Here is a 502,507-nt window from a genome sequence, read left to right on the forward strand (position 1 = left end):
GCGGACCTCGGGGAAGATCAGTTTGGATTCCGTAGAAATGTTGGAACACGTGAGGCAATACTAACCTTATGACTTATCTTAGAAGAAAGATTAAGAAAAGGCAAACCTACGTTTCTAGCATTTGTAGACTTAGAGGAAGCTTTTGACAACGTTAACTGGAATACTCTCTTTCAAATTCTGAAGGTGGCAGGGGTAAAATACAAGGAGCGAAAGGCTATTTACAATTTGTACAGAAACCAGATGGCAGTTGTAAGAGTCGAGGGGCATGAAAGGGAAGCAGTGGTTGGGAAAGGAGTGAGACAGGGTTGTAGCCTCTCCCCGATGTTATTCAATCTGTATATTGAGCAAGCAGTAAAGGAAACAAAAGAAAAATTCGGAGTAGGTATTAAAATTCATGGAGAAGAAGTAAAAACTTTGAGGTTCGCCAATGACATTGTAATTCTGTCAGAGACAGCAAAGGACTTGGAAGAGCAGTTGAACGGAATGGACAGTGTCTTGAAAGGCGGATATAAGATGAACATCAACAAAAGCAAAACGAGGATAATGGAATGTAGTCAAATAAAATCGGGTGATGCTGAGGGGATTAGATTAGGAAATGAGACACTTAAAGTAGTAAAGGAGTTTTGCTATTTAGGGAGTAAAATAACTGATGATGGTCGAAGTAGAGAGGATATAAAATGTAGACTGGCAATGGCAAGGAAATCGTTTCTGAAGAAGAGAAATTTGTTAACATCGAGTATAGATTTAAGTGTCAGGAAGTCGTTTCTGAAAGTATTTGTATGGAGTGTAGCCATGTATGGAAGTGAAACATGGACGATAACCAGTTTGGACAAGAAGAGAATAGAAGCTTTCGAAATGTGGTGCTACAGAATAACGCTGAAGATAAGGTGGGTAGATCACGTAACTAATGAGGAGGTATTGAATAGGATTGGGGAGAAGAGAAGTTTGTGGCACAACTTGACTAGAAGAAGGGATCGGTTGGTAGGACATGTTTTGAGGCATCAAGGGATCACAAATTTAGCATTGGAGGGCAGCGTGGAGGGTAAAAATCGTAGAGGGAGACCAAGAGATCAATACACTAAGCAGATTCAGAAGGATGTAGGTTGCAGTAGTTACTGGGAGATGAAGAAGCTTGCACAGGATAGAGTAGCATGGAGAGCTGCATCAAACCAGTCTCAGGACTGAGGACCACAACAACAACACATTTCACGCAGTGTTGCTTGTCTGTTAGCACTGAAAACTTTACGCAAAAGCCGCTGTTCTCGGTCGTTAAGTGGGGGTCGTCAGCCACTGTGTGGGGCGGCTGGTGGAAATGAATGTTGTTATTTAATAATGTAGAATTGTAATGTAGAAACATTTCCCGGCCGATTTGCACCATATGTGGGGCGGCTGGTGGAATTTATTGTTGTTACATGTAGAATGTAGAAAAGATGCATTTCCCTGCCGTTTTACCATATGTGGGGCGGCGGGTAGAATTATTGTTATTTAAATGTTCCTATTATTTATGCTGTATTTTGCCGTTCTCAACACTGGCTCTCTAACTACAATTTTGGCAACCAGAAAGTGATTAGCAAAACGTGAAGCCTGCAATTAGAATTCCTAGTGCCCACTTCATCTGAGAACTACACTTATAGCTACAGCTTATAGCTCTGAGGAATTAGGAAATTGTCTGGGATTCATAATCAAAAACGATCGTGTAAAAACGTTCTCTATATTCTGAAAGTCACAGATGAAAAAAAAAAAAAGGATCCACACAATTTGACTAACAGAGCAGTTCAGAGTCTAATGCGCTGATGCAACTATAACTGTCCAAATTAAATGTTTAAGTGAATGCTCGCCATAATTTGATGATAATGTTCATCAAACGCCATGCTAAATAATGGTAGAATGTCTGTCCCGCGGCGGCACGTGAAAACACGACATACGCAAACTGAAGATAGATAATTAAAGTCATCCCAGAATTAACACTTCACTCGAAAATGATTTCATGGTTACACGTATCCCGAGTAACTTAATACGGCATCCGAGGCCGTTTATAGCAATGATACCGACGCTACGCGACTCCCGACACAGATGGTGTGCTATTCAAGCCCCAGGCCTTGCTTCCTCGCGCAGCGTTCTTATATACACTCCTGGAAATGGAAAAAAGAACACATTGACACCGGTGTGTCAGACCCACCATACTTGCTCCGGACACTGCGAGAGGGCTGTACAGGCAATGATCACACGCACGGCACAGCGGACACACCAGGAACCGCAGTGTTGGCCGTCGAATGGCGCTAGCTGCGCAGCATTTGTGCACCGCCGCCGTCAGTGTCAGCCAGTTTGCCGTGGCATACGGAGCTCCATCGCAGTCTTTAACACTGGTAGCATGCCGCGACAGCGTGGACGTGAACCGTATGTGCAGTTGACGGACTTTGAGCGAGGGCGTATAGTGGGCATGCGGGAGGCCGGGTGGACGTACCGCCGAATTGCTCAACACGTGGGGCGTGAGGTCTCTACAGTACATCGATGTTGTCGCCAGTGGTCGGCGGAAGGTGCACGTGCCCGTCGACCTGGGACCGGACCGCAGCGACGCACGGATGCACGCCAAGACCGTAGGATCCTATGCAGTGCCGTAGGGGACCGCACCGCCACTTCCCAGCAAATTAGGGACACTGTTGTTCCTGGGGTATCGGCGAGGACCATTCGCAACCGTCTCCATGAAGCTGGGCTACGGTCCCGCACACCGTTAGGCCGTCTTCCGCTCACGCCCCAACATCGTGCAGCCCGCCTCCAGTGGCGTCGCGACAGGCGTGAATGGAGGGACGAATGGAGACGTGTCGTCTTCAGCGATGAGTCGCTTCTGCCTTGGTGCCAATGATGGTCGTATGCGTGTTTGGCGCCGTGCAGGTGAGCGCCACAATCAGGACTGCATACGACCGAGGCACACAGGGCCAACACCCGGCATCATGGTGTGGGGAGCGATCTCCTACACTGGCCGTACACCACTGGTGATCGTCGAGGGGACACTGAATAGTGCACGGTACATCCAAACCGTCATCGAACCCATCGTTCTACCATTCCTAGACCGGCAAGGGAACTTGCTGTTCCAACAGGACAATGCACGTCCGCATGTATCCCGTGCCACCCAACGTGCTCTAGAAGGTGTAAGTCAACTACCCTGGCCAGCAAGATCTCCGGATCTGTCCCCCATTGAGCATGTTTGGGACTGGATGAAGCGTCGTCTCACGCGGTCTGCACGTCCAGCACGAACGCTGGTCCAACTGAGGCGCCAGGTGGAAATGGCATGGCACGCCGTTCCACAGGACTACATCCAGCATCTCTACGATCGTCTCCATGGGAGAATAGCAGCCTGCATTGCTGCGAAAGGTGGATATACACTGTACTAGTGCCGACATTGTGCATGCTCTGTTGCCTGTGTCTATGTGCCTGTGGTTCTGTCAGTGTGATCATGTGATGTATCTGACCCCAGGAATGTGTCAATAAAGTTTCCCCTTCCTGGGACAATGAATTCACGGTGTTCTTATTTCAATTTCCAGGAGTGTATAAAGCCGCGGTGCGGACGGCTAAGGGTACGCCTGATCAAATCGGCTCTCCCGACTAGCCGCTGGGCTAGTAATGCATCACTTTAAGTTATTGAATAAATCATAGCTTCTTTTGCTGATGGCCGATGAAGCTCTCAATTTAAATGTGCATTCAGCACACAGGTAAGTAACCATAATAAAAGTTTGACGTGGCTAAGTTAAATATTTTGGGCGGGAGAATTAATTTAATTACACTACACGCAGTAGACGAGCTCTGAACTTGCCCTTTGGAGATACGCTATCGCTATAGTTTTATAGTTATTCAATTGAAACTTCTCACATCTTTATGATTATAGCGGATCTCCATTCTACTTAAACATCCTAGCCTTATTTATTAGCCTACTTAATCTATCTTGCTTCCTTAATTTTTAAGACAAAAACCAGAAAATTATGAATTTCAACTAAAATTTTAATTTGTGAGATCCAAAGTACTGTTTCTATTAAATAATTATGAAAAAGGAATCTAAATATAAATTTTTAAGTCTCTAGCTCTTTTCTGTTGCGCCAATGATTTTTACAGAAAAACGTCCAAATTTCGAAAATGGTTAAAGTTATCGAACTGATATTCAACACATATTAATTTAGTATTACTCCTGACATGCTAGAACCGTTTCAGGTTATTTACTTGATTTTAAAAGTATTGCGCAACATTTATGACTGGCTGACACACAATGGAAAGACTGATGTGAATTTACTACGGCGTGAGTAGGCTGCTTCCCTACAACTGCGTTGTCCGTGGTGAGAAGTAATCCCTCAAATTTGGTATTCTCGACACACTCTTGACACTGTGGATCTCGTAATATCGAATTCCCTAACGATTTCCGAAATGGAAACCACACCACGTTCAAAATCTGTAACTCCCAATGTGCGGCCACAATCATGTCGGAAACCTTTTCACATGAATCACCTGAATACAAATGACATCTTTGCCAATGCACTGCCCTTTTATACCTTGTATACCTGACACTAACGCCATCTCGATAAGAGCATATCACTGTCCTATGACTTTTCTCACCTCAGTTTAATGCCCAGACGTGTTACAATACCTTTGCGCCATCATCGGTGGGTACTTTGATTCAGTTCTGTAAAATACAAACATGTTGTAAGTATTAATTATTGTTAGGAAATGAGGTCTAAAAACTTTTCTGCCTGGTGTGATTATTACCTTATTTTCTAGAATGCTAGTTTCCGTCAACCCTTCTTTACGTTATTGTACAGCTTCCCATCTGCAACGAAATGATGTTGTTGTGAGTTTGGTTAGCGAACTTTCTTTATATATTCAGAAATGTAAAATTATGCACTCCACAAAGCGAAAGAAAGGTAATAACGCTTGACTACAATATCAGTGAGCCACAAGTGGAATTAGTCAATTCATACATACACCAGAAGTAACAGTTTGTACAGATATGAAATGGATCGAACACATAGGCTCAGTTGTAAGTGAAGTAGATGGCAGACCTCGTTTCATCGGAAGGATACTGCTAAAATGCAGTCATTGTACAGAAGCCATTGCTTACAAAACACTCGTGTGACCCCTCCTAGAGGTACTGGAAGCCGTACCAAACAGGAGTAACAAGGGATACTCGGTGTGTACAAATAAGGGCAGCACGAATGATCACTCTTTTTGATTCGTGGTTGCGAGCGACAGAGTTGCTGAAAAAACTGAATTGGAGTACGTTTGAAGAAAGACGCAAACAGTTTCGAGAAAGCCTGCTTACAAAGTTTCAAGAACCAGCTTATATGAGAAATCTAGGAATATACTACAACAACATGACTCCTACATCTACATCTATACTCCGCGAGCCACCTTACGGTGTGTGGCGGAGGGTACTTATTGTACCACTATCTGATCCCCCCTTCCCTGTTCCATTCACGAATTGTGCGTGGGAAGAACGACTGCTTGTAAGTCTCCGTATTTGCTCTAATTTCTCGGATCTTTTCGTTGTGATCATTACGCGAGATATATGTGGGCGGTAGTAATATGTTGCCCATCTCTTCCCGGAATGTGCTCTCTCGTAATTTCGATAATAAACCTCTCCGTATTGCGTAACGCCTTTCTTGAAGTGTCCGCCACTGGAGCTTGTTCAGCATCTCCGTAACGCTCTCGCGCTGACTAAATGTCCCCATGACGAATCGCGCTGCTTTTCGCTGGATCATGTCTATCTCTTCTATTAATCCAACCTGGTAAGGGTCCCATACTGATGAGCAATACTCAAGAATCGGACGAACAAGCGTTTTGTAAGCTACTTCTTTCGTCGATGAGTCACATTTTCTTAGAATTCTTCCTATGAATCTCAACCTGGCGCCTGCTTTTCCCACTATTTGTTTTATGTGATCATTCCACTTCAGATCGCTCCGGATAGTAACTCCTAAGTATTTTACGGTCGTTACCGCTTCCAATGATTTACCACCTATGGCATAATCGTACTGGAATGGATTTCTGCCCCTATGTATGCGCATTATATTACATTTATCTACGTTTAGGGAAAGCTGCCAGCTGTCGCACCATTCATTAATCCTCTGCAGGTCTTCCTGGAGTACGTACGAGTCTTCTGATGTTGCTACTTTCTTGTAGACAACCGTGTCATCTGCAAATAGCCTCACGGAGCTACCGATGTTGTCAACTAAGTCATTTATGTATATTGTAAACAATAAAGGTCCTATCACGCTTCCTTGCGGTACTCCCGAAATTACCTCTACATCTGCAGATTTTGAACCGTTAAGAATGACATGTTGTGTTCTTTCTTCTAGGAAATCCTGAATCCAATCACAAACCTGGTCCGATATTCCGTAAGCACGTATTTTTTTCACTAAACGTAAGTGCGGAACCGTATCAAATGCCTTCCTGAAGTCCAGGAATACGGCATCAATCTGCTCGCCAGTGTCTACGGCACTGTGAATTTCTTGGGCAAATAGGGCGAGCTGGGTTTCACATGATCTCTGTTTGCGGAATCCATGTTGGTTATGATGAAGGAGATTTGTATTATCTAAGAACGTCATAATACGAGAACACAAAACATGTTCCATTATTCTACAACAGATTGACGTAAGTGAAATAGGCCTATAATTATTCGCATCTGATTTATGACCCTTCTTGAAAATGGGAACGACCTGTGCTTTCTTCTCCCGTATGGATCGTGAAGACAAGTATAGGCAAATCACAGAGCGCACAGAGGCGTTTAAGCAATCGTTCTCAGTCTTTCGCGCTCCGTACACGAATGGAGCGATCAGAAGCTGTAACGATACGATGCGAAGTACCGTCTGCCAAACACTTCACAGTGGTCTTCAGAGTATAGACGCACATGCAGTTGTAGACCTGAATTCCCTTACTTTGGTCGGCTGTTGTTAGAGCTAAAACCAAACAATGATTAGATATTCTATCGTTCAAAAATTGACGGCTGTAAAGGTGACAGGTGACAATAACAAAAGATATTAAGGGTCCTAACACTCCTCTGTGGTGTTCATGGCGTCCTGTGTCACCGTTTGGTGTCTTTTCAGCCATAGCACATCACTCGCTGTTGGCGTCGTGTGGTCGCCGCAGGGTTCCGCAACTTCCGCGTCCTGTTAGCGTTGTGAGGAAGCCGCCGCTAGAACAAGTTCGACTGCCGCAGCCATCTGTGAGGAGGCTGTGGAACCACTCGTTCCTCCTCACCCGGCCTGTCGCCAAATCCCGGCTCCGTTCAGTTCCTCTGTAAACAAAGCGCCCTCGTAAAAACGACTAAGTACGCTTCCTAAGAGAATTCAGCAACAGGACTGGTGTTTCCCAAACCTCTGGGAATGAATTTTCACCTTCATAAGCTAGAACATAAAGATAAGAAATAAAGTTGTAGGCGTATAAACGTGAATTACAGGTACAATTCGTCACAGAAGTAGATAATAAATAAGTATGCATATTATAAAAATGGGTGTGCGTAATATATCTATGTATCTAGTACCGGGTGTGTGGTGTCACCGCCAGACACCACACTTGCTAGGTAGTAGCCTTTAAATCGGCCGCGGTCCATTAGTATACGTCGGACCCGCGTGTCGCCACTGTCAGTAATTGCAGACCGAGCGCCACCACACGGCAGGTCTAGAGAGACGTCCTGGCACTCGCCCCAGTTGTACAGCCGACTTAGCCAGAGATGGATCACTGACAAATACGCTCTCATTTGCCGAGACGATAGTTAGCATAGCCTTCAGCTACATTTGCTACGACCTAGCAAGGCGCCGTATTCAATTGATATTGAGATTCTATTAATGTATCATCAAGAGCGATGTTCTACAAATGTGAATTAAAGTTAAGTATTCCAGAAGCTACGTACTTTTCTTTATAGCATTCATTACGTATCCTGTTTCAGACCTCACGCCAGCCTGCGTGAGTTTAAGCGCGTGCCTTTCGGCTTCCTCTCATTGTGTCTAGGCTGTCTTGTCTAGACACAACAGAGTGATCAAAAAGTCAGTATAAATTTGAAAACTGAATAAATCACGGAATAATGTAGACAGAGAGGTACAATTTGCACACATGCTTCGAAAGAGATGGGGTTTTATTAGAACCAAAAAAATACAAAAGTTCACAAAATGTCCGACAGATGGGGCTTCATCTGATCAGAATAGCAATAATTAGCAGAGCAAAGTAAGACAAAGTAAAGATGATGTTCTTTACAGGAAATGCTCAATATGTCCACCATCATTCCTCAACAATTGCTGTAGTCGAGGAATAATGTGAACAGCACTGTAAAGCATGCCAGGAGTTATGGTGAGGCATTGGCGTCGGATGTTGTCTTTCAGGATCCCTAGAGATGTCCGTCGATCACGATACACTTGCGACTTCAGGTAACCCCAAACCCAATAATCGCACGGAGTGAGGTCTGGGGACCTGGGAGGCCAAGCATGACGAAAATGGCGGCTGAGCACACGATCATCACCAAACGACGTGAGCAAGAGATCTTTCACGCGTCTAGCAATATGGGGTGGAGCGCCATCCTGCATAAACATCGTATGTCCCAGCAGGTGTTCATCAGCCAGGCTGGGCATGATGCGATTCTGTAACATATCGGTGTACCTTTCACGCGCCACGGTAGCAGTTACAAAACCAGAATCACGCATTTCCTCGAAGAAAAAAGGCCCGATAACGGTAGATGTGGTAAATCCAACCCATACCGTGACTTTCTCGTCATGCAATGGAGTTTCCACGACAGTTCTAGGATTCTCGGTAGCCCAAATTCTGCAGTTGTGGGCGTTGACAGACCCTCGGAGCGTGAAATGAGCTTCGTCGGTCCACAACACGTTACTCAACCAATCGTCATCTTCCGCCATCTTTTGAAACGCCACACCGCAAATGCCCTCCGTTTCACTAAATCGCCAGGTAACAGTTCATGATGCCGATGGATTTTGTACGGATAGCATCGGAGGGGACGCACAAGTGCCAACCAAACAGTAGTGTATGGAATGCCGGTGTGACGTGCGACTGCACGAGCGCTGACTTCCCAGTGCATAGACGAACCCGCTTCAGTCTCCATTTCTTCCTGAACTGTCTCAGCAGCATTACGCCTTGTGCTCGGTCGGCCACTACGGGGTCTATCGTCTAAACAACCCGTGGCTTCGAACTTCGAAATCATTCTCGCCACTGCTGCATTTGTCAACGGACCTTTACCCATTCGAATCCCCTTCCTATGGCGATAGGATCGTAACGCTGAACTAGCACATTCCCCATTCTGATAATACAGCTTCACTAAAAGCTCCTTTTCAGGTAACGTCAACATGCAGCGACTGCTGGAGCATCTGATTCTCTCTCTCTCATTAAAGCTCCTTTTATACACGATTGTCATGCGTAGTCACTGACGTTTTGCTGTCCAGCGCCATGTGTCGGATATTTTGTGAACTTTGTTTTTTTTTTTTTTTGTTCTAATAAAATCCCATGTCATTCCAAGCATGTGTGTCAATTTTTACCTCTCTGGTTTATTAAGTTTTCCAATTTATACTGACTTTTTGATCACCTGGTATGTCCCACATCGCCTCCTAAACCACTGGACCGATTTAAACCGAACTTGGTACTACTATCTGGAGACAATCGCTATATGGGTAGTAAGAAACTCTTACCAATAAAAGGAGCAGGGGTGGGAGCGGGAAAGTGGTGCAGCTCACGACAGCCAAATTCGCGGACTTATCCACCCGGTATTTGAGTATGAGAGCACTTAGTGGCTTGCAACAAATTTTACGTGTAATTACAAACCGTTATGAAACTTTATCTTGCTGACAGCTGCCACAATATGATGAAAGGAAATATGTTTGTCGCTTACTATATTTTCGCTATTCATGCAGTAAAACTGCCGCGTCAGGCACGACGTTTAAATTTATGACTTCTCCACTACTAACTATATTGCGAAACGTTTAGCAGACAGTTTTCAAATATACCGCTGAATGGAACTGCAGCAGTATATCATTGTTTGACACATAGTTCATGAGAAGTGAAGTCATTAACGCTGAGATCCTTGACAAACTGCAACATTATGCGTGGCATTTAAATTTATTACTTCTCTCCTACAAACTCCAATAGCAACAAATTTCGCTGATCATATCCTCATATGCCGCTGAATGTACCTACAAAATTCGTTAGAGACACACAGACGTATGTGTACAAATATGTGTGAAATATTTTGAATATTAAGTTGGTGCATGCCATCCAGCGCTTTAGATTTGCACGTTGGTATTCCATGAGCCGTGCTCACGCCGAACTATATCTTTCCTTGAACTTGGCTGTCTATCTGTGTTTGGTTTCCCGCCATTGTTGTGGTTATGCCGTAGTTCTTCCTCCTTCTACGTGTGGCAGCAGCGATGTGTATTGATATTGAAGGAGGAGGAGGAGATTAGTGTTTAACGTCCCGTCGACAACGAGGTCATTAGAGACGGAGCGCAAGCTCTGGTTATGGAAGGACGGGGAAGGAAATCGGCAGTGCCCTTTCAAAGGAATCATCCCGGCATTTGCCTGAAAGGATTTAGGGAAATCACGGAAAACCTAAATCAGGATGGCCGGAGACGGCAGTGAACCGTTGTCCTCCCGAATGCGAGTCCAGTATATCGATATTGAACCGTGTACAATCTTTGGTCTTGTGCATATACACTACTGGCCATTGAAATTGCTACACCGCGAATATGACGTGCTACAGACGCGAAATTTGACCGACAGGAAGATGATACTGTGATATGCAAATGATTAGCTTTTCAGAGCATTCACACAAGGTTGGCGCCGATGGCGACACTTACAACGTGATACATGAGGAAAGTTCCAACCGATTTCTCATATACAAACAGCAGTTCACCGGCGTTGCCTGGTGAAACGTTGTGATGCCTCGTGTAAGGAGGAGAAATGCGTACCAAAACGTTTCCGACTTTGATAAAGGTCGGATTGTAGACTATCGCGATTGCGGTTTATCGTATCGCGACATTGCTGCTCGCGTTGGTCGAGATCCAATGACTTTTAGCAGAATATGGAATCGTTGGGTCCAGAGGATAATATGGAACGCCGTGCTGGATCCCAACGGCCTCGTATCACTAGCAGTCGAGATGACAGGCATCTTATCCGCATGGCTGGAACGGATCGTGCAGCCACGTCTCGATCCCTGAGTCAACAGATGGGGACATTTCCAAGACAACAACCATCTGCACGAACAGTTCGACGACGTTTGCTGCAGCATGGACTATTGGCTCGGACACCGTGGCTGCAGTTACCCTTGACGCTGCATGACAGAATGGAGCACCTGCCTTAAGGACGAAACTGGGTGCACGAATGGCAAAACGTCATTTTTTCGGATGAATCCAGGTTCTGTTTACAGCATCATGATGGTCGCATCCATGTTTGGCGACATCGCGGTGAACGCACATTGGAAGCGTGTATTCGTCATCGCCATACTGGCGTATCACCCGGCGTGATGGTATGGGTTTCCATTGGTTACACGTCTCGGTCACCTCTAGTTCGCATTCACGGCACTTTAAACAGTGGACGTTACATTCCAGATGTGTTACGACCTGTGGCTCTACCCTTCATTCAATCCCTGCGAAACCCTACATTTCAGCAGGATAATGCACGATCGCATGTTGCAGGTCCTGTATGGGCCTTTCTGGATAGAGAAAATGTTCTACTGCTGCCCTGGCCAGCACATTCTCCAGATCTCTCACCAATTGAAAAGTCTGGTCAATGGTGGCCGAGCAACTGGCTCGTCACAATACGCCAGTCAGTAATCTTAATGAACTGTGGTATTGTGTAGAAGCTGCAGGGGCAGCTGTACCTGTACACGCCATCCAAGCTCTGTTTGACTCAATGTACAGGCGTATCAAGGCCGTTATTACAGCCAGAGGTGGTTGTTCTGGGTACTGATTTCTCAGGATCTATGCACCCAAATAGCGTGAAAATGTAATCACATGTCAGTTCTAGTATAATATTTTTGTCCAATGAATACCCGTATTGTAGTAACCAAAACCAACTGCGGGAACGCCTTGGGCTGCGGATCGGAGCCGCCAGGCGGGGAAGCCGCCGGCGCTGGAGCACGCACCACCAGGTAAACTCAGGACGAGTCGGACGACAGACCAACGACAACTGATAACAACCGACTATGACCGACACACCAAGGAAGAGATAAACAGCTGAGGCTTGTGGAAACCACAACACCAAACACCAACAGTAAATCCACTCAGAACCAGAGCCAGGCAAATGACAACAACGAGCAACGACCAGAACGCAGTACCGCCGAGATAGAAACGAAATGCAGAGCGAGTACCAGACTGGCTGGACAAGGGTTTTTCTTTTCTTTATTGATTTTCAATTCCCACCTAAGGGGGCGGGCTGGCAGCAGCTTACTACGCCGCTCTACAGTCTACAGACTTTTTTTAAAAAAAGGAAGAAGAAAGAAACAAGGAAAAACAGGCGATAAAACGGTGATTTAAAGTGTAAAATGGCGTAAAAATGCGGAAAGTTGAAACAGAAAGCAAAAGGGGTTGGCAATGTTGTTAAAATACACAGGAATCAGACAAGTAACATAGTAGACACACAATTATAAAACATGGCGACAGTCTGGTTTCTGTTCGCAAGAGATAAAAAAAGCACACCCAGCAACAGTATGATGGCTGTTCGCTACACTTCCCGAAAGACACAACACGGAGCACTCACTGGAAAAACACACCATAAAACACTGCACAAAAATGGCGGCACAAAGATGGCACTCCCAATCCAAGGCAGAAGGGGGGGGGGGGGACCTGGAGTAGGGGGAAAAACAAGGAGGGAGGAGAGGAAAAAACGAAAAAGGGGGGAACCAAGGAGGGAGAGGACTAATAAAGGGGGAGAAGAGCAGACGCGAGGGGGAATGAGAGGGGGCAGAGGAGGGAAATGTAAAAGGACTCGGGGGAGAGAAGGGGGCAAAGAGAGGGGAGGTGGGGAAGAAAGAGGATGGAAGGGGGGGAGAGGGAGCCCGGGAAAAGGACAGAGGAAAGGAGGGGGAGTGAGGATCAGAGTTGATAGGAGGGATAAATGGAGGGAGAGAGGGCATCATCCGGGAGGGGGAGTTGATGGAAGCCACCTTGGGAAAGGAGATGCAGGGTGTAGAGATGGAGGGTAGGGGGGACACAACGGTGAAGACGTGGCAGGGGGCGGGGATCGGAGAGGAGAGGAGCAACCAGGGGGTGAGGGGTTTCAGCTGGACTAGGGCAGAAAGGGTCCCTATATACGAAACCGGAGGGAGCGGCTATTGGCCGCTGTCTGCACGTGGCGTAGCGGTGGCGCCCTCGCTGCATGAGAGCCGCTGCGCGGAATAGCCGGCGCGGAGGAGGAGCCCTCTATGGGCTGGCCGTGTCCATTTGTTCTGGCGCGTGTTCGACTTATGCGGCGGAAGATACTAGACGTATATCATCTGCATTTCTTCTTGGTGTAGCAATTTTAATCGCCAGTAGTGTAGTTCCAGCTAGGGGGTCTGCAGGCAGTTGGTCGGTTGGTGCGGACCAGGGAGGATATCTCCGTGCGGTGCAGTCGGCTGGGTCCGCTGGTAGTCCCTGCACAGTGTTGGAGCGTGTCCAGAGCTTTCTGATCGCTACGAGCTTCGTGGCTCACCGACCCAGGACATCAAAGTTGAGTGGTGTGTTAAGTACCCAAGCCACGTCCGTTCATGTTGTGTCGTTCATTTCGGTGGTTCGCTGTTGGGGAGCTTTTCCTGTGAGCAGCAGCGAGTGTTTATAGTGCCGACCTCCGGTGGCCGAGCGATTCTAGGCGCTTCAGTCTGGATCCGCGCGACCGCCACGTTTGCAGGTTCAATTTCTGCCTCGGGCATGGATGTGTGTGATGTCCTTAGGTTAGTTAGGTTTAAGTAGTTCTAAGTTCTAGGGGACTGATGAACTCAGATTTTAAGTCCCATAGTGCTCAGAGCCATTTTTGTCCATAGTGGTGAAATCGGGCCACCATGCAGTGGAATTAACTATATTGGTTCACTACAATTCTAGTGCAACAGCGGAATTTTCTGCCTTGTGGCCGTTAGTGTTCTGGTTACCTGCCCTGCCACTGACGTAAATTCAAGCAGTTTCGAGGACAGGCCCACCCCATCACCCCCTGGAGGCGTCTGAGTGCCGTCATCTATACTGTCCTTTCCATGGGTGTTTAAAGGTCTGTTGGTAATCTATTATAGCCAATGCTATAAAAGAATTTTTTATTGTGTTTTATGTAAATCAATTTATGTAAATCGATAGTGGGCCTTGAGCCGCTTAAAACCTTCTTCTTAAATTTAGTTATTGTGGTTGCGTTGCTTTTTCATTTAGTGTGCGTTCCCCCATTGAAAACGTCAAGATTAAAGTATTTTTGAATTTTTGGAAAGTCACTTGTGGGCCTTCAGCCGATTAAAGCTTTATTCTCAAAATTTCCCCTTAAGCGAAAAACATTGTGGCCTTCTGCCTTAAAAGATTATGGTAATATATTTTAAAATTTTGAAATTTAATTGTGGCCTTCAGCCGTTTCTGTTGCACCTTGTATATGTTTGTTCAATCCTCTTTTGCCTTGAGGCTTTCCGCCTAGGTATTTGCAATTTTAGCTTCATGTCTTCAGTCACTTGAAATTTATCTTGTTCTTTTCAAGATTTCTTGTTTGGAGGCCTTCAGCCGTGAAAGAATTGGATTTTGAAACTTGTAGTTGTAAAGGTTCGGCTAGGTGCCGTTTTGGTTTAAAGGTGTTATTAAATTACAATAAATTTCAATTTTGAAGTGAAACTGACCGGCACCTTATTTGGCCCTTTCCACAATCCTAATCACCTGTTCTGCCCAGCGGGTTTAGCGGACGTCTCACTCCGGTTGCTAAGGGTTTATTTATCGCTTCTCATTTTTTATTTGTAGTTCATTGTTGCTATTTGAATTTACGTATTGTTATTTTGTCATTTGAAGATAGTGAGTGGAGTTGTGGACGCTAGAAAATGGAGTGCCAAGTGGAGAAATCGGAATATTTCCGACGTATTCTTCTCTCTTAGGTTAATACACTGTTGACAGCAGCGGAGGCAGCCAGAAACATTTACGTCGCGTATGGAGATAACGCCACTGGACATAGCACCGCAAGAAAATGGTTTTTTCGTTTTAAGGACGACAGTTTTGACATTAGTGACTCTCTACGTTCAGTAAGACTTCCAGGGTTTCATGAAGATCTTTTAAACGCCTTAATCCATAATGATCCAAGTCTGTGTACTCGAGAATTGGCAAATGTGATGAACAGTTATCATTCCACCATCGTGCGACATTTGCATGCAGTGGGGAAGGTTCAAAAGTCAGATTTATGGGTACCGCTTGCTCTAAGCCAAAATCACAAGAAAATCGGTGGGTGGCCGTAAGTGACCTCTACTTGCTCGTCATCTATTGGTTTGTGAACAACACCGACTATTTCTGCCCTGTATCATTACTGGTGACGAGAAATGATAGAAATTTTATCTTTGTGCTAACATAAGGAAAAGAAAGGAATGCTTGAGCTCAAACAAAGCAGCTACTTTGTAGCAGAGACCTGCGCGCATCCACAAAACAATGTTATGCATCTGGTGGAACTCTGTCACTATGGTCTATTACGAATTATTATTCATGTGCATTTCAAGTAGAAACATATGCTAATATAGTAGAGACAATAAAATTATCACACACACACTGGTACAATAGAGTGTTAATAAAACAACAACAATAATAAAACATTATAGTAATCACATATACAATAGTATCATACATAATTATGTTTCAACTTAAGCACCAACTAGAAAAAAGTGTAATCGATTATACATGCCACACACACCTAGGCGTAGTCCATAATGTAGTTATCAGCTGCTTATTGCTTATGTTCTGGGTATCACTGTTTAGAAATCATCAGTTGAGTAGTATGGCTTGCATATGAAGCACACTTCTATGGTATGCTTAAAGCTATTCGTGGGTATATCGCTCACTGTCTTTGGAACTTTGTTATATAATTTCAAATATAGGTATTCTTGTGTGTTAATGTCAGCCTTGAGTACAGCAGATTTAGATTACAATTATTTCGAGTTTATGGACTTGCATTTGAGATCTTAGGATAAAATTCCTTATGTCTATTTCAGCACATATTAAACAATTGTAGATATACAAACTAGGCAATATCATTATCTCAGTTTGCAGCTCTGTCTTAATGCTAGCCTAATATACACTATGCGATCAAAAGTACCGGACACCCCCAAAAACATACGTTTTTCATATTAGGTGCATTGTGCTGCCACCTACTGCCAGGTACTCCATATCAGCGACCTCAATAGTCATTAGACTTCGTGAGAGAGCAGAATAGGGTGCTCCGCGGAACTGACGGACTTTGAACGTCGTCAGGTGATTGGGTGTCACTTGTGTCATACGTCTATACGTGAGATTTCCACACTCCTAAACATCCCTAGGTCCACTGTTTCCGATGTGATAGGGAAGTGGGGACGTGAAGGGACACGTACAGCACAAAAGCGTACAGGCCGACCTCGTCTGTTGACTGACAGGGACCGCAAGACCCATTACGGGACCCTGCGCCGTCGGGGCCGATCCACTAATCATACTCTCCCAGAACCCCCTGCGGGCGAGTGGGATAATGTTCCACTGCGACGCCCACGCCCTCGCGCTGACACCGGAGTGGACCAGCCTCCAGCAGTTCGCAAACCATCAACACCAACAACATCCGTTTCAGGGTGAAAATCCGCCTTTTGCAGAAGATGTTCTGGGCTTCTGATACTGATTTCGCACATCTGCAGGAAGTTCACTTGGCCAGTCTCCCGGATATCAATGGCTATACCGCCCACGGCTCTGCGAGTGATCCTATGGGCCTTGGAGTGGCCATCTACGTCTGCCATTGGTTTTCTGTCACTGAAGTCGCCTTCCTTGCATCAGCTTGGGGCATGGCACTCACTGCCACCAGGACATGCTTCATTTATGTCTGCGCTCCTTCAGGCACTGACCAACGACATGAACAGGCTCAATTTTGTTCAGAGGAAATCGCCCCCCTGTTTTTAGTCCACTGCCTACTAGGTGGTGATTTTAACTGCGTTCTACACCCCAAAGATCAAGTTCCACACTATACTTCATGCCAGAAACTACGTATAGTAGTGCGGAACCTCCTGCTTCACGATACCTGGGAAGTTCAACTTGACGACTGTTCTGGCAATACCTTGCTTACCAATCATTCTGCAAGCCGTCTAGGCAGGACATATGTCTCACAGACTCTTAGATCTGCGATACAGGTCGCTGAACGCTGGCCACTGGCCTTTTCCGACCGTTGTGCTTATATCTGTACGGTCCTTCTTCCGCTGTACTCTGTATGGCGCAGCCATGCGCCGTGGAAACTAAATACCTCTCATCTGCATGACCTGACTTGTCGCCAGCAAGTCACTGTGATATGGACAGTCTGTGAACGACGCCTTTCCCGCTACTGCTCGACATTGACATGGTGGATGGACTGCGCAAAACCATCGAGGACGATCTGGAGGACACTGATGAGATACGGGAAGGACTTGGCCGACTGGCATCTTAACTCCATTGACTTTTACAATGCGATTCTCTGAGATCTGGACACTCAGCCGCCAACTCCAGACAACCAGTTGGAATGGCAAAGAACTAAGGCGAGGATAACTGCGCTGGCACGCCAGAAATTTCAAGGGGTGGTGATGTGGACGCGGCGCCACGACCATGCGGGTTTGGAAATTCCATCCATGCATCATATAGTGTCCAACGAACGACGGTGTCGTCGGCAGATCATCAACACTCTGACCACGCCTCATGGTCCGCAGGTGACCAATCACAATGACATCGTTCACGCATTCGAACACTACCGTCGTACTTATTGGGAAGAAGATGCTGATACTGAAGCAGACGACTCCGTTTTGCTTTACCATTCCCCTCCCCCCCCCCCCCCCTCCCCGTGGAGGTGGATACTTTGACAGTAGTGTTCACACGAGACGAAGTCGACAACGCAATCGACGAGGGTGCAGTCAACAGACACCCGGCATTGACGGCTTACCATTTGAGTTTTACCGTGCCTTCCAGAACCTCATGGCACCGTTGTGGACGGCTATGTATCAATAACTGATGACATCTGACCAAGCAATCCCATCTCCCTTTGTTGATGGCATCATCATTCCAGTCCGCAAACCAGACATGAGTTACAGACCGCTCACTCTACTCAGTGCTGATTACAAGATTTTCGCTCTCTTGCTGGCAATATGTCTTTGAACAATACTCCTTCATATCCTCTCCCCAGACTAAACAACACCCAGGGAACAGATTAACATGCAGACTTCCACAGGGGAAAGCCGCGACTTAATTGCAACGGCGGCGGCCTGCAGACTCCGTGCAGTGGTCGTCGCTATAGATTTGGATAGCGCCTTCGATAAAGTGCGCCATGGTTTCTTGTTTCCAGTGGCAGCCCGAATGGGCATCCCCCCCTCCATTCATCGACGTCGTCCAGCGTCTGTATAGCAGTGCCAGCTCATGAGTCCAAGTCAATGGACGTTTAGCAGGGTCGGTACTTACCTGCCGTTCCATGCGGCAAGGATGCTCCCTCTCTACCCTCCTACACACCATTGCCCTAGAACCCCTCATTGGGGGCTTGACAACCCAGCTCTCTGGCCTCAGCCTTCGCCAACACACCTTTCATTGTCAGGCATATGCTGATGATCTCCTCCTCATTCGCTCCAGCTCTGAGATTCGAGCAGTCCCCGAATTGATCACACATTATGAGGCTTCCACTGGCAGTTCCATGAATGTCGCCAAATCTTCTGCGATGTACATTGGAGGAATCCTCTGGGAAGGTGAAGTGACACCCCTGCCACCTGTGCTGACGTTCCGGTACCTGGGCATTACCTTTACCCCCACCGTCTCACACACAGTGGCAACTAATTCCCATCGCCTGTTACACGTCATCCATAACGACGTCCACCAGAAACTCCTGCTCCACCAGGACACACTTCAATTCGTTGAGTTTCTTGATCGTTATGTGGCATCAAAATTGGCCACATCGCGTAAGTTCTCCCTCTGCCGACGGCGATTGGGCACAACCTTCAGGCCGCCTCTGGCTATTATCTCACAGTTGGTTCCATGTTTAAAGTCCGTTATGAGACACTTACCCTGCCCCCACAGGATGGTGGCTTCAGGGTTGTCAGTGTCCGTATGCGATCTGCGGCCTTGTCTATGAGTACCATGAGAAGACAGTGGACCAGATGGTGCATATTTGTAACATGCAGTTTGCTTGATATCCTCCTGCCTTCTTCCACCTCACCACCAGTGTCTGTCGGACACATCGTGCCTCATTTGACTCACATTTCGACCTTTTTCGTCGACTACAGTTACACACGTACCAGTCTCCCAGATACGTGCCCGCCCAGGGCTAAGGATTTTTTACAGCACTACTATTGCGCCGTGTTCCCCGGAATGTGATGGAGACCAGGCATCCATCCATCCAGTGTCCCATAGCGTGGACTACCATCCACCAGCCCTTCCTCCCTATGGATGTCTGGGCACTTAGGTATCACACAGTCAACAGGAAATTTGCCACGAAACAGCGACGGCACAACATTGGTTTGTCAGATTCCCCTCTGTCTCGTTTCCCAGCAACTCGACACTGATGACCACCGTTTGACATGCACCTTTTCGCAAGATGTCTGGCACTTCGTGCAGCAAATCATTGTTTGCTACCTCCGAGTGCCAGCAGACACAATCGAACGGCGGATGTTTCTATACCTGTAGGACAAACATTATCCCGCCGCCAAATGTCATGCAATTACGTGGGTCAAGGGATAGCCGGTCACTTATCTCTTTCATGAGGGACCTAAATCCTGCGTCGACTTCTGGACCTATTTACGAACAGCCCAAGCAGATCTCGAAAAAAAAATTGTTCAAATTGCTCTGAGCACTATAGGACTTAACATCTGAGGTCAGCCGGCCGAAGTGGCCGCGCGGTTCTGGCGCTGCAGTCTGGAACCGCGAGACCGCTACGGTCGCAGGTTCGAATCCTGCCTCGGGCATGGATGTGTGTGATGTCCTTAGGTTAGTTAGGTTTAACTAGTTCTAAGTTCTAGGGGACTAATGACCTCAGCAGTTGAGTCCCATAGTGCTCAGAGCCATTTGAACCATCTGAGGTCATCAGTCCCCTAGAACTTAGAACTACTTAAAACTAACCAACCTAAGGACATCACACACATCCATGCCCGAGGCAGGAGTCGAACCTGCGACCGTAGCCGTCGCGCAGTTCCAGACTGAAGCGCCTAGAACCGCTCGGTCACAACGGCCGGCTGCTCTCGAAAACACGCCACGCTACCGAACGTAATTTGCTAATTATCTTAGAAGTGTCTTTGTAAGACCTCCACTAAGTTGGGGGGGTGGGGGGGGGGGTGCCTGGAGCTGAAGGCACCTACTCCCCTTCCCCCCCCCCCCCCCCCTCCTGGCGGTTTCTGAGTTTAAGCCACCTATGATCTATTCGATTCTACCTTCGACCTCCGCGGATGGGAGAGAGCGTCGTAGATTGCGCGGATTTTTTTTCTTTTTTTCTCTTTGCCCAACATTTATATTTTTTCCCTCTATCGCTGATGTACGTTCCACATAATTTCATAATAATAGTGAATATTACAAAAACAAAATGCACATAAATAAACAACAACAACGCTTTCCACTTCTGTTGATTCCTGTGTCTCCCACTTTCCTGGGCTCCACGGGCTGGTGGTGGTGAGGGGACACTGCGGCCAGGCCTCGAGTTTCGACCCCTGCGCGCTTTGCCCCCTGAGCCTCCACCGGTCCACTATACCTTAAAAAAAACGGTAGTGGAAAAAAAAATTGAAAAAATGAAAAAGTTGGTAGAACACTTGCTTGCAAAAGGCAAATGTTCCCAGTTCGAGTCTCGGTCCACAACACAGTTTTAGTCTGCCACGAAGTTTCATATAAGCACACACTCCGCTGCAGAGTGAAAATTTCATTCAGCTTCTATTCTCTTGTTGTGAAAACTGCCTGTCATCCACTGTTCACTTCCGTACAAGGCTGCACTCCAGCCAATTACCTTCGGAAACTTAAATTTATATTCGACGTTAACAAAATTCTCTTCTTCAGAAGCGCCTCCCTTGTCATTGCTAATCTATATTTTATATCCTCGCTACCTCGTCCATCATCAATTATTTCGCTGCCCAAATAGCAAAACTCATCCACTATTTTTAGCGTCTAGTTCCAATTCTCTCAGAATCGCCTAATTAAATTCAGCTACATTGCGTTACCCTTGTTTTGCTCTTGTTGATGTCCATCTTATAACGTCTTTTCAAGGCACTATGCATTCCGTTCAGCCGCTATTCCAAGTCTCTGACAGAATTACGTCATCAGCGAACATCAAATTTTTTATTTCTTCTCCTTGAACCTTACTTTATTCCCTTTCTAAATTTCTCCCTGCTTTCCTTTATTGCTTGCTTAATAACAGCACATCACTGAGTTGATGTGCTGCCGCTCCTCACACTATAAGCACGAAAAAAAGGTTCAGCATAGCAGACACCAGTGTTTTGTGCCTTCTATGACATGTGTCAAGATCATTGCCCGATAACCATGTGATCGTCAGGTATCAAAGACAATCCCGAGTACGGTATAGTGCAACATCGAAACCGACTGCACATAAAATAATACGTATAAATACAACTAAGGTGTCATACTTGCTACATGAAGACCATCATGATAGTTCCGATGATCGCATCCCGTCCAGAGGTGGTGTCTACAAGGCGACGATCTCGCTGAATCACAGACTCCAGTGCTGCTGTTAGCCACCCAGCCATCACGACCGAAAGAAACTTTCAAAAAGATAAACAGCAGTCTGAAGAAGTCTTGTTCGCATTGGCCTCCAGTGCCAACAATACCTCTCGCGCTGTCCATTATTCGTACGACTGTGCTATGTCTCTGATGTATGCTTCACGTTAATCTTATGAATTTTCGTAATTGTACTAATGTATACTACATTTCCTTTCGACGAACTCGTGGCCTTGTCAGAAAATTACCTATTTGTATTTGCTTCTTTCTCTTATGGCCGTGTCTTACATTGTGATCGGGTTGTGTCTGGCCATTCTACTTTGCACTATTACTGTGTCTCTCTCCTTTCTCAGAAAATGCTGTATTTTCAATAACATGTCGCTTACCTCAGAAAATGTTGGTAAATTCGTCAAAGGAAGAAGAAAATTGACAAACCAAACAACATTTTTCTAAAAGCGAAAAGTGTGACATTCGTCTGTAGCATAATTCAGCTTGGGAGTGAGAACTGGAACCTCAGATAGGCTGAGAAACAGCAAGCAGAGACGTTGAGGACGTGTCTTAGAGGACTGCTAAAGATAGCACGGACAGATACGGTGACAAATCAATGGGTCAGGGAAAAACAGGTAAAAATATTTTAGTCAATACACGATGCATAGTTTTTTTGCATATATTGAACTAAAATACGTCAGTGAAACCAAATTTCTGTTTTGTGGCCCGCAGCTAGAATAAGGTCGATTTGCACGCTTATGTTCGTAATGGCAAGCGCCAAATCGCATCCCTATTTGACAAACGAGGAAAAAGCGTTGTCCCATCCTTGAGCATCATATTATGTAACAGTGCTCTGCTTAGCTCGTACTAAGGCTTCAGTCTTAATAAGAGCATCTATAAGCCCTTGGTTGTTGACTTATACGTAAAAAAATGTATATAGTTTTGTAACTCCTCCTCCTGCGCGGCACTCCGTTGGCTTTTGTTTTCTCAGATGGAGGAGAACTCACTTGAACTGACATTTAGAGACAATGCAAGTGCCCAACTTCGAAAGCCTAAAATGGAATATAATTATAAAACACGGAGACGTGTCTCTTAAATCATTTTATTCTACAGTGAAAATCCGATGAAACTAGTACACCTGCCTAATATCGTAGTGCTGGAGGGTACTGACACCATGAATCCCACATGCTGTCCATAAATCCGTAAGCGTACGAGGGGGCGGAGAACTCTTCTGAACAGCACGTTATAAGGCATCCCAGATTTGCTCAATAATGGTCATGCTTGTGGAGTTTTGTGGCCAGCGGAAGTGTTTAAAGTCAAAAGAGTTATTCTGGAGCCACTCTGTAGCAACTCTGGACTTGGAGGTGTCGCATTGTCCTGCTGGAATTACCCAAGTCCGTCGGAATGCGCAATGGACATGAATGGATGCAGGTGTTCAGAAAGGACGCTTACGTACGAGTCACCTGTCAGAGTCGTATCTAGACGTATCAGGGTCCCATATCATTCGAGCTGCACACTATTACTGGGCCTCCACCAGATTGAACAGTCCCTTTCTGACATACAGGTTCCATGGATTCATGAGGGTGTCTCCATACCCGTACACGTCCAACCACTCGATACAATTTGAAATGAGACTCGTCCGACCAGGCAACATGTTTCCAGTTATCAACAGTCCAGTGTCGGTGTTGATGGGCCCAGGCGAGGAGTAAAGCGTTGTGTCATGCAGTCATCAGGGGTACACGATTGGGACTTTGGCTACGAAAGCCAATATCGATGATGTTTTGTTAATGGTTCTCACGCTCACACTTGTTGATGGACTGCACTTCTGTCACGTTGAACGATTCTCTTCAGTCGTTGTTGGTTCCATTCTTGCAGGATCTTTCTCCGGCAGCAGCGATGTGGGAGATTTGATGTTTTACTCGATTCCTGACATTCACCGTACACTCGTGAAATGGTTGTACTGGAAACTCCTCACTTCATCGCTACCTCGGAGATGCTGTGTCCCATTGCTCGTGTGCCGACTATAATACCGCGTTCATATTCACTTAAATCTTGATATCCTGCCATTGCAGCAGCAGTAACCGATCTAACAACTGCGCCAGACACTTGTCTTATATAGGCGTTGCCGTATTCTGCCTGTTTACATATCCCTCTATTTGAATACGCATGGCTATACCGGGTAGAAGACAGGCGGATGAGCCTGGCAAGGCAACACCATAGGGGACAAAAGACAAGGGCAAACTGTAGTAACCAAAACCAACTGCGGGAACGCCTTGGGCTGCGGATCGGAGCCGCCAGGCGGGGAAGCCGCCGGTGGTGGAGCACGCACCACCGGGTAAACACAGGACAAGTCGGACGACAGACCAACGACAACTGACAACAACCTACCACGACCGACTATGACCGACACAACAAGGAAGAGAGAAACAACAGCGGCTTGTGGAAACCACAACACCAAACACCAACAGTAAATCCACTCGGAACCAGAGCCAGGCAAATGTCAACAACGAGCAACGACCAGAACGCAGTACCGCCGAGATAGAAACGAAATCCAGAGCGAGTACCAGACTGACTGGACTAGGGCAGAGCGGGTCCCTATATACGAAACCGGAGGGAGCGGCTATTGGCCGCTGTCTGCACAAGGCGTAGCGGTGGCGCCCTCGCTGCGCGAGAGCCGCTGCGCGGAATAGCCGCCGCAGAGGCGGGGCCCTCTATGGGCTGGCCACGTCCATTTGATCTGGCGCATGTTCGACTTCCCCCCCCCCCCCCAAAATGCCCCGGACGATGCCGAGGAGGGCGAAACGAGGGCACGGGTTGTGAGACGTCCGGAGGGACCACTGGGGGAGGGGAGGGCAGACTGTCTGCGGCATCCATCAAGGTGTCACCAGAGAGCAGGGAGTCAGAGGGCGTCTCTATACCCCTGCGAGGCGGGAGGGGTGTCTGCAGAGCCGGCGAGGAGATGGAGGTTGAAGGGAAGGGCTCCACCTCGAGGGATGTGTCCGCACCAGGAAGCAGGGAAGGCAGTGGGGCAGGAATCAAGGCAGGGGCCCGAGGGCGGAGTTGGTTATGGTGGCGACGCTCGAGCCTTCTGTGTGACTGTACGGTCGTCACTCGCCGCCCATGAGCCGCCGTCACCGTAGCGGGCGTCCATGCAGGTGTGCTGCCATAGGAGCGGGCCCACACGGCCATGCCCGGGGCATAGCGCCGGGAGGGGCGAGAGCGGGGCCCAGAAGGGGATAGTGTCAGCAGGTGGAGGAGGATCCAAGGTTGTCACTCGTGAAGGAGTTCGGCAGGACTATGACCGGCCACCAGCGTAGTGCAGTAGGTGCTGAGAAACAAGGTGAGGGCCGAGGTGGTGGCCGACGGCTCCACTGATTTCATCAGCTGCTGTTTGAAAGTGCGGACCAGGCGTTCCGCCTCGCCATTGGATGAAGGATGGAAGGGGGGAGAGCGAATGTGTTTGATACCATTAGCGGAGCAGAAGGTCTGGAACGAGGACGCCGTGAATTGGGGCCCGTTATCTGTGACCAACGTCTGAGGAAGGCCTTCAATGGCCAACACCTTGGCCAAGGCGGTGAGGGTGGCGTCAGTGGTGGTGGATGCCATGCGGACCACATATGGGTATTTGGAATAGGCATCAATGATGAGGAGCCACATGGAGCCTAAGAAGGGGGCCTGCAAAATCGAGATGGATCCTGTCCCAGGGTTGGCTGGGTGTTGGCCAGGGCGTGAAAGATTGTGGAGAACTAGCCTGATGACGCGCACACACTGTGCAACCACGGACCAGGTGCTCAATGTCTCCATCGATCCCTGGCCAATAGACATGTCGTCGAGCCAACGCCTTCATGCGAGACATCCCCCAGTGTCCGCAGTGTAATAAATGCAGGACGCAATGGCGTAAGTCCAGAGGGATGACCACCCGATGGGCGTCCGAGTCCGAGGACAACAGGAGGACGTCCTCCATCACCGAAAGTCTGTAGGAGACGTGACGCCAGGGGCTGAAGTCAGTTTTCAAACTTCGGGTAAGGTAGGGAGGCCAACCATGGGTCACATAGCGGAGGACTTGCCGCAAAATGGGGTCCCTGCGCGTGGAAGCGGCGATTTGCGTAGCCGTCAGAGGAAATCCATCGAGAGTCTCTCGGCGGGCAGAGTCGATGTGGAAGCACAGGACTTCCTGCTGTCGAACGCCGGATCGGGTCCTGCTGGGAGATGTGACAAGGCATCTGCATTAGTGTGTTGACTGGTGGGCTTATAGCGGATGGTGTATGTAATTGCGCAAGAACAACGCCCAGCGCTGAAGACGCTGAGCCGTCCGTTCTGGGAGGTGCGAATGGGGCCCGAAAAGCGACACTAAGGGCTTGTGATCCGTGAGGAGGGTGAACTGCCCCCCCAAACAGGTAAATGTGAAATTTCTGAACTGCAAAAATAATGGCAAGAGCCTACTTTTCGACCTGAGAGTAATTCCTTTGCGCAGGGGTTAACGTCTTGGATGCATTGCCACAGGTTGCTCCGACCCATCCTCATTCCTGTGTGCCAGGACTGCCCCAATCCCGTACGCTGAGGCATCGGCCGCCACCACCAAGGGACGATCTGGAGAGAAAGGTGTAAGGCAAGAAGCAGATTTCAGCATCGTCTTCAGGCGGGTGAAAGCCTGATCGCAGGCAGAAGTCCACGTGTAAGGTACCCCTTTGCGGCGCAGCCGATTTAGGGGATGCACGACGTGGGCGGCTTGGGGTAAGAACTTTAAGTAATAATTGACTTTCCCCAAAAATACCTGGAGTTCGGAAAAGTTTTGTGGCCGTGGAAGGGCATCGATGGCTGAGACATTGCGGTCCGAAGGGCGAATGCCATCTTTACTGAGCCAATGTCCTAAGTACTCCTTTTCCGGTTGAAAAAAAACTGCACTTCTCCAGCCGACAACGTAAACCCGCAGCCTGCAGGGCGTAAAATAAGGTACTGAGGTTTCTCAGATGTTCCTGGCGCGTGCGCCCCGTGACTAAGATATCATCGAGGTAATTGACACAAGCCGGTACTGGTTGCGTAAGTTGCTCGAGATACCGCTGGAAAATCGCAGGGGCAGAGGAAATGCCAAACGGAAGACGCTTGTATTTATAGAGACCGAAAGGCGTGTTGATGACGATGGCCTGCGATTCCTCATCCAACGGCAATTGGTGATAGTAAAATGTAAACTTTCACGGCCGGAATTATCATGTCCATTATAATTATCCGGGCTGTTATGCCGTGGTCGGTTGATGAATTCTGAGGTGATCACCTCAGAATTCATCAACCGACCACGGCATAACAGCCCGGATAATTATAATGGACACAATTGGTGATAGGTTTCTGCCAGATCACTCTTTGAAAAGTACTCGCCACCTGCCAGTTTAGCGAGAAGGTCTTCCTGTCGAGGAATGGGATAAGTTTCGACCAAAGACTGAGCGTTGACCATAGCCCCAAAATCCCTACAAAGACGAAGCGATCCATTGGGTTTCTTGATGACCACTAAGGGCGTTGCCCAGGCACTCGATTGTACTGGCTCGATAACCCCCGCAGGCTGGAGCCGATCGAGTTCCTGCTTGACGGCCGCACGCAAAGCTACCGGAATAGGCCGAGCCCGACAAAAGCGAGGCCGAGCGTTCGGCAGTAAAGTGATATGTGCCTGGAATCGGAAGCACAGCCAAGGTCTGCCGAAAACAGGGAGAAAAAGGACGCGCACAGATCGTCTAGGTCCTGAAATGGAACCGTAGTTGAAACGAACTGCACTTCGTCTTGAATGGAAAAGCCAAACCGTGTAAACGCATCTAGTCCAAAAATGTCCGAAGCCGACGGGTGGTCCACCACAAATAGGGTAAGGGGCCGGGGAACGTTTTTGTAGATGGCCATAACAGAAAACTGCCCACGGAGAGGGATGGAACCGTCGCCATAGGCGACCAACCTCCGAGAGGGTGGGGACAATTCTGGAGACCCGAGACGTGCATACGTTGTCAGATTGACCAAAGAAACTGTGGCCCCCATATCGACCTGGAAACGCACGTCCTCGTTAAAGATGCATAGGGTGAGGAATAACCTTTTAGCTAATGTGTCGGTCCGAGGGCGACTGCGTGTAAAGCATGGACGGCTTCCCGTTGGCCTGCAGGGGCGGGACGGGGGCGGGTCGAGCGGCTACGACAGACTGATCGAAGGTGGCCTTCTTTCTCACAGAGCGAACAGGTCTTCCAGCAATGGTGACAGTCAGCTCGAGTGTGGGCCGAGAAGCACTGGGGGCAAGACGGGAGGGGGCCACGCGGCCGACGTCGAGGGGCGACCGGCGGTTCGGACGCCATAGAGACGTCAGACAGCGAGGAATCTCGACGGCGGTGCCCTCTGGATACTGCGCCCCGTCGACGGCGGGAAGGAGTGGATCGGGAAGTGGACTCGACCGCTGCCACCTGGGGCCGCGCCATGAGACGTTCGTTCGCCGCCTGAGCAATTTCGAAGGAATGGGCAATACCCAGAATGTCTTTCAACGAGAGGTTGTCCAACTTTAACGCCGCAGTGCGGACCTCTGGATCGGGCGCCAGTTGAACGACCATATCCCGAATTAACGAATCTGCATATGACGCCTTGCACTGCTGATTGGTGCACGTGAAGTTGCGTTTGCGGCTGAGGCCTTGCAAATCCGTCACCCAGGAACGGTAGGACTGACCCGGCTGCTTGTGGTATTGATGGAATTCCAAGCGAGACGCAACCACGTGGTATCGCTGGGAATAATAGTGAGCAACACACAGATCGCGTTAAAGGAGAGAGCCACGGGGTCGGCCAACGGTGCCAACTTGCGGAGCAAGAAAAACGTGTCCGGTGAGCCCCAAGACAAGAATAACGACAGCTGCAGAGAGTCATCCGACACCTGAAAGGCCGTGAAATGTTGCTTCAGACGATACAGGTACGTTTCCCAATCCTCTTTTGCGTCGTTAAACGGCGGGAACGACGGCGGACGTGGGAACGTGTCTGAAAGCGGGGCACATAGGAGAAGAGGTGGGAGGGCATCCCGCTTATTGACCCTGTCCGAGAGCAACTGCAATGACGTCTGTAAGACCTCCAACTGCTGCTGCTGCTGCTGTCGCATGAGCTGTTGCTGTTGCTCTAAGAGAGTGAGCAGTTTCTCTTCCATACTCCTATATTCCGTTTACCTCGTAGCCAATGTAGTAACCAAAACCAATTGCAATTGCGGGAACGCGTTGGGCTGCGTATCGGAGCCGTCAGGCGGGGAAGCCGCCGGTGGTGGAGCACGCACCACCGGGTAAACACAGGACGAGTCGGACGACAGATCAACGACAACTGACAACAACCTACCACGATCGACTATGACCGACACAACAAGGAAGAGATAAACAACGGAGGCTTGTGGAAACCACAACACCAAACACCAACAGTAAATCCACTCAGAACCAGAGCCAGGCAAATGTCAACAACGAGCAACGACCAGAACGCAGTACCGCCGAGAGAGAAACGAAATCCAGAGCGAGTACCAGACTGGCGGGATTAGGTTTTTTTTTTTTTTTTTTTTTTTTCTTTATTGTGATTTCATTCCCCTGCCTCATACGGGCAGGGGAGGGCTGTCAGCAGCACAATCCGCCGCTCTTCAGCCGAGTGATATGACAATTAAAACAAGAATAAAATAATACATACATAAGGAGGTAAAAAGGGGGAACATAAAACAGAGTAAGGGGAGAAAATGGAGGTAAAAATACACTGATATGTAGACGTTCATTGGGGACAGTTAAAAAAAGTCACCAGAAAGTTAAAAAACACAGTTGGCGATTCTTAAAACACATAGAAGTCACTGGATGCGCAGGCACAGGTTAAAAGTCGGCCACAGTATTAAAAACACTCCGAAACAACACACTGAAAACCCACTCGGAGCACACACGACGAAGAATAAAACTACCAGGTGGGACCTGCCGAGGGAAAGGGCAGAGAGGATGGAAAAGGAGGGGAGAGCATGGGGCAGCTGGGGAAGCGGCGGGAGGAAGGGAGGAGGGGTAACCGTGGGGTCACGAAGAGGCAGGAGACACATGGGGCGGGAGAGGAAAAGGGAAGACAGGGCAGGAGGGAGCGCAGAGACACTGAAAGAAGGCACATGAGATGGAGGGGGAGGGGAAATCCGCTCAGAAGGAGGGAGGGGGAGGAGAGGGAGCCCTGAGGAGGAGGCAGGAAGAGGGGGTTAGAGTTGGTAGGAAGGGTAGATGTCAGGACGAAGCTCATCATCCGGGAGCGGTAGACGGTGGAAGTTGTGTTGGGAAAGGAGATGGAGGGTGTGGAGATGGAGAGAGGGAGGGACACAACGGTAAAGGCGCGGCAACTGGTCGGGAGTGGAGAGGAAGGGAGACACCAGGGGGTGAGGGGGATCAAGGCGACGGACAACATAGAGTGTGCGGATGTGTTCAAGGAAGCGGGATTAGGGCAGAGCGGGTCCCTATATACGAAACTGGAGGGAGCGGCTATTGGCCGCTGTCTGCACGTGGCGTAGCGGTGGTGCCCTCACTGCGCGAGAGCCGCTGCGCGGAATAGCCGCCGCGGAGGCGGAGCCCTCTATGGGCTGGCCACGTCCATTTGTTCTGGCGCGTGTTCGACTTCTGCGGCGGAAGGTACTAGACAAACCACCGCATTAAAGACCCATGTGGTAACGCTAGTCCCACTGGACTGTGCTCTGAAGTTTGGTTGTTTCTGAAAAGAAAAATTCTTGATTATACCCACAATCGGATCTCCTCGTGGACCTTACCCAGAAGAACAGTGCACCGAATTAAACAAAGATAAGAAGAAAAAAGGGAAACATCTCTTTCGAGGATTGTTGCATGGACTGTGAAGATGATGAATAAGAAAGAAAAACTAGAATATGTGAAGAAAGAAATGGAAAGATATAATGTCAGCCTTTCAGGGTTAAGGGAAGTTCGACAGGAAGGACAGGATAATTTGAATTCGCAAAATATAAGATAGATTATAAAGGGCTGGAAAGGAGGAAAATGGAGTTGTAGATAAGAACATAGCGATGGTCATTTCAGTTAGTTACAGGGTGTTACCAGTGAAATTATATAGTAAGCCTGTGGATACATTGATTATTCAAGTTCACAAGCCAATATCAGATGCAAACAAAGAGGACGTGGACAAAATAAATGAGACTGAGGAAGTCTACAATGAAAATGGAAAAGGACCAGTAATAACTATAAAGGTGGGTAACTGGAATGGTATAATGTGAAAGGGTAGATGAATGTAGGTCGAGCTTTGAAAGGGGAGAAAAAATTATAGACTTCTCTGAACGATTTGATCTCTGGACTGTTAATATTTGGATTAAACAGCATCAACGAAGATTACATACATGAAAAGATCCAGGTTTAATTATTAGATATCAAATAGACTTTATCATAATCAGCTAGAGATTTAAAAACACTCTTAAGATAGCAAAAATCCTTCATGAATCAAACGCCAATACAGGGCATGAATTAATCATAACAGATATGAGGACAAGATTAAAGCCTATGAAGAAAAGACAAAAGATAGAGAAATGGGATGTTAGGGAACTGAGGAATGAAAACTTCAAGAAAGAGTACAGTAACTATATTGAAAATATATTGGAATATTAGGGCAGAACAGTGGATAACAGGAAATATGTTGGATAAAATATATGAGAAAAGGAAATGCAAAAACGACGGTCTCGTAGAAGTCAGTACAGAAAACTGAACAATGAACTAAGAAGGTTAACTGACCAGGCTAGAGAGGATCAGATGAATAAACAACATGAGTAATTGAAAGAACTGGAAAAGAAAAGAAAATTGGAAGAAATATACAAACAGTGAAATGTTTAAGATAAATAGAAGAAAGAAAAATAAGCAAACAAGGAATCAGCTAGAGATTTAAAAACACTCTTAAGATAGCAAAAATCCTTCATGAATCAAACGCCAATACAGGGCATGAATTAATCATAACAGATATGAGGACAAGATTAAAGCCTATGAAGAAAAGACAAAAGATAGAGAAATGGGATGTTAGGGAACTGAGGAATGAAAACTTCAAGAAAGAGTACAGTAACTATATTGAAAATATATTGGAATATTAGGGAAAAAGACTGTACATGTAGAACAGGAAAGAAAATTTGAAAGCATTATGTGGAACAGTTGTGTATTGCATACACAAATAACACCAGTCTGGTTTTTGGAAGATGAAGGGGAATCGAATGAAGTAGAATGAGGTACTATGATACTGAAATAGGAGTTGTAGAAAGCAGTGCAGGAACTCTGGGAAAAGAAAGTTTTGGGCTGTGACAGAATACCAACTGAGACACTGAAGTCTTAGGTCGAAATTCAATAGCCAGATTGACTGAGGTAGTAAACAAAATTTATAACACAGAAATTTGGCCCCATGATCTGCTTGAGACCATTCTAGTGCCTTTATCTAATATGTACAACACAAAATAACGCAAAGACTACAGGGCATAAGTTTTATCATTCATATTACAAAGGCTGTCACAAGAGTCATACTAAACAGAATTGAAAACAAAAGTGGAGGAAAATACTGTGGAAGACCAGTTTGGTTTCAGTAAGGGAACAAAAGATGATATTGATTGTCTGAGGATGATTCGAGAAAGAATGATAGAAATGAACACAGAGGTGTACATTTGTTTTATCGACTGTGAGAAGGCATCTGAAATAATCAACTACAGTGTACTGCTGAGAATTTTAAAAGATTTTGGCATAGACTATAAATATAGAAAGTTGATAAAGGAGATGTACACAGAATAGAAAGTGTCAGTTAGAGCAGGGAAAGAGGTGACAGAAGTTGCCACTCAACTACTCTGCCAAATGTTCGACTTGTTGCACGTGTTCCAGACATATTGTTCTTGTATCTACATACAGCAATGGTTGGCCTGCTACCTCTCCCTCAACTTTCCACATTATATGCTGAGATGGTCAGAAATTTTCCCAACGTAAAACCAGAGAAGAAGGGCATGGCTCGTCTATTACATCTGAACGAACCAGGCATTTGGCTACCCTGAGTAAATGACATGACCAGAACCGCCAATGTGATCTGCTTCATTACGCAGCCATAGGCATACTGTAATAGGATTTATTGCAGACTAACAGTGTGCGAGTGGTTCTCTGCTGGATGTTGACGATGGGGTGGGCAAACAAGGCAGCCGGTCAGACGATAGAACACTTTATTGATGAACATGACCACGTATCCAGAATGAGATTTTCACTCTGCAGCGGAGTGTGCGCTGATACGAAACTTCCTGCCAGATTACAACAGTGTGCCCGACCGAGACTCGAACTCAGGACCTTTGCCTTTCGAGGGCAAGTGCTCTACCAACTGAGCTACCCAAGCATGACTCACGTCCCGTCCTCACAGCTTTGCTTCTGCCAGTACCTAGTCTCCTACCTTCCAAACTTTACAGAAGCTCTCCTGCGAACCTTGCAGAACTAGTACTCCTGAAAGAAAGGATATGCGGAGACATGGCTTAGCCACAGCCTGGGGGATGTTTCCAGAATGAGATTTTCACTCTGCAGCGGAGTGTGCGCAGTTATGGTCCAGTGTGTGTGACGCAGGCAGACTGCAGATGATGGGAGGTGGTCCTTGGATCCCAGCACACAGATATGGGCGTATCTCCATGGATGGTAGCGGCAGCTCGGCTACCACAACATGCTGAAAGATGACATCTGACAGTTATGATTTTTCAGAATATTTTCTCGTTGTCAAGTTCGTAGTTTGGTTCATATTTAGCAACAAGAATACAAATCTCCATAGGTTCTACAACAATTTCTCCCTCTTTTGGAAGTGTATCTTTTATTTCAATTCCAGCATCATTTTTATAAGACCATCGAAGACTTGCATCTCCAGAAGTTGAACTACATGTAAAAATTACAGTTAAATCTCCTTCCCACATAATTTCTTTGTAATCTTGAAAAATTCACCAAGCTATGACAATGGATAAAGTACTTCATTTCTCTTAATATTTATTTTTCCATTGTTAAGAATATGTCCCTCTAAGATTATTTTGTCAGTGACAGATGAAGTTAGATCCTTTCCTTATCATTATGAAGTTAAACAGTTTCGCTACATAATTATCGATTAATTTTTTATTGGATTTTCCATCATAAGATGGATACTCTGTACCATCATTTCCAATAATACTAATATTCATGTACAATTGTGCATGATTGGGATGAAGCCAACCATCTCCAATATTTATTTCAGTTTCTGTAGCTTTGTTGGGAGCATTTAAATTATTTTTAGTTTTCTCATTCACAGGGAATGAGCAAAACTGATAACTCTCAATTTTATTCATGATTTATTAAGGAAACAATTTATTAAGACATTTCTAAAACAACTGTTACACAAGTGCCATTAAAGTCAATCAAATTATCATTTTCATCAGTTACACTTATTTCTAAGTCTTGAACAGGATCAAAAATAAGAATATTTACAGGATAATGTGGTTAATGAATTATTAGTCAACCAAATTCTGCATCAGGCTTGAATGAAGCAATAATATTAGTTTCTCTGTGAAAATGATCAGTATGCTTTACAAACATTACATCTGCAAGGTAGAATGGAATAATTTTAGGAACATCTTTAGCCACAGCTTTTTCTTCAGCTTCAACAACTTGATTACTAAAACCAAGCAAACTTCCAATACTATCTGCTATATCCATATACAATTTTACATCACTTTCGATAACAATTTTGTTTAGAATTTCATCTGCTTTAATGTGAATATTTGGTTTCTTTGAATTAAGAATTTTTTTTTAATTTTTCAAGCTATACTGACTTACAGGAACTTCTATTGTCTCTCCATCACAATAAAGGTTATTATTTTTCGATGTAATATTTGGAGTTAAAAAACGAAAAAAAATAACTCATGAATCATTAGTATAACTCTCTCTTATTGGAACAGTCAATCGTTTTCTCAGAACAGATGACTTGTCACTCAGTTGGAATAATCTACCCATTTACTACTAAAAATTATTAATAAATGAGCAAAACAGATTGGGAACCAAAAATAAGACTTACAGAAAAGAAGTTGAAAAACAAATATGGTAAACGTTTACCTAATTCTATTTGATGTGCAGTAATTGGACCAAGTGGATGTGGAAAAACGACATTAATGAACGATACTTATATTTTAGCTCTAGGATGGTTGAATTGGATTAAAATTAATCATTTGTGTGTTTATTCAAAAAGTTTAAATCATCAAAAATATCAAAAATTTATAAAAAGATGTGAAAAAATTGAAGGTAAAATTAATGAAAAAATTAATGAAAAAATCATTCCATTAAATGAATATGAAGAAAATTCAATGATGACTTCATTCTCTAAAATCAAAATATCGTTAGAGATTATTTCACTAGAGGTAGACATAAAGGAATACTTAGCTCAAACGTACTCAAAAACACCTAAACAGTTAGTCAAAGATAACCTAAACTTTTTAAATATCTTTAGACAAGATGATACAAGTTTAAATCATATTTACCATGCATTTGTTGGACAAGATTTAAAGTTTGATCATTTTAAAGAAATGTGTAGCAAATGTTGGAACACTGAGTTCAGATTCTTTATGATAGACATTACTAGAAAACCAAATGAAGGTAAGTTCAGAAATAAAATACATCATTTCATAACAACATAAATATTAAACATAACATTAAGCATAATGTTTTCTTCTTCCTTAATAAATGTTTACAAAGTACAATGAAGAAGTTGTTAAAAAACTAAGCGAAATAGAAAGAAAGCTGTAGAATTGAAACAGCAATTCAACTTCTGCAAAAAAACCACCAAGAACACAGCATGAAAAATTTAAAATAAGGTCAACCTGTTATTGATACTATTGAAAAAGTAAAACAAGGAACTGAAGGTATGTTTCATAAAAATTATATTCGTGAGTGATTAAAGGAAAAACAATGTTGTCCATTTTGTAGGAAGATTATTAATAACAGAAAATTAGAAACAGCTGAAATAATTGACATTTTTACTTTGATGGATGCTCAAGAAGAAGCAGCATATTTTTCATGATTGTGATGTTTATACGTTTGATGATGGTGAAGATTATAGATTAAATTGCAAAAATTAGAAAAATTTACTTTTTGTTATATCTAATAAATTTTTTCTATATAGATGGAGCAGGTTCAAGAAGAGTCTTCTGTGAAATCTAAATTTAGTAAATATTGCAATACAGAGGCGTCAATTGATAATTTTACTTTACAGAAATACACAAAAGATGGTTATAGAACCATGTGTAGACTATTTATAAATAAATATCATGTAAAAATTACAATAAAGGTGGAATTCCTCGCACATATGGAAAACGTGTTGCAAAATATTATTACAAAGAACATTTAGGTCAAATTCCCAGTGAAGAACATTCAAAAATATTATTATCAGTGAATAACACAGAAGCTGTCACTGAAGAAGCATCCACATCTACAAAGAAATGTAAAAGTTGTCAAGAGATTAAAGGTTTAAGTTGTTTTTATATAAATACTTCACATAAAGATAACTATAGCAAGAGATTTAAGAAGTGTACATTAGATTACATTAAGAATAAGAAAGTTGAAGCAGTGGAAGCATCTTGAATTTTATGACTTATTATCTATTAAATAATAATCCTTTATGATTTATTGTCTATGAAGTAAGAATCCTTACCAACGTATTAAATAATAATCCTTATCCATCTATTAAATAATTATCGTTTCCATCGATTTGTGAAACAAATACTTTTACAAATTAATAAATTTCTTCATACAAATAGAAGAGCAAAATGGAAATAGACACAGTTGCTCAACTTCATGAACAAGTGGCAATTCACTGTTGCTAAACTCCATCATTATTGCAAAAGAAATAATTTAAATAATTTATGAGGATATAGTAATTTAAGAAAAGCTAACTTAATTACGTTTATTTTTAAACATTCGACAACTAAAGTGAGTGACAATCTTTGGAAACAATCATCCTATCATAATACTGAAAATGATGATGTTTTCCAACTTACAAACATAAACCATGGAAAACAATATTTACGTTTTCTACAGATGTGTCTGCTAATACTAAAGAAAATAAACCATTGAAAAAATTATTTCCGTTTTCTACAGATGTTTTCAAAACAGAAGACTATAACCAATAAAGAAGTATTATTTCCCTTTTACACTGATTTATTTTAAAAAATCAAGAGACAGAAAAGCAATTACAGATTACATAGTTTATAATGTATTTGCAAACAGATTACAAATTGTAGATTTTGAAAACAGTATAGACTCACTTGAACCTGATCATTTCTTCTCTGCAGTGAAGATGAAAATTATGAAAATTGTGAAAGACAACCTTAAGAGTTCACTGTGGTTTGAAGATAAATTTCAATTTACTTTGTGAATACAAATTGCAGACGAATGATAAAGTTCAAGAATTTAGACAACAATCATAAAACTATACCATTATGACAGAAAGATTTTAGTAAGAAATTCGAGAGTGGGGAACAAGATATTATAGCGAAAATATCTCATTTTAAAGCACAAAGATCAGGATGGCCATTAAACAGAATTATTGGTTTATGACTAGCAATTAGCAAATATGTTCCACCTAAGAGGGTCGTCTTATATTGCGTTACCTGCAGAAATAAAAAACAAAAAAGCTTGCATCAGTGTAAAAAATTATGATCGAAAATGTTTTCTGTGGGCTATAAAATCAGCTTTGTATCCTGTAGATAAAAATGCTGAAAGAGTAACGAAATACAAAAATGTTGGTCTTGATCTTGATCAGAAACTTGAAAATATTGAGTTTCCCATGGTGGTTGATCATATTCCAAAAATAGAAAGTAGAATTAATGTATCTATCAATGTGTATTCATTTGATGAAAAATATCAAGTGTATCCACTAAAAAATACGTAAAGTAAGAAAGAGAAAGATGAAACATATCAAGTGTATCTATTAAAAATTACAAAATGTAAGAGAGAGGAACATGTAAATCACCTTTATTTCAAGAAAGAAGGTAATTCACACTATTGCGCCGTAAAAAATTCATCTCAGCTTGCTTCGAGTCAAATCACCATATATACCAAAGCAAAATTTATTTGTGATTTATGTTTACTCCATTTCAATAGTAAAGAAAAATTAGATAATCACATATCGAATTGTTTGACTAAGAAGTCATTAAAAGTTGAAATGCCAAGTAAAGGATCATAGGTAAATTTTAAAAATTATCATTACACACAGAAAGTTCCATTTGTTATTTATGCTGATTTTGAAAGTTTACTTTTGAAGATGGACAACTGTCAACCAAAACCAGCAAAATCATATTCAATTAAACATAAAAACATGAACCAAGCGGATTTTGCTACTACATCAAGTACATAAGTGCACATTATAAAGATCCTGTTGTTTATATAGGACCAAACTGTCATAAAAAATTTATAGAATGCATGAAGCAAGAGGTTGAAGAGATTGGAAAAATTTATTCTGAAATTGAAGAAATGAAACCACTTACACCTGAAGAACAATCAAATAACAAATCTAAAGTTTGTACACAGTGTAAATGTCATTATACAAGAAATAAGAGAAAAATTCATCATCATGATCATGCAAAATACATTGCTCCATTGTGCAATAATTGTAATTTGAAACTAAAGCATCCTAACTTTGTACCTATTTATTCACATAATTTATCTGGATATGATTCTCATCTCTTTCTGAAAGAACTTGGTTATGATGATAAAGAGATAGAGCTAATCCAACACAATGAAAACAAATACATCAGTTTTGGTAAGAGTACAAAATATTTGAAAATGAGATTTGTTGACACTTTCAAATTTACAGATTCGTCACTTCACAAACTTTCATCAAATGTGAAAAAGAATCAAATGACAAATATTAGGAAATTTTTCTCAGCAGAATCACGTAATCTAGTTATTTATTTAGCGTATGTGTTTTCAAGTGCAAATGGTTTCATGTTTAAATACATTCAGACAGATAAAGATAAAATCAACATACATTATAACACATAAATAATGTCTCGTCTTATGGACATTCAATTAAGGATAAAGTAGGCATACACAGGTTGTTAATCTAAGGTATCTGTCATAGATAAGATAAAATTATCATATAGAAATTGTTGTTATAAGGTCATTCAGCAATCACATATATGGAATCTATGTGTAAAAGTAGACTGCCTCCAAGTGGTACACCCCGGGCAATGCCGAAAGGTAGCTAAAAGTATACTACTATCGTGGCACTGCACTATGAGTGTGAACTCATCTCGCGGCTTAAAAGTTCAAATGGAAGTAAACAATAAAATGAATAGGTCTTCTCAAAACCCAATGACAAAAGACCTCGGCCCATCAGTCCGAGTACTGCAAATTAACATAGAAGGTATAAGTAAGACTAAATGTGATATCCTCTCAAGACTAGCATGGGATAACAATATACATGTCATACTGGTCCAAGAAACACATGTAAACGACGAGGCAGATCTCATGAAAAGAGGTCACATAAGTGGATACACCGTTGCCCGAGCTATTCACCATGAAAACTATGGATCTGCTACATACGTGCATAGTGACATTGATAACTGGACTCCAATAAAAATAAGTTCTTCAGATAACATATTTTTAATAGAAACATTAGTAAGTAACCTCACAATAGTCAATGTATATAAGCCTCCTAACATCCAATGGCCAAAAGAAGCACTCCCTGTAACAAAATACCCTACCCTCTTAATGGGCGATTTCAATAGCCACCACAGTTTATGGGGCTATAGTGAAAACGATGATAATGGTCAAGCCCTTCTCGAGTGGGCAGATATTGAAGACCTGCAACTAATATATGATGCTAAAGAGAGACACACCTTCTGGTCAGCTAGATGGCAACGTGGTTTCAACCCAGATCTGTGCTTTGTTAGTAGAGACCAAAAGGGTAAAGGTTACCCATCAAGCAGGAAAGTATTAACTAACTTCCCATACAGCCAGCATAGACCTGTCATTGTCCACATTGGAATACAAGTCCCTCTTATAAAATCAGCTCCAAAACCAAGATGGAATTTTGAAAAGGCTGATTGGGAGTCATACGCAAAATGTGCTGATGCCACTGTACGGTGGATAAAGCCTATCATTAACAACCATGAACGATTTAGTAAAGCTCTTATTGCATCAGCTAAGAAAACTATACCACGCGGTTTCAGGAAAGAATATACACCTGCCTGGAATAAAACAACTGAACGCCTCTATAACGAGTTCAAAGAATCGGGAGACAGGGAAGTGGCAGAGGAACTTATCGAGTCACTTGACAGCGCCCGAAGAGAAAAGTGGAAAAAAACCGTGGAAGGTATAGACTTTAGAAAGTCCAGTCGAAAAGCGTTGGCCCTACTCAGGAAACTAGGATCTGGTGCATACAATCCCGGTGAAAGAGCAAAAACCACTCCCAATGCAATTGCAGGCCATATAGCCAATATGTCCAGGGCACCTCTTGAAAAAGAAACCGCCAGAAACATTAAGAAACTAATTAAAACACGGTGGAGACAAGCTGCTGAAAAATCACATCCTGCAGCACCCTTCACAGTGGAAGAACTGAAAACAGCTATCTCGAACATCAAAACCAGGAAGGCAGCTGGGCCAGATGAGTTATACCCAGAATTCATTAAGTATAGTGGGAAAAATTTTATCAACTGGCTCATGAACTTCTATAATAACATCCTTCAAGAAGGCCGACTGCCTAAGATATTCAAAAGATCTAAAGTATTGCCAATATTAAAACTTGGGAAAACACCAGACAAGCCTGAACATTTTAGACCAATCTCTCTCCTGAGCACCTGCTTCAAGCTCTTGGTGAGATTCTTATATAATCGTATTGGGACGACTTTGAATGACAGAATCCCCATCGAGCAGGCTGGTTTTCGACCACAACGTAACTTTTGCGACCAAGTACTGGCTTTAACAACACATATCGAGAATGGTTATGAACGGAAACTTAAAACAGCTGTTGCATTTGTAGATTTAACCGCTGCATACGATACTGTGTGGAGGCATGGTCTTCTTAGCAAGATACTTGAGATTATCCCTTGCCAGACCTTGTACAAATTACTAAGTGATATGCTCAGCAATAGAACCCTTGAAGTTCATCTAGAAGGAAAGAAGAGCCGAACCATTGTTTCAAACAATGGCTTACCACAAGGTTCTGTATTGGCACCATTACTTTTCAATGTGTACATAAGCGACATACCAACAACAAATGCGTGGAAGTTCTGTTATGCAGATGACATGGCCCTGGCTGTGCAACATAAAAGTTTTGAACAGTGTGGAAACTCCCTTAACCAAGACCTCGGAGTAATGGGTAAATATTTCAGATCTTGGAGATTAATTCCTAACCCAATAGTCAGAAGTTACAGTGTTTCATTTAGACAACCAACAGGCAACCCGATCCCTTGACGTTACCTTTGCTGGTAGAAAGTTAAAGCATAACCCAAACCCAAAATATCTTGGTATTAAATTGGATAGATCGCTTACATTCAAACCACACTTAATAGATACTGCTGCTAAGATACGTACAAGAAATAACATTATTCAAAAGCTCGCCAATACTAGCTGGGGAGCTGATGTACATACTCTGAAGATTTCTTCTGTAGCGCTGGTATACTCTGTTGCGGAATATTGCAGCCCTCTTTGGCTTAACAGCAGCCACACGTCTAAATTGGATACTCAACTAAACAATACCATGAGAACCATAACTGGGACCATTAAATCCAGACCACTACCTTGGCTTCCTGTTCTCTGCAGTATAGCTCCACCACATATTAGGCGGCAAACCGCCGTAGTTAATGAATGGCGTAAAATCTCCTCCAATACCAACCTTCCAATCCATCACGACATTGCCCCAAATCTTTCCTGACTAAGATCTAGAAGGCCACCATGGAGAACAGCTCAAAACCTTACGGCTATGTCTTAAGATGCTATGGATTCATGGAAAAATGAATGGGCTCAGACCGGACTATCCAAGAACTGCAATGAAATATCACCTGGTGAAAACCTACCTGGTACAGACCTGCCAAGAAGAACTTGGGTTATACTCAATAGACTCAGAACTTGTCATGGCAGAAGAGGCGAGATGCTGTGTAGATGGGGCATACGAGATTCACCACAGTGCGATTGTGGACATCCAGAGCAAACGGTCCAGCACATCATTCAGGAATGCCCTAAACGTGCGTTTAAAGGATCCATTCGAGAACTTTATGCAGCCTCCCCTGCAGCCGTCGAGTGGATGGAAAACCTATACATAGAACTTTAAAGAGACGTAATCTAGTGATCAGAAAAGATGTATATCCATCTGGTTACATGGATTCTTGGAAGAAACTTGAAGAGACATAATTACCAGCAAAAGAAGAATTTTACAATAAACTGGATGGTTGTAACATAAGTGATGAAGATTATGAATATGCAAAAATGGTTTGGGAAAAATTTAATACGTAAAATCTCAGTGAATATCATGATTTGTATCTGAAAACTGATGTTTTGTTATTGGCTGATGTGTTTGAAATTTTAGAAAAACTTGTATAAAAGCATATGATTTAGATCCATCTTGGTATTTTACAGCACCAGCTTTATCTTGGGGTGCAGTGCTGAAAATGACTCAACAACCACTTGATTTACTATATGATTATGATATGATTCTGATGGTTGAAAAAGGAATAGGAAGTGAATATCACAATGTTGCAAGAGATATGTAAAAGCAAATAATAAATATTTGAAAGATTCTGATGATACAAGATATCAAATTATTTAGCATACTTAGATGCCAACAATCTGTATGGTTATGCTATGAGTCAATATTTACCATATGGTGGATTTAAATGGGATGAACCAGCTAATTTTGATTGTAAAAAATAAGTGAAATGTCAAACACTTGTCGAGATGGATATATATTCGAGGTAGATGTAGAATATCCAAAAGAATTACACGATTTACGTAAAGATTTTCCATTAGCTACTGGAGGAAAAATTGTGCCAGGGACGAATGAAAGCAAATTGATAACTATTTTGAATGACAAGCATAATTATGTAGTTTATCATAGAAATGTTAAACAATATCTGTCTCTTGGAATGAAACTCACAAAAATACATCAACATGATTGGCTACAGAAATATATAGATCCGAACACACAGATGAGGACTAAGGCTTCAAATGACTTTGAGAAAGTTTTCTTAAAATTGATGAACAATTCTGTGTTTGGTTAAACGAAAATATAAGAAACAGAGTGGATATAAAATTAGTTACAGATGGAAAAATGTGTGGTAAACTTGTAGCTAGGCCATCTATAAAGGTAGAATTATATTTAATGAAAATCTTGCTGCCATCCATATGAATAAAACAAAAATCACGTTTAATAAGCCCATCTATGTTGGAATGAGTATACTTAATCTATCTAAAGAATTGATGTATGATTTTCACAACAGAGTAATGAAACCAAAATATGTAGAAAATATTGAGTTGTGTTATCAAGATATAGCTGGTTACATTTTACAATATTAAAACTGAAGATTTCTACGAAGACATGAAATCAATGAATGATAAATTTGATACAAGTGACTATCCAGCAGATAACATTTATGATATTCCACAAGTAAACAAGAAAATTGTTGAAAAATGAAAGATGAATGTAATGGAAAACAATGGAAGAATTTTGTGGTCTGAGAGCAAAAATGTATGCTTATAAAGTTGGTGACAAAATAGAGAAAAAATCTAAAGGAGTTAAGAAATGTGTTGTTAAAAACAGAATAAGTTTAGAAGATTGCAAAGATTTTTTGTTTATCAATAGAGAACATTACAGAAGAATTAATTTGATTCAAAGTGGCGAACATGAGATCTATACAGTTGAAATAAACAAGAAAGCTTTGAGTCCACATGACAACAAAAGATATATCTTATAAAATGGAATAGATACATTACCATATGGTCATTATGAGTTATTAAAAATCTAATAAATTTTTTTATATAAATTTAATAAAAAAATTTCTATATAAATGGAGATTATAATCAAGAAGCTCAATGATGTTAGTGTCTCGAAAGAGATTAAAAAAATAGGTGAGTTAGAGATAGATGTTTTATATAATGTTACAGGCTGTGAATATTTAAATACTAGATTTGGAAAGAAACTTTGTCTAGAGCTCAATAATGATTTTAAGATTACTTTACCAAACAGATTTTGTAAATTAATTACTGATTGGGATTTTGAAATAATTAGAAAAGGACAAATGAAACTGAAATATAAAGGAATGAAAAAACTTTCAAATAAAAATAATGAATTTCATGGTATAGAGTTCACAATGTGAAATTTTTAATGTATTTTACCCTTGTTAACCAATTCATTTTAATTTATTTTAATTTATCTTCTTACCTTCACCTTTTATAGAAATAAGTAAAAATGAGTGAATTTGACATTTACTTTTTTTCTTACGATCACCTATGGAAATGAGTCAATAAATTTATTTTCTTACGATTGCATTTAAAATGAAATAATGAACTCAGAAATCGGTTGTTTATCAAGGAAATGAGGTAATTAGTTAAAATCGATTGAGTTATTGAAAAAATTAGGTATTGAGCTAAAGCTCAAAAATTGGTTGAGTTAATTAAATAGAACTGATTTTTTTTTTAAATCAGTTGAGTTAATTAGAAACTGTAGTATTGAGTTAGTGACTGAGCTAGTGAGCTAGAACATACAAAATATATCTACTTTTTGGGTTATTGCTGTACACCTTGTCCTTGATATAGCACCACAAAAAGGAGTCCATGTATTCAGATCCTGAGAACATGGCGGCCAAACTAAGCTCATGTCAGTGGCCTTTGGGTACCACAGAGCCAGAATGTCGTCCTCAAAGGGCTGCTCCAAGACATCAAACACTCTCCTGCGTCAATGGGGTCCATCTCTGTCTTGCATGAACCACATCTTGTCGAAATCAGTGTCAATTTGAATAATGGGGATGAAATCATCTTCCAAAACCTTCATGTACCATTTGGTAGTCACCATGCCATCAAGGAATATCGCACCGATTATTCTGTGACTAGACATTTCAAACCACACAGTCATCCGGCGATGGTGAAGAGACTTCTCGATCGCGAAATACAGATTCTCAGACCCCCAAATGCGCCAGTTTTGCTTACTGACGAACCCATCCAAATAAAAGTGGGCTTCTTCGCTAAACCAAACCATAATGCGCATACTAATTCCCATCATGCCCTCCAGCCAGCTGTGGAGTACGAATGTCCTAATGCAAAGCGTTCAGCAGTTCTGACGATTTTATTTCATATACTTCAATAATTGTCACCCTGTACAATCAAGTGTTGCAGCTGTCACAGCTTTCACATTGGCCAAACAGGAAAAAATATTTTAATGTCAGATATAAAGAATACATTAGAGGCAGCGAAAATAATGTCGAGCTTGTTTCTACGTTTGAAAAATCAACACCACACTGCTGATGCAATCAAAAATGCACTGCAGATTCTGCACAGGTTTTGCAATGAACATTCTTGAAGTATTGGAAATCCATATACACATGAGAAAATACGAAGGAATGTTAAACGAGCATACAGAGTTTAGACACAAGTACTATCCTAAAAACTTTATTGAACATTCAGAATACAAAAATGGATATATTGGAAGTAACATGGGCAACAACCGAAGACAATCGTAAAAAGGCATAATCTTAGTAAACATAAAGCATCATAAGAACTGAACAGTCAGACTACTGTCAAACGATAATTAGAGCAACCAAATAAATCAGATCATTGCTGATAATTTTCCAAAGTTAATCTGTGATAAATTGTGTGTGAGCTATTTTTTCATCAAGATCACAAGCTTTGCATAATTTTTGATAGCTGGTGGTGCAAGAGACTTTGACAGTGGACCTTTTGGAGAGGGAGGAGGTCCCCCCTCCCTCCCTCCCTCCCCCCCCCCAAACACGCTCACGATTTGCAGAGGGCAGAAGCTCTCGTTAGTTTGAGTGTGGAGGCAGACCAAACGTCAAGACTAGTATCAAAGTGTACTCTGAACCAAAATAAAGACCTGAGGGAGAAAAGAATGGCGACCCCAACTCATCTTCATCAACAAACAAACGAGGTATAGAACTGGAACATCACTCAACCCACGTATAACAGATACTTATTCCTTACACAAACAGAGAAGTTCCATTTCATAGACGGCAGCTCTGCTGTCGAAGATTAATTCAGTCATAGTACAAGTATTGACAGAAGCACAAATCACTCAGAGAGGAATTCTGATTCCTCAAAATGTCTGTGATCAAAAGAAAACCAACAGAGATCAAGCTCAACACTGCTTATCTTTTCTATGTGTTTGTCAAGGCAATCAATGGTAATGTTAGGAAATACTATTCCATGTCTTTGGAAAAATTATTACTCATCTCTTACATTGTAATTGAAAATATAATCCAGAATGTCAAGGCTGCTGGGAAGAACAGAGTTCGCATTGATTTTGCTAAGGGACACTGCCAATAAATTGGTAGATGACAACCCTCTAGGTCAAAAAAAGAAAGAAAAGTTGCTTATACACTGAATCATAAAAGTCACCACCTGGGACTTGTAAGAAATGTAGATGTTAATCTGTCAGAGTTGGAGCTGAAGGAAGCCATTAAGTCCTCAACCCCCGTGACTCATGTACACAGAATGTTCAAAAGAATAAACTACTTGGGTACAGCAAGTAACGGCCCTCGAAAAACATACGTTACCACATTCTCATTTAGACATACTTCCATTGTCTAAGATACGGCAATTTAAGTAATCAATACCAGTCAGAGACATATTTAATAAATGAGGAGGTAGCCATGAAGAGTCAATGTGCTCAAGACAAACTACATGCTGTGTAAATTGCAAAGGCAATGACAAGTCACTGAGACAAAACTTGTCCAATGTATCCAATACAGCAAGACATTAAAAAAGCATCAACTGTCCTCAACATTTCTTTCAAAGAAGCTGAAGAATACTTTAACCACAGACATGCCTCAGTGGCAGGAAACCAGGGTGAAAGTAAACTGGATTGGTAGAAGGAATTTCCTCTACCACAAAGTACACAGCACAGTTTCACAACCATCATCCACCCTAACAGACCTGAGCCTACAACACCTATGCCGACTCCTGTGCCCCCCTTTGTAAATGTAAGTTTACCTGCATCCTCCCTCCTCCCATTATAGAGAATCCTTATGCTCCACATCATCACACTGGTGCTCCCAAGTTACCAGACATATGTGGACAACTTCCCAAAGGGAAGGACAATAACTCTGCGTTCATTGATAAACTAGTATCTGAAATATTGAATTTAATAACTCAGTTAACATCTTCCAAAACAGACAATGTAGAGCAAGCAGAAATTTACAATACGATTTCCTCAGTTTTATCCAAGAAACGAGGCATGGTTCAGAACCAGAAAGAAGCACATTTTCACTTCAGGCTGGCCCTTAATATATTACAATGGAATGGTCTGTCAGCAACTTAGAACATGGAAATACTGGAAAAAGAACAAGATAAACAAAATATCTCTATTGTGACTCTACACGAAATGTGGTTCAAACCACAAACGCCAGATCTTTTCAAACGACATAATTTGGTAAGGTCAGACAGACAAGATGGTAAGGGAGGAGCAGCGTTCTTAGTTAAGGGCACCTTTAGTTACAATGTGATACATTGAATCTTAAACGATTTAACATTTCAAGTAGCAGCTGCAGAAATAGAAACACTGAAAACTTCTGTATTGTGTTCATATATAAAGCTCCCCAGACTGTAACCAGTAGCAATATGCAGCAACAACAGTTTATTCAGTTTCATCCACCCTTCCTTATCTGTGGGGATTTTAATTCTCATCCCAGTGCTTGAGGCAATGCTGTCAACTATCCAGAAGGTCGCCTCTTCAGTACAGTAGAGGATCTAGACTTGGTCATTTTGAATAACAGATCTCCAAAAGTGTTACCTTCCCTTTGTAGACGACCATCTGCAGTGGATTTGAGTCTTGTGGCGCCGGATTTTCACAAAGTTCCTAAGTCAGAGACCTTAAGGTACTCGATTGGATTAGACCATTACCCCATTAAAACAGTAGTGGACTTCGAAATAAGTTAGAGAAGGAGGTGTTACTTGAACAGCCCTTGGAAAATAAAGGCTGCCTGCTTGAAAACATATGAACGAACTAAGCAGGAAGTAATCTGGAAACTGTATCTAGTGTGGACACCACAGAAAGCCTACATAGATCTTATGGCAACCATTGAGCTAGCGGGTTGCAATGCAGTTCCCGAAAGGAAAAAAGGATTTTCTCTGATAAACCACAAGTTTTTTGGTGGGTTGCTGAATATTCCAAAGCTGTGGCTAAAAGAAGATTAGCACTAATTGAATGTCGTAGGGAACAGACAGTGCATAGATTCCTGGAGTTCAAAAGAATAGATGCAAACACCAGGAGATTCTCAAAAGAAAAGAAAAAGGTGACTTAGATCAAGTACTGTAATGGACTGAATAAGCACCCTAACATATCATAAATGCGGAAGACAATTTGATCTCTAAAACATCTTCTTGCAGTTGGATCTTCGGTGGTGGAACCTTTATGGTTAGAAGGTTTTGTGTCCAAAGTAATTCCTCCATCTTGTTCTGAAGCCACCATGGCTGTTCCACAGGAAACGGATCTTATTCATCTTCTATTAGCTTCATTCTTCAGACATGAGTTGGAGGTGGCTTTGAAAAATTCTACAAATACTGCTCCAGGAATTGACTACTTCCACTATGGGATGATAGAAAGTCTTCCAACTGATGCTTTAGGTTTTCGTCTTTGGATATTCAATGAAACATGGGGAAGAGGAGAGCTTATGGAAGAATGTACTATGCAGATGACTATGACTATACTGAAACCAGGGGAAGATCCCAAAAATCACACCTCTTGCAGACCAGTTGCTTTGTCTTCTTTTGTGGGAAAAAATCTTGACAGACTTGTCAAAAACTGTCTCGGGCGTGGCTGGTAACTAATGGATTATTAACCTGATCCCAGTTTAGCTTCATCAAGGGCAGAGGAACGTTGGACAACTTAACAATGTTGAGCAGTGACATTCTATCTGTTTTTACGAAAATAAGTTTTTAATGTCATTATTCTTAGATGTGACATCAGCTTATGATAAAGTTCAGGTCTCTATACTGTTAGAAAAACTGAACTGAACTGGTCTTCCTATGAGTATGCATAACATTAATGCTTTCCTTGAGGAGAGATCAGTTTGTGTAAAATACCAGAACCAGTTTTGGGGACCTATGATCCATTCCAGTGGCTTAACACAGGGAGCTCCCCTTAGCCCTTTACTCTGGGAACCTAGAAAACATTATTCCGCCTAACTTTTACATTCTCCAGTATGCAGATGATGTATGTCTATACTCATCTGATGAAGGATTCCACAGTTAGCAATCTGACAGAGGCAGTTTTAGATGTGGATGATTGGTTACAGGCTAATGACCTAGAAATCTATTCTTCAGAGTCCTCATTTATTATATTTTCAAGACATCAAGTGTACTATAGCGAAATTCACTCAAGGAGCTATACATTTCTTTTCAAAACTTCAGTCAAATTTTTGCGAATGTGGTTTGATTCCAGACTCAGTTGGATTCCTCACATTAAGTCAATTATTGATATTTGCCTTCTAGTCTAACTAAGGTACGAGCATATGGGATTGGTTCCCAAGTATGTGAGTGGCTCAAAGACTTTTTAAGTAATAGAATCCAGTACGATGTCCTCGATGGTGAGTGTTCATCGGAGGTGAGGGTATCATCTGGAGTGCCCCAGGGAAGTGTGGTAGGTCCGCTGTTGTTTTCTATCTACATAAATGATCTTTTGGATAGGGTGGATAGCAATGTGCGGCTGTTTGCTGATGATGCTGTGGTGTACAGGAAGGTGTCGTCGTTGAGTGACTGTAGGAGGATACAAGATGACTTGGACAGGATTTGTGATTGGTGTAAAGAATGGCAGATAACTCTAAATATAGATAAATGTAAATTAATGCAGATAAACCGGAAAAAGAAACCTGTAATGTTTGAATACTCCATTAACAGTGTAGTGCTTGACACAGCCACGTCGATTAAATATTTGGGCGTAACATTGCAGAGCGATATGAAGTGGGACAAACATGTAATGTCAGTTGTGGGGAAGGCGGATAGTCCTCTTCGGTTTATTGATAGAATTTTGGAAAGATGTGGTTCATCTGTAAAGGAGACCCCTTATAAAACATTAATACGACCTATTCTTGAGTACTGCTCGAGCGTTTGGGATCCCTATCAGGTCGGTTGAGGGAGGACACAGAAGCAATTCAGAGGCAGGCTGCTGGATTTGTTACTGGTAGGTTTGGTCATCACACGAGTGTTACGGAAATGCTTCATGAACTTGGGTGGGAGTCTCTAGAGGAAAGGAGGCGTTCTTTTCGTGAATCGCTACTGAGGAAATTTAGAGAACCAGCATTTGAGGCTGACTGCAGTACAATTTTACTGCCCCAAACTTACATTTAGCGGAAAGACCACAAAGATAAGATAAGAGAGATTAGGGCTCGTACAGAGGCATACAGGCAGTCATTTTTGCCTCGTTCTGTTTGGGAGTGGAACAGGAAGAGAAGATTCTAGTTGTGGTACGAGGTACCCACCGGTATGCACCATATGGTGGATTGCGGAGTATGTATGTAGATGTAGATGTAGAACATCAGATCTTTAACTAGAGTATGGTGGGGTGTGAACTCTAATGTTATATTATTAACATTAATTAGGAGTAGGATTCAGTATGGTTGCACAATATATTGAAATGCCAGTATCAAGTATCTACATAAGTTAGAGACATTTCAATACAGCTGCGTCTGGACTTGTTCAGGAACCATGAGATCAACTCCTACAAATGCGCTCTTAGTAGATGCACTGGCAATGACTTCACACCTTAGACACCAATGGCTCGCTAACAAGTGTATAATGGAAAGGTTAGCACTCACATCTCACCCGGCAATCAGTAAATTTGATGGGCTACACAATATTTTGATCTGAATTCTGTCAGACATAGGGAAATTCAAAATGAAAAAGCTATCATACTATGCTTACTTTCACTCCATAATGTCACATGGGATTATTTTTTGACTAATTCATCAAGCCAAGATGAAGTTTTCCAGGCACAAAACCGTGCAATAAGAGTTATACGTGGTATGAACTCAAGATCATCCTGCAGAGGCCTGTTTAGGTAACTAGGGATGCTAGCTACTGCTTCCCAAAATATTTATTCCTTAACGAAATTTCTCATTAAAAATGTATTACTTTTTTAAACCAACAGCTCAGTTCATGGAATCAGTACTAGAAATAAGAATAATCTTCACAAGGATTTAAAGTCACTTACTCTTGCACAAAAAGGTGTGCATTATTCAGGAACACACATTTTCAGTAACTTGCCAGCAGCTATAAAAAGCTTAAAACCAATGATATTCAGTTTAAGAGAAACCTAAAAGAATTATTGGTGGCCATCTTCTTCTACTCCATTGATGAATTTCTCAGTAGAACCAACTAATTTGTTCATTGTAAATAAGTATTGTAGTAGTTCTATTATATGTTTATTACCTTGTAAATAAAAAAAAACATTTTTAATTGTAAATTCATTGGATTAATGCGACCTTAGTAAATGAGTTTTGTAAAATGATCCTTTCATATAGTATTCATTTTAAAAAAAGACGATCATTCCACTTGGGACCTGCGGAAGCTACATTAGCTTATTTGTTTTAGTTTTAAATATTTATCATGTATTATTGTTTTTCTGACATGTTCTACATCCTGGAGGACCTTACTACAAATTAATTGGAATGAAAGTGAAAAGAAAGAACTATTTTGATCAATAGAGTCTTATACCATCCACCAGGTTTTTTAGAAGTTTTCTCTCATTGAAAAACCTCTCCACAACTATTATAAGATCAAAAAGACTTCCTGTGTATGAATGGCCTTTTCGAGTGTGTTCATCTCCCACTCCAGGGCTTTTCTTGTAATTTGGTGACTGCTATGGGAGCAACCATAATGCAGTAACAAGCGAGTACCTCCATGAAACATGGAGCGACACTCTCCAAACCTACACTGATGGATCACGAATTGCGGCAGAAGGTAAGGTTGAGTGTGCTACCTTATGTTCATAAATGGGTCACTAAGAACAATATAAGCTTCCCCAACAACTTCTTCTTATATGACGGAAGCAGTAGCAATCATGAAGGCCATCAGATTCTTGGTAACACAGAATTACAAATGGATCCTAATTATCTCAGTCTCAAAGAGCTTTCTGAGTGCCATAGAGAGCAGAAATTGCGACAAGTATAGTAGTAAACTGGTCATAGACATAGGCCAGGAAATAACAGTATGCTCTCGACATAAGAAGTACATTTTTATTCTGAGGATTAAAGCTCATAAGGGTATTTTATACGATGAAACTCAGGACTATCTGGCCAAGGAAGTTGCAATCTCTGAAACCTTCTTGAATATTAAGTTACCTTATTCGGACTTTCTGTATCACAAAAATGGAAATCAGAACCCAGTGTGAAGGAGAATGGCAACCATCTGCACCTAAAGGCAAATATGATAAATGGATGCAGTCCCAGTTACTACGATTATCTTGGTTTCACAGTATGCCTGTACACTGAAGAGCGATCTCTACAATTAAAAGAATGAGTCTGTAGCGTCTCTGGTGCAGAGCGCCCTATCTTTGTGACTTTGCTTCTTTGGACTGCTTTGTTCCAGTGTTAACTTTCGGCATGCAACATGTTCAGCTGCTATGTTTGTTACATACAAGGGATTAATAAATGTGTATTGAATACTTAGTGTGTGTTATCTCTCAACTAATCCTATGTGATAACCATAGCAGTGACACCGACACCATCATCGTCTCATCATGAATTATTTTTTGCTTCTTTTCGTTATTTACGAACTTCGTGTGCCAGCCCACATTGTTTCCGCCACAATGGATCTACCAGCGTCTTACAGTGCAAGTGTAATGGGCCCCATTAACTATGCTGCTTGCGACCACGAGTGGACAAGTGTACCTACTTCTAATTTGGTTAAAAGTGAACAATTATTTACGCCTGGACATGCCAGCAGCCAACTAACCTTACCCAGCCAACATGGCCGACGCCTAGTGTGGCAGCACAACAGCAGCCACAACATGGACAGTGCCTGCCACCTAATCACAACGTGGATGACCTTCCAGTAAAGGACTTTGTGGTTTATCCTTCATGTATATTGTTACCTTCGGAATGGCTTGACCTACTGACAAAGTTCCAGAACTGTGACTTGACCTTTTCTATGCATGGGGTAGCACATTTCTAATATACATGGTGTTGCAGCACGTCTCACACGCCGTCTTGGCGACGCCGATCGCCTCGACCGTGTCGTTTTCCGAGACCATCGTACCACTACCATGGTTGCACCACGACAGCATCCCGCTCGCCTTCATAATGGCGCCGGCCATTCCACCCTCGCTGGTTACTGGGTCAGCCTCCCCTTGGCTCCACCATGACCACTCCACACCCACTGCTGCAATGGCACTGGCCATTATACCCATGCCGCGTTCTTCATTGGGTTTGCAGATTGGACACACCGTTATGACTTACACACCCACTCACTCCTCACCATCTGCTGCATGCGGCCACCACCTCACACAAACCTCAGGTGACACACCGTTCACTGCTACCGCACTTCTGGCATTGGAGGCGTCTTGCTCTGCCCGCACCATCTGCTGGTGCTGCCTCAACATGTGTTACCTTGCAGGTTCCCTAAGCTACCTGCATCACAAAAAGACAATCGAAGAACTTGGTTCGCATTAGTAGACCACCTACTGGACATCCACGGCATTTTGGATGATGACGCCTGTTTTGTCTACCTGGAGAGCCACCGCACATACAGAGGTCATCAGCGACTTGCTTCTCTCACTGCCCATCTCGCATAAATATTCAATGGCCAAAGCACTGCTTATCAAGCGAATTTCCCATCCTCCAGTGGAGGCTATGCATCACATTATTTATGAGGAGCATCTCGATGACCATACCACTTTGCAGCTTTGGCGACGCCTACGTGCATTAATCGATGATAAAGCTTTACCTGACACTGCACTTTGGACGTTGTGGATGGTCAAAATGCCTTCGGATCTGCAACTTCATCTACTGTCTCACGTTGCTGACCCACTCGAGATTAGTTACACGTGGCAGATAAGGCTTACACTATCATTCGTCACCGCTACTGCCTGTCACGAACGATTTCTCCATCATCCACAGTCGGCACACTTGTGCCTCCAGTTCCGCACCCTGTTGGCAGAGGCCAGCACACTCTCCTCAGCTGCCTGTCAGGAGCTGCCGCCTACTGGCCTACAGGACATACTGCCAGTGGGCTACAGACAGCTGCCAACCTCACTCGAGCAGCAACCCGATCAGCTACCGGCTCTGAAGCAGTTAGCTGCGACCCCCTCCCGTACCGCACTGCCACACCAACCAGCCTACCAGCTGTGCTGGTTCCATGCTACTTATGGGGATGCCACCCACAACTGCCACATGCCTACCCAAACGAGACCAATGGGCATATTTAGGTGCCACGTCCCACCATGTACCTTCATGGCGCCTATCGTCCGACGCTGCACCATCAGCTTTAGTGATGAGACCCCTCTATGCCACAGACATAACGATGGGCACCCATTTTCTCGTCGACACTGGCGCCAACGTTAGCGTAATCGCGGCCAAGCACACTGTCGACACACTATCCCCTTCTACCCTCGCCTTGATCGCTGCCAATCATTCTCCTATTGCGATCCATGGTTCCATCAAGATGTCACTTCACCTACCACTGGTTCGCATCTTCCCTTGGACCTTCCATGCTGCCGATGTGGATGAACCTGTGATCGGATTGGATTTTCTACACCATTACCAACTTTCATCAGACCTGCACGCCACCACGATCTGCCAAGCGTCTGGCTCTACAGTTCCATGTTCACATGACTTCAGCATGACTTCACTCTCCCTCTCCTTGGCTATTCTTTCCACATGTGTGTTCCTGGATGAGTGCAGAACAACACAGCTCTCTGATCTGTGGCACATGCGCTCACAAATCGACGAACTCCACACACAGAATGGGGCCTTATGCACATGCATCGCCTCTGCCAAATTGTCACATCCATGGCATACCATACATTGCCTATCTGCAGCCCCACAGTGAGGTGAACCATCACACGCCTCTATAGCGTCTTCTCACCGATCTGCTCCTGTGTCGAGCACTCCATTGCCTGCTGGTTTTTTCACACTGCCACGGAGGAATCTACAAGATGCACCTGCATGCGCACCTCCAGTTCCTTTGCGCCACTTCGCTCCTGCATCGCGCCTTCTATCCCTGACTACAGCTAACGCCCTGTCTATGCCGCCCCAGTTCACCAAGGTCAGTGAACCGACCTTGCCTGCGGATACCTTCTTGATCCTTCTTGTTGACCCTCCTACTCGAGTATTGGCCATCAGTAATGGCACTTGTCATAGGATTCGCACCACCCACAGTCCACCAGTCCTTAACACTTCTGTGCGCCAAGGAGATCATTCAGGATCTGTTGGCTTCGGGCTTCCTCCACCCTTCCAATAGCAATTGGTCTTCACCTATTCACCTTGTTCCCAAAAAGGATGGCACCTTAAGCATGTGTGGGGACTGCAGGTCCCTTAATGCTCGTACCATTATAGATAACTATCCCATTCCACATTTCCAGGATTTCACCCAATTAGTCCATGGTTCTACCTTTTTCTACGTTTTAGTTTGTATGAAGGCATATCATCAGATTCCTATGCATCCACTGGATATTCCGAAGACAGCCATCATCACATTCTTTGGCCTATTTGAATACTGTTACATGCCTTATGGATTCAAAATGCTGTGCAGACGTGGCAGTGGTTCATTGAATCCACTTTGCTCCTTCCGCCATTTGTCTATGCTTACTTTGTTGATATACTTATCTTTGCCTTGTCTGCTGAGGAGCAACAAGTTCACCTCGATGCAGTCCATTCAGCCCTCGCTGCCAGTGGCGTGGTGATCAACCACGATAAATCTCAACTGTGTTCCACGTCCGTTACCTTCCTCGGCCGTTTTGTCTCTGCCGACGGCCTCAGACCGACGAGTTCTCGTGTAGAAATCATACTTAGCCTTCCTCTCCCCAAGGATTATGCTCAGCTCCGTCGTTTTCTGGGTATGGGAAAATTTTACCGCCACTGTATTCCTCAAGCTGCCTCCATCCAAATGACTCTCACCGACACTCTCTCTGGCAAAAACACTACTGGAAAATGGAAGTTGGAGTGGACCAAACCGATGCTCAACACTTTTGGTAACCTTAAAACTGTTCTCACCAAAGCCGTCACACTTGCTCACCCTGTCCCTGAGACCTATGTCTCGATCACGACTGATGCCAGTGACTCAGCTGTGGGTGCTGTTTTACAACAGCACACAGCTGACTCCACCCAACCCTCCACTTCTTTTCCAAGAAACTGACTAAGAGCCAGTGCAAGTGGTCAGCTTTCGACCATGAGCTCCTCACTATGTACGAGGCGATTAAACATTTCCGTAGTGACCTCAAGGGGCGACCCTTCACGATCTATACAGATCACAAGCCACTCGTCGACGCTATTCATAAGCCAGCTAAGTACCTTCTGCCGAGGTGCTACATCTGTCAGCACTCTTCTGATGCATGCTATATCCGTGATGCAGAGAATATTTTGGCATCAGCGTGCTAACTGCACCACTGAATCTGAATATCAAACAACGACTCATTGCTTACTGTCCAGCCCCATATACTACCTGGTTCGACGATCCCTGTCCTTTGTGGGAACTCTACGGGCACACTCCGCCCCCTGGTCTCTGCCACCCTTCATCATTACTGCCTTGCAGGGCTAGGTTCATTACAGAGCACTTCATCTGGCCTGGCGTGGAGCACGACTGTCGCACTTGGAGCTGTGTGTGCGTCCCGTGCCGGTGCAGCAACGTTGGCAGGCATACTCAACCTCCATTGGGCAAGTTTGACATTCCAAACGGGTGTTTCCGGCACGTCCATATCGTCCAACAGAGATCAAGCTCAACACTACTCGTCCTTTCTATGTGTTTGTCAAGGTAATCAATGGTAATGTTAAGAAAAACTAGTCCATGGCTTTGAAAAAATTATTACTCATCTCATAAGCTGTAATTGAAAATATAATTCGGAATCTCAAGGCTGTTGGGAAGAGTAGAGTCCCAGAGTCTGCATTGATTTCGCTAAGGGACACCGCCAATAAATTGGTAGACGATAACCCTCTAGGTAAAAAAAAAAAAAAAAAGAAAGAAAGAAAAAGTTGCTTATACACTGAATCATAAAAGTCACCACCAGGGACTTGTAAGAAATGTAGATGTTTATCTGTCAGAGCTGGAGCTGAAGGAAGCCATGTTTCATGTACACAAAATGTTCAAAAGAATTAACTACTTTGGTACAGTAAGTAACGGCCCTCAAAAAACATACGTTACCACATTCTCATATAGAACCAAGGGTTACAGATACATCTGATCGATCATCGACCATTTGACCCACTGGGTCAAGGTAGTCCCCCTTACTGACATCACAGCCGAGACCATCGTCCACTCCTTTGTCTCGGTGTGGGTTGCTCACTTTGGCTATTCTCTGTCTCTCACGACCGACCAGGGACAGCAGTTTGAGTCCCCCCTCTTCGCACGCCTCTGTGAACTCTGTGGCGTTGCCAAATTTCATACCACAGCCTACCACCCACAGGCAAATGGCCTATTCGAGCAGTGGCACCACACACTCAAGGCCACCCTAATGTGCCATGGAGGCCTATGGTCAGAAGCCCTTCTGTGGGTCCTGCTAGGTATTTGCTAGGCCCATAAAGAAGATCTTAACGCCTCACTCGCTGAGGTTCTATATGGCGAGCCTCTTCTTCTAACTGCCAAGTTCGTCAAGGATTCACCTTCAGCCGCATCCAAGGATCTCCATGCAGCTCCACACCACCTTGCCCTGCCCCCACGCCACCCCGCCCACACACCATCCTGCCCATGTTCGTCCACAAGGACCTAGCTACGTGCGATTTTGTTATGCTGTGGGGTGACACTGTGCAAGCAGCCCTGCAGCTGCCTTATTTGGGCCCTCACCATGTGCTACATTGTGGTATGAACACGTTTGTCGTCCACATCCATGGGTGGCCACAGTCAGAGTCTGCTAATTGGCTGAAACCGGCTTGGTCACTCAACGATCTACCTCCCGACACAGCCACCCTGCCTTCGGCTGATTCGTCTCTGCCCCTGCAGCTGTTGGATCCATAGCACTGCTGCGCCACTGACACTGATGCCCCCACTTCTCACACCGGCCGTCGCCTACAACCGCCTCGTTGGCACCAAGACTACGAATTCGTGAAATGAAGCTTCCCTGTGCCCTGCTCCGCACTACCGGGGTGGGGGGGAGGGGGGGGGGCTGTGGCGTCTCTGACACAGAGCACCCTATCTTTGTGACTTTGCTTCTTTGGACTGCTTTGTTCCAGTGTTAACTTTTGGCATGTTACATGTGTAATTGCTATATTTGTTACATACAAGTGATTAATAAATGTGTATTGAATACTTAGTGTATGTTATCTCTCAACTAATCCTATGTGATAACCATAAGTTTCAATTAAGGAAGCTTTCCTGCTCATTTGTTCTGCCTTCATCTTTGGACTTCAGACACCTGTGACTGCAACGACTCAGATGTGCAGACGTTAATCATCTCATCTTTGCTTGCCAAAAGAATGATCAACATAGGAAAAAAAGTCCCCTCTGAGCTGGGACATCCTGGGATTCCATTCCCTTTCAGTATTATTACTGAATAACTAATAACTAATGATCATGCAGTGCTTCGATGTCTCGCAAGACTCATTTTAAAGATTTATATGAAAATTTGGCCAACGATATACAAAAACAGTGTAATGACCATTTTTCCTATGGAACTAATTACAAATGAAATCTATTTTCTAATGTGTCTGGGGTTATTAAAACGCTGCATAGACGATAGACTTGTATCATAGCTATTGCACTTGCCCGTAGCTAAATAGTGTTTACTGTTGAAACCCAAATAAAATAAATAAAAAATCATAATTAACATATTATTTTTCAAAATGTGTATCATTTACCATGATAGTGACTGTTATAAGACAGTTCTCTAATGACGTAATGTGGACGTCACATTATTCTACAAGTACTTGACTATGGTGATAAATGCTGCTGGCTCTAAAGAAGAAAAAAATTGGGTGAAAAATTCAGTTACTTATAACTTTATGAATTACGTAAGAAAACAAAACAAATTGTATGAAGAATAGAGGCTCTATTTAACCCTTTATTTGGCAATTAATAATATTTATCGTTGTTTACTTCTCAGTTCCAATACTATACTCCGTCTTTTCGTATCACCGATGGTAACTCATAACTTCACTTCCAACGTTCGGTAACTGGCTAAGTGTAAGCGACTTGACGTGACGTGACTGACAGTGTGAACACACCCTGTTCATGACGGTGCTGTGACGTGAAGGTCAGCGTGAATTCGTCTTTATGCAGAACCATATGATTTTTTGGGAACTCTAGAGGCAACATAAACTTGCATGTTGCGCTTAACTTTTAGCAAAGATATGCGAAAGCTTTGTATGTCTACAAAGATCATAGATTATGCAGATACCTCTGTGGGTTTTCACTTTTCAGTCAGCTGTTTGTGTCAGAGCATGAAGAGTTTAATCTGTTTATATGGTGTTTGATACATGAACTGTGAAGTTTTGTTTTGATGTGGAGAAGTGAGTGACTGACTTACACAGTGGTTGAAAGATTTTTTTTTTTCATTATTTGATTTGAAGTTTTATTCGTACCCGTATTGTGTGAAATGTGAAAGGATTCGTAGTAATGATTCGATTTCTGGAAGATGTGAGGACGGGTATTGTAGACCCCAAATCTTTTGTCTCTGTTGAAACCACCAAAAGATCGTACAATCTCCAACTCAGCAGGCACAGGGACGTAGAAAATGCCCATACAGCAGGTGTCAATTCCCTAGATGTCGATGCTGTACAGGGCAAGTACCTTATATCAGGATCGGCTGATGGGACCATTCATTTTTACGATTTGTTTAATTACAGTGGCTTACCACACTACACTTCAAAGTTGGTGTACAAAATTAGCAGAAAGAACAGAAATGCCCATAAACATAGTATAGAGTGTGTTCAGTGGTATCCATTCGACGCTGGAATATTTCTGACCAGTGGTATGGACAAGCAGCTCAAAGTATGGGATACCAGTTGTATGACTCCGGCGGATTTATTTCGTTTTGAAGGCAAGGTCTTTCAGCACCATATGTCGTCCGTGGGCTCCGGCACGAAGCTCATTGCAGTGGCAACGTCCATCAATCAGGCGATACTTGTTGATTTAGTTTCTGGTTCATACACCCATGAATTAAGGGGACATACAAGTGCAATACTGAGCTGCCGCTGGTCTCCAAGAGAAGAACATGTTTTAGCTACAGCGAGCTGTGATAACAAGATCATTTTATGGGATGTACGAGCAGCGAAAAGCTGTTTGATGGTATTGGATCAACATAATGGTAAAGGGCGATCAAGCAAAGAAAACTCAGATACTCATACAGCACATGATGGTTACGTCAATGGTTTGTGTTTCACATCAGATGGACTTTTTCTTTTGTCTCTGGGTACTGACAACAAAATGCGTCTGTGGAATACATATAATGGCAAAAATGAGAGAGTTAATTTTGGATCCATTTCAAGTGAAACCAAGAAGTGTGTCCAGTTTGATGTTGCCAAAATTTCAAATCCTCGACTGGTCTATGTCCCATCAGACGGCAATATTTTTGTGTATGAAATAGAAACAGGTGTGAAAGTGAGCACATTATCTGGCCATTACAATTGTGTGAACTGTTGTGTGTATCATCCTCATTTCCATGAACTGTATAGCGGAGGTAATGATAGAAATGTTCTGATCTGGACTGCAGATCATTGTCAGGATTCAGCATATGATGAGTACCTGAAATCACAGAACAGTAAGACTGATTCATCTGACAGGCGAAGAATAATACCTCATAGGAATGTCACTGTGGATACGTGGAGCAGTGATGAAGATTAATTAGTTAGCTACAAGAAACAAACACTTGGTAAACGTAAGGTACATCAAACGGAATTATAGTAGCACCTGGAGTATTAGTCACATGTATGTATACTTTTATGTTCATATCTCTAAAAAAGAGATGAATGGCTGTGATGAAGTATTTGAATGCCCTCTTTTTTTTAAAAAAAAAGAAAACCTTGTATTCCTTATTGAATGCTTTGTATTTATGTTTTATACATATATTATTAATTAATTTACCTTGTAAAAATTGTACAAGACATATTTATTGAAGCTTAGTAAAATTTTCATATACCTGTTATCTGTGTTGTTTACTGCAGAGGTAGTCAGATTTCCTACAGACTCTTGTGTAAATATTCTGGAGAACTATATTGTACAAAGTGGATGCATTTCTATGTTGCAATACCCATCACAAATTTTCGCAAGTGAAGTAATTATTTTTATTTGCTAATTAAGGTGCCATGATACTAGATGTTGGTCTGTCTTGTAACTAATTAGTTGTCAAAAATTGTATTAATAGAATACTGATGAGAAAGTTTTGGTATTTTCCAAAACAAAATTAGTCTGTAAAGGTCATATGTGACAGTGTCCCTCCTCAAAATCTTAGTTGTGGTGGCAGGCTGAGTGGCAGCATAGTCAGAGCTCTTCTTTGGATTGGAAGGTGACAGTTTGGTTGTAAGCTGGCAAAGCCAATGAATGTGTACAAAATTGTGGTGGTGGCAACAGGTTGTTGTTTAGTATATCATGATGTCCATATTAAACATGCAGCTACTTTCCTTTAAAACACTAAAACTAAAAAGTAAATTCAAAATATTTATTACATAGAAGATAATTCTCCATCAAGTATTTTGTGGGTTGTTATGTATCATGTATGTGCTGTACATCAACTTCAAAATAAAGAGTCCACTGCAAAAGTCAGTAACATTTATGAGTAAAAGTTACTTAGTGGAGTCACCTCCCCCCCCCCCCACCACCCCTTTCACTTTTTGCAGTCGACAGAAGCGTCCGATCCCACACGTCGGCTTTGACCCGTGGCGTAAGGGTGTTGTGTGTGACGTCATGACGGCGCGGAGTTTGGTTTGAGTGTGGCTGTCTCCAGTTCTGTTTTATCTTATTTTATTTACTTTTCTGATCTGTTCGTTCTATCTCGTGAGATTTTTTTTTTTTTAATTTAAAAACACTTATTACTTATTTTAATTATCTGTTTCCTCCAATTTCTGTTTTCGTTTATTATATTTATCTTTCTGATCTGTTCGTTCTACCCCGTGAGGTTTTTTTTTTTTTTTTTATTAAGACAAAAAACACTAATCAGCTACTGAAGCATCTTTATCTTCTATGGGTTGCAGGGGTTACAACCCCTGGGGAGGTGGGTGGGTATTCATGCATGACTGTCTTCACTTACACATTGTAGCTACGCAAGATGTCTAAATTTGTTTATATTTAGTTTGTCCCCCGCCCAAAACACCCCATTTCCAGCGCTTGTCCCGTTAGTGTCATTAGGCTTCTTGTGGAAAGTGTGTGTGTTTGTTTTTGTTTCCGCCATATTTGCGACGTCATGGGTCAAAGCAGACGGGCGGGATCGGACGCTTCCGTATTTATGGTACATGGGGAAGAGTTATGTTGCACATCCCCTCACCCTTGCATTTTATGTAGTTTATATAGACCTATGTGGGCCTACATAAAATGCACCAAACTTCTTGTCAGAGATTTGTCTATCATCTGATACAGCTTTTCCAAATTTATCTTGCAGTTTTAATATTTATAGTGAAAAATGCATCAAATTTGACACAAATGTACACACTGGGCTACATGACAGATCCATCTGTCCCACAAGCTTTATTGTGAATTCACATTTGTTGACTTCACCAACTAGCAACTGACTGATCACCTTTCAGCCTAACCTAGACCCCATGATAGGCTAGTGATTAATCTGTAGCACTTATCACGCTGAAGCACTTCTGCTACTGTCAACAGCAAATCATGGTGTATAGCATACCCTAGGTAAACAAAACTTCAAATTACTCTCTGGAGAGTTTATTTTAATGAACAAATGCTCTGTTTCCAATGCAAAAATCTTGATTTTGTTAGTTGGTGGTGAGTTTTTGCCATCCATGCCGAAAAGAAAAGAAAGAAAATATTTTGATTGAGTTTTTTTTTAATATAACACACACCTCTGTGAACTAAATGTATCAGCTTGGTGTCACACAGTGAAAAATCATCGTTATTGTCTCTCTCTTATTAAAACTGTGCTACATAGTGACTGTGTGCCTGATTATTAAGATTGATGAAGAATTTTTATTTATTGTTTTCTTTAGTATGTTTGGAGTATAGTTTCCCAATGTCTGAATAATTATTTTCATCTGTCTTCTTTAGAGGTATCTGTTGTCCCAAAAAATACTACTAGTGGAAGATAAATAAAAGATAATGTGTTTCAGTAATACAGTTCTACATATCTTTGATGTATGTCAGATGTGATAAGAGTTATGTAAGTATTTATACTACAGTTATTAACAGTTACACAGCCTATTTGAAGATACATTTCTAGGTATCCATGCCACTGACAATTTCTCTATTTCTATAATCATTGCTTGCAGCACCTGATGATAATTGCGAGGTCATTAATTGAAATATTATACATGGACTCATCAGCGTGGTTGGACATCCAGAAATGTAACAGCCACAGAGTAGAACAGAAATCACAACATAGAGTGCTGTTTTGGTAGATTTTCCAATGTAGTTGGCTTGAATGTACACTTTGTGGATTATTTTTTGCTTATTGTAGGAATCAATATCTGGTCAAGCTTCCTTATTACAGGTAGGGCTGTCTAACTACTGTATATTAGGAAAACATTGCCATTTCTGTAGAGATTAACTTTTTTATAAAGTTATTCTGCTGAAAGACCAGGAAAACATTAAAGGGCCATGAGTTGTGTTTGATTAGCTCATCTGGTAGAGCACTTTCCTGTGAAAGGCAAAGATCCCATGTTTGAGTCTCATTCCGACACACAATTTTAATCTGCCAGGAAGTTTCATATCAGCGCGCGCGCCCACACACACACACACACACACACACACTGTTGCAGAGTGAAAATTTCGTTCTGGTAACATCCCCCAGGCTGTGGCTAAGCCATTTCTCTGCAATATCCTTTCTTCCAGGCGAGCTAGTCCTACAAGTTTCACCGGAGAACTGCAAAGTTTGGAAGGTAGGAAATGAAGTACTGATGGAAGTGAAGCTGTGAGGGCTGGTTGTGAGGCATGCTTGAGTAACTCAGTCAGTTGAGCCATTTCTTGCAAAAGGCAAAGGTCTCAAGTTCAAGTCTCATTCTGGCACACAGTTTGAATCTGCCAGGAAGTTTCATATCAGCCTTCATTCTGTTACTCTACCATCCCTCTCTTATATAGCGTGTGGGGAAAAATAAAAACCTAAACCTTTCCAAGTAAATTCAGACTTCTCTCATTTTGTCACGATGGTCATGGGTGGGCGTCAACAAAATATTTCTGCATTCAGAGTGAAATGAAATGATTGTATGGCATTTTTAGCCAGATACCTCGTCTGGGGTACTCAGCCACCTGGTGCAAAATCTTTTTGGTTGATGCTGCTTCAGCAACTTGCGTTTTGGTGATGATGAAATGATCAGAAGTTGATGACTGAAATTTCATGAAGAGTTCTTGATGCAGCAAAGAATGCTTTTGTTTTAATGATTACCACCCCAACTCACTTGTTGTACCTGCGACACACTCTCCCCGTGTTTGTGATAATACAAAATAAGCGTCCCTCCTTTGAACTTTTTCAGTAGTATTGAATTCATAAGTTATGGAATTACTGGGCTAGTTGGTGAGTCATGATGACATTAAACCTCTCAGGATGAGGAAGACACTAAAACTAAAAAAATTCTGAGAGATTAAGACATCCCTAACACTCCTGGGGTTGGGGTGTAGGCAGCAGAGGGAAAAGGGCGACATGTAAGCATAACTCTGGGACCCATAGGAAAATTTCAGCCATACTTATTACACATATTGCTTAACAGGCCTATGTAGAAAAAATTACCATGGTGATAAGATAACCATATCTGTGCCAGGAGTGAGGGCAGGAAGGAGGATGCTTACATGTAAAAATAATAAAAACTGACTTACGTTAGTTAAATCAACAGTTTTCAGCGTTGTTACAATGAATGAAAACAGCACCAATGACATTTCATTCATGTCTGTATGAGTAGGGGTGGATAGAGAGTGACATGTAAAAATAATGACAGTTATCAATTGAAATCCACTATTATGATTTTGAAAAGATGTTTCATTATAATTTGTATACAGTCTTTGTGCTTTTAAAATTATGTGTGTAAACCCAATTTAGTTGTACACTGTAGTCAGCTTTCATCCCATTTCATATCTAAATAATATTAGGATAAACATGTAAATTGGGCAGTGCCATGTAATTAGCTACTAAATAAATAAAAAAAAATATTACCAGACTATCACTGCTTGCTACTGTCCACTAATGAACACACTACACCCCACTGTCTGCTTTACGGTAGATATTCAGTAGACTGTATAGCTTAAGACCAAATTGCTCACATTATTGAAATCTGATGTATTATTTGGCCCACATCAAAACATGGCAAGTGTGCAAGTTGCGGAGTGAAAATCTCATTCTGTGCAAGTTGTGTTTTCTCTGTTGCATGGTAAGCTAGTACAACCTCAGATTTTGTGCTACTGTAGTGTAGATTAGAGAAGAAATTGTTTTTTGTTTGCAGCTGGGTGGAATGAGAAAGAAAGAGGTTGTAAAATATATTGGGGGCACAGTTTCAATAAGATTTACCATGTACAAGTTGATAATCTTATTTCTAGATTTGATGATGGATAATGACAAATTTTTTCCAGTATTGTGAAGTGACCCACAAGAAATTTAAATCCCTTGTTGACACATTTTTCTGTGATCTAGCAAGGTGGTTGGACCCTAAGAAAACCTACCACTTGCTTTAAAGTACATATGTTTACTTTCAACCATACTAACATAACAGTGCAGCTATTTTTAACGTAACACGTAAGGGGCAACATTCAGTATTGTCACAGGTGTGGAAGTACTACTTTCTTTTTTTAATTTTGGTAGTCTTTGTGTCTTGCATTGAAATGGGTTATAATGATTTTGTATTGACTTTTATTTCTGTTGCATTTATTGTGACTATTACCTTTTTCTTTTGATTCCAATTTGATCTTGCAGTGGACAATTTTCACCTTATGTTCTATACTGATGCAGACATTTTAAGCTGATCACCATTTTTTCTGTTTCAAATATTACATTATTTGTACTTTCCAGATATTCTCAAAGAATGTGAGTTTTATACTATAGTCTCAATTGGATTTTTCTTATGTACTGCAGTCTAAAAGACTGGAAATATTACCAGACCATTTGTTTGCCATAAATGTATTGACTTATTTCTGCAATTCATAATACTCCAGTCAGAGGCTGAAAAGTGTGGGACGGCTAGTGACCAGTACCGTCATAATTCAGATAATAAGATAAAAATTATAGTTCTGAATTTTTGAGCTGAAAGCATTATTGCTATCTGATCATTCTTCTTTCTGAAGATTCAACAATTTTTGGTATTTTCTCACATGCCAATCTATTGTTATCAACTCTTCTTCTCTAGAATAAGCCATAAACAATCATCATGTTAACTCATTTAATAATGGTAAGTTTAAAGTATTTATTCCAAAATCAGTTTTTAATTTAGACATATGAGGAAACTGTGGATGTCTTTGTTCTTTAACTATGGCATGAGGAAGGGAACTGTTAGAGAAGCTACCTGTGATGCTGCTTGGAGATGTGCACAATGTTTACTTTTCCAGCACCCAATGGCAGGGATTCATATTGAAAAATAGTTTTGCAGTTAGTGAATCTTTCTTGTGTCAGCTGGTGCCACTGGAGGTAAACATATTCAAATTGAAGTACCGCATAATTCCAGTTCTAATTTCTTGTGTTATAATAACTGTTTTATATTGTTTTCTATTCAGAAGGGAAATTTTCAGAAATTCCAGGTTGGGGAAACCTTGTGCAACAACGCAGTATATATGCTTGCCTCTAAACCTCTTCTTTGACATGGAATTCAGTTATATCACATCATTCCTCATTGGCCACAGCAATGAAGAGGAAAAAAAATCAGTATGGCCCCCCAGGTCATCCGAATTTGTGAGCATCCCATTGAATTCATACAGTTGTGGTTGGGTGTGGGGTTGGAGGACCTGGGGTCCTCAAGGTGGGCTTAGTAACTGTAAATTTTGGGCATTACAATCACTGTGCAGAGTCAGTGGAAACTTGTGTCACGGGAAATGAGACTCATGGCTTAACCACCTGAACCGTGAGAATATACATAAACAAGCCCTCAACCTCAAGTTGACCTATGTTCTCTTGGGGAGGACAGCTGTTGAGACAAAAGTCATTACTGGGTGAACTCTGGGACACCTGCCGCAATTGTTTGGATTGGCCTTCTTCAGAAAATGTTGGGTTGTGCCTAAACAAGGGATGTACAGATTTACTAGGTCCATAGGTCACAAATCCTACATATAAAATTTGTTTTACAAATCTTCATTTATTTGAGAAATACAATTACAACCACGGTATACATTTTCAGAGAAACATTATTCTTTAGAATTTAATTTGAAATGTGATTCTTCATTGATGTCACAATTGCTTGATTTTTGTCATGGCCAAGCAAAAATGTGTTACAAGAACAAAAGGTGAGGCAGCCTGAGAGCTGATCAATGGCAGGCCACAGGCAACCCTGGAACAATGGTTTGTGCTTTCTTGATATGAACCAAACTTTATTTTTGTGGAGTCTTGGAATGAATAGCTCCCAATCCAGGAAACCTTATCACTCTCAATGGAATTGGTGCAGCATTTGGTAGCAATAATTCCTATCCAACAAAGAGGGCTTCAGATAGCCACTGAGAGCATCAGTTGAAAAAAGAGACTTGCTAATAGTAACAGCATTGCTCAGAATGCCTTTTTCATTGCCAAAACAAAGGGTAGACAATTTGAGATGATGTCAAATTCATGAAGGCCAGCAATGTATTCTCAGAACACTAAAATCTATCAACTGTTTTACAAATGGGGCACTTCCAATCAGTACTGCTAATTCCATCAAAATGAGCAGATGAATTATGGTGAACTGCTTGTTAAGTTCTCAAAAGAAACAGGACTGCGCAACACTTTCCACTCTGTCAAAGGTAGTGTGTGTTGTAGAAATTTAATACACTACTGGCCATTAAAATTGCTACACCAAGAAGAAATGCAGATGATAAACGGATATTCATTGGACAAATATATTATACTAGAACTGACATGTGATTACATTTTCACGCAATTTGGGTGCATAGATCCTGAGAAATCAGTACCCAGAACCACCACCTCTGGCCGTAATAACGGCCTTGATATGCCTGGGCATTGAGTCCAACAGAGCTTGGATGGCGTGTACAGGTACAGCTGCCCATGCAGCTTCAACACAATACCACAGTTCATCAAGAGTAGTGACTGGCATGTTGTGACGAGCCAGTTGCTCGGCCACCATTGACCAGCGTTTTCAGTTGGTGACAGATCTGGAGAATGTGCTGACCAGGGCAGCAGTCGAACATTTTCTGTATCCAGAAAGGCCCGTACAGGACCTGCAACATGTGGTCATGCATTATCCTGCTGAAATGTAGGGTTTCGCAGGGATCGAATAAAGGGTAGAGCCACGGGTCGTAACACATCTGAAATGTAACATCCACTGTTCAAAGTGCTGTCAATGTGAACAAGAGGTGACTGAGACATGTAAATATTGGCACCCCATACCATCACACCGTGTGATTCACCAGTATGGTGATGACGAATACACGCTTCCAATGTGCGGTCACCACGATGTCGCCAAACGCGGATGCGACAATCATGATGCTGTAAACAGAACCTGGATTCATGCGAAAAAATGACGTTTTGCCATTCGTGCACCCAGGTTCATCGTTGAGTACACCATAACAGGCGCTCCTGTCTGTGATGCAGCGTCGAACTGTTTGTGCGGATGGTTGTTGTATTGCACGGCCTTCTGTGTTACCCTCCTGAACCCACTGATACCATATTCTGCTAACAGTCATTGGATCTTGACCAACACGAGCAGCAATGTCACGATACGATAAACCGCAATCACGTTAGGCTACAATCTGACCTTTATCAAAGTCGGAAACATGATGGTACGCATTTCTCCTCCTTACACGAGGCATCACAATAATGTTTCACCAGGCAACACTGGTCAACTGCTGTTTGTGTATGAGAAATTGGTTAGAAACTTTCCTCATGTCAGCACGTTGTAGGTGTTGCAACCGGTGCCAACCTTGTGTGAATGCTCTGAAAAGCTAATCATTTGCATATCACAGCATCCTCTTCCTGTCAGTTAAATTTTGCCTCTGTAGCACGTCATCTTCCTGGTGTAGCAATTTTAATGGCCAGTGGTGTAAATGTTAGTTTGCAGGAGCTAAATGAAGAGTATGAATCAGAAGAAATAAGGCACTTGAAAATATTAGAAAGTGAGTGGATGAAATACTCAGGAAAGCAACCACGTTTGTATCAACTTACAATTCATAGTCATTGCTTTAATGTATTATGACAAGGGTTTCTCACTATAAGATAAGGCTATACATCTGTGACTCCGAGTACTGTACTGTCAGCACTATAAGTGCACCACCAAACTTAATTAGAGGATGAAAATGTGAGGGAATATTGACATCTTGAGGTGTTGCGTATTCTGCCGGATATCAGCGTTGTTCTTGCAGAGTATTTTGCCAGTGTGAGTCGTTATCTTCAACAGATGCTCCATTAGACTGCTCACCAAGTGGAATGGGTCCAGTATTTATAACTACGCTCTTCCCACTCCATTGTCAGTTCCAGGCACTCTTATCTACTGTCTGCTCCCACTATCAGCATCTTTAGGCATTCTCTCGGGCCGAAGTGGCGGATGGTGATATCTGGCAGAATAAATACTCAGCACCCCAAACTGTCAACAGATTGCCAGGAAAGTCTGAAGAATTACATGGGGAACTATTCCAACCATTACACAAAAAATGGAACCACACACACAAAGATCCCAAATCCTGTATGAACTGTTCAGATCGACACAGTTTTTGTTCATAAGAATTTCTTCACACTGATTTCAACAACTGAATACGGCACAAATACATGAACCTGCAAGTGCACGTCCAATGGCGTAGTTACTGCTAAGTCAGTGAGCTCCACATAGCCAACAGAGGTAGCAGATAAATGAACACCACTGACTGCAAATTAATCCCAGCAGGCAGACAAAGAACAATCAGTGTACCTCCAATAATGACATTGCAGTCATCTCCATTGCAGAAGAAACTGGTGATATAAAATACAAGTTCAAAGCCCTCACACCCCTGTTACTGTGGTCCTGAGTGACAAGTCAGATTATGATACAACCATAGATGACATGAATACTGAAGTTTGCCCTAAGGAACCGACAAGTTCCTTCAACAACCCTACATCCATTGCCATAACTCGACCTTGAAGGAAAGGCAAAATAATTCATCACCATTAATCTGCATGTCAATGTATGCTTGTGTTAAAGCACTGTTTAAATTATCTGACACACCTATGGTAAGGAATTATAGCCTCCAGAGGAAACTTGACCTCAGTGAGGAGTGGGTTAACGAATGTGGTGGTCACTTTTGTGCATGATGGATACCAGTCCTTTCATATCCCTTCTCCACTATCTTACAAGCAATAACTTTAACAGTGCAACTACATCAAAAAATAAGCATTTGTCATCTCTGCTCTCTCATTAACCTGTGAGCCAGAGGGTCTTTTTAATCTCATCATACAGCCCTCCTGCCCCTTCCAGATTAGGGCCATTTTGAAACACATAGTGTATTATGGAGTACTGTTATAATTTTACCCTGGAAACTAGCTGTTGACAGCCTCTTGTTTACAGAGGACCTATGTCTTTTGAATTCAGGGCAAAGCAAGCACTTCAAAACAGCTTCCGGTTTGTTGTCCTTGGCCATCAGTCTTTCGTTACTGAGTGGGAAGTCAATGATTTACACTCCATTCCCACTTTCTGTTGTGGATACACCTGCAAGATAAAGCAGTGCTTAAGAGCAAGCTGTCCAGTTTGGTACTGAACACTGTGCAGTCAACTGGCTCTGTTTGAACATGAAGATAGCATCCTGGATAGTGTGGATCACAGCACCAGCATGTTCCACAATAGAATGGTCTCTGGTGGAGTGCAGAATGTTGCTACAGTCAATGACAGGGAGACCATCTGCTGAAAACCTTGCAACCTTTTGGCTACCAAAAGCAAAATGCCACTGTATTAGTAAACAGAACAAGAAGAGAGAGTGTCACATACACTATCCAGTCACATTAACGTGACCACCTGTCAAAAGCCTGAGGAACCACCTTTTGCAGTGAGGACCACTGTGAGATGTGCAGGAAGAAAGTCAGTGAGGTTCTGGAAGGTACTGGCAGGTATCTGGTGCCATGCCAATTCCAGTGCCATGGTCAGCTGCATTAGGTTTCTTGGTTCAGTATCTATGGTGCCAACAGCTCGATCGAGGTAGTTCCGCAGGTTCTCAACTGGGTTAAATCTGAGGAACTTGGTGCCAGGGGAGTATAGTAAACTTATCCTGTTGCTCTTCGAACCAAGCACATACGCTGTGAGCTGTGCACCATGTTGCATTGTCCTGCTGGTAGATGCCTTAGTGCCAAGAAAAACAAACTGTATGTAGGGGTAGACGTGGTCGCCAAGGATAGATGCATACTTGTGTTGATCCACTGTCTTTCCAAAATGACAAGATCATGCAGAGAATGCCACGAAAACATTCCCCAGACCATAATGCTCCCTCCTCTAGGCTGTACCCTTCTGATGATTATTTCAGGTTGGAACATAAAATGTGACTCATCTGAAAAGGCCATGTGATGCCACTCAGTGGATGTCCAGTTGCAGTGTTGCCATGCCAGTTCCAGCCTTTGTCATCAACGAACAGCAGTCAGCATGGGCATATGAACCAGGCCCCTGCTACAGAGGTCCGTATGCAGCAATGTACGCTGAACATTTGTTGAGGAGATACTTTTTATAGCCCCTTGATTCATCTGGGTGGTCAGTTGCTCAACGGTTGCCTGTCTGATATGATTCTGTGGAGAGCGATTTTGCATAGTGTCCATTCACCGATTCACCATTATTGTGAAAGACTAGGCCAGCTGCATAAGTCAATTTTCTGCAGTCAGCTTGAGGAATATCTGCAGTACATAAACTGAAAAGAACTGGTGCAAATATAGAGCTCTATCAGAGTCCATCCTTGAGAGAAACAGGAGCTCTTCCCTCCACCAATGTTAAATCATTATTATAAACATTAAACAATAGAAACTCCTGATTGGAATATCAACAATATATGGAAAAGACAGACTGATACTGTGAAGATGAAATGTTTGAGACACAGACAGGTACAACTGAAAGCCACTTACACACTAGCTTTTGGCTACTGTCTTGTCAGAAAAGTAAATACACACACATTCATTCTCACATGAACGCCATCTCTGGCAGCTCGAACCAGAATAGAACAGAAGCAGCAATTTAACAATAATTGACAGCAAGAAAGTAGCTAAAACCTTTAACACAAGTTTTCAACTGCCACATCTCAAATGGGTTATAGTGGTCCATTAAATGGTACCACAATTACATACAAACACAACTTCCCCTTACTTTCAGCCACATAGGTGTAATACTTCTATGGTTGTTATTAGTACCTCCAGAAAGTTATTAAAAATTATGCTACAAAGAAATTTACAAGGTCTGAACTTGTATATGCAACAAGTACTTGCAACCAAGGAGTACTTCCAGAGAGAAAGGAATATACTTTAGTCAGGCACCTTAACCAACCTAAAGACTAAACAAGTGTCAGAAACTCTCTCTCTCTTGACCAAATTTTCAAAAGTTCTCATTAAGTCATTACCAAAAGACAGCTTGTCTTTCGGAAAAGTGTGTCTACACTTTGTCATTTTCTCATTCACAAATGATATCTTGGAGTCACTGAACAATAAAAAGTTGCCAGTCAGTATCTTCTGTGATCTAATTGAGGCATTACATTGTGTAGATATTTATAAAGCTCACCATTAGGGTATCACTACTCTTTTTTAAGTTGTATCACGAAGAAAGGAAGCAGAGGACAGTTCCAGATGTCTCAGATAACATTTCACAAAGTGCAATGTTTTCTGAGTATAGCATAGAGTTTCTCAGGAATCTGTCCTCAGGCACTGGTTTATTATTATTATTATTTGACTGCTTTCACATGTTACATCTGATAAGACAGGAAATTAATTTGTATAACACACACACACACACACTCTCTCTCTCTCTCTCTCTCTCTCTCTCTCTCTCTCTTTGTCAGTATGCAAAACTTACAATTTTACTAAGATTACTGATGACATAATATGATCCCAAGGACATACTCAAAGAAGTTAGGGTGTGTTTTGCTGCCACCTCACTCTTAATAAATTTAAGTAAAGTTGGTTTCAATCAGATCCACGCAATCCACAAGAATCAAGTAGAATTTTTCAAAAATTTTTGGTGTTCACATGACAGTAAGTTGATTTGGGAATGTCACATTCTTCACATATTGAAAAGATTATCATTTACCTGATGGACTGCAGTCAAGAGCATGTCAAATTTTTTATGGTTAATTATATTGTCGCAGAAGAAGCCGAGTAGTGCAGTCGCTGTAGTGTTGTGATTATGATACTAGGTTGTTGCATGGAGGGTCGTGAGTCCAAAACTCACCTGAACTGAAACATTTTAATTTCTATATTTGGTTCGAGTACATTCTAGAAGTATCCACAGATGGCGAGAATCATTGTACTGGAATGTTCTGTAGCTGTATATACACTGTATGTGTTCTGGCCGGAGGCAGTTCGCTCCATGCTCTTGTATGTGCAAGTGCTGAATAAACCTTCATTAAGTGAAGTTAGTGTTTGTCATTCATCTAATTACATCTTCTTCTATGTGACATTATTCTGGTGGAGGTGCTGAGTATTGGAACTTGTGACAGCGCACAGTGTCGACGACACAGTGGCCACCATTTACGTGGCGAGAAACCCGAGTTCGAGTCATATTCAACAGATCACAGTCTATTGGAGACAGAAGAAGAAGAGGACATTATGATTACAGCAAGTGTGTGCCACCACATGAGACACCCTTCCGAGTTCTCTGGTGATGATGGCAAAGATCCAAACAAGTGGCTGAAGGTATATGAGAGCATAGCCAAATTTAACAAATGGGATGACACCGTGTGTTTGGCTAACATATTTTTCTACTTAGAGGGCACTGCTAAGCAATTGTATGAGAACAACAAGGAGAAATTCACAAAGTGGGAAGTATTCCAGGCGGAACTGCGCAAGTATTTCGGCAACACATGATGACAGAAGTGCAAGACTGAAGAAAAATTAAAGTGCAGGGCACAGTGTCCAGGAGAAACTACAGCATTCAAGACGTCTTGGAGCTGTGTAAAATAGTGGATCCTAGAGTGAAGGAGGAAGATATGGTTGCACATCTCATGAAGGGTGTTGCTGATGACATGTATCAAGCCCTACTCCTGAAGAAGGTTTCGACAGCAGACGACTTCATAAAATGGTGCCAGTATATTGAGACAATGCATCAAATAAGAATTACATGCAAGAAGTTTGAAGAGGTTCCAAATGTCATATTGATGTCTGTGATGGAGGAAGCAACTGATTTCACAAGTGTCCTTCATCAGATAGTGAGAGAGGAAGTTCAGAAGGCACTTGGATTGCACAGGGAGCAAAAAACCAAGATGCTTCAAGGGATCATAAGGAAGGAAGTGAAACAGACATTGAACCCCATCTCACTTCCTTCATTTCCCTTTAAGACGGTGAAAAAGTCAAGACCCAGGCGGAGTTATGTTCCTACATTGCCGCATGAGGAACTTGTTTGGACACCAAGGAAGACTGATGTCTGGAGGACCCAGGATAACCAACCAGTATGTTTCCACTGTGGACAACCGGGACATGTGGTTCACTATTGTCGAGAAAGGCAGCGAATATTTGATGACGCCCATGCCAGAAGACAGCAGACCTATCTTAGCCGACGCCAACTCCGGGACGACGAAGATGAACAAGAAGATGTGGGTGCAGGACGACGTAGGTCACAATCACCGCAAGCTAGCCTCTGGAGAGGACATCCCCAACATGCCGATCACCTACCCGACACAACCTGGAAAACTAAAGGGTGCGACCTTCCTTGGAGGTGAGGCTGCCAAAGAGAAAAATCCTCCACCATCGATCACTACAAAAATGATAGGAAACTGCGTTGATATCCTCATGGATGGCCGACCAGCCCAAGCTCTTGTGGACTCTGGAGCATCATATTCAGTCATTTCAGAGAAGTACCACTGCCAGTTGCAGAAAACCGTATTTGTGGGCAACAAGGCAGCTCTGTTGAAGGTGGCTAATGGGGAATACGTAAATCCTGCAGGAAGATGTGTCATTCATGTGGGTATAAGTGGCCATACCCAGACCTTAGAATTCATCTTAAAAGAGTGTAGTCATGACGTCATTTTCGGATGGGACTTTTTGAAAGCTTCTCAAGCAATTATAGATTGTGGTCGCTCAAAGATTATGCTAGACGAGATGAGATACTGTGGACAGGAAGATGCACATCCGAGTGTGTGGAGGCTATGTGCACTGGATGATCATTCCTGCAGTCAGCGCTAGAAAGGTAGCTGTCAAGTGTGAAACCATGCATCAACCCATGGATTTTGTAGTGGAATGTAAGAGAAGCATATCACTGAAGAATAACTTGGTCACCCCTGCCTCTGTCATCTCGTTTAAGAGTGGATTCGGTGAATTGTGGATAGTTTACTGTTGCCAAGAATCGCAGATCCTTCCGAGATGCATGTGCGTAGCAAATGCTGAGCTGTTAATTGAAGAACAACTGATTGTCATAGAAACCTCATATGCCGAGTCTGTGGGCGAAGTTAGCGCTACCACTACGAGACAAAATCTTCTAGCTTGACTATCTCCATATCTCACTAAGGAACAACAGAAGAAGCTACTTGCCATTCTTCGAGAGTTCTCTGAATGCTTCAATCCACAGGTGAAGAGCAAATTAGACAAATCGATGGTGAAGCACTGGAGACCATCAACCAATAAGCCAGAGGCTCCACTCCAGGATCTCTCTGCTGAGCAGAAGAAGGATGCCAAGATATCTTAACTTATGCTTGCCTTAAATCAATCAGAGGATGTGAAAGGATAATTTAAGGTAGTTAATGGATTACTTTGCAAGAAAAACTTTGATTCGTTTGGAAAGATGTGGCTACCAGTGGTTCCTAAACACATGCGCTTAGATGTTCTACAGAAATTGCATGACACACCTGAGGCCAGACATTTAGGATTTATTAAGACATACAATAGAATCCACAATAGATTTTTCTGGCCAGGTTTATTTAGGAGTGTCCGTCACTATGTGTCGCACTGTCGAGAGTGCCAGAGAAGAAAGGCAGTTCCTCAAAAACCACCTGGTCGACTCATACCAATTCCACCAGCTGGAACACCTTTCCAGCACGTTGGGATTGGCCTCCTCAGACAATTTCCAACGTCTGCTAGTGGCAATAGATGGATTATTGTTTGCACTGATTATCCGACGTGCTACGCCATTACAAAAGCCTTGAAAACAGCCGAAGCATTCGAGGTAGCTAAATTCATCGTGGAAGACATTTTATTAAAACACGGTGCCCCAAGGACATTAATTACAGATTGAGGGAAAGTTTTTCAATCGAATCTTGTGACAGAGATAAACCGTCGGTGCAACATTACTCATCACATGACGACTGCCTACCATCCGTAAACTAATGGGCTTACTGAACGCTTTAATAAGACCTTGGCCAACATGCTATCAGTGTTGAGCAGGGCAATTGGGATAAGGTGCTACCTTTCGTGATATTTGCCTACAACACTGCCTAACAAGACACCACAGGATTTATGCCATTTTTTCCGGTGCATGGGCATGGGGCAATGACGACAATGGACACTGTGTTTCTGTTACATCCTGATGACGTGGATGACGACTACATTGGCCAGGTGTTAACCAGAGCTGAGGAAGCTCAGCAGTTAGCTCGACTCTGCACGCTGCAGGCTCAAGAAAAAAGGTTAGACACGAGCCACCGCCCTGTTGTCTACCAGCCTGGTGATCTCGTCTGGATCTTCACTCCTGTTTGGAAGGTTGGTCTTTCTGAGAAGCTCCTCAGGCGCTACTATGGACCTTATAAGGTTGTAAGACAGTTGTCTGATGTTACATATGAAGCTGAAGATTTCGACCCCAACACAAGACGACGAAAGATCAGAGATATGGTCCACATCCTTCGAATGAAGCCCTATAAGGATCCTGCAACCCAGGGTAAATTCGAAGCTCCAGTGACAGGCAACAAGCGGATAGGTACCGAAGAATGTAGCGGCAAGGGAAGTTCTAAGAAGATCACCGCCAGGGCGAACATTAGTCATTGGGAGTCAGAGTATACAGGACCGATGACTCGTTTCCGGACTAGGAGGATGTAACACTGAGCTGCTGTTCTCTTGAGGAGGGAGCAATGTCACAGAAGAAGCCGAGTAGCGCAGTCACTGTAGTGTTGTGATTATGATACTAGATTGTTGCATGGAGGGTCATTAGCTCAAAACTCGCCTGAACTGAAACATTTTAATTTCTATATTCGGTTCGAATACATTCTAGAAGTATCCCACAAATGGCAAGAATCATTGTACTGGAATGTTCTGTAGCTGTATATATACTGTATGTGTTCTGGCTGGAGGCAGTTCGCTCCGCACTCTTGTATGTGAAAGTGCTGAATAAACCTTCGTTAAGTGAAGTTAGTGTTCGTCATTCATCTAATTACACCTTCTCTTACATGACAATATGTTTATTGTTATGTTGTTGATGATTGAGACAAAAAGTTGTAACCACAGGTTTGGGATCCATAAACTTCAACAAAGAAACACTAAAGGCTATGGTGTGAGAAGCCGACCAGCATTTGATGTCATGCACTCAAAAACTGAACTCAGGGCCCCTATCTGTCTATAGTTTGTCCAAGCTGCAACCACTAGAAGGGAAATACAGAATACACACATAATGCTTCATGGAAGTGGTTGTATGAGAGCCAATCACCTGTGTGTATATTGTTCATGGGCAGGGGGCATGTACACCAGATTTCATATCAATATAAGATGTTTCTCTTCACATAAATCCCTTAATTTAGGTTGCAAAGTAACAGAGGGCATACTTTTATTTGGAAAACTCTGTAACTCATACTCAAACACACACATGAAAGGCTCCTATGGTGTTGATGCATGTGATGGTGTACAATTAGGATGACTCATGGACATGCACATCTTTCAACACTGAACAGTGACTACCAGGTCAATAGAGATGACATCCTTAGTATATAGGTAGATCTTTAAGCCAGTCCAGTACCTGGGGACTTCATCCTACAATGTGACAAGAGCTTGTGTAATTGATGATATCTCCAACAGTAAGCAATTCAGTGCACGAAGTGGCCAGCAAAAGCCAGAATGCCTCAGCACATTTCGGTGCCATCAGAAAGCATATAGCTCCTTACAGGTCTCTGACCTTGCCATACTGAGAGTAGCTTTGGAAGAATGGCATTAATTGTGTGGATCTCATTGAAAGGAAGGAAGAAAGATCTGCACATTACATTTACTCGACATCATGTTTATTACAAGTGAAATAAAAGTCCACATTGGATAAGGACGGGGAAAAAAAATTGGCTATGGCCAAGCTACCCCAACAATTACTTCAAGCTGTGTGTGTGTGTGTGTGTGTGTGTGTGTGTGTGTGTGTGTGTGTAAAAACTGCTTAAATTTATGTTGGGGTTGTTTTTTCAACATGGTTATGGCCACACATCCCCTCTCCCCCACAAGAGAACCGTGGGGAATGTGGGTGTGTGTTTGCAGACATCACTATTTAACTATCTAACCTCACTGTATGTACTGTATCTCTGCTTCTTAATAATATTTGCATTACACATTTTGTACATTTGAACATGAACATAAATTCATTATCTAGAATGGTCTTTTCAGGTTTTATTTATGTTGTATTGTGTGTTCTACATGGTTTCATCTCATTTTACATAAGACTTTTTGAGTTAGAGCTATTTTTTGATGTTTTCTCTGAGTGATGGAATTAAGTGTCTCTTATTTAGCTACAATATTGTTTCACAGAAATGATCACTCTTGCCACTATTTTTACCATGTGCCTTTCAGATAAAGAGTTGAGCAAGACCAATAGTTACACTGTTCTTTCCTTCCTTTCTTTCATCAGTATTGCATGTTTTAGATTTCTTGATGTATGTCTTTAGCCTTTACTGTAAAGTGTGTGACAAAAGTATACAATACAAATATTTGTAATTCTGATCACAATTCACTTTTTCTTGGTAATTTCTACAGTGAAACACATTTATTTATGTACAAAAAGTGCCAAGGTCAAATCCCTTTTGTTTGTATTGCTACAGCAAACTGGGCCAAGAAGGGACACATTATTAACATATTAATATAATAAGTGGAACAAAATGCCTATGAAATAGCATCATCAGCAGACTGCAACACAAACTGATGATGTTAACAGTAAGAGCTCTAGGACTGAAAGGAATAATGTACTACTATCCAACAGCAGCCCAACTTGCATAGTAGCATTCTAAATCTTTACATTATTATAACCAAACCAAGAATGAATGGCATTTGCTTTATGGTCCACACACACACTATTTGTTGCACAGGACACTATACCGGGTGTCTCTCCTGTGCGTCATCAAACGCATTTCCTCTGGTGTTTTGGCAGATACTTGCAGTTTTGTTTTTACAGTGTGCAGCTGGAGCCAACCCAGACGAATTCTGCTCATCACATCTTTCATACGACACCCAGCATCATCAGAGATCATTGGTTTGTTTCCCAGTACCAACAAAATTATTTTTAAAGTGGAATTTTACATGCTTATTCAACAGAACAGTCCCAAATTAGTTTACTTTGTTATTCATTTAATTGATTTGTATTAACAGGCACAGTGAAACACAAAGAATAATCAGTACTCCAGCTGTGACTAAGCAGCACTTGTACATGGCAGTGCAGGCCAGGGCAGTGCCATTGCTGTTGGAGTACTGGTTATTCTTTGTGTTTTACTGTCCCTGTTAATTAACATCAATGAAAGGAATATCACATGAGACTAATTTGTAACCACACTGTTAAATGGTCACAAAAAAAAATAAATAAATAAATAAATAAATAAATATTGAATATAACAGAGGGAAACATTCCACGTGGAAAAAATATATCTAAAAAAAAAGATGATGAGACTTACCAAACAAAAGCGCTGGCAGGTCGATAGACACACAAACAAACACAAATATACACACAAAATTCAAGCTTTCGCAACAAACTGTTGCCTCATCAGGAAAGAGGGAAGGAGAGGGAATATTGAGTGTCATGTAATATTTTGTCTAATGCAATATCTTGTATAGACTCCTTTTATTAACCTGACACGTTCCACATCATTACGAAGTGTCATATTCATGATCTATGGAACAAGTACTAATCTAATCTAATCTAATCAACTTTAAAAATCATCTTCTTTTTAATGGGAAACAAAGTGATGTTTTCCATTGACGCTAGGTGTCACATGAAAGACTTGATGAGCAGTATTTGTTTGGGCTGACTCCAGCTACACACTGCAAAAAAGGAACTGTAAATATCTGCCAAAGCTTCAGAGAAAATGCGTCTGATGCCTCTTACGAGAGACGCCCTGTATACACAATCATTGTATAGTTGCTGCAGATTACTAAACGTTAATAAATTGCTGCACCCTTCTTTTTTCTAAGATGTCATGGCACTTTAAAGTTTTATAATCAAGTTAACACCCACAATAGGAGTATGTATACACACAGACATTTGAAACACAAAAACTGGAATGTAGTCTGTAATTACGACACACAATGGAACAAAAATAATTTAAATCACTTCATAAAGTGTGATGATTCAAGTTCGTCTATAATTTTTTATTTTATTTTGGTACTTTTAGCCCTCATTTAAGAAGCATTAATTTCAGTGTTGGAGATAGTATTTACTCTTAGTACAATAACGTTTATGTGACTTAACTGAACCACTGTAGATGAGAAGACAGTATCATTTCCTGTTGACTGAAAGAATTGGCTCAGCAACATAGGTGCAAAACAGAATACTTAAAAAGATTTCTTTCTATCAGTTACCACTAATGCCAACAGTCTTGCCACATTAGATACTCTGGTTCTTGCCTGATCACTGAAGCTAAGCAATGTTTGACCCAGTTGGTACTAGGATGGGTGGGTCCCATTCTTTGAAAATTGATGTCAGATTCTGCTGTTCTTTTGTCTTGGATTACTTGGGTTCATTTGAGAAGTGCTTGACCACTGGCAGTTGAATATGCCAACTCCATGTTTCAATATGTTCGATGTTGTTTTTCCAGTGCTCACTGGTGGAAGTTGTTGACTGGGCAGGTCATTACATGCTCTGTTTGCAGAAATTCTGTCATTCTGTAAGCACAATTGAATCTTACAAAAAAATCTACTGTTTGTCTCTGACAGAAGTACAGCCCACCTAGGAAATTCACAAATTGATAAATCACGAATTAAAGGTACCCTAGGATAACTTAGTAGGGCTCCAACTAGATTTCACTCAAAATTCTCTATTTATAAAAAGCAACAAATAGAGTTTTTGTGAAAGACTGGTCACAGACAATGTGGAATGTAGAAATTTTGACATGCTGATAGTGACATAACTATATTGCAAGCTGGATATGGGATTAGAGCTGTGAGGGTTTTCAATCTGCTGTTAGAATTTCCAGATGAGGCAACTGTGAGATACTTTGGAAAGTTTAGAACAGTATTTTCAGTAACTTATGAAAAATGGTGGGCACTGCATTTACCGGTAAGTATAAAGTAGACAACAGCTTCAAAGATGTTCATATAAATTTGAAGAAACATATCCCTCATTCCTAATTATTGCTGGACATTAGGCTTTCACTTCATACAATGGACAGCCACAGACACTTGCAATAAATAATTTGCTCGACAAATATGTGCAATCTGCATGCATGAAAAGGCAACCAGAACTACATCCTCATGACAACACAGGCAATAATGCATCTACATACATGGCAGTGGCTCATGTGCTACCTGCCTAGTACTAGTTCCTCAGAACAACACAGGCAGTAGTGCAACAACATATGTGGCAGTGGCATGTGATAACCACCCCAGAAATCACATCAATTGGAGATAGGCAGCTGACTGACACACAGGGAAGACACTGCAAGAAAATTCAGACACAATGCCATCACAAAGCGGTCCTACTGAGTGCTCTGATGGTGGTGTGCAGGACAACAGCAAAACAACTGCGCTGCAGTGAACAGTTGAGCACACAGACAGTCACATTATGTTCAAAACTTTGGACATTGTTAAAGCCAAAGAAGCTATGGAAGTCTCCAAAATAGAAATAATGGACAAAATGTGTTACAGGATTTAGGTTAGCATCTCACTTTTGTAGAGCAGAAATGGAGAAAGGAGGAGTTGCCACATTTATCAGGAACTGTCATAAATTTAAGAATATAGACATTCACAAATTTTGCCTAGAACAGCATATGGAAGCATGTGCAACAGAAGTAGAATTTCACAAAAACCTCTTCATAATATTAAGTGTACATCGAGCACCTGCAGGTAACTTTAATCCGTTCATAAACCACCTTGAAGCTGTACTGGCCCATTTAACAACCAAAAACAAAGAAATAGTGGCTGCTGGTGACTTCAGTGTAGATTTCCTTAAAGACTCTCCCAATAAGAACTTATTTGGGTTAGTAGCACTATCATTCAACTTAATTCCCACTGTAAAGTTCCCCACTAGGGTAGCCAATTGCTCACAAACAGCCACTGATAATATCTTTATAGAAAAGTCCAATGTACAAAATTATATTACAAAACCAATAGTCAATGGCCTCTCAGACCATGTCAAGCAGTTCCTTCTGTTAAATGTTAATACTGAACAGGATATAAAATCTGTTAAATCTGAGCTCAAGAGGGTAATCAATAAGCCAAAAATTGATTATTTTAGGACACTCCTCAAAGACATTCACTGGAGTGATGTTTACAGTGCTCACAGCATGAATGAAAAATATAACACTTTTGCTAATAAAGTGCTTACCTTATTTGTACACTGTTTTCCCTGAAAAATAACCGTGGTTAGAGAAAAGTCTACAAAGAAGCCATGGATTTACTCAAGGAATAGAGGTATCTTGTAAAATGAAAAGAAAACTGTATCTGTCAATCCGAAAAAGTACTGATGTTGATGCTATAGCACATTGCAAGAAATACTGCAAAATATTAAAGACTGTAATATGAACATCAAAGCAAATATATTACAAGGAAAAGATAGTCATATCGGATAACAAAATAAAGACAATATGGGATATAGTGAAGGAGGAGACTGGTAGAACCAGACATGAAGAGGGACAAATAGCATTAAGAGTAAATGATACATTGGTGACAGATGTGTATAGTGTTGCAGAACTTTTTAACAAACATTTTATAACTATTACTGAAAAGATGGGGTTGTCAGAGTCTGTAGATGCTGCTATGGAATATCTCAGACCAGACATTTCAAGTAACTTCCATAATATGAATTTGACCCTCACTACCCCAGCAGCAGTGATGTCCATCATAAAATCTTTAAAATCAAAAACATCTAGTGGGTATGATGAAACATCAACAAAGTTAATTAAGGAATGTGATTCTGGGTTAAGTAACATATTAAGCTATCTGTGTAACCAGTCATTTATCAGTGGAATACTTCCTGAATGGTTGAAATACACTGAAGTCAACCCACTGTTTAAGAAGGGATATAAAGAAATAGCATCAAATTTCCATCCAATTTCACTTTTGCTAGCATTCTCAAAAATTTTAGAAAAGGTAATGTACAATCGGCTTTATAACTATCTTGTCACAAATAACATACTGTCATAGTCGCAGTTCGGATTTCCAAAGGGTTCTGATATTGAGAAGGCTATCTACATTTACAGTGTAAATGTACTTAATTCATTAGACAAAAAATTGCAGGCAACTGGTATATTTTATGATCTTTCAAAGGCATTTGACTGTGTAAATCACAATATCCTTTTAAGTAAATTAGAATATTATGGTGTAATAGGAAATGCTGCAACATGGTTCAAATCTTATATCTCTGGCAGGAAACAAAGGGTGTTATTAGGAAAGAGACATGTATTAACCTATCAGGCATCATCCAACTGGGAACTAATTACATGTGGGGTCCCACAAGGTTCCATCTGAGGGCCCTTACTTTTTCTTGTGTATCTCAATGACCTTTCATCAGTAACATTAACAGATGCCAAGTTTATTTTGTTTGCCAAGCTTATTTGTTTCAGTTGTAAATATTTATCATGTATTATTGTTTCTCTGACATATTCTACATCCTGGAGAACCTCCTCACTACAGATCCAATGGAATGAAAGTAAATCTAATCTAATCAAACACTGAGCTATGCAAACTGAACAGGGAGTACACTGAGACACAGCACAGCATTAAATATGAAATACAGCAATATTTTGCAGAATTCTTCCAGAGGAAAATCTCTGCAAAGAATGTGACTAATAGTCTCCTGCGTAATGTGGCAAGAATCATTATGGTGTCTACAGCTCAACATACATTTCAATGACAATGAGCTTCAAAGTGCACTGAGGGTGAATCCAGGATGAATGTCACATGGAACTGACCGTCTGCCAGGGAATTCTACCTAGAACTCTGGAACCACCTGAGAGATATCTTTCTACAAATCACAAATGGAATATATGCCCCAGCACAATTCCTCAAAGATCAAATTGTCCTAATCCCAAAAAATCAAAACAAGTATGAAATCAAAAGTCTTTGGCCCATCACACTTCTAAACCATGGCTATAAAACTATAGCCCAATGATTTGCAGACATCTCAAAGTCAAGATGGTGCCAATCGCTTAGGGAAATGCAAGTCATGGAAGTGGAGTCCAGTTGAAAGACTTGTACCAACCCATTGAGCCAAATGACATTATTATTATTATTATTTCTTTACTTTCTCAGACGTTAAGTCTGGTTGAGAATGGAAAGTGACGCGGACCTTGATCAAGCGTCACTTCCTATTAACTGTACGGTATGTGTTATATTGCATTTAGGAACTTTCGGGTAATTGAACATGTATCAATAATTACGGATTTCTGTAGTTGTATATATGTGTTTGGATGTAGCTGTATTGCATTGATGTACTGGTGGATATTGTGTGGTATGACTCCTGTAGTTGATACTATAATTGGTATGATGTCAACTTTATCCTGATGCCACATGTCTTTGACTTCCTCAGCCAGCTGGATGTATTTTTCAATTTTTTCTCCTGTTTTCTTTTGTATATTTGTTGTATTGGGTATGGATATTTCGATTAGTTGTGTTAATTTCTTCTTTTTATTGGTGAGTATGATGTCAGGTTTGTTATGTGGCGTTGTTTTATCTGTTATAATGGTTCTGTTCCAGTATAATTTGTATTCATCATTCTCCAGTACATTTTGTGGTGCATACTTGTATGTAGGAACTTGTTGTTTTAAAAGTTTATGTTGTAAGGCAAGCTGTTGATGTATTATTTTTGCGACATTGTCATGTCTTCTGGGGTATTCTGTATTTCCTAGTATTGTACATCCGCTTGTGATGTAATCTACTGTTTCTATTTGTTGTTTACAAAGTCTGCATTTATCTGTTGTGGTATTGGGATCTTTAATAATATGCTTGCTGTAATACCTGGTGTTTATTGTTTGATCCTGTATTGCAATCATGAATCCTTCTGTCTCACTGTATATATTGCCTTTTCTTAGCCATGTGTTGGATGCGTCTTGATCGATGTGTGGCTGTGTTAGATGATACGGGTGCTTGCCATGAAGTGTTTTCTTTTTCCAATTTACTTTCTTCGTATCTGTTGATGTTATGTGGTCTAACGGGTTGTAGAGGTGGTTATGAAATTGTAGTGGTGTAGCCGATGTATTTATATGAGTGATTGCTTTGTGTATTTTGCTAGTTTCTGCTCGTTCTATAAAGAATTTTCTTAAATTGTCTACCTGTCCATAATGTAGGTTTTTTATATCGATAAATCCCCTTCCTCCTTCCTTTCTGCTTAATGTGAATCTTTCTGTTGCTGAATGTATGTGATGTATTCTATATTTATGGCATTGTGATCGTGTAAGTGTATTGAGTGCTTCTAGGTCTGTGTTACTCCATTTCACTACTCCAAATAAGTAGGTCAATATTGGTATGGCATAAGTATTTATAGCTTTGGTCTTGTTTCTTGCTGTCAATTCTGTTTTTAGTATTTTTGTTAGTCTTTGTCTATATTTTTCTTTTAGTTCTTCTTTAATATTTGTATTATCTATTCCTATTTTTTGTCTGTATCCTAGATATTTATAGGCATCCGTTTTTTCCATCGCTTCTATGCAGTCGCTGTGGTTATCCAATATGTAATCTTCTTGTTTAGTGTGTTTTCCCTTGACTATGCTATTTTTCTTACATTTGTCTATTCCAAACGCCATACTTATATCATTGCTGAATACTTCTGTTATCTTTAGTAATTGGTTGAGTTGTTGATTTGTTGCTGCCAGTAGTTTTAGATCATCCATGTATAGCAAATGTGTGATTTTGTGTGGGTATGTTCCAGTAATATTGTATCCATAATTTGTATTATTTAGCATGTTGGATAGTGGGTTCAGAGCAAGGCAGAACCAGAAAGGACTTAATGAGTCTCCTTGGTATATTCCACGCTTAATCTGTATTGGCTGTGATGTGATATTATCTGAATTTGTTTGGATATTAAGTGTGGTTTTCCAGTTTTTCATTACTATGTTTAGGAACTGTATCAATTTAGGATCTACTTTGTATATTTCCAATATTTGTAGTAACCGTGAGTGGGGTACACTATCAAAAGCTTTTTGGTAATCAATGTATGCGTAGTGTAGAGACCTTTGTTTAGTTTTAGCTTGATATGTCACCTCTGCATCTATTATCAGTTGCTCTTTACATCCTCGCGCTCCTTTGCAGCAGCCTTTTTGTTCTTCATTTATAATTTTGTTCTGTGTTGTATGTGTCATTAATTTCTGTGTAATGACTGAAGTTAATATTTTGTAGATTGTTGGTAGGCATGTTATGGGGCGATATTTAGCTGGGTTTGCTGTGTCTGCTTGATCTTTAGGTTTCAGATAAGTTATTCCATGTGTAAGTGTATCAGGGAATATGTATGGGTCTGCAATGTAACTGTTAAATAATTTAGTTAGATGTGAATGTGTTGAGGTGAACTTCTTTGGCCAGAAATTTGCTATTTTATCATTTCCAGGGGCTTTCCAATTGTGCGTAGAATTAATTGCTTGGGTGACTTCATGTTGCAAAATTATCACTTCAGGCATTTGTGGTATCATCTTGTATGTATCTGTTTTTGCTTGTATCCACCGTGCATGCCTGTTATGTTGTACCGGGTTTGACCATATGCTGCTCCAGAAGTGTTCCATGTCTGTTATGTTTGGTGGATTGTCTATTTTAATGTGTGTGTTATCTATTGTTTGGTAAAATTTCTTTTGGTTTGTGTTGAATGTTTGGTTCTGTTTCCTTCTATTTTCACTTTTTTTGTATCTTCTAAGTCGTTTCGCCAAAGCTTGTAATTTTTGCTTCTTTTCATCTAATTGCTCTATTGCTTCTTGTTGTGAGATTTTACCTAACCTTTTTCGTTTTTTGTCTGATATTTCATTTCTTATAAATTGTGTTAACTGTCCAATGTCTTTTCTCAGTTTCTCCATTCTGATCTGTAGCCTGTGTTGCCATGCTGGTTTTGTGGGTTTCTTCTGTGTGTTGGTTGGTTCTGATATCTGCCTAGTGTGTATATTTAGTGTAGTGAGTGCTCCTACATAAACCAGTAGTTGTAACTCTTCCATAGTTGTGTATTCATTTATTTTGTTGTGTATGATTGTGTTGATAGTTTTTATTGTTGTTTCGACTTGTGGGCTATTTGGTGGTCTATGCAAGAATGGTCTAATGTCTGTATTTGTGTCTTTGTATTCTATATATGTCAACTGAAATTTTTCTTCTATATCTAACATGTGTGTCACTTCGTGTTCTATTTGTGCTTGTGCTGGTGGCTGTCTTAAAATTTCATTTTCCTCTGATTGTTTAATTGATGCGTGTTGTTCTTTGTTTGTTTGCTCTGGGATGTTTGAGTCCATTACTGTATTTTCTTCTTCTTCTAATTGCACATTATTTTGTTCCAGTATTTGTTGTACTTGTTGTTTGATGTTTTCTAATTCTGACTGGGGTATCCTGTTATTTTTTATTATTACACGAATCTGATCAGCTAGACGTTGTTCTGTTAAAAATTTTAATTCTGGGTATCTGGTAATAAATGTTGTGTATACTTGTGATCTGTATCCAGTTGTGTTGGTTCCTAGGTTTGTTGCTTGGTAATAACAGAACATGAGGTGTCGATTAACTTCATCTGACCATCTCATCCTCTGTCTTTGTTTTCCTTCTAGGGTGGTTGCAGGAAGCATATCCTGCAAAACACCTCTATTTGGATTTAAATCATTTTCCAGTTGGCTAGCAGTGTCATTACCATTGTGGGCGGGCATAGGGTTCAAGCGCCGTCCCCGACCATGACGGCGCTTGTCCGAGGCTTCTTTAGTTCTGTCCTGAACCAAGTAATCACACTAAAAGGGGGGTTAGCCCTATTAGTGGTTTGTTCTTTTCGTCGCCTTTTACGGCTGGCAGAACATACCGGAGGCCTATTCTTTTCCCGGGCCTCCACGGGGTTTATTATTATTATTATTATTATTATTATTATTATTATTATTATCTTTACTTTCTCAGACGTTAAGTCTGGTTAAGAATGGAGTGACGCGGACCTTTATCAAGTGTCACTTCCTTTTAACTGTACGGTATATGTTATATTGCATTTAGGAACTTTCGGGTAATTGAACATGTATCAATAATTACGGATTTCTGTAGTTGTATATATATATGTTTGGATGTAGCTGTATTGCATTGATGTATTGGTGGATATTGTGTGGTATGACTGCTGTAGTTGATAGTATAATTGGTATAATGTCAACTTTATCCTGATGCCACATGTCTTTGACTTCCTCAGCCAGTTGGATGTATTTTTCAATTTTTTCTCCTGTTTTCTTTTGTATATTTGTTGTATTGGGTATGGATTTTTCGATTAGTTGTGTTAATTTCTTCTTTTTATTGGCGAGTATGATGTCAGGTTTGTTATGTGGTGTTGTTTTATCTGTTATAATGGTTCTGTTCCAGTATAATTTGTATTCGTCATTCTCCAGTACATTTTGTGGTGCATACTTGTATGTGGGAACATGTTTTATTAGTTTATGTTGTATGGAAAGTTGCTGATGTATTATTTTTGCTACATTGTCATGTCTTCTGGGGTATTCTGTATTTCCTAGTACTGTACATCCGCCTGTGATGTGATCTACTGTTTCTATTTGTTGTTTGCAAAGTCTGCATTTATCTGTTGTGGTATTGGGATCTTTAATAATATGCTTGCTGTAATATCTGGTGTTTATTGTTTGATCCTGTATTGCAATCATGAATCCTTCCGTCTCACTGTATATATTGCCTTTTCTTAGCCATGTGTTGGATGCGTCTTGATCGATGTGTGGCTGTGTTAGATGATACGGGTGCTTGCCGTGTAGTGTTTTCTTTTTCCAATTTACTTTCTTCGTATCTGTTGATGTTATGTGAGCTAAAGGGTTGTAGAAGTGGTTATGAAATTGCAGTGGTGTAGCCGATGTATTTATATGAGTGATTGCTTTGTGTATTTTGCTAGTTTCTGCGTGTTCTAGAAAGAATTTTCGTAAATTGTCTACCTGTCCATAATGTAGGTTTTTTATGTCGATAAATCCCCTTCCTCCTTCCTTTCTGCTTAATGTGAATCTTTCTGTTGCTGAATGTATGTGATGTATTCTATATTTGTGGCATTGTGATCGTGTAAGTGTATTGAGTGCTTCTGGGTCTGTGTTACTCCATTTCACTACTCCAAATGAGTAGGTCAATATTGGTATAGCATAAGTATTTATAGCTTTTGTCTTTTTTCTTGCTGTCAATTCTGTTTTCAGTATTTTTGTTAGTCTTTGTCTATATTTTTCTTTTAGTTCTTCTTTAATATTTGTATTATCTATTCCTATTTTTTGTCTGTATCCTAGATATTTATAGGTATCTGTTTTTTCCATTGCTTCTACGCAGTCGCTGTAGTTATCCAATATGTAATCTTCTTGTTTAGTGTGTTTTCCCTTGACTATGCTATTTTTCTTACATTTGTCTGTTCCAAAAGCCATATTTATATCATTGCTGAATACTTCTGTTATCTTTAGTAGTTGGTTGAGTTGTTGATTTGTTGCTGCCAGTAGTTTTAGATCATCCATGTATAGCAAATGTGTGATTTTGTGTGGATATGTTCCAGTAATATTGTATCTGTAATTTGTATTATTTAGCATGTTGGATAGTGGGTTCAGAGCAAGGCAGAACCAGAAAGGACTTAATGAGTCTCCTTGGTATATTCCACACTTAATCTGTATTGGCTGTGCTGTGATGATATTTGAATTTATTTGGATATTAAGTGTGGTTTTCCAATTTTTCATTACTATGTTTAGGAACTGTATCAATTTAGGATCTACTTTGTATATTTCTAATATTTGTAGTAACCATGAGTGGGGTACACTATCAAAAGCTTTTTGGTAATCAATGTATGCGTAGTGTAGCGACCTTTGTTTAGTTTTAGCTTGATATGTCACCTCTGCATCTATTATCAGTTGCTCTTTACATCCTCGTGCTCCTTTGCAACAGCCTTTTTGTTCTTCATTTATAATTTTGTTCTGTGTTGTATGGGTCAATAATTTCTGTGTAATGACTGAAGTTAAAATTTTGTATATTGTTGGTAGGCATGTTATGGGGCGATATTTAGCTGAGTTTGCTGTGTCTGCTTGATCTTTAGGTTTCAGATAAGTTATTCCATGTGTAAGTGTATCAGGGAATGTGTATGGGTCTGCAATGTAACTGTTAAATAATTTATGATACGAATATAACAGAGGGAAACATTCCACGTGGAAAAAATATATCTAAAAAGAAAGATGATGAGACTTACCAAACAAAAGCGCTGGCAGGTCGATAGACACACAAACAAACACAAACATACACACAAAATTCTAGCTTTCGCAACAAACGGTTGCTTCGTCAGGAAAGAGGGAAGGAGAGGGAAAGATGAAAGGAGGTGGGTTTTAAGGGAGAGGGTAAGGAGTCATTCCAATCCCAGGAGCGGAAAGACTTACCTTAGGGGGAAAAAAGGACGGGTATACACTCGCACACACACACATATCCATCCGCATATACACAGATACAAGCAGACATTTGTAAGAAAAACTCTTTGCCTTTACAAATGTCTGCTTGTGTCTGTGTATATGCGGATGGATATGTGTGTGTGTGCGAGTGTATACCCGTCCTTTTTTCCCCCTAAGGTAAGTCTTTCCGCTCCTGGGATTGGAATGACTCCTTACCCTCTCCCTTAAAACCCACCTCCTTTCATCTTTCCCTCTCCTTCCCTCTTTCCTCACGAAGCAACCGTTTGTTGCGAAAGCTAGAATTTTGTGTGTATGTTTGTGTTTGTTTGTGTGTCTATCGACCTGCCAGCGCTTTTGTTTGGTAAGTCTCATCATCTTTCTTTTTAGATATGTTAAATAATTTAGTTAGATGTGAATGTGTTGAGGTGAACTTCTTTAGCCAGAAATTTGCTATTTTATTTTTTCCAGGGGCTTTCCAATTGTGAGTAGAATTAATTGCTTGGGTGACTTCATGTTGCAAAATTATCACTTCAGGCATTTGTGGTATCATCTTGTATGTGTCTGTTTCTGCTTGTATCCACCGTGCATGCCTGTTATGTTGTACCGGGTTTGACCATATGTTGCTCCAGAAGTGTTCCATGTCTGTTATGTTTGGTGGATTGTCTATTTTAATGTGTGTGTTATCTATTGTCTGGTAAAATTTATTTTGGTTTGTGTTGAATGTTTGGTTTTGTTTCCTTCTATTTTCACTTTTTTTGTATCTTCTAAGTCATTTGGCCAATGCTTGTAATTTCTGCTTCTTTTCATCTAATTGCTCTATCGCTTCTTGTTGTGAGATTTTAACTAACCTTTTTCGTTTTTTTTTCTGACATTTCATTTCTTATAAATTGTGTTAGCTGTCCGATGTCTTTTCTCAGTTTTTCTATTCTGATCTGTAACCTGTGTTGCCATGCTGGTTTTGTGGGTTTCTTCTGTGTGTTGGTTGGTTCTGATCTCTGCCTAGTGTGTATATTTAGTGTAGTGAGTGCTCCTATATAAACCAGTAGTTGTAACTCTTCCATAGTTGACAAACTGCCTATTGGCTTCTGTCTCGGGTTCTTCGGCCGACGTTCATCTAATGATTTTTCTGACGTTTCGCCAGCACGAGTGGCTGGCATTGTCAAAGCTTCACCCTCCATTGCCGGTGGTGAACTGGAGGCGAGCTCGCGGCCGCAGACTATATGTACCTGGCGTGCCAACGTCCGAGGGCTTCTCCGTGGTCATTTCCGGTGCGGTTCTCCTCTTGCTACCTGCGACGGTCGTTCGCTGCAGTACGGGAAGCCAGGATCCGTTTACCTTAAGGCTTTCCTCTTTCTTGTTGAAACTGTTCGCGTGTTTTTGGATTTCTACAGCTTCTCTGAACAAGCGCGTGTGATAGTGCTTCTCTACAGCCAGAACTTCCGTGTCGGCGAATTCTATTACGTGGTCGGTCTCATTCAGTGCGTGCTCTGCCACGGCCGATTTCTCCACCTGCCCCAACCTGCAATGTCGCTTATGCTCTTTGATCCTGGTGTTAATGGATCGTCCAGTCATTCCGACATAAACTTTTCCGCATGTGCAAGGTATACGGTATATTCCCGACATTGCAAGTGGGTCTCTTTTCTCCTTCGCCGATCTAAGACACTCTTTGATCTTCCTTGTCGGTTTGAAAATCGTCTTTACGCCGTGTTTGCGCAATATACGGCCGATTCTGTCCGTCACTCTGGGAATGTATGGCAGAAAGGCCGTACCCGACATTTCTTTTTCTGGTTCCTTACTTCGCCGAGTGTTTGGCTCTGTTACACTTCTAATGTAATTTGTGGAGTACCCATTGCTCCTCAGAACAGTTTCCAGGTGTTGCATTTCTCGTTTGAGGTGTTGAGGCTCACATATTCGTCCTGCTCTCGTTACGAGCGTACTAATCATGCCTCTTTTCTGGCTCGGGTGGTGGTTTGACAGTTTGTGCAGGTATCGGTCCGTGTGTGTCGGTTTTCGATACACGCTGTGTCCCAGGTTTTCGCCGTCCCTTGTGACCAGCACATCTAGAAATGGCAGTTTCTTATCCTTTTCTACTTCCATGGTAAATGTTATGTTGGCATGGAGGCTGTTCAAGTGTCTCAGGAATTCACCGAGCTGTTCTTCACCATGGCTCCACACCACGAAAGTATCATCGACGTACCTGTACCACACTTTAGGTTTGCAAGTCGCCGAGTCCAGTGCCTGTGCTTTGAATTGTTCCATGAAGAAGTTGGCCACCACTGGACTGAGAGGACTACCCATGGCGACGCCTTCCAGCTGTTCGTAGAAATCGCCATTCCACGTGAAATAGCTCGTGGTGAGGCATGCATGGAAGAGCTTTTTGATGTCTTGCGGGAACATGGAACCGATGTGCTCCAGGGCGTCGCTGAGTGGCACTTTCGTAAATAACGAAACAACATCAAAACTGACCAGGATGTCGTTTGGCGCAAGTTTCAGTTTCTTCAGCTTCTCAATGAAATGAGAAGCTGAATGAGACCGACCACGTAATAGAATTCGCCGACACGGAAGTTCTGGCTGTAGAGAAGCACTATCACACGCGCTTGTTCAGAGAAGCTGTAGAAATCCAAAAACACGCGAACAGTTTCAACAAGAAAGAGGAAAGCCTTAAGGTAAACGGATCCTGGCTTCCCGTACTGCAGCGAACGACCGTCGCAGGTAGCAAGAGGAGAACCGCACCGGAAATGACCGCGGAGAAGCCCTCGGACGTTGGCACGCCAGGTACATATAGTCTGCGGCCGCGAGCTCGCCTCCAGTTCACCACCGGCAATGGAGGGTGAAGCTTTGACAATGCCAGCCACTCGTGCTGGCGAAACGTCAGAAAAATCATTAGATGAACGTCGGCCGAAGAACCCGAGACAGAAGCCAATAGGCAGTTTGTCAACAAGTGGCCACGAAAGCCTTAACAATCTTCCATAGTTGTGTTTTCATTTATTTTGTTGTGTATGATTGTGTTGATAGTTTTTATTGTTGTTTCGACTCGTGGGTTATTTGGCGGTCTATGCAAGAATGGTCTAATGTCTGTATTTGTGTCTTTGTATTCTACATATGTCAGCTGAAATTTTTCTTCTATATCTAACATGTGTGTCACTTCGTGTTCTATTTGTACTTGTTCTGGTGGCTGTCTTAAGATTTCGTTTTCCTCTGATTGTTTAATTGATGCATGTTGTTCTTTGTTTGTTTGCTCTGGGATGTTTGAGTCCATTACTGTATTTTCTTCTTCTTCTGATTGCACATTATTTTGTTCCAGTATTTGTTGTACTTGTTGTTTGATGTTTTCTAATTCTGACTGGGGTATCCTGTTATTTCTGATTATTACACAGATCTGATCAGCTAGTCGTTGTTCTGTTAAAAATTTTAATTCTGGGTATCTGGTAATAAATGTTGTGTATACTTGTGATCTGTATCCAGTTGTGTTGGTTCCTAGGTTTGTTGCTTGGTAATAACAGAACATGAGGTGTCGATTAACTTCATCTGACCATCTCATCCTCTGTCTTTGTTTTCCTTCTAGGGTGGTTGCAGGAAGCATATCCTGCAAAACACCGCTTTGGATTTAAATCATCTTCCAGTTGGCTAGCAGTGTCGTTACCATTGTGGGCGGGCATAGGGTTCAAGCGTCGTCCCCGACCATGACGGCGCTTGTCCGAGGCTTCTTTAGTTCTGTCCTGAACCAACTAATCACACTAAAAGGGGGGTTAGCCCTATTAGCGGTTTGTTCTTTTCGTCGCCTTTTACGACTGGCAGAACATACCGGAGGCCTATTCTTTTCCCGGGCCTCCACAGGGTTTATTAATTATTATTATTATTATTATTATTACCTACCATTACATTTACACTTGCAATTGATTAAGACAATAAAGTGAATGTTCATCCATAGGAACTCATCACCACTTTGCATTCAGGCACATGTATAAAGTTCTATTACAGTAAACAACAGGCATTAGAAGTAGATAGCTTCGTGTAGTCAGTCATAAGAATAATCCTAACTGTATGTAGACCATACTCAAAGACATAATATTTAATTTTGAAGCAATGTTAACAATGTATATTACGTATGCTGATATATATTATGGAAAGATAGTGACAGTACAAGAACACAAGTAGATGCTACTTGCAACTAAGAACAGTATTTAACTTTTTACTGTTGTTTTCCAAGACAATCACTCTGCAATAAGAATCTTTGTCTGCATACAAGTTTATTATAAACCTTTGCCTCTAATTCTTCTTTGTGACTATGATTCCATTCAAAGTGATGATGGTATTAATGGTACATTCATTCAGTTCCAACAATCATGGTTGGAGAAATTCATCATGCATTTAAATTGCAAAACAATTCTGACATTTGTCTGGATCATTTACAGAAACCACAGTAAATGAGCAATATTATTCACATCAAACTCACTTCATGAATATTAAAAGCTGCAGTGTGCTCAAAGGCAGTGACAACTTTCAGTCTGTGTTGGTTTAAGTTAGGAATCAGTTTCCAAGACAATGGAATGTGTGAGCTGTTAAACCAATTCAGCTGCCACACCTGTACCTGCAGGCATGCTCCAGGGAAGTTTATTGTGAGACAAACTGTTCATGTTGTATATTAATAACCTGTCACACGATACCAATAATAACCTCAGAAATTTTGCAGATTATGCAGTTATCTTTGATGAATTACTATCTGAAAAAAGGCTGCAGAAATATTCAGTCAAATGTCAACAAGAATTCAAAGTAGTGCAGATGTGGGTAAGTTGAAATTTGCTGGCACATTAAAACTGCTTGCCAAACTGGGACTCAGACCTCGGACCTTTGCCGTTTGTGGGCACATGCTCTACCAAATGAATTACAACCCCCCCCCCCCCCAGCTTCATTTCTGCCAGTATCTCTGTGCTGCCTCCTAAAATTGCAATTGCTTTAAATGTACTGGAATGTAAAACTGGGTGATCCACAAAATGAAAAAAAAAAAAAAAAAACCCAGTTTAGTGTGATTACATTATCAATGAAACAACATTGGCATCAATCAGTTCTGGTTGTAACAATTTGTGAGGTTATTAAATGAAATAATCACATAGGCTCAATAACAGGTAAAACAGATGGTAAAATTCATTTCATTTGTAGCATACTGTGAAAATGCACTCAATCTGCAATGTAAACTGCTTACAAAACACTACTTAGCCCCATCCTAAAATATTGCTTACGTGTGTGCGACCCACAGTAGAGAGGACTAACACGGGATATTGAACATGTACAGATGCAGGCAGCACAAATAGTCACTGGTTCATTGAACTCATGGGAGAGTATAAAGTTTCAAGAACTACTATTAAGTGCAGAACAAAGGAGTGTACATCAGCCCCCTGAGAATCACTGCCTTAGAGAATGCGAAAATACAGTTAGGCTAATCACTGCGCACAGAGGCATTTCAACAGCCATTCTTCCTGCACTCCTTATGTGAATGAAATGGGAATGAACCCTAATGTGTGGTACATCGGACAGTATCTTCTGTCATGCACTTCACAGTGGTCTGCAGAGTATGAATGTAGGTGTAGATCTGAAACATACACTTTCATTTAGCTGTTTACAACTATTTGGCTTTACACAGTTACTCTCATATTTGACAAAATCTAATTTGTGCACACTGATTTTGCATACTGCAAATGAATTTTATAAGTCCTCATTTTCTTCCCAAGATTAGCTTTCTCATACTTTTTTATTATTTCATTTCCTCTTTGGATGGCAAATCGAGATGACTATGCTGCTCAACAGAAGAAACAGTTTTACTGGAAGAAATTACTGCCAAAATAAAAGAATATCTTTTCACTTCAGGGTTTAACCCATTGCCATACAACTTTTTATTAACATTTTCACACAGGTGTACTCTTATTTTTGACAACTTCTGATGGTGTCTGTGGCAACATACTATATGCTATTTTACAGTGATTATTTGGTAATATATGGACATTATACTTTTCTAAGGAGGTAAAACAATTTTCCACGTGTTGACAAACTTGCTTTGATCACATTTAAAGCAGGGTTCTCAACATTTTCCTCTATCGTAACACACACTGTATATTCTAGTACGCGTTGATTTTTTTGTCTGTTGGGAGCATTTTTGTAGTAAAATTGCTCCAGTTTCTTCTTTGCAGCCATGGTGAATTTTCTGCTTGACTTTCTCCTTGATCAGCCACTTGCATTTCTGTTGGGTTTTGGCCTAAGGTTCTTCAAATACTAACATCTATGCTACCTTCATTATTGGTGTTGCTAATGTGAGGGCTATTCCAAATGTTGTCCCACTTCTACTCATCAGTAATTGTCAGCAAATTTGTTTTTGGTTCTTGTAAGTTACCTTCATTATTGTGTGCACTATAAATAATACCACTGTCACTAAATGCAAGTTTTGTAAAATCACTGTTTTCGGAATCTATTTCTTCACCAAAATCATTTAACTCACTTTCTTCAAGGAACAGTCATATTCTTTCAGCTTCAGCTATAGATCAGACTGACATCTTACTGATGTGTTGAAAACAAAGCCGACTTTACCCCACAGTGAATGTCCACTCATGAAAATCACTGTCCTATTTCAACACATACAGCTTCTGCCATCTATTGATGGTGCATGTGAACTAATGTCACAGCAGCTGATAAAGCACTGCCCTGCTACAGTGGCCTGTTACAAGTTGGCTACACCGTGATGGAAATGTTCATCATTGTATATTAATACACGAGTACAATGATGGATGTAATCTTCATTGTATATCAATGGGTTACAATGTTCTTATAGTCACTATAACTGACTGCTGGGATTTCCCCTCCAGAGTTGACATTGTGCTAGGCTCGCTCCTTAAGACAGAAATGAGGTTGATATTGCATGGGGATTCAATACAAACTTTTCTCCAGAGAAAAGGATGTTGATGGATTTATTTGAATCTTACAACTTGGTACAGACAGTACACTTTCCAACTAGAATTCAGAGAAACCAACAGTATGACCACAGACAGTATCATCTAGGTTTTGCTCTGGTTGATGAGTACAATATGAGAAAAATTAGTAATGGCCTGTTGTATCATGATGCACAGATAACAATAATAATCCATGGAATCATGGCAAAGCCATATCCCAAAGTAGTAAATAAAAGATTTAGATATATGAGTGCACCTGCAAGGCACAACTTTAAAGCCAGTCTCGAAGACTACAATGCAGATGACTTAAACAACAAATATAACACATTTCTTCAAACCTGTATCACTTTCTTTAATTGCTCTTTCCTATTAAAAAACTTCAGGTGGATAAGCAGTAACAACAAGTGGCTGATTTGGATAACTAATCACATTAGAACACCATGTACGAGAAAATGGAGGTTGTATCATGACATGAAGGACAGTCAGAGCACTGTAATGGAATTTTAACATGAAAAATTTATTTAATAATCACTTCTTGTCAACAGTCAGCAAGTTAAATCAAAATTTTATTGGGACAGGTAAATGCGTAAACTCTTAAAAAGTTGGAGTCACTGACAATTACATCACACAAAGCTATAGGAAACCAGCAAAAGCAAAATTGCATCAATTATTACATCATTAAAGAGTAAAGACTCCCATGAGTGTAATGAAACTTCAGGTAGGTTTATGAAGATCAGTCACCTGTGCAATGCGTCTTTCACATAAGGTCAATCTTCTGACAGACTGAAATACTCATTAGTGAAACTATTTTGTAAATAGTGTGAAGGAGATAATGTAAACAATTACTGGCTAATTTCTTTGCTACCAATGTTTTCAAAAGTTTTTGAAAAAGTAAGGTATAACATAGTAGTATCACATATCAGGACACATAATTTGCTCCCCGACTCTTAGTTTGGCTTCAGGAAAGGAGTAACCACAGAAACAAGCTACGGTATTTATTCTTTCGTGTGTGAGGCACTAGCAGAGATAAATGATAGGTTGAAAACAATAGGTATTTTCTTTGCTTTAATACAATCATTTGTTTGAGTGGACCATACAATACTTTTGGATAAATGGAATGTTGAGCGGCTGAGGAAAAGGTACAACAGTTGTTGGAAGGTAGAAAACAGAAGGTGGTCCTCCAATGTCAACAAACAGTGAACAAGGTTTGAAACTGAATGGGATCGTGTAAAGTAGGGGATGTCACATGTTTTTGTTCTGGACTAATTGCTCTTTTTAGTGTATATCAGAGATCTGCCACTAAACATGACAGATGACACAAGTGTTATTGTGAAAGAGAGGGAGCATAATATGAATTATTTAGCTAATGGAGTAGTCAGTAACATCAGCATGTGGCTTTCAGAGAACAACTACTAACACTTAACTGTAACAACACAGAATACGTACAGTTTCTGATGTAGAACTCTTGTAAAACAGAAATTGTACTGTACAAATGTGATCAAACAATCTGTGAAGTCAACCATTTTAAATTCTTGGGACTGATGGTAGATGGAGGGTGTTATTTGAAGTATCACATTAGGAATCTTGTGCAGAAACTGAATGCAGCTCCCTTCACTATGAGAATGATCTCCACTATCTCTGACAATGAAACATGAAGATTGTTTACTTTGCTTATTTTCACTCTATTGTCTCTTATGATGTTATATTTTGGGACAATTCTGTGCACTCAACAAGAATATTCTTAGTCCAGAAAAGGGAAGTCAAACTGATCTGCAGTGTCAGTTCATAAACTTCGTGTAGGCTATTGTTCAGGCACCTTGGACTGCTAACACTGTACACATATCTCATTATGAGATTGATAACACTTCCTTAAGCATTGTATAGAGAGGTGTGCACCATTCAGGAAGTTTCATTTTCAGTAGGCTTCCAACAGCACTGAATAAATTGAGTGATGAAACCCAAGTATTCAAATCTATGTTGCCATCTTTGGATCTGCAAAAGATTGGACCAAAAATGGTGGGATACAGAACTAACATAACAGCAAACACAATTATATCCAAGATTTGTAATATATGGAATAAAAACATATATGTATGTTTACATCATTACACAATCTTCCCTTTCAGTACAATAAGTGGTACTATACAATGTGTGTCCATGTTGGTGTTGTGAGCTATACTAGAAGTTGGCCTGTCAATTTTTAAAATAACAGTTATATACACATAGGTTATAGTGCTGATTACAAGTGCTCACATTCATCACCACTTTACAACTGACAGATCCCAGTGTAAACATTCTAAGTGATGCGTGACTACATCAGATGGTGCAGTACTTATGTATCCCTACGAATTTTTACACTGTAACTTGTACAGTGGTTATGAATGTAAGCACTTGTAACCAGTGCAATAAAATGTGTGTACATAAAAGCTGTTATTTTAAAAAGTGACACCCCACCTTCTGGTATAGCTCATGATACCAACATGGACATACTTTGTATAGCACCACATACTGTACTGAGGGCAAAGATTGTGTAATGATATAAACATAGATATGTTTTTATTCCCTGTATTGAAAATATTGTATATAATTGTGTGGGCTGTTATGTTAGTTGTTGTATCCTAGCATTTTAGGTCCCATCTTTTGCAGATCCGAAGATGGCAACAGAGAATTGCCAACACCAGTAATCTGTGTGAATAAATGATTTTAGCAATGTTGGCAGCTGAACATTTATTCAGTGTTCATAATATTATAGATCACCTTCACATTGACAATGTCAGACGTGTGTAGACTAAAAGTCATCAAAGACTTTCTTTAAGGTAACTTCCACATTTCATCTAAGTGTGCAACATGTCCACTGTTTAACAAATGATAAAATAATTGCCTTAGTATAAGTGAACAGAACACAATAAAGCCTGAAAGTAAACGGGAATCTTGTTAGAGATTTTCAGACTGCTTTCATTTTGCTATTTTGTTCACCACAGAACCATCACTCTTGTTTCTATATCAGTAATTACTGAATATTACAGTCACACTACCATTGTACAACCAACCATCCAGGAACAACATAATTCCATGACGGAAGTAGCACACTTACAGTTGATGACTTGGAAATCTGTGTAACCTCCCCCTCCCCGATTTTAAATTAACACTACAAAAAAAAAACTCACTATTCTCCTTCATACATTATGTTATAATAATCTTTAATGCACATATTTCTTTGACTGTAATCGTTTATTTACAATAAAGTATATGATCCAACCGAGTGGATGAAGTGCTGTTTCATACCACATATTTCAAACATAAAAAAGAAAGTACATCATCAGTAGTAGAAATGTGCAGCGCCACTTAAGGATTGTACAAATATCAAAAATGAAACTGACATTAAACAGATATAAACCTTTATTATTTCTTCTTTAATTTTGTGATTTTACACAATCAGTAAATGCCTGGCATTGAAACATAAACAAGTTTACAAATTATAGCCCATTTTTCAAAAAATGAGAATTTATTGCACATAATTCAATGTTTCGATGTTTATACAGTTCTAGAAATTATTTACAAAAACTCAGTATTAAGCTATTTATATTCAAGCATAATACAAACAATATGAACCTGAATTAGTTCTTATTTTCTCTTTTTCTGGTGCACTAAGGATCTCTTTAAAAAAAAAAAGATTTTTTAAAAATAAACAACAGCACCTGCAGGGTTTGAACACATCTGCAAACACTATTCCCATTCCTTCATTACTCTCTCATAGTCTTCATCATCAATGAATGGTCGATCAATAGACCTGAAATAAAGAAAATGACACACTCAAAATATCTTAGAATCACTTGTCTAGTTTTCTTTGATACATTCAGCTTTCATTGGCAATAACAGTTATCATTCAAAAGTTGCACTTGTCATGATTAGAATTCTAGATGGCAGGCAAAAAAAATACGAATATTAGACAGGAAAAATGCACACAAGCAGCCCTGAAGAATGTTAACATTATTTCTTGAGAAGGAATAAATGAAGAATGGAGCAGCAAATGTATATATGAAAAGAATGGTGCAGTAGGGTAAGGAGGGGGGGGGGGGGGTTGAGGAGGTTTGCATAACTGACAACAACTGAAAATAGCAGAGGGAAAGGATTCACAGAACTATAAGAGAAGGAGAAGATTCTTTGAAATTATCAACTGTATAAATGGAAATAAAATAAAACAAGATAAATTGATAATTGGAAATGTGTATTATTCGCTGAGAGAATAACCATCATATAACCTTTGCTGAATAACAACATGTTGGTGAAGGAGATAAGGTTATAGTTTAAAGATGGCATGAACATAACTAACAGTAGAGGAATTGCTTCAACATTTTCCTTTAATCTGAACTGGTGGGTCTCCCAAACACTCTAAGAGTACTCAAGAATGGATCATTCTAGCATTCTATATGCCATCTCCTTTATGGATGTTGCACCTTCCCAAAATTCTTCCTATAAAACGAAGTTGAGCATTTGCCTTTCCTACTACCAACCTGATGTGTTCATTCCATTTTATGTCACTTTGCAGTGTTCTGCTTAGGTATTTAATAGAAAGTGACTGTGTCAAGCTGCACCCTACTAATGTTGTATCCAAACATTCAGTACTGTTTTTCCTACTCATCCTTACTAACTTACATTTTTTTACATTGGGAGCAAGATGCCATTCAACACACCAACTAGAAATTTTGTCTAACTCATCATGTATATTCCTACAATCACTCAATGATGACAGCTTCCTATACACCACACAGCCATCAGCAAATAGCCATAAATTGCTGCTCATCCTGTTGGTCAGGCCATTGCTGTACAAAGAGAATAAAAGCGGTCCTATCACACTTCCTTTGGGAACTCTTGATGATACACTTGTCTCTGATGAACTTTCGCCTTCAAGGACCATGTATTGGATTGTATTACTTAAAAAGTCTTCGAGCCACTCAAATATCTGGGAACCTAAACTGTATGCTTGTATCTGTTGCCCTCCCTCCATAGTTTGGAGGAAAACTTTTCCCTTTGCTTTCTTCTACTGCCACCCTAAACTGGTCAATGTGTGACTGGATAGAAGCCTTCAACCCACTTAGTGCTTTTAAGTATGACCAGAATTTATTTGGGTTCTTGGCCAGATCTTTCATTAAGGGCTAATTGTAGAAGTTGCTTATGCTTCACACACTGAGCTTCTTATGGATGCATGAATTTCAACTAACATTTGCCTGTCCACATTTGTGCAGTTTTTCTTTCTTTTTAATTGAGAGTACAACAATGTTTGTCTCCTCAGCATTTTCTGAATATGATTGTTAAACTATGGAGGGTCCCTTCCATTCTTAATCCACTTAGTTGGCACATACTTCTCCAGAGTGTGATTTACAGTCAGTTTAAACATTGCCAATAATCCCTCTACATCCATCATACTGAAGCTAAATGGTATTCAGTCATTGTCTAAGTGGGATGCTAACAACTGCTTATATGCTTTTTCTAGCATGAACACCCTCCTGGCCTCCTTGATGGATTTATTAACTTTAGTAAGCATTGTCATCACGGTGACATTATGACCACTAACCCCTCTTTCTACACCAACACTGTCAATAAGGTCAGATCTGTTTGTAACTACAAGGTCTAAAATATTTCCATTGTGTGTGAGTTATCTAACTAATTGTTCAAGGCAGTTTTTTGGAAATGTATTCATAAGTACATAAGAGTGTCTGTCCCTAGCACCTACAGTGAATCCACAGATATTCCAGTCTGTACTCAGTCAGTTAAAATCACCTCCAACTAATATTGTATGATCTGGATATTTCTGCAATACGGGGCGTAGACTTTGATGAATGACTGTCACAGCAGAATCGGGTGGCCAGTAAAAGCATCCAGTAATTAACTTGATTTCACCTAGAACTTCCAGATAACTTCATTGTCACACTCAAACTTGCCCTACTAGAGACAATATTTTTGTCAACTGCAATAACCACTCCCCCTCCTTTGGTATCTAATCTGTCTTTCTGATATACATTCCATGAATCGCTAACTATCTTGGAGCTTTCGACTTTGGGTTTCAGTCAGCTTTTGGTCCAAAGAAAAATTTGAGTGTGAGAAATTTCCTGCAAGACAGTAAATCCTGGAACTTTGTTACAACCACTTTGACAATTTACTGTTAAAATTTTGACAGTTGAAGTGTCACTACTTTGTACACAATCTGATTTCACTCTCTGTGTTTTCTCTGCTACCCAAGTAGCAGTTACCTGTCAAGAGGAGTCCTACAACACTACAGTCTGTAACAAAGGTACAGAAATCTGCAGCATGACCATCACAGAACTGATGGAGGCTCTGATTGAGACCTTCCCCTCAGCTCGAAACCAAAGGACCCCAATTGACTCTGGGTACAATGCTGCAAACTGTGAGCTCTACTTGCACCATGCGAGTGAGGCCAGCAGCCTTCACTATTTCTGCCAAATGTCCGCAACAACTGAGAATGTCCTCAGAACTCAAGTGACAGCCATCATTGGTGCCAATATGGGCAACGACTTGCAGACTACTGCACCCTGCACCCTGCACCCTCGATAGCTGCAGGCGAGATCTCCACATCTCAGAGGTGGCCCTCTGCAGACACACCGAGCGCACATTGCAATTCTTTCCAACCCTGGACATTATTTCCCTAAGGGGCTCCATACTGCACCTAACACTGGAGCTCCCAATAACTAGTGATCCCCCCCCCCCCCCCCCCCCATGCCTCCATGTGTCTGCTCAGACCCTGCTAAAGGAATGGTCACCTGTCTACTCACAGAGTAAATGGGTGAGGCCAGATGGCCAGCCTCCATATTGACTCTCCTCTTTGAGCGACCCAACAGTGTAGCAACCCGCCTCTCACCCTGTAGTGAGTGCTGATCCCGAATGTCAGATATGCTGGAAGGTGCCTTGACAGCAGAGCACGTGAGTGAAACAAACAACACCTGACATGTCCCATGCAATGCACCAGTTACTCTGTTATTGCCATACCCTGAGGCAGCAGCCTGTAGACAGCTAATTGTGGCCATATGTGTCTTCAGCTGTTTGAGAACTCTAGCTAGCACCTCCTGCATCCACACACAGCATGCATACATCCTATCTATCCAACTACTAGTAATTTGAGAATTAAATATGAAAACAAACAGAAAAAGCTAAATATGTGACTCGCTAGTCTCCTGGTGCTTCACCAATGGAGGCTGGTAGCTGACTGAGCTGTGGTCAATAGTTACTGGCCATCCAAAAATGAACAAACAAATTATGACTGTGCAAATACACATGTTATCATTATTAAAATGTGATTCTATACCTCTGAAACATGTAAGTACATGATGAATTTAAGAACTAAACTCCACAACCTCAGAAAAAACACACAAACAATTTAAGAATTGAATGGAGAATATTGAGAAGCTGATATGCTACTTGCTAGTCTTCTGGTGCTTCACTCACGAAGGCTGTTACATATATACCACTAGAAAACACTGTCTATGACATAAATTGTTTTGTTTGACTGTATTCATGTTCTCATATTTGAATTAAATCGAACACAGAGTATGCAACATTAAAAAACATGCTCTTGTGAGACAGCAGTTTCTTCCACTGACCCCTGTAATTATTTGTAGGATTCCAGTTAGCCATCCAGCTAGACAGCTGACATTATGGTATGGATTTTTGGGAATATATTTTGTCATTATTTTTGAGTGACAGAAGGGCACTAGAGAAACAGCCCAAGGCATGCCTATTCACTGATGGCTCATTGTATGCCACACCCACACGGGTAGAACTGTTAGCCACAAGCTCCACTCTTAAATGTTCCACAATACTGGGGACCCCCGAGATGGGAGACAATGCAGACATATATTTAGCACTGCAGTAGTCTCAAGATTTGTCTAAATGAAAATCAATCTATTGGAATTGACATGCATTCATTTTGTTGGCAGTCATGAATTGTTAGCAGTCATAAATATTCTATGCAAGCTGTCAATTATGCACACTGTCTGTCTCCCTTTGAAAAAGTTACAATGGCTTCAGAGAGGACTTATGCTGGGCTGCACATGATTCTATACCAGTGCAGATCATCTTTTAGCTAGTGAGTGCTGCAGTATACTGGTGGACACTGACATGAGGAAGAATGACTTGTCATATTGGTTTATATCATTGTTTGCTGTAATAAGCAAGTCTAACCTCATTCAAAAGGTCACAGTAATGTGCTGTGTTGATGTCACTCATGCAAGAAATCAGTAAGACCAACACCACACTAGCAAGAAACAAAACACACACACACACACACACACACACACACACACACACACATCCATTTGTAAACAACTTGCTAGCTGACAAATGAGTCTTAGCTACCAATGGAGCTGCTTCAGCCTTTCTTTGCCACTCTCTATTGATTTGCTTTTATTTGTGCATTTACTGATGTACTCAAGATTCATCAGGCCACAATGTGACTCAAAAATGCTTCCTCTTTAGCTGCAAATGACCCTGAAACTCTTTCACTAATCTGCAGATATTTAATCTTCAGTTCTTCAACTTGAAAGTTGAGGGGCCCTGCGGGACTGCACTTTACAGCCACCTAGTTCTTTCACAGCGATGGCCCGACAGCTCCCATAACTTTAACTAACCTGAGAAGCAATTTTGGATACTGTCAAATGTCAACTGCCTTCAATGCAATCACAAATGGCATTAATGTTCTACAACCTGTCTTGAACTTCTTATTCAAAGCAAACACAAGAAGTCTTGGAAGTGTTTCAGCACTGAAAGGTGCTTTCAATCTCCATAAAATTTCCACTGCTTTCACACCTTCATGGGTAATAAATTTGACAATGATGCATTGCACAGTTGTACGATGCACCTCTTGCTTAGATATAAGAAGCATATGGTTATGCGAATGCTTACTGTCTCCAATCTCCTCCAACACCCCACAAAAATTCAGATGCTCTCTTCAGCTAAAAATATGCAGAACAGAAAGCATCATTAACATCTGATCCGCCCTTGTACCTCTATCAGAAAGTAGAGCCTGCAGTTAACGATGCTATAAAAGGTGCTGTATTAAACAGTTGATTAGCAGCAACCCGACAAAACACCATAGCATATAGAAAACAGTTACTCCTTCCAAAATGTTTCACCATCAGTTTACTGTGATGTGTAGGGTATGGATTCCATGGTCCACTTCAGTATTCCCAAATATACTCAGAGCAAATATCATTTAATGTGATGAATGTAAAATCAAATGTGTTGATATGGCAGTCCCTCTTTTTAATGATTTAGATGTTTTTTAGTGGTGTAGATGTTTTCACACAGGAAAAATTACAAGATGACTTGTACAAAGGCCTTCAAAGCAGACATAATGGAATATGGGCCATGAAACACAATGATAGGAGGGAGCAGTGAAGTGAAACTACGGTGATGACCATTGCAATGATACTGCCTCTAGGTGTATGTATTGGAAACTTCAGAAATTACTGGCATGTTGGTATGTAGAAAGTGCAGTCTTAAGCAAAAATTCTTTGTCTGCAAAACTGTTTGCCATCACCGTATTTTGTGCATATTCTCACTTAGTCTTCCATTTGCATACTGTTCTCCTGAAAACCAGGCACAGCCTTTAGGTATTTATGGTATCAGCACTTTTCCATACCATGTCACCTTCCAGCAGCACAATTAATCTAGACTAGTGCTGTTCCCCCACCCCCCCACCCATTTCAATCTAAATTTTCTTTTCCCTCCTCCACTTTTTCCAGTATATTTGGTTAATGTTAATCTGGTTTTTACTTCATGGTGCCTGATTATTTGTCTATCTTTCGATGAGCTCTCCCATTCATACCCTTGCTGTTTTTCAAGTATCAAGTACACTCTTGACTAACACAAATGAGCTCCCTCACTGATAGAGCAAAAAGTGTCAATATTCTCTTCATCTGAATGCTGCTGTTTCCTACAACAAACAGATTCTGTTTGAACTGAAGAGTCCCCGCCCTTCATCCCTCACCACATTACCTCCATAGACTACATTTCTCTTCAGCTTTTATAGACATCATCTGGTTCTCTGAGTTAAAGATTAATTACTTTAAGTATTCTGTACTGCTATTTTCAAAGTGTTCAGCACAAGGTGTTTTTACAATGACTGCCCGTGTGTGGAAATTGGGCACTGATAGGCAGAGGTGGGCTCAGTTGGGCAAACAGCTAGTGCATGGGCAGTCATTTCTATGTACATGACAAATATGGTTAGTGAGATGACTATTACTGAGTTAACACAATTATAACAATGATTGTTTAACAGAAAGATACAATTCAAATATAAAATACTGAAATTATATTACATTCATGGAATATGAGGTTGGCCCACTCAATAGAGACCTTTGTGGTTTTGCAGCAGTGTGATTTCCCTATCACAGTACTATTGTACAATGGTTGGAGCAGTGATTTGATGACATCTTTGTGGACCATGATGTGAGAACATTTGTTCAAAGCTTCATGGATGAAAATTGAGTGCTCACTGTGAGCAAAGCAAGCGGACAACAGATCTTAGCTGTGTGGTCTTGAAGGTGTTGTATCAATTATGGTTGTTCTGCTATGGATGGCAAGTGTGTGTGTGTGTGTGTGTGTGTGTGTGTGTGTGTGTGTGTGTGTGTAGCATTGTCTGCCAGAATATCTGACAGCTCCCCCGCACACCATTTCTGCTAAAGATGTTCCAATGTCCAGCTTTGGACGTTGCTGGCTGGATGTAGCTTCTCATATGATGATGCTGGATGCTGCATAAATTGGACAATTCTTGGAACAAAACAGATTTGAATAGGCGAAGCTGATCTGTAGTGATGTGGAGGGGGCAACTGAGTCATGCTGTCTATATGGTGATGGAGGTCTTTGTTGATGTTTTGACAGAAATGCTGGTGATGTGTATAGGTTCCACATATCGAATACATCTCTTTACAGCTATAAAAGATAACTGTAGCTGTCAGCAGGAAGGGAACGTATGGGACTGATGTGGCCTTGGGAGAATCTTGTTGGAGAGCCCTGAAACCGTCCGATGTCAGCATGTATATGTCATCCCACTATGCATTGGTGGCATTGAATACAGAAGCATGCTCTTTTGTGGGCATCTTTTTCAATCAATGGCCACACAAAACGGTCAGTCAATAACTTGATGGTCATGTTTGCTCCTGGGTGTTACAGATTGTAAAAATCATCTAAAGCAGCTTTGCTGTGTTTGGTGAAATGTAGTGCCTTGGTTTCTGCTAACAGATGTCGCATCACAGCGTGCTTGGCCCCAGAATTTGCGTAAGTCACCATCCTGTGCCAATAAATGCTGCAGCTTTGGATCTGAAATCTGAGCAGCAGCATGTTCTTTGCACTCTATGGTATTTTCCAAACCACAGATGAGAAAGAACTAATTATCCCTAAAGTTTTCTGCTCCTTTTATGTGGCCCACATCTGTCAAACTGGCTGACAAACTGTGTACATCTGAATGTCGAAGGAACACTTGTCAGTGGTGTCCTGGTATGCAAAGACTATTAGTTGGTTGTTGTCAGTGTAAATCTCCAGAGCATAAACTTCCATTTGTGCCCATAAATATTTAACAGCTTCATAAACTGCAAGCATTTCTCTATCATAAGTGCTCCAGCACTGCCACACTGGTTGCAACTTTTTGGAAAAAAAATTAATGCTTGCCAATATTAGTAGATTTGTTGGTGTAGGGCTGCACCTATTGCTGTTAGGCTAGTGTCTCTGACTAATTCCGGGGACACAGATGGCACTGGTGAGATAGGGGCACTAGTTAGGCTCACCTTAAGATCACACAAAGTTCTTCCCATCTATGTGGTCAACTTGAGGGACTGCCGGCCTGTGGTGCCATGTCCTCCTTGCTCATCTGTAAGCTGCATTTATATAGCCTCACTGCTGGGAGGTGGCAGTGATAAAAATTGACCATTTCCAGGAAATATCATTATGTCTGATACTGTATCAGCTTCACATGAGCTTGTATAGCTTCTGTTTTATCTAGCAACAGATGAATGCCACATCCTGCAACCATGTGTCCCAGGAAGGTCACTTGTACTTTGCCAATGACACACTTCTTTTTATCCAGTACTAAGCTGTAGTTATGCAGCCACTGATACACTTCCTGCACTTGTCATTCGTGAAGCAAGGTGATTCTTGAGAATGCTAGAATGTCATTAAGATATGCAAATCAAAATGGAAACTTTTTCAGCACTTGATCTACAAAATGTTGCCATATCTTTGTGACACTTTTGGGGTCAGAGGCCACAAATGAAAATTCAATTACTACCACCTTTGGGATATCACAAAGTGCCACACGTATTTCATTGTATGCTCTGCAGCAGTCTATGACGATGAAAACTTTTGTGCCAGCTAATGCACACATAAAATAATCTTGAATGTTTGGTATGTGATATCCCTTTGGGATTATTCTTGCATTTAAAACACAATAATCACTATAGGGGTGCCAAAACCCATCTTTCTTGTCAATGAGGTGCAAAGCTGATGATCACGGGCTGTCAGAACAGCAGATTATTCTAACTTGGAGCATTTATTCAAATATGACTTTAGTTTTTGTCAGGCACTCAGGGGAAATTACGTGGGCACACTATGAAATGAGTTGGCCAGGTGTGGCACATATATGTTACATAGTGTTGTATCTGATGCTACTGTGGTGTGCTGGTATCCATAAATCAGTCAGACTGCTTCTGTGTGGTGTTGCAGGTGTTGGGCATTCTCTATCCTCTATCCATGCTGTAGGTGAAGTATCCTCATATGCTGCATACTGTACTGCTGATAATGCATAATGAGCAAGGAAGTCAGTGCCTAATATAGGTTCAGGAATGTTAGCAACTACAGATGTCCAAGTGAAGATTATGGCAAGGCATATGTCAATTGGTACCTTGTGGGCGTACGTGGCGGATGCTAAGTGTTTTACTGCTCTCAGGTGTGACTCGTCAACTAGCTATTTTCAGGTGCACACCACGCTGGAAATGTGCTGACATCTGAGCTCAATGTCAAGCAGGAAGGTCTAGCCTAACAAATAAAGAATGACAGAAATTTCATAATACCAATTTATTTTTCAATATAATACCTGTGTACACTAATACACTAGTGGGCACCCTCAGATAACTTCTGCGAACCATTCAAATAAAAGTTCTTCAATTTCGAGTCCAACCAAGCATTCACAGCATCAATCACTGCATCATCAAATCATCATCCTTTGAGGTCTTTTTTTAGGTTTGGGAAAAGAAAAAGTCTGATGGAGCCAAATCTGCAAATGATGTAACAATTTGAACCCACAGTCACACAGTTTTTCCAGTGTTGCGAGGACTTTGTGCACCGGTGCATTGTCCTGATACAAAAGAACTCCGCGTGCCAATTTTCCGCACCTTTTTTTCATCTCTTCTCTCAAACAGTGCAGAAGGGTGCAGTTGTATGATGCTTTGATAGTTATGCCCTTTTGCAAGTGATCCACCATAATTACCCCTTCTGCATCCCAGAAGACCAATGCCATCACCTTACAGCTGATTTTTGCAACCAGAATTTTTTTGGGGTAGGGGATGAAGGCTGTTGTTTTGTCTCAGGATCAAAGTGGTGAACCCACGTTTTGTCCATTGTCACATACCTTGCAAGAAAGCTGTCTTCATCTGCTTCAAATTGGTGGATGATTTCTTCACAACACTGCACATGCTCCCATCTCTGATTTGCATTAGAGTATTTTGGGACCCACTAAGATGAAACTTTCCACATTCCCAAAATATAGTCAACAATGTCATGAGCACGCCCATGGGATATTCCAAATGTGATTTCAATGTGCTGCAATATAGTTCAATGATACTGCAAAATCGTATCATGAATTGCAGTCACTGTTTCAGCAGTGGCAATGATGACAGTCTTTCCGCTCCTTGGTGCATCTTCCACACTCGTTCTTCCACACTCGTTCTTCCACATTTGAAGTCGGACACCCAATTTTTCACTGTTGCATAAGATGGAGGAATGTCCTTAATTGTATTCTGCATGTCAACCGCAATTTCCTTGGGCATCATTCCCTTAATGAAGACATTCAATCGCATCATCATTCTTGATTCTCTTTATATTCACCATTGTTCTTACACTATGATATACAACACATCCTAGTGGCAAAACTAATGAAGCTGGAGCCGTGAAATTTGACTTGCATACCCACAAATGGTCACCATAAAAGTAGGTGGTTTTGTTTGTGAGAGACACCATGGTAACTATCTCAGGCTAAAAACTTTTCGACCACCCCTTATACTTAAAACCACTGTGATACAGTGGGCTTTGTCAGTGGCCATAGTATTAGTGAAAGTTGCATGGATGTCATACTGCTGCCACGGATGTACCAACGGTTATGGGTGGTTTCTTTACTGCTGTGTTATGTTGTCCCACCTGTTGTTGATCTCATGTCCAAATTGTCAACACTTTTTGCTCGACTTCTGATCTGTCACACCTAATCCAGATTCTGATCATTGTTTGGTTAGGTGCATGATATAGTGGATTTTGATGCTTGCCAACTGGAATGAGTATGTTATCAACAAAAATTAATAAATTTGCCCCCAAGTTACTGCTGGAGTCAGACCTGTCTGCCCAGAACCTCAACTGAGGAGCGTAAACTCCACAGCTCCCCAGAAATGTTTGGCAGGAGGTGGGACATGATGGTGGTGCAGACTGATGATGTGTCTTCAGATGGGTTTGGCATCCTTTGGTTGGAGTAAGCTGGTACATTGTTTTTCAATGATGTCACAGCAACTACTGCCGGCAACTTCAATACTGCATATATTCTACCAGCCACATTTACAACTTGAATATTGGTTTATCATCATGCCCTACCACTGCTACTTGTGCTTGTGACAGTAACTACTGTTGCCAAATATGCAACAACAATTTGTCCTAAACTGTAACTGTGTGTATCATAGTTTGTAGGTGCCACCAAAATTCTTAAGGGGATTTGTTACCCACTTTTTTCTTTATGTAGCGCTTGTCTGAGCTTTGGGTCTGTTTATTTGGTACATTAATCAATTAACTCAGGTTTTAAAGCAAGGTAAGCTTGATGACATGGTGGGTGCACAATAATCTTTGATACCAATGTTGTCACACGCTGGTCTAAATTTCTGATCACTAACATAAATTTTTCATGATAATTGGTAACTTGGTAGTGCACAAAAATATTTTCCATGACTATGAATCAAATTTGAGGTTGATCAAGCATTGATGGGGCCCATAACTGCAAAAACAATGCAGAAGAACAACTTGAACCATTGGACAGGCAATTCCTTGGTCTTAAGTGCAGTCACAATATAGAAGGGAAAAAAATAAATAAAAAAATAAAATAAAAAACTAAAAAAATCACCAGAACAGTCAGAATTTTCAAATCTGGCTTAACATCACCTACTATGGCATAGTGTAAAGACTAAATGCACAGTGGGGTGTAGTTGGTATTGGTGTCTGTGTTTATTGGACACTGTTTCAGTGTTCAGTTGTTAGCACTGCTCAGTGTTCAATTTTTGCAATACACCAAGGGAGAGCTCCAAAATCTGGATTCCACTGCAAACTTCTTGAATCTCGTCACTGATGGTGCACAACTGCTTGTGAATGTCTTCCGCTGTCGTGGCACCATATTTAACTGTCCACAAAATAAACTGTCAGCACTTATATTTGTTTCCCTATTGTTGTGTTGGGGTCAACAATTATATGGGTAAGGTATACCCACCACATAAAATAACATACACAGAATTGAAGAGCATGTAATTACTTTTTATTTCTAGCAACACAGGTAAGTTGACACAGTCGCAATGTAGCCATCCTAAGCTGCCATGATATCTTAACACAACTCAGAAATGTTTTCCAGACACAAATTTATTTTAATGTGGGGATACGTGGAAGTCAGTGGGTGATTGCTTTTAAGTAATTCACCCTTCAAATTGCCCCACTTTCCCACTGTCAAACAACATACTTCATGGCCCACCCAATCTGCCAGATCATTAGTGTGTGCACAAAATAATAGCAGTCCTATCACACTTCCCTGGGGCACTCCTGATGGTGTCCTTGTCTTATACTTTTTGTATAGGAGGCAACAGACACTACAGTCAGTTATTGGTTCGATTGTCCCACATATGGATTAATTTATCAATTGCTAATAATCAGTAGACTATTCCCTTGTCATTTTAAGTTATTAAATCGTTTGATTACATCTGAAAGAAAGACTATGTGCACACAACAGAGCAAGGCAGAACCCAGCTGCCACAGGGCCATCTGGCACACAGTCCAACACCTGTGCCCATCTGGCATGCAGCCCAACACCTCTGTCCATCTGGCAAGGGAGCTGCCCCATAGGGCAGAGTTGAAACAGTTTAACCTAGAAAATCATAATGCAATACACTGAGTCACTAATATGTGTATCCTATAGAACTCCCTAGTATCCTGGAGTAAATAATTATGAGAGACATATTATGGCCCACTTTCTGCTATATATAAAAAGAAGGAAGAAAATCTACAACAGCAGTGAACCTAATATTACAATTTTATGACATATTATCCACTTTGTCAATCATGTGAATCAGGGATTGTTTACAGAGCATATCCTGAATCTGCCAAAAAATGGGTAAGGTGTAAATTATCAGACTGGCAGTGAAGCGCTGTACTCTTTAGGTCAATAATACATTTTTTTAGTATGATCCACTTTTAGGTCAAAGAACTTTGTCCAACATTTTTCCAGTGAAGAGATTCCTGCCTGAAATACATTTCTCGAACAGTCGCAATGTAGCCATCCTCAGCTGCCATGATATCTTAACACAACTCAGAAATGTTTTCCAGACACAAATTTATTTTAATGTGGGGATACGTGGAAGTCAGTGGGTGATTGCTTTTAAGTAATTCACCCTTCAAATTGCCCCACTTTCCCACTGTCAAACAACATACTTCATGGCCCACCCAATCTGCCAGATCATTAGTGTGTGCACAAAATAATAGCAGTCCTATCACACTTCCCTGGGGCACTCCTGATGGTGCCCTTGTCTTATACTTTTTGTGTAGGAGGCAACAGACACTACAGTCAGTTATTGGTTCGATTGTCCCACATATGGATTAATTTATCAATTGCTAATAATCAGTAGACTATTCCCTTGTCATTTTAAGTTATTAAATCGTTTGATTACATCTGAAAGAAAGACTATGTGCACACAAGAGAGCAAGGCAGAACCCAGCTGCCACAGGGCCATCTGGCACACAGTCCAACACCTGTGCCCATCTGGCATGCAGCCCAACACCTCTGTCCATCTGGCAAGGGAGCTGCCCCATAGGGCAGAGTTGAAACAGTTTAACCTAGAAAATCATAATGCAATACACTGAGTCACTAATATGTGTATCCTATAGAACTCCCTAGTATCCTGGAGTAAATAATTATGAGAGACATATTTTGGCCCACTTTCTGCTATATATAAAAAGAAGGAAGAAAATCTACAACAGCAGTGAACCTAATATTACAATTTTATGACATATTATCCACTTTGTCAATCATGTGAATCAGGGATTGTTTACAGAGCATATCCTGAAACTGCCAAAAAATGGGTAAGGTGTAAATTATCAGACTGGCAGTGAAGCGCTGTACTCTTTAGGTCAATAATACATTTTTTTAGTATGATCCACTTTTAGGTCAAAGAACTTTGTCCAACATTTTTCCAGTGAAGAGATTCCTGCCTGAAATACATTTCTCGAACAGTCGCAATGTAGCCATCCTCAGCTGCCATGATATCTTAACACAACTCAGAAATGTTTTCCAGACACAAATTTATTTTAATGTGGGGATACGTGGAAGTCAGTGGGTGATTGCTTTTAAGTAATTCACCCTTCAAATTGCCCCACTTTCCCACTGTCAAACAACATACTTCATGGCCCACCCAATCTGCCAGATCATTAGTGTGTGCACAAAATAATAGCAGTCCTATCACACTTCCCTGGGGCACTCCTGATGGTGCCCTTGTCTTATACTTTTTGTGTAGGAGGCAACAGACACTACAGTCAGTTATTGGTTCGATTGTCCCACATATGGATTAATTTATCAATTGCTAATAATCAGTAGACTATTCCCTTGTCATTTTAAGTTATTAAATCGTTTGATTACATCTGAAAGAAAGACTATGTGCACACAACAGAGCAAGGCAGAACCCAGCTGCCACAGGGCCATCTGGCACACAGTCCAACACCTGTGCCCATCTGGCATGCAGCCCAACACCTCTGTCCATCTGGCAAGGGAGCTGCCCCATAGGGCAGAGTTGAAACAGTTTAACCTAGAAAATCATAATGCAATACACTGAGTCACTAATATGTGTATCCTATAGAACTCCCTAGTATCCTGGAGTAAATAATTATGAGAGACATATTATGGCCCACTTTCTGCTATATATAAAAAGAAGGAAGAAAATCTACAACAGCAGTGAACCTAATATTACAATTTTATGACATATTATCCACTTTGTCAATCATGTGAATCAGGGATTGTTTACAGAGCATATCCTGAAACTGCCAAAAAATGGGTAAGGTGTAAATTATCAGACTGGCAGTGAAGCGCTGTACTCTTTAGGTCAATAATACATTTTTTTAGTATGATCCACTTTTAGGTCAAAGAACTTTGTCCAACATTTTTCCAGTGAAGAGATTCCTGCCTGAAATACATTTCTCGAACAGTCGCAATGTAGCCATCCTCAGCTGCCATGATATCTTAACACAACTCAGAAATGTTTTCCAGACACAAATTTATTTTAATGTGGGGATACGTGGAAGTCAGTGGGTGATTGCTTTTAAGTAATTCACCCTTCAAATTGCCCCACTTTCCCACTGTCAAACAACATACTTCATGGCCCACCCAATCTGCCAGATCATTAGTGTGTGCACAAAATAATAGCAGTCCTATCACACTTCCCTGGGGCACTCCTGATGGTGCCCTTGTCTTATACTTTTTGTGTAGGAGGCAACAGACACTACAGTCAGTTATTGGTTCGATTGTCCCACATATGGATTAATTTATCAATTGCTAATAATCAGTAGACTATTCCCTTGTCATTTTAAGTTATTAAATCGTTTGATTACATCTGAAAGAAAGACTATGTGCACACAAGAGAGCAAGGCAGAACCCAGCTGCCACAGGGCCATCTGGCACACAGTCCAACACCTGTGCCCATCTGGCATGCAGCCCAACACCTCTGTCCATCTGGCAAGGGAGCTGCCCCATAGGGCAGAGTTGAAACAGTTTAACCTAGAAAATCATAATGCAATACACTGAGTCACTAATATGTGTATCCTATAGAACTCCCTAGTATCCTGGAGTAAATAATTATGAGAGACATATTTTGGCCCACTTTCTGCTATATATAAAAAGAAGGAAGAAAATCTACAACAGCAGTGAACCTAATATTACAATTTTATGACATATTATCCACTTTGTCAATCATGTGAATCAGGGATTGTTTACAGAGCATATCCTGAAACTGCCAAAAAATGGGTAAGGTGTAAATTATCAGACTGGCAGTGAAGCGCTGTACTCTTTAGGTCAATAATACATTTTTTTAGTATGATCCACTTTTAGGTCAAAGAACTTTGTCCAACATTTTTCCAGTGAAGAGATTCCTGCCTGAAATACATTTCTCGAACAGTCGCAATGTAGCCATCCTCAGCTGCCATGATATCTTAACACAACTCAGAAATGTTTTCCAGACACAAATTTATTTTAATGTGGGGATACGTGGAAGTCAGTGGGTGATTGCTTTTAAGTAATTCACCCTTCAAATTGCCCCACTTTCCCACTGTCAAACAACATACTTCATGGCCCACCCAATCTGCCAGATCATTAGTGTGTGCACAAAATAATAGCAGTCCTATCACACTTCCCTGGGGCACTCCTGATGGTGCCCTTGTCTTATACTTTTTGTGTAGGAGGCAACAGACACTACAGTCAGTTATTGGTTCGATTGTCCCACATATGGATTAATTTATCAATTGCTAATAATCAGTAGACTATTCCCTTGTCATTTTAAGTTATTAAATCGTTTGATTACATCTGAAAGAAAGACTATGTGCACACAACAGAGCAAGGCAGAACCCAGCTGCCACAGGGCCATCTGGCACACAGTCCAACACCTGTGCCCATCTGGCATGCAGCCCAACACCTCTGTCCATCTGGCAAGGGAGCTGCCCCATAGGGCAGAGTTGAAACAGTTTAACCTAGAAAATCATAATGCAATACACTGAGTCACTAATATGTGTATCCTATAGAACTCCCTAGTATCCTGGAGTAAATAATTATGAGAGACATATTATGGCCCACTTTCTGCTATATATAAAAAGAAGGAAGAAAATCTACAACAGCAGTGAACCTAATATTACAATTTTATGACATATTATCCACTTTGTCAATCATGTGAATCAGGGATTGTTTACAGAGCATATCCTGAAACTGCCAAAAAATGGGTAAGGTGTAAATTATCAGACTGGCAGTGAAGCGCTGTACTCTTTAGGTCAATAATACATTTTTTTAGTATGATCCACTTTTAGGTCAAAGAACTTTGTCCAACATTTTTCCAGTGAAGAGATTCCTGCCTGAAATACATTTCTCGAACAGTCGCAATGTAGCCATCCTCAGCTGCCATGATATCTTAACACAACTCAGAAATGTTTTCCAGACACAAATTTATTTTAATGTGGGGATACGTGGAAGTCAGTGGGTGATTGCTTTTAAGTAATTCACCCTTCAAATTGCCCCACTTTCCCACTGTCAAACAACATACTTCATGGCCCACCCAATCTGCCAGATCATTAGTGTGTGCACAAAATAATAGCAGTCCTATCACACTTCCCTGGGGCACTCCTGATGGTGCCCTTGTCTTATACTTTTTGTGTAGGAGGCAACAGACACTACAGTCAGTTATTGGTTCGATTGTCCCACATATGGATTAATTTATCAATTGCTAATAATCAGTAGACTATTCCCTTGTCATTTTAAGTTATTAAATCGTTTGATTACATCTGAAAGAAAGACTATGTGCACACAAGAGAGCAAGGCAGAACCCAGCTGCCACAGGGCCATCTGGCACACAGTCCAACACCTGTGCCCATCTGGCATGCAGCCCAACACCTCTGTCCATCTGGCAAGGGAGCTGCCCCATAGGGCAGAGTTGAAACAGTTTAACCTAGAAAATCATAATGCAATACACTGAGTCACTAATATGTGTATCCTATAGAACTCCCTAGTATCCTGGAGTAAATAATTATGAGAGACATATTTTGGCCCACTTTCTGCTATATATAAAAAGAAGGAAGAAAATCTACAACAGCAGTGAACCTAATATTACAATTTTATGACATATTATCCACTTTGTCAATCATGTGAATCAGGGATTGTTTACAGAGCATATCCTGAAACTGCCAAAAAATGGGTAAGGTGTAAATTATCAGACTGGCAGTGAAGCGCTGTACTCTTTAGGTCAATAATACATTTTTTTAGTATGATCCACTTTTAGGTCAAAGAACTTTGTCCAACATTTTTCCAGTGAAGAGATTCCTGCCTGAAATACATTTCTCGAACAGTCGCAATGTAGCCATCCTCAGCTGCCATGATATCTTAACACAACTCAGAAATGTTTTCCAGACACAAATTTATTTTAATGTGGGGATACGTGGAAGTCAGTGGGTGATTGCTTTTAAGTAATTCACCCTTCAAATTGCCCCACTTTCCCACTGTCAAACAACATACTTCATGGCCCACCCAATCTGCCAGATCATTAGTGTGTGCACAAAATAATAGCAGTCCTATCACACTTCCCTGGGGCACTCCTGATGGTGCCCTTGTCTTATACTTTTTGTGTAGGAGGCAACAGACACTACAGTCAGTTATTGGTTCGATTGTCCCACATATGGATTAATTTATCAATTGCTAATAATCAGTAGACTATTCCCTTGTCATTTTAAGTTATTAAATCGTTTGATTACATCTGAAAGAAAGACTATGTGCACACAACAGAGCAAGGCAGAACCCAGCTGCCACAGGGCCATCTGGCACACAGTCCAACACCTGTGCCCATCTGGCATGCAGCCCAACACCTCTGTCCATCTGGCAAGGGAGCTGCCCCATAGGGCAGAGTTGAAACAGTTTAACCTAGAAAATCATAATGCAATACACTGAGTCACTAATATGTGTATCCTATAGAACTCCCTAGTATCCTGGAGTAAATAATTATGAGAGACATATTTTGGCCCACTTTCTGCTATATATAAAAAGAAGGAAGAAAATCTACAACAGCAGTGAACCTAATATTACAATTTTATGATATATTATCCACTTTGTCAATCATGTGAATCAGGGATTGTTTACAGAGCATATCCTGAAACTGCCAAAAAATGGGTAAGGTGTAAATTATCAGACTGGCAGTGAAGCGCTGTACTCTTTAGGTCAATAATACATTTTTTTAGTATGATCCACTTTTAGGTCAAAGAACTTTGTCCAACATTTTTCCAGTGAAGAGATTCCTGCCTGAAATACATTTCTCGAACAGTCGCAATGTAGCCATCCTCAGCTGCCATGATATCTTAACACAACTCAGAAATGTTTTCCAGACACAAATTTATTTTAATGTGGGGATACGTGGAAGTCAGTGGGTGATTGCTTTTAAGTAATTCACCCTTCAAATTGCCCCACTTTCCCACTGTCAAACAACATACTTCATGGCCCACCCAATCTGCCAGATCATTTGTGTGTGCACAAAATAATAGCAGTCCTATCACACTTCCCTGGGACACTCCTGATGGTACCCTTGTCTCTGATGAACATTCACTTGAGGACAACATGTTATTACTTAAGAAGCCTCTGAGCCACTCACATATTTGGGAACTTATACCATATGTTCATACCTTCATTAACAGTCTGCAGTGGGGCACCATGTCAAATGCTTTTCAGAAATCTAGAAATAAGGAATCTGCCTGTTACCCTTCCTCCAGAGTTCACTTTGTATCATGTGAGAAAAAGCAAACCAGAGTTTTTGCACTTTTTTCCAGTCTCTTGGGACTTTGCACTTGGCAAGAATTCACGATAAATGCACGCTAAGTAAGCAGCCAATGTTGCAGAGTACATTTTGTAAAAATTAATTGGGGTTCCATCTGGACTTTTTGTTTTCAACTGTTTCACTATTCTGGCAATACTCATTACTATGTTGTCCATGCAGGACTGTGTCCAATGGTCAAATGAGGGTATGTTTATAGTCTTCTCCTGTGTGAACGATTTCTTCAATGCGAAATTTAACACATCAGCTTTCATTTTGCTATCTTCTTCTGCCACACCACCCTTTGACCTGATTACCGACTTTACACAGGACTAGAATTTTCTCAGGTTCTCAGCCAGATCTTATGCTAATGTATGCTGGTGTTAGTAGTTGTATGCTTTGTGCATAGATCTTTTCACAGATGCATGAATTCCTACTAACCTTTGCTTGTCATCATTCGCTGAGACTGCAACAGCCTTTGCTTCCTCAGAATTTTCTGAATTTCATTGTTAGATCAAGGTGGGTCTTTTCTGTCCTTAATCCACTTATTAGGCACGAACTTGCTCAGAGCACGACTTACAATCTGTATAAACTATGCCCATAATTCCTCTATGTCCATCATACTGGAACTAAATAATGTCAATTCATTGTCTAAGTGAGATGCTAACAACTGCTTATCTGCTCTTTCTAGCAGAAAAACTCTCCTAGATCTTCTTGACTTATTTATTGACTTTAGTAACCACAGTCACTACGATGACATTATGATCACTAATCCCTGTCTCTCTACTGATGCCATTGATAAGGCCCACCCTGTTTTTAGCCACAAGGTCTAAAACTTTCCATTGCCTGTGGGTTGCTGAACTAGCTCCTCAAGTCAGTTTTCAGAAAATGTGGTCAAAATTACTTCACAGTATTATCTGTCTGTACCCTCTGCAAAGAATGCAAAGGTGTCCCAGTCTACATATACTTGGCAGGTTAGAGTAACCTCCAACAAGTATTGCACGATCTGGGTATTTACACACTTATGCGCTACTGACCAAAGACTTTTTATGAAAGGCTCTAAAACTGTCACAACAGAATATAAAGCCCAGTAAAAACAACTATCTATCAATTGGTTTCACCTAGACCGGTTACACACAACTAGTAACTTCACCGCAACGGATAGAATATTTTTGTCAACTGCAGTAAACACTTACGCTCCTGTGGCATCTAGTCTGTTTTTCCAATTTCATTCCACTGAATCACTAAATATCTTAGAGCTTCCTACTTTGGGTTTCAGCCAGCTCTTGGTCCCAACAACAATTTCAGCTTGGGAACAGATGAATTTGTCCTGATCAGCATTTAACAAATGCAGCATCCATCTGGCACAAAGCTTTCTCTTAGACAATTACTGATGTAAAATTTACTGTACTCTTTTTTTTCTGAAATTCCCATACTATCATGTGTTTCATACATATTTAATTGCCATTATTCAGTATGATATTGGGTATTTTTTCAGAGAGATGTTTTTGTTACAGGTTCATAGCTGATACAATTTCCACAAATAAGTCTTTTTGAACTATAATTAATTTATTTTGACACAACTAGTTTCAAAACTGCAGCTCCACTGTCAAGAGCACTTATTCATAGCAGCCAGACACTACTTGGTATATAAGTGTGTGTGTGTGTGTGTGTGTGTGTGTGTGTGTGTGTGTGTGAGAGAGAGAGAGAGAGAGAGAGAGAGGGAGAGAGGGAGGGGGGGGGGGGCACTGAGAAAGGTGTACTATGATTGTAAAACTGACTCGCTCCACAACATAGTGAGAGACTGCAATTACAGTTGATGGAACATGCAATCCACAGACAGCACTACAATGTCTTTCCCCAGACCTATCCTGCTATCCCTTTCCCTCCCCATCCCGTGCCTCTCCTATACACCCACTATCCACCCCAGCTGCGATTGCTACTCACTGCAGTCAGGCACCTGGAGACGACACTGGTCACGTGTGTACAAGCTGTGATTTCTGTGAATGTGGGTGGGTTTTCTATGTCTGATGAAGGGCTGAAGGCTCTAGTCAGATGCTTGAATGTATCTGTCCACAACTCAAGCTTCTTCTAAGTGGTGAGCAGCAAACTATCCTTTGCATATTGTAATTATCATGTTTGTATGTTATCAGAAAACATACAGGACAGATTTTATAATACATTATTGAACAGCTATGATTCATAACAAACAAAAATAGGCGATGTGCTCAAAAAGTAATGGGGATTTTTTAATTCCACAGGCTTAATATATACTATATTCATTTTTTAAATATGTCTTGTGGATGCACATGTTCCTGATGCATGTTTGCATTTTCAGCTGTTTTGAATATTTAGTTTATTGTTGGTTGTTGAAAAGGTTACATGTATTTTTGGCTGCTCAGCGAATTTTTATGCACAAAAAAGATGGATCAAAGAAAATGCATTAAATTTTGCATGAAAAATGAAATGAAAGCGCAGCACCACATTCAAAATGTGGCAAATCTACTACAAGAAAGACAAGAGTTTACAAGCCCTGGACACCCTAGCACAACAATTACTGATGGCAATGTGGAAGGAGTAATGAAAATTGTCCTGGAAAATCGCTGTATCTGGAAAATCACTGTATCGCTGTCAGAGAAGTTGCTGATCATGCCAAGCAATTTTTTTGGATGTTTTGGGCATGAAATGTGAAACACGACTGTTTGTTTCAAAATGGTTGAATTTCAACCAAAAACATCTTCACATATAGACATCACTCAGGAATTGCTCCATGAAATCACCAACAATCCAGAACTTCTAAAGAAGATTACAACAGGTGACAAAATATGGGTATAGGGGTGTGACGTCAAAAACCGAGGCCTAATTGTCCTCATGGAAACTGCCTGAAGAGCCACAACTGAAGAAAATTTGACAAGTTTGATACATGTGAAGGTTCTTGTCACTGTTTTCTTTTATTACAATGGGATAGTGCATTATTAGTTCCTGCCTTACGGTCATACAGTCAATAAGGAATACTAGCTGGAAGTGTGTGCCATTTGCATGAAGCAATCCGAAGAAAAAGACCAGAATTGCGGCAAAACCACTCTTGGAAATTGCATCAAGATAATGCTCCCTCTTACCCCTCACTGGTTTTTTTGTGATTTTTTGGGAAAAAACAAAACCGTTATGTTGCCTCAGCCACCGTATCCATCAGAAATGGCCCACTGTGACTTCTTTACATCCCTGAGGCTGAAGAAAATGATGAAAGGAGGTTGTTTTTCCATCACTGATGAGATAAAAACAGAATTGCTGAAGAAGCTGAACACCATAATGAAAAGTGAGTTCCAGAAGTGTTTCCAAGACCAGAAAAAGCACTACCATAAGAATATTACATGAGGGTTATTCGAAAAGTAAGGAATGATCGATCGAGAAATGGAAAATACAGTGAAAATCTGATGAACCTTTGCACAGATGAGTTGGGAACTGTGTCTAGTATGCCCGGCAATTGCATCATGTCACTCTTTTCAGTTCTGAGCTCACAGTGAGAATGTAAAGATGGCTAGAAATTAGCGTCTCCCGCCAAGTATGAGGGCCTGGTGAAAGATTTCGCCTAAAGCTATGCAATGCACATAACTTAACTGTCATGCGGTTCGCTCTACACGACAATTCTAAGCCACACTCTTCAGGGCCAATGAAGATGCTCCTGCAGCATTTTCAATGGGAAGTGTTTGATCACCCACAATACAGCCCGTAATTGGCTACCCCGAGGTGCATCTCTGCTCAAATGAACCGCTGGCTATGAAGGCAATATTTTGACACAGACAATGGTCTGCAGTCCAGAGTAGAAAACTGTTGAAAAGTGGCTATCTTCTATAACAAGGGAATTGAAAAGTTGGTACAACGCTACGACAGATGTCTAAGTCTAAGCGGCGACTGTGTAGAGAAGTAGCTGGAACAGTTTTGATTTTCACTGCAGCTTCCATTTCACGACCTATCATTCCTCACTTTCCGAACAGCCCTCATATATGAAGGGGATTACTTTGGAGGGGAGAAAGCTGACAATGAATAAGTGTACTTTAAGAAAAACAAAAACTGCCATTACTTTTTTATCCCACCTTGTACATCACACATAATTTTCACAAATCAAAAACCTGGTCACAGAATCAGTGTGACTGCACTTTCCATCTGTTTTCTCTGTGAAGTGCTGAGACTTATACATTTGTTTTGTGACAAATAATTGATGGTGTGAGGCAAAAGCTTGATAGCTGTGCATGTTACAATGCAATTTGGTTTTACTTTATAATATTGCCATGAAGGGTTAGACAGCAGTAGCTCTGACCAAGGCAGGAACCTTTAGAGTGAGGAAAGCTCAGAAATAAGTTGTCTGTTATTTGGTGTTAACACTGTGATTTCTGACTAACAGATGTAAGGTACCACATTTGTCTAGAGGATAAAAATATTAGGTCTGTCATAGCAACATTATCTACCGTGACAATCACAGTTCACTTTCTGTCAGCTGTAGAGCCACACTGTATCACTTATAAACTGAACTGTTGATACTAATGGCTCCAGCACCCCATTCTTTTGAAAATTGGAATAAAAGTGTTCTAGCAAAGTATTGCTCAGTCAGTTATGATTGTCTTTTAATTAAAAGCATATACACTATGTAATCAGAGAAGAAAGAGATTCAAAGATGTCAATGTTATATAAATCATACGTTAAAGCAAAAGTGAAGAAATTTAATAAACATTTCACCACAAGAACATAAATGTTCGAGAAAGAGATGTCAGTGTTAATGTTCAAATGTAATATGATTGCTATGGTTAACAACAGCAACAAAGATGAAAAAGAATTTTGAATTGAATGGGTAAAATAACTATCAAACTTTTTAGACTGAAACAATTAAAGGAAAAGGTAAAATGTGGTGAATACTGCCAGGTATGACAATAGAAGCTTCTTCAACATTGGGGAAGGTACAGTACAACAAAAATAAATAAGTAAAAGTAGGAAAAGGGATAAAATGAATTTGACATAGTGCGATAAAGGTTACACAAACAGCCAAATCAAGTGAGAGATTCAAAATAGACTGGTATAATCAAAATAAGTTTCCAAGTCTACTGGTACAAACATTAACATGGAATTGAAGTTTCTGAAACTGTATATCTGTGGTACAGTACTATATATAAATGGAACATGGACTTTAGGTAAATGAGGGAACAAGAAACTGGAAACATTTCAGTGTGGAGTTACAGAAGGATGTCAAAAATTAAGTGAGGATGGGCCCATTAATCACAATATAGTTTTCTTTTCTGCTGTTATTTTTCCTCTCCCCCTTCCTCCCATCTGTCACCATTTAGTAGGATGCACTATGAACTGCAAAAGCAACACTTTATTTAAATTCCATGTACATTGGTTCTTCTACTGTTGAAAGAATATATTCATAATGGTCTCATTTTCTGACTTTGATAGGTACAGCTTTTTATATCACCAACAGTTAATTGACAGCAGCTGTCAACATGAAGAATAGTTGCTTCTCATTTGATATTTATCATTGAAATGAAATCTGCATTGGAACACAAACAATATGTCATACTACGTACTCACCTAATCATGTATTCTCCACAGTACAAACATTCTGATGCAATAATGCTGTCGATATCAGCCTTCAATTGGTCCCTTGCAGACATTGTCGCTGAACCCAGAGAAACAGCATCATCTCTGCCAGACATACTCTGCAGCTGTCGCTGTGGAATGCATATAAAAATTGTAACATTGGAATGCTCATGAGGAGATAGGATGTGTCATGTCAATAATCAGTGACCATTAGAATCTGATCAAAATCACCAGTTTGCATGTCACATGTTAGAACTTCTCCAGTCACCTGAACATCGTGCATGAACTTTCTGTTGACACTAATGGGCTGTAACAAGTGTCAGTTTGTGTGCAGTGTTTAAATGTGCATGTGTGTATCGTGACTGGGTCCTGCCCTTTGTTTATTTCACTACCACTGGTCATAGCAGACAATAATATGTTCCCACCACAGTGGCAGTCTGCTTACTATTTCAGTACGCCTTAGCTGAGAAGCAGCTGACACTCACTGCAAAACGGCTGTAGTGGCATGAGACAGACATTAACTAACAAATAATTTTAATTAGTTTACAATGCTAGTTTTGCATTTACTGAGACTGTAATGTCTCACTGCTTTCCTGTAGATAGTTACTGTCAATGATCATATGTACAGTGATAATGAAAGAGTATTGTGTGAAGTAGAGAACTGCACACTTTACAAAGGCCCCTTGAAAGATATTTGAATCCTTGCACTCAGTTCTCAAAACATATCTGTGTTTGTAGATAATAATAAAAATCAGTTCAACTGATCGCAGTATCTGACAAGAAAATACAGAAGGATAACCTGTTGTACTGTGCTGGGCTGCCCAGCACAGACAGAAAAATGATTTATACATACACTTTTCCTACCTTGTCTAAGGTTCAGAGCAATGTTCTGCATTCTGGTGCTGCTCTACAAAAAGTTTCCAGCAAACACGAAGCAAGAATATGTAGATGTCTCTTGTTCTTTTATAATTATTATTGGAGTTGTATATGACTGAATACTATCAAACAATAGAAACTCCAGATTGGAATATCAACAATATAAGAAAAAGATGGACTTTTACTCACCATAAAGGTGACACGATGAGTTGCAGACAGGCACGACAGAAAGGCACCTACAAATTAGCTTTTGGCCAGAGCCTTCTTCAGAAAAGGAAACACATGCACATTCAGACCAGTCCAAGTTGCCTGAGACGACAGTCATACGTGCGTGAGGTGTGCTTGCTTGTGTGAATGAATATGTGTATGTGTTTTCTCTTCTACAGAAGGTTTTGGCCAAAAGCTAATGTGCAAGTCTTATCACTGTACTTGTCTGCAACTCAATGTGTCATCTTTATGGAAACCTATATTTTCCTTATATTGTAAATGCTTAATATAATTTATTCAAAATGTGCATTTACTGTTATTATGAATTAACATTAAATAGTCATGGTACTGAGCTATAGCTATGCAATTTCCGATTTTTCCTTAGGAGTCTTCGCATGACATCTGCATAATGTTTTACAGAACACCATTTTGCAAATCCAGCCACATTTTCTGAGGAAATTCTACCACAAAAATTATTTGATACTAATGATATCTCCAGATACAAACTTTTATTTTATATTAGCATTTTAGTCAACTCTCATTTAGACATGACAGGATGAGTTTTTCGTCACTTTAGAGCTAGTGGGCTAGTCTCTATCAACAGCTTCTCTAATCATCAACATGTAAGTGACCTTGATTGAGCACATAAAATCTGGAAAATCATTTACTTATACTGTATTTTAAGGATTAAGGAATGAAAATCTTGGCGGGAATATAAACAATGGAATGAGTAAAAGACCACCACCCACTGAATGTGGGAGATGTTGAACCAAGGATAGGTTTTTATGCTTGTGTACATGGAAAATAAGTAATATTTATAAATTAATTTGATTTCTGTATGCAGATATGGAATTAGTACTTCTCTAGTTTGTAAATAATTTTTATTTCCAATACACATAAGGCAGCAATTACTTCAGTGCATTCTCTTCTATTACATAACTGACACCAGGTCACAGGAACTGTGATCTCAATTTAATAAGAAATAAAGAATCACTTCTTCTGTTACCGACTACTGGTTTTCATCTGCACAACAGATCTTCTTCAAGTTGGAACAGAAAAAAAGAGCCAACAGCAACGAAAATTACAAAAGTGTGATATTACAAACACTATCATCAGAGATGGCAGAATTAGCAACAATTGATTATGAGATCCCAAACACATCTGTCACCACAAAGTGCAATTGATCAATGAACATTAAATACCGAGGTAGTGGATGGGGTTAACAAAATTTGTATGGTCATATGATATGTGACTATATCTTAGGCTAGTACATTAAAACAGTATGAAACAAATGATCGATGAATCTCTTTGACACATCACATGACCATACAAAATTTTTTTACGCCACCTGCAACTTTATATTTCATGTTATATGACAAATTGTGCTTTGCGGTGACACACACACACACACACACACACACACACACACACAAAAATTGGTGACTGGTCGGGGGTAAGGAGGACGCTGGGGCAGGGAGGAGGAGGGATGGCTGGCTGGGTAGGGGTGGAGGACAGTGAGATGCTGCTGGGGAATATGTAGGGACGAGGTGGGGAGAGGGTAGGGGAGCTATGTGCAGTCGGGAGGTTAGAAAGAGGGCAAGGGAAAGATGGGGAGGGGGGGTTGTGGAAAAGGAGAGATGTAAAACGACTGGGTGTGATGGTGGAATGAGAGCTGTGTAGTGCTGGAATGGGAACAGGGAAGGGGTTGGATGGGTGAGGACAATGACTAACAAAGGTTGAGCCCAGGAGGATTACAGGAACTTCAGATATATTGTAGGGAAAGTTGCCACACGCGCAGTTCAGAAAAGCTGGTGTTGGTGGGAAGGATCCATATGGCACAGGCTGTGAAGCAATCATTGCAATGAAGGATGTCATGTTTGGCAGGTTGCTCAGAAATGGGATGGTCCTTTCGTTTCTTGGCCACAGCTTGTCGGTGGCTATTCATGATGACAGGCAGCTTGTTGGTTGTCATGCCCACATAAAATGCAGCATAGTGGTTGCAGCTTAGATCGTAGATCACATGACTGGTTTCACAGGTAGCCATGCCTTTGATGGGATAGGTGATGTTTATGAACGGAAGGGAGTAGGTGGTGGCGGGGGGATGTATGGGTCAGGTCTTTGATCTAGGTCTATTATAGGGATACGAGCCATGAGGTAAGGGACTGGGAGTGGGAGCTATGTAGGGATGGACTAGTATACCGTGTAGGTTTGGTGGACAGTGGAATACCACTGTGGGAGAGGTAGGAAGGATAGTGGGCAAGACATTTTTCATTTCAGGGCACAATGGGAGGTAGTCGAAACCCTGGCGGAGAATGTAATTCAGTTGTTCCAGTCCTGAGTGGTACTGAGTAATGAGGAGAATGGTCCTCTGTGGCCAGACAATGGGACTTTGGGAGGTGGTGGGAGACTGGAATGATAAGACATGGGAGATTTGTTTATGTAAAAGACTGGGAGGATAATTACAGTCTGTGAAGGCTTCAGTGAGACCCTCAGTATACAACCTCTTACAATAAAGTTCGTCAGTAGTCTTGTAATATTAACGTAGATGAACTATGAACTACAGTTACCTTACCGTCCTTCAAAATAGTCACTTCCCATAACTATGCACTGCTGAGCTCTGTGATACATGTCCTGCAAACTTTGCACCAAGTCTTCCTTTGGGGTGGTGTTCAAAAGCCACATCACATTTAGTTGGATGTCAGGAATATCACCAAATCTCTTTCCTTTCAAAGCAAGTTTGAGTTGAAGGAATAGGAAGAAGTCTGGAGGATTGAGATCCGGTGAGTACAGTGGATGTTCAAGTTGCACCACCCCCTTTTTTGCCAAGAACTGTTTGACGATATAGGCTGTGTGTGGGCGATCATTGTTGTGAACAAACAACTAGGAACACTATTGTGTGTACTGGGATCATATCGTGTGTAGACACTGCATGAAACGGGTCAAAATTTCAATGTACCATGCAGCACTCAACGTCGTTCCCCCAGGTAGAAATTCCTTGTGGATAATGCCTTGACTATCAAGAAAGGTGATGAGCATTGTTTTGATGCGTGATCTTTTGGCTCTAACCTTTTTCTGATGAAGTGATGTCAGAGAATGCCATTCCACGTTTTGCTGTTTCATTTCAGTATCGTACCAGAGACACCAGGTTTCATCCTTAGTGACAATATCGTTCAAAAACTTGGGTGTCGCATCCACCATTTTGACAAAACCCTGTGAAGCCTCTAAACAGGCCTGCTTCTGATCATCAGTCAAGTGATGTGGCACAAGACAACAATTCGTTTTCCTCCCAGGTAAGGCTTTATTGCACAGATTCACATTTCATCTACAGTTCATCCGCTTTCATGAGCACAGTTAATTGATGGTCATTCATGATTACTGTCCTCACCTTCTCAATGTTTTAGTCACTGATGGCAGTCGCTGGTCATCCACTATGGGGATTGTCAGAAACAATTTCCCAGCCTCCTCGAAAACAGGTGAACCACCAGTACACACACTTCATGAACAGGGCTTGATCCCCATAAAATGTACTATCATTACATGCATTTCTTTCAGTGTCTTGCCAACCTTAAACCAACACTTTAAATTGATCCTCTGCTCATTCATTGTCCTATTCTCAGTTCAGAACCACCGCACTAAACAAGCACTTCATCTGACAGGTCTAACATGGAACATACACGATGCTCAAATGTATTACGGTGGAGCCAGATTGTCAACACCGGCCACTATGCAGTTGTAGCATTGTGAGTCACTAGTGTTGCTCAATCGACCGCTCTGACTTCATTCACAGAACTTTATTGTCAGAGGTTGTATTGCGAGAGGGACCACTCGTCACTGCAGGTGCAACAACCATGGGTGGCTAGGCTGTATGGATGGCAGTTCTCGGTATGTAAAGGTGGCAGCTTCAAAGTGGAGGTATTGCTGGTGGTTAGTAGGTTTGATATTGATGGAGATACTGATGAAGCCATCTTTGAGTTGGAGGTCAACTTCTATGAAGGTGACTTGTTGGGATGGGTAGGACCAGTAGAAGCAAATGGGGGAGAAGTTGTTGAGTTTCTGTAGGAAAGTAGATAGGGTGGTCTCATCCTCAATCCAGATTGCAAAGATGTCATCAATGAATCTGAAACAGGTCAGGGATTTAGCGTTCTGGCTGTTTAGGAAGGATTCCTCTAGATGGCCCATGAATAGGTTGGCATAGGATGGTGCCATGCAGGTTCCCATAGCCATACCCCAGATTTGTTTGTACTTAATGCCTTCAAAGGAGAAGTATTGTGGGTGAGGACATAGTTGGTTATGGCGACTAGGAAGGAGGTTGTTAGTTTGGAATCCGTCAGGCATTGGGAAAGGAAGTGTTCAATAGCAGTAAGACCATAGGCATTAGGGATGTTATTGTAAAGGGAGGTGGCATCAGAAGTCACGTGCAGGACACCGTATGGTAAAGGAACAGGAACTGCAGAGAATCAGTGAAGGAAATGGTTGTTATCTTTTGTATTGGCGGATAGACTGGGTTTAACAGGTTGAAGGTCTTAGTCTACGAGAGCAGAGATTTTCTCAATGAGTGCACAGAGTGGTAGGGGTGTGTAGAGAGACAGACTCCAGGGAGAGATTCTGGGATGGGCCTAAGGATTAGAGAAGTGAGTGGAGATCCTGGTGGATTTCTGGAATGGGGTTACTGTGTCAATGTTTGTAGGTAGAAGTATGTAACAGCTGGTGGAGTCCTTCTGCCAGGTAATCCTCGCGGTTCAAAACAAGATTTGTGAATCCTTTGTCCGCAGGTACGATTATAAGGTCAGAATCAGTTTTTAGATGGTGGACTATAGTTCTTTCTGTGAATGTAAGGTTAGTTCACATGTTGAGGGAAATCCCCAAATCCCTCAACATGTAAACTACCTTACGTCAGCAGAAATAACCGCAGTCCACCATATAAAAACCGATTCTGACCTTATTATAGTACCTGCAGACCGAGGCTCCACCACTGTTGTTTTAAACTGCGGATTACCTGGCAGAAGGACTCCACCCACTACCATATACTTCCACCAACAAACCTTGGCACAGTGACCCCATTCCAGAAATCCAGCATAAGTCTCCAGTCACTCCTCAAACCTTTAGGCCCATCCCAGAATCTCTCCCCGGAGTCCATCTCTCTACTCACCCCTACCACCCCTACACTCATACCTTCTACATGCTTCCTAAAGTCCATAAAACCAACCATCCAGGAGGTCCAATTGTGGCCGGTTACTGTGCCCTCACTGAGAGAATCTCTGCTCTTGTAGACTAAGACCTTCAACCTGTCACCCACAATTTACTCTCCAATACAAAAGATACCAACCACTTCCTCCACTGACTCTCTGCAATTCCTGTCCCTTTACCAAACTGTGTCCAGCTCCTCACTACTAATGCCACCTCCCTTTACAGTAACATCCCTAATGTCCATGGTTTTACCGCTATTGAACACTACCTTTCCCAATGCCCAATGGATTCCAAACCAACAACCTCTTTCCTAGTTGCCATGACCAACTATATCCTCACCCACAATTACTTCTTATTTGAATGTATTACCTACAAACAAATGTGGGGTATGGCTGTGAGTACCCACCTGGCACCATCCTATGCCAACCTATTCATGGGCCACCTACCGTATTTACTCGAATCTAAGCCGCACTTTTTTTCCGGTTTTTGTAATCCAAAAAACCGCCTGTGGCTTAGAATCGAGTGCAAAGTAAGCGGAAGTTCTGAAAAATGTTGGAAGGTGCAGCCACAACTAACTTCTGCCGTCGAATACATGTAGCGCTACACAGGCATGCTTTGCAGCCACAAAGATAAATAGTGGCGCCAAAACCTCTGCGTCAGTAAATAATTTTTTTTTTTAAAAAAAGGGGAAGACGATCTTTTTCCTCCGCCCCGAGTTTCGACCACTGCATTTTCATACATTATCCCTCGAAGTAAATACAAATTCCGTATTGTTCATCTTCGAATGTTGTAGTGTTTCAATGTACTACGAAAATCCGACTGGCAAACTATTTGGGATGTTTGTCAATATGGCCAACTCTACGTTCTGAATTTTTTCCTACCTGTGAGAAGAGATGGTTGCTAACAGGAACTTTCATGAACTGTGAATCACATGCAATATTCTCTTCACCATAAGAATAATACGAATATAAACATTTTGCTATGTATTCTTTCGTGTTTGCTGCTATCTCATTTAAATCCTGTCTGCCTAATAAACTACGAAACTAGAGTGAGACAACAGCAAACGCGGAAGAACATACATATCACGTCATGTTTATATTCGTATTATTCTTATGCGTAATAGTGATACAGTCAGAAATGAAGCACAGCAAGTGACTAGATTTTTAAATCTAAGATGACTAATTTCTGTGCAGAATGTAATGTACTAAAGAGGCGTCTGCAAAGATTTTCAAACGGAGAAAATTTTTCGCTTAACTCTCGTTCAGAACATCTTCAATCATACGCAGTCTATTAACTGGTTCTTGTTGATCATTATCAAAGAAAAGAAGCACTGTAACAAACAACAAATAGCGGTCTCTTGCCATTATTTCGCTAATGAGACGATTCCTCCCTTCCTCCCTCCCACCATCCCTCCCTCTCTCTCTCTCTCTCTCTCTCTCTCTCTCTCTCTCTCTCTCTCTCTCTCTCTCTTTTTTTTTTTTTTTTTAAAGCGGCGGTAGCACGCACAAAAGCAAGCCATGCCGCGAGCGGCGACAGGCCGTAAACACATATCAGAATGCGAGAAACAATGCATGACACAGAGCACAGTAATGATGCATCTTCAGCTTAGAATGACGTAAACACCTATAACAAAGAAAACGGCGCTTATCAGATCAAAGAAAAATAAGCAATCAATTCAAACCAGACGAAGCACATGAAAAAGTAAGGGCACCCGTATAAATACGGACGGACCGCCAGACGCATAGCAATGGCTACCTGGTAAGGCTTAACTGCTAAGTTTACGACTGGAACCAAACTACTGTAGCTGTATCGTCATTCATTCGACCTAAATTGTGTCTCATATTACAATGGACCAACATTGTTTAGATTTGGAGGTGCGGCCTAAAACTTTTCTCTCTCCTTGAATTTCGAGTCTCAAATTTCAGGTGCGGCTTAGATTCGGGAATTTTTTTTCCCTTGATTTCGAGTCTCATTTTTCAGGTGTGGCTTAGAATCGAGTGCGGCTTAGATTCGAGTAAATACGGTAGAGGAATCCTTCCTAAACACCCAGAATCCTAAACCCCTTACCTGGTTCAGATTCACTGATGACATTTTTACGATCTGGATCGAGGGTGAGGACAACCTATCCACATTCCTCCAGTACCTTAACAACTTCGCCTCCACTTGCTTCACCTGGTCCCAGTCAACTCAAGAAGCCACCTTCCTAGATGTTGACCTCCAACTGAAAGATGGCTACATCAGTACCTCTGTCCATACCAAACCTACTAATCACCAGCAATACCTCCACTTCGACAGCTGCCACCCATCCCATACCAAGAAGTGCCTTCCATACAGCTTAGCCACGCACGGTCGTCGCATCTGCTGTGACAAACGTTCCTTCTTGAAATATACTGGGGTTCTCACTGAAGCCTTCACAGCTTGTTTTTATCCTCCCAATCTTGTACAAAAACAAATTTCCCATGCCTTAGCTTTCCAGTCTCCAACCACCTCCCTAAGTCCCACCGCCCAGCCACAGAGAAGCATTCCCATCGTAACTCAGTACTACCCAGGAATGGTGCAACTGAATTACATTCTCCACCAGGGTTTTGACTACCTCCCGTCATGCCTTGAAATGAGAAATGTCCTGCCCACTATCCTTCCCACCCCTCCCACGGTGGTATTCCGCCATCCACCAAATGCTGCATTTTATGTGGGCATGACAACCAACAAGCTGTATGTGCGCATGAATGGCCACCGACAAGCTGTGGCCAAGAAACAAGTGGACCATCCCACTGCTGAGCAAGCTGCCAAACATGACATCCTTCATTGCAATGATTGCTTCACAGCCTGTGCCACATAGATTATTCCCACCAACAACAGCTTTTCTGAACTGCGGATGTGGGAACTTTCCCTATAATATATCCGAAGTTCCTGTAACCCTCTTGGGCTCAACCTATGTTAGTCATTGTCCTCACCCATCCAACCCCTTCCGTGTTCCCATTCCAGCACTACACAGCTCTCATTCCACCATCGCACCCAGTCATTTTACTTCTCTCCTTTTCCACTACCCCCCCCCCCTCCTCACCTCTCCCCGGCCCTCTTTCTATCATCCTGACTGCACATAGTTCCCCTAACCTCTTTCCACCTCATCCCTGCCTGCTCCCCAGCTGCACTTCACTGTCCCCCACCCCTACCCTGCTATCCCTCCCCCTCCCTGTGCCAGCCTCCTCCTTGATGTTGTTGTTGTTGTTGTTGTTGTTGTTGTTTTCTTCAGTCCTGAGACTGGTTTGATGCAGCTCTCCATGCCACTCTATTCTGTGCACGCTTCTTCATCTCCCAGTACTTACTGCAACCTACATCCTTCTGAATCTGCTTAGTGTATTCATCTATTGGTCTCCCTCTACGATTTTTACCCTCCACGCTGCCCTCCAATGCTAAATTTGTGATTCCTTGATGCCTCAGAACATGTCCTACCAACTGGTCCCTTCTTCTTGTCAACTTGTGCCACAAACTCCCCTTCTCCCCAATTCTATTCAATACCTCTTCATTAGTTATGTGATCTACCCATCTAATCTTCAGCATTCTTCTGTAGCACCACATTTCGAAAGCTTCTATTCTCTTCTTGTCCAAACTATTTATCATCCATGTTTCACTTCCATACATGGCTACACTCCATACAAATACTTTGAGAAACGACTTCCTGACACTTAAATCTATACTCAATGTTAACAAATTTCTCTTCTTCAGAAACGCTTTCCTTCCCATTGCCAGTCTACATTTTATATCCTCTCTACTTCGACCATCATCATTTATTTTACTCCCTAAATAGCAAAACTCCTTTACTACTTTAAGTGTCTCATTTCCTAATCTAATTCCCTCAGCATCACCCGACTTAATTCGACTACATTCCATTATCCTCGTTTTGCTTTTGTTGATGTTCATCATATATCCGCCTTTCAAGACACTGTCCCACTGTCAATTCCGTTCAACTGCTCTTCCAAGTCCTTTGCTGTCTCTGACAGAATTACAATGTCATCGGCGAACCTCAAAGTTTTTGTTTCTTCTCTGTGGATTTTAATAGCTACTCTGAATTTTTCTTTAGTTTCCTTTACTGCTTGCTCAATATACAGATTGAATAACATGGGGGAGAGGCTACAACCCTGTCTCACTCCCTTCCCAACCACTGCTTCCCTTTCATGTCCCTCGACTTTTATAACTGCCATGTGGTTTTTGTACAAATTGTAAATAGCCTTTCACTCCATGTATTTTACCCCTGCCACCTTCAGAATTTGAAAGAGATTATTCCAGTCAACATTGTCAAAAGATTTCTCTAAGTCTACAAATGCTAGAAACGTAGGTTTGCCTTTCCTTAATCTTTCTTCTAAGGTGAGTCGTAAGGTCAGTATTGCCTCACGTGTTCCAACATTTCTACAGAATCCAAACTGATCTTCCCCGAGGTCAGCTTCTACCAGTTTTTCCATTTGTCTGTAAAGAATTCGCGTTAGTATTTTGCAGCTGTGACTTATTAAACTGATAGTTCGGTAATTTTCACATCTGTCAACACGTGCTTTCTTTGGGATTGGAATTATTACATTCTTCTTGAAGTCTGATGTTATTTCACCTGTCTCATACATCTTGCTCACCAGATGGTAGAATTTTGTCAGGACTGGCTCTCCCAAGGCCTTCAGTAGTTCCAATGGAATGCTGTCTACTCCCGGGGCCTTGTTTCCACTCAGGTCTTTCAGTGCTCTGTCAAACTCTTCACGCAGTATTGTATCTCCAATTTCATCTTCATCTACATCCTCTTCCATTTCCATAATATTGTCCTCAAGTACATTGCCCTTGTATAGACCCTCTATATATTCCTTCCACCTTTCTGCTTTCCCTTCTTTGCTTAGAACTGGGTTTCCATCTGAGCTCTTGATATTCATGCAAGAGCTTATCGTTTCTCCAAAGGTCTCCTTAATTTTCCTGTAGGCAGTATCTATCTTACCCCTAGTGATAAGCACCTCTAAAACCTTACATCTGTCCACTAGCCATCCATGCTTAGCCATTTTGCACTTCCTGTCAATCTCATTTTTGAGATGTTTGTATTCCTTTTTGCCTGCTTCATTTACTGAATTTTTATATTTCTCCTTTCATCAATTAAATTCAATATTTCTTCTGTTACCCAAGGATTTCTACTAGCCCTCGTCTTTTTACCTACTTGATCCTCTGCTGCATTCACTACTTCATCCCTTAGAGCTACCCATTCTTCTTCTACTGTATTTCTTTCCCCCATTCCTGTCAATTGTTCCCTTATGCTCTCCATGAAACTCTGTACAACCTCTGGTTTAGTCAGTTTATCCAGGTCCCATCTCCTCAAATTTCCACCTTTTTGCAGTTCTTCAGTTTCAATCTACAGTTCATAACCAATAGATTGTGATCAAGAGTCCACATCTGCCCCTGGAAATGTCTTACAATTTCAAACCTGGTTCCTGAATCTCTGTCTTACCATTATATAATCTATCTGATACCTATTAGTATCTCCAGGCTTCTTCCATGTATACAACCTCCTTTTATGATTCTTGAACCAAGTGTTAGCTATGATTAAGTTATGCTCTGTGCAAAATTTTACCAGGCGGCTTCTTCTTTCATTCCTTAATCCCATTCCATATTCGCCTACTACGTTTCCTTCTCTTCCTTTTCCTACTATCGAGTTCCAGTCACCCATTACAAATAAATTTTTGTCTCCCTTCACTATCTGAATAATTTCTTTTATCTCATCATACATTTCATCAATCTCTTCGCCATCTGCGGAACTAGTCGGCATATAAACTTGTACTACTGTGGTAGGCGTGGGCTTCATATCTATCTTGGCCACAATAAAGCATTCACTATGCTGTTTGTAGTAGCTTACCCGCATTCCTATTTTCCTATTCATTATTAAACCTACTCCTGCATTACCCCTATTTGATTTCGTATTTATAACCCTGTATTCACCTGACCACAAGTCTTGTTCCTCCTGCCACTGAACTTCACTAATTCCCACTATATCTAACTTTAACGTATCCATTTCCCTTTTTAAATTTTCTAACCTACCTGCCAGATTAAGGGATCTGACATTCCACGCTCCGATCTGTAGAACGCCAGTTTTCTTTCTCCTGATAACGACGTCCTCTTGAGTAGTCTCCGCCCGGAGATCCGAATGGGGGACTATTTTACCTCCGGAATATTTTACCCAAGATGACGCCATCTTCATTTAACCATACAGTAAAGCTGCATGCCCTCGGGAAACATTACGGCTGTAGTTTCCCCTTGCTTTCAGCCATTCGCAGTACCACCACATCAAGGCCATTTTGGTTAGTGTTACAAGGCCAGATCAGTCAATCATCTAGACTGTTGCCCCTGCAACTACTGAAAAGGCTGCTGCCCCTCTTCAGGAACCACACGTTTGTCTGGCGTCTCAACAGATACCCCTCCATTGTGGTTGCACCTACGGTACGGCCGTCTGTATCATTGAGGCACGCAAGCCTCCCCACCAATGGCAAGGTCCATGGTTCACTGCCCATTTGCCACACCCATCATTCACTGGCACTGCTGCTCACAGTGTGGCTTCAGTTGCCAGAGACTGCAGTCGTCTCTCTCTCTCTCTCTCTCTCTCTCTCTCTCTCTCTGTGTGTGTGTGTGTGTGTGTGTGTGTGTGTGTGTGTGTGTGTGTGTGTGTGTGTGTCATCTATTTTTGACTAAGGCCTTACTGGCCGAAAGCTTTATTTGTGACAGTCTTTTTGTTATGCCTGTCTGCAACCCAGCAACTCTGCTATATGGTGAGCAGCAACTTTCCTTTTCATAATATTTTTACATTCCATCCTGGATTTTTCATTGTTTGATTCTCATAATATTTTGATATAAAACAAAAACAATGTACCTGTAACTCATGTAACTTATTTCTCTTTCCTGCAGGTAAGACAGGAGTGACTTCAGCCAGTAGACAATCACCATGGAAACGGTGTCCACATGGAAAAAGGTAAAATGGACGCATCAACAGCTGCAGTTCACATTCACAGCAAACATCTTGCACTTGCACACGAGCATACCTGAAAGATAAATATTTAATATTAGAATGAGAGAGATAGAGACTATACCACAGAGCCCTAGATGAAGAGTAAGTAATTGTAAGGAGCTTAACTATGTTAATGTGAAATTCATATTAATATTTACCTGTTTCGGAAAGCTTGGATTTCTTCTCTAATAACTTCAGCTGATTTGGTTGCTTCTTCCATTTCTTCTTTAAGATCCTGAATATGCTGGTTATATTCCTGCAAACAAAACAGAATTCTTGCTTTGGTACATAGCTCCTTATGAAGCACTGTCACTATCCATCATGTTCTACCCTCCACTTCTACAGTCTCGTTTCCATGAATTTTTTTTATTTAAATTTTATATATGATCAGACACTAGACCATGGAGACAGTCAAAGTAACTAAAGGACAAATTGAAGTGCAACAACATATTGCAAAACTGACGTCTTCTAAGTACTAACATGTCATTACTTAAGGTAATACTTTGAAAACATAATGAATATAGAGCAGACTTACACAGAAAATCTAAATACACTATCTGGAAACCAAAAATATACTTTTGTTCACAACAGAATCAGTTATCTCTATAGCTGCGGTGGAGATAAAATTCAATACACTGTCTGGGGTGTGGTAATGGGTACATAGTGTACAAGAATCATTTCCTCCCTTTGTTGTTCCACTAATTGCTGGCTTTACAGTACTCTTGGTACATGCTTGAACTTATCTATTTTCCTACTTGTGGTCATGCAAATTTTATGTTTATCCATGGGGAATCTGCGAAGCTGATGCTGTTGTTTTTAGAGAAGTCATGCCAGAAAATTGTAAGAAAATGTAGGAAGACCTGCGGAGAATTTATATTTCGTGCATGCATTGCCAGTTGAGCCGGAAAATAAACAAACGTCAAATATTGCACATAAATGTGATGAAAGACTGATTATTGTTTGATTACATAACATGCAACTGAACTTTCATTACCTGGATGGCCTCCGTGAAAACTAGTGTTCATAGAACAATGAAACTTTATAGAAACTTTTGTAAGGTCATGCAGAAGAGAAATACTGAATAAACCTAAATGTTACTCAATGCGATGACCATCTGCTTCCACAACAGCCTGGGCGTTTGTACAGATACCATTTCACAATTGTTCACAGAACTTTACAAATGGTGGACCATGGGAAGTTCAGATGGCATGCAACAAGCTCACGCGCTGCTTAAAGATTGCCCACCCCGTCCATTATTTTCAGCCATGGAAACAATAACTTCTTCTACAATGTGTGGTGCAATTGGCCTTCAGCCTCTCCCAGGAGAAATTCCAAAACCACTAGGTAATTCAAACTTCCAAATCCTGTTTTTCAATCCCAGTGCAAAAAGAGGACCTCTCTGTGATTATTTAATGCATTGACACTCATGGAAAGCAGCAGCACTATTGCTGTTGTTTTCATAAAACAGCTTTATCTGAGTAAGGCCCTGCTAACCTTGTGTTGACTGCCTGCAACTGTAAATGCGCACTGATGATTGTGTTTCAACCTTACATTGCTGTACTGGTGCCAGCACCTAACAGTAGGTCATGACACTAGCCTTACTAGCAACTCAAATCCTGCTGTGCACAGTCTGAATATCACTCCTATAAAGTTGGGTGCCCATATGGTAAATAGATCACCATCTACACTGGCTCAAGTAACATATGTTTCATTATAAACACCCTGTACCTTACAGTATGCATATGGAGCAATTTAAAGTGGAATAACCATATGAAACTAACTGTATGAAAGACAGATGCCAGACTGAATTTCATTGGGGGGAATTCTAAGGAAGTTAACCAAACCACAAAAAAGATAGCTTATAAAACCCTGATTTGACAGATTATTGATTAGTGCTCATAAGCCTAGGGTTGTTGCAAGAGAGTATTAATATAGCTGATAGGGTAAGAAACGTAGAAGAGAAAAGCATTTCATTTTATAACAGGATGCCAGGTCCAGCCTTAGCAGCCAGTGACAGTGGTCACATATGTGTGAGATGTGAAAGAGAGAAAGAGAGAGAGAGAGAGAGAGAGAGAGAGAGAGAGAGAGTTTTATCTACATTAGAAAAAAAGGTCTTTTGGCCGAAAGCTCACTTGTTTAGCAGTCTTTTTGTGCTGTCTGTGATTCAACATTTCCACTATATGGTGAGTAGCAATCTATCCTTTTCATAACATTGTCAGAATACCTATATCAGTTACTTAGCCACTACATCACTAAAGCTGGCAATTGATGTTACATCTGCCTTTACAGTGGTACTGTACCTGCAGTGAAGTGCAGATTGCATCCTTAAAGTGATCAATTGTGACAAAGTCTGAAAAGAATGGAAGGATGTCTTCGATTTTGATGAGATCACATTCCTGAAGAAACTGCATAGCCTGTTGGATATCATTCTTCTCACTGACTACATGCTGAGCTGTAAAAAAAAACAAATTAAATTAATAGACCCATAGAGAAAAACATTTTTCTCAATAACTAAGAAGTTTTCTTTGTCATTAAGTGGAGTATTTGGCTGAGTCATATTATATACCAGCAAGAGAGGTATATCATTTTGTTAACATGTTGTTACTTAGTACCTGTAGATAGGCACAGTGGTAAAACATAAGACTCACATTGGGGAGGATTGTGGTTCGAGTCCCTATCCAATCATCCAGAGTTAGGTTTGCTGTGGTTTCCATAAATCACTTATGGCAAATGCCTGGATAGCTTCTTTGAAAAAGACATGACTTTCCGAATATGTACTTGTATGACCTTTTTCAATATTACGGGAAGTTACCTTGTTTAAAAAAAGGGAAGGAGAGTAAAAATGTTGCAACCACAGAATTCAGCACATGTCCACTGAGTCAGATCCATAATACAAAACACAGTAAATTAACTAAAGAAATATCAAATATTTTTACTGACAGTAATAATATCAATATTATTATGTTGAAAGAGAATGACCTATTAGAGTTTGGAAGTGATGGAGGGTGAGAAGACAGAGAGAGAGAGAGAGAGAGAGAGAGAGAGAGAGAGAATGTGTTGGTCTTTCATGGACTAGCACATTACTTTAAGTCATGAAATATTAGTAGGAATTTTCGTGTTACATGGTGAGCATTGAGCCAGATGTAAATCATTGCCTGATGTTTATTTTTGTACTATGTGACAGTTTAGTATCCGGGTTTGACTACAGTGCCAGGCAGTAGGAAGTTGTTGCAGCTACAAGGTCACATGAAGCTCTAGTAACCTTGGTGGCTGGGTGGGGGCCTAAGCCTCCAAGCAAAGGACGACCCAGCCCAAGTCTAATGCCCTGGGGGCACGTATATAAGACAATTCAGGCGGTGCACAGGCAGTACCCATCCCTGCACTGTGAGGTGGCACAATGAGGCTGCTGGTAAGTACATCACAGGTGTTCACAGTTTACACTTTTGAAGAAGCTGCTTATAAGGAATTTGTAAACTGAATAGCAAAACAAAGTTGGATGATTGTGCAACATAAAGTACATAAACTACCTATGAGCCTTCATTTTATAAAGCCTTGCAGAACTCATACTCATGAGAAAAAATTTAAGTGAGTGAGGGACAACAATTTAGTTTTATAAAACATGTGAGCTAGTGATTATAATTATTTCTTGCCTTGAAAGCTTATCTACAATACTGAGTGGAGATTATATTGTACTTACTTCTTATACTGATAGGATGTATTGCAGATACTGGTAGTACGTGTGTGTGTGTGTGTGTGTGTGTGTGTGTGTGTGTGTGTGTGTGTGTGTGTGTGTGTACATGCTTATTCATTACAGCATTGCATATTAAAAAGGATCTCTAAGAATACATTCACTGAAAGAAAAAAGATTCCAATAATCTGCTTATTTTTAGAGTGTTTATATTATTAGAGGAGATATATCAGTTCAGTAAATATTTTTTTGTCATTAATGTACAGCAGTTGGGTACAGCTAATGACAACATGTTGTCTTTTCTGCTTTATTAAAAATCTGTAGCAATACCTTTATGGTTTAGTATTCACTAAGATATTACCAACTTAAGAGTTTTTCTTGTGACTGCTCTGCTGGCATCAGAAGCAAATTTGCCTCAAATACCACAGTCATTTAAATCTTCAAATAAGATTATTTCCTAATCTTATTATATAAAGTGAAAAATATAAAATATATTCAGTTCATGTTAATATATGTAATTACAGGCTCTGCTGTGTGCCTTGATGGCATTGTGTGCCGGAGACCCTGTAATCCTGCCACCACTGGCGCCATACAATGCACTGGGCTTTGGTGTTCCACACTCATATGCAGCACTTCCTTATAACTACCACGTTCCTCCACCTGTGGCAGCAGTGGCTCCACCATTGAGCCTTAAAACACAGTACCATGCACAGGATGAGTTTGGACAAGCTAGCTATGGCCATACAGAGCCATTCCAAGCACACAGTGCAGTGCAGGTATGAACATTTTTGAGTATTCACCAACATACCTCTTGCATTTACTAATAATTGAGCTGCATTTAACAGCATAATGTTTTGTTAGCTACCTACAATGGTACTGTCACAGGTTTACTAAGAATGAGAGAGAGTGTGTTTTGGAAAAATATGGCTACAGAAATATACATGTTTAACAGTCAGTTGCATTTGATGGGCTGTACAATTGAAGTTATAATGTTGTCAGTGCTCAAACTCTGCAATATATATTTCATCACACAAGTAGAATTCAGTGCAAAGTTAAAACAGCTACCTTTTTAGGGGTGCACAGCTCAAGCAGTAGATCATATTTTGCTGTGGACGTGGAGCAAGAAGACACATTATCAGATGGATGGCTTAACATGTCATTCTAAATCATTATAAGTATTATGTAGGTAACATACATACATGGTCCATCAGTTTATTAAGTACAGATGTAGATGTACATACATGAAGAGTTATGATGATGATGATGATGATGATGATGATGATGATGATATCAATTTATGACTTGCATTGATCTATACAATCTGTGAATGAGGAAAGAGTAAATCACACTAATATTATTACATATCTGTATTTTAGAATTAAGACTGCCATGATGTGGATTGTTCAGTTTTAACAGTTTACTCTGTGGAGTAGTAATGTGGCAAGTAAGAAATGAAGCAATTAACAGTGCATCACAGACTGCAGATAATTAATGTACATTTAGCAGGAGGGCCTATTATGTAGATTATCATATCATCTGATACAGCAAGATGGCATGGAGTTTAAGGATATGACTGGCTGCACTACTCAAGGAATTACTGACATTTAATGGAAACTTCTGCTGGAAATGGCTCTAACCAAGCTTTTGGAGCTCAGAACTGGAGGATGGTCATGATGAAACATGTTTTGGGCAGCAGTGTCACTGTTCTGCTGATTTTATTGACACTTTCAAAGGTTACTGCCAGAAGTATGTGAAAGACGTTGACTGGCTCTCACTTCATACCACAGAGGTATTGTTCTATTCAGATTCTTAAATGGTGGCTGTTTACCAGTGATTCCATCCCATGGGTGCATGTTTCTAGAAGCCAACGGACCAATAGATCAATGCACACTCTAGGAGATGTAAACTTTGAAGAGTTTCTCCAGTAAGTAATTCTTCGCACAGATATTCAAGTTTGAGTCAGCTGCTATTGCCTTATGTTATTAACTCATGGTTTGTTGTGAATGATCACATCCTTTGGAGCTTCTCATGGCCAACAATATCAACTGATGTCAGTTGTACTGAAACACTATGGTGCATTATAATGTCTAGGGCAGTAAGTTCACCCCCCAGCCACCTTTTTCTCTTTGCAGTAATTGAGGAGTCTCCAGTTACATGTTGCTATATGTTAATGACTTGTTTTGATTAGTGAGTACAATTATCTAAATCTTACATAAAATGTTCTTCCTTCATTAGTAATGCAACAGCCACACTTTACAATGAAAGCTATATGCAAGAAACAAGTTAATTACTGGGAGTTGTCATAAACATTTCAGTTTGTTTGCTATACCAAGTACTTTTCATTTAGAATGTTAATTGTGGCTGTTGCATTATTAAAGTATGTAGAAAGTGTACTATCAATGCCTGAACATTCTTAGTGATTAACAAAAACTGGTTGTGCCAACGAAATATTGTGTCATTGGAGCTGATTATTCAGTGTTGTAAATGATAATCTGTGCATAAAAGTTAAAAAGCTGGCATATATAGGTTATATATTTTCCATAACATCATACGAGATCATATTTTGGAGCAACACATCAATCCAAACTAAAGTTTTCCAGGTCCATCAGTGTGTAATATGAATTATTTTTGGTGTGAATTCAAGAATGTCCTGCAAGAAACTCACAACTCTATTGACACATTTCTTAGCAGAACCAGTTATGTATCTATTATTAATAATATCAAATAATGTGAATGTTACATAAAATCTGACTTCTGCACATCTTCACTGCAGTAATGTGCATTGTGTCAGTAGGTGTTTAAAACTATTTTCTGTTTGAGAGGCTACATCAATAGCCTGAGAGTTATGCTAGTCAGAAACAATACATTTAAAAGTTTATGGGGCGTTTCATACTAATTTTTAAGCAGAAATGTGTTCAGATTTTGTACTTGTTCAACATTCATTTCAGTTAGACTCTATGGAAGAAACACTAATATATCTGTTCTTTCCTGAACATGTAGTTTTGTTTTTATGACATTTTTTAGTTCCATAAGGATCTCCTTGCCGTGGATCTATGGAATAAAAAGTACGTTTATCTATTTATCTATGTATCTTCCTACTCATTCAACTTTGAAAATCTGTACTGGTTACACTTGGCACATAATGGAAAAATATCTGTTCAGATCATATAATAATCAGTAGGTGATCCTGTATATTAGTAAAGAAAAGAAAAATGTCAACAGTCAGTGTTACTAGTTCATGAGCGAATGTATATTGCAGAGTAGGTGGATGAAGCTTCCCACACAAAACTGCCAAATCTTAAAGGAGATTTATGCTTCCATTAATCAGTATGCTCTGTTTACAAGTATTTTGTTGAAAGACACACACACACACACACACACACACACACACACACAGGTGCTATTTCCAACTGGGGACTTCCACTGTAAATTGTTTTGCTTCGGAGAGCAAAGAGTATTTTATACTAATTTCCACTCAGCTTTGTTTGTTGTTTACTTTACTTGCAATCAGTTTTTTTAGATCTTTTATGGCTTCACCTTCAGGGAACTTGAAATAATATATATCTACAAGTACATTCTGGATGGTTGGTCGGTTTGGGGGAGGTGACGAAACAGGTCATCGGTCCCACGGGATTATGGAAGAACAGAGAAGGAAGTCAGCTGTGCCCTTTCAAAGGAACCATCCCGGCAGTTGCCCGGAGCGATTTAGGGAAATCACAGAAAACCTAAATCGGGAAGGTCAGACACCGGTTTGAACTGACGTCCTCCCGAATGTGAGTCCAGTGTGGCAACCACAGCACCACCTCACTCGGTTGTATAGTTTCCTTCAGTAGCTCAGTGTCCTCTAATGTGATAAATGTAACATTGTGTCTCACATTTACCATACAGACGACACTGTAGTACTGCAACAGGACATAATTGTAGGTGTCTACTTAATAAGATAACCAAACCAAAGTGCCTGAAGATGAAGTTATAACACTGTCATCAACGTCAAGCTCGGTTCGAACACCACAATGCTTTACTAGGCACAGTCCTATTGAATAGGGGGACCTAAAGTTTAATGTGGACTGTGAACGACAGTACAACTAGGCTTTTTTCACAGACTATTCCAGAGGTGACAAAAGCGACATACAAAAATCCTAGGGCCGATCAAGTATCGAACCCGAGAGCTTCAGAATTACGGTTTTTGGCACTCTATTGTTAAGGGCTGCAAAATCGTGTTCAAGTACAATAGACACAACTGAGGGGAAAATTAGTACGAAAATACCCTTTACGCTCCATATCTCATGGCAGTTTTTGGAAGTCGGATGTGGAAACATCGGTGGCAGTAGAAATTTCAGTCAGACCTGTAGGTGTGGTCATATAGCCTAATGGTAAAGACGAATATTGCATTCTCACTACATATCGACTAAATAATGGGTAAGGCATGTCGGTGTGGCAGGACGCGGCGGGCAACAAGCTGGGCACGTACAGCTACGTGACGCCGTCGGGGCAGGTGGTGCGGCTGGACTACGTGGCGGACGGGCTGGGGTTCCGCGTGGCGAGCAACGCGCTGCCGGTGGCGCCCGAGCCGCCGGGCCCCGAGGCGCTGCCGCAGCCCGTGTCCGAGACGCCCGAGGTGGCGGCGGCGCGCGCCGCGCACCTGGCCGAGGTGGCCGAGGCGGAGGCGCGGTCGCGGTCTCGGCGCGCGCTGCGGCCGCGGCTGGGGCTGGGGGGCCGCGAGACGCCGGCCAGCACGGCGCCGCTGCCGCTGCCGCCGCCGCCGCCCCCCTCCCCGCTGCTGGCCATAGCGGCCGCGCCCTTCGCGCCGCTCGGGCCCGGCTACGGCTACGCCTACGGCCCCGGCCTGGGCCTGGGCCTCGGCCTGGGGTACGGGCTGGGGCTGCCCGCGCACCCGCCGCTCGTGGCTGCCGCCGCCGTCGCGGTGCCCACGGCTCGGCGCGCCTCGCTGTCGCGCGTGGTCAACAACCCCGGACACGCCGTCTCCTACAGGGTCGAGTGAGCTGGCAGCCCGCCACCGCGCACTACGGCTGCTGCAGCTCGTGTCGCCCACCTCCTCAATGTACTCCTTCGGATACCACCCGCCCATATACTCTGCTTTCAAATACATACATTCAAAACCAGTCTGCAGTCTATTTCATTCTCGTAAAAACCTTTGCGAGGTACCACACTCTCATGGCAACCTTCTGTTTTCAAGACCCACTTAACAACAATCAGAAATCTACCTTCCACGAATTCGAATCTGAAACCTCCCTCCTACGCTCCAACTCCCAAAAACTTATTAATATCCCTCAAGATTATTAACTCATTAATAACTTACACCAATATTGATCTGCAAGTCGTATTTGTCAGCCGTGGAAGCAATTACTGCTATTCCGTCGAAAACTGGCGTGCTGAGAAGGTGGCTGCCTAAAAATACTGGTTAATTCTTACAACAATGTAAAAGGAGCAACTAGCCACGATTAATAATAATATTTATTAAGAACAAAGAGCGCCGTTACCGGCTTCGAACTGCAGGTTCATCATCAGACGGTTGTCCGCTTTTAAAATTACGTACCGGGTGATTAAAAGTCGGTATAAAGTTGAAAACTGAATAAATCATGGAATAATGTAGATAGAGAGGTACAAATTGACACACATGCTTCGAATGACATGGGGTTTTATTAGAACCAAAAAAATACAAACGATCAAAAAATGTCCGACAGATGGCGCTTCATCTCTTCAGAATAGCAATAATTAGCATAACAAAGTAAGACAAAGCAAAGATGATGTTCTTTACAGGAAATGCTCGATATGTCCACCATCAATAGCTGTAGTCGAAGGATAATGTTGTGAACAGCACTGTAAAGCATGACAGGAGTTATGGTGAGGCATTGGTGTCGGATGTTGTCTTTCAACATACCTAGAGATGTCGGTCGATCACGATACACTTGCGACTTCAGATAACCCCAAAGCCAATAATCGCACGGACTGAGGTCTGGGAGGCCAAGCATGACGAAAGTGGCGGCTGAGCACACGATCGCCACCAAACGACGCGCGCAAGAGATCTTTCACGCGTCTAGCAATACTTTGTTTTCTTTTGGTTCTAATAAAACCGCACATCATTCCAAGCATGTGTGTCAATTTTTACCTCTCTATCTACATTATTCCGTGGTTTATTAAGTTTTCAAAAAAATACTGACTCTTTGATCACCCGTTACATGCGCAAGGTCGTTTCTACCATTACCCAAGACTTGGCGGCCGCCTAGGGTGGCAAAGGGGGAAAGGGGGAGGGGGGGATTATTTTCCATTCAAACAGCGAACAAATTGAGCAAATGAGGAGAAAAAACAACGAAAAAAAGGAAAAATTAAAATACCGAATTGTTTTCAAAACCATACAGAACAGTTACTCACTACGTCATTGCTTACTTTTACGAAAGTAAACACATTGCCACTAACTACCTCAAAGCTTAAGCAGCCGCTATTGAGTACGAAACAGAAACAAACATGCCCTTAATTCATCTTACGAAACGTATTCGCAGTTGCGAATATGGACATCAATCAGCTGTATAATGGAATGACGAGAACCAAAATTTGTGCCGGTCCGGGACTCGAACCTGTATTTCCCGCTTATCGCGAGCGTTCGTCTTCCCATTTGGTTGTCCGAGCACGACTCACGGCCAGACCCAAACTTCCATACGTCGTCAACCATGTGCCTACATCCTGCACTCGTTCATCCATTGTGTATATTCCCATATAAGGGAGACATTTTACTTGAAAGCCGCTTGCCCTGTGTCGGTGGATAAATGCGATTTGCAGTGCCTGAGTTATTTAGAATTACGATGAAAAGTTCCTTTGGACGTGAACGAGTACAAGACGTCGGCACAAGGTTGACGACATAAGGAAGTTTGGGTCTGGGTGTGAGTCATGCTCGGATAGCCAAATTGTAAGGCGACCGCTCGCGATAAGCGGGAAATTTCCACTGTCATCATTCCATTGTACTGCTGTTGATAGTTCGCCATTGTGAATACATTTCATGTATTTCATAACGGCTGCAGTCGCCGTAGTGCTTGTTCCTTCCGACATGTATCCATCTCTGAAGGAATTTTATCGCTAATTCGGAATAACACAAGCACCGCATTATCGAATTAATTTATCTCCGTCGAGTGCTTGAAATGGGCATGGCTCGCGATCACATGCAGTCCGACTTTTTGTTCTTCTCTCTCCAGATGATTTGTCGAGCATCAGTTGTATTGAGTGGTTCTGTTGATGTTTTTAGTTCTGCCATTATTTTCTGTGGATAATCGATCATGTATTCACAAGCTAGCTTTTGTACTTCTCTGTCATTACGTCTAAATGGAGAAAAAGGTAAGTGCAGTTAATCATACCCACACATAATAATGAGTTGGCGTCTGTAAATCTGTCTCGGACTGATTCGAACTCATACCCATCTCGGGCAAATGATCAGGAGCAGATCGCTTAGAGCACTGAGCCACTGGGGCGGCTAATAAAAGTTGTAGAAATCTCTCAACAGAAAATGCAGACAAGTCGTCATTTATTTATTTAATCGCACAAAAGTGGATGCTCAAAAAAATGAGATCTATTCTTCACTCCATAAATATTTCAATTAAAACGGAAACGAAATACCACGATTATCCAAACGATCTAGTTTGATGCTTTGGCATGTCTCCCATCAGTACAGTAGTGTTTCTTAATTCAAGAAAAAAAATCATTAGCACCAGAAAATAGTTCAACACCTTTATTAGTCAATTTTCTTGCAATAAAATAAAATAAGTAATTGATGGAAAATTTGGTTGCACTGGTATATTCAGCTGAGTTCTACTATAAAATGTGCAGCAAATTTTTCCTATTACAATTTTTTTGGGAAATTTCAAAAACTGAAAAAAATTAGAACAGAGAACATTTGTTGTCTTCAATCCGTTTTAAAGGCATTGAGGACAAAGCATGAAAACTGAGGACTGACGCCAGAAAATGAGGACGTCTGGTCACTTTAGTTTAATGATTAAAAGTATAATAGCAGAGTTACAGTGTTGTGCCGCTGGGTGATGGAGCGGGGGAGGGGGGGGGGAGAGTATGCGATGTTGGCTAGTTTTCATTTCAGTGAAACCTTTGTTTTTTTTGGAGTAGGTGTTCTATACCAAAAAAAAAAAACACGTTTTTTTGGGTAGGTGTACAATAGCAAAATTCCACGTAAGAAGAAGCACTACCTTACTTGAATTGGACCCAATATTTAATTAAAACAAAGTAAACTATCTATAAGAGCTGAGTTAATTCATGACATCGAAAATCATGCGTCTTTTTACACAGCTATCCATTTATTTGGAAGTAGTGCATCTTTCGCCGACTAGTAAGCAAGATTTAACACTTACAATACTGCTCTTGTACGTAGTTAACATTACCTGTGGACTGAATGCAATATGTGATATTTTGGAAGTTATAACTGGTGTTTACAAATATGTAGTTGGAATTTAAAACATTGTTAGGTTAATTTGACTTTGCATTTTAAATATACATACTTTTGCATTGCTAGTGTTAAATCTGAATCCACAGATGAAACTTCAATCTAACAGTAATTATCGCCGAGAAAAAAACTGAAAAGGAGTTTCGGTATTCAAATACATACTCTGCGAAGCAAACAAGTGATCTTTGTGTTTAAATTTCTTTCACAACCTGTGTAAATATAAAGAAACACACACAACACAGGAATAAAGTAAAATTTAGCGTATGTAAACACGTAACAATGCAAGCAGTAACTTTTTTGGATATTTATTTATTATTCCATAAACCAGTCTTAGAACCTTTTCAGGTTCGTCTTCAGATGGTTTTACAAAATTTATATATCTGTTTCTAGCATAATGCCGAATGCCGGCCCTGTGACAATATTATGGAACATGCTTTAATGTATCGCCATGAGTATTGTTTATCTGTTGATATGGATGCAAAAAAAAAGCACCCAGCATTATGCTAGAAACAAACTCAAAAATTTTGCATCCATATTGACAGATAAAAAGATACATTAAGCCATGTTCCACCTTCTTGTCACGGAGTCAGCACCCAGCATTACGCTAGAAACAGATATGTAAAATCCTGAAAATCATCTTAAGATGAAACTAAAAAGGTCTGAAAACCGGTTCATGAAATAATAAATAACTATTCAAAAAAGTTACTGGTTGCAGTTTCATGTATTTACATTCAATTAATAGTCACGTGTTCTAAAATGTATGTGATGGTTAAGCTTAATTTGTAAAATTTAGCGTTCATTATGGAGTACAGTGTGACACAAACTAAAACATGGAGATACATAGCCCATGACACTCACTGGAAACATAGGCTCGGATTGATTTCTTGATTTTCCCGCAAGAAAAATCTTTCATAACGACATAAACTGCGAAAATAGTACGATAAACGTGTAATCTGAATTTTCATCAACTATCTGGTTCTGATCATCTGCTGACTTGTCAAGGACTTTGCAAATCATTTGCTCCAGACGTTTCGCCCGCTCACTTCTCATTCTGAGCACAAAATCAACACAAAGCACACAAAATACACGAAACAGAGAGAGCTTGAAGGACGACAGCTAACAGCTACGAAACAGGAGACGATGACAAAACTTTCAAAAACGACGATAATGCTACCGGAATCTAGCAAGAACTACGAAGCCTGCAGACCTAACAAACGTTTGCGGGAGCCATAAACATATGTTTGAAACCGAGGAAAATGATTATAACTGGCGTGACGTAAATTACGTCATCCGCACATTCCCATTTCCCGCAAGCACCGTAATATTACGTCAGCCGCGTGCTAATAAGTGTCTAATAAGTGTTAACACTTTTCTGGATTCTGCACGTGCAGATAGCGTAGAGCAACATGCACTCGCTAGTGCCCACACACACACACACACACACACACACACACACACACACACACACTATTAGCATGGAACTTCCGCTCCACTCGAGCTCTTGCCAGGTCAACAACTTTTACAATGACTAAAGGAATATCGCTTTTTCGTTAAGTTAAATAAAACAGTTACATTGTGAGTCTGGTCCCTTCAACCCCCACAAACCAGTTACATTTGACGTCACTACACGTAATCGCGGACAGCTTGCGTTTCCTCCTTGGCTAGTTTTCAAGGCTTCAACCAGCTCGGTCGGCGATGTCCGATATCTGCGATTTGGCAACTTTGACCCGTTTTGTTGGTTGCGTGCCACTAGATCCACTGCGTTACACCCTACCTGGAAGGGGACCCCCAAGGCTCATAAAAATAGTAACTACACTAAAACGTCGTGGGCCAGAAATCGAAAATGTATCTACTAATCAGCATAGAAAATTCACGCCAAAGGTTTGTACCGTTACAACTTTTTTCGCTCTTCTTTGCAATATGTGCAGAGACAAGTGTGAGTGTGAACTAAGAAGCACTTCACATTCTGTCAACTTTACAATAGAAAAATATTCATATAAGTTTCTGGAAAATAATGTAAAATCTTGATAAAGGGTACTTTTGGTTGCGTCCCTTATGAAGTTTTCTTAGCCTTCCTTCTGAAGCGTTTTGAAGATGGAACGTTGGGTAAATGGTAATATGCCTCTCTGAGATCAGTTGCAAGAATTTTTTTTTTTTTTTTTTTACCTTCAATTTCCCCAGAAGTTATACAAAGGGCATGTGCAGACAGTTTCTTTGCGCGAATGTTACCGGGTGTTTCTTCGAATGTTTGTCGGTCTGGAACCTGCAATTTTTCAGCTACACTCTACCCCCTCCCCCACCCCCTCCCCCTACGACAACGCTATGCCCATTCGCGATGATCTTCAATAAGTTCACATCTCCTCTTAGGATGTAGCTCCCATATAGTTAAAATAAACCCGATACAACCATCCATTGTGCTACATACTATTAACATTAACAAGTATCATACTAAACTTGTCTTTTAAAGACAATACTTTAATTGGATCACGCTGATTGTAGGGAACAGGTCGCTGCTTATTCAGATGAACTATCCTTGCAGTCAGGTGACACATTATGGAAACGGTGGAAAACTTAAATCAGGGTGGTTGGACGGGATAATTGAGCCAGAGTCCCACAGGGTGGGACTTTATTAAATCAATGCCTTACTTCGTTCAATCCCAATACTTTTGAGCATTATTCCACCCTAGGCACTACATGTGTTTTGAATCTCTGTGCTAGCCAGTCCGAAGTTTCCCTGTCGGAATCGAAGCCTGCCACTTCCCTTACCCCTGTGACCCTTCCACACTATATCAGTAACCCGCCTCATTTCTCTTTCTAGCCGCGGCGCTTGGTATATGATATGGGCTGAGGGTAGGAACAGTTCTCTGCTCAACTAACTTGCGGTTAATTATGACTACAGTAGTGTCAGTTCACACGTGATGTCCGTCTATAGCTTGACTGGACTAAATTGGTCTGGTTGCTAAGGCCTTGTTTAGTTTTATCCAGGGTGCGATTTGTGCTTCTACCAGTGTGCGGGGGGGGGGGGGGGGATGTCTTAGGGGGTTAGTAGAATTATATATGTTACTAGCTTGGACCGTGGTGTTACGCATGGTTAAACAGCTATTTATAAATAGATGTTAATGCCGAAACTCACTATTGACACGTATGCATTATCAGAAAAGCCATCCCTTGTTATATCTTTAAAAGTACATTATAGGTAAAGCTTATTTACAAAATCATCTACATGCGGGTACAGGTATACGAGGGGAATTCAAAACGTAGAAGCACACTTGTGAACAGTTGTACTTATTCTGATGATAGAAAACTGGAACATATTAATAGTGTTTATAATAGTAAGACTTATTAAAAACTTTCAGTGTTCGGCTCCACAAATTTACATTATATGTAAAGTTTTACTCCAGTACGTGGGAAATAAACATCCCAGGTTAGGATACATAAACTAAAACCAGAGGAGGGGATGGTCTGATGCAGAGGGGGGGGGGGAAATCCCCCCATCCCCCCTGCAAATCGCACACTGGTTTTATCAATTCACGCTCTTTTCAGCACCGCAAGCAGAAACGTCTGTATCACTCATCTTTGCCGGGGAACGACAACTGCAGCATCTTCCACAAAACAAAGAATTTACGGTACACCAAGAAAAAGATACCGATAGGAACGGTTGAAATGCTTTCATTTACTACAGAGAAATGCTCCATAGGAAAACTGGCTAGAGGCAGAGTACTGCATTCAGAAACTTCTATTCTTGAATAACGCACACGGTGCAGTTCAGTGAAATGAAACTGAAATTCACGTTCATGACAAACGTAACAAGACAAAAACTCTTCGTAAGTTTCTTCGGAATCATGACACGAGCAGAATACGTGCAACTCTGTAGAATGTATCTGAATGGCACATTTAAAAAAACTGGGATCAATCAACCAATCTCTCTCTCTCTCTCTCTCTCTCTCTCTCTCTCTCTCTCTCTCTCTCTCCGTTCGTGAATTTCTCAGTGAAAGCTACCAGAACTATGCCATAATAGTTTTGAAAAGGGCGAGTTATAGAATGAAATAACAAACCAGCGGTTTTCACAAGTGTCAAAAAGCCTCATGTCTCCTATAATTCCTCCTACGCCTTTCTCTCTGTGTAGCCGCTTTCCCCCATTTCTTTATAGATTACACAGGTGGAGGACTCAAGTGCACCTACAAGTTTCATTTTGTACATGGGCAACGAGTTTATCTTTTCATTTTATATATTTATCCCAGCAACATTAAGTCATTAGGTCCTCTCTTACATCTAACCAGGCATTTTAGAATTCTCGAATCGGAATAAAATACTGTAATGACTTCTGTAGGTGTCAGTATAATCCACAACGTAAACGACTTTTGGAGAGTGCAGAATTGTTTATGAATTACAGACAACAATTAAATGGTTCAAATGGCTCTGAGCACTATGCGACTTAACTTCTGAGGTCATCAGTAATCTAGAACTTAAACCTAATTAAACCTAACTAACCTAAGGACATCACACACATCCATGCCCGAGGCAGGATTCGAACCTGCGATCGTAGCGGTCGGTCGGCTCCAGACTGTAGTGCCTAGAACCGCACGGCCACTCCGGCCGGCCAACAATTAAATAATCCCCATATTAATTAATAATGAAAAATACTATGAAAATATCACTAGGTTTTAAAATCGGCAGTTGGATAGACGTGAGACACGTTAGAGCGTTCGAAGAATGCTTGCAGTATCACCTGAACGTATTCATCTTTATAATTTGCAGATACTAATGTTTCAACCGTATCAGACACAAATTCAAAATAAGTAATGATAACGATGGTATTACCTCTAACAGCAATTAAGGGTTAGTGATATTACAGTGACGTCGGAACTGCCACAAAGCCACCACAATCTGCACTTCTACTGTGTTTCAAAATTATAATAATACGAACTGAAGTACCTTCTACGTTAAAAACAAAGAGAATGCTTGAGTTGTGACCGTGAAACTAGGGTAATGTGAAGTTTGTTCTGCACTGTTAAAACAAGCAACACTCTCTTTTCACAGAAGAAAATCGCTGATGACTTCCTTGTAACATAAATATGACGTTTACTTCAGAAGCGAAACAACAGACATAGGAAAGCAAATGGATTCTCAATTCTCAAACTATACGATCAGATCTTTTTTATGATCACGATACAATTGGACATGAAGTCCTTTTTGAGTTTATAAGTGATAATAATAGGAATATATACCGCACTGTCATTGGACGATCAGCACTTTAATAATACAGGGTATGAGTGTTTTACATGTTTACGGGTCGCAGTGGGTTATCAGGAACAAGTGACTTGTGCGCGAAGCTGCGGCCTGATAGCGTCCCATAATCGTTTTATTGGGTTCAGATTAGGTGAACTATGTGGCCAAGATATCGACATCAGTTCATTACCATACTCCCCGAACCAATGTAGGGCGATTCTGGCCTTGTGACAGGGACAATTATCCTGCCGACGGAAAAGGGGGGGGGGGGAGGGGTGTACTGTCACAATCGGGGAAGCGGGGAAGACATCACGCATGAAGACATGCAGACGGTCAGCAATAAAGTTCACTTAGCCCACGGCTGCCATGGAGTCTTCGATTACTACAACTGTTCCCATGGAAGCCCAGCTGAGTGTCCACCACGGCACAATACTGGTCCCATCGCTCTGCGTCCGTGGCATAGCGTGTCATCCACACACGACCATCGACCGCGGGCAACAATAAACGTGATTCATTCGGCCAGTTGAAACGTTTCCATTGACCCACGGTCCAATATTCATCTACATCTACACGATTACTCTGCAATTTACAATTAAGTGTCTGTCAGAAGGGTCATCGAACCATCTTCAAGGTATTTCCCTAACGTTCCACTCTCGAACATCGCGCGGGAAGAACGAATATTCATATCATTATGTGCTAGCTCTGATTCCTCTTGCTTTATCACATTTTATTACGATGATCGTTTCTCTCTATGTAGGTGGGCACCAACAAAATATTTTCACACTGAGGAGAAAGCTGGTGATCGAAATTTCATGAGAATATTCTATCGCGACGAAAAATGCCTTTGTTTCAATGATTGACACCCTCATTGGCGCATGATACCCGTGGCACTATCTTGTCCGTTTCGCGATAATCCAAAACAGGCTGCTCTCCTTTAGACTTTTTCGATGTCCTTCGTCAATCCCATCCGATGCGGTTTCCACAACGCACAGCAATACTCCAAAAGAGGGGGCTCTATTGGTGCTGATGGGTTTATGTCCACTAGACATAAAAATAAGAGAACAGGTAGCATGGTACTGGGTTTCCAAAGGAAAGGTAGACAAGGCCAGGGACATCTTGGGGGTTCAGGTGGGAGACAAGCTTGCTGTCAAAAGAAGGGGGGGGGGGGGCATGGAGTTTGACGTCACAGCGGCCCCTTGTCCGCTCACCACGTGTATTCGTCGCCTCCACACGTTTCCCGCCAAAATTGTCTCCCTCCGAGCTGAATCACACAACGGTCGGCCGTTTCCCTGCAACACTTTCGGCGCCACGTTCAAACCTGTCGAAGCCGACCTCACACAGCCGTTCACCACGTGTCCCTGTGTGAGCGAGAACGCAGTGCTACACTTTTGGCGGCAAAGTTTGCTCGACAGTGGAATCCGCCATGACTATATAACAGCACCTTTGGACCGCACTAGAACACCCGCTAATTGTCTCGCTCTCGTGCGCGCGTAATAACTGTACAATCGCTGCGCCGCCGCTCCACTCACGTCACACACCCTCCATACACTCGATGGACATAGCCTTCTGTAAATACCTGGAAAATGACTCTTTATTTCAGACATTACTGTCATGCAGGTGTGTCTCAACTGACTTCTCCAAGCTCACACAGCAAAACTCCAGTGCACAGCTGACGTACGTGCGGCCGGCTGAGCACGCTCACTGGCCCGCTGACGTGAAGCACACCCCCACGGCCAGCGCGACAGGTAGGCGGCGGCGAGCGGCACCTGAGGGTCCCGCCACAAACGGTCGGCCGCACCCGCGAGCACTTAACACCGGACACGATGTTTCCTGTCGACCGACAAAGGATACGTTTGGTGCCAGAGTTTGACCGACAGTGGAATCCACCATGACCATATAACAGCGCGTTTGCTCGTCGCGAGAACGCTCGCTAATTCACTCTCACCACCCGGCTATATTAAATAATTGCATTTACAATTCCATATACATATTCAAACGTGTTCAACTCCCTAATATCAACTACTTTTCGAGGAGCAGAACGCCTCCTCCTCTTCCAGTAAACAAAGCTCACTTGCGCTTCCGCCACCAACCTAAGAAAATTGTTTCAAAGTAAGCCACCAGCACTCAACCTCTTCCTACACGTTTCTGGTAAACGGACTCACCCTGCACTAGGTCCACGGACCGAGGAACGAATTTACTTTATTTAGGAATGGAGTATATATATCACACCGACATGTCCCACATCATACAGACCTGCAAAACACTCCTAGATAACTCATTTATAATGTTCTAGACACACGCTTGCTAATTGTAAACAGTTAAAAATAACTCATAGCACAGCCTACAGACATGCGAACCGCTCGTAAATAATGCAAAACATTTACCTCCAAATAGCCAAACGACTGCTAATTTTCGGAAATAATTTCAGTTCATAGGTTGATGGAAGGAGGAACGAGTGTACTTTATTTATTTGTAACATATCTTTTTGAAACTTTTACTTCTCATAGGTTTCGATATGTAATGCTGACATAAGGCAGGTTCCGAACTCCAGTAGTGCACTACACTTGGCAACACAACCACACCCATCAAGATATTCATTCCAATCCAGACCTGTAACTCCTTTACAGATAAATTTGTCCAGTTATTTGTCTACTCACTCACATTCTGACCAGATTGCCGTTACTGCGCAAAAACAGCTCAGACTGCGCTGTGCTGCTCGGGAAGTAAGGAAGGGCTGCACTCTATTTATTTGGAGCCCTTTTATTTAGTCGTGGAGTACATTTGTCAGAAAACACCCGCACTGATCCCACTGTGGTCATCTGACACAGGCCACAAACATGTAAACAACTCCTAATTTCACCACACAATACCAAACAGCTCTTAAATAATGCAGTACACAATATCAGCAGACGAGCGTTGTACTCTTAAACTCTCCAAATAAAGCACCGCACAGTGCACAGACATGCTCGCAAAATAGTGCAACAGACGTGCCCGAACACCACCAGCTGCCAAACTGACCTAAAGTCTCTGCTCGGCCTCCCCCAAACATGACCTCAACACAGTCGCATTCGCACCTATCACCGGAGAAATTGATATCACCTATGCGCCTTAGATTACGCTCCAAGGCAGGCCTCGCGCGCATGCGGTCGGCGGAGAAGGGGATTCCAGAGTCTCGAGCCAAGTTCAGCTTCCGAGCGCTCGTGACAGCCGACCCATGTGAAAGCTGCATTGTTCTTCTCATGTATACCGCCGGCGTCTCAGGTCTGGACCTGCCTTCACGTCTATTCTCAGAATAGCTCACAGCTCGTTGACACACTCGATTAACACGCCGGGAAAACATTTACTACTTGCATGCAACCGAGATGGTGACGGAAAACCAATCACTCTCATCTGCGCTGCAGGCGCGTGTAGTCATTGAGAACACTCTATTTATTTATTTTTGAACAACTTATTTAACCATGCAGTGTATCTATCACGCTATCACAAAACACCAATCCCAGATGTGCCCTGGGCCATGTTGCACAGCCAACAGACACGCACCCAATCATAATTTCAGTACACACTATAGCAAACTGCTACTAAATAATACATAACACAGATGTGTAGATACGCTCAGTACTCGTAAACTATCCTAATAACGCATAGCAGAGCCTGCAGATCCGCTCGCAAAATAACTCAGCAGACGTGCGCAGGTACGCCCACTCTGCACTCTGCCCACAGGATCGTGAAGTCACCTATCCGTCTGATTTCAGACCTCGCACAGCCCCTGCTTGGCTTCCGCAAGCGTGAGTTGGCGCGGTCAACGTGCTCGTCAGAGGTCAAAGCACACACATACGTCTGTCCAGGACCGCGATCCCGAGCAGCGACCACCGAACGCGGGTGAAAGTCAACTTTATATCAATGTAGCATAATTCCAAAGTGAAGCCTCCATACGCTAGACACATCATAGCACCTCCTATGACACTGTAGCACACTGCACATTGCTCCTCACACGACATTACACGGCCCTTTAACTAAACATAACTACACATCCCTGCTCTCGCCTCGTCGCGTGACCAGCCATCTAAAAAAACCTTCTCAATATTATTCTTACTTTACAACATTTTATTAAAAAATAAGATATAATTTACACCTCCCACCGCACCTAACCTCACACCCGTCCCACCATCAACATACACAAACTTCCTCAACCCTATCTTGACACTCATATATCACCCCACAAAGCAAGCCTATCAATCAATTTACCATTCTCATCCCCTCTTTTCGAATTACAAACGTAGCCTCTATCTAAGCACCAATCAACTCATCTTTCTCGCACTTTCAACAGTAAAATTAATTTTACACACACCCAGAAATACCAAATGCAATTAAAGAGTCAAACTTTTATACAGAGCATCAAGCACATACGACAATATTCAAAGCCCGGTCCATATTTACCACCTCCACCTTCAATGTTGTACGCCTCAAACTAGGTACAAGTACAACAGATCCTCAACACCCTATCATTTTTATCCTCTACCATCAAACAGTGAAAAAGTCACGAAGGCACCAATGCGATCCACCTCAGCGCGGACAAACGGAATTCACAATACTCCCCCCCCCCCCCCCCAATAACTCAGAGTGCAGCCATCCAAGAATTCCTAACAGCGCGCCAAATCCAACACCTAAAACTACAAATGCCTATATGAACAAGATCATATTAAATATACACACATGCTGCAGAGACCGCTTTAAAGTTTGATCACCCATACTCTAAGCGAATGAGAAGCTGCCTCTGGCCCTTGTTCAAACAGTGTTTTCTAACACGCTTTTGCACACTGCCGAGCATTTCGTCTTTCTGCCGCGACTTCGAAGTCATTGTCTGATTCTAAACAGACATTAACACGGACTGATGCACGGTCTCTCACAGGAAACTATTCCTTGCACCTTATAAATCATATTCTTACAGTCGATGATTTTAAATAAAGGACACACACCCACAACACAAGGAAAATAGAAGAGCCTGCTGGCGTTGTAGCCACTTCCCTCGAAAGTGATTGACCACCTCTACATTTAAACTCATATGTCGCAGTGACCGAATAGTTTATAACTCTGCATTCAACTTCTAGTGATTGGTCATTTTTGCACACAAGTACAGGATCACCGTATTCGGTGCTAGCAACCCTGGAAGTTGTGATCCATCAACCAAAATTTCTCCCCCAACTCAAGCAAGCGTTGTCAGTCAATCATTATGTCGTACCCAATGCACAGATGCGATGGATAAGACACCACCGATCTACTGTAATATTATCCATCACAGCTGATATCGCGAAAAATTTTACATTAAGTCCAACACTGGCCAATCTTGTGACAACTTGTTTTCTTAATTTCAGTATCATAGATAAACCATACATCCTCTACTTTACAAGTATCATTGCGACCATTCATAGATGACTGCTCAGCACGTCCATTCACACTTAATTCTCGAACAAATAAAGACGATCAAATTATACCAGACAACGCTATACATATTTCTAAGACCTCGCGCATAGTACTCGATCAATCTCTCTGCGTATGGCGGTCACAGAGCTATCTAGTCCTCTTACGTTAAAAGACCATCCTCACCTCGGCATTGACCTACCTACCCCGCAACATCGCTACCCAATTATTCCTCAACCGAGCAGACGAATACAGCTACACTCCACCTCTCTTGACTGAATAGAGCTTTCCTAATCCTAATCCATCCAAGTGCACCACATTTCTCGGAATGTAACCAAGTCTTGGAGCTTATCACACCATATCGATCTATAGTAATAGATCTCAAAGTGTCTTAATTTAATAGCATACAGTTAAGAAGAACAAGAACGGAGCGATATTTATACACAATGTAGTTTGATAGATTTTTAAGCAAATCATCCAATCTATCATGTGTAAAGAATTGTTCTAGAGTCCATGATCGGTGCAGCAAAGGTTCCGGTATGAGAGAGAGAGAGAGAGAGAGAGAGAGAGAGAGAGAGAGAGAGAGAGAGAGAGAGAGAGAACATAAACACACACACACTCCTAAGACTAGAACGTTCAGCACTTAAAAACGGGCAATAACCTTAGATCGCTTACTTTTCCGTCTTGTCAGACATACATCCTTCTCCCCGGTCACCTTACGCTGAGCTATCTCTATCCCAATCGTAAAACTTTTCCTTTCTATGATCACACCAGATCACGAGTCAGAAATAATACTATTACTCCATCAGGTCTATATAAAAAATGATAGTTATTAGCAGCCGGTACATCCTACAAGCAAACAGATACGATAACAGTGTCGGAAGTTCCATGCGGCTTTTCGCGGATGATGCTGTAGTATACAGAGAAGTTGCAGCATTAGAAAATTGTAGCGAAATGCAGGAAGATCTGCAGCGGATAGGCACTTGGTGCAGGGAATGGCAACTGTCCCTTAACATAGACAAATGTAATGTATTGCGAATACATAGAAAGAAGGATCCTTTATTGTATGATTATATGATAGCGGAACAAACACTGGTAGCAGTTACCTCTGTAAAATATCTGGGAGTATGCGTGCGGAACGATTTGAAGTGGAATGATCATATAAAATTAATTGTTGGTAAGGCGGGTGCCAGGTTGAGATTCATTGGGAGAGTGCTTAGAAAATGTAGTCCAGCAACAAAGGAGGTGGTTTACAAAACACTCGTTCGACCTATACTTGAGTATTGCTCATCAGTGTGGGATCCGTACCAGATCGGGTTGACGGAGAAGATAGAGAAGATCCAAAGAAGAGCAGCGCGTTTCGTCACAGGGTTATTTGGTAACCGTGATAGCGTTACGGAGATGTTTAGCAAACTCAAGTGGCAGACTCTGGAAGAGAGGCGCTCTGCATCGCGGTGTAGCTTGCTCGCCAGGTTTCTAGAGGGTGCGTTTCTGGATGAGGTATCGAGTATATTGCTTCCCCCTACTTATACCTCCCGAGGAGATCACGAATGTAAAATTAGAGAGATTAGAGCGCGCACGGAGGCTTTCAGACAGTCGTTCTTCCCGCGAACCATACGCGACTGGAACAGGAAAGGGAGGTAATGACAGTGGCACGTAAAGTGCCCTCCGCCACACACCGTTGGGTGGCTTGCGGAGTATGAATGTAGATGTAGATGTCCAACATGTGAAAATTAAAAGTCATCCCGTCACCGACTCTGTAAACACCCGTCTGTCGTGTAAGTGTGTACACAATGATTACAGCCCCTCACACATACCCACAGCTAACTTAGTTATGACGCTGAAGTCTCGATTTTACACCAAGCAAGCGACAGGGTGGAGATCGCGTAAATCAAAGTGCATTTAGAGGAATGTGTCAACCTTCATCACACATGAGATGGAAGTCCTCTGATGACCGACGGGTTCTCTGCCTCGTGATGGCTGGGTGTTGTGTGCTGTCCGTAGGTTAGTTAGGTTTAAGTAGTTCTAAGTTCTAGGGGACTTATGACCACAGTAGTTGAGTCCCATAGTGTTCAGAGCCATTTGAACCATTTTTTTGACCGACGGGTTCACCGTTGATGATCGCAAGTAGACAGCGCTTTAAACCACATACCGAACACACAGCCGCATACGACTAGAACGCTGGCTATATCACGTGACTAAAGCATCCAAATAGAATACTGGAAAAAAAATCTACCTTCAGCAACTTGTCCTTCTATAGAATAAATGAGTCAACGTTTGAATCGTACCTAGTTGCAGCTCTGTCTCAATCAATCATCCCGTACACCCTCTGTTATGATTTAACACAGATATGAGTAGCTTTAACCGTGAATGATTCTCTGTCCTCCTGAAAAGCATCAAATACAGTATTCAACTCACATGTATCACTGCTACCTCAGTAGACATACACTATAATACGAGAAAAAATTGACTGCCTTCGTTATTCGGCCTCCTTCGAAGTCATCGTTTTCCTGCATTCCTCTTGTTGCCACATACTTGACTCCATGTACAAATTCCCCCCTGCGAACCAGAAGATAAGCAAGTACGTTCTCATTTTCACCGCATTTCGGTGTATATTAGGTTAGTTTATATCTATGTGCTAATCAGTTTTCGCATTTCTTTCGATTTTATGTCAGATCCATCCATGCGACCGCGACATAAGTTATCGTTCTGTGTTCTAAAATTGTCTCTAAATGTAACCAAGGCGTATCCAGTTACCTCCACATTCGGAGAGCGCTTGCTCTGTTATCTGTATCTCTTGGAATTATTTAATATAGTGGGGTGGTGAGAGTGAATTAGCGAGCGTTCTCACGACGAGCAAACACGCGGTTATATGGTCATGGTGGATTCCACTGTCGGTCAAACTCTGGCACCAAACGTATCCTTTGTACGGCACGCGGTCGACAGGAAACATCGTGTCCGGTGTTAATTGCTCGCGGGCGCGGCCGACTGTTTGTGGCGGGACCCTCAGGTGCCACTCGGCGCCGCCTACCTGTCACGCTGGCCGTGGGGGTGTGCTTGACGTCAGTGGGCCAGGGAGCGGGTTCAGCCGGCCGCACGTACGTCAGCTGCGCTCTGGAGTTTTGCTGTGTGTGCTTGGATAAGTCAGTTGGGACACACCTGCATGACCGTAATGTCTGAAATAAAGAGTCATTTTCCAGGTATTTACAGAAGGCTATGTCCATCGCGTGTATGGAGGGTGTATGACGTGAGTGGAGCGGCGGCGCAGCGATTGTACAGTTATTACGCGCGCACGAGAGCGAGTCAATTAGCGGGCGTTCTCGTGCGGTCCAAACGTGCTGTTATATAGTCATGGCGGATTCCACTGTCGAGCAAACTTTGCCGCCAAAAGTGTAGCACTGCGTTCTCGTTCACACAGGGACACGTGGTGAACGGCTGTGTGAGGTCGGCTTCGAAAGGTTTGAACGTGGCGCCGAAAGTGTTGCAGGGAAACGGCCGACCGTTGTGTGATTCAGCTCAGAGGGAGACAATTTTGGCGGGAAACGATTGAGGCGACGAATACACGTGGTGAGCGTACAAGGGGCCGCTGTGACGTCAAACTCGACAACTTCCAGCGTGTCCAGCGAAAACATGTTTACGACATAGGAGCGATCGCTAGGCTCGCCCCCCCGCCTCACTTGACAGGTGTAGCCAGTGTCTCCGCGCGCTGGCCAGGGGATGGCGAGGATTTGAACTAATTCAGTTGGAGCGCGGACGTCGTGGTGACTGCACTGCGATGTCAAAGATGTGTCTGCTGACTGTTGGAGATCAAGTGATGACCGCTGCTTGAAATAAAGTCTTCAGTCCCTTCCCTCCTGCAAAATCAAAGGATGTGAATTACGTTACTGTAAGTGCAGTTTATTATTTGACGCGATTATGATAGGCTACCAGTGAAAAAAGATAAATGACGGAGAAAGCTCGTACATGTGATCAATTATGGTGTTGGGTATTTGAACTTGTGATAGATTTTTGTTATGGATGTAAGGAGAATGGCTTTCTCACCGAGAAAATCCGACATCTTGAATAAATAATAAATGATAATAATACATAGAAGTACAGTTTTCGAGAGAATATCGTGTTGGAATTTGAATTTGGCGCAATTTTCTAGTGGGGGTAGGCCTATAATAATAAATGATAATAAATGACAATGAATGATAATGAATGTTAATAAATGATAATGAATAATAATAAACAAAAGTAAGGTTTTGCAGCCATTATCGTGTAGGAATTTGAATTTGGAGGGAATTTTCTAGTGGAGGCAGGTCAATAATAATAAATAATAATGAATGATAATGAATGACAATGAATGACAATGAATGTTAATGAATGATAATGATGATAATCAATAATAATAATAAAGACAAGTCTTTGCATGCATTATCCTGTTGGAATTCAAACTTCCCGCCATTTTTTTCTTCTTCTGGAGGCCTAGGTTAGTGGATGTAGCACAATTGGACTATTTTCCCGCCAAAATTCAAAATTGCCGCCATTTTTTTCTTGAGGTTAGGTTAGTGGATGTAGCACAATTGACCTATTTTCCCGCCAAAAGCCGCCATCTTGGATGACGTCATGCGATGTTGCCAAGTCTACATTCCGCCATCTTCGATGACGTCATCGCCGCCATCTTGAATAAATTTGGCAACAATGCAGCGTGGCCTGGTGCCCCCTTTGCCCCCTACTAGCGTCATCTGCAAACAACCGAAGACGGCTACTCAGATTGTCTCCCAAATCGTTTGTATAGATAAGGAACAGCAAAGAGCCTATAACACTACCTTGGGGAACGCCTGAAATCACTTCTGTTTTACTCGATGACCTTCCGTCAATTACTACGAACCGTGACCTCTCTGACAGTAAATCGCAAATCCAGTCACATAACTGAGACGATATTCCATAAGCACGCAATTTCACTACGAGCCACTTTTGTACAGTGTCACAAGCCTTCCGGAAATCCAGGAACATGGAAACGATCTGAAATCCCTTATCAATAGAATAGCACTCGGCACTTCGTGTGAATAAAGAGCTAGTTGTGTTTCACAGGATCGATGTTTTCTAAACCCATGTTGACTGTGTGTCAATACACCGTTTCCTTCGAGGTAATTCATAATGTTCAAACACAATATATGTTCTAAAATCCTGCTGCAAATCGACGTTAACGGTATGGGCCTGTAATTTAGTGGATTACTCCTACTACCTTTCTCGAATATTGGTGTGACCTGTGCAACTTTCCAGTCTTTGGGTACGGATCTTTCGTCGAGCGAACGGTTGTATATGATTGTTAAGTATGGAGCTAATGCATCAGCATACTCGGAAAGGAACCTAATTGGTATACAGTCTGGACCAGAAGACTTGCTTTTATTAAGTGATTTGAGTTGCTTCACTACTCCGAGGATATTTACTTCTACGTTACTCATTTTGGCAGCTGTTCTCGATTCGATTATGAAATATTTACTTTGGTCTTCTTTTGTGAAGGCATTTCGGAAATCTGTGTTTAATAACTCTGCTTTGGCAGCATTGTCTTCGTAGTATCTCCATTGCTATCGTGCAAAGGAGGCATTCATTTTTCCTTGCCGCTAACATACTTCACATACAACGAGAATCTCTTTGGATTTTCTGCCAGGTTTCGAGACAAAGTTTCGTTGTGGAAACTGTTATAAGCATCTCGCATTGAACTCCGCGCTAAATTTCGAGCTTCTGTAAAGGATCGCCAATCTTGGGGATTTTGCGTCTCTTTAAATTTGGCATGTTTGTTTCGTTGTTTCTGCAACAGTGCTCTAACCCGTTTTGTGTACCAAGGAGGATCAGCTCCGTCGTTTGATAATTTATTTGGTACAAATCTCTCGATTGCTGCCGATACTATTTCTTTGAATTTAAGCCACATCTGGTCTACACTTATATTATTAATTTGGAATGAGTGGAGATTGTCTCTCAGGAAGGCGTCAAGTGAATTTTTATCTGCTTTTTTGAATAGGTATATTTTTCGCTTATTTTTCGAGGATTTGGAGATTAATATATTCAACCTCGCTACGACAACCCTGTGTTCACTAATCCCGATATCGGTTTTGATGCTCTTTATTAACTCAGGATTATTTATTGCTAACAGGTCAAGTGTGTTTTCACAACCGTTTACTATTCGCGTGGGCTCATGAACTAACTGCTCGAAATAATTTTCAGACAATGCGTTTAGCACAATTTCGGATCATATTTTACGCGTACCTACGGAATTAAACATGTATTTTCGCCAACATATCGAGGGTAAATTGAAGTCACCACCAACTATTATCGTATGAGTCGGGTACGTGTTTTAAATCAAACTCAAGTTTTCTTTGAATCTTTCAGCAACTGTATCATCTGAACTGGGAGGTCGGTAAAAGGATCCAATTATTATTTTATTCCGGTTGTCCGCTTGCCAACAATGACCTCTTCCCATACTAACTCACAGGAAGTATCTACCTCAATTTCGCGACAAGTTAAACTAGTTGTGACAGCAACAAACACGCCACCGCCAACCGTGTCTAGCCTATATTTTCGGAACACGGTTGGGTTCTTCGCAAAAATTTCGGCTGAGCTTATACCCGGCTTTAGCCAGCTTTCAGTGCCTATAACGATTTGAGCATCAGTGCTCTCTATTAGCGCTTGGAGCTCTGGTACTTTCCCAACACAGCTACGACAATTTACAACTGTTTTACCAATGGTTCCTGTGTTCAGCCTGCACCCTTTGTGACTGAAGCCCTTCTTGTGTTTTCCCGAGACCCTCTAATCTAAAAAACCGCCCAGTCCAAGCCATACAGCCCCTGCTACCCGTGTAGCCGCCTCCTGCGTATACTGGACACATGACCTATTCAGCGGAACCCCAAACCCAACCACCCTTTGGCACAAGTCGAGGAATCTGCAGCCTACACGGTTGTAGAGCCGTCTGAGCCTCTGATTCAGACCCTCCACTCGGCTCTGTACCAAAGGTCCGCAATCGGTCCTGTCGACAATGCTGCAAATGGTCAGCTCTGCTTTCATCTTGCAAGCAAGACTGGCAGCCTTTACCACTTCTGTTAGCCGCTCGAAACCAGAGAGAATCTCTTCTGATCCAAAGTGACACACATCATTGGTCACGACGTGAGCAACCACCTGCAGTTGGCTGCACCCTGTGCTCTTCATGGCATCCGGGAGGACCCTTTCCACATCTGGAATGACTCCACCCGGTATGCACACGGAGTGCATATTGGTTTTCTTACCCTACGTTCATTTAAATTTGGCATGCATTTTTCATTGCTTCTGCAACAGTGTTCTGACCTGTTTCGTCGAATCTCAATGATCCCGTGCGCACTGAAATCGAAACAGACTATGTCGTCAACATGGATCACCATGGGTACATGTAGAGGTCGTCTGCTGCAGGGCCTCATGTTCAGCAATGGGCGCTGTACGGTGTGCTCCGAAACACTTGGGCCTGCCACAGCACTGAACTCTGTCATCAGGTATGCCACAGATCGTCGATTATACGCTTCACAGAACAGGCAAGCATCCGAACTCCGTGTCCTGTGATGAGGCGTGGCCGTCCAACACATTGGCTACTCGTGGTTTCACGGTTTTTCAGCCACCTGTCATAGATACTCGCGACAGTAGCAAACCAACATTCGACCAGCTTCGCAATTTCCGAGATGCCCTTTCCTAGGTGTAGGTTCATACCAATCTGCTCTTTGTCAGGGTCGCTTTTGTCACTAAATTTCCCCATTTTCGGCCCGTATCGTCCCTAGAATTATTCCCCATTGGTCTCTGCTTCGCTTCTATACCGTCCACGCCCGCAACGCTATCAGGCGGCATTAAATCTCGCGGTGGGCAGTGCCATGTTCGGGCTCATCAGTGCATCTGAAATGCACGTGATTATATGCTTTCTGTAACTACTTTCCAGTAATACTGGGGTTTGGTTGTACTTACGCTATGTGATCAAAAGTATCAGGACACCCTCAAAAACATACGTTTTTCATATTGGTGCATTGTGCTGCCACCTACTGCCAGGTACTCCATATCAGCGACCTCAGTAGTCATTAGACGTCATGAGAGAGTAGAATGGGGCGCTCCGCGGAACTCGCGTATTTCGAACGTGGTCAGGTGATTGGGTGTCGCTTGTGTCATTCGTCTGTATGCGAGATTTCCACACTCATAAACATCCCTAGGTCCACTTTTTCCGACATGATAGTGAAGTGGAAAAGTGAAGGGACACGTAAAGCACAAAAGCGTACAGACCGACCTCGTCTGGTGACTGTCAGAGATCGTTGACAGTTTAAGAGGGTCGTAATGTGTGATAGGCAGACATCTATACAGACCATCACACAGGAATTCCAAACTGCATCCAGATCCACTGCAAGTACTATCACAGTTAGGCGGGAGGTGAGAAAACTTGGATTTCATGTCGAACGGCTGCTCATAAGCCATGCATCATGCCGGTATGTGCTAAACGACGCGTCGCTTGGTATAAGAAGCGTAAACATTGGACGATTGAACAATGGAAAAACATTGTGTGGAGTGACGAATGACGGTACACACTGTGGCGATCCGATGGCAGGGTGTGGGTATGGCGAATGCCCGGTGAACTTCATCTGCCAGCGTGCGTAGTGCCAACAATAAAATTCGGAGGCGGTGGTGTTATGGTGTGGTCGTGTTTTTCATGAAGGGAGATTGCACCTCTTGTTGTTTGCGTGGCACTATCACAGCACAGGTCTACATTGATGTTTTAAGCACCTTCTTGCTTCCCACTGTTGAAGAGCAATTCAGGGTTGGTGATTGCATCTTTCAACACGATCGAGCACCTGTTCAGAATGCACGGCCTGCAGCGGAGTGGTTACACGACAATGACATTCCTGTAATGGACTGGCCTGCACAGAGTCCTGACCTGAATCCTATGGAACACCTTTGGGATGTACTGGAACGCAAACTTCGTGCCACGCCTCACCGACCGACATCGATACTTCTGCTCAGTGCAGCACTCCGTGAAGAATGGGCTGCCATTCCCCAAGAAATCTTCCAGCACCTGACTGAACGTATGCCTGCAAGAGTGGAAGCTGTCATGAAGGCTAAGGGTGGGCCAACACCATATTGAATTCTAGCATTACCGATGGAGGGCGCCACGAACTTGTAAGTCATTTTCAGCCAGGTGTCCGGATACGTTTGATCACTTAAGGCTATTATTGCATACTGTTATGTGGTATATACGAACCAAGTAGAAGTATTAGAGAAGTAATAAACATTGACCCCAACAGTACCATCACAGGAACAGATAGAAGGAAATCCGTTATTTATGTGATAACCTGCTCGATTTGGTTAATGGACAACTTGAATATTCAGCATGAAAGCAAATATAAATAGGCGGAGAACGTCCCGTCATTCACAACACACTACGCGATCCAATGGGTGTCAACAACTTCCTGTTGACAGTACTCCCTGCTATTGTTTATCACAATTAGGTAATATTCGCTTGTTGAAAGTCGTTTTTCTGCAACAAGGAGAGACCATGAGTGGTTGCGTTAACAGAGTTCCCTCTTTCAACAACTGAAACATGTGAAACGAGCCTTACCTTTCAAGCCAGTAGTTTTCGTACTAGATTACCTCCCACGAAATCCCTTACCTCGCTAGCTGTACGAAGCTGAAGCTCGTGCCTTCAGAAAGCAAACAGCTTAAGAATCCACAGTGGAAGAAAACAGACTGCCGCACACAATCAGCGCCCTATGTTAGCTCTAACGCCAGAATGCCGCAAAGGCGAGAAGTGGTTAGAGAAACGTGACCGCCAGAGGGCCCCTCGTAACATGCGGCACGCCGTTGTAAGGAAAGAATGATAAAATCCCGTACCAGTGCATGAACAAGATTACCTAGTTAATGAAATACATTATATAAACACAGAAGGAACAAGAAAACACTAGTTATGCACACAACGTAAGAAAACGAAGTACGTATGTAAGGCACTCTATACTAGGTGAAACGATCAACAAAATATATTAAACACAGGCGTTCAGTATTTAAAGTAGAACATTGTCAAAGGAGTCAAAGTACGTCGTGGACACGGTACTAAAGTTGAAAGAGTTCCGTCAACTACCTTGACCTTACTATTAGGAAAGTTGACAACAAACATAAGTTTTACAGACAGTATCATCAATGCCAGTTCATGCCATCCTCCCCGGTACAAAAAGGCCCTCTTCACCTCCATGATTCATCGGCTCCTTCGTCTACCTTTGCCGAAAGCGAAAAGTACTCAGCATTTTAAAGCAGATGGCGGTAGCTAACGGCTTTACAACAAACAGCAGACACTCACACAGAAAATAGAACCAGTAAAGAAAGAACGAAAACCTTTCCTATGAAATTTAACGGCAAACTGTCCCTGCAAATAGCAAAATGTTTTAGTAAATCTGATGTCAGATGTGGCTTTCAGGTTAACAACACCCTAAAGCTGCGAGTAAAACGTAAACTGAACAGGACGTATGACTAATCTGATGGCTCTCGTATATACAGGACTATCTGTAGTTACCTGTGAAAAATATGCCGCTCTTTTAACTTAAGGTTTAAAGAACATTCACAGCCACAGAGCAAAGCTGCTTTGGGGCGGTATTTACCCGAAACTGGTGATTCTATAGGGTGCAAAAAGGCCGTGCTCTTACTTTGTTAGAGGATCTTGAAATTTATAAAGCGAAAAAGAAAGAACCAACAAAACTGCTTAATTGACAGAGCGATTTCGTGTGCAGTGTCTGCTTTTCTTCTTTTTTGCATTTTGTTCATTATTCTTTGTTGTATTTGATCGTCGTGGACGTCACATGACATCTGTTGAAATTCGTTGTTGATCCCTTCACTCAGTTTTTTTTTTTTTATTACAGAGACCAGCCAGCTCACTGACCGGAAACGCTGAGCTACTGTGCTGACATTTAGCTGATAGTTTCACCTAGTATAGAGTACCTTACAAACGAGGTGGAATCCACAATGTTCGGGACTGGTGCTGCCATCTGGTAGTAGATCTTTGCACCGCTAGGTGGCGAGAGCTGCATATCTGATGAGTCAGTGTGCAGAGTGGCATTCAGCTGGGAGGACGTTTTGCGTGTACACAGTGATTTCCGTAATACTCTTGCGTTTGGTTAGTGGCGATTTTACGATGGATCTGCGAACAGAACAGCGTGTATCAAATTCCGTACGAATCTCGGGAAATGTGCTACGGAGACCCTTGCAATGATTCAACTGGATTTACGGTTATGACCTAGAGGCAAAGCAATAATCGTTCCAGTGGAAGAGTCCGGGCACTCCAAGACCCAAAGAAGCGAGACATGTGAAAAGCAAAGTGAAGAGCATGATCATCGTTTTCTTTGGTACATAGGGAATTGTGCACAAAGAATTTGTCCCACCCAACCACTGGATTCCGCGTACTACTGTGACGTTTTGCGACGGCTCTGTGAAAACATGCTGCGCCGACAGCCCGAACTTTGGCGTCAAGGGAACTGGCTGCTGCATCACGACAACGCGCCCTGTCACACGTCCTTGCTCACCAGGACCTTTTTGGCAAAACACGACATGGCGGATGTACCCCACCCACCGCACTCGCCAGATTTGGCGCCTTGCGACTTCGCGTTATTCCCAAAACTGAAATTCAAGCTGAAAGGTCGTCGGTTCTACACTCTAGAGAGGATTCAAGAAGCATTGCTGGAGGTGATAAACACCCTCAAAGAACAGGGCTTCCAGAATACTTTTGAATTGTGGTAGAAGCGCTGGGATGTGTGGATGGTAACTACTTCGAGGGTGATGGTGACCATTAGTCCAAAGGTAAGGTTTTCAACAGGTTGCAGCACCAGTCCCGAAAATTTTGGATGGCACCTCGTACTTACTTCGTTTTCTTACGTTTTGTGTGCATAACTCTAGTGTTTTCTAGTTCCTTCACTGTTTATATAATATATTTCATCAACTAGATAATCTTGCTCATACACTGGTACGGAGTTTTATCACTCTTTTCTTGGAACAGCGTGCAGCATGGTACGAGAGGCTCTCTGGCGGTCACGTTCCTCTACCACTTCTCACCTATGCGGCATTCTGGAATTGGCGCTAACAGAGGACGCTGTTTTCCATCACTGTGGCTTCTTTAGCTACTTGTATTATAATTTTTATATTATTCTGTTTAGTCTGAAAGCTGTTTATTATTTATGTCATTATCTTCAATATTGCCACTTGAGCGTATGTCAATTACTGTCTCTTAACTTTTTGCTTTCTAACAATCTAACGTTAGTCGTGTTTTATTTCATCGCTTTTTATTACTGTAACGCTCTGACACCTTATAAGCCCATTACTGACTTTACTGAAAGTATCCCCCCTTTATTTTACGTTCAACAATTAATAATTGAAGAACATGTGTATGCCTACAGTCGCACCATCTGGTGAACCTGCAACACAAACATTTTGTGGCTACTGTACGGCAGTTTGTTTTGAACAGTAGTGCTGCTAACAAGATGACTCTTGCATATGCTATTATTTATATATATTTGACGATGCTGCTGCTGATTTTGTGTAACATTTGACGATGTCACTATGGCCCCAGTATGTGGACATGTTTTTATAAAACGGGTATGCCTCTTAATATCTAAAGCGCACAAATCCACATGTATGTCAGTATTACTTTTCATTATGGTCTATTTTATTGTTTTAAGCTGTAGACAATCTGTGAGTGTATTTGTGTTTTTTTTTCCTATATTTTGCTGCAGATCTGAAGTTGGTCTTTATAGAACGAAACCGGTATCTGTTGACAAAAAATTTGTGAAAATTTGTGACCACAGATGTGAAGTAAAGGAAATTGATTCTATATTCAGGTCACTGTTCGACTTGCGACCATGTCGCATCTTGTGAAACAAAATATACTTACTGCAAATGGATATTTTGCGTTCTAAGTGAAAGCATTATTCGAAATCGGAAAACGTTTACATGCGATCCCGTGTGGAGATTTTTGTGAGTTTGCAACGGTGATCGAAAAGTAAGAATAGACTCCGCGAACTTAGATCCAAGCATTACTGTCTGATTGGGTCTACGGACTGCTTTTTTTTTCCTTAGTATTAAAAACAAAACGGCATTCTCTTATTTCGAGACTCACTGAAGTAGCGTCGTGAGTTTCCCCACTTGCCATTCCATCATTCACAGTTGACTGCATGCATGTTCGGATCCACGACCGGCGGAAAAGAAGACCAATTGGGACACTGAGACAACTTTATAAGACATAAGGTACGCCAACTTCTTAACGGTGAATCAGGGAACTTACAAGTGTGCTAGACGCTTTCTCTTTACGGGTTGGTCTACGTAGTCCTACCTCAACAGTTCGTGAGGAACAATTTGCGCTGTTAGCATGTTGGATGCAGGAATGTGTCATGTCAGGAACATTCCTTATATCTCATTCAGATTAATTAGTTAGGCAGCGGGGTATCAATTTAAAAGGAGTCGTTACACATGTCATATCTTATGTGGGCAAAATCCCGGTATCATCCTCAGCGGTATCATCCTCAAGAACTGCTGCCGAATACAACCAAAATCCACTTTGTGAGGAAGTGCTACACGCCGACAGACTTCACTGTCAGGAGCAGCAGGCAGAGCTAAGTCTACTTGTATACGCAGCCAACTTGGCGCCTCCGCACAGTAGGGTCACCTGATGGGAGAGTAGCTTCTGCCGACGGTCGCCTCCCTGTTGAACTGTGGGTTCGAGCTTGCATCATCTGAGTACCCAGTCGCATTTGCCGCATCCGGCAGCCTGGGCGGGCCTACATTGCTGCTGTCCATCGCCCAGTGGGACGCACTACTGCCATTATCATCATCATCGTCATCATCAGCCATGCCCCGCTGACTCCGAGAACAGGGCGGTGGCCAGGATTGCCTTCTCTTGTCCGTTGCCGGTAGCCGTGCTGCCTTGCGACAGCACTCTGCTACTGTGCTGAAGCACCACGCTGCCGCCAGCCACCGTCACGCACGCACCACCTTCCTCGCGGGCAACCTCTGCCGCCGGCACCCTGCAGCGATCATGTCCGACTACGTCACGAGAGGCTAGTCAATGTCCCTCCAGCTACGATTCCTTCACTGCAACTGCTGTGAGCAAACGATTTTCCTATCCAGGATGTTTTATTGACGGGCCACCATCCGACTCCTGCACTACTACTACTACTACTACTACTACTACTACTACTACCACCGACTGGAACACCACATTCAAACTCACTTAAATCTTGATAAACCGCCATTGTAGCAGCAGCAGCCGATCTAACAACTGCGCCAGACACTTGTTGTCTTATATAGTTGTTGCGGACCGCACCGCCGTATTCTTCCTGTTTACATATATTTGTATACGGATGCTTATACCAATTTCTTTGGCGCTGCTGAACCTGTCTTTACTATTTACACAACATTTAATATTCCAAGCCACAAAGGAACTGAAGGTATTAGCTGCCAGTGGACATTGATTTATATTAATGGAGCAAGTTGAAAGCTTATGCCGGACCAGGATTCGAACCCGGGTCTCCTGCTTACTAGGCACATGCTCTGACTACTACGCCATTCGGACACAGAGGTCACCAAAACCGCACGTAATAAAAGCACGCCTCTCGTCAGAACCAATTTCTCAACTTATACCACACACTACTGATGCAGTGCCCCTGCTCATTAGCATCATTAGGTACTCGCGGTATCTCGCCGATTCCCGAAAGAGTTTGAGCTTGGTGTGTACCTGCACTGAAGGAATATATATATATAGTCTATTCTGTCGGACGTGTGCGAAAAAATGGTTGAAATGGCTCTAAGCACTATGGGACTTAACATCTGAGGTCATCAGTACCCTTGACTTAGAACTACTTAAACCTAACTAACCTAAGGACATCACGCACATCCATGCCCAAGGTAGGATTCGAACCTGCGGCCGTAGCAGCAGCGCGGTTCCGGACCGAAGCGCCTAGAACCGCTCGTCCACAGCGGCCGGCGTGCGAATAGACACCTGTGGCTGTGTGATCAAAGTGATGTCTGTTCTTTCGGACATTTAATATTCCATCTCAAGCTCACGGGAAAATGTAACTGTTTATTGCTCATCTGGGACACAATGAGTAACACACTGGTCGTCGAGAGACGTTTTGCAACATTCTACATAACACGAGTCGCTCCTATTTCTCTGAATCGCTTTAATCGAATCTTATCTGCACGCCAGGTCGACAAAAGGTGCGGGCTAGCCCTACATACTGCGTAACAACAATAAAGAACGTACGCTCAGAAACGGGCTTCTTATTTTCGTATTTCATACCAATTTAGTTTCCAATCTTGTCACGTAACATTTCATGCAAATATCAAGAAGAACTGTACAGTGTTCATCAGTTACGAGTTGTTGCAAAAAAATAACGAGACTGGCATCAATGGAAATACTAAGACTTTAATCTTCCCCACAGTTCCATACCAGTCCATTCTTGATTTAACCCTATATTTTAGCTGCGTAGCTGCACAGCGCGGCGTAAGTACAGTTTTATTTTTGTCTGTGTCACGAGAAATGGAAAAGCTATTGAATACTAGGTTTTGAGGACTTTCGGATAACTTCTAGCAATAAATACCTTTACGGGACATATCTACAACGCACTTACAACTTCGACTACATGAAACATTTAAGGGCGCGTTACCTGCATATATGACTGCTACCTACTTTCGTTGGTGATCTAAGCACAAGACACGAGAATAACAGCGTGAGAAAACCGGAGCTTGGGCCCGCCGCAGCGCCGTCAACGGGATGCCCACAGTTCTCCTCACCTCTTATTACCATTCAAGAAAAAGATTTACAAATGAATTGCTTTACATTACAAAATAGCCAACACTGATGTGAGGTTAAAACTTTGCGTCGTGATGGCGTTATTCATTTCGGATGGTGAAACTCCATTCGAATTTCTGAACATTTTCAGAATTCTCACACCAGATGGCAAGGACAGAGGTCAACGTATCATCATCACTGAGGTCATTAGAGATATACTAGTAAACCCACGATTCTTTAAGGGGTCCTGTTCGTGAAAAATGCCAAAAATTTAAATGAATTATTTCTGGTGTATGAAAAAAGCATTTCATGCCAATTACAAAAATCTATAGTTTATGGACATTTTCATTTTCCGTTTGTCCATAAACGTAGTTTGAATGCAATGCTGAAAAGGTACCACGCCACTCTCTCATTTTAAAGTGTCTACGAATGCATGATGTATTTTTCTTTTCTTTACTTTTTTCAGCTTTTAGATATGGATCGTAAACGTATGTGTATTCTAGAAGGCTCTGACTACTGGGATCTAAGTACTGGCATATCTAGAAGGCTGTGGCTTAGCTGCAACCAATGATCTTATGTTTGTTTACTTCTTGCTTTCGAAATTTGAAACAAGTTTGGTTAGTAGATAATGCTGTGTTGTTCTATTTCAGCGTATGTGTTTTCTGGATTAGAAATGCCGAGAATGAAGAAATTTAACACCAAGCGCTGGTTTTCTTAGGGGTATTCTCTATGTCCTCTCCCAGCATCCCTAAGAAATCTGCATAGGGCAGCGAGTATCGAAAACAATATTTGTCGGGCTAGCAGTGTTGAAGGTAAGGTATTAGATACATTAATAACGTTCATTGATGGGACGATTTCTAAGATTCATGTTCTGGAAAAGTGCGAAATCCAGATTGGAAGGAATATGGTTTATTCCCTAAATGTTATTGTTCGGTTGTGAGTAACCAAAGCTCTTACCAAGGAGGCTAGGAAAAACAAAAACAACACACCGCTCTCCCGCCCGTATGTCAGTATACGAGACCGGACACGCTACTTCACAATCTAGTAGCTCCTCAGTTTGCCTCACAAAGGCTGAGTGCACCCCGCTTGCCAACAGCGCTCGGCAGACCGGATGGCCACGCATCCAAGTAATCGCCCGGCCCGACAGCGCTTTACTGCGGTGATCTGACGGGAATCGGTGTTAGCACTGCGGCAAGGTCGTTGGCCGATGTGTGGGATTACTGATCCGAATTTTTAAATATACTTCATAGTAAAATAAGGTATATTTTTCACAGATTATCATCAGAAGGGGAAACTGGAGGTATAACACATTGTCTTGAATGCTTTCTGCAGCCTGATTGGTTTTCTGAGCTGAGCAGTCAGTGGTGCCAAAGGAAATGGTACCTCTGTTAAAGAGTGTTCTGGTTTTTTTTAAGCCTTTTATAAATTTAGTTGTCGACATCACAATATAATAGATATCTAAACGATTTTCTCAGAAATACTTCGACTGTTAACCCTAACTGTATGTACAAATTCTGAGCTACTTCTGCTTTATAATAATAATGCGAGGGCGGAGAGACTGTTAAAACCATAGCCTGTTCAGGGATGGTTCGCTTAAAAGATCGAACTCCCATGTATAAAACAGCTTCAAACGTCTGATTACTTTACTAATGTGTGAAGCAATTTTCTTCAAGCAAGTAATCGACGAAAAGTTCAGGAAAGGTTTGAAATTATGCTTAAAGTCGTTTGGAACTCACTAAGTGCTCTCATTATCAAACACTGGATGAATATAGTCTGGGTAATTTTTGCTCTATTTCAAGGAAAAACCTAGTTTTTCACGCTTTTCAATGTTTATGATGTCATGTCTCGTGAAATGTGTGTCGTAAAAAAATTCATTGATTTATGTAGTAGATACTGCCTGTAAAGCGTGTTGCGAATAGAATTAGTAGTAGAGAAGTAATAAACGTCATGCCTAATGCTGATGTTTTACTGCGCATCGCTATAAGTAAAAGCTAGTTTTGCAAGCATCCGTATGTTTATGACGTTTTATCTCCTGAACTATGAGTCGTACAAAGATATAACTTTGCCGGTAAATTCAGTGGTATGTGTGGAAACTGTCTGCAAACTGCGCTGCGATTAGAGTCGGTCGTACAGAAGTAATAAATTAAAACGTCATTTTACTCCATGGACGGCGGAAGTGTAGTAAGCGATGAAGTAAAAGTGTAGTAAGCGATGAAGTTATTTCCTTTCATCATTCTGAGGAGAGGTGGGAGGGGGTGTCAGCGAGGAAAAGTTTCAGTGAGGTTTGAAATTATATGTTAAGTTTGTTGGAAGTCGCTAAGTGCTGTCATTGTCAAATACTGGATGAATAGTCTGGGTATTTGCGCGCCGTCAGTTATGCTGCCTCAAGACAACACACAGTTTCTAATTGTAATACTTATTATGTTAAACATTTAACGTAGGATTACACCTCATAATGAGTAGATCATGACAGCACTCTTAATGTCTAAATTCGACCAATAATTACGCGAAACATTGAAAATCAAATTTTGCTTGCCCCTGGAAGCTGTTAGATATGCAACCTGCAATTCCCCGACATTACATCACGATGTGCGTGATTCTTGGAAATCGCCAGTGAACAACACGTTAATTCCGTTCCTTGTATTTCAGTGGTGAAGCCAGTATCAATTATTGAAAGCTGGGTTATCACGAGGTTGGTACCCAAAGTTTTGACTACGTCCATTAGAAACTTGAAGGAAACAATAGCTGATCTTTTGAAGGACTACAACTCGGAAGGCCAGAAGCTATCACTGAACGCGTGACGAGATCTGAATTCATTCCACTGAAGAGGCCAATCTATGGCAAGGCGTCATGCACATCTGCCGGGTAATAGCTAAAGAGGACTGAGATGTCAAAGCCACTGCCACAAGCTCTCCTTCCGAACAACAACAACAAAATTTCTCCTGACACCACGGACAACATTGGACCACTGTATTGTAAGGTTTTGACACATCCAGACATAATTCTGAATCTACTGTGACCTAGTTGTCACCTACTCAATTTGTTAACAGCGAACCTTCGGAAAAATCACTTCCAGCATCAGAGTTTGAGGCAAGATGGTAAGGGATTGATTAGGAAACGAGACAAGGATTTGTCCTCTGTAGATACCAGTGGCGTATTTCAACAACGGTATGAAAACCATACGGAATGGAGGGGATTGCATCCAATGACAACGCATTCACAAACAAGATTATCGAAAATTTCGCGCAAATTCAGCACATTTTTTCAGTGAAGCAAAGGATGTTACTTTCTGAGAGACCTTACTGCTAATAATGTCAAAACCATGAGTACCTGTTAGCGTTCAGCAGTATTTTATGAATGTGTGGAGGGATGTGAAATACTGTTCAGTGGTTTTATTTGCTTTGAAAATAGGCCAAACAGTTTATGGTGTTACGCAAACCAATGATCCGACGAAAGGCGCGTGTCCTCGGCTGTAAAAAAAAGAGTCGGTGCAATACGGCACGACTCACCTGACGAGCCAGCAGCATGTTCTCTGGTTACGGCCGACTGCAAGGGTCGAATTACGCAAAGTGGGCCGCAGCCGTTGTCGGAGATCACTAGCAAGGCAACACCCCAATGGTATACGGTTTCTTCCATAACCGGAATCGATGGTCAATATTGCCGTGGCACGGACAATCGCGAACAATGCCCTGAACGCTGGACGGAGGCATACAGACTGATGGAAGCATTCCTTCTTAACCCTTTATTTACTGCCGGGACTTTGAAGCCTATTCCGAAGCCTATTCATCAGCCTGAAATCTGAACGGCTGTATTGCAAATGGCTGTTTGGTGTGTGAAACAACGTTTCAATGTTGCATAAGTAATAGCAGCTATATGTGAACTGAGGATAGCGATAACTTCTATGTAGTTACCTTTATACATAATACTGTTAATTTGGATAAAATACCAATACAGCATTCTCGTAACATTTAATTATAACGTACAAATGATTTGGACCTAACAGTCCCGTCAGATACCGGGCAGTGACTTCACAAGTTGAGGTTACATTGACTTTTGGTTGCTTAGCTTTGATATTTATAGCTTTTTCTGCTTTAATGACCTTTTGTAGATAAAAACATATCATTGCTTAAGATTATTGACGTTTAATTTGATAAAAAACAATAGTAACAAGGCGTGAGTTGTAAAACATTAGTGAACTTCGTTAGATTTTGTTTTGTTTCAGGCTTTGGCTGCATATTACGGAAGAGATCTTACAGACGAAGAAATCGTACTCAAACAGAAAATCCTCCCGATGACATTGGTACATCGTATTAATGTAGTAATGACAGTGAACATGAAGTGCTGTGTAGCACTCCGCGGAATAATAATGCAAAAACTCTCCAGGCGTGTGCTAGGACTTCACAAAATATTACAGAACCTGAATTAAGTGCTAATGATGACCAGGTAGATAATGAAGAATGTGCTAACTATAACTCTTCCGGCATGTGCTATTACTTCACAGAATATGGATGGGCAATCGTGCATTTCGCTTTCTTTCAGATTATCGTGGAAATGAAGTATACAATGTACCCAGAACCAGAAACATGAAACCGAGCGAGGTGGCGCAGTGGTTAGACACGGGACTCGCATTCGGGAGGACGACGGTTCAATCCCGCGTTCGGCCATCCTGATTTATGTTTTCCGTGATTTCCCTAAATCACTCCAGGCAAATGCCGGGATGTTTCCTCTGAAAGGGCACGGCCGACTTCCTTCCCCATCCTTCCCTAATCCGATGAGACCGATGACCACGCTGTCTGGTCTCCTTCCCCAAAAAACCAACCAACCAGAAACATGAAACAAAGATTGACAGTTGTACAAGATTATAATGACATGAGTGGCGTAGATGAAGCTGACATGTAAGGTCTGTTTATGAAACAGACACAGGGTCAAGAACTTAGTGATACAGGCTGTTTTATGCATTGGTGGAACTAAGTCTTGCGAATTCCTATATTTAATACTGTGGAGTAAAAGGGGCACTTCGACTGATTAACTTCAAACATAGAATTATATCTGGTCTACTCACAACTCGAAAGCAAGTGCCCACAGCATGGATACTGCCCAAAAGGGTCGAAATTTCTCTCTTTAATTTCCGAAGAGAAGAAAGCAGAATTTTCGGTACCCAACGACGTATGTTTTCGGAACAGAGGTTCTTACTGGTCAACGTTTCTCAGTTCAAGAGACAGATGTGAACTATGCTCATATACAACGGTACAATTTAGATCAAATTCAAAATTATCAGAGCGTATAAAATCTTTTTGAGTATTAATAGAAAAACGAACTGTTTTATAAGTATTACCAGCAGTAATAACGCTAGCTGTATGATTCTTTTGGGACTTCTTAGTCCCTTAATGTACTTCGCCTGTATAATCATGTGGAGACTTACAAGTCCTCTGAAAATTTTATGCTTTTTAATGGCTTCGTATCGTTTTTGGAATAACACAGTTTGCTATTAATTCAATAAAAAGCATTAAAGTAAAATTTTTGAACTCTAATTTTATATTTCTTACAGTTACAGTAAATAAAGGATTAATGATAGCATCAGGCTACAGTGATTCTGTGGATTGGTGTTTACCACTTTCATTTCTAGCTCCTTTTATTTCCGGACGTTCACATACAATTGAAACAACGTGAAGATGGCATGCAACAAATGTCAAATTGGGACGAAGTGTTCTACATGCTTGGCTATGCTAATGAGCAGCGTTTCAATAAAACCACACAAGATAAGTGGCAGTAATGCCATCTACATTCTGTATATAAGGAATGGTTACGTAGCGGGTTTGCCAGTCGAAATTGCATTTGAATGTTGTTTGTGAGAAGATCGTGTTACGACTCATACAAGGAGACATATCTGCCATATGTGTCAGAGTCCAACAATAGTGTCGTGATCTATCGAGATCGCAGTTTATCCTTCCACAATATTGCTACTCGCATTGGTCGAGGTACCGTGACAGTCATGCAAATACCAGGTGATTATAATCAAAGTGCAGCTACTCACATAAGTCAATTGTGGGCTGTAATTATCGCGTGGAAGCGAAATATGTCAGATATTCTAATGCGTTACGAGGAACCGATTTACGCTGCAAAAAATTAGCTACAATTTTGGCCACCAGGTGCAAATCTGGCGCTGTACAGCATCTCGTTGACGTCTCCGGTGCCCGTATTGAACAAACTGTGTAAGTGGGGGTTAATAACAACATCAACATTATGCCATTCTTACTTGTTTGGCCTTCTCTGCCCTCACCCCATTCCTAATCCATTAGGTATGGAAACATTTCTATACATCTGTCTTGCATTAACAGCGCCAGATTTGCACATGGTGGCAAAAATTAGAACTAATTTGTTTCCAGCAAGTCGGTACTTCACTAGGATACCTAACATGTTTCCTTTGCTATACGATAATTACAGGCCACACTGGACCTCTGCAATTGATCGATTTAGGAGAGTGATATTCAGCGCCATGAAGGGTATCGACTACCATGCGATACTAGCGCCCGAGAGGACAGGCATATTGTTCCCTCGGTCGTGTAGGATCGTACAGCTACGTCACGTAATCTGAGTGAGGAAACGGGATTGTTTGCAGGAATAAAAAAAATGGTTCAAATGGCTCGAAGTACTATGGGACTTAACATCTGAGGTCATCAGTCCCCAAGACTACTAAAACCTAACTAACCTAAGGATATCACACACATCCATGCCCGAGGCAGGATTCGAACCTGCGACCGTAGCAGCGGCGCGGTTCCGCACTGAAGCGCCTAGAACCGCTCGTCCACAGCTGCCGGATATATTTGCAGGAATACAAGAATCCATATGGACAGTGCGGCTCTCCTGAGGCACCACGGACAGTCAAGCACGGCGACTATCGGTGGGTTACCACCTGACGCAGCAGCAGAGAGAGGTGCACCGTCAGTGGTGCGTCTAATGACAACATTGTCACTGATGTCGTTTTTACAGATGAGCCTCTGTTTTGCATACAGCGTCACGATGGATATACCCTTGTGTGGAGGCTCCCAGCAAAACGAACGTTGCCAGACTGCATTCGTCATCGTCATCCGAGCCCAGCACTTGGCATGATAATATGGAGTGCCACCGAATAAACAACACGACGTGAAAACTTTTTTCAGAGGCCGGTACCTTTCACAAATTTTGTTGATTTACTTAGGATATTTAATAAAGCAATATGTTTCGAAGTACAAACCTTATCTTCAGGGTACAGCTGCAATACAAAAAAAATTTAACAAAAGTAGCCATGTATGGAAGTGAAACATGGACGATAAATAGTTTGGAGAAGAAGAGAATAGAAGCTTTCGAAATGTGGTGCTACAGAAGAATGGTGAAGATTAGATGGGTAGATCACATAACTAATGAGGAGGTATTGAATAGAACTGGGGAGAAGAGGAGTTTGTGGCACAACTTAACAAGAAGAAGGAACCGGTTGGTAGGACATGTTCTGAGGCATCAAGGGATCACAAATTTAGCATTGTAGGGCAGCGTGGAGGGTAAAAATCGTAGAGGGAGACCAAGAGATGAATACACTAAGCAGATTCAGAAGGATGCAGGTTGCAGTAAGTACTGGGAGATGAAGAAGCTTGCACACGATAGGGTAGCATGGAGAGCTGCAACAAACCAGTCTCAGGACTGAATACCACAACAACAACAACAACGCAAAGATATTTAAATTGTTCGTTACGGTCTTGGCGTGTGCTGTGGCCATCCTGTCCACAAAGAGAAGTATAACCTAATATGGGGCATTATTCGCTTCGGTTGTTGGTTTGTTGATCAACCTCCCCCCTTACCTCAGCCAAAAGGACGACTGTTCTTGGACAGCGTAACACTTGAATCTCTTAAACAGTATCTCCCCCACCCCCCCCCCCCCCCCCATACGTCTTTTTCGTCTCCAATACCTCAGTGCCATAGGTTATCAATGGTATAATGTCTGTTTTGTATACATTACTTTGGTTCGAATGGGAGTTTTTTGATCATGTAAGACTCCGGTGAACGTGTCCCTACTGTTCGTAGACATCAATTTTAACAACCAATCGCTGTGTTCCTCAGTCGCTACGCTGTGTTTCTCATGCACTACGGCGGCCGGAGTGGCCGTGCGGTTCTAGGCGCTTCAGTCTGGAACCGCGTGACCGCTACGGCCGCAGGTTCGAATCCTGCCTCGGGCATGGATGTGTGTGATGTCCTTAGGTTAGTTAGGATTAAGTAGTTCTAAGTTCTAGGGGACTGATTACCACAGATGTTAGTCCCATAGTGCTCAGAGCCATTTGAACCTAAGGCACTACGCCTAAAAATATATAAGCTGTAGTTTGAAAACAGCGCTCGTTACAGATAAGATTGCAGGATCCACGTGGAGACAGTATAGCCACATCTTATGCAGAAGTGATGACTACGCCGTGAGGACAAGATTTTCCATTTCAACAGGTATGAGAGGAAGATGCAGGCCTCTGGCGATCTGGTCGACAACAGTAGAAAGGGAGGTGAAAAAGCTGAGTCATTGAATAATATGGGCAATGGCGCCTCAGGGAAGGCGATATCGTACAACGTGACAAAGAAAGAAGGAAGGTTGGTTTAGGGTTTAACACTCGATCGACAGTAAGATTATTAAGGACAGAATACAAGCTCGGATTGTGGAAGAAAACTGACCGTGGCCTTTCAAAGAACCATCGCGGTATTCATCTTAAGCAATTCGATCGGAATGGCCGGCAGAGGATCTGAACCGTCGTCCTTCCGGATGCGTGTCCAATGTTGTGCGACAGCGCCACCTCGCTCGGTTGTAACGCAACAGTGCGAAGAACAGGAGGTAGCAGCTTCATCCTGGCGAATGACAAATTCTAATTCACAGAGGCCAGAATATGCCAAACAGACGAAACCCGTGTTTGAATCTTTTCGACAGGTCTGTTGTCTGTTCCGACTCTGCCAGTGTGCGAGGTCTTACGAACAAGCAAGAAGCAGTGAGCAGCCCCGCACGTCAAAGTAAATGAGCTGGCTGGCCGCGTCAGCGCCGTGTGTGGCGCGTGCCGGAGAGACTTGTATAGCGGAACTGCGCCGTTCCGCTCCGCCACAGCATACGGCAAGGCAAACTGTTTTTCGGCGACGCCCTGCCTCATGCCTGGGCGGGGCGGCCTCGCCCTGACTTGTGACGCCTGCTCATTGCGAGGCACGCGGCCTTGTCACCTGCCAGCTCCCTGCTATAGGCCTCTTTTCAAGTTAGCAGGTGGCAAGGCTCGCTCCAAAATCTTCAGTTTCATTACGTGGTCTGCCCAACGAGTGGGGCATAGACTAACCAGAGTTCTCAGAATGGAACTGAGAAAAACGAGGCTTAAGTCTAGATCGCCATGTGCCTTTGCTACATGCACACTGAGGTGACGAAAATCGAGGGATACTTCCTGAAATCGTGTCGGACTTCCTTCCGCCCGGCGTAGTGCTGCAACTCGACGTAGCACGGGCTCCACAAGTCGTTGGAAGTCCTCTGCAGAAATACTGACAAGGGAACCTCCCCATCGCACCCCCCTCAGATTTAGTTATAAGTTGGCACAGTGGATAGGCCTTGAAAACCTGAGCACAGATCAATCGAGAAAATAGGAAGAAGTTGTGTGGAACTATGAAAAAAATAAGCAAAATATACAAACTGAGTAGTCCATGCGCAAGACAGGTAACATCAAGGAGGGTGTGAGTTCAGGAGCGCCGTGGTCCCGTGGTTAGCGTGAGCAGCTGCGGAACGAGAGGTCCTTGGTTCAACTCCTCCCTCGAGTGAAGAGTTTGATTTTTTATTTTGAGACAATTATTATCTGTCCGTCCGTCCGTCCGATGCGAGGTAACTGCACCGTAGTATCGGGCAAGGTAGAAGAATCTTTTTACCCATTCGCCAAGTGTACAAGTTAGGTGGATCGACAACATATTCCTGTCATGTGACGCACATGCCGTCACCAGTGTCGTGTGGAATATATCAGATGTGTTTTCCTATGGAGGAATCGGTTGACCTATGACCTTGCGATCAAATGTTTTCGGTTCCCATTAGAGAGGCACGTCCTTTCGTCTACTAATCTCACGGTTTTGCGGTGCGTCGCAAAACACAGACACTAAACTTATTACTGTGAACAGAGACGTCAATGAACGAACGGACAGATCATAACTTTGCGAAAATACAGAAAGTAATCTTTTCACTCGAGGGAAGACTTGAACCAAGGACCTCTCGTTCAGCAGCTGCTCACTCTAACCACGGGACCACGGCGCTCCTGATCTTACCCTATCCTTGATGTTGCATATCTTGCACATGGACCACTCAGTTTGTATATTTTGCTTATTTTTTTCATAGTTCCACACAACTTCTTCCTGTTTTCTCGATTGATCTGTGTTCAGTTTTTCAAGGCCTATCCACTGTGCGATGGGGAGGTTCGTTTGTGAGCCATTCTCCCTCTACAGCCGTCCATAATTGCGGAAGTGTTGGCAGTACAGGAGGTTGAGGTTGTGCACGAGCTGACCTCTCGATTATGTCCCATAAATGGGTTGGGGTTGGGTTATTTAGGGGAGGAGACCAAACTGTGAGGTCATCGGTCTCATCGGATTAGGGAAGGATGAGGAAGGAAGTCGGCCGTGCCCTTTCAAAGGAACCATCGCGGTATTTGCCTGAAGCGATTTAGAGAAATCACGGAAAACCTAAATCAGAATGGCCGGACGCGTCCCATAAATGTTTGATGTGATTCACATCGAGAAATCTGGGTGGCTAAATCATTCGCTCGAATAGTTCAAAATTTCCTGTGGCCTGGGAACAAGGCGCACTGTCATCCATACAAACTCCATCATTGTTTTGGGACATGAAGTCCATGAGGGCTGCAAACGGTCTTCAAGTAGCCGAACATAGCCATTTCCAGTCAGTGGTCGGTTCAATTGGGCAAGAGGACCCAGTCCATTCCGTGTAAACAGGGCAAACACACTATGGAGCCACAACCAACTCGCACAGTGCCTTGTTGACAACCTGGATCCATGGCTTCGTGGGGGTCTGCGCCGCACTCGAATCCTACCATCAGCTCTTGCAAACTGAAATAGGGACTCATCTCACCGGGACTCAGTTTTCCAGTCGTATATGGTATGACCGATATGGTGAGGAGCCCACGAGACGCGTTGTAGGCAATGTCACACTGTTAGCAAAGGCACTCGCGTCGGTCGTCTGCCAAATTTCGCCCCACTGTCCAAACGGTTGGAGTCGGAGTCGTACGATCGTCGTTTGTTGCATATTGATTTCTGGAGTTATTTCACGGAGTGTTGTTTCTCTGTTAGCACTAGCAAATCTACGTAAACGCCGCTGCTCTCGGTGAAGGACGTCGGCCACTGTGTCGTCCGTGGTGAGAAGTAATGCCTGAAATTTGATATTCTCGACACACACTTGACACTCAGTCAGCTAGCACCCGCCGACCAAGACAAAGCAGTAACACGGCGGTAACCGATTTTGTGAAACTTTACGAGTTCCTAACCAAGAGCGAATTATAGAGTTTCATCTGCGTGCTTTGGTAGTTGAGGTTTTTAATTTCTGCGTGTTAATATTTACTAGACACAGTTCTCGGGTTTTCGTTTGTGTCGGAAAACAACCGATTTTGTGACATTTTACAAGTTCCTAACCAGGAGTGAATTACGAGGGTTTTTCGGAAAGTAAGGAACGATCGGTCGCGAAATGGAAACCACAGAGAAAATCCGATGAAGTTTTGCACCGGTGTGTTGGACAGTGTCTCTAGTATGCCCGTCGATCGCGTTACGTCGTTCTTTTTAGTTCTGAGCACACAGGGAGCACATAAAAGTACCTAGAACAATCGTGTCTCTCGCCAAGTACGAGCGCCTGGTGAGAAATTTCGCTTGAAGCTATGCAGCCAACATTACACAACTGTCGTGCGTTTTCTTCTTCAAGACAGTTCTCAGCCGCATTCTGCAGGGCCAATTGGAAATGTTTGATTACCCACAATACAGCCAGTAATTGTCTCCCAATGAGTTTCATCTCTTCTCACATGAACCGCTGGCTATGAAGACAACATTTTGGCATAGACAACGAACTGTAGGCCAGCACAGAGAATTGGCGGAAAGCACAGGCGGCTGCCCTCTATAACGAAAGTTGGTACAACGCTACGACAAACATCTAAGTTGGATCGGCGACTATGGAGATAAGCAGCTGGAATTATAGCTAACTATTGCAAATAAAACAGTTTTGATTTTCACTGTGGTTTCCATTTCGCGACCTATCGTTCCTTACTCTCCGAACAGCTCTCGTATTTAGTCTCATTCGTGTGCTCTGGTAGTTTAGTTTTGAATCTCTCTGTAGTAATCTAATTTACTAGACACAGTTCTGGCGTTTTCGTCAGTTTCGTAGCGCGTGTCGATAGTCGTTTGCTGTCTGTCTACTGCTGTTTTCCACCGTCTTTACTCTGGATAGGGACTGTGATTAGCATACGCGCATGCGAGCTGAGTTGGTGACACTTCACTCTCTGTTCCAGGCTGTGTTGGCTTCGGTTTCACAGCTTGAAGCTGCAGTGTTACGGGCATCACTGTTGTGGACCGACCGTGGGGATCCAACGGACGTCCAGCACGACCCACGAGTCTGCCGATCAGTCCTCACAAGCGGCCAGGCCAGCTAATGCTCCTGATCGAGTGGGAGGTCGCTTCAAGCCGTGACAGGCTGCGAAAGACCTTCAGTGGGGCCGAACGTAAGGCCTCACCGGTTAGTCTGACAAACAGGTTTCAGGTGCTATCTAGGGCTGACAATGTCTCTCTGCCAGATGCTGTCGCTTGTCCTGTTCCAGAGGAAACCTCTCATCCTGCAAGATCCGGACAGCCACAGAGGGAGGGATTATTTGTAGCTGGGAGCTCCAATGTTAGGGGCGTTACGGGGCCTCTTAGGGATATGGCTGCCAAGGAGGGGCAAACGGCCAACGTACATTCCGTGTAAGTACTGGGTGTTGTCATTCCAGACGTGGAACGGGTCCTTCCGGATGCCATGAAGAGCATAGCGTGCACCAAGCTGCAGAAGTCGTTAGGTTAGGTTGACAGGACTAATTGCGGATCTTTGGTACACAGACGAGTGGACGGTCTGAATCAGAGGCTCACACGGTTCTGCAGCGGTGTAGGCTGCAGATTCCTCGACTTGCGCCATAGAATGGTGGGGTTTAGAGTTCTGCTATACAGGCCAGGAGCCAGACCTACTACTTAACGAGCAAAGTGATTTTATGCACAGGAGTTATGAGATTTTTAAAGACATGTTTTAGGTTTACTTCTGAATACAACAGCACTCTCCAGTAAGAACCAGCTGCAGCGGAACGGCCCTCAGCCTACTGGCGGCGAGGTGAAATGGGCGCAGCTCCAACATCTCTGGGCTAAAGTCACGTGAATGTTGGCAAAACATGGTCGTTTCGTGTTGCGCTTGTGGCTGTACTCAGCGTTTTGTCGGGGGAAATGGCACTGCATTTTACGTGTAAGTGTTTCTATGATAGTGCAGATGCGTTTATTGAAATCTGCTGAAGTAAGTTTTATATGTTTTTTACATTTGAAATAGAGTATCACGTAAATTAAAGTGTTGAAAGTGATGCCTGTAAAGTCAGGCTCATATTACATTTTGGAAAGTATCTGTGATAATTCGGTTACAGAGGTAGGCATAACAGTTTCTCGTTCCTACTCATAGGTTCCCTAAGGATGAAAACCGAAGGCAGCTTTGGATACAGGCCCTGAAACGGAAAAATTGTAAGCCATCTGCACATACGCGCCTTTTTGTATATACAAGTGAGATTATAATAAGGTAAGAGCACCTATAGTCGACACATGGAGAATTTTTTTCTACCTTCTAATACTATTAAATAAATGTAGGATCCAAAATTATTTTCTGAAACTTCAAAGTCTCACCTTTCATCTAAAATATCTTTTTTTTTAACTGATAGTTTAAACTTTTGTAAAAATAGTAGGAACTGAACCTATGAAGTGCACCTAAAATTGACACTCTAAAATGGACCTGCTCCTAAAGTCGACAATTTTGGCACCTATAGTTGACATAATTCCCATATCCCGTTTTCTTTTATAAGTGACTAGAGCTCATAACGCGGCAAATCCAATGTTTAAAGTTTTGACACGAGCCCACTCTTACTGTTTAAAAGAATTTTAACGACATTTTACTATAATTGATAGTTTATAGTAATTTCGTCCCGCTGCCCACCAGAGGGGCGTTCGATGTATTTGTTAGATTTTATAAATGGTACTATGAACAAATCCAGATCAAATGTAGTTCTGACATAATTTTTCGCAAATAAAAAAGTAATTTTTGTTGGCAGCGTTTGGCAGTCAATTGAGAAATGTCGGTAAAATGCGATACAAACGTAGGATGGCAGACCGCTGATTTGAAATCCCGCCACGTTTTGCCAACAGTCACGTGGTTTATGTTGGAGCCACACCAGCCCTGTCGCTTCTGCACAGCAAGGCCAGTCTACTAGTATTTATGGTCGAAGGGCGGAAGAGGACTTGGCGTGGCGCCGTATACGTTCTGACGTAGGGAAATCCTCTCCACCACCAATCAATACAAAGAAGAGGTAATGTTTTAATTATATTTTTAAATTACTTTAAAAAAATTTTAATTAGCGTAAATTATTTCAGTGCAAGGTCCATTCAAAAAAGATTATTTAAATGTTATTTCTTTAAAAATTGTCTTACTATTAAAAAGTATATCCGCCATTAATATGTATGGTGAAAAATTGACATCTTAGTACATATGCACAATTCTTAGAGATAGAGGGCACTTTTTACTTTTACCAATCAGGTTTCTCCAAACTGTGACATAAGGTTTTAATAGATTAAAGATTACTTTAGTTATGACAGAGAACCAATAGTTCTGTACTGACAGGTTACCCTGTAACTGTAATATATGGTATGCTGGCATTTAATACAGTCCAAAATTTCTTTTTGTAAACTAAGTTTTATCAGTAACTATATCTCTCTTGTTAATTATATTTTTAACTTTATCTAACAGATCTGAAGATGGACAGCTAGCCGAAACCGGCTATTAAAAATAAAAAAATAGCGATCAAAGACTGAAATGCCATATTTTCATTCAAAGAACGATCGCGGCAATCCAAATAACATAACCATGTCTAGTTTTCATAAAGTTGTAGGATACTCTTAGCAGTGCCAGTTTTGTTGACAGTTCGAGCGGCGCGGTCTATTGCCCGACGAATTTGTAGCAGTTCTGAAGCGAATGTCATGAAGCGTTTCCTTCACTTTAGAAATCGAGTTGAACTGACGAGAGCTTAAGTCCGGGGAGTGCAGTAGGTATAGCACTTAGCAGCCCCATCAGTAAAACATCACTAACAGCTTGAGCTTGCACTGTACGTGCTTGAGCATTGTCCTGCAGAAAGTGTCATCACTTCTCTCTCTAAGCTGGTCGTAGGTTGTGTTCCAAAAATGAACAGCATAGAGACAGAAGTGATGACACTTTCCGCAGGACCTGACCATCATGTTGCAGGACAATGCTCAAGCACGTACAGTGCAAGCTGTTACTGATTTGTTTCACTGATGGGGCTGCTAAGTGCTATACCACCCATTGCACTCCCCTAACTTAAGCCCTCGTGAGTTCAACTCGATTTCTAAACTGAAGGAAACACTTCTCGGCATTCGCTTCAGAACTGCTACAAATTCGTCGGGCAATAGACCGCGCCGCTCGAACTGTCAACACAACTGGCATCGCTACGGATATCCGACTCCCACATCGCTGACAACGGGTTATACACAATGCTGGTGACTACTTTGAAGGTCAGTAAAACTTTGAAACACCTATCTATTTTGTACGATCTGTAAATAAATAGTTGCCATTATTAAAGTTCCAACCCTCGTATGTAAACAGGCAGAATACGGCACTGCGGTCTGCAACGCCTATATGTGACAACAAGTGTCTGGCGCAGTTGTTAAATCGGTTATTGCTGCTACAATGGCAGTTTATCAGGAATTAAGTGAGTTTGATCGTGGTGTTATAATCGGCGTATGAGCGACGGGACATAGCATCTCCGAGGTAGCGATGAAGTGGGGATTTACCCGTACGACCATTTCACGAATGTACCACAAATATCAGGAATCCGGTAAAACAGCTCTTCAGTGTAAGTTCAGGCAAAAATTTTGCGAAGAACCTTACAGTGTTCAGAAAAGATAGGCTAAATACAGTTGGCGGTGGCATAGTGGCTCTGAGCACTATGGGACTTAACATCTGTGGTCATCAGTCCCCTAGAACTTAGAACTAATTAAACCTAACTAACCTAAGGACATCTCACACATCCATGCCCGAGGCAGGATTCGAACCTGCGACCGTAGCGGTCTCGCGGTTCCAGACTGAAGCGCCTAGAACCGCACGGCCACATCGACCGGCGGTGGCATATTTGTTGTTGTTAGAAGTACTTTATCTTGTTGCGAAATTGAAGTCAATACTGTAGCTCCTGTGAGCTAGTATGGGTAGAGGTCATTACAGGTGGTGATTACTTCAATTATCCTCGATACTTCGGTACGCTTAAAATAGCATGCGAAATTGTGCTAAACGCATTCTCTGAAAATTATTTCGATCAATTAGTTCGTGAGTCCATTCGAATAGTAAATGGTTGTGAAAACACACTTGACCCCTTAGCAACAAATAAGCCTGAGCTAATAACGAGCATCAAAACGGATGGATGCAGGGATTAAAGAACACAGCGTTGTCGTAGCGAGACTGAATACTGTAACTCACAGATCCTCCCAAAATAAAAACGAAAAAGATACCTATTCAAAAAAGCAGATACAAATTCGCTTGACGCTTTCCTGAGAGATGATCTTCACTCATTCCAAATTAACAAAGTGTAGACCAGATGTGGCTTGAATTCAAAGAAATAGTATCAACAGCAATTGAGAGATTTATACGAAATAAATTAACTAACGACGGAGCTGATCCCCTGTGGTACACAAAACAGCATGCCATTTTAAACGAACACAAGACGACCCAAGACTGGCCATCTTTTACAGAAGCTCGACATTTAGCGCTGACTTCAATGCAAGACGCTTATAACAGTTTCCACAACGAAACTTTGTCTCGAAACCTGACACAAAATCCAACGAGATTCTGGTCGTATGTAAAGTATGCTAGCGGCAAGACACAATCAATACTTTCTCTGTGCGATAGTAATGGAAGTACTATTGATGACAGTGCTGCTAAAGCAGAGTTACTAAACGCAGCCGTTCTTAACAAGTATGCGACCATCACTATACGGCAAGTTGAAGCAGGACTCTTCCAAAAACACTCCATTTTGACACTCAGCACGCCAGTGTCGGCGTTTGTAATATTTCTGGTTTTATAGCCATCATATTCTGCTACAAGACTCTCTTCTTAGAGCAGTTGAGAGGGCCGCAGTAGGAAGACGACGTATGTGGTGAACGGTGACAGGTTTATTCGGTATGTGTATCGTGAGAAAGACTGTCTAAATTGTGGTCCTTTTCCGCGATTGGCTGCTACGAGGGCCATCCACAAAGTACATTACGTTTTGGAATTAAAAATAAATAAAGTATTGGAAATTTTTTTATTATATACAGATGAAAGCCACACTTAAATACTACTTTTCTACATAGTTGCCATTTAAATTAAGGCACTTATCGTAGCGATGGACGAGCTTGGAAATTCCTTCGTCGTAAAATTCGGCCGCCTGGGCCTTCAACCACGTGGTTACCTCTTTTGGGACAGAAAAGGTGTGCTTTTTGTGGATTTCCTGGAAAGAGGAACAACAATAAACTCTCAAAGGTATTGCCAAACTCTGCACAACCTCAGAAGAGCAATACAAAACAAGCGCGAGGGAAAGTTGGGCTCAAAGATCTTGCTGATTCACGACAACGCCCGGGCCCACACGGCAAATGCCACTCGTGAAGTTCTCGAATCTTTTAAGTGGGAGTTGTTTCCTCATCCGCCGTACAGTCCCGATCTGGCACCGAGCGACTTCCACTTATTCCCAGCAATGAAGAAGTGGTTGGCTATGCAGCGTTTTGATGACGACGCACAGCTTCAAAAGAGGTAACCACGTGGTTGAAGGCGCAGGCGGCCGAATTTTACGACGAAGGAATTTCCAAGCTCATCCATCGCTACGATAAGTGCCTTAATTTAAATGGCAACTGTGTAGAAAAGTAGTATTTAAGTGTGGCTTTCATCTGTATATAATAAAAAAAATTTCCAATACTTTATTTATTTTTAATTCCAAAACGTAATGTACTTTGTGGATAGCCCTCGTATATTCTGAAGTAGCGCGCTAAAATGATAAAGTGTTGATTATCAGTAGAATGATAAACAATCGCTAAAAGAAAAGCAGACGAAGCACCCTCTAATTTCCATGGCGGACGAAGTGGTTCGGCTGTCACAACAGAGCCGGAGATGCAGTCTCGGAGGACAGGAATGTTTTCTGCCGCGGTCGGTATCAGCTAAGTCTCAATAAGCAATCTCTGGTTTGTAAATGTAAGAGCTCGATCAGCAGTCTCGGAGGACAAACATGGTGTCTGCCGCGGTCAGTACTGGTTAAGAACTTAATTAGCAATCTCTGGTTTTTGGACATGTAAGTAAGAACTAAATTCATAGTAATTACGCAGACATGTAGTTCATTATTTTGTTTAGTCTATGAAAGTATGAAGGATGGAAGTGATTTGTGACCCATAGAGTGGACTATAATTGTGCAGTTTCTCGTATTCTGCTAATAAAAAGCGAGTGGCATTCCGTTTAAACAAACCAATTCAAAATTTAATTATCTACACAATACCAGCTCCTCGTTAACAGTATATTACAGTCTCAAGATGGATTCACGACCTACGTGCCGTTTTCTGCGCAGGGGACAAAAACTACAGACGACTGCACGTCGGTGAACATTATTCAGAATTCATGCATTCCACTCAGGGTGGTGGAGGAAGCAACTAGCCATCTCTTGTGTACTGCAATCTTAGGAAAATGAGATATGTGACACGTCATCTGAGGTAACACAGAGGAGATATGAAGGAAGGAAATTTTCCAGAAAAGGGATTTAAAACACACACACACACACACACACACACACACACACACACATTTTTTTTCTGGTCAATGAAAGCCAATGCAATGGCTGCGTGCCACCAGTCCAGCCTGCAGAAGACGGCATCGAACTATCAATGCAAACGTGTCCACACCACTGCAGTGCTCCAACGTTGTGCCAACACCGTGAACATTCCGTCAGTTACGGCCAAGCGGACAAGATAGTCGTCATCTCACGCTGTGGTCACATCGTATCGTCCAGTACCCTGTCCGCGCTGTTTACGGCCCTCTTCTCTCCACTGGTACCATAAACACCTCACTGTTGAGGCAGCGTGCCCTGTCACGGAACAACAAACCTGCCTCCCGGAGAGCAATCATTCGGCCCCGTTCGAACACACTCTCTTGCCGATATTCCACCTGATGTCGGCGAGCCATAGTGGCACTTGGCTAGACGTTTCCGCTTCGTACGACAGCTCCGCCCTAAATGAGCGTTGCGTAACACTGACCCGCCCGGTCACACAAATTAGGGCGCTGTTGAGCGTGCGTAAATATCACCCCTCTGGCATTTAAATCGCTTATTACGGTTCCGCTGCTCTACAACTCGTCTTATAGTGGCGTGTTGCAGACCACTTCTTCTGAGTGTTTCAATTTTTACGAACAGTGGTGTATTTCTTGAGCCGAAAATGGAACGATTCTCTTCTTTCCTATTGGATTCGAGGATCTTTACTTTCCTACAGGGTTTTGGCGACGGACTGATCTGTAGCATAGCCCCCGGTACAGGTTAGATGGAAAGGTGACAGTTTCGTTGTAAGTCGGCAAAACCAATAATGTGTCACGTAAAAAGCAGCATTGTCTCGGAATGGATGCTCTGGTGACATATCTGTAGCGTAGCTCCTCGTGATCTGGATTTGTGAGTTAACTACGTCAAGGAATGTGTATGTAGAAAGCAGCTTTGTCTCGGAATACAAGGCGAATTTCGCATCTATATTGACGTGGGAGTGACAATATTCTTTCGTCACTTGCTACGAAATACCTCGTCTGCTCGCTGCTCTTTCACGTCCGATTGGAGTTGTTTTCACATAAATAATCGATAAAGTTCATGATATTGTAAGAGAACAGCATCCCTTTTAGATTCCTGAGGTTGTAACAAAGCGAGCAGCAATAATAAAGACACTGGTATCACCTATGGGAGCGAAGTTCAGTATCCCGTCCAGTATTCCAGATTTATAGTCAAATGTGTGTGAATTCCTAAGGGACCAAACTGCTGAGGTCATCGGTCCCTACACCTACACACTACTTAAAATAATTTAAACAAATTTACGCTAAGAACAACACACACACACACACACACACACACACACACACACACACGTCCGAGGGAGGACTCGAACCTCCGGCGGGAGTAGCCGCGCAATCCGTCACATGGCGCCTCAAACCGCGCGGCCCAGATTTATAGTCTCCGCGTTTTATCAAAATCGGTCAAGGCAAATGCAGGGATGGTTAAGTTGTACAGAGTAAGGCCAATTTCATTCCCAATCCTCATTCTATTACGGTTAATGATATAGCCGTTGACGAGACGTTAAACCGTACACTCCTTTCATTCTTACTGAGATGATTGCGATAGTCATCATCTCATAAGAATGGAAACGTAACACCCTGAATTCATGAAGGCAGTTTATCCTGTTTCACAAATTAACTACCAGTTTCTGGATCGATGGAGGCGGCTTTTGTTTCCATTCCGCTGATGCATTTGAACTGGTTGAATTGATATGGTACGCTACATGTGGTACGCCCTATTTCATCCCATCAATGTTCCACAGGAGTCACTCTGGTCTTTGATGATGGCTCAAATGGCTCTGAGCACTATGGGACTTAACTTCTGAGGTCATCAGTCCCCTAGAACTTAGAACTACTTAAACCTAACTAACCTAAGGACATCACACACATCAATGTCCGAGGCATGATTCGAACCTGCGACCGTAGCGGTCACGCGGTTCCAGACTGTAGCGCCTAGAACCTCGGCCACTTCCGCCGGCCTTTGATGATGTCACTCTAGTAAATTCATTCGATTATTCTAGTAAATTCAATCGATTTCCTTCGAGTAACGGTGTAATGGTCCAAGATGAAACACAAAATGTCTAATTTTAAAGTGTTGGCACAGTCTACGAAGCGTAATTTTTTAAAACAGGTCTTCATGATTGTCTGCTTTCATTTGCTACCAGTCGAAAACGAATGGTTTGGGGCCAAATCACGGGAAACAGGGAAACACCATCATATTAACTCCACTGAATTTCATTTGGGTTAATACCATTAGCCAGGTCCACATATATTGATATCAAGATTATGTGACATTATTCATCACTCCATGAAAAGTTCCTTCCAGTCTTCCCAAATGCTGGACGCCCATAAACTGTTGTTTACAGCTTAAGACTTTAATAGCTTTAAAACTATACTAGATATTAACAAATACTTTCAACATGTCGTAAGACAATTCATAGAGTTTTTTATAGTTTCCAGCTCACGTGATTCTGACGCAAAATTTAACTTGAAAACCAGATAAAATGTGGACGCCATAAGAGAAAGCTCAGTGTGTGGCCTAGTACAGATGACGTCCGCTATCCAAGTGGAACGAAACGTTCGAGTAAGGTATAAAAGGCAAACACCGTCCCGACAACCATTTGGGGTCGGCATATATCATTTATGGAAACAGGAAGCGTTCCCCACAAAATGGGGCGGGTCGTCCATAAGTTTCAGACGCCAATGTGAACAAGGTACGGCAGGTGTTTGCAACGACGAGATCGGTACGTATGGCGGCCAGTGAGTTGGAAATCAGATGATAAAAGTACACAATGTCTTAAACAAAGGTTACGGCTACACCCCTACAAGGCGCAGTTGCTTCAGGTATTAAAACCTAAGGACAAACATCACCGCGCAGACTGCAGTAGATATGCTAGGCAACATTGACGCAAACAATGATTTTTTGAAAAGATTTGTTTCTCCGATGAGGCAACTTTTCATGCATCCGGCAAACTGAACCGTCATAACGTTTGCATATGGGGCTCACAGTGTCCTCACGTTATATGTGAACTGGAAAGTTTGGTGTGGAATGACGCACAATTTGCACAGTTCCATCATTCGTCCTTTCTTTTTCATCGAATCTGCCGTCAACTGTGATGTTTACCTGGATGTGTTACAAGAGTTTGCTGTGCCAGAAGTTGGAATACCTATAACCTGATGTCCTACTCCTGCAGGATGGAACATCACCCCGCTGGTCCCTAACTGTCCGTTCATTTATAGAGGAAAAGTTTCCAGTCAGGGTGGACTGGACGAGATGGTCCAGTATGATGACAGCCACGATCCTCTGACATCACACCACTAGACTTGCTCCTGTGGGCTTTTGTAAAGGATCCGGTGTACCGAACCAAGGTTAGACACCTACAAGACTTGATGGCATACATTCGCAATGCATTTGAACATGTCACCGTGGATATCTTGAATCGTACGTGTAGAGAATTGCAATTCTGACTAGACATTATCCGTGCCACTTTTAAGGGTCCACATACTGATGAAACAAAGCTTTATGAGGTACCACATGCTGAAAACCATCTGTTAATACCTAGTATTGTTTTAAAGGTATTAAAGTCTTCTTAAGTCCTGAAGATAATTTATGAACATCCTGTATACTTGTATACCATTTTAGAAGACGCTGAGGTATCAGTCTTGCGATCACTAACCTCTGAACAACGGCATTGCCGTGGAAGAGGCAACAATCGTTTTCCACTGACTGACGTGTCATCCATCTCTGTACCAGAACTGCAAGGGAAACCTTCTGGAATAGCTGACACTTGTTTGTAAATTACGCTTCAGAGATCTGCGTTCATTTCCTGATACTTTCTTCGGTCCACCGGATCGATTTCTCAACTAACTGTTGACTTGGTCGCATTTAACTAGATTTCTCTGAGGGATTATCTGGATTTGCGAGCCTCTGCAAGTATGCCACGTTATACTCCACTCAGTTCTTTATGTTGCTCCCTTACGACGTCAAGAAATACTGCATCTGCTTGACTGATCTGTGGTTTTCAGAAAGTCATATGAGAAAAGAGCCAGTTGGGTTTCAGTAGTACCTAAAACGACATCTCCCGATGATGGTTCCACGACAGGAATGTTCTGGCGTGGTTGCGGTCGTGTCATGTATACTATGGGCGTGGTATGGGGTGGTGGGGGGTGTGAAGGAGGCGGGGCGGGGCGGGGCGGGGCGGGGGTAGAGGAGGCGTAACAAGCGGGCAGCCGACGCTCTGTGTAGGGCAGGCGGCAGCTCCAGTTTTCAAGGACGGGCGTCGTCGCGTCTGCGTCTGTGCAACCACGTGAACGCTGACCCGCTTGGTCTCCGAACACTGCGCAACGGATTCAAGAATTGCATGCTAGCGCTGCTACTAACGGTTGTTCTACATCGAGCAGGAGAAGTAAGGCCTCTGAGCTGTCCGATAGTACGGACAAGTTTCCAGCCCCATTTTCATTCCTTAACCCTAGCAATACCAATGCATTTTCCATAAATCACATTGCCAAGAAGGGCAGGTGGGCTACTTCATTCTCACCCGAAAAAAATTTTAAAACAGTAAAATTCTTTAACTGTACCTGAATTGTCTTAACAGCATACTTTTTAAAGAGGTACTGATGTGTGAGAAGGGTCCATTGCCCGAAAATACCTTTTAGCTCACTCTTAGCAGTATCAACGCACTTTCAATAACGGGTTTACCAGCTTCACGGTAAACACAAAAAATTTAAAAAACGTAAATTTCATTCACTATTGTTGACTTTTACTCTCAATATACTTATTAATGTGATACTGATGTGTAACTAAAGCTCCAAACGTCGAAATATTGAATACGACATTTTGGGGAAACTGACATTGCTACGGGGACTTAAATTTTTGGGTTACGCTTACCTGAACAATGTAAAACAGATATGGAATCTCGTACAAGAATTCATTAAATACAATAAAATTTTTTCTTTCAAAATTTTAAAATATAAAGTAACTGACTAGATTACAATTTTTTCAAAAGGTGGCACAAAGTACCCCCCTTCCCAGTCACTCCTTGGTACTCCGAGGGTTAACCATCAGTTTTTTAGTGTACAGTATACAGTTGCCAGGCATGACTCTTTATTTTTATCAAACGTGACACGTATCAGTGACATAATGTCACAGAACTCAAGACGGAAAAACGAATGAAAATAACCAAACATGGAACTACTAACATCTGAAATGCAAACAGCCGGCCGCGGTGGTCTAGCGGTTCTGGCGCTGCAGTCCGGAACCGCGGGACTGCTACGGTCGCAGGTTCGAATCCTGCCTCGGGCATGGGTGTGTGTGATGTCCTTAGGTTAGTTAGGTTTAAGTAGTTCTAAGTTCTAGGGGACTTATGACCTAAGATGTTGAGTCCCATAGTGCTCAGAGCCATTTTTTGAAATGCAAACAACGTTGGTACAAGAACAACAAAAACAATTCACTTCCGTTTACAAATTTTAATTACGGAAATTGATGTGGGAAAGTTTCGGCAATGATCTATTAAAGGGAACCTTCCAGCATTCCTCTGGAACGATTTAAAAAAAAAAGCACACACACAGATTGAAAACCCAGATCAAGGCTGTTTGGTTAAGGTAAACGGCCCTATATCCTTCTCACGTGAAAAACTATGGGCACAAAATCCATCAAATTGACAGTACTGTCTGCTAGTTGATTCATTTTAATGAATACATTCTCATAACACAATTAAGCAGATCGAAAATATTCCTGCAATGAACTATACGGGTTTGCACAGCATCGATTTGTCATTAACTGCATTCAAACTCATGCGTAAGCCTCTTGCAATGTACGCTCAGGGCTACGTACTTTCCTGAATTTTTCGCAATATGAACATCATTCCTCTATCTTTTCTTCACTGAGCTGAACCTTCTGCCGACCAGAAATACGACACTCTGGTAGACGTACCGAAAAGTTAAATACAGCCCTACATGACTTGATGATTTAACACCGCACATGGAGATGACACACTTTCGGCTAAAGAATATTCTTCCCAATTCAGCTGAGATGGCTTAAAGTATCATTCCAAATGACGCCACGGAATGAAATTATGCAAAGTGTACATGTTTCGGTGTATCACTTAGTGCTGACTGTGAACAACATTCTGATCGTAAAGGCCGCTGTATCAGCTTTGGCAAGAGCTCGTGTATATATGCCCGTCTACCTCAGTCCCAGAAAACGGTCTCCTGCTTCACTACTCGTGCTACCACTGTAATAAAATTAAACGTCAATACGAACACTATTGTATGAAACTAGATGCACATGTTTCATTGAAATTAAGAGACCGGCTATCAGCTGTGACCAAGAATTCCTTTTCTGTGAAATTAGATTTTGTATGCTATTTAATTTCTGAGTTGAGTCTAAAACAATTATGCTTTTATGCTTGTGAGCTCCACTCACTATCTTCAAATGACAAAATAGCAATATGTAAACTTAAATAGCAAGAGTGAACTACAAATAAAAAATGACAATCGATAAATAAATCCACAGCAAGCGGAATACCAACATGCAAAACAAAAACGCTACGAATTTATGCACCAACCTAATATTGTTGTTGTTGTTGTTGTTCGACATATGTGCACTACCTGCTGTTGCAAAGCTCATACTTTTAGCTTCTGTAACAACACTTACATATTTGCAATAAACGTAACTTTAAATATATGAGCATTCCTATTTCTTCAAGATGGCGTAGCTACACTGTTGGTGCCACACTGAAATTCACTATTTCAGTACCTCAGCAACTTAAAACCAGAATTCGACAGGCACGAATGATACTGAGTCCGAATTACTCATACCTAGGTGGAAGGGAGGAACAATGGTTCCATTACAAACAACCTTTTCCAATTTTTTACCAGTGTCCGTATCAGAGATCGCTAACGCACGACTGTACATTGCCGCTTGACTCGAAGGCGTCTAGTTGAAATCCTGGGAGTGGAAGTAATTCTCTTCAAGGGGGGTGGGGATGGGGGGAGGTGATGGTGGACTGTGCATGATCACCATACTTTGCTCGAATGACCTCCACAGCGTCTCTTGGAGGGCGCGTGTGGCTGACGGTGATCCCATATAGCCTCCTTAGCGTTATTCCAGGGGAGTGAGCTGTGTGTCGGTAGCGGGTTTCATCCTCTCCCTTCTCACATCATCGCAGAACACAAACATCGAACTAAAGTCTATGCGCACTCATAGTCTCTTTGGAGAGATACACTACAGGCACAAACGTACATTTCGTGAGACAAAATTTGCCACAGTGCGCAAGGAAACAAAGTCTTTTCCTATTACGTGGCTCAACAACCGCTCGTGGGCATCTCTGTTAACGATGTCATGCGACTTTACTTTTTTCGAGTTCGTTGGCGGAAATATTCCTTGCAATTATGTTATTGTGGTCTTCGAACTGAAAGCTGGTCTGATGCAGTTCTGCAAGTTAACCAATAAAAACAAGCCACTTCTTCTCTGCATAACCACTGCATCTTGCATCAATTTGATCCGGCTTACTGCACTCACGTCACGGTCTGTCTGTACAATTTGTGCCACTCACATTTCCCTCCATTACCAAATTTGCTATTTCTGCATGCCCCAGGATGTGTTCTCACAACCGATCCCTTGTTAATAATTTATGTACGCAACTAACTACAGCAGTGAAATATTAATAGAAAAGCATTTTTATTTACCAGTCAGCTGTATAAATTATATTTATTCGATCGTTTTTGGTTGTTTCAATTATCATCAACTGGGAGATCTCAATATCCACACGAAACTACATGTACTACACGCAGACACGAACTAAAAAATTACGAGTTGTACTTCTGAAAACCACGATAATATGCAGTACTTAAAAAATTATAACATCTATATTTCTCACAGAAGACACTTTCACGTACCAAATGTAGCAATGGCAACACGCACAATGCAACACAATCAGCTTTTGACGAAGTCGTAAAAAACTTTAGAAAAATTATAAATACACTCCTGATAGTAAACACGCGACTGACTTCTCAGGCCATGTGGTGCTGTGAACAAGCAGCATGTTATATTACATATAGTTTCTTCTGTTGGTTCAGTTGTTCCAGCTGATGATGGTTGAAAAAACCGAAACCGGTCCAATAAATGTAATTTATACAGCTGACCGGTAAATAAAAAAGCTTTTCTATAAACGATCGCTTGTTGCAGTTATTTGTGCCAAACATTTCTTTTCTCCTAGATTCGATTCAGTACCTCGTAATTAGTTATGCGACCTATCCATCTAATCTTCAGAATTGTTTTATGACACCGCATTTTAAAAGCTTTCATTCTCTTCTTGTTTACACTGTTTAACGTCCACGTTTCATTCCATATAAGGCTATACACCAGTAAAATACGCCCTAACACTCAAAATTGCATTCGATCTTAACAAATACATCATTTTCAAAAACGTTTTCCTTACTATTAGTGGGGCGGCTTTCATGTCGTCTCTCCCTCGACCATGGTCAGTTATTGAGCAAGCCAAACAGTAAAAATCCTCTACTAATTTGCTGCTTTAATTCGATTTTTCTACATTACTCTTGTTTTGCCTTTGCAGATATTCATGTGATAACCTTTTCCCACGACACATTTACTGAGCTTCTTGCTCCTTTACCGCCCCTGACAAAATGACAATGTCTTCTGCAAAACTCAAATTCTTCACGTCTTCTCCGTAAACTTTAATTCTCTTTCCAGTTTGCTCCTTGGTTTTCTTTACTGCTCGCGCATTGTACAAGTTGAATAAAATGGTGGATAGCCTATAACCCAGTCTCAGTCCCTTCTCAACAATTGACTCCCTTTCATGTCATTCGACTCTTATAACTGCTATCTGGTTTCCGTATACGTTGTAGTTAGCTTCCCGATCTTTATATCATTGAATTATTTGCCACTTTCGAGAAATTTATTCACTGACAAATACTGATTGTAAATTAGAGTTGGGAGCGGGAAAAAATGTAATTTATTTTTGTCTCTCGTCTGTTTGCTGACGGCAGACGAACTGCGGATAAAAGAACAGTTAATTGTAAAATAATCGGAACATCTGCTGAGAACAGCGTCTGGAGCGGAGTAGCGGAGGCAGCCACGCCCAACCAACGCCCGAGACCTTGACAATGGCCGCACGCAAGCAGTCACAGACAGACCGACAGACCGGCTGGGCTGCCCGCGTTCCGGGACAAAAGAGAAGAGAATCGGCCGCAGTGCCCCGCGGCGCGGCAAGAAACAGTGGCGACACCGCTCTCCGGGGCGCACTGTTATGATCGTACTGGCAACGTTTCACGAGTACGCTTTTATTTACGCGGAGCTATTCACTACTATTTACTGTCTACACAGAGAATTCCATGGAGGAACTCTCGGAAACTGACAGCAATCGCATAACAATTAATGACGAAAGTTTCAACAAGATACGTCTTGCAGATAACATTGCGCTATTGGGCAAAAATGTAACGACCAGCGGAAAGCGCTTTACCTCCCTCTCCCCTTCCTCCTCCTCCTTCTTCAGTGCCTCTGCAGTTCATTGTGAACCTTGGCCTCGTCACCTGTTCCCCGCAACTTATCACGATCAACCGCTCGAGGTTTCCGTCCCCTGCAGCACATTTCTGCAGGTCGCCATGTCTCCATTATCCATCTGTTCGGTCCATTCCACTTCTTTGATCCCATGGATTTCCATCTAATAGCATTTTTGTTACTGCCACGTGTAACGCCCACCTCAATCTGACTGACTTCACTATTCCTATAATAGGTGGATCTTTATACAGTGTGCATCTCCTCTAACCCAGGTTGGGCCAACGACGCTTCGACGTACCTTCATCTCTAAGACATCTAGCATTCCTCTATCTTACGATGTTAATAATCAAATTTCCGAGGCACGCGTAAGCCCTGGTCTTATAAGTGGTGCTATAAATGGTTAATTTGGTGATACAAGTTGAGGAAAACAGTTTTTTAAATGCAATATAAGCTCTGTTGGCTGCTAGTAATCTCTGCTTAATTTCATAAGATATGTCATTCTAGTCGATGACTACTGATTGCATATATTAAACTGCGCATCTCTCTCAAAAGTATAATTGGCCAAAGTCACTGCGGACGGCGCTCTCTACTCACGTCCTTTCTCATCAGCCATATATTGTTTTCTGCTGGCTGATACTCGATTCCCTTTCCAACTGGCCTACTCAAGTACAATGAAGGTCTCCGCCACTGCCTTCCGATTCTTGTAACTACATAAATGTCATCGAAGGTGCTTTACTACACGAATCATATCTTCATAGACAACTGCGAGTGAAACAAAAATCATGAAAGTGGCATATGAATGGAAAAAAGAACTCGATCCTGCAACTCGAAAAGTTGGCAAAAGTGGCTTCCTTCATGTACCTCGAAAGCTGTTATCACAACGGATGGCGCATGTTAATTACATTCTGTAGTTAGAAAAAGCTGACGCAAACGAATCATTTATCTGGGAAAGATCACTACTGAGGTAAACGAGTGCCAGGAACCTATTCCTAAAGAGCTGTATTGGGAAAATAATCTTGTATGAGGATGAAATTTGGTAGATGGGGGTGACGGAAAATAAAAGACTGCAATCTTTCGAGAATGCTGAAGACATCATGGACCGAAAGCGTCTTGATCCACCACGTACTAGAGAGCAGAAGGGACAAGGAATCTACTGAAAACAATCAATGCTTGAAGGAAAACATTCATTCCCGTTCACTGCTCTGGAGGAATGATAGGGGGGAGAAGACAGGGAAGACGACCGAGACAGGACTTCACGGATGAAATTAAAGCTGACAAAAAAAACAACATAAGCAGACTAGGAGGAATTATGAGTGAGCCCATCGACTTTCGGATTGAGAAGAAAAAGATTTTACAACTTATGAAAATGCGTCATATAAGACAGCTACGTCTAGTCACAACCTCTAGAATTTATTATATTCTCGAACTCAGACTAGTCTCAGTTTGTAATACGACCACACACGGCGCAAAACGTACAATCGTCCGCATCGTTTTCATGAATAAGAAACCAGAGAAACTGCAATCTCTCTACGAAAGAGGTCGCTAATTGAACATTTTTACGCTCCGCAGCTGGGGTCACTAATGCACGCCAGTGAGATGGAGGTGGTGACTGATGAATTTAGAGCGGATCGAATTTGTTCAAGCCTAGATAGCGGAGAAAATTTTCGTCGCCAGTATTTGGTCTGCAGGGGGAAGATAGGTAGCGGTATGAAGTTTAGGATGATCAGACATTACCCCAATATCGTGTATTAAATTTCCGATCTGTCCGCAGTGAATCATAGTGACGTTATCCAACACTATTGAGGTTCAGGTCCTTCCACCACGTCACTCCTTGGGTTATTGCAAAGCAGCAGGTTATGTGTCAGGTTTCTGCGTTTCTCTTCCTTTCACTCCACACTCATCCGTAATAATACAAACACAACACAACACAACACTACAAAAGCACTTGCCACAGGCATCCACAATTTAGGGATACAGGCTTGAGACTTCATATAGATCGCAGGAAAGCAATGCGAAACAACCTCCACAAGGACCTTGTCAAGGACAGCAAGGCGGGATTCTCGCATCGTCCAGTAATCTTCGTTCTTGTGTGGAACCAACATCGACTAGCTGGACTAAGACATCGAAGGAAAAAAATACGCAGGCCCTATATAAAGAAGAGCGGCGTAAATTATCATAGGTTGGTTTGACTCGAGCGAGTGGAAAGGAACTTCGGAAATATCTGATATGGCGTACGCCTGAAGAGCGACGTGCAATACCTCGCGGAAACCTGCTTAGACATGAAGTCCTTTAGGGAATCTGCGACCATGTTCAATACTAATAAATTACTCTTGTCTTGGTCGCCAATATTTATTTCTATTTTTTTACTCCTTATGATAAGTTTCGTTCTCAGCATTATCAGATCTGTGGTATAAATATAACGTCGTTGTAATTAAACTTTCGCTGCTTAAGAGGACACCCTTGAAAAACAAGTGATCGCACGACAATCGAACTTTGTGGAAACATTTGTAAAGACATGCGGCAAAGGGATAAAGAATAAACCACCCAAAAGAAACACATTTTAATTTCCAGACGAGAGGGTAACATTTGTTAATTGTTTACGTTTCAGGTTACATACGTTGCTCATTTTGATGACCATCTGCATTCAAGACAGCCTGGAACCGCACTAGAGCATCCATTTCACAACTGTTTGCAGCACTTTTCGAACAATGGACCATGGAATGTTCACCTGTCGGTACACCGCTCGTGTACTGCTTGAAGATTGCACACTGCATTCTCAGCCATGGCAACAGTAACTTCTTCCGTTATTTATGGTGCAACTCGCTGTCGGCCTCTCCCAGGAGCAATTCTCACATCGCTAGCCAATTCGAACTTTCGAATCATGTTGTTCTACCCCGGTTCAGAAAGAGGACCTCTCCGCATTTCTTCAACGCGCGCTACTCGCGAATAGCAGCCGCATTATTGATATTGTTTTGCTTTTGAGTAAAGCCCTGCTCTCCTTGTTCAGACCCGTGCTCACTGCCTGCAACCGTAATTCACATTGATGCTTGTGTTTCAGCCCTACCGCCTCGTAACAGCAAGTGATGACACTAACAGTACTAACGACGCAGATCCTGCAGCGCACAGTCCGAACATAATTCCTATCAAGCTATGTACTCATACGGTACATAAGTTTTCCGCCTACACTGGCTCAAGCAGTGACAGGTTAACTATAACCGCCCTGCAAAACACGGGAAAGTATGAAAAACAATTCTCTGTACAATGGCGCAATATAAAAAATGTAACATAAGTTAGGTGGAGAAACAATTGTCTGTACAGGACACAATGCCTTAAGTTGCATACCTTAATGGATACATAGGTATCACTAATCAATTGTAAACACTCTTCCTTAACATCAGTGGCCAAACTGGCTCGTGCCGTTCGTCATATTACAAAATAAAAATATTTTGCCACAAGCTAGCGTTAGAGGTAACATATATATACCAGGTAGCAAAGTATCTGCGACATGTGAGTGCTTAATTACAATTAATTTGTAGCCCACTTCTGCGTATTCTACATTGTTTACCTAATGCATCACATTTTTCAGGATGTGTGTATACATGTGCGTACGACTCTATACAAACTGTGTAGCTAACCTACTTGGGGAATGACAAGAACCTGTTTTGTAAGGGGGTTACAAAAATTCATAAGCTACCTCGGCACTTACATTGCGCAGAGCCGTTGTAACAGTTTTCCCTGCATCAGTAATGAAGAAAACTTTAATTACATTGCACATTAAAAAGTATTTTCTGACATTCATATTAAGATACTTTTAAGAGCAAGGGGCACAGCAATACTATAACTATATCTTTCAATCTTTTCACTGGCACACTATACAATTCTGCACTGAGGTGATATTTATTCACATTTGGTTCTATATTTATACAGCATTTATGGTTTTCGCATGAATAAAAGTTATTTATTAATGCCATTCGAAAAAGTGTGAAAGAAACAGGTGAAAACGGAGAAGAAGCAAAATGCATACTCTGCGATGGGTTAGAGCTGTAGAACATTCTCTAGTATGGCTGGCTTTAACACTTATGCAATGAACGCTATTATCACAAAAACGCACGTACATGGTTGCTCTGTTACTAAAGCGCGTGGTTCGTAATTTTAGAATATTTCTTTAATGGTAGTTGTTAACCTTCCTTTTTTTTACCAGTACAATAATATCTAGTGCAGCTGAACTATAATTAATTCTTTATGTTTCCCAAATAGAAGTCTAGTGTCTTCAGAAGTAAGAAAGATTTCAGTAGCTTACTTTCATCCAGAATTTAGTGTCATGTAGTATGAAGGGAAGGAAAAGGAGGATTAAGGGAAGAAAAAGAAGAGAGTAGTATCTCGAAACACAACGAAATCTTAACACAAACCGTCCCCATAGCCCCCCACGTAACAAAGGCCGCTTATATGCACATTAGTTGATTGGCTCTAGAGCAGGATGTAAGCAATTGAATACCGATAACGGAATTTTATCGCCAATTTTGGTCAGCAAAGGAAGGAGAGTTGGTAGCGTGCAGTACTCCCTCCCCCCCCCCTCTCTCTCTCTCTCTCGTCAACAAAAACACAGCCCGAAGTCCACACTCTACATTACACAAAGCAACTATGGTTAGTTTCATTGAACCACAACTTCGATAGTTTCCGAGAAAAAAGTCGGACTTCATATAAAGATAGCCATTTAATTTTGCTCGGTACCCGAGCTGTGCTTTCTTCAGGCACGCCCGATGTCGTTTCGTTCCCGTGGATTTTCATGTCCTGTACTAACCAGTTAAAGGATCTACCAGAGTGTCTCGGAACACGTTCAATGGCTCCTGCCAGGCGTCCAAGACAAGGACGCCAAACACTGAAGCAGTACTTGAGGACAGGTTGCACCAGCGTACCGTATGGAGTTTTCTTACGAAAAGCATCGCCCTTTCCCAAAATCCTACCCCAAATCTAAGTCTTCAATTCGCCTGCCTAACTAATTTCACGTGTTCACGTCTTTCGCAACGCTGTACGGAATTACTTGTATGTACTTATACGGTGTAGGTGTACGAGCTTATAGATGTTTATCAGTAAAGTTGCTATCAGATATTATCGAGATTTTTTCTCTTATTTATCGCCATCTTCTTGCACTTCAGTCATAAGGGACTTACCAGGCATTCACTAACTGGATATACTGTTCTTTCAGTTCAGCGTTTCCTTTCAGTCATCCAGTAACGATACTTTTCCATAGACAAAGCCTTATCAGCGAACAGTCTGAGAACGCTACTGACCCTCTCTGATAAATCAAATAAGTACCGGGTGATCAAAAAGTCAGTATAAATTTGAAAACTTAATAAACCACGGAATAATGTAGATAGAGAGGTAAAAATTGACACACATGCTTGGAATGACATGGGATTTTATTAGAACCAAAAAAAAAAAAAAAAAGTATTGCTAGACGCGTGAAAGATCTCTTGCGCGCGTCGTTTGGTGGTGATCGTGTGCTCAGCAGCCACTTTCGTCATGCTTGGCCTACCAAGTCCCCAGACCTCAGTCCGTGCGATTATTAGTTTTGGGCTTACCTGAAGTCGCAAGTGTATCGTGATCGACCGATATCTCTAGGGATGCTGAAAGACAACATCCGACGCCAATGCCTCACCATAACTCCGGACACGCTTTACAGTGATGTTCACAACATTATTCCTCGACTACAGCTATTGTTGAGGAATGATGGTGGACATATTGAGCATTTCCTGTAAAGAACATCATCTTTGCTTTGTCTTACTTTGTTATGCTAATTATTGCTATTCTGATCAGATGAAGCGCCATCTGTCGGACATTTTTTGAACGTTTGTATTTTTTTGGTTCTCATAAAACCCCATGTCATTCCAAGCACGTGTGTCAATTTGTACCTCTCTATCTACATTATTCCGTGATTTATTCAGTTTTCAAATTTATACTGACTTTTTGATCACTCGGTATACTGAGAATGTCAAAGATCCCTCTAAGCTTTCTTGCGGCACGGCCGATGTCAATTTCGCTCGTGTGGAATTTTCAGTGTCCTGTACACATTACTGTCAAACATTCAGCACTAATCACACATTAGTGAAGATACTCTGTGCGACTGTATCTATATTATCAGTCGACAACTGGGTACAGTACCGAAAGGTTGTCAGACATCTAGGCAGACTGAATCGACCTGTTCGACTACGTTCACAATTTGCAACATTTCGTGTTTGCGGAAACGGTACGTGCCTCACACACGTGATTCTTTCGTACTCATCATTTGTCCGGAACTCGTGCTGGATGTTTGGTACAGACATGTTTTACTACCGCAACTATCCGTGAAAACTCTTTAACTCGCACCATACTTTTCCCCTGTATTTGTTTTCAGATTAATAAGGCGATTAGTTAAATTAGCACACCGACATTAGCAAGCCGAAAGACGTTTAGTTAAGGGTAGAACAGCCCAATACCATCTAGTCAGTTTTCTACACACAGCTACCATAGCGCTGCAGATTACGTATTATTTCAGCGGTTATGTAGTCCAAAACACAGCTCTCCATTGTGTTTCCAGGAACTCCAGCATCTTTAGTTCGAATTTCATTCACAGCCTATCAAAAATGGTTAAATGTACGCCGTCTCAGCAGAAAACCGATAGCTAACATACTTACTTGTTCAAAGTAATGAAACGCAACAAAGCACTTGCAAATATTTAACTCCTTCAATGAAGAAGACAAAGTGGAACGACAGTACGGAAAGTGAAGTTACGCTTCCAAGTATGTCGTTTCTGCAGTAAGAACATACCGCTGCATGACGCGCGAGGGGCAGGACGGAGGAGTGGGGATCTGAATTCAATCCGCCAGGTCCAGTTCCAGCGGGGGGTCCCTGAACTCTAAGGAAGTCTCTGTTTCACTGCAAGGTCCAGCGGCCGACCTTGGCGTATGGGTGTGGACTGGATGCTACTGGTATATAAAGGTGTGGTCAGCCGAATGTGAGGCACTTTACGGCAGCAAAGTCCACCACAAAACACACCATGAAGCTCCTGGTAAGTGTCGTCGCTTACGCTGTTAAGTTTTAAGCTTCGTCATATGTATCGAGTAATTAACATAGCACGGACATCCACGGTATACTCCATGGCTTTTGATTGCCAGTGTGATTACATCTCACTGAAGTTGGAAGTGAAGTTCTCTTAAAGTTTATGCATATTCGTAGAGGGACATCATTTACACCGATGGGAGCAGCTTCCGCGAAAAGACAAATTTAGGGGTCTGTCAAGTATTTCAGCAAATTATTATAATAGCACGGCAAATGAGTCTTTTTGATTTTCCGAATTCTTCGCCATAAACAACGAGTGTAGAAGACACGAGGAGAAATTAAATGTCACACACACCTAAAAAAAACTGCAGTATCACGTAGTTATTTCAAGCAACGTCAACTAAATGTAACAAAACAAAATAAAACCTTTCAGGTGCTTATAGCACTTTCAGTGTAGTTTTTCGGGTTCAGTACATAAATTTCGGTATATTATCTCAACAATGGAGCATACTCATCCGAGAGAACTTCAGCTGGATAAATGGCTTAGTAAAAACTTTGCAAAAACAAGAAGTACGGTATCTAGCGCAGACCACTTCAGAAACACTTAGACACTTTTAGTGCACTGTGTGAGAGTCAGTGTTTAAGACCATGTACTGCTCAACCAATACCACGCATATATTCCTAGTAAAGGAAATACACTGAACAAACGTGAGGCGACGAATTAAATTCGTAAGGACCACACGTTAGAGACTAACCGAAGTCTTTGAGTATTCGAGTCTACAATCATCATGCAACGTCTTTTTTTTTTGTCCTTACTGAAAATATTTTGCTACTATCTCTCGCTTGGCATCGCTACGAGCAAAAACGCTAGTCAATGTAGGACAAGCATAGTGCTTGTTCTATGTAAGAGTTGAATTTACATGTTTGTCTGACGCGCATTATGCATAAACTTATTGTATAAACATCAAGCAACAAACTTCGAATTGCCATGGAGTTTAGATCGGAAACCTGTGCTCAATGCTTGTGGCAATTTCTTGTTTGGAAAGCACAGTACAACGTGGACGCCAAAGCACGGTATACTACCGGATTTTTTAAATTAAGAAATCACTGCCAGAGGTGAAAGAATTAATAAGTAACAGAAAAAACCCTAGGAGCATCAGCACAACTACTGAGCAGATCTTGATAACATTTCAAGTGGTGCAGAAATTGGTAACTAACTTTAAAAAAGCAGAACTGTAAAATTTTTCTACAATATCAGTGCGTCACAGATGGAACGGGCGAAGTCGTACGAATAACTGGATGCATGAATTTGTAGAGCTGTGAAAAGAAATGATCACATAGGTTCACTCGTAACTAAAGCAGGTGGCATACTTCGGTTGATCCGCAGAATGGTAGGGAAATGCGGTCATTCTGTAAAAGAGACTGCTCACCAAACACTGTTGATCTGTCCTAGAATACTGGTCAAGTGTGCGGGACTCATACCAAACAGACTAACAGGGCATATTGACGTATACAGGGAAGGGCAGCACAAATAGTCACCGACTTCTCTGACCCAATAGAGTCACAGAGCGGCCGAAGAAACTCAAGAGACCCTCAGACCTTCAATTATTTTGTCAAACCATCAATATTTTGACCGTCTCAGGGCGCGTATCTACATATTCTCAATACTAGAAATACTGAGGAGCAGTACTGATGTCCCGCGAAATATTCTTAGTATTGATAATATCTACTGAATACGCGATGTCGAGTATTGACAGTCTGACAATATTCTCCATTCGGGTATTGACAGAGCTTCATGAACCAGCCACACGGCGTTAGTGTGCACTGTTTATCTTTTCAGTTCGGCTTTGTGCATATCATACCTCAGATTCAATTATTCAAGTTGTCTTTCAACACAAAACAATTTTAATGGACTTCTGTGAGTAATCATTGTAGACACCACTTTAGGATAGTCAACGGAGGATTCTCTATGACACCGCTTACTTTACTTATTTGAAATGTAGTATAGGTTGGCGAATCAAATAGCAGCTTGGAGAAATGCTTCCACTTAAAAAAATACCCCATATATCTGCACTGCTAGTAAGAGGTCTGAGAAATATTTGTCAATTTCACCAAATTTTTTTAGAAAACGTAAAAAAATGTTTTACGTTGATTGCTTCAACATATCCTTGCCAGGCAGATGTTGTTATTGCTTCGCAGGTTTCCACAGAATTTTATTAACTGTGTTTACTAATATTAAAGAATTAAATTTCGAGCATTCGAATAACCTGCCTGTTGTCAGAAATCTCATTATTCCTAATGCCTCGTCGACTGCAACTGCCTCTCACATTAACGTATTTTGCTTCTCTATTTTATCTCTTATCATCATTAGCAATTTGCACGAAATCTTTCGGGTCCGTGGTTCTGATCTGCCAGTAAATTAACATTTGACCTGTCGCTTCCTTTCTTCAACCATTATCGGACAGAGTTCCTCTTTCCCGCAATTTTTCTGTTGGTTGCTAGCTAGTAACATAATTGCACCACACGCTTTCTTTTGAATGTTCGGCATCTTAACCTTGTCAAATCGCGCTGTCATCTGTCAGTTTTTGTCAATTTCATTCATGGCGTGCGGTTGCTTCAAGATACTGAAGGTTCGACAGACTACCATTGTGAATAAATACTGAACGTGTGCAGCTCCCTTAAACTCGCAAACGCCTGAAGATAGACGCAAACAATCCCGTGAAAGCTTACTTAGAAATTATGTAAGTTGAAGGTGGGGGGGGGGGGGGGCGGGGGGGGGGGCGGGGGGGGGGAGTAAAGGGAAGAGAAGGAACTAAGGATATCAGCTGCATTGAGATTTGTGGACGTGGAATCAGCGGCGAGTGAAAATGTGTACCGGACTGGGACTCGAACCTGGGTTCTCCTGCTTACTAGGAAGTCAAGTTAACCAGTGCACCATCCGGACAGTGTTTATCGCAAACACAACGACTATCTCGACATGTTCAAAGGCTGACCAACACTCCCACCTAGCGCCACCTATACGCAGTCACCGTCCACAGCGTCCATTTTAGATTCCCGCTGGAGGTCTACGTAAATGTGCATCCGCACTGAAGGCTGTGGATTCATTGCCCATCGAGGCGAATCAATTAGATGAATGTGTCCTGTCCGTTCTTTCGGACATGCCCGAAAGAACAGACATCACTCATTCACACAACTTAGAAAATTTCGAGAAGCAACTTTAAGTCACGAATCAAGGAATGTACTACAACGCCCCACGTATCGTTTATGTAGGGATCGCAAAGACAAGATTATACTAATTACAGCGCACACAGAGGCATTTAAACACACATTCTTTCCGCGCTCGCAACACAGATGGAACAGGAAGAAGCTGTAATAACCGGTACAAAACGAAGTACCGTTTTGTGCAGAGTATGGACGTAGAACTCCAGTCGTTTGTTTTCTACTGAGCTATGGAGCTACACAATGGAGCCATTACAAGTTGGGAGCTGAGTGGTGTGGTGTGTGTTGTACGCAGGTGGTCCTCTCCGCTGTGGCCGCGTGCGCGCTGGCAAAGCCCGGCTTCGTGTCGCCGGTGGCGTACAACACGCTGGGCTACAGCCCGGTGGCCGGAGTGCTGGGCTACGGCGCGCTGCCGTACGCTGCCGCCTACCACGGCGTCGTAGCCGCCGCCCCCGTCGCCGCCCCCGCCGTCAGCGTGGTAGCGCCCGTGGGCCTGCGCACGCAGTACCACGCGCAGGACGAGCTGGGACAGGCCAGCTACGGCCACACGGAGCCCCTGCAGGCGCACGCCGCCGTGCAGGACGCGGCCGGCAACAAGATCGGTAGCTACAGCTACGTGGCGCCCACCGGTGAGGTGGTGCGCGCCGACTACGTGGCCGACGCGCTCGGCTACCGCGTGGCCAGCAACGCGCTGCCCGTGGCGCCCGCGCCCGTCCACACCGCCGTCGCTGACACCGCCGAGGTGGTGGCCGCGCGCGCCGCCCACCTGGCCGAGGTCGAGGCCGTCAAGTCGCGCTCCAAGCGCGGCATCGCCCCCGTCGTCGCCCACGCCGTGGCCCCCGCCGTGGCCTACAGCGCGCCCGCCGTCGTCGCCGCCCCGGCAGTGACCTACGCCGCCCACGTCGCCGCCCCCGCGGTCGCCTACGCCGCCCCCGTCGCTGCCCCCGCCGTCGTCGCCGCCGCCCCCGCCGTGAGGACGGCGACCCTCACCACGGTGGTGAACAACCCCGGACACGCCGTCTCCTACAGGGTCGACTGAACCCGCTCCCCTGCCCCGCCCGTCACTGACTTCTCGATACCGGCTCTGCGTTGACTTACCTTCGACTTCATTTGTGTGTATGTGTGTGTTTTGGGTTTAATAAATAATTATACACTACAGTAGCGCACTTCTTTTTATTTCTTTGTTTGCTGCTTAAAGTTCGTCGATTCCAAGTCGCCTTGTTTACTTCTCATTGCTACTATCAACTACGCCACGGCAAAAATATTGCATCAGGGCTACAGTTGTATGGTATATGAGGTATGTAAGAAAAGTGATGATACTGATTTTTTTTATCTACCAATCATTATTTTTGAAACAACAATATTGTCTCCTTCAAAGTACTGTATTTCCCTTCGGCAGCTATAAACCGACTTGCCGTCTTTCCCAGTCAAGATAGCAGCATTGAAAGGCTTCAAATGGTAGGGCCTTTAACATGTCGGTTACATTATTTTGAATGCTCTCCAGAGTCCCTAAACTATGTTCAAATGTGTGTGAAATGTTATGGGACTTAACTGCTAAGGTGATCAGTCCCTAAGCTTACACACTACCTAACCTAAATTATACTAAGGACAGACATACACACACACATGCCCGAGGGTGGACTCGAACCTCCGCCGGGACCAGCCGCACAGTTCATGACTGCAGCTCGGCGAATACCGCGCGGCCCTAAACTATGTCCTTTTACAACATTTCTATTTTGGGAAAAGAAAAAAGTCAAAAGGACTCGTATCAGGCGGATGGGAAGGGGGAGGTGAGGGGGTTAACAGGAAGAATGCCTTTTGAGGTCAAAATTTCCGTGATGGAAGTGGCCGTGTGACATGGAGCGTTGTCATGATGCAGCATCCACTCGTCTGCAATGTCCGGTCCCACTCGACTCACCTTCTTCCTGAGCTATTCAAGGACATCTTTGTACAACACTTGACTGACAGTTTGTCCTGGAGGAACAAATTCTTTGTGCACGATACCCGCACTGCGAAAAAAGAGCAAGGTTTTGAAGCTGAAGGTCTCCCTAAGCGAGATTCACCTTCAACGTGATCTCGGCCTTCCAAAAATGTTTTGTACCAACGACAAACTTGTGTTCTTGATAAGGAATATCCCCCACAGACCTGTTTCAATTTTTCAGTGGTCACATTCGCGGATTCCTCAAGTTTTATGTTAAACTTGATGGCATAACGTTGCTCTACATACCGCTGTTCCATTTTCCTAACACGCAACAAAAACACCATTTCACTAATGGCGCTATCAAAAATCACGTGATGGCTGGGTAAAGCTGAAGCTCACATTGAGCACCTGGAAGGGACGAACACAACGGTCTACACGAGTACAAAAACACAGCGTTGGCAGATCAAAATGGCTCTGAGCACTATAGGACTTAACATCTGAGGTCATCAGTCCCCTAGAACTTAGAACTACTTAAACCTAACTAACCTAAGGACATCACACACACTCATGCCCGAGGCAGGATTCGAACCTGCGACCGCAGCGGTCGCGCGGTTCCGTTGGCAGATCGCTCGCAGTGTCGTCAGTCTCATTACTTTTCTCACACACCTCGAACAATGTGTAAAGGCTGTCGCTACAAATGCCATTATTTGAAATGTAACTATGACCAACTGTATCAAAAACGAAGTGCTTGTGATAGATCATCACTGTGCCGCAGCACTGAAACAGTACCCTCTCATAGCACGCAAGTCAATAAAACTGAAAGCATGAAATATGGCAAGCCTTTAACTACAGACATGTAGTTTGCTCTCATTTAATTATTACAAATCGTACCGAAAACGACGCATTTTCCAGGTAACATCAATGTGCTGGTGCTTTGAAAAAGCTTATATTCATTCCACGTCCGCTGTAATACAAAAACCACCAAATACCAGTTGAACTCTATATGCTGCAATACAATACGGCGTCTCCAAAGTTTTACTTGTGACGTAAAACTGATGCTTCATCCGACTGGCCACCAGGATGAAATCTGACATGGAAGATTCTTCCTTTCACACTTCGCAGCGTAGCGGAGCGTGGAATTGCACACTATGACGACATCAGATCCTCGTCCACGAATGTTTTCGTCCCGTGGGAGGATGCCTTTCTACTTTACGCAAACAGACCCAGAGGACCGCGCATACCTCCAAGACTTCTCTTCCACTGAATTCTATTTCCTGCTGCCTGCCGCCAGTCACCCTCTACTTCGACTTGCACTTTTCGTTGGCCTATTTAACGGTTTTCTTCTTCAGGAAATGAAATGAGTGGATTTCGAAGGCCATCGACGTATGTCCATACGAGTCACATGACTTGCCTATACAAGCCGTTTCGTTCTCATCAGGACTACAACATCTGGGCTGTTGTAGGTCTCATCCAGCTCACAATTATGCCAGATCCCCAATTCCCCAGCATCTGATGTTATACCGAACTACAGATCTTTCTTAAGCATCAAGACTTCCCACTCGAAAACGAGAATACACTACTGGCCATTAAAATTGCTACACCAAAAAGAAATGCAGATGATAAACGGGTATTCATTGGACAAATATATTATACTAGAACTGACATGTGATTACATTTTCACGCAATTTGGGTGCATAGATCCTGAGAAATCAGTAACCAGAACAACCACCTCTGGCCGTAATAACGGCCTTGATACGCCTGGCCAATGAGTCAAACAGAGCGTGGATGGCGTGTACAGGTACTGCTGCCCATGCAGCTTCAACACGATACTACAGTTCATCAAGAGTAGTGACTGACCTATTGTGACGAGCCAGTTGCTCGGCCACCATTGACCAGACTTTTCAGTTGGTGAGAGATCTGGAGAATGTGCTGGTCAGGGCAGCATTCGAACATTTTCTGTATCCAGAAAGGCCCGTACAGGACCTGCAACATGCGGTCGTGCATTATCCTGCTGAAATGTAGGGTTTCGCATGAATCGAATGAAGGGAAGTGCCACGGGTCGTAACACATCTAAAATGTAACGTCCACTGTTCAAAGTGCCGACAATGCAAACAAGAGGTGACTGAGACGTGTAACCAATGGCACCCCATACCATCACGCTGGCTCAAATGGTTCAAATGGCTCTGAGCACTATGGGACTTAACTTCTGAGGTGATCAGTCCCCTAGAATTTAGAACTGCTTAAACCTAACTAACCTAAGGACATCACACACATCCATGCCCGAGGCAGGTTTCGAACCTGCGACCGCAGCGGTCGCGCGGTTCCAGACTGTAGCGCCTAGAACCGCTCGGCCACTCCGGCCGGCCATCACGCTGGGTGATATGCCAGTATGGCGATGACGAATACACGTTTCCAATGTGCGTTCACCGCGATGTCGCCAAACACGGATGCGAACATCATGATGCTGTAAACAGAACCTGGATTCATCCGAAAAAAAATGACGTTTTGCCATTCGTGCACCCACGTTCGTCGTTGGGTACACCATCGCAGGCGCTCCTGTCTGTGATGCAGCGTCAAGAGTAACCACAGCCATGCTCTCCGAGCTGATAGTCCATACTGCTGCAAACGTGGTCGAACTGTTCGTGCAGATGGTTGTTGTCTTGCAAACGTCCCCATCTGTTGACTCAGGGATCGAGACGTGGCTGCACGATCCGTTACAGCCATGCGGATAAGATGCCTGTCATCTCGACTGCTAGTTATACGAGGCCGTTGAGATCCAGCACGGCGTTCCGTATTACCCTCCTGAACCCACCGATTCCATATTCTGCTAACAGTCATTGGATCTTGACCAATGCGAGCAGCAATGTCGCGATACGATGAACCGCAATCGCGATAGGCTACAATCCGACCCTTATCAAAGTCAGAAACGTGATGGTACGCATTTCTCCTCCTTAAATGAGGCATCACAACAATGTTTCACCAGGCAACGCAGGTCAACTGCTGTTTGTGTATGAGAAATGGTTGGAAACTTTCCTCATGGCAGCACGTTGTAGGTGTTGCCACCGGCGCCAACCTTGTGTGAATGCTCTGAAAAGCTAATCATGTGCATATCACAGCATCTTCTTCCTGTCGGTTAAATTTCGCGTCTGTAGCACCTCTTCTTCGTGGTGAAGCAATTTTAATGGCCAGTAATGTATTTTCTCCGGACACTTCAACTTTCGCAATCATAAAGCACTACGGGTTGGATCAGTGTTTTGTACAGCTGGAATTTCAAGTTCCTTGACAGAATGCGAGACTTAAAAAGCTGACTGAGACGGAAATACAAATGATCTCCGGCTTGTATCCTCACTTTTATCTCTGCTCCTCCAGTGGACACCTTAAAGTAGCACTGCCCATGTGGGCAGAGAGCTTTGCTTCCATCAATGCGCTAGCTGGCAAGAACACTGACACAAATCAAAAATACAATAACTACTTGAGGAAACACGACTTGAAAAATTAATTCTACAAAAGATTGAAATAATGTAAGCTTCCTCTAAATGTCAAGTAAACATTGTTGGCAGTAAATTACATTACATTACCTACAAGTTGGGGCGCTCCACACGTGTGTTTCACGGATATAAACTAAAGATGCCGTTTTTCTTGCCGGGGTGGATATGATGCTAAAAGTTATGCCGGGAGAGAGCTTAGCTACTGGTATGTCCCAACCCGAGCAGGGCTTCGCTGGTGAAGAAGATGATGTATGTCTCACAGAACACTGCCATTCCACTCCGCATACTTCACCTTTCACATTTTTAAAGAAAGGGGACGTGAACGTTGACAGCTGCAAGGAAAGCAATTTATCTACAGGAAGGTTATCCCAAAATCAAAACTACTGGACCTCCAGTTTGGTGGTTAACGAATGGTTGCCACCCCATCACGAAAACTTGATAATGATGAACAAACTACAAGGAAACCTCACAGTTTCAAAGCACTCCTCTTCGCTTAGCCTAATGAAATACAGAAAGTGCAACTGAACAGTATTCTGAGATATAATGGTAAGCATTAATTCAATTACTAGATTATTTTATCGTAATAATTTAATGTAGCAAGTTCCTTCAAAGTTTTAAATTAATCTTTCTCAGAAAGTTATTTTTGGACTTAACACTCTTGACGCAGCAAACACAGATTTTCTTCGACGTGCGTCGCCATATCCCATTAGATTAAGGTAAAACTGTTCCCATCCACGGCGTTGACTAGAACACTGCAGTACTTTTACTTGCGAAGGCCCTGTTGAGGTGAAACGTCGCTGAGGTCCTCCGACTTTTGAACTGACTGACCCAACCAAGTATAGGGTGACCTACAGTTTAAGGTGGACTCCGAACCACAGGATAACTTCGTGATTTCCACATATAAAAATAATTTCCAGAGATGAAAGAAGAGATAAGTGACAGAAATAATCCTAGAATCGACAGGACTGAGCCGAAGATCTTTGGATTTTTGGTCCTACGACTATCTACTTAAGCACTGAGCAACAATTATCACGAATTGTTTCAATTAACATTATCATGGGCCGCTTCTAACATTTATGCTAGGTAAGAACCTCATGAACTAGGACCTTACGATACTTGGAATTCTCCGTGAAACCAAACATACTCGATTAAGCCCAATGTATCATCTGCTAATTGTGGCAGATTGGGAGATATGCTTATCCCTGAGGTGACCTGAAAGTGTTGTCATTGACTGACCGCCACAGCAGTAGCAGTGTAGTAACTTCACACATTTTGTCATCAAAGAAACAATCCCGCTCAAGTAACTTTTTCGACTTTCCGGATTTCGATATATTGGCATACTTCATTCAGCTCACTTTCCATTACCTCAGGAATGATGAATATTCAGTTTTTTACTATGAAAATAAATCTGAAGCAATACTGTGTAAGTCACACAAGGTAAAAGTGGTGTAATTTCCACGTACTTTCAAATTAATTAAATCCCGCGTAACTGGAGCGTGGGAAGGTACGTGAGGTTGTTCGCCGACGATGCTGTTGCCCATAGAGTGGTTGTAAAAGTAGAAAACCGTGGCAAATGAAATGAGACGTGCAGAGGATCAGTTACTCGTGCAGTGGCTGACAGCTGTCAATCAATCTCAGAAGCATGTCACCACTTTCATATGCTACTTTCAAGTGAGCACCGATTTCTTTCTCGGTGAAAAGATCGTCTTGTGAAACACAGTCCATTTCTATCAACTGATGTCTTCACTCAAGAACTGATTTCCACCATGAAGGTAACAGGTAGAGTTGTAAAACTACCGTAGGCTACTGTAGACTATGAAAAGTAAGCGTAGACCACGTAAGGTTTTCTAGTAGCCTTGGTCAGTAAAGCTCGTAACCTCATTATCTTAACGTTAGACATGTTGCATACCTATCGGGTGTTATCTCCCTTAGATCCCTTTGTTTGCGGATGGATCAGTGTCTTACTAGATTCCCCCAGAAACCAGAAGTGGTTAACCGTCTAGAAACTGAATGAGGATCAATAAAGAGCTGCGTAACCTATGGAACATTTTGTTATACATAATTATCCTCTTGTCTGTTGTTCGAAAATAAACTGTGTTTATGGCAAAGTTGAAAATTTTAATGTTTAGTTCTGGTTTTATTCGAAAATTGTTGATTTACAACATCCATCACAGATGTATTAAAAATTATAAAGAATTCAGGTTTATCATATAGTGCTATAAAACACAATCCCCCAAACAAAGTTAAAATTTAAAAAAATCCGCAAAATAGAAACATATCAGATATCGTTTCAATACATCGTCGAGATTATATAAAACATGTTTCTGTTCTTCATAAACAACTTTCGCATTTATCAGCTATAACAGAAAACTTGCCTTTGATGAAGAGCGTTCTATTGGATACAAAATAACAACAAAAATCATATAGATTTTTTTATGTTTGAGCATGTAAACAGTATTTTCATCAAAAATAACTGCTTTGGTTACATAAAAGCGTAAAATTTACGCGATCAACTCATTTCTATCACTTATAAAACGTAATTTATATTTTGCAGGGATACAGACTACACACTGGAGACCCGCCAAGATAGCCGAGAGCGCTAACGCGCTGCTTCCTGGACTCGGGTTTGCGCGCCGGCCCCGGATCGAATCCGCCCGGCGGATTAACGACGACGGCCGGTGTGCCGGCCAGCCTGGATGTGGTTTTTAGGCGGCTTTCCACATCCTAATAGGTGAATACCGGGCTGGTCCCCACGCCCAGACTCAGTTACACGACTCACAGACATTTGAAACACATTCACACTATTTCACGATTTACACTCGACGCAGACAGCTGGGGTACACTAATTCCGTCCTGGGGGGTACGGGGTGGCGGCAGTGAGGGCATCCGGCCACCCCTTAAAATTACCATGCCAAATCCGGTTAACCATGGCCGATCCTGCGTAACTGCGGGACAAGGCGCAAGCGATAGATAGATAGACTACACACTGGACTAACACTGAACGATGTGCGGTTTTAATTATGTGGAAAAACAAATTTTAAAAAATAAAGAGAAGTCGTCGACTCTCATTTGCTTCACACACATTATTTACGTTCTTTTTCCTACCAATGCTACCAGTCCGACCGGGAATCGTAACATTTGCTACGTCATTTACATACTGTAGCAAAACTACTAAACCGTAGTTTTGGTAGAGCGCAACTGTAATAACAGGTGATGCGCTGTGGCTGTGCGCGGCACATCGACACAGAGTCAGTCACGCGGTATTGTTTTTTCAACGTCGATCTACAAATCTTTGCCAGGAATGAAAGATGCGATAAGTGAGAGAAAAAAATACTCCGGTCGCATGATGACTGAACCCACATACCTTTGAATTCGTTGCCTGACACCCCCTACCCACTGAGACACTCATTCACTTGTGTCACTAAAAAGTAAAACATAACGCATCGAAGCGCTGTCACTGATAAGTAATGACTGCGTTGGTGTTTTTGCACATAAAAATGGCACAACATTGCAAGATAATGTAACAGCAGGTACATTCTTTTACAAAACGTGGTTGAAAATGGCGGCAATACACTGAAGCGCCAAAGAAATTGGCATAGGCATGCGTATTCAAATACAGAGATATGTAAACAGGCAGAATACGGCGCTGCGGTCAGCAACGCCTATATTAAGACAAGTATCTGGTGCAGTTGTTAGGTCGGTTACTGCTGCTACAATGGCAGGTTATCAAGATTTAAATGAGTCTGAACGTGGTTTTATAGTCGGCGCACGAGCGACGGAACACAGCATCTTCGAGACAGCGATAAAGTGGGGATTTTCCCGTACGACCATTTTAAGAGAGTACCGTGAATACCAGAAATCCGCTAAAACATCAAATTTCCGACATCGCTGCCGCCGGAAAAAGATCCTTTATCAGAGAGACCAACGACGGTCGAAAAGAATCGTTGAACGTGACAGAAATGCAACCATTCCGCAAATTGCTGCCGATTTCAATGCTGGGCCATCAACAAGTAGCAGCGTACGACCCCTCAACGAAACATCATCGATGTGGGCTTACGGAGCCGAAGGCCTACTCGTGTACCCTGATGACTACACGACACAAAGCTTTACGCCTAGCCTGGGCCCGTCAGCACCGACACTGGACTGTTGCCGACTGGAAAATTGTTGCCTGGTCGGATGAATCTCGTTTCAAATTGTATCAAGCGGATGGATGTGTACGGGTATGGAGACAACCTCATGAACCATCGTCCCTGCGTCTCAGCAGGGGACTGTTCAAGCTGGTGGAGGCTCTTTAATGGTGTGGAGCGTGTGCGGCTGGAGTGATATGGAACCCCTGGTACGTCTAGATACGACTCTGACAGGTGACACGTACGTAAGCATCCTTTCTGATCACCTGCATCCACTTAGGTCCATTGTGCATTCCGACGAACTTGGGCACTGAGCAGGACAATGCGACACCCCCATGTCCAGATTTGCAACAGAGTGGCTCCAGGAACACTCTTCTGAGTTTAAGCACTTCCGCTGGCCACCAAACTCGCCAGACATGAACATTATTGAGCATATCTGGGATGCCTTGCAACGTGTTGTTCAGAAGAGATCTCCACCCCTCGTACACTTACGGATTTATGGGCAGCCCTGCAGAATTCATGGTGTTAATTCCCTCCAGCACTACTTCAGACATTAGTCGAGTCCATGCCACGTCGTGTTGCGGCATTTCTGCGTGCTCGCGGGGGCTCTACACGATATTAGGCAGGTGTACCAGTTTGTATGCCTCTTCAGTGTTTCAGTGAACATACGTTACGCCTCTAAGTTTCAAGTACCAGTGTATCACACAGCAATATCCTTCCATCTTACGACCACACAAAGCTTAAACTCTGTAGTAAACAGAAGTAGTAAGTGTTCTGTGCCTTATCGAGTGCAACAGTGTGTACAGCTTTGGTGCAGTTTCCCCTTGCTCCGACACTAGGAACGATTCGTCAGACGATTTATGACACTGTGTTGTCAAACCCAGCGGCATGAGATGTACTGACTGACTAGTGCTTCCTTCATCTTCTGCCACGGTCACTGTGTGGCGGTTCTGGGAGTACTGGATGCCGATGGTGTCGGCATATTTTCTCCTCTTGTCGTTAATATCAGGTCCGCCACACTTTTAAATAGCTCCTCATTCCTCCTGCTCACAGTAAGGTGACCACGCCCCAGATGTACAAAGTAAAAATCGTTTGCTCCATTTGTCAGCCTGACGTGCAGACAGCTCAGCAACGGGAACAGACCTATCAGTCTCACGCTACAAGATGGCATTTCTGAGAAGGTGTTGCGCTTGTGGCTGGCTACCAGATTCCTCTTCTGCACTAATGTAGACTCATAAGAATCCCGTGTTTCCCCCTCCCGCCCTCCCCCTCCGCCCCCTCTGTCCCAGTCAAACTCTCATTGTTATATGCCTTAGTAATTTCAGTATTTTGCTGCTGTAGTGGTCTTCAGCCTGAAGACTGGTTTGATGCATCTCTCCACGCTAATCTGTCCTGTGCAAACCATTTTTTTCTCTGGGTAACTACTTCAACCTACACCCATTTGAACCTGCTTACTGTTTTCGAACTTCCCTGACTACTGAACTGACGATTACTTGATGCCTCAGGATATGTCCTATCAACCGATCCCTTCTTTTAGTCAATTTATGTCATAAATCTATGTCCCTCAATCTCTCAACTCGATTTAGTACATCCTCACTAGTTATTCGATATAGTCTACTAACCATCAGAATTCTTCTGTATTACTAAACTTCAAAAGCTTTTATTCTCTTCTTGTTTAAATATCTTATCGCCCATCTTTCATTTCCGTAAACGGCTACACTCCACACACGTATCTTCAAAACACACATCCCAATACTTAAATTGCTATGATATGTTAACAGATTTGTCTTTTTCAGAAAGACTTTTCTTGTTATTGCCAGTCTACATTTTATATCCTCTGCACTTAGGCCCGTCAGTTAATTTGCTGCCAAAATAGCAAAATTAATCCATCACTTTAGTGTCTCGTTTCCTAAGCTAACTCCCTCAGAATTGCCTGGTTTCATTCGACTATATTCCATGATCCTTGTTTTGCTTTTGTTGATGTTCATCTTATATATTCCTTTCAAGACACGTCCAATCCGTTCACTGCTCTGCTCTGCCCTTTGTGTCCCCTAGTAGCTACCCTTTTTATGGAAGACTTCGAGGATAAAGCACGTTAGTCAGCGTTGTTGAAACCTTAATATTTCCGTAGATATGTGGACGACACTTTTGTTGTTTGGCCACACGGAGCAGCAACGCTTCCTGCATTTCTGGAACATCTTAACTCCGTCCGTCCCAGCATTTGCTTCACCATGGAAGTGGAAAAAAATGGGAGAGATCCCGTTTCTTGATGTCATGGTCCACAGAAAAGAAGATGGTACCTTGGCTCACAGTGTGTTTCGCGAAGGCTCACAGTGTGTTTCGCGAACCAACTCACAGCGACCTATATATATACAAGCTACGAGCTGCCGTCACGCATCCCAATGCAGTGGCGTGTTGCGGACTTCGTTCTTAGGGCCAGAATTATCTCTGATGCAGGGAGCTTATCAGCAGAGCTTAGTCATCTTCACTCCTGTTTGCACAAAACGGGTACTCCGATATACAGATCCGTAGTGCATTTAAACCTGCGCGCACTAAAGCTCTAGAACAGCCAGAAGAAACGGAAAACTCCACGAGGATGGTTTTGCTAGCCTATGTTGGCGGAGTGTCCTTTAAGATAGGCGGGCTGTTCAAAAAACATCAAATAAAACGTGTCTTCCGCCCTCCAGCACGAGTACAAACTATACTGGGTTCTGTTAAATACGACCTAGGTCTAAGGAGACCAGGGATATATAAAATCCCGCTCCAGTGTGGGAAATCATACATTGGCCAGACATTTCGCACTGTTAGGGATAGATGTACTGAACATAGGCGTCACACCAGCCTGGGTCAGCCAGAAAAGTCTGCTGTGGCTGAACACTTTCTTGACATGAGACACAGCATGAACTACGGAGAGACAAAGATCCTTTCGTCCGCTTCCACGTACTGGGATTCCACCTTAAAGAAGCAGTCGAAATTCATATAAGTAACGACCTGATCAATAGAGACAAGGAATTTTAACTCAGCAAAGCATGGGAACCATCACTGGCGGTAATAAGGCATCGTCGGCCGCAGTCAAACGAATCCGAGTCAACATATACGGATAAACAATGTCAGCACATTTAAACTGGGCGCCAACACACTGCCCGCACGCGCGCTATGCCGCTACTTGCGACCGTGCTTTTCCCGCGTCGCGAATGAGAAGCCCGTGGCCTGTTTGTACGGCAGGGGCCACTGGAGGTCGCCGTGCTCTATGATTCGTCTACGATGACGTTATAGCCTTAACCCTTGGCGCCTGCGCTTCTCTAGCGAGCCAGCGTATATATTGGCGAGCCATTGCAGTAACACCTAGATCTTCTTTCCCAAGGTGGCTTCCATCAACTCCCCCTCCCAGATGATGCCCTCTCTCCCTCCATTTATCCCTCCTATCAACTCTGATCCTCACTCCCCCTCCTTTCCTCTGTCCTTTTCCCAGGCTCCCTCTCCCCCCCTTCCATCCTCTTTCTTCCCCACCTCCCCTCTCTTTGCCCCCTTCTCTCCCCCGAGTCCTTTTACATTTCCCTCCTCTGCCTCCTCTCATTCCGTCTCGCGTCTGCCCTTCTCCCCCTTTATTAGTCCTCTCCCTCCTTGGTTCCCCCCCCCCTTTTCGTTTTTTCCTCTCCTCCCTCCTTGTTTTTCCCCCTACTCCCCCCTACTCCAGGTCCCCCCCCCCCCATCTGCCTTGGATCGGGAGTGCCGTCTTTGTGCCGCCTTTTTCGTGCAGTGTTTTACAGTGTGTTTTTCCAGTGCGTGCTCTGTGTTGTGTCTTTCGGGAAGTGTAGCGAACAGCCATCATACTGTCGCTGGGTGTGCTTTTTTTTTATCACTTGCGAACAGAAACCAGACTGTCGCCATGTTTTTTAATTGTGTGTCTACTATGTTACTTGTCTGATTCCTGTGTATTTTATCAACATTGCCAACCCCTTTTGCTTTCTGTTTTTAACTTTCCGCATTTTTACGCCATTTTACACTTTAAATCCCCATTTTATCGCCTGTTTTTCCTTGTTTCTTTCTTCTTCCTTTTTTAAACAAAAGTCTGTAGGTTGTAGAGCAGCATAGTAAGCTGCTGCCAGCCCGCCCCCTTAGGGGGGGGGGGGGGAGAATCGAAAATCAATAAAGAAAACAAAAAAAAACAGTAACACGTCAGTCAGCACCTGAAGACGACGAGCAGCTGTCTCGTGAAACACTGTGCAGCTTCCACAACATTATCTGACGTGACGCCCGCGAACCAAGGAAGCAGTTACTACGTCGAGAAAGTTTTAAACAGCACAAGTGTACAACTGTTCGGGTAAAAAAAATTGCTGATTGCACATTCATTTCGCCTACCGAATATAAGCATATACAAGAATGAGATTTATCACCCTGCAGCGGAGTGTGCGCTGATATGAAACTTCCTAGCAGATTAAAACTGTGTGCCGCCTCTCGCGGGCAAGTGATCTACCAACTGAGCTACCTAAGCACGACTCACGACCCGTCCTCACAGTTTTAATTCCGCCAGTACCTCGTCTCCTACCTTCCAAACTTCGCAGAAGCTCTCCTACATACGTAGGAAAGCCTTTGCCTTTCGCGGGCAAGTTCTCTATGAACTGAGCTGTGAGGACAGATCGTGAGTCGTGCTTGGGTAGCTCAGTTGGTAGAGCACTTGCCCGCGAAAGGCAAAGTTCCCGAGTTCCTGTCTCGATCTGGCACACAGTTTTAATCTGCCAGGAAGTTTCATAACCACATACGTCTTTGGAACACCACCTCATCATATATGACAATTTGGTAGTAATGATTATATACGTTTCGCTATTAGTAACATGCCGAAATAAAAAATAAAATAGTGAGGGGGAGGGGATATCGAAAAAAAGACTTTTTCGACAAATCTTGGTGCACCGTTGTAAGGTACGTTATAAAATATAGAACTTTTTTAAAAAAAAATCATATTTTTTTCCGTCTCAACGGTATTCACTCAGAAATATTAATTTTTTTTTCCTTCTTCAAGGGATTGTTTCGTCTCCTTAACGGTCATATGGACACACACAAAAACTGTCTCTCTCTCATCTTGCTTTACACTACAACGTATTAAAAGCCGATAATCGAAGTGTATCCCTTGGGTGGATTTACTTGTTCGGTTCTCAACTTTTATTAGGTTAGTCCACCAATGATCACCTGTTTTCCCTTTTTTGGTGTTTGTGGATGTGTATCTCTATGAGAGGGGTTTCTGTAAATTTTGTACCCTAAAGTTTCGCCATTTCTGCCGAGTACATGCACATCTGAAAACAAAATCGGATCAACGACAAGGGATTTTGGCATAAGTAACACAAAAGAAGACATTTATCCACTTACAAAGCTAGTTATGCACTTCCAGCTCGTCATTAGGTCTGTTAAAAATGACAAATCCATTTCCCAGTATCGGTGTTTGCTGTAAGGCACCGTCATCAGTTGCAATAAAGTTTTACTACAGACAGAACCGCCAAAATCTTGTGAACACCACAATGTAGATGATACAAAATGAACATGAACAGTCGTCTGAAGATTAAAGTGTCATTTCAAAACTTGTAATGGGATTATTTCTTACTAAGTAGGACAAGCAACACTGCTTGTTAGTTCATTTTTACTTTCAGTAAGAATTCACCTGTCAACACAACTCCAACAGAACTAGAAAGCAATTAAGGTCTGACTAGGAGATGCTGTGGGCACCCAACCTAACCTAGCAGATTACGGCGCTGCAGTCAGCACTGCCTATATAAGACAAGCGTCTGGTGCAGTTGTTAGATCGGTTACTGCTGCTACAATGGCAGGTTATGAAGATTTAAGTGAGCTTCAACGTGGTGTTATAGACAGCGCAAGAGCGATGGCACACAGCATCTCCGAGGTAGCGATGAAGTGGGGATTTTCCCGTATGACCATTTCACGAGCGTACCGTGAATATCAGATATCCGGTAAAACATCAAATCTCCGACATCGCTGCGGTCGGAAAACGATCCTGCAAGAACGAGACCAACGACGACTGAAGAGAATCGTTCAATTAAGTACAACCATTCCGCAGGTGATGGGCGATCAACAAGTGTCTGCGTGCAAACCATTTGACGAAACATTGTCGATACGGGCTTTCGGAGCGGAAGGCCCACTAGTATTCCATTGGTGATTGCACGACAGAAAGCTTTTCGCCTCGCCTGGGCTCGTCAACGCCGACATTGGACTGTTGATAATAATTGGAAACATGCTGCCTGGTCGGACGAGTCTTGTTTCAAATTGTATCGAGCGGATGGACGTGTACGGGTATGGAGACAACCTCTTGAATCCATGGACCGTGCATGTCAGCAGAGGATTGTTTAACCTGATGGAGGCTCTGTAATGGTGTGGGGCGTATGTGCTTGGACTGATATAGGACCCCTGATACGTCTAGATACGACTCTGACAGGTGACACGTGCGTAAGTGTCTTGTCTGTTCACCTTCATCCATTCATGTCCATTGAGCATTCCGACGGACTTGGGCAATTCCAGCACAACAAAGCGACACCCCACAAGTCCAAAATTGCTACAGAGTGGCTCCAGGAACACTATTCTGAGTTTAAAAATTTCCGCTGGGCACAAAACTCCCCAGACATGATCATCATTGAGCATATCTGGAATGCCTTGAAATGTGTTTTTCAGAAGATATCTCCACCCCCTCGTACTCTTACGGATTTACGGGCAGCCTTGCAGGATTCATGGCGTCAGTTCTCTCTAGCACTACTTCAGACATTAGTAGAAGTCCATGCCAAGACGTGTTGCGGCACTTTTGAGTGCTCTCGGGGGCCCTACACAATATTAGGCAGGTGTACCAGTTTCTTTGGCTCTTCGGTGTAGATGGACACGTAACTTATGTCTGAGGATGATAACAGCAAAACATTCACGCTAGTATCTCCCCCAACCATGAAAAACAAAAGAAAGAGCTTGGTAGAGTTAATATAAATACGAAGGCTTCCGCGAGTGGTGCCTATCTCACTAAAACCCTTCTGGTTGAACTACAGCGTCATCTCACAAAATACTAAAATGGCAAAATAAACCTACGTTTTGGCCAGGTTGCGTAGGCCTTCCAATTGCTGCCTATTGTCAGCAAGCCGTGTAAACTACAAATAATCTGCCACATAGCCATTCCCTCTCTCCTACCACCCATCAACGTTATTTAGGAGCAATAAATTACGAAAGATGCAACGTCAGTAGTCTACTGTCACCGTTATAAAAACGACGTATTGCAGCATCCACTCCTCTGCTAATTGGTCTTTGCCAGTAGGCGGAGGGCCGCCGCAAGACTGCTGAAACATTTAGTTGATTTTAGTATTTTATAAGATGACGCGGCATTACATCCGGAAGGATTTTAAGGATATTGACAGAGCTGGTTTGAAACTGGTCCTGAAAATAAATTACAATAAGACCAAAATAGTTTGTAATTTACACATCACTAAGATAATTTTACGAATTACCACATATGTAAGGTACCTGGCCGACATCCAACATTGATTGGAAGGTCGCTGAAGCACGCTTGTGCAGCTCGTAACTCCCAGTTAAGCTGCAATCACAGTGGCACCGATGTCAGTGGATTCCGCCGACGACCAACATCGGTCGATCTTTTCACATTAATATGTCACTACGTGCGCGGTCACAATGTAGTCTATCTCATCGCACGAGCGTACAGATTTCGGACGACAATCGGTGAAATCGTCATAATGGCAGATACAACACGAAACATGGACTGTGAGAAACTGACACGTTTAGTCAAAAGAGGAGTTTATGGAATATCGAGGATGAAAAATATAATAACTGGGATAGAGTTCGCAAACTATGGACTGAAATCGTAGGTTTATTGGAAACCACAAATAGGAAAAATCTTTATCGGAAATTTCAAGTGTACATATAACCTTGGAAAAAAAAATTGTTCTGGTGACAAGGATAGCGAATTTTATGCTTAAAGTTACTGCAATGGATCTTTTTAGGTTGTGGCAGGTGGACATTAGCTGTCTACAAATTATTAATACTACTTACTCTCGCTTTTACAAACTTTGTCTTTGTCTTCCACAATTATACTGAATAACAGTCATTGAAAATTAATTGACGTATGTCTGCACAACTTCAAATTAATTCAGCAAAACAGATTACAAATACTTGTAGAGGTGTGATTCGAGCTCTATTTAAAAAAATCTGAAATTCACATTAAAGACGCAGTTCTGCCTTAAGTAAAACTACAAGTGACATACTGATATTTGACGTATGGCGATTCCATCTTCCAATAATTAGTCCTATACGACGTTCTGAAAAGCACAGTTGCGAAGTTTTTGTACGATATTTTGGATGCTGTTTACGATGTCTTAAAAACTAATTTAAACGTTAATATTTTCTCTCTTGCACCCCAAGTACTACGAAATTTTTAATTTATTCTACACAGAATTTGGAGCTATGCGTCGTGCAAGTGCACTATAAGACACTGTAATATATTTGATGTTTTTTATTGAAAGCTTCGCTGAATCTGAAATAATACTGTCACCAGAAATTTTGTTACTTCCTTTCTCAAATCCTCTTGGCAAGAGTTAAAGAACAGTGAAGTTTCCGGTACTAGAATCTGATTATCTGCATATACTGCCAGTACTATACTAATTTTCACCATTTTTAGAATAAAGTGAATCACTGTGAAACTACGAATCTACCTTTCATTAATTAAATAAAGTTGTTTATTCACACAGAAATTTTATCCGTGCACCATATAATGGAAACATCTCCTTTCACCATATAAATAACCATTATGTGCTCACAGCCTCATTGGCAAAAACTTTGTGCACTGAAGATGCACATCCTGCCACTGTAGCATAATAAACCATACTCTGGGCAGCGTATTTTTGAGAGATCCTTAGTGTGGTGCATCACTGAAACTACACGTTATCATAATATGCACATATAGATACGTATGTAAGACATCAGTTACGGCATGTTAACTTCAAAGGTGACAGCCCCTTCTGACACCAATCGGTGGTGAAAAAGGAAGGTGGCTTCACAAAGTTAAAGCGTTTTTAACATTTGTAGCGCGGTATTTTTTCCTTCATCTCATATATTTGTAAAACTTGCCTGGTAATTCCAAAAATTGAAGACAAAGTTTATAGTACTCGTCACATTCTTTTCGGGGCAGATATAACTCATTTACATGCATTCGGCATATTTTTAAAAGAATTGCAACACTCGTCTCCAAGCACAGAGGCGTCGTGGTGTCCATCCCACAGCTGGAAGTTAAGATCGAATCTGCTTCACACTTAGGATAGATTTTAACCTAACCTAACCTTACCTCCTCGACCTCGCCAAAAAGAAACGAATGAGATCGGACGCACCATGACCAAGCTGCCGGCCCAGGGTGTATACGTTGACAAGGAAAAAAAATTCCCGGATTTTTCCCGGTTACAAATACACTTTCTCCCGGGTGAAAATACCTTTTTTCGTGTTGAGTGACAGTATACTCTTCCTCGGCACTGTAAAACTCATCAATTCTTTGAATATTTATGGTTTTATATACCGACGAAAAATTTCGCGGCACTTTAGAAAACGAAACTCAGGGGGGAAAAACACGTTTTGAAAGACCTTTGATGTTCAAATGGCTCTGAGCACTATGGGACTTAACTTCTAAGGTCATCAGTCCCCTATAACTTAGAACTACTTAAACCTAACTAACCTAAGGACATCACACACATCCATGCCCGAGGCAGGATTCGAACCTGCGACCAGAGCGGTCACGCGGTTCCAAACTGAGAGACCTTTGATATGCAGCAACATGTACGCAGGTATAAATCTGAATTCCACCAAACACCACATGTCACTTTCCGAAGCACTGAAATCGAGATTGCGATGCGCTTTTGTAAGCCAGTCATAGCTCATGTCACGTGATCTCGCCGGGTGATGACAGCATAGGACTCGTGATGTAGTCAGCCAATAGCAAGACCAAGTAGCGCGAACACACAAATAAGAAAAGTTAATGGTTTAAATTAATATACATAGCATTCACATGTAATATTGGTCTCGAAGATTAATACGCTGGAAGAGAACCTAAGTTTCCACATATGTTGATCTTTTTGCGCGTGTTACACTTTAAGATACATCACACAAATGTGCCAGTAAAATTTTTAATAACGACGTAAATGTCTGATCTTCTGGGCTCTAAATTTTTCTAAATGGTCGTCCTCAAAGAGTTGATTTTTAAATGAGAGTCAAACGCTTTGTGATTTAAGAAATTCATCGTACATTCTCACACATAGTTCATCTTGCGTAAAAGGAAATTTGGTTTGAATGTAACGCTTTTCAAACCACCATCCGCAATATTTTCCTGCGACCTGTTAGAAATAGGTTCGTTTCAGCAATTGGAAGAGAGCGCCAGATAATAGGTGTCACCACACTTACGCAGCTACTATGGCGTAGGAAGCCAATATGTTCGTACGTGTAAAACATTAAAAGAGCTTACATTATGTCATAAAAGAAACAAGATATCAGAGAATACTTCAAGAGCATCGGAATTTCGTGAACCATACTAAAATGCATAATTCGGCTTAAAATGCACATTCATACGTCCAGATTCGTATGTAAATTTTCTTGGAGTACCAGTACTGTATTATCTCATGTTTGGTTCCTTATTATAGCGTAATGCCATACGTGCACTTGAAATGCAGCGAACAGTTGAAACTAGCAAATAGTGTGAAATTAAACACTTCGTTTCAAATAAGGCAGAAAGGGTTAATGAAAGCCAAATCTCTTTAGCAAACCGACGAAAATAACTTCATTGTTCTGCAAGGTGATTAATGCTTGACTGTGAGGAAGGCGCAAATAAAATCTAAAACTAATACCATATTTTAGCCTTCCGTAATTATGCGAAAGTATTTTAATTCATTTGATAACTCCCGGCCGCGAAAATCCGTTTGTTATCATTTAACGTGAGAGCAATAAACGAAGAGGAAACAACCAAATCACTGAACGTAAACACAGGTCACGTGGAGACGACCCATCTCCCCACAACAACTCAGACTGCTCTGGGCACCATCGCAAGATTTACTATATTTCCGAACCGGGGCAATATTAAGTAGTGGCGTCCAGCCATACGAGGTGCATTCAAGTTCTGAGGCCTCCGATTTTTTTTCTAATTAACTACTCACCCGAAATCGATGAAACTGGCGTTACTTCTCGACGTAATCGCCCTGCAGACGTACACATTTTTCACAATGCTGACGCCATGATTCCATGGCAGCGGCGAAGGCTTCTTTAGGAGTCTGTTTTGACCACTGGGAAATCGCTGAGGCAATAGCAGCACGGCTGGTGAATGTGCCGCCATGGAGAGTGTCTTTCATTGTTGGAAAAAGCCAAAAGTCACTAGGAGCCAGGTCAGGTGAGTAGGGAGCATGAGGAATCACTTCAAAGTTGTTATCACGAAGAAACTGTTGCGTAACGTTAGCTCGATATGCAGGTGCGTTGTCTTGGTGAAACAGCACACGCGCAGCCCTTCCCGGACGTTTTTGTTGCAGTGCAGGAAGGAATTTGTTCTTCAAAACATTTTCGTAGGATGCACCTGTTACCGTAGTGCCCTTTGCAACGCAATGGGTAAGGATTACGCCCTCGCTGTCCCAGAACATGGACACCATCATTTTTTCAGCACTGGCGGTTACCCGAAATTTTTTTGGTGGCGGTGAATCTGTGTGCTTCCATTGAGCTGACTGGCGCTTTGTTTCTGGATTGAAAAATGGCATCCACGTCTCATCCATTGTCACAACCGACGAAAAGAAAAGTCCCATTCATGCTGTCGTTGCGCGTCAACAAAGCTTGGCAACATATCACACGGGCAGCCATGTGGTCGTCCCTCAGCATTCGTGGCACCCACCTGGATGACACTTTTCGCATTTTCAGGTCGTCATGCAGGATTGTGTGCACAGAACCCACAGAAATGCCAAATCTGGAGGTGATCTGTTCAACAGTCATTCGGCGATCCCCCAAAACAATTCTCTCCACTTTTCGATCATGTCGTCAGACCGGCTTGTGCGAGCCCGAGGTTGTTTCGGTTTGTTGTCACACGATGTTCTGCCTTCATTAAACTGTCGCACCCACGAACGCACTTTCGACACATCCATAACTCCATCACCACATGTCTCCTTCAACTGTCGATGAATTTCAATTGGTTTCACACCACGCAAATTCAGAAAACGAATAATTGCACGCTGTTCAAGTAAGGAAAACGTCGCCATTTTAAGTATTTAAAACAGTCATTCTCGCCGCTGGCAGTAAAATTCCATCTGCCGTACGGTGCTGACGTCTCTGGGACGTATTGACAATGAACGCGGCCTCATTTTAAAACAATGCGCATGTTTCTATCTCTTTCCAGTCCGGAGAAAAATAATCGGAGGCCTTAGAACTTGAATGCACCTCGTACTTCTGTAACCAGAAGCGAAAGAAGGTACTACTCATACGCGACTCAACTGCGCATGCGCAAGAGCCCGCCCGCAACTGCTCAAACGAATCTAATTTAAACAGTTGTCACGTCACGCTCATCAGAGGCAATTTGTTGTTATGAAGCATTGCATAGTCTTCCTAAAGCCTTTGACACACTTTGCTTTGGCAGACGCTTGTATGAGCACTGTGTTTTGTTGTTGTATACGGCGCATTTCCTTTGCAACTTAACTTTTATTTTCGTTTTTTTTTTCTCTCGTTCATGTTTTGTTGCTGCAGTATTATTCTGCAGTAGCGGGATACAGTAACATCCTTTGTTAGAGTATTGGTTCTTACCAGTCAAAATCACAAAAATTTAACTGAAAACTAAAACAATGAAAAATTTCCGGAATTCTAAACAATTCCCGGGTTTTTCCCGGTTTTCTTCCCGATGAAAAAATTACCGGGTTTTTCCCGATTTTCTCCCGGTTGTACCGGGTTGTATACGCTCTGCGGCCGGTGCTACCGAGCAACCACTGGCGACGGCGTCTGACGACCGTTGCTGATGCTACTGTGAACGCAGCCTTAGACTATTCCAGCTCTGAAGGCGACTGAAATTTTTATTACCAGTATTTGATCGAATAAAAGAGGAGAGCTGATAAATAATCTACCGTCGCTGATCACCAGACCGCGCGGCCCGGTCGTCACCGCAGCAGCAGGAGCATAAATTTGACATCTATTTCTGGACAAAGACTTCCTCTTGACTTCGCGCACGGCGTTCTTCATCTTTACGCAGCCATATTGCTCCAGTATTTTATCTAATATCAACAGAATACCTTCCCCTGGATGATCGTCTCAGTATTCTATTACCTGTTGGCATCCATGTACCATCCATTCGCCTGGCTACATGCCCGCCCACCCAGTTCAATTTCGTTACAGATATACGTAATTAGGTCTTCAACCGCCCTACTCTACAATTCTACTGAGCCGGGGCGCCGTATAGAGAGGAAGCACAGGAGCACGAAATATGGCGCTGAAGCAGAAGTCCTGGGGCCCATTATGCAAGCCGGACGGACGGAGTCTCCGGCAGCGTGTCCTGGAGCGGCCGGTATTTCCACGGCTAATTCCCAAGGTGAGCCACGGGCGTGGCTGGGCCAGCTACGCCGACGCCGTTACCGGCCTGGGGACCCCACTTTGTCGCGTCGCGACGCCGCTACTCCACTTGCTCCTACAACGCTTCCAACGAACAATCGCCACCTCTTGTTCCTGGCAGACAACTGCCCAGTACGCAGTTGCAACAACACTGACAGTGTGCGCAGATAGTACGTGAGAAAAGATTAGGTTCTCGGCCTGGCACACAGATGGTGCTGATATCAATCACGCTGGTAGGCATTGCCAATTACGTACGTCAAGTGTTCGCTTGAGCCGCGGAATTGCTTCGTTTACAGTGAGTCCAAAAAGTATTCGTCTACCTGTATACATTTTAAACACTAATTCTGTAGCACGTGAAAAGAAGCGAATATAAAGTGGAAAGCACCTCAGCAAATCATTTTTATTGAAAAACAAGGTTAAAAATTAAAAAAATTCTATACAAAGCTTCCACCATCTGAATAGTCTAAAATTTTCGCCCTAGTGTTGACAGACCCACGGCATACACTAGCGTCAAACCCCCGCAGCCAGAGACGGCCGCATGTTTTTAGCGGCGCCGGGATAGTACAATTTGCATTATGGTCCGTAAGGGTAGTGAGACGATTCTAACTGAAACAAAACTTATTCTACGCTTGCATAATCAATGCAAATCCTCTTACGAGCAATCGGCAGACCTAGACTGACAGTTCAGTCGGTAATATATCGCTTCTGCATAACCGAAACATTGAGAAGCCAGCCACAAACTGGAGGTCCTCGCTCGTTGACCGATAAAGGCGTGAAGTTTATCGAGAAGGAAATGAGGAAAAATCAGTGCTCCTATGTTGGCTGGGGGGTTAGAGTCGAGGGGCAAGAAGTTATGCATCGCCACAGTCACGAATACCTGCAAGGAGTACCGATATATTGACCTGGTATGGTATCTCGTAAGAAATTTTGGCTCAGTGAAAAAATCAGAAGGAAAGTCTTGATTTTAGTTTTATTTTCTGATGAAAGTAAATATAACATATTCCACTCGGATGGGAGCGAATAGCGTGGGTTTAATAGTGGCAGATATATGTGTGTCAATATCTTAAAGGAAAATACAAATGATAGTGTCGAAAAAATAGGTCTCCAAGGAAATTATATCTTTCAACAGGACAAAAACGCGAAGCGTATGGCTAGAAATACGAGGGTGTGGCTCCTGTACAACACACCAAAACAACTCAACAACCCTCCTTAGAGCCCAGATATTAATTTCATTCAAAATCTTTGGAAAGTGCTGGAACAGAACATCACAGCAAGACCCACTTCTAACAAGAAAGGCAAGCAAGCTCTTCAAGAAGAATGGGACAAAATTCTATCCTCTGCCACAGCAGATTTAGTCACCTCTATGTCCAGACGACTGCAAGCAGTTAATTTCTGCAACTTAAAGCATGCGAAAGCTCTAAATGTCAAAAACATGAGTTGATTAGTACTTTATGAGATAGTTTTTGCATGTAATTTTCCATTTTGTTAACCTTTATTTGTCACTAAAAATCATTTACTGAGGTACTTTCCACAGGACTGGCCAGTCAGATTTTGTATTCACATCTTTTCACATGCCACATACTTACTTTACAAAAAAATATACAGCTGAATGAATACTTTTTGGAGGACTCACTGTACACGGCTTTTCAAACTACTCAAATTGTACATGATTAGTTCAAATGGATAAACTGAATGTTCATATAAGGCATGCTCAGAAAATGCGCAACACTTTATTCGGCAAGCGGCGTTAGAGATGTATGAAAAAGCTGGTGAAGTTGGCTTATTGAACGAGAAGAATTAATATAGTATATTTTTCCTGAGGAACTGTCTTTGATAAAGCTTTTCCCCATAGTTGTGGTGGTCCAGTGGGTAGAGCGATAGTTCCATTCCTGAATTCCTGTGTAGGAGCACGGATTTTTCCTCATTCCAGCCCCTCCAAGAGGGTCCCAGGTCAACCCATGTGCTGGAAAAGTCATGGCAAGTGTTTTCCAATTACCTCACAACTGGTTAAGCACTAACTAGGAAATATTAGGCAAGGTTTCTGCTGGAATGGTTTGGAGACTGATTGGTGACTAGCATGGTACAAGGCATGCACCTAGAGTCCAACTTCAGGTGGAACTCATGCACTTTATGGAGCAGTCCCCGCTGGACAGGCACGACATAACTATGTCATATGGCATGCCACATTACTGCTCGATAAATGCAGCATGCTACTGACAGTTTACAAACATTTCTGCTTTTGGGTGTGTGACTGTCTCTGCATCCAGGAAAATGATAGATGATCCTGAATTGAACACTCATCTTTGCCGGTGTATTGGAAAAATTTTCTTGTATCTATGATCACAGCAGTGCCGAATACAGAAACAGGAACAATCAAAATAAATCCTGGGAAAGGATTGCAATTGAAATATCATAGATGGATGCGGTAACGGAAATTAAATTGTTTCTTGGCAAGACAGAAGATATAGAACCAAATACAATTATCTACGATAATGATGGAAGCTGAAGACATAAATTAAAATTTGTGCTACAGCAAGGACTTGAACCTGGGTCTACCTGTTACTAAGCAGCTGTGCTAGCCATTACACCACCATAACAGTATAAGTAATACAGCCGCATGGACTACCTAAGTCCAAAGCACTCCCTAACACAAACTTCAATTCACGTTTTCAGCTCTCTTTGCCAGCCATTGCACAAATTTTAATTTCTTTTTTCAGCTTCCTCATTATCATAGATAAAGTTGAGACCCATATGTCTCAACAACAATGTAATTATATCAAATCTATAAATACAATTATGTAAGGTGGTTTCCTTAAAACATGTCTTCAAATTTTTTACTGATTTGTTGTATCTAATGTAATGTTAGATCCTTTTGGAATGTAACTACATACTTTGTTATAACAAGACAATGCTCCACTTGGCCTAAAAAACAAACTACAGGGCTGATAACTCTCCTCTATAACATTGTTTGTAGTTCGCTGTTGGTTTTATGGCTTTTGATGTGCGTTCTCAACAGGAACTTCTACACGGTGCTGTATAGATGAATTAGAATATACAACATCATGAGTCCATATAAAATTATGAAAGAAACAAAAAGCTTGAACAACCACTTGGGTTTTATTCATATCACAGTTTACTGAAGTATCCAACACCCGGATCTTCGACACTAGCATATCAAAACAACATCCTACAGACCTCCTTCACCTGGATAATCTCTAATTAAATACATGCCTTCCATTAGTTCATTTTCTACACGTATATGGCCACATAATGTGATCTGTAAGAGGAAAAGCTTCATCTGCAGCAAAATAGAAAGGAAATCTGCTGCTTCTTCTGGTAAAGGTTTAAGTTTAAAGCAATTTCTGTCAGAGGTATCAGTACAGTTCCATATATTGCAAAGTTCCCAGTAATGATCAGCTGTTTTAGTTCAGAATTATTGAGTTAGTGTTGGTAAGCAGTCAGGTGGCAGCTGTTCTTGTGTTGTCTTTCATGTTTCAGGCACAATTCTTTGAGTTCTAGTGTGTCCTAATAAAAAATAAGAGAAAAGTGGGATACATATTCAGCTCTTTAAACATCTTAAAGCTGAGTTCACATGAGTGGAATGTTTATGGAACACCAACTGTGTGGTAAAATTTTGAGATATTGTTGTTGTGGTCAGTCCAGAGACTGGTTTGCTGCAGCTCTCCATGCTAATTTTGAGATACACCTATATTAAATCTTTTGTACGTCGATCCTTTTGACTGGAGTTCTGGGGGACCACGGCCATTCACTAATGTAAGAAAATGAAATATAAGAATATACAGCCTACAGTTGCAGTTGAACTTTACCGTTTACCTAGGTTTCAACATTAGTAATAACGTCTTCTTCAGAACCTGCAAAAAGTTAATATTCTAATGTGCTAGCACTTTATAATATTAAATAAATAACGTTATTACTAATGTTGAAACCTAGGTAAACGATAAAGTTAACCTGCAACTGTAGGTTGTATATTCTTATATAAACAATATCAGTTGCTGTCGCTGCATAAAAATGTTAAAAAGAAAATGAAATGCCTATAGCTGTCCTTGCGATCTTATTTATTGTCAGTTTCAGCACTTCGATGTGCCATCTTCAGGCCTTAGTTGATGCTGAAGGGGTTATCACAATCCATACATACGATGCATCAGTAGCCAACATAAAAGGTTTATGCAGACTATCCGTAAACTGTGATGTCATATCTCCAACTATCAACTGTCAACTGTTTTGCCTGAAGGTGGTGCACTGAAGTGCTTAAACTGGTAGCTAACAGAATAAATATGATCATAAGGATGGCTGTAGGGGTTTCATTTTCTTACAACCTAAATTAAAGTTTTGACAGTAAGTAATGACAAGTTTGGGAAACCCATATATTTCTCCTATTGTTGACATTTTACACTGTGCTTCTTTCCAACACAACCTAGCAAATAGACAAGTTTAACTGCAATTTTGAAGCAATCCGATAACAAGTTTTTGTTAAATGCAACTAGTCAGACAACATAAGTAAGTAGGCTTGCGTGGTCAGTTTCATGATGATTAAAATTCTTCTGGGTGTTGTACCGTGCCATTGGGACAAGACTGGTTTTTGTGGAGGAAAGGTGGCTTTATTTATTGCAAAAGATCAGTTTCAATACACCTAAAAATAATTACATAAATAAATAAATAATAAAATAACCAACTTCATTGGCCCTAGAATATAATAGGCTAGTCATGACAGCAGGGAGAAGATAGGAAAGAAGCTTTTCGTATGCTACCCAGCTCGTCAGTGATTGGCGACAATTGGCATATAAGCACTTGGCTTCTGGTGAGCAAATTTCCTTCCTGATGTGTGCAGAAATGCACTGAATCCCCTACAGTTGTTTGTTTGGGCTACTGTGTCCATGTCCTGTGAGCCTTCTGTCCCACGACCACTCGCAGCCTATTGGACTGGGATAGCTAGTACCCAGGATGCCGAAAGTTTGTAGCCGTCTTCTCTATTGATCTTGTCAGGCTGCTTAATAATTTCATTTGCCTCTTGAATGTTATGTTGCGTAGTCCATGACTTTTTCATCAGCACAATGGCTTCCTGGAACAAGACAGGCCACCCACAGTCACAGTGGTGTTCTGCTATCGCCAATTTATTATGCTGTGCTAATCCCATATAGTGTTCCTGTTCTGCTACTTGTGTGCTAGCTGGTCTCCCTGTCTCTGCTATGCAGGCAGCTCCACAGTCACAATGTAGTTCATATACTCCTGCAATATTTAGTTTGTTGTCTGCATCCTTGGTGGAAACTATCATGTTGTGGATCCTGTGGCTGCTGTGGTAAGTAGATTTCAAACATCGTCAATGGAGTACACTGCATAGCCGTTCATTGACACCTTTCACACATGGTAAGTGCAGTATTGCAAGGTTCTCTTCCTTGCCAACTTCTCCCATTTTATTTCTGTTGGCCTTGGTTGCCTTTCTTACAATATTGTCATAACTGTTGGTGCAGAACGTGTGGTGCAGCTACCTCAATTCTTCTTTGATGTTGCTAGTGTCACTTAAGCGGTGGCACAGGCAGTCAGTGTGTGTAGAAATGAATCCTTCTGAGCTGGGTGATGTTGGCTCTCTGCATGCAGCACCAATTTGTATGGATTGTCTTCCAATACACTTTCTGTCCCAGTGCACCATTCGCGGTTCTATAAACCTTCAGGTCCAAAAATGGTAATGCATCATTGTTTTTAATTTTCTGGTTGAGCTAAATATTCTTATGCAAGCTGTTTAAATACTGAAGGAAGCTTCCCAGCTCCTCCTCCTCCTCGTGTGGCCAGATAATGAATGTGTCATCTAAATAATGTAGCCAGAAATGGGGGTGTGAAGGTGTGGCAACTAGGGCTGTTTGCTCAAAAGCTTCCATGAAGATGTCTGCAGCAACTGGGGAGAGGGATGAGCCCACTGCCACCCCATCTAATTGCTCTTAACATTTTCCCACCAGCCGAAGTACATTGATCGGGCATAAGCACACCAAATCATATGTATATGGTGATACCTGCTCCTGCAGGATGCAAATGGTCTCCTCTACAGCTTTGTTGGTAAAGAGAGACTTGATATCGAAACTAATCCTAGTGCAAGTTGACTGTACACACTGCTCCTTAATTAGTTGTACAAAGTGGGACGAATTCTTCACATATAAGTCTGTTTGTCCAACAAGATGGCACAGTTTAGATGCCAGATGTTTCATTAGTAACAGGTAGATAAGTCGATTCTGTTCATTAGAGGACTCAGCTGGTAAAACTCTATTTATCGAGCTTAAGCACTCCAAAAATTCTACAGGGCACAGGAACTTTGATGATGAGCCTCTTTGTTGTGTTAGGACCAATTCTTGAGTTCTTTATGAGGGCACAATCTGCAGCTGTTTGCTGACAAGTGATGACGTTGCAGTGTAGGGGAAGGTGTCGTCATTGATTGACTGTAGGAGAGTATAGGATGAGCTAGATGAATTTCTGGTTGGTGGCAGACAGTTCTATATGAGGAAATATGCAGATAAGTAGGAAAAGCAATCCTGTAATATTCACATACAGTATTAGTGGTGTGAAACTTGACATATTCACAGTCACCTAGATATCAAAGTGTAACACTGCAAAGCAACATGAAGTGGAACAAGCACATAATGTCAGTTGTAGAGAGGACGAATGATTGACTGATTTATTTAGAGAACTGAAAGAAAGTGTAGCTCATCTGTAAAGCAGGCCACAAATAGAACACTTATGTAACCCTTCCTTGAGTACTGCTTGAGTGTGTGGGGTCCCCACCATGGTTGGAGTAAAGGAAGACATTGAAGCAATTCAGAGGCATGCCAGTAGATTTATTACTGGTAGGTCTGACCATCATATTAGTGTTACAGAAATGCTCCACAAACTCAAACGGGCATTCCTGGAGGGGAAAAGATGTTCTTTTTGCATAACACTATTCAGAAAGTTTGCAGATGAAGCTTCTCTTCTTGAGAGAATTTTGCAAATCCATTAAACAGTATATTCCAAGTGTATCCCAATATGTATGGAACTCACTGCAGTGGTGAGCTCAAGCCTATGATCTAACAGAAGATAGACACTTTGAACAATATGTGCAAGTTGTTGTGAACCATTTTTAAAATGTAGCAAATGATGATTGTAATAAAGAGTTCTGTAAACTGGTATGTTATGGTGGCATCTTCACAATTTGAAACTAAGCATGTCTGGACACAGAATGATAAAGTTTTCTTTTCATTTTTATGCGAGGAAGCTGACCCCGAAAAACTGTTCACCACATTCAAGACATATTGTAGATTATGTTGGTAGCTCTTCAAGGCTGTTTATAAATGATTCAACTGCCTACAGGAAAGTCACATCAGTGGAAAACTGATGATGCATTCAGAAAGAACTTCAGATGATCAGTTCCTGGCATAAACACTTGCAGTTAATCCTCAAATAAGCACATGTAATGCATCTAAATAGCCAAAAAGACCCAATATCACTTTTATGTATACTATCACCGATTAGTCACAGGAATCTGCCACTCTTGTCAAATATCTACTGGGCAGCAGTCTCAAGCAATTGAAGATAGAACACCTATACAAATATAACTATGGGGAAGGCCAATACCAAACCTTGACCTAGTGAATGAATCCAAAGTAATTTATGAATGAAGGATACTGATTCCACAAACCATTTATTGCTGATTTTTGGGCATAGTTCAACAGTCTGGGAACCTCCCTAAGTTGGTTTAACGTATGATAAAGAGGGAACGGAGGAGATCAAGGTGGCAAAATTTGATTCATTCAGTATTATTCAGATGTATCGACAATCATTTTCCTTTGTGAATGAAAAACTGTGTACTGCACTTTTGTTATGCAGATTTCACTGAAAGTTTTTAGAAAAGTACAGAAATTCCCACTTTTCAGACATTATCTACATGTCTTCACAAGTTGCATTCACTAGTATAACCTCAAAAATCACTCTGTGAACATCTCCATTTTTGTATTTAAGCATATATAAGCAGGCAGAGCCACTTCCTACTTATCATGTAGTGGAGATGCAGAGTCGCAGATAGGCACAATGAAAAGACTGCCACAAAATGAGCTTTCGGCCAACAAGGCCTTTGTGAAGAATACACAACAGACAGCTAGGTGCACGCACCCACCCACCCACCCACCCACCCACACACACACACACACACACACACACACACACACACACACATGCACATGATCGCAGTCTATAGTCAGGTAGGAGCTATAAAATGGATGTGGATGTATAAAAAACAAATAGGTCACAATTTAACTTACTGCCACAGTAAGTGCAGAAGCAACACTATCTTGCATTGGCCAGAAAATTGGCTTCCACGTTGTTTGTGGACCTATCCAATTACAAAGATTTAACGAAGTCCTGGAGAATCTATAAAAGAGTGGCTGCACGGGGATTTGAATCCCGGTTCTTCCAAGTATGTGTCCAACTGTGCCTCTTCCTTAGTGAGTACAGATGCGTGTCCATTCAGGATTCCACAAAAAATGTGTGTGTTGCGTCTACCTTACAACGAGGCGTACTGTCATTGTAAAACAATACCTCAAACTTCAGTTGTTTCTTCCAAGTTATATTCAAAAATCTTATGAATGCATATTGCATCATTCTATGCCAAGATTACTGTCCAACCTTCTTCATGTGTGATTGCGGAAGTGTGTACACCCTAAGCAATTCAAGCATACAACATTCTGTTGCTCTTATTCTTTGTGCTAACCACTTTCATTGGTGAAGCATCCCTGAGGGAAGCCAGGTGCATGACTGTTGATTGCCTTTGAGTCAAATACAAACAGCCATGTTTCACTATAACATGTGTCACTGAATGTTGATTTTGGCATACCAGAATTAAACCTACTAGGTTTCTGCTGACACAACATCAAATGCAAATATCCCCAACATAAGAACCTTCAAGTAGGATACAAGATGCAACAGCTAATGAAAACCCCAAGACTCGAGTGAATTTCCAGGCAGGTTTGTGTGTACCACTTCTGTAACACACTGAAGATAAAAATGTGATTTCTTCATTAGTGACTGCTGCTAGGTACTTGAGAGGATTTTGGTCATTGAGAAAATTTCTTTTTGCCTTCATAGACCCAATAAACGATGATATGGGAGAAGTACAACCCCTAAATGCCAAATTCAACTGCATAAGGCACTGATTCTCAGTTAAACTCATTTTTAAACCACAAAAAAATCATCACACAAAAATTTTTATATTTGAAATCCACAGGTAATTGTAGCTGCACTGTCTGTCTGCACTAAGCACAAAAATGTAAGTTCTTCCAGCACTTATCTGGTATAAGTGCTGACTTATTTATTAACTTACATAAGTATGCTATCTGGTATAATGTATCACTGACATTTGGAACAATATAATTCTGCTAACAGCTACATTTCTTTGCAGTACAGCAGTGCACCACATGCAAAATTTCTCAAAACTTCCTGTTGCTTATAAAAAGTCTTAAGCAAACATAGCATGAATGTGTAACTTATGAACTATGTGTTGCTTACCACACACAGAACATTTAACACGCTGCAAATTACAAAGTTGTCAACATTACACTAAATAATAAAATGTGGCACAAATTCTACAACACAATGGAGACCAACATTCATGTTTAGAGATGACATATTAACCAATATGCTTCCAATGTTTACCTGGTAGAGCAACTGGATGCAATAAGTATTACATTTATAACATTTTCATTTGTATTTGTAAGTAATATGTTTCTTTACTCACAACAGAGGAGGCCCTAGCAAAATTTTAGCGCAGTCTTTTTCCATGATGCACAATGGCTTCTGTATACATTTGTCCTACAAATCTCTGTTGTGACACTCTAGTTGTGCTAAATTAACATGTTGACAGGCCATGCAAATTCTCTTTGGATCTGTTATATTTATCTAATTAATGCCGCTTTATGGGTTTCAAACCGATGAACTATGTTCAAGAATTAGTCCCTTGAGGATTTTGTAACTTCTTTCAGTGAGATGAACAGCCACTGTGAAACTGTACCCAAGAGCAAAGTAGACCATTTTGTGGCACAACATGCAGCTGAACATAATACACTTGATTTCAATGGCTGCTTCACTACCCAAGCTATCTGGATCCTTCCCTCCACCACCAGCTTTTCTGAACTGCACAGATTGGAGTTATCCTTACAAAATATTCTCCACGCCTGTAATTATCCTGGCCTCAATTTATAGTAACATATTGTCCCCACACTTTCCACCCAACAGATCCCACACCCCTCTGTCCTATCACCTCATCCCCACTTTCTTTTCCCACTCTGTTTATTTGCAGCCCTCTGCCAATGCTTCCACCCATCTTTCCCAGCTCCTCTCCTTTTTTGTTCCTTTTTCCCCCCTCCCTGCCACACAAACTCATGATGCTGCACCTGTTTGCAGTCTAGTCCCTGCACGCTCCAAAAAACAGGATCCATCTCTCTCCCCAGCCGTACACTACTATCCCTCCCCCTTATCCTTCCCCACCACCTCCAGATTGTTGCTTGCATCCCACATGATATTGCATTCTGGCCCGAGATGGTGGGTGGAGTTGGTGGTCATGTGCACAAGATGAATGCTTTCTTCTGTGTGTGTGTGTGTGTGTGTGTGTGTGTGTGTGTGTGTGTGTGTGTGTGTGTTTACAGACGAAGGCTGTGGATGAAAGGTGTATGTGAATGTCTTTTAATCATGCCTGTCTGCAACTTGACATCTTCTTTACAGTAAGTAGCAATCTACCTTTTCCTACATTTTCAACTATAAAATTACATACACACCTGAGCGTTGGTTAAATAATCTACCTATACAGTGTGCACAGAGCATCAAGGTAAAAAATAGGCACTCTGGTTGGCACTAAATTAACTTGACCCTCTACTACTTGTAAGGTATTTAGGCTGAAAGCATTAGTAGCAGTAGGGGAGCACACAACTAGGAAGGTTATTACATGCTCAAAGTTTTTGTACTTAGCTGCCAGTGAAAGTTGTCCAAGGAGAAGAATGTCCATGAGGTAGTAAGACAGGACCAGCCTGGCCCAGTGCAGTGGAGATGAACGGAGCTGGCTATCTCTCTCCTCTCTGATTAGAGATACTGTGGCACCCCTCTCTGATTAGAGATACTGTGGCACCAGTGTCCTGCTGGAATTCCAAGGACTGGTCAAGTAGTGCCAAGTCCAAAGTGAGCTTTCACAATGGGTGGCATCATATCTCCATCCCTGATGACATGGACCTCACTGTTGTTCTCATGCTACAACCAAGCATGCTGCCAGTAGTCACTTGCTGACACATAATGGCCCAATGACTGCACTTGCTACAGGCCCAGCAGTCCACTGCACAATGTGGGTGCAGGATTCAGTTATGCCCAATGGCGCACTCAAAACAGGACTGGAGTTCCTTCAATTTATGTGAGTGATAATGTGACACCAAGGAGAGAGAGTGTTTCTGATCCACCAGCTAATGTTACAAAAATGGTCACCCTGCACTGAAGAGGAAGCAGAATGATCCAAGTGCTTAGGTCCCTAACAAGATGCTGATTATCTGTAAACCTGTGGACTTGGTTGAGACTTACAGGCATAATTAGATGACAACGAGTTGCAATCATCAGTTAACTGTTGTTTGTGATAGTAACTAACAACTTGTTAACCTGTGATCTTAGTAATGAAAGCATGCTGAGCTGCCACAGCAACCTTGAAAGATTTAGCAATTTTAAGCACTTCACCAAGCACTAGCATCAGACTTGATCAAACGTTTTGCTGTGACCTCTCTCTCGGGGGCAAGGCAGCGATTAAACTGTATAATCTTGCCACAATAAGTTTTGGTGATAATAATTGTAGTATTCAGTTAACAGAGCACATAGGTCACTGAAAGACAAACCTCTAGGGTCGACAAGAGGTTGTAACTTTTAAATAACTTTGTATAAAAGACTGTTAGAAGACAAAAGTAAGTGACATTCCCCCTGACCAGAAATGAGATAAGAAACTAATGAACACTGGATTGTTACTGACGAGACAGAAGCTTCAGAAGAGCAACCTCCTGTTCTTGTTGCAGCAATAGTTGCCACTGCTTCTGCTGCTGCTGCTGCTGCTGCTGCTGCTGATGATGATGATGATGATGAAGATGATGAAGATGATGGTGATGATGGAAAATAGCTGCTGCTGCCACCGATGCTGTAGCAACATATGTTGCTGCTGAAGTTCAAAAAAACTTGGTCCCTATGACACTAGCATAGAGTGTGAATGTGTACTGAAAACATGGTAGGGTAAGAACTCATCACCACTAAAGTGTTTATGCCTGAGACTAATGCATAATCTAAAAATAATGCCAAGGTAATCATGAGCAGAGAACTCTATAAAAACCAAGAACGTAAGTCAACAAGTTAATGCCCAAAGCAGTGTCAGTATCAGTATAGAAGCTAAACGTGATCTGCCAGAGCTCATGTGGCGTGCAATATCAGACTGAGCTGTTGCGGCTGGTTTAGCCTGTGGCTGTCAGTAGCTCAGGCCAAATGACCCACCTTTCACATTTCTGTCGAAGTTCCTCACCCGTGAGCTGCAATGTCACAGATCTGCTTTCGATATCTTACTCTGGTGGAGATATTAAAATGGTCAATGTATGTAGTTCTGCTTCAGTTTTTCCATCAGTATGAGAAACTGCACTAGCAGCACTTGGTGCTGTTATACGAGGGCAGTTCAGAAAGTAACCTCCGATTGGTCACAGTGCGGGTTGTGGGGGAGTAGCGACGCCATCTGTGCGTTCACGCACTCATCAGGTCAGTCGGCATCAAGCCGTGGTCGAGTGAACGTCGTACCTGCGCTAGTTTAGTTTTTGTGGCAGTTTGAAATGTGTGCTGCAATAGAAAACCCCACCAAATGTGAAGTGCGTGCTGTCATAAGGTTTTTTACAGCCAAAGGATATTCTGCAGCAGCTATTCATCGTGAGCTTTGTGCTGTGTACGGACCAAGAGTTATGAGTGAAGGAGTTGTCCGTGAATGGGTACGTTTATTTAAAAGTGGACGAGAAAACGTTCATGATGAAGAGAGGAGTGGTAGACCATCATTGGTGACTGACGAACTCGTTCAGACAGTTGATGCAAAAGTTCGTGAAAATCGACGTTTCTCAATGTCGGAGTTGTCTACTGGTTTTCCACAGATTTCTAAGACTCTCTTGTATGAGATAGTGACAGCAAGATTGGGTTACCGTAAGTTCTGTGCACGATGGGTGCCCAAAATTCTTGCCGACCACCACAAAACTCAAAGAATGGCCTCTGCATTAGACTTTCTGTCACGTTATGAGGACGAAGGAGAACCACTGTTAAACAGAATCGTGACCGGTGACGAAACCTGGATTAAGTACGTGAACCCTGAGACAAAAGAACAATCAAAGATGTGGGCACATTCAAATTCACCTACCAAACCAAGAAAAGCCTCGCAAGATTTTTCTGCCAGAAAACTGATGGCAACGGTGTTTTGGGATGCCAAAGGGGTGTTGTTGGTTGAATTCATGGAACGTGGTATGACCATTAATCAAGACGTGTACTGTGAAACAATAAAAAAGTTACGACGGGCTATACAGAACAAACGCCGTGGTATGCTGACTTCCGGTATCGTTTTTTTGCACGATAACGCCCGTCCTCACTCTGCTCGCAGAACAACGGCCCTTCTTGAGTCCTTCAAGTGGGACGTTATCAACCATCCACCTTACAGCCCAGACCTGGCGCCAAGTGATTATCACCTCTTCATGCATTTGAAGAAATGGCTCGGGTCACAGCGGTTTGATGACGACGAAGAGCTCAAAGATGCGGTCACAGGCTGGCTCCAGGCACAAGCGGGTGATTTTTATGCAGAAGGAATTTCAAAGCTTGTGAAGAGATACGATAAGTGCCTCAATCGCTATGGAGACTATGTAGAAAAATAGTGCAAAGATGTAGTTGTAAGATGTATATATTAAAATATTTTTATTTAACTTGGTGTATTTTTTTAAATCAACCGGAGTTTACTTTCTGAACGGCCCTCATAGAAACAATACCAGGAATAGACATGGCTTTTGTTGTTTCGCTGCTCAGTGGCACCATCTCTGCCTCCATTGACAGTTGTCCTATTTCCTGAAATGACAGAGGACTGATACATCTATTTATAGCACCTTCAACACCATTCCCAAGTTAGTCAGGTAATCTCTCACAAATACAATGTTTCTTGTTTCTGTCTGGACATTCTGTACTTGTTGCATAAGTTAAATAACTTATATTCCCCCTCACTATTTACAACAGTCTGCCAATTCTGTGGTTACTTTTTGTTTCCGCAAATGTAGAAATCATGTGGTTTCGGGATGAAAACTTGTCAAGCCATGTTCAGAATGCAGTTTCATCTGGAAAGGAAGTTTCTTGACAGTTGTTCAATAGAAAGTGGAAAATGTGAAAGGTGAAAGTCTGAGTGTGCAAGATCAGGTGAATAAGGTGGGTGCAGAATTACTTTCCAACCCAATTCCTCAACAGTGTTTCTTGTCACTCTAGCAGAATGTGGGCAGCGTTATCATGTAGTAGCATCATTTCATATAGTCTTACTGGTCATTGCTCTTGGATTGTCTCTGCAAGATATCACAGCTGTTGACAATAAATGTCATCAGTGATGGATACACCTGGGGGGAAGCAATTTCTAGTACACCATACCGACACTGTTCCACCAGATGCATAACATTATCTTCTGTGGATGTGAACCAGGTCTTTGTACAGGCAGTAGCTGCCTTTTCTCCTCCCCCCCCCCCTCCCTCAGCCATTCACTTATTTTCCTTATGTGAACATAAAGACACCATTTCTTGTCACCAGTAGTGGTACAAGATAGGAATGGACGGTGTTGCTCATGAGCCAATCCATGATGAGCAAGCAGGGATACACATGACTACCCACTGATTTTTGTGATTTTGGCTTAGAATGTGCTGTATTCATACACCCGATTTTTGAACCTTTCCCACTGCATGTAACTTGAGTATACTGACATGCATCATTGTAGATTAATGTGTTTAAATGATCTCCATCAAACCCCGAAGTTCTTCCTGAATATGGGGAATAAGTAACATCAAAACCGTCGTCTTAAAACGAGAAAACAATTTTCTTGCTGTGTTCTGTCCAGTGGCATTATCCCCACCACATATTTCTGACTGAATCTGCTTCTGTCACCCCTCTACTGAACTCGAACAGAGGAAATCTTCTGATTTCTCAACTTAGCACTCCAGTTTCTTGTGTCCACTCTCTATCTCCAAATAACAAAATGACAACACAATCTCAAGTAGCAACAGTGAACTACAAATAGAAACATGACAATCTATTTATAAACCCATAGAAATCAGAATACCAAAATGGAAAAGAAAAATGCTAAAAACTTATGCATCAACCTAATAATTATACTGTTGCTGGAAAGGAGGTTCACATTGCAGCATACAAACTATCACCTCCCTGTTTGGAGGACATTTTGACAATTGCTCAAGATTTTGAAGATGCCCAAGGTCTTGAACTGCAAGGTAATGCAGAAATAGGAACACTTTAAATTGGGTAACATCCAATGTCATGGAAGTCTGTGGATGTAGCAGATCTCACAATGATCTAAATGGGCTAACATACAACATGATGGAAGTCTATAGGAGGTATCAGATCTCACAGTGATCTATGGCAGAAAACACCAGTGATCCACAGATACCTAAGAGTGAGGAATCATAGCATTGTTCCAATTCATCCACATTATTCACTGAATATTCCTTCCCACCAGTACAACCAGCATTTTTTCCATGAAGAAAGAAATATCCCCCAATCAAAACGCCTGTCTTGCTTTACTGTTCTTTTGAAGTGCATTGCATGTGAATACCAGTAAAAAGATGTGGGGAAGGAGGGGAAAAAGGAACAAGCAAGGAAAAAGAAGGAAAGAGTAGAGAGAGAATGCACATAGTGCCGCAAAACATTGCACTTTGTGCAAATAACACACACCATCACAAATCGAATACATGAATAATCTATTTACAGATAAATCTAGCTGTTTGTTCTGTTCTATATAAGCACATGTGTGTGGTCTCTCTATTTACTAGAACCCTGATTCTGAGTTGAATCAGAATATGATACAATAGTTGACAATAGAGTGAAAGTAAACAATGTAAATAAGCCCACATTTCAGTGTCAGAGTCAGTGGTGGTCATTCTTATGAAGATCACAGTATTCAATTTCTGCACAACATCTTAAATGCAATACTTCCAAGTAAGCTTTCCACCTACCCTCAGTCCTAAGAATTTAAAATGACTGATCACTAACTATTTGGTCACTTTGGGACAGCAAAATTTTACTTTTTTAAGAGTTCTGTGTCAGAAACTGTACGTTTTGTTCTCTGTTGCAGTTAATCTGTTCTCTGAAAAACCACAATGTTGATGTTACCAACCTGCCCTGGTAGTGAGATCTTTTAAATTACATGCGTTATCTGTCATTTTTTTGAGACAGTGTGTGTGTGTCTGCACTCTAGCTCCAAAAAGAATTCATCCGAAAGCAAATGAAGTCTTCAGTCTTGTTTATGTGCCTACTGATGACTCAATGCGTCTACTATTCCATGAGTTGACACATATAGTCCTAAATTATTTATTAGCTGGAATAAATATATTAATGTTATTCATTGCATTAATCAGTTCACTTAAGTTATTACAAGACTGGCTATTACCAAAGAACAAAATAAGCTCCATTTTTCTCATTAATAATTTTTCAGTGCTGTAGCTATGATGCTGAGCAGCTTGCCACACAAAGTTTTGCCGATTACTGTGATTTAAAGCATGTAGTGAACAGCCAGCAGTCATGTTACAGAACATATGTTAGGAGAAATTGTTTCATCTTGAATATTAAGATAAGTTTTTCAAATGCATCTGTAATTTATAAATTGTACACAACATTAAGGTGAGAACTGAGTTGGTTTCTTTGTTTACTGGTGATGGTTTGAAAGTCTGAATGTCTCTGTAAATGAACTGCCAAGTCCTAGTAGCACTGTTCCCTTAAATGTGATGGCCACTCATTTGGTAACAGCAAGAATATCACAGTAATTAGATACACTGTATAGTGAAATGGGAGAGGGGGGGGGGGCATTCTTCTCAGAAGAAAAAAGGCAATTCACTAAGAAATAATAAACAGAGCATACATGCCCCAAGGCAAGTAACGCCATCCAATGAACGCTGAGATCACTTAATTACAATAATCCAGTGCACCAGTCACAAATTTGTGCTGACTGACTGGCTGCAGCAGGCCTGAAAGTTCTTGAGCACCCTTGAGAAAATTTTATACACAGCATGAAGCATTTCTGCAAGGGAAAATCACCTGCTTGTGAGGCATGACAGGTGATCACAGTTGCCAGAAGTTATTTGTAAAAGTTGTCTGACTAGTGATTAAGAAGACTAGAGAGATTCACTGTGTGTAGCAGGAATTATTTTGAAAAAGTATAATAATCGGAGTTGTGTTGTAAAAATTTCCCAGTACACTTTGTACAATATTTTGAATCCCACAATCAGCTTTAAGACCAAATCAACTTCCCCATTTCTCTGCATCAGATTTTGGCACATTCCAGTAATTTGTGGACTTCTGCAGATTCATCTTCATTCTTAATGTTATGCAGAAGTGACAGTTCACCCCAAAATCACAGGCATCCAAAGACAATGAAACTGGAGTTGTGAAGCAGGGAGCTCGAGCTGCTCTTTGCTTCTCTATTCTTTAAGTATTTGAAATTTGTCATGCACACACAATTTTCTGTGGTTTCATGGAAGTAAACCATGGATGCAAAAAATAAAACATAAAAATAGAAAAAAATAAAAAAAAAACGCAGGGCAGTTTAGATTTTAATGTCCCGTCAACAATGAGGCCATTTGAGAGGTAGACAAAGGTCAGACTTAGGGTGTATAGAGAAGCAGTTGTGTCCTTTTCATAGTAACTATCACAGTATTTTCTTACATGATTTAGGGGAACTGTAGAAAACATAAATTGGGTTGGTTGGTTGGTTGATTTGGGGGATGGGACCAAACAGCGAGTTTATTAGTCCCATCGGATTGGGGAAAGGATGGTGAAGGAAGTTGCCCATGCCCTTTCAAAGGAACTATCCCGGAATTTGCCTAAAGTGATTTAGAAAAATCTTGGAAAACCTAATACAGGATGGCTGGACGTGGGTTTGAACCATCTTTCTCTCGAATCTGAGTCCACTGTGCCACCTTGCTCGGTAAATTGGGTTGGCTGAACAGAAAATGGGATCTTGATCCTCCAGGACAAGAGTCCAGCATCTTAACAACTGCATCAGTTTCCTCAGCCATGTAATCCGAAAAAATAATGAACACTGATCAATGACCTACTACTGAGCAGTTTCTAAAATACAAGCACATGATCATACAACTACAAGATATCAAAGTAAAGACACTTACCAATTTTAAGCCACAACTTTTTACGCAGCTCACTGTCTGCCTGAGGTAAATTCGCAGTTTGCTTTGCCAGTCCAACATCCACAGTGAGTGCGAGGTCTACTGCTGCTTCCCACAGGCCAAGCAGTGCTGACAACTGGACACAGGCCTCAGTCAGGTGAAGCTCACGACAAAGCCGTAAGGCGTAGTGAATATCATAGCACACCATACTTGGTTCTTGACCTGTTTTTAGATAATGAACATATTTTTTGTCGTCAAAGCATGTATGGTATAATAATATGTAGTGTATCATTGTGTCTAAGAAGTCTCCATACAACCATAGACTTTTTACATCTGGGGAAATAAGTAGTTATTTTATTGGTATCCTGTATTGCACTGTTTCAGTTGTGAAGCCATGGCTGATGTAAACGGACAGTTACACTGTTGAAGAGTGATTAGCATGTGCATGTAAGGCTGTACTGAGGTGATCCTGTGACCCTGGCAGAGCTGCCAAAACTGTGACTCCCACCCCCCCTCCCCCCAAAAAACTTCAAAGATTTAGTAAATTTTATAACTTCAAAAGTAGGTTTAACAAAAACTAAAAATTACTGAGAAAAATATTACACATATTCATGACACTGCACATAACAACCAAAATGTATCATTGTAGTAAATAAATTACAAATTGTATGCACTTTCTAAAAAGATTGCAGTAAAAGAACATATGAATCTTATTGTTTATGGCAGCTACTGTAAACTGTTTTAGTATGATGTATTATAAACAACAGTTTTCATCTGCTCCTCATAAATTATTATTACTGGATAAATTATTAAATATAAACAAAAATAGCTATAATTAAGGGTTGCAAAAATATTCCTTTTCCTAAATTGTGTTTTTATTATAATTCTGCTTTGCATTTCCTTGCTTTGAGTGCTTTTACCTCACTGATTATACCACTGAAGTTCAGTTTAGCAACTTTGTCTCATTTTATCAACAAGATCACTGAATCCGACAGTCTGCTTCCACCTACAAAGGCTACCAGCTCTTAACCCGTATTTTGGGAAAAAAACACCTTCAAAATATCCAAATGTGAAGCTGTATGAAAAATAATAATAAAAAAAATTCAAAATATCAAAATGGGAAGCTGTATCAAAGCTTTTCAACAGCTGGCACTTGAAAGCAGCTATTTTGCTAATCACTTCTGCTGTTTCAATGTCTGCTATTTGGCTCCCATAGCAGTTCATTTTTCACGATGTGATACAAATTTTTATTTTAGGCATTTCCTTAACCAAAATATCAGGTCAGTTGAAATGGTGTGAAATATGTGAGATCTGTTTTCCATTTCGTGTATTATTTTATTAAATATTTTGAAACACTCTAGCTCAAACAGTCTCATTCCAGTCCTCATTCAGCATAAATCGGAAGCCTTTGGCCATGTAGCAGATTAGCTTCAGTACCACCTTGCCAACCTCTGAGATCCTACAATACCACAGTGAAGTAGCAGCAAGAATTTCAATGTGGAACATGAGTGAGCTGTGTAGGTGGCACCTGTGTGAACCAAGCATATTGTTGCAAATCATATGAGGTCGGTTCAAAAAATTCTGAAACATTCATAATTTTGCACCAATGGATGTGTTGGGGCAAAATGTGGTAGGCATCCCTGCACATGCCTGTGTTTAATGTACAACTGCCAGACGTTTCATCATTGTATGTCTGTTAGTTATTGTTCAGTGCTGTATTGAATAGAACATTGTGTTGCGCAAATTGCAAATTTCACAATGGAAGAGTTAGAGGAGCAAGGCGTCTACTTTAAAGTTTGCATGAAACTCAAGATGAAGATGAGTACATAAACCATACTCAATGTTACAAATGGTTCACACAGTTTAATAATGGCCAGACAGAAGTTAAAGATGACCCTCATTCAGGATGTCCTTCTACATCTACCAACGAAGATCATGTCAGGAACATCAACAAAATTGTGCATTCCAATCAAAGACTAAGTGCCCAAGACATTGCAGAAGAATGTGACATTTCAGTTGGATCATGTTATGAAATACTGACACAGCATCTCGCAATGCATCATGGCTCATGAGTCAAGACAGAAAGATCTGCACCTTGCAATCTGTGAAGAGCACAAATGAGAATAAGACATTCCTTAAGAGAATCATAACTGGTGATGAGATATAGGTCTATGATTATGATGTTCAGACCAAGGTTAAGTCTTCACAATTGGTTGGGAAAGATTCTCCAAGATCTAAAACAGCAGGCCTTAATAATATGTGTGAATTCCTAAGGGACCAAACTGCTGAGGTGATCGGTCCCTAGACTTACACACTACTTAAACTAACTTACGCTAAGAACACCACACACACCCGCGACCAAGGGAGGACTCTAAGCTCCAGCAGAAGGGGCTGCACAATCAGTGACATGGCGCCTCTAACCATGTGGCCATTACATTAATATATATATCTACCTATAACTAACACATTTGCTGCAAATGATATGCAATTTGTCTGTACTTACCCTGTGAGGCAAGATAATGCATAAGCTTATCTGGCTTCATTCTAGCATAAAGTGACAGCAGATAGTTGTGGATAGCTTGTTGTTGGCAGTGTAGGGTATTAACACAGAATTCAAGATATCGTATAGCCTCATTAGCCTGAAAGGAGGAAAAATACATTTATGTCCACATTGTCCTGTTACTAGCATAATTCTATGTACTTACTTTTATTAATGGAAAAAAAATCTACATATGAGCATGTGACATTTCGTACTTAAAAATAATTCCCATTTATTTTTTTTATTTGCTATTCATTTCGTGACATGGTTTGGTTATTGCCATCATTGTATACTTTTCTGTGGCACTTGAGGATACATTTTCATTGAAGACCCTTTGTTTTGACTGTTCTATGACCTGCATCCAATGATGGGTAGCAACTGCAAAATAATTCCAAATTAAATTTTTTAAATCTTTCATTTATATAAGATTATTTTGAAAAGATATGATCACTTTAGCCACGAGTCCTTTATTTATACACACAACCAGTTTCGTAGTTTACGCCCCCCCCCCCCCCCCCTCCCACTAATCTGAAAATGACTGGATTTTGTAGTATTTTCATCCTGTATATACTTTTTCATTTTATTTATGTTTTCTTGCTACCTTATGTGAGTATTTGTCTACCAGTTTGTACAGATTACACCCGATGATACAGAATACACCTCATGATTCAGCTAAAATGCTGTGAAATTGGTTCTTTCCAATAATGGTTTTGTTTAAGTGAAAAACTCCTCAAAGCAAACAATGACTGCAATGACAGCACCTACACAACCTTATAAAATGATATACTGTCAGTGACAAAGTATAATTATGTCTTTCACAGACATTTCAGCTGGAACTGCATCATTAGTAACATAGGTCAGCAGAATGAGCAAAGTGAAGATGGGTCACACCATGCAATATACCGCCACGAAACAACTATCACCAGAATAAATCGACAGGACCACTTAAAAATCCTTCACGGTGAGTCAGAAACTTTTATTTTTATTTGATTTTCTTCTTTTTTAAGTCATCAGTCTTCCTACTGGTTTGATGTGATCCACCATGAATTCCTCTCCTGCACTAACTTCTTCATCTCAGACCAGCACTTGCACTTTATGTCCTCAATTATTAGTTGGATATGTTCCAATCTCTGTCTTCCCCTGCAGCTTTTACCCTTTATAGCTCCCCCAAATACCATGAAGCTTATTCCCTGATGTCACAGCACATGTCCTATCATCCTGCCCCCACTTTTTGTGAATATTTTCCATATGATCATTTCTTTGTCAATTCTGCGGAGAACCACCTCATTCATTATCATATCAGTCCACCTGATTTTTAACACATTCTATTGTAGGACCATATTTCCAATGCTTCATTCTTAGAAATTTCTTTGATACTAGTAGACTTCCCTTGGCCAGACATGCCCTCTTTGCCTGCGCTAGTCTGCTTTTTATGCCCTCCTTGCTTAATCTATCATGGGTTAGTTTCCTTCCGAGGTAGCAGAATTCCTTATCATCATCTACTTCATGATCACCAATTTTGATACTAAGTTTCTCACTATTCTCATTTTTGCTACATCTAATCACCTCTGTCTTTTTCCTGTTTACTCTCAATCCATAATCTCTCCTCATTAGATTGTTCATTCCACCCACCAGATCCTGTAATTATTCATCACTTTCACTGAAGATTACAATGCCATCAGCGAATCTTATCATGGATATCCTGTCGCCCTGAATTTTAAATTCAGGGCGACAGGATAGCCATGATAAGATTCACTGATGACATTGCAATCTTCAGTGAAAGTGATGAATAATTCCACTCTTGAATCTTTCTTTTATTTTCATCACTATTTCCCCAAAGCTATAGGTTCGACAGCAAGGGTGAAAGGTTGTATCCCATTTTAATCCAAGCTCTTCTGATCCCCCAATCTCATTGTTCTCTCTTCGTTCTCACAAATATTTTATATTACCTGTCTTTCCCTACATCTCACTCCTATCTTTCTCAGTACTTTAAACATCCCGCAGCATTTTACACTTTCAAACACTTTTTCTAGACTGAAAAATCCTATGACCATATCTAGATTTTTCTTCAGCATTGCACCCATTACCAGGCGCAAGGTGAGAACTGCCTCTCTCGTGCCACTGTCTTTCTAAAGTTAAACTGATTGTCATATAACAGATTTTCAATTTTATTTTCCATTCTTCTGTATATTATCCTTGTCAGTAGGTGCAATGCATGAGCTGTCAAGCTGATTGTGTCATAGTTCTTGTACTTATATGCCTTGTTAGCTTCAGAATTGTGTGGATGGAATTTTTCCAAAAGTTCGATGGTATGTCACAACTCACAGATTCTACACATTAATGTGAATAGTGATTTGGTTGCCTCTTTCCCCAATGACTTCAAAAATTCTGACAGAATGTTACCTACCCTTCTCTCTTATATTATGTCAAGCCTTCCAAAGCTGTTTTACGAGGGAGTGTCAAACAAAAACCTTAAACTTTTTTTAATATTATTTTTTGTGCAGAAGTGGTACAAAGCTGTATCACTTATCAACATAATTCCCCCCCCCCCCCCCCCCCACTCAATACAAGTCCTTCAGTGCTTACAAAGTGCATAAATTCCTTTAGAAAAAAATTCTTTTGTTAGTCCGTGCAACCACTCATGCACCACATAATGTACCTCTTCATCAGAATGGAACTTCTTTCCTCCCATTGCGTCTTTGAGTGGTCCAAAAATATGGAAATCACATGGGGTAAGGTCTGGTGAGTATGGTGGATGAGGAAGACACTCAAAATGCAGGTCTGTGATTGTTGTAACTGTTGTACGGCAGTGTGGGACCTTGCATTATCATATTGCAAAAGGACACCTGCTGACAGCAATCCACGTCGCTTTGATTTGATTGCTGGCCGAAGATGATTTTTTAGGAGACCTGTGTATGATGCACTGGTGACAGTGGTCCCTCTAGGCATGTAATGCTCCAAAATGATGCCTTTTTCATCCCAAAAGATAGTCAGCATAACCTTCCCTGCTGATGGTTCTGTTCAAAACATCTTTGGTTTTGGTGATGAGGAATGGCGCCATTCCTTGCTCGCTCTCTTCTTTTCCAGTTGATGGAAGTGAACCCAAGTTTCGTCCCCAGTAACGATTCTTGCAAGGAAGCCATCACCTTCTCGTTGAAAGCGCCGAAGAAGTTCTTCACAAGCATCAACAGTTCATTCTCTCATTTCAGGAGTCAGCTGCCATGGCACCCATCTTGCAGACACTTTGTGAAACTGGAGCACATCATGCACAATGTGGTGTGCTGCCCCATGACTAATCTGTAAATATGTTGCAATGGCATTCAGTGTCACTCAGCAGTTTTCCTTCACTATGGCTTCAACTGCTGCAATGTACTGTGGGGTCACAACTTGTTGTGCCTGACCTGGACAAGGACCATCTTCCACTGAAGTCACACCATTTGCCAACTTCCTACTCCATTCGTAGACTTGCTGCTGTGACAAACATGCATCACCGTTCTGAACCTTCATTCGTCGATGAATTTCAATAGGTTTCACACCTTCACTATGCAAAAACCAAATAACAGAACGCTGTTCTACCCTGGTGCAAGTCGCAAGTAGGGCGGCCATCTTTACACTGATACTGCGACGGTATGTGTGCATCTGCACTATGCTGCCACCTACAGGCCATTCTGCATGCTGTTTGTAGCACGCCTACCAACTTACAGGATAACGGTGCGAAATTTCCATTTGTTATTACAAATTTAAGATTTTCATTTGACTCACCCTCATAAATTCTGGACTCTAATTCTGAAACACCCATATCTTCCATACTGACTCCGATTTCTTCTTCTGTCACATCACCAGACAAGTCCTTGTCCCTCATAGAGGCCTTCAACGTATTTTTTCCACCTATTAGCTTTCTCTTGTGTTTAACAAGGGAATTCCCATTGCACTCTTAATGTTACCACCCTTGCTTTTAACTTCATTGAAGGCTGCTTTGGCTTTTCTGTATGCTGAGTCAGTCCATTTTTTAATTTCTTCCCATCTTTCCTGCAGCCATTTCGCTTCGGCTGTCCTGCACATTCTATTTATTTCATTCTTAATGGATTTATATTGCTGTATTCCTTTCATTCCTTGAACATCTGTGTACTTCCTTCTTTTGTTGCTCTATTGAAGTATTTCACCTGTTACCAAAGGTTTCTTTGCCGTTATCTTCCTTGTATCTATGTTTGTTTACCCAACGTTAGTGACTGCGCTTTTCAGAGATGTTCACTCCTGTTCAACTGACAAGGGGACTGCCAGACCTATTAATCACAGATTTTGATGAGTCTTCGGTATCTTGTACAGAGGCCTATCCTGAGCAGATTTTCATGTTAGTTTCTTTCTTTTCTTTTTCCATCAAACAGAACATCATTAAATAGTAAATGTCATGCAAAATTATTAAAATCTAGTCATTTTTACCATAGTAATTATTTTAATAAATCAATAACTACAAGGAACTTTCTTCAATGTATTTCGTTTGTTACAGAATCGTGTCACTTGCTGTCGCTTGCCATGCTAAAACAGAAATAGAAGCAACCATAACACCAATCTGTAGAACACCATGCACATTTAATGAAAGCTACTGCCTTGCAGGAACAAGAATTTTTCAAAACCTATACTGGAAAACACAGTTTGTTTATTTTCCAAAAGATTGTTCTTCCTTTGATGTGACTGATGCATACTTGAAGATTACTATGAAAACAGGTGTACCAAATTGATGCAGAATCAAAGAATGAATTAAAGGAATCTTCCCTCCATCCATAGACAAAGCTCGTGGAATGTAATGACTGAATTTGGTTTCCAAATTAAATTGATAAATCTCTGCAAAGTATGCATGGATGAAAGTACAAGCAGGGTTTTACTAAATGGATTAAAGTCTGATCATTTTAAAAATAAAACTGGGTTAAGACAAGGATATGCTTTGTCCCCCCCCCCCCCCTTCTCTTCAATATAGCTTTAGAAAGAGTTGTGAGGAAACTCAAACTGGTACCTGCTGGGATCCTCCAAGAACGCAAAATTAACATGTTAGCATACGCAGATGACATAGTGCTCACTGGAAACAGTGAAACAGAGATTAGGCAATTATTTGTGGAGCTTGCAACAGAAGCGTCAAGACTTGGCCTGAAAGTAAATGATGAGAAAACGAAATACACGATAGTTCAAAGATGTAGAGATCAATGGGATAACCAATCACATCTAAAAAACTCAGTAGATATGTCATAGTTGTTGGAGACTTCAATGCAAATTTCCTAACAAATTCCAGAGACAGAGCAGATCTTGAGAACTTGATGTCCTCATATAATCTTGCTTTTGTTGTAAATTTTCCCACCAGAATAACTTCATGAACAAAATCATTAATTGATAATGTATTTATTGACATAACCAAGATTGATGATATAGCTGTCAGGCAAGTCCTGAATGGTCTCTCTGACCATGATGGACAAAGACTCACCATTAACAATTCAAGTATTTGTGAGATTAATAGTGGTCCCAACTGGAGAATTACCAGGAAATCTACTGATGAAACTATTGAGATCTTTAAATCACATCTCCAAAATGTAGATTGGAGTCCAGTATATAATGTAGAAAATGGCAGTTCCAAATACAACCTTTTCAGTAATGAAGTGGCTCTAATATTTAAAAGTATCTTACCAAAAACAATATATAAAACCCACACTAAAAAATCCACCAACAAGCCTTGGATTACCACCGGAATTAGGATTTCTTGCATAAGGAAGAGAGAGTTGTACATTGCCTCAAAAAAAAAAACATCAGATGACCCTAACCTTTTGAAGAACTATAAAAAATACTATAAAATATTGAACAAAGTCATTCAGAAATCAAAAAATATGTATCTGTGCTCAAAAATTAATAACTCCACTAATAAAATCAAAACTATATGGGAAGCGATACGAAATAAGACTAGTGCAAATTACATCAAAGAGACTCTTAACAATGAAGGTAAGCTAGTTCAAAATCAAGATATTGTAGCTAAAATCTTTAATGGGCACTTTTTAACTGTTGCTGAGAAAACAGCATGCAAAGGCTCCTCAGAAAAGGCAATAAAAACTATGAAAGAACTTTTCCCTAACTCTATAGACATGATGGGTATGGCCCCCATAACCGTGCAAGAAGTAAGAAAAACCATAGTGTCTCTAAAAAGTAAAAATTCATCAGGTGTAGACAATATTTCCAGCAAACTGCTAAAAGCCAGGTGTAATCAACTCTCTAAAGTTGTAGCTCATATATTCAATTCCTCTCTAAATCAAGGTATCTTCCCTGACAGAATGAAGTATGTTACTGTGAAGCCCCTCTACAAAAAAGGTGATCCCACAGATGTTTCCAACTATCATCCTATCTCTCTTGTAACAGCATTTTCTAAAGTCTCTGAAAAATTAATATACGTCAGGATTGTCAATCACCTTGAAAAATTTGCACTAATTAGTAAACAACAATTTCATTTCAGATCAGGCATATCTACAACTGAAGCAATTTATACACTTACAAATAATGTTTTAGAATGCCTTGACAAGAAAAAATTACCCGTTGGCATATTCTGTAACCGGACTAAAGCTTTTGACTGCATCAATCACACAATACTTTTAGGAAAAGCAGCCCAATATGGAATCCATGGAGAAATGGGTAACTGGCTCAGATAATATCTAGAAGACAGAAAACAAAAAATAGTGTTAGGTGTTAACAATCCCCAAGTAGGAGAGGTGGAGTCTGACTGGGGAACAGTACATCATGGAGTTCCACAAGGGTCAGTCCTTGGTCCCCTCCTAGTTATTATATATATTAATGACCTACCCCTGTCCTCAAATAGTGCTAGCAATATCACAATGTTTGCAGATGACACAAGTATAGTGACAGCCAGAAAAACCTCCACTGACGTAGAGTTAAATGCCAACCAAGCACTTGCAAATGCTCTGAACTGGTTCACGGCAAATTCTCTAGCAATAAACCTCAGTAAAACAAATTACATGCAGTTCCAATCCAGTTACACAAGCCCAGAAGAGATTAACATTGCACACGAGAGCCAACAGTTACAGAGCGTTCAGTGCACAAAGTTCCTAGGCGTTCACATAGAAAACTGGTTCAACTGGGAATTCCACATATGCACTGTGAATGGAAAAATCTCTTTCTGGTACAAAATGGGGTAAAGTACAAAAGTACAAACATCTTTAACACACTCCCAAGTAATATAAAGTGTCTAAAAGAAAAGAAAATGCTACTAAAAAAAAGCTAAAGGAATTCCTACTGGAAAAATGTTTCTACTCTTTAGATGAATTCTTCAACAGAGAGAAATAATTTGAGTAGTAATTTGTATTATTTCCTTTGTCATTGTTATCTGTATTGTTTTTTATCACTATTGTATTTTTGTATTGTATTGTTTATTATCTTGATTATATTATTGTATTGTACCAGTTTTGAATCATTCATCTACCATGTGTAATATACCAGTATGTATTGAATTGTATGATATCTATATTGTATCTGCTTTGACTCGTTCCACATTCATGTGTAATCACACCATACTGGATCTATGGAATATGTATCTCAAATAAATAAGTAAATAATAGTTGGTGAACACAAATTTGAGTGTGTTGAACAGTTCAAATTTCTGGGCTCAGTGTTAGATGAACAAAATCAGAGACATATAGAAATAAAAGCGAGACTGCAAAATACTAACCAAGCCTATTATGCAATATAAAATTTCTTAGGGTCCAAACTGCTGACTAGGAAAACTAAAATAAAGTTATATAATACAATCATTAAACCAGTTCTAATCTATGGGGCAGAAACATGGAGCCTAACAAAAACAGACCACCACCATTTACAAGTGTTTGAGAATAAAGTTTATAGAAAAATCTTTGGTCCACATTATGACAATGAATCACAATGCTGGAAGAGAAGACACAACATAGAAATCCATGAGCTATCACAACAACCAATAATAGTAAATATAATAAATGCTGGAAGACTGCAATGGGCTGGACATCTGATGAGGATGAAAGAAGACCAAATTGTGTTAAGAATGTACAGGGAGAAGCCATATGGCAAAAGACCAAGGGGGAGAGCCAGGAATACTTGGTGCAATGAAATTTATTGCACATGCAAAAGATTTGGAATAAATAACTGGCAAGAGGCAGCACAGGACAGGAGCATCTGAAGGAATCATGTGAGATCGGCACAGGAGCTTCGAGTCCCTTAGAAGCCTCCTACTACTACTACTACTACTACTACTACTTCCCTCAAAGCGATTTACCTGTTAGCCTTTAGCAAGTCAGAAGAATTTTGAATTTTTTTTGTGAAAATTTTAACTGCCTGTAAAAGTAAACATTACAGGGTTGACAAATGAGTACCACAAGCACGGTACCTATGAACCTTAGCCGCAGCAGTACTCTCGCTTGGTTTGAATGTGTCAAATGTTGCAAATATAGGAGGTACTCATAAAACACCAACATTGATTTTCTAAAGAACTAGGGGCCATGGCACGAAAACCCGCTAGCCCTCTACAACATACCGAAGACTCACCAAAATCCCCAGTTCACAGGTCTGTGGTTCCGTTGGGAGATGTCCACTCCTCTTTAACTGAACTGCCTACTCTGGTATCTCTTATTGCAGTACCCACAACTTTAGTGAACTTCAAAATGTCTTTATCATTCCTCAGTACTTCAGTACCCCACTTCCTTCAACACTGATTCTTCCAGACGATTCTCTTAGACTTCAACTTACTCTTCATCATTACTAAATTGTGATCTGAGTCTATGTCTGCACCTGTGTTTTCCTTATAATCCAATATCTGCTGTTGGAATCTCTGTCTGGTCCTGATGTAATCCAACCAGAATCTTCCTGTGCCTCTGGGTCTTTTCCAAGTATACCTCCTCCTCTTGTGACTCTTGAACAGAGAATTCACTATTATCATCTCAAATTTATCGCAGAACTCAATTAGACTTTCTCCTCTCTCATATTCTCCTCTCTCATATTCTCCTGTAACCCTTTCTTCTATTCCTTCACCTACAACCACTTTCAAGCCCCCCATGATTATTAGATTTTCTCCCTTTACATACTGGATTACCCATCCAGTACCCTCATATACTTTCTCTCTCTCCATCTGCTGCCTGTGATGTTGGCACATATACCTGAACTATTATAGTCGGCACTGGTTTTCTGTTGCATCTGGTGAGAACAACACTATTACTGAGCCGTTAACATAACTCACTCTCTGCCCTAATCACAAATCCTACTCCCATTATTGCGTTTTCTGCTGCTGTTGATATCCCTATGTTTGTCTGACCAGAAATGCTTATCTTCTTTCCGTTTTACATCACTGACCCCTCCTATATCTAGATTGAGCCTCTTCATATCCTTTTTTTTTATATTTTCTAGCTTTCCTACTTCATTCAAACTTCTGACATTCCATGCTATGACTCATAGAATGTTTTCGTATCAATGGTCAGTTACTTTTCTCCTCATGGTCACTTTCCTATTGGCAGTCCTGCTCCAGAGATCCAAATGTGGGACAGATCCAGAATTTCTTACCAATGGAGATATCTTCATTACACATTTTAAATTATGTGTCTATAATGCAGTGGTTCCCACTGCCTTATGTATCCTCATGCCATTGTTAATATCTGATTCTTCGACCTTTTAGGGTCAATTTCCCACCCCAAGAGCAGTGAGTGACCTGGGCCTCTGTCAGCTGCTTCACCCTCTTTGATAAGGCTGTTGGCATAATGAGGGTGACTTCTTAAGCCAGTAATCTTTGGCCATCATTGTCGACGATTTTTATTCAAAAGTTAAGAAGTGGCTGGCTTTGAATCCAGTACCCAGGATTAGCAGTCGAAGATAAAACACCTAGACCATGGGTAAACCCGTGATGCTTCTATACGCATTGTGAATTATTACACAAATAATCTTGATTATGTTGAGCACTGCAATAGACATTAATTTAATGATAAATGAAAACTACCTTACTTGAATAACGAAACATTTATTGTGGTATGGCCAGTTTTGTTCTTGGAGTATCTTCAGGTTGCCCAGTTGTGCTGAAGTCATGATATAAATGGTCTAGTTGTCATTTGTAGGCTGAACCCGAATCCAGAAACAATAATCACAAACATTCTGCTGACTGCCTGGTGGTAGTACGGTAAACACACACAGCCTGCTGCGTCGTTCTGTTGTGCCTGCTCAGCATACTTTTGCCAGGCAGTTGGCAGAATGTCTGTGGTCCTTGTTTCTGGATTTGGTTTTAGCAGTACGTATGACAAGATCATTTATATCAAGACTTTAGCACAACTCAGCAACACAAAGATGTTCTACGGATGAAACCGGCTGTAACACAATAAATCCAGAATGAAATTTTCACTCTGCAGCGGACTGTGCACTGGCATGAAACTTCTGGGCAGATTAAAACTGTGTGCCAGACTGAGACTTGAATGAGAAAATGAGATACTGGCAGAAGTAAAGCAGCGAGGACAGATCGTTGAGTCACGCTTGGGCACCTCAGTTGGTAGAGCACTTGCCCACAATGGCAAAGATCCAGAGTCCAAGTCTCAGTCCAGCACACAGTTTTAATCTGCCAGGAAATGTTTATTAATACAGGTGAGGTAGTTTACATTAATCATTAGTATTACACAAATGTTATTTCTAAGGTTTCCCATGTCATCCCACAGTTGAAAAGACTATATTGTCATTCTTTATCAATGATAAGGCATTCCTTATCAATGATCTCTGAATGCAACAAAACATTTGCATCCTTAATACAAAAGTTACATACAGCTTCATCTTAAACAGTCAACAGTAGTCAGTATGCACTGGTACTCTGTTTGTATTCAGAAATCCCTGGCAGTAATGAAAATGTCAAAAAGCTAACCCCGACCTTACCTCTGCAGGATGAACAGTACCAGCAACTAACACCACTGGTCACCTCAAGTGGTATTGATGCAACCAGTGGTGGGGTATCAGTTCTAGTCAACCTCCCTTTACTGTCACTGTGGAGGCACAAACTACTGTTAGTCGTGTGTGTATTTCAGTGGGGAAGGGTTGTAATATCTAAATATATTGATCTCAGTCACATGATGCAAGTAGCACAACTATGGACAGAGCCACTGCAGCATTCATTTCTCGTCTGTCAATCTCACAGAAAGACATACCTGCCACTTCAGTTTCCTCACAGTAATAACTTACAATACTAAGTATGTGCTTCTGACTGCTTGTCCCACAAGACCATAATTACATCTGGGCACTGATCATACCTTTTCAAGGGGATTGTGTATGAGCTGCAGAAGGACTTCTGGTGTGTCCCTGTACCCTCTGCCTAACTAGTATCAAGCAGTGTAGATATTATGTCATAGTATTCCCACTGTCATAACTTCACTTCTGCAATTTCTAATTGGGTTCTATGGTCTCCACATTTCTTGTGTCCAATAAAACTTTGACTATGGCAGGAGGATCATTCCAAGCTGCATTTAATTATCACAGTGTTATGCTAGTTGAGTTGCTTGAATTGCAGCATCATTTATGAAAAAAAAAGGTGACAAAAAATTCTCCCATACCAAAATGAGATATTCACTCTGCAAAGTGGTTGCTGAATACTGGCACGCAGTGACAGTGAGGAAGAATGGGAAAATAGAGAAGCAATGCGGGATGGAGAGGAAGACTAGGGGGCAAGAACAAAAGGGAGGGGGAGAAAGAATCATAAAGAAGGTGTGTGTGTGTGTGTGTGTGTGTGTGTGTGAGAGAGAGAGAGAGAGAGAGAGAGAGAGAGAGAGAGAATAGTGAAGCAATGAGATGGAGAGGGAGGGTGAAGGACAAAAACAGAATAATAAAGAAGGTATGTGTGTGTGTGTGTGTATTTAATTTCCAAGAAGAAGTTCTTTAACAATACTTGTAATACCATAAGCTATGTATTTTATCTGTCATTTTGTGTGTTATGTGTAGGATAGATTCTTTCATTTTCTTTTAACTATAGAGACTATTTCAGTTCCGGTAAATTTAAGCCATAATTTCTGGCCACTACTTCCCTCCAGGAAATGAAATTTTGTTGTACTGCTGACACATATAAGAACAGAAATGACACTACTTCTATCCTCAATACAGGTGGTTATGTCTCATTCTGGGGTATGAGTGACTTTCTTTTTAACTTCCTCAATCTGCTCTCTCTTTTCCCAAAGGAAGGAATTATTAGTTTCTAAAGCTAGGCAGTGTGTCATTTCTACTTTTTATGTATCTACAGCCAGTAATACATATTTCTTGTCCTGAAAGTTCTTGCCAGCAGTCCTGTCTCAAATTTATTATTTTCTTGATTGGATATTCCTTCAGTACCCTGATATTTCATTTTAATAAATATTCTTTCAATAACGAAGAACTTTCAGTTCTACAAACCTGCTCACGATCACAGCTCACAAGTGCTGGCAGTAGTTTAGTTGGACTAAGGCTTCGACCTTTTTCAATGAGGACTTGCACTGTTTCTCGAGGAATTGCCTGTATTAGCACTGGTGTAAACTGGTAAAAGAGTTCCTTCCTGTTTTGAGTCTTTAATACATCAAGTGCTGGAAGAATGAGTTATGTAATTAACACATTGAAAAATAAAATTGTATCACGTATATTCTGCATATGGTAAGTAAATTTTGTACTTACGTTCATTCAAACAAAATTATTATAGGACAAGAAAACATCACTTAACAACATTTATAGAATAGTTCTCGGTGCTAAGGTTTTCACAGACAACATCAAAGATGGATGTGTATGGCTGAAATACAATTTACTGCATTTTTCCCCCTACCAAAACATAATATCGCAAAACAAAACAGTCCTACTTTCCAACATACACTATTGTTTGTTGTGAAAATTTTAATACACAGGAAGGATGGCCCAGATCACTCCCAATTCACAGGATGTGCTGATCAGTGTACCAGCAATAAGTAATTAAAACTGCAGAAAAATGATAAATGATCTGCACACAGGTGCTAGTGCCCTTTCTTACATGCCTAGAAATATCTGTTACAGTAGCTTATTTAATAAAAATCCAAAAAATAATACAGAAACGTAAAGCAAGTGATGTCAAAGTCTGTGAGATGGGTTTTTAATATCACGATATGCTGCTTAGCAGTCAGGCGAGTGGAACCAGTGGGTAGAAAAGGGTTGTACACATTAACAAGCAGGTATAACAACACGCACTGCGATCACAGCACAGCAGATCTCTCTGCATCAATTGTCCCATTTTATCTACTGTGGGCTGGGATCATAACATGTATGCCATTGTGTTAGTTTACATTGTCCCAAAACAGAGAAGACATTCCACAACAAAGTACACTTTACATACTGTTCCTACCAAGCTGGTTGGCAAAATCTTGGTACAACTTGTCCTAAAATGATGTACTTGGGTGTTACATGTAAGTGTGGTGATATCAATATTGCAGCCTCCATTGCAGAGTGACACAGCAGACAAATACCAATGTGGTTGTTTAGGAGGCCATTATACAAAGCATGTAATCTAGATTCATATGTATTGAGAGCTACGAAGACAGGAATCACTGCTATTATGGCCTGAAAGTTCACTTGCCCTATCACCCACCAAATATTTCTAGGCCATAGTTCATCGTCAACTTTTTCACTGCAGTCCTCCAGCAGTCATTGTTGGTGTTGGTGGCCTCTCTGACAAACTGTGTAGAGAGCAGTTCACCAGGAACACATCCAGCCCATCTTTCGTGACATACTACATTTGGAGGCTCTGGCTGCTGCACATGTTAGCTACTCTGAGGCAGGACTCATGTTCAGCTCTGCAGTACTACATGTTTATGTATTAGTATATATCTAATGCACTGACAAAACTCGTTTCAATCATTGTTTCCTTCACAGTGTAATAGATTACATTAACTTTTGTGACAATTATGTGGTTTGCTAGACAGTCAGCTGCAAATAAAGATTTTTTAAATTTTCTCAATTGTTTCTTGCAAAAACAATGTCGTCTTTCCTCCAGGATCTCCCATTTGAGTTCGCAAAGCATCTCTGTAATATTTATGTGTATATTGAACATAATATGTACTAGTAAATTCAGCAGCATGCCTCCCAACTGTTTCAATGTCTTCCATTAATCTGATCTGGTGGGGATCCAAAACACTCAAGCAATATTCAAGGATGAGTCACACTAGTGCTCTGCAGAACCTAAGAATGAGGCAGATAAAGTAACATAATATATTAACTCCTCAGTAAAAATGAATGAAAGTGAGGGGCCTTGCTGCCAGAGGTCTGCGAGTTGTGCACAGAAAGCTCGGTGTCACACGGAACGAGGTCAGCGAGACTACAGCACCAGATGGGGCTGGTCCTGCAACACAAGGCAGCTGAAGGAATGGGGAAAGACTGTATTTGTGTATCAGCAGGCCATTACAGTGCACTATGGTGGTGTACTTCATTACAGCATGATCTGGAGACAAAATATGGATAACTACACATGGAGAAGAATCATCATGAAACAGGGAGAAAGACGAAGTGTACCAGTGTAGCTCAAGAGTTCGTTATTGCTCACAACATTGTTTCGTGTGCATGGGCAGCATTCCAAACCACAAGCACTGCTGCTTGAAGGAGAGGTGGTGGTTCACCATGGTCAACTGCAGCAGCAGTTGACAGCCATATTGTGCAAGAGGCAAGAATGTTTCCAAGTCAAACAGCAGATGCAATTGCAACCACATTTAACAGGATTGAAAGGCATACAGTCTCACACTCAACAGTGGCACAGTGACTGCATGGCAGTGGTCTCTTTGCCTGATGACCAATAAACTGTGTTCTGTTAACACCCACACAACAGCAGCACTATTTGTGTTGCAAGAGCAAATGGATTGGATGATCAAAGAATGACACAGTCAAGGAAAAAGAAGGTGTATCAAAAATGGCTACATAATAGAACTCAGGTAGACAGAGAAAGTTATGTTGAAGAAAGAAACAAAGCCAAACAGATAATTGCAGCAGCCAAGAAGAAATCTTGGGAAGACTTTGGAAACAGGTTGGAGACTTTGGGTCAAGCTGCTGGAAAACCATTCTGGAGTGTAATTAGCAGTCTTCGAACGGGAGGTAAGAAGGAAATGACAAGTATTTTGGACAGGTCAGGAAAACTGCTGGTGAATCCTGTGGGTTGCTTGGCCAGATGGAGGGAATATTTTGAAGAGTGTTCAATGTAGGTGAAAATACGATCAGTAATGTTTCAGATTTCGAGGTACAATGGGGTAGGAATGATGATGGAAATAGGATAACATTTGAGGAAGTGGAGAAAATGGTCAATGGATTGCAGTGCAATAAAGCAGCTGGGGTTGATGAAATTACGTAGGAACTCATCAAATACAGTGGAATGTCAGCTCTTAAATGGCTACACAGGATAATTGAAATGGCCTGGGAGTCGGGACAGGTTCCATCAGACTGGACAAAAGCAGTAATCACACCAATCTTTAAACATGGAAACAGAAAAGATTGTAACAACTACAGAGATATTTCTTTAATCAGCGTTGTGGGTAAAATCTTCTCAGGTATTGTTGAAAGGAAAGTGCAAGTATTAGTTGAGGACCAATTGGATGAAAATCAGTGTGGGTTTAGGCCTCTTAGAGATTGTCAGGACCAGATCTTTAGCTTACGGCAAATAATGGAGAAGTGCTATGAGTGGAACAGGGAACTGTATCTATGCTTTATAGATCTAGAAAAGGCATATGACCGGGTTCCTAGGAGGAAGTTATTGTCTGTTCTACGAGATTATGGAATAGGAGGCAAACTTTTGCAAGCAATTAAAGGTCTTTACATAGATAGTCAGGCAGCAGTTAGAGCTGACGGTAAATTGAGTTCATGGTTCAGAGTAGTTTCAGGGGTAAGACAAGGCTGCAACCTGTCTCCACTGTTGTTCATATTATTTATGGATCATATGTTGAAAACAATAGACTGGCTGGGTGAGATTAAGATATGTGAACACAAAATAAGCAGTCTTGCATATGCCGATGACTTAGTTGTGATGGCAGATTCGATTGAAAGTTTGCAAAGTAATATTTCAGAGCTAGATCAGAAATGTAAGGATTATGGTATGAAGATTAGCATCTCCAAAACGAAAGTAAGGTCAGTGGGAAAGAGATATAAACGGATTGAGTGCCAAATAGGAGGAACAAAGCTAGAACAGGTGGATGGTTTCAAGTACTTAGGATGCATATTCCCACAGGATGGCAACATAGTGAAAGAACTGGAAGCGAGGTTTAGCAAAGCTAATGCAGTGAGTGCTCAGCTACAATCTACTCTCTTCTGCAAGAAAGAAGTCAGTACCAAGACTAAGTTATCTGTGCACCGTTCAATCTTTCGACCAACTTTGTTGTATGGGAGCGAAAGCTGGGTGGATTAAGGTTACCTTATCAACAAGGTTGAGGTTACGGATATGAAAGTAGCTAGGATGATTGCAGGTACTAGTAGATGGGAACAATGGCAGGAGGGTGTCCACAATGAAGAAATCAAAGAAAAACTGGGAATGAACTCTATAGATGCAGCAGTCAGGGCGAACAGGCTTAGATGGTGGGGTCATGTTACACGCATGGGAGAAGCAAGGTTACCCAAGAGACTCATGGGTTCAGCAGTAGAGGGTAGGAGGAATCGGGGCAGACCAAGGAGAAGGTACCTGGATTCGGTTAAGAATGATTTTGAAGTAATAGGCTTAACATCAGAAGAGGCACCAATGTTAGCACTGAATAGGGGATCATGGAGGAGTTTTATAAGGGGGACTATGCTCCAGACTGAACGCTGAAAGGCATAATCAGTCTTAAATGATGATGATGATGATGATGATGATGATGATGATCAAAGAGGATTGGTGTCATGTGCTCTTCTCAGTTGAGAGCAGATTCAGTCTGATCAGTGATTCTGGATGTACCCTCATACGCTGAGAGGTGTAACATATAATGCATCCATGACCATCGTTCAACAGGATCATTTTGGGGGTCCAGGTGTTATGATGTAGGGAGACATCATGGTGTATGGGCGTACCTTCAAATTTTTTACCTTCTCCTCTCTGATGGCTCCATCCACACCTCTGTCCACATTAAACTCACCCCCACCAACAGTACCTGCATTTTGACAGTTGTCATTCCTTCAGTACCAAAAAATCTCTCCCATACAGCCTGGCCACCCGCGGATGGAGTATCTGCAGTGACGGGAGCTCCCTTGCCCAGTATGCTGGACATCTCACAAAGACCTTCTAAGACAGACACTATCCCCCAGACCTAGTCTACAAACAGATTTTCCATTCCATATCCCTACATACCACAAATCCTCCCGCAACCCCAAAGAACCAGGTACAAAGGGGCACCACTTTCGTCTTCAAATAACACCCAAGAATGGATCAACTGAATCACATCACTCATCAGGACTTTGATTATCTATCACCATGCCCTGAAATTAGGAATACCCTAACCAAGATCCTTCCCACCTCTCCTGAAGTGGTGTTCCATTGCCCATCCAACCTCCACAACATCCCAGTCCACCCCTATGCCACTCCCAAACCCAACCCATTGCCACAAGGATAATATCCCTGTGGAAGACCCATGTGCAAACCCAGCCCAATCTACCCATGCAGCACTCACTATCCAAGTCCTGTCATAGGCTCAGTTTTTATGTTGGTATGACTACCAACCAGCTGTCCCCAGGATGATAGCCACCACCAAATTCTGGCGAACAACAAACTGGACCACCCTGTCGCATAACACGCAGCTGTACAAAACCTGCATGATTTCAACAGGTGCTACACAATCCTGCCCATCAGGATCCCCCCCCCCCCTTCTACCATCAGCTTTTCCAAAATGTGCAGATGGGAGTTATCCATAATCCTTACAACACATTCTGTGCTCTGGAAAACATTCAGCCTCAACCTACAGTAATCTGCTGTGCCCACAACCTCCTCCCAACTGTTTCTGTCCCCTCTGTCCAGTCACTTCCTCACTATTCTCTTCGCCTCACCCTCATTGTGCACTGCTCTCTGTTGGCATGCCTTCTAATCTTTCTTTCTCCCCTTCTCTGTCCCTCTCCTTTTCTCTGCCCCCCCTCCCCCCGACTCTCTCTCTCTCTCTCTCTCTCGCTCTCTCTCTCTGTCTCTCTCTCTCTCTCCTTCCCCTGCTGCCTCTCAATGCTGTGACTGGTAGCCTTGTCCTGCTACTTTTAGTCCCTGCACACTCTGCCAGGCAGTGCCAATTTCTTTTCCCCCATCCATACCGTGCTACCCTTCCCTGCACAGGCCCGGATTGTTGCTCCTGTTTGACGCGTTTCTTTTGCAGTCTGGCTGGAGTGGTCAGAGATAATCATCATGTGTGTCTGAAGTGTGCTTGCTTGTGTGAATGTGAGTATATTTTTCTTTTCTGAAGAAGCCTTTGGCCAAAAGCTTATATTTAACATCTTTAAGGTGAGCAAATTTTCATTATATTGTTGATATTCCAATATCAATATTGTTGATATTCCAACCTGGGATTTCCACTGTTATGTATTTAATCAACATCACTGTGTCCAGCAGCACACTACTAATACTGTATGCAGATATTAAAGAATTGTTTTGTGATTCATCTGCTTTAACTCATATGCTTCTACATTTAGAACACTGTTCATTGCACAAAACAGAAATTCTTTCTGCATCATCCTACATCCTCCTACAGTCACTCAACAGTGACACTTTCCCTTATACTACAGTATCATCAATAAATAGTTACAGGTTGCTGCTCACCCTATCTGCCATATAGTTTATGTACATAAAAAACAAGAGCTGCCCAATCAATATTCCCTGGGGCACTAGTGACGATATTCTTGTCACTAATAGAGACTTGTCTTTCAGGGCAGTATACTGACTTCTATTATTTAAAAAGTCTTTGGGCCACTCATATATCTGAGAAGATATTCCATGTGCTTCATCTTCACAAACTGTCTGCAGTGAGGCACTGATAAAACACCTTCCGGAAATCCAGGAATATGGAATCTACCTACTCCCCTGCCTCTATGGTTCATAGGATATTGTGCAAAAAACGAACAAGCTGAGTTTTGATGAGCTATGCTTTTTAAAGGTTTGCTGACTTGTGACAGAAGCTTTTCTGTCTCGGGGGAATTTACTATAGTCAAACTTAGAATACGCTCACAAATTTTGCAGGAAACCAACTTCAGGGACATTGTTACATAATTTTGTATGTCTTTTACCATTCTTATAGACAGTGGTCTCCCATGCTTTTTTCCAGTTACTTGAAACTTTGCACTGGGCAAGAGATTTGTGATAAATGGCAAAGAGTACTTTCTGTAAAACCGAAGTGGGATTCCATCTGAACCTGGTGACCTCTTTGTCTTTAACTCTTTCAGTTGCTTCTCAATGCCACAGACACCTATTTCTATCTTCTCCACACAGGAGCCTGTGCAATGGTCAAACTGGTGTATCTCTACAATCCTACTGCTGGAATGATTTTTAAGTGCAAAATTCAAATCTTTAGCTTCCTTTTTGGTGTCTTCTATTTTCACAGCGGACTGCTCAACACATGACTGGATACTGGCTAGGAGCCTTCAAACCACTTAGTGATACTTTGTAGAACCAGAATTTTCTATGGTTCTCAGCAAGATCTTTTGCTGAGGTATGACAATGGAAGTTCTATGCGTAGTGATCTGATCTGTTTAGAGATGCAATACTTTCTAATGAGGTTTGCTTGTAAACATTTCTTCATTCTTTTTTTAACCAAGAGTGCAACAATCCCTGCTTCTTCAGCTTTTTCATAATTTTGTTACTAAACAAAAGCAGGTCTTTTCCATCCTCAATCCACTTACTCAGCACTTGTGTCTCCATGGCTATAAGAAAAGGCTGAAAAGTTCCTGACTGCCAGTAGAATACTGTATTTTTAGTTAATAAATTTATATTTCCTCCCCAATACAGTCCACTTATAGGCCAAAGTTGTTTGTCCAACATTTTCTCAATGAGTAGATTCCACCACAGTAATGCAATTCTGAAAGTACCGCAAAATACCCAACAACAGTTTTCATAAACTTTACTTGGACTCAAAACATTTTTGAGTCATAAACTGTTTTTAGATTTGGGGAGATGAAAAACAGAGGGTGCAAGTTTGATCAACAGAATGAATTTTCCAACATTTCATATTTTAAACTCCTCAGTTTTCACACTACCAAAATACCTTTATGTGTAGTTGCATTGACATGAAGAAACAGAGTTCTTCAACTTCTCTTTTATTTTCTCACTCAGACAACAACCATAGTATTTGCCTGTTACTGTATTTGTTACCCATTGCAAGGTAATAGTAGCTGTTTACTGAAACTGGACGAACAGTAATGTGAAACTGAGTTAATTAGCTGTCTGCTGCTGTTTCCCAATTAGCTGGAAAATTAACTTCACATGCCAATCTTCTGTTCCCTCAACTGTGGTGGCATTGGGCTGGTTCTTATCTAGCCAGGATTTCAATTGCTAAATGAAAACTCATTTATATAGGGCAACAGAGGAATGCTCTAGACCAGCAAACAGACAAATCTGGTACACAATTCAGATATATTCACCACAAAACACATGAAATGTAAGGTAGCTTCTTGTCTTCTACATGAAACTGATCACTTACAATTAAAGAAACGACCTGGCATGCCGACATCTTGTTGCAGGTCAAGACGAAACAATAAACTTTCAAGAACTGGAATATGAATTACTTCCCCAGCCCATTTGGGAGTTTGCTAAAAGAAAGTCATGAAGATACTTTAGAACTTTTAATCAAAGGGGAAACAGTTGACAACCATGATATCTGCATTTGAACTATAGTGCAGACAGAGGTGGTACAAACTAGCTTATCGTATCTGCACAGAAAAAGTCATCCTGCGTGTTGATCTTTGTGCAAAGAGTTGCATTGCTTCGAAATAATGACTGATATTAATTAGAGCATTTTATTCAGAAACTGTGGTAGTAAACCCAACTGCTCTAACTATGGCTGCTACCAAGTAAGGTATTCAAGCACACTGGCTCTGAAAATGGTGCAACACCCTCACCGCTGCTACCACAGTAGGGTGGTCCCATCTAAGAACTGCAATGAAATGAGGTGCTGAGAGCACCCCTTAGCACTTCTGTAGATTCGGGCACCTCACATAGACTCGTGCACTTCACCACATACGCATCTGACAACAGAGAGAGGGTCCTGTAGCCAACCTCTAACTACTGTTGGGAGACTGAAGTGGTGCCAATTCTGCGAGGGTCTGAAAGCCTTGTATCATAGTGCTCCAAAGTAGCCACAGCTTGAAATTCAATGTAACAGCTTGGACCCACTACAGAATTTTGCCATCTTGCAAATTATTAGCAATAATTAATCCAAGATCCTGAAAATTTCCCTGCCCCAACCAGTCAATAGCCCTCTATTCTATTCAGGCAGTTACCTTTCAAAGAACACCTGTTAAAGAATCTTTATCAATCCAAATTTGTGATTGGAAATGTAACCTAAACTGAATTAGCAACTCTCTCCTTGTCACGGACTAGACTGGAGTCATGGGTTCTCTGCCAAGGGGCGGCCCGTTATCATGTGCTAATCTGCCACAGCAAACCGCAAATATCACACTAATATTATGCCATTTCTCTTCAAATGTGAACCAAGTATCACACTAAATTTACACTATTTCTCTTTTAATTTATGCTAGTACACAAATAAAACATATGAAGATATGTTTTGTGGTGTTCTCTCCACAATAATTAGAAACCAGTGTTGAGGGCTGAAATGACGGTCAGCCATGCTGTGATCGTCTCAGAGAAGGAAGCTGCTTTCTATTATGTATGCTCTGATGTGACTTCTGGCAAAAGAGCAAAAGGTCAGTATTTTTCTTTCAAAGTGCATGTAGCATACTGTGCAAATGCAGATTATGAGGGATTTTTGAGTAGCAGTTGACCTAACAGTGATGGGGCCGAGTGGTCAAGTAGATTCGGGCCAATGTGGAGGGTGGCCATGTGGCATCGCCCGCTCTCCCTGTGAGTGGACATGTGGCCACTCCTTCAGCAAGATCCGAGCAGGCACGCGGGGGGGAGGGGTTTATTAGTGATTGGGAGCTCCAACGTTAGGTGGGTGATGGAGCCCCTTAGGGAAATAGTGGAAAGGTCGGGGAAGAAGGCCAGTGTTCACTCTGTCTGCTTGCTGGGGGGTCTCATCCAAGATGTGGAGGAGGCCCTGCCAGCGGCGATAGAGAGCACTGGGTGCACCCAACTGCAAATTGTTGCTCATGTTGGCACCAGACTCCTGCCGTTTGGGTTTAGAGGTCAACCTCAGTTCATACAGGCAGTTGGCGGAGCTGGTGAAGGCGGAAAGCCTTGCTCGCAGGGTGGAATCTGAGCTAACTATTTGTAGTATCGTTCCCAGAACCGATCGTGGTCCTCTGGTTTTGAGCTGAGTGGAAGGCTTAAACCAGAGGCTCAGACGATTCTGCGGAGATCTGGGGTGCAAATTTCTCGACCTCCGCTATTGGGTGGAGAAATGTAGGGTCCCCCTGAATAGGTCAGGCGTGCACTACACGCAGGAAGCAGCTACAAGGGTAGCGGAGTACGTGTGGAATGAACATGTGGGTTTTTTAGTTTAGAGAATTCCCTTCCCTAGGTCCGACAAGACGCCTCCTGAAACGCGGCAAGGTAGGAGTAGGCAAAATGCAACAGGGAATAACAATATTAATCTGCTAATAGTAAACTGCAGGAGCGTCTATAGAAAGGTCCCAGAACTGCTCTCATTAATGAACGGTCACAATGCCCACATAGTACTAGGGACAGAAAGTTGGCTGAAACCAGATGTAAACAGTAATGAAATTCTAAACTCAGATTGGAATGTATACCACAGAGACAGGATGGACAGTGAAGGGGGAGGCGTGTTTATAGCAATAAGAAGTGCAATAGCATCGAAGGAAATTGACGGAGATCCGAAATGTGAAATAATTTGGGTGAAGGTCAGGGTTAAAGCAGGCTCAGACATGGTAATTGGATGTCTCTATAGGCCCCCTGGCTCAGCAGCTGTTGTGGCTGAGCACCTGAAGGATAATTTGGAAAATATTTCAAGTAGATTTCCCCACCATGTTATAGTTCTGGGTGGAGATTTTAATTTGCCGGATATAGACTGGGAGACTCAAACGTTCATAACAGGTGGCAGGGACAAAGAATCCAGTGTAATTTTTTTAAGTGCTTTATCTGAAAACTACCTTGAGCAACTGAACAGAGGACTGACTCGTGGTGATAACATATTAGACCTTCTGGTGACAAACAGACCCGAACTATTTGAAACAGTTAACGCAGAACAGGGAATCAGCAATCATAAAGCTGTTACTGCAGCAATGATTTCAGCCGTAAATAGAAATATTAAAAAAGGTAGGAAGATTTTCCTGTTTAGCAAAACTGACAAAAAGCAGATTTCAGAGTAGCTTATGGCTCAACACAAAAGTTTTGTCTCAAGTACAGATAGTGCTGAGGATCAGTGGATAAAGTTCAAAACCATCATACAATATGTGTTATATGAGTATGTGCCAAGCAAGATCGTAAGAGATGGAAAAGAGCCACCGTGGTACAACAACCGAGTTAGAAAACTGCTGCGGAAGCAAAGGGAACTTCACAGCAAACATAAACATAGCCAAAGCCTTGCAGACAAACAAAAATTACGCGAAGTGAAATGTAGTGTGAGGAGGGCTATGCGAGAGGCTTTCAATGAATTCGAAAGTAAAGTTCTATGTACTGACTTGGCAGAAAATCCTAAGAAATTTTGGTCTTATGTCAAAGCGGTAGGTGGATCAAAACAAAACGTCCACACACTCTGTGACCAAAATCGTACTGAAACAGAGGATGACAGACTAAAGGCCGAAATACTAAATGTCTTTTTCCAAACCTGTTTCACAGAGGAAGACTGCGCTGTAGTTCCTTCTCTAGATTGTCACACAGATGAAAAAATGGTAGATATCAAAATAGACGCCAGAGGGATAGAGAAACAATTGAAATCGCTCAAAAGAGGAAAGGCCGCTGGACCTGATGGGATGCCAGTTCGATTTTACGCAGAGTACGCAAAGGAACTTGCCCCCCTCCTTGCAGCGGTGTATCGTAGGTCTCTAGAAGAGCGTAGCATTCCAAAGGATTGGAAAAGGACACAGGTGATCCCCGTTTTCAAGAAGGGACGTCGAACAGATGTGCTGAACTATAGACCTATATCTCTAATGTCGATCAGTTGTAGAATTTTGGAACACGTATTATGTTCGAGTATAATGACTTTTCTGGAGACTAGAAATCTACTCTGTAGGAATCAGCATGGGTTTCGAAAAAGACAATCGTGTGAAAACCAGCATGCGCTATTCGTCCACGAGACTCAAGAGGGCCATATACACGGGTTCCCAGGTAGATGCCATGTTTCTTGACTTCCGCAAGGCATTCGATACAGTTCCCCACAGTCGTTTAATGAACAAAGTAAGAGCATATGGACTATCAGACCAATTGTGTGATTGGATTGAAGAGTTCCTAGATAACAGAATGCAGCATGTCAATCTCAATGGAGAGAAGTCTTCCGAAGTAAGAGTGATTTCAGGTGTGCCGCAGGGGAGTGTCGTAGGACCATTGCTATTCACATTATACATAAACGACCTTGTGGGTGACATTGCAAGTTCACTGAGGCTTTTTGCGGATGATGCTGTGGTATATCGAGAGGTTGTAACAATGGAAAATTGTACTGAAATGCAGGAGGATCTGCAGCGAATTGACGCATGGTGCAGGGAATGGCAATTGAATTTCAATGTAGACAAGTGTAATGTGCTGCGAATACATAGAAAGAAAGATCCCTTATCATTTAGCTACAATATAGGAGGTGAGCAACTGGAAGCAGTTAATTCCATAAATTATACGGGAGTAGGCATTAGGAGTGATTTAAAATGGAATGATCATATAAAGTTGATCATCGGTAAAGCAGATGCCAGACTGAGATTCATTGGAAGAATCCTAAGGAAATGCAATCCGAAAACAAAGGAAGTAGGTTACAGTACGCTTGTTTGCTCACTGCTTGAATACTGCTCAGCAGTGTGGGATCCAAACCAGATAGGGTTGATAGTAGAGATAGAGAAGATCCAACGGAGAGCAGCGCACTTCGTTACAGGGTCATTTAGTAATCGCAAAAGCGTTACAGAGATGATAGATAAACTCCAGTGGAAGACTCTGCAGGAGAGACGCTCAGTAGCTCGGTACGGGCTTTTGTTGAAATTTTGAGAACATACCTTCACCTAGGAGTCAAGCAGTATATTGCCCCCTCCTACGTATATCTCGCGAAGAGACCATGAGGATAAAATCAGAGAGATTAGAGCCCACACAGAGGCATACTGACAATCCTTCTTTCCACGAACAATGTGAGACTGGAATAGAAGGGAGAACTGATAGAGGTACTCAAGGTACCCTCTGCCACACACCGTCAGGTGGCTTGCGGAGTATGGTTGTAGATGTAGATGTACACTGACTGGCAATTCACTGGCTCCAGTTTGATACCCATTGCTAACATCATCTTTTTTATTCCTCGCAATGTTAAATTATTAATTGTCAAATTTAAATATATTTAAATAGTACAATTTCGTGAAAAGGAAAATTGCTACTCACCATATAGCGGAGAGGCTGAGTTGTAGATAGGTACAACAAAATGACTGTCCCAAATAATAGTTCATCAGAATTAGATAGCAAACACACACATACACACTCACGCAAATGCAACTTACACACACGACTGCAGTTTCAGGCAACTGAGGCCACACTACAAGCAGCAGCACCAGTGCATGATAGGAGTGGCAACTGAGTGGGGATAGGAGGAGGCTGGGGGGAAGGAGGGGAAGGGATAGTAGGGTACGCGTGGCCAACAGTGATGTGCCATTGGGGAGCGCGGAGGGACGAGGTGGAAAGAGGATAGGGCAGCTATGTGTAATCGGGAGGTTAGACGGAGGGGTCGGAGAGGTGGGGTGAGGGAGTGGGGGAGTGGGGGTGCCTATCTACGACTCAGCATCTCTGCTATATGAAGAGTAGCAACTTTCCTTTTCACAATATTGTTACATTCCATCCTGGATTTTCCAGTCTGATAAACAGTTCAATTTATATACATAAAATTAATATATTCAATTTAGTTATGATTACTGCCCTTGTAAGTTAAAAGACTTCAGGCCACCACATTGTTGCACATTGGTGAAATTCTCCACAAGCTGTCACTTATGTCTATGTTTCTTGTACATCAGAAAAAAGTCTGTTACATAATCAATAAGAAAAATCTTTCTTATCCCAAACAACAGTAACTTTTTTTAAAATTTGAAATCAGTCTCATCTTTTCAGAGCAAGGCCACCATGTATTATACACAGTAACAACTTGGCAGATTTAATAATTGTGATAGTTTAATCTGCAATTGCAGTTTTTTATGTCATTTGTTACGTTATATTCAAAAGAATATGGTCACAACTGAATTCAGCCACCATTTTTCTTAACTCTTGAACAGGAAGGAACAGATATGTTATAAATCTTCATCAATTTTGTATGTCAATTTTTTTTTATGATGGATCCATTTGAATCTCTCTCTCTCTCTCTCTCTCTCTCGCACACACACACACACACACACACACACACACACACACACACACACACACAAACACAACAGAACCAGGAGAAAAAGCTCTGTATACAAAACTATTCCCAGATCAATCTGATACCTGTGCTACTGCCCAAAACATTTAATTGATGTCAACACTATCTTTTTTGTACAGTTCCACATTTTAAACTGACAGGCAGCCTGCATTTTTTTCCAAAAGCATGCAGCAACACACAGAATTAATGGTCTTTCAGTCTTTGGCAAAGTTAATAAACTTTGCTTTTAAAACCAAAGAAACTAATGACCCATCTTTGCACATTAACAAACAAATTTCACATTGACTGGATCCTGTTCACCTCCTTTTTCATCGTCTCTTGCTGTTTCTTTTTGGATCTGTTGCAGATTTATTCAGGTAACAACTTTTTTTATCCCCTTCCATATCATAGTGATCACAAGCCTCTGACAAACTTTGATGTCAGTGTAATTATACAGTCACAGCTGAGTAATTTCTGCAAATTTCATCTCTTTTTATGGATAGCATATTTCAGAACTACTGTGAACTTTCCGTTTTATGGCCGTAACCATCAACTAATGACTGCTCCTAATCAGGATACTGTTTCAGTGTTACAGTGAGTGATACAGTCATTGAGCTGGTGACGATGGCTCATTTTCTGTACAATGTCTGGTGCACGGTAAAAAATTTTATGATTAAATTTGACTTGAGATTTTGACAACACTGATTTTGAGTATTGCTGTCTCTCCCCCAAATTTCCTTCAACCCAACATTTGTCTCCACGAGGAATTTTATAACTATATGGTGGGAGCCTCCTAATATGCCCGACTAAATCCGAGGGTCCAGTTCCCCTTGTAGGTCACTAGAGCAAAAGAAGGCCAGTTTATAGTTGATGTACCTTCATATAATGATCTGATTTTGGTAGCTGAGTTTGGTACATCAAATTTCTATTTCATACCGGGCATAGCATTTCATCTGTAGTTACGCTGGACACCTTAATATATTCAGTGTTTCTCCTATCATCAAGTAATGAGCAGTTGTCAGAAAACTGTTACACCTTGTAATGTCCCCACAGAAAATACCCTCTACCACGCACCAATTAATCATTGTCAATCAAACCATCCACATTCATTCACTTTGGAAAAGTATCTGATCTGATTTTCTCGTAACACATGCGGCGACAGCTGGACGACGCCAAAGTATTTTCTAGCGTGTTTATTCCTTGAAATAACATAGATGCATAGATGCATTCTCCATGGTTGTTAGAGAGAGTAACTAGGACAGCTTCTGGAGTATGGGTTGAGGGATTGACGTGTTTCTGAGAGATACATATTCTGATTTTCTTCTCACTAAATCGAGCAAATTAACTTTTGTGCCACTAGCGGTTTGTTTGAATAGAAAGAGAGTGTAAACGGAAAATAATTAAGACGTGGAATCACCGGAGATCTGGACATGTAATGGAGATGGATTTAATACACAATTTCCTTCATAAATAAGGTTTATGACTTTTTGTTCTGGAGTGAACGAACGAATGAGTTTTTTTCTGAATCATTTGATGATCATGTTGGCCCTGTAATTAGTGGGGAAGTTTCAGCTGTGTCGAAGAGAACCTGCAATCACTGAGTCTGTGTTAAATCGTCCAAAAAGGCTTCGTACACATCTGGAATTCGCAATCTTTCGTAAAAGGAACAAATTGTCCACACGATTGATTCTCCCGACTGAATACAGTGTTTAACAGTAATAATAAATGTAAAGATCTCTTACAGCAAGTCAGCCAACAAATGGGAGGCCCCTACTTTACTGTATAGATTTATGTGTGAAGGTGAAGGGATCTTAAAGGCAACAGATACACATCTATACAGACAAGACATTACACAAAGTTAGCGGCTAGCTGCATTCATCATCTATTCATAGAGAAGGAAGAGACAACTTATTATTATCTTGTTAAAATGGCCAATCCATGACAGGACACGTTTTTGGACGTTGCTAAAATAATTTTGTTCTCAGTTTCATGTCAACTACGACGAGCTAACCTAACTGACGCTTGGAAAATAGAGGAAAGACTCGCAGGTGATATAAATGGATCTACAAATAAAGCCGAAAGACAGCACGCTGGGCGCAGAGAAAAGGCCAGATCTATATTTTCATTATTAAAGCTTGCTAGAATAGTTGAAGTATACGCTTTTTTGTTTAGTGTTATTTGATTTTTGAACATTGATTAACTGTGTTCATGTTAGAAGTATTTTCATTGACCTGTCCCAGTTGCATTTATCTGTATATGTACATTAAGAAGGTAGACACAGAAGTACTTTTGTGTGAACGGAGTTACATATAGTGACAGTAGAAGGGAGTTATATATATTGACAGTAGAACATTTATATGGTTTTAACTAGGGCAATGTTTAGGATGAGTCAAGCAGAGCAAAGCAGCACGCAACAGCCTTCAGCTGTTAGCACTGATGATAATGACGTAGTAAGAAGTGTTGTAGGACCGATGGCTACAGATAGCGCAATAGAAAGCCCTGTAGATACGGCTGGAGGTGTAACAGCAAGTATACAGCAGGGGTTAGATCCATTGGTAATTATTATGAGACAGATGCAGATGATAACCGAGAGCATGAATACTTTAAAACTGATATTAACGCGAAATTGGCCTCAGTTACTGAAGGGCAGGAAAATTTGAAAACCGATATTAAAGCACAATTAGTGACAGTCACTCAAACTCAAGAAGAAATGAAATTAGTCCAGACTGAGATTAAGCAGCAGTTACAAGACAATTTTTCCGAATTAGAGCAGTGGATGGAGGCGAAGACCAAGGAACTCAAAGATCAGGCCGAAGAGACGGAATGAAAATTAACTGCACAGATAGAATTTGTGAAAGCACAATGTGAAGAATCTACTCACCGCGTACATGTCGAAATGAAGGAGTATGTGGCTATTAAGATAGATACTGTACGGGAACAAGTGGAAATGGTTCCGCAATTAGTACAAAAGCAAGATGCCATGTCATGTGCAATTGCGTAACTTCCTGAATTGGCGCGTACACAGACTAATCTAAAGGAAAGCGTTGAACAACTGACAGAGCGTCAAGATGTTATAGACCACCAAGTTAACGTATTAACGGGTAAATTATCCGAAATCACATTAGAAAACAAAAGGCTAATGTGTGAAAACGTTGAGCAAAATGTTAAGGCAGTATTCCAGAGTTTATCTGGCAAACAGGAAGAGAATTTGTTTGCGAAAGGACTTGAGGAGGTGCGACAGCAGTTACGTGCTGATTTGGAGCATTGGAAACAAACGATAGAAGAGTCGATGTGCGCTTCACAACAAAGTTCAGCACACATGAATACAGGGCAGCAGCAGAAGTTGGCAGCGACTATAGAGGCAGTTACTGCCCATTCGCACACAATACCGACTTGTGTAAGTAATTCAAACATTAAATTGCCACAAGCGGGCTGTTTGCGTGAATTCTTATCTAACGGAGATTACGAAAGCCTTTGCCATGCCGAAAGAAAAATGATAAAGCATAGGCAATTCCAGATTTTTAACCCTGGCAAAAGGGGGGTCCATCCAATTGTTTTTATTCGAAGTTTCAGAGGAGTGTTACCCAGAAATTGGTCGGAGTGGCAGAAGATCAGTTTTGTTACAGGATATATACAAGGTTCGGGGGCAATCCGGGCCTCAGACATGACTTCTGTTTGCTCGACATATGACGATTTTGAGAAGGCATTTTTAGCAAAGTTCTGGTCAGAAGGGGTACAGGAACACCTAAGGCAGGAGGTACTTTACCCAGAGCCTTTCTCCTTTTCGAAAGGAAGCCTTAGAAAGTATTTCAAAAAATATATAAATAAAATGAGATACTGGGACAGACCTATGCCTTTGCCAGACATAATAAACATACTTAAGGCAAGACTACCAACTAGCATCCTGAATCAATTGATTTACGGCAACGACAAAGACTTGGAGTCGTTCCTCACGACGTTAGACCATATAGATATTATCGAAGAGAACAACCAGAAAGCCCGTAACAACAGATTCCAATATAGGGAGATAGAACCTCCGCCAAACGGTAGGCAAGGCGGAAGTATGTGTTATGCCAATGGCGATCAATCAACACTTAGAAGGAATGAACAGAGATCGTTAAGTAATGGAGAAACCCCTCAAAATCTCAATAGTAATCCCGGCAATGGTCTTGCGAGGGGCTATTCAAGGAATAACAGGAATGGGAAAAGATACAATCCCGTATGGGGAAACGAAAGGAATTTTAGACCGCAAGCTTGGAACAATAACGGTAATAGAAAGTGGAATCAACCGGGGGGAATAAACTCAAATAACCAACATCAGTGGGGACGGACATCTACGAATCAACCGGTAATTACCGAAGTAACGGACGATGTCAACCACCAGGCGAATCAAAATCCAACAAACTTGTAAGGACCCACTCGTGCACCGGAGGAGCGGTCAACAATTGGTTGAGGGGCAACAGGATATGTGTACCCATGTTAACGTATAATGATGGACGATTACTGGCAGATGAACTGACCGAGGACTTAGAATCACAAGATGAGGATAAGGAACAGGTGGCAGTAGCCGAAGTGCAAGTCATTATGGAGACCGTACCTATAGTGGCGGTTTTAGACACAGCTGCAACCACAAATGTTATTTCGGAGGCACTATTCAACAGGATCAGAAATATAAGAAGAGTACCAATTTTTCCAGTTCAAAATTGCAGAATAATAGGCGCCGTTGGGGCTCGATCAGCTAATGTAAAGGTGCAGTCACTACTTGGTGTGGAAGTCGGAAATGTAGCAATATTAAGCACATTCCTTGTTGTGAAAAATTTGGTGGTAGATTGCATTATCGGAGTCGACAGCCTACGTCAATACGGATGCAGAATAGATTTTAAAACAGGAAAAATTTGGTTGAATGTTAATAAACAAGAAATTGAGTTGGAGTTGTTGAGAAAAAAAAGCCTTACGAGAAAATATAATTGTGGGATCAGTGTGCAAGTAATCAGGACGGCCCAAAATTCTAAAGAGCACATAATTAATGAGTTCCAAGTCAAAGAAGATTTCGGTCAATTAGTGGTTGAAAAGTTAAATGAATCTGACTGCATTATCGAAGATCAGAAGAAGCAGCTCAATGAATTCTTATTCACGTATGAAAACGTTTTTGATGAAAGGCCAGGAGTTATTAAGGGATACATATGCCATCTCTACGTTAAGCCGCACAAAACGTATTGTAGAACTTTCTATCCTGTTCCCTGGAGGTTAAAGGCTCAAGTTCAAAAGGAAATAGATCGCATGTTGAAATGGGGTTTGATCGAACCCTCTGCAAGCCCATACTACTCCCCATTGCGAGTGACAGAGATGAATGCTCGTAAAAACATAACAATAAACTCTGTGTGTTTAGTGTTAGAAAACTTTAAACTGAAATAATTAATCAGTGACACAGATTGTAGAAATTGTGACTAACTATTACTATCGAGTGCTGCAAAGAAGATAGTGGAGATAGGCTCACCTGTGTTTGGGTAAACACGGAACTTTAGCCTTGCTAATGTCATCAAGAATTATAAAGGATCTGAATGACCTTCAAGAAGAAAGAAATCTTTCCCGAAAATGACGCTGCATAATCAAAAGAGGTTCCCGGTGAATGTTCATATATAATTTCAAGTGCACGCTTAGATGTGTAAACGTGTGAAGTGATGCGTTTAGGCAGTGAATCATGAGTGACGGTTAACGCTGCAAAAATAATTTCCCGCGCAAAACAATTGACGCCGGCGCGAGAGTTAGAATCGATATAGACGACACAGATATGCTTTGTAAGAGACTCGCATCAAACGCGAGGGGAAACTGATTGATGTTGAACTTCAAAAAAGTGTCATAATTAGACGTTAAGAGTTCTTGATTTATTGTTGAATGTCAAAAGAAAGTAATATTCATAGAATTAGTAGTTATTTAATGGGTCTTGTTCACTTTGGAATTTTGTTTGAAAATCCATTTCCATATATGTGCATGTATGAATGCCGGATGAATCAGAGAATAAATGAAAGAAGAGAATCCACATTCCTCACTACTAATAACTTTTACATTACAGCAATCAAGCGGAGAAATATATGTATTTAGGATAAAATTTTTATGAGTATAGATAAATGATATGACTTTTCAAGGAAATGATGGATTATGTCTTTGTATAAAATGAACCACACTTTCCATTATTCGATGATTTGAATCCAAAATCTACTGCAAGTTGCATGAATCCTTTAAATTACGAAGAACAAATCATTGACAGAAAATGTGTCAGAATTTTTGGACTTACCAGCACAAATGGTGATGCGAAGTCCAAAAGAAAATTCAAACTAGAGTAAATATTATGATGTTTTCGGCAACAGTGTTAGTCAATGGATAAACGGAAACTTTAAGTCAATGGCTAAATTCCTTGCAGTACATCATAAGAAAAAGGATACATGAAGCTATAGGGATTTTGTTTTCAAAAAGGAGAATCTTGGACGGTGGAACCTAACCAGTTCTTTTACAGGAAGAGTTTCCCTTTCGGTCATTGCTAATTCTTTTGGAATGAAGGTTGCATGTGAAATCTGGTATCCCTGTTCCTTCTACTCTTCCCATTGTGGGCCGCGTAGAAGACCGACTACAAATGTGGACGTCGGGGACATGCAAGATCCGGGGGAGTTTCAGCATAGCAAGATATTGTCCTGGGAACAAGATTGTAAAAAAAAGAAACTCGAGTTATTTATTGTGAATTTTGCTTTTCTAGAGGCACAAATCACTCTTCTCCAAATCGTTATATAAATCGATCCCTATCTTTCCTTTAGAGATCAATTTCAAAATTATTTTTTCTCTTCTGTAGGCTTTCCTATCTTCTATGTACCGAAGGCTGGGGGTCTAGGCTTAAGAGGTTTTCCAAGGTTTCCCTGCTTAAGAAAGTTCCCGAATGGGTAGACCCTGATAACAGCCTCATGAAAGATCATCTTCCTTGGTTGTGCACAGCAAACATAACACCTTGACGCACGTAAAAGAAATACAGCCGCGGTACCTGTCTCTTCATTTCTTATGTTTCCAATGTTTATTTTCTTCGTCTGTCTTAAACATAATTATTTCTTTTTCAGTCGGAGGACTGACACTCATCACTTCCGGGCTACCCACAATAATAGATAGATCGCGAAGTGTGTTCGGTAAATCAAAATTAGACTCACAAACTTCGCTCGCTGCGAGGGGCATTGTAATGTCCCCACAGAAACTACCCTCTACCACACACCAATTAATCATTGTCAATCAAACCATCCACATTCATTCACTTTGGAAAAGTATCTGATCTGATTTTCTCGTAACATATGCGGCGACAGCTGGACGACGCCAAAGTATTTTCTAGCGCGTTTATTCTTTGAAATAACAGAAATGCATAGATGCATTCTCCATGCTTGTTAGAGAGAGTAACTAGGACAGCTTCTGGAGTATGGATTGAGGGATTGACGTGTTTCTGAGAGATACATATTCTGATTTTCTTCTCGCTAAATCGAGCAAATTAACTTTTGTGCCACTAGCGGTTTGTTTGAATAGAAAGAGAGTGTAAACGGAAAATAATTAAGACGTGGAATCACCGGAGATCTGGACATGTAATGGAGATGGATTTAATACACAATTTCCTTCATAAATAAGGTTTGTGACTTTTTGTTCTGGAGTGAACGAACGAATGAGTTTTTTTCTGAATCATTTGATGATCATGTTGGCCCTGTAATTAGTGGGGAAGTTTCAGCTGTGTCGAAGAGAACCTGCAATCACTGAGTCTGTGTTAAATCGTCCAAAAAGGCTTCGTACACATCTGGAATTCGCAATCTTTCGTAAAAGGAACAAATTGTCCACACGATTGATTCTCCCGACTGAATACAGTGTTTAACAGTAATAATAAATGTAAAGATCTCTTACAGCAAGTCAGCCAACAAATGGGAGGCCCTTACTTTACTGTATAGATTTATGTGTGAAGGTGAAGGGATCTTAAAGGCAACAGATACACGTCTATACAGACAAGACATTACACAAAGTTAGCGGCTAGCTGCATTCATCATCTATTCATAGAGAAGGAAGAGACAACTTATTATTATCTAGTTAAAACCTCTGAAGACGGTCAGAAGATGTGTAAGTAGCCTACCACTTTGATGAGCTGCAAACACACACATCAAAAAAAGTTTTGCATCACTTCGATTCCGTGAGTTCCAGAACCTGTTCAGAAAATTGGAAAAGAGATCAACATAAACATCATTTCTACTCTTTTTACTGCTCATGAAAACCACACATTGCATGTTGTACCACCATACAGTAAGACCTCCAGAGGTGGTGTTCTAGATTTCTGTACACACTGATACCTCTAATACCCAGTAGCACAACTTCTTGCACTGATGCACGTCTGTATTCATCATGGCATTCTATCCCCAAGTTCATCAAGACACTGTTAGTCCAAATTGTCCCACTCCTCAACGGTGATTTGGCATACATCCCTCAGAGTGGTTGGTGGGTCACGTCGTCCATAAACAGCCTTTCTCAATCTATCCCAGGCATGTTTGATAGGGTTCATGTCTGGAGAACATGCTGGCCACTCTAGTTGAACCATGTCATTATCCTGAAGGAAGTCATTCACAAGATGTGCATGATGGGGGCGCGAATTGTCATCCATGAAGACGAATGCCTCACTAATATGTTGACGATATGGTTGCACTATTGGTCGGAGGATGGCATTCATGTATTGTACAGCCGTTACATATTGTATAACGGCCTATGTCGGCCCCACATAATGCCACCCCAAAACAGCAGTGAACCTCCACCATGCTGCACTCATTGGACAGTGTGTCTAAGGCACTCAGCCTGACCGGGTTGCCTCCAAACACGTCTCCAACAATTGTCTGGTTGAAGGCATATACGACACTCATCAGTGAAGAGAACGTGAAGAAAATCCTGAGCAGTCCATTCAGCATGTTGCTGGGCCCATATGTACTGCATTGCATAGTGTCATGGTTGCAAAGATGGACCTCGCCACGGAGTTGGGAGTAAAGTTGCACATCATGCAGCCTATTGTGCTCAGTTTGAGTCATAACACGACGTCCTGTGGCTGCACGAAAAGCATTATTCAACATGGTGGTGTTGCTGTCAGGGTTCCTCCGAGCCATAATCTGTAGGAAGTGGTCATCCACTGCAGTAGTAGCCCTTAGGCAGCCTGAGCAAGGCATGTCGTCGGCAGTTCCTGCCTCTTTGTATCTCCTCCATATCCAAACAACATCGTTTTGGTTCACTCTGAAACGCCTGGGCACTTCCCTTGTTGACAGCCCTTCCTGGCACAAAGTAACAATGCAGACATGATCGAACCGCAGTATTGACCGTCTAGGCATAGTTGAACTACAGACAACATTAGCCATGTACATCCTTCCTGGTGGAATGACTGGAACTGATTGGCTGTCAGACCCCCTCCATCTAATATGTGCTGCCCGTGGGTTTAGTGACATCTCTGAACAGTCAAAGGGACTGTATCTGTGATACAATACCCACAGTCAACATCTATCTTCAGAAGTTCTGGGAACCGGGGTGATGCAAAACCTTTTTTTGATGTGTGTATGTGATTAAAATAACTAAGTCACACCTGGCATGCATTGGAGTGAAGAAAAGTTCTAAATTCATTATAGGAATCAAAATACTTTTTTCTTACTGCAATATAATATTTATTTACATTACAGACACATTTTGCTGTTCATATTAAATGCGTATCAGTGGGTTTTTTTTATCCTACCAAAACCTGCACAGATTTTGGCATGACATCTAACAAAAAAAAAATCCAATAAAGATGCCTTGAACATAAAAAGGCAAATGCATCTAGAATGAAAACAAATTTTATATTGCAGCAAGAAAAGATATTTGAATTTATAAAAGGAATATTTATATATGTTACAGAGAATGGTCACACCAACAACTACGAACCATGAATCTTGCAGTGTTCAGACATGCCCGTGGTTCCTACAGAAGAGCACAGCATCCACTCCATTAATCTCAGAGGCAACAGTCTGTATGACTGACTAATTTGGCCTCAGTCACCATGGCCTTGCTATGTGGTGCTGAGAACAGCTGCAAGTAACGAGAAACTACAGCTGTTATTTTTCCTGTGGATATGCAAATCTGCTGTGTGGCTTAATGAATGGCATCCTCTTGGTTAAAATATTCCTGGGATAAAATAGTCTCCATTCAGATTGATGGGTGGAGACTACTCAGGACGACATTGTCATCAGGACAAACAAAACTGGCATTCTATGTGTTGGAGTGTAGAACATTAGAACCTTTAATCTGATACATATCTCACAGAATTTAAAAAGGGTGATTGATAGGTTGAAGTTAGATATAGGGGAAATAGTGAAGTATGGTGGCATGAAGAAAAGGATTTTTGCCCGGGTGAGTAAAGAGTCAATAAAGACAAAATCAAATACAATACACAAGAAGGTCTAATCTGTGTGTGTGTGTGTGTGTGTGTGTGTGTGTGTGTGTGCCACCTAGCCCCCTTTGGGGATTGGTTGACATAGGGGAGGAGGATGAGATGGGCAGAGAGAGGGGGAAGAAAAGAGAGAGATAAGGAGGAGGTGGACAAAGTGAGGGTGGAAGGATGAGATGGACAGCGAGGGGAGAAGGATGAGATGGACAGAGGGAGAAGAATGATGAGATGGACAGAGGGGGGAGGAGGAAGATGGACAGAGAGATGGGGGAGGAGGGGAAGGACAGAGAGATGGGGAGAAGGCGATGGTCAGGGAGATGGAGGAGGTGGGGATGTACAGAGAAGTGGGGAGAAGGGGACAGAAAATTGGGGGCAGGATGGGTTGGACAGAGAGGGGGGGGGAGGAAGAGCTGGAAAAAGAGAAGGGGGAGGAAGAGCTGGAAAAAGAGAGAAGGGGGAGCAGGAGACATGTGCAATATATGTGACAAACATATACATGATCGAAGCCATGGATAAAAAGCTAGTAATGAAAAAAAAAAAAAACAGGAAAGCTGGTAGTAAAGCTACATGAAATTATGATTGTAGCCAAGACAGACATGAAGCCAACAGGTTTCACTGTAGATCAAGTTTGTATGCCAGTTAGCTCTACAGATGAAGAGACTGAAAGAATGTTTGCTGATATAAAAAAATATTAAGGTTGTTAAAGGAAAGGAAATTTTAATTGTGATTGTGGCAAGTGGAACAGGAAAATGTGCAGAAGGAAAAATACACTGGAAAGTTTCAGGTACATTACACAACAGTAAGACAGAGATTTCAAAACCAAAATCTAAATAGCAAAAACATTTCCAGGAGCAGATAAGGAGGAGGAGATTAGTGTTTAACGTCCCGTCGACAACGAGGTCATTAGAGACGGAGCGCAAGCTTGGGTGAGGGAAGGATGGGGAAGGAAATCGGCCGTGCCCTTTCAAAGGAACCATCTCGGCATTTGCCTGAAGCGATTTAGGGAAATCACAGAAAACCTAAATCAGGATGGCCGGAGACGGGATTGAACCGTCGTCCTCCCGAATGCGAGTCCAGTGTGCTAACCACTGAGCAGATAAGGGCTCTTAGTTACGGATAGCAGATTAATACTGAAGAAACTGTAGAAAGGTAGGAATGTTAGCAGATGGGTCACAGATAAATTGTAAAGATGAGAGTTTGTCGAACATTTCAAAGAGAGTTTTATGTAATCACTGACTGAAAAGTGAAATGAACACAATAGATGGTGAATAGGTAGCTTTAAGAGATGAAATAGTAACGGCAGTCAAGGATCAAATACACAAAGAGACAAGTTCCAGTAAACATCCATGGATAAGACACAAGAAATACTGAATTTAATGAGAAAATATAAAAACGTAGCAAATGAAGCAGGATAAAGGTAATACAGAATGTAAGATGTGAAATTCACAGAATGTACAAAAGGACTAACCAGGAATGGCTAGAGCAGTAATGCAAGCACATACGCCTGTGGGAAAGATAATTACAGAGACCTATTGGGAAAAAGAGAGGCAGCTGAATAAAATGGTATTATTACATTCTTCTTGATTTATGCAAGTATTTTTCCTACCTCATATAGCCTGCACACCAGGGGGAATAGTTTTGTTATGTCTAGCTCAGATGGCAAGCCATTACTAAGCACAGACGGGAAAGCTAGATGATGGAAGGAATATATAGGAGGGCTATACAAGAGAAATGAACTTCAAAACAATATTATACAGAAGCAAGAGGGAGTAGATGAAGATGAAATGGGAGCTAATTGCTACAAGCTTTTGAAAGAACACTGAAAGACCTAATTCAAAACAAGGTGCCTGGAATATGTGGCATTCCCTCAGAATTACTCATAACTTGAGCCAGCCTTGGCAAAACTATTCCACCTGGTGCGCAGGACATATGAGACAAGTGAAATACCCTCAGACTTCGAAAAGAGTGTGATAATTCCGAATACGAAGAATGCAAGTGCTGACATGTGTGAATGCCACAGTACAACAAGCGTAATGGTATGTAGTCAAATAAAATCAGGCAATGCTTGTGGAATTAGAATAGAAAATGAGATACTAAAAGTAGTAGATGAGTTTTGATATTTGGGCAGCAAAATATGTGGCGAAACTGAAGTAGAAAAGATATAAAAAACAGACTGGTAATAATATGAAAATCATATCTGAAGAAGAGGAATTTGTTAACACCAAATACGGGGAAGGCCTTCTGGGAAGGAATTTGCACAGAATGCAGCCTTGTATGGAAGGGAAATGTGAATGATACACAGTTCAAACAGGAAGAGAAAAGAAACTTTTGAAATCTGGTTATACAGAAGAATGCAGAAGAGTAGATGGGTAGATTAAATAACTACACAGGAGATACTGAATTTCATTAAAATAAGGGATTGGTTAATATGACATCATGATGGTGCACCAACAAATTGTCAATTTGATAATGAAGGGAAGTGTGTGGGATAAAAATTTCAGAAGGATATCAAGGATTGAATATAGTAAGCACCTTCTATTGTATGTAGGTATATTTATGTATTTAAAAGGTTCCATGGAATCATGCAAGCCATAGCTATTTGGTCATGAAATGAGGCAGTACATAATTTACAGAATGCTGTTTAGAGAATTTGTAAACAAAGAATTAAAGTATTAACAAAACACAAAAAACAGAGAGTACATATATAAATAACGCATTACATAGGAGAGTCCTCAACTACTGCAAGAAAGTCATGTACACGACAGAAGTAGCATCTCATAAGGAAACCTTTAAACTTGGATTTGAGTACTTGTCATTTACCAATTAATTTTTTCAGTTCATCTGGAAGTCATTTGAACATTAAACATATTGAATATTGTGAATCTTTCTGTACACTGCTGGAGGAAGCATTTTCAATGTATATATGGTATTTTCATTTACTGTTCACTGAATGAATGTTGCAGTTTCTTCTGAAAGAGTCAAAAGTCTAATCAACAAATTCCAAGATGGAATATACACTGAGGTGACAAACATAATGGGAAAATGATACGCACACATACACATGGTGGTAGTATTGTGTGCACAAAGTATAAATGGGCAGTGCATTGGTGGAGCTGTCATTTGTACTCAGTCGATTCAAATGAAAATGGCCACACAACAGGAATTAACAGACTTTGAACACGGAATGGTAGCTGGAAGTAGATGCAAGGGACATTCCATTTTGGAAATTGCTATGGAATTCAATATTCCGAGATCCACAGTGTCAAGAGAGTGTTGAGATACTAGATTTCAGGCATTATCTCTCACCACAGACAACCCAGTGGCCGACAGCCTCCATTTAATGACTGAGAGCAGCGGCGTTTGCATAGAGTTGTCAGTACTAAGAGACAAGCAACAATGAGTGAAATAACCACAGGAATCATTGTGGAATGTATGACAAATGTATCTGTTAGAACAGTGCGGCAAAATTTGGTGTTAATGGGTTATGGCAGCAAATGACTCATACGAGTGCCTTCATTAAAAGCGAGAAATTGCCTGCAGCACCTCTCCTGGGCTTGTGACCACACTAGTTGGACCATTGACAACTGGAAAACTGTGGTCTGGTCAGATGAGCTCAAATTTCAGTTGGTAAGAGTTGATGGTAGGGTTCAAGTGTGTCACAGACCCCACAAAGCCATGGACCCAAGTCCAAGACACTCTGCAAGTTGGTGGTGGCTCCATAAAGGTGTGGCCTGTGTTTACATGGAATGGACTGGGTCCTCTGGTCCCACTTAACAGATCACTGATTGGAAATGGGTATGGCCGGGTACCTGTAGACCATTTGCAGCCATTCATGGACTTCATGTTCCCAAACAATGATGGAGAATTTATGGATGAAAGTGTGCCACATCACCAGGCCATAGAACATTCTGGACAATGTGAGACAATAATTTGGCCACCCACATTGCTTGATATGAAGCACATCAAACATTTATGGGACCTAGTCAAGAGGTCAGTTTGTGCACAACCTCCTGCACCACCAACACTTTCACAATTATAGGTGGCTGTAGAGGCAGCACACCTCAGTATTTCTAAGGGGAGTTCCAACAACTTGTTGAGTCCATGCCACACTGAGTTGCTGCACTACGCTGGGCAAAAGTAAGTTCAATACGATATGACATTTGTCACCTCAGTATATGTACACGGCTGGAAGAGTTATAATTCAGAGACACCTGAACCACGGTCTACAAGAAGTTTGCAAAATGACATTGCAGATCAGTTTGACTGCCCTTTTCTGAGCTAAGAATGTGCTTGATGAGTGTACAGAGTTACTCCTAAATATTAGATAATAGGGCAAAAATAATCAAATTAAACAGGTCTTTGTATTTTTGTGTCAGAGGCAGTGGACATTATTCTTATCTTGAAGATAGTACCATTCAGTTTCTGCAAAAGATCTTGAATGCGGTACTTCCAAGAAAACCTTGCATCTATTCTCTACAAATTTAAAATGGTTGACTTCACTGATGGTTTAACCAACTTTATACAATAAAATTTTGTTTTTACAAGAGTTTCACAATAGAAATGTATGCATAGCATTTTGTTACAGTTTGGCATCATCTGCTCTCCAAAAGCTACAATGCAGATGTTGCTGACTCCCTTAATAGCTAAACCATTTATATTGTGTTCCATGTCTTTCACAATAATACTTGGGTCATCCACAAAGAGAAAAATTTTTGTGTAATCTGTCAGGTTTAGGGGCAGATCACTGATATACAGGCTGTCGCATTTATATTGACTGCCCTAAATACTTGTTTGTCCAGATGCAAATTACAAAGTATTTCATGCAAATGTTCTTTAGCTGTCAGGAGGACATCAATCAGCATGATTCCCTTCATTGTAGCTTTATTTTTTACAAAGCTATGAACAGCGGTATGACTTTTTTAAATGGCACCCTGTATTTTTTATTTGGTAATTCATTTCCTCTCCTAAAGACCTATCCAAAAATTTATCACAGGGTACCATTCACTCAAACACAACATTATTAATTACGTAACACAACATTGACTTTGAGCCCGGGATCACAAACTCATTCACTTACTGGAGTTGTCAGAAAACAAATAAAAACCAAGTAAAAACATAACAAAAAATTGACTTTGGCTCTCCTGTACCATTGCCAAGGAGTAGAACGTTCAAACATGCTCAAAGTGGTGACCCTGGACACCAATACACTGGTGCACTCATTGAGTGGAAGAATTATTTACTGCTTCCAGTGTTACCTGCTGAAGAGAGTTACAAGCAAGCACGATACATTCCTGCATGTCCTCTGGAGTTGTTGGAATGTTGCGATAGACAACATCTTTAATGCATCCCCAAAGAATAAAGTCCAGAGGATTTAAATCAGGAGACCTAGCACGCCAAGTAACTGTTCCTCCTCAACCAATCCATCTGGCAGGATACCTTTGGTTCAGAACATGACATGCACACAAGGCATTATATGCTGGACATCCATCATGTTGATACCACATAAGCATTCTTGTTCTTAGCAGCACTTCATCCAGAAAAGGAGGAAGAATTCGTCTGAGGAAGTTGTCATACGCTGTACCATTTAGACTACTATGGATGAAATAAGGGCCAATAATTGTAGTAACAAGCATCCCACACCATTGTATTTAACTGCCCTTTGTTTGAGAAGGAACATTCATTGATAAATAGAACATTGGAGAAGAAGTTGGGTCGGCGGGGATTTGCTGCTGTGTCCACTGACAGAATTGTACACGATTCTGGAAATCATTGCCATGCAATTCTTGATGTAGGTGTACATGGTAAGGATGGAACCGGTGACGTGTAAGAATACGATGTACACTGGTTTTAGGAATGCCAATCTTGTGTTCAAGCTGCCATGTGCTCACATGTGGATTCATAGCAATGGAAGCAAGAACAGTAACTTCGGCAGCTTCATCTGTACGAGTGCTATGACAAATGCATTGTTGTGGGTTGAAACTTCCTGGTTCCTGAAGCGTCGCAACAAGATGATAAAACATCATTTGGGAACGTGGGTTCTTGTCAGGATATCGCTCTCTGTACAGTTCTGCAGCCTGTGCAGCATTTTGTCTACCTTCAACAACAACAATAAAAGAAACATATGTCAATGCAGTTTGTAGGAAGGACAGCCTTTACTGTATGCCTGCTCTACACAACAGTATTTAAAAGGACTAAACTACTGTACTAAATGTACCCGCACATAAGAAAACAGTATTGCAAATTACTGTTCTAACTTACATTCCCCATAGATGAGTAGCATTTCTACCTTCTCTTCATTGGTGTACATTCTACTCACACATCTCTTCAACTGATGATGGTTGACGAACTGACAGGTGTGTATTCTAATCGTGTTTACATTTGCACTTGGTTAATGCCAGCATGTGGGTGTTTTCCATTACCCCGAGTACCTGCACTAAAGTTCTGGGAGCATCAACATCAATGTTGTGTTGTTTAATTAAGAACGTTGTGTTTCAGTGAATGGTACACTGTGATACATTTTTGAATAGGTCTTTAGAAGAGGAAATGAATTACCGAATAAAAACTACAGGTTGCCATTTAAACAAGTCATACTGCTGTTCATATCTTTGTAGAAAATGAAGCAGGGTGGTCAAGATAAATGGGACACCCTATATATCAAGAACAGCAATGGAGCCAGAACAGAACTCTGTGGCTCCCCCTCCCCCCACCACTGCCCTCCACTTTATATGACCCAAAGTGAGATTCAAACCTCTCCCCAGTTTGTTGACACTACCTTCCAGAGGTGAAGTGAACCATTATTGAGGTTTTGCCTAATCCCACAAAGTCCCAACTCAGGCAAAAGTATTGTATGGTGCATTCAATCAGTAAATTTGTCCTCAGACAGGTATCAACTGGATATCCTCCATATATCTCTGTCCTGGGCACCCTCCTTCATTCGCTTATAACTTCTTCCTCTCTTCATAGCTGTTAGCATTCCAAACCACCTTCTTCCTCTACCTCTTTTACCTTCTACTTTGCCCTCCATGATGATCCAATTCCTATGTAATGTGTGTCCCATCAAAGATGTTTTCCTCTTCTGTGTCATCCTTGTGAAGTTCTTCTTAGCTCCTACTCTGCTCAGAACATTCTCATTTCTCAATCTGTCAATCCATTTCACTCTCTCTACAACCACATTTCAAATCTTTCTAAGTATTTCCATTCTTTCCATCTGAGGTCAATGTTCTGGAACCATAAGATACCACACTCCATACAAGACATTTGGAAAACCTCTACCTACTTGAAATGGAGATGCTTCTGGCCATCAGAAACCCTTTCACTGTCCCGAAAGCTCTCTTTCCCATGGAGATCCTATGTCTCACTTACTCTGTACAAATTTCGCTGGAAGTTACTGAGGTTCCCAAATACTGGAATGACTGAACCTGTACTAATACCACTCCATATGGTGATATATTAATCATGTTGTCTTGTTTTCTGATTCTCACCACTCTGGTCTTGATTCAGTTTCGTTTCAAACTCTTTACCCACAGTTACAATATTTTCTATCATTACTTGCAGCACTTCCTCCATTTCTGCTAGCACAGTCATACCATCAGATACTGAAAATTTTTGTTCTCTCTCCTCTCACTACAAGTCCTTTTGATTTTCCAAAGCCTTAATGATTAGCTTTGCAGCATATATATTGAAAAGTGCTGGTGGCATATAGCAACCCTGCCCACACCTCGTCCTATAGCCGCCTCTTCAGTTGCTGCTTCTTTTACCCTAACTACCACTTTCTGTCCCGTACACAGTTGCTTTATCAAACTTCTTTCCTTCCAATCTAGTCCAGTGTCTTTCAGAACCCTCAATAACATACACCAGACTATTCTATCAAATGCTTTATCATCCCAGTCGACATAACAAACACACATTTCTCTCTTCATGTATAAAAATCTTTCTGCCATCACCCTCAGACACCCAATTGCATCTCTGGTCCCTCTTCTTTTTCCCAATCTGAACTTATCTTCTACATTCTCCTCACTTCTCAGCAAAATTCTGGTCACTGCCTTGGTAACTTGGCATTTGAAACTCCTCTTCTTTTTCCCAATCTGAACTTATCTTCTACATTCTCCTCACTTCTCAGCAAAATTCTGGTCACAGCCTTGGTAACTTGGCATTTGAAACTAGTTGTCTTATAATCTTTACATGGGTTGACAGGACCATTATGGTCTTAAGAAGATTTTCAGGCAAGATACCTGTGTCATTTATCCTACTGATCAGATTTGTAATTCTAGTTATAGCATCACTCTCTCACATCTTCAGTGCCTCAAACTGTATTTGATCATAGCCCATCGCATTCCTTTCCTTAAGATTCTAGATTGCTTTCTTTGCCTCCCATTTTTCTATTATTGGCCCCCAGTGATTTTTGTGACATTCTTGTTCATGTTCTAAGACTAATCTTTCATGCTCAGCCATAGAATCATACAGATCTGCTATGTGTGCCTTCCATACATTTATTTTCTCCAGTATTCATTGTTATCTTTCCCTACTTGTTTGGTGTCCCTTAATTGCTAATTTTTCACAGCTCTTTCATTGATACACACTTTGTAGCTCTGTACATTTCATTTCATTTATTTTTTTCATGTATGCAGCATGAGCATGCACACAATAGTTTTTAATGTCCACATCTGGGAGGAAAGATTTCGAACAACTTTTAATCTATTAGAATTTAATAGTGCTAAAACTGCACAATATTGCTTATTGATTTGATAGCCAACCATATTTCATAAATCAATAACTAATGGTCATATATGCACACCAAATAAAGCCTACACTCTCATTACGTGTGAGTTGCACATCGGCTTTTTAAGCAAATTGTGAAAAGGGAAAAAAACACCAAATACATGAAGAATATGGTAACTTAATTTCTAAATTTGTTATTTTAGAACATCAGTAATCACTTTAACCCTTTCATAATCATCATATTTTTATTAGGTTGGTGCATAAGTTCATAGTGTTCTTGCTTTTCATGTTGGTATTCTGGTTGCTATGGGTTTATTTACTGATTGTGATCTTTCATTTGCAGTTCACTGCCACTATCTGACTTTATATATTGCCATTTTGTCGTTTTGGGATGGCAAGTGGAGCTGTGAACACTACAAAATGGAGTTCCAAGAGGAGAAATCGGAATGTTTCCGACATGTTCTTCTGTTTGTGTAGTAAAGAGGAGTGACAGCAGCAAAGTAGTCAGAAACATTTGCACCACGTATGGGGATAATGTCACTGGACAGAGCATGAGAATAAATGGTTTTCTTGTTTTAAGAAAGAAAATTTTGACATTAATGACTTCCCATGTTCAAGAAGACCTTTGGGATTTGAAGATCATTTAAATGCATTAATCTACAATGATCCATGTCAGTGTACTTGAGAGCTGTTAAATGTGATGAACTGTGTTCATTCCAACACCGTTCGACAATTGCATGCAATGGAAAAGGTTCAAAAATTGGGTGTAGGGCTACTGCATGCTCTAAGCCACAATCACAAGAATCAGCTGGTTGCCGTATGTGCATCTCTGCTTGTTCGTCATCATTTGGTTCATAACAACACCAACCATTCCTATCCTGTATCATTTCTCATGATGGGAACAGTGTCTTTATGCTAACACAAGAAACAAAAAGGAATGGTTGAGCCCAAACAAAGCAGCAACTCTCCATACAAAGACCTGTGTGCATCAAGAAAAGATACAGTTATGCTTCTAGTAGAACAGTGACTGTGTGGTGTACTACAGATTGCTTCCCAGAGGTGTAACCATCTCTGCTGACATTATTTGTCAACAATTGAGAGGTCTTGCTGACGCAATCTGAGAATGACAACCAGGAAGACTGCATGTAGTGATGCTACTCAACGATAATACCCACCCACATTCTGCTAGACTGCCAAATAACACAATACAGGAGTTGGGTCAAGAAGCCACTCCACACCCACCTTATTCACCTGGTCCTGTGCGCCCAAATTTTCACCCTGACAACACTCTATCAAACTACCTTGAAGTAACTTCCTTTCCAGGTGAAAATGTGTTCCAAACATGGCCTGATAAGTTCTTTGCCTCAAACCCATGTGATTTTTACCATCACAGAATCAAAAAGCTACCCCAGAACTGACAGACTGTTGTAAATAGCAAAGGAGAATATATTATTGATGACTAAAGTCTCTGTTATGTGTATCTGTCGTGTTTATTAAACTTATATAAAAATGCTACAGACCTATGCACCAACCCAATATTTCAATTCCTATATGATGTTGAACCCTGTTCATTTAATATATACTTAAGGAAAATTACCAAAAACTCAGCATTGTGTTTATTCATGTAAGATATGAGCCTACATTTCCTACTCTTGAATATTTCAATTAAATCATATACATACAGAAAATATTAATGAAAGACTAGCAACAACATAAGGAACATTATCTTTGTGTTCCATACTTTCTTTATAATGTTTTATTGATTAACACATAATCTATCTGGTACCTGCCTTTATCACCAGGGCTTTTCCATACACACAATCTTTGTTAACTATTTCTGGACCAGGTGTGGGCAATCTAAAAGCCAAGACTCCCGCTAAACCCTATCAGGTTATCTCCTCTTTCATTCCCTTGTACAATCCACAATCTCCAGCATTTCCATGCCTACATCTTCCCACCACATGGTTCCTATCTCCAGTCAACATCGTTCTTATATGACCTTTTATTTTCTTCAAAACCTCTTCTATCTGTTTAAAGATATTGTTCATCTCTCTCTCATTAGCTTATGATGTAAGATGTACACTTGAAAAAATTAGGTATCTAAAGAGTCACTCAATATCTTCATTGCTATCATCCTGTCACTGACAGGCATTTTTTGATTATGTTCTTATACAGTTTCTTCTTGTATAATATGCCTATTTCTCCTCCTTTGTGGTCTCCTACCTTCCTTGTAAATCAGCTTATATTCTCCAGAAACCAACTCTCCTTCACCTTCCCATAACACATCACAAAGTCAAGCACAATCAAATGCTTTTGTTAACTCAAAGGAAATACATTCTTCTTCATCCTGACATCTAGTCCTGCTAGTGTCTTGCATACAAGATAATAAATAGCATTTTCTGTGGACACTCCCTTCCTGGTAGAAACATAGTCTGACAACAAATTATGTGTACTGAGATTTGTCATTATACTCCAACACGATACTTTCTCAAAACCTTTTGAAAACACTGATAGCAAATAAACTGGTTGTTAATTGTCTATGTATCTCTTTCACCCTTTTAAAATTTTTTTATTATATGAGTTAGCATAACATATAAATGCACATAGGCTAATGTTCAAATTTGACAATCAGACTGCAGCACATGGTGTCACTTCATCCAAGTCTTTCAGACCACATTTAAAATCATGGAGTGGGCAGTTCTCCACAAGATATGTTAATGACTGTTTCTCCACACTAGAGACACATGCAGCACTTTCACTATAGCCACTTCAAGACTGGTCAAATCTCTATTGTCCCATTAAGATGTGGTCGAGTTTTGACCATTCATATTGAGGAGATCGAACCCTGCAACTGTCCTCAATGGGCTTTGAATTAGATGGATATTCTGGGATGGATATTCATTCCAGCATTGTTTCTGTTTCTCACTAACACTGTATGTCGCCCAAAGATCAGCCCATGGTGGCTTGAGTGACTTCAGGTGGAGAGCTGATAGATTCTGGAAAATGCTACTTAGAAATGAATTCTTATGCAGTCCTATCTTCTTGAGAATTTGCACCTTGCCAACTTTTATTCTGATATCCAGAGTGGAAATGTTGGACAGAACAGGCAACCACTGACTGGGAGTAGATGTAAGTACCAATAATGGTCCTCTTGGTTTCATTTAGAATACAACTATCTCAGTTGTAAGTGAACTGTTTTCCCATGCAGTAGCACAACATTCAGCAGCTAAGTAAACAAGAGAAACTGCAGCAGTGTGTGGGTGAATATACATTTGCTACAGTGTTATTTCCACTTATTTTGTGGAGTAGAATCATTTGAGCCAAGCTTCTTTGACAGTTTTGTGCCATGCTGCTTAAATGACAGTGTCCAATTGAGGTAACAAAGATATTTATGGATATAGTTATGGGAAACTCTGATCCTGTAACATAACGTGTATCTTCCTGTGGGTCTCTGTATTATGGAGATGGAATGCTCTTACCTCTGTTTGACTTGGGTTTGGTTGGAGACTCCATTTGCAAAAATACTTGTTCAGTATAGTGAAGTCACTTGAGGGTGTACTTTTACAATGCTCGATATCTTTGTTCTGATATACTACTGTCAGGTCATCTGTACAGTGGATTTTCTTGGAGCTAGTAGCTGGAATGTTGTTGACATATAAATTATGCAATACCAGAGTTGGGACTGATCCCTGAGGCAGGCGTGTTCAGGCTTCTGCATCTGGTAACTCTTACACTCAAAAAACCGAAAACCTTCCATCATTGCACGCTGCTAACATGGAATTACATCAACGAACTTGAACATCAGCTCTTCTCCCCATACTACTTCACATATTGCCATTATGTCGACAAAGCTTCTGCGAATTTGAGGCTTTCCTGAAATCCATATTCAACCAATGTTGTGAGCATTAGCACTTGAGGTCAGCAACTCCTATTTTCTCTAAGGCCACCCAGCTCAATTGGGATTATTTTATCAATTATCTGTTGGATGCAGCTGAGAATTAGACTCTCCAGTAATTTATATTTCATGCTGACAAGGGAGACGGATTGATATTTAACTGCATCAGTTCCTTCTTTGTCTGGTTTCAAAACAATGATTACTTTCGATTTCAGGAACATCTTTGGCAGTTTTGCAGTTTGCAGTATTTTGTTGGAGAATTCTAGGAGCCATTGTTTTGTCTGGAGGCCTACAGTTTTAAGGAACACTGAATAGACCCCATCAAATCCTGCAAATTTATTTGTCCTCAGAGAGTTTAGGAATAAGGAGGGTTCATGTATGTCAGAGTCATATGCATATTGGAGGAGGGATTCCAAACAAGATTTCTTTGTGTACAGCTGTTTCTTCACAGTTTTTTATGTGCCTTATATAGTTTAGCTTTTGAAATGTTTATTAGTTAGGTAGCAATATCATTAGCATTTTACATGTTTGTTTCTTCTTGAATTTGTAGATCTGTACCAAATTTCCTTATAAGGCTTTACAGCTGGAATGCATCAAATTCAGTCCAGCTTTTAATAGAGTGGTTTCACCAATAAGTATTTCAATTTGTCTCGAGACTGATCACATCTAAAAGACACGTTGCAAAAGTGAATGAGTACAGAAGTAATGTATGGTATGGTACAATCCTACTTGAAAGTTCATCACACTCACACTAATCTATAATGATGTATTAGTTTATTGCAGTGGTTATACAGAGTTCAAGGGTCTTGCACAGAGTAGGCTAGTTTGGAAAGTTGTATCAAATCAAATCATCGGACTGAAGACTGGAGACCACCACCACCACCACCACCACCACCACCACCAACAACAACAACAACAACAACAACAACAACAACAACTTATACATCACTGATCATTAGCTACACACCACTGATCATTAATCTAAATTATTCTACAATTTAACATATTCTTACAGTACCAAGTTTGTGCATCTCATGCAGAAGGAATTCTTAGTCAAATAGTTGAACCCTAAAGCCAACATTACTGACATGCATGTAAATAGTTTTGAATTTAAAATAATATCCATTTATAAGATCAGAATATAATTCTTTGAGCAACCAAGATTATTTTTAAAATGCATATCAACATATTGGAATTTGTAAGTAGCTTGTAAATAAATAACCAAATAGAATTATACCCACAAATGAGAAAATTTTTACAACTGTAACCTTTACCTGCCAAATAGCTATTTTCATTGATATGGTGACGAATTACTCTTTCAAAATCCTTGTTCATTATTGTTAGCCTTATAAGGTTGTGCTTATCACCATGGCTCGCCATAAGGTCATAAACAGTACCTCTGTTATTTCTGACACATTCCTAAAAATAAAATACTGAAATTACTATGATACTTTTACAAATCACTGATGGAAAAATTAATTTTAATCTGAAATTGCATTATTTCACAATGAAGATCTGAGAGTTATCTCAGTGAAGAAATTCGCAAACACAGTGATGGTTCCTTTACACAGAGTCACACTTCCTGAATGGAATTCCCATGCATAATATGTAGCGTTGCATATTTTCATGTTTTAAAAGTAAAGTACATGATACACAGAACAGTCAACATTTCAACTATCACCTAGAAAACAAAGTTACACAAATACTTCTTTATTTGTTTACAGTCCGGTCACACACTGAAATCCCACACCATAGTACAGGAAGTGAGGAATTTGGTGTAAGGGAGGGGGGAAGGGGAATGTGGGATGGGATAAATGTGAGGGGAATGGAGGAAATGTGAGGGGAATGGAGGAAATGCAAGGAAGGGATGGAAATGGGTGGAAGAGGAAAATTGCAAGGAATGGGGCAAATAGGGGAGAGGGGGGTATACGGGAAGAGGGGGGAAATGTGGGAAGAGGGGGGGAAATGTGGGAAGAGGGGGGGGGGGGGAAATGTCGGAAGATGGGGGTCACGTGGGGAGGAGGGCGGCACGCGGGGGAGGAGGGCGGCACGCGGGGGAGGAGGGCGGCACGCGGGGGAGGAGGGGGCCGCGCGGGGGAGGAGGGCGCCGCGCGGGGGAGGAGGGCGCCGCGCGGGGGAGGAGGGCGCCGCACGGGGGAGGAGGGGGGCGTGCGGGGGAGGAGGGGGGCGTGCGGGGGAGGAGGGGGGCGCGTGGGGGAGGAGGGGGGCACGCGGGGGGAGGAGGGCGGCGCGCGGGGGGAGGAGGGCGGCGCGCGGGGGGAGGAGGGCGGCGCGCGGGGGGAGGAGGGCGGCGCGCGGGGGAGGAGGGCGGCCGCGCGGCGGAGGAGGGCGGCCGCGCGGCGGAGGAGGGGGCCGCGCGGGGGAGGAGGGCGGCACGCGGGGGAGGAGGGCGGCACGCGGGGGAGGAGGGCGGCACGCGGGGGAGGAGGGCGGCACGCGGGGGAGGAGGGCGGCACGCGGGGGAGGAGTGCGGCACGCGGGGGAGGAGGGCGGCACGCGGGGGAGGAGGGCGGCACGCGGGGGAGGAGGGCGGCACGCGGGGGAGGAGGGCGGCACGCGGGGGAGGATGGCGGCACGCGGGGGAGGAGGGCGGCACGCGGGGGAGGAGGGCGGCACGCGGGGGAGGAGGGCGGCACGCGGGGGAGGAGGGCGGCACGCGGGGGAGGAGGGCGGCACGCGGGGGAGGAGGGCGGCACGCGGGGGAGGAGGGCGGCACGCGGGGGAGGAGGGCGGCACGCGGGGGAGGAGGGCGGCACGCGGGGGAGGAGGGCGGCACGCGGGGGGGGGAAGGGGGCCTCGCGGGGGGGGAAGGGGGCCAAGTGGGGGAGAAGGGGTCACGTGGGGGAGAAGGGGGCCACGTGGGGGAGAAGGGGGCCACGTGGGGGAGAAGGGGGCCACGTGGGGGAGAAGGGGGCCACGTGGGGGAGAAGGGGGCCACGTGGGGGAGAAGGGGGCCACGTGGGGGAGAAGGTGGCCACGTGGGGTAGAAGGGGGCCACGTGGGGGAGAAGGGGGCCACGTGGGGGGAGAAGGGGGCCACGTGGGGGGAGAAGGGGATCACGTGGGGAGAAGGGGGACACGTGGGGAGAAGGGGGGCACGTGGTGAGAAGAGGGGCACCTGGGGAGAAGGGGGGCACCTGGGGAGAAGGGGGGCACGTGGGGAGAAGGGGGGCACGTGGGGTGAAGGGGGGTACGTGGGGTGAAGGGGGGCACCTGGGGAGAAGAGGGGCACGTGGGGAGAAGGGAGAAATGCAAGGAGAGGGGGGAAATATGAGAATATACAGGGTAATACAGGGAGGGGGTTAATGCGGGGAGTGGACAAATGGGAGAGCAAGAATGGTGGGGAGGAAGGGATGTAAGGAGGAAGGGATGTGGGGAGGAAGGGCATGTGGAGGGAAGGATGAGCAAGGGAGGGATGTAGATAAGGAATGATGTGGGGAGGCGGGATGTAGCAACGTGGGATGTGTGGAGGGTAGCTGTGTGGAGTACGGAGAGACAGTTGGGAAGAGGAACAAAAATGGAATTGGCGGGAACTGACGGCAATAGAAAATACACACTTCAAAAAAAGTTTCGCATCACCCCAGAACTCCTGAAGATAGGCGTTGACTGTGGATATTTTATCACAGACACAGTCTCTTTGATTGTTCAGAGATGTTACTAAACCCACCCAAAGATGTAAACAACCTTGCATGAGCACTGTCTATTAGATGGAGGGGGTCCGATAGCTGCTCAGTTCCAGCCATTCCACCAGGAAGGATGTACATGGCTCGTGTTATCTGTAGTTCAACCACGCCTAGTCGATCATGTCTGCATTGTTACTTTGTGCCAGGAAGGGCTCTCAACAAGGGAAGTCTCCAGGCATTTCGGAGTGAACCAAAACAATGTTGTTCGGACATGGAGGAGATACAAAGAGGCAGGAACTGCCGATGACATGCCATGCTCAAGCTGCCCAAGGGCTCAACTACAGTGGATAACCACTACCTACAGATTATGGCTTGGAGGAACCCAGACAGCAACACCACCTTGTTGAATAATGCTTTTCGTGCAGCCACGGTACATCGTGTTATGACTCATACTGAGCGCAACAGGCTGCATGAGGCGCAACTTAACTCCCAACTCCATGGCGAGGTCCATCTTTGCACCCACGACACCATGCAACGTGGTACAGATGGGCCCAACAACATGCCGAATGGACCGCTCAGGACTGCCATCAAATTCTCTTCACCGATGAGTGTCACATATGCCTTCAACAAGGACCATCGTCAGAGACATGTTTGGAGGCAACCCGGTCAGGCTGAATGCCTTAGACACTGTCCAGTGAGTGCAGCATGGTGGAGGTTCCCTGCTGTTTTGAAGTGGCATTATGTGGGGCCGACGTATGCTGCTATACAACACATAATGGTTGCACAATACATGAATGCCATACTACAACCGATAGTGCAACCATATTGGTAGCATATTGGCGAGGCATTCGTCTTCATGGACGACAATTTGCGCTCTCATTGTGCACATCTTGTGAATGACTTTCTTCAGGATAACGACATTTCTCGACTAGAGTGGCCAGCATGTTCTCCAGACATGAACCATATCAAACATGCCTGGCATAGATTGAAAAGGGCTGTTTATGGACGACGTGACCCACCAACCACTCTGAGGGATCTATGCCAAATCGTCGTTGAGGAGTGGGACAATTTGGACCAACAGTGCCTTGATGAACTTGTGGATAGTATGTCATGACGAATACAGGAATGCATCAATGCAAGAGGACGTGCTACTGGGTATTAGAGGTACCGGTGTGTACAGCAGTCTGGACCACCACCTCTAATGGTCTTGATGTATGGTGGTACAACATGCAATGTGCGGTTTTCATGAGCAATGAAAAGGGCGGTAATGATGTTTATGCTGATCTCTATTCCAGTTTTCTCTACAGGTTCCAGAACTCTCGGAACCAAGGTGACGCAAACTTTTTTTTTTTTTTAATATATATATATGTCACTGGGAACAGGAACACACAATGCTGCAACAGTATAATCCATTCTCCCTGCACAAGAAAAATTTGGAAAAAATTAATGTATGAGAATATTCTCAATATAGCGTTGCTTTTAAAAAGTCACAAATTGTTAAAGGTGATGGCCTGAAGTACTTGGAACCTGTTTTTAGTACACATGATCACTTTTTACATGTAAGACACTGAAATGGAAATGATTGAAAATTACAATATTATACAACCATGCATTCTTTTTTCCTAGTGCACTGAAGTTGAAGTGAAGAGGATTCAAGAAAATAAGAACATTTCAGAGGTGATGTATCATCTTACCTGCACTTGTTGTTGGTTTAAGAAACTGTCTAGTTCTTTCTGCAAACTGCTGTACTGTTGAGTTCTCTCTTTCCCTTCATCACGTAAACAACCCAACTGGTTAAGAAAGAGTTCCAGGACCCACATTACAATCATTGTAACTTGTGTTTTGTCTTGAGGCCTCAGGCCTTCCAATTTCTGCAACAAATATAGAAATAATATGATAAGTTGCAACAGGAATTGTGTAACTGCAACAGATATTGCTGGAATGCTAAAAAGGGTGACAACAGTTTTAAGAGAAAAATGGCTTAACTTTTCTACCAGACTCTATAAAAAATGCAAGATAACCTTTAAAAAAACTACTTGTCAAAAGATTTTTGATTCATGATTTGGATAATATCAAGTGGTAAACAATGAGAAAAAAGGAACATACAATGCCAAATCTTTTTTAGTTCACAAGAATGAATGAAATCTTCTTTGAAACGTTTTCCTCATCTAAAGAAATGACTAAAACGTAGCACTGCTGTTAATAGATGAACGAGAGTGAATAAGTACGAGTAAAGTTGGAATAATATTTCCAACATGTCATAGGTTGTTGTATATCTTCTCTCTTTCTCTTTCATCCCTTTAATATAAAACAATTAATACTGTAATCACCACTGATTTCTTTCACATGGTCTACATCATGCTTTCCTAGCCACACACGACCATAAACCCCTTGTCTCTTTTGGGTTAATTGTGATATCTTCATGATCAGATACAGGGCCAATCTATCCCTATACCTTCACAGCTTCAACACCTTCTGTCTCATACACTTCACCTGGTCCTGCTCTGCCCAGTACGCCATGTTCATGGGTGTTGCTCACATCTCTCTGATAGAGCTCTGCAAACTCTGCACACATCATGCCCACTGTGAACAACTACTCCAAATTTATTCATGTCATCTTTCCCACACTAAAAAGTCTCTCAATTGCAGTCTGGCCACACCTCGATAACATATCTGTACTGATGAGTTACACCTTCCTCAGTATGCTACAGGTCTTTCCAGACATATTCTACCATCAAAGCAGATCTCCTATCCCATGTCCATACCCGACTCTAATCCTCCAACTGCTACCACAAACCAGCTGCATGGAAGTACCTGCATCAAACCCCATATCATCATGGGCTAAAACAACTTAACCACATCCATTGCCAAGGTTTTGAATATCAGTCACCATACCTGTTAATGAGCAACATCCTACCCACAGTCCACACTACACTCAAAGTGGCATTCTACCACTCACTGAAGAAATATCTGGATTCATCCTTATGCCATATCCACTCCCACTCCTACTCCCTTGCCACATAAGTATATACCTGTGGAGACTCAGGAGCAAAAACTGTTCTATCCATACACCCAGTACACATTATTCCAGTCTTATCACAAGCATTTCCTACACTATCAGAGGTAGGGGCATACCTGCTCTTCTTTAAATTCTGCATAACCCTTTATGTTGGCATGGTCACCAACCATCTGTCCACCAAAATGAATGGCCACTCCCAAACTGTGACCAAGAGTAGAGTTCACCATTCATTGGCAGAACAATGTAGCGAACACAACATACTTGGCTGCTAAATGACCCCTGCAATCTGCCACCCCCCCCCCCCCTCTTTTCCACCCAAATCTAGATCTCTGAATTACATAGAAACTGTCCCTACAACACATCCTTCAGTCCTGCAGTCCTCCTGGGCTGAATTTCTAATAAGCTGTCCTACACTCATCCTCTGCGCCATTCCCATGCCCCTCTTTGCTCATTCTGTACTCACAATCTCCTATCCACAGGCTCCTTCTTCTGCTGTTGTATCCCCCATCCCAATCCACTTCTCCATTTCATATTGTGCCAGGTGCATCAGAGCAAGTACACCTGTGCCACATTTGTATCGCGCCTCTTTGCTACTTCTCCCTCAGCAAATTAGTCACATGTCAACAGATTAAACAGAGCACAAAAGGCACATTGTCTCACTCATAATTGTAAACCCAGTGCACTCTTATGGACTACATAGTAAGTGCAGGTTTACCTTTTTTACCTCCGTTACATGGTCATTTCCTATGGTCAAAATGCATATGAAGGAAGAAATTTCTGACAAGCACGTGTGCGCCACACACACACACACACACACACACACACACACACACATACACACACACACACACACACACAACAGAAACTATACAGGTCAGTAGAATGGTCCACAATATTTATGAACAGTTTGGAAAAGCACTTTCACCCCTACTTATTCATGTCATACTTTAGAAGTTTCCTACCTATCAGCTGCAGCAAATACTTCAGTGACAAGATTGTTATCACCACCCTTACAGTAACAAAAAATAAGCACTTTATGTTCACATCGCTCTCAAAATGAAGGAAAAAAGTTGCACAATTATGTTATAAAGAGATGCATCATGTAGTACATATCATCTTTTGACTGTGCATCTCTGTTTCACTCACCTTGATATATTCAAACCTCTCTACAACCCTGCCACATGCGTACAATGATGATCTCACATTATACTCACAATTTGTCACTAAACACAATGACTGGCAAGTGAAAAATTAAATACTAGACTGACTGACCATAACATCTGAGGACTTGCAGGATGAACACTATGTTCAAAGTTGTGAGGTCACTGTGATGTACAAGTTTAGAAGAAGGTTGCCCAGAAAGTAATCCACCACATTTTTTCCCTTCAACGATTCTTTATTGAACAAAATGAGAATTACAAACACAAAAGAATGGTGTTTTATCTCCACATCCTATTTTTCCACGTAATCTCCATCCCATTCTATGCCCTTCCTCCAGTGCAAAACAAGGGTGTGTATGCCACCAACCCTTGTACTAGTGGTGGAGCCAGTGCTTCACTGTGTGAATCACCTCCTCATCATCCTCAAAATGTCTTCAATGAATGGCATCCTTTAATGGCCCAAACATCAGCTGCCTGCAACACATCAGGTGTGACAGCCATGGATCGTCTCCCCGACCACTGCAAACTGTAGAGCTCCACCGAACCGCCTTCTGATGACCTCACCCTCTATGCCCACCAACTAACTGTACTTCAGGCGACAGCAGATGCTCCATAGACTTTGCACAAGCATTTGTGAATATTCCCCACAGTTTCTTTCTCTGCAGTGAGAAATTCAATGACAGCACACTGCTTGTAACGTACATCACCTACAGACGCCTTTTTGAAACTGTCCTGCAGCTACACTATCTGTAGGAAGTGACAGAAACTTGGTGTGCTCACTCAGAAGAGTTCAAATAATACATACATAACATTTTGGTTTCATAGCACTGTTTTGACTGAGAAAAAAATTTCAGTGCATTACTTTCTGGGCAACACTCATATATATTTCTCTCATAGTAGTTATCAATGAAAAATGCTGAAGGAAGTTACTTTCACTATCTAAGTAGAGGTTATTGACTGTTGTTATTGACGTATGATGTCAAAGTGACTGCTGGCAAATCACTTTTTTGTGACTTCTTGCCAGTCTGTAATGCATCCAAATGATACTTGTGGTGCTGGTAAATAAAACCTCTTGTGGCTGCTGTTCTTTGAGAGCAATCGAACTGAAGCAACAGTATGAGAGTGAAGTAAAATTTATAAAACAACATGTGTTTAGGAATGTTCAGCAGTAGCTTATTTCCCAGTGGATTCTGTTCCATTACCTATTTTTAATTTTTACTTTCTCCCTATAAAGTAATCCCAGAACAAATAATTGAAGATATTCAAAACTTCCTTCTCCCTTCTTAGAAATGGCACCAAGTGTAGCACTAATCTTGTGTCAAATTTTGTGAACACCATTCCATAACCACACATTTCTTCCACTTCTGTACATTGTTATATAATCACTCTCTTGAAGACGTAGTTCCCTTCTTGCAAGTCCTCTGTGTAACACCTCCGTTTATTTATCCCGACCTGATCTGATCAAATAGCAGCCCAATAATTATTATTAATGTGACCGTGTACCTAATGGGGCTGGCAATCGGAATTGACTGCTACGGAAGTTGTTACTTTCCAGTTCGTCCTTCTCAATACTGTAATAATGAAATGTCTGGTAACAAGAAAAACACCAACACAGTTTCACTAATTACAAACCTATATTCGTCTCAAAGACACAAAAAGGAGGAGACAGCCACTGTCTTCGTCATACATATCTAATTACGGCTAATCTCAGCACAGGCTTCTTCATTTTCCATTATCATCACACGCTAATCCATCACTGCATCCAACACTGCAATCCAACACTGCAATCCAAGGTGATGCCGGCGCGGTAGACGCGAAGCCAAAATATCGGCACTAGAAATGTCACTGACCACTTCCGTAATGATACTTCTTCACTTTCCCAGTATTATTTCTAGTACAAAGGGGTCTAACCACGGTGATGGCGACTCCCTTCTCCGTTAAAGCCTTGCATTACAACAACTGGCCTCCACACACCTCTACCCACAACATGACCCAATCGATTGTTCACCCTATCGACCTGTGCCGAGTGCAAATTTATAGTAAGGGCCTACAGACCCCTTACATCTGGTAGATCATTATGTCCAGTCTATCTTCCAAAGTTAGGTGAAGTTACTGAAAAACAATCTCTCTCCACTGTCAGATATTTTCTTTAAGCTTTCTGATAAATATGGAACCATGCATTATTACTTTTCTTCGCTCTTTGGGTCTCCCCCTTCAACCATGGACCTTGCCGTTGGTGGGGAGGCATGCGCGCCTTAGTGATACAAACAGACGCACCATAGATGCAACCACAACGGAGGAGTATCTATTGAGAGGCCATACAAACATATGGTTCCTGAAGAAGGGCAGCAGCCTTTTCAGTATTTGTAGGGGCAACAGTCTGGATGATTGACTGATCTGGCCTTGTAACATCAACCAAAACGGCCTTGTTATGCTGGTACAGTGAACAGCTGAAAGCAAGGGGAAACTACTGTTGTAATTTTTCTCAAGGGCATGCAGCTCTACTGTATGGTTAAATGATGATGGCATCCTCTTGTGTAAAATATTCCAGAGATAAAATAGTCCCGCATTCGGATTCCAGGTGGGGAATGCTCAGGAGGATGTCATTATCAGGAGAAACAAACCTGCCATTCTAAGGACCAGAGTGTGGAATGTCAGATCCTTTAATCAGGCAGGTATGTTAGAAAATTTAAAAAGGGAAATGAAGAGGTTAAAGTTAGATATAGTGAGAATTATTGAAGTTTGGTGGCAGGAGGAACAGGACTTCCCGTCACGTGAATACAGGGTTAAATATACAAAATCAAATGGGGTAGTGCAGGAGTAGGTTTAATAATGAATAAAAAATAAGAATGCAGATAAGCTACTAGGAACAACATAGAGAACGCATTATTGTAGCCAAGATAGACACAAAGCCCACACCCACCACAGTAGTCCAAGTTTATATGCTATGATGTATCATGCAGCGTAACTTGCTGTGACAGTGCGAGAGAGAGAGAGAGAGAGAGAGAGAGAGAGAGAGAGAGAGAGAGAGAGAGAGAGAGAGAGACAAAGATATTGTTTATTACTCTGTGGCGGTCAGCGCTCACATAATTATTCTTAGGAGATAGAACTTTTGTTCTTGTTAAGAGAAATTTTACAGGAGAGGAGAGCCATTCGTGTGATGTAAAAATCGACGCCATTGCGAGTTTTTGATTCACATTGTAAAATATAAGTGTATATGGAAGGAAATCAGTTAATAGAACAATAAAATATTGTTCATTTCAAGAAGGTACGTGTTATTATACACCCAGCGATATACTTCTATTGTGATTTACTAATAAACACCAGCTTGAGAACAGTTCCGACGGGAGCGTTCAGTTCTAGTGAAATAGTTCGATGTTTTCTTTGGAAAAGAAGTCACTTCATGGATCATTCAAATCCACAATAGTAACTGGACATTTCTCAGAACTGAAAGCAATCTGATTGCTATGCAACAGAGCCCCGAAGAATATTTCTCCGTACTTTGGTTACCACTTTCAGCTCAACATGGTATCTGCAGCATCTGGAGCAGATTTCTATAACAGCGGAAGCGTGTAATCGCTATCAGTTTCACACACCGCCCTGTGTACGCTGTATGTATTTACCCACAACTGTGAACATACAAAAAAAAAATTTTTTTTTTTTTTCAAAGGAGTCTTTATGTTACTCACACACACAGAAAGACAATACTAGGTGGTGTGGGGAAACATTTCAGTATAAAGGCCCTGTAGAGCTAAACAGTAATTAGCCTAGTAAGAAAGGAGTCTTTATATATGGCGACTGTGATAGGACACGATCCTGATACAACACTCATAGTGAACCTGCAATATAACTATGTTAGTAATTTAGTAATTAGTGTTTCATTGTGTGTATATATGTCTAGTTTTATAGAGTAACTACATTATGGTCCTTTGTATGTTTCATGCTAACTGAACGTGCGGGAGTATCTTGTGAAGAGAACGAGTGCGCCGTCCCAGCAGCCGAGCAGAAACTTCAAAAAGGCCAGAACATTTGAATTACTAGCTTTCTTGAGCATTTATGCATTGTAGTGACCTTTCATGTATTAATTTTCTAAGTATAAATAGTGTTGCTACATTACTTTTACTAGAATTCCAGTATTTCAGTAGATATAGTAAGACAATATTTTATGTGTTATCTATGTACTGTGTTTATGTCACATTGGAAAGTGTACATTAACAGCATTAGGACATTAACGTTTTTTGCGTGTGTAAAATTTAATAGTCACTTTTGTAGGACTTATTTAGAGGAGAAACTGTCAATTGCTCATTTACATGGTGATAACTAAATCTATGTTCAAAGCCAATAAGCAAGCACGCATCACAATGCCACAAAATGAATTAAATAGTGTGAATGCATCGTCAACTAGTGCCACAGAATTTAATATCGCCGTAGTTAGCGATATGTCGATTACGGCTGAGCAACCAGCAGTAATTAATGCGCTCACGCCGTCGACACAAACTGTTGCTAGTTCCGACATTCATATGTCGAAAGAAGTCCAGAGAAATATGCAGCAACCAACAAACAACATGAATTTCATCTCTGACACAGACGCGTGCGAAAACGAAATGACTGTACTGAAAATTGTGTCGGTACAATCCTCATTAAGCCTAGTGCAATCGCCAATTGCTGAGAATACCGATTTGTTATCCCAGCTGATGTCAAGTTTGACTGTCATAACACAAGGGATTAAAGCATTGGAAACCACGCAATCCACGTTTGCAAATGACATGAATCGTAGATTCCAAGTATTGGAGAGTGCACAATTTAATGTGGCTCAGGAGCAATCTAATAAACTAAAAGAAATAAATGATAAGATCACTGAAAAATTCCAGAGTTTGGAAACAAAGCAGAGTCACTTGATTGCCAGTCAGGCACAACTCATAGTTACACAAGAACAACAGTATCAGGAATTAACAAACAAATACCAAGACATCTTATGTCGTCAAGATACACTAAATCATCAAGTGCAAGAAGTTATTCATGTACAGTACACTATTGCGCAAGACGTGAATACAATTAAGCACGATAACGAGCAAGCTGTCATTGAGCTTACTCGGAGGATAGACACTCTCAGTCTCGAAGGCGAGAACCACATAGAGAAACTTTTCAATGAACATAAGATCGCATTCTCTAAGGACATTGAAGATTGGGCGAAAGAGCAAACCGAGACAGTGCGAAATTATGTTGACAAAACCTTGAAAGAAACGGTTTCTAATGTGCAAGTTAACAACGAAGCTGCACAAGAACAACTTAAAGCAGAAGTTAAAGAGATTAAGGAGAATATAGGAGATGAATTTCCTGCTTGGAAAGCAAAGATAGAAAATACATTAAAAGCATGCCAGCAGGGTCTAGTTAATACTAGAGGGGCACATACTACTTGCAGTTTATCAAAAGCAGACATTATTCCTGATGAAACCAGTGAAACCGAATCCATGCGACAATATCCATGTATTGGTGCATATTTACGTAATCAACCAGAAACAAATTATCGAGATTTTATCATTCACCGCGAAGTAGCCACCAGAATACACCTGTGACTATGAATGAAGAAAAAATGCTTAAATATCGTCAATTCCAGATATTTATTCCCGAAAGGAAGTCGATCAATCCCATGGTATTTATCAAGCAATTTAAAGGGATATTGCCGCGAATGTGGACTGAGCAACAAAAAATTATGTACGTTGCAGGATTCATACATGGAGATGGATCGATGTGGGCGTCAGAAGCATCCGATTGGTGTCAAGATTATGACCAATTTGAACGCGCTTTCTTGCACAAATACTGGAATAAGGGAGTACAAGAAAGACTACATAAGGAAGTTTTTGACCCACAACCTTTTTCTTTCAAAAATGGATCTTTAAGAAAGTATTTCGAGAAGTATATAAATAAAAGCAAATACTGGAATGAACCAATCCCGACGCAGGATATCATTCGAATATTAAAGGGCAAACTTCGACTTGAAGTTAAGGAAAAACTTCTACATGTGCCTGAGCAACATGTGGAAGGTTTTCTAGCCACATTGGATTCAAGAGACATTCTGTTCGAAGAATCACGTGTGCGCTATAATCAACCAAGTTACCAACCTAACGAATACAATAGTAACAACAAACAGTATGGAAACAAACCTTTTGGACACAATTCACCAAACCCACAGGTGAATTATTTCCAGAAAAACGTGAAATTTGGTAACAAAAATCCCGACCAGTGTAATCATGACCAACGATGTGAACAAACATATAAACGGAAATGGAGGAAGAATAATAAGAAGAGGAAAGGATACTATCAAGAAGGGAATTATCAGCAAAAACACCGATATCAGCAACCAACCCAAGAATATCACAACCAACCACAAACTTCAGGTTGGGTACCAAATGCTAATGCAAATGAATGGAGAAATCAACCACCAAAAATAACTGACGTAACGGAGCAGACATCTACTAATAATGGACAATCGTCAAACTAAACTCGACTGTCAGAAGCCCCGACGGTGCAGTCGAGGAAGTTTTAAGGGGCGAAAATTCAAGCGTCAATTTTTTTCGGTACAATGATGGCAGATTATTAATAGAAGAACTTCAGCAGGATATGATGCCTTGTCAAGAGGAACATATCACTGAACCTGTTGCGAAAATTCAGGCGGCAATTGAAGGCATTACTGTGCAAGTTACTTTAGATACAGGAGCAGCAGTAAATGTCGTTTCTGAGAAGTTATTTCAAAGAATACCTCAGAAAGCAAATCCACCGATTTTTCCTGTTCAATGTTGTAGAATTGTAGGTCCTACTGGTCATAAGTCTTCTCAGGTTAAAGTGCAGACTCAACTCCAGTTATATATAGGAAATGTAGCTACAAATTGCACGTTCCTTGTAATAGAAAAATTGGTTGAGGACTGTATCCTGGGTATAGATGAGTTTAGAGAGAGAAACTGGCATATCGATTTTTCTCTAGGCCGTGCCAGTTTTACAATAATGGATCAGAAACATCAAGTGAATCTTCTCAGGGAATATAGTACCCATGGAAAGTATTGTCAGGGACGAAAGCTGCAAATAAAGTGGATACATAGCAAACCTGTACGGTATTACCAAATTAATTACTTGCAACCAGTTTTAAACCCTGAAGATATGGTATATGAAAAGGTGCAAGAACCTGAATATTTGCAACAACACCAAAGAAAGCAATTATATGACCTTCTACAGGAATATCATGAAGTCTTTCAAGAAAGACCTGGTGTAATCAAGGGATACACATGCCATTTAGATGTGATACCACACCAAGTTTTCTGCTGTATTTTTTATCCAGTACCGTGGCACCAACGATAGGCAGTTGATGCGGAAATCCACCAGATGCTTGAATGGGATCTGATCGAACCTTCGACGAGTCCATACTGTAGTCCGCTTCATGTTGTCTCGAAAAAAGGAGGAAAAGTCCGTCTCGTGCTAGATGCACGGCAAATAAATAAGATTATCGTGCCCTTGCGAACTCATCCGGAAAATATCAATGAGCTAATTCAAAAGTTCGAGGGGATAAAATACTTAACAAATATTGATCTGAGAAGTTCATTTTGGCAGGTGGCTCTAGACGAACCATCAAAAAAGTACACCGCATTTGTACATGCAGGTAGAAGCTATCAATTTAAGGTTTTACCTTTCGGGCTAAACATGAGCTCAGGAGTTTTTATAAATGCTCTAGATTATGCATTGGGACCTGCACTTCGAAGTAATTTAACTTTGTTTGTGGACGACATGCTCATAGCTACGACCACATGGAAGGAGCACGTTGATTTATTGAGACGAGTGTTAGAACGTTTCAAGGAAGCAGGCATAACTGCAAATCTGCAAAAGTCCCATTTTGCTCGAGATAAAATCAAATTTTTGGGTCATCTTATAAATGGAAAAGGCATCTTACAGGACTCCGAGAAACTAAAGGCAATCGAAAACTTTGCAGTTCCAACAACAAAAAGGCAATTAAAGGGCTTCCTCGGAGTTGTCTCTTTTTTTCAGGCATTTCATTCATGACCACTCTATTAATGCAGAACTGTTGTACAGCTTGTTGCACAAAAATACTCCGTGGGTGTGTACGCAACAATGCCAGAAAGCATTTGAAGCAATAAAACATGCCTTAGTCAATTCACAAATATTATATCATCCAGATATGAGCCAAGAATTCGGTTTAATGGCAGATGCTTCGGAAATTGGAATAGGTTCATGCCTGTTCCAAGTAAAGATGGTAGATAGAAAATCAACTTTCTGTCCATTAGCTTTTGCTAGCCGACTCTTAACTGCTTGTGAAAGAACATATACGACTACCGAAAGGGAAGCATTGGCCGTAGTCTGGTCATTTAAGAAATTTTACTATTTCTTATACGGAGTGAAGACAACAGTATACTGTGACCACAAAGCGTTAAGTTTTTTGCAAACTTGTAAATTATTACATCCAAGATTAGCAAGATGGACGCTCTCACTCCAAGAGTTTCAATTTGAAATTAAATACATAAGTGGACAGGATAATTTCATCGCTGATGCACTGTCTAGAATGCCAGATGGAGGTTTGTCAACTATCAACATCACGGACAATCCGTCCGAATTTAATGTTCTTATAATGACTGATAGAATATATAGGAAACATTTTCTTGACATGTGTAAGAACATGGAAAAACTACAGAATGAAGATCCTCGTTGGCATTCAATAAAGGAAACTTTAGCAAAGCCTGGAAACGATGATCTGAAGAGACTGTACAAAGTTGAGGACGATGTCTTATTTTTCAAAGGGCATCGTGATTCAGATAATTGGTAGGTGTGTATTCCCGAGAAGAATGAGAATGACTTAATTTTGCACACGCACATCACTTGGGGACATTTTGGAGTATTAAAATGTGCTCGGAAGATTCAAGCATATTGCTACTTCCCAAATATTCGCAGGAAAGTACACAGACAGTCAAGGAAATGTAAAATTTGTCAGCTAGCCAAACCAGGAAATTTTTGTGTGAAAGATTTCCTACATCCTATTATACCCACTAAACCACTGTCAATCATTTCGGTCGACGTCTGTGGTCCTCTACCATCATCAAGGGGAGGATGCAAATATATTGTAGCTTTTCTTGATATATTCACTAAGTATGTCAAAATTTATCCATTAAAATCAGCTACTGCTGCATCCATAGCCAAGAAGTTGGTCAAGGATTATATAGTCAAGGTAGGCAAACCAGAGGCTATTCTTTCTGATAATGGGTCAATGTTCACTGGATTTCGTTGGAGGCAAACATTAGCCAGTTGTGGTATAAAACAAATTCTAACATCAGTGTACCACCCTTCGGCGAATCCCGTGGAACGAATTTTTCGTGAATTAAACTGGTTCATGAGAACATATTGCCACAACCAGCAACCCAAATGGATCGATTATCTTCACGATTTTCAGGAAATTGTAAACAATATGCCACATACTACAACAGAATACACCCCATACGAACTGATGTTTGGAAAACAGGAACAGAATGAGTGGATTCGACCAATTCCTAAAGTAGCTATTAACAAAATAGACCTACAAAATAAAGTACGACAATCCTTACTCAATATAATGGACAAGGCAAGAAAGAGGAAAATATATTTTGACAATCGACTTGGAAAAATAAAAACATATAAAATGAAAGGCCAAGTTTTAGTAAAAACTCATCCTAAGGCTTCACTTATACAGAGAAAGAACACAAAATGGCAATTATTGTATCAAGGACCATTTGTGATTACCAAAATACCCCATCCAGGAACTTATGTTTTGAAGGATGTGAAGAATGGAAAGGTGAAAGGAATGTATCCTCATCACTTGTTAAAGCAATTTCATGATGACTGAAGATTCTGAAGATTGAAGATACTATTCTTATCAAATAATATTGATTAGAGAATTTTCATTAAACCTATGAATCATACTTAGGATAGTTTCTTTCTTTTTGCAATTTAGTAGTTAGTTTTTCTTTTCAGGCATAATGTACTAGAGATATGCAGACATTATGTATTAGTTTTCCACTGTAAAGATAAGTTTTCTTTTCAGTATGCAGAGAATTTAGCTATAGTATGAATGATTTCTTTTAAAAATTTTTTTATTTAGTTGATAGTAACTTCAATCAGGTTTCACAATGCATAATGACCATGGGTTAGTGACTCAAATGAATCTGGTCTATGGCAAGATATTTTTTCTTATGTCAATTTAACAATGTCAGTGTATGTTTGTATTTGCTTTTTTATTCGCTGAGCTGAAGTCATGCTGTTCGGAAGGGGTAACCCGTTCTCAGTTTTAAAAGGACGCCAATTACTTTGTTTCAATCTTTTGTGATGGACACTGTCTTTATAATTGTACTATTGTTGTAACATACCTGTGTATGTAAATTATGTTATGTCAATTGTTGCTCGCGAAGTTACCAACTGAGCGAATGCCTTTCAGTTATAAGCACATCAACAAGTGTTAAAGTCCATCTGAAAGATGACGAGCATAAGTTGACACGGCTGCACCAGTTGGATTTGTGTATAGTGCATTCTAGGGTTGTTGATAAAAATGAAGAACACCTTACGACTTCCGAATATTTCGAATTCAGGACAGAGAATTAGAAAGAACTTTAGATTAGATTCTATTTCAGCTCAGCATAGATCAAACACCTTTTCCACGGAACTTACACTGACTCTTATTTTCGTGTTAACCATATGCGGAAAACCATAATACCCACGAGGAGATGGTGAAATGGGAATATAGTTCAATCAGTTACCCGGAGATGACAAATAGAAGGGAATCGTAGATGGATGTAAACCAACGCGTCGACAGTTCACCTCAAGACACAGTAGATTAACAGTGTTGTGTTTCTTTTGTGAACAGTGTTTAAATTCATTAAAAAAAATCCATATTGTAAATATTTTGTTTTTATTTTCTCCATTGTAATTCAATTACTTTTCTTTGCAAATGAGAAATACGAGGATGGTAAATCTACCCCGAGGTTTTCCTTGGTTTTCCTTTGTGGGGCTTGGCCGAATGGCTAGATTATTCGTTTGAGACATCCCAAGGCGAGTGACAGAAGCTTTGAGTGATGATGAAAAAGGTTTCTGATCACATCTCATGCCATCCTCGACAAATGAATAAAAGCAAGCATGTAAGCTATGCATATAAGCTGCATCAGGAATTCAGCACAGGCTTTGTCAGCAGTATATGCACCCAAATCTATAATTTCCATTTAGATAGTCATTCACTAATACCAAAATATCATAAGAAATACAGCGGACATTAATACTCTAGTGGACATTAATACAGCGTCATAAACAATCACCGATATAGTGTTGTGTGAACGCTCGTGTTTGTTTTTGCCCAAAAACATTCGTCCACAAGAGCGGCATATATGATGTATCATGCAGCGTAACTTGCTGTGACAGTGCGAGAGAGAGAGAGAGAGAGAGAGAGAGAGAGAGAGAGAGAGAGAGAGAGAGAGACAAAGATATTGTTTATTACTCTGTGGCGGTCAGCGCTCACATAATTATTCTTAGGAGACAGAACTTTTGTTCTTGTTAAGAGTAATTTTACAGGAGAAGAGAGCCATTCGTGTGATGTAAAAATCGACGCCATTGCGAGTTTTTGATTCACATTGTAAAATATCAGTGTTTATGGAAGGAAATCAGTTAATAGAACAATAAAATATTGTTCATTTCAAGAAGGTACGTGTTATTATACACCCAGCGATATACTTCTATTGTGATTTACTAATAAACACCGGCTTGAGAACAGTTCCGACGGGAGCGTTCAGTTCTAGTGAAATAGTTCGATGTTTTCTTCGGAAAAGAAGTCACTTCATGGATCATTCAAATCCACAATAGTAACTGGACATTTCTCAGAACTGAAAGCAATCTGATTGCTATGCAACAGAGCCCCGAAAAACAATTTCTCCGAACTTTGGTTACCACTTTCAGCTCAACACGATATCTGCAGCATCTGGAGCAGATTTCTACAACAGCGGAAGCGTGTAATCACTATCAGTTTCACACACCGCTCTGTGTACGCTGTATGTATTTATCCACAACAGTGAACATACAGTTACTCACACACATAGAAAGACAATACTAGGTGGTGTGGGGAAACATTTCAGTATAAAGGCCCTGTAGAGCTAAACAGTAATTAGCCTAGAAAGAAAGGAGTCTTTATAATGCCTACTAGCTACACAGATGAGGAGGGGATTGAGAAACATTATGATGAAATAAAAGAAGTTATAAGGTTCATGGTCATGTTTATCTGACAAGCAAAATGCATTCTCCCAATAAAACCATCAAACCTGAGTCTGGTATTTGTAGAAATATCTTAACAAAGTTGAGTGATAGGTACAGCCATATTACACCTCATTTACTGCAGAAAGACAACTGCTCTTCAGAATAAGGAAAGGTTCTCATAAAGGTATAATTAAAAATAATGTAAGTATATTTCATCAAAATATTGGGAGTTTAAAGAATAAAGTAGATGAGCTTCTGGTTTGTTTAGAAGATTTAGAAGCTGAGAATGAAATAGATATACTATGCCTGTCTGAGCATCACATTGTTACTGATATGGATAAGGTAAATGTAAGTGGATATAAGCTCTCTGCACATGTAATGAGAGAAAATATGGAGAAAGGAGGAGTTGCCATATATGTCAAAAGTTATCATTGTGCAAAAAGTATAGAAACAAAAAAGTTTTGTGTAGAGAAACATATAGAAGCATGTGCCTGTGAGCTTAAATTAAATAAAGGCACATTTATAATTGTAACTGTATATAGGTCCCCATCAGGAAATTTTCATCTATTTCTGAAAAATTTGGACTCCTTGTTGTGCTATCTGTCAGACAGGGGGAAGCAAATTATTATTTGTGGGGACTTCAATGTAGATTCTCTGAAAGAGGGTAATAGGAAAAATGACCTTGAAGTATTACTCGGTTCTTTCAATTTGACACCCATTATTGATTTTCCTACTCGGGTGGTAAAGGATAGCAGCTCACTGATAGATAACTTCTTTATAGACCAAGATAAGTTTAACCAGATAAATGCTCAGCCTGTTGAGAATGGTCTTTCTGATCATGGTGCACAGCTAGTTACAATATATGACATAGCTCCATTCAGCAATACTAAACAGTCCTCCAAAGTGGTACGTTCAGTCAACGATTTAACAATTGCAAATTTCAGGGAAAGCCTACAGCAGTTAGACTGGGATGAGGTGTACCGTGAACCTGATGCCAATTTAAAATATAATTTATTTCATGACATTTTTGTAAATGCATTTGAAAACTGCTTCCCCAAGAAAATAGTTAAATATACTCATAAGAAACCTTGTAAGAAACCATGGCTTACTAAGGGTATAAAAATATCTTGTAACCGCAAAAGGGAAATGTATCTGACAGCAAGAAAGAGTAGTGACCCAGAAACTATCAAAAATTATAAAAACTACTGTGTTATATTAAGAAAAGTTATTAAAAAATCCAGGAGTATGTGTATCATGTCTGAAATCAGCAACTCTGATAATAAAATTAAAACAATTTGGAATATTATTAAAAGAGAAACAGGTCAACCAAGAGCAGAGGAAGACAGTATTACCATCAAATTGAATGAAAACTTTACGAACAAAAAGTCAGAAGTTGAAAATATTTTTAATAATCATTTTCTAAATGTTGTGGATATAGTAGGATCCAGGTGTTCATTAGAAGATGCTAGGCTGTTAATGGAAGAGGCCATACCTATGCAATTTGATACAATTGAAATCTCACCCACTTCTCCCTTTGAAATTAGGAAAATAATAAACTTGCTTAAAAGCAAAAACTCACATGGAATTGATGGCATTTCCAGCAAAATACTAAAAGCTTGTTCTCAACAGATAAGTAAGATTCTCAGCCACCTGTGTAATAGCTCTCTGGAACAGGGCATTTTCCCTGATAGACTGAAATATGCTATTGTTATACCTTTGCATAAAAAGGGGGATAGATCTGATGTCAACAATTACCGTCCAATCTCCCTTCTAACAGCTTTATCCAAAATTTTTGAGAAAGTAATGTATTCAAGAGTAGCTTCACATATCTGTAAAAATGAAGTACTAACAAAATGTCAGTTTGGTTTTCAGAAAGGTTTTTCAACAGAAAATGCCATATATGCTTTCACCAGTAAAATTTTGAATGATCTGAATAACCGAACACCACCCATTGGGATTTTTTGTGATCTCTCAAAGGCTTTTGATTGTGTAAATCATGAAATTCTGCTAGACAAGCTCAAGTATTGTGGCATGAGTGGGACAGTGCACAAATGGTTTAATTCGTACCTAACTGGAAGAGTGCAGAAAGTTGAAATAAGTAGTTCTCGTAACATGCAAAGATCAGCACATTCCTCAAACTGGGGAACTATCAAGAATGGGGTTCCACAAGGGTCAGTCTTGGGTCCTTTGTTGTTCTTATTATATATTAATGACTTGCCATTCTATATTCATGAAGAGGCAAAGTTAGTTCTCTTTGCTGATGATACAAGTATAGTAATCACACCTGACAAACAAGAATTAACTGATGAAATTGTCAATACTGTCTTTCAGAAAATTACTAAGTGGTTCCTTGTAAACGGACTCTCACTGAATTTTGATAAGACACAGTACATACAGTTCCGTACAGTGAATGGTATGACGCCATTAATAAATATAGACCTTAATCAGAAGCATATAGCTAAGGTAGAATATTCCAAATTTTTAGGTGTGTCCATTGATGAGAGATTAAATTGGAAGAAACACATTGATGATCTGCTGAAACGTTTGAGTTCAGCTACTTATGCAATAAGGGTCATTGCAAATTTTGGTGATAAACATCTTAGTAAATTAGCTTACTACGCCTATTTTCACTCATTGCTTTCATATGGCATCATATTTTGGGGTAATTCATCACTGAGGAATAAAGTATTTATTGCACAAAAGCGTGTAATCAGAATAATAGCTGGAGTCCACCCAAGATCATCCTGCAGACATTTATTTAAGGATCTAGGGATATTCACAGTAGCTTCTCAGTATATATACTCTCTTATGAAATTTGTTATTAACAACCAAACCCAATTCAAAAGTAATAGCAGTGTGCATAACTACAATACTAGGAGAAAGGATGATCTTCACTATTCAAGATTAAATCTAACTTTGGCACAGAAAGGGGTGAATTATACTGGCACTAAAGTCTTTGGTCACTTACCAAATAGTATCAAAAGTCTGACAGATAACCAACAAGTATTTAAGAAGAAATTAAAAGAATTTCTGAATGACAACTCCTTCTACTCCATAGAGGAATTTTTAGATATAAATTAAGAAAAAAAAGAAAAAATATTAAAAAAATAAAAATAAAAAATAAAGAAAAACAAAAAACACAAAAAAATAAAGTTGTTATATTAACTTAAGTATGTTGTTAAATTAACCTAATTATGTCATGTATTGGAAAATTCGACTCGTTCCACATCATTACGAAATATCGTATTCATGATCCATGGAACTAGTATTAATCTAATCTAATCTAATCTAATCTAATCTAGTACATAATTAGGTTTCATTTCGTCTGTCTCCATGACAGGACACATTCTATACTTTATCATTGTAGCAACTTAGGTTTCTTTACATTTGGCAAATCATGTGCAGACAGCTGTTGTTTTGGTGAAGACTGGTGAGGTGGTATGTAATAATTATTATTGAACAACAGAGTGATGTATTCACGTTTGGATAGAATAACAGGAGTGCACCATCATCACTGAGAGAATCATATGTGAAACAGAAATCTACATTTAGAATTGCAGTGGTTCATGATGACTGTCTCAGCAACACAAAAGGCATTGTTTGCAGCATCACACCACAGCACACCAATTAACAGTCACAGTAATAGACACAAGTATTACAATGCCAATTTTATTTAGTTTGAAATTACTGCTGTAGGTGAAACTTTCGAATTATGTGCATGTGACAAATTTTGTGTGGAAGAAGTTAGTTAGGCTAGTGTTTTGTACCTTTTGACTTATAAGTGAAAAAATGTCATCACAAATGGGGCAAATATCAGTTTCTTGGATAGCAGTTTGATAAAGAAGGAGAACATGATAGTGTAGGATTCAAAGATTTACGCTCCAAGGACACAATTATGGTAACAATGAAGGCAATAAATTATCTTAGAAGGAAACTGCAGAATAATTAACAGAAAGTCAGAAAGAAATCTTGAAGGAATTAGGAAGCAATTAAATCTGCCTTTAAGGAGGCTCCAGAGGAAATAGTGAACATGTCTGAAGAGAGACAAAAAGAGGAACACAAAGATGGTGTAATGAAATGCAAAATGCACCACCTACTCTTAGAGAACTTCCATTACCTACGGAGTCACAATCAGAAAAGCCACTTTCAACATTGGCTTGTTAATTCAAACACTTAGTTTTGAACTTAACATATCAAGCAGAGTGCCAACTACAACGATCTCAGACAATAACAAAACTAGTGCATGGTCAGATGGTCACAGTACTGAATTGGACGCTAACATTTTCAGTATGGATTCAGATGTGTTGTCAAAGTATAAGAGTTTGTTACACCATGAGAAGAAACTTTAAGATATGTTTCTGGAAAGTAAGAAGAAGAAAGTTTGTTGTACACAGAATTTGACAATATGTTTTTGGAAAAAATTCTTCAGTATAAGCATGTAAGAAGTGAGTTTAAATTCTGATCCTTACTAGCAGGAGACATGACGAAGTGTATTGAGAAATTTTGTGAAAGAAATTAAGAAGAAATCGGTGTTTTCAAGTATGGTATAAAAAAATCAAATTGTATGCAGGGTGATGCAGTGGCTAAAGTTTGTGGTCTTCTGCCTACATCAGTAATGGTAACTGTAGAGCTGGCACTACATTGATTAGCACAAAGCACAAGAGAGAAGAAATAATGGGAGTCAAGAGGAAAAGCTAGGAAAAGAACAAGAGAAGATATGAATACGCATGAGATAATTACGGCCTGTTGACTCACAGAGAGAAACAGGAAGAGGTGGAATGACACAGTATTAGCCAACGTCAACTGAGAGTGTATGGAAAGGCGCTAAGAAGAATAGGCATAAATGAAATGGCATATTGTCTTATATCAACGTTCCTAAGGACATAAATTTTATTCAGTGGAAGAGGAAATGGATGGAGAAAGTGAGGAACATTTGTGTACGTTGTAGACCTACGAAAAGAAAGACTGGTACTCACAAATAAATGAACTGCCAAATATTTATCAACAGTGATTTATTTAGTAATTCTGTATTCTTTGTTTTAAAATATTTTAAATGAGTTATGCTAGCTATGATGTAGGCTGTCATTATAATGAACAGGGAAATTTGACTTCTTTTGGCATTTTGTGATTCCAACACTGTAGGAGTGTTACACGCTACGCACATTTTGGTTTTGTTGTCATGCATATAGACTCTCAGCGCTATTTGTTTACATGCTGACTGCACGAGTGGCCAAGAAAGGGAGTCAGGGCCAGTGTCCAGCACCACCCTGCCCCTGCTGCTTCCACTGAGACTCAACAGCACAGTAGAACTGTGCATTTATCCCCTTCACTTTCTGCTGTCCAACCTCACAGCCACCCGATGCTGACCTGCCTTCTGCATTGCCAGTGACTAAGACAATACCCATGCTGCCTGTTGCCATGATGTGAGAATTGGCGACCTTCAACTGAGCTGCCGATTACTATTCAACAATTGACAATCACCACACTTGCCTGATGCCTCAGTAGGAATAGAAATCTCAAAATTAGCTGCTACAGCAACTTGTCACTGAGTGTGAACATTGCTCAAAGTGTTGTGCCAAAGAGTAATATGTCAATTATGTCAGTGTTTGCAAGTGTTTTGTTCAGCTAAATAATCATTACCTCAGATTTCTTTATGTTAAATATGCATTTTCAAATTTAAATACCAGATTCTTTGCCTGTCTTACATTACCTACATAAATGCTGTGATAGTCAATATACTTGATTTTTATGGCAAGTTTTTCAAAATTATTTGATTACCAATTGTGTAATGACATAGCATTTGATGCACTGTTGTAAGACGCTGTACCACGTTAAGTAACTAATTAGGTTCCAGTTTATTATTATAGTTTGGATTTTCTTAATTTCTTCTATGTACTGAGAAGCAGTTATACATATAATAACATTTTTTTACATACACTGATCACTGTTTGTAACTAGAGAACAGTTGAGGAACCATAATTGCTTGACTTATGGAAGTACAGTTGAAAGATGTAAAAGTCACACATTATTACAGTTAAAGAAGTTTTTTCAGTGATGTTGAGCTAGAGAAAAGAAAATTATACAAGGTTTTAAATTGTTTGAGAACTGATGAAATCATAATAGCACTGTCTTTCGAATAATCTTTGCACGTAATGTCTACAGATCTTGGTGAATGTGCCTTTATCATAGTAACATATGATCCTGGCAGGTCGATAGACACACAAACAAACACAAACACACACACAAAATTCAAGCTTTCGCGACAAACTGTTGCCTCATCAGGAAAGAGGGGAAGGAGAGGGAAAGATGAAAGGATGTGGGTTTTAAGAGAGAGGGTAAGGAGTCATTCCAATCCCGGGAGCGGAAAGACTTACCTTAGGGGGAAAAAAGGACAGGTATACACTCGCACACACACAGATATCCATCCACACATATACAGACACAAGCAGACATATTTAAAGACAAAGAGTTTGGTTTGCCCAAACTCTTTGTCTTTAAATATGTCTGCTTGTGTCTGTATATGTGTGTATGGATATCTGTGTGTGTGCGCGAGTGTATACCTGTCCTTTTTTCCCCCTAAGGTAAGTCTTTCCGCTCCCGGGATTGGAATGACTCCTTACCCTCTCCCTTAAAACCCACATCCTTTCATCTTTCCCTCTCCTTCCCCTCTTTCCTGATGAGGCAACAGTTTGTTGCGAAAGCTTGAATTTTGTGTGTGTGTTTGTGTTTGTTTGTGTGTCTATCGACCTGCCAGCGCTTTCGTTCGGTAAGTCACATCATCTTTGTTTTTAGATATATTTTTCCCACGTGGAATGTTTCCCTCTATTATATTAACATATGATCCTGTTTAATGGGAAAAACTAATTATTAGCATAAGGCATTCTGATATACAAGATGGAATCCAAAATTTTCGGGACTGGTGCTGCCATCTGGAAGGTAGGAGCAGTAGATCTTTGCACCACTAGGTGGTGAGAGCTGCATATCTGATGAGTCAGTGTCAGAGTGGTATACAGCTGGAAGGACGTGTTGTGTGTCCACAGTGATTTCTGTAATACTCTGTGTTTGGAGTGTGGCGATTTTATGATGGATCCGCAAACAGAGCAGCGCATGTGTATCAAATTCTATGCGAATCCTGGGAAAAGTGCAACAGAGACCCTTGCAATGATTCAACAAGTGTTTTGGGGACAGAGCATGAGCCATATGTGTGTGTGTTTGAGTGGAAGAGCCTGGGCTCTTCAAGATCCAAAAAAGCGAGACAGGTGAAGAGCATAATCATCATTTTCTTTGACACCAAGGGAATTGCGCACAAAGAATTCGTCCTACCCAACCAAACAGTGAAAACGTGTGGTGATGACGGCCCAAACATTGGCGTCAAGGGAACTGGCTGCTGCATCACGACAACATGCCCTGTCACACATCCGTGCTCAAAGTTTAAAGGCCGTCGGTTCGACACACTAGAGAGGGTTCAAGAAGCATCACTGGTAGTGATAAAAACCCTCAAAGAACAGGACTTCCAGAAAACGTTTTACCAGTGGCAGAAGTGCTGGGACCAATGTGTACTTGATGAGAACTATTTGAGGGTGATGGTGACCATTAGTCCAAAGGTAAGGGTTTCAACAAATGGCAGCACCAGTCCCAAAAATTTTGAATAGCACCTCATATTATCCCCCCCCCCCCTCTCCTTTCGCGCTCATCCAATTTCATTTCTATGAGCGTTGACTGCCCACTTGTCACATAAATTAACCAAAATATAAGCAACTGTAAATTTTTGATATAAGGCAGTGTGAGGTGTGGCTGATATTTTTAATGTATTATAGTATAACTGAGGAGTGAGCCATTATTGGGTTACTTGCAACATATGGTTATTTGTTTTCATGGCAATCTTGCTGCTGGGCCAAAATTTCTGTGGGATTTCTATTTTCTTTTTGTGTTTCCAAAAACCTTTTTTTCTCACTTTTTTGAAAAGATGTAGTGGCTATGCATTGTCTTGGTGTCTGCGACAGAGTGACTGTTAGGCTTCATCACACAGCAGTCATGTGCAGCTGCGTCACAGATAAATAGTACGGGAAATTTGCTAGAAAGTATAAATAGTAGTTGCAACTGTTATGTTGGTCTGTACACGAAAAGTGTTTGAGACACACTGTTGTTTCGCAGAAACGTGCATGAGATTTATGGTTGAAACAGTATTGTGCTTTTTAATCAGTAACTTTTGTGGAGGAACATATTGATAGTAGAATGTAAATGAAAAGGCTTCCATGATCAGTGATTATCTGTTTAATTAACGTGGAAATGCTATGTAGCAATAGTTAGTGCAGAGTGATTGTGAAACAAGCTTAACAGTTAACACATGACTGGATAAGTTAAGGCATTTTTAGGGAAGTGTTTAACATGCTAAAGGGGCAATAAAACAAAAAATTGGCTTGTACTGTTATTATATTTAAAAGTGACATTTTCCATTTTTAATCTAAACAACTTTAATATTCAAAAGGTACAAGAGGCGTGTACATATTAGGCTCAAGGTCAGGTTTGTTTCCTAACAAATTGCATTCTCTCAGTAAAGCCATCGAACTTGAGTCTGACAGCTGCAAAAACATATTAACAAATGAGAGTGAAATGTCTAGCCATATTACACTTGGCTTACTGTGAAAATACAACTGCTTTCAGTGAAGAATAGTAATTAGGTTTCTTTATACCTGTCTCCATGACAGGACACACATGTTAGCATAGTAGCAATTTAGATTTCTTTAGAAAATTCTCACTCTGAAATAAAGTGTAACAGAAATTCATTGCTCATACCAATTAGCAGCAGAGAGAGAAAATGTGTCTCAAAACAACCTTAATCTCTACCAACATAATTTCTGACGTTATCATTTATCTTATCAGTATCAGTGCCACAGAGTTTAAAAGGAAGTCTCAGTAAAGTTTAGCTGAACAAAAAAGAGGTACTTGCTCATGGGGCATGCTCTCATATGCAAGTTGATAAATTATTGGCTGCAGCAGGCAGATATTTGAATTCAAATACTACAGAGTTTTAGATATTTGAAAGGAGCTAGCTGGCTGTAAGCAACAATGAAATGAAGTTTACCTTCTTGAGGAATGTGTTCAATGCTTCAATTTGCCAAGCTTGTAGAAATTTCAGAGCAATTTCTTCAAATGAAGAATGTGTTTCTGCATACCGGATAGCACTCTTCTCATATCTGTAAAATAGCAGATTTCAACATGTATATGTCAAGACCAAGTTCATACATACAATATAAAAATCATGGTAGTGCTATCATGTCACTTTCCCAAATTTTAAAAAAGTCATAACAAAACAAAGAACACACTGGTTCTCTTCCATGGGTTCTAATCATAAACAGAACAAATTAACTCACAACTTCAATGTGTGAATCCATTTTCCCCTTGACCAAACAATGGAAAAGATAGGAGGGTATGTAACCATATTATGAAATGGATAGTTGCTATGCACTATACAGCAGAGATGCTGAGTTGCAGATAGGTACAACAAAAAGACTGTCACAAAATAAGCTTGTTGACAAAGGCCTTGTTGGCTGAAAGCTTACTTTGTGACAGTCTTTTTGTTGTGCCTATCTGCATCTCTACTGTATGGTAGTAGTAACTATCCTTTTTCATAACATTCTCCCCTTAAATTGTGTGTGTGTGTGTGTGTGTGTGTGTGTGTGTGTGTGTGTGTGCGCGTGTGTGTGTGCGCGCGCGCGCGCGCGCGCGCGCGTTTTAGTCTGTCAATGGTCATTCCTATTAACAGTATCTGTACATTTCAAATTTTGTGTAGTGTAAAACTGATGATGATAATAATAATAATAATAATAATAATAATAATAATAATGGTTTATTTGTCCATAATAACTTTTACAGTCGTGGACATAGTCAGTCAGTACATACATGAACAATAATAATAGTTTAGTAGTAGATATAAAGTACATACAACATTAAATATCCTTGATGGAGTACAAACATTTAGCAATTAACAGCTGCTTTAATTTTATTTTAAATATGTTTCCTTTTAACATTTTTATGGTATTTGGTAGTCTGTTGTAAAAAAATCTTCCAGCAGAAAATGGATTATGATCGGTTGCTTTTTTATTTCTGAATTTTATGTGGTAATCCTCTTTCTTCCTTGTATTATAACTATGGATATCACTATTTATTATACTGTGCTCCATATTTTCTTTTACAAACAGTATAGTCCTTAGAACATGAATACACTGTTAGTATATTATACTTAATGAAGTATTCTCTACAGGATTGACATTTACTAATATTCGCTATTATCCTAATTGCTCTCTTCTGGGCTCTAAAAGCTCTATCCAAGTATACCATTGGTGCCCCACCCCAAATCTCAATACCGTATTGTAGGTGGGAGTGTATAATACCAAAATAGATTTGTCTTAAGACTGGCGACGCTATTATGCTAGAAAGGCGTTTTAGCAGGTAGGTATTACACGAGATTTTTTTTACATATGTAGCTGATGTGCTCCTTCCATGTAAGATGTTCATCAACTATAATACTCATGAATTTATGTTTATCAATTGTTTCAATTGATAACTCTGGCTCAGTATCCACTTGTCTTGATTTGTAATTTAGCATAAACTCCATTAGAATTGTCTTTTCCTTATTTAATGCCAATTTATTTTTAGTCATATATTCTGTGATGCACTGCTACTGCTCTGTAGGGCCCCAGCTTATGAAGGAGGTGAAGTCAGCATAATTCACAAGGTCTGCATTTTTTGGAATTATTATATCATTGATGTACACAATGAACAGAAAAGGCCCAATAATACTTCCCTGAGAGACTCCAAGTTCAGAATTTTATAAGATGATTTTACTGTTTGTATAAGTCCCCTGGTTGTATAATACAATTTAACACATTGTCTCCTGTCAGCAAGCTACGATCTTAACAAATCTAATGACACTCCTCTGACCCCATAAGTTTCTAACTTATGTAGAAGAATGGAGTGATTTACAGTATCAAAAGCCTTAGATAGGTCTAGAAAGGTGCCAATAACTTTGTTTCCATCATCAAGTTTATTCAATACTGCTCGAATAAATGTGGCTATGGCTGTTATTGTAGACTTGCCATTCCTGAAACCGTGTTGAGAACTTTTTAATATATTGTACTTAGAGAAAAATGATTCCATTTGATCAAGAAAAATGATGGGTGAGAAAAGTGTCATGTATATTAAGAGATAAACTGTCTGGCAAAAAAAGTGAAGCACCCACGAGGAGAAGAGGAAATGAATTGAAGCTTCATAGGTTGAGAAGGAATGTGATGTTGTTTCAGTGATTACAGAACTGAGTCAGATATACAAGGAACTTGGTAGTATGAGCCCACTTGTCAGCATTACGTAGCATCCCCTCTGGTCTGGACGTATGCTATGATTCATTTGGGAAAGGTGTCATAAAGCTGCTGTATTCTCTTCTGAGAAAAGCTAGCCCACAATTGTTGTAACTGGTCCTTGATATCCTGGGTACTGACACAAGGACAGAGTTGACATCCGACCTGATTTCACAAATGTTCTATCATGGATGGATCTGGGGATCTTGTTGGCAATGGGAGTAACTCAACATCATCATCCGGGCAGTACAAGAGACACGTGCCACATGTTGACGAGCACTGGCCTGTCAAAAAATGCCACCTAGATACTGTCAGATGAGAGGCAACACAAGAGGATGCTGAATGTTTGTGACAAACCAGTGTGCTATCAGGGTTCCCTCAATCACTACCAGCCATGGACTGAAGTCATACCCAATGGCTCCTCACACAATGATGCCAAAAGTAACACTGCTGAGCCCCTCCAAAACATTGGAAGAATGGAATTTCTCCGCAGATAGTCACCATACTAGCTGATGATGTTCATCTGGGTTAGTGCAGCAATCCAATTAATCGGTGAGCACAATGCGATGTCATTCGTCAGCAGTCCCCACCAAACACAGCCGTCTCTTGTGTTGTTAATGGCAGCCTATGCATGGAACAGTAATTCCCTGATCCAGGCGCTCCTAGTCTCTGACTACTGGAGTGGGACTACCCAGAATGTTGTGGAGGGCCCATTACTTGTTCTCAGATGGCAGGCACAGATGTGAAGGGGCTATGATGTGCTCGGTGCACAATACAGCGATCCTCCCTTGTGGTCGGATGTGGTCACCCGGAACCCTGATGATCTGTATGCCTGCCCTCACATTCCCATGCAGTCCAACATCAGGCCACTGTCACATGTGGATGTCCCACTGTTCTGCCGTATGAAATTATATTTGCCGGCACAATGATGAGTTCTTTGGTTTGCTCTGGGAGGAGATTGAGAGGAACTATAACACGTAAAATATTAGTTCACTTTATTGCAACATAGGTATGAAGATTTACTTAACATTGTACAATCCAGTTCCACAGGAAAGTTATGAATATTTACAACTGTTTCTGAATATTAAAAGTAGCACATGACATTGACAATTTTGCAAGAATAACTAACATAGTGTCCACATCAATTTCTGTCTATGATATTTAACACACTGGTGGCATATTTAAGACGAAGTTGTAGTCTTGATTGTTGGTTACAAACTGGAATGAGTGTTCCTTTGCTCAGCCATTGCAATGGTGTAGCATAGCTGTAGGAGGTATGGCTACAACAGAGTTTCTCACTCATTGGTGCGGCATGCAGCAACTGTAGAGTCTGTGCACAATATAGTGGTCAAAGCGAAGTGACCAATTTTCAGACAAAGCACTGGGGGAGTTCATACGTTTGTTCAGAAGGGGAGGCCAATATTGATTGCTCACTTTTGGCCAGTCAGCTGTGCCCTGTGATGACACAATTGGCTCTGCAATCTTTCTCAAATGATTTTACAGAAACTATTTGGTACAAAAATTTCATTTTTGTGTTACTTTTAGTGTTATATGTCAGTTCCATGATGACATGTCCCTCATTTCATTAATTGTCATTGTTTTTGTGAAATCTGCTTTTAAGTAAGACACCATGTATAATTTGAAAAAGTTTGCAATGAAAACTAGGGGTCGCTGCGATCTTCCATTTGGTGCACATAACATAATAAGTTGCTGTGTATGAAATTTAGGTAACATATTGAATTTTTCTTTAGACTTGGATGGAGATCTCGATCTGTCACCAATCTTGAGAAAATTGATCTGATGTAGCACACTCATTTGCAGTGCACTTGCCAGCCATAAAGCCAAAATGAAATACCCACAACATTTCTTATATTTCATAAATAGTTTGAGATATCCAACTAAGATTTTGGCAAATGATAGCAAGCAAAGAGGAGAGTATTTTTCCATATGGTTATTATGCAAAACTTCGTTATCTACCATGCTGTTCCACTAGCTACACACTTTTTCAATGAAGGGCCATAGAAATGCTGTGTGTTTTGGAACAGCATGAGTGAAGACATTACACGTTTATTTTTGTACTAAGGAAGTGCTTTTTCATAAGCTATTGACCCTCCTTTTCTTCAGTTTCTAACTTAAGAAACTTAATAAACCACAGTTTCAGAATTCTCTCATGACTGCACGTTAGTGAGATGACGTTTTTCAAACTCTGCTGTGTTTTAGAAAAAAAAAAAGCAAATTTTAACATGAGAACAAGATAAATGAAGGTTTTATTACCCAAAATCACTCATAACATTTCTCTGAAAGTTACATATGGTTAACAAGTAAGGTGAAAATAAATTACTGCTTTTATTGCATTTTCAGCAGAATTCTTTCTAGATACTAACCAAATTAGAGGTGACAGGAGATCTTTTCGAATGGTAACCGTGCAAGTGTGGGCGTGGAGGGGCTGCACTTAAAATTACAAAAAATGTGAGTGCAAGCTTCAGTTTAGGGCAGCACTTCCCCTCCAGTGCTTGGCATTTCCCCTACAGCACCTGCCTCCAATCTCCAACACTACCACTCTCCCCATGAGTGCCCCCCCCCCCCCTCACCCCCCGACCGCCCCCCCCCCCCCCCCAGTCTTGTATCTACTGGACACGTCATTCTATGTGGAATATACTCTTCCATGGTTTCAGTGCAAGGTGCTTACCTTGCTTTTGCACTTCGCTCTACAGACAACACCACAACCGTAAATCTGGATATTGTACGATTCGAACAGCCCATGAAGGCCCAAAATGAGGCCCATTTCAAACTCTATCAAGTGCTGATAAAACCACTTCACATAAATAAGCAGCATCTTAATGTCTTTCAGAGGGCTCCCTCAATATCTGATACTATTAATACCCTACCACACCTGGTAACAGCACTATACAATAACACTAATACAGTCTGGTAGCTATTCTTCCTGTCGTAGAGAATTGCAACTCTAATAATTTGCATACCTGCTGATGATGTGTAAATGTTTACATACCTACTGATGGTGTGAATGTGTACGAAGCTACACTGGCATCTGACCATGTTTTCTAGGTACTTCACTTTCTTTTCAGGTATTATATTATATTAATTGTATTAAAGAAAAAAAATCAACAAAAAACTATTAAACTGTGGGACCAAATTGTTGTTCAGTACTTACCTTCAGGGGATGAATTGTACAGTACTGCCAACACACCCACCCCTCTTAGACGCCACCCCCCTCCCCCCCCCCACACACACACACGCACACGCACACGCACACGCACACACACACGCACACTCACACACAGCCAGTCACTGTTGACTCCAGGTGCTGAGGCTCAACTATGGTGAGTAGTAATCTCAGATGGACTGAGTAGTGGCACTACAGAAGAGGTGTGAGACAGAGAGGGAGACACAGCAGGGTATGGACAGAGAAAGATGCTGTAAGCTGCATGTGGCAGTGTGTAGGGATGTGACAGGGACACTACAGTGGGCTGCCAGCGGCAGCATCGGGAGGCTGCAGTGGATGGAAGTGAAAGGGTAATAGTGGAGAAAGGGTAATAGTGCAGGTGCACTGGAGGGGGGGGGGGGGGGGGAGAAGGAGGGGTTCGAGGCATGTGTAAGACTGGATTGGCAACAGGGAAGGGGATAGAAGCAGATGGACGGCAAGGACTAGAGAAGGTTGAGGCTAGGGACGTTATGGAAATGAAGAATATCTTGCAGGGAGAGTTCCTACCTGCGCAATTTAGAGAAACTGGTGTTCGTGGGAAGAATCTAGATGGCACAGGCCATAACACAGTCATTGAAGTAGAGCATACCAAGTTGGGTGGCACTCTCAGCAATTGAGTGGTCCAGCTGTCTACTGCCCACAGCTTGGCAGAGGTCAGACAGCATGTAAGTGCCACATAGAATGCTCCACAGTGATTGCAGCTGAGTTGATAGACCTCGCTGCTGCTTTCACAGTTGGCCCTGCTGTAGATGGGGTAGGTGTTGTGACAGTGCCACGACATTTAACAGTGCCGCCATGACAGTACGCGCAAACGGCGATAGAGGCGCTCCGCAACTCGGCTGAGCGCGGGAGCGCCACCTAGCTACGAACAGCGCCGGCCGCATGTCACGGCATGGCAGTCGAATAAGAGATACTGAGTTGTTATCATGTAACCAGCTATTGTTTCTAAGTGAGTGTGTTTGAATATCCATGCAATTTTTGGTGATTAAAGGTTATAACACTTTTTGGCGACGAGGTCGGATATTTTCACTGTGTTGTGGATTTGTGTGTTCGTGACGGGGCAGACATGGAACAGCTTATGCAAGCGCTCATTGAACAACAAAAATAGCTGACAGCTGCTAATCAGGCGTTGTTGACGTCGCTTACTCATCGTCTGTCTTCCTCTTCTCCGCCTCCATTCCCTCCTTACGACGAGGCCGCTGAAGACTGGGAGGATTATGAGAAGCGTTTGCGGCAACACTTCTTGGCTTTCGGCGTTGTCGACGCTCCTATGTGTAAGTCGTTATTTCTATCTTGGATTTCCCCACGGATCTATCAGCTGCTATCTCAGTTAGCCCCTCTGCGGGAACCTGCCTCTCTGTCCTTCCAAGAAATGTGTGACTTATTGTCTAACTATTACCGAAAAAACACCCACGTCATTGCCGCCCGCGTGGCGTTCTATCAGTGTCGTACACAGCCCCATCAATCTTACCGGGCTTGGGCGGCGGAACTACACGGTCTGAGTCGGAAATGTCAGTTTGTCACAGACACTCATCATGAGTCTTATGCTGATTCAATGGTTAGGGATGCTATTCTACGGCTTGCTCCTGATAAAGAACAACTGATGAAATACAACTGCCAAATCCGTTGTTGTCGGAAGTTCTAAGCATCGCTCAATCCTTTGAAGTGTCTCACGCTGCTGGCGTGCAAATAGACGCGTGGTGTGATGTAGGCGCTGTACAGTCAACTTTCGACACGGACAATTTGCCTGTTTCACAGGAGAACAAAGATGTGGCGGCGGTTCACTCGCGTAAACAACGTCGCGTTGGGCCGCAACGCTCGCAGCGAAAACAGCAACCACAGAAGCAGGTTCGTTCCGCACTTCCTTCTTGTCCACGTTTTTTCGTACAGCATGACAGGGCCGCGTGTCCAAAATGTTGGGCCACGTGTAATTCATGTAGGAAAAAAGGCCACATTGCTTCTGTGTGTCAGTCCCCTAAAGTTCCTGTCGACAAGGACGAGGCATCGGACATGGATGTTAACTGTGTGCTTTCTCAAATGAATAAGTTGTTTGTTACTGTTCGTGTTCTGGATAAAGACATTCGCATGCAAGTGGACACTGGCTCTGCAGTAACTCTCATTAATTCTCGCACGTATTTGGAGTTGGGCTCCCCTCCCTTGTCTCCAGCTATGCGAAATCTGAGAACTTATAATAAACAGAAAATTCCTATCATTGGCCAGTTTGATGCTTCCACTGCCTACAAGTCTGTTGTTAGGCCCCTCACGTTTTATGTGGTGGATCATGCGGGCACTGAAAACCTGTTCGGTTATGATGCTTTCCAGTTGTTCGGGTTCTCCATTGATGATGATGTGCACCTCATATCTGAGGATATTCCGTACCAACAGCTGGATGGATTGTGTTCTGAATTTTCGTCTGTGTTCTCTGCTGGTCTGGGTTGTGCCAAGGATTTTGAAGCCCACATTACTCTTAAACCTACAGCTCGCCCTAAGTTTTTACGGGCACGCCCTATTCCGGTGGTGTTGCGTGCACCTGTCAAGACTGAGATAGACAGGTTAGCAGCTCCAGGGATTCTCCTTCCTGTTACTCCAGCGAATGGGCATCGCCAATCGTGGTGGTTTCTAAACCAAACAGGAGTCTGCGATTGTGTGGTGATTTTAAAGCCACTGTCAACGCTCAGAGCCTCATTGACACTAATCCTCTTCCCCGTCCTGAGGAGTTATTTTCCAAGCTCACTGGGGGCCAGTTCTTTTCCAAACTTGACTTATCGGAGGCGTACCATCAGTTGCCGTTGGATGCTTCTTCCAAGGAATTTCTCGTCATCAACATTCCTTGTGGGTTGTATCAGTACCAGCGGTTACCATTTGTCGGCACTAGCGCGCCAGCCATTTTTCAGCGGTTTTTGGAACAGCTCACGGCTTCCGTTCCCAGCTGCATAAACTATCTGGATGACATTGTTGTCACGGGGGCCTCCACTGAGGAGCACCTTCGCAATTTGCATTCACTGTTTCGGGTTTTGCATTCGGCTGGGTTGAGGTGCAATCTGGATAAGTCACAGTTCTTCCAACCCTCCATTGAGTATCTTGGTTTCCACTTGTCCCGTGAGGGTATAAGTCCTCTACGTCAGCACGTTGCGGCCATTAACGCTCTACCCTGGCCGTCTACAGTCAAAGAACTTCAGGCGTTTCTAGGCAAGATTGCTTATTATCACAAATTCATTCCATCTGCGGTGGTGGTAGCTCATCCTCTGCATCAGCTGTTACGCAAAAACATCCCTTTCTGTTGGTCCGACGAGTGTGAGCAGGCTTTTGTCCGCCTGAAGGCTCATTTGCAGTCGGCGCCTTGTCTTGCCACATTCCGTCCGGGTCAGCACTTGGTTCTGGCGACTGACGCGTCACAGTATGGCCTAGGGGCTGTTCTCGCGCATCGGTATGAGGATGGGTTGGAACGACCCATCACATATGCTTCCAAGACCCTCAATGATGCGAAACGGCGTTACTCTCAAATCGAAAAGGAGGCGCTCGCTATCATTTATGCTCTAAAAAAGTTCAGCATTTTTTCGTATGGTTCTAAGTTTCACCACATCACCGACCACAAGCCGCTGGTCTCTCTGTTCAGCCCATCAGCGTCGCTTCCAGATAAGGCAGCTCACCGCCTGCAATGTTGGGCCTTATACTTGTCTCGTTTTCATTATGAGATTCACTATCGCCCCACGGCCCAGCACGCCAACGCTGACGCATTGTCGCGATTGCCGATGGGCCCCGACCCGGTTTTCGATCGTGATGAACTACTCTGTTTCCACATTGATGAGGAAGAACGTTGTGCGGTCGAGGGTTTTCCACTTACAGGTTCCCAGGTCACGTCAGCTACTGCGCGGGACCCGGTCCTGCGTCTGTTATCGGTTTTGTTTAACGGGGTTGGCCGGACAGGACCAAGGGCCGGGCATCGGATCCCCTTCGCAACTACCATGCCTTGCGCCTTCGTCTGTCTGTTCGTGATGGTGTTGTTGTTCTGGCCACGGATGGCGCATCTCCACGGGTCGTGGTGCCCGCCTCTCTTCGTGTGGACAATGGCCCTCAGTTCTCTTCGCAGGCCTTCCGTGATTTTTGTACTGGACAAGGGATTCATCATGTTACAGCACCGCCCTTCCATCCGCAATCGAATGGGGAGGTTGAGCGCCTTGTCCGCACTTTCAAAAGCCAGATGAAAAAATTCCTTAGTGATTTTTCCACAGATGATGCTCTGCTGCAATTTCTGAGTTCTTATCGCTTCACGCCTCTGGGTGATCGCAGCCCTGCTGAACTCTTGCATGGCCACCAACCGCGCACTCTACTGCACCTGCTTCACCCTGTCAGGCCTTGTGCTGTGTCCCCTAGTGTGGGAAAATACTCGGTGGGTGGCAACGTGTGGGCACGAGGGTATGGATCTCGCCCTAAATGGATTCCAGGGGTGGTCAAGGCTCTTCGCGGCCGCCGGCTTTGTGAAATACGTACAGACGACGACATGGTTGTTCGCCATTACGACCCGATGCGCCCTCGAGTGGTGGCCACGCCGGTGCCACCGCCCCTTCCTTCGCCTCCACCAGCCCGAGAAGCCAGTCCTGTCGCTGCTGCCGATCTACCGTACATGTTGATGCAGCCGACGTCACTACCGCTTCCGAGTACACCGAAACCGGCCCCAGTCGCGACGCCGCCTTCTCTGGGACCCACCTTGCTGGAGCACACCCCCAGGTCCACAACACCTACAGATGCTGCTCCGGAGTTTTCACCCATCATCTCGTCCAGGAGGCATGTTCCACACACGAGCTTCCGTCCTGGACATTTTCGACCATACTCTCAAGTCTCTCTGCGGGATCTTCTCAGGGCCTCACAAGAGGCCATGGATGTCTCTGCACTGTCCATGTCTCCAAGGAAGTGAGTGTTTTTTTTTTTTTTTTCAAGGGGGGAAAAGTGTTGTGACAGTGCCACGACATTTAACAGTGCCGCCACAACAGTACGCGCAAACGGCGATAGAGGCGCTCCGCAACTCGGCTGAGCACGAGAGCGCCACCTAGCTACGAACGGCACCGGCTGCATGTCACGGCACGGCAGTCGAATAAGAGATACTGAGTTGTTATCATGTAACCAGCTATTGTTTCTAAGTGAGTGTGAGAGGACTGAAATAGAGTGTGTGTGTGTGTGTGAGAGAGAGAGAGAGAGAGAGAGAGAGAGAGAGAGAGAGAGATCAGTGCCCTTACACACATTAAAAGAAACGAATGTAGATAAAATTACGAGAATGTTATCATACATGCTAAGAGAGAAGAGAAAGAGTAAAAGGTACTATACAGGAGATTAAAACACAAGTAAAACAGAGGAGCTAAAATAAAGGCACAGGGAAATGTCAAATGTCATTTACAAAAAACATGGGTGAGACAGTCACTCTGTTAACACATTAAATCCATCTCCCTAAAATCTCAGGAAAAATGTTGAACAATTGACAAAACTTTAAAACTCTGACCACACTCATCTAAATGTTGTCTTAAATAGAGGGCAGACCCATTGGCAAACCTGCCGTGACCCACTGATAACAAAGTAAACACAGACCAGTAACATGTGGCACACCATTATCTGTAGGCTTTGTAGCCATGCTTTGGTGCCCTTAAGCCACAATTTTAATAAAAAATAAACTTTAATTAGTTTAGCCATAGTATTAAGTATTAGTTGGTTGGTTGTGGTCTTCAGTCCTGAGACTGGTTTGATGCAGCTCTCCATGCTACTCTATCCTGTACAAGCTTCTTCATGTCCCAGTACCTACTGCAACCTACATCCTTCTGAATCTGCTAAGTGTATTGATCTCTTGGTCTCCCTCTACGATTTTTACCCTCCACGCTGCCCTCCAATGCTAAATTTGTGATCCCTTGATGCCTCAAAACATGTCCTACCAACCGATCCCTTCTTCTAGTCAAGTCGTGCCACAAACTTCTCTTCTCCCCAATCCTATTCAATACCTCCTCATTAGTTACGTGATCTACCCACCTTATCTTCAGCATTCTTCTGTAGCACCACATTTCGAAAGCTTCTATTCTCTTCTTGTCCAAACTATTTATCGTCCATGTTTCACTTCCATACATGGCTACACTCCATACAAATACTTTCAGAAACGACTTCCTGACACTTAAATCTATACTTGATGTTAACAAATTTCTCTTCTTCAGAAACGCTTTCCTTGCCATTGCCAGTCTACATTTTATATCCTCTCTACTTCGACCATCATCAGTTATTTTACTCCCTAAATAGCAAAACTCCTTTACTACTTTAAGTGTCTCATTTCCTAATCTAATCCCCTCAGCATCACCCGATTTAATTTGACTACATTCCATTATCCTTGTTTTGCTTTTGTCGATGTTCATCTTATATCCTCCTTTCAAGACACTGTCCATTCCGTTCAACTGCTCTTCCAAGTCCTTTGCTGTCTCTGACAGAATTACAATGTCATCGGCGAACCTCAAAGTTTTTACTTCTTCTCCATGAATTTTAATACCTACTCCGAATTTTTCTTTTGTTTCCTTTACTGCTTGCTCAATATACAGATTGAACAACATCGGGGAGAGGCTACAACCCTGTCTCACTCCTTTCCCAACCACTGCTTCCCTTTCATGCCCCTCGACTCTTAAGTATTTATTACTCTCTTAGAATTATATTGTATTCCTTTTTTATAAGTATTAGTTATAAAAAAGGAATACAATATAATTCTAATAGAGTAAAGCAGTATGAAATTCTCTAGATTAGAATTCATTTGGTTGTATAAAGTAATAGAGACAATAGTGTCTTACTCTCACTATGTTTAGATCTGTTCTGTAAGAATCTTTTCCATTACCACTAATCACTTTGACATGATGTGTAATTGTAAACTGGAAGTTGAAACAATATATCAGTATTATTAAAATAATGTTTTACCCAATTTATTCCAAAAAATGGATTCGCCGTGTGGCCAGCATTGATTCCAAAGATGAATCTTTCCCATGTGTGACAACTCAGTTAAAGAAATAGAAAGCCTTATTTTTGGAGATAGTTAGAGAGACTGAAATTATTAACAGACAAAGAATATAGATTATGAACAGCATTGCAATGATAATACTTGATATTCATTTTCTGAAATTTTAACATAGTGAACATGACACTAAGTGATAGACCATTGTTCAATAATCGGCGAATATTAACTATTAGCCTAGCATCTCTGGTTGCTGTAGAAAGCAAGCATTGAAATCATTTTTGCTATGAAAAAGTATTTTTAAAATATAACCAAAATATATTCCAGTTTGCTACACCCAAAACTACAAAACCAGATAAGGAAAGACATTTTTTATTTGTGATTGATTTCTATCAGAGAAGTAAATCAACAATGTTTAGTACATGAAAAAGTAAACTGTATTTAACCTGAATCCTGGATAACTTTGTCTTCTTCCATGTCCCTGAGATACACTGATGAATGGTTCAAATGGCTCTGAGCACTATGGGACTTAACTTCTGACGTCATCAGTCCCCTAACTAACCTAAGGACATCACACACATCCATGCCCGAGGCAGGATTCGAACCTGCGACCATAGCGGTCGCGCGGTTCCAGACTGTAGCGCCTAGAACAGCTAGACCACCCCATCCAGCACACTGATGTATGCTTCGTCACAAAATCTACTGCTAGAACTTAACAAGAAAGAAGCCATGCAAGCACATCAAACTTTTAAAATCAACATAAACAAAAAATTAGCCAAAAGAACACCAGATTAAATAGTCACAAGCACCACACATTGGAGGGTCCTCTCGCTGGACCAAGAAGTTGTGTGTCATAGGGATGTGGATTATGTGAAGACAAGTAAGAAGGACTTCATCCCCTTGATGTGGCTGGAAGGAGGTACACCATGGCTGCACTGTAGGCTTTACTACACGAGCTTATTATCTGTCATCTCACTAATGAATCACTCTGGATCTCAACAGCGAGGCTATAGTATGCTGAGATATGGCACACTGAAATAACTTCAGATCAAGACATGCATGCAACCTTGGCTGCTTGCTCCTCCCTTTTGTTCCCCAGAATAACCTTGTGCCCTGGTACCCAGCAGAAAGACACCGCCTTCCCCAGATGTTGTTGTTGCAGGAGGGCATCCTGGATATTCTGGACTACCTTATCTGCTGGGTACAAATGTTGTAGAGAGTGAAGGGCACTCAGAGAATCAGAACATGAGGGCACAATTTGAAAAAATGAAGAGTGGAAGATGATGTGCTAGGTGGATAAGACAGATCTTGTACTTGGGTCTCCCAAAGTGGTATAACCCATGTAGCAAGAGTTTGGGAGAATGTGTGGCAAAAGGCTGGACTAGCATATTTTGTAACTTTGGTGCTCAGCAAATTCCCCCCCACCCCTCCCCCATACTCACCATCGTGAAAGGTGAGGAAGTTTATGGGAAGAATGTTCATCATTTAATGACACGATGAAAGGTAGTCAAAGAATTGACAAAGGATGTGGTTAAGTTGTTACAGCTTGAGGTGACATTGGGGAATGAAGAAGTGCAAAGGTTCAGCCATTTCATTGGGCTGGTTGGATAATTAAGGTCACATGGTAATATGACACAGGAGATGCGTTTGCAGCTTTACATTATGAAGATAGTGCCTGAATGTCAAGCCTTAGTAAGATCTTCAGTATAGTGAGCAAGGGATTGTTCGTCACTGTACATATGACATCCATGGGAGGATAGATTGTATGGAAGAGACTTCTTAGCTTGGAAAGGATGACAGCTATAAAAGTGAGGTACTGTTGATGGTTGGTGGAGCTGATACAGCCAGAGGTTTTTATGGAGCCATCAGAGATGTGAAGCTCAACATCCTGGAAGGTGGCACACTGAGCTGAGAGGCCGATGGTGATGTGGCTGGGAGAGAAAGTGTTGAGGCCATGGAGATTTGAGGACAGAGTGTTTTCCGCATGGTTATAGACCATAAAGACAAATATGAATGAACCTGAAACACACACATGGTTACAAAGGTTATCTCTAGATGGCCCATAAACTAAATGGCAAACAAGGGTGTCATGTGTGTGCACATGATTGTACAACAGTTTTCTTGTACACCTTCCCTGGATAACGAAGTACTTATCGGTAAGAATATTATTAGTCAGTTATGTAAGTAATGACATGGTGGGATTGGGGTCATCATAACACTGAGAAAAATGGTGCTCATTGATGGGAAGGCCAGGAACATAGAGGATGATACTGTGTAGGGAGGCTGTCTCAACAATAACAAGTGTAGATTAAGATGATAATTGGATGGGAATGGTTGAATGGTGATGAATGAATTGGATCACATTCTTGAATAATAGGTAGGTAGGTTTAGGATTGTGGTTGGAAGTGTTGTTCAAGATGAGCCAAGATTCTTTACATTGAAGCACAGTAACGAGGTACTATGATGTGGTTTACGGATCTTAGGTAGCATGTAGAAGATGGGTGAGAAGATAGGAATGGAAGAGACTTATTTGAGTCTAGAGGTTTCAGGTTAAGTGCATTTCTCGGACAGGATCACTATGCTCCAAGGCTTGCAGGTGGAAGAGTTTCACAGTTAGCATATATCTGCCACTGAACAGGAGAGGTTAAATAAAATACTTTTCCTGTTTACTTCTCCTGGTGAGTGGCACACATGATCCGGTCAATTTTCTTCTTTGCTGCCAAGGTACTTGGATACAAGGGCATTTTAATAAAAGTTAATTGGCAGTACAGTTTCAAACAACTTCAAGTTCCTAACAGCTTCTTCCCTTTGTTACTGTAAATATAGAATCACTGCCAATCCCTGAATGTTCAGCTTCATGTTGGGATTTACAGAACACTATTCTGAATTGATGTATCAACAAATGAATATGTTAAGTAATGTGTACTTCCAAAATTTCCACATCCCAGTCCAAGTGTCTTTTGTGAAGAAATTATTTAGCCACTTAATAACTCTCTTTACTTCACCAAAAGAAATGTCAGAACAAAAGCAGAAATGTAACAGCCACTGTACCAGAATAATTTGTGTTGATATATGTAAAAATCCATAACCAAAGGAGCTTTCAAAAAGGTACTCACTCTTTTTTATTGAAGTACATTTCAGCTTCCTTTACAAGTACTTGGTCCAAATGTGCTGGGTTGTCTCTACAATATTGCTTTGCCAATTCAAACTCCCCTTTCTTCGCAAATATCTTTAAAAAAAGAACAAAAAGTTTATTTCTTTCTGTGAGGAAACAAGTAAAATTTAATTTACAAAAAGGACATTGGAACACTGTAGAACAATTTGGTATGGGAGAGAAGAGATCCATTTCTGAGATTTATATTTTGAATCTAGTTATTAAATATGCATTACAATGCTAGTGAAAGGAAGATAAAAACAAAAGCACACAGAAAAGAATAACTCTTTTTAAACCATACTGCATTTTCTATTACATGCTCTGTATGTTGGAAACTTACTTCCAAGTATTTAAACAATTTTATCCAAAATGTTATATAAAATGTATGAGTTCACACAGTCCCTAATAATTCAAAATCTTTAATTATCTAGTAGAATGAAAAGCATTAACTGCTTTGATTCACATGTTCAATTTCATTATATTTTTTTCGAATTGTGCAAAAATTTATGTACAGATTATTCTCTTTCCTTTATAGGACAAATCAGATGGAAATTTGGTTCAGCATGGTGTATCCCACTTCTGAGTTTACAACACTTAATTTTCACAAATTATAAGTCTCAAATACAGTGTACCACATTCAACAGATTCTCCTGTCTGCAGTGATGGAAAATAGTTAAGGCAGAATCCAGAATTCGATAAATGTTAAAATCATTAAACAAGTAACACAAGTTCATTTACAAAAGAGGAAGGTTACATCTACATGCATATACATACTCTGCAAGGCATTATACGGCGCATGGCAGAGGGTACCATGCACCACTGCCAGTCATTCCTTTTTCCCGTTCCACTTGCAATTGGACCAAGGAAAACAGAAGTGTGTATATATTTCCATATGAGCCCTGATTTCTCTTATCTTGTCTTCAAGATCCTTCACAAGCTTTGTGTTGGTGGTAGTAGGATTGTTCTGCAACCTGTTTAAAATGCCAGTTCTCTAAACTTTCTCAATAGTGTTTCGCTGAAAGAACATAACCTTCCCTCTAGAGATTCCCATATGAGTTCGTGGAGCATTTCTGTAACACTCATGTATTGCTCAAACGTACCAGTAACAAATCTAGCAGCACGTCTCAGAATAGCTTTGATGTTTTTCTTTAATCCAACCTAATGGTTATTCCCCATATTCAACCAGAACTCACGAATGGGCCCCACAAGTGTTCTAAAGTGTGCTACTCATGGTCTCCTTTAAAGATGAGCTACACTTTCACAGAATTCACCCAATATACTGCATTTGACTGTTCACTTTTCCCATAAATGACCATATGAGCTCATTCCATTTATTGTCACTCTGCAACATTACACTCAGATAATAATTTAATCAACTGATCATTTGTGTAGCTCAGTTATCATTTTTTTCTGAACAGCCAACTACACAGTTCATTAAGGTATCAGCCTCCCCTGGTGACACATCAGGAGGGTAACAGTTGCCTATCAAGGGAAATTTTAGTTTTATAGTTTACTCCTTCAGTTAGTTTTTCTAGGATGGATAGCAGGTGTGCTTGTTGTATGCAGACGCAGGAGGATCTGGCCACAGTTCACGAACAGATGAATGTGGTTTTGGCTACAGCCACCTGTCTTCAGGCCACTCTCTCAAGGTGTAGTGGTGGCAGATAATGTGACATGTTGCATGGGACACCTCTGGTGTCACCTGTTTCACACATGGGCTCTGCTGCTGAGGCACTTCCTACTGTACCCAACATGGTGGATCCCCCTTCACAGCAGGGTGAGTGAAGGTGTGAGTGGTGCTCATATCACTTGAGACGAAGGGTCAATGGGAGGCTAGCCATTTGGCCTTGTCAATTTGCCCTGTGAGTAAATAGGTGGCTACTCCTTCAGTAAGGTCCAAGCAGACACATGGGCAGAAGCTTGCTAGATATTAGGAGCTCCAACATTAGGCATGGTATGGACACATTAGGAGGATAGCGTTCACAGCTGGAAAGAAAGCCAATGTGTGCTTCATATGTCTGCTGGCGAGCTTCATCTCGGATGTGGAGGCAGCCTTACCTGCAGCAATTGTAGGTGCAGGGTGGAGTTGTCTGCAAGATATGGCTCATGTCAGCACCAATGGCATCTGTTGCATGGCTTCTGAGGCTATCCTCAGTTCATGTAGGTGGCTGGTGGAGGTGGTGAAAGCTGCTGGCCTCATGCATGGGGTGCAATTGGCAGCATTGTTCCCAGAGTTTATCAGGATCATTTGTTTTGGAGCCGAGTGGAGGGTCTCGACCAAGGGCTTTGTCAACACCCTGATGATCTTTGCTGCAGATTTATAAATGTGCATTACCAGATGCGGAATTGTAGGACTCCTCATGATAGGTCCAGAATGCACTACATGAAGGAAGCAGCTACTCTGACAGCAGAGTACTTGTGGAGGGCACATGGGGTTCTCGTAGGTTAGGCTGTAGTTTGAGGCACTCTAATGAACATTCACCAGTCAATATGCAGATAGGGGCATCAGGCAGCATTGAGAGTAAATACACTTTGACTGTCAAGATTATATCAGTAAACTGGTGAAATATTCATAACAAAGTTTCTGGAATTACTGCTCTCCAGGAAAGTTCTCACACTAAAATTACTCTTGAGACCGACAGCTGGCTAAAACCCAAAGTAGAAAGCTCTGACATATATTTAGTGAGTCATGGAACATTTATCGGAAGGACAGATTAGATGCCATAAGAAGGGAAGCATTCATTGCAGTTGACAAAACTACTGTCTCTGTTGAGTTTGAAACTGAGTGTCAGAGTGAAGTTATCTGGTCGCATATAACAGTGAAAGCAAGTTAATTGTTGGATGTTTTTACCGGCCACCCAATTCCGCTGTGGCAGGTATAGCTAGAGTCATCCCAAGAAAGTCTACAGTCAGTAGAAAGTAAAACCCTAATCATGCAATACTAGTTGGAAGTTGCTTTAACATACCGATTATAGTCTGGGACATTTATGGATTCATTGCAGAGAGTGCAGACAGACAGTCTTGTGAAATACTTTAGAAAGCGTTTTCCAAAAATTGTTCTGAGCAGATAGTTTATCAGCTCACACACAGAGGAAATATCTTAGACGTTGCAGCTACAAACAGGCCAACCTTATCGATTGTTTCAGTATAGAGATGGGGATTATGGATCATGATGTAATCATAGTGACTACGTTTTTGAAAGTTAATAAATTGGTCAAGAAGGGCACGACAGCATTTCTGCTACAAAGAGCAGATAAGCAGCTGTTAGCATCTCACTTAGACAACGAACTGCAATAATTTAGTTCCAGTATGATGAACATAGTAGTAGTATGGGCAAAGTTTAAGCAGATTGTATATCATGTTCTGAACAAGTATGTGCTTAGTAAGTGTATTAAGGACAGAAAAGACCCACCATATTTTAACAATGAAATTCAGAAAATGCTGAGCAAGCAAAGACTGTTGCGCTCTTGGTTCAAAGGAGTACACACAAATAACAAAAGCGAAGACTAGCAGAGAGTTATTCATCTGTGGAAAGGTCTATGTGCACAGCTTACAACTACCACCAGTGTACCTTAGCAAAAGATCAGGCCACGAAACCAAGAAAATTCTGGTCCTATGTAAAATCACTATGCAGGTCTACAGCTTCCATCCTTGTTGACTAGTCTGGAGTGGCAGTTGTAGACAGCAGAACAAAAGCCAAAGTTTTAAAGTTCATATTTAAGAAATCATTCACGCGGGAGAATCATCATTTGACTGTCACACAGAGTCCCATATGGACAATATAGTAACAAGCATCCCTGGCATACATAAACAACTGAAAGAGTTGTAAACAAATAAGTCACTGGATCCAGACAGGAACCCAAATCAATTTTACAGCACTGGCCCCTTACTTAACTTGAATTTATAGTGAACCTCCTAGCCAGCACAAAGCCCTGAGCAACTAGGAAAAAAGTACAGGTGACTCTTGTATATAAGGGGGGTAAAAGAACAGATCCACTAATTACAGAACAATATCCTCCACATCAGTTTTCTGCAGGGTTCTCAAACATATTCTGAATTTGAATATAATAAATTTCCCAGGGACTGAAAAGCTTATGTCCACGAATCAGCAAAGTTTTAGAAAGCATCATTTGTGTGATCCTCAGCTTGCTCTTAGTTCTTAGAGAACTCGCATTTGAAGATGACTGAAAAACAATCCTATTGACACCAACACAAATTTCGCTTAAGTACCATGAAGATAAAACATGAGAAATTAGGGTTCATATGGTGGCATAGTGACAGTCGTCCTTCCCTCACTCTATCTGCCAATGGAACAGGAAAGGAAACAACTAGTAGTGGTACAGGCTACTCTCCATCACATGCTGTATGGTGGCTTGCAGTGTCATCAGCAAAGAGGCATAGATTGCTGTTCACCCTGTCTGTCAGATCAGTTACTTATATACAGAGTGAGAGTGGTCCTACCAGACTTCCCCAGGGCACTCCTGATGATACCTTTGAAAACCCGCTGCCCAGGACACATACTGGGTTCTACTAAAAAAATGTTTGAGCCACTCACATATCTGAGTACATATTCCATATGCTTCATTAACAGTCGGCAGTGTCAAATGCTTTCTGGAATTTTAGGTATATGGAATCTGCCTGTTTTCAAACAACTTATGGGAACTGAGGCAGGTAATATTTAGAGCAATTGTTGATATTTCAGTGGGAGTACACCCCGCCATTTTCAAGGCACAAACTGCAATGGATAGGCGATGTACAAGCAAATTTAAAGCCTCGGTTCTTGAAGTAATTCAGGAAAGATAAAACACACACACACAAATGAACACTAGTGTCACCAAAGATGACCAAAGTCACAGAGTCACAGGTATCGAAGTGAAAGACTACGAACTTGCAGGTGAAGTAACACTGACTCTGTCCCTCTGTTTTTTGACAAGGGAGAGAGCAGAGTTTAAACAAAAACCTCCATCCCTGTTTACAAGGTTGCTCACTAATTTAATCTCAACAGCTTCCTTAATAACATTTACCCAATAGCTGGATGTGCGTGCCAATATCTCAGTATTGTTATATAAAACTGGGTGACCAATATCCAAAAAATGTTCGACAGTAACAGAACTACTTGGCTGCTGCAATTGTGGGTGCCATTTATGATCAGTACATAGGTCCTCCATGGTCCTGATAGTCTGACCAATGTATGCCATGTCACAGCTACAGGGAATGTGATAAATGCTCGCCTTATGCAAACCAAGATCATCCTTAACAGAGACCAAAAGCACTCTAATTTTAGATGGAGGTCAGAAAACACATTTCACATTGTATTTCCGTAAAACGCAACCGATCTTGTTGGAAGTGCTTCCTCCATAAGGCAAAAAGGCAGTAGACTTAGATGTCAACTCAGTATTATCATCAGTCACCCAATGCACAATTGGTCAAATGCACAACGCACATTCAAGCTGTCTTTCATTATAACAATTCTGACGAAATGTAACTTCAAGATGGGCCAGCTCAGTTGGCAAAGTCTCAGTGTCGGAAATGACATGTGCCCTGTGTACCAAGGTACGAAGTACCCCTTCACGCTGAACGAGATGGTGACAATTATCAGCCTGTAAACACAAGTGAGTACATTTCCTGTAAACTGCATGTCCCAATGATCCATCAACCTTCCTCCAAACCAAAACGTCAAGAAATGGAAGGCAACCATCATCTTACACATCTAATGTAAAATGAACGTTCTCATGGATTGAGTTCAGATGTTCTAAAAAGGCATTCAAATTCTCCCTACCATGAGACCAAACAACAAAAATATCATCAACATATCTGAAGAAAGAGGCAGGTTTCAAAGGTGCTGACTCCAATGCATGTTCCTTGAAGTCTTCCATAAACAAATTTTCAGTCACAGGAGACAACGGGCTACCCATCGCAATTCCATCTGTCTGCTCATAATATTGATCACTGAAAAAAAAGTAACTGGTTGCCAACACATGTCAAAAGAGAACAGTTAATTCAACATCAAATCTAACCTCAATGAACCATAATGAATCAGACAGAGGAACACGAGTGAAGAGAAAGACCACATCAAAACTTAATAAAATATCAGTCATTCAACCACATTCTCTCCAAATGACATAAGAAATCAGCTGAGTTCCTGATATGATGTTCACACTTACCAAGTTGTGGGCTTAACAGAGAAGCAAGGTGCTTGGCTACAGGATATGTTGGAGAGCCGATATTGCTAACTATAGGGCACAAAGGAGCCCCTCCCTTGTGCACCTTCGGAAGGCCATATAACTTAGGGGGAACAGCACTGTAGGTGTTAAGACTCTTGATAGCATCCTACGACAAACCACTTTTCTTCAGGAGGCTGTTGGTCTTTCTCTCAACACTTTTTGTGGGTCAGCACCGATCCTATGATATGCTCAATCAGATTATAAACATTGCATCTTTTGTACATAATCCTGTTTGTTTAAAACAATGGTGGTATTGCCCTAGTCTGCAAGCAAAATAATGATGTCAGGATCAACTTTGAGAGAGTGTAAAGCAGCCCCCTCCGCTGCTGTTATATTACTCTTGGGTGGACGAGCCCTAGCCAACACATGACATGCATCCCTCATAACCTCCTCTGCAGCATCAGGAGGTTTGAAACTGTCTGTTCAACTGAACTAATAAAATCAACTACCAGCAAACTCTTCAGTGTGCAGGGAAAATTTAAACCCTTCCCTAGCACAGATAAGATTGCGTCATCAATAGATTTCCCTGTGAGATTTATCACAGAACATCGAGATATAAAATCAGACTCCAAGCGATGGAAACATTCAAACTTTGCCAAATGCCGAGCAGTAACAGAATTATATTCCCAATCAGCTTGAGTCAATGAGGTACCATCCAACTAATCCCAAGTGAAATCAGACAAGTTTGAAGCAACCATTAAATGGAAATGAAACAATTCTTTGGAAACAGAATCCAAATGTCAACAAGTAAAACGGATCCCTTCACGTATAAGGGCGAAGCCAACACATTGCTTGATGCAACTGGTGGCAGGAGAATTAATATGGTGCACAACCTTGGCAAATGTTGGAACATGGTTTTCATCACGACACCCCCAATAAAAATGACAAAGCACACTGCAGTCTAACTCGACAGCTACGAAGTTTATCCAACTTCATACACACCAAAACATTTCCTCCCTGTAGAGGTAAACAATGTGAGACCTGAGTTTCTCACTGTAAATAGTACCTGGCTGAATTCCCATAAGTTGTTTGAAAATTGTATATGCCAGGAGAAACTTATGTCTCAAATCTGCCTGTTTCCCTTCATCCATGGTTTGCAGGATATCAGCAATTTTATTATACTCAAACTTAGAACATGCTCAAGAATTTTGCAGCAAACAGACATTAAGAACACTTGTTTGAAATTGGCAGTCCATTCTTTTATCCATTCTTTTACCCTTCTCATATTAAGGACTCACCTGCTGTTTGGGACTTTCCACTAGGTGAGGCATTAGTAATAAATGCAAACTAAATAAAGGGCCAATGCCGAATGGTACTCTTTGTAAAACTGAACTGGGATTCCATCTGGACCAGGCAACTTATTTGGTTTCAATTCTTTGAGCTGCTTTTCGGTGCCAGTGATGCCTATTTGTATGGCCTCCAAACAGGAATTTGTTCGGTGGTCAAACAATGGTATGTTTGTATGACTCTCCTGGACAAATGATTTTTCAAGTGCAAAATTTAAAACTTTCCTTTTGCTGTCTTCTACTGCCACACCACACTGGTTCATGAGCAACTGAATAGAAACCACTGACCAGTACAGTAACCTGACCACTGCGCCATCTCATTTGGTCCTGTGTGCTGTAATTCAAAGACTGTGTGTGAATGAAAAACAGAAAGAATTAATGTATGACTGTGCCATTTGATCACAAAGTTTCACATGATATTTCACTATCTGTGGAGCCTACTAGGGTCTATCATTTATGAACATCTGTATCATATTTAATTAAATTGTACATTAATGTTTTCTTCAAGCTATGAGTATCCATTAATAAAAAAAACTTCTTGTGATAAAAAGTGCAGTCTAAGGCTGGTCTCACAATTTAACAGTGAGAGAGGACATACATCAATTAGCTTACCCTTGACATCAGCAATGACATGTACTGAAAACCTGCTCAAGGTTTTTGGTTCATAAGTCGAAGTACTGCTTGTTATTTTTCACTTCTCAAGCAAAAAAAAAAGAAGATTTTCAGAAATACAACTTTGGATTCAATAACATTTTATAGCAACTGAATATGCAGTAGAACTTGAAAAAAGAAGACTGCAACACGGAGTTGGGTCTCTTGCTTGTCAAGAACAAAAACCTTACCCACTAGGGCAGGCTGTTCCAGTTCACACTCTCACCTGAGAGCAGCAGGGCACACACAAGCACAGAAAGGGCAAAAAGCTGAGGTAAGAGCCATCTTACAGCAGGGCTGTAGAGTTGGTGACCATAGTCCACTGGCTGAGCTCAAGTGGCTAGGGAGGGCCAAGCACAACAAGCACGCACGGAACACATGCGATTCAGCAGTCTGGCGGGTTGCCTACATCACCTTTGTATGCCTGCAGGCATATAAACCAGTCTCACTGGTGGTCTGAGCATCACTTGGTCCACAGGCCAACCACTCAAAAACAAAGACTTATTTTCATTTTTAGTGTGACCAATGTTCCCTAATTAGCAAAAAATAAATTCAACTTACTCCTCCATGGGATGGAAACCATCTTCTATCAGGAGCTGTACTATCTAGAAATAACAAGTTCCAAATGTCAAGGATATTGAAATCATATTTGGCAACAAAGTACAATTTCCATTTGCTGAACACACAGCAAGTATTAAACAATATAACTAGAACTACACAGATACAAAGAACATACCCCTATATCACCGTGCTCTGCACTGCAGTGACTTATATTTATGCCTCCACAACAAAACTATATTGCTGACTGGATATTTCTCACCTTCAAGAACAACTGCAACTCTGAATAGTTCTAAGAATTATATGAGTTCTCTTGTGACACTGCTGTAGCTATGAAGATTTCAGTGACACCATTGTCCGTATGTATTTCTATGAGTAAATTCTAGTGCCTAAAGTCCATTTCTTGCTTCAAATTTGTCCGTAATGAATACTTGTCATGAGTTTTCTTCATGAAATGGATAGTGTCTTTGGTAGCATAAATTGTGGAATAAACCACAGCAGTATAATAGTTCAGATAATTATCATCAAAAATATCTCTGAAGATTGTGTTCTTTGGCTGTAGCTTTCCTACTTACTTTTAATTTCTATATTTGTAGACCATTTTATAATTTACAACATACCTATGTATTCTAACTCATTTTTTTATTTTTTAATTTTCTTCCTGTCATCTAGAGGCTGTTACATTTAAAGAGAATCATGTGTTGTCACAGTATATCGGACTAGGTTTTGACAGTTGTCTTTGCACATTATGGATGTATGTGCTGTAACTATATATTCAATGTACAGACTATCTACATATTGAAGTTCTGGCTGATTCCTGGTTGGGCACAGTTCGTGTCTTGCATCAGAAATTTCTGTAGCCTCAATTTACAGTTATTCAGTTGCATCTGTGGCTGGATAATACTCAGGACATTAGTGCTGACTATGTCCAGTGGCATTTATTTTTCCATTCCATTACTCTAGGCTATTTTTGTGTGCTCCAGATATAGGGGAAAACTGTGTCGGCGCAGCCTGTCCACTAAAAAATCTTTGGTCTACTTCACTAGTCAACTACAGACCTGATGTTTTTATTACCTATTGTATTTTATAGCTGTACTGTTAATAATGTAAATTAGTTGGCACTGTATTTCAATAAATTCTCCTTCATCATTACAATTTATGAGTTGATCTGTAGCTCACATGAAGTAAATGGTAGGTGTAACAAATACACTGATTATGTCCAATGACAATTGTTTTTACATTTTGTTGCATATAGCTGAGCCAGCCTATGCGCTTTCCAGTGGTGGGTGGATTGTGAAGACACAGTTTCTCCATTTAAAAAATCTTTGTTCTTTTTGATTGGTGAGCTGCATACCTGTTTGTTATTTGATGATTCAAATGCATTGTACAATTGTATTGTGTATGTCTTGTAACATGGAACTATATTTTTTAATAAAACCTCCTTTGTTACAATTTGTTTTAATTGTAGCTAATAAGTAAATGCTGTGTGACAACAGCCCTGAGTGACTTTTTGTTGGTTTCTTTGCATATGGTTGAGAGCCAATTTGTCAGATCATTTTTGGCAGACGGATTGTGTGGGCACGATGTGTGAGCTTGGAGGAAGTGTTTTTATGGTCCGTTTCATTAGCAAACTGCAGATTTTGTTTTAATGGTTTACTGCATTGTATAACAATATTACATTTTGTATCAAACCTAGATTTATTTTTAATACATCTCTTTTATCATTACATTTTATTACATGATATATAAGCGTAGTCATTTGCATTTTTATTTAAGAGAGTTTGTACAATTAACTAAAAAACAATGTTTCTTTTAAGATATGTCCACTAATGTGCAGCAGCAACATCTAGGATGCCAGAGTGCAGATATGTTGCTCATTGCTACACAGCAGTATAAATTGTGTCTTCTAAAGTGTCCAAATGTCTGGTATAATGATGTCCACGGTACTCAGAATTTTTTTTGATTTTGTAACAAAGGATGTATGGCTGATTATTATGAATGTACCATCTATATATACAATGACACAAATTATGCAGTATACTGGAGTTACTCAGGTATGGAAATGCTGTCATGTTTGTTAATGGTGACTTACAATTCTGTATTTTATGTAATTTGTAGAAATTGTATCTCAAGTTACCTATGTATGTTTACTATTTTTAGATCTGAAGGAGGTCATTGTTTACTAAAATTAATTACCTGGTTAACATATTTTTGTGATCTATAACTGGATTTATAACAAAATAAATATTTCCTGTATCACTGTGAAACCTTATTATGAATATGTCACAACTTGTGAATATAAATATGTCCTTAATTCTCCAACCATGCCCATAAAACAGCTGGAAACGAGCATTCTTCTCATTAACCAATATCACTCCAGTCTGGAACAACTTACGTACATCCCCCACCAGGGCTTCGATTACTTTTCACTGTGACATGAAATGAGGTACAGCTTTCATTAAATCCTTCCTCCTCTCCCTTCATGGTATTATGTTACCCAATCAATCTAAAACATATCATAGTCCACCCTTATGTCATGCCTACGCCAAATCCCCTGCCCTTGTGTCATACATCTGTGAAATACTCAGGTGCAAGAGCTGCCCCATACCTTCACCCAGCACATCCTATTCCATAGCAAAGGCCCATGCTAACACTGATGAGCCAGGTACACTTGGGAAAGCAGTGATACACCATCCATCAATTTCTGCAAAACCTTCTATGTGCTCATGAGCACCAACTGGCTGTCCACTTCACCAAATGGCCAGCTCAAACTATGGGCCAAAGAAAAGTTGATGCCAAGAGGCAGAGCATTCTAATGAGCACTAAATGCTTGACCGCAATGGCTGCTTCACAGCCTGTGCCATGTAATCCACCCCCATCCTCGCACAATATTAGCTCCTCTGAAATGTATACATGAGAAAGTACATTTGAGCCAGCACAGGACACCTCGCCTGTTGGGAATGCGGCCAATCTTCCTTAGGGATCCCAACAGGTGCAGAGGGTAGGATTGCCCCTCACTGGGGGGGTTCCAATGTTGGGTGGGTGATGGAGTTCTTCTGGAAAATAGCAGGCAGGTCAGGAAAGAAGGCCAGTGTCCACTCTGTTTGCCTGCTGGGGGGTCTTGTCCAAGATGTGGAGGCAGCTCTGATGGCAGTGACTGAGCACACTGGGTGCACTGGGCTACAAATCATGGCTCATGAAGGCAGGAATGATCCCTGCTGCCTGGATTCAGAGGCCATCCTTGGTTCCTAACGCAGCTGGCTGATGTGCTAAAGACAGCTAGCCCCACCTGCAGAATGCTAGCAGAACTATCATTTTGCATCATTGTTCCCACAACTAATCATGGTCCTCTAGTTTGGAGCAGAGTGGAAGGTCTAAATCACAGGCTCAGATGATTCTGTGATGGTATTGAATGCAGATTTCTCAACCTCTGCTACTGGGTAGGGATTCCCCTTAATAGGTCAGACATACATGAAGGAAGCAGCTACTAGGGTAGTGGGCTGTGTGTTGTGTGCACACGTGGTTTTTTTAAGATAGACAAATTCCTACACTGCACCGATAAGGTATATTCTGATTCCAGACAGAGCAACATTCATCATAATTGTTCAGAGAAAGAAAATGTTAACGCAGCATTAGTTGATTGCACGAGAGTCTATGGAAAAGTTCCAGAATAGTCTCATTTATAACTAGTAACAATGCCCACATAGCATTAAGGACAGAAAGATGGCTGAAACTAGATCCCATTAGCAATGAAATTATAAATACCAACTGGAATGTATATCGCAAAGATAGGTTTAACACTGATACTGCAAGTATGTTTATAGCCTTAAAAAAGTACGGTAATAGTGCAGACTCTGAATGATAAATAATTCTGGCAAAGATAAGTGTTACAGGTGGATCACATTTGGTCACTGGATGCTTTTATAGACCCCCTGCCTCAAGAGCAACAGTGGCGGAAGTTTCAATGAGAAACTTGGAGAACATTCTGCATAAATTTCCTGGTCGAGTTGTAGTATTAGTTGGAGACTTCAATTTACCAGCCATAGTCTGGGAGACACAACTGGTTAGGGCGGGCAATACGGACTATGAATCATAAGAAACTGTTTTAAATTACCTTTATCAGTTACCGTATTTACTCGAATCTAAGCCACACTTTTTTTCTGGTTTTTGTAATCCAAAAAACCGCCTGCGGCTTAGAATCGAGTGCAACGCAAGCGGAAGTTCTGAAAGATGGTGGGTGCCACCACAACTTACTTCTGCCATTGAATATATGTAGCGCTACACAGGAATGCTTTGTAGGCACAAAGATAAATACTAGCACCACATCCTCTGCGTCAGTAAATAAAAAAAAAAGGTGGAAGACGAGCTTTTTTTCTCCATCCCGAGTTTCGACCCCTGCATTTTCATACATTATCCAACGAAGTAAATACAAATTCTGTATTGTTGATCTTCGAATGTAGCAGCATTTCAATGTACTATGAAAATCCGACTGGCAAGACTTGTTTGGGATGTTTGTCAATATGGCAAACTCTACGTTCTGCATTTCTTCCTATCTGTGAGAAGAGATGGTTGTTAATAGGAACTTTTATAAATTGTGAATCACATGCAGTATTCTCGTCACCATAAGAATAATACGAATATAAACCTTTTGCCATGTATTGTTCCATGTTTGCTGCTATCTCATTTAAATCCTATCTGCCTAATAAACTACGAAACTAGAGTGAGACAACAGCAAACGCGGAAGAATATACATGCCATGTCATGTTTATATTCGTATTGTTCTTATGCTTAGTAGTGATACAGTCAGAAATGAAGCACGGCAATTGACTAGATTTTTAAATCTAAGATGACTCTAATTTCTGTGTAGAATGTAATGTACTAAAGAGGCGCCTGCAAATATTTTCAAACGGAGAAAAAATTTCGCTAAACTCTCGTTCAGAACATCTATCATACGCAGTCTATTATTTGGTTCTTGTTGATCATTATCAAAGAAAGCAGCAGTGTAAGTAACAACAAATAGCAGTTTCTTGCCATTGTTTCACTAATGAAACGATTCCTCTCTCTCTCTCTCTCTCTCTCTCTCTCTCTCTCTCTCTCTCTCTTTTTTTTTTTTTTTTTTTTAAAAAAAAGCGGCGGTCGCGCACACAAAGGCAAACCATGCCGCGTGTGGCAACAGGCCGTAAACACGCACTATCAGAATGCAACAAACAATGCATGACACAGTACAGTAATGCATTTTCAGCTTAGAGTGACGTAAACACCCATAACAAAGAAAACTGCGCTTATCAGATCAAAGAAAAATAAGCAATCAATTCAAACCAAACTAAGCATGTGGAAAAGGAAGGGTACCCGTATAAATACGGACGGAGCGCCTGACGCATATCAATGGCTACCTGGTAAAGCTTAACTGCTAAGCTTATGACTCGAACCAAAGTACTGTAGCTGTATCGTCATTAATTCGACCGAAATTGTGTCTCACATTACAATGGACCAACTTTGTTTCGATTTGGAGATGCGGACTATAACTTTTCTCTCCCCTTGAATTTCGAGCTACATACAAGTTCAGATTTATTAGTGGTGTCAGTATGGAGACAGTGATACGTGATCACGTTGTCATCATAGCGAAGATGGTTACTAATGTTCATAAATCAAGCAAGAAGGCTAGGAGATGAGCAAATAAGAAATTGCTACCATCCCACTTAGACAATGAATGGACATCATTTAGTTCCAGTATGATGTACATAGAAGAATTATGGGCAAAGTTTAAACAGATTGTAAATCATGCCCTGGAGAAGTATGTGCCAAGTAAGTGGATTAATCATGGAAAAGACCCACTGTGGTTTAATAATAAACAACTGAAGAGATGAAAACAAATATGTCACCAGGTCTGAATGGAGTCCCAATTCGGTTTTACAAAGAGTGCTCTACGGCCTTAGCCCCTTACATAGCTTGCATGTATCATGAATCCCTCACACAGGTCAACGTCCCAAGTAACTAGAAAAAAAATGTAAGTGACGCCAGTGTACATGGATGGTAAAAAATAGACCCGTAAAATTACAGAACAATATCCCTCAATTCAATCTGCTGCATTATTCTTGAACATATTCTCTGTTTGAATATAATAAATTTCCTTGAGAAAAAAAAAGCTTCTGCCCACAAATCAGTACATATTTAGAAAGCAACACTCATGTGAAATTCAGTTTGCCATTTTGACATGATAACCTGCAAACTATGGATAAAGGGCAGCGGGCAGATTCCATATTTCTGGATTTCCAAAAAGCATTTAACACGGTGCCCCATTGCACACTGTTAAAGACAGAATGAGCATACTGGATAGGTTGCCAGATATGTGAGTGATTCAAAGAGTTCTTAAGTAATAGAATCTAGTTTGTTGTCCTTGGTGGCAAGTGCAACATACGTAAATAACCTGACAAGTGAGGTGACCAGCAATCTGCAGCTGTTTGCTGATGGGAAGATGTCATCATTGAATGACTGTAAGAGGGTACAATATGACTTAGACAAAATTTCTGGTTGGTGTGATGAATGGCAGCTAGCTTTAAATGTTGAAAAATATAAGTTAATGCAGATGAGTATAGTGGAACAGGAAAGTAAATGACTAGTAGGGATACAAGGTGCCATCTGCCACACACCTTACAGTGTCTTGTGGAATATGTGTGTAGATATAGATGTAAATTCAGATGCAGATGTAAAAGGTAACCTCTTAGATCTGTTGGTGACAAACAGACTTGAACTTTTCTGTGCAGTAAGCATAGAACAGGGAATCAGTCATCATAAGGCCATTAGTGTATCACAGGATATGGCTATAAATCAGGATAAAAATAAGGGTAGGAATATCTTTCGGTTTCACAAGAGCAACAAGAAACAGATTTTAGCTTACCTGAGTGGCCAGCACATAAATTTCATATCCAGCACTAACAACGCTGAATATCAGTGGTGTTGAGTGGTACTTAAGTAAATAAATTAGTGAAATTAAAGTGAAGTAGAAATTAGAATATAAATGAAAAACTTGGTTTAATTTAGAGAGTTGCATACTGGCAAACAGCGGACAGAACAGCAGAGCAGAAGAGACAATGACCGTGAAGTCAGCAAGTTCCACATAAGCGGACGCTGTCGATTCAGCCATCAGGGCATCGCCCGACCGGTTCACGTGTTTCTCAGTTGTCACATGTGATCAAAGGCCCTCGCCTACATTCCAAGAGCCAATGACCGACGTTAAGAAGATTCTTCGAGAAGCTTTTCAACGTGACAGACGAGGCAATGACCATGAAGTCGTTCATCTCCAGTAAACTGAAGTGAATAAATACGCGAGATGCAGTGGGCCCGACAGACGAAGAAAAGAGAAGAGAGTAGCAGTAGTTTTCAGTCAGTTTCGGTGCTGAAGACTGTCATGCTAGAAGAGACTACATCATACACAGACGCACCAAGTCCGCCGCTGTAATGGAATAGCAAACTGCAGCCTCGGCGACAGAAGTTAAAAGGTATTTGAAGTCTGATTTTTACGTACCCGGGTGACTCGTGAGGACGGGAAGGAGATGACCTCACATCAGCAGTCACCTGTGAGCTGGGATGAAGATCTGACAGCCGAAGACTGGCAAGCGGGAGTCCATTGTTCGAGTCCGGGACACTGGCCTTCCCCCGCCGCGCCGCTCCGCTGGCCGACGCATAACACACGCGGCCGCTTAGAGAAGAGAAACACTTGGACGCCACATCCAAGGTATCACCATCCGATGCATGACTTCGCTCGCAATAATTAAATGGGCCACCTCGCGCTGCGCGTCTCCAGTCAACTGGGTGAGACGGCGACACGAGATACACACTGCCACGCGTAATCAGACACCACCGCTGCCGCAGCAGAAGGCTTCACAAACAACACAGCTGCCGTTCTCCGAGCCAGAATATCGAGTAAGGAAACAGTTGTACAAAACTTGCAATAAAAGTTATCTTATGTAAAAATGCTGTTTCATTCCACCTCATACCCGAGCCAAGGATGAACCCAACCTGCCCACATGTTGTTAAGAGAGAAAAATTAATTTCTTTAGTATTTTCACCCTGACGTAATGCTTTAGAATCAAATGCTCTTTGCAGTAATGCTCATCCTGACAATTGACTCACATCAAAAGAGAAAACCCAGTCACAGTTAGTGACAGAAGTGTTACATTTAGTATCAGTACTGTTAAATTTGGTGTCAGAGAAAAAACCCTTAGCTCAATATGAGGTGTGAATGACAGTCACTAAAGGTCCACAGTTAGTATTGTTTAATGTGTGAATGGATAGAGATTTGCATAGCATCATCATCATCATTTAAGACTGATTATGCCTTTCAGCGTTCAGTCTGGAGCATATCCCCCTTATAAAATTCCTCCATGATCCCCTATTCAGTGCTAACATTGGTGCCTCTTCTGATGTTAAGCCTGTTGTTGTTGTTGTTGTTGTTGTGGTCTTCAGTCCTGAGACTGGTTTGATGCAGCTCTCCATGCTACTCTATCCTGTGCAAGCTTCTTCATCTCCCAGTACCTACTGCAACCTACATCCTTCTGAATCTGCTTAGTGTATTCATCTCTTGGTCTCCCTCTACGATTTTTACCCTCCACACTGCCCTCCAATGCTAAATTTGTGATCCCTTGATGCCTCAAAACATGTCCTACCAACCGATCCCTTCTTCTAGTCAAGATTTCTTCTTGGATGCTGCAATTATCTGTTTGGCTTTGTTTCTTTCTTCAACATAACTTTCTCTGTCTACCTGAGTTCTATTATGTAGCCATTTTTGATAGCAGTCGTAATATTTTCTTTATTTAGAAGTGTATTTTCTCTCATGATTTTAAGAGTTTGTCGAAAATATTTAAACATCTTTTTCATTCAGTGTAGTAAGATTGTGTAACTAACAGTTTGTAAAATGATGACACGAAATCGTACAAAGTCAGAGCCAGCACCACAAGCGGTTTCTACTGAGGAAGCTATTCAGAGCTTAGTTAATCAGATAGCACAGCTTAAAAGTGATAATAATGCATTATTTAAACAGTTGAGTGAGGTTAGCCAAACCAGTTCAATCCCTCCCACCCTCCCACCCAGCAGCAGCCTTGGTAACTCCTTTTTCGGGTAAACCTGGCGAAGACATAACAGCCTTTTTTGATGATTTAGTAGCAGCTGCAAAGTTAGGATCATGGTCAGATGAACAACTCTTACAAATGACAAAGTTAAGATTGCTAGGAGAGGCTAAAGCACACGTATTATACCATGAAGAATTACGGAATGCTCCAACATTTGAGGAATTGAAGAAAGGATTACTTAAACGTTTTCAAAAACAGAACAGCTGTAGATTTTATAGGGAAAAATTAAACACTATCACTCAGACGCAAAACGAGTCGTTAGAAAGCTTTGTAGATAGGATTAGGAAAGTTAATATTAACACCTATCAGTTGACAACTAGTGATGAAGCAAATAAAGTTATTTTACAAGAGGCAGAAGATAGAGCTCTGGATACATTTTTACGTGGGTTACCTCCTGAAACGTCCCATCGTGTCGGGGCAGAGTTTCCTAAAAATTTTGCAGAAGCTGTATCTGTGACTACGGCTTTCGAAGAAATAGACATTGCCACCAGATACAAGGAGAAGCGAAATGTATTTTCAGCAGGAGTACGATGTTTTAGGTGCGATCGACAGGGACATATAGCAAAAAACTGCAGACAACCTAAATGCACTAATTGTCAAAGAATAGGTCACACATTCAAGGAATACAGGTCTAAGAAAGTTTTTGGAAGTAGAAATCAGTTAAACTCAAACGGGAATGTCGGAGCCGCCACCAGGCGTTCCCAATAAAATTTCATGCCATTAAGGCGAATGTGAAGGCGGAATGCTGGTTATCTGCTACCATACAAGATAAAGAGGCAAGGATACTGGTGGATACAGGCGCAAACATATCAATAGTAAGTAATGAATACACTGGAGAAAAGAAATATGACCCTCCAAGGTACAGACTGAGTGGAGTAGGAGGAGGTAGAGTGAAGTCATTAGGATGTACATCATTAATTTTCTATATTCATGGTGTACAATTTCAAGAAGATGTAGAAGTGGTAACAAAGGTAACTGATGGGTACGACGCAATCCTAGGGTTGGATTTCCTGAATAAACATCATGCTAAAATCGACCTCAGACAGCAAACTGTAGAACTTAGCGGAATAGTGTTTCAGCTAGGTGACACCGCTGCAAAGGGCCCGCTGCCGCAAGATTTCCCCAACCGGAAGGCGAAATCAACTACACTGCGTGCAACGTCCTTGAAGGTTGATTCGCGAGATAAGATACCATTTGGCTCAGGAAAACTTTTCTGGATTACCGTTGACCCCGAGGTACCTACAGATACAGTGTGTCTAATAGAGCCATTAGAGGAAAATGAGAAATTAGATGTATCACATTGTTTTGTATGTAGAAGTGTTGTACGGGTTCAAAACGTTGAGGGAGAAAGAAAAGTACCAGTACATATTGACAATTTCGGAGTGGAGGACAAAGAGTTGCATAAGGGGATATTAGTAGCTACAGTCAGTACTTTTGAAGAAGAAGATTTCATTTGGTCAGATATTACTGATGGTCAGAAACCAGATGCCTATAAAACCACATTACGCAAGAAGATTGAGTATTTGAAAGGAAATGATAGAAGCAGTTTTAGTTGAGTTCCAAGATTTATTTAAGGCAGAAGGTCCACTGCCAGCAACAGATATCACACAGCATAGGATCCCAACAGGAAATAGCCCCCCAGTTTGTAGGAAGCCTTATAGAGTTCTGCATCACTTACAGCCAGTACTGGATGAATTTTTAGAACAGCATCTAAAAGATGGAATTATAGAATATTCTGATTCGCCTTACAATTCAAATATCGTAATTATTCCAAAGAAGTCTCCCGACGGTACGAAACGATATAGATTTTGTTGTGACTACAGACACCTTAACAAACAAACTATCTCAGATGTTTATCTCTTCCAAACATTACAGATATCATTGACAGTTTGGGTAACAGTAAATACTTTTCAACAATCGATTTACGTAGCGGATATCATCAATTGGAAGTTGCACCTGAAGATAGGCATAAAACAGCATTTTCTACCCCTAGAGGCCACTGGCAATTTAAAAGAATGCCTTTCGGTTTGAAAAATGCACCAGCAACTTTTCAAAGACTACTCGATGGAGTATTGCGGGGACTTAAAACTCAGCAATGTTGTGTATATCTAGACGATATTATTGTTTTCTCCAAAGACATTAATGAACATGCTGTGTTTCTGCGTAATGTTTTTCAGAGACTTAGAAAAACTAAATTAACATTAAATACGGACAAATGTAGTTTTGCATTGACAGAGGTTACATACCTAGGGTATGTCATTAGTGAAAAAGGAATTAAAACAGATCCTCAATTAATTTCAGCAGTTAAGGACTTCCCAACACCACAATGCGTTAAGGAAGTACGAAGTTTCATTGGTCTCGCATCGTATAACCAAAAATATGTTCAAAGTTTTGCTGAAATTGCCCGACCCTTAACCCAATTATTGAAAAAGGGTGCAAAATTTCATTGGTCTGAAGATTGTGAATCAGAATTTCAAACCCTTAAAGATAAGTTAACACACAGTCCAGTATTAGCCTACCCAGATTATAATAAAGAATTTATTTTATCCTGTGACGCAAGTGGTCATTCAGTAGGAGTTGTTTTGAGTCAGAATATTAAAGGCGCGGAACACCCCATAGCCAACGCTTCGAGACAACTAACAACGGCAGAAAGAAATTATTCCACAACAGAGAAGGAATTGTTAAGTGTTATTTATGGCATCAAATACTTTAAATGCTACTTGTATGGTAGAAAATTCAAGGTTATTACAGACCACACAGCTTTAAAATGGTTGCTTGGGTTAAAGGATCCACCTAGTCGTCTCACCTGTTGGGCCCTATGTCTTTCCAAAATGGATTTCGAAGTTATCCATAAACCAGGCAAAAAACACACGAATGCAGATTGCCTAAGTCGGAAAATAGCACTTTTGGAAGCAACAGGCCGAGATACTGAGGACTGGAGAAAGGCACAAGATGAGGATACAGAATGCAAAGAATACGCAACTCAAAAACAATTTTGCTTTGAAGATGGTGTATTATGCCGTAAAACAAAACTTGGACCGCAAATTGTTGTTCCCCAACACCTTAGACAAGAAATAATGGCAGAGGCCCACGATCATATCCTTGCAGGACATGGTGGACAGCGGACAACTGAAAGACGCATAGCAGAGCGATTTTGGTGGCAAACCAGAAAGCAGGATGTTGCGCAGTACGTTCATAATTGCACTGTGTGCGCACAACGAGCTGAACTTTCTCGTTCAAAAATACCCTTACAGAGGCTCCCCGAGGCTTCATGTCCATTTCAAATCTGTGGACTGGATCTCTACGGGCCATTTCATAAAACACCTGCTGGTAATAAGTATGTTCTTACAATTATAGATCACTTTTCACGCTATCTAGCTATGGTGAGTCTCCCAGATCAGCAAGCAAATACAGTTGCCCAAACTTTAGTTAACAACTGGATACTTAAATTTGGCATACCTGAAGCTATTATCACTGATCAGGGATCTAATTTTATGTCTGAATTAATGAAACGGCTTTTTTTTTTTTTTTTTTTTTTTTTTTTGGGCGCACAACTTCAATGGTCATTAGCGCCCTGACTACTCTAAGAATGCACCGCGAGGCACAAGTTGACAACAACAACTAAAAGGGAAAACACAATAAAAGACAGACTGACAGGCATAGGATTAAAAAACATCATCAAATGTCCTTAGCGAGGTTTGTCAAATTGATAAAACAAAGAACACGAGCAGCTGCTCGTGGGTCATCCGCTAAAATGGCATCTAAAGTAGTAGGCAGGTTAAGATCGAGGCGCAGTGTTTTAAGATCGGGACAGGACATTAAAATGTGACGAACCGTCAGCAAGTGCCCACATGGGCAGAACGGCGCCGGCGCAGCCGTCAGCAGATGGCGATGGCTGAACCGGCAGTGTCCAATTCTTAACCTTGCTAAAACGACCTCCTCCCGCCGAGAAGGGCGTGAGGAGGACGTCCAAGCCACGGGAAGAGGTTTTAAGGCCCGAAGCTTGTTGTCGGTAAGTGCAGCCCAATCGGCATGCCACAGCGACACAACGCGCCGACAAATGACCCTGCTAAAATCGGACGAAGGGACACAACAAGAAGCTGTCCGAGGCTGGAGGACCGCAGCCTTGGCCGCGGCATCTGCAGCTTCGTTCCCAGGGATACCGACATGGCCAGGAACCCACATAAAGCTAACCGGCGTACCGACGTCCACCAGCTGCTGAAGAGAGCGTTGGATCCGGTGTACGAAAGGGTGAACCGGGTACGGATCACTGAGGCTCTGGATGGCGCTCAGGGAATCTGAGCAGATGACATAAGCAGAATGTCGGTGGCGGCAGATGTACAGAACAGCCTGGTAGAGGGCAAAGAGCTCAGCTGTGAAGACCGAACAATGGCCATGGAGCCGGTATTGGAAACTTTGTGCCCCGACAATAAAGGAACACCCGACCCCGTCATTGGTCTTAGAGCCATCTGTATAAATGAAAGTCATGTTGTTGAACTTCGAACGAAGTTCCAAAAAACGGGAGTGGTAGACCGAACCGGGGGTGACCTCTTTTGGGAGCGAGCTGAGGTCGAGGTGAACGCGGACCTGAGCCTGGAGCCAAGGTGGCGTGCGGCTCTCGCCCACTCGAAAGGTTGCAGGGAGTGAAAAATGAAGGTGTTGAAGGAGGCGACGAAAGCGAACTCCAGGGGGTAGCAAGGCAGAGACATACAACCCGTATTGAAGGTCAAGAGAGTCGTCAAAAAAGGAACGATAAGAAGGATGGTCGGGCATTGACAGTAGCCGACAGGCATACCGACAAAGCAGTATATCGCGCCGGTAGGTGAGTGGCAATTCGCCAGCGTCAGCATGAAGACTCTCTACGGGACTGGTATAAAATGCTCCGATCGCAAGTCGTAAACCCCGATGTTGTATGGAGTTGAGGCGGCGTAAGATGGATGGCCGTGCAGAGGAGTATACGAAGCTCCCATAATCCAGCTTGGAGCGGACGATCGACCGATATAGACGAAGTAGGACGGTTCGATCCGCTCCCCACGACATACCACTGAGAACACGGAGGACATTTAAAGAACGGGTACAACGGGCGGCCAAATATGACACATGTGGAGACCAGCTAAGTTTCCTGTCAAAGGTAAGGCCTAAAAATTTGATTGTCTCCACGAGTGGGAGAGCAACGGGACCGAGTCGTAAGGACGGTGGGAGAAACTCTTTGTAGCGCCAGAAGTTAATACAGACCGTCTTCTCGGCAGAAAAACGGAAGCCATTGGCGACACTCCAGGAGTAAAGACGGTCAAGAGAACGCTGAAGACAGCGCTCCAAGACACGTGGACACTGCGCGCTGCAATAGATGGTAAAATCGTCCACGAAAAGGGAGCCTGATACATCAGCTGGGAGGCAATCCATTATTGGATTGATCGCGATGGCGAAGAGAGCGACGCTCAAAACTGAGCCCTGTGGCACCCCATTCTCCTGGCGAAAGGTGTCGGACAGGACAGAACCCACACGTACCCGAAACTGTCGATCCATTAAAAAGGAACGAATAAAAAGAGGGAGGCGACCGCGGAAGCCCCACGTATGCATGGTGCGGAGAATGCCCGCCCTCCAACAGGTGTCGTAAGCCTTCTCCAAATCAAAGAACACAGCCGCGGTCGGGCGCTTCCGCAAGAAGTTATTCATGATGAAGGTCGACAAGGTAACCAGATGGTCGACAGCAGAGCGGCGCCTTCGAAATCCACATTGTACATTGGTAAGTAGGCGGCGAGACTCGAGCAGCCAAACCAATCGAGAGTTAACCATTCGCTCCATCACTTTACAGACACAGCTGGTAAGCGAGATAGGTCGATAACTGGAAGGCAAGTGCTTGTCCTTCCCCGGCTTAGGAATCGGGACAACAATAGACTCGCGCCAGCATGCGGGAACATGTCCCTCAATCCAGATGCGATTGTATGTACGAAGAAGAAAACCTTTACCCGCAGGAGAAAGGTTCTTCAGCATCTGAATATGAATAGAATCAGGCCCTGGAGCGGAGGACCGTGATCGGCCAAGTGCGGTTTCGAGTTCCCACATGGTGAATGGGGCATTATAACTTTCACAATTCGAGGAGCGGAAGTCACGTGGCCTAGCCTCCTCGGCCTGTTTGCGGGGGAGGAAGGCAGGGTGGTAATGAGCGGAGCTCGAAACCTCGGCGAAAAAGCGGCCGAAGGCATTGGAGACAGCCTCAGGGGCCACAAGGACTTCATTCGCGACCTTCAAGCCAGAAATTGGGGAGTGAACCTTAGTGCCAGATAGCCGGCGCAGGCTACCCCAGACAACAGAAGAAGGAGTAGAACTGTTGAAGGTGCTGGTGAAAGCAGCCCAGCTGGCTTTCTTGCTTTCTTTAATAATACGACGACACTGAGCACGTAATCGTTTATAATTAATACAATTCGCCACTGTAGGGTGGCGTTTAAAGGTGCGTAAAGCACGTCGACGAGCACGTATAGCGTCCCTACATGCTGCGGTCCACCAGGGGACCGGTACGCGACGTGGAGAAGAAGTAGGGTGAGGGATGGAATATTCAGCAGCAGCGAGAATGACTTCCGTGAGGTGTGCGACCTGACGATCGCAGCATGTGAAGGTTTGATCCTGAAAGGTCGCCCTGGAAGAGAAGAGCCCCCAGTCTGCCTTGGAGATGGTCCAACGAGAGGAGCACGGAGAGGGAGTATGCTGCAGGAGATGGATAACACACGGGAAGTGGTCGCTCGAATATGTATCAGCAAGTGCATACCACTCAAACCGGCGTGCAAGTTGGGGAGTACATATAGAGAGGTCTAAATGGGAATAGGTATGAGATGTGTCCGAAAGAAAAGTAGGGGCGCCAGTATTGAGGCAGACAAGATTGAGCTGGTTGAAAAGGTCTGCTAACAAGGAGCCCCTCGGGCAGGATGCTGGAGAGCCCCAAAGAGGATGGTGGGCATTGAAGTCTCCAGTTAACAAAAATGGTGCAGGTAGCTGAGCAATAAGTTGCGTCATGTCTGCCCTGGTAACGGCAGATGACGATGGAGCGTAAACGGTACAAAAGGAAAACGTAAAAGTGGGGAGAGTAATGCGGATGGCAACTGCCTGCAGGCCGGTGTGCAACGTGATGGGATCGTAGTAAATATCATCCCGGACCAGCAACATAACCCCTCCATGAGCTGGGATACCTACCACAGGGGGTAGGTCAAAACGCACAGAGCTGTAGTGTGCCAAGGCAATTTGATCGCATGGGCGTAGCTTCGTTTCCTGGAGGGCTACGACGAGCGGACGATGCGAGCGGAGCAGCAACTTCAAGTCCTCTCGGTTGGAGCGAACGCTGCGAATATTCCAGTTAATAAGTGCCATCGTAAGAAAAGGAAGATGAGAGAAGGGGTCACCTCGAAGGCCGCTTAGGGCCTGGCTTCGAGCGAGCACTGCCGCCGCTAGCAGGAGGCGGACAGTCATCGTCCATGGGGTCTATAGGGTCATCGGCCATCTCAGGAGGATGGCCGGGAGGGGGAGCTTCCTCCGCCGGTGAACGGCCAGATGTTCGGCTACCAGCGGTGCGGCCAGGCGAAACGGATGACGGCCTGGGGCGGCAACCGCTGGGTGGCGCAGGAGAAGAAAGGCGCCGCGGCGGAGAAGGAGAACTGTGCTTCCTATGCGCCTTTTTAGAAGGACGTTTGGTGGAAGTACCGGTCGAAGGCTGGGAGGTCGAGGGACGGAGGAAGTCTGCACGGGATGGTTCCTTCTTGAAGGCCCGTGCATCTGACTTCGGGGTCTTCAACTGAGCAGAAGCTGAGGAAGTGGCTGGTGTCTGTGGGGTGATGGGAGGAAGAGGAGACGTCGACCGCGCGACCTTAGCACTGGCCGAACGGACGACCGTGGTGCTGAAGGTCAGATCGCATGTCTGGGTTGCTACCTCCCGGGTAGTCCGAGGAGAGGCGAGGACAGTGCTGTATTTCCCCGCTGGGAGCAGCGTGGGCTTCCTACTAGCCAATAGCTTGCGAGCAGCCGAGGTGGACACTTTCTCTTTGACTCGAATTTCCTGGATACAGCGTTCTTCCTTATAGACAGGACAGTCGCGGGAGGATGCGGCATGGTCACCCTGACAGTTCACACAACGAGGTGACGGAGGTGGACAGTCACCCTCATGGGCATCCCTGCCACAAGTGACACATTTAGCCGCATTGGAACAAGACTGTCGAGTGTGATTGAAACGCTGACACTGGTAGCAGCGCGTAGGTGTCAGGACATAGGGGCGAACAGAAATAACCTCGTAGCCCGCCTTGATGCGCGATGGCAGCTTAACACTATCGAAGGTTAAGAAAAGTGTCCGGGTCGGTACAAGGTCATTGTTGACCTTTTTCATGACCCGATGGACAGCCGTCACGCCCTGCTCAGCGAGGAAAGATTGAAGCTCCTCGTCAGTCAATCCGTCGAGAGAGCTACTATAGACTACACCACGAGACGAATTCAAAGTGCGGTGGGCCTCCACCCGGACAGGGAACGTGTACAAGAGTGTGGCCCGAAGCAGTTTTTGTGCCTGAAAGGCACTCTCAGTTTCTAGTAATAAGGTACCGTTACGCAACCTGGTACAAGATTTGACAGATCCGGCTATGGCATCTACGCCCTTCTGGATAACGAAAGGGTTGACAGAGGAAAAATCCTTTCCGTCCTCAGATCGAGAAACTACGAGGAACTGTGGGGCAGGCGGTAGTATTTTTGTCACTGTTGGCTGGTCACGTTTCCGTTTGTGGGTCGAAGTCGAAAGCGATGGAGTAGAATCCATTGCGGAGGAATCCCCCATGATTGCCAGCGTCTCCGATGGCGCGCTCCTTCCTTGTGGGGACCCTCTCAGAGGGCACTCCCGCCTTAGGTGAATGTTTACACCTCAGGTCACACCTCCCGAGAAACAGACGGAGGGACCAATCGGCATGGTCAGAAGGTATCAGCTCAGGCAATCACCCCTCCCCGGGCCTGGCCTTTACCAGGGGGTACGCGCGTGCCTTACATGTCTACCCAGGGCGGGGACTTACGCGTTACCCCGTCACCGGCTACACGTGCGAACGCGTGGGTCGGCCTTCAGACACGCACAGGGAGGAAGGAAGAAGAGGAAAAAGAAGAGAGAGGGAGAAAGAGGACAGACTGTCTCAAACGCCGAGGCGGAGACCAGAGAAGGCAAGGAGAAGAAGGCAATGAGAAAGCAAGGAGAAGGAGGCAAGGAGAAGGCAAGGAGAAGAAGGCAATGAGAAGGCAAGGAGAAAAAGGCAATGAGAAGGCAAGGAGGAGTCAAGGGAAAGAGTAAGGAAGACAGTGAAGTGGAGAAGAGCAAAGAAAGGAACCAACAAAAGGAAGGAAGAAACGAGAAGTGAAAAACCAAAAGGACCACGATTATAGGTCGTGAAACCGTCCGTCTCCGGACGCAGGCGCTAACTACCCCCGTGAGGGGGATGGACTCCTTTTAGTCGCCTCTTACGACAGGCAGGAATACCTCGGGCCTATTCTAATCCCCGGACCCGCAGGGGGGTGAAACGGCTATGCCACTTACTAAAAATACGTAAATTACGCACAACTCCGTTACACCCTTAGTGCAACGGACGCACAGAAAGAGTTCATCGGACAATTGGCAAGATGCTTAGTTATTATATTAACGAACAACATTCTAATTGGGATACGTATTTACCAATAATCGTGTCGGTATACAACGCCAAAACGCATGAAGCAACTGGCATGTCACCTTATGAAGTGGTCTATGGGAGAAAAATGCCGTCCCCTTTTGATGTAATCAGGCAGAAAAATGGAAAAGTCGGAGAAACAGAAAGAGATTTCAGTCGAATGATGAAGGATGTATGGAAAAAGGTTCAAAAATCTAATACAAATGCTTTGGAACGACAGGAAAGGTTAGGTAATGCCCAAGCTAAATATCCAAATTACAATATCGGTCAGTTGGTGATGCTGTCAACCCCATACATTGTGAAAGGAAAAACTAAGAAATTTGTAACAAACTACAGAGGTCCTTACCAAATTATTGAGGTCAGTCACCAGTCAACGTTAAACTGCAACTGCCCACCCGAACTACTATTGTTCATGCAAGTCGTTTAAAACCTTTTAAGGGCGCTCCAGATGTAATTCCTTCGACAATAGTGTCTGCTTTTCCAAAGGGTGGAGGAAGTTCCCGAAAAGGAAGAAGAGCGGCCACACCAGCACAATATGCAGACATGGCGCCACACAGTCTGCGACCAAGGGTGCGAATAACCTAGTTGAATCTTAGTAGACTGTGGATAGTATACAAATGTAAATAAGTAATAAATGATAATGGTTTATTTTTTAAGAAAAAAAAAAGTTGAACGTAGAAACATGTAGATATAGTAGTTAACAATATATTCCTTCTTTTCTTTGTTTTTGTTTTTACTAGCATTTCCTACACAAAACCTATCCTATCTCAATGACTCCCTTCACAGTTCCCTTCTGAAGTCATTAGATAGGTTCATAACCTCACAGCAAGGCAAAATTGATGCCAATGTTATGATGCAACATGTCTTAAAATTAAAAAGTAAACACAAAACTAAAATTATAATGCTAGGAAAGGGAATATCTGCAACCTTTGTGTTGGTGTTTCTGCTTTGTTCAGTTTCCTTTTATTTAAGACAAAAAAATTAAGCCGAATAATCATATACCACATCATCAAATCACTGTTAACTGGATACCACACACTTAACTGGAGTACTTCAGTGGTTACTTTTGAGCATTAGTGTATTAATTTTGTTTATTGTACTTCAGTCTTTACTGAACAGTCTCATGTTAAAATAAACAATACTGTAGGATAGATATTCTTTCATTAACAAATGGTAGATTAAACAGGTGTTGCTATGTAACTTTCTAAGTGAATAATCTATTTTTCTTTATTCATTGTCATCAAGATCTGTTACACTTATTACAACGATTTATGTGTGAACTATGTGATTCATGAGCGTACAGTGCTTTAGTAAAGTGATAAAGTATTTTCAACATACTTAATGTGAAGCGTGTGTAATCTTCTAAGTCGAGAGTTTTCATTGCTTGTGTTAGTGCTTTTGCTGTGTGAAGAGTGGAGGAATGTTGAGTGGTAAATTCGAGGGCGAATTTCTCCGAAGGGTGGAGAAATGTTGAGTGGTACTTAAGTAAATAAATTAGTGAAATCAAAGTGAAGTAGAAATTAGAATATAAATGAAAAACTTGGTTTAGTTTAGAGAGTTGCATACTGGCAAACAGCGGACAGAACAGCAGAGCAGAAGAGACAATGACCGTGAAGTCAGCAAGTTCCACATAAGCGGACGCTGTCGATTCAGCCGTCAGGGCATCGCCCGACCGGCTCACGTGTTTCTCAGTTGTCACATGTGAGCAAAGGCCCTCGCCTACATTCCAAGAGCCAATGACCGATGTTAAGAAGACCCTTCGAGAAGCTTTTCAACGTGACAGAAGAGGCAATGACCGGCTCACGTGTTTCTCAGTTGTCACATGTGATCAAAGGCCCTCGCCTACATTCCAAGAGCCAATGACCGACGTTAAGAAGATTCTTCGAGAAGCTTTTCAACATGACAGACGAGGCAATGACTGAAGTCGTTCACCTCCAGTAAACTGAAGTGAATAAATACGCGAGGCGCAGTGGGCCCGACAGACGAAGAAAAGAGAAGAGAGTAGCAGTAGTTTTCAGTCAGTTTCGGTGCTGAAGAGCGTCATGCAAGAAGAGACTACATCATACACAGACGCACCAAGTCCGCCGCTGTAATGGAATAGCAAGCAGCAGCCTTGGCGCCAGAAGACAGAAGTTAAAAGGTATTTGAAGTCTGATTTTTACGTACCAGGGTGACTCGTGAGGACGGGAAGGAGATGACCTCACATCAGCAGTCACCTGTGAGCTGGGATGAAGATCTGACAGCTGAAGACTGGCAAGCGGGAGTCCATTGTTCGAGTCCGGGACACTGGCCTTCCCCTGCCGCGCCACTCCGCTGGCTGACGCACAACACACACGGCCGCTTAGAGAAGAGAAACACTGGGACACCACATCCAAGGTATCACCATCCAATGCATGACTTCGCTCGCAATAATTAAACGGGCCACCTCGCGCTGCGCGTCTCCAGTCAACTGGGTGAGACGGCGACACGAGATACACACTGCCACGCGTAATCAGACACCACCGCTGCCGCAGCAGAAGGCTTCGCAAACAACACAGCTGCCGTTCTCCGAGCCAGAATATTGAGTAAGGAAACAGTTGTACGAAACTTGCAATAAAAGTTATCTTATGTAAAAATGCTGTTTCATTCTACCTCATACCTGAACCAAGGAAGAACCCACCCTGCCCGCATGTTGTTAAGAGAGAAAAATTAATTTATTTAGTATTTTCACCCTGATGTAACGCTTTAGAATCAAATGCCCTTTGCAGTAATGCTCATCCTGACAATTGACTAGCATCAAAAGTGAAAACCCAGTCACATTTAGTGACAGAAGTGTTACATTTAGTATCAGAACTGTTACAGTGGGTAAATTCAAGACCACTGTGCAATATGCTTTAGACAGATATGTGCTGAACAAAACTGTGACTGAACAAAATTGTGAAGGACAGAAAAAGACCTGTCATGGTTCAACAGCCATGTTATAAAGCTGCTACAAAAGCAAACAGAGCTTCACTGCAAATTTAAACATAGCTAAAGCCTTGCAGAAAAACAAAAACCAAATAAAGCAAAAATTAGCATAAGGAAAGCCATGCGTGAAGTGTTCAACAAATTTGAAAATAAAATTCTGCCTACTGACATGACAGAAAATCCAAAGCAATTTTGCTCTTAGGTGAAATCAGTAAATGGATCGAACCCATCTGTTCAGACACACTGTGTCTTTAATGGCACTGAAATGAAAGATGACTGAAATGGCCAAAACACTAGACATCTTTTTCCAAAACTGTTTCATGGAGGAAGATCACACTGCTGTGCCTTATTTAAATCATCATATGAATGACAAAATGGCCAATACCAAAATAAGTGACCATGCGATGAAAAAGCAACTGAAATTGTTCAACAGATGGAAGGCTTTGGAGGAGCAAAGTGTTTCTATGATTGGAAAAAAGTGCAGGTCATTTCCATTTTCAAGAAGGGTTGTCGAACAGATGCACAAAACTATAGGATTACACCTCTGACAACTGTCAGTTACAGAATTTATACGCACGTACTATGACATTTCTGGAAAGTGAAAATCTCTTCTGTGTGAATCAACATGGGTTGTGAAAACAACAATCTTGTGAAGCCTAGCTCATCCTGTCCATGAGGCTCAAAAGTGGTCAATACCAGTGCCCAGAAAGAGGTTGTGTTCCTCGACTTCCATAGGGAGTGGCAGCTGGTCCTTAATATAGACAAACATAGTGTACCGCATGTAAATAGACAAGAAGAGCCCATTATTGCATGAGCACACAATTTCTGAACAATCTCTGGACGAAGTTACTTCAGTAAAATATCTAGGAGTATGTGTGCGGAGGGATTTAAACTAGAATGACCATGTCAAATTAACTGCAGGAATGGCAGATGCCAGACAGAGATTCATTGAAAGAATCCTCAGGAAATGTAGTCCATCAACAAAGGTGGCAGTTTACAAAACCCTCACTTGACCAATATGTGAATATTGCTCATCAGCATGGGATAGGTACCAGATAGGATTGATAGAAGAAATAGAGAAGATCCTAAGAAGAGCAGTATGTTTCATGACAGGTCCATTCAGTAAGCATAAAAGCACCACAGCATTGATCAACCATTTCTAGAGGTAGCTGTTGCAACAGAGGCGTTCTGCACCATGGTGTGGTTTGCTGTTAAAGTTCCAAGAGTGTATGTTCCCAAAAGAGTCGACAAATATATTGCTTCCTTCTACAAATATCTCACAAAGAGACCATGAAGATAAAATTAGGGGGATTCAAGCCTACACAGAGGCCATCAATCGTTCTTCCAGCAAACTACTCACAATTGGAGCAGGTAATGGGTAAACAACAGTGGTACACAAATTAACCTCCACCACATAATGCAAGGTGGCCTGTGGAGTACAGATGCAGATGTGCATGTAGGGGTCCTTGTAATATGACCTTTGATTCCACTTGCTCTCAATACCCATTAGCAACCCCATCCCTCCCTCCATCCCCCCTCCCCCCCCCCCAACCACTGACAAGTGCCCCTCCCCCCCTCCAAACCCACATTGCACTGTTCTCTCTGTGATCTGCGACTTCCTTTGTTAAAACCCACTGAGTTTTTTTAGACTAGTTCAAAGGCATAATATTATCCTTAAATAGTAGCAGACAGTGGTACTTTTTGCTGTAAGATTTCACTCATAAAATGTTTCAAACATATTGGGCACAATTTTCAGAAATGTTTATGAAATGATGTGTTTGAAGAATTGATTAAATTTTGTTTCGAAAAACAGGATGGTTCAAAATAAAGAACAGATTTCAGTTGATTATTACAGACAAATTATTAAAGATAGAAACACCTTGCGGGGAAGGTTCAAAGTTTTATGTTCACACAGACACTATACTATACACTCAACATGAGCACCGTGCATTGCTAAAGAACATCAAAACAGTAGTTCATTCCACAGATGACTCAACAGATCCCTGTTCGCTTAATCAACATCCTCAAGAATTCGATTTCTCAGCTCTTGACAAGTGGCTGACATAGGTGGGACAAAGACTCTGTTTTTTAGATACCCCACAGAGAAAGAATCAGAAGGTGTGGAATCTGGTGACCTAGGAGGCCAAAAGCAATGAACAAGATCTTGTTGGCCACCTCTTCCAATCCAGTGCTGACGAATGGTGCTGTTAAGATAATGCCGCACCTTAAGGTAAACATGAGGTGGGACACTGTCATGCATAAAAACAAAATCATTTGAATCTTCATGATGTTGATGATACAACCAATTTTGCAGTATATCCAGGTATACCACTCCTGTCAGAGATTCCTCAACCAAAAAGAAAGGTCCATACACTTTGTGAACAGAAATGGCACAAAACAAATTCAATTTCAATGAGTCTCTCTCTTGTTCGATGATGATGCCAGAATTTTGTGATCCCCCAAATTCTTAAAGTATAATGGTTTACTTTTACTCAACATATGAAACATCAATTCACCTGAAAAGATGAGTCGTTCAGAAAAAGTGTCCTCTCCTGTACCTGGAAAACTGAAATGCAAAATTTGTAGCTTCTGTTATGGTCACTGGGATTCAATTGCTGCAGTGACTGCAAATTATAAGGCTCCATGTGCAGGTGTAATTTCTGCCAATCTTAGCGGGCTTCTGAGGGTTCCATGTGAATGCACCTTGGGTACAATCAACATTTTCATCAGACATGCATGGCCGACCAGTTCTCTTCCCTTTGCATATGCAACCAACTTCCAAGATTTTTGTATGTCAGTCATAAATCTACTTGGGTGGAGGCAGCTGCTTGCTCAATTGACAGCAGAACGCCCATTCAGTGGAACAATGGATTGACTTTTGCACAAATTCCAACACACAAAATGATTTCTCTTATGGTGTAGTCACCACGTTGCTACAAACAAACAACAGCACAGCTGTGTCAAAACTTTGGACCTTCCTCTATCCAATGAAATGAGTGATGTCTTTCTATCCTTCATGGTTTTTCAGTAATTAACAACTGAAATTTGTTCTTTCTTTTTGAATCATCCAGTATAATTTCTGATCATTCAAGACTTTTTGATTGAAATGTCAGAAACCAGCATGAAAGTGCCATTTAATAAATTTTACACAAATATGCACTTAATGGAATTTTGATTTTGTTTTAAGACAAGCTACAAGAAGCAGAATGGCTCTGAGTTCTCACCCAGATTTCTGCAAGTGTTACAACTTCTTGTAATACTATGATCAGGAAATTATGGTACTGACCACCATCTAGGTGGCTGCACTTTAAAACATGTGCACTGCCAATCCCGCCGTATTTCCCACACCCACCACTGCGGCATGAGGGCACTGCCACGAACCTTTATGCTGCTGCCAATGATATGCAAGCATCCCCTCTCAAAGCTCCAGTGGCAGGTCTACTTAATTTTAAACACTGATTCACAGAGCCCATTTTGCATTTTGTGTGTTAACCATTTCATAACAATTACAGACTTTCATAGCAGTCTGGGCTCCTCACCTCTGGTTAGTTACTGTATTGAGAATGGCTGAATTGTAAACCTTTGTGTGTGTGTGTGTGTGTGTGTGTGTGTGTGTGTGTGAGCGAGCGCGCGCGTGTGCATGTGCACTATATGATCAAAAGTATATGGACACCCCTAAAAACATATGTTCTTTATATTAGGTGCATTGTGCTGCCTCCTACTACCAGGTCCTCCATGTCAGCAACCTCAGCAGTCATTAGACACTGTGAGAGAGCAGATTGGGGTGCTCTGCGAAACTCTTGGACTTCGAATGCGGTCAGGTGATTGGGTGTCACTTGTATCATACAATTGTACACGAGATTCCCACACTCCTAAACATCCCTAGGCCCACTGTTTCCAAAATGAAGTTGTTGTTGTTGTGGTCTTCAGTCCTGAGACTGGTTTGATGCAGCTCTCCATGCTACTCTATCCTGTGCAAGCATCTTCATCTCCCAGTACCTACTGCAGCCTACATCCTTCCGAATCTGCTAAGCGTATTCATCTCTTGGTCTCCCTCTATGATTTTTACCCTCCACACTGCCCTCCAATATCAAATTGGTGATCCCTTGATGCCTCAGAACATGTCCTACCAACCGATCCCTTCTTCTAGTCAAGTTGTGCCACAAACTACTCTTCTCCCCAATTCTATTCAATACCTCCTCATTAGTTATGTGATCTACCCATCTAATCTTCAGCATTCTTCTGTAGCACCAAATTTCGAAAGCTTCTATTCTCTTCTTGTCTAAACTATTTATCGTCCATGTTTCGCTTCCATACATGGCTACACTCCATACAAATACTTTCAGAAAAGACTTCCTGACACTTAAATCTATACTCGATGTTAACTAATTTCTCTTCTTCAGAAACGCTTTCCTTCCCATTGCCAGTTTACATTTTATATCCTCTCTACTTTGACCATCATCAGTTATTTTGCTCCCCAAATAACAAAACTCCTTTACTACTTTAAGTGTCTCATTTCCTAATCTAATTCCCTCAGCATCACCCAACTTAATTCGACTACATTCCATTATCCTCGTTTTGCTTTTGTTGATGTTCATCTTACACCCTTCTTTCAAGACACTGTCCATTCCGTTCAACTGCTCTTCCAAGTCGTTTGCTGTTTCTGACAAAATTACAACGTCATCGGCAAACCTCAAAGTTTTTATTTCTTCTCCATAGATTTTAATACCTACTCCGAACTTTTCTTTTGTTTCCTTTACTGCTTGCTCAATATACAGATTGAATAGCATCAGGGAGAGGCTACAACCCTGTCTCGCTCCCTTCCCAACCACTGCTTCCATTTCATGTCCCTCGATTCTTATAACTGCCATCTGGTTTCTGTAAAACTTTTAAATAGCCTTTCACTCCCTGTATTTTACCCCTGCCACCTTCAGAATTTGAAAGAGAGTATTCCAGTCAACATTGTCAAAAGCTTTCTTTAAGTCTACAAATGGTAGAAACGTAGGTTTGCCTTTCCTTAATCTTTCTTCTAAGATAAGTCGTAGGGTCAGTATTGCCTCACATGTTCCAACATTTCTACGGAATCCAAACTGATCTTCCCCGAGGTCAGCTTCTACCAGTTTTTCCAATCATCTGTAAAAAATTCGCTTTAGTATTTTGCAGCTGTGTCTTATTATATTTTGCAGCTGTGTCTTATTAAACTGATAGTTCGGTAATTTTCACATCTGTCAACACCTGCTTCCTTTCGGATTGGAATTACTATATTCTTCTTGAAGTCTGAGGGAATTTCACCTATCTCATACATCTTGCTCACCAGATGGTAGAGTTTTGTTAGGCCTGGCTCTCCCAAGGCTGTCAGTAGTTCTAATGGAATGTTGTTTACTCCCGGGGCCTTGTTTGGACTCAGGTCTTTCAGTGCACTGTCAAACTCTTCACGCAGTATCATATCTCCCATTTCATCTTCATCACCGGCCGGAGCGGCCGTGCGGTTCTAGGCGCTGCAGTCTGGAACCAAGCGACCGCTACGGTCGCAGGTTCGAATCCTGCCTTGGGCATGGATGTGTGTGATGTCCTTAGGTTAGTTAGGTTTAATTAGTTCTAAGTTCTAGGCGACTGATGACCTCAGAAGTTAAGTCGCATAGTGCTCAGAGCCATCGCATAGTGCTCAGAGCCATTTTTCATCTTCATCTACCTCCTCTTCCATTTCCATAATATTGTCCTCAAGAACATCGCCCCTGTATAGACCCTCTATATACTCCTTCCACCTTTCTGCTTTCCCTTCTTTGCTTAGAACTGGGTTTCCATCTGAGCTCTTGATATTCATACAAGTGGTTTTCTTTTCACCAAAGGTCTCTTCAATTTTCCTGTAGGCAGTATCTATCTTACCCCTAGTGAGATAAGCCTCTACACCCCTACATTTGTCCTCTAGCCATCCCTGCTTAGCCATTTTGCACTTCCTGTCGATCTCATTTTTGAGACGTTTGTATTCCTTTTTGCCTGCTTCGCTTACTGCATTTTTGTATTTTTTCCTTTCATCAATTAAATTCAGTATCTCTTCTGTTACCCAAGGATTTCTGCTAGCCCTCATCTTTTTACCTACTTGATCCTCTGCTGCCTTCACTATTTCATTCCTCAAAGCTACCCATTCTTCTTCTATTGTATTTCTTTCCCCCATTCCTGTCAATTGTTCCCTTATGCTCTCCCTGAAACTCTGTACAACCTCTGATTCTTTCAGTTTATCCAGGTCCCATCTCCTTAAATTCCCACCTTTTTGCAGTTTCTTCAGTTTTAATCTACAGTTCATAACCAATAGATTGTGGTCAGAGTCCACATCTGTTCCTAGAAATGTCTTACAATTTAAAATCTGGTTCCTAAATCTCTGTCTTACCATTATATAATCTATCTGAAACCTATTAGTATCTCCAGGGTTCTTCCATGTATACAACCTCCTTTTATGATTCTTGAACCAAGTTTTAGCTACGATTAAGTTATGCTCTGTGCAAAATTCTACCAGGCAGCTTTCTCTTTCATTTCTTAGCACCAATCCATATTCACCTACTACGTTTCCTTCCCTTCCTTTTCCTACTGTCGAATTCCAGTCACCCATGACTATTAAATTTTCATCTCCCTTCACAACCTGAATAATTTCTTTTATCTCATCATACATTTCATCAATTTCTTCAACATCTGAAGAGCTAGTTGGCATATAAACTTGTACTACTGTAGTAGGCGTGGGCTTCTGGTCTATCTTGGCCACAATAATGCGTTCACTATGCTGTTTGTAGTAGCTTACCCGCACTCCTATTTTTTTTGTGCATTATTAAACCTACTCCTGCATTACCCCTATTTGATTTTGTATTTATAACCCTGTATTCACCTGACCAAAAGTCTTGTTCCTCCTGCCACCGAACTTCACTAATTCCCACTATACCTAACTTTAACCTATCCATTTCCCTTTTTAAATTTTCCAACCTACCTGCCCAATTAAGGGATCTGACATTCCACGCTCCGATCCGTAGAATGCCAGTTTTCTTTCTCCTGATAACAACGTCCTCTTGAGTAGTCCCCGCCCGGAGATCTGAATGGGGGACTATTTTACCTCCGGAATATTTTACCCATGAGGACGCCATCATCATTTAATCATACAGTAAAGCTGCATGCCCTCAGGAAAAATTATGGCTGTAGTTTCCCCTTGCTTTCAGCGGTTCGCAGTAGCACAACAGCAACACCGTTTTGGTTAGTGTTACAGGGCCAGATCAGTCAATCATCCAGACTGTTGCCCTTGCAACTACTGAAAAGGCTGCTGCCCCTCTTCAGGATCCACACGTTTGTCTGGCCTCTCAACAGATACCCCTCCATTGTGGTTGCACCTCCGGTACAGCTATCTGTTCCATTGAGGCACGCAAGCCTCCCCACCAACGGCAAGGTCCATGGTTCATGGGGTGGGGGGGGGGGGGGTGGGGGTGGGGGGGGTTCCGATATGATAGTGAAGTGGAAAAGTGAAGGGACACGTAAAGCACAAAGCACAAAAGCGTACAGGTCGACCTCATCTGTTGACTGACAGAGACCACTGACAGTTGAAGAGGGTCGTAATGTGTAATAGGCCAACATCTATCCAGACCACCACACAGGAATTCCAAACTGCATCAGGATCTGCTGAAAGAACTACAACAGTTAGGCAGGAGGTGAGAAAACTTGGATTTCATGGTCAAGCAGCTGCTAATAAACCACACATCATGCCGGTAAATGCCAAACAACGTCTTGCTTCGTGTAAGGAGTGTGAACATTGGATGATCGAATAGTGGGAAAATGTTGTGTGGAGTGATGAATCACAGTACACAATGTGGTGATCCAATGGCAGGGTGTGGGTATGGCGAATGCCCAGTGAACACTATCTGCCAGTGTGTGTAGTGCCGACAGTAAAATTTGTAGGCAGTGGTTTTATGTTGTGGTCATGTTTTTCAGAGAGGGGGGCTTGCACCTGTTGTTGTTTTGCATGGCATTATCACAGCACAGGCCTACACTGATGTTTTAAGCACCTTCTTGCTTCCAACTGTTGAAGAGCATTTCAGGGATGGCGACTGCACCTTTCAACATGATCAAGCACCTGTTCGTAATGCACGGCCTCTGGCAGAATGGTTACACAACAATAAAATCCTCGTAATGGCCGGGCCTGCACAGAGTCCTTACCTGAATCCTACAGAACACCTTTGGGATGATTTGGAATGCTAACTTCATGCCATTAATGTTGTTTCTTAGTGAGACAATTCTGTTATGCCTTGTGTAAGAAGATGTCGGCCACACACAATGCCAGGCAGGATCTTAGCAGCTCCACATGATTAGTGCCTGTGAGGACAGCCACCATGTTCACTCAGCCATGCACGATCGTACAGCCATATTACGTACCTCGAGTCAGGAAGGGAATTTGTTTGCAGCAAGAAAAGTAGCCACACAGACAGTGTGACAACCTCTGTCAGTGCGGATACCATTGTTGCGGCTTCTTTTGCCATGTTAGCAGAGAGAGGCATTCCAGTAATTTTGTGCCCAATGACAAGACCAGACACAGGAACGGTACCACCTCACCTTTTCTGATGAGTGTTGCCAATTGCATTCTTCGTCATCACACAGATCCAGCACTAGGTGTGATGGTATGGGGAACCATTCAGTACACAACTCAGTCTCCTCTGCCTCACACAGCTGATAATTTGGACAGTAGCCATTACATTTCTGATGTTTCGAGGCTGGTAGTTGTGGCCTTTCTTTGAAGTCACCACGATATTATTTTTCAACAGGCTGCAATACCACATGTTGTCCATGCTGTCCTAGCCTGTTTCCTACTTCAATATAGAAGGCATTCTATTGTTTTTCTGAACAGCTAGCTATTCAGGTCTCTCAGTCACTGACAAAATCTGGTCATGGATTGCTGGGAGACTGGCAAGCCCTCACTCAACTGATGGACTCAGGTATAAGTTTGAAGCAGTATAGAACAACATACCCATGTCTATCATCAAAGCTCAGTTCAACTTAATCCCCAACCAAGTTAAATCCTTTGTTGATGTTAGAGGGGACAGCTCCGTTATTAGTCTTTGCATCCTGTGTACTCCCAAATCACCTACAAATTTAATCATCCATTTACTATCTTTTATATGTGCAATAAGTAAAATTTCATTATTTGCTACAATACCTGGTGTTGCATTTCTAATGACAGCAATGTATAAGGACAGATAATTTCCTTCTGCACTAAAGCATTGGTTGTCTTTCACATAAATGTATACCAAATCTGAACTCGTTCAGTGATAATTGAGCTTCCTGAAGTGCTCTCTACTTGGCATTACCCAGAAGGATAGTTAACTTATCAAATACTACAAATGCAGAAGCAATCATCCCACACAAACTACATACATGTAATGCCTTAAGCAGACACTTTCTACACTGGTATTTTCTCTGCAGAGCGTATAGTTGAAATTTGGTTCTGACAGACCCCTACTCAATGGGTGTAAAGGAACCTCGGATTTGAGAATTTCTACTGACTACAGTTACGCATGGCCCTTATAAAACTTTGAACTGCTCCTTTCCAGTAAGTGATAAAAAGGTGCATTCCATCTATCTGCATAAGTAAACACACTCATGAGGAAGTCAGTTTTTATTAACATACCTGCCACACATTTCTTTCTTCCTGTGTTACTTTGTAACGAAACACAGCTTTCTCTGTATACACCCAAATAGTGCCTCTAATAGGATCCTTTGTTATGCTGACTAGTTTTCCAACAGTCTGCAAAAAAAATTACAGCTAAAAGCATAAAAATACACAAAAGAGAACAAATATCTAATCTGTACTAAAACTACAAATATACTGCAGTAATACAAATTTTATTTCAGCAACATTAAGAAAGTGCAGCTTAGCGTGTCATATCACATAGTTTTTGAAGGTGTCTACTGTTTTACATTTTAAGAATGACAGAGGCAACAAGCTGACTCAACTTTAAACACATTCAGCAGTTCTATTAATGTCCCACATACTGCATATTTCATCAGTAATACTCATGTTTAGAAGTGGCAACACTTATACACCCTTCTCCCACTTTTCAGTGTTATCAAGAATTTTGACAACTAGCTTATAACAGAATAACCTGGCAACAATCTTTTAATTAAAGCTCAATTAGAATTCCATGTACGATTCAGTATAGAGAAAGCAGTATGCGATCTAATCAAAAAACTTTAATTAAACAGGAAAAGCTATCCTATTGACATTTTCTGTGAGCTCGTCAGAGAATCTAAAATGTTATGGTGTCCAATGCATCACCATTCTGGGTGGAATCAGATGTTAACAACAGACATCTGAGGATGACATTAACAAACAATACCACAGGAGTAAAACAAAATTAAGATTAAAGAAACATTAAATACATTGTCCTGTAATGTTCGGGACTTGGGTCATGCCAGTTTTGATAAACATAAATGATTTACCGGAGACATTGGAGGGATTTTCAAAAACTGTGATGTTTGCTGATAATACAAGTTTAGTAAAAAATGCCCAAACACATCCATTCCAGACACAGCCAAGAAAATAGTGAAACAGGCTTATAACCAGTTCATAGCAAATAGCTAAATATTTAATTCTACAAAAACTGTTACTATGCAGTTGTGTGCTTCAATGCAAGAGGGACCTAACCCATAAATTGTTAAAAAAAAAGAGTTACTGATATATTTGGATGTTACTCTTAGATATTTATTATACTACAATATATGAATAATTAATACCCACTTTTACTCTCCCACCGTACAAGAGAAAGATTTTGGAGTACATTCGAAAAGCAATTTTACAATGCAAGAGGAAGCTAAGAATTGCGAATTGTGATTATTAGTACCATAACACTGAGGTTTTCCAATGACATCGCAATTCTGTTAAAGGCAGCAAAACACTTGAAAGGGTAGTTAAACAGAATGGACAGCATCTTGAAAGGAGAATATTAGGTGAACATCAACAAAAGTAAAACAAGGATAATGGAATGTAGTTGAATTAAATCAGGCCATTAGGAAACAGGCCACTACAAGTAGTAGACAAGCTTTGCTATTTGGCCAACAAAACAACTGATGATGGCCAAAGTAGAGAGGATGTAAACCGCATACTTGCAATAGCAATAAAGGCATTTCATTTCAGAAAACAGAAATGTGTTAACATCAAAAATAGGTTTAAACAATGGAAAATCCAGGATGGAATGTAACAATACGAGAGAAGTAAAGTTGCTACTCACCATATAGCGGAGATGCTGAGCTGCGATAGGCACAATAAAAAGATTCACACAATCATAGCTTTCGGCCATTAAGGCCTTTGTCAGCAGTAGACACACACACACACACACACACACACACACACACACACACACACACGCACACACACACTCACGCAAGCGCAACTTGCACACACATCTGCAGTCTCAGAGAGCTGAAACTACACCGCAAGCAGCAGCACCAGTGCACGATGGGAGTGGTGACTGGATGGGGGTAAGGAGGAGGCTGGGGCGGGGAGGGGAATGGGTAGTATGCTGGAAGTGGCAAACAGTGAAGTGTTGCAGTTTAGACATAGGGTAAGAGAGAAGATGCGGAGGGGGGAGGGGGTAAGTAGCTGAAAGGAGAGAAATAAAAATAAAAATAAAAGAAATTAAAAGACTGGGTGTGGCGGTGAAATGTTGGCTGTGTAGTGCTGGAATGGGAAGAGGGAGGGCGCTGGATGGGTGAGGACAGTGACTAACGAAGGTTGAGGCCAGGAGGGTTACGGGAACATAGGATGTATTGCAGGGAAAGTTCCCACCTGCGCAATACAGAAAAGCTGGTGTTGGAGGGAAGGATCCATATGGCACAGGCAGTAAAGCAGTCATTGAGATGAGGGGTATCATGTCTCGCAGCGTGTTCAGCTACAGGGTGGTCCACTTGTTTTTTGGCCACAGTTTGTCAGTGGCTGTTCATGTGGACAGACAGCTTGTTGGTTGTCATGCCTACATAGAATGCAGCACAGTGGTTACAGCTTAGCTTGTAGATCACATGACTGGTTTCACAGGTAGCCCTGCCTTTGATGTGATAGGTAATGTTAGTGACCGGACTGGAGTAGGTGGTGGTAGGAGGATGTATGGGACAGGTCTTGCATCTAGGTCTATTCAGGGGTATGAGCCATGAGGTAAGGGATTGGGAGAAGGGGTTGCGTAAGGATGGACGAGTATATTGTGTAGGTTCGATGGACAGCGAAATACCATGGTAGAAGGGGTTAGAAGGATAGTGGGTAGGACATTTCTCATTTTAGGGCATGACGAGAGGTAATCAAAACCCTGGCAGAGAATGTAATTCACTTGCTCCAATCCCGGATGGTACTGAGTTATGAGGGGAATGCTCCTCTGTGGCCGGATTGTGGGATTTTGTGAGGTGGTGGGAGACTGGAAAGATAAATAGATGTAAGTGTTGGGAAGTCTTTACTGAAAACATCTGTCTGGAATGTAGGCTTGTATGGCAGTGAAACATGGATGATAAACATTTTAGACAAGAAGAGAATAGAGGCCTCTGAAATATAGTGCTACAGAAAAATGCTGAAGATTAGATAGGTAGATTGCATAACTAATGAGGAAGTACTGAACGGAACTGGGGAGACAAGAAATTTGTGGCACAACTTGAATAAAAGAAGGAACTGAGAGAAGAGAGAGAGAGAGAGAGAGAGAGAGAGAGAGAGAGAGAGAGAGTGAGTGAGTATGTGTGTGTGTGGGGGGAGGGGGGGGGGTTAAAAAAATCATAGAGGGAGACACAGAAATGAACACAGTAAGCAGAATCAGAAGGCTGTAGTAGTAGTAGTAGTAGTAGTAGTTGTTGTTGTTGTTGTTGTTGTTGTGGTCTTCAGTCCTGAGACTGGTTTGATGCATCTCTCCATGCTACTCTATCCCCTGCAAGCTTCTTCATCTCCCAGTACCTACTGCAACCTACATCCTTCTGAATCAGCTTGGTGTATTCATCTCTTGGTCTCCCTCTATGATTTTTACCCTACACACTGCCCTCCAATACTAAATTGGTGATCCCTTGATGCCTCAGAACATGTCCTACCAAGCAATCCCTTCTTCTAGTCAAGTTCTGCCACAAACTTCTCTTCTCCCCAATCCTATTCAACACCTCCTCATTAGTTATGTGATCTACCCATATAATCTTCAGCATTCTTCTGTAGCACCACATTTCAAAAGCTTCTATTCTCTTCTTGTCCAAACTGGTTATCGTCCATGTTTCAATCCATACATGGCTACACTCCACACAAATACCTTCAGAAACGACTTCCTGACACTTAAATCTATACTCGATGTTAACTAATTTCTCTTCTTCAGAAACGCTTTCCTTCCCATTGCCAGTCTACATTTTATATCCTTTCTACTTCGACCATCATCAGTTATTTTGCTCCCCAAATAGCAAAACTCCTTTACTACTTTAAGTGTCTCATTTCCTAATCTAATACCCTCAACATCACCCCACTTAATTTGACTACATTCCATTATCCTCGTTTTGCTTTTGTTGATGTTCATCCTATATCGTCCCTTCAAGACACTGTCCATTCCGTTCAACTGCTCTTCCAAGTCCTTTGCTGTCTCTGACAGAATTACAATGTCATCGGCGAACCTCAAAGTTTTTACTTCTTCTCCATGAATTTTAATACCCACTCCGAATTTTTCTTTTGTTTCCTTCACTGCTTGCTCAATATACAGATTAAATAACATCGGGGACAGGCTACAACCCTGTCTCACTCCCTTCCCAACCGCTGCTTCCCTTTCATGCCCCTCGACTCTTATAACTGCCATTTGGTTTCTGTACAAATTGTAAATAGCCTTTCACTCCCTGTATTTTACCCCTGCCACCTTCAGAATTTGAAAGAGAGTATTCCAGTCAACATTGTCAAAAGTGTTCTCTAAATCTACAAATGCTAGAAGTGTAGGTTCACCTTTCCTTAATCTATTTTCTAAGATAAGTCTTAGGGTCAGTATTGCCTCACGTGTTCCAACATTTCTACGGTATCCAAACTGATCTTCCCCAAGGTTGGCTTCTACTAGTTTTTCCATTCGTCTGTAAAGAATTCACGTTAGTATTTTGCAGCTGTGACTTATTAAACTGATAGTTCGGTAATTTTCACATCTGTCAACACCTGCTTTCTTTGGTATTGGAATTATTATATTCTTCTTGAAGTGTGGGTATTTCGCCTGTCTCATACATCTTGCTCACCAGATGGTAGAGTTTTGTCATGACTCGCTCTCCCAAGGCCATCAGTAGTTCTAAAGGAATGTTGTCTACTCCCGGGGCCTTGTTTCGACTCAGGTCTTTCAGTGCTCTGTCAAACTCTTCGCGCAGTATCATATCTCCCATTTCATCTTCATCTACATCCTCTTCCATTTCCATAATATTGTCCTCAAGTACATCGCCCTTGCATAGACCCTCTATATACTCCTTCCACCTTTCTGCTTTCCCTTCTTTGCTTAGAACTGGGTTTCCATCTGAGCTCTTGATACTCCTACAAGTGGTTCTGTTTTCTCCAAAGGTCTCTTTAATTTTGCTGTAGGCAGTATCTATTTTACCCCCAGTGAGATAAGCCTCTACATCCTTACATTTGTCTTCTAGCCATCCCTGCTTAGCCATTTTGCACTTCCTGTCGATCTCATTTTTGAGATGTTTGTATTCCTTTTTGCCTGCTTCATTTACTGCATTTTTATATTTTTTCCTTTCATCAATTAAATTCAATATTTCTTCTGTTACCCAAGGATTTCTACTAGCCCTTGATCTTCTGCTGCCTTCACTACTTCATCCCACAAAGCTACACATTCTTCTTCTACTGTATTTCTTTCCCCCACTCCTGCCATTTGTTCCCTTACGCTCTCCCTGAAACTCTGTACAACCTCTGGTTTAGTCAGTTTATCCAGGTCCCATCTCCTTAAATTCCCACCTTTTTGCAGTTTCTTCAGTTTTAATCTACAGTTCATAACCAATAGATTGTGGTCAGAGTCCACATCTGCCCCTGGAAATATCTTACAATTTAAAACTTGGTTCCTAAATCTCTGTCTTACCATTATATGTTCTATCTGAAATCTGTCAGTATCTCCATGCTTCTTCCATGTATACAACCTTCTTTTATGATTCTTGAACCAAGTGTTAGCTATGATTAAGTTGTGCTCTGTGCAAAATTCTACCAGGCGGCTTCCTCTTTCATTTCTTACCCCCAATCCATATTCACCTACTACGTTTCCTTCTCTCCCTTTTCCTACTACCGAATTCCAGTCACCCATGACTATTAAATTTTCGTCTCCCTTCACTATCTGAATAATTTCTTTTATTTCATCATACATTTCTTCAATTTCTTCGTCATCTGCAGAGCTAGTTGGCATATAAACTTGTAGTAGGCGTGGGCTTCGTGTCTATCTTGGCCACAATAATGCGTTCACTATGCTGTTTGTAGTAGCTTTCCCACATTCCTATTTTTTTATTCATTATTAAACCTACTCCTGCATTACCCCAGTAGTAGTCAAGTCATTATTTGGAGATGAAGAGGCTTGCACAGAATAGAGTAGAGCATGGAGAGCAGTATCAAGCACATTTTGGGTCTGAAGGACACAAAAAAAAATCACACATATATATAATTTAAAAAATATAACACTATGTTACATCTTGCTCAAATTCTGTGAATCTTTCTAATCTGCTGTAGCCTTATTTTTAGAATATCTGGCTTCATATTAAATATACTTTTGCCCATTTATTTATTATATTTCATCATCCTCATATTCTGTTGGGTCCAAGCATATAATTTCTACTGATGTATGGGTAGCATAAAATTCTTTTTATTTTTCTTCTCAAATAATTTTTGTCTGCATTCTAGGAACATCATAACTTCATAAATGTATATGAAGGGAACACACATCCAAGATTACACTGTAAAAGCACTCATTACGGTCATCCACACAACATGGGTACACGTTTGACCCTTCATAATAGCTTGGAGGAAGGCAACACCTACACCTACACTTGGACCTTGTCATTAGCAATGATGCAGGATTCTTGCATCTGCTCCCCCTACACTCATTCCCTGAGTATGGGACTATACAGACTATATAGAGGGAACAGGTATGATTCGTAGTTTCTGAAATAATGGGCGACAAGCTTCTTTTTGCTGTACAGTACACATGTACCTGGTAATTTTCTTCCCCAAAAAATTATACCATACATAATGACAGATTTAAAACAACTATGTTATGCTATTTTTTGTGTGCTCATGTGAGTATAATTTGCTATTATTTGCATTTCAAATGTAAAACTGTTCAATTTATTAGACAGGAAGTCAATACATGTATTCCAGCTTAAGTTGTCGTCTACATTTAGTTCAAGGAATTTGACTATGGCAGCTTCTTCCATAGGTTATTGTTATGTTATATTTTAAGTTCCACACATGTTGAATGTTTGTTTAGAAAGGTACCATGTGGGTTTTTGCAGTGTTCAGTTTCCGACCATTTAACTGGAACCAGTTTTCCAGGATAGCCAATGTGCTCACAGTAGAGCTCAGAATTTTTTCTGCACTTTCATCTTTAATTAAAACAGAAGTATTATCTATGAACAGAACAGATAGGAAATTTATATTTGCGGGTAAGTCATTTATACACAATAGGAACAGGATTGGCCCTAATTTGGAGCCTTGAGGCACACCCAGTGATACTCTACTCCATTTAGAATAATAAGCCACTGACTTTGTAGTGATAGCTACCCTTTGTTTTATGTTGTATGGGCATTATATAAGACATTTCAGAGTACTGCCCTTAATGCCATATTTATCTAATTTTCAGGTAAGCAAGATGTGTTTTATCAAGTCAAGGGATTTTGTCAGATCACAAAGATACCTAAAACTTTACTTCTCTGGTCCAATGCTTTGGATACATTTTCAGTAAAGTTATTCAATACATCCAGAGGGTTTTTTTTCATTGTTGAAACCCAAATTGGTTACTTGTAATATCATTTTTACAACAAAATTTTAGATTTGGTTTGTGGCTACTTTGTCTAATAATTCCAACAGGTTAAGAAGACAAGAAAGAGGGTGACAGTTTCCCATGTCTTCCCTCGACCCTTTTTTTAACAGAGTTCTGACTTCAGCATACTTCAACACACCAGCAAAGCATTCTTGTTCAAAAGATCAGTTCATTATTTGAGTTAGTGTAGGTGCTATTACGTGATATACTGCTTTACTCACTTTAGTGGGTATCCCATCCCACCCAGCGGATTCTTTATTTTTTTAAAAATACTATAATATTTTCCACATCCTTCATTGAGACTTTTTTAAAATCTGTGAGACACTCAGCTTAGCCAAAGAGTAACATTATGTCAGCAAGTGGTAGTCAATGGCACACGTGTTTGTAGTCACACGTTTTAGTGTTTATATCATGGCTGACAGTGACATGATTTTGTGTCTAGCAGCTGTGACAGATCCAGAAAACATGAAAGAAATTAAAATGACTGGAAGAAGAGAAAGTGAAAAAATTAGCAAAGCTGTTCCAGCGAGGAAACAGGGTTGTAGTTGTGAATGTGCTATGAAGTCTATGAAAGCTAACCCCAGTTGGTGAGTATCACACACTTATGGAGAATGATAAGGACAGTTTATTTATTTTTATTTATTTGAGATACATATTCCATAGATCCAGTAAGGCGTGATTACGCATGGATGTGGAATGAGTCAAAGCAGATACAAAATAGATATCACATAATACAACACATACTGAAATATTACACATGGTAGATGAATGATTCAAAACTGGTACAATACAATAATATAATCAAGATAATAAACAATACAATACAAAAATACAATAGTGATAAAAAACAACACAGATAACAATGACAAAGGAAATAATCTGAATTACTACTCCAATTACTTATATCTGTTGAAGAATTCATCTAAAGAGTAGAAACATTTTTCCAATAGAAATTCCTTTAGCTTTTTCTTAATAGCATTTTATTTTCTTTAAGACAGTTTATATTACTCAGGAGTGCATTAAAGATTTTTGTACTTGTGTACTTTACCCTTTTTTGTACCAGAGAGAGATTTTTCCATTCACAGTGCATATCACCTTTCCGTCTTGTGTTATAATGATGGTATGCCTCATTTGTTTCATATTCAGAGGAACTGAGAAGAGTGAAAGCCATGAGTGAGAGGAGATATTGTGAGGTAGCGGTTAATATACCTAACTGTTTAAAGAGATTTTGACATGAGGTTCTTGGAGGGACACAACATATAATTCGGACTACTTTTTTCTGGCTTACAAAAATTGTTTTTGAAAGTGGTGAGTTTCCCCAAAAGATTATTCCATAGCACATCATTGAATGAAAGTAGCCAAAATATGCAGACTTCGATACGTTGATGCCTCCAATTTTGGAGATTATTTGGATGGCAAATGTTGCTGAGCTAAGTTTTTTTAGTGTTTGCTGTATGTGGAATTCCCAGTTGAGCCGGTTATCTATGTGAACGCCTAGGAACTTTGTGCACTGAACGCTCTGCAACTGTTGACTCTCATGTGCAATGTTAATCTCTTCTGGGCTTATGTAACTGGATTGGAACTGCATGTAATTGGTTTTACTGAGGTTTATTGCTAGAGAGTTTGCCGTGAACCAGTTCAGAGCATTTGCAAGTGCTTGTTTGGCATTTAACTCTACGTCAGTGGAGGTTTTGCTGGCTGTCACTACACTTGTGTCATCGGCAAACATTGTGATGTTGCTAGCACTCTTTGAGGACAGGGTAGGTCATTAATATATATAATAACTAGGAGGGGACCAAGGACTGACCCTTGTGGAACTCCATGATGTACTGTTCCCCAGTCAGACTCTACCTCTCCTACTTGTAGATTGTTAACACCCAATACTATTTTTTGTTGTCTGTCTTCTAGATATGACCCGAGCCAGTTACCCATTTGTCCACGGATTCCATATTGGGCTGCTTTTCCTAAAAGTATTGTGTGATTGACGCAGTCAAAAGCCTTAGTCAGGACACAGAATATGCCAACGGATAATTTTTTCTTGTCAAGGCATTCTAAAACATTATTTGTAAGTGCATAAATTGCTTCGGATGTAGATATGCCTGATCTGAAACCAACAGTCACTCCACTGAGTTTTATAATCTATGAAAATATAATCTGAAAAATGTTTTTTTGTACAGCATTGTGCACGACAAACCAAGCAACAGAGTTTATAGAAACAGTGCAGATTTTGACAATGATATTAAAAGAGAGTTATCATAAGCATATTGCATAAAGAATGTGAATGGTGTTGCAGTAACAGTTTGTGCTAAAGCATTTTGTGATATATTTGTGATATCTAGGTGGCACTTATCTACTGCTAGAGGAGACCAAAGTGCATAAACATCTCACACTCATCATGAAACACCTAATGACACTGATTATTCTGGTGACAAGACTCGCAATGCAGAAATGTTAGAAAATTAAGAAAATGTTAGAAAATTAAGAATTGTTAGAAAATTAAGCCCATAAATCTCAAGAGAGAGATTCTGTGACACCTGTAGCTGAAATGCACTGACTTTACAAAAATGAAGGTAGAAGAAATGGTTTGTGGTGGGATGGGTATAATACTGACAGAACAATATTCACAAGAAAATTTAATATAGGTTTCAAGATGCCTAATACCAATACATGTAAGGTGTGTGATGCATGGATATCCAAACAACAGGATATAATACATCTGGTTGTTCATATACATCAAACTTATACTCTTCTGAGACAGTATCGAGTCGAATGTTGCACAGAAGAAACAGACTTTTGTTTAATAAATTTGGTTTGGAGAAAACTCTTTCAACACCCAAGATATCTGCTGAAGTTGTGTACTATTTGAAACAATTTTGTGTATACAACTTTGATATCCACATATGTACCACTGATGATGGTGTTATGTGTAAATAGTATGAAAACATGGCTTCAGGAGGTGCTTCACAAATCATCTCTTGTTTGTTTACTCGGTTCCTGGGCAAATCTTTTTGTCTTCTCATAGTGACTTTTGTGTTATTAAGAAAGAGATCAGGAAAATGGACTATGTTGTTACTTCGGACTGGTAAAAACGCCCAACTGAAGAACCCTTTGCCTGTGCAGAAAATGACAAAGGAAGATCTTTAAGATTTACAAGCACCAACTTAAAATCTAGCTAAGAAACAGATGAGCACATCTGGACAAAAGATGAAATTGCATCAAATTTCTGTCATGAAAATTGAGGTCAGGATATCTTGCATTATCCAATTTAAAGAAAACTACTCTTTTTTGGAAGGAAGTTGAGATTCTTAACAAACATACTGGAAAACCTCAGAAAGAGGACACCAACAGATTCAACATTTCAAACCCATCACAATTTATTCATGCTTGTAAAATGAGGACCACTTGTATTCTGGTGGCAGAAAGATTGCTGCTGCAAAACGCAAGGACTTGTCTCTGCTTCCTTACATCCCTGAAAACCATCATGCTGACTACCACACTCTTTAACCGGACACTCATGGTGCAAACAGTGAGGAGGAAGAGTATCCAGGTGGCTGAAAGTAAGTATAAGTTTCGATGTACAAGGGTGATTTGAAAAGTTCTCGGAATCACCATGAGAGGTCAGCACTAGTGCAACGAGTTGTTCACTTGATATTCATTGGACTGTTGCCTGTAAACAAGTGCCACATCAGTGTTCTTGGAAGAGAGTTGTGGCGGTGACGTGCTCTGTTGTTAATCCCATGTAGTGATTTGCAAAGATGGAAAAAAAATCGAGATTTGAGCAGTGATTAAGTACTTTGTAAAGAAAGGTATGAAAGCAAAGGACATTCATGCCAATTTCCAGAATACACTGTGGGACTCTGCCATTCATATTCAACTGTTGCCAAGTGGACAAATTTGGTTGGGAGATCTTAGATGATGATCCGCCCAGCGGTCAGCCACGATGTGTCACTACTCCAGAAGTCATTGCAAAAGTGCACAAAATGGTCATGGAGGATCGCCAATTGAAAGTGATTGTAATTGCTCACACTTGCCAGATGTCATCTGAAAGAGTATATCACATTTTAACTGAAGAATTAGAAATGAAATTATCTGCAAGATGGGTGCCGCAACTCTAAACGCTGGATCAAAAACGCAGGAGAATGGACATATTGGAACAAAGTTTGGCCCATTTTAGGAGAAACAAACAAGATTTTTGTGTTGGTTTGTGACCACAGATGAAACTTGGGTGCATTACTATACCCCAGAGACAAAACAACTGTCAAAGCAGTAGATATATGCTGATTCTACGCCACCAAAGAAAGCAAAGACAATTCCTTCAGAGGGAAAAGTCATGACAACAATGTTCTGGGGGATTCTGTTTGTAGATTATCTCCCCACTGGGCAAACAATTACTAGATAATACTATGCTAACCTCCTGGACAAATTGCAACAAAAGATATGCAAAAAACGGCCAGGTTTAGCAAGGATGAAAGTTATCGTCCATCACGACATTGTGCACACACACACGTACTGTCGCCATGACAAAATTACATGAACTAAGGTATGAATTGTTGCCACACCCACATTATTCACCTGACATGGCTCCCATCAGACTTCCATCTCTTCCCAAAACTGAAAATTTTTCTTGGTGGATGAAGATTCACTTCAAACAAAGTACTGTTAGCTGGAGTTGACAACTATTTTGCAGGCCTGGAGGAAACTCATTTTCGAGATGGGATAAAGGCACTGGAACATCGTTGGACCAAGTGCATTAATTTACAAGGAGACTACATTGAAAAATAAAGAGAGTTTCAGTGACGTACGTTCTTTTTTTCTATTCTGTTCCGAGAACTTTTCAAACCAGCCTCGTAGATGAATGCTTAGAGTCAGTGTGACCTGGACACAAGACACTTTTAGTAAGCCTTGAATGTTACAAGAAATTCATGTTAAAGGAAATCTTAACCTAACTGCATTTTTAAAATAATGATGAAAATTGGAATGCTGTAAGAGCAACACATTTTTTAATTTTTTCCCCTTTTTTTTAGATTTTGTGATTTGGAGCTGACAGTTTTCAGATAAATAAAGGATATATAAGTAGATCATTTTAATTCTTCTGTTCTTCTGTATATTTTGTACATAAATAATTGTTTATGAGCCAAGAAAGTGACTGTTGATGTGCTCAATTTCACACAACAAATGCAAAACTCAAAATATTTCAGCTCCCTCTCACATTCTAAAACTAAACTAAAAAGCATGACTTAAGGTAACAGGAGTATAGTTCAATAAGCACACACTAAATGAAACATCATGTGTGTAAAATCCCTACATTCAGAGATGGCATCAGCATGTGGATTAGTTAATCTAAAAACTCTGTTCTGCATGCTTTATACTTAGAAATCTTTATCACTGTGACAACCACCCGACAGGATTGCTAGCATACTTTTCCCCTCAGTTTGTACCATTGAATAATTTTCTGGGACAAAGCAGTTAAGGTCAAACAGTTTTTTTTTTCCATAAAAGCATGCAGTCAAAAATTGAACAACTTGCAATAGCTTCCACAGAGACCTTGGGCTTCTTATGCTCATATGTCGATAAATTTACTCTCTAATGGTGTTTTTTTTAATAATGAATGTGAATGAATTCTGATATTCAAAACCACAACAAAAATAATTTCCATATAGACCATGCTTCATTGTCTAGGGTTCAAAACGAATTGCCCCCCCCCCCCCTCTCCATCCCTCTATCCTCCCCTACCCACCACACACACATACAAAGAGAGAGATATCTAGCTTCATGTTTAATCTTGCAGTAACACTTTTGCAAGTAACAAGAGAAACCACTGAGTTGGTCCTCTTTATTTAAATTCAAAAGAATGTAATGAAAATTTCACAAATAAAGCTAAGAGTTGAGAGTTAAAAAGCTGCAGGAGATGATGGTCATCTTTATATTCTCTAATTCAACCCCCCACCCCCCGTGCACACACACACACACACACACACACACACACACACACACACACACACACACACACACACTCTCTCTCTTCTCTCTCCATTTCAAGACAAGAACTTGGTACTACTTCAGTATGCTGATGTAACTACAAGTAACCTGCCTCTCTTACGTATTTGATAATTTCAAGAGGTCTTTTGAAGTGTAAGTAAGTATAAATCAAACAAGCAAAGAATGAAGTAGTGACTAATAAACAAAATGCAAGGTTCTGCTGAACATGTTGTATGAACAATTATGCAGTTGGTCAGAATTCACTAGTTAATCAAACTGCTTAATGGAAGAGCAATAGCTGCTCTCCGAGAGTGTACTCCCCCACATGTATGAAGGTAAATTACCAAAATAGCTCCCACACACTGGTATCAGTATTCAACAAAGAAACAAAATCCTCAGTTTCATGCATAGATCTCTTCTTGTCTCATCTAATCATAAAATGTAAAATCTACATAGAAAAATCCAAATTAAAGTGCAACAAAGATGATGATAAAAAATGGACCACAAGTGTATTTGGATTGCTAACTACAACTTCAAATTTTTTGAGTGTTGCTGCTCAGTATTTGATAACTGAAAGTAAAATGATTAAAAAATTAATATTATCAAATATGAGAACTCTCACCTCACTGAAGTAGTCTTCAAATATCAATTCATGATTTAGCAAAGAAACTCCCTTCACATGGTCTGCAAAAAGCAATAATGTATGAAATTCTGTGATGACAAATGCAAGTGGAGCCCCTTCAGATGGTGCAGGGTAATGCAGCAGCTGGCTGTTGCTCAGGACAGAATCACTATTGCTAGTGTCAAGCTGTAGAGAAAAGAGAACGTCAACTGATAATGAATACTCACAGGACTAGAAATATTTATTACATATTAATGAACAGCCCATCAGAGACTGATGCAACATTTCTACACGAATCAGTAATACATCTGTGAGGTAAATACATAAAAACATTTTTTCCATAGTCAGTATTATAAGTAACCTCATAACAACACAAAATACGGAGAATGCTGGCAAGTTCTGTGCTTCTGTACTTCGAAATTTTTGTTTTACATCAAGGCTACATAGATATATACACTTTTCATTCCATAGATCCAAGACAAGGAGCTCCTCATGAACAAAGAACATGTAACAGATTTATACATAAAGCAGCATCTTTACATTTAGTATCCTACACTGGGTATCTAATATCATGTCTTGTTGATCTAAAAAATAAAAATTTTATCTGTACACAATTATCTCAAGTTTCTAATTTGAGATTGGTACATAACATGTGGAGCAGATAACAACAAAATAAATACAGTGCACTGAAAAATACACTTGACATGAAAAGGTTCAGCACAAAATAACATACTTTCTCTCATTCTACAAAATTCCAGCCCAAATATATCATGCAAACCACTGTATTAGTCACTTCTCCCCTATTTCACTCACAACTGACCTGGATGACAGATCTGCATCTTTATTCCTCTGAGCACATCCTAATTTTGTGCGTACTGTTCTTATGGTCCTTACACTAATTGTACACAGACGAACCAAAACATTATACCATTGCCAACCATTAGATTGTTTGCTCTCTGGTCATATTGTGAGCAAGTGACTCGGTAAGGAAAGTATACAACTAGAGTGGAGAAAAATGGTAAATTATTTTAGCAGTGGTTCAGACCACAAATGGAAAATCCACTGACATTAGTGACTTTGACATGACAGATTGTTATAGACGATTACAGTCCAGTTGCTGGGAATGGGCATATCATCAATGTCAAAGCATTCTACTGGTGTGAGCATTTATGGAATGTGGCTGAAGGATCATGAAACCACAGTAGGCAACAAGATGTTGGACATCCATGCCCCATCAGAGAATGAGGAGGTCACATGATTGCCTGCTCTGTAACACAGATGTGGCATCAGAATACAATGCTGGTGCAGTGTTTTGGAGCACAATGTTCTTTGCAGCTGAACATGGAGCTCCATAGCACATGAACCTTACATGTACCTACGTATGTTGACCCAGCAACACTAGGTTATGACTGTAGTGGGCACGGGATCATCGACGTTGCCCCATGAATCAATGGAAACATGTTGTCTGTTCAGATGTATCACATTTTCTGTTACACCATGCCGATGGTCATGTCTGGATACACTGTCATACAGGTAAATGGTTGCCCAAAACAGATGCAAGCGGAGGGTTTACTATTATCTATGGAGGATTTTCATATGGGCTACCATGGGATCTGTGGTAATAACTGAAGTCATCGTGAGGGCTGTGGAGTATGTGAATCTTACTGCAGACCTCATTCATTCCACGATGCTTGATGTCTTTCCTGTCAGCAATGTAATCTTCCAGCAGGATAACTTTCACCACAAGGCCAGAATCACATTAAAGTAGTTTCAGGAGCTCGATAGTGAACTCACATTGAAGTCTTGGCCACTAAATTCATCTGATCTGATGGAATACATCTGGGATGTTATCAGGTAGTATCTGTGCCGTATTGCATTCCAAAGGGGACCAACACATTATTAAGCAGGTGGTCACAATGTTTTGGCTTATCTGTGTACAACAGGAGCTTGCATGCATACGATGCTTTACATAGATGTCTGACCTATATCTGTAGCGATATTGGAAATTCCTGGATGGAAAAATAAGTAAAATAAGGGAAAGGCAACCACTTACCTATAGATGATTGGTGCACAGCACACATAAACGGTGATGGTGGTGGTTGTGGCAGCAGTGGTGGTGATATGATAATGGCAATGATGAAGAAGCATAAATCATCAAGCAACTTTGGGACTAGCATCAGAGTTTAGAATGTAACCAAACTTAAAATTTAATTGCAGGATAATGAACAGATAAAATCACCAGACGGAACAGCCACACTAGATATCAACAAGTGAAAATGAATATTAACTTCATGCAAATGTGGTACAGTAAAAGAAAGATCTAGGAACACAGTTTAGTTCAGTAGTTAAGTCAGACTACTTTTCCTGATGATTATCCGAAACACTTATAACTTAACATATACGAGGGGCTTTCACCAATTTAAGATGACAATGTTATAATTTTTCTCCTTAAATTACACACAAATTAAGATCATTTATGATTAAAGGAATAAAATAAATTTACTATTTGTAGAACTGAGCCACCTCTGAAAAGTCTTCCGGGAAAACGGGTACAGCCACGGACAGGTGTCACACGCTATATCTGGTGTGACACACAAGAAACACGCCACAGAGAACACCACCAAAGAAGAAAGCAAGAAACTTGTGTTTTTGTCTTTCTGTGGTACATTGTCGGGAAAGATTAGCCAGCTCCTGAAGAGATATAACATTTCATCGGTGTTCAGGCCCCCAGCAAAAATCCGACTGCTCATGAAGCCTGTGAAGGATGATCTAGGACTTAGAACACCTGGAGTGTACAAGATACCATGTCAGTCTGGCTGTTACTACATTGGCCAAACAGTACGTACTGTGGAGCAATGCCGGACGGAACACGAGAGGCGCTTATGGCTACGCTATCCAGAAAAATCAGCTGTGGTAGAACACGCTTTAGAAAATGGCCACCGAATTCTATTCGATGAAACATCTGTTGCTATGAGGACGAAGAGATTTTGGGATAGTGTCATAAAAGAAGCTATTGAAATAAAAACCTCTGAAAACACCATCAACAAGGACAGCGGTTTGCAGCTCAGCACAGCCTGGGACCCGTCCATCGCGAGGTTAAAACAGGCGTGACGGATGCAGGATGAAAACATTACCATATATGTCAAGGAAGAGAGCACTAGTGGCATCACAGCCAGTAGTGCGGCTATATAATGATGTGGCCAGTGACACAGCAGTCATTCGTACCACTTCACAATGACTGAGGCGAGCTTGGTTGAAAGCTCTTGGGATTTTAACCACCTGACATGGCTGGAAGCCCAAGAAAATTTTATTAATTATTATTTGTATGTTCAACTTGTGAAATCAACATGGAATGCAACATTACTGCATTAAAAACACACAAAGACAATGCATCAGAAAATAATTTGGCTTGTCTTGGTATCCAAGGTTAAACAAAATGATCATCATTTGTGCCATTGCTTCAGCTTATTAACAACATTTGCACTACTCATTAGCTTCAAGACCAGAACATAAAACCAGGAATTGCCAGACACATGGTATATGCTATGCTGCAGCCCTTTCAAATACATTTTCTTAAGACTATAGGTATGTTGCTTCTTTATAATACCAGTACAACACTGCAATAATTTCTTAAAACATTCAACATTCAGAGTCTGCTGCACTGATTTGCCATAACTGCCAGAAAATGATAAAGAATTTAAAAAATCTTTACTAAAAAGTGATGAGGAGCCAAGGTCTGCTATGTTTTGTTTGGATATATAAATAACACCTATGCAAATTGTTGTGACTCGCAGATCATTCAAAGCGCCGCCGCGCAATTACGCGCGTCCTCTACGTGCGGCGCTGTCTGCCAGCCATGCAGCAGCTGCGCCACCTAAGCGGCCAGCTGAGCAGCGGCCGCTAGACTGGGACTCAGTGCTTATTCAAATGCTAACGTGTACACATGTCTTGCTTGTCAACTTACTCTGTGACTTATACGTGTTGTGTCATTCTGAAATATATGTGTTAAACTTGACGTTATAACACAAATATTCTCGCCTTCTGTTATGTTGCATCAGGAATAGAATGTACAGTTTCAAAATTAAAATGAAATTAAATCTGTCTGCCTCTTAATTTTGCACTTCTACTCACATTCCTTTGTTTTACAAATCACAAGAAAAGAATTGCAACCATGGCTGCATAAAGCTCATTATGACACCTACCTCTGCCACACTCAATCACTTTAGCTTTCACACTGATTTTTAAAAAAAACATACAAACATCTTTTGACTGAAGTGTTGTTCATGCCACAATATGGTCAATATAAAAAGTTTCAGAAATATTTTCCACTTATTTGTCCTTTTAATTTGATCACGCAACACAATTTTCTCGTCTCTACTGTATATGATTGTTTTTTTATTTATTTACCTGTCCATAAAATATTCCAGGCTCAGTTAGCCAAGCGATGATTTTTGGGAGTCCTTTAGATGTCTGGTAATGAAACTCTAGTCTGGAATATTTCAAATTGCTAGGGATTTCTTGAAATCGTTCTGAAATAAATTCATGAAGTTCATCTAATAAGTAAATATCTCATACTAACCTAGAAAAAGAACATTATTCTTTATTACCTGGGTTTGATATATAGCTGCTGAATATCTGTGTGAAAAATAATTTTTCTTCAGCATTTGTCACACTGCCAATGAACTGATACAAGCGACAAGGAGTTGTCACAAGAATGAAATATGTATCTGTACTAGGTATTCGATGGAATTCCAATCCTGTTATTGGTACATTCTCTCCTTTGCCAATATCAAACACCTGTTACATGAACAATTATTTCAGTTTCCAAGATGTGATATTTGAACAATTTCAATATACTGCATTTGGCCGGGAATATAAACTTAATTTATATTGAAATTTACAGTGACAATACAGAAATTAGAACTATCACGAAAGTAAGACCTAACATACATAAAAATATTTATCAATCACTGGTTCATTGCAGAATGATTTCATTGTCTTCTGCTAACAATTGAAATAAAATAAATTGTTAGATGTTGAACAGACACAGCTCATACACACACTTTCAAAACCACGAATTTAGAATCTGTTACTGAAAGTTTAATCTCTTATTAACACAGAGTGCATCAGAAAATCTGGAAGAATTGAGGATAATGAAAGGTCTCCTGTCTCTCAACAAGTCACTGAAGAATTATGGACTTCTACTGGAAGCATGGTTATTTTTGGACAGAGCCATGGGTTACCATCTTACTGTAACTATATTTCTTTACATCTTAATGACTGCATTCTCCTTTCCATAATTATTGTTCATATGAATTGGACACAGTCTTACTATGATAAACTGCACCTGTTTTTTAATCGACAACAGAAGCAGACGTGCTATACAATGCAAGTAAAAGATATCACCATTTGGTTTAAACTTGCTTTGTTCTAAAGGTTTCTTACAGGAGTCATTAAAGTAAATTGAGATGTTTATCAGCAATTATAACCTATCTGATAACATGACAGGTTTTCCTGGTAAACTCCAATGAATATCACATGGAGTAAATCACCATTCCAGATGTGGCCATACTTCCTGCTGCAGAACCCGTTGCACATGAAGAAGGTCTGGGGAGTAAAACATGTGCAATAAAGTAAAGATTAGAGAACATCTGAAAAAAATAATGCAATATTCAAAATGACATAACACCAGTTTCTCTACCTTTTTATTTGTTTATTTATTTTATTTGGGATTCAGTCACTAACTCTTCGGCACCCTCCCCTAGCATAATCAGGGATGAATGTGGTAAACTATTGCCTACCAGACACTTAAAAGATATTCACACAACAAGCACAAAACATAAAGCAATTGCATATTAAATTGCCTCCCGAAGAGGAAAACAGTATGAGACAAATGGCAGCTTAAAAACAGGTATGTGGGGCCACCTGATCACTAAAAATGAATGGAAAATCCAAAAATTCTGTATTATATTAAAATCTGCCTTCTATCTGTTTGGGAAAGACTCCATACATATAAAACTTCAAAATATGCACAACTTCCAACTCATCCTCAACTAAAATTGAGTCTACAAGCATTGCAAACTGTTGGCTAAGATGGGAAAAAGAGCCAGGGCAGGGCTCACATGCAATGAGAATTTCTTGAGCATCAAATTGTTATGAGTAACATTAAGACAGCTCACAGTGTGTGCTGTTATCAAGTGATAACCAGTCAAGTAATAGTAATGTATCATGGGACTCATTGTGGATAGAAGAACTTTTGCTGACAAATCAAATTTATTGGTTTGGAACATTCTGGTTTATTCATAAGCAATTCTGCTTTTCCCTTTCTACTATTCCATTTGTTACTGGTCATAAACAAGATTGTTTTGGTACCATGTAAATTCAGGAACAGTAACTGCACTATTAATATATAAAAATGAAAGCTGCAGAACTGCAATACTTCAATGGAGATGGAGATAATGCTTACCGTAACATCTGCACTACAAACCTTTATAATGTTACGTAAAATCGACTGTTGTACTTCATCACTTAAAAAAATGGTTCAAATGGCTCTGAGCACTATGGGACTTAACTTCTGACGTCATCAGTCCCCTAGAACTTAGAACTACTTAAACCTAACTAACCTAAGGACATCACACACACCCATTCAAACCTGCGACCGTAGCAGTCATGCGGTTCCGGACTGAGCACCTAGAACGGCGAGACCACCGCGGCTGGCTCATCACTTAAAGTTACGCAATGTACTGAGTAACAAAACAGTGAAATCTATTTATAGCAAAGAAGGAATTTTTATTTAAATTTTATACTTCTCCTCTCAGATGAATGGAAATGACAATAATAAATGTATGTGGCACTGGTATTCTTGATCATTTTCTTCCGTGAATCTACACTCAAAAAAATCAAGAAAGCGTAATTGTGAACTGTTCATGGCAGATATATATTTCCACAAATGGTAGATAGTTAAATACAGAACAAACTCACTAGCTGCTGTACTACATTCAACTTTTATTACATACTATGAAAGTATCATTTTAAGAATTTTGCATTCAAATAAAATCTCAAGCATTATGAGTTAGCACTAAAATGCCCTTAACTTCAGACAATGTTGCAGCACAACTAGCTGCTCTATGGTGTAAGAAACCTCTCATGAGCCTGCCCATGCCAGTTCAAAAACCTGTGCAATGGCTATGTATTTTCTCATGGCTAGGATCTGGTAGATTGAGGGTGTTGGCTCAGATTTTCTGACTTCATGTTCAGTACCAGCTTTTCCTATATGAGGATATCTGCATACATTTTGCCACAGTTATCCATCATGCAAGAGAATTCCCATTATCCACTGATGTCATCATGTTAAGCAAAACTCTGGAAGAACTTCAGTCATTCAGATATGATCTGCGACTAGGGGTTAGCTCACAGTTGTGGATTAGTCTGTCCACAAGCTCATCCAGGGTGAGGGCAGAAGACTCTGGCCAATACAAAACAAGACCATATTTCCATCATCGGGCAGCATTTATGATGTGTGTGAACACAGATGATGACCCAGGTGTGCTACACATGAACTCCAGTCCTAATGAGTGCTGTCAAATGCCAGGAATGGTGCAAGCATGGTCTGTCTTGAGATGGGTGGGGTTACCTCATGGTAGGTCAACACCTGCTCCAAGACTTGCTGTAGTTGCAGCTCCCAAACATTTAAAAATCAGCTGTTGTTATTGTATCTGCCAGTGCTGTTTCTAAATCTCTGTCACTGAAGGGGTCACAATGTAAACTTATTGCCTACTGCACTATACATATAATACATCCTTAATATCTCATTATCCCTTTGAGGTCTTCCACATCAAATAATGTCTGACAGGATACAGTTAGTTTATCTATCATTAGGTACACTTAAGGGAAAAAAAATCCTTCAGTCTACGAAAGCAGCATAAAATAATAGTTCAGGAATTGTAGTTCTAGACAAGAAATATTATTCGGGAGACTCTGACACCTACTCAATTCTATAGCCAGTAATTAACAGCACTTTCAATACTGGTGCAGATTTACAGTCCATTAGGCAATGCTACTTTGTACGAGCCCAGGCAATTTTCCAAAGTTAATCAGCTGCCAGTAAGCAGCATGGATGAACTTAGTTCCAGGGGCAGCAGCAAGGTGAGGCAAAAGTGGTGATGTGTAGTGGAATACTATGTGATGGCAGATGCTGGCGGCACCTGGCTGGTCTGGTGCGAAGGGCTCTCTGACATGTACTGTTTCAGTTCTGTTATATGTGGTTAAAGATATAGTCCTGGAGACATTTTCAAATGATGAATCACCTCCTTTTATAATCAACAATGCATTCTAACATGCTTGTGTCCTGTTAAAATTAGTGATAGCTTTCAGCTGTGACTGCTTTTGACAGCAAAGTTTTCTTAACTGGTTGTGTCCGAAGGTGTCCCAGTGGTACAAATACTCCTCTGAAAGCCCCCCCCCCCCCCCCAAACACACACACAGAGTCAATAGGACCCTTGGTATTCCCGCAATGGAAATTCAACTTAGGCAGAGCTCTGTTCACTTGATATAGTGAAATAGTGCAGTGACGCAGTGCTTAGCACACTGAACTCTCATTCAGAAAGAGGACGGTTCAAATCTGTGTCCGGTCACCTTGATTGAAGTTTTCTGTGATTTCCCTAATTTGCTTAAGGCAAATACTAGGATGGTTCCTTTGAATAGGTACAGTCATCAGTTTCTCTTCCCATCCTGCATCAATCCCAAATTTTCATTTGTCACTTCAGTCTGCATATAAATGTCATAGATGTTTGAGACTTCAAAAGTTCTCTGGAACCACATAGTTTCATTTGGTTAAAGCACCAAGGCTTGGGTTTCAGGCAGGATCCTCTATTTCATTTGATGCTGATGTGCTATTCCAATACAGTTAGAGAGCTTCTGCAATGCTGTTTGAATTTAGGGGGAATACCAGTAGGCTGGGGCATTAATATGGAATTTGGACTGAGAAAGGAAGCATACTAGAGTAGTCCATGCAGTTGCGCAAAGTCACTGTGCCCACACAGCGTAGTCAATAGTTAATCTGTCTAGGGAGCAGGAGACCCGGGTTGAAATCCCAGCCTTGGTACAAATTTTCATTTGTCACTTTAGTCTGCTAATATACATCATAGACATTTGAGACTTAAAATGATCTGTGGAACCACACAAATTCATAAAATGTTTTGGAATACCTGGAAATCCTTGCAATTAAGCTAAGTAATTCAATTTTTTTGAAAAACAAATTGTGTAATAAGAACATGCACTGATCACACACACAACCTACCAGACCATCAACTTCTCTAGTTCCGTACAGAGGCAGATAGCTTGGGAGCTGCGTCCAACACAAATGATGGTTAGATTAGACATTTACAAATTAAAAATTTATTTTGTGTATAGTTCATGCATCACACACCTCACATGATCTCATCCACAGAATTATATTTTAGAAACTTTTTAAATTAAAGTACTTATAATGGTAGTATGTACATGGGCTGCTTCAATCCAGACACAAACCTACATGCAGAAGAGCTGGATGGAAAGCAGCCTCTTAAAAGTTTTTGTTTATGGAATGAATTATAGTTTTGCAAAGGATATAGCAAACACTTTTCATAAACATCATTATTATCTCTCTCTTTTCTGATACAATATCATCATCTTATTGTATCTGGGATCTAACAGTCAACCAGTTCTACAATGCAATGTGCCAAGTGCAATGCCTTTATATTAAAAAAAAAAAAAAAAAAAAAGAGTAGAAAGACTTAACGCAAACAAAGATTTACAAGACAATGAATGTGAATATCACACTTCACCAGATGGAAATATATGGAACTAAAGACATTGTCACTAATGATTAGAAATGGATTAAGACACATCCCTCAGCAGCGGCTCGAGTGAACCCAACAAGTTTTGTAATGGGTTGAAATTCTCCACGCACTGTGTGGAATGGTACTGTCTAAAACTCAGACTATTTCTATGAGGCACCTGTTCATCATCTTCAAGTGCAAACACAGTTAGCCATTGTGGCTTGCCAATTTTTATGATGATTTGCTAGAAAAGTGAAGCTGCCGACAGGTACAGCTGTAACGTTACTCCAGGGAATGTTGACATCTGGAGCCCCTTGGCAGAGAAAGCAATCATGGACTCCCCACGTGTGGCATGGGAAAGGCAGGCACAAGTCTTGGACTCAAGAACATGTCTGCACTCCAGATGTTAGTGCCTGGTTAATCCAGCCTGCCTTCAATTTCCCACTGGTGTTACCTTACTGAAATCCTGTGTCTTTAATAGTGCAAAATGTCTGGCCAATGTATTATTTCCCACACTGCCTCAGTATCTGGTATATTCATCATATTCTTACACCTAAGCCATCTTTTATGGATCCCACCATCATTTGCACTTGAACCAGAAGATGGAAGAGAAATTCTGTTTGGTGCTTCCTGAAGTCTGATGATCCTGAAGGACCGACCACCTACACACAGCAGAAAAGCCATTCTAATGGAGGTCTCCCGTTTTTCTGACTCCTGGTTTAATGAGTGCCTGGCTGAAATGCATTGTGAATTGGCTTATTGGAGTACCCCTTTTGGAAAAATGCAGATTGGATATGGCTAAGCTCTGCTGATGAACACACTCCATCAGATACAGCTTGGACCCTATGAATGAGTGTCTGTAATACACTATTCTGTTAAGATGGGTGATGACAGCTTACAGCTTACAGATATAGGTTGATATGTATTAGTTTCCTAAAAACACTGTGACCCAAGGAGTCATCCTCTTTTCAACAAACCCTTACATCCAGAAACAAGAGGTCTCCATTCTTCTCCAATTTCATGATGAAACATGTATTCAAATAGGAGTGAGTTTAAAATGTTCTAAAAATGAAAGAAGCCCAATGTGGCCTTATCACAGGCAGAACTATGGCACCATTGGTGAGATAACACTGATATGGAATTGACAACAGGACAGCTAAGCCGGGCACCAAAACCTTGCCTATGCTCATATTCTGGAGTCTGTGGCTTGCAGCTGGACTTGCATGTGCTGCACATGTAGCATCTGTGGCTTGTTTCTCTAGCAGGGGATTCTGGAGTCAATGCTCCCTGAGATGATGTCTTACGTGGTCCACTCACAGTGATGTGGCCACTGCCTATGTTCAACATCAACAAGCAATAACCATTTACAGAAAACAGTTGATGGCACTAGCAGAGAAGGGTATATAAAGCATGTTGGGTAGATACAGCAAACAGTGCAGTCATCATCACAATGTGGAAATGGAGCAATTTATCTGCCATCCAAAAGGACTGATCATTGGCTTTCGGGACAAGGGTAGAAGCAAACTGAAATGGCTAAGTTTGTAAACTGTTTGTGTGCTGCCATGGTTAAAGTAATCAACTTCTGTATTACAACAGATCCCAATATCAAGGTGGTTCCAGACAGCACAGGTATAATGCAGTCTTCTGCTATCTGTAGACTTGCAACAAATATTTGGCTATTATCTGAAATTTGGCCTATTCAGCTACTTTTATCCTATTTGGTCGAACACCAAATATCTAAGCACTATTGGGATGAATATCGAACATCTAGGAAACTATTCGGCTCAATACCAAATACGTAAGAAAGATATTTGGTTGTAGTCAAATACTGGTAAAATGAAAATATTGATTTATTTTATAATAAAATGTATTTTCCTTGTAATCATTAAAGAAATCAAAGGGATGTAATCAACTTTTGTATTATAAAAGTTAACAAAAAGCTAGGTATAAAAAAAATAGATTTATGTAATCCACGAGCACATTTTTTAAAATAATGAATGTCTATGCACTTGAATTCTCATAATTAAAAATTAGAAGCGGGAGATAAGGTGCAGAGAAATTAATTTTTCTGCATTTTTGGCAACAGTTTACTCATTTTCTTCTCATAGATATTCCCAGCTTCCAAGAAAAGGCATTCTTAATAAACACTACTTCCTGGTACCAACCAACATTTTGTCACAGGACTTACCAAACACAGTAATTTATCTTTTCTTGCTGGCCACTATTTGTATGGATTGTCATGACATTATATGTTCTTAATGTATTTCAGTTCATGATTTTTTTTTCTCCATCTCTTAAAAGCAACCAATAAAAGATGAGTGAATAGTCTGGCTTAGATTGTGCTCTTTGGTTCTTATCCTCTTGGCCCAAATAGGGGAAAAGTTTGTGCTATTGTCGCTGCTTGTTTAAGAGTTCCTCTTTAGGTTATCAATCAAAATATACTGCCTTACTTTTTCTGTTTGCAGTTGACTAGTGAGAACATTCATTTTAAAGCATGGGTCTAAAGCAGTAGTAACCAAATAATTTTTACTTGTTGTGATGTCAAAGGGATGTAATCAACTTTTGTATTATAAAAGTTAACAAAAAACTAGGCAACCCTTGCTGTATGACAAGCATCAACTGGCTTAATTTGGATGTTAGTTCTGATATGCTCATTTTATCACATTATTGTAATAACATACAGAAAAATTTCAGAAACACAATCATATCCAGAATTCGAAATATTTATTTCCTCAAATGGGTGTAATAATTTCCAAAGCTGCTATAAAAGCTCCCACTGTACAGCAGTCAGATTGGCAATATCACAGACTGCGAGATAGAGTGAAATGGCCACATTTTTGTTCCATCAGCCTTGCAAGCATACAATTCCACTGCATGTTGATACCTTGCACCAATTCATGCTGAGGGAGATCCAAATCTTTTTGGACAGAATGCAGTTTTTCCTGTGCAGTGCCAGAACGAATAAAACGAGTTACGATCCTCCTACCTGTTGCTATCATTTGAGTCACATTTGATGGAGCCTTCAGACAATCATCAACAATTAAGTGAAGAGTATGAATGAAACAACGCACCGAGGCCAACTCTGCATTACTAACAGCTCTCACTATGTTTCATCCATTATCATGAATGACGACATGAATTTCTGCGAACTGGATGCCCCATAAACTTGCAATTTCCAGTAAACTAATCGTTATGTTTTCAGCTGTGTGATATCCCTCAAAATGCTTGATGTTCAATACTATATGTTTGACATTCAATTCAATATCAATAAAATGTGCAGTAAAACTTAAAAAACTGTTTTAATTATGCAAGCATGTTGCGTGTCACAGAAAAATAATCAGTCTCTAAAAGTAGTCTTTTAACTGTCTCAACCACCTTATGATATATTTCTGGAATTATTTTGTCTGAAAAGTAAGGGCAGCTTGGTATTTTATACCAAGACAAAGCACTATTAATCAGTCTTCTAAAATCAACCCTTTCTACTGTACCTACTGCCTCATTGCAAGCGCTATCATTCTGGCAATTAAGAGAAGGTATTTTTTTGCTGTGGGGTCATTAATATCCCACAGTTTACACAATTCAGCACATTCTTCAAAAGTCAGTTGCTTTTTTGATGTCGAAAGTTTACTTACATCTGTATCTTAATCCATAATTTTATGCCCCTTAGGAAGCGTAGGCTGCAACTTACGATGTTCACTGCTGCGTTTATTTTTCAAATGATTTATCATTCATGAACTAGTTGCCTTCCTTCCAATGCCACCATGAGAAATTTTTATTTTGCTCAGTTTACACACAATCATTTCACTTTTATGCAAATTAAAAAATAGAGACTACAATAAACTATGCTTACATATTGATTATGTGTATCAAAACTAAACTTGTCAACAAAACAAGCAGCACAGTAACAATCGAGTGCATGGGACTGCATGGCATGGGAGGGAGGTAAATACATTTGAGCAAGGAAAAAACATGTCGATACAATTTTCCTGCCATGTGTCAGATGAATACTTTTGCCTGATATTCTGCTACAAAGCCCACAGGATACTCGGTATTCGCATATGGCCAAATATACTATTCGTTGCAAGTCTTGCTGTCTACTATAAATGTAACGTCACAGAAACCTCAATGACATGGCACAGTCACCATAATTAATGCATCCAAAATGTAACAGCAGCTGTCCAAATTACTGGCTATGCAAAACAGAGGTAATCATGTTGTATACCCAATAGCAGCCTATACTACCACAACAGGTGCTAGGCCTCTATTATGATGAATAGAATCTGGAAATGCTCAATCTCCTCAGAGCCTCCACAAATAGATACAGTACTGCAAGCAGAATTGGCACTTATCTCAATAAATGATGTGGTACCACACCTGTGTCCAGGCTGCCACTGAGGTGCACCACTATCAACACACTTCTCTCTGCTTTTCCATAAAAGGATGTTGCAACAATGGTCAACATGCTGACAGTCTGTGGTGCTCCAGACACTGTTGTACTGTCCATGTGGATACATGTCTCACCGCAAACTAGACCATTTCCTGACTTGAGGTATGCAACATGTCAGTAAACTATCCACAGCCATGTGAACAATACGTCTGTCCTCTTAGGCACCAGTCGTGTGGAGGCACTGAGATCCTATGTGGTGATAAGAATGGTTCATCTTCCGAATCCACTAACTCCAAATTCAAATGACAGTCACAGAATCCTGACCAAAGCAGCAATATTGTGGAATGATAAACTATAATCTCAATAGACAATTCTTCTGCTGCTGTTGAATTCCAAGATGTGCTGAGAGATGTTTCTCTTTCTTAAGTGAGGTATAATACAATCTTTTTGCAAACTATCAACATAAAAGTTTGATTTCTGAATGACATGACCTTTGTGTAATCTTTCCTTGTATACAGAATGTAGATGGTGTTATCCATAACTCCTTTGTGCAACTGTATTCAGATGCTAATCATCTGCACATTGAAGCTGTCAAATTGATGTTTGTTCAGGGTGTATATGCGGACAAGGAAAAAAATTCCAGGATTTTTCCCATATTTCCCAGTTAAAGACACACTTTTTCCTGGGTGGAAACACACATTTTTCTGGGAGAAAACACACATTTTTCTAGGTGAAAATACACATTTTCCCAGGTGAAAATACACTTCTTCCAAGTTAAGTGACAGTATACTTTCCCTTTGAACTTTAAAACTTATCTATTCTTTGAATGGAAAAGGTTTTATACACCAGCATAGAACTTTCCAGTACAGCCCAGCAAAAAAAAAAAAAAAAAAAAAATGCATTTTGGAAGGATTTTTGATGCACAGTAACATGTACACTGCATATTTTTGTATTATGAAAACATAAAGATGAATTCCATCAAACATGGAATGTCAGTTTCTGAAGCACTGAATCAAGATTGCGATGTGCTTCTGGCAGCCAGTCACAGTTCATGTCACATTATCTTGCCAGAAAATGACAGCAGGTATTCAGAGCATAGGACACGAGATGTAGTCAGTCTATACCAACATCACTGTTAAGTAACACGAACACAAATAGGAAAAGTTCATGGTTTAAATTAATATACATATAGTATAGCTACAAGAAAAGCTAAGCTTTCACACGTAATATTCATCTTTTTTTGGTGTGTGTTATTATTTAACATATATCAAACACAAATGTGCCAGTAAAATTTAAATGACATAAATGTCTGGGCTTCTGGGCCTGAAATTTTTCTAAGATGGTGGTCCTCAAAGTGTTAAGTTTTGAATGAGAGTCAAATGCTCCGCGATTTAAGAAATTCATCGCACATTCTCACAAGTAATGTAATTCATCTTGCGTAAAAGGAACTTTACTTTGAAGGTAGCACTTCTCAAGCCACCATTCGCAATATTCTCCCATGACCTGTTATAATGAATACAGTTGTGACATCATGCTCATCGAAAGCAATTTGTTGTTATGAAATATTGCACAATCTTCGTCCTAAAGCCTTTGACAAATTTTGCTGTCATCAGAGCATGTGTGCACAGTGTGCTTTGTTGTTGTTAATGGCACATTTTCTTTACAACATAAGTTTGATATTGCTTTTCTCTTGTTTATGTTTTATTGCTGCAGTATTACTTTGCAGTAGCGGGCTAAAGTAAAATTCTTTGTTAGAGTATCAGTTCTTACCAGGCAAAATTACAAAAAATCAACTCAAAACTAAAACAACGAAAAATTTCTGGAATTATAAAAAGAGCCTGGGTTTTTCTCGGTTTTCTCCTAGATGAAAAAATTCCCATGTTCTTCCCCGATTTCCCATGTGTCCTGGGTTGTATATACCCTGAGTGTTGCATGCTGTCTTCATGGTGTTGAAATTTTAATGCCCTGTAGTGTATTAGCTTCACTGATCATGTAAATAAGTTAAGATGATTTCATTTTCAATTAGGTAACATTTCAGTGATGTTGAACTCCACATATCACATGTTTTTATGCATTAAACATAGTATTGTCTGCTAACTAAAGTTGGCTGTGCCTGGATATTGTAAATACCAGTCAAGACCATTTTATTTCTGTTGATACATCTACTTGGATCACGTAGGGCATTAAGTGCCTCCTTAAAATGTGTGTGTGTATATAGGATGAACATTAATAAAACCAACATACTGCAGGGACAAATTTCTGTCTGGAAATGGAGGAAAAAAAGGCCTGTGAAAATGGGTCCAGAAATGCATCACTCCCATGATAGATGGCACTGACCAATGACAGTACCTCTGATCACTTGTTGTGCAATCCTTGTGTGTTGAAGGCTGTGTGATTGACACAGTGTACTGTAAGAAGTAGAATGGTCTTGTATTCATGTCGGGAACAAGCTGAGATGGCATTTGTGTACGGCCAAGCAGATGGAAATGGTTGAGAGGCAGCATGGCTATACCAAAACAAGTATCCTCACAGACACCAACCACATCACACAACATTTTAAGCCCTTTTTGGGCTTTTGTTTGATGATGGATCCTTCCAGACAGATGAATGTGCAGGGAGGCAGTGGACTGTGTGTACACTAGATTTGGAGGACCCAGTTCTACAGGATATTGTGACAAACCCTAGTACAAGCTCCAGGCAAGTGGCCCACCAATATGGTGTAAGCCCAAGTATAATTATGTGTGTCCTGCATGACAACTGCTACTACCCCTATCACCTGCAACACACATGGAACAAACAGCCCATGGTCAGAGGAACTGTCATTTGTCAGTGCCTTCTACTGTGGCAATGAGGCAGTTCTGGACACAAGTTCACAGGACATTTTTCCTCCATTTCAAGTCAGGAATCCATGCCTGCAGTTTATCAGTTTTATTAATGTTCAAAAAAAAAATGGCTCTGAGCACTATGGGACTCAACTGCTGTGGTTATCAGTCCCCTAGAACTTAGAACTACTTAAACCCAACCAACCTAAGGACATCACACACATCCATGCCCGAGGCAGGATTCGAACCTGCGACCGTAGCAGTCCCACGGTTCCGGACTGCGCGCCTAGAACCGCGAGACCACCAATGCCGGCTTATTAATGTTCCTCCTGTATTACAGAGGTAAGTGTGAAAAAGAATTTCCTTCTGAAGAGAGAAACTTTAATGAGAGACGAGTTCTTGTATATATATGTGTGTGTGTGTGTGTGTGTGTGTGTGTGTGTGTGTGTGTGTGTGTGTGTGTCAATATTTTATTAGTCAATAGTTCATTAGTTAGTGAATAGATAGATCACTTATAGTAAATCACAAACACTCATTTAAACAACTGAGAAGCTAAAGAGTTAACTGCTGCTATGAACAATAACTTTTTACACAAGGCTTAGTTTGAACAAACCTGTTTCCAATACTGCTGTCCCGTCTGGAATATTTTGTCACCTTCGAAACTCATTTCTGCTTCAAGGATTAATCCTTTTGATGTCCCAAGAAGTATTGGCCCAGTGACTGACTCAGATTCATTAGCATGATTCCATCCAACAGCTGTGACTTCATGGTTCTTGTTTCTACTAACCTGTTAACAAAAGTATTATCAACTAGCAAACCTGGCAATGCTTCGCAACTGCTAAAGATATATGAGAATTATGAGAATTGGATATATGTCCTAATCTCCTCCTCTCTCTGTCCATCTCATCCTCTCCCTTCTCTTTGTCCATGGTTTCCTCCTTCCCCTCTCTCTGTCCATTGACCCTTGTTTACTGTTATTGCAAATGAAACCTTGATTGGAAATTGAGGTTGTGGTGTCGTTGAGTGCTGAGAATGGCACACAGTGCCAGAAGTTACAACTGATGGAGAGATACTGCATAGCAAACTGGTATCACCATGCACCAATGAGGTATTAGGATGCCTAGAGTAGTTCCAAGGCACCACTACCATGCCTCTAAGCTGAAATAGCTGTGCCAGTCAGCCAGTCAGTAGGAGGACAGTTCTGTTTGAGGTCAGATCCTGCCCACTTCCAGGAAGCTCCTGTCAGAGTAATGTCACTGTGCTGCCTACTTGCCATGACACAGCCATGTCAGCCATCAGGGAGTGAAGAGATTTCCATCTCCTGTGAACTGTGCCCATGCAACAAAGCTCTCAGAACTGTGTCAACAAGTGTCTTTGAACTTCTGTTTTTTAGTGGCTGTAGTGAAGCTACAGTAAGGCCATTCTGAACTTGTATCAATATGCCACTCAGTAATTGTGCTCATTTACTGTGTTCTGAACCGCAAGTCCACTTGTGCACTTTCATAACTACAACAAAGATAAGTTTTGCTGTAATTAATGAAGTACTACTTATTCATAGTGTTCTAATTAACTGCATTACTACTAGCTACCTCAGCATCCAAGAAGTCAGACACAACAGAATTTGCTTAGAATGAATGGATAAATCAGTTGAAATCATTGGTTAAAGGGTATGAGAGAGATCTATCCAGCTGCAGGGTCTCGGAGGATAGTGGTTTCAGTAGCAATATTTTGCGTATGTTTAATCTGCAAGTGTGTAGGATCACAAACTTTTGGACAATTCAGATTCCTTGGTAGTATTCTATTCAAATGCCCATAAGCCATAAATACAACTTTCTTTGATTACGGAAAACTGACTGTGAGGAAGAACACACATTTAAATAATATGTATATAATTTTTGTTTAAAATTATATGTATTTGGACAAGAAATGTACAGGGTTACTCTAGATGATGGACTCATTTTCAAAACTTCACATTTATTCAAGTACAAATCCAAAATGAACAAACTTTATACCAATGAAAAGAGGAAGCTTCAAAGTTTTCTTTCATAATGTTTCAAATAAATTTAATACTTTGTAATTATTTTTAATAATTATTTAATAATTAGAAATGTGATAAATGTTATAAATGTTCAATGTGGCCACCGTCTGCTGCACAGAAAGCATCAACGCAGTAGACAAACTCATCCCACACACATGAAAGTGTATCTGCTGTTACTGAGCGCACGGCAGCAGTGATCCGTTCCACAGATCGTTCAGAGCAGTTGGTAGAGGCAGGGACATAAACAGCTTCCTTCACATAACCCCATAAGAAATAGCAGCAGGTTGTGAGATCAGGAGATCTCACTGGCTAGAAGTGCAGAACCAGGTCCTCAAGTCCCCTGTGGCCGATCCAGTACCTGAGGAAGTGAGTCATTCAAAAAGCCTCATACATCTCGGTGCAATGGGCCGGAGCTCCATCCTGTTGGAAAATAAAGTCCTGGGAATCTTCCACAATTTGAGGGAACAGCCATTGTCCCAACATGTCCAGGTACATGACTCCCATTACAGTTCCTTCCGCAAAGAAAAATGGTCCATAAACCTTTGTATGGGATACGGCACAGAACACGTTGATCTTCGGTGAGTCTCTTTCATGTTGCAATGGTGAATGCGGATTTTCAAAACCCCATATGTGAACATTGTGACTGTTGATTTTTCCACTAGGGTGGAACATCACTTCATTGCTAAAAATTACAAGCTGCAGAAATGCACCATCCTTCATCTTTGCTAGCACATAATCACAAAATGCAAGATGCTTCTCCTTGTCATTGGGGTTGAGAGCCTGCACAAGTTGTAATCGGTAGGGCTTGTACAGCAAATGCTGTCTCAGAACTTTCCATACTGTTGGTTGGAGTATTCCAAGTTCTCAACTGGCTCTATTGGTAGATTTAGTGGGACTGTGTACAAAACTTTCTTGATTCCGTCAGATATCATCCTCTGACATACGCAGTCGGCCTGTGCTTTTTCTTTTGCACACACTACCAGTCTGTTTAAATTGCTTAAACCAGTGGCTAATGCTTTTGTGAGTTGGTAGTTGAACACCAAATTTGGTACAAATTGTCCACTTTGCACTGCAATTTGCAACTCACTTTTCATGAACTCAAGAATGCAGAAAAGTTTGTGCTCCACAGCCGCCATCTCACTCACCACTGACAGTGAAACAGAATGATGGCCCCGTTGCCACACCAACTCTACTAGCCACTTCTGAAATCATCACTGCCCACCCACCACTGCCTGCCAAAAACTTTAAAACTACCTCTGTTCATTGGTATAAGGCTTGTTCATTTTTGATTTGCACTTGAAAAAGTACGAATTTTTGAAAATGTGCCCATCATTTAGAATAACCCTTTATATAACAATGTGTCTAATGATTTAAATGACCTGCTATCATAAGTAAAGCAAACTGCATGAAAGGAAATGAAACCACACATTTTCACAGCACAATACAATATTTTTCCCTTGCAGTTTGTTTTAACAGAAAACCCATACATTAATATCTCAAAGAATTGGATGTACTGATGGTGGTCAACATCTTCACAGCATGATATTTTGATGTCATAGCTCAGTATCTTCATCATGCGTTTCCTGTGCTAGGCATAGTTGAACAGTGTCATCATGCGTTTCCTGTGCTAGGCATAGTTGAACAGTGTCATATGCCAGAATGAAGGTAGGCACACAACCTGCCATCCAAGCTGTCATGGTAGCAGGGCTGCTGAGCAACATTTTCATTGTATTTGTGGCATCAAGATAAATGAGAAGTTGGGGTGGAGTTTTATAACCCTTATTTGTAAACAGTTACAAAAAGTGCTCAATGTTACTCCCTCCTGCTTGCATTCTCACCGTGCAATGACACTGGAGTGGCTGTTGTACTCTTTCAAACACTCCTAGCAAAGTGGAAATTGCATCAGAGGCTGCCATAATGTGCAGTATCACCTCTTCATCAGTATCAATGAGTGTTTCATAGACAACAGATTTCAGGTGGTCCCAGAAAAAAAAAAATGAACGGGCATCAAGTTGGGTGGAATGTGCAGGTGATGCGACCGGCCCACTGCGCCCTATCCAGTTCTCACCAAAGATTTCATCCAAATGCATTTGTGCTGCATGTGCGAACTGCCAAGGCACACCATCGTGTTGGCATCAAATTCGCTGTCACACACTGAGTGGAACATGTTCCAACAACTCTGGCAGAATTTCTCGTAAAAAGATCAGGTATTTGTTCGTGCTCAGTCACTGAGAAAACATGTATGGACCAACCAGATTATCACTCACCAAGCCAGCCCAAATGTTGACAGGGGAGCAGTCTTGGTGACCATGAACAAAGGTGGCGATTTTTCCGAGCCCAAACGTGGTGACAGAGACTGTTGAACATACCCTCTTGTGTAAAGGATGCCTTACCCATAAAAGTTACATGGTTTGGAAAGTCCAGTCGAATGGCACACCTTTGCAAAACCCACTGGCAGAATTCAATCAGACATGGAAACTTGTCTGTGTTAATGGCATGAATCTGCTGAAGGCAGTACAGGTGCAAATAATCTTCATGCCACATCCATGTCCCGTGCAAGATGCCCCGAGCTTGTTATGGGTGTGTTTTCCAGCTGTGTCAACACCTTCTCTTCAAGCCCTGGTGTACACACTGTGCACGGACAACCACATCCATCACGCCTTCGCATCTATAACACAAAATAAATACACCAGATTTTGAAGTAGGCCTTAAATGCGCATGCGCCATTATGAGAACGAGCTAGTGGAAAACATACCTCAAGTGAACCTATCTGTCATAGGGATCTGTGGATAGCAGTAAATGCACCTGGATCTGACACTCAAGATTCGGAAACCGCTGAATGTACAAACATTGGGCAGCATCAACATTTCCATCCACCACCCCATACACATAGTGCATGTCTGCGCCCCCCGCCCCCCAATAATAGTGCTCGATTTCTTCTCTGCTCCATACAGTAACAAACACAAGAGTTTCCCTGTTTGATGGCAGAGTGACACAGGGTGAACCAGACTCCACAGTGTGCACATGTGTACCTTTCTATGCAACACCTACCAAAGAGGCATTTGCACGTCCCAGTGAGAGGCAGAAAACCCGTAGTGTTGTCCCGCCTGGAATATCCGCAACTATGTTGACTACAGTGTTTGCAAATAAGGGTCTTGAAACTTCAACCTGATGTCTCTTTTACCTTGATGTCACAAGTATATTGAAATCATGCCCTGCAGACCTCCTACCATGTTGGTTAGGATGGCATGTTGTGTGCCCATCATCTTGGTGCCAAATGACGCTATTCAATGATGCCTAGCACCATTTGTTATGACCCGTTCTACCAGCCCTCTCACTTTCTCCTTTCATTTCAGATACACCCTTTGTGTGTGTGTGTGTGTGTGTGTGTGTGTGTGTGTGTGTGTGTATGTGTGTGTTTTCTCAACAGATGGCAATCCAGTTGGTATATAAACATACATGCTATCATAATGCTATGCTGGCTCAAAATTTCAAATCAATCAGTGGGAAACATTCGAAGATTTAAGGTTTTGAGCAAACAAACATTTACATTTTTATTTATATAGATGATGCTGCCAAGCACGAAACAATCTATAATACTTCTGATATGTCACCACTACTACAAATATCAAAATAGTATTCCTTGTAAAAAGGAAGTTACATGTAAAAATGTCTTTTGGTTTAATACGGAAAAGTTTCCATGCTGTAATGAACTAAGGGCAAAAGCAACAGCGCATTCCTCAGTTCTGTAATAGGCTACATTGATAGTAGGGCAGTGGTTCTCAAATCTGCGCATAATTAAAGCTTGAGGAGGAGAGGGAGGGGGGGGGGAATTAAACAGCTGTTCATTATGGTTTAATACTGATCCTAAATTATTATTTTTCTCAAATAATCTCTGATATGGAATGTAGTCGAATTAAGTCGGGTGATGTTGAGGGTATTAGATTAGGAAATGAGACACTTAAAGTAGTAAAGGAGTTTTGCTATTTGGGGAGCAAAATAACTGATGATGGTCGAAGTAGAAAGGATATAAAATGTAGACTGGCAATGGGAAGGAAAGCGTTTCTGAAGAAGAGAAATTAGTTAACATCGAGTATAGATTTAAGTGTCAGGAAGTCGTTTCTGAAGGTATTTGTGTGGAGTGTAGCCATGTATGGATTGAAACATGGACGATAACCAGTTTGGACAAGAAGAGAATAGAAGCTTTTGAAATGTGGTGCTACAGAAGAATGCTGAAGATTAGATGGGTAGATCACATAACTAATGAGGAGGTACTGAATAGGATTGGGGAGAAGAGGAGTTTGTGGCACAACTTGACCAGAAGAAGGGATCGGTTGGTAGGACATGTTCTGAGGCATCAAGTGATCACCAATTTAGTATTGGAGGGCATCGTGGAGGGTAAAAATCGTAGGGGGAGACCAAGAGATGAATACACTAAGCAGATTCAGAAGGATGTAGGTTGCAGTAGGTACTGGGAGATGAAGAAGCTTGCACAGGATAGAGTAGCATGGAGAGCTGTATCAAACCAGTCTCAGGACTGAAGACCACAACAACAACAACAACAACCTCTGATAGCACTATTAGTTAGAATCTATTATTTATTACACCGTCATCAGCCATTTAATGTCAGCTGTTAAATAAAGGTTTCCTCTAGAAGCTTCCATAAACTGCACTTCTGGGTAGCAATAAACACTGGTGCTTCCCCTGCAGGTTTAATAATTTGACCTACCAACCTTCCATTGCAATTTTTCTCATCTCTTTACACCCAGTAAGGGAGTTCCTTTTCTCATCTACCATTCATTCAGCTAGCTACGTCTCGTGCTCACCCCCATTCCATCTTCCACTATAGTCTGTTCCCTGTTTCATTTCTTTAATTTCCTGTCTACTAGTAATCTACAATATGTGTCTCTCCATTTATCACTGAGTAAATCTCAGTTCTTGGATGGTTTTTGCATATCAAATCAAATCCACCTTTATTTTGAAAATTCTATTCAGTCAATAAATAAATAAATGAAAATAAAAAAGTTATTCTGTCACTTTTAATCTTCTGTTCATTTCTTTTCAAGTGCATCCACCCGTTGTTGTCAGCACTTGACATCAGCAAAGCTTTCTACTGGCGACTATTTTCCTGACTCGATAAATCAGCAAGTAAATGCTGGTAATTTAGGATAATTTTCAGGGAATTAAGGATATTTTCAGAAAAGTGAAATTTGAGGCAAAGTGCAATTATTTTCAATTCAGGATCACTGTAGTAAGTAAATTTTGATGAAATACAAAAAGTGTCAAGTACGCGATTCTGCAATCTGCAGTTGGAGAAGTATTCTCGACTGGAAGTGGAAACAAAACTGAAGAACCAAAATGAACTTGGTGCGTAATTTATAATGTTCATTGGTTGACTCCTCAGTGAATATAAGAAATGATTGTTAGAAATAATCAAGACCAAATTTCTCACTGACATAATTTCAATGGTTTTAAATGTTCAAAAATGTTAATTTTATTGGTTTGATTTCTGGCTAAATATTATTAATCTTCATGTATTTAAAAAGAGAAGGAACAGTTAACATAACATGAGGCCGTTTCTCCGCTTCATGGAATATTAATGAAAAAGCATTGGTGGAGACATTCTTTGAGTATTAATTCCGACTGACCTATACAAGACTAAGCTGAATGGTATCTTATGTCACAAAATACTGTTATTGTATACTCTTTTACATATTTCTTTTCTTTACCAATTCATTATCTGACTTTTATTAGGAAAAAATTATCTCTTTCTGAGACATAGAGTGAAAGGAGGGTGTGTGTGTGTGGGGGGGGGGGGGGGGGGGGTAGAGGATATTGTGATAGTTTATTATAGTTAAATATTGCATTTTTTTTGGGTCACTAAAATACAAACTTCAGATGAAACGGCTCATTGAAAAAGATATATTACCTATTGTTAAGTAATGGTTTAATTTCATGATAATTTAGGCACCAAATCCATATAAGAACACAGTTTCTTTCTATAACATACAGTTTTGACAATGTGGCTTTGTCATGAACTAGAAAATAAGCAAAATACATGGAACTGGAATCAATTTAATTTTTAAATATGAACTAACATTTTATTGAAGTGTTAACATGGAAGCACCTCTTTATTACATAGGAATTATGCATCAGCTGGTTTATATTTCCTTTCTGTGTTCTCCTTACAGCATCTCACATAGCTTTTTCTCTGATGAACTGCATGTTAATTTGTTAGTAATGTGACTCACAAGAATCTCCCCATAATTATTTGTATTGCAGCAGCCTTGATAGCATGTTCCCATCACTCTGATGCCTTGGTGAAATCACTCATGGTGTTCCTTACTAACACTGCCCAAATTCAAGGTGACTGTTCAAAGAGTGAACCCTATGGCTCATCAAACAGCCTAACTTACTGAAGTTTTACAACATGGTGACAACTACATAAATAAAATGTGGGTCTGTTTTGTTGCCTAAGAACTGAGTAGTGACTTCCCTCTCCAATCATTTTTAATTCAAAGTTGGGATCAAACATCAGGTCAAAAGTTACTTTCAATTTCATATATATATAGAAAGTAACTTTTGACCTGATGTTTGATTCCAACTTTGAATTAAAAATGATTGGAGAGGGAAGTCACTACTAAGTTCTTAGGCAACAAACTCTTTGCCTTTACAAATGTCTGCTTGTGTCTGTGTATGTGTGGATGGATATGTGTGTGTGTGCGCGAGTGTATACAATCCATTATGGAGTCAAGGTAGCAGTTGTCGTTATACTGGTTATCACTGTTAGCATTCAACCGCGGTTCTTATACAGTTAAAATATGTATAAGAATTGCGGTTGAATGCTAACAGTGATAACCACATCCTTTCATCTTTCCCTCTCCTTCCCTCTTTCCTGATGAAGCAACCGTTTGTTGCGAAAGCTTAAATTTCGTGTGTATGTTTGTGTTTGTTTGTGTGTCTATCAACCTGCCAGCACTTTCGTTCAGTAAGTCACATCATCTTTGTGTGTGTGTATATATATATATATATATATATATATATATATATATAAAAAGAAAGATGATGAGACTTACCAAACAAAAGCGCTGGCAGGTCGATAGACACACAAACAAACACAAATATACACACAAAATTCAAGCTTTCGCAACAAACTGTTACCTCATCAGGAAAGAGGGAAGGAGAGGGAAAGACGAAAGGATGTGGGTTTTAAGGGAGAGGGTAAGGAGTCATTCCAATCCCGGGAGCGGAAAGACTTACCTTAGGGGGAAAAAAGGACAGGTATACACTCGCACACACACACATATCCATCCACACATACAGACACAAGCAGACATATTTAAATATGTCTGCTTGTGTCTGTATGTGTGGATGGATATGTGTGTGTGTGCGAGTGTATACCTGTCCTTTTTTCCCCCTAAGGTAAGTCTTTCCGCTCCCGGGATTGGAATGACTCCTTACCCTCTCCCTTAAAACCCACATCCTTTCGTCTTTCCCTCTCCTTCCCTCTTTCCTGATGAGGCAACAGTTTGTTGCGAAAGCTTGAATTTTGTGTGTATATTTGTGTTTGTTTGTGTGTCTATCGACCTGCCAGCGCTTTTGTTTGGTAAGTCTCATCATCTTTCTTTCTAGATATATTTTTTCCACGTGGAATGTTTCCCTCTGTTATATATATATATATATATATATATATATATATATATATATGTCTGCTTGTGTCTGTATATGTGTGGATGGATATGTGTGTGTGTGCGAGTGTATACCCGTCCTTTTTTCCCCCTAAGGTAAGTCTCCTCTCCCGGGATTGGAATGACTCCTTACCCTCTCCCTTAAAACCCACATCCTTTCGTCTTTCCCTCTCCTTCCCTCTTTCCTGATGAGGCAACAGTTTGTTGCGAAAGCTTGAATTTTGTGTGTATGTTTGTGTGTCTATCGACGTGCCAGCGCTTTCGTTTGGTAAGTCACATCATCTTTGTTTTTGGATATATTTTTCCCATGTGGAATGTTTCCATAAACAAAGATGATGTGACTTACCAAACGAAAACGCTGGACTTCTTCCCACGTGGAATGTTTCCCTCTATTAATATAGAGGGAAACATTCCACGTGGGAAAAATATATCTAAAAACAAAGATGATGTGACTTACCGAACAAAAGCGCTGGCAGGTCGATAGACACACAAACAACACAAACACAATTCAAGCTTTCGCAACAAATTGTTGCCTCATCAGGTGGGTTAAACCCCCATCCTTTCGCCTTTCCCTCTCCTTCCCTCTTTCCTGATGAGGCAACAGTTTGTTGCGAAAGCTTGAATTTTGTGTGTGTGTTTGTGTTTGTTTGTGCGTCTATCGACCTGCCAGCACTTTCGTTCGGTAAGTCACATCATCTTTGTATATATATATATATATATATATATATATATATATATATATATATATATATATATATATATATATATATACTCATGAAAAATTCTCCAAATTTCATATGGCTTTCACAAACTGTTTCATTAGATCCAACTTCATAGTAATAGATTTTTTGTAGATCCACATTCTTACATAAAACATTCGTCCCGCAAGGCTTCAAAGATTTTCTTGCATGTCATTTTATTCCAGACCAATATTGGTCCCTTGGTCCACTATCTTTCTAACATTAATTGAAACATTAATCATTAAAACTGTTAAAAAGGCATTTTTTTTAATATTGAGTGTTAATTGCTGATTTTACCATCACATTAGGATTTAGCACACTAAAAAACAAGAATAGACCACTTTCAGTAATAAATAAAGAAAGATTTTCATTAAAACATGGAAAAACTTTACAAACACCCACATACGTGTGTGCAATTTTGTGGAACACAGCTGGAAGGTCACCTTGTAATTTATGAAATGAACAGGAATACTGCTGTTTTGGGCACAACCTACCTTACTAGGTTTGACAGATTTCTTTGAAAGATAAAACAGTTCAGAACCATGATCTGTATGCCGTGAAATCATGCTCAGAAGTACATGGTTCCCTGTTGGATCAAGGAACAGACCACCAAGCTTGAACTGGTTTGCGTATTTCCCCAGATCTATTTCTGCAAATGAAACATTTATAACAATGAGTACTGCTCTGCATATAAAACATACATATATATATATATATAATAAAGTTAACAACAATAATCAGTTTTTGGAACTATATAGTGTAACCGAATTAATAAAGAAATTTACTAACAAAGCAGCAGAAGAAGAACACACACGTATAAAAACATATTGAAATTTGCAACCTTTGGGGGGGGGGGGGGGGAGTGAGGACGGGGGGGGGGGGGGGGGGGGGGGCTGTCGGATCAGGAAGTAAAAGATAAAGGAAACTAAAAGAGAGTGAAGAAAGGAATAGTTACTGACAAGAACTGCTGATACAGAAGAAATTAATGTAAATTAAGACCACGTGGACAGTGAAAACTGAGGACATGCTGTAATGCAGTTCCCACTTGCACAGAGTTTTGAGAAACTGATGCCTGGGGAAGAAGCTAGATGGCACATGTGGTGAAACAGGCATCAGGGTTGACTGTCACATTGTAGAGCATGTTCTGCAACAACATAGTGTGTGTTACCAGCATAAACCCTCTGCCTATGCCCATTCATCCTAACTGATAACTTGGTGATAGTCACGCTAATGTGAAAGGCTGAACAGTGTATACGTGTCATTTCACAAGTGGCTCTCTCTTTGCTAGTATATGTTTTGCCAGCTACAGGGCTGGTATAGGTGGTGGTAGGAGATGCATAGGGCAAGTCCTACAGTGGGACAGTAACAACAATAGGAGCCAGAGGGTAGGGAAATGGGTTCAGAAGAAGCATAGGGTCTGACAAGGATAGCGCGGGGATCGGGAGTGTGATGAAAAGCTATTCTAGGTATACCAGGCAAAATGTTGGACAGACTGAGCTTGGTGAGTGGACTTTTTATCTACCCAATTGCATTATATATAATTATATTGTAACTTTAATGTCAAAAGATACCCTGAAAATTTTATGACAAAAGAAAAGTTAATACAGTGGCTAATAAAACATTAAATAGTGCAGCTAAGTCATTTGTTCATTAATTTCTGTAATCAACAAGCCAAAGGTACTTGAGGCAACAGATATTTGTTTTGTGTAAGCTATTTCCACAAATCTGAAATTACTAGGAAACATAAGAATTTACACAGTTATTTATCTCATTTGTGCATAAAGTATCTGTAAAGTATCAACACTGAACCCTTTTCCTGACAAGTAATTTCTATTGATAATATTAAAATATTGTCATTCTTTGTGTAACAGTATTTATTGCAATGATGATTATGATGGTCTGTAAGAATTCTCTAGCACTGTTATTAATTCTCATTCCAGAACAATACAAAACCGAAGTGGATCAAAATTTTTAAAAATTTCATGCTTGGAATGTAATACATTTCTTAGAATGTGATTCATTCTGTGTCATTCATGCTTGTATTCACTCACATAATCAATGTCAATATCATATCTTTAAAATTCAAGTACATTGCATTAATTACTTTAAAGTAGTAAGTCAGAAAAATTTGGAGAAGTGATCAATGATAAATATCTGCAGGAGTCAGCCATTAGCATTTGTTGCTGATTACATAAAAGATAAAATTATATAAGAATAATGCCCCACAAGGAGTCACTACTCAGTGATAAGAGGTAGTTCACCAATCTCAGTACTGAGGAGGAATATTGAGCTGGTTTTAAAAGTGCCTTTATTAGCAAACCTACATCATGGTGTACACCACGTAAGATCATGTTCTGCCTGTTCCACATTGAGTGCCCTGGTTCGCAGTACTCTTAGGTGTGACAGCAAATTTTGCTTATCATAAAACAGGAAGCCCAGAAAAGTTTAAAAGATTCATCTGTAATGCTAATAGCTTAAAATACAAGGAAAATGGCAGTTAAATTGAATTCATTGACATAAAGTGGATGTAGGTAATAAAGGAAAATGAATGAAGAGGCAAGGACATGAAACAATACCAGTGAAGGAACCTTCGGAAATATTTATTTCAATGAAAATTGGAAATTTGTGCTAAGTTCTGTGGGGCCAGACTGCTGAGGTCATCGGTCCCTTGGCTTACACACTACTTAAACTAACTTACACTAAGGGTAACACACACACACACACACACACACAGACACACACACACACACACACACACACACACACACACACACACACGGGGAGAGCCACACGAACCGTGGCAAGGCGCCTGAGACCGCACAGCTACCCTGCATGGCTTATTTCAATGAAACAAGAGGAAAAATCAATGGCACCAAAAAATTTAAGGCAGGTGATCAATTGTCAACAGTGGTTCTTTATGACAGTAATGCAGCAAAATCTTTGATTCCAGCTTGAAATATGATTTCCATTGATGTTATGGGATCCTGACCTCGATACTGTGGCAATTCAGTATCTCTGTGAGATTATTTTATTTTCCTCTGTAGTTAGATACCAGCACTTGGAATTGGCACCATGAAATGCTGTGAGGTTCTGAGCAGATGGCTTGCACTTCAACAGGTCGGTCTACGATTTCGTGATACACTTCACCAAAACACAGGCAACCTCTGAATGTATCCTGAGATCTCTGGAATGAATTTAACAGCAGATTGTTGAATTTTGTATGTAATATGTTTCACTGTACCCTGAGCACAATCTTATGATTCGTAATATTGCCACTTGTAACAACTAAAACAATCAATTTTTGACAAAATAATTTAATTGGATAGATAAAAAAATCTCCTCACCAAGCAGCAGCGGAACACACACCTAAAAGAAGGTTGTAATTCAGCTAGCTTTCAGAGCCAGTGGCTTCTTCTGCAGGTAGAAGGGTTGAAAGGGAAGGAAGAGGGGTGAAGGAAAAGGACTGGAGAAGGTCTAGGAAAAAGTGGCAGATATCGGGAAAGTCGTCCAGAACCGCAGGTCAGGGGAGACTTACTGCACAGGATGAGAAGGAAAGGCTGATTGTTGGGGGACTGCAACAGATGAGAATTAAAAACCTGAGAGCTTAAAGGTAGAAGACAGGGTAATATACAAGACAGAGATTACTGCTTAAACATCATACAAGAGTTAATAAGAGTGGAAAGCTAAATGTATTGCACGTAACAGAGGTGGCAGGGGGCGGTGAAAAATAGATGGGTAGGATAATGAAAGATGTAGGAAACTAAAATGGAGTGAAGAAAAGAGTAGTTATTATGAATAAATGCTGGGATGGAAGAAATTAATGTAAATTAAGACCAGCTGGGTGGCAAGAACAAAGGACACGTTTTAGTGCTAGTTACCACCTGCAGAGTTCTTAGTACAAAAGCAGATTTCCTGGGCCATCACATCCAACCCTGGTACTGCTGATCCCTCCAATAAACTACTTGCCATGACTTCCTAAAATTATGCCCTGAAATGAAATCCATTCTGTCTGAAACATTGCCCACCACACCTATAGTAGCTTTTCGTTGCTCTCCCAATCTCCGCAATATTCTTGTTAGACCCTATGCTCCTTGTGCACCCATCTCCCTAACCTATGGCTCCTACCCCTGTGACTATCCCCACTGCAAGACTTGCGCTATGCACCCTCCTACCGCAACCTATGGCAGCCCTGTAACTGGCAAAACATATGCTATCAAAGGCAGAACCACCTGTGAAACAACGCGTCATACACCAGCTGTTCTGTAAACACCGTTCAGCCTTTTACATCTGCATGACTAACACCAAAATATCAATTAGGATGAATGGGCACAGGTAGAGAATGTATACTGGTTAGCATGCAATATCCTGTTGCAGAGCATGCTCTACAACATGACAATTGTGACTTTGATGCCTGTTTCACCACACACGCCATCTGGATTCTTGCCCCAGACACCAGTTTCTAAGAACTCTGCAGGTGGTAACTAGCACTACAACATGTCCTTGGTTCTTGCCACCCAGCTGGTCTTACTTTACATTAATTTCTTCTGTCTCAGCATTTATTCATAGTAACTACTCTTTTCTTCACTCTGGTTTAGTTTTCCACGTCTTTCGTTATCCTACCCGTCTATTTTTCACCACTCCCTACCTCCTCTGTTACGTACAATGCATTTAGCTTTTCACTCTTATTACTTCATGTATGATATTTAAGCAGTAATCTCTGTCTTGTATATTACCCTGTCTTCCACCTTTAAGCTCTCAGGTTTTCAAATCTCATCTCATGCAGTCCCCAACAATCAGTCTCTCCTTCTCATCCCAAGCGGTTCTGGGTGACTTTCCCGAAATCTACCCCTTTTGAGTTCTCCAGTTCTTTTCCTTCACCCCTCTTCCTTCCTCTTCAACCACTCTACCTGAAGAAGGAGCCACTTGCTCTGAAAGCTTGCCTAATTACAACCTTCTTTTATGTGCGTGTTCTGCTGCCGCTTGGTGAGTATATTTTTTATCTATCCATTTAAACATTACCAACTGAGTGACTAATATCCTGCCAACTTTATGTAGAATCCTTCCTGGAGGTCTTGGTTCTAGCTAATGCTTTAGCTGCTTCATGCTGCCTATATAAAGCTACTGTTGGTTCTCCACACAGTTGGAGGAGCGTATTATGAGTCCCGACCCAGTATTGGCTGGATAAATGGCCCCATAGTTAACTCCATCCTTACTTATATTAATGTAAGATAAGACAAAAATGGTTTAAATAAATAACATACACGTTTTGTGGGAAAAAAATCAAAACAGGGGCAATATGAAATCACTTGCAGTTGAATACATACATCTTTATAATAGAGTAATAAAAAACTTGTCTCTCTGTTAAGACTTGAGGACGAATGTTCAGACACCAAAAACTGTAAAATATGATTCAGGGGCCTAGTTAACTTTTGCAAAAATAAAATATGAAGCAGCCTCTCAGACACAGATTAATCATCCTACCCAATAATCTTGGCAATGTTCCATGTGCATTCCATTGTCACATAAAACAAGATAAGCTGTTTTCCAGACATACTGCCATCCTAAGGACAGCAAATCTATGTTTTTCTCTGCTGGAAATATCTTTCTAATGCTCTAAAAGCACTTACAGACTCGGAGTAAATGAGTATACAGTTCCATTTATAATAACTCACCTGCTCCACTGCCTTTGAGTTGTTTGTCAAAGACTAAGTTTGTTGAAGGAAGAATGCTATAAACACTGTTAAGTAAAACTTCTGAACAACCAACATTATTCCCATGCTTAGATCCATCAGTGTATATAGCTGTAAAGTTTCACCACTTAACTAAAAATATGAAAAAAATGCTTGTTTAAAAATAAATTCTGGCGTATTTGATGTCTTGTACTTCTCCAATGTTAAAAATACCTCAGAACTCAATACCAATCAGTGAAGAAATATGCTTCAAACTTAAGTCAGGACATTGAGTTCTGTCACACTGAACTTAATGAGCTGCTCTTTTGCTTGGACAGAAACTGGTGTTTTTCTCTTCTATGATTAGATTCACTTATTCCCCTGATGATCAAGTAGTAATAGTCAAGTCTGGGACTGAACAGATATTACATGCTTATTACAACATACACTCACATGTTGGGTAGTCAAGTGCTATTTCCCAAGTTGGACACAAAGGTTACGCATTGGACTCATTTAGAAGGCTCCCATCAACAATCTCAGGTTCTCACCATAAAACAAGAGTCAAGGTCTTTAGGTAGGATGATCACCCAGAACCATACATACTGCAGCCACAGCTCATCAATATCACCTGTCTCCCCATCATGATATTTTGATAAAAAACTAAGAAATTTAGTGACTTTAGAGCTCTTGTCTTGAAATTTTTCAGGCATGACAAACATGTGTGTTTCTCACTGAAAAAGGGGTCCACGAGCTTTACAGATTGCTCAAAACTCAGTACATTGTCACCCAGTTATAATTTTGGATTGATTATTAACATTATATACATGCATGATTAAATTATCCACACACAGTGAACAACAGAAAAAGTGCTGGTGTGTAGGCACTATACCATTAACTGCTATTGGAAACAGGTTAATGGTAAAGATGTTCACTTGATAGACACTTTTCTCCTGGATTGCTAATGCTAAACATAAAACAACATTCTGAATGAAAGGATTGTGTTATAACAAAAAGACAACCCAAAAAACTCTGTACACATAGTAACTGTGCAATATTGTGTTGCCAGATGGCATTGCAAGCCTCTGTAATGTCAAAAAAAAAAAAATCCTATTAAATGTTGCCTATGAAAAAGGCTTCTTTTATTGCTGCCATTAAATGAATAAGATTACTGAGTGTAGAAGATACTTTTCGAAACCACTCTGATAGTAACTGAGAGCCAACAGGTAGCTGTTATTCATTCTAATGATTTCCTCGCAAGTGCTACACTGGATAACTAGTGCAATCCTTAACTGGTTTCAGGAGCAGCATCACAGTTGCTACTATCCAGGAATTGGAGTCATGTCATTCAGCCAAACACTGTTTAGAAGTATGATGAGGTAGCCCTTGGACCGGGGGTTTAGGTGGCATCATGTATCTAATGCACTCTGACTCTGGTGCTGGATTGTGAGCCACATACAAAGCATGTTCTAATTCCCACACAGTAACTGGATACCTGTACTCTTCAGTTTCGTTGTAGCTTAAATTCAGCACTGCTCCCTGATAATTTCTGTCTGTGTTGGAATGTGTGTTCTAGGCTGCAGATGTTATTTGGCCTAAGGATTCAACCATTATCTGGAATGCAGCTTCAGTTGTAATGATCAGAGATCCATCATTATGTATGGCCACTGCAGTACATGCATTACCTTTTCCATTAATTCTTCTCATTCATTCCCATTCATTGCAGATGGCATGCAACAGTTACGGGATTGAAAGAATTCTTCCCACTGCCACTTTTTTTCACTCTTTTATAATGAACCATGCTTTGCTTGTAACATTCTAAATGCCATAAAGTTGTCAGCAGCTGGACTGCAATAAAATTCCTGTGATGCTGTCTGCTTATCCCTGATAGCAGGTTCGTTCCCCATCTTGGAATCTGCCCTCTGGCAGGCTTAACACATAAATTTAGAACAAAAATATCAGCTGCCCTGTGTCTGATGTTGCCCCACACTGGTTCCCAACCTTTCTGAAGACATTATCCCTAAGTGCACTCAGATATTACCTTAGCACTGTACCCTGCCCCCTCTCCCCCCCCCCCCCAAAAAACTGTACTTTAGAATGAAAAAGAATTTTCTTTGAATACTTTTATTATTAAAATGATGAAATTTGAACAATAATTAGTTTTTGCAGGCATTGTTTTAAACTGCAAACTAATGAGTCATTGAATCAATTGGTAGTGCTTATTTATAACCATTTTTTACAGGATGAGGAAGCAATTCTCTGTGCGTCATGAATCCTACCCACAATTCCTCTCACAAAAAAAAGCTAGCTATCCACACTGATGGCAGACAATCGTTACATGCTGTATCAGCATCAATCCTCTCCCTTCCTTCGCCCACACCCTGCACCCCCATTTAAAACCAACCAAATTAAAATGTGTGCACTATACTTATTCCTACTGTTTCTAAATAACTTGACTGCTGGACTCTTTACTTCTAAGATTGCACAGAAATTTGAAGTTTTCAGGTTGCAGTTCTTTGCTTCTGACTATTGAAAATAATAATAATAATAATAATAATAATAATAATAATATTGTCTAGGCCCTACAGATATAATGTAGCCATAACATAGTTACTGTTGCATCGTGCTGCCAGTTAGTTTACTTATCGTTGGGAAGCGACTAATAAGGCAATCTTGGTCTTTAGCAGTTGTCATTGTGCTAACATGGTTTGAGTTTAGGTAGTTGGTGCAGTAACGTGGATTGTGGAAGTGTTTTCAATGAGTTACTAAGGTTTTTTTTGTTTATTATTTGGCGTTCTTGTTAGGTCTGATTAGTTTGGTGTTTGTTGTGCAGAAAGAAATCTAATTTTTTATTGCTATTCAATTAGGATGCTTTAGGAGATTTTTTTGTTTTTCGTGTGTGTGTGTGTGTGTGTGTGTGTGTGTGTGTGTGTGTGTGGCCAATCTAGGTGGTACTGCTGGAGGCTTTATTGGTGAGTAATTTTTGTTTTGGTTTTATTCTACCATAATTGTGATGTTATGTCTGTTCTATATTTACAGTGGGTAGTTGTGTTTTAATTCATGTAGGGGAATATGGTGTATTTCGTTTTTTGAGTTGGCGGGTCTTGTTTCCACATATTTGGTTTTTTGTTATCGATAGCTGCAGTTGAGCTATATAGGTCAAGTGAAATGTGCCATACCACTTTTTGGTATCGACAGCTGCCATTGAGCTATAAAGGTCAAGGAAAATATCCGATTCCTGTGGTTTTGTTGGTGTGGCAGAATGGTGCTATTTAATTTTTTTATTTTATTTGTTTTAGGATGGTGCGGTAAGTTTTTATTGTTGTTTGTTTAGCTCGTACCCGCCCTAAACCCCCAATTTCTATGGTTGTCCTGTTAGTTTCATTTTATTTTTGGAGTGAGACATTATTGTGTCATTTTTATTTTAGCTCATATTTGTTGGCATCTGTATGTAGTGATGTCATTGTTGCTGTATCGTATACACTGGAAATAGGTGTTTCCACCATATTGGTGACTTCATGAGTCAAAGTAGACAGGTAGTATTGGACACTTCTGTAATGTCAAATGTATATGTAGGTGTGGATTATGTGAGGGAGGTGATATTCATATGGTTGTTTCACAAGCTGTAACCTCTACCACGCTGTCTCTCACATTAATGCTGCTGTTTGACTAAAAAACGTAATTATTGGTAATTTTTGTAACTAATATTACAGTCTTACTAAACAGAGATAACAGTAACGATCTTTCAAAAATAAGTCAGTTTTGTGACAGGATCACAAATGAACCTTTTGTTGTTATCCATCAGAAAATTACAGTTTATCCCTCAGTGGGTAATTACACCTAGATATGGCTGAAGATGATCTAGTTAAGATACACAAGGACCAAACACTCATTCTGAACTACTGTGCACCTCATGTTTTGTTACAGAATAATGGCACTCTAATTTGTTACTGGCATCTGTGGCTATAGTTTGGAGACAGCTATAGGTTTATTAACATGATCATGTGTTTATATGCTTACCTACTGCCTGTGTTAGTGTGGATTTAGCGACTTTTACAACCACTTTCCTTAGAGGTGAGGCAAATAAAATTGAAACGTCACGATTTTGCAAGATCATTACATGAAAATTTGTTTGAACACTTTAATTTCTTTTCTTTTCCATAAAATATCAAAGACTTCTTGATCCAACCAGAGAGTATTTTGTGCAGTTTATGCAAAACTCTGGCATAACATGCAGTGATCCTGCCCAACAAGGATCCCCCACACATTTCTCACCTTACGCCTTGCAATTACTCCCTGATGTGATATGTCCACATATCAGGAATGTAGAGCATTTTATTGTGCCAATGAATGTAACATTTGCAAATTATCCACATTTAAAACTGCGCTGGTATGCCATCAAGAGTCATAAAGCGAAAGAGTGCGAAGTCGAGAGGTGAAGGTTGGTGCACCAACACATGGATGCCCTAGTATAAGAGTAGTGCTGGCTTGTTAAAGGAATTGTATAGCAAATAGCACTGGTTTGAGTTTTGGACTATGGCAGTGCTTACCTGGACTGGTGGCTTAATCTGCACATAGAGATGTCTTATAATCGTGAATTGAGAAGGAGAATATTGAGGATTATTGAGCTTCCTTACAGGAGTAAAATGATACAATATTTGTAGCCTGCAAAAGATTGATTTGGTACCTTAACTTGAACACTCCTGCATCCAGTACTTCTGCTGTGCTGATAAACATCCAGCACTGGGTGGCTTAAGTTACTGGTTTATTATAAGTGCACAAATTATTCACTCTATAAATCTTAATGCCAACAGGCATATTATATCAAGCCATTGACAGTATGTGATATTGTTATGAACCATCTAATGTTTTTCTCATCTCATCATAGTCTTTCTGAATTTCACAATGTTGTCTACATATGTTGATCCGATAAGGCACATGCTACTGTATGTGGGGATGGTATCGTGAGTCTGAAAATTTGTACTACTTGTTAGCATAAGGACACAGAAATTTGTAAAAGGCTGCTGCTAGCATGCATAGGGTTTGATTAAATACTGTATGTTACATCTGTGTGAGCTTACCTAAAGCTGCTAGTATCATGTGAGTGTTTAACTCATCATGGGCACCATCATGTGATTACTATGATTAACGAAATCAAAAATGAGGAAATCCTTGTTAAGCCTGTCATTGTAATTATCTTGTACCTTGGGACTCACGGTGGTTATCAGTTGTAAGCCTTTTTCTTTCCAAGTGTTACCTATTGTTCTTTTCAAGTTGTGTACAGAAATGTGTAATATATGAGGTGTTGGATGGGCATTGGAGGTCCAGTAAATGTTCGGCTTTGAAAGAATCAGATGTCAGTTGGCACCGAATGGGAACCCACAGCTGTTAGCAGTATCAGGCTTGCTGCATACGGGGGCTGCTTGATTTTGTTGAGCAAGGTTTGTTAATGGGAAACTAACTTACTTCGGTGGAACCTTGAATTTTATAATAGTTTAAACGATTTTCACTGCATTTGATTGTATCACAAACTTTGAATATTTACTTTCTCTCAAGGTGCATAAATGGCCTTTAAAAATTTATTGTTTAATACTTAATGATTACTAATGGAGTTTGTATAAATGATTAGACTACAATTCAAAATACATATGAGTACCTTTACCAGCGTGTTTTAAGAATTTAGAAATAGCCTATTGCAAGGAGTTACTGTTGTGTAAATGTATAGTTCTTGTGAATGATTTTTAGTTTTATGTTTTTGAATTTTATTGACTGGAAGTAATGGTTCTTTTGGAAGATCGTGATTTTTTTAGTCCACTTGGATGTAAAAACTTACAAAAGTGTAATTAACATCTAACTTTAATAAATGTTTGAAAGTGTTAGTCTGGCTTTTGATGCCCAGTCCTCACTCTTCTGCCCACTTGGTACAGTATCGTACTATGTATGTAAAGTCTCACCTTAAGGTGAAAACATCCTGCCCTGATTTGCTGAGGAAGGATAGGGAAACTGAATATTATGATGGTGGTAGCAATCTTCTGTGTCTCACCATTACACTGTTATACCATCCATTTCCCATCCCGTTTATACTCAAGCAGTATGCATGTCAATGATGCCTCCCATCACTAATGAATCCCTAGCTGAAATTGAGTGTTTTCGTATTTTCTCCTGATAGCAGCAGGTGAGTAGTAATGGCTTCAATAAGAAGCATTCCATTGTGGAGTCTTAACTCATTTTACATTATCAACAATACCTTCTAAAGTCTCATCAATGCAGAAAGGAGATACCTTCTGAAAATAACACTATCCCTTTTCTTCCTTTACTACAATAAATGCATAATGACACTCTAGCACACTTGTTACAATCTCCAGCTGATTTACTGAGTGCATTTCTTGTGCAGTTGTTATGTCTAGCCCTCTTGCAGTAGCATGTACTACAAGACTGATGGTGCTGACTACAATTCGGTTCTGGAACCCTGTATTTGTTATCTCTCAATGAGCCCCGTGGGGGCACATAGTTTTGGTCACTGTAGAAATTCCAATTCATGAGGAATATTCAAGACGAGCCGTCCGCTTTGGCCAGTGGCATAATGTTAATGGTTACTGTGACGTCATATTTTGAAGCATATATTTAGAGTTTTGTTGTTAGATGTCAAAGCCACAAAATGTGAAAGCAAGAGGTTATGATGACAGATTGTGCTGCAGCCTAGCCTGTTTTATGAAAATCACCAGTGACATCACGTTACAGTTGCCATGCTGTTTACGACGTTTGTTGCATGTTTCCTACAACACTGGTAAAAGCTAACGACTCTTACTGGATAGTCCTCTTTGTCCGAAATTCCATTCCCACAGATGCACTTGCCTGTATCTGTATTAGTCTCCAAAATGAAATTACTTGTCATTCAGATATATTTGTACTGACAAACTGCTACACTACTTTAAACAATCCAAAGGACTTTCATTATTCTCTTTCACAGCTGGTTAATACGCTTCCATAAAAAATTCAAAATCTACAGGCGTACAATCAGTTAAAGAATAAACATAGTTTTTTACAAAAATGATACAACTACAGAACTAATTTGCACATTAGACAGTATTGAAGCTTTCTTTGGTTTACACATAAAAATGGAATTCACTATGCATTGGATACTTTATTACCTTCTTTCTTCTCTGGTGGCTGAACACTAATTCTTAAAAGCACATAATTTGCCATGGCTACTACAACGTGATCATTACTGACAGCTAGATGTGTTATACTTTCCGCAGGCGAAAAATTGACTTTGTGTTTACTGAATATTGGTGTTTCCTCTTCCAACTTCATATGTATGAAACCTGTTGTACTCTGAAAACCCAATGAGTATCAAGTTATATTTAGCTGATAGAAAAATGTGGTTATTTACAAGTGTTATATTCTTTTACCATCTCTGGGCGAATAATTGGTGCGGTTGTTCCTCTCACACGCTGAGAAGCTTGTTCATACTGGTCAAACAACGAAGTCATTTTGGGATACTAGATTCCTGTTAATTTTAACTTTCAGAAAAATATAACGGGCTTCGCACATTCACTTCACATTAGCTTTAAATAATAACAATCCTGAACTGCTTTAAATAACGGCGGAAATACTACGACTGGCACCGAACTGATGACTGTCACCACTTAATCCTTCCGAGTCCTTTCAGAATTATTTTCGAACATATCAATAGCAAACCATCGTAAACCCACTGCAAGCACAAATGTGTTTTGACAGCAAAACTTGTTGTGGTTTCGTTTTGACAGTTGGTACAACTATTTTCATATGATGTCAAAGATACTCGATGAATAAACAAATCCCTCAAAGGTTCCTTTTTTTTGGGGGGGGGGGGGGGAAGGTTTTTTGTTTTTTTTTTTGTTTTTCAGGTATGTGAAGTTCGTGACACAGTGTCTGCTGTTCCTGTTTGGTTGCTGTTCAAGGAAGATCTCTTTTCTGACAGTAATATAATTTGCTAAACGGAATCGAAGTTAAACTATTGTCATTGCGTTCAATCACGTTATAGTAAGCTTTGTGTCTTGTTAATCTTTACAGTACATTCTAGCTTGCTTTCTCTCGTGACATATTGCAAAGGATGATTCTCACACAAAATAAAAATAATATCTGAAAGCGAAAAATTAAAGACCAATTCAGACTGGCCGTCACAGCACCGTCAAGTCCGGGTTTATCCACAATGTCCGTCAGGACACGGCAAATCAATTCAAGTCACTTGATCTAAAATCAAATCGCTGTCCTCAACTGTTCTTTCGCTGGCATGGTGGCACAGTCTACCACACACTCCCGACACTTCGACTCCATTTTGTTGCCTACTGTGCCAGTAGTGCGCCAAGCGACCAGTAAGTTAAACTGTTGAGATCGGCGCGATCGTGAAAGCGGAAGCAAATAGTTGTTTATTTTGGTTTGTACAATGGCTTTTACAAATGTGAGCTTAGCGTAGTGCGGTAGATTGCAGCAACAACACGAGAAGGTACCACACCTTTTCTAAGGTCCCTGAGAGGAATATACCATCATGTTACAAAACTTTATCGTCAGGATTCGCTTGCAAACTACGTGTATATTGATGATTACTGCTTCGTTTTAGGAGCAGAAAATGGCTAGTGAATGGCAGATGAGAGGATCTTGCGAAAAAAGACCCCATTTACCTTTATAATAATGTTAAGTTTTGTCCGCTACACGTCGAACAAAGCCAGACAATAATAAACTTGCGTGGAATGCAGTTAACCACATTGTTTGACATTCGATTCATGGGAATAGATAAATCTACAATCGAAAATTAAAAACTAAACATTCTTCTAAATGAAAAGCTATTCGTCCACATTATCTCAGACTCCCTAAAAATGAAATTAAGTACCGAAAGAGTTGGAAACAATCAATTATTTAAATCAACGGAAACGAGAAAAATCTTACACAATGTCTAGCGCTGTCTTTTATAAACACATTCATTTATTTCAATTTACAATCCACAGCAGACAACTGATTTATTATCTATGGCATGGAGGTAAGAATAGAGGGAGACGCCGTGACGTCACAGCTGTGAAGCTATGTGAAGCCGAGGGAAGCCATCTCAGTCCGACCAAAACATTGCTGCTGTAAGCTTGTGTGCATAGGCTTGTCGCTCGCTTTTGGAAGGATTTTGCGTCATTATGGTGACTTGTGTGGTGTTCGGATGTACGAATCGTTCTGATAGTGATGCGAAATCGACGGGAATAACATTTCATGTGTAAGTTGTCTCGTTAAGTGTGATTTTACAACTTCATTGTGAATGAACGTGTGCTACATCGATACTTGTACTATAGCGTGTTTTTCTCCATGATTTTAATTTCCTAAAAATGAAAGTCGGAAAGCTCTGTGGGAGAATGCCGTGAGGAGGAAGAATTGGCGTGCGTCTAAATGGACCACTATATGTTCTCAGCATTTCCGAGAAGAGGACATAGACCGAACTTCCCTTTCAACAGTAAGGCTCCGAGAAAACGCTGTACCATCAGTTTTCCCTGCACACCTAAAACATTTGCAAAAGGTATGTTAATTCAAAGAATTAAATTCTTAGTTTTCAAGTTCACGTTTCAGTATAATACGTACGTATCGTCGATAATCGATGTGTTGAGTAACTCACTTTGTCTTCATCATGTACCAAATTAAAAGCTAACACTACGTTAACTGGCGTAAAGTATAGGCCTAAACAGGACACTGTGTAGATTTGCCATTCTATGTACCGTATTTCAGTAAATATTGGTGGTAATGAACAGTGTTTCCCATTAGTGTAACGTAACTGAAATGTCCCAGTACGTATTACAAACAAGATGTATTTATGGGGCTTTGGAGGGAGGGTATAGCTAACTTAGTTTTCAGTTTCTATTATTTAGTTTGTGATACACGTTTATTACTGAATTAACAAAATTGTATCGTTTACATTGAAGACTAGCTATTCGTAATATTACATTAAAAACTATTTTTAATCAGAAGAGACGCGGAATTTCGCCTTTACGAGATTTTATTTTAAACAAAAACTTTGAAACAACCAATCTGATGACGTTACATGCGTATATGGTGCAATTAGCGACTGTAATACATGCAGCGCTATAGCACACTGGCAATGTTTTGATCAGAGTGTCATGGCAGCAAGCCACGCCCCCATGGCTTCAAAACGTAGTACGGCTGGGATACGTAGCGCCATCTCCCCTTATTCTTACCTCCATGATCTATGGCTCGAAAGTAAAGACATTAATATCTATGAGCAACCTATGACGTCATTGGTCGAAGCCGACGAGTTGTCTTCCGGTCTTCAGTTGACCCCAAATGAGCCATATCAACTGACGATGAAGAGCAAACTGCCACAAAGGTTCGACAAAACATCTAAAGCTGTAAGACACACCCACGGCACAGAAGCAGCCAGTTCCATATATAAGTGCCAGATTCGCCTGCTTTGACGATGAAGTGGTGAAATTAAGGGCAGTTATTCGTGCCTAGAAAAAGATACAGAGAGCAATAGAAACTGTATCAGAAGGATCAAGTGAAGAAGGACTAACAAATTTTGAAGACTATAGGATCTCGATATTCGAAAATCGTGCCATTGACTTGTTGATAAGCCAGATTAGCAAGCCATCTGCAAGATGGAAAGACGAAAATAAGTTGTTTGCTCTAAATTTATTATATTACAGCACTCAGGCATACAGATTTTGTCAGAATGTTTTATGCTCCCATCAGTGTGTATATTACAGAGGTATGTGGAAAGCATACAAATAAAATGTAGGATAAGTGACAATGTTTCACCTTTTAAAGCAAAGGGTAGAGCATTTTTCTGGTACTGATAAACGAGTATATATGCCATGTGCTTCTTATGTATGAATCTATGCATTTATATTCCGTTGATATGAACGTGGTAAGGTGCAGTTCTATCCAACGTCACAAGTGTTTCTTCATGAATGTGTTGTAACTTGCCACTGGATTCATGATTTTTATCCCTACTTGTGCGTATTTTAGAATCATTTTTGGTACAGCTCCGTCTTCTGATATCACACAAACTCTTGGAGGCAAAAAAATAATTTAAATATTTCGTAAAACTTTACGCTTACGACGCATCTGAAGTTCTCCTTTCTCGCCGCTTGGAGCGCTAGTGTCGCTCCAGCTGTCAAACGGTAACAACTTCTACAGCAGTGAGTGTCGCTACTGTTATGGTAGACTGTGATGGCGGTCTTCGCAAGTGGCTCTCAACTGTTTTTATGCGTGAGGTACACATACCCATTTACAGTGCGGTAGCCTGGATGCTGAACCCATTCACAGTGCGGTAGCCTGGATGCTGAAGACTACACATGTACGAAATTATCAATTACCAGACTCAAACAGTTTGCAGCTTGCAGAGATACCTTGTATGATAGAGTAGGAAGACTGAACTGCGGAAAACAAAAAAAAAAAAAAAATTGGAGGGTCCAAAAAATGTCATTGTGTGGTACAGAAAGGGAATTTCACACGCTCTAGAAGAAGATTTAGGAATTAGGAAGGGAAATTTGCATTTTGTAAATGTTTTAGAAAATCGAAGCATCACTGTTTTCATTTGTTACATCAAATTGCACCCAGACTTACTAGAAGGAACACAGTGTTACGAACTGAGATCACACTCTGTGAAAAATTGGTTTGTTTAAGTTTAGTTACAAATTTTTGTACATTGGTCACATCTCCCTCAATACCTTTCTCTTCAAGATTTATAGGTTTTCCTTTTGTTTCACAGGCTGTAGTTAAATTACATCAGAATATGATGAACAAGTTTTATGTTTCTAATAAAACAAAGGCACTTAAAAACTGAAGACGCAGTATTTCCTAGAAAACAAAGCAAATACACCGATGGAAAAAGTTGCATCACCAATAAGGAGCTGTGTGACAAACAAAAGCTGGTAGGCATGTTTTTACATCTGATAGATTATGTCTATTCATATTTCACGCCAGTGGCACCTTGATGATGCAAATTAGGTTTACTGTACACAAACGCCGCAACAGTCGTGAAAATTAGTTTCTTTTGAGACTGGATGTTAGTCAAGGATGCCTTTAAGGTGGCAAAGACACCATTATCAACACCTCACTGAGGCTGGGTAATAGGATTAAGAGAATCGTTTGTAATGGTACTTGAATTACGTAACCATTACGGCACCTCACCTGAACCTCTCGATACCGGTAATATTCTTCTGTGTTTCTGTAAAGTAGTTGACATATTTCTGAGACAACATTCAGATTTGATTTCATTAATGTGGAGGTACTTTGATACATCGATATGTTTGTATTGCAATGATATTATTCTTATGTGTATTCTTTCTTTTGTCACTATGATCTTTGTCGTAGTTGTAACTCTGATTTTTGGGCGCGTAAGCGACTATTAGTTAGTTGTTAGAGAGTCGGACCTTGAAAAAGTCAAGTCTTGGACGTCCTGTTGGAAAGACATATATTGTAGTCGGCTTATAAAATGTGAACTTTAACAGTGACTGTGAGGAAGATGTTTTCAAGTATGTTTTGTATTGTGAAGTGATGTTTAGTGTGTTATGTGATATTGCAATAAAAGCAATAAAATGGAAGTGTAACTTAAATTCGGAGTGCTGATTACTTTTTTACATCACCATTGTCCTGCAAAAGTGTAATCTTCAAGAATGGTTTGTGAAGCGCATCTACAAAACTTTTGAACATAGCAGAATACAACCTAGGCCTCTTTGCATCCAAGCTTGGAATCATCACCACCTAGATTTTCGACGATTGAGCCATGATTTTACAACGAGACAAGTGTTGGAAACACGAAAAGATGAGTGCCTAGTTTATTACATGAAATGACTTTATTAACTGTGCTCTAATGACACCTGCCACATAATAACTTAGTTGTTTCCCGAAAATGCAGTATTTAGCAGCGTGAGCAACACCACAATCGTTATTAAGTTTTTACCTTTGTTATGGTAGGGTTGTTAGAGGTTGCAAGCTACTGGGCTCTGGACGGCCATTTGGCATTACTAAGAGTGAAGACCATCATGTTTGGCATATGTTTGTTGGCATAGTACTGTATCTGCAGCAGCAATATGGCACCACTGTGACGTAACAAACTGTTACAAATTAGTTACTGCAAGGACAGCTCCAAGTTGGACGCCCTGTAGCGTGCATTCCGCAGTCCCCAAACCACTGTTATTTGCGACTTCGGTGGTTTCAAACCAGAGCTCATTGGAGGAAAGGTTTAGGTCTGTTACGTTTTCTGATGAAAACCGAATCTGCCTTGGTACCAGCGATGGCTGTGTGCTGGTTAGAAGAAGGCCAATTGAGGGCTTGCAACCAACCTGTCTGCATGCTAGATGGACTCTCGTTGTTATCCCATGCACCCTAATTGTAAAACTTGTGATTCGACCTGTTGTGCTTCTACTCATAAATAGCATTCTGGAGGTGTTTATGAACATGATAAGGCTCGCCCGCATACTGCTGTTGTAAACCAACTTGTTCTACAGAGCGTTGGGATGCTGCCTTGGCCTGCTCGATCGCCAGATCTGTCCCCAATTGAGCATCATTGGACAAGAACTCCAACATAATCCTCCAATAGCATTAACTGTCCCTGTATTGACCTACCAAGTGCAACAGGCATTTAACTTCATTCCAAAAACTGACGTCTGGCACCTGGACAACAAAAGCCATGCACGTTTGCATGTTTGCATACAACCATTCTGGCGGTCATACTAGTTATTTCACATTTACAACGGCTTATTTCGCGCTTGCATTAACCTGTGGCCTCGCAATGTTAATCATTTAAATATGTTAGCCAAGCAAGCGTATTCCCAAAGTTTCATTACTCTCCAATAACAATGTTTTAGTGTTACGATTTTTTTCCACCAATGCATATGGAAAGGAACAAAATACAGTATACTGGTTACACGGACACTGGTCAGAAGTGGCAAAGATAGTAAAACATCGGTCATACAAAAAGAGTATATCAACACAACAAGCTGTACTATGCAAAACTCCCTTTCTTGTTTGCTGTATTTAAAGACATAATCTATAACGATTGACAATTAATTTGTAACTTTTCTCTTGACAGTGCTTTTGTGAACATCTCTGCCAATCGATCTTCTGACTTAATGTTAGAAACAAGAATAGGGCCATCATTTTATTTATTTATTTTTTTCATGAATTTAACGGTACTTTATAACGATGTGTTCAGTCTTTTTACAACATTCTTTGTTTCTTTTTGAGTGTAATGTACTTTGGCTGTCCACAAAGATTTGTGTTGGTTGCTCCATGTTAAGTCCAAGTTTCTGTAAGAATGTACAGAGCCAAGTAATTTAGGCAGCTGTAGAAGATGCTGCATTGTACACTGCTTCTTTTATATATCTGGCAACACATTTTTACCTGCGAGATGCCCACCTGACGGGTCCACTGGTCAGTACATTGACATATCCTGCTGTTGAATGGCGAGCATCGATATCAACATCTGAATACACATGAAGTTTAAGCTTAGTACCACTGTATTTAATACCTTTGCCTCTTGTACCTAGGACGCATTTAGCAGCAGTCCAATGCTCAGGTCAAGGGTTGTTAAGAAACCGCCTTACTTGTCTGATAGAAAACATTATATCAGGTCTTGTCACTGTGGCAGCAAGCATTAATCCATCACGAAATGGAACATTTTCATGGATTTATTGTCTTCACTCGCTGGCTGCTGTCCTTAAAACAACTGTAAGTTTCAATTGGCGTTCAGTTTTTCGGGTATTTCCAAGAATTGTTGCCTGTCGTATGAGCGGGCCCCTAAGAATGTATATATCGAACGTTAGACTCGATGTCAATGAGACATTCACACGATCTGGTGGAGCGAATTTTGGTAAATATTTAGTGCATTGCCAGGGGAACATAGTTTACTATTTTCGGCTGTCATAGTAGAGTGAAGTCGTTGGAGTTTCGAGTGCCAATAGTCTCAAGTGGCGAAATCTAATTTCTCGGTTATGTAGTACTCCCAAATGAGCTAGCAGGAATTACGTAGAATGTCATGGACCCAACTCCGTGAAACTTCGCAAAAAAGGTGCAAATGCTGATTTTTCTTTGCGGCTGTACTGCTTCAAGTGTCGGAAGACACCATCTATAAAAAGAATACAAGGTCTGACATTTAGAAGTTATCGATCGAGAAGAACATCATTTTCTTGTTGGACAAGAGACTATACGATATAAGTGACAGCTTCTGAAACACAACTGTCCATAAACACTGTTTGTGTGTTTTTGCTGAGAAGTACGTTATCTCACAGTAACGAACAGTAGTGTTCCAGTTGATGGAAAAAAGAAGGTTGGCGACATAGACGACTCTCTTATAGCAACTAGGAAATATTAGAGAAGGCGATGAATAGTGATGTGTGTGGGGACGAGTAATGGAAACTGGTTAATAATTGCTGCTTGAATAACTGAAAAAAAGTTGATTGGAAAGAACAGTTGAAAGAAATTGGAAGGTAATTTATAAATCTGCACACATATACTGGGTGAACTTTAACTGATACCAGTTTCAACAAACCTTCAATATCAACATATTTAAGGTCAATATTCATAATTTTCGTTACATACTGCTTCACGTTAATTCCATTGTGGGTAGTCCTGATTATAACAATGCCGATGCAGGATCGCCCCTTCTCTGCTCGTGAAGATTTCTCTTGTCTGCTCCAAATCTCCTGATGCAGGATCTCGGCAGCGAGCGAAATGATTAACAGACAGGTGTGGTCATCGTGAATGTACAAGTACACTTTGCTTTCCTAATAACTTTTATAACACTTTTAATGTACAGTTGAAATACACATTTTTTAAGCAAAACTGGTACGACGGATCTAATGATACGTCCGCCCGCTACCACTTATAGAAACAAACAGCTGAAGATACAGGCATTAATAAATTGAAGAACGTGTGGGAGTCGCCAGCAGAGCATCTGTAGATGCACAGTCATAGAGTAGAAATATCTCTGGAGTGAGCATTGCGTCCTGTGCATGTTGTCAACATTAAGCTGGAATTGTCACGTGATCTAGGGACGACGTCGATTGTTTAGCACCAATTCGCGTCCGCCATGAGGTTACGTCGCGTCTCGTCATATAACACCAAAACATTCTACAATACCTTTCGAATGGAGGCATTCGCACAGGTTGTCAACGGAACGTCACGTCATTTCACGGTACGTCAAGGTTTCTCGGGAAGAAAATTTTGACGGTACCAGTCAGTTAACATCTTAAGTTAACCTATTTTCACCGCGCTCATTCTCCTTATAACAGTGGATTTTGTACTGTTGTATCTTCATAATCTTTATTTTATAATAGCACTTTGTTTTAGTGACAAATTGGAGATGTTCCATGACGACTGGGATATTTTTTCCACTTTCTTACACAACCGAGGTCGTATATATGAAGGCGAAGAGTTATTTAGGTTTTACGATAACACAACGGTGCTGACGCCCACAATGTATATGTATAAGAACATAAGTAGACGAAGCAAATTCCACCATATGACATTTTAAGCAAAAAAGTCAGCTTTAATGAAGGAGTAAAATACAGTTGTTTATGACGTTATTAATTACGTAAGAAAAAACATAATAGATAAGTTTAACAGGCTTCATTAATTCGTTTGAAGCTTTCTTTGATGTGTATGAATGTACATATTTTTCCTAACAAATAATTATCGATGTTTTGAAACGTTGTCTCACTTCTCAGTAATTTACCAAACACCAGCGCCTACTGTTACGAGGCGAGATCGACGAGGGGCAGCTACGGGTGAGTAACCTTACTTCTTTACCTCCACTGTCCCAACGGCTGTTTGTTACAGACGTTAAGTCCGGCCTTGCTTATCTAGTAGACTCAGGTTCGGACGTTAGTGCATTGCCTGTTAGAAACTGTGATGTGAAGCTCCCTCCATCTCAGTCGAAACTCACAGCAGCAAACCAGACGTCGATAGCGACTTATGGAAAACGTCAGATAGAGGTTGACCTCGGGTACCATGAAAGTTTACCATGGACTTTCGTAATTGCCCGATGTGTCAGACGCAATATTGGGTGCAGATTTCTTGTTTCATTATGCATTTGAGGTATCTATTAGCTCAGTGAGAACAAGAACATAGGTTATAAAGTTTGCTTCGGCCATTGGCAAATTTTGTCGTTGTTAGCTCCTGTACTCTAACATTTTATGCATATTAGGGATGGTGACTCAAAACCCCAATTTCGCCGTTCAGTACTGTGTTAAGCGACTTGACGAGATGTGACATGAAAGACATTGTAAATACATGCTGACGTGAAACTTCTGTGACGTCATGCTCGTTCATTTTTCTCTTCAAAGCTAAGACCCCAATCTATTTCAAATATCAGACGTAAACTGCTATGGTGCCTGCAAACGTCTATACTAAATCCACAGCACTTACTAAGGGATCTGTCTTTACTAGCGATATGACAACATTCAAAATTTATAGGACAAATGTCGGACAAATCTACGGCGTCCCGAGATCACGTGACCATTGTGGCAACGTATGTTGACAACACAAAATCTGTTCTGCGCATGTGAATGCTCACTCCAGAGATATTTCTACTCTATGCGCACAGTGAAGGATAGCATTATTCTGTGACGGCGCGCATAAGGGACATATTGTTTATTCTTTGATGATGTATAATAGTTCTGTTGTTACTGATTAAATGTTAATATGAGCTTTTCTTTGCAATAAAAAAATAAAATATTATAGCCTAACTACTTCGTGATTCTTTCTGAAGATTGTAATAAGTAGTATTTGGCTAAAGTGGTGACCGCGTATAAAGAATTTCGTTGTAGACGAACAAAAAATGCAGCCCAGTTCAATTTCGTCTACCAGGAGATCGCCGACTCCGCGCGGCACACAGTGTGTTACGGATCGGCGGGACGTTTTGCTAAAGAACATTGAGGAATTACGACGCGACATTGAAGAACAAGAAAACGCTGTGTTGAATATTTCTGCGCCATCAAGTAACGGCCTTTCGACAGAGAACAGTAGCAAAATGAAATTACGCCCACTGCGGTTCATACCTGATAAACCTGAACTGTGGCTGCAATGCTTGATCTGACTTTCCAGCATCATGGCATTGGAAAAGAAGAGACAAAATTTATGATCGCCGTTAGTGCGCTTGACAATAAAACAGCAACGATCAGCGCAGATATAATACTTCAGCCGCCCGCCACGCAAAATTATACGCGTTTTAAGCAGTTACTCATTGAGTGACTACGTCGACCGGTGGAACAACGCATCCAGCAAGTATTGCACGGTGAAAAGAGAGAAGTCACCTTCGGAATTTTGGCGGCACCCGCGAAGTTTAGTCAACGACACCGAGTTGTCAGATACGACACTGCAACATGCATGGCGTGTGCAGTTGCCAAGAGGCAGTTAGAACGGCTGTGGCGCTCTCAGACGCCAAGATATCTCGTCGTTGATCTCATTAGCCGACAAGGTCTACACCTCGTTAGACGCAGCGCATACGTCGACGGTGATGTTCGGACACAACAGTACAGATTCACAGGAAACGGCGGCGATACAACGACGCCAACAGCCGTACGTTTCTCAACAACTGGGTTACCTACGAAAACAAGTTGACGGATTGAAGCAGCAGATATCGACGTTGCTCGGAGGCAAGACAGGCACGAACAAGAAGAGCAAGGAAGATGACATTGTGTCTAAGGAGCGTATCTGCTGGTACCATCGACGATTCGGAAGCGAGGCGATGCGCTGCACATCACCCTGCAATCACCCAAATGGCGACAGCGGCCGGCGTTAGGCGCCGCCGGTCGCGAGTTCGAGCACCAGCGCCTACTGTTACGAGGCGAGATCGACGAGGGGCAGCTACGGGTGAGTAACCTTTCTTCTTTACCTTCACTGTCCCAACGGCTGTTTGTTACAGACGTTAAGTCCGGCCTTGCTTATCTAGTAGACTCAGGTTCGGACGTTAGTGCATTGCCTGTTAGAAACTGTGATGTGAAGCTCCCTCCATCTCAGTCGAAACTCACAGCAGCAAACCAGACGTCGATAGCGACTTATGGAAAACGTCAGATAGAGGTTGACCTCGGGTACCATGAAAGTTTACCATGGACTTTCGTAATTGCCCGATGTGTCAGACGCAATATTGGGTGCAGATTTCTTGTTTCATTATGCGTTTGAGGTATCTATTAGCTCAGTGAGCATTCGACGGAGGACACAGTGCATTAGAGGCACCCTAGGATGAAGCCCTATGTCCACGTCTGATTGCAGACAAGTAGCAAACTGTGAATCAATGTCTGGTAGGCAGACAATAAAGCACAATACGGTACATCACATCAGGACTATACCCGGTCAACCAGTGTCTCAACGACCACGCCTGTTAGCTCCAGATCGTTTTGCTGCAGCGAAGGCAGAGTTCAAAGAATTAGGCCTATTACGCTCGGGAATCGTCCGTAGATCCGACAGTCCGTGGTCATCGCCACTTCACCTCGTAAAGAAGAAAGATGGGACTTGGAGACCATCCGGAGATTACAGGGCACTAAATACTTGTACCATCCCCAATCGTTATCCGATACCACGTATCAGGGATTTTACGCGCACACTTGCAGGCGCGACCATTTTTAGTGTCATTGATTGCAAAAAAGCGTATCACCAGATACCTGTCGCACCTGCTGATATACCGAAGACGGCTGTCACGACACCATTCGGTTTATTCGAATACCTCCGTATGCCGTTCGGGTTAAAAAATGCGACACAAACTTGGCAGCGTTTCATTGACGAAGTCCTCAAAGTTTTACCACATTGCTTCGCGTACTACGACGACATCATGGTTTTTTCGTTGTCTGAGGAATTGCACGAACTACATCTAAGGACTGTTTACCAACCTATTGAGGAATATGGCATTTCGGCCAATGAATCAAAGTGTTTACTTCGACGACGTCAGGTGCTACTCTTGGGCTACTCAGTGACAGCAGCCGGTATCAGCCCACTGCAAGACAAACTCGACCTTATCGAAGAGATGACTCGCTCCATCGACTATCGCCAACTACGCCGGTTTCTTGGAGCAGTTAACTTCTACAGACAACATCTGCCTAATTCGGCGACCATTCAAACACCTTTGACGTCAGCACTAGTCGGCAAGGATTCAGTAGGCAAACGACCTTTACAGTGGACATCAGAGATGCTGATGGCATTCGACAAGATCAAAACCTGTCTATGTCAGGCAATAATGTTGGCACATCCGGTTCCTCAAGCTCGACTGGCAATTGTTGTGGTGTGAGCCGGCAGGCAATAGGTGCAGCTCTACACCAGAAGGTGGGAAACAATTGGCAGCCCCTAGGTTTCTTCTCCCGCAAGCTTACATCATCACAAGTAAAATGGAGTGCCTATGATAGGGAGCTACTGGCAATTTATGATGCCATGAGGCATTACCGAACGCAAGTAGAAGGCAAACCATTCACTGTTTTCACAGACCACAAGCCAATTACCTTCGCCTTCAGTAAGAGCAAGGATGGTTGCTCACCACGACAATTTAGACAACTCGAGTTTATCGCACAGTTTACGACAGACCTGCAGCACATAAAAGGAGCTGAGAACGTCGTGGCAGATTTACTGTCTAGGTTGGAAACAATCTCTCAGACTACTGACTGCAAGGAAACAGCTGCAGCACAAGAAACAGACCAGCAACTTGCTAAATTCTCTCGTGATAGTAGGTCCGGGTTACGCTTGCAACAAATACAACCTACGGGTGAACACTTCCGAGTTTGGTGTGACGTATCGCAAGGGAAACCGGGACCGGTCGTACCTGAGAGATTGCGACGACAATTATTTGATAGCATCCATGGACTGGCTCACCAGGAATAAACGCCATCGTCAAACTAATGACAGACAGATTCGTGTGGCCCGGTATAAATATAGACTGCCATAATTGGACAAAAACTTGCCTGGACTGTCAGAGGGCCAAGGTGGGACGACACGTTCACAAAGCGGTAGGAAACTTCCCACTTACCACACAACGTTGACACATGTGCACCTGGATATCTTGGGACCGCTTTTGCCGTCGGAAGGATACCGTTATCTCCTCACTGCGGTGGACCACTTCACCAGATGGGCAGAGGCGATTCTTCTATCGCATATTTCAGCAGAAACGGTGGCACGCGTATTTCTTTCATCTTGGATCGCACGTTTCGGCTGCCCTTTACATATCACCACAGACTAGGGGCGTCAGTTTGAATCGACATTGTTCTCAGAATTGGCCAACCTCTGCGGGTTCCAACATCATCACACCACAGCATACCACCCAGCAAGCAATGGGATGGTGGAACGCTGGCATAGAACATTAAAAGATGCATTAATGTGCCATGCACAATCTTGGTCGTCAGCGTTACCACTAGTTTTGTTGGACCTACGCACAGCATTGAAAACGGATTTAGGGGCATCCACTGCAGAATTGGTTTATGGTGAACCCTTACGACTGCCTGCAGAATTCTTCACCGATAAAGAAGGGGCACGACAGACCGATTTGCCGTTTACATTGCAAATGGTACGCGATCATATGGCCAGACTTCGCCCATCTCCTGTCTCGAGACATGGAGCGGTAAATACGTTCGTGCACAAAGGTCTAGACTCATGTACACATGTGATGCTATGGACAGACGCTGTCAAGTCACCGCTGCAGCCTCCATATTCTGGACCTTACAGAGTGCTCTCGCAGGATGAACATCCCATGCAGATAGATCTAAATGGAAACAGTCAAGTGGTATCATTGGAACAGCTCAAACCTGCACATATGTTACCGACTCAAGAGGACACAGAGGTCAGGCACCATGCGCCACCTTCCACACCACTGGACCAGGATGACACCACCTCACCACCACAAGAGGAAGCGGTACCGTCACTACCAGCAACAGAAGCTGAAGTAGTTCAACAAGAGCTGGGCGTCGGGTGGAATATAAATACCCCTACATTCCCGGAGCTCTGCTCTATCAGAGGGGGGCTGTGTGGGAGTCGCCAGTAGAACATTCGTAGAAGCACAGTGAAGGATAGCATTATTCTGTGGCGGCGAGCACAAGGGACAGATTGTTTATTCTTTGATTATATGTAATAGTTCTGTTATTATTGATTAAATGTTAATATGAGCTTTTCGTTGCAATAAAAAAATAAGGTATTATAGCCTAACTACTTCGTGAGTCTTCCTGAAGATTGTAATAAGTAGTACGTGGCTAAAAACGTATTTCTTCTTCCTTTTTTTTCATAAAGATGTATCAAAACATTATCCTTGCCACAAAACAATTCGTTAATTTATCTTTGTCACAGTCTATAAGTCAGTCAGTTTACATATAGCTTACATTTATAAAAAGAAAAAAATAATACGATTCAACATAGCGACCATTGAAATATGAAGCTGAACATATTTGGTTATTTGGTGGCATTGAAAGAGAATCCTGCAAGTGCTTTATACCCGTATTTGTTCAAGGGGGAAGAAAATTTTAGTCCAGTCACTAAAGGTAACTTTTTACTATTCATGGTATCTTTCTCCAACTAACTATGTTTGTTTCAAATAACCGGTGTTCCACCAAGAGGTACAATTTTATTCTAAAAATAACAGAGGCAATAAAAGTTACTTTTAGAACAAAATTATACGAGTAGGTCGAATACTAGCTATTTGAAACAAAAATAGTAATTGGTACAAAGATATTCTTACTGGTGAAAAGTAACCTTGATTGACTGTCTCTGTGATAATGCACCTTATACTATCAGGCACAAAGTGATAACATACAGCTTTAAGCCATACAAAACTTTAAAGAAACAAGGATTTCAACATGAATCTGTGAGCATTCTGTTGAATTTGTGTCATTGGGTGATCCATCTGCCAACACACAGAACATCGAGCAGTTGTACAAATCCGTCAAATCGTCGATAAAAAGAGAGGGGTGTCCATCAGATAGGGATGAAGTCACCTCTTCCAAAGGTTATACTTCCGCAACTTGAGGTTACTTGGAAAAATTCACCTTCCATAACTCGCACCACAAGAGTCGTATGGTCGACATAGAGTCGCACGTTCGATAGATATCGTTAGGGGCCCGAGTGTTCGAAAGGCAGTCATTCTTGGAAATTACCGATTTTTGTTCTTGGAATTGTGCGGAAAACACATTGTACAAACATGTAATAACGCCTAACTGGAGAATAAACGCAGGATAACTAAACCGGTGATTCTGACAGGGTTAGTGATGTTAAACAGAGAATAAGTTCTGGCAATGACAGGAATAGTCGCAGAATTAATTATGACAAGATTGCATGTTAGAAAGAGGAAGGAGAAGAAATGGGGACATCACACAAATTGTTTGGACGAATATGACTATTCCAAATTTATATAAAAATTTCTCACTACTATGTTTCGATCTCAAGCTTGAGAAACTGGTGCATATGAATGAAATGTGAAACTGTTTCCTAACATAAGACGTTTTGCATGTAATGGGCCTAATAAGCATCTGATATTGGTACTTCTTGGATGGTATTCTGTCGCGTTATATGTGTTAATGAGGTAGATAAAAATGATCATTTGTCCCAAAATAGTCTCGCTTGTTTGGCGTGTGTTACAACTGCTGGAATATTAGAAAGTCCTGTTTCGTTTTATCTAGCTGACAGTGACAAAATAGATGTAATCAAATCGAGAGATCATACCACTCTTGGGTACTATTCGTATTAACTGCTTTTTCAGTATTAGACAACGGCATTTTGATTTTTCATTAGCAAAACGATGGACAAATTCTGATGAAGTAATAGACTCTTTCGCAGAAAGGAAAGCACACCTTGTAAAGCTGTAGGAAGAGTAGAAACAAAAAAAAAATGCTGGGACCTAAGGATTGAAGAAATGTGTACTGGCTTGCTTGTCTCTTGTCGTTACCGGTTTTATACTTCCTATATTGAATTTTATGTCAGACAAGAGAGAAAATTATTAGCGAATAGGCAGATTTTCTGAAGAGTTCTTATTTTCCCAGTCATAAATAATTTCACCCACTACTAGCCACTACCAGCCATCTGGGACCATGAAATATTTGAATTTACACTGTCCTGAATATAGGTTTGATGGCTTCTGTTACAAAATATACACATTTGAATTCCACAGAGCCAAATACAGTGACGTGCAATAGATGAATGCTGTGTGAAGATTGGTGGCACGTCTTACATTTCCTCAAGCATACATATTTTATATGTCAAACATTTCAGAAACACATGCACTACAAAATGAACATATTTTTGAAAAATCGATTTTTTAAAATTTTTAACATCCTATCTCAAACAATCGAGTGGGAGGGGGCGGGAGGGAGAGCTACTATCAAGTTTTTCCCCTGTTTGGAAATATCATAGATGCAGGGCTGATAAGACAGTAGTTACTGATACTATCTGTTGCAATAAAACAACGTGAAACGTCATATTGGTGGTGAAACAATTTTAGTATTCTGTTGTTATAGCGTCGTAGTCCATGTGTTATTAGAGTAAAGCATTCTAAGGGAACGGAACATTGAAGATTCATGAAAAACGGGTCGTTCTCGTTGGCGTATGTTGTAATTAAAGGTAAATTAAAAACATTTCGGTGATTAAGGTCTATAGAAGAGTATAAGACAAAATACAGAGAATCTGATAACGAAACTACAGCATAGCATGGTGAGTAGAGGCTCTATTTTATGGAGCAGATGTTGGGTCGGTATAGGATTTGAGTGCTGTCGTCTCACATTTCTTTCCACCTTTCCGCTGACCAATTCTTTCTCGAGACATTTCATGTGCTGGTGTTTAGAAACAGCAAATATTCATTGAGTGTAAGGCATAACATAAAACCCACCGAATATGGGCTTCTAGTGCAGGCCTCAAGGTTTTTACTTTCCTACTTTTTTCTTGCCTACACTTTTCCTTTTCCTGTTCCATGATGTTAAACTTTTCAAATAATAATGCTAGCAATTCACCATCCGGTAGAGGCATAGCTGGAGAATTTCTGCCCCTTGCCTGTAGGAATGTTATTATTCACTTCTAAAGGTTTAACTCCAGGAATGTCCATCTGTGTAGACAACTCCTCAGTTTCATTTTCGCTCGGAATATCTGGTAATAAATCGTTATCATCTATATTTACATTATCAAGGACTAGCACTGAAGTGTGGAAAGACTGATCTATTTGAGGATCTGATGGCATTTCTACATCAGCATGCTCATGCGACTGTACTTGCTTCTTCATTCTAACCATGTTTGACAAATATATTGCACAAAAATATATCACTAACAATAACAATAAATCCCACAAAAATCTTTCAACTAACACTTATACAAATAACAATAGCTAAATGGGTGAAATGTATGTATAAAATATCTACCAGAAAAAGTATATTTGAAAATATTACACTCACAGCTGGAATACTGAAGCACTGATATTTAATGCTGCTGTTACTTTCACTGGACTGTTACTATTTTTGACAGCACACATGCTACTAATGCTAACCTCTTGTGTGTGTGTGACGTGTGTGTGTGTGTTTGTGTGTAATCCTGGAATATGAAAATCTGTTCCTACCATTGTTCTAATTGTAATCTGAATTAAACGAGAGTAATGATTTTTAGTAATTTCAGTGCTGTTGTTTAAAAGACTCTTTGCAAGCAGTGGTTCTAGGCACTTCAGTCTGGAACCGCGCGACCGCTACAGTCGCAGATTTGAATCCTACTTTGGGCATGGATGTGTTTGATGTCCTTAGGTTAGTTAGGTTTAAGTAGTTCTAAGTTCTAGGGAACTGATGACCTCAGGTGTTGAGTCCCATAGTGCTCAGAGCCATTTGACTCATTTGAACCATTTTTTGCTTACTGCAGATCGTTTATCGAAGTTAATGCTACTGTTATTCAAGGTGGCAACACTCTTCTTTATGAAAAATGAACAGTTTTGTCACACAATAACACAAATACACAACACTAAAATATTTCATAAAAGTTGTTACAAAATAACCAGGCTTCATACAGCAGCAGATAAGAATTTACACGTAAGATGTTGTTTGCATTCAGAGACGTTCAATGTATTCACATTCTAACTGGAATTTATTATCTCAGAGTGGGTCCTTGGCCACCAATACACAATTATTATCGCAGTTACAGCCAACAACATTTATCTCTGTATAGAAAATCAATTTAAAACCACAGCTCTAATATTTCACTAAGATGGTGGCTAACAAAAGACAATCATTTATTGATTTTGGTTCAGGCTGTGTTTTACTCCTAATAAATAATATATATATTTAATCTTTTCACACCTTCAATATTTGTATTAAAATTTTAAAATATTTCTCAATGTTACAAGACTGAGTATTCACCATTTACCAATAAACTGCACTGTAGATCAGTAGCACTAATGGTTGTGCTCTTTTGTAGCAGAGCAGAAGACTTAACATCTATATAGGATGAGAATTACATTGAAATAAAGCTCCAAAAAAAGATGATTCATTTCAATAGCACATAAACTCTATTGTCAAATATCAGTTAGCAACATAATACAGTTTTTTACAGAACTCTGCGTTACAAGATCTCAATCACATCCTATGACTACAACAGTCCGAACAAGAAGAAGGATTTTTTACCAAATCATAGCTAGTGAAAGATTGAAATTTTCATTATCTTTTCACATGAGTATTGTCTGAAATACAATTTTTTTACGAAATATTAAATTATCTTGTTGAAAATAATTATTTATTACTTTATTAACGATTCTTTGTTACAAGATCATGCAGCCCATAATGGTAAGAGTAACCACTGTATCCAGCCATTACCATCTTCCTTGATTTACTTTGATATTTGTATCTAAACAGTTTGGGAGTATGCATAAAGCATTCAGCACCGAATTATCTTCTCATATGAGTTTTCTTCTGGAACCATTTTTATAAGGCACCTCATCGCATTTAGGCTTACACCGACAGTGATTTAATTTATAGGCTGCTGTTTTGACAGCTACTGCCCAAAGTAAGTCTGGGAAAAGAGAGTCGATATGAATTGTGCCAGTACTTTCCACTATAGATCTAATTTCACATTCAGCTCTACCATTATGCTCTGGTGTATCTGATAAAGTGGCTCATGAATGAGACCTGTCTTCTTGAAATGGTTATCAAACTCTGTCCCAACTTTAAGCTTATTATTTTTCTGTCTTTTGTAGTAGATCTTTTAAGGGAAAAGAAAAATTCTATGTGGGGTAAATTTGCCAAGTATTGGCAAAGAATTAATTCATATACATGTGATAGGTGAAAGAGATAATATCTCCAAAAATTTTTATTTCTAAAACAAAAGACAAAAAACATTCAATTACTATACTTCTGATCTGCCTGTTAGAGGTTTAAGAGGAACGTCTCAGTGCTATCTACGAGACACTATACAGTTATTTAGGTGAGAAGTAAGTCATCAAAAGTATCAGTGTTTTATTTAAAATCACAGTATATCGAACCTAACTGCTTCTGTCATAAGCAATTTGTATTTGTGTAGTAATGTTCCACAACAATCAGTGTGAAGACAATTGATGAAGGATTATAACCATTAACTGGCATTTTATTAACCGTCTCATATCATAATATATGTCCTTTCAGGACAGCAACCTATATCTTATAAATATGAAAGTCTGATGTTTCCTTGTCCAGCGACCATAAGTTACAAAATAATATTTGAACTGTATTAATTACGAGAGCCATTATTCCTTCAAGGCTTTGCAAAAATCATTAAAAAGAAAGTCACCATAAAAGTCAAGGAAATATATATTAATATGAAAACTGAAATTATATTTGAGAGACCACAACTCAAACCTGCATTAGGAATATTTATCTCATTTCAGAAATAAAACAGCCTTTACTTTCCACCAATTGTTGAAACTCTAAGAACACAGGAACAACATAACTTTTGTTCTTGAGAAAATGTACAGACCTGTATGACGTACAGTCATCTTTAAATACAATAAAATATTTAGCTCCAACTAATTGTGCCATCTTTTCACACACATAAACTTGAATAAATTCTCCAGGAGCCAAAACATGAGTATGGAAACTTCATCTAAATCACTTTCTATGCTCTTCACCATACTGACCTGATTACAGAAACTCACATTAAACATTTGTTTTTGTTTCTGGAAAGAAACTGCAGTAAGCTATTTTCTTCACATTTTTGGAATTTACAATTCCCAATCTCTTGTGTCATAATGAAGTTAAGTCGGATGATGCACAATTTGCTCATTCCACAGTGTCCAAAAAAACATGTAGCATTGATATTCACGTTTTACACCACTCCCCACTAACATCTCTAAAATGCCCCAATCGTATTATTGTTAAAAGTGACTTACAAACTTTATCAGATACTGCTTCTGTTGAAAAAAGACTTTTATTCAAATTAGGTATGTCCAACGTATCCCGCAGTGACGAGTTCCACTTACACCATTTACTATTGCATTTAGATTGACTGATTCGATACCATCGGCACAGACAACTGAATGAACTCCTACCTGAACAGTAACTTTGAACTTCTACAGTGGTTTAGGTATGAAGAACTATTTCTTGTGTGACTTCATGAGCTTTGATGTAGTGCTGTCAGCAAGACAAACATTACCATAATTAGTAGTCAAAATTTTCTTGATTTCTGCACTTAGAGCTTGATGTTTAGGTTCATGATTCTCTCTTGGCAATTTCAACAGTCTTTTCTTGCACCTAGTCATAAAATGATCTTTCTCATGACAATAATAGAACTCAACATTCTTCTTGTTCACAGAAATTCTTATTAACCCACTAACTTAACAATATTTTTTCCAGTAGTCGATCCTGTATTTACTATCTAAATTTACAGAAGTCAGCATATTTTGTGTTACATCTTTTCTTTAGATCATATACATTTTTGATAAGAATTCTTTATAAATTTATCCTTAGCATTTACTTGAAGTAATGAGGAGTGAAGATAATACTGTTTGAGGAGGTTTTGTTGGGGTGATATACCTGAAAAAATACAAGCATGTGCAACGCCACTAGACATTTCTCACACAAATACTATGTATCTCTTTTCTTATTCCTTGCTTTACACGCTACACTACTTTTGGAGGGTGTTTTCTTGATGGGATTGAAGGTGGCGATAAATCTAACAAAACCCGAAAACACTTGCTTATAACCCGCAAAATATCCTAACGTTTATAACTTATAGATCTGTAAATAACTGTTCATTGTGTTAACTTTATTTTTGTTTTCAAAGCAAAAGACATTTTAAAATGCCTGTAAGAGATCGAGAATTCAGTTGTTTTATTGTTGGAGTGTGAAATTGGTCCTGTAACAAAAAGGAAAATGCCAAATAATAATTTTGAATCTGAAATACAGTGTTTTTCTGATTAATTGTACAAGAAGACCAACAACTGGTGACCCCAACTTGATCTAAACAAGGAACACGTATGTGGCAGATGAAGGGAACAGTAATCTCCCAGACAGTAATATGAAAATTGAAGTGGCCAAAGTTAGTGTGAAACTGCCACCCTTCTGGACTGAAAAGCTTGATATATATGGTTTACTCAGTCTGAAGCACAATTTACAGTCATGGGAATACAGATTGAGACACCAAAATTCAGTTAATTGACAGCACAGTTAGAGTCTCGATTTGTCGATAATATATGGGATCTCGTGAACAGTGGCGAAAACAACAAAATTTGTATTTATTATTCCTTAACTAAAAAAAGACTGTTAATAACTTTTAAGCAAAGTGAAGAATTTGAGATTAAGAAATTAGTTAGCAAATTAGAAATTGGTGATATGAAACCCAGTTTGCACTTTGGAAAATGAAAAGCTATGGTGGAACGACCATTTAAGATAAAATTTTAGGGACTCTCTGTCTAGACAAACTTCCAGATAGTGTCCCAATTATTTTAATAATCTCAAAAGAAAATCTAGACAAACTAGCACAAACTGCTGATTGGACAATGGAAATGCGATGCACTCATGAACTTCAGTCATCCTCAACGGTAGTGTCCCCTGTGACTTGTGATTCTTCTGTATCAGGGAAAGAGTTTCTGGTAAGGATTGAAGAGCTGGAAACTGAAGTCCGATAATCCAGATGTAAGTAGCGACAGTATCAATTGCAACGACTTTCTCGTAGCAGAGGCAGCAGCAAGCCATGATACAATAGTTCATTTTTGTTATGGCACAAAATGCAGACCTGAGAATTGTGAGGGAAACTCAAGTCGGTAGACATAGTAGCTGCTGAGTGTTCTGCCACAACGATTATACCAGGCCGCCAATATCGATTCTTTGGGAGAGACAGAACTTCATATTGCGTTTCCTGGTTGACTGAAATGCTGATTGCTCCGCTATGTCAGCGTATCCCAAGGACGAGGTTAAAAAAGCAGACTACAAACTTCATGCTGCAAATGGATCTAAGATTACAACTTATGGATCAAAGCTATTGAATCTTAATTGAGATTTAGAATGAATTTTTGAGTGGCCTTTTATTGTAGCTAACAGAACAAAAGGTACAATGTCCCAGACTTTCTTCATCAGCTTGGCTTGTTGTTAGACCAGAAAAGAAAATTATTAGTTGGCAGCAATACTCAGTTACATGGGACTGCACTACAGTGTGCAGCTGATTTGTCTAATTCCAGCAGTACGCTCTATGCTAACTCAAAATACTCTGAACTACTTAAAAAATTGCGTGACCTGATAAAACCCACTCTTACGGCAAAAGAAATTAAGCATGATGTTAAACATAATACTGCAACCAGCAGTGGCGCACCATTGTACTCAAAAGCCCAGCCCACAGGTTATATCCATAAAACCTAAAGTTCGCTAAACTAGGCTTCCAGTCTCTAATGAATCATAATATAAGGCGCCTATCTAAATCACACTGGGCTAGTCCGCTGCACATGGTAGAAAAGTTGGATGATCAGTGCCGCATTTGTGGAGACAGCCAACATCTTAATGACCAGACCCTTCCTGACCATTACCCAATTCCTCACAAAAATGATGTAAATTCCGTCCTTGTGTGCAAGAAAACATTTTCTTAAGCCGATATCTTCAAAGAATATTACCAAATCCCACTAACTGAATGTGGTAAGGAAAAGAGTGCTGTGATCACACAGTTTCATGCCGTTTGGCTTCAGGAATGCACCCAGTATCTTTCGGAGATTTATTAATGACGTTTTGTAAGATTAAGATTTCTGTTTTGAATACGTAGATGAGGTGCTGATAGCTTCTGGCTCTCCAGAAGAACATACTCAACGTTTAATGCCCTGTTTGAATGACAACAAGTTTGGTTTGAGGATTAATGACGGAAAATCGATGCTTGAAGTCCTTAGAAATTAAATTTTTTTTGTAATGTGATTACTCCAGAAGCTATCAAACCAGACCCAAAGCGAATACAAGTGGTAACTAAATTCAAACTCCCAGGGACTGTGTCAGAATTGTCATACTCAATTTTTATAGAGGGTATTTGAAATGTGCCACAGAACATCAAGCTATTCTAAATGTTTACTTGAAGAATACCGAGATAAACGACAAAAGAAGCAATAAAAATGTTTGAGAAGTGCAAAATGGACCTTGGAAACAAAGCTCTTTTAACACTGCCAAATATAAACAACAATCTTGCATTATTTGCAGACCCTTCAAATTTTGCATCAGGTTCAGTGCTGCTACAGAAAGAAGAAGGAATATAGTTACAGTTACTATCCCAGCAGAAATACTCAACATACGATAGTGAACTTCACAGCATGTACATGGCAATAAGGTATTTTAAATACTTCCTTGAAGGACGTTCATTTGCAATGTATACTGACCATATTGCTTTGACACATGATTTTAAACAACAAAACGATAAACCAACCCCTATGCAACTGCTTCACCTACAATTCATATCACAATTTATGACAGATATCAGACACATTTCTAGGAAACCCCTGGTGGAAGATTATTATGGTGTGGTGTATCAATAAGTAACATATGTCCTTACATTCCTCAATAATTTAGATATTCCGTTTTTCAGCATTACCATAGTATGAGACATCCTGGTATAAAGTCTTACATGAAATTACACAATGTAGATTTATTTGCTCAAACGTAAGATGAGATATGTAAAACTGAGAGAAATCTTGAATAGCATGCCAAAAGGTCAAAATGACTAGACATCCTATATCTGTTATTGACCAGTTTCCAAGCACAGATGGACGATTTAAGGTGATATAAATCGATCTAATTGGCCCTCTGCCTCCTTCAGATGAATTAATGTATTGCTTAATGTAGATCGATTGGTTCCCTAACTGGGGCAGAAGTCATCCAGTTCCATTATGTTCGAGTGGAAACCATGGCATGAGCATTTTATGACTCCTGAATCACTAGATTTGGAGCACCTAACCAAATAGTGACTGACCAAGGGGCACAGTTCCAGTCGGATCTGTCCCATGCATTAGGTATGATTTGTGGTTCTATATTAACTCAGACTATGGCATACCACCTACACTCAAATGGGAACATCGAGAGATTACATCGAACATTGAAGGCAGCCATCGGAGCACGTTGTAAGAATAAATAGAGTGACGACTCACGTAGGACTGCGTTGCTGTGTGAGGGAAGTAAATAACTCAACAGCCATGAAGATGCTGTATGGCACAATTCTAACGCTGCCTGGTGATTTCATTGTAAGGTTGGGAAACAAACTAAAAGTAGATCTACTAGATTCAATTCTCAGCTACGTTTTACAACCATACGTTCCCATAAGGATAAGGAAACACCATTTGTTAGTAAAGATCTGCGTAATACAACTCATGTACTTATGAGGATGACAAAATGAAAGTCAAACTAGCACCTCCCTATGAAGGCCCGTATGAAGTCTTGGAGAGAGAAACAAAATATTTCGCTTTGAAAATTAATAATGTACCAACAAACAACTCACTTGATGGATTGAAACCAGCCTACAACCTTGTGATCTCAAACAACAGTGATCTACAGGATAACTTACAGTGCACTTTACCAGGTGAATAAGTACCCAAAGAAAGTTGCCCGATTAGTGAAAGTGTGCAAAAAGGTCAAGTAATTGACATATAAACCTGCAGTTCTGCAAATAGTCGTTCTTTGTGTTAAATTCATTTTTCTTTATAGAAAACATGACATTTTGAAATGCACAGAGAAGGGATCTGGAGTTCAGTTGTTTCGTTGTTGGAATATGATATTGGTCCTGTAACGAAATGGAAGTTTCCAAATAATAACTTCGAATCTAAAATATCGTGTTTTGTGGTTAATTGTACAAGAAGACCAAAATTATACACCACTAAATAGATCGGGTTTTCAGCTTTCTAACGTTATATAACATATCATGCCATCTATTAGCAGAGAAGAAGAAACACTAAGAAGAAGCTAGAGTTTCTCAGCACATCTCACAGCTGGCAACGTAAAAGTGGACTGAAAACTGCAACCAGCTGTGAGCCACCTGTAGAAGCCAATGAGTTAAATTGCTTTGCAAACACTGATCCAGATCTTTATTCCTTTTGCAATAGCCTTTAACAACAGCAAATGCGGCTGCCATTCCTTCAGTCTGTGACAAACTTCGTTCTTCTTCCAGTAACCTTGTTGTTAAATTATTGGAAGTGTACTTGCTTTCGTCACACGAATCCCAAGTTGTAACAAACGAACCATATTTTACCAAAGTCCACGTAAAATTTAAGCAATCTTGTCTGTATCTCCCGTTGGTTCACCAACATCTGCGAGGGACTGTGCCAATGCTTCAACTTAACTCACTTGTTGCGCACACACATTTTCGCAAGAAAATAACTTTCCATGTTTTGAAATGTCGTTTCACTTCTCAGAACTTTGAAACACAAATCTGATCAAGAGTTTAGAGTATGAAGTTTTATAAGGCCACTTACGGCTATTAGTGCCCCAATTTGGGTACTATGTTTCGACTTTTTGTATCATTGACGGTTTCTCATAAATTCACATTCACATTACGATACTGGGCTAAGTGAATTGATGTGGTGGATGTGTCATGACGGATAGTGTGTATACATATCTGTGTGATGGTGCCACAGTGTGACATGATATGACAGCCTGTAGTGCGACTGTGGGGAGACCCACGACATCAACCACATGTACTTTCGCTGTCAATAATATAGAAGACAATCAGAGTGGCTACTCACGGAGAGTTGCTGCCAGTAGCCAAGAGAATAAAGAACACCCCTCAAATGTGTTCCTACTCAAGGCATAAAAGGTGATATTGAATTGGATTGAATTTGTTACAATGCAGAGATCTCAGAGGTCATCTGAAACCTTACCTGGATCAATATAGTTATGATACACCCACACACATATACAACATTAAAATATAACAAATTATTAATTGCTGCAGCTTAGTATGTAACTGATACAAATATCTACAACATTAAAAATGAATTATGTGTTATATTACTGTTCACTTACACATCACATCCTAATTCAAGACATACAATGTTCAAACGTTTGATAATTGCGTGCACATTTTTCACTGTTACATTGCTAATCAGTTTCCAGAAAGAGTAAAAATAATCAAACGGAAATGAAAACTGCTTGGATTACAAAAGGCGTTAACATTTCTTCACTAAAGATTATGCTACCACACAAAATTAAGAAAACAGACGTGGGAAACACTGTTCTTTTATTCATTACTTCAAGAAATATAAATACTTGTATAGGAAAGAGAACCAAAGATGCAAAAAGTCTTAGAATGAGTCTTTAATTAGTCCCAGTTTCTTAATGTTACTAGAGGCATTCCCAGAGGATCAGTCCTTGGGCCAGGATCGGTGCTTAGGTCACTACTGTTTATAATATCTGTAAATGACCTGCCCAGCAATATGTCATGCAAATTTATGCTTTAAGTAGATGATACAGATTACATCAGTTCTGGGAAAGACATAAATAAACTGAAGGGGCAAACTAAAGGTTTCTTCAGATTCGCCAATAGATTATTAGGAATTAGCTAGTAATTATAAGAAGATTGTAAATATTGCTTTCAGCGTATCCAATACTGATGTTTAATCCAATTCTGCCAAACTCCTTAACATATGCCTAGATACAAAATTAGCTTGGGAGTCACATAGACTAAATATCTCAAAAGCTCTCATGAGTTAACTATGTACTGAAAATATTATGCACAGGTGTTTCTGAGAAACTGCTGATTAACTCCTATTATACCATCTTTCATCACCGTCCGCATTGTGGCGTTCTTCTATGGAGTATCTCTTCAGAGGCCATGAAAACTTTTGTTTGCTAGAAGAACGCCATCAGGAACATCTCTGGGGCTATCAAAAATAACATATAATGAGAGGCTTATTTCCAAGAACTTCAGATAATCACCTGCCCATAGCTTCGTATATACACCTGCTACTGTAGTACATAAAAGAAAATATTATTAGTTACAAACTTACACTGTCCACTTTTGATCATAATACGTACCAAGCAGCACAGGCAGACATACCAACAACTCGAAGAGGCAATTATGAATATGTAGGAATAGAGATTTTTGACACATTACCTGTGCAGACAAAGCTGCCTCTCTTAGTAACTTGAAAACTAAGACGGAAAATGACTTTAAAAGAATGTTTCTCACACTTTTAAGGAATTTCAAACTTTTTAAAAGTAGCCTGATTTACTAAATAACTCATAATACTGTTCGTTTGTACCTTTTCCTATGCTTCTTTGCCCCTTCTGCTATTTTGTGTTATGTAGGTAATGAAGGTGCAAGTAACAAAATAATGTTTGGCTTATATATTATTATTAATTATATTGTGAAATTTTTGTGTATGTCTTCTACTGTTTTATTATGTGAAACATAATTAGTAAACAATTTTTAGTCTATTAACCATAGCAAGAAATCTTTATGTATCACCTATGTTGTTTTATTAAATATGTTCATTTATTATATGTACCTCAGTTATGTGTAACTTCATGGTTATTAACATGTCAAACATATGTTGTACAATCCCATGTGTATTATTCCTGATAACATCAATTGCATGCAAATGCTTAAAAATGGATGAGTTAATAAATAAATCCGTAAATCAAAGTCTTTTCACAGTCTGGAACATCACGAATCAGCAGACTGGAAGAAAGAGAGCTGCTGATGAAGAAATTACAAGAAATATAAATGAAAAAAAAGAAATAGCTTATGTGAGATTAGATAGGGATACGGGAATAGCTATTATAGTCGCTATGAGAATAGTAAAATAGGTGCAGGTATTTTTGTTACCACTCTTTTTAACAATGAATTTAGAAAATATCATTGTCAGAGTCTGAAAAGATATTTTTACAAAATCAGTTACAAGTTGTGAACACATTGTTCAAGTGTGGTACAGCCAGATATTATACATATATCAATTAAGTGAACAGATATAAAATGTACTGAGTCAATTTGTGTGCCTTATTGACTAGGAACTAAACATCTGTCACCAGAGAGGCCCGCAAGAAAATGAAAGTGACCACAAGATCACAGCATATCATGCACTAGCCAACAAATGCCAGAAAACACATACAGAAAGGTAGTAATCATAACTATAAATGTAAGAAACGCCATGTATAAAAAGTTTTATTTCTTGTGGTAAAAATTACAGTTAATGTAATAAAAAGTAATAAAGTGTCGGGGTATGATAGGAACAATCAGAAAACTTTATTTAGTTTCATGGACTAGGTCTCCGGAAGGCACAAAACATAATGACAGGAATAATGTATGTAGGTATTATTATACAACTGTAAAGTGATACCAAACAATATGCAGGTATACAGAAATATCATAGTGTATATAAAAAGTATCCTGCATGAAGATCATAGTAAAAGTGAAATGAAAGAAACAGAGAGTACAACCCGTAGATATAACATGAAATAAATTGTTGAAGTGAAGTGGCTTTTTGCTAGTGGCCTTTTGCTGTACAGTTGGTAGCAATATCTATCCATTGTTCATATTAAAATTCTGTACAAATCGTACTGCTTCCCTTATTGGGGAGACACTTCTGCGATAAACTTTCGTGAAAATGAACTTCATTCACTATGAAAAACTTTGTTACGAGTTATAAAATGTCAAAAACTGATAATGACGAACTTCTTTAAAAAATACAACGAAAAATATTTGTTAAATGTGTCATGACTTGCAAAGAACTGTTATATGGGAAACTAATATATATATGATCATTGTCATTCTTAGAACAAATGCTCTTACGATTTTTTTTCTCACTTCTTTTTCTTCGATTTCTCATGTTGTATTTTGAGCGTGCTGGAGGTCAGACGTGATTGCTGTAAGCGCAATTACTGTAGTGTTTGCTAACCCTACCAGCCTACCTTAAAGAAGTGTCTCTGAATTTTTTAAATAACATACAAGAGGTGCAGATGATATTCAGTTTGTTGTTGGCCATCTTAAAACTGATATCATTATTTCACTATATTTCTGAAAAGGATTAATAATATTGAACTCAGATTTGCTTTTTTTATTAATAGTCATAATAATCCTTCAGAGTGGTTAGGTCATTTGCTTAATTTCAAGAAATTGTACCTAAGAACATCGGACTTGTGTGTGCTGATGGAATCCATTTCAAAGACGACGTTTTATAAATACTTAAAGAAAGCAAATATTTATCGAGAGGTGCCAAATATTACGAGATGATATATACAGCTGTTCATGCTAGGACGTAAACCATGATAGCTGGATCTTTTTTGTTAAAGAACTATATTTGGTATTTAATAAAAAGATAGCCCTGATAGATTACTAACTTCACTTTTTTCATAATTATTACTGCTTTATTTAACAGTAAACGTTAGGCTAGTTTTATAATTTGGTACTAGATAAACTTTTATGGGTATAGTCACTGTTTATTATGATATAGTTCATCATTATTTGTATATTAGTCTAAAGGAACTGGAGTTTGATGCTGAAACATTGTTTTTATCCTTTTACATTTTACTACATACTGTGTTAACTTTAGTTGGTGTAGTGTCGTTTTCACTTGTACAGAATTTTAATAAAACGATGGATAGATACTGCCACAAACTGTGCATTGTAACCATCACATATAGTGCAAGGCCTCATGTTGTACACTACGTTTTATGTAATTACTACAGCAAAATGCCACTATCAGCAGGCCTGTTCAACAATCCATTTCATTTTATATGTATGAGTTGTACTCTCTGTTTCTTGTTGTTGTTATTGTTGTGGTCTTCAGTCCAGAGACTGGTTTGAGGCAGCTCTCCATACTACTCTATCCTGTGCAAATTTCTTCATCTCCAAGTAAGTACTGCACCCTCGCACACTACATCCTTCTGAACCTGCTTAGTGTATTCACCTGTTTGTCTCCATCTACGATTTTTACTTTCCACACTGCCTCTTCTCCCCAATTCTATTCAGTACCTCCTCATTAGTTATATGATATACCCACCTAATTTTCAGCATTCTTCTGTGGCACCACATTTCGAAAGCTTATATTCTCTTCTTGTCTAAACTATTTACTGTCCATCTTTCACGTCCATACATGGCTACACTCCATACAAATACTTTTAGAAAACACTTCTTGTCACTTAAATCTATACTTGATGTTAACAAATATCTCTTTTTCAGAAATGCTGCTCTTGCCATTGCCAGTCTGCATTTTATATCCTCTCTACTTCATCATCAGTTATTTTGGTCCCCTAATAGCATAAGTCATCTACTACTTTAAGTGTCCTCTGTTTCACATGTATCATTTTTGCTATAGTCTGAATGATAGATATACGAAACCTGAAAATTTGTTTATCTTTATTATAACCATTGTAATATTAGCATGGACATATTATTCTTTGGTGTCATTTTATGGTAGTATAATGACATGTAAATACAATATTCCTGTCATTATGTTTGTGATTGGCCCTTCCCCTAGCCAGGCATTTTATTACATTTTATTATGTCTAATGTAATTTTAACTACAAGATATAACTCTTTATGTACACAACGCTTATTGTCATTATATTTAGTATTAGTACCTTTCATATGCGTTTATTTTGTTGTCTTCAGTTCTGTATGATATGTTGTCCCTTTGCAACCACTTTTGTTTTCTTGTGCAGCTCTCCAGCCACCGATGTTTAGTTCCTAGTCAACACAGCACACTTAAGTTGACTCAGTACATTGTATGATGTCTGGTACTTAATTAGTATGTATAACATCTGGCTTTTTCACGTTTGTACAATGTATTCGCAATTTGAAATTTGTTTTGGAAAAATCTCTTTTCAGAATCTCATGAAGATATTTTCTAAATGTGCCATTAAAAAGAATGATCACAAAATACCAGTGACTAATTTACTATTATCATAGCGTTCATAATAGCTATTCCCATACTCCTGTCTAGTATCAACATAGATGCCCACTCACTCGCGATTTTACGTCGCAAATGCAACTTATACAAGATACAATGAAAGTAATAGATGTTTTCAGCAACTGCACGAAAGCTGTTGCGTGGTACTAAGAACACAGCACTCAATCGTCCCAACACAAGTGTTCCCTTAAACGTCCTTTTTTTTTTATCTCTGACGACAACAGCGAAATAGAAAATATTTATAAGAAATTTTTTTATCAATATTTGAAAAAGATGCAAAAAAGGTAGCGAATTAGTATCTATCTTCTATGAAGTCTTTGAGTATACTGCAACAGCTAGACTAGAGAACTTCCTAATTGTGAACAATATTATTAAATATAACAAATGAATGGACAGCCCGCATCTCGTGGTCGTGCAGTAGCGTTCGCGCTTCCCACGCCCAGGTTCCCGGGATCGATTGCCAGTGGGGTTAGGGATTTTCTCTGCCTCGTGATGGCTGGGTGTTGTGTGCTGTCCTTAGGTTAGTTAGGTTTAAGTAGTTCTAAGTTCTAGGGGACTGATGACCATAGCTGTTAAGTCCCATAGTGCTCAGAGCCATTTGAACCATTTTTTTAAATGAACCGACACATACACTACAACCAACAAAATATGAAAAACATCAAAGTATAAAAAAGCAACAATCAACACTATCGAAATTTGCAAAAACAGCAAGGAAACCAACATTGACTTCACAGAGAGTACAAGCATTTCCCCAATACTTAGCAAAAGAGTTTTTACTCCACAGCCAATGAAATAAAAGTGGGACTAGATAAATAGTAATGAATACAGTATGGTAACATGTCAGTCTCCAACTACAACGTGTTTTCAGGAACTCAGGTATCATCAAAAGAAAAATAGCATTACTGTCTTATACCAAAACATTAAATGCCTAGGCAACCAAAACTAGAAGAGTAGTGCTCCTGAGTAAAACACAATTAGTCAACATGGGCTAAATGATGCAGAAATTTGCGGTCTAATAATAAGAGGTTATGATATGATCAACTATTTCCATAGATTACAAGATAAAGTTGGTGTAACTATACACAAAAAGGAGATTGGTGAGCCATAAGATACTGACTACCGTAATTGTATAAACCTCCCAGTACGTATTGAAAAACATTTTAAAATTACTTACATAATGAGTGACAAACTAAGAATTTTCTTTGTATATATGTTTCCAAGCAGTATATGACAACATTTCTGGAAAAACTAGCAAAATTATTATTGAAGTTTAAAATGAAGTGTTATTGTAATATTAACTAATAATAAATGTATCTACATGAGTGACTGATCAGAGTCAAAACATCATCAGTAACATTATGCCTGATAATGAAAATAGTAAATGGGAAGCAATAGCAAACTCTGATCATCAACAGTTAATGTTTTGTATCTACAAAAGTTGGAGCACAAGAACAAGCAAGACAAGTGAGAAATCAGGATTATAGAGCTAGAAAACATGAACATCAAAATAACACTAAGGAAAGAAGAAAAGACTGAAAGATTACAAGCACAAAGAACCAATGCGACGTATTTTAACACACAAATGAATCATTTTCATACAGTCTTCAGTGTCAGAGAAAGTAAGGTCACAGTAGACAATGGATAACCACAGAATTACTTGAACTTAAGAGTGAAGGTACTCAGACAAACAAGAAACCTGGAAACATAGAAACAGTATCAGAAGATGAACAGGCAATTACTAAGAGAAGCTAATGTCACTTCAATAAACAGCCATAAGAAACTCAGAACATAATAGGAAAATAGCATGGGATATAATCAACACTGAAAAATGTCAAAGATTATAAATATCAGAAATTTAATTAAGTTAATGAAAACTGTGAACAATATACACTGACACAAAAAATCGCAGCACCAGGAAGAAACTGTGTGTCATAAACTAAAGATTGTAGGTGTGTTGATACACCTGAAAGATGATGTCTGTTCAAATTTCTCGCCAGTCGCATAAGAATGGGCTAGTGGTGCCACTATGAGGATGGAAATCAGGTTGGTTTAAATACACACTGCAACAGTCGTGAGTGGTACTTACCTGTGATTGGATGTGACGAGTCAAAAATGCCTTTAAGGCGACAGAGGCCCCATTATCAATATCACACAGAGTTTGAACAAGTTAGTGTAACAAGGCTACAAGATTTTCTTATGGCATTGTGAAAGACTTGGCAGGTATGTAGCCACTGTAAATGACTGTACAAAAATAATGCTGTATGGCACATTTTGAAATTTTGTTGAATCACGTGGAGTAAAGTTGTGTACAGCAGTCTGCATCGCCTGCTGCAATAGTTAACTTTTAGAGAGTGAGGAGAGAGAAGTGAACATGCTGCATATTAAAAGAACAGTGGAGTGTAGCAAGGTAACGCTTACCACAAGTGGTGTCAAACGAGCAAATAATGCATAGAAAAGGGAAATTAACATTGATAATTGGCAGGATATTAAGAGGAAAAGGCTTTGTGATGCTGGATTGGGACATAAATCACGAAAATGGAAAGTAGCTCCTGCGAAACAGACTCCAACCCAGGTGAAGGGAATAACACTGTATCAGTTGTGTAAAAAGGCATACATATATAGAGTAGCATACGTGTGCTATACAGCAACGCATGTGCCCTGTAGAATACATGGCACTAACGACATACGTTTATGTGTGTCCTCTGAAAACATTACAGTAAAAATATGTAACATGAATAAAATTAATTTCGTCATCATAGACGAAAAAATATAATATAGACTCTGAGCACTGCCGTATTATTAAAAAAGATTGTGAAATATGATAATTCAGTTGAATAATAGGTAGTAATATTGACTACATGATTCAGCATCATGTATGTTGACAATATGCAAGACAGTACATTCTGTTGAGGAATCTAGTAGGAAGAACTGGGTAAGAACAGATATCGGAAAAGTCTCAAAAACTGTCAGATCTCTCAATTCTTTAAAAAAAATAATAATGACCCAGTCTTCTTATAACTTTTCTCAGATGCAAAAGGACATACAGAAAACAGTCACAAGTGACAAAAAAAAGTCCAAAACGATAAGACCATAGAGAACGGAAACAATAAAAGCAAAGTCATTTGGAATATTGTAAAACAAAAAACTGGTAACACAGAGCCAAAGCAAATGAACATAAAAATTAGAAATAAAGATAGTTTAATAGATAACCCTAAGGACCTGGTCAATTTTGGAAGCAAATTCTTAAATGATGTGGCAACCAAATGACAAGAAAATACTACACGAAGCTACAAATAACTATGTAACTTACACGCTGCTGCTGCTACTCACCACTGGAGAGGAAATCAGTAGGACTTTACATACATTTAAGAGCACAATGTCCATAGGTCTAGATGAAATCCCAATGTGTCTACTAAAAAACTACATTAGCAGCATAAAAGCACCCTTAACAGACATTATTAATGAGTCATTCTCATAACTGGAGACAATGGGACATTCAACAGAGGAGGCTCCACTCAAGAATGTAACCAGCAATTGGCTATTGGAGATAAGCTTGGCCTCATACATGTAGATGCCACAGAAGCAATAGTTGCAAATGAAACAGATTTAACAACGTCGGTAAAAGAGGAATCAGTGTCAGCATCAACAGCTACAACAACAGCGGTAACAACAAGGAATGTAAAATCAGTAGCAACAGAAGATCAAGAATACTGTGAATGGACAAAATGAGAAGAACAATGGCGATGGGAGGAGCATCATTATCACAATCATAAAGGCCACATTATTATTTTCGGATATCGATGTGACAAAGTGGATGAAGTCAGCAACAGATTCTTGAATATAAGCGTAGGCTTCCGCGGCCGTTGTCTTCTTCAATAAAATTCTTCAGGGTATCAGACCGCATCGTCATAATTTAAAATGCGCCAACGTTTCGGCCAGCGTTGCAGCTAGCCTTCATCAGGGCCTTACGTTAACTGCTAAATGAACACGCTTGGTTCCTTAAATAGCTGCACGAGAAAACCGTGTCGTTACTTGATTGGCTGTAAAAGGAGGAGGAGGAGGGGTGAAAGGTATGCTTTATTGGTGTTTCCTTTATTATCTGTCATTGGTTGAAATAGCTGTTTTCCATTGGTCTTTATATTAATCCACCCCATTGGAGGAGACGGACGAATAGCGAACAGGTGATGGCTGTGACGTCACATTGTTTCCATGCTGTCCAGAAGGCGGCTGCGGCATGCCATTGCTTTGTGTACTCGCGACCACTACTGCGGCTCTCCGCGTGTCTGCATGGGCCGCCACGGCTCTGCCGCCGCTCCGTAGCCCTGCTATTGCAGGCAGCCAAGACCTCGGAAGCTTGTACCCGTCCTCTCTATTCATGTTGGCGGGTCTTTTGGCTATTTCTATCGCCTCTCTAATCTTTCTTTTGAAAGTGAGAGGCTGTTTCGCCAGGACGCGGGCTTCTTGAAAAAATATTGGTTTCCCGCACTTGTCTCGGTGTTCCGCCACTGCTGACTTAGTGTGTTGTTTCAGGCGGATATATCTTTCATGTTCCGAGAGCCTTGTGCTAATCGGACGTCCCGTCTCACCTATGTAGACTAATCCACACGCACAACCAATTTCATACACGCCAGCTGTGTGTAGTTTGTCAACTGCATCCTTGGTAGATCCGAGCATATCTGATATTTTGTTTCTGCTTCGGAAAATTGGTTTGATGTCGGCTTTCCGTAGAATTTTGCCAATACGTTCGGTTACCATATGTTACCATATGTACAAGGGGTCACCGAACGTATTGGCAAAATTCTACGGAAAGCCGACATCAAACCAATTTTCCGAAGCAGAAACAAAATATCAGATATGCTCGGATCTACCAAGGATGCAGTTGACAAACTACACACAGCTGGCGTGTATGAAATTGGTTGTGCGTGTGGATTAGTCTACATAGGTGAGACGGGACGTCCGATTAGCACAAGGCTCTCGGAACATGAAAGATATATCCGCCTGAAACAACACACTAAGTCAGCAGTGGCGGAACACCGAGACAAGTGCGGGAAACCAATATTTTTTCAAGAAGCCCGCGTCCTGGCGAAACAGCCTCTCACTTTCAAAAGAAAGATTAGAGAGGCGATAGAAATAGCCAAAAGACCCGCCAACATGAATAGAGAGGACGGGTACAAGCTTCCGAGGTCTTGGCTGCCTGCAATAGCAGGGCTACGGAGCGGCGGCAGAGCCGTGGCGGCCCATGCAGACACGCGGAGAGCCGCAGTAGTGGTCGCGAGTACACAAAGCAATGGCATGCCACAGCCGCCTTCTGGACAGCATGGAAACAATGTGACGTCACAGCCATCACCTGTTCGCTATTCGTCCGTCTCCTCCAATGGGGTGGATTAATATAACGACCAATGGAAAACAGCTATTTCAACCAATGACAGATAATAAAGGAAACACCAATAAAGCATACCTTTCACCCCTCCTCCTCCTCCTTTTACAGCCAATCAAGTAACGACACGGTTTTCTCGTGCAGCTATTTAAGGAACCAAGCGTGTTCATTTAGCAGTTAACGTAAGGCCCTGATGAAGGCTAGCTGCAACGCTGGCCGAAACGTTGGCGCATTTTAAATTATGACGATGCGGTCTGATACCCTGAAGAATTTTATTGAAGGAGATTCTTGAATAGCCTGTGCAGTTATGGTATCTCACAATGGGTAACAAATGTCACGAATAACCAATTACTCATTCTCAATTACTGACCATATTCTAAGAGATATCAATCATAAACTTTGTAAGCAGTGACAGCTGCAGTGTAAGAGCACACGAGCGCATGAAGACCCTAACTTTCGACACCTTGCGGATTTATTGGTGATTTTCTTTGAAACAAAGATGCTGCAATCTGAAAGACAAGGCACTTAAATCTACCGATCTACTGCTCCTCTAGACTCCGTGAAACTTGGCATCACGGTCGTGAACAAACCTTCAGTTGTGCATGTTTTAAGGAGCTTTTGTGCTTGCGCAAATCACATGATGTAACTGCCTTATGGGCCAAATACATACGGATTAGATAATGTGCTCGGTTCACGATGTGCACAGCTAGCCCTTGCCTGTTTACATCAGCGCCTCCAGGTGGTAGCACATTGCGGTAGTCTTTTACCCCCGTTCTCTCGCCATAAATCCCGCTAGATAAGGCTCTGACAAGCAAAACTCTCCATCGCATCCTCCTCAGATTCAGTGGTAAGATGGTCCAATGGACAGCTCATTAGAAACTGAACACAGATCATGCATGAAGACAAGAAGAAGGTGCAGTGAACTGTAAAAACAAAAAGACAAAAAAAGCAAAAAAAAATGAAATAGAAATGGCGGATGGACGAAACTTAAGAAGTCCAATATTCAGCGCATTTGAGTAGCTATGGCATCATGGTTAAGTGGTCATGGTGTTGGACTGCCAAGCCGTGTTCAAAACTCCCTTGTGACAGTGTTTTTAATTTATTTTTTGCACAAAATTGGCAACTGTTTGTCCAGTCATTGAAATGTTTGTTTTATTTCTGTAGTCTTGGCAATTGTCATAGTATGCATTGGTTACAGAATACGAGTCATGTGGTAAGAATACATTACTTAGCCAGTAATTGTGATAAAAAGTGAGAGTATGCGAGATTCCACACATACATGACACAGAAATGAAAACAGGAAATAAAAAGTTGTGAACAATCTTACAAGAAAGGAATTCAGGAGTCAAAACTTCGAAAACGGAATGCAATTTAAAAAATTTTAAAAACATGTTTTGATAGAGCGCACAGAAAACTGTGTGACTTTGAAAAAGTTGCGTCCATTTGAAGCTCATGTGAAAAACTATTAAGTTTTCGTCATTTCCTTGGGAGTGATCACACTCACATTCATACGAACACCGAAATCTGGTAAGGAAGCATATCTTACTCGCTCACTCACCAGTCGAACAAATTAGGTGCGTCGATAAAAGATTTCTATCACATGACACATGTACTGTCATTAATGTCATCTGAGACACACCAGACGTGTTTTCCGGTAGACGATTCTGTTGACAAGTTGCCTTGGCAGCAAACGTTTGCGGTTTCCATTCGAAAGCAACTTCTTTTCGGATGCTAATCTACTAGTAGTGCAAAATCAACTTTCATTATAGGCCTCTCCCTTACACCTATTACAAATGAACGTTACATCATGACACATACATAAATTTGAATATAACGAAGATACACGGTAATAAAAGTGGATGGACAATTCATAATTTATTAGAAAAAAATGTGACGCGATAGAGCTTTGAACATGGGCCTTCACTTCATAGTCCAGTTAAGTCCCCCCTTTTTCCTTTTTGTCTTTAAACTCATTATGTTAGTTGTTGTTCATTGCATTTGTTTGGGACAGACGTCCCAGGACACCCATTCAATTTCATCGTTGAGCAATTCACTCAACTCTTTAATTACAGAGCAGAGCTGACTGAACATGCTGAGATACTGTGCTGGCGTTAGCCATGCCGCCATGGCTATGCGTCTTTGCTCGTTGCGCTTTGTGAGCTTGGACCGTTCACTCTTTCTATTTTACTTTTTTTAACAGTTCGGTACACCTTCTTCCTGCTTTCATGCTTGATTTGTGTTCAAGTTTTGATGGGCTGTTCACTAGGCCCTCTTAACACTAAATCTTATGGGGGGGGGGGGGCGGTGAGGGGCTATGGGAAGTTTCTCTTGTGAGACTCATAAGGGGCTGAAGAACATCACTGTCGATTGTGAGATTGTTGCATTTATTCATACCTCTGAAATCTGTTGATCTTAAAGGTGAGTGAGGGTATAGGCCCACAATGTATACATGAAAATTCACGAAAAGCTATCTTACTGGTTTCTCTGATAGTCAATTAAATGTAGGATCGATAGCAGTGTGCTTTAGGCCCTTACGGATCTTAGTGCCTCATTTGTGTTCTAGTCAAGTGACCATATTGGTAGACATTATTGCCTGAGTTTAGTCATTTCCACAAACAGCACTTAGTGTTTGGAGTTGTTTTTTACAGTGCGGGAATTGGCTTTCGTGTGTAGTGTAAACATGAACTATGTTGAATCTATTTTTGATGTGAACAGAAAAGTAAAGCTGTGAAGAGGAGTAATGAGTCCTGCTTGGGTAGCTCAGTTGGTAGAGCACTTGCCCACAAAAGGCAAAGGTCCTGATTTCGAGTCTCGGTCCGGCACACAGCTTTAATCTGCCAAGAAGTTTCAAATCAGTGCAAAATCCACTGCAGAGTGAAAATCTCATTCTAGGAACAGAAAAGTAAATTACCAAGAAAAGTTAGCTGCAAAGGAATGGGGGCCTGCGAGAAGAGATCCTTGGTTAAGAGAGTGACGAAATTAAATCAGCGTGACTACAAGAAAACATTTAACAAAGCAGAGTACAGTTATCACAAGTTGTTGTGTATGAGCAGCGCAAGAATATCTGATTTTCAGCCCAGAAGTAAATTCGAGAATTAATAGATCTACTAGAATCTGGTACAACTCTGCAAAAAAAGGGAAAAGTGTAAAAACTCCCACATACACAAAAATGCAAAATTGAGAGTAGTGAAGGTTTACACATTACTTTGTTATTGCCTTAATCTGTACTTAACTATGTACAAGTCAACAAAATTCCTCAAAAACAATTCTTTGCGTTATCAGATAAGTTATCTATCTTATTATTATTTTTTTTTATTATTCCCATTTAAAGAGAGCGTTTGGACTTGAATTCCTTTATGATGATTGTTTATGTTTTATCTGAGCCCAAATTTTCTTCACGTGTTCACTGTGTTGTTTCTTTCGCTCAGCTGTCGATTTGTATCCTGGTCTCTTCTGTGTTGTGGTGTCAAATTTATGTTTTTTGATGATGTTCCTGAATTCAGTTCTATTTTCTGCATCGTTTACTGTTATGTGTGCTTGTCTGAGGTCCTCTTCAACTTCTTTTATCCATTTTGTTTTCCCCTGCCTGAGTTGATGACTTCAAGAATTCGCTTTGAAAATCTGTTTTCATTCGTCCTGTGGATATGTCCGTAGAACTGCATTCTTCTTTTCCTTATTGTATCCGTAATCATGTATGTGTATTTATATAATTCTGATGTTGGTTTCTTCTTCCAGATTCCTTGCTCTTGTATCGGGCCAAAAATTTTCCTGTGAATGTTCCTTTCTTGTTTCTCTATTTCTTTGATTTTAGTTTGCCCACTTATTTGTGTTGTTTCAGATGCATACAGTGCCTCCGGAAGTACGACAGTGTTGTAGTGCCTCAATTTTGCGTTAATGGATATGGACTTTTTGTTATAATAGTTCCACGTGAATTTATATGCTTTCTGTAGTTCTTTTATTCCTTCCTCATTGGCCTTTACGTTGATCCCTGATGGCTGGATGATTTCTCCCAGGTACTTAAAATGTGGTACTTGTACGATTTTCCCATGGGTTGTCATAATAGGCAATTATTCTTGTGGCACTCTTTCTATGTATTGGGTTTTCTCATATGAAATTTGCATGCCAGTTCTTTGTGCAATTTCGAGTAACTTCTCTATGGCGTTAGTGGCTTCTTTTCTATTATTTGTGAGGATTTCAAGGCCATCCGCAAAAGCTAAACACTTCACATTGAATCTATTATATTTTCTAATGCCAATTTGGATTCCTTTGACTTCTTTTTCCCATGTCCTGATAATTTTTTCAAGAATGATATTAAAGAGTAATGGTGAAAGTCCGTCACCCTGTCGCACTCCAGTTTGGATTTCAAATGGTTCAGAGATATCCCCCGTAAATTTGACTTTGGAGACTGTGTCAGTTAATGTTTTCCGAATGATTGCTCTTGTCTTTCCGTCAATACTGAATTCTTCCAGCGTGTTGCAGAGCACTACTCTGTCTATTGAGTCGTAGGCCTTTTTAAAATCTACAAAAGTGACCACTGTGTTTCGGGTGTTTCTCATTGGAGAATCATTTTCAGATTCCAGATCTGTTCTATGCAGGATCGGCCCTTGCGAAAACCAACCTGGTATTCTCCTATTTGTGAGTCAGCTTGTTCTTCTAATCTATTCATGAGAACTTTTGATAGGATTTTATATGTGACCGGCACGAGTGAGATACTCCTGTAATTATTTGGTTCAGTTTTGTCCCTTTTTTTGTGGAGTGGATGGATGAGTGCGTATTTCCATTCAGAAGGGATCTGTTCTGTTTCCCAAATGTTTAATATGATTTTGTGGATTTTTCTTGTTAATCTTTCATCATTTAACTTCCATATTTCTGCAATAATTCCATCTTTTCCTGGGGCTCTATTGTTTTTCAGTGTCTTGATAATTTCTGCTATTTCGTTGATGGTTGGTGGTTTAGCGTCGGGATTTGGTGTAGATGTCTGGTAGTGAATATCCTCTGTAGGTCTTTCGCAGTTGAGAAGTTTGTTGAAATAGTCTGTGAGGATTTGGCAGTTATTCTTCATGTTAGTTTCTAGTGAACCATCCGGTTTCTTGATGCAAAGATTGGGTGGCTGGTATCCTTCAATATGTACTTTAAACGTCTTATAAAAATTCTTGGTCTTGTTCTTCTTAAAGTCTTGTTCTATCTCATCTAGCCGCCGTTTGTCATAATTTCTTTTTTCCCTCCTAATTGTTTTCGATGTTTGTTTTCGGATCACTAGAAATTGTTGCCATTTTTCTGATGATTTGTGACTATTGAAGTTTTTCCAGGCTATGGTCCTTTCTTCTATTGCTTAGTCACATATTATATTCCACCACCTGTGTTTTCTCCTTCTCTGGAGTTGACCCAATTTCATCGCGAATTTGAGGATGTCCACAAGATCTGTCCAGTTTGTGGTGTTTGTCTGCCTAATTTCCTGTAAGATGTTTTCCTTGTTGAGTTTTATGTATTCAGGGTCTGGTCTCAGCACTTTGTTTAGTTTTGGCTTTTTTCTATTGGGTTGTAAACTGGTCTTTATCTGTAGAAGATGGTGGTCTGATTCAAAAAATCCTCTTCTCGTTTTCACATTCAGAATTTCTGTTGTGTTACTCTTGGAGATGGCCACATGGTCTATCTGGAATTCACCAAACATTGTGTTGGGCGACTTCCAAGTATACAGTTTCTTGTTGGGTTTTTAAAATTGTGTTGACATAATTACGAGGCCGAAATTTTCGCTAAAGCTTATCAATCTTTCTCCATTCTTTTTAGTTCTCTTGTGAGCTGTATGGATTCCAGTGATTTTCCTGTATTTCTTCTCTTTGCCTAATTGTGCGTTAAAGTCGCCTAACAAGATTATTACATGGTGTTTGGCAATTTTGTTTGTCGTCTCTTCAAGGTCATTCCAGAAGTCATCCACTTTCTGGGGGTTCTTCTTGTTATAGTTATTTGTGGGTACGTGTCCGTTGATAAAGGTATATGCTTTGTTGGCCGATTTGACGGAGAGCGTTGATATACTTTCTGAGGCAGACTGGAAGTCAATGATAGAGTCGCTGATAGATTTGTGGACTACAAATGCTGTACCAAACTGTTTGAGACCTTTCTCATTAATTTTAACTGCTGGTTTTCCTTTGTAGATCCTGTAGTTGTCTGTGTCAAAATGGTTTTCGTCCGTAAATCGTGTTTCCTGGATTGCAAGGATTTTGATCTGGAATTTTTGCAGCACACCTGTAAGTTGTTTGATCTTGCCCAGTTTGAAAAGAGTATTAGTATTAAATGTAACAATGAAGTGTCTTTATTTTGTGTGTAATAATCTGGATGTCGTCTGGTTCTCAACCTTAGGTGTAACATAATGCTCCTAGTCTCCCGGAATCCGATGACCAGGTGAACCCAGCCTTGCGACTGGTGCCCGGGGTAGTGGATTCATTCCTTGTGTTATCATCATGTTTGGTTTTCAAGTTGAAAACTAACTTGATGGTGGTCCTTCCGAGGAAAGATCACGAGGAATACGACTTGATTGTTGAGATCAAGAAGGTTGCTGTAGCTGCAATCTAGGCGAACAGATGCTGACCCCTAACCGCTGGATACCAGGCAGACGTTAGTGGATTTCAGTTGATAGTTTTGGTCCACCCCGGGTATTTTATTTCCGCGGTACCCTCCATATCTGGAGAGCATTCCCCTATCCGCCACCTGGGGAGGTGCCCGATGGGAGACTATCAACTCCACATGGGAGTTATTATTATTATTATTATCATTCCTGTTGTTGTTATTATTATTGGCAGTGACTGTAGTTGTATAACTTGTTAATAAGCATAATTATTATACAGCAAATCCTATTAATTTCACATTCCCAAATTCTTCTGAATCAGAAATTTATGAACACCCATAATGTATACTCATGAGCCGCCACTGGCATAAGGTAGTTATCAAAAACATTTTGGTATCAGATCATTTTGGTCAAATTACAGAACTCAGAATACCTACAAAAAAAGAAACAAAAGAGCTTACCTAGGGAAATCAAAAAGGTGCGAATTTGCAAAGAGATTAGTTAGTTAAGATCAGAAATATATTCAGGAACATGTGAAAATGAAAAAATTAACAAATTCATGAACATATTAAAATTTAAATTTGAGAAGGCGTTTCCTCAGGTAGTACATTCTGTTGGGGAATTTACACACACATCAAAAACAGTTCTGCATCACCTCGGATCCGAGAGTTCCGGAACCTGTACAGAAAACCGGAATACAGATCAACATAAACATCGTTTCTGTGTTTCGTATTGCTCATGAAAACCACACATTGCATGTTGTAACACAGTACAGCAAGACCTTGAGAGGTGGTGCTCCAGATTACTGTACACACCGGTGCCTCTAATACCTAGTAGCACATCCTCTTGCATACTATCCACAGGTTCATCAAGGCACTATTGGTCCAGATTGTCCCACTCCTCAACGGCGATTCGGTGTAGATCCCTCAGAGTGGTAGATGGGTCGCATTATCCATAAACAACCCTTTTCAATCTATCCCAGGCATGTTTGATAGGGTTCATGTCTGGAAAACATGCTGGCCATTCTTGTTGAGCGATGTCGTTATCCTGAAGGAGGCCATTCACAAGATGTGCACGATGGGGGCGCTAACTGCCGGCCATTAAGACGAATGCCTCGATAATATGCTGCCAGAGGATGGCATTCACGTATCGTATAGCCGTTACAGCACCTTCCATAACCACCAGCGGAGTACGTCTTCCCCACATAATGCCACCCCAAAACAGCTGAGAACCTCCACATTGCTACATTCGCTGTACAGTGTGTCTAAGGCCATCAGCCTGAACAGGTTGCCTCCAAACACGTCTCCAATGATTGTCTGGTTGAAGGTTTATGCGACACTCATCAGTGAAGAGAACGTGATGCCAATTCTGAGTGGTCCATGTGGTATGTTGTTGGTCCCATCTGTACTGCGCTGCATGGTGTCATGGTTGCAAAGATGGACCTCGCCATGGACGTCGGGAGTGAAGTTGCACATCATGCAGCCTATTGCACACAGTTTGAGTCGTATCACGACGTCCTGTAGCTGCATGAAAAGCATTATTCAACATGGTGGGGTTATTGTTAGGGTTATTACGATCTATAAACCGTAGGTAGCGGTCATCCACTGCTGTAGTAACCCTTGGGCGGCCTGAGTGAGGCATATCATCGATAGTTCCTGTCTCTCTGTATCTCCTCCATGTCCGAACAATATCGCTTTTGTTCTCTCCGAGACTCTTGGACACTTCCCTTGTTGAGAGCCCTTCCTGGCACAAAGTAACAATGCCAACATGATCAAACTGCAATATTGCCGTCTAGGCATGGTTGAACTACATACAGCACGAGCTGTGTACCTTCTTCCTGGAGGAATGACTGGAAGTGATCGGCTGTTGGACCCCCTCTGTCTAATAGGCGCTGCTCATGCATGGTTGTTTACATCTTTGGGTGGGTTTAGTGACATCTCTGAACAGTCAAAGGGACTGTGACTGTGATACAACATTCACAGTCAACATTTATCTTCAGGAGTTCTGGGAACCGGGGTGATGCAAAACTTTTTTTGATGTATGTAGTAGAAAGAATTAGAGAACACAAGGTATTAGAAAATCATTCGAAATTCTCAAATATCTCAGTTACATTAAAGAAAATAATGATTTCTTATATTTCTTTCTCAGATACAAAAGGACATACAGAAAACAGAAACAAATGGCAAAAAAGAAAAAATCTGAAGTGATAAGATCATACAGAACTCAAACAATAAAAGCAAAGCCATTTGGAATAAGGTGAAACAAGGAACTGGTAACACAAAGCCAAAGCAGATGAACATAAAATTTCGAAATAAAGGTAGTTTATTAGATAACCCTAAGGACCTGGCCAACTTTGTAAATAACTATTTCAGTAATGTAGCAGGCCTACTTTGTAAATAATTACTTCAGTAATATAGTAGTCAAATGGCAAGAAAAACTTCCACAAATACAATTTATAGCTACAAATAACTAAGTACCTTACACATACTGCTGCTACTTATCATCAGGGAAGAAATATGTAAGACTATATATACATGTAAAAGTAAACTGTCCAAGGGTCGAGATGAAGTTCCAATTTGTCTACTAAAAGGCAGCACCAGCAGCATAAAAGTAACCCTAATAGATATTATTAAGGGGTCATTCTCATCAAGTTGCTTCCCTGATTACCTAAAGTTGGCAAAAGTTCTTCTCAAACATAAAAAATGTGATACAGAAAATATAGGCAATTACAGACCAGTTTCATTGCTCTCTTCCTTTTTAAAAATAATAGAAACTATTATTAAAAAAGATTTATGGATTATTTAGATAAATACCAACTTCCATGAAAAGAACAGTTTGACTTTGGATCTGGGAATGGAACTGAAACTGCTACAGCAAAATTTACAAAATTGGTTTTAGAATCCCTAGAAAAGGAAAACAAGTAACAGGCGTCCTACTAGACTTAAGTTAAGCATTTGCCTCAGCTGATCATGAAAATTTTTTAGATAAACTTGCAACATTAGAAATAATGGAGATGGTAAATAAATGATTGAAGTCTTACGTACCATAGTGCAGAGGTTAGAGATCTCCAAAATTTCAATTGGGTCTGATTATATTGTGAAACATCTTTCAGGCCCAGAGTATTTGAACACTGGAGTTTCTCAAAGGAGTGTGTTAGGTCCACTACTCTTTCTTACTTACTTTAATGACTTCCTACTGTGGATCACACAAGGCCGGCCGCGGTGGCCTAGCGGTTCTAGGCGCTCAGTCCGTAGTCGCGCGACTGCTACGGTCGCAGGTTCGAATCCTGCCTCGCTCATTGATGTGTGTGATGTCCTTAGGTTATTTAGGTTTAAGTAGTTCTAAGTTCTAGGCGACTGATGACCATAGATGTTAAGTCCCATAGTGCTCAGAGCCATTTGAACCATTTTTTTTTTGATCACACAAGGAGAAAGCAAGTTATTTGTTGATAACAGCAGTGTAATAATTAGATATAGTAGAGATAGGATATTAAAAAAGGTTGAAATAAAAGCTTTTGGCAGTCAGAAACTGGTCAAATAACAATAAAGTAACTCTTAATGCAACAAAGACTAAAAATATGAGCTTCTACGTAAATGAAAAACCTGATATATATTGTTGTTATTGTGGTCTTCAGTATAGAGACTGGTTTGATGCGCCTCTCCATGCTACACTATCCAGTGCAAGCAACAATAAAGTAACTGTTAATGCAACAAAGACTAAAAATATGACCGAGCGAGGTGGCGCAGTGGTTAGCACACTGGACTCGCATTCGGGAGGACGACGGTTCAATCCCGTCTCCAGCCATCCTGATTTAGGTTTTCCGTGATTTCCCTAAATCGTTTCAGGCAAATGCCGGGATGGTTCCTTTGAAAGGGCACGGCCGATTTCCTTCCCAATCCTTCCCTAACCCGAGCTTGCGCTCCATCTCTAATGACCTCGTTGTCGACGGGACGTTAAACACTAACCACCACCACCACTAAAAATATGAGCTACGTAAATGAAAAACCTGATATATATTGTTGTTATTGTGGTCTTCAGTACAGAGACTGGTTTGATGCGCCTCTCCATACTACACTATCCAGTACAAGCTTCTTCATATCCAAGTAACTACTGCACTCTAGCACCCTACATCCTTCTTAGTGTATTCATCTCTTTGTCTCCCTCTACGATGTTTACCCTCCACACTGCCCTCCAATACTAAATTGGTGATGCCTTGGTGCTTCAGAACATGTCCTATCAACTGATCCCTTCCTATAGTCAAGTTGTACAACAAATTTCTCTTCTCCCCAATTCTATTGTATATGCTCATTAGTTATGTGCTCTACCAATCTAATCTTCAGTATTCTTCTGTAGCACCACATTTCGAAAGCTTCTATTCTCTTCTTGTCTAAACTATTTATCGTCGATGTTTCACATCCATACATGTCTATACTCCGTACAAGTACTTTTACAAAAGGCTTCCTGACAATTTAATCTGTACTCGATGTTAACAAATTTCTCTTTTTCAGAAACACTATTCTTCCCATTGCCAGTCTACATTTTATATCATCTCTACTTCGACCATCTTCATTTATTTTGCTCCACACACAGCAAAACTCATCTGCTACTATATAACAAAACTTAAAATACATAATGAAAATTTGTAGGTATGTATGTTGATCAACAATTAAAGTGGGATGAATATGTCAGGTTACATGGAAAACGAATTAGCACAGCATGTAATGCCTTACCAATAGTAAGTTTGGAGTGTAATATCTCAAACCTAAAACCAGCATACTACATGTACAGTCTAACATCGGTTATGGGATAATGTTCTGGGATGCATATGCTCACAATGTGGAAAATGTGTTCACACTGCAAAACCAAGCCACCAGAAAAATGAACAAGAATCACAAAAGGGCCCAGTGCATTGAGCTATTCAAGAAATTGGGTATTCTGACAGTTACAAGTGAGTTAATTTTCCAAACTGCAGTTTTTATATACATAAAAAGATTGAGCAATATACAGCCAAGAACTCTGTACATGATCATCAAACTGGATACAGCGATTGCTTGTACCTGGAGAAAATGAATAGACAAAGACCCAAACTACTATATTTTACTAAAGAATCAAGAACATAAAATATATTTTAAAGAATATTTACTAAAAACTGGTTTTTATTCTGTCAGAGAGTTCATGCAACATAAAATCATTACAACAGGTAATCGAGTTGATCAATTACAAACTAGACAAAGAGGATAGAGATGGTTATTAACAACACAACACACTGTCATTTGTAATTTAAATCATGCAATGTGATACGAAAATGTATTATCGGAGGAATCTTATGATTCATTTCTCTTGTTTGGTTGAAGCACATTCTTTTGCCTTATGTGATTCAGTGATAAACTGTGTATATTTGTATTATGAATTTCTTATGTATGTGTATATGTGTGTATATTACTGGGTGTACATAAAGTCTGGGAACCCTTTCAATTATATATTGCACAAGAACCAAACATTGTACAAATATCATACATATGTCATTTTGAAGAGAAAGCCTGAAATTTTTTTCCATGTGTAACGCCAGAGTATAGTTTGGTAATTTGCCGATAGTCAGCACTAGTCGCAAACATAGCGAATTCAGGTGTGGAGCAAGTTTTCTCTCTATTGGAGTTCGACAAAAACAAGAGTGCTACAGCTGTTCAACGGATGTTTACAATAAAGTATGGTAAGAAGCCACCAACAAGGAAGGCCATTTATCATTGGCACAACAAATTCGTTACGACAGGTTGCTTGTGCCCAGCAAAGAGAAGTGGACATCCCAGAGTGAGTGAAGTGAATGTGGAGTGTGTACCAGACATTCATAAGGAGTCCAAAGAAATCGTGCATCCCATGAACTCGAAATGGGTCCAATGACATTGTGGAAAGCCCTGCAACGGAAGTTGTCTATGAAACCATTCATATTGGAGCTAGTGCAGGAACTCAATGACGACGACAAAGACAATCGTTTTGAGTTTTGTTCGCAGTTGCAACAATTGAATGAGGATAGAGATGGCATTGTTGATCACTTAATTTTTAGCGATGAAGCCACTTTTCACACTAATGGGAAAGTGAACAGGCATAATTGTCGAATCTGGGGTACAAAGCTTCCACATGAATGCACTGAATTTGAGCGCGATTCCCCAAAGGTAAATGTTTTTTGTGCCTTGTCACTTCGAAAACTGTATAGGCCATTCTTCTTCATGGTGAGCACTGTCACTGGATATTCCTACTTGGACATGTTGCAGCAATGGCTGATGCCTCAAATGGAATTGGACTCTCCGTTCATCTTTCAGCAGGATGGGGCTCCACTCCATTATCATTTTGAAGTTCGAGGGTACCTATACATGGACATGCTGCATCGATGGATTGGCCGAGCTACAAAAGAGTACAGCTGTTTCATGAAATGGCCTCCTCTGTCACCAGATCTCACTCCATATGACTTTTACCTATGGGGACACATTAAAGATTTGGTGTATGTTTTGCCTCTACCACGTGAGGTAGCAGAGCTCTGGGAGAGAATACAGGAAGTGACTGCCACAGGCGACGATACCATGCTGGGACGGGTATTGCATGAATTCGATTACCATACTGATGTCTGCAGGGTGACTCATAGTTCGCATATCGAATGTTTGTAAAAAAACACTTTCAGAGTCTCTTTTCAAAATGAAATATGTATTACATCTGTACAATGTTTAGTTCTTGTGCAATAAATAATTGAAAGTGTTCCTGGACTATATATATATATATATATATATATATATATATATATATATATGGTCCACGGCGAGTCTTTGGTTCGACCCTCTGAGGCTGACGCGGGGTCCTCAGCCAGCCAGGGCGGGCCACTCCTCGGGCGGTCGTCTTGGCTCCCGACACATGTCGGAGACTTCCGAAGCGAGGGCCGCAGATATGGACGCTGGATAGCGGACACTTGTTCGTCGCCGCGTTCTCAGCCACGGCGGCGAGGAGAAGGACGCAGCTGGTGGCTCAAACCGAGCATCGTTGTGTCGGCAGGGACGCAGACTGCCGAGTCAACTGCAGCATCCTGACGACGACGCACTCTGCTGGCGTGCACGGCCGGCTCGACACAGCGCGTTGCACTGGGTCGCTGGGGCAGTGACTTAAGCATTGCGGGACCCAGTGACGCGGACCGAGGTGAACGAAGCACTGTAGTGGAAACGAATAAATCATTTCGAAAGTTCTCACCGATTTTTAATATGGCACCCCCTGGCACCCACCCACTACGTTTGGTGTCAATACGCCACATTTGGCGTCTGGTACCACAACAAGTGTGTGCAATTCTCTTCTCTGGCATGTAATGACATTGTTTTTGCACACACGCAATTTCTTTGTGTTGTTTTGCGTTTCTGTCTCCATTCTGTAATATGGAAGCTATCCCTGCAAGCTGCAAATCATTTGAGTCCAATAAATGTCATTTCGTTTTAAGTGTGGAGTCCAGCATCCACGCATATAAGCTACCACATTGTGTAAATGGACATCGCCCGCAAAAAATTGAAAATC

At 41.0% G+C, this 502,507-nt stretch overlaps 3 protein-coding genes and 1 non-coding gene across 5 annotated transcripts; 2 read left to right on the forward strand and 2 right to left on the reverse strand.

Annotated features, from left to right (window-relative positions):
* Positions 1-33,112: 33,112 nt before the first annotated feature.
* On the reverse strand, positions 33,113-33,185 carry Trnas-cga (transfer RNA serine (anticodon CGA)). The gene has a single exon. It is a non-coding gene; the product is annotated as a tRNA-Ser (tRNA).
* Positions 33,186-59,455: 26,270 nt separating this feature from the next.
* Positions 59,456-61,207, forward strand: LOC126234427 (DNA excision repair protein ERCC-8-like). Its single transcript, XM_049943120.1, has one exon. The coding sequence runs from the start codon at positions 59,774-59,776 to the stop codon at positions 60,998-61,000; it is 1,227 nt and encodes a 408-aa protein (XP_049799077.1). The 5' UTR covers positions 59,456-59,773; the 3' UTR covers positions 61,001-61,207.
* Positions 61,208-102,090: 40,883 nt separating this feature from the next.
* LOC126236271 (vacuolar protein sorting-associated protein 18 homolog) lies at positions 102,091-451,525 on the reverse strand. Of its 2 annotated transcripts, XM_049945428.1 has the most exons (21): positions 451,138-451,525; positions 450,877-451,060; positions 438,554-438,708; positions 428,207-428,380; positions 419,865-419,912; positions 415,174-415,363; positions 414,974-415,095; positions 410,567-410,752; positions 396,600-396,716; positions 356,440-356,552; positions 340,862-340,973; positions 317,028-317,204; positions 312,965-313,109; positions 274,394-274,560; positions 261,947-262,082; positions 259,447-259,665; positions 142,677-142,828; positions 140,535-140,632; positions 140,242-140,410; positions 127,077-127,216; positions 102,091-102,226 (listed from the first exon to the last, which is right to left on the reverse strand). In XM_049945428.1, the coding sequence occupies exons 1-21, from the start codon at positions 451,216-451,218 to the stop codon at positions 102,163-102,165; spliced, it is 2,949 nt and encodes a 982-aa protein (XP_049801385.1). In that variant the 5' UTR covers positions 451,219-451,525; the 3' UTR covers positions 102,091-102,162. The 2 variants fall into 2 exon arrangements, with proteins under 2 accessions (XP_049801385.1, XP_049801386.1); XM_049945429.1 differs by lacking the exon at positions 419,865-419,912 and having other exon boundaries at positions 451,138-451,524.
* LOC126236272 (cuticle protein 7-like) lies at positions 214,508-219,029 on the forward strand. Its single transcript, XM_049945430.1, has 2 exons — positions 214,508-214,659; positions 218,164-219,029. The coding sequence occupies exons 1-2, from the start codon at positions 214,648-214,650 to the stop codon at positions 218,905-218,907; spliced, it is 756 nt and encodes a 251-aa protein (XP_049801387.1). The 5' UTR covers positions 214,508-214,647; the 3' UTR covers positions 218,908-219,029.
* Positions 451,526-502,507: the final 50,982 nt, after the last annotated feature.

This window comes from Schistocerca nitens, chromosome 2, assembly GCF_023898315.1.
Source record: "Schistocerca nitens isolate TAMUIC-IGC-003100 chromosome 2, iqSchNite1.1, whole genome shotgun sequence".
Taxonomy (NCBI): domain Eukaryota; kingdom Metazoa; phylum Arthropoda; class Insecta; order Orthoptera; family Acrididae; genus Schistocerca; species Schistocerca nitens.

Bases quoted from the DNA above. Each gene is read 5' to 3' on its own strand.
- LOC126236271 (XM_049945428.1), bottom strand. From the start codon at position 451,218: ATGACTTCGTTGTTTGACCAGTATGAACAAGCTTCTCAGCGTGTGAGA. The intron at 142,829-259,446 runs GTAAGTGTCTTT...TTTTTTTTACAG, and splicing joins AAAGTTGTGGCTTAAAATTG to CTCAGCATGTAGTCAGTGAG. The intron at 127,217-140,241 runs GTACATTGTTTT...TGCATTCCACAG, and splicing joins ATAAGTTACATGAGTTACAG to CGACAGCTGCAGAGTATGTC.
- LOC126234427 (XM_049943120.1), top strand. From the start codon at position 59,774: ATGATTCGATTTCTGGAAGATGTGAGGACGGGTATTGTAGACCCCAAA.